The sequence below is a fragment of the Sphaerodactylus townsendi genome, linkage group LG01 (genome assembly GCF_021028975.2).
Source record: "Sphaerodactylus townsendi isolate TG3544 linkage group LG01, MPM_Stown_v2.3, whole genome shotgun sequence".
Classification (NCBI taxonomy): Eukaryota; Metazoa; Chordata; class Lepidosauria; order Squamata; family Sphaerodactylidae; genus Sphaerodactylus; species Sphaerodactylus townsendi.
The window spans coordinates 158,582,554-159,159,269 of NC_059425.1; positions in this window are offsets into that span (position 1 = coordinate 158,582,554).

Here is a 576,716-nt window from a genome sequence, read left to right on the forward strand (position 1 = left end):
GCCTGGATCTTTCCTTTTGTGCTAGGAAGAAGTCCAACACACACTTTTGCTTCATTGTTAAGATCATCCATCCCTTTCAAGAAATATACAATGTGGGAAGCTAAGGTCTCTGATGTAAGACTTTTTATAAAAAGTATGCCGATGAAATTGATATGGTCATTTTGCACGCCACTGTTTGGGTTTGTTTATGAATTTGGAAGTAAGGGAGGTGATGACAATACCATGGGTAGAAATCCATGGTGATACGGCCCTCCTCATGTGTTGGATAAATGAGCAGCAATGGATACAGAAGTCTTCTACTTCCTGAGAACCTAGCTTAATCCATGTGTACATTCTATGTAACTCAGATGTAGCTGTCTCCAGTATTGGGCTATAGACACTAATGAGGATTGCAGGGGAGATACTTGACACAGGAGAAGAAGAGGTATGATTCTCCTATTTGGAAACCCAGTAGGCATGTGGAAACCCTAACTTAGACATGCTATGAGACAGCTTTAGGGGGAGGGGGGCATCCTTTGTTCCATCTTTCATTCTTTTCTTCCTTCCTTCCTCCTCCCTCCCAAACCCCACCCCCGTCACCACAATGGGGTTTCAGGTGCCTTCTTTCCAAGCAGCAGAATCCCATCTCTGTTTTTCTGCCCATCAGAATAAAAAGTTTTCTCCTCTATGGCATCACCATTTCAGTAGCTGTAACTAGACAATCAAGGTTCTTCTGACTGTTCTAGGAGTGGACCTTTAGACAGTGTCACATCTTGTTCACCCCTGGAGTGTAGTGATGGTGAAAAAGAAAGGACGGCTCTGAAGTAATTGAAAAAGGCAGTAGGAGTCTCTGGGGTGGGCTAGCCTGAAAGTTGTTTAAAATTGGATCAGTTCTAAGAATTGTGGAACTAACTTTTCACATTGGGTAGTGCCACTGTGGAATAGTGTGAAATCTACAGGTTTGATGAACACTAAAACATCCTTTTCAAAATTGCAATTGAGAATTCTTTCTGCATTTCTCCCAGTATACATACATACATACATACATACATACATACATACATACATATTAAAAAATGAATGCTTCTTAATGTTATATTTTTATCAATGATTTCAATTATCTACTGTTTGCTCCAGAGGCATACGGAGGGAAAATGGTGCCCAAGGGCAACACCTGTTGCAGGCGCTCCCCCCCCCATGCCCCTCATGCCCCACTTGCCTTAGCTGGTGGTTGCTCCAGTGGCGGCGGTCCCAAGTAGCCTGGCAGGGCTGGGCCTGATGTGTTGGGCCCAAATGGTGCCCGGCAGCATCCCTACCAGGCTGCTCCTTCAGCCGGCAGAGGCTCAGCCGGCTGAAAGAGCAGTCGGGCAGGCCAGGTTGGGGCTGGGCCAAGGGGCACCCGGTGGGACACAGCAGCTGAGCGGGGAGCCTGCCACAGGCTGGCGGAGCCCCCCTGAGCCGCTTGCTGTTGAGCCATGGCTGCAGGCTGGCTCCTGCCCGAGAGCTAGCCTGCGGCTGCAGCTAACAGCTCAAGCAGGCACCTGAGGCCAGCTCCTGCCTCCCTGGCCTCCCTGGCCTCCCTGCTGACAGGAAGGCCAGTTGTCAGGCAGGAGCCGGCAATAGGCAGCTTAGGGGGTGCCAGGGCCACAACCCACCTCCCTTTCAGCAGGGAGGCCGGGGAGTGCAGGAACCAACATGTGGCCGTGGCGCCCACCTAAGTAGCACAGAGGAAGCTGCCGGGCGCTGGCCAGGTCCCACAAGGCCCCGGCTGGAGGCCTCCTCATTTCCCCGGTGATCAAATGGCATGTGCCTGGGGACATGGGATACCCCATGTCATTTATGTTTAATGTTTAATTCTGATTTGTGATGGGTTAGAGACTTTAACTCCATTTCATTTTATCTTCTGACAGCAAGGGAGACTCCCTTCAACATTTTCTTTTCCAAAACAGTCATTCTGCATTAGAGTCTTTTTTTTTCACCTGTAGGAAGACTTAACAGAAAAGAGATATAGAATCTAGTCAATGTCTAAAATACACATATTTGATGGAAAGTTGTTAAAAAATAAAGAATGACAAATTTGATCTGCACAAGGGAGAAGCAAAGTCAAAACTGGGATTTTAGGGCAGAGACTGTAAATTTTGAAGCCATTCCATTCAGAAAAAAACATGAAAGTCTTTAACTGACAAATATTTCTCTACATTAATAAAAATGAATGCAGATCTGCTCAACGTACAAGCGTAAACTTTTATAAATAAAAAGACTGACTCACACAAAGAGATTTAAACATCCACCTTCTAACAAGAGTACACTACCAAGATGATCTAACTTTTCCATGCACAAGTGTGTCTTTAAATTATACTGTAATAATAGCTCAGAACCCTCTGTTCATCAGCATTCTCCACAAAATGTGTATTCATTTAAAACTCTGTATCAGCAATGTCCAGTCTTGTGAAAAAGCTCCTGCTGCAATTTAACAAGGAGGACACCAAACTATACTGTAGTTTAAAGGATGTAAATCAGGCTTTTGTCTAATATTTTGATGACTGCAACATAGAGTCTAATATTCCTAGGTGTTTTGACAACTGAGTTGCAGTGCCCGATCTTCCCTGAGATTCAGTTCTAATAACATAATGGAGGAAACACAGCCATGAACACAGAAAGCACAAAGAGTTGTTTCACGGAGTCGCTGATAGGTGGCAGCACATGTTCACAAAAAAGTTAGAAAACAAAACAGGGAAGAACATGTGAAAACTAATTTTGTAGCTGGGTCTTGTCCCCCCTTTCCCCCCTCCCCCGCCCCAAGCTGGTCGTATGTGCCTTTCAGTGTACTGACTGAGATGCATTTGCTGACAAATCAGACGGACTATAGAATTACCAAAGAACTTTATGTTCGCATCAAGACTAGCCAGCATGCTGGCTCACATTGCCAGACATGGATGTCTGCTTACATGAGCTGAGGTCTTGTGGCTGCTTTAATTAAAAGCACTTTGTCAGGCAGTAAGAAAGGCAGCTTCAGATAGTAGTCTCTTAATTAAAAAGTAGTCCTACTTGATAAATATATGTGCTTTATTTCATGTGAACATAAATTGTGTGACATATTCTTTAATAGCCACTACAGAAGTAGCGACAGTATGTATGTATGCATGCATGCATGCATGTATGTATGTATGTATGTATGTATGTATGTATGTATTATCCCACTGCCGCCCCCCCCCCCCCACTGAATACCATTCAACTTCATTTATTTGAAAATATCCTTTTTGACAGCCATTTGGGAGGCCTGTGTTGATGCTCCTTGTGGCAATTCCTAGATGATGGAGTCTGCTTTCTATTACCAAAACTGAAGATAAATGCTATTTTTCTTGAGGACATAAACCCCTACTCCAAATCTCTTAGATTACGCACCATTGATATCATCATCTTCTGACCTCAATTTTTTTTAAAAAAAGTATCCCATAATTTCCCTAAAGTTCATACAGAGTTAACAGGGAATGGAGCTGTCATGTTGAGATATCTTTCATCTTCCCTACACACAAAGGCAGAAATTATCCCTAATTCTTCTAATGTTCACTCATTCGTTGTCATGCCTTCAGTACAGCCCCACATGGGACTGCACAGGTACAGTCAGGCTGAAGAGCTGTGATCAGGAAGGCTTCTAGAGCTTTCAGACATTTGGAATACTCTCCCTGCTCCCCTCTGGAACCAAGAGTGGGTTGGCTTCCTGCCCAAACAGTCTCATAAAAGGAGGCAGGGAGAGCACTCCTCCCTCAGTTCTCTCTTCACCTTCATGAAAAGAACACCTCCTTTGCTGAGTGCTTCGATTTACCTCACAAATACGTCTTCTCAGCAATGGCTCTGTTTAAAAAGTGTGCTAAATGTAGCACTAAAATAGCCCTAAATGATGAATGTGATAATCATCTATTCTTTTTGGTCAGATTCATGTTGTCTCTTTACACTCAAGGTCAGGTATCAGCTTTGAGGCTCAAGACCACTCTTTGAGAGAAATCTCTCACTTCAGTAGGTACCCTTTCTGTACCCTTTCTGTTAAATTGTCAAAAGAGGACCTATATCCATTGGCCTCTTTGGTTTCTGATATGTCATCACTGAATTCAAGGGCTGCTTCAGGACCCCCTGTGAAAAAGGCCAAAATGTAGATCAAAATACCTCTCAGGTCAAGTCCTTTCTACCATGGCCTTCCCCCCTCACAACAAACACCCTGTGAGGTTGGTGGGGCTGGAAGAGCTTCACCCAACTAGCATGTGCTGGAGTGCACAAGCTAATCTAGTTCACCAGATAAGCCTCCACAGCTCAAGTGGTAGGAATCAAACTTGGTTTCCAGATTAGAGTGCACCTGTTCTTAACCACTACACCTCGCTGGCTTTATTGGTGCTGTCCTTAGGCAAAGTTCATCTCCCATGGGCACATTTTAAGGCCGTTCAACCCCTTGTCCATATTTTCTCTAGAAACAGATTTTAAAGGGCTATCTATATACAGAAGCTTTTGGGCTATGTGACCCCTACCACTTGTGTAGTCCCACTTGCAGGACTAAATATGATTTGCTCACTTGGTTTTTAAGGTTCTTTACATTAATTTTCTAAGGTCTAAACATTAATTTTCAATCTTGGGCTGTTTCTGCACGGGCAGATAACAGCGCCCCAGGGACACTAAAAACTGCATCCCTGGGAAGGAGTTCACTGTCCTCGCACCCCCCTCCCAGCAACGCTAGCATGCTTGCTTTCAAACCCCGCTCAGGGAGTGAGGTTTTTGCAAAGCAGCATCTTCCCACCGGTGCTGTGTGAACAGCACCGGCGGGAAGACACTGTTATCCCCATCTCCTCCACTCACCTCTTCTGCCAGCGTTGCTCCGGAGGGCTGGATTGACACGCCCACGCTGCCCTCCGACCACTGGAGGGTAGCGTGGGCATGTCCCTCTGGCCCTCCAGAGCGATGCTGCCAGAAGAGGTGAGTGGAGGGGACCGAAGGAGAGACGATTCCGTGCGGAGCCACCTCTCCTACTGGGGAGGAAATTGGGGCTGCTCGCACGCTACGGTGCAAACAGCCCCCGAGACTCCACTGGCATAATTTATGCCGGCTCGGGGTTGTTCAAGACCGTAGTGCCAGCAGCCCCACCATGGCGGTGGAGGTTCGCTTCAATGGCAGCGTGAAAGGGCCTTGGATTGGTTATTCCTACAGTAGTCCTTAAGTCCCTGTAATAGTGGGTGTCTTCAACTGACATTCTCAAAGTCTTCCCCATGATCTGATGCTTCTCTAATGGGATGGGTTACTTCTTGAAATCCCCTACAGGTGAGGGGTCACTGGTCAGAACCTGAGTGTAAGAAACATATACATCTGTTGGAAGTCAGAGTTGTTACGTGTGCTCTTGCATCCCCTTCTGTCACAGTCTCTGGGAAATGTATACTCATTGCTACTGGCAGTACTGCTGCCAAATGTTACATCAGCAAGCAAGGGGGAGATGGATTCCAGGTCTCTCTATGCTGAGGAATGGGCCATTCTTCGACATGTTTCCCTGGTCACCATCCATGTATCAGGAGAATCCAATGCCACTGCAGATTTCCTGAGCAAGTGGGTGTCATTCTCAACATTTGATTCCCATTTTTAGAGAGTGGGGAGTCCTCTCTGTAGGCTTGTTTGCCACCAGGGCCAATGCAAAGTGCCTGTTGTTTTGCTCCAGAGCTGGAATAGGCAAGGATCCCTGGGGGGTGGTTTTCAGCATATCACATTTGCCACGCTTTCCGTCCATTCCTCCTCCTTCATGGGTCACATCACCTTTGCTATTCTTTCCTTCCATTCCCCCTCCTTCACAAAGTCATAGCAGAAATGGTCTCAGATAGACATTTTCTAATCCTCATAGGCTCGTACTGGCCTATGTCAAGGGAGTTTCAGGGACTTTTCAGGGTTCTCTCAGTGGAGGACATCTGCTCATGTTCAGGACCATTCTCCATCATGGTGTCCCATCCTTGCACTTAATGGAATGGCTGATCCAGTCTTAACACCACATTTAGTCAGGGTTACACAAGTACTGGTAGCACTGCAAAACCTCTCCATACGGAAGTCTTACGATTCAAACTGGGCAGATTTTGTCCACTGGGCTTGACACCTGGCACCTGTTCCTTGCCTGACATTTTTTGTTATCTATTGTCTCTACAAGATACTGGATTAGCCCCTATTTCCATTATGATTCACCTTGCTGCAATCTTTGCACCTGACTGCAAACTGTTTTGAGAGATCTGTCTAACCCCTTCACTGTATTTAAGCCTCCTATTCCTGCTTGAAGTCTATCCTTGGTTTTGTCACAGATAGTACATAAACCTTTTGAGCCACAGGTGACATGTGCTTTATCATTTCTAAATGCAGTCTTTCTGGTCGCTATTACCTCAGCCAGAAGAGCGAGAGAGTTATTGACTCTCCAGGTTGACTCCCTTTTTACCAAGTTCCACTTTGATAAAGTGTTTGGTGCTGTAGCTTAAGAGTTCAGGCCTAAGTTTGTTTCCCATTTCCATATGTCACAACACATTAATCTACTCATGTTTTTTCCCAATCCACAAATTCTGGGTGAAAAGACACTTCAAATTATTGATGTCAGAAGAGCACTTTTCTTTTAAGTAACACAAATTCCTTTTACCAAGTCAAACACTTGTTTGCTTGCTTTTAAAGGCCCAATAAGGGCAAACTTATTTCCCCCCAGACTATTTCATGGCGAGTGTTTTGTGCCTTTAATATTGCTGTGGTGGATTGCCCATTTCACATGAATACTCATTCCACCAGGGCATGAGGCTCATCAGCAGGTTTTCTTGCCAGGGTCGACTTCCATGACATCGGCAAAGCAATGACCTGGTCTGCTCCATCGACATTTATCTGCCATTGTTCCAATGATGTGGATTCCATGAGAAATGCAGCGGTTGAGAGTGCGATGTTACAGTCATTATTTGCTGACAAGCCCACACCTGCCTTCATGGGGACTGGCTTGCTACTTTCTCATGAGGGATTGCACTGAAGACATAACAATTAAAAACTACTTTGCAGTTACCTGTAACCAGTGGTGGGATCCAAAAATTTTAGTAATAGGTTCCCATGGTGGTGGGATTCAAACTGTGGCGTAGCACCAATGGGGCTGGGCAGGGCATGATGGGGCGTGGCCAGGCATTCCTGGGCGGGGCTGTGGCAAGGACGCAGCTGCTGCTACCGGCCTTGGCTGAAACCACGCAGGACGCAGGCTGCTGCCACACATGCCAAAGTGCACCTCCTGCTAGACTGCTTCAAGTTCTGCTACTACTGCTGAGAGGAGGGTTTAACTAAGGCAAAAAATCAATGGCAAAATCACCAATTAGTAACCCCCTCTCGGTACACACAAATAATTAGTAACCTACTCTCGGGAACCTGTGAGAACCTGCTGGATCCCACCTCTGCCTGTAACTATTGTTTGTCAAGTGACTTTTGTGTAGACTCTCCATTTGTACTCCAGAAGTATAGTGCTAAGAAGCTTTAGTTGTATAGGACAACTCCCCCCATTTCTTCCTGCACACATGCACAAACACACTTGGTTTCCAAAAGGTCATGATGCATTTACAAGAGGTGGTGAGTACAATTTTGCAGCACAGAGACTGAGATTTGTCTTGACTGCCGTGGGCACAAATGTGAAACAAAGAAGCCCTTAGTCCAAAATAGGCCCATTTGCAGTGTGATCTTCAAGACCCTGTGTGATTGAGCTAAATTGCCTGCTTATGCCCTTGAAGGATCTTCCCTTTAAATCCCTAACATTTATCTCTTCCTGAAGACCAGAGCATAGAACGGTTCAAATCAAATGTTGGCAACCCCAATAAGTACTTAAAACCTGAACAACCCCCATCAAAAATTGGCATTGTGGTGCACTAGTAGTTAGATATTGGCAAGGGAATAACTGTGCAGTCCTAAGCTGAACCCTTCCAGGCTCACTAGTTTTAATGGACTCTGGTAAAGGTTGGACTACCAGAAATGGAGTAAATATGATAGATGGTAATTTGTCGACATTGATTTCATGATTTTCCTCGTGCCAATCAATGATGGAGGGATTGTAGACATTTGTGACATTTATAAAAAGACATTAAAAATACCGCTTTGTTAAGAACAGTTTGGAAAATGCATTCCTAAACGGCACTAGTTTAAAAACTTATGAAAGGCACCTGTCCTAAACAAAATGGCTGGCCTGCTTATAACCTACAATTACCTTACTAGAGCAACCGCATGAGCTTCCTGCAGTGCAAAGCAACAGCTGCTGGGGAAAAAATTGCCCTGCGACTGGCGGGATTTGAAACTGAAATAAAGATACTGAGCATGTGTGGGAACAGCTGGAGATAAGAAGCATTACCAGGAAACAGGGGAAATAGAAGCAGGCTGAACAGAAGCAGACATGCCATTACCATTTAACCAAGCTTGGTAGTGGCAGAAAGAATGCTTTCTTAAAAGCTTTGCTGTAGCTTTTAAACCTTCTGTTATCAGGTGGACAAAAAGGAGCCTTTCCCCGTTTTAGCCCATGCTGAACACTTAGGCGTGACATTTTTGATCTTAGGAAAAGTTATGCTGGGGAGAACCCAAGCTGAATGCATAGGTAAAAAGATATACTCACCTTGACAATGTCATGTGTTGGAAGTAGTTCCATGAGTCTTGCTCACAACTAAATGCACTTAGAAATATATTGTATTTTTGCTCCACTTCAAAAAACAAAACAACCTTCCCCCACATTGATCAGGCCCTCCCAACAATTCTCCAAAGTTGCTGAGGATCCCTAGAGAAAAAGCAGAAAGCAATTCTGAAAACTCTGCAGATCAGTAATGGGAGTAGCATTGATTTTAGTGGCACCCACAAGGAGGTGAATCAGGTAACCAAAACCTGGGTTACCAGGAGGTAGTAGCAATCTTGTTTGCAGTGGCCAGGTATGATATGGGGGGCGGGGGGAGAGGTTATTTTGTATTTCTGTCCCCCCTTTCAAACAAACTACATCAGACCCAGCCAGAAATTCTCCAAAGTTGCTTAGTGCTTTTTTCCAAATGTGTGGAAAAGAGATCTAATTTATCCTATGGCCTGTACTCTTCATCTGTTGATGTGTGCCTGTGGGAGCTTGAATATTCTGTAGTCTCTGTTTCATATGAAAATGTCCCAGAACACTATTTTTTGTTTAATGTTCCTTGTCAATGTGTGTGCTATTATTTCAAACAAGCTAAATCATAACATTAGCATTTCTGAATTATGGTTGTATTTGTTTCATATTGGGTAATTCCTGCAGTTGGCTTTAATTGTTTCATTGTCCTCTCTCTGCTAACCTCACTACATATGGTCTCCTTCACTACAAAGATTTGTAAAACGTATTCATAATGCAGTCAGAAATAAACCTAAGCCCACAAAATTGGGCAATGGGAGAGGGAAAAAACCACACTGGTATCCATTTTATTCATTGCCATAATTTGCACTGCAATATAAACCAAATATCTAATTAAGGACTGGAATGTTAAAGTACATATAATCAGGGCTGATTGTGTTCTGTGTAGACATATGCACACACCCCCTAATCCTGTGCCCAAAGTGAACTGTGCACATTTTGCAAAAATATTTTATGTAAATTATTCTGATGGCTGTGTCTCCACAGTGTTTTAAATATTTTTACAAACATTGGGGCATTCTAGGATGAAGAGGAGAGGAGAATGGGTGGTGTGGTTTATCAGGTTTATCAGGTTTGGGGCTGGATCCAGAAGACCATAGTTCAACTTCCCTTTCAACAGTGATGATGCTCAAAAGATGAACTTGGGCTGGATTACCACACTCTGGCCCTTTCTGCACATGTGCGGAAACGCACCTCCGCCGGCATGAAGTATGCTGGTGGAGGCTCAGGGACTGTTCGCACGCTAGCGTGCGTGCAGCTCTGACCTCCCCTGCAGCCGGAGAGGCGGCTCCGCGTGGAACCACCTCTCGGTGGTTCCCCTCCACTCACCGTCTTGTGCAGCATCCCTCTGGAGGACTGCAGAGACCCGCCCACGCTGCCCTGCGACCTCCAGAGTTTGCAGGGCAGTGTGAGTGGAGCCAACGAAGAAAACAGCGGGGAACATGCGCCGCGGGGAACACGCTGTTTTTCGAAAACCTCACTCGTTGAGCCCGGGGAAAGCCAGGACTGCGCTGCTGCGCAGCAGCAACATGTCCTGTGTGAACGGTCTCCCAGGGACAGCGTTTTTGCCATCCCTGGGACGCTGTATTTGGCCCGTGCGGAAAGGGCCTCCCTCAGCCTAACTTACTTCACAGGGCTTTTGTATGGATAAAATGGGTGAGAGGGAAACTATGGCCTTTTGTTCACTTGTGGTCTGCCTCGCACGGAGCACACATTCCCATCGGGGTGGATTCTTGATTATGCACTCATTTTGCCCTCTTCAGAAGACTTTTTTTTTTAAATTAAATCTTAGCAGGGTTGTGTCAAGTTTCTGTACTGTGACAGTCACTTCAGAACTTTCTCGAAATCTTTTTTGAATTTTCAAATTAAAGACTCTATGTTTCCTGCCCTTGTGAGTGTGAAGATTAAATCCTGAAAAATTTTCAGCAGTGAGCAGCAGTGGCGTAGGAGGTAAAGAGCTCGTGTATCTAATCTGGAGGAACCGGGTTTGATTCCCAGTTCTGCCGCCTGAGCTGTGGAGGCTTATCTGGAAAATTCAGGTTAGCCTGTACACTCCCATTCACGCCAGCTGGGTGACCTTGGGCTAGTCACAGCTTCTCGGAGCTCTCTCAGCCCCACCTACCTCACAGGGTATTTGTTGTGAGGGGGGAAGGGCAAGGAGATTGTCAGCCCCTTTGAGTCTCCTGCTGGAGAGAAAGGGGGGATATAAATCCAAACTCCTCCTCCTCCTCCTCTTCTTCTTCTTCTTCTTCTTCTTCTTCTTCTTCTTCTTCTTCTTCTTCTTCTTCTTCTTCTTCTTCTTCTTCTTCTTCTTCTTCTTCTTCATCTGAAACTTTTTTTGGGGAAAAAGCTACCTTGGTTTAAAAAAGATTATACAATTCCTGTCAATACTTTTGCTATCTTTGTATGGCATCAATTGTATGGCATCAGTTTTCTGTTTCTCCAGGTGACAAAGTTCAAACCACATCTGTAATTTGCTTAACCTTTGTGGGATGGTCCTACATTTCTTCTCTTTTCCCCTCCCTGTTGACTAGTCTCATCAAAGATCCACGGCCAGTATCTTTGAAGCTGCAGAAAAAAACTGAGAATGATTCCCCCCCCCCCCCATTGTCCTCAAAGAAAACTTTGTCAATTGTATTTGGGCTTTCCAAAGCAGGGACATTAATTGGGCACTGCAGCCCCAGAGAAAGTGAGTTAAACAAACTAAAACAGAAAAGATGGGACCATGCCAGGAGCTAGCCTTATGGAGAAGGAGTTAATAAGCTGATGCTCAACACTTTGTTGTGTAAATAAGCTGCAGCAGTATTTACCAAATTTACCTGAAAAATGTTCCTGAATGTAAGATGTTCCCCAAAGATATACACAAAGTTATTTTCTAAAGAAGTTGTATTACTTGTCATGTCAATGGTACTAGAACTAGCCAGTAAGTGATTATTCACTGTACTCAATACTTTAAAGATGATAGCTTGGGGGTGGGGAGTAGAATTGTGTTTAAGAAAAATGTGATTCTCTCAAAACCACTGTACCTTTAGCCATGGATTCCCCACAACTAGTTCTCATCTTCCCCATCATGGTGCTTAACAGTGATCAACGAATGCCTTTAATCAAATTTTAAGCGCTTAATGTACTAATTAAACCAATTAAAGCATGCAGTCTTACAAATAATATTTATGTGAAGTGTGCAATTTGCATAATTTGTATTGTAGTAGGTATTTGTGTAAAATTCATGATGCAGTTGCAGAATTTTAGTTTGAAATGGAAGCTGTGCGGCTAATGGTTGTATGCAGCCCAGTCCAGAAAACTACTGCATCCCCTGAAATAATATTCTGGTGCCATAGTAACCCAAGTACAACCCAATCTTGCACATCAAACAAGTTAAACCAAGCAAAGTTTCCACGGGGGGGGGGGGGGGATGAACTCTATTAATTAGGGATGAACTCACACTATTGCAGTGATGGTGAATCTATGGCACGGGTGCCAGAGGTGGCACACAGAGCCCTCTCTGTGGGCACGTGCACACAGAGTTTGTCATGTGGGGGGCGGAACCCCCCCACACACACACATCTAGGCTGGCCTGGGTCACTGAACACGATGTGCATGCACCGTGTATTTTTTTATGGAGCAAAAACATCATATTGTACTTTTCTATAGCTTCATATAACAACTCACAAGGGGACCAACTCACTCTGTAATCCATGTACACAAAAGTTTCCTGATTAAAGGGAGTGGAAGCGTTTGATCAGTTTGCAAAACTTATTATGAAACTGGAACAATCTCAATTTTAAGGGTTTATTAGCATACTGCTGTGCTCAGGGAAACAATAAGCATTAGTATACATTTTAATTAAAGCATAAAGTGTTAATATTTTACTGAGTTCTTACTCAGCATATCCAGTCGATCTTTTCCTTCTCAGGAACATAATTTTATTGACCTGGAAAATTTGCTTTGCTACTCATTGCAAAAAAGCCATTTATTTAAAATCAGTTTCAGAAAAGGAACATTTTCTTTGTGGACTTCTATTCAGCCATAATAATCCTTCATGGTGTTTGGCAAAGCTAAGCAAAGATTTTGCTATAAAGCCATATTGGTTATCAAAGTTATAGTTATCAAAATTTCATTGTGTATTCCCTAAATAACCAGATGTTAATGCAACCCTATGCAAACACACTCCTGCTTTTAGAATATTTAATTTTCTGAAAAAAATGGATTTTCTTCAAGCCAATTAGATAAATTATATTGCATTATGTGTACACAGAATTAAAACTATGTATTTATTTGCAGTATTACATGGCACTTCCATCTACCTGCACTGCCACATTATGATATGGAGATTTTGTAGAGTAGTCAATATCCAGATGGTAGCTGTGATTACAACTGGAGGGGTGCCACAAGGTGCGGGGGCGGTCCCAGGAGGTGAGGGCAGGGCTAGAAAGTGCAAAACTCCAGTATTCCATGGAGCATTGAAGTCTGGGAAATGTAGTAAAGTGTCATGAGGATACTATTATACCTGTCCCCATCATACCTGTCATTTATGTTCTTCAGAATGTGATGGGACCCAAAGGTAAACTTTTTCTGGGAGACTGAAGTCATTGTCTAGGGATTTTTCCTTTCCCCAAATTTAATGAAGTAGGAGGGGAGATTTTTAATGGTAGTCAGTTGCCAAAACCTGTCCACCTAGCTCCTCATGTTGTGGAATGGACACTGTTTTACACACATCCTCACAGCAACATTCAGAGACTCTAAGAACTAAGGGGGACCATTCAAATTTATTTGTCAGTCTTTGTGCTTTAGCTCACTGTTATCAGCTGAATTCAAAATTATACATAAAAGATCAGCCTCTAGAGGATGACAGCGTTGTGATGTGGTGTTTTGCAGACACCCCCTTGCAAAATTACTAGTTTGTGGCGCTGTCAACTGTTTCAGATGCTTAGTTATACTAAGACTGCAGAGCTATGGTTGAAGCTGGCACATGGCACCCCAGAATCATTCAAGTGGGGCAGGGGAAATCACAGATTACAATTGTTTCTTGGGTATTGTCTATTCGTAGAGAAGCCTAATAATTGTAATCCCTTGCAGCATGTTAGAAGTTGCTGATAACTCTCAGCGACCTCTAACATGCTGCAAGGGACTATAGTTATTAGCATTTTCAGCAAGCTCCCTAAATAATAATTCCCAGGATTCTCTGGAAGAGTTAGAAAGCCCTGAGAGTTAAGCTAGCTCCAAACTGATCTGCGCTGAAAGATCTACTGCTCCGAAATCCCTTTCCCAAACTATTTTAGATTATCTGAAAACTACTGATTAAAACACAGACATACATATAGTGTATGTGCTACTGTGGACGCAGTGTGCTCTACCCTGTTTTCTTTATTGTTTCGAAATGATCTCAGATGCTGCTGTTGTCTTGGTCCCCAGGGTAGTGCCTCCCATTTCCAGATTCCTTCCTCTTTGTAAATAACACCTCTAAAATGGATCAGTGCCTACCTGACTTTTCAGCTTGTAGATATAGTTTATTTGCAGTGTATGTATGCAATTTTGTGAATTATATCATGTGTAAACCATTATTCTAGGGTTTCTCTGGATTGGGAAATTCCTGAAGATTTGTAGGTGGAGCCTGAAGAAGACAGGGTTTGGGGAAGGGAGGAACCCCACATTGTATAATGCCATAGAGTTCACCCTCTCCCCCCAAAAAAGCAGCTACTGCCCCCAGGGGAACTGATTTCTGAAATCTGGAGGTCAGTTGTTATTCCAGGAGATTTCCAGCCATCACCTGCGGGTAGACAATCTTACATATTTCTTTATCATCTCAAGACCAACCTCATGTTGGTTAGGCTGGACTGAGAGAGAATGACTGGCCCATTTATTTACTGGCCCAAGGTCACACAATAAGCTTCCATGGTACAGTCAGAATTCAGGAAAGTGTGTGCATTCTGTAAAGTCAAACTGGAAAAAAAAAGCTGACAAAACACCTCATTGGTGTTGGAATGAGCGACTTCTGCATGCCTGGACACTGGAGGGTGCTGTGTATCTCACTCTAACTGTGTTGTTGCCTCTCTTGTTTGCCCTCCTTGTCTGGGCCAGGAGAACGCCCACTAACTTCCTCTCTTCCCCATGCTGGTTTCACTTCTGTCCTAACCTTTGACCTGAGCACATGGTCAATGGCAGCTTGCTCAGTGGGGCTTTCCCACTGTAGCATTCTCTCACCTGCACACACGTGATGGCGTGGTAGAGTGCCCACTTGTCCTTAGGGAAAGTATTTCTTTAGACTAGGGTTTCTTTCTATCTACCTCTTACCTGAAACAAAGCTGTGAACTGGAGATGCTTGAATAAATGTAAGTTTTACCTTTTACATTTATCTCTTGAGAAGTTTCTATAAACTGCACTCACACACACTACTGGGCAGATCCATGACTCTAAACTAAATCTAACAATTGATATTTGGGGGGTTTCTTTCTGATCAAAAAATGACTTTTTGAACTGTAACAGGTAATTGCAATCCCAAAAAAGACAAAAAAAGTTTTGGCTTTTTGGGGGGATCATGTTGGAATTGCTGGCATCAGCAGTAAAAAGAGAAGAAAGCTCCTTTAAAAGAAAAAAAAACTGCTTTGACACATTCATGCTTAACTTTGCAGGGCTTTAAAGTTTAAGATCTTCCACTTTGGCACCATTTTAGCCCATGAGGAATATTTCTGGAGTGTGTGTGTGTGTGTGTGTGTGTGTGTGTGTGTGTGTGTGTGTGTTATTTTTAGGTAGCTGCTAATGACTGTCTTTTGAATGACCCCTGAATTTAGTAAAGATTGGGTTGGGGTCCAAATTTATGGCCCCCAAAATAGGTGCCCCAATCCATTCTCCATTGTTTCCATAAAAATTTGACCCCCAACCCAATTTTTACCAGTCTTGGGTGTTCCTATATGGAGAGTCACTAGTAGCTTTGCTGCAAATTTGGAGCATACACGCAGCTAGCTGGGCACTTTTAGCATTGTCCGGGCTCATGTAGAGCTGCCACACTCCTAGCCATTGTTCACCAACCTGAATGGGCAGGTAGGAATTACTGTCACCACCCTGTTAGTTGGGTGCATGGACATCTGGCAGTGTCAAAACTGGTAGGCCCCTGTTCTTCTTTCCCCCCTTCCTTTTTCATTGGGGTAGGGAAGACAAGCTAGGTGAGCTGGTCTTGGCTAGCATGCCATGAATCCATGTAGTAGAGCTGGAGCCAGGGGCACTGCCTAGAGTTCCTGTCCCTTGTACCCCCACATCACTGGTTCCGTAGACAATTGTATAGACCCATCTAATGGATGGGCCGGTCCTGGTTCTTTTATTTATTTATTTGTACCATGCCTTTCTCCTCAATGGGGACCCATAGCAGCTAACATCGTTCTCTTCTCTGTATTATGCTCACAACCACCCTGTGTGGTAAGTTAGGCTGAGAGATTGGGATTGGCCCAAGCTCACCCAACAAGCTTAGAGATAATGCTCAATTATGTCTGGTGCTGAGTTCAGGAATGTGAACATGAAACTGTCTTGTATTTAATGGCTGTCCCATTCATTCCAGTGGTGAAAGCATACAGAATAATTTATTTCCATATACTGATCTCTCTTCTGAGTAGGAATGAACAATAGCCTCACTTATTCAAGAAACTTGTATCTGGGAACACCGATATCATGATATGAAGGAGGTGTGTTTCTTTGGGTGGGTGCATGGGAGAAGACATGAAAAGAAAAAAATGAGACCAGTTTTTATAATTATTTGCATCTGGAGCATCATTTGATTTCCATATTAAAGAACGGTGAAGCGTATTTCTTAATTGGTTGTAATTTGCATTGGTTAAGAGTGCTAGGGTTTTACCTTATGTGACCCATTATACCTTCAGGTTTCTCTAAATAGGTGTCCTATAGCTGCTCTGGGACTGTCAAAGATTTAAAAGGAATTACTAATTGGTACTTTTTTTTGTAACATGCTAGCATCTAAATAGAGCTTGGCATATTTAATGTGCAAACAGGAGCCAATTAATTAATTCTCTCAACAGTTCTCTGTGGCTAATAATAAGAAGCTTTAACTCTTAGTCCTGTAAGAGCACAGCCATGGGTTCCAAGGAGCATTTCCTAGTCTTCTCAGTGGGCTGGAGGGGTTTGGGCAACCTCTTTTTAAGGTCCCTAGTCTTCATATTTTTTTAAAAAAAAATAATACATGTAAATTGTAAAACATATTAAATGTCCACAAAAGGTCTAAATGCAAAATAACAATAATAATGATGAGGAAGAAGAAGATGCCAGGAAAAACTGAAGCAGTCGGAAAAGGGAAAGACCCAACATTAACTCAATAAATGAAATCACAGCCTGCAATTGAGACCTAAGCAAAGCTGTTAATTACATGACAGTGTGTAAGTCATTAATTTATAAGGTCACCATAAATCAGAAGTGAGTTGAGTGGGGCATGTCTGAGAGAACTCCAGACTTCTACAGACCCAATCCATTCTCATACAGCTCACATTTCTACTGGACTGATCCAAATTCAATAGCATACTTTGTTATACTTTGAGACTATTTGGTGTTGCTCAAACATTCTCTACTGCTATTGATTGTGGCCCTCTTAAGAGAGATCCTTCAGGATGTTTGAAGTGAAGGATTTTGTGCTGCCTCTTAACCTTAGACTTCAGAAGTGTGGTTGACTAGAGAAACAGAAATAGAGAAGTCAAGACACTGGGCATCCTTTCTCTACTGCTCTAACTCTATTCCTTTGATGTGTAGACTGATATTCTCAGGGAAACTTACTTCCTCCCTCTCACACCTCCACTCTCATGTATGCCCTTTTTTCCATCTTGCAACCATGAGGGCAGGACACATTCTACTTTCCGGAAGCTTTACTTATAGTCCCATTCAAAGGGGGAGGGGGGAATCCGCTTATGGGAGTGGCATTCAGCTGCACTGGTGGATTTGCCCTCCCTGGGGCACTTGCCCCTATGGAGGAGTGATTGCACTGGCATCCAGCCATCATAGCCCTCCCCAGCACTGAAATGCAGTGCTGGAACACAGTGCTGGTCATAGTTCCAATGTCCTAGGGCCCCTGCCACCAGTGGCGGTTTGGTGGGGGCAGACCAGGGGTGTGACCAGGGAAAGAGGCAACTGCGTGCCAGAGTGCCAGTGGGTAATCAGCCAATATAATCTTAAAAGACAACATGGTTGCATTACCATGCACCGAGACACTTGTATACTCAAGGAGAACACGAGCAGCATACTTAAGGATGAGTGGGAAAAGCTTATTGTTTTGGAAGCTCCTGTGAAGTTAGGGAAGTTGCAATTCTGATAAATAAAAATGTCCACATGGATGTATGTGATTCCAGGGCAGATCTTGAAGAGAGAGATATTTTCCTTTTGGTTGAATGGGAACAACTCACAGGGCAACATCTTTGGGCCTAATTGCAGATAACCCCTCTTTTTTCATGCAGTTATGGTAGTTCTCAGGGAACTTGGGGATTACCTTGTGATGATGGGCAGGAATGATAATATAGTAATGGATCCTCTTTTAAGCAAAAGCGGTAGGGTTTCCTTACCTCAAGTCGATCTAGATCAGCCCTGCACGGCCATATCCTTAATGCAACTTTGCATGATGTAAGGTGCTTACTACATCTGTTAGACAAATATATACATTCCGTATGACCACAGTCAGCTCTCAACTGGACTATTCTATTGTCATTAGCTTCCTACTACCTAAAGTGCTTTCTTGCTCAATTGACTCCTCTGTTATTTCTGGCCATTCCCGTTTCATTGATAGTCTGGATTCTGATTCTACTCGCAGCCTTCCAGATATTATGGACTACAGTTCCCATCATCCCCTGCCAGCATAATGCTGGCAAGGGATGATGGGAACTGTAGTCCATAACATCCGGAGGGGCGTGAGTTTGACACCTATGGAAGAAGCTGAAAAAAAATTCCTTGTAGAGATTAAATATGTTCCTGTTCTGTGATGAGGCCTTTAAAAAGGGACTGGAGCGTCATATTAAAGACTTCCTATCTACCTGTTGTACACGTGACGCCACCTGGGCCATTTTGTGGAACACTTAAAGCATACCTATGGGGCTTTACCATTGCTTACGCCCATCACCCAAAAATTGAAAAGCCGAATAAGCTAGAAACTAAATGACAGGATGCTACAATCAGTTTTAATTCTGCTCTTTCTTCTGAAAACGACAAGATATGAAATTAACCATTTGCTTTCATTGCAAGTTGAATTTATGTTGGCCTGCATTACAAAAATTATCGGGAGTCAGGAGAAAAAGCTGGCAAATGTTTGGCTTTTAGAATAAGGCACAACTACACTGCAGCTGTTGAACAAGGGAAGGTTCATGTCACTCAAAACTCAGTTAATAACCAATTCAGAACGTTTTATTCAGCTCCTTCTTCTACTGATCAGCTCTTATTCTACTGGTCATATAAAGGCTGTTCTGCAGAGGCTGTTTCAAAGTTTAACCTCCCTAAATCTGACCCTTAGTAGAAGAATGAAGCTTTAATCTCTCTAATCTACACCAATATCATTTAGCCTTCTGGCTTTCTAATCTAAAATACTGGACTTTAGCGCATGAGCAGGAAGCACCCGAATAAGCTCACCTAGAAATGGCCCAGGTACATCCATTATGTAAATAGAAAGCCTTGGGATCTACCCATTTAAATTGTGGTGCTTGTGGTGTAGTTCTCCTGTAATTGAGCCGACTAGGTTGGCCTGGCAAATGGTTGGCACTCAGTTGACTTTTGACCCTTTCACACACAAGTATCTAACTATTTGAGAAAATCCTAAGATTAAGATAGGGAACAAGGTTATTTTGGGGGGAACTGTATGCACTTACCGTGGTGGCGAACCTATGGCACTCCAGATATTCATGGACTACAATTCCCATCCGCCATGCTGGCAGGGGCTGATTGGAATTGTAGTCCATGAACATCTGGAGTGCCATAGGTTCGTCACCTAAGCAATTTTTGAAGAAGCCAAACAAAATCTGCATTGCACCCATTCTGTGTGGAACTTGGAACTCCAACCCATTTGTCCCAATGGCATAATTATCTTAAATGCATTAAATCAGCTCCCCCCAGTGTGTGTCTAAGGCTTATACATGGAAATTTAGTCTACCATGGAATCCTCCCTGAAATATAGGTTAGAATACTCCCTGAAATTTGATTTTCTGGGTGCACAAACATTGGTATGGTGGCCCACTGAATCATGTGAGTCCCCACCTGCAATCTGAAGAGTGCCAACCCAGACATCAGTTTTTAATTATTTCACTGAAAACTGGGCTGCAGTTACATTTGTATGAAAATCAGTTCCAGAAGCTTGCTCATTAGGAGTTGATCAGCACTATTATGTCATTGAACTTTCTGAAGAGTTAAATTAAACCAGCTGACTTCCAGTAAGATACTGTTGACAAGAAAATGCAACCATTAAAGCATTAGCATGAATGTGGGATTTTCAGTATGACATTTGGCTCAAATAATGATAACATTACTGCTTTCATTGTCTTCCTAAAGAGATACCACAGAGGCTATTGCTACCATTAAAATGTTTCCATTAAATTAAATCTATTTTTAACGGACGGCGAGTTTTAACAGGGAAAATATAGGAAAACAGAACTTCATGGATATAATTGTTCTGCTAAGCAGAGTTTTGCCTTTCTAAACCCACAAAAGTTAAGGGTTATAGTTCTGATGGTGACATAATATGCTATTCCAAGAAAATAAAAAATGAAATTAATATGGGTGCTGTATTTCAGCATGTTCTGCTCATGTGTATCTTCCACTCATTCATATGACTACTTCCACAGGTCAGTGAAACAACCCTAAAGATACTGTTTTTCAATGGAGACAGGCATGCAGAAATGCCTCCTCCAGAGCCTTTGCACAGAGACGTTTCTCTTTTTTTTTAATTCCTGCAACACATGCGTAGCTATGCAGGCATGCAGAAATGCCCCCCTCCAGAGCCACGCTGATTGTCCCACAATATATGACCAGCTGCACATGCGTAACTGTGCAGGCTCAACATGCAAACATTTTTTAAAAAGGAAAAGGGGCCTTCCAGCAATGGCAGGGCAATGGCAGGTGGATTTTCTCTGACTGTGGACGGTGTGGTGGAAGGAAGGGGAATAAAGTACCTCCTACCTGGCCATTTGCACTTGAGTGGCTCCAACCTGGGATTTTTCAAAAGGATTGCTGGTTTGGCAATTTTTGAAAATCCTGGGTTTAGGCAAATAGAACAGGGCAGACTTGTTTTGAGGATGGGATGGGACGCTCCACCCCTCCCCCAACGATTTGGACTGCGTCCTACACCCGTCATATTTGCCCTGTGTGGAATCCAACAGTGACTTTCTTGAGGTCGCCAGGTGAACTTCATAGGCTAAATAAGGATTTGAACATGGGTCATCCAGCATCTATTCTGACACTTTTACCACTTCATCACATTGACTTAGTCTTGCTCACAGCAATAGTAAGATCCTAAGTCCTGCTGGAAACCTTCACTGGACTGGAATCTGCTCATAGGCCACAAGTTGCTGATCCATTAAAGAATGGGTCTTTAATACAAAATTTGCAAAAAAGGTGAAGGTAAGATATTGGGAATGGAGGCTAGCTAACTTTAGTGTCTTATGTGAAGGATTCAGGAAAGAGCAACCTTTTATTTAATATTTTGTACACAATATTTCTCCTGAAAGTAAAACCCTAAACATTTGTACTTGTGCCTATGTTCTTGATGAATTTCATTACATAAATTTCTTATTCTTATTGAAAAGTTAATTTTGGGGTGCCCATCTGTATGATAGAAACTGCAGATAGACATGCCAATGCCATGTGAGAACTACAATCACCATGTGGGATTAGAACCATATTTTGGAACGGATATATTTCTTTGGTTTCCATTGATCTTACAAATGATGGGAACATCTGGTGCTCCTATTTGAAGGGCAGATTTCAGACTTGGCATCTGAGTCAGTCTGAGGTCTGGCACTGGTGATTGTGCACATCTCTAGAGTTGAAGTTTTATAATGTGCTTTCTGAGGAGAAGAGACTTGAACGCTCTGCATTTCTTTCTGGTAGTTCCCTTTTTGAATAATTGTTCCCACCAAGTTAAGTCTGAGTTCTGTACCCAAGTGTTAAGTATGAGTTCCTGATCACTGACTCCATATAGCATCAAGCTTGTCATCCACTTCTCTCATAAATGTTATACAGCAGTGAAATCAAACTGCAGGCTGATGATCTCACACAGGGTCTAAGGTTTCAAGTACTAGTGGTGAATGTCTGCTAAGTTTTAGAGGATATTTTCCAACAGTGAGGTTTAATCCTTGGTCATTCAGCATGTATCTACAAGGCAGGGTTCATTTGTCTATTGCTTCCCATTTATTAGCCACACTCCACATATCTTGTTTAGTTTTGTGAGAGTCAATCAGGGACATATATGTGATGTGTTTTATATGACTGAGAATTTTGTGTTCACAAGAACCATCACATATTGTGTGTAAACGGAGAAGGGAAGGAGATTCATAGGTAAGGTGACCAGATTTTCACCTTTTTAAAGCGGGACACCATAAGGGGGGAGCGTGCGCACGCACGCATTCAGCCGCAGGAGCGCACTGCCTTCTGGTGCGCTCCCCTGTTTCCTGCCAAAACGGGAGCGCCCCAGAAGGCAGTGCGGGAGTGCGGGAGGCTGCCACACTGCCAAACCCCTGTTTCCCGCCCTGTCAAAGGAAAGCTCCCCAGAAGGCAGTGCGGCAGCCTCCTGCGCTGCTGCACTGCCTTCTGGGACTCTCCCCTGTGACTCCTGAGGCACTTGCCTCTTGTACCTGGAAGATAGCAGCCCACTGGAAAACTTCCCTATAACTTAAATGAATTCAAATCTCCAGGGCCTGATGAACTATATCCCAGAGTATTAAAAAAAACCTGGCAGACGTAATCTCAGAACCACTTGCTATAATCTTTGAGAACTCCTGGCAGACAGTATGAGGGCCTATGTTGTCCCTATCTTCAAAAACCCGGAATAAGAGGTCCTAAACAATTACCGCTCAGTCAGGCTGACATTAATATAAGAAAAGATCCTAGAGCAGATAATTAAACAGTCTGTAAGCACTTGACTTAGAAGGGAATATTGTGATCACTAAAAGTCAACATGGCTTTCTCAAGAACAAGTTGTGTCAGACTAATCTTATCTCTTTTTTTTGATAGAGTGACAAGCTTGGTAGATGAAGGGAATGCTGTGGAGATAGCATGCTTTGATTTTAGTAAGGCCTTTGACAAAGTGTTGCATGATATTCTTGCAAACAAGCTAGTAAAATGTGGGCTGAACAATGCTACTATTAAATGGATTTGTAATTGGTTGACTGACTGAAACCAAAGGGTCAGGTTGGCTGGCCAATGGCTCTTCTTCATCCTGGAGAGAAGTGACTAGTAGGGTGCTGCAGGGTTCTGCCCTTGGCCCAGTGCTATTTTTCAATGACTTGGATGATGGAATAGAGAGCATGCTAATCAAATTTTCAGATGACACCAAATTAGGAGGCGTAGCTAATACTCTAGAGAACAGGGTCAGAATTCAAAATGACCTTGGCAGATTAGAGAGCTGGGCCAAAACTAACAAAATGAATTTCAACAGAGATAAATGTAAGATACCACACTTAGGCAGAAAAAACTGAAATGAGTAGATATAGGATGGGTGACTCCTAGCTTGATAACAGTACATGTGAAAGGGATCTGGGAGTCTTAGCAGACCACAACTGAACAGGAGTCAGTAGTGTGATGCGGCAGCCAAGAAAGCCAATGCAATAAGAATATGCTGTCTAGATCATGGGATGTAATAGCGGGTCAGACCTCACCTGGGATACTGTGTCTAGTTCCAGACATCGCAATTCAAGAAGGATATTGACAACTTGGAATGGGTCTAGAGGAGGGTGACCAAAATGGTAAAAGATTTGGAATCCATGCCCTGCAGGGAGAGACTTAGGGAGCTAATCATGTTTAGTCTGGTTAAGGTTAAGAGGTGACATGATAGTCATGTTTAAATATTTGAAGGAATGTCATGTTGAAGAGAGAGCAAACTTGTTTTCTGCTGCTCCAGAGACTAGGACAAGGAGTAATGGATTCAAGATACGGGACAAGATATTCTACCTAGACATCAGGGAGAACTTCCTGACATTAAGAGCTGTTTGACAGTGCAATACACTGTCTTGGAGTGTAGTGGAGTCTCCTTCTATGGAGGTTTTTAAACAGAGGTTGGATGACCATCTGTCAGGAATGCTTTGATTATGTGTTCCTGCATGGCAGGGGTTGGACTTCATGGCCCTTGTGGTCTCTTCCAACTCTATGATTCTATGGACAAAAATTCTGCTGATCCAGATTTGTGACCTTATAAAACATGCTTGTTTTATAAACATAAAAACATGTTTGTTTATGATAGACATATTTTTTTATTTAAAATGTTTGTAAGCCCGCCTTATCTTCTCAGATTATATATGGCTAAGAGAACAGCAGAAGATGCATGGACACAATCACACAAACATTAAAAACACCCAATAACAAATTAAAACAAATACACACTAAAACACACAGTTAAAAACCTGCACAATTGGTCAAAAAGATAGCCACAGTAGTTTTAACCTCCAACAAATGCCCTTTGGAGTAAAACAAGCTTACGTGCCTTCCTATCTGTAGTAAGTGGAAGTACCTGCCGCAATTACCTGAATAGGTAGGGCTGCTAAGTCTCCTGCTCAGATAGAAGACCTGTTTGCTTAACCTCATAGCACTAAGAGCTGCTATGTCTGAGAACAAAGCCAACCTCATTCTGCTTTGCCACACTTTTCCTTCTGCACAGCGCAACCCTGGGCTCTGTTTCTTGGCCATCCTAGGTTTTGATATTATGGCACAATAGAACTTCTGGAAATGACTTTTCTTTAGCAAAGGGGCAACCGCAGAAGAAACGCACGTCAAGCTCTGTCGTTGAAAGTGGCCAAGAGTTTCCCTTCTGCATTTTCAAATATCTCAGATTTTGCTTTGAAATGAGCACAGTCGCTTTGGAAGAGTAGCAACACAAGCTGGCGTTCCTTTTCTTTGTTTTCCTTTGGTGGGCCATGTGTGTTAATGCAAATGAATTATATGTAAACACACCTGACTGTGTACTGATGCAGAAACATTTGCAGTAGAGAGGTGGGGTGGGCAGAGGAATGGGGACGGGGGGCAGGTGGAAAATGGTTAAAAAAATCTGCCTGATCTTATTTAGGAATTGATGGCTTTATGTTTTATTGGTACGATGGGAACTGTCAGAATGGCCTGAGCAGAAAGCAGCTGTTCATTCTGCCTTTCTTGAGCGGAATCTTACATTGCCCTTCAGGCAAACCAGGTGGCTGCTGTTCTTCAGTACAATCTTTGCTGGAACTATCTTTGCTTCAGTGTGGGCCAGTCTCACAGCACCTCTCCAGGGACATATATGATTAGCTCCAATAAGCTCGCCAAAACAACAGTTGGGGGGAAATAAAATGATGCCTGCCTTAAAGTGTTTGATGGGAAATAAATAAAGAAATGGGAAACAAAAAGGATAGTCAGGGAAGGGGGGGAAGCAACCCCTCCCTCCCCAACAACCCTGCAACCAGTCACCTTCAAAAGAGAGCAAGCTGTTAAAGAAGAAAGGTACTCAGGAAAGCTTGGCTGTAATTGTGCAGGTGCGCAGGTTGGGTTGGTGCCAGGTCATGTGGATGCTGTAGGTTTTGCATTAACATTTGTCAGGCCTGAGAAAGTTTCTTTTTGTTAAAAAAAAAGGGAAAGGAAACACACACAGCTTCTCAAACGTACGACTGTAGTACCAGGCACTGTAAGCTGATTTGGTAGAAGTAAAGGCAGAGAAGGTTATCCCTTCAGCACGGTGCAGTGAATATAATCCATGCCTCAGTACAGTTGAGATCAGTGGAACTAAAAGGCATAGTTCAATGCTTATATCCCATGTCATAATTATTCCCGTTTTAAGAAGGGTGGATGTGAAGCCTTCCAGAGAGATATCTGGGCCTTTGCAAAGGGGGGGAGGGGGAGTATGAAAACAGAGCATCAAGATAGGCCATACAGGAAAAAGCATTTAAACTTGCTTGGACTGGCATTGTAGCCAGCAGTCCTTAGGCATGTAGAGGTAAACAGATCTCAGGGCTGGCTCACACACAGCCTCAATATGCAGGATGTATACAAAGTGCCTTCCATCACTCATTGAATTGTACTCTTTGAAGCCCATTGCTGCTGAAGGATTTGAAATGGGGTAACTTGCTTAGGATGGCACTGTAAATGTGAATTGGAGCTTGCTCTTGTAAATGCTTGTGTGGGCAGGCTTTACTCATGTCTGGGTGAACGTGGGTAAACAACATGAGGAAGGCTGCTCTAATTAACATATGTGGACCCATGCACACCGCACTCTTGTCACCATACCCTGCTCCATGTATAGGCGGAATCAGTGGTGGGATTCAGCAGGTTCGCACCACTTCGGCAAAACCGGTTGTTAAAATGGTTTTAACATTTGGGAGGGGCAAATGCTGTGGGCATCAGGTTCACTTTCAACTGGGTGCCCATGGCATTTTCCTCTCCTACACAAACTTTAGGAAATTTGGCTCGTTCCTTTCAGGAAACTCACACCAGCAGCCCTGCAGGAAATGCCCCCACCCAGAGCAAGACCCCCACCAGAGTGCCTCCCATTGAAACCTCTACCACAGAGCCACCTGGGCATAACAGAAAGCCCCACTGAAGTCTATGGTGGGGAAAGTATTTTTTCCCACCATAGAACTTGCTGAAGAGCCTGGCAGATTCTGGGGAATGTCTGAGTGTGTAAGCACTGGCTGCACATTTTTGAAGATAGAGGTGCCAGACTTTCAAGGTGACTCCAAGAGGCCTCCTGGTAATAGCATCCAAGCTTGGTGAGCTTTGCTTCTTGGGGTGGGGCGTGGAGAGAGTTCTGAGAGAACTCAGTCAGCAGGCTTCACGTGCAGGAACGGGGAAACAAAATAAACCTTTTGGCTGTCCATAAAATTGAACCCCCAGAAGCAAAGTTGACTAAGCCTGGATGCTATTACCAGGAGGGCCTCCTGGAGCCACCTTGAAAGTCTGGTGCCTCCGTCTTCAAAAATGTGCAGCCTGCTTACACACTCAGAAATTTCCCATTGGCTCCATTGTAGCCACTGCAGGACAGATAATCTTGGGCAAATTTCTTGGGGTGACTGTCAGGGGTGCATTTGTAAAGCTAGTGGCACCAAAATTTTAGGATATCACCCGGAGACTGTTCTGATGATACCACCTGAGTTTGGTGAAGTTAGGTTCAGGGGGGCCAAAGTTATGGACCCTCAAATGGGTAGCCCCATCTCCTGTTAGCTCCCATTGGAAACAATGGGGGATGGGGCACCCCTTTTGTGGGTCTATAACTTATCCCTCCCTGAACGAAACTTCACCAAACTTGGAGGTCATCATTAGGCCAGTCTCCGGATGATGCCCTGAAATTTTGGTGCCACTAGCTGTAAAAATGCCCCACTGGCAGGCCAAAATGTGAAAAAACACCCCAAAACCACAAAAAATTCAAACGCACCCGAAATTTTTGGATTTACCCAAAAATTCGGACCCATCTGAAAATGTCATGTGTCTAATTCAAGCACACAGATAATTTTATGCCCCCAAAAATCCAAATCCGAATTTTAATGAATTTTTAGGGTATTTACCAACCCAATCCCAGTCCTTCATGCTTAGTAGGAGTACAAGTCTTTCAAAGCTGTCAGTTCGTGACATGTTAGGAAGTCTACCTGCAGTTTCCTTCAGTAGCTCTTGGCTTTCTGTTCCAGTCTCACCTTCTTCTCAATAAGGTGTGAGCTCCTCCTCACGTTGGGTGTGAGCTTGGGTTGCATCTGCCTGCGTTGATACAGCATCTGTGCCTTCTTCACCTGAGACTACATCTGCCCGTGTTGCTTCAGCATCCACCTCTTCTTTGCCTGAGTGGTGCACAACTTCTGCATTAACTAACATCTTCTAATAATGCTTTAATTCAGAACTTACATTTAATCTGTCAGCTCTCTGAGCTGAAAGTGTTTATGCAGAGTTGAATCTTATTTCTAACTTCTTATCACTTCTTGCGAAAAAGAAGATAATTTTACACATCTGTGCATTTCTAAACTGGAACAAAGAGTAAAAAAAGTGAACGCTGCTGTTTGAGCCTGGGAAGGAAGCTAATCTGTGCCAATCACAGGGCAGAATGCTAATACATGTGACCTAACAATATCTGAAACTATACATCCCATCATGCAGTACTTTAAAGAGATAGCTTTCCTACCTTATCTACTGCTAATATATATGTATTGGCTACATGCCTACTACTAAGTACCTCTTGGGACAGCATAGTACTATACTAGAATTGCAGGAACTAAATATGGGAGATAGCCAAAATGTTTATTATCAAAACCCTCAATAGACACACTCAGCCCCTAAATCCAAGAACGATCCATTATAATTTATGTAGAACTTAAAATTAATTTTACACTGGGTTTCTTAAACACATAGTGGTTGGAATTGCAGCCTTAGAGATCTTCCACAGCACCTGCGGTAAGACAAAAGGCCTACAGCTTGGACTCTAACAGAAGTGCAGAGACACCAAGGATGGCTTTCAATTCTAGAACTGACATTGGGGTCTGACCCTTTCAAGAAGGAAGCCAATATTTTAAAAAAAGGAAAGGAAAGGAAAAAAAAGTGCTTTAGACACTGCTGGTTTTCAGAACTAACAGATGGCATTCCTTCCTGTATCTTCCGTCATTGTTCGTACTTTGTATTCTCAAGTATTGTCTCACTGGTTGAGAACAATAGTCTATATGATTTAGTATCCTGTTTCTAAAACTGGCCAGTACAGGATGACTTGTTGAAGATTAGCCACAGAGTATTCCACAGCCACTTGGTTCCAGCTTCCCTCAGACAAGAAGCCTGAAAAGGACACTATTGCTCTTATACCTGACCTCCATGGAATAATCTGTTAGCAGGGGTGGCTTTCACTAGTTTAATAAATGGGCTTAAGGAACTGTATCATACTTCTACTCAGAGCCATAGCTAGACCAGAGTGTACCCGGTGCACACTCTGGCTTTTGCGCCCCCCCCCTGCGGCGCCCCCCCCACGACGCCCCCCCCGCACACTCTACCCCACTTACTTTTAGGAAAGGAGCAGGCCAGAGAAGAAGGCCGGAAGCCTGCTTGCGTTGCCTGGGCCTGGTGGGAACTACATTTCCCAGGAGCCCCTGGAAAATGTAGTTCCCACCAGGCCCAGGCAACACAGGCAGGCTTCTGGCCTGCTCCATTCCTAAAAGTAAGTGGAGTGGTGCACCGCGGGGGGGGAGGGGGGCGCCGCAGCGGGGCCACGAGTGGGAGGGGGGATTTTTCCACCACCCACGTGACTAGAAATGGTGCGCCCGGTGCGTCGAACACCCCCTGCCCCCTGGTGGCTTTGCCACTGCTTCTACTGCCAGCTTTGAGAAGTGCCTGAAAGAAAAACACTCTGGATACCATTTGGAAACTGCTCTGAAGTCTTTGGAAAAGAAGTATGCAAGTGAAAAAATAGTAAATAACCTTGATATGTACTAATTTCACCAGGCTATTTTGTTAGTGATTTCAAACATCATCATTGAGTTGGGTCTTGACATTTCTAAAAGAGAACCATATTCTTCTTCCTGACCTCAGAAGATGGGAGTAAAACCATCTCACAGCATTGGAAGGGCTCTCTAGTCGCAATAAAGTCCTGTGAACTAAGAAATGGGCTTGTTCATGTTTCCAACACATGAACCATTGCATTATTTCTTCATGAAAAACTATAATTAAGCTCTATTTAGTCTGTGATTAGTCTGACATTTACAAGCCATTCAGAGAAAAACAATCTTGCTCCTCCACTTTGAGTAGCAAGTATTTTATTGTTATTTTATTTGCCCCACTAAAAATTTCAGCTAAAAGACTTCATTCAGAAGTCAGGGCAACTGTGAGCTGTGATTCATGCTGGAAGGCCATGAGTTCCAAATATTTTAGATCAATAGCAGCAGAGAATGGAATGTGTTGGATTCATACCAGCTTCTGCTTTCATACCAGTTGATGGTTTTTTAAGTTCAGACTTCTGACTCTGATTATCAGTGTGTCTACATCTCTAACAGAACACTGTATGAGGGGGGTAGAGGTTAACAAAGTAATCCCAGTTGAAGATGAGTTGTAATTATTTCCTTAGTATTTGTACAGTTACACACATGGAAGTCCATATTGTCATTTCTTGCGGAAATAGCATTAATTTTTGTGTGAGGAGAAATACTTTCTACTTCATGCTCTTTTGCTTGCTTATTGATAACAATGAACAAGTAATTCTACTGTAGTTGCTCACAAGTATAAGGGGAAAAACACTCAGGATTCTGCCATTAGCCATGCTGAAATTGGAGAACAGAGAAGGACATGCTATCATCTGCCACTGGAAACGAGGCAACTACATAGCTGAATTTCTTCCCTCCAAGGAACAACAAACAGGGAAAGATCAGTTTGACAGGATATCAGTGCTGACAATGGGATAGATCCAAACATCCTTCAAAGAGCCTTCTCCCAGCATCCCATCTTGAGCCCTCTTTCTTTACAGCTGTTTGATAGGATAAGTGTGTGGGGTGGGTGGGGGCGGTGGTGGAGAATGAGGGCGAAGCAGCATTGCACCAAATGCTGTGATGTAACTTCAGGGTTCATGGCGGAAATAACACCCCATTGTGGCTACCCTCATGTGCAACTTTATAACTTCACATTTTCAACAGACAACATTTTTAAAAGGGGAAAGAGCACTCTCATTGAACAGGCATGTTGTAATGATTGCTTCGCTGTACTTTGCTGAGGGGAATGGCGGACCACATCGCTGCCAGGGAAGAAAATGTGCTTGGAGAACTTCACAAAGTGGCAGGTAGACAGAGAATCCACCTAAAATGGTGGGCAATAGAACGAACATCAGTACCAGGTTGGAAAGGGAGGGCAGGCTTTAAAATCGGGTGGGAGAAATCTCATGGTAGAAATATGACATTTCCTGCCTGCTTTGAAGGAAATGCCTTCAACCCAGTTTGGAGAAAAAAGTCGCTTGTTTAGTGATTTTTGAAAAACCTGGGTTGAGAAGAATAAAACATCATGAAAACATTTTTTTGGGGGGGGGGGGAAGAGAGGTGCGAACATCCTCCCCAAAACACTTTTGATAATGTCCTCAAGTTTTACACACCTGATGGACTGTATTTTTGCATACTATCCAGCCCTCCAGCTGAAATCTGCCTCTCAAGCCCTTCTTTCTGTGCCTCCATTTTGAGAGGTGAGAGTGGGGTGCCAACCAGAGGAAAAGCATTTTCTGTGGTGGCCTTTTACCTTTGGAGTGCCCTCCCCAGTGAAGCTCACCTAGTATCTCCTTTAATTTAAGCACCGGGCTAAAACAAATCTCAATTCCCATCCCAGGATTTTAATTCAGGATTTAATTCAGGTTTTTTATTTTATTTTATTTTATTTCATTTTATTTTATATTTTATGAATATTTTATGAATAGTTTTTATGCAATTTATGTCTAATAACTTGTTTTTTTAATGGTTTGTGTTGAATGACTTCTGTTTTATGCCGTGCATTTTAATTTGTAAGCCACCTTGGGCAACAGTCTGAAGAGATAGCGTAGAGAAATACTAAATAAATAAGTACATAAACCCTGAAGATAAAACTCTGCCGCTTGCAGTTACTGAAGATTTTGCAAAATCTGTTTTGATCCAATGAGTTGCCGTCATTGTTTGTTTTGGTTGTGCAGGACCTTCAAAAAAAATCTGCTTGCCTTCAGAAACCAAAGTGAGTTAAACTGCCCATGGGAATGGAAGCTACATCTGAGCTACCTCACTGGCTAGTTGAGAAGATAAAATGTGGGGAAAGAACTGTGAATTCCTTAGAGGGATGAACCTTAAATAATATCTCACCTTTCTCCAAGAAAAATAATGGAAATATATAATACAACCATAAGAATATATGCAGCAGTAGTAACTAATATTGAGAAATACTTTCCTTAGTCCATGCAATCAAGGTCTTCCCCAGGTGTTGCCTCCGTTGTCAGGAAATGACAGGAATTATTTGTAAGCAAAATCTATTGAGATTTTTTAATGAAATTTTGTCTCCACAGGTTTTCAAATGAGTAACTTTGTTAGAAGCTATCACATAGATGGATTAAAATGCTACTGATTGTATTGTATTGTTTTTGGAAACACTGGTGGGTTTTTTTTTCCTTTGAATAAAAATTCTCACTATCTATTAATACCATTCCTGGCACAGCTTACATTTCCATATTCAACACCTCACATTCTGTGGTGTAGAAGAAATTGCAGTAAACACAAGCTGCCCTTGTTACTGTTCTTGAAAATTGCATGCTGCCTCCTGCTCTCACACAAGCTGTTAGGCCACAACTGGCCATGGGAAGGGGGGGGGGGGAGCACTTTAAAAAATCATGTTGCCCTTTAACATTTAAATTACTGCCGAAACATTCATAGCAAATGTTCAGTCCGGCTGGTGATGTTGTTTCAGAAGCATGAACACAGCTGGTGCCAAACAAAAAAAAAAGTGGCAATTGGAGAGGTTTGAGTCCTAATCCAGATATTCTGCTAGAATGTCTTAAAAGGATTTAATCCCAGGAAGCAGAGCAAATAAATGGTTGAGGTTAGTTCATTATCTATTACTTTGCTGGTACGTTAAACCCCTACTCCTTTAGGGGACATTTATCAAAAACCTTTGGCAGATGAACACCCCTTTGTCTTTGCTCTGTGGCCGTTAGTGTACCTAATATGCTGGAGAGGAGAGATGGCACCATCAAAACTGAATATCAAACAGAACCATTTGGCCAAGTGAGCCAGAAGGTTGGGAATGGATTAAAAGGAGACTGTTTACCCAGAAACACATGAAAGCAAGCAGCAGGTGCAGCTGGGACCCTGTGCACAGGACAGTCTTGAGAAAATGCTTGGGGACCATGGGGAGGGGCCAAGAAGCACCAAGAAACAAAGACGCTTCCACACATTCAGACTCGCGGGCTTGCATCGGATTGATGCCGATGCAAGCCCTGGGGCTGTTCCCCACAGGCTGCGCGGCTGGCGGAGAACGCTCTGCACAGCCGCGCAGCCCCCCGAACAACTGCCTAACTTTTCCCTGCCTTTTGTCACTCTGAGGAGGGAAGCAGACACGCCCCCTGGCCAGAGCGACAGCTAAAGCGACGGAGGCAAGGAGGCGTGTCCCCTTCCCTCCTCGGAGCGGTGAAAGGCAGGGAAAAGTAGGCAGCTGTTCGGAAGTGCCACGGGAATATGCTGGCTGCCACCCGCTCGGCAACGGGTGGCAACTGGCGTATTCCAACAAACTCGCCCCCCCGAGTGAGTTTCAGAAGTGGCGTCTTTGCGCCACTTCAGGGGAGCCAGGACTGTGCGAACAGTGCCCCAGGGACCATTTTTTCCCGTCCCTGGTGCGCTGTTGTTTCCCCGTGCGGAAACCGCCAAAGTCTAGAGAATTGGAAGGGGGATTAAAGAAGAAGACCACCATGGGAATGGGCAACAGGATGAAGCAGTGGCAGGGAGTAGTTAGATAAAGTCTTCCTGCACCCGTTGATTTTATGTCACAACTTTTTCTCTGCCCAAACAAGGTTGGAAACAAATGTGGAATCCCATAGAGAGATGCTGCATGGGAGGGCCAGTAGAAAAGTGAGGGAAGGACTGAGTGACTTGCTTGTCTGCTGCAAATTGTATCATACAGTCATAGAGTCAGAAGGAGTTCAGTGCAGGAAATCCAAAGCTAAAGCTTCCCTGACTGATGTTCCAGATGAATCCTTCTTGAATTAGCAAGTTTCAGGTTTTTGGTCAGAGCTTCTTTATTTTCTGTTAGTTGATTTGAGTTCTAAGCAATGTCCACTGTATCTATGCAAAAGTGAAGAAAATAATGTGAAGAAAATAAATAAGTTCTATCTTAGTTTGCTTCAAAAATTTTACAATTCCAGGACCCTAAGTGACCCTTTCTTTTTTTGGTGTACTCTGGAGATAACAGTAACTTCCTACCTGCCATTTAACAATAACGTTATTATTTTAAATAAAATCCATCCTTTGATCACTTTAAGGATGTTATCCTAAACACATGAGGTTGGGAGTAGCTCCCATTGAACTCAGTAGGACAACTTTTAAGTAAGCATCATCGGACTGCAAGAATTCAATCCAGTTAACTATCCTGTTTTCTTTTAGTTTTAGTTTCTTTTCTTTCTGCAACAATACATAGTTACAGTGTATCTGATTGCATACAACACTTTCAAAACAGAGGTTGCAGCTCTGTGAAGATGGAAAGAACAACTGCCTTTCCCTAAAAGTTATATGCAATAACCCCCGTTATTAGAGAGGTTATATTTCGAACAACTTGGCATTGCATACATTGGTTACTCTGCTTCCATTGGTAAGCTTACCTTCTGAGCTAGCATTTGAGGGGGAAGTGAATGCACTGCTTTGTTTCTGCCACTGTGCAGCAGTCAAGAGGGAAGGGAAAGTCACCCTGTTATTACTGGACAGCTTTACTTGCTGAATGCAGAGGACTGGTCAGCACAACATGGACTTGTACAATGCTGGTGATAGGCTGAGTGCTGTTAGCCCCACTGTAGCTGTAGTGTTTTCTTCACTCTAATGCAGTGTTTACCAACCTTTTCGATGTCACGGTACCCTTGACCTCACTCTTCAGATCTCACGGTACCCCTGCCATTCCCCCACCTTCCCCTCCCAGTGCCCCTGCTTGCACCACTCCCCCCCACCTTCCCCTCCCAGGGTGAAGGGAAGAACTGGGGGGGCAGGAAGTGGCTGCTGATCTTGTGGCAGGCCCTGCCCCGAGCCAGCTCCATGTCCTTGCTGGCGCCGGCAGGAGACACCACAAAAGTGAGGGGGGGGGGTAGCATTGCCACGGTACCCCAGGGTACCACGGAATCCTGGTTGAAAATCACTGCTCTAATGCTTTGGTTGGCTTCCCATAGCTGCAGAGACGACATGGTTCCCTCAGAGGTGGATACCTTCCTACCATTGCTTAGCTGTAACAGTGTCCTTGAACAAATGTTACCCCGGGCACAGCCCAAGTCTGGAAAGTAGAACAAATTCATTCAATCTTGGAATGCTATAATCACAGATTCAGCTACCAAATATTTGGTTCTAATCCATTAATTAAAAGCATTTCTATGCCACCTTTTTGACTTAGCTCAGGTTCCTCAAGGTGGCAAATGTTAAACCATTACCAACATTAAAAATAAATAGGTTGTGCTTTTGTATCTGACTCTGGATGAAGAGTATAAGGGTTGTTCCTAGTCCAGAAACAGAACAGTCTCCAAAGGCTAGACAGTGCAGTCACTTTGGTGTCTTGGCAATGGCAGGTACATGTTTCTGTTGGCCTGCAGCAAGGCCCACCAGATGCCACAAACTATCTTAGAAGAAGACAGTTGCCCTTTCTGCACAAACCTTTTAAAACATTTTGAGGAAGGAAATAAAGTGTTTCCTCCATGCAGTTCTGCGTTGTCTTTACCCCCTTTGGTTCCCAAAACATTTTATTTGCAGTCTCAAAATGTTGTAAATGAATGCCCCCTTAAAACAATTCTTTAGTTGAAACATTTTCAAAATGGCTTCATCTGCCTGTGCAATCTCTTTAAGGTGTCTCCCACACATCTCTGCAGTCTCCAGACTTCTTCCTCGGCACTATTTCTCAACTTACTCTCCCTTCCACCTCATCTATTTTTGGAGCATTTCAGCAATGTTTCTTCAGTTTTGGGGGGCTAATCTTTGACGGATTGGGTGCATCACCATGCTGTGAAGCACTAAAGTATCGATTCAACAACCAACTAAAAAGAGAGAGGGAAAAAAATCACAAAATGGCCGCCAGGAATCATTTTGAGGGGTTGAATGTGGATACTGTGGTAACGGAGGAGGGGAATTGTAAATGGAAAGGGGTTTGTGAGGAAAGGGCTACTGTAAGAGGAGGAACTGTTGCTTCTCAAACAGCCAGGGTGGTGCAACAGACAAGGATTGATTCTGGTCAAAGAGCACTAATGATACAGCTGCACCAAAAGAAGGCTAAAGCTCACAAATGTATTTGTTGTACCCATACGTGATTAAACTCCTTTGGCCCCAGTCCAACAAAAGTTGCTAAACCTTGAAAATGTTTATTATTCATAAGTTATCCTTCAGTTTCTGAACCAGGCAGCCCAAGTTAACGTGATTTATCATTTCTAGACATATTTTCTCACCTTGGGGCAACAGCAGCAACTCAAGTGAAGCTGGGCCCACTGAGATGACAGTATGCTCACAATACTGGATTTCTCATTTTCAGCGGTGAAGATGTGGAGAAGAGAGAGGATATTTTTCATCAGTGAACATTTTGAAATGGAATTGGTTCAGTTGTACCACTGAGGCATCGCCGGAGAGACTTCCCAAACAAAGAGATCTGTGAAACAATTTGCCGTTTCCCCATGTATAATCCAATGATACTCTCGAGATTTCACATTCTTCTAAGTTTCTAAGCCTCATTATCTTCCAGTTTAGCACAATATTCTGGCCAACTGTCAGATGGCTGTGAATGCCTCTACTAATGAACTGTAAAATGTCCAGGGATTAAACATTGTCCAAGGTTGCAATCCTAAACACACTTATTGGAATCATGTTCTGCTGAAGACAGTAGAACCAGGAGAAGCCTATATCATGGACCTGAAGAATGTGTGCACCTGTGCATGCGTACACTCACACACGTGACATAACTGTTGTTATTTTATTTTCAGTTTGCCTTTCACTTTTGCAGCCATTTCTATGACATCTCTTGGCTGTTGGTACAGAAAACTCATGCTTCCGGGAATCATTTATTTCATTAGAGCTAGTGTTCGTGGGAGCACAAGCTTGGTATTTGTTGAAAGTGCCAGGACTTAGACCTAGAATTTATGAAGCACTGATTGAAGTGTGTACCTCTGGCCATGTGCAGCACTAAGAGGGATGCAGCGTTGCAGCAATGTGCAGCATTGGGAGGGATGTCTTGTTAGCCACTCAAAGTCTTGTGATACGCTGTTCAGGATAAAGATGACGGGAGATTTGTGAATTCATCCACCCTTTCCTGGACTCTCTTTGTTCTGGAATGCTCCACTTGGGTCCTAGTGCCTTGGGAACAGAACTAGGTAGGCACTCGGACCCAAGCAGAGCATTCTAGAACAAAGGTGGCCCAGGAAATGACAGCTGAATCAACAAATCTCCTGTCATCTTTATCTTCAACACAGGGCCTTTCCCCACTTACCTTAAGCCCCGCGCTACTCTCCTCAAGTAGTGCGGGGTCCCCCGGTACTCTACCCTACCTACAGGGCGTGTGACAGTGCAGTCCGCCTCTGGACGCTGCACGCTGTCGCTACTTCAACTATCGACGGGTGGTCATCCCTGGCGCTCTTGTAAACGGCGCCTTTTGATGACTGGATCGTGGAGAGTGGGGAAACGCCCAGAGTACAGGTGTTCTCTGCACAGTCACTCATGTCACCTGCAAATGAGACATTATTTCTCCCCTTTCAGCTTTCAGTTGGAGATTGACCTAAAGCGGCTTAGGGCTATATGGAAAGCCTTCCCAGATTTAAGATGACCTCATTGTCATCAGGTGGGGATGAATGGGGATCCACTATGCCATTTTCTCCATTTAAAACAGCCCTGGCAGGGAGTTATTTGGAATAAAATGGTGAACCAAACCAATGGGTGTTTGGGTGTCCCTACCTATAACTTGCTTTCTCTTAGCCTGAGACTGGGAATCAAATAAGTGATGTACCTCACAAGGTTGCTGGGGGAAAAAGATCAATATAAGAATGTGAGTGGATGTTTCAAATATTCTGAAGTGCTGTATTGTTTAAAGCATTTTGAATGAGAAAGGAGTGAAGGTCATGCCTTTGGCTATGTATTATATACCTGAATGTTACAAAACGTTTCAGACAATGGCTTAGAATTTCTTTGCTGCTTTCCTGAAGTTTGGAGCAAGGGGGGAGGGAGTTGGGCGTGCGGGTTTTGACAGACAGCAAAATATATTAAAGAGCCCCTCCCATTCGTATAAGCGTGTTTTGTCTGTTTACAACACGATAACGAGGAAGAGAGAAGAGGGACAGAACGTGGGAAATGAAAGTGGGAAGTGTCGTGGGGGATTATTAAATGCACTTGAGCCTCCAGAGGCAACGTATTTCTATCGCTAGCCTGGCACCAAAAGTGGTTGGCATGAGAACAACGGTCTCGTTTACTCTCTTTAACGACAGGAGACAAAGTTATTTGCTGGTAAGATTTGCACCACTCCAACTCAATAGAAAAAGGATTGTTTCACCAATTGTCATATCTGCACAGCACAGGCGGCTTCCTTATGTATTTTTCAAGTTGGCAACATGAAGCATATTAAACTGATTAAGGATTGTGTGAATCCAGGATCAAGCTGGTTGACAACAATGGCTTGCGTTGGTTTGTCTAAAGCCAGGGGGACTATAAACAGAACTCGTAAAAGTGTGTGGTGGGGGAGAGAAACAGACCCCGGAGCATGTCTTGCGATTAGCTAAGACATATTCTAGAGGTCACTATACATTTTTAACAGGTGGTACAGAGTGAAAGAAAAAACATATGCTATTATTACAAGAGATAGAAAGTTTGGAAGTATATTCTAGCACAAAAGAAGCGCTTCGTTTATATCTTTGTAAAAATCTGGTAGGCCTAAGAGGTTTATAATGAACCATAATTAAAAATGGAATGCTCTTTCAAGCGGTGTACCCAGTAAACACCATTATGAATTCCAAATACCTTGAGACAGTACAGTTACCAACCTTCTGGTGGGGCCTGGAGTTTTCGTGGAAGTAACTGATCCAGACTATAGTGATCAGTTCCCCTGGAGCACAGGTGTCAAATTCGCGGCCCTCCAGATGTTATGGACTACAGTTCCCATCATCCCCTGCCAGCATGGTGCTGGCAGGGCGTGATGGGAGCTATAGTCCATAACATCTGGAGGACCGTGAGTTTGACACCTATGGGAGGAAAAGGCAGTTTCAGAGGATGGACTCTGTAGTGTCACATACCTGCTGAGCTCCCTTCCCTTCCCAATCTCTGTCCCACCAAAACTGCCCCCAGATCTCCTAGCATTTCCCAAGCTTGAGTTGGCAAGCATACTCAACAGACAAACAAAGCCAAGTTGAAAAATACAAGAAGTTTAATATCGCCATTCTTTCACGAAAAGGGGGAAAATATTCTGAAGTGGGGAATTTAGGAAAGGTTCCCTGTTCTAGGCGTAGGGTGGGTGTGGATAACCATTTTGCTGACTATATTTGTGCATAGACAAGTCGTCTTTGCCACTGTAATATTATTCAGATGGGCAGATGGGCAGCACAATCCAGGCAGCAGAGGATGTGCCACAGCTGGGGACAGCACACTCAGTGCAGCTGAGTCATCCTAAGCAGTGAGCTGTGCCATGGCCTGCAGTGGAAAGGCACACAAAAAATGCAGTGGCAGGGGAAAAGGGCTGTGGTGCAGGAGCACTGGCATGAAGGGGGCATGACTGGGATCCTAGTTGACAGGCTGGCCCACAGCCAGTGGTCTGGGATGGAGAATTCGGGGAAGAGCAATATGCAAAGCAGGGGGAGGGCAGGCGAAGGTACCAAGGTGCCTTTGAAGTGGGCCACAAGGGGATGGAATGTCAGAAGCCCCCAGGGGCAGGTGGCCTTCAGTGAAGCACTGTGGGGCTGTGGTCCTGCAAGCAGAAACCAGGAGTCAACAATGACCCTGACACCCCAAGAGATGACTGTGCTGTCAAACATAATCTCTCTGGGCCAGTCCAGAGGGTGTTGCCAGTGGGGAGGCAAGGCAGGCACCACAACGGCTCGTCAGTCAATTCCCTTGGTGGCCACTGCATTGGGTTGGAGCTTTGCTATTCTCCCCTGGGGCCTCCACTTCTGCCCCCTTTCTTTACTGTTCTGGTTCCATAGACATTACCACCCTACTGCTAACAACACAGGGGGAGGGGGAGAGTCCCAGGGAAGCAGCCAGACTTTTGTTGCCCTAAAGGGGTGGGGATCATGGTCTCAAGGCACAGGCCCCTGCCATTAGCACTGAGCTTCCAGTGTTCTGTTTACAGCACCTTCACACTCTTGGCCCCCATTCCAACCCCCAAATATGTTGAAGCATTGTGGCTAAAATCTAACATAACCTTACTTGAAAGGGGGAAATCAACATAGGAGTGTCTGCCCTTCATGGCCACCTCCACATTTCCTGAGGATTTATGGTCAATCCGCATCTGCAGGGGGCCAAGATCACTTCATTGTCAACAGGTGAGGGTGTTTGCCAGGGCTGGAACCATTCAGACATGCAAGTGGTTGCTACCATTGCATCCAAATCAAAATATTTCACAAGAACATTTTTAAAAACTTTTATATCTTATTACACATACATTGTGTATGCTGAAAACCTATCATTTTTGGTTTCAAATCATCTTGGCCATTTTAGCAATTCCTGGGATTATGTTACCACTGGATCAATTATTGTTAAAATGCATTATTTTTCATGTTCAATGAATTGTGAAGCTTTTAGTACATTTATTAATATTGTCTAAGACAATCTATGCATAAAGCATTGGAAGAATTCCACTATTCCTATAACCCAAGAGTGGCTCAATATGATTTTGCATGTTGCAAAAAGTGATAAATATATGGGGGGGGGGGAATCATTTAAGAATGGTTAGATATTCTGCAGTTCAATTTCAGCAAAATGGGCTTTATTTCCTGATTATTAGAATAGATAGCTGGAAAAATTCAGAATAGAACTATTTTATTTCAGTGATGCAATATGTAACCATTGTCCATGGCAAAATGATCTAATTTTTTAAAAAGATGGTCACACTTTTTTAAAGCGTGCCCACCAAACGCATCTATTCTGGCCCATTTTCCAGAGCTAAATAAGAGCATGTTGCAGCTGTTCTTTCATTTCCCTTTTTGTCTTTTTTGTAGAACCATACCCTTTGCTTTAAACAAGCCTTCTGCAAAACCCTGCCGACATCTTAAATAGGTGCATTTAAACAGCATGGCCTGCTTGAAAGTATTTTTACCGTGATGTGACTGAACAGAACAGACTGTGCACAGATGTTTTCATAAGAAAAAAAAAGTCCAGGTCTAAGTGACACTTCACCTGCGGTTGAGTAGTCAGCAATGAAATTTAGTTGTAGTCCCAGTTTTGAATATAGATCCCAATCCAGCAAGGGAAGCAAAATTCCCTTTCTGGGTTTCTGTGATGCTGTATGGAAGTGAACATAATTTGTATCCATCACCAGGGATTGTGTAGACATTGATCTATGGTGAATGAGGTCAATATTGCTCCGTTCTGAGAGTGAAAAGTGCCAATGGTTTTTGAAAACCTGTCCTTCCTCCTCTATTTTTCCTTTGAATCTCAATATTCTCCCATTAAATTTCATCTTAGATCCATGTTGGTCTGCTGATCTTTTGTTTAGGACCATTAAATAGGAATATTCTTCAGTGGCTTGTTTGGCAGTTTACTTGCAGACTTATTTCTTCTGCTATTGAGCTCCATTGATTGGGGAAAGATTTCTTTTGTTGCCCTTACTACTATGTTACCAACATGTTCTCTTGCTTAGTGACAGAAGAACTGACCCTCTGATATCCTCACTTCCACCTGTGCTGGGTGCTGTTTCCCTTGCTGAATCTGTACATTGTACTCTAGCACCATTGCCCAGTTGTATCATCACCACACATAAACAGTACTATGCATACCACATTGGTTATTTCCCAGTGAGTTCTGGCAATAGCAGAGAAGCAGTCACAGATACAGAGGTAGGTAGAAAGGGGCCACTGCAGGAAATGGACACACTAAGTATGTGCATGTTTCACAGCCCTCTCAGTAGCATCCCACTTAGCAGTAAGCAGCATCAATTCAGAATGATCTAAGGCTGCTTTTGCATGGCAAAATTGCGCCTCTGTTGGCACCGGGAATATGGGGAGGGGGAGTTTGAACAAAGCACCCTTTCCCCTTCATTGGAAATCAGCCCATCCTGAGCCTCCTTTGTCTAGAAGAAGCAGCAATTATGATTTACTACATATGATTGCATTTGTATATTTGAGACTTGTATCAGTTTATTTTGTTGATTTGGAGCTTACTCAGGTCCCTCTTTTTAGGCTGGAGTTTGCATTGTGCAAATTTATTAAGTAAATAAAATAAACTGTGCTACTTGCTTTGGTCCTTTAATAATATACATAGGCTGCCAAGCCCCAAGTGGGGACTGGGATTACAACTGATCTCCAGACAACAGAGATCCATCCCCTTGCAGAAAATGGCTGCCTCGGAGGGTGAATTCTATGGTATTATACTTCTGGGCTCCAAACCCCACCATCCCAAAATTCCGCTTGCTAAATCTCCAGGTATTTGGTAACCCTAGAGATGTAAAGGGTTATAATTTTTTTTTGTCTGATAATTGTTTTTTTGTCACTGTCCAGTGAAGAATTTGCAAAATGTGAAAGATCAGAAATAACCTGAGGCCATAGATTAAAGGCTATGGTTCCCCATGTGATCCAGGAAGACGTTAAATAGCCATTATAACTCAAACATGGTGCTTAACCAGCAGTAAATTGGGGAAGAATGGCTGGATTGAAAAAAGTGAACATTCACGCAACTTGTGTTTATTCTTTAGGAAAACTCCCCCCACCCCCCACCCCTCAAGCATTATTGTAAATCAAAGAATCGACACGGGAGAAGCTTCGGGACAGTCTAATGCAAAATGTATTTTTCAACAAAGGGTCAGTTTCAGTGCCAACAGTAGGAAAAGACAGCAGGCAGCTAGCCCATTGCCTGCAGACAGCCCAGCTGCAGCAACAGGAGTATGAATCAGCCAGCACAATAGATAAATCAAGCAGCAGTGGCCAAATCATCATCTGCGTGACTTGAACCAGAAAAGTTGAGGGCAGCCAAAATGGAGTCATCACCACACTTCGCTGGGAAGGGCTTGGTTTCTGTGGTTGCAGACTGCCACTGGTTGAGTTCTAACATGGAGATGAAATAGTGAGCAGTAAAAATGACATCCTCAGTTCTGCGATATAATAATGTATGGGAAGGGCTTCTGCATTTCTGGCCCTGATGTGATGGGTAGAGGAGGCCTGGGACAACATGGTGGTGTTATTTTTCTACTTCTCCCTGAGCGTCTTCTGTTAATGTTGTTTTTGAAATGCTGAACTGATTCTGGAAAACCAGGGAGGTAAGCTAGACAAAAAGGTATTGTGGCCAGCAACAAGCAGTGCATTTGAGGACTGATAAGCCCTCCCAAAAGAAAGTGTTCCTGGCTCACCCTGCAACATGTGACCCACACCAGTTAGTTTTTGACAAATTATGGCTGATATACCTAGAAGGCAGGAAGCAACCTACACTGCAACTAGTGTGGTTCTGCTGGTTTTTGTTCTATTTCTTGCTTTTCTTCTTCAATTCAATATCATTTGTTAAAGAAGTACATGGTTTTTTCCCCCATAACTGACTATGAACGACGGTTCATGAGCCTTTTTGGACTTATGGTTTTTGGTGCGGCTGTGTGCATCACAGTGGGGTCTCCTCATGTCACAGAACTATCAAAAACAAAGAAAACAGGTAGGCCTCTACAAAACAGGAATAAAAAAAATGTCCTTAACAAACACATAGACGCAGAGATATAGTTAAGCTAGAAACTTGCAAACCTTGTTGGGGAGGGAACTCCTATCCATACATACTAGTCTCCACTTTCTCTCAGTCTTCTCAGTCCCCATCATCGGGCATTTATGTTAGCCAGATTCAACAGTCTTCCTTCAGCCTCTACCAACGGAAGGTATCACCAAATTCCAAAACAACAAAGACACTGTCGCTGTGGCTCCATTGACTCTCTTACCCATGTCCTCCTAGAGTGTCAAATAAAATGCAAGATGCTGCGTCTCAGATTAATTCACCCTTTTACTAGTGGCGCAGGAAAATTTCTAAACCCTACTGTTGCCATAATGCGCTTTCTTCTTGGAGATTTCACAATGCTCATACAACACGCATGAGTAGCCTCTATACCTGACAAACAACCATTTTAAAGTGCTAATTTATTCCCATTTTATTACTTTTGAACTGTATTTTTTAAATATATACATATATTATACTCAGTACACTAAACCAAATTGTGGTTTTTTATTATTTGGCACACAGAATCAAATTTTTTAAATATAAAATATGATACATAAAACAAACGTGTGAGAACTTCTTATAAAAGATAGGTATACAAGTCTCCAATCTGTCCTAATCTGCGCATGGTAGGATACCTATTGCTGTATTCTCATTTTAGCTTTTAACTCTGCTGAACAAGATCTATTTTTTATTGCAATTTTATATTGACTATTGTATTTTGCATTGATGTGTGTAGGGGTATTTGTTGTCTCTTTGCTCATGGCTGTTTTCTTTTTTAAAAAGGAATCTGAACCTTCTGAAGGGATTGCTTGAGTCTCCCTTGGGGGTCAACTGTCAGGTTATGTGGTCTGTTTCCTTGCTGCTGAACTATACTTGAGACTGAAGAATGTGTCTGTGTAAATCTTGATCTATTTATGCCTATTAAAGGTTAATAAAGATAAAGATAAAGTCTTCTCAGTCTTTCCCATACTTTCTTTCCATTTCTCATTCTCCGCCCTCTATTTTTCTCACTTCTCAACCTTGTCTCAAATATTGTTCCTTAATTTTCTCCTCTTTCTGTCTTACCAGCCATTCCCACTCTTCCCTCCATCTCCCACTCTTTCTTCTGTCTACCCAGTCTGCCTCCTTCATTTCTACTATTTTTCCCCCAGGGTTTTTCCTATTTCCCTCCACCCTGTTTTCTTCACTTGGTGTGTCTTCCCAGCCTTTACTCCACTTTTTCCAACCTCCCTCCCAGTTTACAGAAACACACTTTCTCTCAGCACACCCCCCCCCCCATTAAGATTGTCAACTGGAAGAATATCCTTTGGAGGAATAAATAATTTCTTAAGGGTTATTCAGGACAATTGCAGTGGAATTAGAATAATTTGTAATTTTAACAGTATAGTCCCCTAGGGAAATACATAAATAGAACCCAGGGGAGAATAGGGAATCATTTTGGGAATCTGGAACAGGTGTGTTTTTTTAAGAGCAAATGGCACATTTGCAAGGAATCAAGTCTCTCCTCTAACCTAGAGATCCCCCAATTTGGAATGGGATTGGACAAAGGGGCCTCAATTGATGGGCTCTGAACAAGGTTCCCCCACCACCCAGGTCTTTGTTACCTATTGGGGAAAATATCATACTTCCTTCAAAGAAAAGAAACCAATAATAACCAAAGTGAACCAATGTCCAACCAAAGAATTTACACAGAACCAAGGCAGCCCCTCCTGCCAGCCAAAGTGAGCCATGTCACGCCTCATAACCCAATGCCAGACTGTAAATTTTATTTTAAAACATTATGTTTAATCCACCAAAGCAACCCTCAGTACCTCATCACAAAAATCAATCAAAACTCAATTAACAAACAACCCAGTATTTTTTTTCCATTTGGGAATTTCAGAATGACAGTCTTAGATTATATGTCATCATGAAATTGTGACCTGGACAGAAGGATAATCTAGCATGCCTCTTTCTAAGAACAGACTTGCTGTTATAGCCACAAGAACCTTCCCCAGTAGAACAATTGCTCCCCCCGCCCCACCATCTCAGCAAGGCTTCCCAAGTAGTTAGTAGGATGATTCCTGGCTCAGGGAATGTAGCTTCCAAGTCCATGGTAGGTGATGCCCTGACTCACCCAAAACCAGTGCAGGGAATGCAGTGCCCCGGATTGCCCAAGCTCAGTTTGGGGAAGGTGGCACCCAGCCCACCTGAGCCTAGTACAGGAAAGGTAGTGCCACAGCCTGCCCAAGCCCAATGCATGCAGGGAAGGAACAGTTCGTGTGCTTGAAGATGAGCATAGATGAATCCTGAGCAATGTTATGAACCCATCCATTGCATAACCAAGAAGAGAACCCATCCGTTGCATAACCCACCCACTGCACAACCAAGAAGAGAGATTGACTTGCAGTACATAAGAACATAAGAACAAGCCAGCTGGATCAGACCAGAGTCCATCTAGTCCAGCTCTCTGCTACTCGCAGTGGCCCACCAGGTGCCTTTGGGAGTTCACATGTAGGATGTGAAAGCAATGGCCTTCTGCGGCTGTTGCTCCCGAGCACCTGGACTGTTAAGGCATTTGCAATCTCAGATCAAAGAGGATCAAGATTGGTAGCCATAAATTGACTTCTCCTCCATAAATCTGTCCAAGCCCCTTTTAAAGCTATCCAGGTTAGTGGCCATCACCACCTCCTGTGGCAGCATATTCCAAACACCAATCACATGTTGCGTGAAGAAGTGTTTCCTTTTATTAGTTCTAATTCTTCCCCCCAGCATTTTCAATGAATGCCCCCTGGTTCTAGTATTGTGAGAAAGAGAGAAAAATTTCTCTCTGTCAACATTTTCTACCCCATGCATAATTTTTTTATAGACTTCTAACTCATATCCCCCCTCAGACGTCTCCTCTCCAAACTAAAGAGTCCCAAACGCATGCAGTCTTTCCTCATAAGGAAGGTGCTCCAGTCCCTCAATCATCCCTCGTTTGCCCTTCTCTGCACTTTTTCTATCTCTCTTCAATATCGCTTTTTTGAGATGTGGCGACCAGAACTGAACACAGTGCACTCCCAAGTGCGGTCGCACAACGGCTTTATATAAGGGCATGACAATCTTTGAAGTTTTATTATCAATTCCTTTCCTCTGATTATCCCTAGCATGAGAGTTTTGCCTTTTTTCACAGCTGCCATACATTGAGTTGACATTCCCATGGAACTATCAATTAAAGACTTCAAATCCCTTTCTCTTTCCTGGTCTGTGACTGATAGCACTGAAACCCCTGTAAGCGCAGTATGTGAAGTTTGGATTTTTTTTGCCCCCATGTGCATCACTTTGCATTTTTGCTACATTGAACTGTGCATTTGCCATTTCTTAGCCCACTCTCACCTAATTTATCAAGGAGTCCGCTTGCAGGAGCTCCTCAAGCAATCCTTTGTGGTTCTCACCACGCCTACAGTGAATTTTGTCATGCTGCAAACTTGGCCACCACGCCAGCTTACCCACACCCTACTTCCCAGGTCATTTATGAATAGGTTAAAGAGCACTCAGCCTGTCCCAATGTCACGGATCCTTGGGGGGACACCACTCCCCACATCTCTCCATTGTGAGAATTTCCCATTTTACACCCAACTCTTTGCTTCCTGTTGTTTCTCAAATCCCAGTTTTTAATCCATAGGGAGGACTTCCCCTCTTATTCCCTTCATTGCTGAGTTTCTTTCAACAGTCTCTGGTGAGGAACTTTGTCAAAAGCCTTTGGAAAGTCCAGTAGACAATGTCCACTGGTTCCCCCTTATCCACATGCCTATTTACATCCTCCAAAGAACTCTAGTAAGTTTGTAAGACCCAGGGATTTGCCTCTGCAAAGCTTCACATGCTGACTCTTTCTCAGCAGGTCTTGCGCTTTTTCTACATGTTTTATATAATTTTTATCTCTTTAATGACAGATTCTTCTACTAATTCTACCAGGAACAGATGTCAAACTGACTGGCCTGTAATTTCCTCGGTCCCCCCTAGACCCTTTTCTTAAAGATTGGTGTGACATTGGCCATCTTCCCAGTCTCTGTGGGATGTGAGCCTGATTTCAAGGATAAGTTGCATATTAAAAGAGTAGAGAACATCAATGTAATTTCATGCATGTTGAGCTCTTTAAGGAACCTTTGGGTGAATGCAATCTGGGGCCAGGGATTTGGTAGCATTTAGATTTATCAATGGCTGCCAGAGACTTCTTTTCCTTGTCTACCACTATCTTCAAGTAGTTCCTCGGATCTCAGCCTCCTAAGAAGCTTGGTTCAGGTGTGCAGGAATTTTTTCCTCACCTCCTCTTTGGGTGAAGATCAGATGCAAAATTCCACTCATTCAGCTTTTCTGCACTGTCCCTTGTTCCTTTTGTCATCTAATCCAGTCAACTTGGGATTCTACCTCTTTGCTGGCTTTCCTCTGCTTTTGATGTGTACTTTGAAGGGCAAACTCTGTTTGTTGCTGGTTTTGATGTTCACAGCCATCGCTACTCATAACTTCCTTTTTGCCCCCCTCCCTTACAGCTAACTTGCTTCTCTTTTTTGCCACCATTTTGTGTTCTCTCTTGGTATTCTTTTATCGAGGATTAAGTTGGACTTCCATTTTCTTAAAATACTATCTCTTTTTCCCCACAATTTTCAACGGCCCCTTGTTAACCATGGTGGCTTTCTTTTTTGGACTGAAGCTGCCTTTCCTAACCTGTGGAACACACATTCCAGTTGGAGAGCTTTTAAGACTGTGTTTTTTTAAATAACTCTCAAGCATCTTTGGACATTTTTCTTGACTCTCTTGATTTTCCTCTTTCAGCTTCCCAAGCACTATCCCCCCCTCATCTTTGAGAAATTTCCCTTTCTGAAGGTGAATGTAAACTACATTAGTAGTTGTCACTTGTTTGCATGCAGAGATACTCGGAATCTTTGACAAACATTGGTGGTCGCTGTTCCCTATCGGCTCAACAACACTGACTTCCCCTCAAGCATTCAGGTCCTGGGTCCCACATATAGAATTAGATCTAGGATCCACATCTCCCTGGTTGGTTCTCCTACAACCATCTGCCTCTTAAGCCACAGTCATTTAGCATATCCAGGAATGTTCTCTCTCCTTACTAAGTGACCTGAACATGCATTTTTTCCAGTTTATATGGGGATAGTTAAAATGCGCCTATTACCAATGGTATTATTTTTTGCTTTTGTTGGCCTCTCTAATTTTTTTTCTTTTCCATCTCTAGAATCCTCTTGTAAGCTACTTTGGTCAGGGGACCATAACATATTCTCTAATGTTAAACTATGCTTCACCTTCTGGTATTGATATTATCCACAGTGCTTTCTGTAGAGGAATCCAGCTCCCCTGCATTGTCTATTTTATGTGACACTATGCTGCCTCTTTGGATGTAGAGGGCCACCCCCACCCCCACACGCCTTCTGTCCTATCCTTCCTGTAAGAGCCTGTAACCTGGGATAACAGCATCCCACTGGTTCTCCTCTATTCCACCATGTCTCTGTGGATGCCCACTATATCAATGTCCCTCCTTCAAAACTCTGTACTCCAGCTCCCCCCCATTTTAGGGTCTAATGCTTCTCACTATTAGCATAGAGACACTTGTATACTCTGTCTCTGTCCCTAACCTGGGATTTATGCGTGTTTTGCCTTCCTAGCCTTTTTGTAGACACTATCACTTATCACATTTGCTATGTTCCTACTTCTGTATGTAGGTTGGATTTAAAAAAAACCTCCTTCTCTGTCTGCATCCCCATGGACTCCTTGTATTTCTAACCTAAGTCACCTCTCAGCTCCTGGTCGGCTTTCCCCCCAGGAATCAGTTTAAAAGCTGTTCTGCCACCTTTTTTTTTAATGTTGAGCATGTGCAGCCTGGTTCCCTCTTTGGTTAAGATGAAGCCCGCCCATTCCTTTGTACAGGCCTGCCTTTAATCCCAAAAAGGTTCCCCAGTTCCTGACAAATCTTGAAACCCCTCTGCCTTGCACCACCTTTCTCATCCACGCATTGAGATTCCTGTATCTCCTGTATCCACTGCCTTGCCTCCAGTCTCGGCCTGCGGCGCTATGGAACAAACTTAGGTAGCATTTCTGTGAGAATGCCACATTAGGGTCCTGGATTTTAACCCATTTTCCTAGCAGCTGGCCTAAGATTCTAGCTTTCCAGAACCCTCCTTCGGCTACATTTCCCAATGTCATTGAAAATTACCAATGTGGGAATCACAACTCGCTGACTCCACCCCAGCACTGTCCTACCAGCTCTTATCTAGACGTGAAGGTGACATCTGCAACCTTTTCGGCAGACCAGGGTGCAGGCAAGTCACCCATCGCGGTCATCCACTTCTGTCACAAACTCCAACTCTCTATATTCCTGATGATCGAATCACTCCACTACAAGGAGCTCCCCCACCTCCCCGAGGGGTAATCCCTCAGTGCGAGAGGATAGCTGATGATCACTCAGTTAAAGCGAAGGGGATCCCATCTTAAGTGGGGAGCATCTTCCCCACCTCAGACTGGCACCCTCTCTGTCACCCAGGACTCTCATTCTCCATGACATCTGAAGAGATGTCACCTTTGGAGAGGGGACCGGCTGCTAGGGTCCCCTGAAAGCCTTGCTTGTTGCTCCTCTGCTCTCAGCTTCTCCAGAGAGCCTGCCACTCCTGGTATTTCAAGAGAACGAGGACACGCTCCTTGGAGTGCCAGGGAGCTCATTGCAGCGTAGGGCACACCTACTGCGACTTCTGGCCTAGTGGCAGATAGTCATACATATGTGACACTCAGATGCAAAACACTTTGGCAAGCCCCCCATCCCCTGAAGCTGGCTTCCCCTGCCTTCATATCTGCTTCTTGTTTAGATATTTAGATATTAAACTTTTAGTCAGTGCCCCTTTGGAGCATTCTAAAAATCCCATGGCCTATCCCTCAAGAAATGTCCTTATTGAATTAATTTATTTATTTTATTTTAAAAGAAAAAGAAAAGAGAAGTGCCTTATGCCACAAGGCTAGGGCGCTGGCTGATTCTCCAGAGACTGCAACTTTAAAGACTGAATGACTCCACCTCAGGAGCCTCCCACTCTTAGCAGCCCAGGACAAAGAAAACCTCTCTACAACCCCCCTGTTAAGCCCCACCTCCAGCAGTCCTGGCAGCTCCTGAAGTAGCCTTAATAAGGAGAGAAAAAAAGAGATAAACCCCTGCAAAACCCCTGTTAAAAATACACTGTTTTTAAAAAGATGGCATGTGCTTTGAGAAAGCCCCTCCAAAATGAACACCAGAGTCACTCTGATCTTCCGGCCCCAGATGCCTTGTCCACTGCTGCTCCTTTCTGCTGGTTCCAGAGACTGAACTAAAGACTGAATGACTCACCTCAGGAGCCTCCCACCTTTAGCAGCCCAGGACAAAGAGTAACCTCTGTTAACCCCTGTTAAGCCCACCTCCAGCAGTCTCAGCTCCTAGTAGCCTTAAGGAGAAAAAAAAAAGAGATAACCCTGCAAACCCCTGTTAAAAATAAATACACTGTTTTAAAAGATGGTGAAGCTTTTGAGAAAAAGCTCCTCCAAAATGAACACCAGAGTCACTCTGTTCTTCCTGGCCCAGATGCCTTGTCCACTGCTGCTCCTTTCTGCTGATCTCCAGAGACTGGAATCTAAAGACTGAATGACTCTCACCTCAGGGAGCCTCCCACCTTTAGTGCAGCCCAGGACAAAGAGTAACCTCCAGCAACCTCTGTTGCAAGCCCCCACACCTCCCAGTGCAGTCTCTAAGCAGCTCCTAGTAGCCTTTTAAGGGAGGAAAAAAAAGAGAGCAACCCTGCAAAACCCCTGTTAAAAAAAAAATACACTGTTTTAAAAGATGTGGCTTTTGAGAAAAAGCTCCTCCAAAATGAACACCAGAGTCACTCTGTTCTTCCTGGCCCAGATGCTTTGTCCAGCCTGCTGCTCCTTTCTGCTGGTTCCGGAGACTGAACTAAAGACTGAATGATCTCCAACCTCAGAGCCTCCCACCTTTTAGCAGCTCCAGGACAAAGAGTAACCTCTGTTAACCCCTGTTAAGCCCCCCCACCTCCAGCAGTCTCAGCCCTAGTAGCCTTAAGGAGAAAAAAGAGATAACCCCTGCAAAACCCTGTTAAAAAAATACACTGTTTTAAAAGATGTGGGTTTTGAGAAAAGCCTCCAAAATGAACACCAGAGTCAGCCCTGTTCCTCCTGGCCCAGATGCCTTGTCCACTGCTGCCCTTTTCTGCTGGTTCCAGAGACTGAACTAAAGACTCAAAGACTCAAAGACTTGCAGTACATAAGAACATAAGAACAAGCCAGCTGGATCAGACCAGAGTCCATCTAGTCCAGCTCTCTGCTACTCGCAGTGGCCCACCAGGTGCCTTTTTTGGGAGTTCACATGTAGGATGTGAAAGCAATGGCCTTCATGCTGTTGCTCCCGCGAGCACCTGGACTGGAAAGCATGCATGCAATCTCTCAGATCAAAGAGGATCAAGATTGGTAGCCATAAATTGACTCTCCTCCATAAATCTGTCTCCCTTTTAAAGCTATCCAGGTTAGTGGCCATCACCACCTCCTGTGGCAGCATATTCCAAACACTGAATCACATACGTTATGAAGAAGTGTTTCTATTAGTTCTAATTCTTCCCCCCCAGCATTTTCAATGAATGCCCCCTGGTTCTAGTATTGTGAGAAAGAGAGAAAAATTTCTCTCTGTCAACATTTTCTACCCCATGCATAATTTATAGACTTCAATCATATCCCCCCTCAGACGTCTCCTCTCCAAACTAAAGAGTCCCAAACGCTGCAGCCTTCCTCATAAGGAAGGTGCTCCAGTCCTCAATCATCCTCGTTGCCCTTCTCGTACTTTTTCTATCTCTCTTCAATATCCTTTTGAGATGTGGTGACCAGAACTGAACACAGTACTCCAAGTGTGGTCGCATTCACGGCTTTATATATGGGCATGACAATCTTTGCAGTTTTATTATCAATTCCTTTCCCTGATTATCCCCATAGAGTTTGCCTTTTCATTAGCTGCCATACATTGAGTTGACATTCCATGGAACTATCAATTAAAGACTTCAGTCCCTTTCTCTTTCCTGGTCTGTGACTGATAGCACTGACCCCTGTAGCTGTGTATGTGAAGTTTGGACTTTTTTGTCTCCCTATGCATCACTTTGCATTTTGCTACATTGAACTGGCATTTGCCATTTCTTAGCCTCCACTCACCTAATTTATCAAGGTCCTTTGAGCTCCTCTAACTTTCAGGTTCTCACCACCCTACATACTTGGTATCATCTGCAAACTTGGCCACCACGCCACCTTGACCCCTACTTCCAGGTCATTTATGAATAGGTTAAAGAGCACTCAGCCTGTCCCAATACGGATCCTTGGGACACCACCCCCACATCTCTCCATTGTGAGAATTTCCCATTTACACCCAATTCTTTGCTTCCTGTTTCTCAAATCCCAGTTTTAAACCATAGGGAGGACTTCCCCTCTATTCCTTCATTGCTGAGTTTTCACATTCTGCAGGAACTGTCAAAAAGCCTTTGGAAATCCAAGAGACAATGTCCACTGGTTCCCCCCTATCCACATGCCTGTTACATCCCTAAAGAACTCTAGTAAGTTTGTAAGACAGGATTTGCTCTCTGCAAAAAAGCTTCACATGCTGACTCTTTCTCAGCAGGTCTTGCTTTTCTACATGTTTTTATAATTTTATCTTTTAATGACAGATCTTTACTAATTCTACCAGGAATGATGTCAAACGACTGGCCTAATTTCCCGGTCCCCTAGACCCTTTCTAAAGATTGGTGTGACATTGGCCATCTTCCAAATTTCTATGGGATGGAGCCCGATTTCAAGGATAAGTTGCATATTAAAAGTGAGAACATCAATGCAATTTCATGCTTGAGCTCTTTAAGGTTCCCCTGCAAATGCACCTGGGCCAGGGATTTGCAGCATTTAGTTTATCAATGGCTGCCAGAACTTCTTTTCCTTGTTCACCACTATCTTCAAGTAGTTCCTCGGATTCGCCTCCTAAGAAGCTTGGTTCAGGTGTGCGGAATTTTCCTCACCTCCTCTTGGGTGAAGACAGATGCAAAGAATTCATTCAGCTTTTCTGCACCTCCCTTGTTCCTTTTGTCATCTAATCCAGTCACCGCTCTCTTTGCTGGCTTCCTGCTTTGATGTACTTTGAAGAACTGTTTGTTGCTGGTTTTGATGTTCACAGCCATGCTACTATAACTTTTTTTTTGCCCCCCCCCTTACAGCTAACTTGCTTCTTTTGCCACCATTTGTGTTCTCTTGGTATTCTTTTATCGCTAAGTTGGACTTCCATTTTCTTAAAATGGCTATCTTTTTTTCCCTAATAATTCTCCTCAACGCCCTTTGTTAACCATGGTGGTTTCTTTTTTTGACTGGCTGCCTTTCCTAACCTGTAGAACACATTCCAGTTGAGCTTTTAAGACTGTGTTTTAAACAACTCCAAGCATCTTTGGACATTTTCTTCCACTCTCTTGATTTTCCCTTTCAGCTTCCCAAGCACTATCCCCCCTCATCTTTGAGAAATTTCCTTTCTGAAGGTGAATGTAACTACATTAGTTGTCACTTGTTTGCATGCAGAGATACTGAATCTGACAACATTGTGGTCGCTGTTCCCTATCGCTCAACAACACTGACTTCCCTCAAGCACCAGGTCCTGGGTCCTGTATAGAATTAGATCTAGGATCAACACATCTCCTGGTTGGTTCCCATAACCATCTGCCTCTAAGCTGACAGTCATTTAGCATATCCAGGAATGTTCTCTCCTACCATGACCTGAACATGCATTTTTTCCAGTTTATATGGGGATAGTTAAAATCGCCTATTACTTACATTTTTGCTTTTGTTGGCCTCTCTAATTTTTTTTTTTTTCCATCTCTAGAATCCTGTAAGCTTAACAAATGATAATATTCTAATGTTAAACTATGCTTCACCCTGGTATTGATATTATCCATATGCTTTCTGTAGAGGAATCAGCTCCCCTGCATTGTCTACTGTGACACTATGCTCTCTTTGATGTAGAGGCCACCCCACCCCACACGCCTTCTGTCCTATCCTTCCTGTAGAGCCTGTAACCTGGGATAACAGCATCCCACTGGTTCTCCTCATTCCACCATGTCTCTGTGGATGCCCACTATATCAATGTCCTCCTTCAAAACTCTGTACCCAGCTCCCCCCCATTTTAGGTCAATGCTTCTACTATTAGCATAGAGACACTTGTATACTCTGTCTCTGTCCCTAACCTGGGATTTATGTGTTTTGCCTCTAGCCTTTTGTAGACACTATCACTTATCACATTTGCTATGTTCCCACTTCTGTATGTAGGTTGATTTAAAAAAAACCTCCTTTCTGTCTGCATCCCCATGGACTTCCTGTATTCAACCTAAGTCACCTCAGCTCCTGTCGCTTTCCCCAGGAATCAGTTTAAAAGCTGTTCTGCCACCTTTTTTAATGTTGAGCCAGCAGCCTGGTTCCTCTTGGTTAAGATGAAGCCCGCCCCTTTTTTTGTACAGGCCTGCCTTATCCCAAAAAGGTTCCCAGTTCCTGACAAATCTGAAACCCTCTGCCTTGCACCACCTTCTCATCCAATGATTGAGATTCCTGTATCTCCTTCGGCTGCCTAGCTTCAAGTGCTGGGTGGAACAAACAGGTAGCATTTCAGAGAATGCCACATTGGGGTCCTGATTTAACCTTTTCCTAGCAGCCTAAATTCTATTTCCAGAACCTCCTTCGCTATTTCCTAAATGTCATTGAAAATTACTGTGGGACTACAACTCGCTGACTCCACCCCAGCACTGTCTAACAGCTCTTATCTAGACGAAGTGACATCTGCAACCTTTTCGCACCAGGCAGGCAAGTCACCATGTCATCACTTCTGTCACAAACTCCAACTCTCTATATTCCTGATGATCAATCACCACTACAAGGAGCCTCCCACTCGAGGTATCCTCAGTGCTAGAGGATAGCTGATCACCAGTTAAGCGAAGGGATCCCATCTTAAGGAGCATCTTCCCCACCTCAGACTGGCACCCTCTCTGTCACCCAGACTCTCATTCTCCATGACATCTGAAGAGATGTCACCTTGGGAGGGACCCGCTGCTAGGGTCCCCTGAAAGCCTTGTTTGTTGCTCCTTCTCTGCCTCTCTCTCAGCTTCTCCAGGTCTGCTACCTGGTTTTCAAGAGAACGAGGACACGTCTTTGGAGTGCCAGGAGCTCATTGCAGCCAGGGCACACTCACTCCACTTCTGGCCTAGTGGCAGATAGTCATACATGTGACACTCAGTGCAAAACACTGGCAAGCCCCCCATCCCCTGCTGGCTTCCCCTGCCTTCATATCTGCTTTTGTTAGATATTTAGATATTAAACTTTTAGTCAGTGCCCTTGGAGCTATCTGTACTCCCATTATCCCTCAAGAAATGTCCTTATTAATTAATTTATTTATTTATTTTAAAAGAAAAAGAAAGAAATTGCGCCGCCAGGGCCGCTGATTCTCCAGAGACTGAACTAAAGACTGAATGACTCCACCTCAGGAGCCCCACTCTTAGCAGCCCGTGACAAAGAGTAACCTCTGTTAACCCCTGTTAAGCCCCACCTCCAGCAGTCTCAGCCCTAGTAGCCTAAGGAGAGAAAAAAAGAGATAACCTCGCAAACCCCCCTGTTAAAATACACTGTTTTTAAAAAAGATGTGCCTGAGAAAGCCTCCCAAAATGAACACCAGAGTCACTCTGTTCTTCCTGGCCCAGATGCCTTGTCCACTGCTGCTCCTTTCTGCTGGTTCCAGAGACTGAACTAAAGACTGAATGACTCACCTCAGGAGCCCCGCCGTGAGCAGCCCAGGACACCGGGCAACCACTGTTAACCCCTGTTAAGCCCCCCCCACCTCCAGCAGTCTCAGCTCCTAGTAGCCTTAAGGAGAAAAAAAAAAGAGATAACCCTGCAAACCCTGTTAAAAAATACACTGTTTTAAAGATGTGGCTTTGAGAAAAAGCCCCTCCAAAATGAACACCAGATCACTTGTTCTTCCTGGCCCAGATGCCTTGTCCACTGCTGCTCCTTTCTGCTGATTCCAGAGACTGAACTAAAGACTGAATGACTCACCTCAGGAGCCCCACCTTTAGCAGCCCAGGACAAAGAGTAACCTCTGTTAACTGTTAAGCCCCCCACCTCCAGCAGTCTCTAAGCAGCTCCTAGTAGCCTTTTAAGGAGAAAAAGAGATAACCCCTGCAAAACCCCTGTTAAAAAATACACTGTTTTAAAAGATGTGGCTTTTGAGAAAAAGCTCCTCCAAAATGAAGCACCAGAGTCACTTGTTCTTCCTGGCCCAGATGCCTTGTCCACTGCTGCAACGTTGTGCTGGTTCCAGGGACTGAACTAGAGACTGAATGATCTCCAATTTCAGAGCTCCCACCTTTTAGCAGCCCAGGACAAGAGTAAACCCTGTTAACCCCTGCTAAGCCCCACCTCCAGCAGTCTCAGCTCCTAGTAGCCTTAAGGAGAAAAAGAGATAACCCCTGCAAACCCCTGTTAAAAATACACTGTTTTAAAAGATGTGGCTTTGAGAAAAGCCCTCCAAAATGAACACCAGAGTCACTCTGTTCTTCCTGGCCCAGATGCCTTGTCCACTGCTGCTCCTTTCTGCTGGTTCCAGAGACTGAACTAAAGACTCAAAGACTCAAAGACTCAGTACTTCATTAAGCAACAAGTTGCATGCATAGTATAGTACTTCCAGTCAATACAAGGATCATTCTGTGCCTGAGAAATGCAATGCAAGTAACCATGATTGTGCAGGTGATTTTTGCTTTTCACTTAAGTGTTCTCAACCTTTGATTCACCTTTGACCCAGTACATAGTGGAAGGTTGCTTCCAAATCAAGAGATTTAGCCCACGATAACTGGTTGCATAAACGTGATTTGAAAGAGTAGCACATTACTACAAGGGACCTGGTATGGGTCCAAATCACATTCTCCAACCCTGTTCCCAGCTGATTTCACCATGTTAGGATCTCAGTTAGCTGACGTAGGATTTGGGATCTAGGAGGTTTTGCTGCCAATGTTAAACAGTCTCCCCTTTCATACAGCTGTCAGTATGTCCAGTAGATTCAGCTAAGGTCATCTGCAAAAATAAAACAGTGCCTATATTTGTCAGTGGCAGGCTGCCTTTTTTCACCTAGAATGATGCACAAAATGGAAGTGGAGTGCCATTTACCGGATTACTGTTATCCAGTGAGTGTTTACAGCTAATGGATTTGTGTTACAGCTTCATTTTACAAGGACTCTTATCTTCTTTTAATTCACCCTTAGGTCTGTCACTTTCCCCCCTCCATCATCCTTATAAAATCCATTATCTTTCCATTAGTGAACCTGCTAGATAGCTCTTCCTCTGCTCTTTGATCTGCCCAGCACCTGTTTCCATTTTTGTATACTCCCCCCCCCACACCAATTACTCTCAAGAATTTTAAAGAATTAGTTTTCTGAGAGCTACTTCACACACAGTGGTACATTAATTAATGTAAGATGGAGGGGAGGGACTGACTTCCCTGGTTTTGCTGCCATAACAACCTCTCTCTCTTCCATGCAAAGTGCCTCTGAGATGCAACGGTGCTTTAAGACCTTTTCTCTATGATGATAAAAGGCAAAAGATCAAAAAAAGAAAATGAATTATGCTTATTTCTCCTATTGGTTTATTAGAGTGTGTAGTTTTTTAAAAAAATATATTCGTTTTCATTTCAAAAGCTTTGTCATTTTCATTATGTACATTAGTACACATGCTCAGTTTAGTTTCTATCAACTGCATATGAAATATTTTTGGCTGTAACTATCTTTCTTCCCATTTGGATCAAATTTTCTGGGGTCTTACCCCCTTGTCTAAATGACTGCCCCGTCAAATTTCAGACATAAAGGAGAGAGGATCCTGATTTTATGAGCAAAGTTAAATTCAAATTCAAGCAAAATTAAATTCAAAACACTGGGAAATAAACAAAACAAATGGCATTCACTTGTTGGCTGTTATTTCTATTTGTTTTCATTATCCTATCAAAATTATGAATGGAAATTCAGGGTTGGATATTCCCCAAATTGTTTGGAAACAAATGAACACCCTTGGCTGTGCTGACTTATCTAGAATATTGTCTACCATACTGGGTTGCAATAAAAGTTTGCTCCAATTACAGATGCTTGAAAATGCTGCTTCCCCTCAATAAATTAGCAAATATCAGTCTATTCCATTCAGTACTGAGCTTATAAGGCAGGGGTCTTCAAACTATGGCCCTCCAGATGTTCATGGACTACAATTCCCATCAGCCCCTTCCAGCATGGCTAAGTGGCAGGGCTGATGGGAATTGTAGTTCATGAACATCTGGGGGGCCATAGTTTGAAGACCCCTGTTATAAGGTCTTGGGTTCAATCCCCAATATCTTTATTTGAAGGAAACAGACTTTAGACCAGAAGTAGACCATAAAACAACCGAGAAGATAATCTCCTTAATTAAAAGCCTTTGTCAACAAATGTTTGGGCCTGACACCTAAACTCCTGTAAGATATGATGTTAGATGAGTCACAAGGGGGAGAACAAGAAAATGTCCTGTCTCTAGATGCCACCCACTTCAGCAGTGAATGCATGACAGAGAGAGCAGGACTTGAGGGCAGATCTTAATGGGCAGGCTAGACAGTACAGGAAAAGGCGGTCCTTCAGATTGGTTGATTAATTACTAATATCTGCTTGAAAGAACTCAATTTGCCTGAAAGTTGGAATAAAAATATAATAAACAATAGAAAATGGCCCTTGTGGAGAAAGAGTGAAGGTTGAAGGCTTTGTTGAAGGCTTTCACGGGTCGGGATCTTCGAACTGAAGTTAGGATGAAGTTTTCCAGGAAGTTTGTCACAGGTCTTGATCTTGTTCCTCAACGTAAGTTTCCTGATTCAGATCGGTGGTTGAGATTTTCACAGAGGTGTATCACACATGAATAACAGACTTCCCTTTGTGATATACCTCTGAAGATGCCAGCCACAGATGCAGGCGAAATGTTAGGAACAAGATCGCACTCAATTCACGCCAATAATACCCGGAAAACCCACCACAACTAGTAGAGCCCTTTCTTCTCTTTCTTTCTTGTCAGTGTGCAGAGGTAGGCATGCTGAAGAACCTATGAGCTGTCGCTACAGACTTTGGAGTGGACACTCATGGCCAACAGAACACATAAAAGAGACAAGGCTACATCTGTTTACAATCCCCATATTATATTTATGCCTCTATCAATACTTGTTGCAGGAATTATGGATGGTGTAGGAGCAAGCAGACTCTGGAAATTTATCAGCTGTCAGATATAAGTCCACAAATGTTAGCAGCCCACACAGAAATATTTACCTGCCAGCCTTCCCAAATATACCAGATTTTTATTCATGGCATACAGAAAGCTTGAAAGAAGAAAATGCGGACTAATCCTTTTTACAAACCCATCCATCTGGGTCACTTGAGAGCAATTCTGACTCCCCACAAGCAACTGGGCAACTGGCTATTCACAAACACGAGTTAGACAAAATCCCAGGATGTCCACACAGAGCTTTGAAAATCTGTTCCAGTGTTTGACTGTCAGTATGCAGACAGCAGAATAATCACTTTGCCTCCCTGATGAACGAGCTGCTTTACCACACAGTTCCCTTTCCCCATTGCTCTATTATACCCTTGATTGTTTGTCCTTGGTGACAATACATTTCTGGGTCCATGCACTTCATTGCTTCTAAAAGAAATTCCCTTTTACAGCTGCCAAAGCGGCAGAAATCATGTCAGTCACATTCAGGAAACTGGTGAACCGTATAATACTATTGACAGCTAACATACGTGACTTTAAGCACCCTGGCTACAGTTCCACTAATATCCCTGCAATTGCGATTAGGAATGTGGTCCAGGAAAATGGGAGGGCATGACACTTGAGTAATATGCGTTTTGAATTTTTTCAGTGACCTTGTCTGCTTTAAGTCTGATGGGGCTTTTCCCCCCTCTGAGATTGTGGCACAAAACCCCCCCAATGTCTATGAATTGTAATTGCTCTCTTATTCCATTTCACCATTAGCTCGCTTTGTCTCAAGAAATAAAAATACCATTATCTGATTTGTAAGGCACAACAGCTGACATAAACTTCAGTATATTGAGGGAGAATCTACTGCCAAAGAAATAATCACAGTCTCTGTGCAAGAAGTCTTTGGAATTATTCCACTATCCTGCAGCCTTTCATTATGGTTACCACTGTTTTGAGAAAGTGTACATAATTATTGAACTTATCTGACTTACAGTTTGCTTTTAAGGCTCAAAACCTTGTCTGTATTTTAAAGCTTCATGTATATCACTTCCTTTTTTTTTCATGGAGCAAGTCATGTAGGGATGCTGAGCTATTGGTTCTGACACCTGATTCTAGGACTGATCTCACACCTGCCAACTCTAAACTGTAACCTCTCAGTTTTCTTTTATTTGGGCCAGTCATCTGCAGGGGGAATTACAGTACTCCTAAATCATTTTTTTACACAGTATCTTGCCTACTTGACCCCCTGTTTGTCACTATTTACATCTCTGTACAGACTCAATGGGGTGACAAATAGATGATTATGCAAGAGCTGAGCTTGTCAGATTAAATACTACATGGTAGTGAACTCAACTAGATCACAGTAGATTTGTTTTCAAGACTTTTAACACTCTTTGTAAGTTAGTTACAACTTGTCTAAACCTGAGCTTCCAAATAACTTAAAGACTTTAAGGTGATGGTGATAGCAACCAAGAAATCATATTTCTCCACTACCATTGCATAAGTAAACTCCTTCACTTCAATTATCTGAGATATTTTGGGATATACTGATTCCAAGATCAGAGTCCCAAAATATAGAGGAACTGGCAATGAAAAGCTTTACTTTTGTATAACAGCCATCTTCATTTGGTTTGGTAAGTGAAGGATTTGTGTTATGGAAAGGGGCTTTAGCTAAGCATGCAAAAGATCCCAGGTTCAATCTCTGCCATTTCCAATTAAAATACCTCTCCCAGAAAACCTTGGTAGCCTTCGCAAGTCTGAGTAGACAATACTGACCTTGATGGACCAATTGTTTGATTCAGTATAAGCCAGGCTCATGTGTTCCATTCATTGGACTCAGCTGACCTGGCCATGCTAATCCAAGAACTGTGACCTTGAGGCAGAACTCTTGTCCATATTCTACTTGGAATTCACCTTGAAGACAATTCAGAAACTCCAGCTAGTGCAAAATGCAATGGCCTGATAAGGATGTTCACCTTACAACTATCTTGAATGATCTGCACTGATTGCCAACTGGTTTCTAAGATCAATTCAAGAATCTTATTGTAACCTTTAAAGTCCTTCATGGCCTAGAACCCTCATACCTGCAGGCCCGCTTATTCCTGTATAGTTCCATAAAGTATATCCATTATGTAAACCAGGCTCCATTGGCAGCTCCAGTGACTGCTTGAGCCAAAACCTTCTCACTTCCATCTCTTCTTTCACAGAATAGTCTACTAGGAGAGCCTTAACACTTCAAAATTTTACATATCTAATTATGCCTTCTCTTAAAGAATTGGGCATCTAAGGTACTCTATGAGTTCTAAAGGTTTTCATCAATGATTGTAGGATGTTTGTGTTGCATTGTTTTAAGTGACGCTGGTTGTGAATATATTGACCTTTTCCACCTTGAGTCCTTTGTAGGAGAAAGATAGACTAGAAATGCAATAAATGAATAAACTCTCACTGTTCATATAACTGAATTCTGAAACTATGGTATAATACTAAGAACTATTGGGTGTGCATGGTAGCAGTTATAACATGCCTTCATTGCCTTGCTATATGTGTGGTCTTACTGTGTAACCACAATTGGGATTCTTAGTTTGTATATATGTCCCTCTTCCCATAATAGACTCTGCTGCTTCCCCCAAAAAACTAATTTCTGCCTACCTCAACTTGTTTTTACCTATCACAGCATGGTGCTTGGACGTACTACATTGTTCCTCTCTATGGAATGACATGTAATCAGTAAAAAACCTCTCCTTTTGTTTATACTGTTAATAACAGATGTTGCTCTGCGACATCACACATGCTGTTTAATATTATCAAAACAATTATTCATTTATTCATCTTTGCACAGTGTGTGCAAGCTGGCATTACAGATCTTGCAGGCATGGTCTTCATGAATGCATAAACCCGAAGTGCATGTCATATATAATAAATCACCCTCCGATTCCCCACTCCCATCATCCTTACTAATCTTTGGTCCAAAATGTTTATAACATTACTGCTGACAAACTGATAAGGAGGTAGCAGGCTAAACTTCTGACACGTGCTGAGTAATGTTAAAATGTTTGAGAGTTGCTTTATCGTTATGTAAAGTCAATAATGACCCTATCATTGGCCACAGAAGGGGACAGAATTTGGTTTCAAGTTGATTAGATACAGCAAAGTTCCACAGTGAACCAAGTAGACACAGTTCAACAATGGCAGAACAGAGCTAGATGATGAAATGTCCATCTTCATACGTGTTCTCTCATATGAAAACTACCTTATACCAAGTCAGACCATTAATCCATCTTACTCTGGGCACTTTTGCACATGCAGAATAATGCAATTTCAATCCACTTTACCAATTGTTGGATTGTGGATTTTGCTATTTCGCACAGTAAAATCCAGCTGCAAAGTGAATTTACAGTGGATTGAAAGTGCTTTATTCTGCATGTGTAAAAGTGCTCTCTGACCTGCATTTGTTCTCCAGGGTCTCAATCACAGAAAGGTCTCTCCAACAACTGCTACCACAGAAATGTTTAACTAGAGATACCAAGGATGCCAGGAAGATGGTAAACCAGGGCCAGAGCGAGGGTGAACTGTGCCCAGGGCACGTGTGTGCCCTGTGCCCCTGCCGCACCCCCACCTGCCCTGAAACACACCTACCATGCCCCTTGAAGGCCCCCCACACCCCGGAATGGCCCACCACGCCCATGCACTGGTGCATCGTGCACCCCCACCCCCTTGGTTCTATGTCATTCCCCATAAACATGGAGAACTTGGTGAATTTGATAGTCATCCTGGCTTTCCCCATATTGTTTGAACTCTGTGGGCTGAATTTGTGATTGCTGAGAGAAATATATATCGTAGCTATGTTTCTTTTAGGATTACACAATGTTAACTTGCTCAGCTTCTTGCCCAACAACCTGTATCCACATTACCTTCACTCTTCTTTGCTGTACAGAACTATGGCTTTTGATAGTTGGCCCTTTGTCTAATAAACCCAAAACTGAAAAATACTGATTTTCTTTTGCCCAACTCAGTAAGAAAATGTAAAATATTTAAATAACTGAATGCTCAGATAAATAATTCTCATTGGTCAGCTGGGTCTCAGGAAATACGTTGCTTGTCTCTAGGTGACCACTTGAAGGTCAGTTGATAAGATTTTGTCATGCTAACAATCTAGAACAGAGGTATATGAAAGCTAGAGCATGTATTCGGCACACTTCCTAATTACAATTTACAAAGCATTGAATGCAACGGTGCCCTCTGGCCTAGTTTGAATGCAAAAAAACAACTGTTTGCCCAGTCCCGCTTGCTCGTTCAGTTTTATGTTGTGTTCTGGGACAACTCACAGAGAATTCAAGGTCAAACCGAATCAAAACCTCTAGCTGCTCGGCTTAATCTTGGTTGGAGTTGTTGACAACCGGGACTGATAAGGATCTCTTTGCAGAGATGACCTTTGTTTGCTGCCACGGCTGGGACTTTGCATGGGTCTTTAGGAGGCTGGACCAAAGGTCTGAGTTGTTCAGTGTAGCGCATCCAGTTCCCATAATTAAAATGTTCATTAAACCTTTTTGGTTAAATTGCCACTGTGTTTTTCATTCAAGATATTCATTAACTACTAGGTACATCAAAGATGGGTTAAGGTCTGCTGGGAAACTAACTTTTTAAGCATTTGTTCAAGAACCTGTAAAATAAAATGATGAATTGTTCTCTAACTACAGTACAGAAGAAATGTAAAGGGCACAGCAGAGACAGCAGACTCTTTTTTGCAGATGTTTAGCCTGGGATTTCTAGTGTTTTTATTGTAATAATAATAATTAACCAGTGGCATCCTACCTCTTGCAACTTACGCAGCTCTTCCTCTGATAGCTTGTTAGGTTAAATGGACTTCCTCCAGCCTAAGGTAACATACACCCCAGTAAAATAACTACAGTATTATTTGTACATATGGCTTTTAAAGAAAAAGCCAGGTCCACAGGCCAAGGAGCATTAAGGATGTATGGATATACCCTTTTAATCTTTACCCCCCCGCAACTCGCACTGCAACTTTTTATTTTATATACAATTGTTGTCGGTGTTTCTGATTAGTTTGTTACTTCTTTAGACCATTATCATGTCACTGATATAGACTGCACAAGCTAGTTTTTTATGCAGTTAATATAAATACAGGCACCAAATTTTAACAGTAATATTTCCCTCAGGGTTTGTTTGTTTGTTTTTTTGGTGGGGTGATGGGGAGATGACTGCAGCTTCATTCCAAGCAGAGAGAACCCATCTTACATAGCACTTGCAGATGAATTTTATGGAGTTTGATAAAAAAATTTCAGAGGAAGAGAGGATGTGTGTGTCATCATATAGCTCAGGGGTCCCCAATGAAGTGTCTATGGGTACCATAAGGCCACCAACACCCCCATCCAAAGGGGAGGTGAATCCACCACTGGAGGCAGCATGGAGCACACTGGCAGATTTGCCTTCCCTGGACCACTTGCCCTGGTGGAGGGGCAGATCCCCTAATTGGCAGCCAGTGCGGCCCTCCATGGTGTTTGGACATGGTGCAGAGTGCCACACCAGCATTACTGATTATAGATGACATGTCAATCAAGATGGGGACTTGCAGCCTCACATAATCTGGTAGCTCCCACACTTCATTGTCCATAAGTGTATTCTGCTTGAAATAGAGTTGATGAGTAAAGCAAGTTTTAAGTTTGGGTATTATGTTGTCAAATGTGAAATAATTATGTTAAAACATGGAATGAACTTTAACAAAAGATTTATCAAGGTGGAGTAGATTCCAGCTATCTTTGCTGGGGAGAAGTTCTGTGATTGTTGAATGTATTACCAAGATATTTTTGTTTGAAACAGTACCAATGTTGGCAAATGATGTTCCATTTAAAAAATGACAGAAAGATGTATCAAACTTCGTCTGGTAAGCGAAAAAAAAATCAGATTAAACATAAAATATTGCAAGATGCAATAGAAAGAGTAAGTCTAGGTTCACCTGATTTGAAATTATATGTTGCTGCTTGTTTTTTGGGTTTGTTGAAAAAAAAAGGATTATGTTGAGAAACAGACGACTGCTTGGTAAAGAAGGCATGGTTGGAGGGAGATATGGATGGCATGCTTTCTATGGTATGATGAAGTTGAAGTTAATGCACATTTCAATAATCATTACACTAGGCATGCCATTCTGAGAATATCAGACAAGTTTAAAACCTAGACTACATCAAAACAACACCGATGTAACATTTATCACAAGGAACATTATTTAGCTATAAAATGTCATTTGAAAACAGGTGGATAACATAGCGTGACATTTTAGATTTTTTACAAGGGGAATGCAAAATGAAAGATCAGTTATTAGAAAAGGGAAATATTTGTAATTTTTATGCACAATTACTAGAAAGATTTAAAATAGATAAAAGGCACTCACCCCAGCAAAAGGGCAGACATGCCGGTGGATGTCCACGGCACCTGTCTGGAATGCTCCTGGGGCTGTTCCTGGGAGTGGAGCTGACCTTAGTCAGCTTCCCCCTGGGGTTTAGGGTCAAGATCCTGGCATCATGGCCCTGGGATTTATGCCACTTTTTTGGTGGGGATTTTTGCCCACTGCCACGGGAAAACCCTCTGGAGGTAGTAAGACAGCACCAGAGCAGTACCATCCTTGGCTGCCCAGGGCTCTGGATTGGGCTGCCTAACCGAAGTCCCTTCCGCACATGCAAAATAATGCATTTTCAAACCACTTTCACAACTGTTTGCAAGTGGATTTTGCCATTCCGCACAGCTTCAAAGAGCGCTGAAAGCAGTTTGAAAGTGCATTATTCTGCATGTGCGGAATGAGCCTGAATTTGAAGTGAAACTATGCACAAATTACAATCACATTAGTGCTAAAATGTATAAGCTCTTGTTGAGGTTTAATACAGAAGAAGAAGGAGTAAAAGAGTATATGAGGAAATGGGCCATCAACTTTGGACGCTATATACAAATGGAACAATGAGAAAATACGTGGTTAAGTTTACGTTGAGTTCCATACTTAAAGAGAAATTTTATAAAATGATGCATCATTGGTACTTGTCACCAGAGAAATTGGCAAAGATGTGTATAAACATTTTGAATGCGTGCTGGAAATATTAAAATCATGAAATGACTTTTTTATTATTTATGGTTGACCTGTAACAAAGCTAAACCATTTTGGATACAAATACATTCAACAATTCAGAAGTGCTTAAAGACTAATATCGAACATGCAGTTTTGGGCGTGGGGTAGCGCAAATTCACCGTAGAGTATCAAAAGAACTAACTCTGAGTGACAAAGAAAGATTTGAGAATGTTAGGCTGGACAAGAGTCAGAAAAAACCCTCATGCAAACATGCCTTTGTTCTCCTGTATCTTCCTGTGTTCCATTTAATGGGAATTTTGACAGCTTCGTAATTATTATTTCTATCTGTGTCTAGCCTCACTTTTTTCCCTTCCCTGTTCTGACGCGTCTTGATTTTCACACAAAATGCTCTCTGATGTCACATTGTGTGACTGGGTTCTGTAAAAAGGGTTCTGGAATAATCATTCGAGTGGCATATCTGTACCTTGTAGACAGAGGCCTACGGAGAATTTAATTTGATACGCTGTAGATATATAACAGTAAGCAATAGTAGCTGAGGGTGAAAGAGGAGGAAAGAGGCAGTCAGGAAGATAAATGAGCAGGTAGGATTTATTAATGAGAGAAAGTTCCTGCCAGAAATGGGAAGAAAAGAAGATGAGATAGCAGAAAAGAACTGAGAGTTAGAATTTCAAGAATAAATCCTTGGAACTGGAATAACCGAAGGGGAAATGGGATGTAGAAATGAATAAGGAGGTATGTCACTTGACACAAGATTCTTTTTTTAAAGAATGATGAAATTAAAATTTTCTTTAAAGCTTGCAATGCAATGGATTTTGCTCTGCCTGTTAACTCAGTTCAGCGGAATGAAATGGTAGAATGCCTTGTGCCACTGTTGTGCATAAGAAGTACCTTTTTTGAATGCCTTCCAGTAAAAAAAAATATTCTTAGCCCTGCTGCATCTCTATGTTGCATTTTGGATGGAGGGATTTATATATATTTTTTCTGAGGGCAGAAAAATCTTTGGTGGCCCAAGAGGCCAGTAGCCCATCTGCCTCACTTTGCACTCACCCATCTTGATGTCCCAGAGAAAGTTGATTCATTTAAATGTGTCGTTGGAGGAACATTTTATGGCTACCATGGACCACCAAAAAGAGAAATCAGTTCTAAATCAAATTGGGCAACTTTCTCATATATACATATGTGACCGTCTTTTAAATGTATGGGGGTGACCTTCACATAACCTTTTCCAGGGTCCTATGGTGGTTCATTGCATTTTTTGGGGCCACATTGTTTTAATCTTTTTTTTTTAACACGGCTGACAGTTTTTCAAGGCAAGAGACATTCTGGTTTCCCATTGCCTGCCTCCAGTGGCATAACGCCAAGAGGGCGGGCGGGTGCACAATGCACCAGGCGCAAGCCAGTGTGGGGGGCATGGTGGGGATGTTTCAGAGGGTGGTGGGGGCAGGCAGGGGCGTGGCAGGGACACATGGGTATACATGTGCCCCGGGCGCAGTTCCCCCTTTGCTCTGGCCCTGCCTGCCTTCATGTCATGATCCTGGTATTCTTTGAAGGTTTCCCATCCAAATATTAGTCAGGGTCAAGTCTGAGTATGTGTGACTCACCCAAGGTCACCCATGGCTTGAATTTGATTTCCCATGTCCTAGTCCGACAACGTAACCACTACACCACATTGGCTCTCTCATATGCCTCTAGATAAAATAAAACCCAAAATTTTCCCCTGTATGCAGAAAATTGCCATTACCAGGGAGGAGACTGAGCTAGACCTCTTTTTCATGTGATAATCTTATTTCTTTACTTGCAAGCAGTTTTTTTTTACATGTGCATGGAAACTGCTAATTAACTGAACTAAGAAGACCTAATCATAGATGGGGAGTGGTGGCATTCAAATAATTTAACAACTGGTTCCGGTTGAGTCAGGGGGGACAGCAGGCTGCCACACACCCCTGCTCAACTGGAACCTGCTGCCACCCCCACCTCCCCGGCTCAACTTCCATCGGTGGTGACCCAGCTGCCTCGTCTTCAGAAGCAGTGGGGACATCACCGATGGAGATTGAGGGAGAGGCGGAACCACAGCAGCCAGTGGGGTTGCAGCTTGCCGCTGCCTGCTGCTGCCCTTGGCTCAAAATCCATCGGCCACAACTGATGAAGATGAAGGGGGGAGATAGGGCTGTGGCTTGCAGCCAGCTGCTGCCACCCTTGGCTCAAAATCCATCGGCAATGGCCCTACTGCCTCCAAAGACGAGGCAGAAGGGCCACCACTGATGGATTTTGATCTGAGGGTGGCAGCAGCTGGGGGCAAGCCACAGACCTTCCTGCTGCTGCTTTCCCCCGGCTCAAGTGGGCCACGAGGGGGGCAGGGGGGGCAGTGGTGGGATGAACTACCGGTTCTACCAAACCGGTCCGAGCCGGCTGAATCCCACCACTGTGTGTGTGTGTGGGGGGAGAGAATTGGCCCTTAGTGTCGGCATGAGGGCATGGGCAAACAGAGAGACAGGTGGTCTCCAGCCTAATCCTGGCCAGTGACACATCTGGGGATGGGCTAGGTTCCCAGAGGAGGAGGCAACCTTAGTTAGTTTTCACTGGGCTTTTGGCTCAGAAACAACCCCAGAGCAGGGGTTGGACTTACACCAGCCAAAGGGTTGTGTAAGTCCATTTGCTGCAATGAGGGCTATTCAGGTGGCCAGGGATTTTTTTCTTTGTGCTTTCTCCCTGAGCTACCTGGATCACCTCTGGAGGTGGCACGGCAGTGTAGCAGCAGCTTTGTCCCTCACCATCACAGCCTTCTGAAATGAGCTCTTAATAAACAATGCTGTATTTACTCATAATTGGTTATATCATTTGTTTTAGCTCTTATAATTAAGGATAATAATTGACATTTGCAAACAAATTGTTGAGAGTTAGAAAACTTGATTAATTAGTTCTTAGATTTGAGTCCAGTAGCCCTCTAAAAACCATCAAGAGTTTCAGGGTATAGGCTTTCAAGAGAAGAAGAGTTGGATGTTATACCCTGCTTTTCTGTACATAAGGAGTCACAAAGCTTCTTACAATTCCCTTACCACCACTGTTCATCCCTCCCCACAACAGGCAACTTGTGAGGTAGGTGGGGCTGAGATAGTTCTGAGAGAACTGGGATTAGCCCAGGGTCACTGGGCAGGCTTCACATGGAGCAGAAAGGAAACAAACCCAGTTCTCCAGACCAGAGTCCACCACTCTTAATCACTACACCAGACTGGCTCTCAAAGATGGTGAACACTCTCTTCCCCAGACATGAGTAGAAATGGAGATCTCTGAGTACTACATTCTAGTCAGAAGGTGGGAGAAGTTTTGTAAGGAATGTTTGTAAAGGATGCAGAGGTGTGATGCATATTGAAATCTGCTTGATGAGAGCAAAGGGCAAATGCTTGAGGGCAGAAAATTAGCATCTCTCCCTATTCAGCAATGGGTAGTCTACTGTTCTGAACTTGTGAATTGTCTTGCCTTGCAATTTGCCATTGAAATTTCTTTGTTCCAGGACTATCCTTTTAAGATCAGCAGTGAAACGACCTGGAAGATTAAAATGTTCTTCCATTGGTGTTGGAGTATTTCAGCTTTAAATGTTCAGTTATGTCCATTTATTCTTTTGACCAGGGACTGACCTGTTTGATACAGAGGGTGGATGGCCATTTCTGACATTTGATAGTATATGTTATCTTCTAAGATGAATGAGTGAATTAACCTGAGAGGGTATGGATGGTGTTGTTAGGTTCATTTATTGTGTGGTCAGAGTGTAGCTCTTAGTTATGTCTAAGTTACATTAAATGCTGTCAGTTTCTATTTGAAGAGTTTTGAGAACAAAATACTATCATTATTATTTTTCCTTGTATGGGGCTGTTGCTTCTGCAAGCTTTGTTAATAAACCTTTGGGTCTTCATCAAGGTTATGCTTCAATATTTCATTTATATAACAATATGCCTGTATTATTTGGTTTTAATGCAAGACCACCAACAATGTATTAGACTCCATTTTAAACATTTACCATGATTACCATAAATGCTGGATAATTTGTTAGGGTTCAAAAAGATGTGACCTAGCATTTTATAACAATTTTATGTCAGAGCCAAGAATGAAATATATTTATTTTACTTCCTTTCCCACAAATGTATTCCAAATGGTTATAGGCAAGTTAACTTCCAAAAAATTCTTTCAAATTTCAAATGTATAATATTTGATCCATCTATGCCAGGGCATGCCTTGGTTTTATTAATGTTTCCTTTCCATATGCTATAACGGCCTTCATCTTGAATGGCCCAGGTTAGCCTGATCTCATCAGATCCCAGAAGCTAAGCAGGGTCAGCCATGGTTAGTGTCTGATGGGAGACTACCAACAAAGTCCAGGGTTGCTATGAAGACCAGCAATGGCAAACTACCTCTGAACATCTCTCATCTTGAAAACCCTACAGGGCTACTATAAGTCAGCTACTACTTGATGGTGTTGGAAGAAAGGGACTGTACGCTGTTTCCTGCCTCATCTTACAGAGGGTTTTTTTTACTAGCGAGCTAGAGGCTAGATAGGGACTTAGGAACTTGTCACCTTTACTCTATCATGCTGAGTCTATCCCTTTGATGTAGACTGATACTCTTAGGGACTTCCTCCCTTGCTTCCGCCTTCTTCTCAAACCTCTCCATCTTACCTTCACCATGCCTAGGGAGAGGGTGTGTCTCCTACGCATCCGCCTCCATCCAGCTAGATTAAAGTGTATAGATAAGTGAACCTATTCCTCCATCTTTCTATCCAGTGAATGGAAAGTCTCACTCAATGGAAATACTCTTTTCTATTACATTAGAAAACTACAAATGACTCTGACTTTCTTTTGTGTCTGAAGTTCTCTCTAGCAAGCTCAGCCACACCTGTGTGCTCAGGTAAGCTTCCCTGTGTTCAGCCTCTGTGCCGCTCTGCTACTTTTCAAGGGAAACACACGCACCAGGTGTGGTTCTCCCCAACAGATGGTACTTTCCCACCAACATGCTATAAAAGTGAACAAAATTTCCTTAGCCAATCACTGAGAAAAAGTTCCCTTGCATCCTGTCTTATTATTGGCCACATTGGGTTGGATCCAGGGCAGCACTCAGAAGGATTTGTCCTGCAAAGCACAACTTTCTCCAAAATGAATCCCACCCTCACCCCCGTTGTTCCTGGAAAATAGAGGATCTCCAGGAGCAGCAACAAAGTTGTGCTTTGTGGGCAGAATCATGGAAATACTGCACTGGATCCAAGACAAATTTGGCTGGCGAGTGCTTTTCTCTCATCAGTATTGCAGTTTCTTAATTATGAAATGGATTTTTTTTCTGCTATCAAGTCACAGCTAACTTATAGTGACCGCATTAGGTTTTCAAGGCAAAGGATGTTTGGAGTTCGTTTGCCATTATTTATTTCTTTACATTTATAGCCCGCTCTCCCCTGAAGGGCTCAGAGCGGCCTACAACACAATATATCATGACATCAACAAATCACATCATCAGAAAAAAGCAATTCAGTAACCAAAAAATAAATTTAAAAAACACCTATAGAAACAGATGGCGACAAACCCACTCCCTCCTACTGCACCCATGAAAGGCTGAGGCAATAGATAGAAGTACCGAATCACTCCAGCTGGCCAGGTGGAAAAGCTTGGGTGAACATAGTTGTTTTGCAGGCCCTGCAAAAATCTTGCAAATCTCACAGGGCCCTATCTTCCTTAGGAAGTTTGTTCCACCAAATGGGGGCCCGGGCCGTAGAAGCCCTGGCCCTCGTGGAGGCCAGCTGGATAGTTTTAGGGCCAGGGACCTCTAGCAGGTACTCCTCTGAAGAATGGAGGGGCCTGGTGGGGCAATACTGAGGGACCATGTCTCCCCGTATTGCCCCACCATTGAAGTTCAAAACCAACACTTTGAACAGCAGCCAGTGAAGATGATACAGAACCCATCTAATCTGGTCCCAGCTGGATGGTCCAGTAAGGAGGCTGGCTGCTGCATGATGTACAAATTTAAGCTTCCAGATCACAGCCAAGGCGAGTTACATTAATCCAGCCTCAGTCTTTGCTGGACTTAGCTTCAGCCGACTCGCTCTCAACCAACCAGCAATGGCCTCGAAGCAATGCTGGAGAGCTCCAGGGGCTGAAGACAGGTGACCTTCCATTGTGAACATGAGCTGGGTGTCATCTGCATATTGGTGACACTGCAGCCCAAAATTCCAAACCAACATGTAGATGTTAAAAAGCATTGGGGAGAGGATAGCCCCTTGTGGTACCCCACAAACTATGGGATGATGCCTGGAGTTCTCTACCCCCAAAGCCACCTGCAGTCCCCGGTCTCAGAGAAACGAGGCCAGCCAACATAAGGCTGATCCCTGAACTCCAATATCGGCGAGACAGTGGACCAAAAGGTCATGATCTACCATGGCCAGTGCAGAAGCCAAACTGGAAGGAATCCAACATTACCTGCTTCCATGTCACAACCCTGGTATTCCTTGGAGGTTTCCCATCTAAATACTTGCCAGGGTCAATCCTGCTTAGCTTTTGAGATCTGACAAGATCAGGCCAGGGCAGGGAAGAATGTTATAAAACCCTGATTGCAATCCACAAGTTCCATTTCCTACTTCCCTTCCATTTTAGCCCATCTGGTCATTATAAGTCACACCTCAGCTCTGAAGGGGCAAGTCAGTGGCGTAATGTCCATTGGGCAATGTGGGCATCTGCCCAGGGCTCAGGAATTTTGCAGGGCTCCTGTGAGCTAAGGCTGCTGAATCTGGAAGGTAAGCTTAAATAGGTTGGCCAGAGTTCATCTCTTGTTCCCTCTCTTTGGTCCCGGGCCCTCGGAGGTGGGGCTTTAGTTCAGTCTTTAGCTCTAATTTTAAATTAATTTTTCGTTTTTAATTCAATAATGACATATTTCTGGATACAGATAGTACGCGCAGATAGTTCCAGGGGCAGTGAAAATTCAAAAGCTTTTAATATTTAAACATCTAAAACAAATCAGATATGAAGGCAGAAAGCCAGCAGGGGATGGTGGGGGGCTTTGCAGTGTTTCGCACCGATGTCACATGTATGACTACTCTGCCACTCAGGGACATGAAGTCGTGGGTGTGCTCCCTCGCTGCAATGAGCTCCTCCTGGCACAATGTGGCGGAACGTTGCAGGCTCTCTTGAAGCCAAGGTGGCAGACCTGGAGAAGCTGAAAGAGGCAGAGAGGGTAGACAGACGAGGCTTTGCGGAATCAACAGCCGGGTCCCATCTCCCAAGGTGATACATTCCTTCAGATGTCAAGTGGAGAATGAAGGTCTTGGGGATGGAGGGTGCCAGGTTCGAGGTAAAGCATGCTCCATTAGATGGGATCCTTCCCTTAACTGGTGATCAGCTATCCTCAAAGACTGAGGATACCCCTCGGGAGGTGGGGCTCCCTTTGTAGTGGGTGGTGATTCGATCATTAGAAATGTGTAGAGAGTTGGGTTTCAGAGAGTGCATGATGACCGCGATGGTGACTTGCCTGCCTGGTTCGGTTGCTAAGGTTATGATGCCACGCCTTCGCCTAGATATTAGGCCTTTAGACAGTGCTGTGGGTGGAGTCAGCAGTTGTGGTCCGTACATTGGCACCAACGCATATTGGGAAATGTAGCTTCAGAGGTTCTGGAAGCTAAATTTAGGGCTGCTAGGAAACAGGTTGGAAGTCCAGGACTCCAAGGTGGCATTCTCAGAAATGCTATCCGCTCCATCGCCAGGGCCAGTATTGAAGCTAGGCAAGCCGAGATACAGGGTCTCAATGCTGGATGAGAAGGTATGGTGTAAGGCAGAGGGTTTCAGGATTTGCTCAGGAACTGGGGAACCTTTTTGGGACAAGGCAGGCCTGTACAAACAGGACGGGCTTCATCTTTTAACCAAAGAGGGAACCAGAGTTGCTGGCCAACATTAAAAAAAAGGTGGCAGAATTAGCTTTTAAACTCGATTCCTGGGGGGGGAAAGCCGACAGGAGCTGGGAGGTGACTTCGGTTCGGAATACAGTATCTATGGGGATGCAGACAGATGAGAGGGAGGTTTTTTCTAAATCAACCACATACAAGCAAGGAACATAGCAATGTGCATGTGACAAGCGGGATAGTGTCTACAAAAAAAGACTTGAGGGTAAAGCACATAAATCCCTGGTATTAAGGACAGACAGGGTATAAGCAGGTGTTCTCGCTAATAGTAGAAGCATTCAATCTAAAAAATGGTGGAGCTAGAGTAACAGGAGTTTTGAAGGAGGACTTTGATATAGCGGCATTACATAGAGACATGCGGAATGAGGAGAACCAGTGGGATGCTGGTTATACCAGGCTACAGGCTCTATAGGAAGCTGGGGATAGGACAGGGCTTATTGGGGTGGAGCGTTGCTCGGTTACATCAAAGAGAGCATAGTATCACATAAAATAGACAATGCAGGAGTTTGCCCCCCACAGAATCACTCGTGGATATCAATAATACCAGGTGTGAAGGAGCAGTTTTAATATTAGGAATACATTATCGCCCCCCCCTGACCAAAGTGCACATGAGGATTCTGAGATGGAAAAAAGAAATTAGAGAAAGAGGCCAACAAAACAAAATGTAGTGGTAATGGGTGATTTCCAACCATCCTCTATATAAACTGGAAAAATGCATGTTCAGGCTTATAGTAAGGAGAGAGCATTCCTGGATATGCTAAATGACTGTGGCTTAGGAGCAGATGGTTGTGGAAAACCAAATCCAGGGGAGAGGTGAATCCTAGAATTAATTCCGCTATGTGGGACCCAGGACCTGGGGTGCAGGAAGCCGTGCAAGAAGCTTGAGTCGAGTTCAGGGAACATGCACTGCCATCGCCAAGTCAGATTCAGTATCTCAGCATGCTTAACAAGTGGCAACTACACTAATACTGAAGCAGATTCGGCTTTCAGAAAGGGAAACTCTCAAAGTTGAGGTGAGAAAGTGCGCAGGGCTTCTAAACGGGCACCCGCCATAGTCAAACCGTCCAGGATGCCCGGACGCCATTATTTAAAACACAGTAATAAAGCTCAGTTGAAATGTGGTTCCACAGGTTAGAAAAGGGCAGCACCCAGTCCAAAAGAAAAGCCACCATGGTTAACAAGAGAGGTTGAGGAAATTATCAGAAAAAGCAGTATCGTCTTTAGAAAATGGAAGTCCAGCTTGGCTGATGAAGAATATGAGAGGGAACACAAATGGTGGCAAAAGATGAGAGCAAGTTAGCTGTAAGGGAGGCAAAAAGGATTATGAGTAACGCGATGGCTGCTAACATCACAGCAACAAACAGTTCTTTCAAGCACATCAAAGGCGGGAAGCCAGCAAGGAAGGGTAGGTCTGCTTAGATGACAAACGAACAAAGGGTGTGCTAAAAAGATGGCAGGGAGACGGTGAGAAGCTGAATGAATTCCTCTTTTGCATCTGTCTTCACCCAAGAGTGAGGCGCAGGAACATTCCTGCACCTGAACCAAGCTCTTAGGAGGCTTAACCGGCGGAACTGGCTAACATAGTGATAGACAAGGAAGAAGTTCTGGCAGCCATTGATAAACTAAATGTTACCAAATCCCCTGGCCCAGATTGCATTCACCCAAGAGTTCTTTAAAGAGCCTCGCTTACGAAATTCGCTGATCTTCTTCACTTTTAATATGCAACTTATCCCTGAAATCAGGCTCCATCCCTGAAGACTGAAGGATGGGCCAATGTCACACCAATCTTTTAAGAAAGGATCTAGGGGGACCCGAAATTACAGGCCAGTCAGTTTAACATCTGTTCCTGGTAAATTAGTAGAATGTATCATTTAAAGGATAACATTAAAAATATGTAGAAAAGCAAGACTCTGCTGAGAAAAGAGTCAGCATGGCTTGTGCAGTATGTAAATCCCTGTCTTACAAACTTACTTAGAGTTCTTTGAGGGTGTAAACAGGCATGTGGACAGGGGTGAACCGGGTGGACATTGTCTACTTGGATTTCCAAAAGGCTTTTGACAAAGTTCCTCAACAGAGACTGTTGAGAAAAACTCTCAGCAAATGAAGGGAATAAGTAGGGAAGTCCTCCGGCGGATTAAAAAAACTGGTTGAGAAACAGGAAACAAAGAGTGGGTGTAAAATGGGAAGTTCTTGCACAATGGAGAGATGTTGGGAGTGGTGTCCCCCAAGGATCCACTTGGGACCAGTGCCTTTTAACCCATTCATAAATGACCTGCAAATAGGGTAGCGGTGGCCAAGTTTGCAGATGATACCAAATTATGTAGGTGGTGAGAACCACAAAGGATTTCATGGTGAGCTCCAAGCTGACCTTGATAAATTAGGATAGTGGGTCTTCAGAAAATGGCAAAATGCAGTTCAATGTAGCAAAATGTAAAGTGATGCACATAGGGCAAAAAAATCCAAACTTCACATACATCAGCTGCCAGGGGTCAAAAGCTAACAGTCACAGACCAGGAAAGGGATTTAGCGCTCTTAGTTGATAGTTCCATGGGAATGTCAACTCAATGCATGGCAGCTGTGAAAAAAAAGGCAAACTCTATGCTGGGGATAATTTAGGAAAGCGAATTGAAAATAAAACTGCAAAGATTGTCATGCCCTGAGAGAAGCAGTGAAAGCATCAAGACTTGGAGAGTACTGTGGGTCCAGTTCTGGTCACGCGATCTCAAAAAAAGGATATTGAGGAGACAGAAAAGGGCAGAGAGGGGCAATCAGGATGATTGAGGGACTGGAGCACCTTCCTATGAGGAGAGGTTGCAGCGCTTTGGGACTCCCTTTTTAGTTTGGAGAGGAGGCTGCTGAAGGGGGGATATGATTGAAGTCTACGCTAAAAATTATGCATGGGTAGAAAATGCTTGACAGAGAGGAAATTTTTCTCTCTTTCACAATATTAGAACCAGGGGGGGCATTCTATTGAAAATGCTGTGGGAAGAATTAGGACTTAGCTGTGGAAACACTTCTTCACCTAACGCAGATTGGTGTTTGGAATATGCTGCCACAGGAGGTGGTGATGGCTACTCAACCTGATAGCTTTAAAAGGGGCTTGGACAGATTTATGGAGTGGGAGAAGTCGACTTCGATGGCTACCAATCTTGATCCTCTTTGATCTGAGATTGCAACCGCCTGCACAGACCAGGGTATGCTCGGAGCAACAGCTCGCAGAAGGCCATTGGCGCTCTCACATCCTACATGTGAGCTCCCAAAGGCACCTGGTGGGCCACTGCGAGTAGCAGAGAGCTGGACTAGATGGACTCTGGTCTGATCCAGCTGGCTTGTTCTTATGTTCTTCTTATGCATTTTTTTGGTGTTTTTTCATGTTTCGGCCTGCAAGGGGCGCATGTTTAGAGATATCAGCACCAAAATTTCAGGGTTTTCTTTTAGGGCCAGGGACCTCTAACAGGTACTCAGAAACAGAAGCACTTTCCCTCAGCCCTGTAACTATCCCAGCCCCTGGAACTCTCCAGCATTGCTTAGAAGCCATTGCTGGTTGGTTGAGAGCAAGTCAGCTGAAGTCCATGTCAGCTTCAAGGCTTTGAGCAGATATCATTTCTTTGCCACTTCAACCTAAACTGCAAGAGAGGGAAAAATTTTAAATTAACATGTCCTCTGCAGCTTTTCAGAGACACACAGCCAGAGCAAGTACTTTGAAAAAAAGTTACTTTCGCAGATACCTGACAGGATTTTGATGAAATCATGGTGTGACGGACCCCCTCACCTTCCTAACTTCTTCAGGTGGAGAGACCCCTCACTGATTTGTCTTGTCAGATTTCCCCCCACCTTTCCCTTCAGGGACTGAGGTGCTTCAGATAATGATAGCATTTGTGAACAGAAGCACTTTCCCTCAGCCCTGCAACTATCCCAGAAGGTGAAGGATGCTTGTTGTTATAACCTTTCTAGACAAACGTCTTAAAATAAATCAAACAAAAATAATACTGAGGCAGATTTAAAACGTAAACAGATTCAAAGATTTATTTAACAGAGAAGAGAAGGGAAAGAAAGATAAATAACTTGGAGGGAACGATTGGATTAGGCAGAAGAAATATTGTTTGGTTTAATTTGGTTTTAATTGTTTTTGTATATACTTTAATTCTTGTTTCAATTGTTTTAATGATGTGGTGAAATCTTTGGCTGGTTTTAATTGTCTTTAAATATGATTTTATTATGTATGTTTTAATTGGTTTGCTGTTTTGATGACCCTTGTAAAAGCAATAAGCTGGAATAAAAAAAATTTAAAATTTAAAAAATCATTCTAAAGAAACTGGGCATTCATTTGCTAGCCATTCACACATACAGCATCATTTCAGCTATAGCATTTCTAATTCAAAGCAGACTTTCATGTTTTAAAGGTTAACAATTCTCCAAGTTAGACTTCTGTAGGGGTAAATTCCATGACACTAATTACAAAGCACAATGGAGTAGCCATCATTTCTTCAGTCCCCATACTAAGATTAATTAAACAATGAACCAGACAAACAGCTTGACATCTTTCTTATCAATACTTATGATGTCCTGATTTCCTCTGTTCACGCTGAAAATGTATTCAAATGTAATGATCATGTTTTGGGGGGTGAGTAGGAGGTAGTGGGCCATATTAGCTCCTCTAATGAATTTTCAAGCCTATGACCAGGGCTGAGCTGGCCATTTAACTTACAGGGAAAGTTGGCCTAGAGGGCTGTTGGCAGCCAGAGGCAAGCAGAGCAACTCCCAGCATCCCCCTGGCACTGATGCAGGGGATTCTTGTCTTGGACCCTTCAGTAGCAATGATGATCAGTATCAACTCCCTATTTGCCTCCTTTCACACCACCACAACTGGCACTAGGCCATTGGCTAGGTCTGAATTGAGTGGTCCCAGAGCGCTAGCTTCTATTGCTGCAAGGGCAGCTTAACTTGGCCACATGCTGCTTCAACTTCTCTGTCCAAATCTGGCTATGACTGAATTGGAAAGCTAGACCATCCAGTGATTAGCCTTGGACCTGAAAGACAAAGTTTCAAACTCGAGCCCAGTTTTCAGGGAAGTCTTTCAAATTCAGCATCTCCAAAGCTGAAGTCTCAGTGACAGGTCTGTGACAATGAATAAACTGGAGAATGTTATTGGTATTCCTCAACTTTGGAAATAAGCTGATTACATATGCCACTAAACTTTCTCTTACTGGATCTTCTTAACTGTGTGATCTTGAACAAATTTTGAACTACACATACAGAAGTTTCCCCAGCTTTAACACTACCACTGTTTCTCAGACTTTTCAAGTTCCCCTTTCTCTTTCTAAACTTATCCTACTTTTTGGACCCCCCTGTCAACTATCTCTTCTTCAATAAAGCATGGAGAAAATGTTGCCCACAGTTGTAAGCAAGTAGCCAGGGCTGCTAAGATTTGTTGACTGGGGCAAGGAGGTAGGTAAGGGGGGGGGGGTTTCCTGGGTTCAAAACCCCCCATTACATATTCAAAGCCCCCCTCTTCCCCACTGGCTGGGCTCCATACTGGCAGTCCTTTCTTGCACTTACATGTAGTTGTTCATCAAATGTCTTATATATAGGCACACATCCCTCCTTCCTTTTCCTGTTGTGAGCTGTCATCTGCTTTATTAGTGCTCTTCCATGGTGATGAAGGGAGAGCTGATGGAGAATTGCTCTCCCCACATCTGTCATATGGCCATTTTGGGTGGAAATCAAGCCCACTCTTAGCTCTGGAGGGGAGGGAGAAGAGCACTTCAAGTACTTAAAAGCTTCTAGAAGCCTTCTGGTCAGATCTCCATGGCCAGCCTGCACCTGCGCAGTCCCATGTGGGCCCACACAGAAGATACTTGACGAACAAGTTACAGGAAAGTGCAACTTTGTTTTTTTTTGCTGTGGTGGTTTGAAATTCTGACCAGATGGTCTGCATATTGGCAGCCTGAATGCTGGTAGCCATCATGAGAGCATTTCTTTCCTTACCCATCTGTCTCTGAATTCTCAGTTTAAACAGTTCTCCAGGGTCACTCTGAGCTTCTTTTTAGACATCCTCTTGGACTTTTGCCTTTCAGAACAGCTAGGGGCTAGAACAATGGAGGAAAACAGGACTGCTATATACATAAATAAAAATAATAATCTGGATAAAGCAGTCCGGTCTGTAGCTCTGAAGAATGGTTTCTGATTGAAAGAAGGCCATGTTACATGAAGGCCATGTTTTATTACTTATTTTTAAAGGTGCAGCCTGTAACTCAGGCCTTGGGTTTTAAGCTAACTTCATTGTGTACACTACATAAGAAATATATAGTTTTGGTATAGATTTTATACGTTTTTAACTCAACCTTTGTGCATCTGTTTACATGTTACAACACAAAAACCTCAATGGTTTTCAAATTGTAATTTTCAAGCATGCTTACTTTAGATACATGTATGATAAGCAAATGTATGCTGGCAGTCAACTGCCCTCCTGTCTCACTTATGCTACTGAGGCCTCACATGTGGAGATTATTTTTAACCTTCCTTCAGCAAGACCCCTTCTACTGGGTGCTGTTTGCTCTGACTTTAGATATACTGGGTAATTGTTCCCGCACACATTTGTTTAAAAATGCCTCTTCAGCTGCTATCTCGTGTGCTTGATTTTATTTTTTCTGTCACCACACTATTTAAAGACTGTCAATCTGGTATGTACGCTGGTGCTGCAGCCAATACATGGCAAGGCTGTGCTTCTTTATTTGTTATGTCAAGACTATAAACTGTCTTAAAATTTCAACTTCTGACACAATAAAGGGGAAGCAAGTTCAATTGGATTATCAGTAATCGAGGACCTATCTGGTCAGAATACAGGTACCCATGCCCTTGTGATGAAAGTGTGAGGAGCTGCCAGAGAGACTAAGCAGGTGTGAGACTCCTACCCCTTCAGACCCTCCACTTCACCAGACTCAGAATCCTGGCACACATCACGGGCCTCAGAATAGGTAGGGGAGGACGTTAGGGTAGGGTAGGACCTTCCCTGGCTGCAAGGTTCCTTGTGCTGCAAGAACTTTCCCAGCCCAATTCCATTTCAGCCTCTGCTTAGAATCCTCTGTTTCAAGGGATTGTGCCACTCAACCCCATCTTACATCCAATCCCCATGGGCTTCCTGCTGCAGATTCCCATAGGAGGGCTCACCCTACGTGTTCATCTCAGCATCTGCCATGTCCTTCCTGCTCCCTCAAAGTGGACCGATTACCTATCTTATCCCATGGTGTGTGCTGCTAGGCCCTGCCCCCTGGGTTCACCCCATGAGAACTTGCCCCCCTTGCAAGCAGCCAGCCAGCAGTGGTCTGTTTACTCCAGTCCTCCTCTCTTCTCTTGTTGACTTTGGGGCCTCTTTGTAGAGGCTGCCAAAGTTCTGGGTATCCTCGTGGGCTTGACTGGCATATTCTGGCAGTTTGGGTGGCAGAGGAGCAGGCCCATTCAGCATCAGGTAAAGAAACCTCAACCTCACCTCTATGGGGCTTTCTTGTGTTGGAGAGCAGATGTGCACTCTGAAGCATCAGGACAGCCATGCCATTTGGCTCTTGAGGCAGAGAGGCTGTTGGTCATGGCGTCATCAGGGTCCCCATTGTCTGCAGCAACCAATGAGTGAGGGCTGGCCTGAGGAGTCCAGAACATCTTGCTGTGCGGGTGTCTCTTGATAGAGGCATGCCAACTCTTAGTTTTAAAGGTCAGCAAGCTGGGTATGGATGTGAGCTACTAATGCATATGGCAGTGTTTCCCTTACCATGAAGTAGCCCATTAAAACACAGACCTTACTTGTGCATGCATATAGATTAAGAGGATGCAGTTTGACAGTTTTAAAAGAATTAGAACAGCTGTGGCTGTTGGGCAGCTGCTAGGCATGGAGTCTTCGCCACATTTTAAAATAGTGGCATTATTGCAAAGTCTTCTCAGCACCGCAACTTGTGACTTAATAAAGATGCTGAAATGTTAAATTACAACCACTATTGTTCCATGTTTTGGGTTCCAAGTCTGATCTGACAGCCCGACTAATTTTGTTATCTCATGCTAGCTACCTCTGCTGATTGCCATAGTTAGTTCAAAGATTTGTTGGTTCTCATTTCAGGTGACTGGTGACTGGTGTTTCAATATTTGTGTGTGTATGTATGTGTAATGTACACATATTCCTACTTACCTCAGGCTTGAAACAGGTGAGAAGTGATCTTGAAGTCTGTTGACAGAGCAACTAACTTTCTGAGCTTCATGCGATTTTAAATTGACTTACTGCAAACAACAGGGAAACATATTTTCCATCTTGGCTGTATTTATATTATTTTCATCATTACTATATTTGTATCATATTTACCTATTTGTCATCATGTGTTGTATATTTGTATTGTACTTATCTTAGAGACCGCATCACCCCATATGTCCCTACACGGCCTCTCCGATCCGCGGAGGCCAATTTACTGGTGGTCCCTGGCCCTTCAGTGGTGCGGCTGGCCTCCACACGGGCCAGGACCTTTACGGCCCTGGCCCCGGCCTGGTGGAACGCTCTTCCACCAGCTGTCCGGGCCCTGCGGGACCTTGGGGAGTTCCGCAGGGCCTGTAAGACGGAGCTGTTCCGCCGGGCCTTTGGAGGAACCAGCCGCTAATAGTGCCCCCTTTCTTCGGCCCTTGACAACTGGGCCACCTGTCATTCAACAAGACTCGCCATGCCTCCCTCTCTGAGGGGGGAGGGATTTTTATTACTGGAATGCTGGACGCCACTTTAATTTGTTGAGTTTTATAATTGAAATAGGAATGAAAACTTTTTATCGCTGCCTTAAATTACTACTTATTTTATACTGTATTTTATATGTTGTGCACCGCTCAGAGCCCTTCGGGGATGGGGCGGTATATAAGTCCAATAAAATAAATAAATAAATAAATAAATATAGCATGATGGTTAAATCAGTGTGGTTTTTCAGCTTGTTGAGAATTTCTGTTGCAAAGCAATTGATTTTGGTGGCTCATAAATAGAAAACAGAGTCATTAGGTGTGATAGATAAGGAACAGGGACAGAGACATATGGGAGAGAAATTGTGTTTTTCTAAATTCCTTTCAAACATGTTGTAAAAATTTCCCTAAAGCAAAATTGAACGTATATTAGGGGGTTCATCTCAAGGCAAAGCATTCAAGGAAAAAGATTAATCCTTTTTATGAGAGCTCCAGATTTTGACTAGAACAAAACTTGAAGCAACTTTGGAAGGTTCTGCTCAAATTATATCTAAGGAATTTTGAGGGCTACACACACAGTAACAATATTGAGGAGTATGTGTGACATCACAAAAAAACCCCGGCGTATATTGTGAATCCTTAAAGATTGCTAGCAAGGTGTTCGCCTGCCATTATAGTTAACACCCATGCTACTTTAAATTCTAAGGTAGTGGGTATAATAGTCTTGCTATCACCATATGAAAGATAATGGAAGACAAATCTATGGGAGCACTGGCAGTCAGGATCTTACTAGCCGTGGTATAATACAAATCCACTAGTAGCAAGTTAACCTAGGCCCTTTCCTCACGGGCCAAAAACAGCGCCCTAGGGACGGCAAAAACGCCGTCTCTGGGGAGCTGTTCGCCACCCTTGCTCTCCCCCAGTGGCGCGAAGCCGCTGTTGGTTTTCTGGAAACAGCGGCTTCCAATCGCTGCTGTGCGAACAGCAGCGGCTGGAAGGCGCCATGTCCCCCGCACCATCCCTGAAAGCTTACCTCGTCTCCTGGCTTTCGGCTCATTGCAGAGGCCAGGGGACACGCCCCCCTGACCTGCAACTCTACAGCCGTCGCTCAAGCCTGTCGGGGCGTGTCCCCTTGCCTCTGCGACAAGCCGGAGGCCAGGGGACGAAGTAAGCTTTCAGGGATGGTCTATGCAAACTGTCCTGTGGGGGGTGCGTCGGCGTCTTTTACGCCGACACACCCTCGCACTGTTGCGGTGCAGAAAGGGCCCTAGAGTGATTATGTCACACATTTATATCATTGCACTGCCCTTCCCTGTATAACTGCACCACATCAATTTTGCTAGCTGTCATATTAGATACAGCAGGTAGCACCCTGTAACTGCTCCATTTGTATATCCTTTGCTGTCTCAATTTTCTTATTTCCATTTCTCCTTGGAGGTGCAATACAGTAAAGAATTATACATTCTGTGCTCACTTTCACATATCCTGTCAATAAGACAGCACATTGTGGCAATTCTTTTCAAAACCTATTGTTAAATTTTTCCTTTCTTTTCTTCCATCACTGTCTGCTGAGTAAGAAATTTCTGAAAGTATCCACTGTCATATTCATGTGGGTTGTTTTGCTCCAAGCTCCCAGTTATGTATCCTTTCCCTTATCCCATGTACCAAATACAATGCTGAGAACATGTATGGAATAAAGGGTTTGACACAATTTGAAGTGAGTTGCCTGCTTCTTGGAAAGGGTGAAAGAATCAGTGAAAGTTACCTCAACCTGACCAGACATCTGTTACTCCTGAACTGTAGAGAGTAGTAAAAGTTCTGGGATAACAAAACCTAACAATGTCTAAAGGATGTTGTTAGACTGAGAGTGGGAATAAAAACAAACGGTTAAAAGAGAACTTTCTCTTCTTTATTCTTGCATGAGTTGGTCCTGTTCGGAGGACAGTATTTCTGCACTTTTGAATCTCACCGCTCCACCTCCATATTGTGAAGAATGTATTATGGTGGTAACCAATAGGAAGTTGCATGCACTGCTGAATCCTACTGAAATCAGTCAACTTCTTCAATATATACAGGCTTCAATCTAAGGACACTTTTCTGGGAGTGAGACCTGCTGAATAAAACAGAACTTCTGAGTAGATTTGCTCAGGATTTCTTCCACAGGTTTGGTGGTTAATATGGAGAAATCTGAAATCCTGGGAATAAATATAGAAAAAAAACTACTAGGAAAAGAAATGGTGAAGAAGAAGATTAAATATTTAGGTATAACATTAACAAATAAGAAGGAAAAGATGTTTAAATATAATTACGAAGTAATATGGAAAAAAATAATGAAGCAATTAAAGGAGTGGCAAGGGAAGAATCTATCTATTTCTAAGAGAATAGTAGCATTAAAAATGTGTATAATGCCAAAACTCTTCTATCTATTTCGTACTTTGCCGTTGGAGATTAAGAAAAAACAATTTGAAGAATGGGACAAGAAAATTAAACTATGGGCATTTAATCAAAAGAAACCAAGAGTGATGAATAAAATAGTCTATATGTCTAAAAAAACTAATGGGCTGGGGGCTCCCAAAATTACAGGAATACTACGAGGCATTTCAAATAAAAAAGTTTGATGGGAATTCAAATAGATAAAAGAGACAGATGGATGAAGTTCGAAAATGAAATAAACTTGAACACGGGTAGCTTTGGAATATATTCAAGTTGTTCAAAAATAGAAAGACAAAAATTAAAAGGCCCTAGAAAGGTGTTAATGGAAATCTGGGAGAAATGGAAGGGAAAATGGATGCCAGGGCTACTGGGTGCGGCACCCCTCCTGGAAAGCATGGTTGGACAGGAAGGAGCACAAACAATAAGATCTCTACACAGACAAGGAATATACAAGGTAGCACAACTGTACAATGAAAGAGGAGAATTAATACCGTTTCCAAATTTTATAGAGAAAGGAGGTAAAGAAAACTGGTTACTATTAAGAGGAATCTGGGAAAAGATAAAAGCCTCCAGGAGGGAGGAAGAGTGTATAATGAAAAGTTGTATAAAAATATATGAGGAAAAGAAAGGACAAATATTAGGAGTTATATACAAAAACATGATAGAAGATCAAGAATTCATGATAAGAATCATAATGGAAAATGGCAACAAGATGGAGTGAAAGACATAGACCTTATTAAAAGGATTATAGATAATATGAATAAAATAAAAATAGATAAATATGCAGAACTAGAGAAGAAATTAATATTAAAATGGTATAGAACACCGAAACAGTTGGCATATATGATAAGTGGGCTCAGTCCGAAATGTTGGCATTGTGGAGAAAAAAAATGCAATATATACCCATATGTGGCTAGAATGTATAGAAGTAAAAAATATGTGGGAAAATGTGATAAAATACATAGAAAAAAATATGTAAAGGTAAAAAATAAAGATAAATATAGATTTACTATTTATAGGTATAGTGGATTATACTATAATAGAACAAAGAAAAAGAAAACTTTTCAAATTCATGATTAGAGCGGTCCATGCAGTAATAGCATTGGGGTGGAAGGACAAAAAATCTGGACAATGCAGAAATGGTTGGAATATGTATGGGAGCAAATACAATTAGAAATTTTCGACACAATGTCAAGAAATCAAATATGGCAAGAAAAACAAAAGGATATGAAGGAGATTTGGATGGAATTCAAAGACTGGCTAAACGAAATTGGAATTACAGAAGAAAAATGGACAAGAAGATTGAAAAGAATGGACCTGCTGCTGCGCATCTAAAGAAGAGAAGAAGAAGGAGGGAGGGGGGAGAAAGGGGGAAAAATGATATGGAGGATGTATATAAAGTATACAATATAAATCTGTAATAATTCCGAAATATCAATAAAAAAAAATATTTAAAAAAAAAAGGATTTCTTCCACAAAATGCTTAATGCTAATAAATATATTCCACTAATTTCATGCACACCTAATTTTCTCTGGATCCACAGATGAGCTCGTCTATTATACCAGAGCAATGTGTGACTTCATCTTTTTTTAAAAAAAACAACAACAACCCAACAACTCAGAAATACGGGCCATTATAGTGTGAATGCTTTGTAAATTAAAATATCCAGATATATGCCTAATTAGTTATGAAAAGTCATTTTGGAATCAAAGAACTTGGTTCCAGGAGGGAAAAGTTCATAAGCATCAATACCAGGGGTGATATCAATACCAGGGGTGAAGCATAGTTTAACAGTAGGAATATATTATCGTCCCCCTGACCAAAGTGCACAAGAGGATTCTGAGATGGAAAAAGAAATTAGAGAGGCCAACAAAAGCAAAAATGTCATGGTAATGGGCGATTTTAACTATCCCCACATAAACTGGAAAAATGCATGTTCAGGTCATAGTAAGGAGAGAACATTCCTGGATATGCTAAATGACTGTGGCTTAGAGCAGATGGTTATAGAACCAACCAGGGGAGAGGTGATCCTAGATCTAATTCTATGTGGGACCCAGGACCTGGTGCAGGAAGTCAGTGTTGTTGAGCCGATAGGGAACAGCGACCACAATGCTGTCAGATTCAGTATCTCTGCATGCGAACAAGTGACAACTACTAATTTAGTTACATTCGCCTTCAGAAAGGGAAATTTCAAAGATGAGGGGGATAAAAGCGCAGGAAGCTGAAAGGGAAAATCAAGAGAGTAAAAAAAATGTCCAAGGTGCTTGGAGGTTATTTAAAAACACAGTCTTAAAAGCTCAGCTGGAATGTGTTCCTCAAGAGGTTAGGAAAGGCAGCGCCCCAGTCCAAAAGAAAGCCACCATGGTTAACAAGGAGGTTGGAGGAAATTATTAGGAAAAAAAAGATGTCTTTTAGAAAATGGAAGTCCAACTTAACTGATGAAGAATACCAGAGAGAACACAAATGGTGGCAAAAGAGAAGCAAGTTAGCTGTAAGGGAGGCAAAAAGGATTATGAGGAACGCATGGCTGCGAACATCAAGACTAGCAACAAACAGTTCTTCAAGTACATCAAAAGCAGGAAGCCAGCTAGGGAAGCCGCAGGGTCCAAGTTAGATGATGAAGGAACAAAAGGTGTGCTAAAAGATGACAGGAGATTGCAGAGAAGCTGAATGAATTCTTTGCATCTGTCTTCACCCAAGAGGAGGTGAGGAAAATTCCTGCACATGAACCAAGCTTCTTAGGATGTGAATCCGAGGAACTAGCAAAAATAGTGGTAGACAAGGAAGAAGTTCTGGCAGCCATTGATAAACTAAATGCTACCAAATCCCCTGGCCCAGATTGCATTCATCCAAGAGTTCTTAAAGAGCTCAAGCATGAAATTGCTGATGTTCTCACATTAATATGTAACTTATCCCTGAAATCAGGCTCCATCCCTGAAGACTGGAAGATGGCCAATGTCACACCAATCTTTAAGAAAGGGTCTACGGGGGACCCAGGAAATTACAGGCCAGTCAGTTTGACATCTGTTCCTGGTAAATTAGTAGAATCTATCATTAAAGATAAAATTATTAAACATGTAGAAAAGCAAGACCTGCTGAGGAAGAGTCAGCATGGCTTTTGTAGAGGCAAGTCCTGTCTTACAAACTTACTAGAGTTCTTTGAGGGTGTAAACAGACATGTGGATAAGGGGATAACCAGTGGACGTTGTCTACTTGAATTTCCAAAATCTTATTGACAAAGTTCCTCACCAGAGACTGTTGAGAAAACTGAGCAATGAAGGAATAAGAGGGGAAGTCCTCCTATGGATTAAAAACTGGTTGAGGAACAGGAAACAAAGGGTGGGTATAAATGGGAAGTTCTCACAATGGAGAGATGTAAGGAGTGGTGTCCCCCAAGGATCCGTTTTGGGACCAGTGCTCTTTAACTTATTCATAAATGACATGGAAGTGGGGGTGGGTAGTGTGGTAGCTAAGTTTGCAGATGATACCAAATTATGTAGGGTGGTAAGAACCACAAAGGATTGCGAAGAGCTCCAAGCAGACCTTGATAAATTAGTGGGCTAAGAAATGGCAAATGCAGTTCAATGTAGCTAAATGTAAAGTGATGCACATAGGGGCAAAAAATCCAAACTTCACATACACGCTACAGGGGTCAGTGCTATCAGTCACAGACCAGGAAAGGGATTTGGGTGTCTTAGTTGATAGTTCCATGGGAATGTCAACTCAATGCATGGCAGCTGTGAAAAAGGCAAACTCTATGTTGGGGATCATTAGGAAAGGAGTTGATAATAAAACTGCAAGGATTGTCATGCCCTTATATAAAGCAGTGGTGCGACCGCACTTGGAGTACTGTGTTCAGTTCTGGTCGCCACATCTCAAAAAGGATATCGAAGAGATAGAAAAAGTGCAGAGAAGGGCAACGAGGATGATTGAAGGATTGGAGCACCTTCCTTATGAGGAGAGGCTGCAGCGTTTGGGACTCTTTAGTTTGGAGAGGAGACATCTGAGGGGGGATATGATTGAAGTCTATAAAATTATGCATGGGGTAGAAAATGTTGACAGAGAGAAATTTTTCTCTCTTTCTCACAATACTAGAACCAGGGGGCATTCACTGAAAATGCTGGGGGGAAGAATTAGGACTAATAAAAGGAAACACTTCTTCACGCAACGTGTGATTGGTGTTTGGAATATGCTGCCACAGGAGGTGGTGATGGCCACTAACCTGGATAGCTTTAAAAAAGGGCTTGGACAGATTTATGGAGGAGAAGTCGATCTATGGCTACCAATCTTGATCCTCCTTGATCTCAGATTGCAAATGCCTTAGCAGACCAGGTGCTCAGGAGCAGCAGCAGCAGCAGAAGGCCCTTGCTTTCACATCCTGCATGTGAGCTCCCAAAGGCACCTGGTGGGCCACTGCAAGTAGCAGAATGCTGGACTAGATGGACTCTGGTCTGATCCAGCAGGCTAGTTCTTATGTTCTTATGTTCTTAAGCACTGCTGTTTCCCACACCCACCCACCCAGATCTGAGTAGGTTTCCACAGAAATCATAGCCGTGTGATATTGATTCACAGTTGTGTGAGTCTCCTAGGTTGAAAGTTTTCTCCCAACTAAAATAAAAATACACAGACTAGAAGTGTCCTGCTTGAGGCATAAGTAGCAGCTTGATAAAGAAGACAGGCCTGCTGTTTGTGCAGCATATTTTAGTTTTAGGGTGCATTTGTAACGGAAGTGAGCTCAGAGACAGCTTGCTTTCTTATAGACATTCAACTTAAATTACCAAATAAAGCCATTATGCAAAAAAGATATTGAGAAGCTGCAGTAAAAAAAAAAGTATTTGCTTTTGGATTGCTGGTACAATTTTGAGTGCACTCAAGCAAATATTATTTATGTAGAAATAAGTCCAACTCACTACATATGGAAATTCTTACCTGTGAATGGACCACACATGGATAAGGTTTTTCTTTGATTAGGTACTGCAGATAAATTAATCATGGTCTATGAAGTACAGACAATAGAGTCCTGTAAAGATTCTAGTTTGTATATACCCTTTAAATATTATTGAACGCATATCTCCAATGTTATGGTTCTATATCATATAAAAACTATCACTGTTCCTCCCTCAGTGAAAAGACCAGCAGAAATAGGCAACCTGGCTTCAAAGATGGCCGGCCTACCATCCTGCACTCTGTTTCCTTGCCTTCTGTAGATAGGAGACATATTGGATGTATTCAAAGATGTGCTGTCAGTTCACATGAGTTAACAATGAGGCCCAATAGGTTTGACCACTATGGATCCCAGAATCCTTTAAAGCGGTGGTTCCTATCCCAACCTTTTTTCATTCGTGTACCCTATTTTCCTAAAATTGCAAACCCATATTAGCAAACTCATTAAAAAATTTTTTGCATATCCTTAAATGCTCTGGTACATGTCCCCCAGGTTGGGAACCACTGCTCTATGACATACAGGGATTCCAACGTGCATTAGAAGAAACTCCCAAACACATGGCAAGGAATTATGGGACATCTAGTCTTTGGTGCACTATGTAATATGGAAGGTGCTCCCTGAACTTATAAAGTTTAAAAACACTACATGGAGATTTCAAAGCACTGATGTTCTCTGTGTATGCAGAATATGAGAGGTTGAGAATTGGGAGCTGATGTTATCATCACAAAGACGTTGCCAGTTGTCTGTGAGAAATTTCAGCTGAGATAGGCCCTTCCACAGCTCCCACCCTGATGCTACTAATAGGCTTATGCCCTAAAGAAGAAAGCAAGAATGAAGAAATGCAGTCCGGGAAGCTCATGTCATACTGGGACCACCAATGGCTTGAGATATTTTAGCTAACATATCTCCTTGCCAGTTTCCCAGTGTGCTCGAAGAGAAAAACAGAAGAAGGGGGATTCATGCTGTTGGTTCCTGAAGAGACCACCCACAGTTTGAGAAAGATGATTTTGAAGCACAGCCTCCACCACTTTCCTAGGGTTTTTTTAAAGACCTATTTGCCTATAAGAGAAGCCAAAAGAGAAACAGCCCGAACCAGATAGCTCATTCCACCAGCTCATCACAACAAGCAGAATGCCTGAAACAATTCCAGTTGTTTTTTTGTCTTTTAATATTTTAAATTCACAGAAAGACATAGTGTAAATTAAATGATTAATTTATATGATAGTGATCAGAGAGCCTGTTATATACAATACCCAATGAGACATGCTTAAGAGGATTGTGAGCAATGATTGCCAAAGATCATCACCTTTGTTATCTGTCTTAACACAGCTACAGGAACTTAGATCAGTATATCATGGCCCGCTGTTCTTTGCCCATGTGGGAGGGGCCTGTGTGATTCCAGTTCTCTTAAATGCTGTAGTCCATCTCCAGCTTCTATTTTGTAATAAGCGCTTCACATGATCTGTATTTTCCATTGTCAAAGGGCAGCTACTTCTGTTTGTAAAGGTCAACGATATGAGAATGAAAAAATGTGTGCTAAACCTTTCAGCCCTTGACCCTGATGACCCATGCTAGCCTGATCTTGTCAGATCTTGGAAGCTAAGCAGGGTTAGCCCTGGTTAGTACTTGGATGGGAGATCACTTAGGAAGTCAAGAATTGCTATGCAGAAAAAGGCAATGACAAACCATCTCTTGACTTGAAAACCCTATGGGGTTGCTATAGAGCAGCAGTGGCGTTGCTATGGAACAGCAGTGGCATAGTGGTTAAGAGCAGGTGTACTCTAATCTGGAGGAACAGGATTTGATTCCCCGCTCTGCCACCTGAGCTGTGGAGTCTTATCTGGTGAATTCAAATTAGCCTGTACACTCCAACACACTGGGTGATCTTGGGCTAGGCCCAGTTCTTCTGAGCTCTCTCAGCCCTACCTAGCTCACAGGGAGGAAGGGTAAGGAGTTTGTAAGTCCCTTTGTTATGAGGGAGGAAGGGTAAGGAGTTTGTAAGCCCCTTTGAGTCTCCTATAGGAGAGAAAGGGGGGATATAAATTCTTCTTCTTCTTCTTCTTCTTCTTCTTCTTCTTCTTCTTCTTCTTCTTCTTCTTCTTCTTCTTCTTCTTCTTCTTCTTCTTCTTCTTCTTCTTCTTCTTCTTCTTCTTCTTCTTCTTCTGTCAGCTATGAATTGACAGCACTTTTCAAGGAAACCTGCCAAGGAGTTGTAATAACCATATTAATTGCAGGCAGAGGCAAAGTTAAGCATAGCCAAGGCAATCATTCTGAATGGAAAGCTCATTCAAAGTTTCTTTGGGATTGAGGCATTTGCATCCTCCTCCCCCTCCCCCCTCCCTCGTGACAGATGCAAAAGATGAAGTGCTACTCTACCATTTCTTCTCTGTGTTTCTCTTGCTTTTCCTACCATGCCGTACATTCTGCGGCCTGAAGGGTTTCTATTCTTCTGTATCCGCTCAAGTGCAGTTAATCTATAGGCAGCAGCACAAAGATACACAGAAGAGCTTGCTGGCACATGGAATGCAGTTGGAAGGCCAAAGAATATTTCACACATCGAATACTGCAGAGACATACAATGAAGCCACAGAGCATAGTGAGAGCATTTCTTATCTCAGTTCAGCGTCTGCTTGTTCCAGTTTGAATTCCAGCAGCACAACCAATTCCCCATTGAGTAGGTACCTGATGATATACTAACCTTGCAAGGACTGGTGAGGTTGTGAGCTCAGTTCACTTGGCGAGGAAATAGTGTGTATCTCTGAAAAAGCCAATTGCCGGCAGAGATGCTGGTGGAATAATTTCCTCATTCGTGTTCGTTTAACCTCCACAAATAACTGGAGGAAAAGCGAACTATTTTTTCTCCTGGTCTTACTCAACTTTGTTTTGCTTTCACATCTGTCTTATCGAGTCTTATACAACATTGCTTGAAATGTGAGTGCTCACATTTTCTAAAGGCCAGCTAGAAAACCTCCCTTTGTAGTTTGTTATTAAGTTTCCTTATTTTCTGAACTTTTCAGTAATGATCAGAATGACACTGAAAGTTTGATCTGTCAGAGAAGCAAAACAATAATTCGGCATGTATCAGAAGAACTGATTTGCTACCATGTTCAACTGTTTGGTGTTCAGCTTCCTCCCCGCCCCCTTTTCCTTGTGCAGTCATCAGCTAAATATAATCAGATAGCATCCAGTGCAGTCTACCTGCCTATTGCTTTCTCTTCCATATAGCCAGGCAGCATTCAAGGTAGGGTTGCCAACTTGCCAACCTCCAAGTGGTGTTTGGAGATCTTCTGGGATTACAAGTGATCTCCAGGCAATAGGGATCAGTTCACTTGGAGAAAATGGCCACTTCAGAAGGTGGACTATATAAAATTAAACCCCATTGAAATTCCCCAGTACTTTCCACAAGGTACTAGCAACCCTAATTTGAGGTCACACACAACCTCGATGAAAATTACCTAAAAACAGGGTCAAAAGAAGATATACCTGGTTGTTACCAAGTGTGTTGCAGAAGACATGTATGCTAGATATGCATCTGCTTAAATGAAGTCTGCTTCCTGCTTAGGTTCAAATCCATATCAGGAAGGCCAAGAAAACTCTCTTCTGCCACCTTTCACTCCCATTCTAACGGAACTGAAGTTTTAAGTACTAATGTAACCCCCATGCCCAGAATGGATTGGCCCAGAATGGGTTGACCCAGTAAGGGGGTGGAGACTCAGAGCAGCAGAAAGGCTGCAAGAGCTCTTTGCAGAAGACAAGGCTACCAGACTCGGACCTTGATTTGTATAAGCCCTTAACACCTTGTTAAGGTAATTGCAATATTGTTGGGAACTACTGGGAAGGTAGTTGTTTGTTTTTGCTGTGTTGTAAATGTTGGAGTTTATTGTTTCAGGGTTTTCTTTTGTGGTTGTAATGGGTGAGAGTTCTCCTGGAGACCTTCATCATGTTGCAACCTGTTCATCAAGCCCTTGGAGTCTTCAGGAGCCAGCCAACTTGCAAAGAAGAATTTGGACTTGGCAATATCAGTAGACTGTAAATAGAAGGACTTGAAATGCAACCTGAACAGGACCTTGAATTGTAACGTTAAATGTTGATGTTTTAAAAGTGTAAATTGTAAAGAAAAGTAAACCATTTTGTTGTTTAAAAATTGTTGTTGCAACTCATTCCAAGTACTGCCTCACAGAACCCACAAGCTGAGGTTACACTAACTCCTGGCATAAGGGGAATAACAGAGAGTCATCAAAGGGATCTTCAAAGTGATGAAGTCCTGAAGCAGACATGAAAGAAATTTGGAGAGAGGAGTTTGGAAGAATAATCAGAGAAGGTTTGTTGAGGGGGAACAAGGATACAAGCATGGAGTTGAGGCAATATTCATCTACTTTACAGCACAAAATCCTAAAAATGCTCCAATACCTATGCACAGTGCCCACACAAATCCCTTATGCAATGTGAATCTTAGAGAACAGATGGTTTGAGAGGGAGAGAAAAAGAGGAGGGAGAGTACAAAATGTAGAAGAAGATATTATTCCTTTCCATAAAGAGATGTCATCTTGAGTAACTGATGAGCTGAAGTGGAGCTCAGAGTTCCAAAAACACAGAAGTTCAGAGTGCGAGGTGGGATTGATCCCATGCTAAGAATGCCAGGCAGAAATCCATGCTGAGATTTAGACAATAATTAATTAATTTACTTATTTTATTTAAACCCTGCCTTTCTGCACAAACGGGGACCCATAGTGACCTATAGTGTTCTCTTCTCTATTGTCTCAGAACTCTGTGAGGTAGGCTACAATAAGAGGATGCAACTGGTCCAGAGTCACCCATTGAAAATCCATGGCAGTGAGGATTCAAACCTGTGTCACCCAGATCCTAATCTGACCCTTCAATGACGTACCCACACCAAAAGAGATTAGGGAAAAAAAAGCTTGTGGCGCTGGACTGGGTTTTACGGTTGTTAGTCTCCAGGAAGTTTCTGGAGATCTAGGATTACAACTGAACTCCAGTCAATGGTGTAGCGCCAAGGGGATGGGTGCACTATGCACCGGGCGCAGGCACCTGCAGGGGCGTGAGGAGGGCATGGCAGGGGCATGACGGGGGTGTTCCAGGGGAATTCTGGGGCAAAGCAGGGCAGGTACACAGGGCACACTCATGCCCTGGGCACAGTTCCCTCTCACTCCGCCCCTGTCTCCAGTCAACAGAGATCAACTCAACTGGAGAAAATGACTATTTCAGAAGATGTGCTATATGGCTTTATAGTCCTCCCCAAACCCCACCCTCTTCATGCAGGGGATGAGGTCACCCAGAATTTGCTTCCCGGTCTAGGCTTCCCAACCTCCAGTTGGGACCAGAACATCTCCCAGAATTACAACTGAACTCCACACAACAGAGATCTGCCTCCCTGGGAAACAAATGGTGGTGAAACCTGGAAGTCCTGGCTGCTGCGGAGCTGTGCTGGCATCCCAATCAGATGCTGCCATGGGGGTGGGCTGGGGCATTCCTGGGGGTACAGCCAATGTCAGTTCGCTTCCACCCCATCTTTGCAGGCAGATTCCTTATTGAGGACTTTTCAGTGGTGGGAGGGTTTTTGGATTTTTCTGCCTCCTCACACTGTCAAAAAGCCCCCTAGATATAGCATAGCAGTGGTAGGGGGTAGTGGCACTATCTCCACCTGTCTTAGACTGTGGATTGGGCTGCCTGTTTCACAGGAGCAATTGAGAGAAAGAAATCACCAGGTGTAGATGGGATATCAGTAGAGCTATTCCAAGATACACAGAAACAGAGTCTATCAAAATCGAAACAAAAGTATATTAGCAGATATGAAAAACACAGACTGGAAACACCCAAATTACAGTCCTGTTCCAAAAAAGGAGATCCATGCCATTTGAGGGGGCAAAAACGGGGGCCTGTCACTGCTCCACAGCAGGTAAACCTGGAAGTCCAGGCCACTATAGAGCAACGCTGGTGTCCAAACAGATTCCAGTGCTAGGGATATCCTAGGGTGGAGACAACTTTAGTTGGCTTCCACCAGCGTTTCAGCCTAGGAACGCCAGCCTCAGAGCCTGCTTGTTCAGTGGGTGATTCAGCCCGCTGAAGGGATTTAAACTTTCCCTCCTTTCCACTTCACCCGAAGCCCCTATGATGGAGGTGTTCTGGTGCCACCATTGCGGCGCTGTCCCTGACTGGCTCTATGCACACCCACCTGTGCACCCCTCAATCTGGATTGCAGTGTTATACAGTGTTAAGGCTGACAATGAAGAAATTGAAATTGTTCAAGATTATCTATTCCTTGGCTCCATCATCAATAAAAAGGGAAATGGCATCCAAAAAATCAGAAAAAAGATTGAAACTGGGAAGGGCAGTCATGAAGGGTTAAAGATTCTTTTGGAGCTAAAAAAAGATTCTTACACTTAGGGATGTATTGCTGGCAACCCGGATCAAGATAATCCATATCAGAGTATTCCCCATGACTAGATAAGGGTATGAAATGAAGAAACCTGACAGGAAGAGAGTTGACTGCATTGGACTTAATATTATTTACGTCAATTCAAGACTTTTTTTTTTACTATTATATGATCAAAAAAGGGGGTGTCATATTTGCATAATACCAGTTACAGTTATGTCCAATGTTTTTTTTAAAAAACTGTTTTGGTGTATACCTTTTTTAATGGAGTTTGCATGCATTTCAGATAATCTTCCTTTCAACTAAATATGATACTAGCTGGGGTGTTTTTTTTAACAAAATGTTTAACTGCTTTCTGTAATTTTAAGCCAGGATTGCTTTAGGGTTGTGCACTTTCTTTAATTTTTTTTTACTTCCCACTTCAAACTGTGTTTCATTCATACAAATTGTTTCTCATAGCAGAGGACTGATAAACATTACATTAAGAAACAAAACTGAATTTCTGCATCATTGATAGCAAACCCTCTGCAATTTCTCAAGGCTAGTATATTTTATACCCCCCCCCCCTTTCCTGAAATGACATGTGTTTTATGAGGTTGATTTCAGTCACATCTTTGGGCTACAGAAGTAGAAAAGGAACAGGTTGCAGAATGTAGCATATCACAATATATGATGATATCATTCAACTGGAACTTACAGTAAAACCAATACATTACTGCTGTATCAGATGAAACGGTGATTTGAGTGGAGTTATGCTAAATGTGCATTTCTAAAAGGTTAGGGAACAGGTGTCACATTTTCAAAAGTGCTGACATATTTATTTATTTGTAGCTCACCTTTCTTGGTGAGACTGAAGGCAGCATAAGACATCCAATAAACAATGCAGTGAGACTATTTCAGTTCCATGATCCACTTTAATCATCTGCTAGTGAGGTGTTTTTTAACTGCTCTTCATTCTGAGCCCACCCACCCTGACAAAGATGGATCAGCCATTTAATTTCTACTGGGCTGTTCCTGCCATTCCTCCTTTGGTCCTTAGATCTGCCCTGTAGGGTTCCTGCTTGAAGCAGGAGAGGAACAGATAGCAGCATTCTTGCAATCCTGTGTGTGTAAACTGCTATCAAGTTGCAGCAAATTTATGGTGACTTCATAGGGCAGCGATGGCGAACCTTTTCGAGACCGAGTGCCCAAATTGCAACCCAAAACCCACTTATTTATCGCAAAGTGCCAACACGGTAATTTAACCTGAATACTGAGGTTCTTGTTTAGAAAAAACAGTTGGCTCTGAGGCATGCGTTACTCAGGAGTAAGCTTGGTGGTGGTCAGTAGCTTTGCTTTGAAGCAACCTTGCAACTCTTCCAACAGGTGAATCACGACCCTAGGAGGGTTTACTCAGAAGCAAGCCCCATTGCCAGCAACCGAGCTTACTTCCAGGTAAAGGATCACGCTTTAGTTTAACAGCGCTTAACAGGGTTACCTACACTGCTTCCCCAAAACTAGGTCTTAGGTTTAATGCTAATAATTGAGCCCAGCGGCCCAGGCCAGTCTAGATGGGGGGGGGGGGCACTCTGTTTGCGCATGCCCACAGAGGATTCTGAGTGCCACCTCTGGCACCCGTGCCATAGGTTCGCCATCACTGTCATAGGGGTTTCAAGACAAGGAGGAGGAGGAGCAGCAGCAGCAGCGTTGGATTTATATCCCCCTTTCTCTCCTGTAAGGAGACTCAAAGAGGCTTCCAATCTCTTTTCCCTTCCCCCCTCACAACAAACACCCTTTGGCTCTGGGCGGTAGACCTGGGCACCTGTTTGGGGGGGGGAGGGGCAGAAAATTCAGATTTTGTCCTCCATTTTTTCTAGATATACCTCTGTTGAAAAATCTGAGTGATAATGACTTGGTAAAATTAGCCTGTCAAGGGTGGATAAGGAATTGTTTGTGCTTCAAATGCTATGCAAGATCACAGGGGCACCTTTTCATAATAACAGCGAGAAGCTGTTGGCCAACATTTGAGAAATTATAAGACCACAAACAGCCTTTCACATCCACCTGGGGATTCTTTAATTAAACTGTTTTGGGTTGTCATGCACCTTTTTAAAAAGAGGTGACAGAGCTGCTGGGGGCAAGGTTGCTAGGGGTACATCCTGTACTCATTGAACTGCTTGTCTGAAGGGAAGCTGCAATCCCATGACTTTGAGCATCCTCTTCATGCTTAGTATCACCAGGGCTGGGAGTGGGTGGAAGAAGAACACAAAAACTTTTCCAAGGCTCACTCTGTCTTTTGGCAACACTTGGAAAGGAAAGCAAGCTTTAGATAAAAGGCTAATTTCCGTTCCTGTTTGAAAAGCCCTCTTCAGGTACATTTAAATCCTTCTATTTACTCCTCTGTAATGTTTCTCTCTCTTTTAGAAACAAGCATTCCTTTTTTTAAAAAAACCCTCTTTTGTTTGAAAAACAGTTTCTGATTTTATTTTTAGACAAGCAGCACAGCACTGAGTGCTGGGGGACAGCTGGAGTGTGTGGGATGTGGCGTGCTATTTATTTCCTTTCACTCTGGGAAGACAGCAGATGGGTGGTTACTTGGTTTTATCACAGACCAGCTACAGTAACCTCCAGCTGTTGGACATGTAACCAGGTTGAGCATCCACACAAAAACGCTCTGCATCCCTTTCACTTTCAAAAATGCTGCATCCCTCCCCACCCCGCTACTCTTACACTTCTGATTTCACATCTGTCTGGGGGGACTTTTAAAAGGAACTATTTTGGGTTGCAAAGAGGCCCTGTTTGTTTCAACAAGGGGGAAAAATAGGCTTTCTATGTAATTTCTCTCTGTGTGTTCAGTTGTGTTCACATTCGTTGTCAGTTCAAGGAACACTGTGTATCTCTAGCTTAGCGGCACATAGCATATGAACAACCTTGTGACTATAGTAGAATTTGAAAGGCTTACTATTGAGTCAACTTTGGAGTGTGTGCAGGTAGATCTACATTATCTGTCCTTACGCAGAAAAATATAATGCAACTATCAAGAAACTAAGCCACTGGTTGATGAACTGTGAACAGAAGACAACATGATTGTCTTATTCTTCCTTTCAGCCCCAGCCTATCTGAAATCATCACAGAGGGCTTTTCCACATGGGTTTTTGTTGATACTTGCCCCATGCTACTTCCATTTGCCCCTGATATCCCCACACATTTTTGTGCCTTTAGTTTCTCATCCTCCTTCATGTTTGTTTGTTTTTTACCAGTTCTTTTGGGACCACTTTTTCTCCGATGGTTTTCTGGAAGTCAGTTTTGAGTTTTCATTTTCCTAGTATGTAATATTTCTGGATTAGGATCAAGGAGTTTTATATCGCTATTCTGCCATGGAAGCCCACTGGGTATCCTTGAACTGGTGACTCTCTCTCTCTCTCTCTCTCTCTCTCTCTCTCTCTCTCTCTCTCTCTCAGCCTAACATACCTCGTACAGAGTATTTGTTCTGAGGCTAAAATGGAAGAGAGGAAAATGTTGGAATCCACCCTGGGTCCTCAGTGGGGAGTAAGGTAGGAATGCAAATACTTGTTGTCTTCTTTGGTCTACTCAGACAACATGAGTTAGCATGAGTCAGATCTCCTATACTAAGATGCAACATATTGGGGAAAGCTGGCTTTTGCCTTTCTGCTTGAGAAGCAAGAATTTGATCTGACTATCCTTGGAACCTTAAGGCTACCTCCAGAGTAGATGGTTGTTCACTGGATGCTCAACTAAGGCCCCTTCCGCACATGCAGAATAATGCACTTTCCATTTTCAATGCACTTTGAAGGCTGGATTTTACTGGGCGGAATAGCAAAACAAGATGAAATTGTGGCTAAGATGAAATTTATGCTGGGGACTAAATTACCACAATTTAACATACACAATAGAAAAGAAGGGAAATGGATGGCCAAGGAAGAGGGAAAACAAGCAAAATCACATACCTGTTCATAATGTAACATTTGCATTGGTCCCCACAAACATTTATTTCATTTAATACATCTTGTGTAGACTAGGGTTGCCCAGTCTTCCCTGGCAGGTGGAGAGGGTCAGGCGGTAGAGTTGCCAGGTCCAGTTTAGAAGATTTAGGGGTGGGGCCTGGGAAGGACAGTGAGGTACAAAGCCATAGAGTCCACCCTTCCAAAAGCCATAATTTTCTCCACAGGAACTCATCTGTGTACTCTGGGGGATCCCCAGGTCTCTCTTGCAGGTTGGCATTCATAGTGTAGGCTCTATCTTCCTTCACTATGGGGACCCAAAGCAGTTTGAATCATTCTCTTTTTCATTTTATCTTCACAGTTACCTCGTCAGATAAATTAGGCTGAGAGTGTGTGTTTGACCCATGGTGACTAAAGAGACCCTCCACATTCAGTAAAGGCAGTACACACCTCAGGGACCGCCTCTCCCCATACTGCCCTGGTAGGTCCCTCCACTCCTTGGAAGGGAACCTCCTGGAAATCCCTGGCCCGAAAACTATCTGGCTGGCCTCGACGAGGGCCAGGGCATTTTCAGTCCTGGCCTCTACCTGGTGGAATATGCTCCCATCTGAGATCACGGCTCTGCGGGATTTGAATAGTTTCCACAGGGCCTGTAAATTGGAGCTATACAGCCGGGCTTTTCCGGGTGGACAGCCGGGTCAACATCTTTTCCTAGCTTCCTGCAGGGAGGGGAGAGGGGTGGGATTTACTAAAATGTGTAATCCGCCATCTTGGACTTAGGTTTTTAGTACTGTTTTAAACTGTTTTAACTATTCATTATGATTATTATTGTGTTATGATGATGTTGTTGCCGCCCTGAGCCCCTATGGGAAGGGCGGGGTATAAATTTAAAAATAAATAAATAAATAAAATAAACCTTTAAATACCAATACTGTCAGGTAGCATCATGGAAGGCTTGCCTTTATAGCCATAGGCAACTGTGCCTCCCAACGACCAATCACATTGCTTCTATGTAAATTGGGGCCTGCTGCATTACCCTCTATAAGTAGGCCTCTATAAGTAGGACTGTTTCACACCAACCCTTCAAGGTGGGGCAAGTCCGTTACACCACGCCACACTGTACACCACGCCACTGGCCACCACGTATAGCAGATTGGCCAGAGAAAGAGGATTCCTGGTTGTTGTTTTTCAGGAACCCTCCTTTATTTTACTTTCGCAGCCGCCGTTTACTTAAGGAGATCTAGAAAACCCCACACTGCTTCTAGCCACCAGTATTTTCAAGGACTACCACCTCTCAGTCACTCTTGCTTGAGGGGAAGTTCCTACAGGGTCCCTTAATTAATAATTTTGGACTCCAGCACAGGTAGCTGGTCACAGTGTGAAACAGGATGCTCCACCAGATGGCCCACGGGGTTTGACCCTGGATTGCCCAGATCCTAGTCCAACTGTCCAATCACTATGTCACACTGACTGTCCTGTGCCTCTGAAGGAGCCAGCTGGAGCCCTCACCCTCAGTCACTTCATTGTACCAGACATCAGCAGCAACCTATGTGAAAATTTCCAAAAAAAAAAGTTAAATTGACAAATGTTATGTTAAAGATTCTTGCTTCTGCTCACATGTAGTATTCTGGGACTTGCTCCAAAGCCCACTGAAACAAATGGAATTCCTTCAGCTTCTGATTGGATTCAATATGGTTCTATCAGCTTACCAGATGCTGTTATGCAATCTGATTTGCACTGTTGCAGGCTTTCGTTCTGTAGCACCTTCTCGATAACACTATCTTTGGATGCAGACTTTACTTCTTCCTTAAAGGGTGTTTTGGAGAGTCAGATATTCACGGTTTCTGACACAGCCTGGCTTAGAATCTGATAAAAAAAGTTAGACGTTTTTAACTCTAAGAAGCAGGTACCCAAGGGTGGATGCAGACTTGATTTTACAAGTACATCTGTTCTGTTTATTTTTGCTTCTTTGCGGCATTATCAACTTCTGCTCCATATGGATGATCCATATTGTGCCTTGGTGAAATGATACCACATTATGCTTTTATGCTTTTATCATCAAACACTACTCATGGAAAAAAATTTTTGCCAGGTTTTACCTACATTCATCTGTTCAATTTAGTTTTCCCCAAAGTTTATTTTCAATAAAACACCTAAAATAAATGTAATATATGTAAATGAATAAAAGAAAACTTTATACATTAACAGAAACCCACATTTTCTTTCTGTTTCTGTCAAACTTGAACAGATTCTTTTGTACACACACATATAATTTTGGAAAGTTAGTAGTAACTGTACTGGTTCTGCAACTAATCCAACCTATAGAAAAGCTTTAGAAATTCAGAAAGATAAACGTATTTCCAGAAGTTAGTTTCACATCTTAGATTTCAGCAAGCCTTCCATATATTGCCAGTATTGGTAGCAGTGGTCACTAGCATAGGTGGATCAGATAGATTCACGGAGGATAGCTCAATCAATGGCCACTAGCCATGGTGACTAAAGGGGCCCACATTCAGACGCAATAAACCTTTGAATACCAGCTTTAGGAAGCAGCATCTGGGGAAAACCTTGGCCCCATTGTCATTTTCAGTCTCCAGAGTAGATGGTTGTTCACTGGATGCTCAACTGAGGCCCCTTCCGCACACGCAGAATAATGCACTTTCCACTTTCAATGCACTTTGAAGCTGGATGTTACTGTGCGGAACAGACAAACGATTGTGAAAGTGGATTGAAAGTGCATTATTCTGCATGTGCGGAAGGGGCCTTAATGGACCACTGGATTGATCTACCAAAGTTCCTCTGATGTTCTTATGTGCAAAGAACAACCAAGTAAAGGAATATCCAAAGGCAGCATTTTTCCAAGGTTGCCCCTGAGTAGTATAAGCATTCTTTGCAGATAGAGGAGTCCCCAGTTTGCACACTCTCTCAGATCACTGTTGGTGTGGGATGCCACACAGCCTGCTTTATAGCAGTAGACCAAGACAGCTGGAACTGAAAGGTTGTGGGGCAAATGCAGGTGGGTGAAAGCACAGAACCCCTCCTCCATGATGTACGGGGGCTTGCTGGCCATGACTGCGGACATGTGAGCAGTAAATCAGCATGAGTGGCCCATTCCTAGTGATTATGTTCAATGAGAAAAATATTTTATTGGGATTGCTTTCTGGGCTTCCTGTCCATTTAGAATGTATATGTGGGATTTAAACCAGCAATTTCAGGTATGCTAAACCAATGTCTCTCCTCTGCACTAAGTCTTTCCCTGCTGTCTCATATTCTACAATCATGCTATTGCCTAACCATCAGTTACCAGGGTTGATTTAAGGTGTTGGCTTTCACATACAAAGCCTTTCCTGGCCTCTTTCCTTCACATCTGTGGACCTGGCTCTCTCCCTATGCTATACAATAACTTTGCTGATCTGAGCAGGACTCCTGCAAGTGCCAACCTACAAATAGGCAAAATCAATAACTGCCTGGAAATTTGCATTCTCTGTTGTGGCCTCTACCCTATGGAATGACCTGCGATTAGGTCAGGAGGACTCCCATTTCATCGTCTTTCTACAAACTGTGCAAAACAGAATTATTCAAAAGGGCTTTTCTACACAGGTAATAGTGGTATACAGTTACAAAATGGTCCAGAAAGTTACTTATTTAAAGTGTGAGGAACTGTGGTCTAAACTACGAGGTGTGGGTTGTATTGTAAATAAGATCTTACGTGATTCTTGCATCAATTAATGTTTCTTTATCAGTTGTTTTGCAACAGTTGTGCTGATTTTTTCTGGTTGGTTCTAGATTCCTACAGTCCAAATGTGATTGCATGGCCTACTGGAAGTCCCATATTGTTGATTCACTCTGTATAATCCATCTGGAGTCGTAATGAGAAAGGTGGAATCAGGGGCATAGCACCCACGGGGGCAGGGGGGTCAAATGACCCCAGGTACATGGGCGGGGGATGCAAAATTGCCCCCCTCCCCTGCACCAACATGGGGGGGTCATTTGACTCCCTGTCCCCATGGGCGGTATGCAGCGCCCACCCAAACCACCTCCTTCCTTCCCCAGGCCCTTGGGGACAGGGCTTGGAGGTGGAGGTGGTGTGGATGGGTACCGCAGTGGCAGACCTCCTCCTGAGCCACCATCATGGGGCCCTGCCCCCACCTCTCTGGAGGCTGGCTTCTGCAGGAGGTGGCCTGCAGGGAGGCGGGGGGCAGCTCAAACAGGCACTGCGGCAGCAGGCCAGTCCAGGAGCTGGAATGCCACTGTGGTGCCTGTCCAAGCCACCCTGCCCCCGAGCCTCACCCCGAGCCCTGCCCCTGAGCATGGGGAGGGCACAGGGGGGCGGGGCAGCTGGAGCAGGGGCTGTCTCTGGGCGCCATTTCCCTCGATACGCCTCTGGGTGGACTATAACTAACATAAATACTACAAATAGATCATGTAAGTAAGTAAATAGTTAATGTCAGCACCAGGGAGGCTATGGGATTTTATTACCCTTTGAGATCTTTTGTTCCTGTGTGCCTGATTGGTTGTACAGTCAGAGGATTGCCTGCCCATGCAAGCATTTTGGGTTATAGTCTTACCTCTTCCTTTCTTGTTCTTCAATCTGCTGCTGGCCAAAGGTGGATTTTGCTGTCTTGCCTGCATCCCCCTCAGTGGAATCTAAACCTGAGGTCCCAGTTCACACACAAGTGCCTTTGCCCTGGGAACTATTGACAGGGCTGCTGATTGTGAATGCACAGGTGCATGTTCCTTTATTGCTGTCCCAGTACCTACATTTCCCATATCTCGCAAAAGGCTGGTGCTTCTGACCCAAGTTTATCCCCAGACCAGAGGTGGGATCCAGCAGGTTCTCACAGGTTCCTGAGACTAGGTTACTAATTATTTGTGTGTGCCGAGAGGGGGGTTACTAATTGGTGATTTTGCCACATGATTTTTGCCTTAGTTATGCCCCTCCTCTCAGCAGTAGCACGCAGAACTTGAAGCAGTCTGGCAGGAGGTGCACCGGCGTGCGTGGCAGCCTGCGCCTGCGTGCATTCGTTTCCCGCCCAAGGACCGGCGCAGCGGTTGCGTCCTTGCCACAGCCCCGCCCAGGAATGCCCCGCCCACAGAATGCCCCACCACACCCCGTTGTGCCCTGCCCAGCCCCATTGGCGCTATGCCACCGTTTGAATCCCACCACCATGGGAACCTGTTACTAAAATTTTTGGATCCCACCACTGCCCCAGACCCAAATCATTGTGCAGAAGAAGTATTGGGTGCCCCTGCTGAGTGACTGTGTCAGTTTTATGGCTAGAGTGGCCACATTTCCTTTCCACTGTGTGTGTGTGTGACAAAAGAGCTACTCCTGCTCATGTCCTGGTGTCCCTCCTTTAGTATGTTTTATGCAAGGGATGCATCAGTGAAAAAGTAAGAACACTCTTAATGGCTCTGACAAAAGTCCAGGATGAGGCCAAGGATTGCCAGCCTCCAGGGCGTGGCTGGAGATCCCTTGGTGTTTCCACTGGTCTTCAGGTGGCAGAGATCAGTTATCCTGCATAAAATAGCCACTTTGCTAGGTAGACTCTTTCATTATACCCTATTGAAGTCCATCCTCTCCCCAAATCTTACTTTTCTCAGGATTTACCCACAAAATCTCCAGCTACTTCCCAACCCAAAGATGGCCACCCTCATGAGGCCTCAGAATCACTGCCACCCCTACATGCCAGGCCGGTGGCGTAGTGCCAATGGGGCCAGGTGGGGCATGACATCCCAGGCATAGCACCAGAGGGGGCGTGGCTGGTTCATGGTGGGGCGTTCCGGGGGTGTTCCGGGGCGGGGGCAGATGGCGCCGTGGCAGGGGCACAAGGTGCACACCCTGGCCGCAGTTCCCCCTCAATCCACCTCTTTGCCAGGCCAAGCAAAGGGTGGTCCTTGCCCTGTGTGAGGTGTGCAGGAGCCCCCCACTCCTGGTGGGGCAGGTGCAGGTTTCAGGGGGGCATGAATGGTTTTCCCCAACTGTGAGGCATGGGACAGTTGCTCCTGTTGCCCATTGACTAAGAGCGCTCCATAAGAAGAGGAGGAAGAGGTGATTTTACTTGATTCCCCATAGTCTCTATGGTCCCCACTCCTGTAATACATTTTGCCTGTCTATGCCTGGCTCTAATTATCTTCAGAGATAAGGTTCAGGACAAATGGCAAGCTGCTTGGGGAAGGAGAAGGTGGCGAAAGAATGGCTTCATTAACCCCTTCCAGTAATGCTTCTGCTAGATCCACCCAAGTAAGCAGAGGAAGTTGTAATCCAGAACTGGCATTCTGTCTCCTGTGCCAGGTCTTGAATGTTGGGAGGACTTACATTCATTATTTGACCTGATCTGTTAGGCAGTTTAATCCCTGCATATGAACAGTAGTTAAAGGAGTCAGCTGGTATGAACTGGCAGTTAACATTGGTCCAATCAACCACTAGATGTCAAACTTGTTCCAGGAAAGTAGTAGAGGAGTCACATTGTCTGGCTGTAAATAATGATGAGGAAAGAGGTTCACATAGTTCTGTTGGGTGATTTTATCATCTCCAAGTATTTTTCTTTCTTTCCATGAGTTACAGTGATGTATAACCTACAAAGGAGTCTCCAGTCAAGCAAATAATCCTTTTCCCCAAATATTTATATTTCAGTTGCATCAATGGTACATTACACAGACTTTGTTCTTCAAATGTCTGTCATTATGTGTTTTAAGACAAGTATGTGGATTCAGCATCCTATAGTTTTCAACTGAACTATGCTAGAAACAGCTCAATAAGTGTGCACACTGAAAACTGAAGGAGGAGACAAGAACATTATATTATGTAGTTTAATCCTTACTGTCCTTGAAACATTAATCTTTTGGATCAATATATCTGGACTATAACCTGAGCACAGGTCAACAGCTTTTTAAGATCTCTGCAATTCTTTCAAGTAACTCTGAGATGAATAGAACAGAGCCAGCCAGAGAGCTTTTTCCCCAGAGTACAGAAAAGTGCTTGATATCACCACTTACTGAAAGACTTATTGATTTCCAAAAGGGAACTCATCAGTCCACAATATCCTCATTTCCCAAAGGAGCTTTAATTTCCTGTGGCATGGCCCCTTGCATTCTACCCATTGTGAGCAGTGGATATTTTGTGTGCTGTGTGTGTGTGTGTGTGTGTGCGCGCACTTTAAACGTTTCGACTACTTGACAGCTGGTGAAGTTTCCCTTCCGCCCTGAAAAGGACTTTTCAACTGCCATAATGGAACGCCAATGCTGCCAGGGCTATTTTCTCTCCAGCTGCGAGAGTGTCTTTTTTCTAATGACTCACAAAAAGCTGCTGGCCGGCTGCTTCACCTCAGCCTTCACAAGGGCTCTGCATTCTCCAACAGTAGTGGGTGATGACTTACTTAAGAAGGGCTCATTTGTTGGGGACCTCGCAGGTCTATTCTCAGCACGGAATCTGAGCCTGAAGAGGTTGCCATCCGAGCAGGTGAGTCATGGGCTTACGTCACGCCAGGTGCTGACTTTGGCCTTTCTGCTGTGGAAAGGAAGTGTGCTGTCTCATGTGGAGTGAGTACTAAATTGAACAATTACAGGAAGACACAAAGCAATATATCTTCGATATATACTACTCCTTGACAGCAACTCTCTGTGAGTCTCAAAATAATTTTTAGAAGAGTGATAAAAATATACAGGCATTAGATAATGTCACTCAGGATGTCTTAAGTAGTGTGCTAATATACTGTACTGCTGCAAACATACTAGACACTGATGTAACAGATTTTTCATATTTTAATTTAATTGCAGACTGAAGTATGGTGGGATTATTGTACTGCTCCATTTTGACTGAAAATTATAATATTTTGCCCACTGTTTTGCACATTCTCACAGTGACATGGCTCTGAAGATGCCAGCCATAGATATAAGCAAAATGTTAGGAGCAAAAACTACCAGACCAAAGCCTCATGGCCCAGAAAACCCCCAACAGCCATTTTGCCCATTGTTGGTAGCTGTGTCAGAAAGGAGGCTGTCCTTCCCCTAAAGGGAAAACCATCCTCAGATGAGTCCATAGGCAATGCTGCTCCAGCATCCAATCACCTTTGAGAAAGAGGGATAAGATGTTGGAGGGAACACAGGAGAAGGGGAAATTCAATTCTACCTCAGGGAGAGAGCAAGGAAAACTCAGGTCTGTGAATACACTAATTGCTCTCAGCCTGCTGTTTGTAGGAAGGAATGGGGAAGAATAAGAGCAAGAGACAACTTAGGTCTCATTCAGGAAAAATAACAGACTTTGAAGGATAGCTCGCCTGGTAGTGTAACAGAGAGGTTCAGCTCTATCTCTGGAAAATAAGAGAGTTTAGCCTGTCTCTGTTAGGCCTGTCATTTTTCATTTTTCTTCAGTGCTGTTATTCTACGTATTTGCTTTCCTTATTTTAACTGTGACTTTTTTGTATCTGCTGGTTTTAATGGGAAATACAATTGCACCTGTAATTTCCTTTCATCCAACAGGGATGAAATTCTTAGTGATTAGACTCTTCAAACAAGAGGGCCCCAGTCAACTTTCAGTCAGACATAGGAAAGCATCCTTTAGTTTTAAGCAATTAACAGTGCAACTGTAAACACAGGTAAACCCTTCCCAGCCCATTGAAGTCAGTTTTGTTAGAATGGTGTAACTCTGTTTAGGACTGGACTATAAAATTCACATTTGCAGAATGGCCTCAAAAGGAGAAAAAAAAATTCAAAATTCAAGAAATCAAAAGCTAAGATGAGACAAAAGATAGAGTGCTGAGTTTGAGGAAGTACAGTGGGGGAAAGGAACAGATAAATGTATTTTTTTAAAAAAAGAGCCAACCACTAATAGTAACTTGTAATTCAGGGTCTGGCATGAGTCAATGATCATGCACCTTTTCCAGACTCACATCTTTTGGCTAGTTTCCTTCAGGGCAAGATCATAAACCGAACCTCTGAGATCATTGTTGTCACCCCCCACTAGAGGGTTTTCCTGTAAAATTTACAGCCTTGGCTCCAAATTGTAATTGTTGCAATTCTGCCACCTCTCAAACTGACAGCTTTTTTCTTTGAGAGCCATTATCACGAGGGCTGTTCATTTGGGTAAGCTGAACCAAAAATAAAGCCAACCCCTCCCCCCCCCATCCCCTCAGCTGTCTGGATGAAAAAAATATATCTAAAGATACTTCCCTTTGTTTGATTGCTCTGGAAGGAGCAACCCCTGATGCTCTTTTCCTACCCTGTGGCGACTTTCCAGGACAACAGAAAAGAGGGGGAGAGGAATCTTGAAGGGACAAATAGGAAAGCTCAGTGCAGCTTTTATATTTTGCAAATGGCTGCACTGTAGTTTTGTTCAGGCTGCTGCAATCTTAATGTGGACTGTACAACCTTCCTTCCTTTGTAGGGAGAATTTGGGAAGAGGGCTCTGGGGGGCCATTTTTGAAGGTAGAAGAACCAAATTTGCAGCATGGCCTCAGGTAATAATTCTTAGAAGAACCCCCAAGTTTGGTGAACTTTGGATCGGGGGTCCAATTTTATGGACTCCAAAGGAGGTGTCCCAGTCTTCCATTGGAGTTTTCAACTGTTCCAATGGAAAATGGGGCACCCGTTTGGGGGGCCCATAAAATTGGACCCCTGAGCCAAATTTACTAAACATAAGCAAAAGCCTGCTTTAAAAGGGGATCAACAGATTCATAGAAGTATATCTGTCGTGGCTACTAGCTATGAAGAGTAAAGGGATCCTCCACATTCAAGGGCAGTAAACCTCTGAATACCAGTGCCAGGAGGCAATATCAGAGGAAGGCCTCAGCTCTTTGCCCTGTTGCTAGCCCTCCAGAGGACTGGATGGACTATTGATCTGATCTGATCCAGCAGGGTTTTTCTTACACTCTTAGTGTTAACCTTGCTCAATTAATTAAATGAACCCTATCCTTTACCAAAACATAAATCCCCTTAACATAACTTCTGTTGATGTGGCGGTGATTTCCTCTGATTCCCTTCTGCAATTTCTCTCAAAGTTTGCATAGTTCTATTCCAGAAGTTTCTCAAACTCTGAAAATAGCATTTAAAGAGAGATGGTAGGCTGTAGAAGGAGTGAAAGTTTGGAAAGTCTTACCCCACATATTCAGTGTCATTCACAGTCCTCATTAGATACATGCCAATAATCCTAATCCTAGTCACACATATAGCACCTCTATTCATATCTGTGCCTAAAATGACTTACTTGTAGATTCTGTGATTCATACCAAGTCTGCATGTGAGCTCCCAAAGGCACCTGGTGGGCCACTGAGAATAGCAGAGAGCTGGACTAGATGGACTCTGGTCTGATCCAGCTGGCTTGTTCTTATGTTCTTAATATGATAACAACAGGATTGTCATGGCAAAAGGGGGACTTACAGAAGATATGCAAGCCGACCAAAAAATTAGATTATAACAGTTGCTTTGCTCTGTCTGAGCTGCTCCTTCCTTCCTTCCTTCCTTCCTTCCTTCCTTCCTTCCCTCCCTCCCTCCCTCCCTCCCTCCCTTTCTTTCTTTCTTTCTTTCTTTCTTTCTTTCTTTCTTTCTTTCTTTCTTTCTTTCTTTGTGTAGTCCAGACAGTCAGGGATTCCATAGTGAGTGTGATGATGTCATAAATCTGGAGAGAAATTATATTTAGCGAAGGATTTTTAACTTACAGTTGGAACAGTCATGGAACAAAAGGAAAAATTAAGTTGTATTCCCCTAGTTCAGGAGGAAGACACCCCACATCTACTGCCATGGAAACCCCCCTTTTGCCATGCTGCATATAAAGAAAATGACTACTATGCAGTGCAACAAGACAGCAAATTTCAACCTGGTTGCCTCAGCAATGGAGATGCTCCCTGTTTTGGTGTGGTGCGGTTTCAGTGTATCAGAGCATGTCAGGGAGTATCATTCCATGAGGAGGAAAATTCCCAAGACTCCCAAGTAAGATTTCATGACTGTTAGAGGGTTTCCTAAAAATTTGCTCAAAAACAAGGTATAGCTCATTACATTTCTCTCTCCCCCTGCCCCCAATTTAGGTTCAGGAGAACTAATTGTATGTAGTTTGCTTGTGCAAGTGTGGCACATTTACATAGTGGAGCAGATTAATTCCTCATCTGCATATAGTAACATATCACATGTAGCTTAAGGTAATTAATGTTCTTGCAAGTTAAAGTGCTACCTAATTATTTTCCTTTTCTTGTCCTGAAGGGAAAGAATGGAAATTGTTTAATTTATGAAGACATTTTTGTATCAGGTTAATGCCAAACAACATTATGTTCAGCTACTTTCTTGGCATTATACTCTTTTTAAAAAAGTGTTCATAACTAAAGTCTTACTTTTTGTCAAACTATGCTCAACAGTGTCTTCTCTGTCAACATGATCCTGAAACACACCCTAGAGGGACCTTTTAATATTCACAGACTTTTCACATTAAGGCATTATCATACTCAAATACTGTATCTTTGAAAGTGAAACTTCAGTAAATGAATGTTAATAGAAAATTTGCAAGCTCCACAGTAAAAAAAAAAATTAGTGTCATGTTCTTCAGGGGTATGCACGTTCCTGAATTCATTACTGAGTTTTTTTTCAAAAAGCATAAAAGATAAAATGGTCAAGACTTTTTCTGAATAACAGCAGTCAGCATTTTATCAGGCATAGAGTATTCTCTGGAAAAAAAAATACCCCTGCCACATATACAATCTTCATCAGTCTTTTTTGGCTATCTGAAACCCAATTCAGTCATTGACATAGTTGCTGTGATTTCATAGTATGTTTATAGATATTCTACATGTGCTAAAAACAAAACAAAAACCTCTGTTAGGAAAGTTTACTTGTAGAATACAGTATTCCTTCCACAAATGGTTTTCTTCCATTATTTAGTTGTAGGGTTTTTTTTAAAACTTACAATTAGTAGTGTTCTGGGGTTGGGGGAGTTTATAGTTTACTAGCCCCAACCTCAGAGGAACTTGCAACTTTGCCTATAGGAAAATGAGCTAAGCCTTTTAAGTATTCCTTCCTGCTACTGGTTGGGATGGTGTTGTCATCTTTCCAGTATATTTTCAACCAGTCTGTTGCCAATCTATTGCTGTACTTGAGCATGTGAGGTAAAGAGGGGAACTTAATGGTGGATTCCACACAGCAAATGTGTAACAACTATTCCACACAGCAAATGGGTTATTAAGGAACCCATTTTCCTTTTTCCCATTCACATGTGTGCTGTGCAGGCAGCGACTGGAGCCCACGGAAACAGAAGATTAGAGTAAAAAGCAAACCTGATTTTACTCATATCCCTCCTTCAGCAATGAAATCTATTATATACTCCATTTAAATTCCATGAGATACTGCATGGGAAAAGTCAGACTTTGCAAAAGTTATTTCCCACATAACTGGGGAACTTTTGTCAGGGTATCAAACTTTTTCACAACTATCAGTTTGTACAAGCAATATTTCTTCATCCTAGAGACATGAGTGAGGGATTCTTTAGCAATTAAAATGTTATAAAACTGGTGTAAGCTTTTATTTCTGCTAGCATATGCTGTTTACAAGGCTAGAGTCCTGGACTACAGAATTTTGTCCAAAGGTTGGAGCAATGAGGACCCCTCATTCCACTGACTGCAAGCCTTGTGCTGGCAGCCGTTAGTTCTAATGAAGCAGAAGATTAAAAGGAGATGATCAGAGATACCTACAGGCCTTTGAAATCAAACCATGTCAAGGCATGGGCCAGGTTTAACAATACATTATTGGGAAGTTATGACTTCTGACAGGTAACATTGGTATAGATTCTTCAGGGTTGTCTCCATACACTATGGGAATTAAGATTACTTCCCAGCAGACCATTATGAAATATGAATATGAAATATGAATGCAGGACTCAGTGGAAGAGCAAGGAAGATCACTGCACTAATTTCCCCAAAGGTATGCTAAGGTAGAACCATAGAATGATAGAGTTGGAAGAGACCCCAAGGGCCATGAAGTCCAACCCCCTGCACTGCAGGAACACACAGTCAAAGCACTCCTGACAGATGGCCATCCAGGTAGTGCAGAATGCAATACATTGATGTAAATTGGCTTTGAATTGAAAAGCACAAACACCTGCATACATTAATACTCTATAATTTACAAATATATCCTATATCTCTGGAAGTGGGGAAGGTTAACCTTTTGCATTATACAATGGCCTCTTGAGGACAACAATTGGCAATTTATGATCCAGTTGAAGGGATCATAATTTTAACACACATGATTTTAACACCAGTGATTATAATCCAACTAAGTTATGAATGGTTAACCAATGATTGCAGTGGACTTAAACACACTTAGCTCTGTGTTGGATTGCAGCCACTTACTATAAGGCAGAAATGTTCTTTAAGCCAAAGACAAACAATTGTAGGGCTTACTTACAAGGAATGTTGGTGTACTTAATTCCTTGACACTTAGTACAAGAAATGCAATGCCTCGTTCTCTACTTGAAAGTACTACAGAATCCTTGCTAGAGTATAAAAACTTACAATTGCAGGGAAAAAAACAGATTTTGTCTTTGATTAGTATTTTTATAATAAATCAAGACCTATTAATAAGTTGACTTTCAGTCCATATTTTACAAGACAAAAAGGTACCTTTGCTGCAGTTTATTGTTGCAGGACTGTAGTTTTGTTAGCTACGTTCAGCCACAGTGCATTCTTTTCCGATCTTTTCCTTAGTCACCGTCACTCTGAATTCTGCACCACAGTAGTTCTCCTTTTAGTTGGCTATGTTTACCTTTTAGCTGATGTGCCATATGGATTTTGTTTTAAGATAGATATAATTTGTTAAAGAAAACATTTGAAAGAAAAACAAAAGAAAGACTTAATTGGTACTCACGAGGTTTAAAAAAACCTCCCCCCCCCCGACAATCATATATCACATAATTTTCAAAATAAAATGTATAAACGTCGTAGAAGAAATTGGTTAAAGACTGTTTCTTTGGCAGAATCTGAGATGGAACTTTTTGATCTGTACCGCAGTGCTTGTAGAATTTAGCATTTCAAATAATGGCAGGATTATCAGTACCAAGGAAACACAATGATGGCTGAGAAATTAGCAGTTCTTAGTCCGTGTGAAGTATTGCTTCTTCATAATTATCTTGGCATGATGACAGAATTTATGGACACAAAGATAAACATGCTGACTGAATGTACAGATGCAGTAGAATGCCATAGTGGAACCTGAAGATGGTAGAAAGTACTATACCGTTTCACACAGCAAGTAAGGACCCTACTTTTGAATGTTCACCTACATTGTAGTAGAAAACCAATGAAGGAAATTGGGCTAAACTACAATCTTTCTTATCTGTTGTGCCAGGTTTATAAGTGGAAAGCATCCAATAATATTGCCATGTACCTACAAGAAATCCTGTGGGGCTATTTCTGAACAGAGCCATTCTGAACAGTCATTCTGACCTATTCTAACAAAGGCACAATCAAAACACAACTCTTGCATAATAAAAAAACAAAGCCAATAATAGTGAGTTTAAAAAAACAAAACACAAAAAAATAACAAAACAGGGAATAGAAATATGCTTCCATTTTAACTCTGACAACCTATCAAAGAAGTTTGGTTGTGTTTTCTCTGTTCTGTTGTACAAAAGAAACCCTGGTTTGATTTCAGTTGGCCAACATGCCTTTGCATTCACACACAACAACCCCACTTTAATGAAGGCTGCCAATATATGTGCACAAATTATTTCTATTAGTATTATTTAAATTTAATAGGCTGCCCCAGCCCTTTCAAAAACAGCTAACCAAAGGCTCCTTGCAATGAAATGAACAAGAAGGTGAGCCTGGATGTGTTATTTTAGATCAGAAAACTAAACACAGTTTTATAAATTTTCAGGATCCAATAAGCAACTTCACTTGATGCAATCAGGAAATAATTGGACAGATGTCTAGGATCCACGGATATTCCCAGTGCTCTGAAGGACAATCATCATCAGAATGTCATTGTCAGATAGAACTTGTACTTCATGGTTCAGAAGGTACAGCGTTGAGAATGTAAAGTTCCACTGGGTTCAGTAGAATAGTTCTGCTCTGCTTGTTACTTTTAAATTTTTGACCTGTATCCATCAGCCCCAGTAAAGTCCCAAATATCTATTTTTTTTCTTTTGTAATTGCAGATCCGGTTATCTTCTCTATTTTTTCTTCCTCTACTTTTGTCATATTCAATAGCATTAACTTAGTCTTTTTAAAAATTCAATTTATATCCAGAATAAGTTCCAAAACTTTGAATTTGTTCCAATACATATTTTAACAAAGTCATGAGTGTGGTAATTGAGTTAACTACATCATCAGCGTAGCTATTCATTATATATTCTTCACTATCTTTTCCAATGTTTACCTCTGATCTTATTCTTATAGCTCTATTGCCAGTATAAATAATAATGGGCAGCCTTGTTGAGTTCCTTTTGTCATTTCTGTTTTATCCGTTAAAGAACCATTGATTATAATTCGCTCATCCAGTTTTGTGTATATGCTTTAAATCCTTTTTTAAAATAAATTATGCAATTCATATATTTCAAGGCTTTTATTAGAAAAAGCCAAGAGACATTGTTTAATGCTTTCTCTACATCTAGGAACATAAATGCCATCTTCTCTCCCTCCTCCTTAAAATATTCTATTGCATTCAACAGAAATCTCACCTTGCCTTTCATATTCCTCTGTGGAATAAATTCAGTCTAATCTTCATGAATTATTTCACAAATAAATTTGTGAAACCTCTCAGTCATAATTGCTGTAAATATTTTATAGTCTATATTCAACAATGATATCAGTCTATATGATTGTGGTAGTGTTGCATCATTGCTGTCTTTATATATTAGAGTAATATTTGCTGCCTACCATGTAGGTGAGAGATTTTCAGCCTTATCCCAGTGGCTGGGTGCCTGCACATGGCTACATAGCTGCACTGGCCTGCCATACCCAAGGAGGCTTTCTGGCAGTGTGGAATCACAAAAAAAGCATCCCTGCCACCAGAAAGCCCCCACTGGGCTTAATGAATTCATGTCACCAAAAAGGTGCCGTTAAATCCCAAGCCCTGGCTGCCTGTTCAACTGGGGCAATGACGAGTCGAAGCCGACCAGCATCAGCAAACACCCCTGGCCACGCCCTGGCCCGCCCTGCTATATTAGTTTGTTTTTCTTGAATCTCACACTTCACTCTTTGTAATGGGATTACTACCTTTGAAGCATTTCTTACAAGCTGCCTTGTCTTTCTTATCCCAGGGCTTTGTCTTACTTTAGTATTCTTATAGCCAAATTTATTTCTTCCAGTGTTATTATGTGATTTAAGGTTTTGCCATGTCCCGATGTGAATCTTTTAATCAGAACTTCTGATATGTATTCATCTAAACCATCACATTCTTCAGCTTCTCTTTTATAAAGAGAGAAATCCTTTTTATGCTGAGTGATGAATCTCTTGTTCACCTTTTTTAACTGCAAAAATTCTTCTTTTTGCTGTTTCTTTTTTAAAAACAATAAGTGAGATAACTGCTGGGTTTATTTGCCACTTCAAAATGCTCTATTTAAAAAATTAAAAAATTTTCTGCATTTCCTCTACTTTTAGTAAGTCCAGTTGGTTCTTCATGTTATCATTCCCTTCCATTTTTTCTTACATCCAGTCCATTTGTGTTAATGTTCTAACACTTTCACAAAAGGAACAAATTGTTGTCAGTGTTATTTGCATGCAAAAAACCAGCACGTTATATTTATATCATACATACATATGCAGTACATTTGGCTAAATACAGTTATCACTTACATATGAAATCTACAACATGTACACATGAACATACTGGCAAAACAGAGAAAAGTAGAGAACTGAAACTGTTCATAGATATATAAACAATTAACAAAGGAAATAAAATAATGAACTCAGTCCTTGTTTTTGGTTCCATTCCCAGTTAATGTGGGGCACCACAAGGCCTAACAGGTGAAGCCACCGGCTCAGGTAAACTGAATGGGTTGAGTCCACTGAGACATTTCTGCAAATGGAAAGATTTCCACCTTGGAGCACAATTTTCTCACCTAACCCCTCTTTCTGAAGCCCAAAGTGCTTCCTGAAATTCATTTCAGCAGGGTCCTCTGTCCTCCAGGAGAAGCATTTGGAGGGGAAATTTGAATTTCAAAAAGAATGGGAAGGCAAGAAAGTCATGCTCCATGGGCAGATATTCTTTCTTCTATAGAGGATGCAAGCCAGAGTGTGCCAAATCATCATAAGAACATAAGAACATAAGAACAAGCCAGCTGGATCAGACCAGAGTCCATCTAGTCCAGCTCTCTGCTACTCGCAGTGGCCCACCAGCAGGGGCGTACCTAGGCAAATTGTAGCCCGGGGACAAAACTTGAGTTTGGCGCCCCCCCCCCCATGGGCGGCCACCCTCCCCCATCATGACCAAACAATGATTTTTTTGCACCAGGTCATTTCTAATCACCATCACATTATAGAACATGCCTCAACGCAGCAATAGTCCATACCACTCAGCAGAAATCAAACATTTAGGCAATTTTTTCAAAATGCTTTCAAAATGTTTTATCACTGCTGTGAAAATGTTTACGGTGTTATATCCAGCACCCCCAATTGACCCCAGCATTGGAAACACAGCACAGTGCTGGGAGGAAGAGAGAGAGGGAGAGGACAGGGACAAATTTCAAGTCATGTTTTCCACAGTAGTTGCACACATTGAATTTTAATACTGACAAAGGCACTTACTGACATGAACTCACAGTCTTCTGAAAATAACTTAACTTAGAAAACATAGTCTTGGAATAACCTTGAACAACTGCTTTTTCCTCTGAAATATGTTTAAAGCCTAGAAGGTAAGAAACTCATCTGTGGCTCATTCCGAACATGCAGAATAATGCACTTTCAAACTGCTTTCAGTGCTCTTTGAAGCTGTGCAGAATGGCAAAATCCACTTGCAAACAGTTGTGAAAGTGGTTTGAAAACGCATTACCTTGCATGTGCGGAAGGGGCCTTAGACACTAAGAAGGCACCCCAGATTATCTAAGAAGCTCAGTTCAGAACTATTCCATTGTAGAGATAGAACCAGCCAGCTTTGCTGAAGTTTGGACGTCTGGGCACTCATTCTGTGGGCAACAGCTTCACCTTCAACTGGGTGCCCCCATAACATTTGCCCCTCCAAAGCAAACTTCAGCAAAGTTGACTGGTTCCTTTCAGGACACTCAGCAGCAGCCCTGAGGTAAATTTGGTGCCTCTACCCAGAGCAAGACCCTCAGCAGAGCACTGCCATTGAAATCTCTACCACAGAGACAGCTTGGCGTAACAGCAAGCCTCACCCAATCCCACACCTCTCACTGCTTCAAATAGAGGAGAAATAGCAGCATTTCCCCCTCCAGAAGAACAAAGGCACACATACCCTCCCCTACTGCCTTCCACACACCTCCCTTTTAAAATGAAGCCACTCTACAACACCTAATGAACTACGCACATCAAGGGGGGGCACATTTGCAAGCCCTGAATCTTCTACCAAATCCACACAGCACTACACCACAGCTGCAGAAACACAACTCCCCCCCCCCCCCAAAAAAACCTGAAGTGGGGAGACCCACAGATCTGCCCAGGGCACAGCAAGAACTACAGGAAAACAAACCACTTCTAAAGAAAAGGTTGTTTTCTTTTTTAAAAAGCTAAGACAACAAACTTAAAAGTAGAACCAAAGCAAGTTAGCAAGTAACAGCCTAGCCACAAAGCAGGGGTGGGGGGACAAACTGGGAGACACCTATGTAGAAATTTCAAACCTAAACTAACAGAAGAAGGTAAAATTATGAAACCACAATACTGGGTGCAGCGTGTAACACACTTCTCTCTCTGAAGATGCCAGCCACAGATGCAGGTGAAACTTTAGGAACAAGATCTACCAGACCATGGCCGCACAGTCCGGAAAACCCACAACAACCAGTTGAATCCAGCCAGGAAGCCTTTGACAATACAAAAGAATTTTTGTTTTGTAAAATAAGATGTCAATGGTAAATTTTCCTTGCAATAAGAACAGTTCTGAAGTTATGTGAACACATAGTTCAGAAATTAGTTTTAAGTCTACTGAGTTATACCTTAGCTAAGATTTTACATCCTCTTTATTAAGGATTTTAGTTTTAAGAATAATTGAATAATATAAAGAGATCCCACCAGTGGTGGGATCCAAAATTTTTAGTAACAGGTGCCCTTGCCAGCCTCCCCCCCCCCCAGCAAAGGGGGCAGAGGCGTACCTAGGCAAACCTGAGCCCTGGGCAAAACCTGAGTTGGATGCCCTTCCCATGGGCAGTCACCCCACCACGACCCCCCAAAATTTTTTTGCACCAGGTCATTTCTAAGTCATCATCACATTATAGAAAATGCCCCAACTCACAAATCTGAACACAGCAATGGTGAAACACACAGGTTCTTTGATAGAGACTGGTGAGATAAAAGGTACGAAAGGCTGAGAATCCATGAATTGCAGTACCTGAAAGGGATTAACCCAGTTCAGGGAGTGACATTATTAGTCGCAATCGCTATATGGAACCTTCACGTTCAAAGGCAGGATGCCTCTCGGGGAGGCGAGGGTGTAGAGATGGAAAAGCGGACCCAATTAGTAACCCCCTCTCGGCACACACAAATAATTAGTAACCCACTCTCGGGAACTGGTGAGAACCTGCTGGATCCCACCTCTGGATCCCACCCCACCCCCGTTGGCCTTCGATCCAAAAGGCAGGAATGCCTGTTTTCAGCTCTCATATACTTAAAAGGAACAAACCTCTCTGGAAAGATGCATCTCTCTTGTAAGGTGGCTTAAAGTTCCTTTCCTTTCCTCCCCCACACCTTTGCTGGCCCCCCAACATCAGAGAGGCTGCCAAGCACATACGGCAATGCAAGGTAAATACTAGTATTGGGGGGGAGAGGGGATTCTTGGGGTAGGATTCTTTAGTTTTTAAAACTAAAGACTTTTATCTCAACCTATGCAGAGGGAACCTGTCTGCTGATGCTTGCTGATCCGAGGACTGGGCTCCTTCAGTGGGAGACAGTCTGTTTGTTAAGCAGTTTGTAATGCCTCCCCCCCCCCTCCTTTCTCTCCTGTAAGGAGGATCTAGGTGCAGGAAAATCAAGGTGGGCAAAAGGTCCTTTCCCTTTACTCCCACACATCTTTCCTGCTTCCCCCATCACAACAGAACCCCCCTCAACAGAGACAGAAATGCAAGGGGGGGAGGCAACCCCAGGGGGTAAGGGAAGAAAAACCCTGGGGGCGGGTTTTTTCCTATTTTCCTTTGGTTGGGGGTGTTTGGGAATTGGGATCTCATTTAGTTCCTCCTTTAAAAAACTTTTTCAAGCTGCTCTGCATCCGGCAGAGAGCGGAGATCCTGGGTTTCCCCCTTCCTTTAAAAAAAAAAAACCTTTTCAAGCCTCATGCTGCAGCAGAGAGTATCACGACGTCTCAGGTTTGGTTTTTTTTTTTTACTTTTTCAAGCTGCTTAGGGAGAGGAAATCTTGCAACCCCCCCCCCCCCTTTTAACTTTTTTACTTTTTCAAGCTGCAGTGTGCCAGCCATGGAGGGAGACTGGGACTCGGGAGTCTCGTCTCAGGAGGGGTTTTTAAAAAAACTTTTTCAAGCCACTGAGCAGCGATGGCTCAACTTGGGGCAAGGAGGGAAGGGGAGCGATGGGCAGGGCCGGCGAAAACAAACCTGTCTCTCTCCTCTTGTGACGAGGCGGCTGCGAGGGACATGGGCTGCTGGCAGCAGGATTTGGAGGCAAAAGCTGGAGCCTGCTTCTTTCCCCACGTGCCTGTGCTGCCTGCCTGCCTGCTGCTGCTTCCTCCCAGGCCTGCTCTTCCCCTCCCTTCTGTGCTACTGCCTGGGCAATCAGCACCGGAGGAGGCAAGGCACGCTGGGTCAAAGGGAGGCGGAGCTCCCCGTCCTGCTCGGGTGGCTTGCTTGCTTGCTTGGGCTGAGAGGTGGAACTGGCCCAGTGGGCCACTGTCCGAAGTGGGCGGGGCTAAGGCAGGAAACAGGAAAACAATCTGCTTTCTCTGCAAAAAACAGGAAAACAATCTGCTTTCTCCCCGTCCTGCTCTGGTGGCTTGCTTGCTTGCTTGGGCTGAGAGGTGGAACTGGCCCAGTGGGCCACCGTCCGAAGTGGGCGGGGCTAAGGCAGGAAACAGGAAAACAATCTGGTCCACTGCTTTCTCTGCAAAGATCTACTGCTTTCCCTGCAAAGGTTTGCTGGCGCCCCCACGTGACCAAACACGTGACCAAAATTGGTGCGCCCGGGGACAAAGGGTACCCTTTGTCCCTAGGCAGGAACGCCAGTGCCCACCAGGTGCCTTTGGGAGCTCACATGCAGGATGTGAAAGCATTATCTATTATAAACTACAAGAGTCTGTGGCAGACCAGTCAAAGTGGTAAATATTTTCCAAAGGCAGAAGATGTGAATAACACTGACCTAGAAAATACAGCGATTTCTCCATTCATTGAAAAGTCCGACTAATTATACAAGCATTTCAGTGTAGCTGGGATAGTTTCCCCTTTTGAGAAATTGAAGTGATGCTACTTAACTTGTCTCATAACGAGCATTTTGGAGACTTAGTCAATTAGTGTTAACTTAAATCCTGTGATAGGTACAACTCTGTACATGCCCAGATCCCTTTTCCATCGCCAGTTTCATTGAACGCTTTCAGTGGTAACATCATTGGTTCTGGGAGAACAGAAAACTCTGCTGGAGCAAAATATGTTTAATTGGAACTGCTGATTTATTGGCGTGTTTCCGAGGGAACTAATTTGGCTTAATGAAGGTGAACGTCAATAAATGGTGTTTAATTAGAACAATATTATCAAACTTTCTAAATAATGGACGGGTGGTTAAACACTGTGGAGAGCATTCACTTTATCTTTCAAGTGTCCTAAACTCCAACTGGCTCAAGTGATATGTCAGCAGCTTTTTTTAAAAAAGGCATACATTTATTATGTGTAAAAATTTGAGCTGCACTGTAACAGAGTCAAAAGCTGCTTTCAATCAGGTGGGTTGAAATTGTTTTGCTATAGAACTATCCCCCAGCAATTCATGCTGTGTTGAATTCAAAAAGGCATCATAATGTTGAAATATAGTGTTTATATTATGTTGTATTTGCTATTCAGCCAGGACTGGATTCATACCTTACCTTTCTCTCCTGCAAGGAGACTGAAGGTGGCTTACAAGCTCCTTTCCCTTCCTCTCCCTACAACAGGCACCTTGTGAGGTAGGTGGGGTTGAGTTCCAAAGAACTGTGACTAGCCTAAGGTCACCCAACATGAATGTAGGAGTGTGGAAATACATCTGGTTCAGATAAGAAGAGTTGGATTTATATCCCACTTTCTCTCCTGTAAGGAAACTCAAAGGGGCTGACAATCTCTTTTGGGGTTAATAGGGTGTAACTCTTTTTAGGGTTGTGCTGTCAGATTTTTGGGGGGGGGGCATACTGATGTCTGTGCATTTACATACATTGTAGCCAATTTCATCTCTCTTTCTGTTCAAGGTTTCTATGAGGGCCACTGAAAAAGGCTAAAATCTGCCCAATTCCATTTCACACTAATACCATTTTATAACACCTCGAAAATCTTGCCATGGTACAAAACAAAGGGCTGCCTTTGTAAGAGAGATGTTTGGAGTATATGTAGCCTTTGTTTTCAATTGACTTTTCTTTTAAATGGCACAAATTACTTCTGAACACACAGAAAAGCTGTTTAATGGAGATGTCACAACAAAATCTCTGTCATAACTGAGTAGTGGTCGTGCCTAATTTATGTGGTAGAAATGTGAGGAATACTTGCCCACACAGATTCAGCTGCCTGAATACATTCTTTAAAGAGAAGACTATTTCTGAAGAACAACAGTGACTCAATTGTGTTAATTCAAATCCCTCCTTTATTGTGATGCCTACAAAAGGCTGTATAATGGCTGAGCACCTGCGAAGTCTTTTACAAAGGTTCACAGAGCTAATCCTTCAACCAATCTAATTGCTGACTGCTATGATAAATTGTCACATTTTCCACATTTGCATCTCACTTCCAACATCTTCAGGGTTGGAAGTGGAAGTTATCAGATCCAGTTTTAACTAAAGTAGATAGTGCAGCAGAAGTGAAAATATGAACAAATGGCAGGCAAAGGCCAGCTGTAGAGACAAATTCAGCAACACTTTAGCAGCCTGTGCACACTCTTAGGAAAACTACACGCTGAACCTTGGCTGATGTAATTCTGGGTATATATGTTGGTTTGCTGTTATCATTCATATTCTTTCCCTTAAGAGTAGCAGGTTTTAATGCTGACCTGAATTTTTATTGTTTAAATTAGATATTTTTGTATAGTTTTATTTTTGTGTGTGTGTTTGCTGTTTGAGTCTCATGCCTTCTTGAAAGTTGGCCGTCTGAGAGTTTGTGGCCTTGTGGTCTGACAAATAAGTAAACACGTAAATGAATGGATGGAAGGCAAAGTGAACATTCAGTTGTGTTTTGGCAGATGGACTCTTTCAGAGAGGCTTGAGACACTGACAGTACTGTGCCAGTCAGGCAGGAGTACACTCCAGTGGCACCTCTGCCATCTAAGGGACCATACTGCAACTGAAAACAAGGACCAGAGGTGAAATTACCCACAGCCAGTAAGAAAGGGCCTCCCATTTTCTACTTCAAAAGCAAAGCTAAATTAAAACAAATGCTTTCCATCAGTCAGTGCCATTGGTGATAGTTATTTTGTTGTTTCTTTAAGTGGAGCCAACACAATTAAATATTTTTCATTCTTCAGCAAAATAAAAGTTGTGAACTTTTTAGGTGGAGGGTAATTAATGGAGCTGAATCACTGTCTTCAAAGAAGAAGAAGGAGGAGGAGGAGGAGGAGGAGGAGGAGGAGGAGGAGAAGAAGGAAGAAGAAGAAGAAGAAGAAGAAGAAGAAGAAAAAGAAGAAGAAGAAGAAGGAAGAAGAAGAAGAAGAAGAAGAAGAAGAAGAAGAAGAAGAAGAAGAAGAAGAAGAAGAAGAGGAGGAGGAGGAGTTGTTTGGATTTATATCCCCCCTTTCTCTCCTGTAGGAGACTCAAAGGGGCTTACAATCTCCTTGCTCTTCCCCCCTCGCCCCCAACAAACACCCTGTGAGGTGGGTGGAACTGAGAGAGCTCCAAAAAGCTGTGACTAGCCCAAGGTCACCCAGCTGGCGTTTGTGAGAGTGCACAGGCTAATCTGAATTCCCCAGATAAGCCTCCACAGCTCAAGCAGCAGAGCAGGGAATCAAACCCAGTTCCTCCAGATTAGAATGCACCTGCTCTTAACCACTATGCCACTGCTGCTCCTATATGCAGAGCATATCATAAGAAAAGCTAGATTAGATTTCGATGAAGGTGGAGTGACAATTTTGACGCCCCGGGATGCCTGCTTACCAACAGGACGTACCATCTACGGTGATCTGCTGATACTCTCCCAAAGAAGGGGGGGTCCTTTAGGGGGTTACATAGAGGTTATATGAGTTACAATGCTGCTATTGCTTTTATTGAATTTTAAAGTTATGCTGATTATATTATTATATTGTTATGTTTTGTTTTACTGTACACCACCCTGTGCCCTTCAGGGATAGGGCGGTCTATTAAATCTAACAAACAAACAAATAAATATATTGTCGAAGGCTTTCATGGCTGGAATCACTGGGGTGCTGTGTGGTTTCCGGGCTGTATGGCCGTGTTCTAGCAGCATTCTCTCCTGACGTTTCGCCTGCATCTGTGGCTGGCATCTTCAGAGGAGGGGAGGAACATAACCAATTTGAGATATGCCGATGATACCACATTTCTGGCATAAAGTAGCAAAAACCTGAAATGGCTACTGGAGAAGGTTAAAGCAGAAAGTACCAAAGCAGGATTGCACCTTTTTGTCAAGAAGTCAAAAGTAATGACTATTGGGGAATTACTTGATTTTAAAGCTGACAATGGGGAAATTGAAATTTCTATTCCTTGGTGCCAAAAGTGAGACAGCAATGAACAGATCAGAAAGAGGATGAGACTGGGAAGGGCAGCCATGAAGGAGCTAGACAATATTACGAGTAAGGATATGTCACTGGAAACCAAGATCAAGTTAATTCATGCCAAAGTATTCCCTGCTGCTATGTATGGGTGTGAAAGCTGGATGATGATGAAAGTTGATAGGAGGAAAGTAAATTCCTTTGAAATGTGGTATTGGAAAAGAGTGTTACTGATACCGTGGATCACCACCATAAAAACAAACAATTAAGTGGGTTCTAGATCAAATTAAGCCTGAACTACCAGAAGTTAAAATGGCTAAACTGAGTCTATTGTACTTTGGTCACATTCTGAGAAGACGAGTCACTAGAAAAGACAACAATGCCAGGAAAAAGTTGAAAACAACAAGAAAACTAGTATGAGGTGGATTAACTCTGCAGTTCCAATTAAGAAAGTTGGTCTTTGGAGGTCAGGTCAACCCAATGCTTCTCAATGGACGGCAGACATATTTTTCACTAAGGCCCTTTCCGTATGGGTGCTGAGCGGGGTGCACCAGCATAAATTATGCTGATGTACTACCCCGGGACCATTCACACAGATGGTCCCGGTAGGAGCGCAGGGGAAGGCGTAGCCTGGCTTACCTGCTCCTGCTGGCTTCCGTTGCGCTGTGGAGGCCTGAGGACATGCCCCCCTGGCCAGAGCAACAGCTCTGAAGATGGAGGCCAGGGGTGCGTGTCCCCTGGCCTCCACAATGCGACAGAAACCAGCAGGAGCAGGTAAGCCGGTTGGGGAAGGCGGGAGGGAAACGCTGCTTTCCAGCTGCTGCGGTTTGCACAACAGTGGATGGAAGGCGCCACTTTTGAAAAACCTCGCTCATGGAGTGAGGTTCAAAAGTAGCGTTTCCGTGCCGCTTGGGTGGCATGAGCACGGCTTCTGTGTTGCAGCAGTTCGCACAGCGCCTCACCAGGGATGCCGTTTTTGCTGTCCCTGGGGTGCTGTATTCCACCCGTGCGGAAACAGCCTAAGATTCTGTTATGTGTGTCTGCATAGCTACAAAGATAGCTTCTCAAGAATTAAAACAATTTGGAAACCTATACATTGCAGGAATTGGCAGGACAAGCTGAATACTTTTTGTACTTTTTGGGCTAAAAAGGTGCCCAGGATCGGAGCCTGCAGAGCAAACATCCTGGGACAACCTTCAGAAAAGGGCAGCAGGGAAAGTCCCTCCAGCTGCACCAAAACGTCAGGCTCAAGCAGAGGGAGAAACTGACCAGAGAGCAAGACAATCGGGCAGGAAAAATAAGATGCCTCCTGAGCTCTCCATTCTGCACAGGGAATGTCTTGCAGGTGCCTCAAGGAAAAAAGGTGCACTTAGAAGCATTGTCAAAAAAAGATGCCTTGAGCTTTTGTAAGGTAACGCATTGTAAGGTAGTCTTGAGAAAAAAACCTGTAAAATTCCTTCCCGAGACACCTTTTTTAAACATCTTCAGGACATGTTATTTGCGCTGTGTAGAACAGACCTATGTTTATCTGATAATATACGTAATACATAAATATATGAACCTACATGCACACATGAAATCCTCTCCAAATTAAATCTCTTCAAAGGAAATAAAACAGAAGTGAAAATAAATGAAACAGCACCATTATTTGGATTACATTTGTCTTTAATCCACTTTGTCCTCTGTATAAAATAACAGTATAAAGACATCTGCCAATATTTTAAAGGCTTCTGCTTGGGTATGTATTATATTTTCAAATTAGACCTTAAAGCTGCATTCTAATGCACTACTTATATTTATCAGAGTATGCATATACTAGTGCACTATTCCCAGGGCACCCTTTGTTTAATCAGGCTGAGAGCTGTACAGATCTGTATCCATTTCCACATAAATCTCTGCCAAATACTGCTGACTTTTACATTTAAGCTTACTGGCAATGTCTGACATCCTTGGGATGGATATATGTGTGTGTGAATGTGTGTGTGTGTGTGTGTGTACAGATATATGTGCATGCGTATACACACACACACAAAGAGAGAGAGAGAGAGAGAGAGAGAGAGAGAGAGAGAGAGAGAGAGATACATACAGCCCATTGGAATGGCTTAGAGGAGAGACAGTGTCCTTGCAGTGTGTATATGAACTGCTGCGGTAAACAACTTTAGCCTTTCTCATTAAAGGTTAGAGAGGAGTGATTGATATGTTTGACAAAGAAATGTAAGGTCAGGAGTAATAGAGGCAATCTGTTATTTACCACCAAAGCGAATGAAGAGCAGTAAGTAAGTTGGGCAGCCTGTTCATTTTTCAAGCACCTGCTCTTTTTTTCTAATAAATGATAGGGTTGAGTAGAGCTTGCAGTCTGTGTAAGTTTCAGTCTGCAGTGAGCCCAACTTAGGCAGGAAAGGGCAGGTTAAAATTCAGAGACACAAACAAATTTCCCTTGGCAAATATGCTAGAATACTCAGAATAAAGATTATTTGATTCCACTGTTATCAGTGGGACTGAACCAGGGCTTCCACGCACTGGGAGGGGAGGGGGGCAGCATTCCAGGAGAAAATTTCAAAAGAAAAATAAGGCTTCATCTACTAACAGGAACTCTCAGGCTACCCCTTTTCCCTTCTCAGTAGCTCTAGGAATCACCAGAAATTCTATGATAAAAACTTCCTGTAAATAGATGAAGTCTTATTTTTCTTTTTAAGTTTTCTCCTACCACCTCTTCCCATGGCATCGAGCAATGGGACCCGGGCGCAGGAGATTCCTTGGCAGCCCAAGGTTGAGCTGTTTCATCTCCAGGTACACTAGTTTAAATGAATTATTTGCAGGTTGTTCAGTACTGCTGATTTTATTCATTTTCAAGATCGCTTTCACACTGAGTCATCTTTCTGGGAGAACTTCCTGTTAAATACTGAGGCAGAGAATAGTCTGGTTGCTAAGAGGATTCAGGAGTAACTTTAAGGATTTTTTTTTTATATGATTGAAGAAAGGAGCATCAATCACTCTATAACAAATTGAAGTAAAATGTTTCAATGCAGCTTACACATTCAAAGACACCAACAGTGCAATTCTAAAAAGAGTTAAACCCTTCCAACACAATTGACATTAATGCGTTTAGAATGCGTATCTTCACTTAGGATTGTTCTGTTAAATACATAAAATAGGGCGGACAATCTCCAGGTGGTGGCTGCAGATCTCTCTCTATTACAACTGATCTCCGGGAGACAGCGGCCAATCACACACAAGGCATTTGGTGCATGATGGGGGCTAATGTCTGTCTCAGCAAGATTTCTTCTATGAAACTGTTTCCTGGAGCCCTGCTTTCACTTTCCATTTTTCCACGACAAGCGAGAGCATGACTTTTAATTTGCAATGCCGCCAGTGTGGGAAGATTTGCCAGGGAGCGTAGCTTTGCCTCAGAGACCTTCCTTCTGCCCACAGCCTTCCCTCTCTCTCACTCTGCAATCCATGTCTTAGTTCAGGAGTGGCCCCAACTTGGGATTTTTCAAAGGAATCACTAGTTTAGCAATTTTCAAGAAACCCAGGTTGGGGAAAATAAAACAGGGCAGACTCATTTTGAGGGCAGGACTTTGTGAAGTCCCCCCACAAAAATGTTTTTTAAGCATCCTACACCCATGTTTGTTTGCCCATATGGAATCAGCCACACAGGGCTTAGAAAATAACAAGCCTCTCTGTTCTCCCGGCAGGAGCAGCAGGAAGTGGCAGGTGAGAGAATATTGGCTCTATCGGGGGTTACAATGTCCCCTTCTTTGGTAACATAAGGCCCAGGGAATTGTTTTGCTCTTTCATTTGCAGGGCAGGGGGGATTAGTTTTGAAACAGTAATATGGATAAAAGTGCAGTTTTAAGACTCAGCAATTTTGACTACTGGGACAATTTTGAGATCTGTTAAGAATAAGTGTATTTGAGATCTGTGCTCTTAAGAATCCCTTGATGAGAGGAGTTAAAAGAACGAGGCCTAGAGAGTTCTCTGCAGAAAAATTGCATGGTCAGGAGGGAGTGCCTCCTCGCATGTAAACAGAAAAAACTCACTGCAAGCTGACTGCATGCTGAAGAGCCCCCGAAGACATGAAAAACATAAAAATCTAAGGCAGCCATAAAAAAACCACCTTGACATTTGAACCTACAGTTTATGAGAAGAAAAATGTTAAGCTTTAAAAAAAGCTATCTTGTTTTTACCGATTTACTATTTTTCAAATCAGTGCTTGGCTAGGTAGTTGTATTGACATTTTGTAGTCTCTGGTTGTTTAGGCTAAGCATGACAAACAAAACTTGAACGTTTTGGATAACTTTTCTCTGAAGTTATGACACCAAAGGCTAGAACTTTAAATATACCATTCAAACTGCCAGAATAGAGGCAGTTCAAAAAAGATAATGACTGGCATTGTATGCTGTCAAAGGTCGATTTTTTCCCCACCTCCACATTCCTCAGCAACCTTAGAGGAACTGCAGGTGAAATAGACAGGAGAGGTCATTTTCATTCCATTACAGCACTCAATGTACCCACCTTTGTTACATTGCCATTCATCCATGCAGGTATCCCAATTTTTTGCCATCATAATTTTCAGACTCACAGGCAGCTGCTGGGTAAAGGGGAAGGTGGGGGAAAATCTGCCTACTTCGACAGCTTCCATGTGTGATGTTTGCTGGCTACTGTATAGCTAACAATGCAGTAACAGAATGTACAAGTACCAATTATGCATCTGCCATGGAGGCGACAAAAAACTCCAATTCTGAATTTACCAGCTTACATTTTTACTTAAGATGGGTCATGAACAAGTTACTAGAAAAACTGAATTTTCACCCCTTAACAGATAAAAAGCATGTTAACATACTTTCCAGTTTCTAAGACTGTGTACACCTCGATACATTCAAGCCCACTAGAGAATAAGTATCTGAAATATCAAATGCTATTTTCCACCCTCCATTGGAGAAAGGCCCCACCAGAGGCATATCTAGGGAAAATGTAGCCCAGTGCAAAATCTGAGTCCCCCCCCCCCCATATGGGAGACCCACCCAACCCCACCATGACCAAACTTTTTTGCACCAGGTCATCTCAAAGTCTGGGGGGGGGGGGGAAAGGAGGAATGTGGGGAGCGATTTTCTGCCCCCCATGTGACTCAATGGCCACAGCCCAGGTACATTTGACCCCATATGTCCCCCTGGGCACCACATTTACCACAACACAGTGGTAAATTGATTTAACATTAACGATTTCTCTTATTTAGCTACATCTGCTTTCAATGTATTTATGCAATAGTCTATTTTTATTTTAATAAAACCCTCTCATTTATTCCTTAGCACTTCGTACTAAGTATGCATGAGCACCTGTTGTTTTGGCTCACATCCTGTTTGCTGGTGGCAAGGAAGGAGGTAGCTGGCGAAGCTGTTCAGATGTGTACAATGAGTCCATTTGCATGACTTATATTGTTTTCTCCCACAATGCTTTGCATAACAGATACATCACTGACAGCTCATCAGCCAACATCTTCCATTTTAAAAGGATATTTAACAGGAAAACATCAATTTGAGATTTTTTAAATTGAGACTTACTACTAGTGTCTGGTGTGCCTTCTGTTTCTGCTCATGAACACAGCATATCTTGTGACAATCTTTTGTAATCGCTTCTCAAATAGATGTCCCTATCTATGCAAATGCAAAAAGCAGATGAGTCTATTGATCATTTAGAAGATGCATCCAACTGTGCAAATACAAAGAAGGAACAAACTACAAGGAATGCTATGCTTTACAATTCCGGCAGATCCCTTTAATAACTTGATCATGATTCAGCAGGATAAAAATCACGAACAACCATCTTGAAAACTTAGTTCTCAGATTGGACAAAATCAGCTGTAAATTACAGCAACCTGGCCCTGTAGAACAAGCAGCCACTGTGCTATGTGCAAAGATGCTCAAGATAAATTTCAGCAACAAACTTTAGAGCAACCCAACCACGATTTGCCTTGTGTGTAATCTAGGGAATTGAGCAAGAGATGTTTGCTTAGCAACTGTGTTCACACCATCCCTGTTTCAGACTTCTTCAGTTTTGTGGCCACTTGAGTTATATAATATTTATTTTTATTTATTTATTTATTATTCGATTTATAGGCCACCCCATCCCCGAAGGGCTCGGGGCGGCTCACAACATGGCTGTTATTCAAACAGCAATCACATAAAACTTAACCTATTAGCCAATTAAAATTAAGCAGCAATTATATACAACATCTAAGATTAAACAACAGAAATAATGTAACAGTTGATCAAATCATTAATTAAGTTAAATTTAAAGTTAAAAGGTTAAAATCGGCGCCCGATCTATAGGCCAGAAAGAGAGGGAGCGGGAGGGCCTGTGATGGTATCCGAAAAACAGGCCCAACCGGGATGGAAAGGATGGACACAGGCAGCCTCAGTTGCAATTCCAGCTTCAGTGGGGGGCAGTAAAACCGCGGCCAGCCCCTCCAAAAGCCCGGTGGAATAGCTCTGTCTTGCAGGCCCTGCGGAACTCACCAAGGTCCCGCAGGGCCCGGATAGTTGGAGGTAGCGCATTCCACCAGGCAGGGGCCAGAGCCGTAAAGGCCCTGGCCTGGGTCAAGGCCAGCCGTATCGTCGCGGGGCCAGGGGTCACCAGCAGTTCTGCCACTGCCGAGTGCAGTGGTCTATGGGGGACATAGGGGATGATGCGGTCCCGGAGGTATGACAATAACAATGACAATGGGATGTTCAAAGTCTGCTCTAAAGGCACATGATGGTGAAAATCTTACATGTGGTGGCTGATACCTAGGCAAGCTGTAGGCCTTTTCTGCACATGCCATTTATGATTTTTGCAGCCCAAAAATAAAATGTTTCCTCCGTGGAGTTCTACACTGTTTCTCCCTGCTTTGGTTTTGGGGATGTTTCTAAACAACTTTTTCTTCCTTGTTCCTGAAAACACTTTTTACAATGGTGTATTTTTTGAGATGTTTCCAAGCCCTTGCAGTGCGGTCATATTTGAAATGTATTGTCAAAGGGAATCACTAGGGTGTTGTGGGTTTTCTGGGTTGTGTGGCTGTGTTCCAGTAGCATTTTCTCCTGACATTTCACCTGCATCTGTGGCTGGCATCTTCAGAGGATCTGATGATAGCAAAGAAAGTGGAGTATATATACCTGTGGAATGTCAGGGATGGGAGAAAGAACCATTTTCATTGGTTAAGAGTGTTACGGGTGCAATTTGCCAGTGTAATTTGCATATGCTAAGTGGAATCCACCCATATTTGAAACATTTTCTCTTTTCCACTGAAAAGCCTGACCATTTTCAACACCCCTGTGCTATCACCCAATTTTCTCCTCAGCACCATTTTGTGTGTCCCTCAATTCACTCTTTTCCCCCTTGCCAATTTATTTTTGTCATTTTGTGTGCGTGTGTTTTGCTATTTTGGGGGATCAATGAAACACCAGTTAAACAGATCTACAATGCATAAAATCAATGGATCAACAAAGCATCATTTCAACAAATAAGCAAATTTTTAAAATAGAAATTATGGTAGCCATGAAACATTTAGAGGAGATGAATGTTCCTCACTCCCCGCACGAGAGGCACCACACCCAACACCCCTGGTGCCTGCACCCTGCCTCATCTTGCCTCCCCCCATGCCTGCAGCAGTGGCGTAGAAGGTTAAGAGCTCGTGTATCTAATCTGGAGGAACCAGGTTTGATTCCCAGCTCTGCCGTCCGAGCTGTGGAGGCTTATCTGGGGAATTCAGATTAGCCTGTACACTCCCACACATGCCAGCTGGGTGACCTTGGGCTAGTCACAGCTTCTCGGAGCTCTCCCAGCCTCACCAACCTCACAGGGTGTTTGTTGTGAGGGGGGAAGGGCAAGGAGATTGGAAGCCCCTTTGAGTCTCCTGCAGGAGAGAAAGGGGGGATATAAATCCAAACTCTTCTTCCGCAGAGCAGGAGATAAAGCCAGATGAGGCTCACATTTGGCTGGCAAGGTGGGCAGGGAGGACAATCCAAGCGGCCTTTTGCAGACACCAACAGGAGAAGCGCTGGTGATGGAGCATGTCACGATAACAGGGATTGTCCTCTTGGCCAGGGTGGCAGCTGCAGCTCCAGTGCTTTTGGCTGGGTGAGGATGGAAGGATGAAGGGGGAACCACAGGGGTGAATCTTGACTTGGCTGCTCAGGTTGCAGGTGTGGGGTGCATTTTTTGACGCTGCTAGCCCACCCACTCTGCAGTTGAGGCTTCTCTTCTTCCTTTCCCTTTTCCTCTTTCCTGTGCCCCCCCAGTTTGTCTGTCTATATATACCCATAATATAATATTATTTACAAAATTGGGCCATTGAAAGTTGCTGCTGGAGAGCTGCTCTCATTAGTTGTGGGGCGGGGGACGGACTGAAGAAGAAGACTCGTACAGTGTTGTGTGTGCACAAGGCTTCAGCCTTGCTTGAGTTATGTGTGCTGCAGCAGTAGAAAAAATGACTTGCAGCATTTTTTAAAAAGAAAATAGCTCCCCCTTTTCAATCCTCCCCCCCCCCCCTTGCAAGATGTAAACTGCATGACAGACACTATGGGCCTGCAGATCATATTTGGTGGCTTGGGAAAGAGGACATCAACCGTGTCTTTTTGTGCATCCGTGTGCGTGTTTAAGGGCGTGAAAATTTCCATTATGAATGATTGTGCGTGCAGCTTGCGCACAGATTTCCTTCATTTCTCCTATGCCGCTGAAAAAGATTTCCCTTGGGGCTTTCCTTAAAAATACTCTAAAGTCCACATACTTACATACATTGAAAACAGGAGGCACTAGGACCACAGCAGAGCATTCAACCAAGAAGTTCCAGGAAGAAAGCAGGAAGAAGCCGTAGATTGATCTGCAGTCAAGTTCTCATCTTTATCAACAACAACAACAACCTTTATTAGGCATATAAAATAGGATCTAGTTAGTACATTACCAGACATTTGTAATGTACAAAGCAAGAGTAAGATCGAAACACAGACAGAGAAACTGTATCTAGCATTAGGCGTTACAGAGTTCCGTCACGTGCAGGAGAAATTCTGCTACTTTTCCCAGAAGCATGATGTCTGTATATTTTAACAGAAGCCCCACAACAAAATTGTCAGTCTCTTACAGATTTGTCTAGGGCCAGCCAAGGAGAGAAATTCCTGACACCCACATATCTCAGACAGTCGAGTATAATGTGAGCAAGAGTCCCATTTGATTTTTGCAGTGCGGACAAATCTGATCCTGAACAGGGTATAGAAGCTTACTTTAAAAAAGCAAGCAAGCTGGGAATGGTATATAAATATATCAATATTTTAATGAATATAAAATGGCAAATAAATGCACAGAATAGTGTGGAAATGAGAAAGTAAACTGAAGCAGTACAAACCCAGAACCAACAACAAAAACCCCTTTCTTAAAAGCCCATCCACTGTTTCAGAGTTGGTTTTGTGGAGATATTTTCTTTACAAGTGTAGCTTTTCAAGTTCAGACTCAGCTGTCAGGAGATGGGCTGTGGTACTAACTATAATACATAATATTAAAGCAATGAAGCACCAGGTGCCAGAAAATTGCAGGCCAATTGGAAAATTCTGTAATCTGTGATTCCATCTGGCCTGTATGTTTTCAGTGGCCATACTCATGGATTGTCAGAACTATTCATTAAGTTTGTTGTGCAACCAAGTGCTTAATATCAGTAATTTAGAAGGTTCAATGGGAAGTTAAATTGCATGAAACTATTTCTGAACGATTGGGTGAAGCATCAGATAAATAGCAATGTAGCATATCTGAAAGGAGCTGCATGTCTATGCTATACAGAAATGCGGGAAAGATTTGAAAACCTATTTTAAAATATGCCTTTTTCTTTGGCTTAATTTTCTTGACTCTTCTGTTACTGTTACAGCATCTAAGTACTTGTACCTACCTTGGCTTATATTCACTTTCAGTTACTCTGGTTTTCCCCTTTGTTCCTTTTACCTTCTAACTGTCTTTCTCACTTTTAGGCTTAGATCCTGCAAGGAGGAGTGATTTTTGAACCATCCCAATGTCCTGCACCAACCCCAAAGACCCCCTAAAATGCTGCCCCTGGGGATGAGACACTTAGAAATAGCTCGGAGGGAATCAAAAGTCTCCTGCAGCAGGGGGGAGTTGGAAAAATTACTCCACTTTCTTGCACCCACTGAAATCTGGGGATGATCCAGTGGTGGGATCCAAAAATTTTAGTAACAGGTTCCCATGGTGGTGGGATTCAAACTGGCGTAGCCCCAATGGGGCTGGGCGGAGCACGATGGGGGCATGGCTGGGCATTCCGGGGCGGGGCATTCCGGGGCGGGGCTGTGGGAAGGAAATGAATGCACGCAGGTGGGAAATGAATGGGAATGGGAAAATGGGTGGGAAATGAATGCACGCAGGCTCAGGCTGCCACGCACACCGGTGCACCTCCTGCTAGACTGCTTCAAGTTCTGCGCGCTACTGCTGAGAGGAGGGGCGTAACAAAGGCAAAAATCACGTGGCAAAATCACCAATTAGTAACCCCCTCTCGGCACACACAAATAATTAGTAACCTACTCTCGGGAACCTGTGAGAACCTGCTGAATTCCCTCTCTGGGATGATCCAAACCATTTGTTATATGGCTCAAGATCTCCACCTTTTTCAAATGTTCTTGAATGAAAGTGCAAAACAGCAAGACTTGTTCCAATTTGGAGTTTTGGATAAAGTACTCTGGACCTCAAGAGTATTGTGGGTGCAAAGTGGAATGACCGCCATAGGATAAAGGGCTCAACAAAACTGTCTGTTCTCTCCCATGAGCAGAAATGCCTTATGTCACTGAAAAATCAGTTTTGGATCCAACCCACTGTTACAAAAAACAAAACAAAGCATCTACATTTCTGATTTGTATTTTATTTCTTTATTTGATTTTATATGCATTTTTCTTCAAACGATAGCTGCTAATTGGAACCCACTGCATCAAGCATCTGAATACTGTGCTATGTCAAGTATACAAGCTCCTGATTTGTTCCAAGCCACTTTAAAATACTGGTTTTGATAAAACTATAAATATGTGGGAACCACAGTGCCTGAAGCATGACTTTGCCTAGGCTCTGAATCTGGGCCTAAGAGAAACTACTCCTCATGAAGGTAAGGTTCATGGGGACCTATGAGAGAGATACCAGGTTACAAAGCTACCTCATTTTGGAGATGCAGCCAACACTACTACTTTTGGCCTTTTGTCACAATTCAAAAGTACGGGCATTTAGGAAAATCTTTGGAATTATCTGATTGTTTTGATGGTGACCCTAAAATTAGAGATTATTAGAGTGAGGAAGACCATCTAACACATTTTAAACAAAAGAACAAATGGTACCAATGCTTGTTTTGTTATTTTTAAGTTTATTAATTAAGCCATTCTTCCTTTTGGGGATTAATGCATTTAGTGTTTTAGTTAAAAGTGGTTTACCATGATGTACTAAAACAATAAAACAATCCAGAAAAAGATGCCTAAACTAATTTTAGAACAACAGAACAAATGCCAAACAACAGATCCAATTCCATTTCTATTTTCCACTTTTTGAAGTGGAAGAAAATATTTTTTCATAAAGCTGAATGGAAGAAAAAGGCAGTTAAGAACAACAATTAAAAAAATTGGGAAATAATTGCACAAGGCCCAGCAACGGGTAATCATGTAACTGCCATCATTTCAGTTGGTTCATGGTCTAAACACTTCCGATTCCCTTTTCTGTCCCTTGCAATCGGCTCCTGCATTTCAATGTAATATTCAGGAGCAGAAGCCCTTACCTCCTTGGGACGCCTTCTCACTTTCAGAGTCTACTCAACTAATTAATGCATTGACTGCAGGTAAAGCACCTGGTGAAGATCTGATTCCCCCTGAGCTGTATAAATCTAATACACAACTGTGGGCTATTGTTTTTGCCACATTATTCTCTGAAATTAATAACTCATGTGTTGTTCCAACTAATTAGAAACAAAGTATTTTAGTCCCTGTTTTCAAAAAGGGTGACTGCTTAGATCCAGCTAATTATGGCCCCATCAGTCTCCTAGCTATTGCCTCTAAAATATACGCCTGTTATTTGCTGGCCAAGCTGAAAGACTGGGTCAAGCAGATAGATCTTTTCCATCTACCGGTAAAAGTTGGTTTCTGGAAAGGTCATAGCACAATTGACCTTGCCTAGGTTGAAAGCTTTAACTGAGAAATATTTTTTTTTTTAAAAAAAAACCTTAAACATTGGCTCTTTGCAGCTTTGTAGATCTTACTTTGGTCTTCAGTTCTATCAGACTTCCCAGCTCTGGTATAAATGAGATAAAACTAATATCAGAGCTGTATCTAGTTAAAACGACACCCAGGGATCACTCTTGGCACTGTGCCCCGCCGTGACACAAAGACCCCGTGACGCAGAGCCCAGTGCAGGAGTCAGGGGGAGGGCCATATAACCTGCCCCCTTACCTGCAGGGACGTTGAAAGTGCTTCCTACTGCAGCATGGGGAATGCACTCTTCATATGCTTGTCCAGTCCATTAGCCCACACACCAACCCACATGGAGGGCAGAGGCAAACCCAGATGAGGGCATCTACCAAAGCTCCAAAGAGCATTCATGGACTGTTATACTCAGGAGCATTTAACAATTAATCATGGCACTAGAATCAACTAGGCCCGCAATTGCGACAGGGGACAGGGCATGTGGTAAAAGCTCCAGAACAGCAAGCATGCGTCGCCTTGGGCCAGGTGGGCGGCTGAGCCTTACCACCAGGCAATTATCGTGCATTGTGCACATGGGCTTTAGGATGCACGTGGGCTTTATATATTAGGCAGCACACAGTTGCTCCGGCCTTTTCGGCGCCTGGAGGCAAACTGACCCACCCTCCCTCCCTATAGAAGGGTAGGGGCTTTGTCTAATTTTTGTTGCAGTCCTGGCAGTTTGGGCAGAGGAGCACACCATTGTGGGGGGGGGGGGGAGCTTGCGTGCCGGACCTCCCTGTGCATGGAGGCCTCCATAAGAGGCTTGGGGCATGCCACAGAGGCCTCTGCAGGCGAGCCTGACACCCCAGCAGTTTGGGGGCCACGAAGGAAGGCACATGCCCCGTGGCCCGTACCTCTCTGTCCTCCCCAATAGGGCTGCCTTACTGTATATCTATTGCCTTACTTAGGCTAGAAGCAGGATCAATCACATTAAAAACATATACTTGACTTCAAACGTTGCATTTCTGGCTCCAACTCAGTTTTCTTCCTTCTGGTCTAACTTTATTAATTTCTATTGATAATTATCATTCAAGGTGGATGAAAAAAGCAGTCTAAAACTGCTCTGCTACAAGTTAGGTATCAATGAATGAGGGTAGTTGTTGAGCAAAAGTTATGCGATACTGTGTTTCCAAATGATATCGCGCAGAACCATTCCAGTTTGGTAATAGGGAGCAGTGATTAAAAACTAGGCTCCATTAAAGTATCTATATACTTTAAAATACCCTAAATATCATAGAGCATTTACTTTAGCTCGGCTTGATGCCTGTCCATCTGCTTTGTTGGAAGGAAGGTATGCTTGCTTTCCCTATAGGCTACGTTTATGTCCAAGCCAGTCAGGAATGAAACTATTGAGCGTGTGCTCTTACATTGCTGCTTTTATCAGAATATTTGTATTAGATACATTACTCCAGTTCTGCCTAAATCTCCTAGCATAACAAACCATTTTACGTCTCTCTTCTTCTTGCTGATGGTGCTACTGAAACATCCTATAAGGTAGCAAAATTTTGCACTACAACATGCAAAATAAGGGAAATTCATTTTTGATCATTTGATCATTTTCATTTATATTTTATATGGAGCAATATTTTACAGGCTGTATGATTTGTAAGATTGATTGTAACTTTTTTTTTAATTTTTTGTTTGTGGTTGCCAGTCTTGGCTCACAATAACGTTCATTCAGTACTTCTGACATTCACGTCGGCGAAGGAACCTGCAAAATTATTCCAAGGATTGGTCAAATCAAAAATCAAAATCACATCAGAACAAGCTCCTTCCTTTATTCCAGGGCTCAGTATATATGGGGAAGGATGTGTATCGTGAGCACTCTCTGGTTAAACCGTTCTGAGCACTCTTTAGTTAAACTGTTGCACAAAATATTGCTCCATTTAGTCTGCAACTTTTAATCAATCGCAGCTGGGAACCCCTCTCAACACTGCTGTGCTTTTTGCCAGTTCTCTGTTAATCCTGTCAAAATGATAGGTAGAAACAGGACTAGCATCTTATATTACATAGGTGGGTTTATGGATTCCAGCTATTTAAACACTTCAGTACATGCAGCTTACAGGCCAAAACAATGATATTTCTGAAATGTGTAATGAATTAATTTAGAGCAGGCCAAAGAGAGAGAGAGAGAGAGAGAGAGAGAGAGAGAGTGAGTGAGTGAAGGCCCCTAAGAAATATTGCACCATGTTTGGATTATTTAAAATATTTTTTTTCACACCAGACCTCTGTGTTTCGCCTAAAGCCATAGCTTGTTGTTGGCCAAAAAAAGAGAATTAAAAAAATTATTTGGGAATTCTGTTACACAAATCATCACAAACTTTTTTTCTAGCCCACTTTTTCTCCCAAATGAACCCCCTCCATTCAGAGCTTCTTTCCTCTGGCCGTTTCCACACGGCCCATTAACGACGGCCTGGGGGCTAAAGCAGCCCCAGGCCGCCCGTTCTACAAGCGCCGCTGCTGCAACGCAGTAGCGACCTGACTCCGCTTCCCTCCCCCCAGGGCGGCCTCAGGCCGCCCTAAACAACAACCCTTTAAAGGGGTGTTGTTAGAGGCGTCTTCCAACGGCTGATTGCAAACCGCCGCCCGAGAACGCTAATCTCCCTTCTCGCCCCACTCCGCGGTGTCCTGGTCATTAAGCCTGCTGGCGTAGCCCGCCCCCACTGTCCTCCGACCTCCAGGGGTCGGAGGGCAGCGTAGTGACTCGCACGCCCAGCAACGGCTGGCTGAGTGGGGCCAAGGGAGAAGAGGCGACTCCATGCGAGCCGCCTGCCCGCCTACCGGCCTCCGGCCACCCGCATGCTTGCATGCGAAGCGAATCACTGCGCCAGAACTCTTGGCGGCGTAGAACATCCTGGCCGTGCGGAAACGGCCTTTGAGAAGTCATCTGCATGTTGAGCAGGGTCACTGTCTTTTCAGTATATACTGGATATCACATTACACCATAGACTTGAAGTATAGTCCTAAGCAATGGGCATTGAAGGGGGTATTTCTGTTTAAGATTGCATCGATAAGCACCCAATCCTATGTTTGCCAAACAGCATAAAACCTGGGAGCAGACTAACATCTGAAGGTGAGGGGGGGGGGACAAGAATGGGTGATTAACTCTTTTGCTACCCAGCATTTCCCCCCTCCCAGACATCCCTGAGGACTCTGAGATTATAAAGAAACAGTTGGAAAAACAGCCTGGAAAAGAGAGTTATGGGGAGAATGCAGTAGGGAAGAGTGAAGATAAGATACCTTCTCTGTGTATGTTTAATTCTAAGCCCATGGACTCCATCATTAATCATTTATCAATAATAAACTATTTATTAATAGTTTAATAAACTAGTCATGGCTAAAAATGGAATAATTATTTAAGGTTAAGAGTTTGTAATATCCCATAACAAAATGCTTTTGGAAAAACTCTGCACCAGCCTATATGAATAATTAATATGTTTAGGGCATCTGAGGTGACCGGTCCCAAATAAGCAGTAAAATATAAGAACACTGATGGCAGATAAACATTCAAAACCACAGGAGAGTCTTTGTGGCACAGTAATGGGATTATTGGAGGTTCCTGTTAGTAGTTTGATCAGTCCTGAATGCAGGAAATTTGAGCAAGGCTGGTATCAGGGAGTTCTCTAGGTTCTTTGTGTTAGCGAACTTCTTTGACGGGGTGTGGTAATCTAGATGCATGTCCATGGGGCTTCCAGTCTCAGCTGACTGCATTAACCCTTTTTTAATGATTTCATTTTGCTAACAGACCATTTTGCACATTTTGGCCTGTATTAATATTTGGACATTCTGCTACACACACACACAAATATATGGCTGTTGGCATTTGCCAGTACATATTGCAGGAAAATCATGTGAAGTCCATATTTCAGTAAAGCGGGGTGTGAAGGGTAGGGCAACAACCATGGACTTCATTAATATTACAAAGCACAGAAAAGCATTTCAGATTCCAATGAAAAAGATCTTTGCCAAGATGTTTTGGTAGACTGAAACATAGAGTATTAGGATAGCATTTATTTATCTGTCTGTTTGTTTTATTGGTTTTAATAGGCCGCCCCTCCCCTTCCGGGTTTGGGGCAGCTTACAACATAGATATAAACATCTGCATAAAAACATAAAATCAACTACAAATATAAAAAAAACATTCCACTAATCCCAGTCATTACCAGCTATTCAGTTCACGAGGCACAATGTAGTATAGAATAAAATGTGATACACTTACTAACTGTAACTGATTTTTTTTCAGAATGAGCAACACAATAGAATTGAAGAATAATTTCATAAAAGGCATGCCTTATTATATATGGGCTGATAGAATGTAATATTTATTCCATATTTTTTGCTTCAGTGTGTTCAGATAGGATATCTTATATATTATATATATGATTTTGTGAATTACTATTATACCTTCAGAACCGAAACAAATTGCGTTTGCCAATCAAATTGTAAGACTCATTTGTATTTGAATGCTTGGATTCATACTGCAGAAACCATGAAATTCATCAAGAGTGAAAGACTTCATGGACTTAACTGGGGCTGGGTATCATTTGCTAGCTTAAAAAAAAAGCTAACCTACATTTTCTTTCCTTTTTACGCTCAGCAAATTTTTCTTCCAATTTTGTGGTATGCCTTCCAAGAGATATGCCTAACACAGGAATTCTGGAGTGATTTCCCCTCTTATCTCTCATCAGTCAGGGTCCAGGGTTGAGGAAGATTGTTTTTAGGCTCAAACTTTTGTTGATCTTCTCTCATGTTTATGCTCAATTCCAATTTACATTAACCAAAAGAAAATGTAGCGACGAAGCATTTGTAATTTGAATGAATGTTAACGTGTTACAAACTGAATGAAGCAAGAGCCACTTCAAATGATGGACATGAAAATTATTTTAAGCATAACGGGTTTTTCTTAGGCACCCTCCCCTCCTCAACTTTACTAATTGACTAACAAGATATTGGATCTTTCTTATGACTCTGAATCTTGACCATAAGTAAATGCAAAAAGACATGTGTTGAATTGGAGTGGGTGGTGGGTGGGGAGTAATCCTGTACATGTTGTATAGATATCAAGATCACAAAGTACATATGGATTGATTTCTCTGGGATACAATCTGAGGGACCCTCTGCAATTTTTGAGCAAAATTCAGTCATATATTGTGGTTTGTGCCAAAAATAACTCTAACAAGAATAAGATTGCATGATCGAGTATAAGAAGAAAGCCTTAACTCACAAGATGTACTACTAGAAGAAGAAGAGTTGGATTTATATCCCCCCTTTCTCTCCTGTAAGGACACTCAAAGGGGCTTCCAAATTTGTGCCGAGAATCAGAGGAACATAATATGTACATATCACATCAATCCATTTCTCATTTCCAAATGTCGCATAAAGATGGGCAGATAAACAAACAGATACACAAATATGATCCAGCTAAAACACACAGAACATAAAAAGGTTTAGCAAAGTAAGCTCCAATTCTACCTCCTATTCCTAGTTTAGCCTTACTTCCATTAAAAATTAACAATTTATGTATGTCAGGGGTAGGGAACCTGCGGCTCTCCAGATGTTCAGGAACTACAATTCCCATCAGCCCCTACCAGCATGGCCAATTGGCCATGCTGACAGAGGCTGATGGAAATTGTAGTTCCTGAACATCTGGAGAGCCGCAGGTTCCCTACCCCTGATGTATGTGATCTAGTTGTCAGGTTCAAAAAATGACAGTTAGGAATAAGAGTAAGTGCTCTTCTACATTCTGGAAAGCTCCTGGCCCCAAGCAATGTGATGACACTGACCCATGTTGCATTCTGGGATAATGCAACAGAATTGTGTGGGAGTACTGAGTAGTATACTGAACAGGAAGACCAAGATTATTGCCAGTAAGGATCCTTTGGTGTCTTTTACTATCAGAGGCGTAGCTACAATGGGGACATCTGGGAACAAATGTCCCAAGCGCTCACCATTTGGGGGGGGGCAGAAAAATTTTGGCTCATTTCCAAAATTTATGGGTATTCCAGTGTTTCACATTAGGGTTAGGCAAGAGCAGGGGCTCTGCCTTGGCTAATTGTTTCGGTGAGTTCTAGGGTGCAGTCCGAGAGCAGGGCTATGGTCTGTTTCAGGTTTCGGGTTTCTATTATCAATATGGCAAGCCTGAGCCCCTGCCCTTGCCTTAACCCTAACCAATTACTTTTATTTAATTTATTCAGTCATAAATTATTCCCAAAATTGTAACAAAAACCCCAAACCTGTAGCTGACCATAGCCCGATTCTAAGACTGCGCCCTAGAACTCCACGTAACCCAAAAGAAAACCTTACTCCATGCCCTTGCCTCAACCCTAACCCTAACCTATTATTTTTATTATATTTATTTTTGGTTACAATTTTGGGAACAATTTATGACTGAAAACATTAAATAAAAATAAAAAGTTAGGGTTAGGGTTAAGGAAAGGGCAGGGGCTCAGACTTACCTTAGTGTTATGTTGAGTTCTAGGGCGCAGTTCGAGAATAGGGATATGGTCAGTGTCAGGTTTCGGGTTTTTGTTACTGTTTGGGAACTATTTATGACAGAATAAATGAAATAAAAATAGTAAGTTAGGGTTAGGGTTAAGGCAAGAGCAGGGGCCCGGGCTTGCCTTAGTGAAATGTTGAGTTCAAGGGCGCAGTCCGAGAGTACGGGTATCATCAGTTTCATGTTTTGGGGTTTTGCATTAACCGTTGCCCTTTCCTTAACCCTAACCCTAACGCTAATTTATTATTTTTATTTAATTTATTCAGTCATAAATTGTTCCCAAAATTGTAACAAAAACCCGAAACATGAAACTGACCATAGCCCTATTCTCGGACTGCGCCCTAGAACTCCACGTAACACTAAGGCAAGCCTGACTCCCTGCCCTTGCTTAACCCTAACCTATTATTTTTATTTAATTTATTTTTGGTTACAATTTTGGGAAGAATTTATGAGTGAAAAAATTAAATAAAAATAAAAAGTTAGGCTTAGGAAAGTTAGGAAAGGCCAGGGGCTCAGGCTTGCCTTAGTGTTACATTGAGTTCTAGGGCGCAGCCCAAGAATAGGGATATGGTCAGTTTCAGGTTTTGGTTTTTTGTTACAGTTTGGGAACAATTTATGACTGAATAAATTTTAAAAAATCAGTAAGTTAGGGTTACCCTTGCCCATTCCTTAACACTAACCCTAATTTATTCTTCAAAATTGTAACAAAAACCTGAATCTTAAAAATGATCATAGCCCTTTTCTCAGGTTGCGCCCTAGAACTCCAAGTAACTAACGCAATCCTGAGTGCAGCCACTTTCATTAACCCTAACCCTAATTTATTATCCCAAGAATAGGGATATGGTCAGTTTCACGTTTGGGTTTTTGTTACAGTTTGGGATCAATTTATGACTGAATACATGAAATAAAAATAGTAAGTTAGGATTAGGGTTAAGGCAAGAGCATGGGCTCAGGCTTGCCTTAGTGTTGTGTTGAGTTCTAGGGCGCAGTCCAATAATAGGGGTATGGTCAGTTTCAGGATCTAGGATTTTGACTTAACCCATGCCCTTGCCTGTACCCCAAACCTAACTTTTTATTTTTATTGAATTTATTCAGTCATAAATTATTTCCAAAATTGAAACAAAAACCTGAATCCTAAAACTGACCATTGACCAATTCTCGCACTGCATCCTGAAACCGAACGTAACAGTAAGGCAAGCCTGAGCACCTGCCCTTGCTTTAACCCTAACCCTAACTTACTATTTTTATTTCATTTATTCAGGCATAAATTGTTCCCAAATTGTAACAAAAACCCAAAACCTAAACCTGACCATATCCCTATTTATTAATTAAAATATGCATATCCCACTCCCCCCCCCCAAGTGTTAAGACTACTACAATCTAATATACCTTTGTCCAACTTAAATGACTTTTCTGTTGTATGAAAAGTCACTTAAGCTGGATGGAGGCTCCTTGGAGAGTGGTTGGAACCATATCCCTAAACCTATGTTTACATTTTAAAGGGATTGAATAAAATACTTCCTTCTATCAAGTAAAGAGTCTTCCTTCCATTCGAGGGAGAGTACAAATTGATACACAGACCTATTTGGCAGACCTTTGACTGGGAATACTTTCTGAAAAATGTACTCTAGAATTTCAAATATACCTTTTTCAACATAAAGATGACAGGAGACTTGAGAATTCATCCACCATTTTTGGACCATCTTTGTTCTAGAATGCTCTGATAGGGTCCCAGGCCCTTGGAGACAGATCTAGGTAGGCACCAGGACCCAAATGGAGAACTGCTGAACAAAGACGGTCCAAGAAATGGCCAATGAATTCTCAAATTTTCTGTCATCTTAATGTTGGAAAAGGTATAGTAATGGACAAATCGACAGGCAGATAAATAGGGATTTCTAATCCATATTTCCATAAACAGCAAAACATGTTGTGATACATAATAAACATAACATTCCAATGAGACAGAACCAACTAAAGGTTTTGGGACAGCCTGTCATCCTACTATAGGAATGTCATCATGGGTGAAATTCTGACCTGTATAATCTATGTTCTCACTATTGTCATTGCATGAGAACAATTAGGCTTTATGAAGACACAAAGAAAGGAATACTGCCAATGTGGCTGCCACTTATGGAAAGCAGGCTTGTCACTGATGGGAGAAAACCAATGATTAGCCCACAATAGCAGCAGTAGTGTAGTGATTTGCTTTATCTTTCTTTCCTGTTTTTTTTTTAAACAAGCAGAACCCAGGACCTGGACAATGCATTTTCCAACTAATCATCATCACAGAAAGGATATTCTATTTGACAGGTCAAAGATACCTTCACAAAGAATTGCGGGTTTTCATCTTACAAATGCATAATGGGTGCTAATTTATTAGTTAGGCTGCTCCATTGCTGAGTTTCAAAGCATAAAAGCTACATCTTAAGAATTCATTTGTGGTACAGTAAATTAATCAGAAAGCTGTTTTGTACTTTAAAAAGCGACCATGTGCCTTCATGTGCAAGGTGTATGCTGCTGAAACGGTATATTGCAGCTGGGTTTGACAATGTGCCCTCTTTTCAATTCCTACAGCTAAATGAAGCATTAGTCTGTTTTGATATTGCCTTAACCAAAAGCTTCAGTGAAAGAAAGTATTGTTTCTTCAGAATCAGAATTTCTTTACTATAGATAGAAGAATATTTTATTTGTTTGTGTCTTTATGGCCCACTTTTTCCTGAATGGGGAATGCGTGGTTTATATCATTCTTCTCTACTCCATTTTAGCATCACAACACTCTGTGAGACAGTTGTCATTTAAGCAGCTTCCACGGCAGAGTGGGCATTCAAACCTGGGATTTTCAAAACCTAGTTTGGCACTCTAAACACTGCACCACACTGGTTTTCTAATAACATGATCTAATAATATTTTTTTAAAAAACCTATTGTCTTGCTATCTAGATGTCACTAAATGAATACAGGATTATCTTCTTAAAAAGAAATTCAATTTGTTTTCTTGTGGCCCAAAATCTGAAATTGTACTTAGATCAATGGGTACTTTTTAGTCCCTTTTAATATACTAGTGGCCCTAATGGAACACAGATCTTACATCATACACCTTACGTACAGATCTTCACTATCTTCCAATCTAGTTTTCACAAACCTTTTCAGTCACCAAATGCACACACAGACCTTATATCAAAGTCATCAGACTTGTACCTGAAAGATCTTTTCTCTTTATCACAGCTGTGTGAGGGTTGGTTATGATTACTCAGAAGTAAAAGACGCTGCCTGTGTTCAAAAGCATGTTCTTCATTACTCTCTTCTGTACCATTACTGCAAAATGCTGGCATTAAATCGAGTGGCGTACATGCAATGGGGACATCCGGGGACAAACGCCTCAGTTGTCCCCTGGTGAGTCATGTAGGGGGTGCAAAATCACCCCCCATCCTTGTAACCCACCATGCCCCCCCATCTGGCCCCCTCTTGCTTGGGCCGAGCAAAAGGGAACTGGCCGGGCCATGGACTGGAGCCTGGGCTGTGCTTGTGCGAGCCTGCACAGACGCAGCACAGGCTCCAGCCAATGGCCTAGACTGCTCCCTCTTGCTTGGCACCTCTCAATTTTTCAAAGCATTAGACCAACGGCTTTGTTTTGTGACATCCCCCTTCCAAGTAAATGCCTCTTGATGCAGACTATGTTATCTCCATTGATTCTTACCGGGGGTGGGGGGGAGTGGGGGGGCAGTCACAAGTATTTTAAAAAAGGTTATCTCATGTTCGTTTTCTACTTTTACAATGACTGATAATTAAAAAAACACCTTTCTGCTGAGAACTCTGTATTTGCTATGCTTCTCAGTTGTGCTCTGCTTGTTTTGCAAAGCAGAGAAGTAGATCAACAACTCTTCCATTATTTCCTGTGCATGGGGGGAGGGGAGAGAACTGGCTATCATTCAACAAAATGACAACAAAATTGTAGGGAAGTAAGGACTGCTTGTCCATTTGAGACCACCAAGTTTTAAGTAAATTGGACCAAGAGCTCCAATTCCAGGGGCTCTTGAATTAAGTGCTCCCACCCATCTTCTTGTGGAGAGGAAAAGAGTCTCACCTCGACAAATGAGGGAGGAGAGTGGCAGATGTCTGCAACTTATATCTAAAGGTGTTGGACTGGGAGCACTCTGCTATCTTCCCTTGCAAGGATTGAATTGGAAGGGAGAAATGCTATTGCCAAGGAAATCAGTAGAATTAAAGAAAAAGATAATTGCACATTGTATTACTAGTAAGCATCCTAACTGGAAAAAAAAATGGTTTCAGAGAGGGAGTTTCATTATAACAACAATCCCAGATTTGTATTACCATTCCAGGAAATCAATGTACTGTCCTGAACCAGTGATTCCTTGTGTATCTTCAGCTTTAGAATTTCATTATGCACACCTCTAACTCATGGAGCTATCTTGTACTAGAAGCCCTTCAGAGCTCTGATGGACACTGGGAGCTCCTGCACTTATGTGCCACTCCGGTCCACATCAACCAAGAGTTTCCTATGCATAAAGTAATTCATAGGTAGAGTCAGCATTTCGCTGAAATGAATGGGCCAGCACTTATGAGTGTTCCAACTGCCCACCTAAGTATTAGCACATGCATCAAATCATTAATTTGGATAAGTGCATTGAATGAGACACATTATTCATACGACTGGACCATGATTAGCATGTTCAATTACGTCATCATACTGTATTCAACACACTCTGTGTACATACAAAATTATTTATGTCTTTTGGACGGAGTCCCACACTGTCCAACTGCTCTCACTGTATTTATTCAGATGTACCATCTTCTCTCTCAGACTGACTGAGGGGAAACAAGTCCTATGTATTTATAGGAGAAACAAAGCCCAATACAGAAAATCAGTAATGTACCTTTCTCCTCCTCTTCCCAGAAGCATTTTTCAATGTTTATAAAATGTAAATGTAAATTTAATTAAATTAGCATAAGTGAGGTGATTTGAATTAAAATAACAATATTATGCGGGGGGGGGGGGGGGCAAGACAAACATTGAGTGAGCATTCAGTTCATATACCACAACATTTTATGTGTTAAATCCATCAAAAAGATGAGGAGAAGATAAACTTAAAACTACAGGAGAGAAAAAAAATCCCTGATGAGATTATACGTTCATGGATTTTTCTACACAGCCTTACTACATACTCTATAGTAAAACATCTCACATTAAAAGTTTCCCTTATACTGCATATCTAATTCTAGTGGTGGTTACATATAGAATCTTTAAAATATTCATGCAATGTCTGATAAAGGCTTGGGGCTTCCATCTACATCAACAGCATTATGACAACCACATCTGCTATGATAGAGTTTGACTGCTGTTCAGTATTGTCATGCGGAAGGAATTCCCCTCTCCCCCCCCCTTCACCTTTTTTAGATAAAACAACTGATTCCTCTTATTCCTTTCTTATTCCTCTTATTCTTATTTTCTCTTTTAAAAGCGAGATTTCTATTTTATTTCTTTTTGTACCAAAATCGACGCACTCTGTTGTATCTTCAGCTACACAACACAGGGTGGTGCTCTAGCAGGAAAATATGGAAGTTTGGGGAGCCATGGTCTACCTCTGCAGAGTGAAATGCTGACATTTTACAGAAGTGTGTTTGTTTGTTTTTTCATTTACATCCCATTGCTCAAAGCAGCTTCCAGCAATTTAATATATATATATATAGTACATACATAAAAAGCAATACATAATAACTGAATATACATTCATGATTAAACCCAATTAAAAACAGTTTCTGTCAAGTCACTGTAATAGCAGTTGTACAGCCTACCTACCCCTCCCAGAAAGGTCATGGAAACCATGAACAGGTGCCTGGAGCTAGTTTCAGAATAGATGAGGGTTAACAGACTGTTAGTTCTGTAATGTCACATCTGTCTGTGAAAAGTACAAAGCCAGCTGAGGAGAACGTCAACTTGACTTGCAGCACATATAATGTCTAGTTTGGTCTTAAGTTCACTTATTCCGCTGGGTCAATAGAGCTCTATTTCTGGTCTGGCCAACCATAGTTATGATTCTAAAGAACTGGTTGGTTAAAATTGGAGCAACTGATAAGGAGACTGGTCTGTGGAAAGGAATAAGAAATTTAGGGGAAATTGAACAATTGAGTGAATTTCCCCCACTTACTTCCATGCTCGCACATTCTCCCAGCCCCTTGAAAATAGCGGAAATCTCCAAGACATCAGAAGAAATAGGGACTGAAGTGAGAGGAGCAGATGCAGCTACATCCCAGTAAGCAAAGAGGTGATGGGCCAGAATGTATCCATTCATACTTCACCTTTAATTCCATTGCCTTTTTCATTCATTTGGAAAAGAATGTGTATCCTTACATCATGTACACTAACCAGGCTACATCATAAATAGGGCCCACGAGGTCTTGAATAATTGTGCACAAGGATGCAGGAACAATTGGTGGAATGGCAGCTAGACAACATTTCCATCAATTAGGAGGCCTCCCTAAATTTTGTACAGCTCCTTGCCCCTCACCATCTTCAAGTCTTTCTTTTGACAACTGACGTCCTATCCCTTACCACAAGCGCTTCTCTTCCTCTTTCTCACTCCAGGCAGGAATAAATATATAAAACTCTGTGGGTTGCTCAGCAGTCCAAATCCATTACAGACATCAGTTAACATGTGCTTATTTCAATGATTTTCTGTGGGTTATGAGTCTGAAGCATCTTGAAATGCAGTCTGTGCACAGCTCTCATCTTTGGTGAACTCCAAATACGTACTGGCAACCTTTGTTGCATCCACTATACTTGTTTAATCTGATCAGGGGTTTTAAAATTCATCAAATAATTCTTCAGACACAGATGTGCAGAGAGAGAGAAAATTCTGAGCTGTTTTGAAATTGGCAAACTGTTTTAGCTGACCTTGTTTAACCTTATTGTGCTGATCTGGCATTGAATGGGAAAGATGTCTCATTGCTAATGCAACAGGAAGATGGCATTGTCCACTATTATCTTCATGCAGTATCATGAATGTTACACCAATCTGAGATTGCCACCCAACTATTATTCGTTTTACAGATATGATTAATCAACAAAGCTACATTCTGGCAGGTAACGATCATACAGGTTTTAAAAGCCAGTAAACTCAAAACCTTCTTGACTAAGATTTTTTTGGGACTGCACGCAAAAAGCTCTAGAAAAACTAGACCTGTCACCTGCCCAAGTTCTTTTCTGGCTCTATACATATTTTTTTAAAAAAATAAAAAAGTTTACAGTCCTAAACAGAACGAATCCAAAATCTTGTTGGAGTTGTGGAGCAGAAAGAGAGAGAAAAAGAGAGCTGGATGGAGAGGTAGAAAAGAAGAAATTGTGGAGGGGGCAGAAAGAGAGAAGAAGAGATGGGGTAGAGGACCAGAAAAAGAGGGAAGGGTTTCAAAAAAGAATAGACAGCAAGAGGCAGAGAAGAAGGGAAAGAATGGAAGAAAAAAAGACGGGAGTAATTCTTCCTCTCCGCATTCTTGCTGTACTCCACTTGTTATAATAATTGTTAATTTTCCATATTTTGCTTTCCTAGTTGAGAGTCAGTTCTAAAATGCCTTCCAGCCAATTTGCAGAAATAATCGCTAATCTGTATGGCCTACTTAACGACATTCAATGGTGATGTGATCTCACGTGAGTTCAGATATGTTATTCTGTTCAAACAAGTACATTCCTCATGAATCCTTAATTTTCATGTCAGCCACCCACCTATCAATAGAATTAACTAACACTTGAATGAACAGATTTATTTCTGTGACTTTCTGTGTGCCAGGGAAACTTAATATTATTATTATTTGTTCGTTTGTATGCCACCCTTCCATTTGTGGGCTCATCTCTGCCAATTTTCTCAAACTATGTCAAATGGCATACCCTCCCAGATATTATCATACATTAACTAATATTTGTGTGATAATGAGTAAATGAATAGTTCATTACAAGTAATGCAGAATTTTAACTAGTTAAAATTAATAAAGTATACTTATGTTCTCTTTTTTATATTTAGATACCACTAAAAGTGTCTTTTTTATGTTCCTGGCATCTTGTTTACAAACAACACATTTGCTTCAAAATTAGCAAATGTCTTAGCAAAATTTAAAGATTTGCCACTGAAAAAAGAGAGAACCGAATCGTTGCATGCTGTGCACCTGTTCAGAAGCAAATACAGGTGGGCCAGAATATTTGGTGATTAAAGCAACCCTTTGAAGGATATGGAGTGCAACAGTTCTTGCCAGAAGTTCTTTGCCTTCTAGTTGGCTTTAGCGCTGCACTGCTGTAGAGATGAAACCATTACAGATGGATAGCTCCCAGTGATGATTATGTGAACTCCACACCAGATGGACATTCTCTCACAGAATAGGGATACATGCTGGGACATTCCACTCCCTTCAAGGTCCTTTGTGATGCCAGGATCTTTAGGAGTGCATTACTGAAAACAAAAGTTGAGCCACCCCAAGGACCAGCTTAGGATACCTCTTTCCAAGATACAGAATTTGTAAAAGTGCCTTGATGTTATCAATGCTGCCTCCCATTCATCAACTACAGCAGGAACTAGATACCATGTGAGTATAGTCTAATTATACACACACACACGTGTGTGTGTCCTGTGAGGTACTATGCCAAAGCTCAAGTGCTACCATGCAGTACAGTCACATAGCAAATGAGAATCAATTATCTGACCATAACAAATAGACATTCATTTCATAAGGGGCTACACAGAATACTTAGGCGGGAAAGTGTGCAAGTATGAAGCTCACATGTACTGCTCATAGCATAATCTTCCAGCATTCTTAAGAAATTTGGGGCAGAACATGAAGCATCAATCGTAGCTTTTGAGAGCTTTTGCGCCCAGATGTGCAGAGGTTTCATCTAGTGAATAACCACAGGACACGTCTTGGAATTAAAATGGGCCACAGCCCTTTTTATTGAGGCAGAAGCTGGGCGAGCAAGAGGAGCACATCTGAGCAGCTGGTCAGCACCCCTGGCTGACCAACCCCAATCCATATTTGGGAGGACAGCGAAGGTACTGGGCCACCTGGGCATCCACCCACTGTGACTCCCTTCCTGCTGGGGTGTCGGACTTGATTGCAGAGGCCTCTGCGGCATGCGCCATGAGCCTGCCCCACCCTAAGCCTCTTATGGAGGCCCCCAACCATGGGGAGGTCCGGCGTGTAAGCTCAGCCTCCCCATAAGGATGCGCTCCTCTGCCCAAACCGCCAGGGCTGCGACAAGTTAAGCAGCCAACCCAACCCTTTTAAAACAGGAAGGGTGGGTGGGTCAGTTTGCTCCAGGCATCGAAGAAGGCCGGAGCAACCGCGTGCTGCCTAATATATAGGGAGCGTGCTCCACTCTCATTGCGCTTGTGCATCAATGCAATCAGGCCAGGTGTGGTTCAGCAGCCCGGCCAACCCAGGGCACACATGCTCACTGCTCTGGAGCTCACCATGTGCCCTGCCCCCTGTCACAATTACGGCCTAGTTGAATCTAGCGCCATTATTTATGTGAATGGTTATAACAAGAAAAGCTCTCTCTTTTCCCACCCTCCAACTATTAACATGAAATGTTCATTAAAAAGTGAAAGCAAACTAGGTGAGCAGAAGAAAATTCAGTAATCACTAGCTACAACCTGAAATCCAGATATTGCAATAAATTCTGTCCTTTGTCACCCTGAACTAGATGCAAAATCAAGGTATTCTTACAGTGATAGCATTCAGGGCAAACATTCTCTTTTCTTTAGAAGGGTGAACTCTACTTGGGTGAACTCTAATCTTGTTTCCCCACTGCTACACATGAAGCCTGCTGGGTGACCTTGGCTAATCACAGTTCTCTCAGAACTCTCTCAGCCCCACCTACCTCACAAGGTGCCTGTTGTGGGGAGAAGAAAGGGAAGGAGTTTGTAAGCCACTCTGATCCTCCTTATGGTTGACAAAAGCAGAGTATAAATCCAAACTCTTCTTCATCTCATCTCATCTCATCACTTCTTTTCTTTTTTGTTTCATTGGAATGCCAAGAACAAAGAGAAATTATTATTGATTCTTCTCCAGTGCCCCGTGGTTATCTCCATGCTCAGTGGAGAACAAGTGCTCCCAAATAATGTTTGTGTTCTGCATTAGCTCCCCCACCCCTCAAAAAAGGCCCCAAAGGCATATTTCCAGCAATGGTCCAAAGTACAGGTGTCAAACTCGCAGCCCTCCAGATGTTATGGACTACAGTTCCCATCATCCCCTGCCAGAATGATGCTGGCAGGGGATGATGGGAACTGTAGTCCATAACATCGGGAAGGCTGCGAGTTTGACACCTATGGTCTAAAGCAGGGGTCGGGAACCTTTTCCCCTCAAAGAGCCATTTGGCTCACCCCCCCCACTCGCTCGTACGCCCCCCCTCCGCTCCCCCGCCCACTTGCTCGCTCGTGCCCCCCCGCTCACCCCCTCCCCGCCTGCAGGGCAGGCGTAGATGGGCCCGGCGGCTTGGCCTGGCCGGCCGCCGGAACAGCAGGAGACAAAGCCCGCGGGGCGGCCTAGCCGGCTGCCGGGCGAGTGAAGCGCCCGCCCTGCTCCTTCCAGGGCGGGTGAAGAGGGTCCCGGCGGCTCGGCCTGGCCGGCCGCCGGGCAAGTGAGGCGCCCGCCCTGCTCCTTGCAGGGCGGGTGAAGAGGGTCCGGCAGCTCAGCCTGGCCGGCCGCCGGGCGAGTGAGGCGCCCGCCCTGCTCCTTGCAGGGCGGGTGAAGAGGGTCCCGGCGGCTCGGCCTGGCCGGCCGCGTGAGGCGCCCGCCCTGCTCCTTGCAGGGCGGGTGAAGAGGGTCCCGGCGGCTCGGCCTGGCCGGCCGCCGGGCAAGTGAGGCGCCCGCCCTGCTCCTTGCAGGGCGGGTGAAGAGGGTCCGGCACCTCAGCCTGGCCGGCCGCCGGGCGAGTGAAGCGCCCGCCCTGCTCCTTGCAGGGCGGGTGAAGAGGGTCCCGGCGGCTCGGCCTGGCCGGCCGCCGGGCGAGTGAAGCGCCCAGGGCGGGTGAAGAGGGTCCCGGCGGCTCGGCCTGGCCGGCCGCCAGGCGAGTGAAGCGCCCGCCCTGCTCCTTGCAGGGCGGGTGAAGAGGGTCCCGGCGGCTCAGCCTGGCCGGCCGCCGGGCGAGTAAAGCGCCCGCCCTGCTCCTTGCAGGAGGGTCCCGCGGCTCTGCTCATGGAGCCGCAGAACAGCGGCGGAAGAGCCGCATACGGCTCAGGTTCCCGACCCCTGGTCTAAAGGAATGTGTACTTCCTGTGGAAATCTACCAAATTTGACCAACTTTCAAAAGCATTGTAAAACCACTTTTGTAAAGCTGGCTTTCTGGTAAGCATTTGAATATTAATTGTTATGTCAGCAGAGAAAGCCAATTATGTGAGGCTGCAACCTTATGAATGTTTGTACAAGATCAAGTCCGTAACCTGATGAAATTTACCCTCACTTTCCCAGGATCACCTCGCACATATATTTCCATCCAGAACTAATTTTATTTAGTTTCAATGGCATATCTTACATTATTTTATATCTATAGATTCTTTAAATGTGTTGTTTGCACCAAACATTCTGAATGGGGTAAATAAAAAAATCAATAAAGTAAATTAAACGTAACCTAATCGATACTTCTATGGGCAGGCTGATGTACTTTGCTGCTATCCACCCCTTTGCTATTTTGCAGAGCTTAACTTTATATCAAATACACTGGAATGAACCTATTTCCTAATTATATAATGCACAGTCTACAAGGGTAGAAAAGAAAGAGCCAGGGAAAGGGGGGTTTTTTGTTCTGTTTTTGGAAAGGCTGGAATTAGCTTAATTACAATCAGTTGCTTGAAAGGTTATATTACATTTGCCATGATACCAAAATGCAGCCACCATGATTAAAGTCATAAATTGAGTGCCAAAGGAAATGATACTTATTAGCCTCTTCTCATAGGGAAAACATTTCCATTAATGTATACAGTACAATTAGATATTTAACTTTCTACATAACAGTTGCATTAGTTTTGGCTCTTAAAAAAGAATGGCCATGATCCAGCCAAAGTTAAGCACTTTGTGCTCCTGTTGATTTCAACGGGAGAAAGTTAAACACAGAGACAAATCTCTCCTCCTGAAATCAATGGTCCATGCACATAACTGATAACCCCCAGTGTATTGCTTCGCTTGGCACTTCAGTAGGGCCTCCAGGATATCTAATGCAGTTACACCATAGTAATTCCATTACTAAAACTCTTCATGTATTATCTGGACTTCAGTCACAGGGTCTAGTGTGGATGAGTGTCATGATGCTAGGAAAGTTGGGTTACTTTCCCATCAGCCCCATTCACTAGGCTGCTAAGCTAGTGCTAGAAAATGGAAGCTCCAAGTCAGATAACACTCAATCAGCTACTGGGGCTGAGGACAAATACAAGTAGCATTATTCATTATTCAGTGATAGCTGCACTGAAAGCAATTGGGAGAAGCTAATTACCAGGAGTAGATGGGATATCAATAGAGCTATTTCAAGTCACAGAAACAGAGTCCATCAAATTCTTAACAATATATGCAACAAATATGGAAGACAAAAAATGCCCCACAGACTAGAAACGGTCAATTTACATTCCAGTTCCCAAAAAAGGAGATGTCAAAGACAGCAGCAGCTATCAGATCATCACATTAATATCTCACATGAGTAAAGTGATGCTCCAAATCTTACAACAAAGGTTCCCCCCCCCCCCCAATATATGGAATGAGAAATGTCAGATGTTCAAGCTGGGTTCAGAAAAGTAAGTGACACTAGAGATCATACTGCAAATTTATGTTGGTTACCGGAGCATACAAGAGAAAGTCAAAAGACAATCAGCTTGCATTCTGTAGATCACAGCACAGCTTTTGACTGTGTGGATCATGAAAAGCTATGATTAGTTTAAAAAGAAGTGGGTGTGTCACAGCATCTGATGATTTTAATGCACAACCCGAACAAGAGGGTAATGTTAGGAGAGAATAAGGAGGAACAATGATTTCCAATTGGCAAAGGTATCAGACAAGGATATATTTTGTCTTCCTATTTGTTTAATCTGTATGCAGAACATATAAGAAAAACTTAATTAGATTTAGATGGAGGTGGAGTGAAAACTGGTGGAAGGAACATTAACAATTTGAGAAATTTGGAAGTGAAGCAAAACACACTAAGAATTTTGAAGGAAGCAAAAAAGAATTCTATTGAACTAGTGAAATTGCTCAGGGTCAATTATGTACATACCCATACTGCTGGCCTAGTTCTTTAAGAGGCTGTTGGTCCTGTAATTTGCCATCAAAGTAAATAATAAACTTTTATCTCCATTGGAAGCGAATACAATGCAACAGCTTTTTGATAACATATGCAGAGATATATATTGTGTGAGCTGACATTTGAGAAGCCTTTCCGTATAGCAGGAGACTGTATCAGATAACTTGCCAGTTTCTTTCACTCATGTTTATACAAGAAACATATGAAAGTTGACTGTAGTGGGACAAAAGATACCACCAGCCCATGATATACCTGCCTCGCTACCTGGACATTTCTCACCTCCTTCAGTGAACCTATGATTTCAGAGCATGCAAGATAAAGAGTAGCATCTCCAGGAAATCCTTCAGGCCACTCCTATAGTCTGTTCTGTGGCCTTTAGCATGTTAAGTTGCCAGTAACACTATTACCGTTCAGCATAGCCTAGGCCTTACAGAAAATACAGAGGAATCTAGTGTAGCTTTTTGGGGACGGGGACCATAGTAGAAAAGAAAAAGAGGATATGCTATAAATGTTTCATGCCCTACAAAAGTATTTCAGCTTAAAACTAAAAGTCCAGTAAAGATCCAAGACCAGCATGCTTTTTCCATTATTCTACCATCTATGCAGAAAACATAAAATTTCATTTAAAACATCATATGAAGTAGAAACAGCCTATTGAACAGAGCATTTCAGATAAAGTTACACATTTTAACAAGAAGCAGAATTTTGGACAGCTCTGGTGGAAAGAATGGATACAATAAATGATCAAGTCACCACCACAAAAATGAAAATTAGTGATCAAAACCAATTTTCTAGTAAGCAAAGAGTCAAGCTTGTCAAAGAGGGGAAGGAAGAAAGGGTTCCTTCTTCCAGAACCACTACTAAAGTTTTGGATCCCGGCTGCCCACACACACTGCACAATATTATATGGGGTAAGGAAAAAGAAAATTTGTTTAGTTCAAGCCAATGTGGCCCATACAGCTTGAGATACTAGCTGACAGTCTGCCACCCAATGTATAGTAGTCAGAAAACTGGAATTAATCAGAAATGTTTCACAAATCTGAGTTAACTTTGGCCTGATGTTGTGGCAAAGTCAGCCAGAGGTATTTCAGAGTAACAGCACAGTTAGACTCCTTCTGCACAAGTCACCAAGAATATTTCCAGAATGTTTTCAGTCACTCTCCCCCTTCTTGCCATGATATTTGTCCATACTCACCTCCAACAAATGTTTCATGGCTGCTAAGAGAGGGTTGTGTGTGTTTTTTTTAAAGAGGGTTATTCACAGAAGTGATGCTTCATTGATCCTCTGCCTTAATTCTCTGTAGCTCTATTTAATTGATATTTCATAGATTCAACCAAAACAGTAAAAAAACAACAACCCCACACAAAATGTCTGAAAATAAAGAGGCAAGGGGGAAAGGAGAGAGGGATACAAAAAATGGTGTCAAGGGGTCAACAGCACAGAGGCATGGAAAATGGCAGTGGAAAAGATAAAACATCGTAAGTATGACTGCAGTGGAAGGGAAGCCGGCTCAGACAAAAGAATCGTTGTAAAAGTGGTTTAAAAGTGGGGAAAATTTGCTTGAAAATGTTTTCAGAACCAAAGGGGAGGGGAAAACAATGTGGAACTTCATGGAAGAAATATTTTATTTCCAGCCCCCAAATGTTATAAGTTTCTTGTGCAGAAAGCACCATAATTTCCACTATATCAACAAAAAAACAAAACAAGTAAGGTCCGTGCAATTCTTATGATGTGAAAAAACAAATGGAAAATTGCAATATTGTCATCTCTTTTAAACAATCAAGATAATCTTACAATGAGGCCAATTTATATACACTACAGAAAAGCACCCATAGGGATGTTACAAAGGCCGTTTCTGCACGGCAGCAGAAACTGCTCTCCACCGGCATAATTAATGAGGCCAATTTATATACACTACAGGGTTCATTCAGTTCATCTACCTCTCCTCCCTGCGCAGCTCTGGATGGCTGGAGGGACATGTTCACGCTACCCTCCGACCTCCAGGGATGTGTCCCTCCAGCTGTCCAGAGATGCGCAGGAAGCAGAGCTAGGTGACTGGAACACAGGAGGGGCCAAAAGCAGTGCCCTCATGCCAGTGTGCTTTGCTCAGGGAGCGAGTTTCAAAAGCAGTGTTTTATGCTGGTTGGGGGTGAACATTGTGTGAACACTGCCCCAAGGATGGTGTTTTTACCATCCCTAGGGCACTGTTTTTTGGCTGGGCGGAAACCTAGGGGCTTTCCCCACTGACAAAGTTGAACTGGTTTCTACCTAGGTTCGCCTCAGTGAATCCCCACTGCCACTGAGCTCAACATTGTTTTGTCTCAGTCCCCCCCCCCTCAGAACTGCGACATCCTTGTCGCAGTTATGAACTATACTTTTCTGCCAGAACAAGGTCGATACCGCTTCGAAGTGGGGAAGCATCGAAACGACACCTCATCCGTTCAACCAATCACAAGCCGCTTTTGTGGCATGAGCAGAACGGGAGAGTCATGGCAGGCAGAAAGGGCATGTAACTGTAAAGTGTAAACTGTAAAAACTGTAAAAAAAAAGAATGCTCCCGTTTCCCACCGTAACACAAGCACCAATCATGATCGAGAAGTGAAACAGGCACCAAGATGATCTCGCCCACTTAGCTCGGTTCCAGGGGGCCAACTCAGTTGCTGTGGGATCAGCCTGGAATCGCCCTCCACTGAAGGGAACCAAGTTGACCTTAGCTCCCTTCTGTAGTGGGGAAAGCCCTCTAGAGAGACCAACTCAAAACAAGATCCAATCAAAATCATCTCTATGATTCTATGATTCTTCAACAGGGTTACAGTCCCTCTGTCCATCTCCTTGCACAAGTCATCTACCAGAGCAGCCAAGGCCTATAACCAGGCCTTAAACCACACTGGAAGGGGTTTAAATAATTTGTCAACCAAGAATGGAGCATTTGAGAGTGGATGATAATTAAAAGGGGGTAAGTAAATTTAGTAAATAAAGAGAGAAAACTCCAAGGATTAAAGAGAGTAATTGGCAACTGCAAGAATCAACACAGATCATGAGCAGAACTCTCAAAGCCTGGCAGCCACTGTCCATAGCTCACAAAATTAATGGTGCACACCGCATCTGATCTACCAAAGCTTCTCTTTTGGGCAAGTGGCTGGAATGTGAGCCACTCTTCTCGTCACGAGACCAGGAAGACGGCAGTGGGGGAACAGAACGAGGTGCCCTTGACCCTGCCCATGTCGATGACACATGGGCAGGGTCAAGAACGCTTGAAGACAACAAGGCAGCAGGACTTCCTGCTGCTGCCGTCTCCAAGCGCCCTCAACTCCACTCATGTTGTCATCAACATGGGCAGGATTGACAGTGCCTGGCTCCGCCCCCCCTCTGCCCCCTCGCTGGCTGGAATCCCAGCAGGCAGCTGCCCCCTCGCTGGCTGGAATCCCCTCCAGGCAGGCCAGCAGTCCCTAGCCTCGGAAAACTGCTTTTATAAGCACTGAGGCCGAGGGTGGGGCTTGGGGAGGTGTGGCCACGCCCCCAGAAGGAGGGTGGGGGCGTGGCCCCACTCTCTGAGCCCTGCTCTCCTGCCTCAATGCTTATAAAAGCAGCTCTGTGAGGCTGGGAACTGCAGTCTCTTCTGGCCTCCCTGGATGGGAGGGCAGAAGGGACTACACGCTGCCAACTGGGGGGGCACCCCAAATGTGGGGGTGAGGTGGCAACGAGGGGGGAGCCCTGCCCAGAGACAATTTGTCTCCAGGGGCCATTTACCCCTGGTACGCCTCTGGTATGATCTGTTGATAGTAATCTATCTGTACAAAAAAAGTCCTTTGTTTTATTTTAAGGTAATTTATTTCTCTTTGATATAATTATAGGCCAATAAAAATGTAAAGAAATTAATAAAAGAACTATGGAGTCTGTGGAACGCTCGGAAATTGGATTTCTAGCTCTAATTACCGTTATTCATCAATATTCTGAGTACAGTTAAGAATTCATTATATATATCCTAAGAATATAAATTATAGCATTAGAAGATTAAAAACCTCAATAAATTCATTGTCCTATTAGCAATAAACAGAAGATATATACAACAACTGGTAGGTACTTACATAAAAAAAGCTCACATGAAAACCACAAGTTCTAAGACGCAGTGGAAAAAGAATGGAACGGCAAATCTGCTATGAACTGATTCAGCGTGCAGTCTATCTGTCGTCATGGAACAATACAGAAAAACCTTTATTAATTAATTAATTAATTAATTAATTAATTAATTAATTAGATTTTTATACCGCCCAATCCCCGAGGGGCTCTGGGCGGTGTACAACATAAAATACAATTAAAACACTTAGCTAAAACAGTTTAAGGCAGCGATAATAACAAGAGGCGTCCAGCAACCCCACTTTTAAAAATCCTCCCTAGGAGGGAGGGATGGCGAGTCCCATTAGTTGGAGCAGGGGGGGGGCGCCATCAGCTGCTGGTCCCTCCAAAGGCCCGGCGGAACAACTCCGTCTTACAATGCTGCCAAAATCCCCGTCAACATAACATTTAAAAGTACAAAAAAACTCTACTGACCCATTTCAGTTTTTGAAAAAAAAAATTAAATGACAGGTTAACTTAGAATGTGTTCTGGTCAAACCTCAAAGGGTCAAATTTTCTTATTTGGAATGATAATTGCTTCAAATTAAGACTTCCCTAAATAAGGGAGAAAGAGTCAATAAATAAAAAAGTCAGGTTGTTGTTGTGGTGGGTTTTCTGGGCTGTGTGGCCGTGGTCTGGTGGATCTTGTTCCTAACGTTTCACCTGCATCTGTGGCTGGCATCTTCAGAGGTGTATCACAGAGGGAAGTCTGTTACGCACTGTGTCTAGTAGTCAGGCATCAGCAGACCAAACTCAGGCATCAGCACACCAAATTCACCACTGCCTTTGAACTGATCCAGAAATGCGAGTGACATATGAAATAATCTCAAATCTGATGTGACAAACATCAAAAGCTGATAAACTGCATAAGTGTAAGCTTGTAACCAAAGAGGTAATGTATTTCTCCCTTCTTTATCTCTCTCCTTTTTAGGCAAAAGGCAAGCAAGGTGCCACACACTTATAGCTACACTTTCAACACAGCAAAGGCAAAGCAACAGATAAAGGTACAGAAGATCAGTATAAGCCAGAGAAACACCCATATAATATCATATAATATAATTATAAGAAGTCAGAAAAATGCTAAGAGATTAGAACTATAGGAGATGTAATTGGTCCAACAGTAACTATAGAAGTATTCTAAAATGTGAGCTTTGCCTAGTCTCAAACACGATATATATATATTTCAATGTCATGAAGGATTTCCAATAATGGGGGGCAGTTTTCACTGTGTCTCCCCTTCTGCTCCAAACCCCACTTATCATATTGTTCCTGCAGATCACATGCATCCCCCCCACCCCCGAGCAGCACTGGAAGAGAGGAACAGGAAGAAGGGGAAAAATAGCACTATGTGGATGTTTATCTCTTCCATCTGGGGAAACTAGTGATGGATCCAAGCTATAAAGGTAGAAATTAGCAGTGGCAAGTGACTTCTTTCCATAGTTACAATTGTCATCACAAATAGAGGCATTGTTATCATTATTATCATTGTTATCATTATTGTCATTATCATTACTGGCAGTCAGTAATACAGTTTTGAAGGTCATCAGTTTGGAGTCTCAGTTTGCATTCCAAAAAGATTAAAAACTAGGATTGCCCAGCCCACTCCAACTTGGGAAATTCTCACAATAACTCTATGGAATAGGTCACACTGACATTACTGGGCCAAGCTCATCCAATGAACTCCATAGCTGTGCACAAATTTGAACCCAGGTCTCCCAAGACTAACATTTCAAACACTACATCACACAAAAATTAACATTATTATAGTATAGTATTACATTTTATGTTGGGCTACTTTCTAACTTTATCTTCAGCTTAGTTAATATCCTGATGAGGTAGGTATAACTTCCCCAAACAATGTAGTTTTGAGAAGGTGTAGAAGGGGCATAATTTCTAAGGATCAGATTTTATCCCATGTTTCATGACATATTAACACTACAGTCTCTGAAGAGGAGTAAAGACAGAGGATATGTGTAAATGGCATTTAAAAGTGGAATCCACTGATTCCTAAGTGAGTCTGCCAAACAGCTAACATCAGTCTCAACTGCAAATTTCAGAATGGTTTCATTCTAAGAAGCTTCCATTCTTGCCAGTGAAACATGAGTCAATGGCTGATTATACACTGGTGCTCTGCCCCATACTGAACGAAGATTTTTTTTCAGGGCAGAGCTTCTTTTATAAACACCTTTCTCCACCTCTCACGCTCACTGTGCTGCAGATCCCATAATCTCCGCTGTTTGTCAGAGCAGGCAAAATGCGACCATTTCCGCTACTTTGCAGGGAAGATGGAACAAATGGTCCTGCATTAGTCTTTGCTTCAGGTTTTTTGCTCCACTCTGCCTCGCCCACTCTACTTCTGCTGATGAAGAGGAGGGCTTTTAAAAACTTTATTTTAACTTCAAGCATTTTTACCATATTAGACCTATCAAAATAATGATAGATCTAATACAGGAATATTAAAATACCAAGATATCAAAATAACAAGTCTATCTCTCCTCCACCAGCAACAGCAAGTACCATATATACTCACGTATAAGTCGACTTTTTCAGCACATTTTTTGTGCTGAAAAAGCCCTCCTCGACTTATACGCGAGCCACCTGCTGCTGCCGCCATGCCGCTGCCGCCCATCATCACCCTCACTCACTCACCAACTCATCTTTTCCTTTCCCCGCAGGCTCTGAGGCTTGGCTTTAGGAAAGCTGTCACTTGGGCAGGGCGTCTCTATGATTTTCTTAAAAGGGCAATGCTCCAAAGATTGCTTAAGCAAAAGCAGGCGAATTCTCTGCCTGGCAAGGGCTGCTGTGTCTGGCGAATGCTCTGTCTGGCAAGGGCTGGGGCTGCTGTGGGGATCCAGAAGGCGGTGGGGGGAGCGATCCTGTGGGGAGGGGTCACCCCGGCTCTTCCTGCCCCCACCTGCTTTGATTACCCTAGGCTCATCCATGAGTCAATAAGTTTTCCCAGTTTTTGGTGGTAAAATTAGGTGCCTCGACTTATACACGGGTCAACTTATACACGAGTATATACAGTATGTTTGTGTGCATGGAGGGAGGGGAAGGGGAAAATATGAATTCTAGCAGATGGTCCCCTTCTTCAGCAGAGTGTCATTGCTTTGCATCTTTCATTTGTGGTGATCATTTTTGAAAAGGGGCTAAAATATCAATGTAGCAGCAATAACAGCAATATTGATATAACAGTAATTTAAAGAGCTTTAACAGAACTAGCAATCTTGTGACTGTGTACCTTTAAGAGTGGGTTGATTGATGTAGTTAAGAGCTAGGAAAACCAGACCTGGGAGAACCAGGAAAAGCAGTCCCGCAGCAGGCAGTGGAGTGCCTCCTTGCATGTAAACAGAGAAATGCGAGGAGACACCACTACAACCCCACTGCTCAGTGAAGATTCCCGAGGTAAGCATTCCATGCATAATGGGCCAGCGAGAGCCAATCATCTCCACTTATCAGGTTATTCCAATACTTTTAGTGATGGTAACTAATGCTTTTTCTCACAAGAGTTTACAGTACTTCACATACAGTAGGTGTTTCCATTATCTATAAAGCCAACTATGTGGAAGTCATAGGACTTAATAGCATGTTGTTTCATTGAACATACTTTTCACCTCAGGAAAAACCTGCAAATGTAATAAATGACTGAAAATCTTATAGAAAGAAAGAGAACCACAGGGAAGCAGGCGCTGGGGGAAAAATGGTTTCTCAATTCAGAAAACATTTTTAGTTTCTTCCCCGGTACCTGAAACATTGCTAAGTTAGAAAGAAATATGGACAGAGGTTTGGTATGCTAAAAATCAGCTGTGTATAGTACTGTTGAAATCTGTCTAAGCATTTACAAAAAAGAATTCTAGAGTGTGCATAATAGAACTTTGAGTGACATGTGGGAGCATCTTTGTTTTGCTATGTCTGCTGTGTGCTGTATCAAAAATTCATTGGGAGTTCTCTAGTCTGCTTTATCATCAGAGTCTTTTTAAATCTAATATTGAACTACAGATGTTAACAAAGAAAATGGTTTGTTTTTTAAAAGAGAAATAATGTTACGGTGTTGCTGATTTTCATGGGACTGCTATAGCGTTGCAGAACACGAGAGGTATTCGTCATCAGTATTTTTTCTCATTCTATTTAGAAGCAACAGCCCAGAGTGGATTTACATGTAGTATGAATATTATTATTATTATTATTATTATTATTATTATTATTATTATTATTATTATTATTATTATTATTATTATTATTATTATTAAATAAATATTCATGTATTTAAATATGAAGCCAATCCCTTCCTAAACATTCCTAAACATTCTGCTATCAATCAAGAACTTGGTGGCTACGAATCCACTGCTTTGCCGGTCCAAGGAGGGGAGAAGAGGAGAGGCGTAGAGGCAATAATCATGCAATACACTGCATGCTGGTAAAAGCTGCTGCCCTTAGCTTATTCATTCATTAATAATAATGCAACTTAGTGGCCAGTCATGACCCCAAAGTCCCTTATGGGCCCCCCTGTTAATTAGGAGATAGACATGCAGGCATCACCTTCCCCCAAAGGATCCATTCTGATGCCAACCCACCAAGCTGTGACATAGATAAAAGTAAGCATGACATGCTTTCAAATAACATCATAAAGCGAGTAAAATAGAGGGAAAGTGGATGGGCAGGTAACCTTGCAAAACGTACCTGAAGGCAGCTGAAGGCGGCTGGAGAACTTGCCAGCCTATATCATCCTCCCAGACCCATGGCTCTGCCCCTGCGATGGTGAAGTGGCCAGCTACTTTGCACCGGCCAGCCACAATGGCTTTGCTCGGCAAGCACCATCTTGGCTACCTGTTCTCCTGGATGGCAACCTTTGGCTGTCAGTGAGTCAAACCATATTTTCTGCAAGTGGATTTTCCTGATTTTCCATGCACACAGGAACTGAACGGAATCCAGCCTTTATGTTCTTTAGGGATCTAGAATAGACATCTACAACTATGCTAACCATACCCCAAATAACACCCATGTCTTAAAATAATAATATTAGATTTTCTATAATCCTTCGAAGTACTTCAGAGTGTCAAAAACCCAGTTAATCTGGATATGAGTGTTTGTGTAAATTTTGCCTTGAACTTCCAGAGCAGAGGTGCCCAACTGTGGCTCTCCAGATGTTCATGGGCTATAGTCCATGAACATCTGAGAGGGCACAGTTGGACACCCCTGATCTAGAAAGTAGTTTTCAACCAACAGTATTCTTTACACAGAGATATATTTTCCTGTCTCTCCCCTTCCAATGTAGCCTACTGATTATCCCGTTTTGTAAATACAGTCAGTAGACCTTCAAAACGTGATGGAGATAAAGTAGGACTCTGCAGAAGGCAGAGGAATTAGAAGTAGTCAACCCCCATCCCCCCAATTCAAGGTATTTGGAGACAATAAGTAGAATACAAGCCGTTTTTTTCTTTTCTTTTTTGGTTCATGAAGACTTTACAGAATCAAATGTCTATTGTTATGCTGTTTTTCACAGCACAATACTAATGCATGCAGATATCTGGATCACTCACAGTTATTTCCCATGCTAGTGTTGCCCTAGTGAACATTGCTTCTGGTGTGTGAAAAATTCCACAAATTAGGAGAGCTGTCTAACAATTCTTGAATATAGCAGCATGAATCCAACCACTCTTCAACCTATTACCTCTGTGTAACCTGCCTATATTAAGCACGTATGGAAATACCCTTTTTCATTTCATTTTATTTTGCCCATGTTTCACACATTTCACTCTATCTCATTTCAAACTGAACTGTATATTTATAGCATGTGATAACTTCTTATTCCAGATTATGTTGGAGAAAGTGACCTATAGCAGCCACTTCACAACTGGTCTTATTTTGCCTGGCGTTTCGGTGGTTTGAGAGTTGCTACTGAAACACTCCTTCCCATATCACTAAATAACATGATAAACCTGACCTTCAAATAAAGATTTCATGGTATGACTCTTCCTTAAATCAGGAACCAGGTTAACACCAGCCATGAACAGAACCTCAGCATGGACATCTCCGGCATGGTCTAAAGCTCCTCATATTACCCAGAAGTGAAGGAGGAATGCTATTGACTGGCTCTCACACCAGAGGTAATTCCAAATTATCTCTAGGCTTCAGTCACCCTGGAGAAAATGGCTGCTTTGGAAGGTGGACTCTATGGCATTATACTCTGCTGAGGTTTCTTGCATCTCCGAATCCCACTTTGCCAAGCTCCAGCCCCAAATCTCTAGGAATTTCTGGTCCTGGAATTGGCAACCAAATTTAGCGGACATCCATAAAAACCAAACCTTCAAAATAAACACTCCCGTTTTTAGTAAGGTTTTTAAGTAATTACAACTTATTTTATAAAGGCAACATTCAAATAAGAGATTTCCTCTTACTTTACTGACAGAAGAAGAGGAAGAGGAGGAGGATTTTGGATTTATATCCCACCTTTCTCTCCTGTAAGGAGGCTCAAGGTGGCTCATAAGCTCCTTTCCCTTCCTCTCCGTACAACACACACCTTGTGAGTTAGGTGTGGCTGAGAGTTCTGAACAAACTGTGGTCGAATCCCCACTACCGTCTTAGCCAGGTTTCAGAACACAAACGACCTCACCCAGCAGGAATGTAGGAGTGCAGAAACACATCTGGCAGAGGAGTGGGGAATCAAACCCGGTTCTCCAAATTAGAATCCACCTGCTCTTAACCACTACACCATGCTGGAACCAGGAACAGAAAGAGTTCATAGAATGGATTTCATAGGACTGCAACCCACTGAATGCAAATACTGATTCTGATAAGCTTGCTGTAACTCAGTGCGACACTATAAAAGTCAATAGAATGGTCTAAAAAAGGAGTCTGTATCTGCTTTGTACCCATCCCTCTAAGCTTCATCTTATTACACACCTATTTCTCTTTGGCACATTAAGCATGTCAACAATAAATGTGCAAGGCAAAGTCAATTTTAATTAGATGAGCCATAGAAAAAATGTACAACCTGCCAGCACTGAAAGCCAAATATTTCTAAATAAACCTTCAATGCACACAACTTGCTAATAAATGGTGTTTTCAAAGGCAGGAGAAAGGTGCCTGAACTGGTTTTGCTCAGTTCTCATTAACTGATCATAAACCTTTGCTGTCTGACAACTCCTTTTCCTAATCAGCAGATTGTCCAGGAATGCTCAACAGCCAAAGAGCCAGTGGGATAATCATTAATGAAATATCAATAATCAAACTCAAGAGAATGTGTTTGAAATACCGGTATATCTTAAATTTGTAGTCCGCACACATTTGTGGTTTACACGCTGGTGAGTCTGCAGATAAGATATACGGTTCCCCATTCCCAAATATTGATTTTTGAACTTATTTTGATGAGTCTGCCTCACCGTTTGCGACTCGTTTTTTTTTTAGAACAAACTTGCCACAGACAGATCTGGTGCGCAACTTTTTTCTGATCAGCTACAAAGAAGTTTTTTTTCCGAACGTCTGTTGAGCTCAGCTAGTAAGCACAATTTATAAAACAATGAATGACTAACCCCTGTAACCATTTTAATGACCCTAAAATAAAGTGCTTAGAGCAACATCTGTCCCAGCAGCTGGGTTCTCTGCATGAGTGGGCAGAGCGACACATTGGGACAAATTCTGTTCTCCCTTTTGACAGAAACAATTGCAGCAGATCATTTTTATCGTAATCAATTTAGGTACAGTTTCTTGGAAACCATCTGTGTGGTGTTCATAGATTGTGCTTAAGAATTTAAATGTGTATATTCTGGGTTGCTTGATGTAGCATCTGCTAATGACCACATAAGTTCTACTTTTTATGCAGAAAGCTGTTTCCTTGTAAAGGGATTAGTAGAATGACTACTTGATTTTATCCTTTTAACTACTCCATAAGCAGCCACAGCTTGAATGGCATCCGCCACTGAACGCAACTTGCAGAATTAATTGCATTTCTGAGCCAGAGCTAAAGTCAGAAGGATAACAAAGAAATATAATAAAACCATTCCACTCGTGCTATCTTGAATCAGTAATTTAAAAATTAATATATGTTTTGTACAGGCAGTTTAAATTAAAGAAGGGAAAATGCCTTTCTAGATAGCAGCTATTTTTTTCCAGCCCTTGCCTGGTTTTCATTGTGTCCTTTGTAGCTTTCTTGTTTTGTTTTGTATCCTTAGCAAGTTATTAAAATAAAAGAGCTTTTAAAAATCAATAAAATATATTGTAGTTGCCAGATTTATTTCAGTCCTCTGCTAAAAAATAATGACCCTTAAGCAAAAGCAAAATGTTTCAAATACCCTAACTATTCTATTGTGAAAGAATTGTTTATTTTCGTTAAAGCAGTTTTTAAATGAAAACAAATACTCCAGTCTCCACCCTGGTTTTTCCCGTTAGTTTATATAGAAAGTAGATTCTGTAGCCCAAAGTACAATTTAAAATTGATGGACTTTTTGAGAAGCTTGATTGCGGGGGAGTACTGTGGGGGAGTCAGGGGCAGGGAGAATTAGGGGCTACTTGAACAATTATGAAATATAAGAAAAGAATGACAATGAATGGCCTTAAAATACAATAGGTTGGGGGGGGGGGGCGCTTCTATTTAACTTCAACGTTCGAATACATCTTGCTCCCCAACTATCTGCTTCCCCCAAATCCCAAATGATTTTCTGGCCCTATATTCTACCTTCTTGAAGTAACTTTGAAACGTCTACCTGCCATAGGAAAAAAAATATTAAAAAGATCAAAAGCCAATCACTGAGTTTGCAATCCTGACCATATTTTGGTTGTTGTGGGTTTTCCGGGCTGTGTGGTCGTGGTCTGGTAGATCTAGGAACAAGTTGAATCCGGCCATGAAAGCCTTCAACAATACATTGACCATATTTTGCTTGCAAATAAACCCATTAAAGTAATTTCTTTCTGACCAAATATACAAAATATTGTTGCATAACATCGTTATTAAAAAATAAATGGCTGCTACATCTTCATATTGATATGGTCGTAGAGAATCAATTTTATGCACCATCAGTGCTGAGTATCTTACCCATGAACAGCATATTTGTCATTGGTCTACGACTGTTGATATCATCATTCAGTAAATACTTTTTCAATAGGAATCTCACAACTGCCTTCTTTAAGTTGGTTCTGTAACCCTTATTGAAGCATACTCCCCTTTGGACATAAGCAATAGTCCTGTCCAGCAACATGTAAGAAGTCTAGATGGGCAGATGTTAAGCATAGAGGTAGTTGTCCCCAGACTTCAAAGTCAATTTTCTACTTTCTTGGGCATCCAAGTCATCCAAGCAACTGCAATAAAATTATACTTTGAAAAGATCTTGAGACTACAATACAAATGATTTTGTCCATCAAATGCCTTGTAAAGAAGTCAAAGCTGTTGGGAAGGTAAAATGGAAGTAAGGACGAAAATGTAACGCAGTTTGGGTACCCATTTGAGAGAAAAAGCAGGGTATAAATGAAGTAAGTGTGTAAATTTTCAATTTTTATTTTCTGCTATTTGACAGATTTTTTTAAAAAAGGGATGCACCCTATCCTAGTGATCTGACTAATAAAAATAATGCATCACAGTCTGAGGTCCACAGATAGGACATAGGTCTCAACTATTTTTTATAATCCCAACAGTTGAAATGGAAAGGAACTAAACCTTCTGTTCCCAGTCTCCTCCTTAGGGTCAAAATTTTGATGTTTCTCTACATCCAACAATCACTGAGATTAGTTTGCCTTTCCCCCCAGAGATAAAATGCGACCCAGCTGGTTCTTTGACTGATCTATATTATTACATAGTTTTAGCTATAACATCATCATATATATTTGCATCTTTGGAAGGTAAAAATGCTAAAACGTAAGAACAATCTTCTTCATAGTGGCTTCTTTCTCAAACATCCATCTAGTTGTGTGACAATAAAGAGATTCATTCACCAACCATCAATCGTGTGCTATTGTGTGATATTGTCATCATCACCCTCAATAGTTCAGGATTTTTTTGTCGTGAACAAAGTTGGACTGAATTGAAATTCCCCTCCCCCCCAAAACCCTTATCCAACCTGTTCAGAATGTATAGGCAACCCAATCAGGGGGCGGGGGCGGGGAGGACATTGGCAGAACCGTGGGTCTTCTGGAGGCACTCATGGGGAGTGGAGCCAATGTTAGTCGCTTTCACTGGGCTTTGGAGTCAGGAACGCCCTTGGAATGCCCAAAAGGGGGGCATAAGTCCAGTTAGTTCTGTGGAAGGCTTTTAGGCAGCCAGGGAGTTTCTTCAGATTGCTGACTTCCTGTGCTACCTGGAAGCCTTCTGGATGCAGTTTTCACTCTTATTTGGCTTCATGCCAATGCCCTTCAGGCAATCAGAAGTAGTAGATTAAGTAGACTGATTTATGCACATTGCACACATAAGTTGCTCATACCCGGAATCTCTGAACACAGAATCATCGTATGGGTAGGGGACAGAGTTGACAACAGCACCAGTCCCCGTTTTAAATTCATCTGGCACCATTTCAGACCCTGTGGAAATTGTCCCAACAGTCAGAAACTTCAACCTGTATTTTCAGTGGGGACCTACATCCTCAACCACATGAATTCTTGTTCTTCTAGAAGTTTCTATATTTTGCTTATGTCATTGTAACTATCCAACAATTAAAAAGGGCTTCTTCGGTTATACCCTACAGTTGCATAAACACAGCAGCGCCATCATTTTTTCTAACGATGTTACTCACTTTACTTGTGTGTGAGGTGCCTAATAAAAATATATTTGATTATGTATAGTGGGAGCCGATTAAATTTTGGCTTCTCGTCCTGGATGAAATGCTTCCTGTTTCAACCCATAGCAGATATTATAACATGGAGGAAATACACACTTTGGCACATTACTTTATGCAGCATTTTGCTTGCTGTGTAATTCAGACTAACACAGCATGACTTACTAATGTACATCATAATGTTCCCTCTTTTTAGAAACAAAAAAAAATTCCAGGGAAAGTAGGGGAGGGGGTGGATTAGCTGGTAGCTCCTCATTAACAGTCAACTGCAAATAACCCATCTGAAAAGCAGGTGGGTTTGGCAGATGGATAGAAAGTAGTAAAGTGAATATATCAATAGCATTTGCAAGCTGGTGAATGCTTACTGCCTGACTTACTTTAGAGCAGTCCAGGAGATTTGTATTTTCTATAATGACAAGTGTATTTGCTTCATCCTGATTTTAAAACTATAGTTAACATAATGTGTGTTTTAGTTCTCAACTGCAAAATTCACTGTTCTGTATGAGGAATGAAATCCCATGTCGAAAGAAAATGGCAGGAAGGAGGGCAGATACAGAATGAGAACACAAGAGCTGCCATAGCGGGTCAGACCAATAGTCCATTCAGTTTGTATCATCTCCAGTAATAACCACTACCAGATGTTATTGTGGATTGTATGGAATTCTGCATGACAATTACAGAGACTACTATTGACTGTCATTTGCTTCCCATTTCTGCCATCTGAAAAGTTTAGGGACACCCTGAAGACATAGCTGAATCATCCGTCCATTTGCACAATGACCTGTTAGCTGTTGATGCATTTATGAACATCTAATCCTTCCACAGTAATCACCAATGGTATCACATTCACAAAGTCTCATGAAACTGAGGCCCATTCTTCCGTAATGCATCATGTTTGAAAAGCTGCTGTTCATTGTGTTAATTCTGCTGCTTGCTTATTCTAAGGCTTTCACAAGATCATCAAACATGAAGTAATGCTGAAATAAACTGGACTTTCGCTGTATCCTGTGGGTAGGGGCAGGGCTGGCCCCTTTTTCAGGGCTGTTTTTGCATCCCAATCTGCCCCTTTGTCTGAACATGTTCAATTTATGGAGAAGTCGATTTATGGCTACCAATCTTGATCCTCTTTGATCTGAGATTGCAAATGCCTTAACAGACCAGGTGATCGGGAGCAACAGCCGCAGAAGGCCATTGCTTTCACATCCTGCATGTGAGCTCCCAAAGGCACCTGGTGGGCCACTGCGAGTAGCAGAGAGCTGGACTAGATGGACTCTGGTCTGATCCAGCTGGCTTATTCTTATGTCCTTATGTTCTTAACATGGCTCTACCTCAGGAATTCCCTCTCTTGAATTGCTTTGGACCTATACATACCAAGAGTTCTTGGATAGTAAGCCGCATAGTGTTACAAGATAGTCTTAGAAATGCCCTCTGAAGTGGGTAAACTGATTTTAATTAATTACTACAGGACTACATCTGAATGAATTTGTCCCCAGCTCCATTATGAGGAAAGTGCACAGGAAAGGCATACCTGGGAGGTTAGTTTATCTACATGGTTGATCTACACCATAAGCTATTAGTCTATGACAGAGTATTCTTTCTTCCTGTCTATGGCAGAGTATCCTGTTCTTATTTTAAAAGCCACTCCGTATTTTACCCCTTCTAATATAAAGCACTGGTCTTGTGACTGATTAGATAATAATTAGTGATGGCAGGCAGGAATAGGGCCAATTGGGTGAATTGTTGAGTACCCTAAAGCATCATGAATGGATAAAGCACTGTTCCTATCTCTCCATCCCATCAATATGTTTGACAGGAACATGGCAGAGAGCCCTGTCAGTGGTGGTGTCCTTACTTTGGAACGCTCTTCCTACGAAAGCCCAATGTGCTCCTTCCTTGCTGTCCTTCCTGACATCTGGTGAAGATGGGTTTTTGTAAAAAAAAATTGAACAGCTTTTAAACATTTATATTTTAGCAAGAGGCAATTTGGGTTTGGTATGTGTACTTTATTATGTGCGTGTTAAGTGCCATCAAGTCACTTCCGACTCATGGAGACCCTATATAAATCCAAACTCCTGCTCCTGCTCCTGCTCCTGCTCCTGCTCCTGCTCCTGCTCCTCCTTCTCCTTCTCCTTCTCCTTCTTCTTCTTCTTCGAATCAATGTCTTTCTACATGTTCTACTGTGAGTAACCATGCTCAGGTTATATAATCTGAGAGCTGTGGCTTCCTCTATAGAGTTAATCCATCCCACATTGGTTCCTTACCACATAATTGGGCCCACTGGTCTGCACTGCACAACTCCACCTGGATAAAGACCGCTGTGAGATGGAAGGAGGGAAAGCTGCAGACAAGGGGGTAGATAAAGCAAGTTGACTGGTCGGTGGGCAGCAGAGATGGAAGCAGGAAAAGGTAAAATGGTACGGGGACATTGAATCAAAAATAGAAGTAAGCTTCTGGCAGGGTAGTAACACAATAGTAGATGAAGGGTAGGTTGACTAAAAATGCTGGAGCGAAAGAGTCCATTATTCTTTCTACACTTCTTCAGTGTGTGATTGCCTCAACACAAGGTTTTCAAGGTAAGCATTGGTCAGAAGTGGTTGACCATTGCCATCTTCTGCTCAGTACTAATCAGGATTTGCTGTAGTGGCACTGCTGTTGTCTATGAAAGATCCTCCACCTGTGTTACCTCCCGCTACTGCTGCCCAGTAGCTTGCCTGTAAGGATTTCTCTGTCCCAAACACCATTGGACTCCCTGTTCCCTTCCTCTGATGTAGCCTTTGATCCCTGGGGCCTCAGCTTTGACCATTCCACCTTGATTGTCTCTACTAGGAATTTAGCCTCTTCTATTGTACCAGGGGTATATTTTATTAGATAGTAGATATTGATAAAAATTTGCACTTTGTAGCACAGCTGAATTAAAGAGAAGCTGTTTTTTTCCCTTCTTCCTTTTGGCATTCTGATCCCCATGTATACCTAAAGAGCCTCTAGCCTATGGATGTTTCTTTGGCTATACTTATATCAAAGTGTTAACGGTCCTTTTTGACCTAAGCAATAATTCAGCAGGCAGTTATTAGCTCCTTGCTTTTCAAGGGTACTGGAAGAACATAAACAATGCAGAAAGGTCATGAATCAGATTCCTTCTCCTCCAGGATAAGAGATAAAGTCATTAGCCATAACTGCAGAACATTGTTATATGACCTTGCAGAGGAAGAGGTTGAGAGACAACTATGCTGGAATATTGCCGTAGGTCTCATTAGCAGTAGCCTAAGGGGGTGGCCGGGATGAGGCTGAACCACTGGGCACCAGTTGAGCAGGTCACATGGGGGCATGTTGCTGAGCCACCTCACCTCTCAAATGCACCCCCACATAAACTCCATGTGAGTTTGGGAGCAGGGGTGAAGTTGAATGCTAAGCTGGCAAGTGCAGCTCACCAACTGCTCCCAAACTTCATGTCTGTACTCCATGTGGAGTTTGGGTGGGGGTGCAGTTGTGAAGGGGGGGCAGCCGGCAACACAACTTCCATGTGACCTGCCCAAGTGGCACCTGTGGCGAAGCAAGTTGTTGTGCTCATCCCTGGCGCCATTTTAGGCAGTTATGCCTATCAGCACGGCAAAAGATCCTGATTCTAGACTGAACTCATGCTGACTCCTCAGATACCAGGGAACCAGCAATTCCCATCAGCCTCTGTCAGCATGGCCAATTGGCCATGCTGGTAGGGGCTGATGGGAATTGTAGTTCCTGAACATCTGGAGAGCCACAGGTTCCCTACCCCTGCTTTAGACCTTTTTCTTCACCATTTTCTGATCATAGGACATATGAACTTGCCTGAAAGGGGCTTCACCTGTTATCCTACCGGTAGGTAAAATGTTGGTTAAGAATGATGTAAGCAATTATGCATCTGTGATTGACATTGTATGGCTATATAACCTCTGAACTTTGACTGTAATTTTCCTTTTGCCTTTAGTTAGCAGCCTATTTTGGCTACAGCTCAAAATAAAAAAAGTTTTACCTCTCCTCCTGGCATCTGGTTGATTGGGCTTTGTGTGGCATCAGACCCCAAGTCAACCATCAAAATGTGGTGGAACAAAATGCTGGAATGCATAGTGAGTGCAGCATGGAGGGGCTCTGGCTTGTTACGCCACCATTTCAGGTGTGAAAAAAGTCTCAGAGCTCTATTATGGCTTATCCCTGTTTCACTACATACAGCAGTAGCTATTATCAGTCAATTAATTTTATTACAGACAACCAAGAAATCATCATATTGCCAAAGGCAGCAGTATGATATCATCAACAATAATCCGCATTGACACAGTCAATCAGATTGAAGGCAGAGGTGGGACTCAGCTGGTTGGCACCAGTTTTGTCGAACCAGTAGCTAACTGGCTGGAATGCCAGGGTAGTTGCAAATCAGGTCGCATGCCTGGGCCAGTGGCCCGATCAGCGGCCAGCCGGCTGCAGATTGGGCCACATGTGTGGCATGGCCTGATGGTGCTCCAGCAGGCTTCTCTCAAAGGCACACAGCCTGATCGGCAGCAGGCCAGCCCCCCACCGACCCCCACAGTCAGCCCCCCGCAGTCACCGCTTTCTCTTGCCTCCCCCCCAACATCGGAAAGGGGGGGCAGGGCACAGCAGCCAGGTATGTGAGCAGCAGGGGGGATCATGTGGTGGGGGCATGCGCAGCGGGGGTACACCGCGGGGGGGCGCGTGGCAGGGCGGCGAACCAGTGGTTGATCTTTTAGAATCCCACCACTGATTAAAAGGCAATGAGGGCTAGTAAGAACATGTACAACAATGGTTAAAAAGAGAGATTATGGGACGGAAAAGATTAGTAACCAGCTACTATGAATGTATTTCTAAGTGGGAACAAGGAACTGTCAAAAACAACAAACACTTTTCAACTAAGATTGCTAACCTTTAGGTGGTGGCTGGAGATCACCCAGAATTTCAATTGACTTCCAGGCAACAGAAGGAACATCAGCTTTGGAGAGTAAATTCTGTGGCTTCATATCCCTAGGCATTTCCCTCCCCTTTCCAATTTTTGTCTTCCCCATGCTCCAGGAACATCAGGAAAAACAGTAAGGGCTATTCGACAGTGGAATACACTACCTCGGAGTCTCCTTCTTTGGAGGTTTTTAAGCAGAGGCTGGATGGCCATCTGTCAGGAGAGCTTTGATTATGTGTTCCTGCATTTTATTTATTTATTTTATTTATTTTATTTGATATACCGCCCCATCCCCGAAGGGCTCTGGGCGGTGTATAACATAAAACCACATAAAATCATCATAATCAAACTTTCATAGTTATAATAAAAACAGCAGTTGTTATATCCTAAGATGGCATCCCACCTAAACCTAATCCTCCTAGAAGGAGGAGGGAGAGGTAGTGGGTCTTGATGGAATTAAGGACCCATAAGTCCTAATAATGGGTCCCGCTGATATTGGGGGCCCCTAAACTGGGGGGGGGGAGCACACTCAGTGGCTGGTTTCTCCAAAAGCCTGGTAGAACAACTCAGTCTTGCAGGCCCTGCAGAAATCACCAAGGTCCCGCAGGGCCCGGACAGTTGGAGGGAGAGTGTTCCACCAGGCAGGGGCCATTGCAGGGGGTTGGACTTGATGGCTCTTGTGGTCTCTTCCAACTCTATGATTCATTCACACATCTCCTAGAATTTCCCAAGCCAGAGCTGGCAACTTTATTTCCAACACGTATTTCCAACACGTATTTCCAACACGTAAGAAAACACAATTGAAACGAGATTAGTTTCAATTCAGCCCTAAGCAATGATGGCATTCAGAGATTGGGTATTTGTGGGCTATTTCACATAAGGTATGTTTCCGCAGACTAACACCGATTCATTTAACTCTGCACTTCTGTTCATCTCGGGATCCCTCTTGTTCTTCTTAAGGGAAGGAAGAAAAAGGGGATGCTCGAAGATCAAAGACACACACCTTCTTTGCTATCAAAGTGATTGATTAATATAATGCATACTTTGTTGGGCTTAAATCATCTTTACACATGCTTGTCATTTTCTGAAGCTGCTCATACATATTGCTTTCCCCCATTATTGGGTAAATATTTCATTGTTTTTTGAACAACACCTGGCAGTTCTGCAGCAGGGAGGCTCCAAACCATGAGATGCAGCATTAAATTGATTAACATGGATTCCCCGAGTTATTTCTGAAATACAGTGAGAAGCGAGTGCTCAGCCATTATATTCCAAAGATCTATGTCTCTCACAGCCCATTTTGTACTCCCCGATGAATTAATGCCTATTCCAGGAATCACTGAAGCATTTACTTAGCCGAGTTCTATTCAGCTCCTCTGATGGCAAGTTAATTCCCAGTGCTGCTTTGAAGCAGGGCATTTTGGCCCTTGACGGAGAGAATAAAATTGGCTTTGGATTTTTTCATTTCACAACTAATATTATTACAGAATTCTATTATTGGAAAAGTAATCGCCAGCAAGTATATCTTAGGAGGAAAGAGAAAGAAAGTGAGAGAGAGAGAAATCTACATGTACGCAGATCCATGCCCTAACACACTCGCATATGTTTAAATCGAGAGAAAGTTAGGTTTTACTGAGTTACAGCAGTTCCATTCCTGCCAGCCGGGAAAAGAACCACATTGGCAGAGTGTGCTTGGCCTGTGGACCATGTGGTATCCAACTTTTAAGTCTGTCTGGAGTTGGCCAGAGCTCATCTGTTTATGCTGGCAAGGAGGAGGTGCAGAGGGGCCTCAGCAGCACAGCAGTGCAGATTTTATCACACCAAAGTTTGAGACCAACTTTTTGCTGTGGTCCCTGAACAAAAACTGGCACTTTCTGTCAGAAGGAAACATTGCCATACTGTTGGATAATGAATTCTGCATCGCTTTGCGGCTGCTGCCATCTCCTGCAATATGTTGTCTACAGAAGGGTACTTTCACAACTCTTTTAACGCTGATTTCTGTTTATTATTAGCTTTTCTTTCCTGGACAGTTGACATGTATGTTTGAATGGGGGGAAATGGCAGCTGAGGTCTGAAGTATATGCTGAGTCTTTATGTAGTCAGGAATGTCTGCAGATGATTTCACAGCAGCTGGATTTTAGGAAATGAAAAACTGGGCCATCATGTTTTTGAAGAGTTATTCTTAACCTCCCCATCACCACACACACATTCTCCAGATATTTCAGCGGCCATTGCTTAGAGCTCAAGTAATTTCAGTCTACAGCAGTGTAATCATCATGCCACATGGGTATTAGTCTATAGAAGGGGTGGCCAACCTATGGTGCTCCAGATGTTCATGGACTACAATTCCCATCAGCCCCTGCCAGAATGGCCAATTAGGAATGCCAGCATCAGCTTAATGTGCCAGAGCTCAGTTCATCAGGTACTATCACAGAATCTTAAGGTTCCAGGATTGTGCTCTACTACAAGTATCCAAGTCTTGGGCATGCCCACAGGCATGAAGCAAAAATATCTTATCCTCCAACTCTTAGCCTGGGGGTCAGTCACAATCTAAATAGTGAAAGATCTCTCAGTTGGGGGAGAGAAAGAAAGATAGACATCAGCCTTTTCTCCACTTTTCTTTTTCTTGCATTTTTCTCATCTTGTATTTGTTGGATAGGAAGTTACTTTTAGTTTCCATACATATATGGAAGCTAGTTCTGAAAAACAAAGGACTTTGAGTCCAGATCTGGTTAGTACACCACAGATAGTTAGATAGATCTTAGGACAGACTAGCCAAGCAGATAGCTGATGTAAATTTGTATGCTTCTGTAAATTTACATGCTTAGCAAAGGCTCACGGGAACAGGCCCTTGAAATACCATCATGACAACAAAAGGTAGTATAAAGCACAACCAGGTTAGTTGGAAAGACACGGGGGAATTGATGGAGAGACACTGGAAGAAGTGATTTCTGAAGAGAAGAAGAGAAGAAGAAGAGTTTGGATTTATATTCTCCCTTTCTCTCCTGCCGGAGACTCAAAGGGGCTGACAATCTCCTCGCCCTTCCCCCCTCACAACAAACACCCTTTGAGGTGGGTGGGGCTGAGAGAGCTCCGAGAAGCTGTGACTAGCCCAAGGTCACCCAACTGGCGTGTGTGGGAGTGTACAGGCTAATCTGAATTCCCCAGATAAGCCTCCACAGCTCAGGCGGCAGAGCTGGGAATCAAACCCAGTTCCTCCAGATTAGATACATGAGCTCTTAACCTCCTACGCCACTGCTGCAGAGATGTCTACAAGTTTGGATCTGTAGGGGACAGATCAGAAAGAGCTGAACAGTCCCCCTTCAGAATTGCAGGAGCTGGTAAGAGCTGAAGAGTACAATTTTTCTGGCAGCTGAACTTTTTATGGACTATGCTGAAATCAGCATTCTAGTACACAGCTGCCTGATTTCATCTTGCCCGGAGAAAAGGGGCAATGAACAAGCTTGAAGACTGTCCAGGGATGGGGCTGCCTCTCAGCAGCCAGCATCATCCTACACCCCCTTCCTTGTCACAAATGCCCACCCAAGGACTCTGGAGCACCAAACAACTGACAGCCTTACCCCTGGACTTATCACAAGGAGCAGGGGCTCCTGGGAGCCAGCAGCAAGAAGGAACCCAGCTTTGGCTTGGGAAATACCAGGAAGTTTTGGGGGTGGCACCTGAGGAGGCAGAGTTTGGGAAGGGGAGGGACTTCAATGGGACATAATTCAATAGAGTCCACCTTCCAAAGTGATCTCTCTCACCTGGAGATCAGTTGAGAGGTCTCTAGCCACCATGTGAAGGTTGGCAACACTACTTGGTGTGCTGGATCAGTGGCCTGGGTTTTTGACATGAGCAATAGGAGGTGCAATTCTGACAGAAGGAGGTTTCCTTCTGTCTGAAGGAAACATTGTCATACTGTTGGTTTATAGTGAATCTCCAAGAACTCCTCATTTTCAAATACAGCATAGGTGTCAAACTGGCAGGCCTCCAGATGATATGGACTACAGTTCCCATCATCCCCTGCCAGGATCATTCTGGTAGGGGATGATGGGAACTGTAGTCCATAACATCTGGAGGGCCGCAAGTTTGACACCTGTGAAATACAGGCTCATTCCGCACATACAAAATGCACTTTCAAACTGCTTTCAGTGCTCTTTGAAGCTGTGCGGAATGGCAAAATTCACTTGCAAACAGTTGTGAAAGTGGTTTGAAAATGCATTATTTTGCGTGTGCGGAAGGGGCCACAGTGAAGAAAATGAAGGTATTGGATAGTATCCCACCACTCTCGGTTCAGGACATGTTATTCGCCTGTGTTCCTCTCTGTTGCTGTGGATCTTTCTGAACCTGGTAAGATCAGTCATGGGACCTATTTAGAAGAAAACCTGTGTGGGCTGGAAGTGGCTGGAGGCAGCAGGAACCAAGAGCTGAAATTGCTCCTTTCTGCAGTGCATGCACAGTTCCACTGAGGGGAAAGACCATTTTATTCCCTTGCTCCAGCCAACTGACCTTCATAGTTTCTCCTCTGGATGGATCCTGCCACTCTATTTCTGGCAGTGAAGAAAAGCTACAGTGATGTAGGGTGATGTGGGAAAATCCTGTTGCCTTCTGCACACAGATAGTACAGTACAACATTGTTTGACTCTTTTAGGTTAATATAATAATCTCAGTAGGTAGAAGGATTTTTTTTTTAAGGTTCAGATGTTCGAAGCATGTTGGAATAATTATTTGACAGACTTCAATGGAATTGTTCCAGTTTATACAAGTTGAAGTGGGAGCACGCAGAATGTAATCAATAAAGGTTCATTGAAACTAACACAGGCATAAGATTAAACATGAGTGGAAGATTGCCAAATTACTTGTCAGAAAACTCAACTGAACAAGCTTGTTGACTATAAAGATAAGCAGCAACATAATTTAAGAAGTCCTTTCATAATCCATATTTGTCATTGGCTACTACAGGCACAAACACTAAATAACCTATTTATATCTGATGTAGAACTAATATCTAGCAATGCGGCTGCCAGTGTTAAATGCTAGTATAATTGACCATAGTATACATACCAATTCTTCTGCAATGAAATATTTGTAGTTTTTGTATCAGTTGTCGGTAAGAAACCACAGGCTTAGCATGAACACCACCGCTGTTGATGCAGTACTGCAAAAACAATTGCGAGGCTCTGTGCACGCTTTAATCTTTTTTTTTACTTTTTGACAACCTTGTTATTTAGATCTCTTTTAATTTCCTTTTTATTAAAGAACAACGGCAGCTACCCCATGGTCAAAGATGAGACTTGACTTAAGGTCTCCCAGACTTTAAAATAATCCTGTGGGATGGATCCATGCAGCTTTTCTGATGATGAAAAAGGGAGGAGGAGGGTTTCTCTAGGTCAGTGATGGCAAACCTTTTTGAGACTGAGTGCCCAAATTGCAACCCAAACCCCACTTATTTATCACAAAGTGCCAACCCGGCAATTTAACCTGAATGCTAAGGTTTTTGTTTAGAAAAAATGGTTGGCTCCCTCTTCCTCAGCCCCACCCGCTCGAGCAGGGGCCAGCCTGCTCAAGCCTCCAGCAAGTCCCACGCACACCGCTCTGTGCTGCTCTAGCATTTCTGCCTCCTCTGCGCTCCCACCCCCTCGGGCAGCAGCCATCCAGACACTGGCGTAATGCCCATTGGGCAAGGTGGGCAGCTGCCCAGGGCATCACCTTGTGGGGGGCATCAAAGTGCTGGGTTCGTTTTTGGGTATTTTTAGTGGTTTTCCATTTTTGTTATACCCGGGGGCACTGGACTTTAGGCTAGTCGGTGGCACCAAAAATTTCAGCGTATCGTCGGGAGACTGTCCTTGCCTGATACCCCCCAAGTTTGGTGAGGTTTAGTTCAGGGAGTCCAAAGTTATGGACTCCCAAAGGGGGTGCCCCTATCCCCAATTGTTTCCAATGGGAGCTAATAGGAGATGGGGGCTACAGTTTTGAGGGTCCATAACTTTGGCCCCCCTGACCCAAACTGCACCAAACCTGGGAAGTCTCCTTATGAGTTAGGGAATTAGGGAAGTCTCCTTATGAGACCCTGAAAGTTATGAGACTGTGCCTTCAGAAATGTGCCCCCCAGCCTGCAACCCCCATTGACAGCAATACAGAAAACTCAATGCAGAACAAAGATTCTTGGGCAAATTTCGGGATGTTGTTGCAGGAAGGGCATTCTTGGACGTATCAGCACCAAAATTTCAGGGTATAATCTGGAGACTGTAATGATGGCACCCCCAAGCTTTGGTGCAGTTTGGTTCAGGGGGTCCAAAGTTATGGACCCTCAAAAGGGTAGCCCCATCTCCTTAGCAAAGAATGGGGGATGGGGCACCCCCTTTGAGGGTCCATAACTTTGGACCCCCTAAACCAAACCGCACCAAACTTTGGGGGTACCATAAGGACAGTTTCCAAATGATACCCTGAAATTTTGGTGCCGATACATCAAAAAATGCGCCCCCTGCAGGAACATCCCAGAAATTTGCCCAAGAATCTTTGTTCTGCATTGAGTTTTCTGTATGACCCATGTCCCTTAAATGCAGGCTGTGAGAGGGCATTTCTGAAGGCACAGTCTCAAAACTTTCAGGGGTCTCATCAGGAGGTTTCCCACATTGATACCTCCCAGGTTTGGTGCAGTTTGGTGCAGCCGGAGACCCAAAGTTATGGACCCTCAAAGGGGTGTAGCAGCCCCCATTTCCTAATAGGTCCTAGTAGAAACAATAAGGGATAGAACACCCACTAAAGTCCATAACTTTGGACTCCTTGAACCAAACCTCACCAAACTTGGGGAGTAGCATAAGGACAGTCTCCTGATGATATACCGAAATTTTGGTGCTGATATGTCTAAAAATGCACCCCCTGCAGGCACCAATGTCCTGGTGCAAAAAAACCTTGGTCGTGGTGGAGTGGCCGCCCATGGGGGGGGGGGGCATCCAACTCAGGTTTTGCCCAGGGCTACAGTTTGCCCAGGGCTACCTCGTTACGCCCCTGCATCCAGAGCACAGGCACCAGGCCTGCCAGCCGAATCCTCCCTGCTCACATTGTGCTCAGTGGCCCAGGCCAGCCTAGATATGTGTGTGTGTGTGTGTGGGGGGGTGATTTTCCTCCCCCACATGATGAACTCTATGTGCGCGTGCCCACAGAGAGGGCTCCAAGTGCCACCTGTGGCACCCGTGCCATAGGTTCGCCATCACTGCTCTAGGTATTCTAAGGATCATGGGGCTTACACAGACGAGAGCCATGTTGGAATGGCTGCTGTAGTAAGGAGTGGAATTGCATAAGTTTAAATGAAAAAGAAAAACACTGACTGGACTCAACCCCTCAGACAAAGTCTCAATATCATTTCTTAAGAATGAGAGGATCCAGATATGCAGTACAACATTCCCTTCACTTCTGGACTGTTTTAATGACATATGCCCCTACAGTCTCATCCTCTGCTTCTTTCCCACCCACCCTGGTATCCTGTCCCCTTTTCTCCTCTCCACATACCAAACTACCTTTTCTTTTTACTCACATCCACCTTCCCCTTTTCTTTTTCATGGCTTCCTTCCAAGCATACGGATTAACTTTTGTCTTTTTAAAGTTTCTCTTGTCCACCCTTGACCGACAAAAACTAAGGTTAGGCAATATCATAAATGGGATTGGAGACTGGCAGAAAGGGAAAGGGCTTTTGCCCATTTTACACAGGTATAGTGTAAAAAGCTCCTCTGTGTAGGGACAAAATGGCACAAAGGACCACAAACCAAGATCATCATGGCTGCACACAACCAATGGCGAAATCAAAAGAAAAAAGACTGGTAGGAAGTAGTTCTCCTTTTACCTCACATTTTCTTTCCTTATTCCCCTCCCTCCCACCCCCACACACATTTTGAGACAGATTACACATGTTCAGAGATGCCTCAATCCATGTGGACACTAAAATACTAGCCAACCAGCATTTTCCACTCCCATCCCTTTTTAATAACCAGGCCACAGAGTGGCACAAGTAGAGAGAAAGCAAATCACAAATCTGCTTTCAGATCAAAAAAGCTTGAGATGATTCCCCAAAGTCAACCAGAGCCAATCTGGCCAATGAGAAGCACATCTTTCCCACTTCAAATGTAGACCATCTGAATACAAGTTCCAATAACGAAACAAAAACATGTTTGAGGTCAATTCAGCCACCTGCAACCCTTTTATGTACCTTGGGGACTCAAAACAGATGAAACTGCAAATGAATTCTCTCTCTGTGCCCTCCCCTAAATTATTTCACCCTATATAAAAACAGTCCTCTCCCAAAACGAAGCATGCCTTGTGGAAGGAACAATCAAAAGCCTGCACTTACCTTGTCTTCCTGGAATTAAAGCAGTCAACCCCAATTCCTACAAGCTAACCCATTTCATTTCAGCTATTCCCATTGTGCTCCAGTGTTTTATCTAATAGTTCGTTAAAAATCTACTCTAAATATAGAGTAGTGTAACTGCCTAATGATATGTTTACATTCAGCTGGGGAGGGGGGAAGTAAGTGAAAAGAGTAACAGTTAACAATGTCACCTCCTGTTGTGCCCAAACTGTGAGATGTGGAAACAAGAGACAGCAACCTGCATAGAATTATCAAGTAGCTGATCCACAGAACCATAGACTCAGCCTGGCTTGCTGAACTACCCTGATCCTATACCAAACCACCCTCTCAAAAAGTAGGCCGCATGCAGTTGAAGCTGTTTGAAAGCAGGTAGCATTCAAATAGAGTAATTACAACTAAATGAATCATGTCCATTGAAATGATGATAAACATGATAAAAATGATGCATAACAGTGCTATGAGTGCCGTGTTTGTAGCAAGAGGAAATCAAAGATTTGATTTGGATTCTTTTTTTAGCCCCCCCCCCAAAAAAAGTGGGGGGGGGGCAGGAGGGAAAGCATGCACTCAAAGAATCAAGATTCTAAATGAGGCATATTAGCATTTCCTGTACTACAATAATTACCATATGTACATATCGAACTTGACATTTGGATTGCTAATATACTTCTTCAATATTTCAGTTCTCATCACAAGCAACACCCACAGCAACTGCACCCACGTTAATGGATAATGAACCTATATCTGGTGTTTACAAAGACTCTTCAGAATTCACAATTATTGTGCATTTTTTTAAAAAGGCAGTGTACTGGATCCTGCCAAGGGATAGTGGAAGAGAAGTTTTACTTAAAGCAGTTCTAGGGATTGTACAAGAACTATTGCAGAACCAAATGTTGATTTTTCATCACTGATCAATTTCAGTGTACACAGAAATCAAAAGGCAAGCAGTACAGTCAAATTTGAAACCATGGTTATGCTTTGATTAAAGCTTGTTGGAGTGGAGAAATATACTTGTACTATGTCTTGTGCAAGCTGAGATACAGCCAAATTGACTTAGCACAGAATGACTTTCTTGTGCTTTCCCTAAGTCCCAGTATTTCATCACACATGCCCCCTCTTTCCTTTCAAAACACAAGGATTTTTCAGACGATCCGTGAAGGGGATGTAGGTCGCCTCCATGCATTTAACTGATCTTCCGTACAGAACACCTGTGCATGATTTCAGTACTGTGAATATGTGCGAATTGGGAGCAGGGACATTTTGTGCAATCCAAACCCATCCTCGATGCGTTTGCTAGTTGACTGAGGCGGACTCTCCATGTTCATGCATTCTTTCTGAATTGTAACACCTACATCAGCCAAAGTGATATATGCCAAGGGATATATATATATATAGTATATAGTATGTAGTATATATATATATATATGCGCCACTGTGATATACTGGTTACGACTTGGGTTCAAATCTGTACTCAGCCACTGAGTGATCTTGAGCTGCTCTGTCCCTTAGCCTAACTAACCTATTTTGCAGAGTTATTTGTGAGACTAAAATGGAGGGGTGGGAAAGAACTACGAATGTTGTTTGGAGCTCATTAGCAGAAAGGTGGAATAAAAATATAAAATAACAGAACACTAAGGTCAATTACACACAGTGCAGCATGATGGGGGCGAACGTCCATCACAGCAAGATTTCTTGTATGGACCTGTTTCCTCAAGCCCTGCTTTCACTTTCCAATCTCTCCACCGCAAGTGAGACCACTTTAAGTATGGTGTTTAATTTGCTTCGCCACCAGAGCGCGGAGATTTGCCAGTGAGCACAGCTCTGCCCTGGCCAGCTTCCCTCTGCCCATGGCCAGCCTTTCCTCTCCGTCGCGTCACTTTGCCCACCTTCCTCGTTGTAACCCTTTCCATGTTGCCAGCTGCTTCAAATAACAGAAAAGACCCTCATTCACACAACGGCAACCTCTAATTCTCTTGATATTTTGAGATATAGATATAAAGAGAGTTTGGAAATAGCAAGCCTCTGTCCTTTCATGGCAACAGCACAAGCTGCAGGAAGTGTTGTGGGAAGGGGGAGAGAATATCTGGTCTAGGACAGTCCCCTTCTTTAGCAGCCTGTGGTCCAGGGAATTGTTTTGCCTCTTTTATTTGGGGGGGATTACTTTTGGAACAGTAGTATTGACATAAGTAAAGTAGTATTGACATAAGTAAAGCTTAAAGGGCTACTTGACTACTGGGTGTGATGAGATCTGTGCCTTTAAGAATCACTTGATGGGACAAGTTAAGAGAACCAGGCCGGGAGAGCTCTCTGCAGAAAAACTCCTGGGAAAAGAGGGAGTACCTCTTCATGCATAAACAGAGAAATGCCAGGAGAAACCTCTTCAAGCTCAATGTGTAGAGAAGAGTCCCAAGGTAAGTGTTCCACAAGTAATGGGCTAAAGAGAGCAGCAGTGGCGTAGTGGCTAAGAGCAGGTGCACTCTGATCTGGAGGAACCGGGTTTGATTCCCCGCTCTGCCGCTTGAGTTGTGGAGGCTTATCTGGGGAATTCAGATTAGTCTGTGGACTCCAACACACGCCAGCTGGGTGACTTTGGGCTAGTCACAGCTTTTCGGAGCTCTCTCAGCCCCACCCATCTCACAGGGTGTTTGTTGTGAGGGGGGAAGGGCAAGGAGATTGTAAGCCCCTTGGAGTCTCCTACAGGAGAGAAAGGGGGGATATAAATCCAAACTCTTCTTCTTCTTCTTCTTCTAAAGAGAAACTAGGAGGTTATTCTAGTGACTTATGTGCCTTCTACTCATTTTTGTGTACACTGCCTGATGTGCTAACTTGTCTGTTTCCCAACAGTGAGATGATGATGATGATGATGATGATGATGATGATGATGATGATGTTAATTCGATTTAATACCCTGCTCTCTCCTGCCAAAGCAGGCTCAGAGCGGCTCATGACATAAATATACAATAACATTACATAAAATGTCGTATAAGATATTAATATAAAATATGTAATCTAAAAGATAATGTACAGATGGCTCTAAAAACTTGACCAAGGGTGGGACAACTTACCCCCTTCAATAAAAGAAGAAAGAAGGGGGGGGGGGTAGAAGGAGGGAGATCAGCCAAAATGGACTTATTACTCCCCATAGCCCTCAACAATAGGCCTAGCGGGATAGCTCTGTCTTGAAGGCCCTGCGGAATTCAGTTCCTGATGTATTTGGAGCTCAGCTCACACAACTTAGCATGGGGGAGGTCTAAATTTCCCTTTTTCAACATTAAATAGGAAAAAACCCACTCATGCTGCAGTGTATGCAGTTCTGTAAAACATCTAAATAGCACATCATTATTTCATCTCCTGATAACTCTCAGCGGACTATGCAAACCAACTTAATTTAAAAATTTAAAATGTTTGAGATGAAAACTCAGTGTGTTGATTATGGGTTTCCTTTATCTATTCCATTTCTCCCACATTTTTTCTGCTTATTCTTGCTTCATCTCGGTTCTCTCTTATTTCTGGTCTTTCTTCTATTCAGTACCTCTTGGATGTAGTCTATCCCTATGGTCATATATATTACTTTGGGACTAACCATCTGTTGATAGAGGAAGAGACTTTATATATTGGCTGTTGAAAGTCACAGGGCCACTGACTCCTGTTGTATTAATCATTCTTACTGTTGTTCTGTTCACTGTAGTTTTTAGGGTTAAGGATATTTGAAGATCTCTCTCCTAAGTGAGAATCTGACCATTCCTTGACAACTGATTATTTCTTCCCATGCCTCTTCACTTCACAAAACTTCCTTCCCCTCTTGAGTGGGCAAAAAGGTTCAGGAGGAAATGGATTAACATGGGGATTGAAATATACAGCTTCTCGGCCTTTGGTAATGATCAAGTGTAGTATATTGCAATATTTCTTGTTGGGATAGAATAGATTGATATTTCTGTTGTCTAGGGCTGTACGAATAAAAACAGACAGCCTCAGAGCTTGACTTTTATTATAATGCATGTTTTTTACTTGGCCAGCAGGGAACTTGAAAACAACTTTCCAAGATAAACTGTTTATGATGAAAAGGGTTCTATTGTAGAATGACATGGGCTTAAACCCAGGCGCTTTGGCTTAGTGTGGTTATGGGCCAGACTGAAAGTAAAATATGAGGACACTAGACCTACCCAATGCAAGTAAATGGGGTTGAATCAATTATAGAAGTAAGCTTAACTGGCAGTAGTAGCCAAAGGGTATGTTGACTAAAAAGGATGGATCTAAAAATTCCATTATTCTTTCTATACTTCTTCACTGTATGATCTTTGGATATGCTGCATTTACTCTGAGGGTACATTAATTGTGTCTGAATTAACTGTGCATTATATATATATATATATAAACCTTTAATGGCATAATTAAAACAGCAGCAATATACCAGAAATAGAACCTCGAAGTGTAATGATACAATCTCCAGGCATACGAGTTATAACGGATTTGCTGATGACAGAGCACAAAAGTTAGCCAGCGCTTCCAATACACTTGCAGAACCACAATCCAACATCGTTACCACAATTGATAGATTAATGATTATCAATGGGGGGTTTTAATACCGAGGTTTAGATATTTATTCCTGGCTAAACTGTGTAGCGAGGCAGTGTAATATTGTCCACGTGTTGGATTGATTCTTAAGTAAGCTGAACTGCAGGGACAAAATCTTTCATTAAAAGGCACTTTCTGTATTCTGCCCTGAGTGGTAGCTGAAGGGAGAATATTGCACCTAACAACAGGGTCAGGGGCTAAAATTAGCTTAATTTGGGTTCCTAAGACCAAATGGAAATACTTGGCCATGGTATAGGGTTTTAATGGTATACCCAAGTGCAAGGGAGAGCAGCGTTTATTAGCCTGCTGCATCAGGTGACTATACTTCGAGATCATACAATCTCTTTTTTTGATAGTCAGCTTTAAGCTCATTGGCATTCATTAAAACCAATGCATCCAAGGATAGACCCATTTCATGGATTTTCGCCTCAACAAAGGACCACCACTCGGTTTTGGCTATGAAAGAAAGAGCCTGGTAGGTAAAGCTTTTGTGACAGTTGTTAAAGCACAATCGTATCCAGAATTGGAAGGTCATGCACCATGCTCTTGTATGGAGTAGATGTTGGCCCACCTCCAAACAGACCGCAGCATAACTGTGCATTAGTAATATCTGCAATAATAACCATATACGATGTAGTTTTCATGACACAAGGGAATAAGAAATACACAGTCCTGTTATTTTTGGCTCCTGCTCAGCTCACCAGTTATGGTCCATATTTTTGAACATTTGACAAGTTGTTTTCTATGGTTGAAACAATTCAAACTGATTCAATTATGCTAAAAAGTCAGTTGCACAAGCAGAAGCTAATGCAGCTTTCTCACAGGTGTTCCCTCTAGCCCTCTCCTCTGCCTGCCTTTTGTCTTTAGTTTGCCATGTTCTTAAACAAGTATGGGATCCATACAGACTTGCAGGGGGCATCTCATTCCTCCACCTCCCCTATCATCTTTCTCTTCCTTGAAAGCCCCCATAGCATTTCACTTCCAGTATGAAGGGTGAAATAATTTTTTTCTGATTCTCCACGCAGCAGCCTGAAATGCCTCCCCACCCCCGCCCCGCTATTTCTGGGGATGGGGATCTTCCATGAATAGTTTGCAAGCAAATCAGAGGTCTTCCACAAGAGGGGGGAAATCTCCTTGATGCATGGAAATTTTAGGTCAGATCCAAACCATCATAGTGCTGGGGGGTGGTGGGGGGGAGGGAAGGGAAGGAGGGTTGCATGTTTACAGTTTGATCATAGAAAGTTCATTTTAAAATTCTTAGAAGCCCTAATAAAAGCACTGGAAATTTAGCTGTATTCCAGTTAAACTACCTACACAACTATATTTCATTTTTCAGCCAGTAAAATGCTTGACCTTGGCAGCTAGTGTTTCTAATTAAGTAAAGAGTCAATGACCCCTCCCACCCCCCACCCCCCAATCCTGCTTTCATTGTACGTCAGACTAGTTTAGCACCAGTGCAGTTTCATCAGCCTTTGATATTTTTTGGTTGTAATACTGTGCTGTACTTTAAAGAATATGTGCTCCATCCTTATCATTTCCATCTTAGGAAGGGGGGTGGGCAGACAAAGGGATAATTATAAACCGTTTCTCATATTGTTACACTTGCATTCAGCCTGTGCATCTCTCTCTCTCTCTCTCTCTCTCTCTCTCTCTCTCTCTCTCTCTCTCTCTCTCCACAGAAAAAGAAGAAAACGTTTCTGCTGTGGAGATAGCACCAGGTGCATGAGGGTGACCTCACACACACACCAAATCGGGAGCTGACATCCATCACACTTTGAAATTTTGGATTTCATCATTTCCTGATCTTTCTAAAGGGATCACAGCACCTGGCCCTCACAGCTGTAGTTCATTTAGAAAGCAATTTAAAAACCGAGGAAAAAAGCAAATGACATCTTGCTGCCTCAGCCTTGTCATTAAGAATAGCAGAATGGCCTTCATTTATGAGACACATGGCTAAGAATTAATATCTTTCAGTGCATTCTCCAGTTGAGATTACAAAAGGTTTGAAAAGACCACTAAATACTTAGTGCTGTGGCTGATAGGGGGTGGGGGTGGAAATCTGTCTCTTCTTCATTGTAAAAATGATGCTGAGGAGCCGATAGACCGCCACATCTTCAACACAGTTTACTACATGTTTCTGATGCTATAAACCTTGAATATTGTTTTGCTGTTCGACTGCACATATTCAATTGATATTCCCTTCCTTTGTTGTTCTCCGTTGGGAGAATTATCTATGTGTACATTTTATTATACTGTTACAAATGTGCTTATCATGGAACTAGAACCAAAAACAGTCAGTAGTGAGGTTTTATTCTGGCAAATACTTTCTCAAATAAACAAAAACTCTTCTATTTCATTTATAATGTTGCTTTATTCCTGTTTGGTTTTCTCAGAGGGGACGCAGTGTTCATGGAATGGCTAATAACACTGCTGGAGAAATATAGTGTGAGCAGATGGTATGTAAGCTCTCCATGCCCCTCTGCTAGTTTACCCTTCTAAACTTAAACCTCTGCTAGGATTCATACCAGCTGGGATCCAGTGGATTCCCAGACAGACATGAAAGACTTTCATCTGAGTTTGAGGGTTTTCCTTTCAAAGTTCCTATGGGTCTCCGGAACAGAACCTGACCCAAGTGGTAGACTAACCCTGCAGACCTAAACAGAGTTATACCCTTCAAAACCTGCTGACTTCAATGGTCTTAGAAGGGTGTAACTCTATTTAGTAAGGCCCTGTTAATTATACCTAGGCATCACACTGGACAGAGCTTTATTGATTTCTTAGTTATAATAGGGACATGATAATGAAGCCGCAGAGATGGTAGATATGGAAACAAGCATGAAGTATCTAGAGATGCTGTGAACTTTGAATCAAACATTCAATTTTTGAAAAAAGGTTTGAGTCCAGTGGTGCCTTTAAAGACCAGCCAAGTTTTATTCTTGGTATAAGCTTTTGTGTGCATGCACACTTCTTCAGATGTGTGCATGCACACAAAAGCTTATACCAAGAATAAAACTTAATTGGTCTTAAAGGTGCCACTGGACTCAAAACTTGTTTCTGTTTCTTTAATCCAACATGGCTACCCACCTAATCTGTTCAATTTTTGACAACTACAGTCACTGGTCCAGAGGCGTAGCTGAGCCAAACTGTGCCTGGTGCACATTATATATTTTCCGCCCCCCTCATGCCCCACTATGGGGCCCTCCGCGACACCCCCTTCCCCCTTTTCACACTTACCTTAGTTCCTTTCCTTTTTGAGAACTTTTTCAGGCTACAAAAGGCCTGTTCTCAGTAAAAATGGCCTGATGGGAACTATACTTTCCAGGAGACCTTGGGAGCCCCAAGGTCTCCTGGGAACTGTAGTTCCTCAGGCCGTTTTTTACTGTGAACAGGCACACACTGCTCCTGAAAAGAGACCCTCAAAACAAAATGAACTAAGGTAAGTGTGACTACAGAGGGTCAGAGTATACCACCAGAGGGTGCCACAGGGGCTCCACAGGGGTGGGGGAAAAGAGAAGGGGCCTGGGGGTGATTTTCCGTACCCCCCAGGCATGCGCCCGGTTCACGACTCACCCCCCTTTCCCCTTGTAGCTCCACCACTGCACTTGTCAGTAGCCTTGGTAATTCAATAAACCCAAATCACTGAAAAGCCTTATTTGGGGTTTGGAAGCAGAGACATGGGGAGAGACAACCCAGTCCTGCAGGTGGGGCTGAGAGAGCTGAGCCCCACGCTCAGAATTGGTCTACACCTGTTCTCTCTTCCACCCACCATTTAGGGCTCCAAAGCAAGGGGGTGCAAGGGATGGCGAGAACTGAAAAATGTTGGGTTTGAGGGGTTTTTTAATCTGAATATTTTCAGTAAAAGCCAAACAAAGCTAATAGATATTGGCTTTATTCAGCTTTACTGAAAAATTCTGGGTTAAAAAAAACAAACTCAGAATTTACCGATATTTTCTAAAGATGCTCAAGCATCCTGGTTAGCTCCTCCCCTTCCTGCTGCACAATAGCTGTGGTTGTGGAGTTTCAGTCTTTCTACCATGCAGCTCTTTTTTCATCTGTGCAACAAATGAAGTAAATTTCTCAGCTGGTCAGGTCAGTGCATTACAAGATGTGTAGGGCTCTACTGCTCCCATGAGGCTTTGCAAAAAAAGTTTATGAACAAAGTAACGTTGATAACATGGACTTGATGAACACCAAACAGTAAAACTGTATAAAAACACCACAGTGGTTCTTTACAATCACTGGGTGACTGTGTCTGGATTGCTCACATAAATACAGGGCAATTGCTTGTCTGTGTAGGGAGGAAACCAGCATTCCCATTGGGCTGTCTGACAATGAATGTGAATGAAATATTGCCAGTTATACTGGCACAAGCTGCTCATAGACAGCTAAAGTGCTTGCTGAAAAATTGGTTAGTTGCTTTCAACCAGTGAGCAGAACACAAGTTGAATTGTCAGGTGTATGAATATCTCTAGACATATCTATGTGGACAGATTAGATCCCATTTAAAACCTAATCCTTGGCGATGAGGGTAGTAAAATTTTCTGTCTCTGTAGCTTGCAACTTCTCAGTGCCATCCTATACAGTTCTTGAGGTTGAATTCAGGCTAGCCTACAGAATTCTGATGCTGAATAGCATACTGTAATTCTCTGTGCTTTGCAGAACTCTGGTTGCATTTTGTTCTGTTACTCCTTGACTTACCATTTTCTTTTGCCACTCTGTCAATCTGATCAGATCTTTCTTGGCAGTCATCAGTTCCTCACCAGATGTCCAACTTTTGATGGTTTTGATTCTTCTCCCAGGTCAATTTAAATAAAAATTGCAACTCACCAACAGCAGCTGAACCTTAAATAGAGAATATATTGAGGTTCTTTCTAGTTGGATTGCTGTAGATGTCCTAGCCTAGGCTAATGCCCTTTACGTCTATTTATTTTATATTCCTTGTGCAGATAGAAATTTAAATACAACAAATATATACATTAAAATGCACACAACTTGTTATATAGGGCCTAGTCCAAGTTATGCAAAAATTCAAGGTTATTTAGGGGTGCTGGAAAGTTAACAGATCTAAAAATATCTTAAACTACCTTTTGCACCCCAACTTCTTCATATAGAGCCATGTATAGAGACTTTTTCAGATAGTATGTGAGAATGGAAGAACCATGTGAGCAGGGCTAGTCATGTATGTCTTTCCCATCCAATCCCACACCAATGGGGCAACAGATTAAATGGGAAACACTTGATTGACACCCAATGTCACCCAATGAAGACCTTCTATTGTACTCTCAGCAAATGCTCAGGATTGTCACAGCCTTGGACCTAGAGGTCACAGCATCAGACAACCATCCCAAGGTAAAGATTTTAGGCTATCTACACCCAGATGCACAGGGCACAGTGGCTCTTCCTCTCCTTGAGAAACTGACCTGACTGGACCATTTTCTCTTATCCTTAGTGCCTTCCTCATCAAGGACGATAGAGAACTTTTACAGGATTAAGCTTGAAACTGGAAGGTTCTTCAGTACTCATCCTCTCCTTTGTCTGTGGTAATGGAGGAGCTCCAAAGTAAGCCCCAAGCAGGCCAACACTCAGCTCAATCAGACAAAGGAAGTAGAAAGGCTTACTCTGCCACAGCATTAAACTTCAAGGTGGCCAATTACCAAGCGATTCTGGAAGGCAACTAGTTATTTATATTGGGGGAACTCTCCCTACAACCTGGAGGATGTTTGATTAGCCATCCAAACCCTGCAGAATGAGGCTTTTAGGGTTTCAAAGCAGGAAATATTTGCGGGTAAACATGCAGCTGACACCTCAGCTAGGACCCTGGCAACTGCTGTGACAATTAAGAGGCACACTTGGCTTAGAACCATGGCACTGCCAGTGAAGTCTAGAGCTAAGGTTGGAGACCTACCTTTCAAGGGAATGACCTCATTCGCCTCATCTATTGAGACTCTGATGGGACCAAAGAAGAGCAATCAAATGGCAAAATCCTTTGGGTATTGCCTATGGCTCCATCCAAACTACGCCAGACAGCAGAGTTGTCTCTCCCCCTTTTACAGGAGACAGTGACCTCAACCTGTTCACCAACAGTATCCTAAGTGTACCAACAACAACAGTATCATGGATGCCAGGGGTCTCACAAGCCCAGGTCAAAGGGTGTTCCTCCAACTCAGAAGGAGTAGCAGCAACAGGCACAGAAGTTCTGACAAAGATGCCCCAGGGAAGAATAAGCCCTGGTTTTTGGACTGTTTTGCCTATTTCTCCCACATTTGGGAGCTCATTTGTTCCAGTTGTTGAGTTCTAAATATAGTTAAGGAATGTTACAAACTAAGGTTTGTCACATTCCCTTCTTGATCCCCCCCTTCTATGGCCACTGATAACCTCCTCACCAAGGCTTCTATATAAGAGGTTGACCCTAGATCACACTCCTGGGGTTTCTATTCAAAGGTCTTTATTGCTGATAAAATAGATGGCATTTCTTGACCCATTTTGGATGTGAGTCACTCTTTGTCATTTCTGGGGTCGAGGTCTTAGTCTTAGAAAGGGATAAAGAGGAGGATCTCACCCTGCCCTCTCTGCTCCTGGAAGTAAAATTTTCCAGCTTCCACAGGATTCTTCCTTGTTGCTTTTTCTCCCTGACCATGCCTCTCCCTGCCATTTTTAAATGGGTTGCTCCATCCCTCAGCCTTCCCTGTCTACCTAGTGCCTCTGAGCTCGTCCCTGGCTCTTCCCTGAGTATTGGCTACCTGCCTCATCCATCAGGGCCTCACCTCCCAAACCACTCCCTTGAGCCACTCCCCGTGTCCCTCTTAGTTGCCAAGGCCTGACAACAAGCCAATGAGCTCTGCTGGCCTTCCATCCCCACCACCTTGCCTGGCGACATTAGCCCCACCCCCAGTTTCTTCCCCTTGCTGGGTGACCTCTTCTTCACCCCATGTCTGTCTCCGCCACAGCCCCACACCATGGTTGCCAACCTCAGTTACTTCTACTAGAAAGGTGAGCAAGCTAGTAGCTCTCAGAGTTGATCCTCCCTTCTTGAAGTTTATCAGTGAAAGATTAGTGTTGCATCCAAGCCTTGACATTTTTGCCCAAGATCAATTTAGCCTTCCGCCTTGCTCAAGAAGTAGTCTCACTTGTGTTCTTCCCATGCCCCTCCAACAAAGGAGAGAAGACCTTATAATCGTTAAGATTATAAGCTCCATCCATCTTTAGATGGGTCATTTCTGCTGTTCGATGTTGAATAAGAAGAAGAGTTTGGATTTATATCCCCCCCCTTTCTCTCCTGCAGGAGACTCAAAGGGCTTACAATCTCTTTGCCCTTCCCCCCTCACAACAAACACCCTGTGAGGTAGGTGCGGCTGAGAGAGCTCAGAAGAGCTATGACTAGCCCAAGGTCACCCAGCTGGCATGTGTGGGAGTGCACAGGCTAATCTGAATTCCCCAGATAAGCCTCCACAGCTCAAGCAGCAGAGCGGGGAATCAAACCCAGTTCCTCCAGATTAGAATGCACCTGCTCTTAACCACTACACCACTGCTGCTCCTAACCACTACACCACTGCTACTCCCACTGTTGTTATCAGTTTGCAGGTAAAGAGTGTGACCTGGGCACATTCCACAAGGGCGCAGATAGCTTCTGCTGCATTTTATCAGCGTGTGCCTCTTTGGGATATCTATAAGGCTGCTGCGTGGCCATCTGAGGACACATTCATCTGCCAGTATTCATTGGACCTGCAATGCAGAAAGGATGCAGATGTCAGAAAGGCAGTTCTACATTCTTTGCTCCAGTGGAAAGACTCCCTCTCTACCTCCTTATGGGAAGCTAAGCCCTCTACCTAGGCAAGATGCTGCCAACACACACCATGTGTTTTGTGACTGCTGACTAGGCAGGCAACACTGTGGGACTGCACTGAAGACCAAAGAGGAAGACAGGGTTGCGCTTACCTGTAATTGCTGTCCATCGAGGCCTTGTATGCAGACACACATCTTTTCCCTCCTGCCCCACTGTGAATTCTCTTACATTTATTTGAATACTCTGTTTGGTTAAATCTGCTGTGACTGAGAGTGAATGGTGAAACTCAGGAGCTGAGGGGAGAGGGGGCACACCCCTCTGGAGCATGTAACAGTTTGAGCAGGAAGAAGCCATCATGTTATGAAGTCGTCACGGGCAACGCAATGAAGAGACGAGACGCAGCAATATCATCTGGTGGAGAGAAGCCAGCGGCTAATCTGCCCAGCTAGCGGTCCCTGGCACCTTTTATTAGGGTTTTTGGGAGGCGGGTTGAGAGGCGGGAGAGCGGGAGAATATTGGGCAATACACGAGTCATAGGGGCTGCGTACGTGCGGGAGGAAACGCTCCTGTGTGGGCCTAATCCATACCTGGGGGTATGCACCTTTTGTCCCTTTGTCCAGGACATCTGGTGACCCGTGAGTCATGGGGTCTTGTGACCAGTGAGTCCGCTTGCCCGAGGGGGAACAGATGGCGCAGGCATTCCCGAGCACTCTCTGAGACCCCACGAGGTTTGCTGGCTCACCCCAACAATGTTACTTTCTGGAAGGGAAGGGGCACTCCCTCCTGTTGCTTGGTCTTTAGAAAAATCTACCAACCCAGGTATGCGTGCAGGTGCAGTCCCAATATGTATCTGCTAATAGAACTTAGATATATAAAAAAATAGAAATACACTTTAAAAATAGATATAAATACTTTATAGTATGCAAAAAAACCCACACACACCATGGGTTCACTTCTAAAATGACTTTAAAAACTGAGAAGTGCAGTTTAAGTATTTATATGAATATAATTTTCCATGGTACAAGAATTTCAAATCTGTATTTAGTGAACTGGGATGTGAGGGACAGCCATTACATGAGATATTCAATTTAAACTTTATAAAAGTGATACACAGAGAAGAATTGGCATACTGCCTGCAGCAAACCGTGATTAAAAATGAAAAACTGAAATTGTGTAGCTGTAACTTCTGTCCCCTCTCTTACAAAAGGAAATCCAGCTTGTTCGTGGACAGTGGGATTAATGGTGTGCACGAAAAGCTGTGGTGAAACAAAAGAGCAGGTGACAACACACCAGCTCCGATGAACAGATTTAAGTTCCATAACTTCTTGAGCACAAAAGAGATCAAAACTGCTACTTATGGCTTTGCTCCAAACCATATTGCTGCCACATGGGTTTGAAACTACAATTCATCCCTAAACCTGTTTGTTATACTAGACACATCCACCTACCCACTTCTAGACAATGTTTCCCTTAATTTCACACACAGAGACATGGTCCAGACAAACTGCTCATCACGCAGTGAAATTGTTCCTGGATTGTGCCTCTTCAGATTGCTTAGTGCGGAATTGTATACTTGAATGTTCTACTATGAGAAACAATCCTTCTCCCTAGCATCTGCTTTGGTGGATGATACAGAAGTTTTGATGGAATAAATATTAAATAGATGGTTCTTATCATCTCAGGACCCTGACCTAGATGACCCAGGCTGGTGTAATCTCATCAGATCTAAGGATGGTTGGTCCTGGTTAACAATTGGATGAGAGGCCACCTAGAGGAGACAATGGCAAACCACCTCTGTTAGTCTCTTGCCATGATAACCCTATGGAGTCACCACAAGTTGGTTGCAACTTGATGGCACTTTACACACACGTGTACCCACATCACCTTAGGCACAATGAGTTCACCTAGGTGTTGAAGTGCTCTAGTGGGGCCCTGTTCTTTATGCCACCATTATCATATCTGGATGGCCACATATGACAGTAACTTGTATACCTGATATTTAAATACTCAATAAAAGAAATACTTTAACAGAGCTGGTTTGTTCATGAGCTAAGCCACAAAATCATGTAAAACAATCTTGGATTTTAAAAAGCGTGTACATACTTCAGCTAAATTGGGTATATTGCAAAGGCGTAGCTCCAAGGTTGCCGGGGGCACGACACACCAGGCGTGCACCCCTGTGTGGGTGTGGTGAGGGCATTCTGGGGCATGGCAGGGGCATGGCGGAGTATTCTAGGGTGGGACAGGGACATTCTGGGGCGTGGTAGGGGTGAAGGATGCACCAGTGCACTGGGTGCTTTCCTCCCTTGCTACGCCTCTGGTGAATTGTGAGAAACTAAATTGATCCACAATAAATAATAAATATATAAGCAGTAGCCTAATAAGTATCTTTGTGGAAACTTCCAGTTCCTGTAATCCAGTATATCAGCACTAAACCTCCAAACTTTATTAGAAAAGATCCATTCCACCTGCCTCCATTTTCACTGCTCAATGTACAATTTGTATGACTTGTGGTGACTCTGCAGCTGTGAACTGTGGACGGAAGACAGTACAGTGCAAATACCAAGTGTTACAGGCAGCGTGCATGTATTTCACACGCTCCTTGTTTTTCAAAACCTCCATGCTGGTCACTATAATCTGAAGCAAATGCATAGCTTCCTATCACTCACTACTGCCTCAGCAGCAGACATTCTAGCAAGCCTTGCGGACTCATTCCAGGGAGTGTCTTTGAGAAGTACATTGCCTCAAACAAATATATTTTGGTAAAAAGCTGCAACGAAAAGCAAAAGCCCACGGAACCCCTTTGATATTGAACCAGTTCAGACAACTAAGCTTCATGTGGATCTTGGTGTGGGGTATGTGCAGCTGCCGTGCCATGGGTCCATTCCACACAGGACAAAAAAGAGGTCTATGGGATGTCTTGAAAATAGGCCTCTTTTCATTCCACATACCCACAATAAGACCTCCAGGGGACGTCTTAAAAAGAGGCAGTTGCTGGCGTGCTTTCCAGACAGCAAAGGCATCACAGGGGGAAAGAGGCTGCTTTCCACCTGACCATTTTGCTCCCTGGTCAGTTTCACCCTCAGCTTGCCCCTGTCATTTTGTGCGCAACTGAAGGGATTCTTTCTCCCTACCGCCATTTTCTGAAGATTGCACCAGGACGTTTGCCCTGCAGGCTCCAGTCCTGGGCACCTTTTTAGCTTGTAAAATGCATAGTTGTATTCAACTTGTCCTGCCAATTCTGGCAATATATAGTTTTCCTTTTTTAAAACAATTGAGGCTCTATCTTTGTATTTACACAGACCCACAGAAGAGAATCTTAGCCATTTGGAAGACAGGTTTGCTGCCCACTGAAAAGAATTGGCTTGACCTGCCCTCCACTTGTTTTTTCTGCACAATACAAAAAAAAATATTCCAAAGTGAGGGTGAAACCAATCAGAGCGCAAAACAGTCAGGTGGGAAACGTAAGATGCCTCCTGAGCTTTGCATTCCACACAGCCAGGCGGAGACATCTTGCAGGCAGCTTAGGGGGAAAAGGTGTACTTTGAAGCATTTTTTAAAAAAAAGACTTCTTGAGCAGAAATAAGGCATCCTAAAGACGTCTGGGGGAAAAGGCTTTGCAGAGTGCCTTCCCACAACGCCTTTTTATACATTCTGCTGTGCAGAACAGACCATGGAGACCAACTTGTTGTCCAAATCCAGTGTATACAGCTGAACATATATTTTTGCAGGAGTTTAAAACAGAAGAAAATTCATTTGTATGCTCACATGCATTTAAAAAACTATGCTTGCATTAATACCTTTTTCTTTGCATGTCCCCCCCCCCGCCACAGTTTTCTGTGCCAGAAGAAACTGTGTTCTTCAAGTTAAATGGTAAGATACTGAAATGCTAATAGACTTTTGCAGCTTAACAAACACACACACAACCACACATACACACAAAGAAAGAATTTAACCTCACTTCCTCACTCTGAAATTAGCTCCATTGTCAAAAGATGACAGCTGTATCCTGATTTCAAGAATTTCATGTTGGAATAAAAGAGCATTTTTGAAAATCATTGTGTTGTTACTTCAAACAGACCGGTAATGGTCCCTCAGCAAACCATTTTCAGAAGTCTTGTGTAAGTAAGATAAAAAGGCACCATTTCTGAGGAGATGCTTTTATGGGCTAGGTCAGAGTGCTCTTTCCATGTGGTTCATTCCCAGTCGAATTTCCTAATAGCCTATCTCCTCAGCTAACAGATGCCCAGCCTCATGTCGGAACCAACTCGAGCCACCACTGAGATGATATCCAGCTCCTTTCTTATTGAGCCGTTTCCCTAGCAGATGGTGTAGTGCTGCAGGCACACTCCTTCCTGTTAATTACCAGCCTTAGCTACAGATGGAAATGTCAGTCAGCCTCACAGGTCCTGGTTCCTGCCATTGCCTCAGTCCATAGCCCTCTACCTAGGCAAGATGCTGCCAACACACACCATGTGTTTTGTGACTGCTGACTAGGCAGGCAACAAAAAACAACTTACTTCATGAATATTCATGGAGGAATGTTTCGCGTTCTGTTCATGTGTGATGCTTATAGATCTGCTTAAAGGAGACCATACCTTCCTAAGCTCCCCGTGCCCCCTTGTTTTATTCCAGTGCAGACATGTGAGTTATCAAAGTGGGTTGCCATGGTAACCTATAAAGGACAATCAAATGCCTGCCATATAGGGGCACCAGATTCTCACTTTATCACTAATATCCTTACCATACGTTAAGTACCATTTAATCACTCTTGCCCTGCAATAACAGACCAACAATCACCAAGCTGAACTGATTAGCTAAAGAGAGCTGATTTTCATTAAACCCAAGTGTCTCGTTTGTTTCTATGCTACCAATGCAATCTCCTTATTCTTCTCTATTTTCTTTTAGAAAAATACTGAATTCAGATAAATTCAATTCAGTGTAAACATTTATAACCACTAACCTATTTTGTTTCTCCAAAATGGGTTCCAAAAACCTTTTACAGTCATTAAAATTATTTTCAGTTTTTTGTATTCTGGGGTGGGGTGAAATGAGAGAGGTTCATGGGAGAAAGATTTTTACTTTGCATTTTTGTGCTAAAGTTGATTTTATTTATCTTATTTATACAACTACCACCATATACACACATTTCTTCCCAATGGGGACCCCAAAACAGCTTACATTGTTCTTTTCTCCTATTATCCTCACCACGATCCTGTGACATAGGTTAGGCTGACAGTATGTGACTAGCCCAAAGTCACCCAATAAGTTTCTCATTTGTGTTAAAAAACAGACAGTGCAACAACAACATGAATCAATATATAATTTCACCAACAATAAGAATAAATCATTCTTGGCATACCAAAATATGCTATGAAAGAGAATTATGTTACCATTCCTATTTCCAACACAGAACATGTGCCTGGGTTGGAGAACCACCATTTTGGATATCATGCTAGAATGGCTATACAACAGTGGCGTAGCTATAATGGGAACACTCTGGACACCCCCTGGTGAGTCAGTTGGGGGGCAGAAAATCCTCCCCTTTCTGGTAAGTGGGTGTGATGAGAGGCGTAGCTACCAGGGGACGTAGGGGGCAGGGAGGGGGTGTGTAGCTACCAGGGTGCCATTTTGCCATGGGTGCCATTTTGCCCCACTACGCCTCTGCTGCACAACAAATGTGAAGCAAATCATCTGATGTGTTCTACTTGAGCAAACTCTTGCACAAATATGAGAATTAAAAGCCTACCTTTTGTTTTGCTGAGTGAATTCTTGAGGAAGCCTGTGCCAACTTGTGCCAGTGGCTGTTTTCCTTCTTTGGACTCAATCCAACATCTATTGGCAGTTTAAAGGAGAGGAAAATATCAGGGTTTTTAACATCATTTTTGAAAATGTTCTATTAGTAGATTAACTAAAACTCCTCATGCAATCTAAGTTAAATTTTGTTATCTTTACCATATATTGTACTGCGATACAAATAGTGTTGTCTTGGCATGGCTTCCATTGTATCACTTTCATGGGAACTACCTCATGAAGAAAATTTTAGGATTGTAACCACTTATTTAAAAATTTATCTTGTTTAAAAGAGGATTAGACAGATTCATGATGGATAGATCTATCAGTAGTTATTGGCCATGTGACCAAATGGAGCCTCCACATTCACAGGCAATGCATCTCTGTATTAAAGTGCCAGGAGGCAATATCATAGGAAGACCTCAACCTCTGTGCCCTGCTTGTTGGTCCTCCATGGCAATTGGTTAGCCACTGTGTGAGGCAGAATCCTGGCCTAGATGGCTCACTGGTCTGATCCACCATGGGTCATCTCAGGTTCTTATGGAGTCAAAGGCCTTACATACCAAAAATTAAAATTGTGCATCCAGATTAAATAATCACTCAGACAATAAAATGGGAAGCAACCAATCCTCAAGAAACCTGCATAACACAAGGTTTTTCATCTCTTGCCACATGACAGTAGCAAGTGAGAGACTGATTTTTGGGAATGACTTTCATTGTGACTGAACTTTCTCTTCACACACTTTCTGTAAAGTTCATTGGGGAAGTTTGCAAACCCAATATATACTTCTGTTGAACTGCCACCCATGCCCCGTTTACCTTAGCCAGCGGGAGCCTGCTGCGGACCATCCCTCAGCCCAGCCCCGCCAGGCTGCTCCTTCGGCTGGCAGAGGCTCCACCGGCGGAAAGAGCAACCTGGTGGGGTGGGGCCAAGGGGAGAGGTGTGGGGTGATTGTACACCCCCATGTGACCAGCTGGCATGAGCCCAGGGACATGTGACCCTACATAACCCCATAAGCGCTCCGCTATTGCAATCAATAAAAACTACTGGTATCCTCCCTCTTAGTCATGGTGACACAAATGAACAAGAATCCACTCCAGAGGCATAGCTAGGGAAAATGGAGCCATGGACGGCCGCTGTGATGCTGGAATCTACCCCCAAACATCATCACTTTCAATGGTATTTAAACTAGGGAGCCCAGATTCTCCTTTTAAACCCATCTTAGGGGAGAATCTAGGATCTGCAGTTAAAACAACATTGAAAGTGATGCTGTTTTGGGGTGGATTCTCCCCCACTCAGAAACAGCATCACTTTCAATGTTTAAACTGGGGACCTCAGATTCTCCCTTTAAATCCATGCTGAAGGGGGTGGATTTAAAAGAAGAATCGGGAAATTTGGAGGGTGCCTGCTGTCAGGGGTGCAATTGTTAAGCTAGCAGCACCAAACATTTAGAGTATCTTTAGGAGACTCTCTTGATGATACCACCCAGGTTTGGTGAAGTTTGGTTCAGGGGGTCCAAAATTATGGACTCTCAAAGATGTAGCCCCCATCTCCTATTAGCTCCCATTGGAAACAATGGGGGATGGAAAACCCCTTTGGGAGTCCATAACTTTGAACCTGCTGAACCAATCCTCACCTAACCTGGGTGGTATCATCAGGAGAGTCTCCCAACAAATCCTTGAAATTTTGGTGCAGCTAGCCTAAAAACTGCGCCCCCTGCAGGCCAACAACGGAAAAAACAACAAAAATACAAAACGTACCCCAGGCCCCCTGGAGCTATGGCTCTGGTCCACTCTCTCACTTAAAGGTGATGCTAATACTACTAATGTTTACCTACTGATTCTCCAAAGCCCCCTATGTTGTATTCTCTGTATAAATGTTGTGCTTCCCAGCAGTTCCCGCAAACATGTACTAACCAGAGACAGAATGGGAAAGTTGATGGCATTTACTCCTCATTCACAGCCTCATCTAGCCTTGCGTAAGTTGCCTTAATTTTCTAAAGAAAAAACCAATAACAAAATCCAATGTAATAAACTTGTATTTTCACAAGTGCTTCTTTTATGCAATTCTCAGGATTTCATTTATTGGTATGTGGTAGATGGGCTTTGATGACCTGTTGAAAAGAATGCACACTATAATAACTTATGTTTTCTCAAAATCAATGTTCAATAATTGCTACCTTCTTACATTTCCTGTCAAAACAGGAACAAATATCAAGGCCCTGAATCACTATACTGAGATCATATACTGAGATAAATTAATATACTGAGATAAAATGTTAGTGGGTATTAATGGAAATTTCATTCAGTTTTAAATTGCACAAAAGGAACTAAGACAAAAATCTCAAAGCATACAAAGCAAAGTTCAAAGAATGTTTGAGCAGACTATTAAAGAACTTGTAAGTTTGTCACCATTTTCAAATTATGACTGTGTTAGTTTTCTAAAGTTGTGTTGTTTTTCAATTATACTGGAGTAAGGCTAGAAATGTTATGGTAAGAGGATCTGAGAGTTGTTGTGGCTGAATAAGATTGCAAGCTTCCCATCTTCCCAAACCCTAAGATTAACTGGGCAGGGCCTAATGATGACATAGGTTGGGTCTGATGATGTCTTGAGTTAAAAAGGAAGTCAAAAAGGAATGTTTGTGTGAGCTGCTGTAGCAACTTTTTTTATTCAACATGCCTTTCCTCCCTTGACCATAGCAGTACACAGAGACACATGATTCTTTGATTATACAATCATTAACACAATTTACAGTATGACTAAAAAAAGTAAAGATAATCGGTATTTAAATAGTAACTGAAGGTTATGATAAAGGGTGATAAAGTATGTCTTTCTGTTTCTGCCTTCATTTACATATGCAAGTATTTTTGAATCACTGTGATACTTTCAAATTTAGTCATTCAAGAGTGACTAGTTTGATTTTAAATAAAACTCTTAGAAGATAAACCTGAGTTATCTTTGTCTTGGATACAAGATTTTCATTTGACACCATGAATAAATAAGCTCCTGTCTTCTCTTGAATCAGAGAGCTGATAAAGTTTAGAGAGGGCGGAAAACAGCACCCTAGGCAGAGGTGGGATCCAACCAGTTCTCACCACTTCTCTAGAAGTGGTTCCTAATTTTTTCTGAGTGCCGAGAAGGGGTTACTAAAGCAACCTCTCTGCCCAATAGGGACTGGAGGTGCGTGTGTGCAGCGGCACCACTGTTTGAATCCCACCATCATCGGAACCTGTTGTTAAAATTTTTGGATCCCACCACTGACCCTAGGCCAATTGACCATGCTGGCAAGGGCTGATGGGAATTGTAGTCCATAACATCTGGAGTGCCAAAGGTTCGCCACCACGGCCCTAGGGATAGTAAAAACATCATCTCTGGGGCGCTGTTCGCACAGCTGGCACTGGTGCATCGCAGCAGCACCGTGCTCGCCTCCCTCGAGCAGCGTGAAAACGCTCCTTTTGATCAAGGGATGTCTTTCACCTGCTGCCGTGCGAACAGCAGCGGGTGGAAGGCAGCGTTTTCCCTGCACCAGCCTCAAAGGCCTCCTTACCTCCTTCTGGCTTCCATCCCTCTGTGGAGGCAAGGGGACACACCTCCTGGCCTTCATCCCTGCAGTCATCACTCTGGCCATGGGGGCGTGTCCCCTGGCCTCCATAGAGCGATGGAAGCCAGGAGAAAGTACGGAGGCATTTGGAGGGCTGCGTGGCCATGCAGAGCCTGCTCCGCCAGCTGCGCAGCCAGTGGGGCTGTTTGTGCAAATGGCCCCGGGGCTTGCATCGGCATGAACCATGCCAATGCAGCCCCACTGCTCTGGCTGTGCAGAAACAGCCGAAGATAATACTCCCTCTCAATATAGATCTCTGGTTTAGTGGTTAACTAACAGGAACCCTCAAGAACATGTGCGGTAAATTTCCCTCTTCCCTACTGTTTTTTCCTTCTCTTCCTTGATAGTTTCCTCCCTCAGCCTCTATTTCCCATCCACTAGCCAGCCTATCCTTATCTTCGCTTGCATCTTCAGGTTTCCACTCTTCAGTACCCCATTGACAGGCAAACTCATGGCAAGATGGGGGGGGGGGCAGTCACCCTAATGTAATAGTCAGTTCAGACTAAGATGGATACCAAATCTTAATTCTAGGCTTTGATACCAAGAGCGGGGTTCCTGTCCGAACATGCTTTCCCACTCCCAATCAATATGCATAGCAACTAGCAATGACTTTCCTTCAGCTTCAACCATTGCTTTCTGGACAATAAAAGTTCAGCCCTGGAAACCACTGTCTTTTCTCTGCATCCAATGCAGGTGTTGGATTCCTCTTCTAGATCAGGAAAACATCACACTCCCGGCAGTGACTCCTTCCATTCCAGACCTATCTTTAACCTCTGTCTAAATCCAAGGCTTCTTGAAACCCTTTGGGTATTTGTATTTTTGCCAAAACTGCATGTGTACGATTTATTATTTTCATTCTTTAATAAAATTGTTAAAACTTCTCCAGAAACTGGTTTCCTGCAGCTTTCTAAAGGGAAACCCCCCTGTATCAATCAGTTAGAAAGATCCTGTAGCCTGCTCTTGCTTTGCAAGGTCTGTCCCTGCTAATTCTGCAACCTAAAATGGGACAGACCCCTCTAATTTGGGTAACATCCCCAACACATTTTACCTGGGAAAACTATGACCCACAGTGCTGGTTGGGAGGGTGGGCCCAGTTACACACTGAGGAACCTGCAAAGAGAATCTATTTCACCATGTCTCAACTTCCTCACATTATTTTTCTTTCCCTCCACCTGGCACCTCCATATCCTCAACCTTCTTTGCTTCCTTCTCTCCTTCCCATCCACCCACCTACGTTTTCTGTGCCCCTTCAGCTACCTTTATTATTTATATACTTTTTACAGTCTCCTTTTCTCCACAATGGGGATTCCAAGCCTCTTCCTTCATTCTCCTCTCCAAAGACAACTATTTTATCAGAGACAGAATAAGAGTGAAATATCTATGAAAGGGCTCCATACTGGCCCTGCACCAAAGCAGGGAGAGAGAAAGGAAAAGGCAATTTGCATGACTCATCCTCTTCCTGAAGGGGTGAATGAAAGAAGGGAGGAAGATATATTCACTATTACAATAACCAATTGGCTGGGTGCTATCTTCCTCACCCCAGACTAGTCCAGGGAAAGCCAGGCATTGCTTCCTGCAGGGCCAAGCCTGCTTAACATTGGGGTTGGCTGGGAGCTGTTTTCTGCCTTACCTCACACAGCGTCTGGCTGGGTGCTTCTATCTGCCTTGCCTCATACAGGGTTCAGTTGGGTGCTGCTGACTGCCTTGCCACACAAAAGTCTGGGCTGGCCCATGTTCTGCCACTGTCTGCCTGGCCTTGTGCAGGTCTCTCTATCCCACCTTTGAGCCCCACCACAGTGGCAGCAGTGTATGGGAACTGCTCCAGATCTGGAGTGACTCTCAGGCTCATTCCGCACATGTAGAATAATGCACTTTCAAACTGCTTTCAGTGCTCTTTGAAGCTGTGCGGAATGGCAAAATCCACTTGCAAACAGTTGTGAAAGTGGTTTGAAAATGCATTGTTTTGCGTGTGCGGAAGGGGCCCAAGAGTCTACTGCCATCAGCTCTGCAGAACCAAGTTAAGTGGTTCTTTTTATTTGGGGAATGATTTAACTCCCTCAGTGTATTTTTTGCCAATATTTCTGCAAACCTGGGGAGTCCCAGGGGAATCTGTTTTTAATCAGTGTAAGTACTACCCGTGGATTTAGATATCCACAGATTGAGTAAAAATTGGCTATTAGATATTCAGATGATGCTATAATGATGTTATGATGGTTCCCTACTTCCTTTTTCACTTAGCCAAATATCTCCTGTTACTTCTTCTGTGTTTCTGTCTTTTTGTAGACATTCAAAATGTATATAGATATATTCTGACCCAACCTAGGAAGCTGAGGAACTGAAAAACTCTTTGTCGGTATATGACTAAATATGGCACTCAGGAAGCTGGTGTGAATTCAAATCACATAAACTGTTTTATTTCATATTTAAGGGGAAATGGTCAAATTAGACTATCAGGGAGGTGTCATTTAACTTGGCAGGCAAAAGGTAACAGAAATGTGGGAAACTTTATTTAACTATATACATTAAATTGATGCAAAATGTAGCTGTTTTGTTCTACCAACTGTTGAGAGAAATCACTTGGCTGTCACTCCTAGGATAAACAGGCACTAGGTTATTTGATACAAAGTCTGTGGAGGCATGAACATACACACAGCTCCCTGTTTTCCTTCTTCAAAATTTGATAGGGATCACACCTTTTCCTAGGAGCTATTTCCCTCAGGATTTCACTTCCCTATCACAGGATCCTCCTCGATCCTTCACTTTCCTCCTCCTCCTCCTCCTCCTCTCTGCTCCTCCTTCACCTCCATCATCATGATCATCATCATCATCATCATCATCATCATCATCATCATCATCATCTAGATATCTAGCTTTTCTCAACCAAGGCTAGGCTCAGGGTGTCTATCAACCAATAAATAAAATTTAATAAATATATTAACAGCTTATATTAATCAAACTTTAAAATTATTTCCAAATGGTACATTAAAAGATTAAAAGAACAGTGACACTGCTTGTAATGAGAGAATGACAAAGAACAAAAGGAGGGACAGAAAAGAAATGGGAAATGGAGGGAATGCAGGAAAAGAGAAGAGAGAAGAGAGAGAAGGGCAAGGCAGTCAGGGAAACCACTGCTGACCTCAACCATAGGCCCGGTGGAACATGTCAGTCCTGCAGGCCCTTCAGAACTGGGCCAGATCCTCCAGGACCTGGATCTCATCTGATAAAGAATCCCACCAGGCCAGGACCAGAAAGATTTGGGCCCTGGTTGACAACAGCCAAATAGTTTGGGGGCTGTGGACCACAAATAGGTTGTTACTGGTGAGCACAATGCTCTCCGGGAGACATGACGGGAGAGATGGTCACACAGATATGATTATTCCAGACTGTTTAAGGGTCAACACCAAAACCCTGAATCTGATCCAGTATTCATTGGTTTATTAATTTTATATTTATTTTATTTATATCCCGCCCTTTCCCCATATGTGCTTTCCAAAGGGTCACTGTAAGGACCAGCACCACAGCATTCTTGACCAATTCTGGAGCAACTTCAAGGTTAGTCCTGTATAGAAAGAGTTATAATAGTTCAATCTGGAGGTGAGCGTTGCATGGATCACTGTGGCTAGATCAGGGTGGGATGAGTAGATAACAGCTGTCTGACATGGTGAAGGTGGAAAAACATCATGGCTGTATTTGTAACTCAGGCCCCCAAAGAGACAGCCAGGATCATACCCAGGTTGCTGTCCATCGAAGTTGGTGTCAAATGCACACCATCAAGGGTTAGCAGCCAGTGAGCCTGACCCGGATCTCCATGACCCAGCCGCAGAACCTCTGTCTCTGATGAAGTCAGTTTCAGCAAACTCTGTTTCAACTGCTTCCCCACAGTCTTCAGACACCTGGCCAAAGTATCTGGGCCAGCACCTGGTTGGCTGTCAATCAACAGTTACAGCTGGGTGTCATCTGCATGTTGATCTTCTTCTTCCTTCCTAACTAACACACTCAACTGCCACTCCCTCCATGGAATTTCATTTGAACCCCCTGTCAATCAAGATTCCCTAACTGGTATACCGGCACCCCAATTAGCTATCCATCGATGAGTTGCTTCTAAATGAGACCGTCCTTCCAGGTTCTGTTTCAAAAGGAATATTTTTTTATGGGAGATTATATACCGCCGCCCTAATTTCAACAGCTACAGAATACTGAAGCAAAATACACATTAGAACATACATTCTGGAACAGTGTGCAACAGCCATGTAATTCACATGTGAAATGTATCAAATAGTGAGAAAAATACCTATTCAAATATCCATTTGGGAAGCAAGCACCAGAAAAAAAATTATGTAAGGAGCAGACGGCCTGGGGAACAGAACGTCTACAAGTAGAAATTATGACAGAATGGATCCAGAGGAATTTGCTCATCCCCAATTTAAGCATGTTTATTTCACTCACATGCTGTTTATTGAAATAAACAGGTATGGAAGTGTTTAATTCAGGGTGGAATCTACTTCTTAGTGTACTGGTAGCTACTTACGGTTCAACAAGGATTTCCATTTTTCCTGAGAATGACAGTAGACTTTCAGCAAAAGATTTTTTGCCAGAAATAAACAGTGCTAGACATGTAGGTGGCAATAATATTCCTGTGACCAGCCTTCTTGTCACATGCAACTTGTCACAAGATGTCAAATACCAGATTGTTCTGTAAGTTCAAAATAATAAATAAGATCACAATGCAATTTTAAAACCTGTTTTCACTGAACTTGACAGACTGTCCAGAACAGAGAGACAAAAAGAAAAGGAGAGGAGTTCCCCTAATCAGTGAATAATTTACAATCAGGGATGATTTGGTCATCACAAAACAAGGGTTCAGAATCAAAATCACCTTGTTTGCAATGCCAGTTCATGGCAATTCCGACCAAATAGAATTTCAACATTTTAAAAAAATGATAGCAATGGATGGTGGCTTAATAACACAACACATGCACAATTTACTGGGTTGTTTGGATTACATATCATGAGGCATCATGAGGAGTTTATGCATCGGGCATTAGAGTCTATGTTCTGCTTTGGCACTTTAATTAGCAGCATTAATGATGTTGGCACATACTCTGAACTTACTGGACTGATTTAAAGTTCACAAATAACAAGTTAATCAGCTAAGTTAAAGTGCAATGTGCTATAACTGTATTTATGTAACTAGTGGCTTTCCTCAGTGACATTCCCTGTGCTAGCATGTGCTCAGGACTCTCTGCATTAAGTCACAGATCCCAGGCAGTAGTATGTATTTTATTTACTTATTTTAAAACATTTATTAGCAGCCTCTCTACCTTATAAGAATTCAAGGTGGCTTAGACTGCAAATAATAATGAAAATACATAAAAACTACTATTTTCTTTCCCACATAAAGGCTGATTATCAGATATACTGGGTAGTATAAGTTCGAGAGTTCTTTTCAGCATTTTTTTAAGGCTGAAAAATGTCCTCCGACTTTATACCACTAAGGATACTCTGTCCTCTATGAGTCTAATATGCGTTTACTTTGCGAGTTCGCTGGCCTAAGCCTTCACTTCATTTCAATCCTCCTGGCGCTTTCTTTCTTGCAGGCTCTTTTAAGAAAACCATAGAGACAGGCTGCCCGAGCAGCAGCTTCCCTGAAACCAAACCTTAGACTTAGAGCCTGCAAGAAAGAAAGCATGAGTTAATGAGGGGGACAAGGCATTCTCTGCTTCGCTTTCTCCTGCCTTCCCAGACTTTCACGGGTATCCTCAGACCGTGTGCCTTACAAAGCCTCTCCTCTAAAAAACTCCCAAAGGCTTCTAAATGCTTTTCTTCAACCTGTGGTCCTTTGCTGGCTCAGCACCCTGCCTCCTGATGGACCTTTCCCACCCTCATCTTATATGTGAGTCAATAACATTTCCCGGTTTTTTGAGGTAAAATTGGCGCTCCCGAATTATATAGTTGGACTTATATGTGACGCTTATATTAACGGTGCAAAATAGAATCGTAAGTTCATCTACCAGAAGCTGGATCTTATTTGTTTATGAATGCTCCAACCACATTTGTTTTCATGATTCTTTTGAACTGGCATCCTATGTATCTGAGGAAATGAAAGTGTTTTGTACATCTCAGTTCCATACTTCTCTGTGAAATATTTTTCTCTTATTGAACACTGAACACATGGAAGTAGTAAAAGTGAGAACGAAAGGTTATGGCTAGTTATTTGCCAGAAATGGAAAGACGGGGTGGTTCTAGATAGTTAAACAATTAAACTGTGGAACTCCATGCCCCAGGATGTGAGATACCTGCCAAATTGGAAGGCTTTAAGAAGGAAATGAACATGTTCATGGAGAACAGGGTTATTCATGGCTACAAGTCGAAATGGATACTAGTCATGTTGCATACCTACCCTCACCAGTATAAGAGGAGTATGTCTATTATACTAGGTGCTGCAGAACACAGCCAGGACAATGATGCTGCAGTTGTCTTATTTGTGAACTTTCAAGAGGGACCTGATTGGCCACTGTGTGAACAGACTGCTGGACTTGATGGGCTTTGGTCTGATCCAGCAGGGCTTTTCTTATGTTCTTATGTCAGATCTCAGAGATGAAATTTGAAGAAATTGGTAACAAAAACCCCCCTCATGTGTTTGCACGAATCACAACACAAATATATCAATCTTTCTGTTTGCAGGCAGGAAAAATGATGTCAAGGCAAGGCAGGTGGATGGAACACTTGTCTTCTTTCTGGAAATTTTTAGGTGCATAATTTCCAGTTTCACCCCATACATTTTAAAAAATGTTAAATCCTTCCACATTAAAGGAAGGGGGATGGCTACAGGAAAATGAGGAAGACAGTTCATGTTGTTGAGGGGAAAGTCATTTGGAAACTGCTGCTTAATAAAATAAACACAAAATTAATTTCACAAGAGGCTCTTTCTGTGAAACACTGCTTCTTTCGCTGCAGTGTTGGTGATAAGTATTCTTTTAACATGGAAATTACCACTGCAGAACTGCCAGTGTGTGATCTCAGATCACTCTTTTGGCTTTGAAATCTAAGCCTAATAGATATCCTGCCAAGTTCTTCAATAATAGAATCCAAGAAAACTTAGCTCCCATTTGGCTACTGCATAGCATGGGGGGGTTCGCCTACATACCTGAAGAGGTGGCTTCTGCAGATAAAGAAAAGATGATGTCTTTGCAAATTTGCTCATTTGCTGCCCAGCTGTAGCATTCTGTATCTGAAGCAATCAAATAAGAATAAAGTGAAGTAAGCAGCTGTATGGGAATATAGGCACATTTGCAAGATGCTCCAATTGTGTGTTTATTCCTAAATGCAGTGTGAGTGCAGTGTGACTAATTACACCACAGAGGAAAGCAGAAGCTCTCAAGTTAAAGTATTTGGATAATCATGTTTACTGCGGGAAAAGTACGTCGGCATTAAATAAGTCAAAACACAGCACGTCAGATTTGGAATGGCTCCACTGGTACTGCAAGACAGAGTAAGGAAGCTGAAATGATATGAGTCTCATTTGTCTAACTAGAAGAACTACCAGGGAAGATAAACCATCTGCTTCAACTAACTCAGCCCCACTTGAAAATGATAATTGTGTAGAAGGCAAATGAGCAAAACACACACACCCCCGTCTTCATTTTACTGTTTAGCTTGTCAGGTGGCATGTTGCTAAGTGGTCCAACAAGTCAGTGCTCTTTTCTTGACCTTAGAACATAAGAACATAAGAACAAGCCAGCTGGATCAAACCAGACTCCATCTAGTCCAGCTCTCTGCTACTCGCAGTGGCCCACCAGGTGCCTTTGGGAGCTCACGTGCAGGATGTGAAAGCAATGGCCTTCTGCAGCTGTTGCTCCCGAGCACCTGGACTGTTAAGGCATTTGTAATCTCAGATCAAAGAGGATCAAGATTGGTAGCCATAAATCAACTTCTCCTCCATAAATCTCTCCAAGCCCCTTTTAAAGCTATTCAGGTTAGTGGCCATCACCACCTCCTGTGGCAGCATATTCCAAACACCAATCACACGTTGTGTGAAGAAGTGTTTCCTTTTATTAGTCCTAATTCTTCCCCCCAGCATTTTCAATGTATGCCCCCTGGTTCTAGTATTGTGAGATGACCATGATAATGAGATGACCATGGTAATAGGTGATGACCATGACAGTAAACAAAAATTATTGCAGCTTCCCTTTTTAGCCCCTTGCTTGATCAAACATACTTCAGGCAGGAGCCCTGTATCAGCTGCAATGGACAGAACTCTACCTAAGTTGATACTTTCATCCATTCCTCCATCAAGAACACTAGCTATCATAACTTGTCATAGGCCCTTTCCGCACTGGCAGAAAATGTAAAGTAGATGTGGATTAATGCTATGTGGAGCAGCAACTGAAGTTTTTTGATGTAGGTTTTTTCTTCCACACCTCACCTACATTCCATGGAAGGTGTCTGGTCCTGCATCAGATTCAAGAAAGCCTACATTTCCACACTACCGAAATGTGCTGTTGCCCTCGATTGCCATGGATGTTCTGATTGGCTGTCGTGCCGTCCAGGGACGGATATTTTTGAACACATTGACGTGTGACATGGCAACAAGAAGATGACACTCCTGTCTTCCTATCTCGTGCGTTCCCACCGGGGCATAACGAGATCTCAGAAACCCTCCTTCCAATTGCCTATCGTGCGCTTGTGCTCCACATTCCCACACATTAAGCCTTGACTTTTTTTAAAAAAGGACAGTTTCCAGCAGATCTGTTGGCAACCCAAAAGCATTTACAGAGTTCTTTTTCATTTACAATGGAGTGGCTCTCCACAACTGAGCACAAGACATCCTTGGTTGGAATGTGTCTTTTGAAAAAGCAACAAGGACCTGGTTATTTTTTTTTCTGAGATGAAATTTGTCTGCTCCAAGACTAATGAAAATAACAGAATACAGAGTTGCACAACAGAATACACCGTGGCCCCTTCCGCACATGCAAAATAATGCATTTTCAAACCACTTTCACAACTGTTTGCAAGTGGATTTTGCTATTCCGCACAACTTCAAAGAGCACTAAAAGCAGTTTGAAAGTGCATTATTCTGCATGTGCGGAATGAGCCACAGAGCTGGTGCCTGAACTTTAAAAACAAACTGTAATATTCTCACTTCACTGGGGTTATTAACTATCTTGGTGATTCTGATCTACCCTCCCTTCTATTCCAGCCCCCAGCTTGTCATGCCTGGATCCTCCTCCTCCCCCGCTCTAGATAAGCATCTCCGAAGTACCGGTTGGTTGCATCCAAAGGGGGGGCTGTATGGGCACATTTCTGGGCACATTTCTGAAGGCACAGTCTCAAAACATTCAGGGTCTTGAGACTTGGTCCAGGGGGACCAAAGTTATGGACCCTCAAAGGGGGTGCCCAATCCCCCATTCTTTCAAATGGGAGCTAATATGAGATGGGGGCTAACCTTTTGAGGGCCCATAACTTTGGCCCCCCTAGATCAAACTGCACCAAACCTGGGGGCGTGTCATAAGGACTGTCTCCAGATGATACCCCAAAATTTTGGTGCTGATACATCCAAAAAATGCGTCCCCTGCAGGAACATCCCAGAAATTTGCCCAAGAATCTTTGTTCTGAAGTGAGTTTACTGCATTGCTGTCAATGGGGGGGGGGTGCAGGCTGGGGGGCACACTTCTGAAGGCACAGTCTCAAAACTTTCAGGGTCTCATCAGGAGACTGCCCTGATGGTACCCCCCAGGTTTGGTGCAGTTTGGTTCAGGGGGACCAAAGTTATGGACCCTCAAAGGGGGTGGCCCCATCCTTTCCAATGGGAGCTAAGGAGATGGGGGCTACCCTTTTGAGGGTACATAACCTTGGCCCCCCTGAACAAAACTGCACCAAACTTGGGGGGTAGCATCAGGACAGTCTCCTGATGATACGCTGAAATTCTGGTGCTGATATGTCTAAAAACACACCCCTTGCTGGCATCAATGACCTGGTGCAAAAAAATGGGTCATGGTGGGGTGGCTGCCCATGGGGGGGGACCAACTCAGGTTTTACCCAGGGCTCCAGTTTGCATTGTTAAGCCCCTGGATAGCCCCCACCCCTCCACTGTAGCAGAGAATCCCCTTCCTTCTTACAAGAGCATCTCCGAAGTAGACTCTGGTTGCATCAAAAAGGGGGGATCTCTGCCTCTTATGGACAGCCTCCCCCAAGTAAACAGCATAACAATGAGCCGTGTTCCCTTCCTGCCGATCCAACGAGTGCTACGGAGAGATAATGGAAAGCATGACTGACCGCGAGGAGCAGTAAAAGGCGAGTGAGAGCAAATCGAAGCCTAAAAATCTGCACGCGCAACTCCAATTGTGCCTTCCAATTGGCTGGGTTGAACTGCGTCACAGCTTAGGCGGGCACCTTGAAAGTGGAGCAGCCACAAAAGTTTTACACACTAGTCGGGCACATCTGGGTTTCTGAAAAAACTCTACATATATCCAGGGGCAGGGAAAAAGTGGGGTAAACGGCCAGATGTGGCACAAATCAGAAAGTGAGCAAAACTAATCTGTGAGCAAAGTGAGCAAAACTAATCTGTGCTATGGGGCTCGACAGTGTGGAAAACTTGTAGAATATGGAGCAGCCTCAAATAATTAATCTAGAGTACAACAAATACAAATACAATACCTTTAATGGCATATAAAAAGTGGTAAAATGCAAATTATGTTAAAACCAATTGACTAAAATTTACACAAAGGTTTCACCCTTGATCCAAGTGCCTTTGTTAAAAACCTGGCAACTGATTCAGTAGTGTGGGGATGATGGTCACTAAGCAAGTATGAAACTATTTTACGCTTGTCTGATCTCACTGGAAAAATTTCTTCAAGATGGCTCTCGAGTAAAAGCAACCCGATAGGGACTGCCAAATCTTTACAATGAAGGAGCACGTGTTCAGTTGTTTCGGGTAGGCCCGCTGCGCAGGAACAAGTCCTGTTCTCCTGTGGGATGCCATGATATCTGCCTCTTGTTTGGGCAGTCGGTAGCACATTAAGCCGAGCAAGCATAAAATATCTACGGAGATGTGGATTGATTACATTAATCTAGAGTAAACCTGTAGTGTCGAAAGGGCCATAGAGTTACCATAAAATAAAATAAATGGAAAATGGATTGAATACTGCAGCAATTCTGAATCCTGCTCTGATAATCATACTGAAATATTCAAGGAGTTGACAAATGTACAATATGTACAGCATCACCCAGGGAGCTCTTATCTTATGACTGAAATTTAAAGAAAAATAGGTGGACAAGTCACTTTCCAGGAGTGCTCCAGTCTTGTCCTCAATTGCAGGATATAGTCTCCTGGCCGTAGGTTTGGAGTAGCTTCCAGGGACACCAACCATTATTCTAACATGTTCAGGACTCTCCAGGGCTAGCTGGGGGATTTCCTGGACAGTAAAAAAGGAGATCTAAATACAAATCCTATTCAGAGAGATGGTCCCACATTACTTTCCAGAGTATGGTTTTCAGTGTCTGATTAAAACTCTCCACAAGACCATCTCTTTGGAGATGATAAACTGAGGTGAATATTTGTTTTATGGCCAAGATCTGGCAGAGCTGTTTTATTAGTGCTGCCTTGAATGGTGTCTGGTGGTCCTCTGGTCTGACAGTTCTTCATTACGAAATCCAACCTAAGCCAAGGAATGAAGGAGCATGTGACTACACCAGGTGTCTTCATATCGTTCAAGGGGATTGCCGCATAATGCTGGGTAGCATAGTTGAGGATGACTAGGATGTATTGGAAACCATGGGGTGTCTGAGCAAGAGCCTCCATAAAATTGATGGCAATATGCTCTGGCAATGGGAGTGGGCTTATTCCAGGACACAGCCTGAGAATGACTGTACAAACTCACACAATGAGCTCCAGGACTGAGTGGGAATTTACACATGTCTCCCCAAAAGGAGCTTAACACGTAATTGCTGCCATAGCGTCAGAGGTGGGATCCAGCAGGTTTTCACAGGTTCCCGAGAGTAGGTTACTAATTATTTGTGTGTGCTGAGAGGGGGTTACTAATTGGTGATTTTGCCACATGATTTTTGCCTTACTTACGCCCCTCCTCTCAGCAGTAGCGCGCAGAACTTGAAGTAGTCTAGCAGGAGGTGCACCGACGTGCGTGGCAGCCTGTCGATCTCGCGCGTACATCTCGCTTTCCTCAGCTTCCAAAGATCGGCGCAGTGGCTTTTATCTCTTGCCACAGCCCCGCCCAGGAATGCCCCACCTCCGAATGCCCGCTGGTCACGCCCCCAGCATCGCGCCCTTGCACTCCAGCCCCATTGAAAAGCTCTTACGCCACAGTTTGAATCCCACCACCATGGGTTACTAAAATTTTTGGATCCCACCACTGCATAGCGTACATGAGCAGCTTTTCAGATTACATACAGGTTCAATTCTTTTTATTTTTTCTTTTGAAAGAAAGAAAAGAAGAAAGAACTCAAAATCTACCAACTAAACAATTTTTAAAATGCTGAAAAAACTTTTGTCAAAATATATTTGAAATTTATCTTTGCTATATTGACTAAATTTGGTTTTTTCTCAAGAGATAATTTATTAATCTCCCAGGATGCTGACCAAAAGTATATTTTCGGCACAATTCCCTCAGTGTACCAGTCAGAGTTGCCTTTTTTCTTTTCTTATTTTTGATTTTTGTCTGGAACCACTGGCTTGTGCATCAGACAAAATAATAATAATAATATTCGCAGCTTTGTACACAACCTTTTGGAATTTAAAATTATTCTCTATGCAAATGATCTTTTATTATTTATTTTGTAACATCAGTCTTCCATCTCTGCATTAAGGAATATGATCAATACTTTTGAGATTTGTCTGAACAATCGATTAATTGGGCAAAATCAGAGTTGATGCCACTGGGTGACACTATATCATGGAGTGTATTTGCCTATGGGCATTTCGGAGGTGATCAGATGTCAGAACTTATCTTGGAATACTGATTTCTAGAGATATTACCCAGATGATTATGCTACATTTTAACAAGCTAATTGCTGGCGTATCTTTGGATTTGGACAGATGGGTAACACAAAATGAATATTATACTCGGATCATTTGTGTTTTACATGCAATTCCTTTCTACATACCTTGCAGATCTATCTATGAAATTAATACTTTGCTTTCCAGATTCATGTGGGGCTCCTGGCCTTTTCAGATTTTTTTAAAAAGGACAAAACTTCCATTAAATGAAGGAGGATTTGGTTTCCCTGATGTTATTTTGTACCATCAGGCATGCTTGTTAACATGTTCTAATTACTGCGATTGCTATTTGAAGTTAGTCCATCTTGGAATTTATAAAACCTGGTAGGGTGGGGTGAAGGGACTGTCTGGTTAGTCTTCTCCAAAATGGAGTAGGTTCAGTGGTGGGATCCAAAAAATTTAATAACAGGTTCTGATGGTGGTGGGATTCAAACAGTGGTGGACCCGCACACACGCACCTCCAGTCCCTATTGTGGAGGGAGGTTGCTTTAGTAACCCCTTCTCGGCACTCAGAAAAAATTAGTAACCACTTCTAGAGAAGTAGTGAGAACTGGTTGGATCCCACCTCTGAGTAGGTTCATATTAAACTAAGGTCTAAACTGGATCATTAATACTTGGTGTAGATTTCAAATTGTACTTTTGCTGAGTATGGGTGTGTACGTTAAAAAAAGTTGTCGTAATTTGGCATCAGGATTTCATGCTTTTCCTGGAAGGTGCACTTTTAATTATATTGAATTTGGGGGGCTCTTTTTGCTATGTCATGCTTATTTTAAGGTTTTTTGGGGGGGTTCCAAAACATTGGGAATATTTTAGAAAGTGCCCCCCACATTTGACAAAGGCAAAAGAAGCAACATATGCTAGTAAATTCTAAGTATGCAGCATGATGAATGCCATTGACAGTGAGAAAATGTAGCTGATTTTAAAATTATGTAATTTTATCTATCATCTATCTATCATCCATTTATTTATTTATTTATTTCCTGTCAATTTTCTGAAAGACTCATGGCGGCTCCCGAAGGGCTTAATGTGTGCTTGTGATGACCCTGGATTATATGTAAACCCAGCAAGCCTGTAAATTATGAGCATGCATCATAAGAGACTACTAATATAATTGAAAAACAGCATTTTCAGTTCAAATCATCACCATGATTATAAGAGGTGCTTGATTTGAGAGAGAAAAAGGATCACAAACAAGGCAACTTTGATTTTTGTACATCTTTTTTGTGATGATCAAATCATCCCTAGTTGGGTTGACAGAGGCTGTATCCCGTTTGCTGCTGTTTGTCAATTATTTTAAGGGAGTTAGAAAGGATGCACTTGCTCCATTTTGGACTATGGTACCAGGCAGTTCACAAGAACTGCTGGTTACCCTTCTTGCTGGGGAAAATATACACAGTTCTGAAAAAATTGTCCCAGATGGTGAAAGAACTCCGTTAATCAAATGTTAATAATTTTAATAATTGCTACATTCTGTTTTAACACTTGTATCTTAAAGGTCTGTTGACCGTATAATAAGCTCGTTGTTGTTGTGTCATCATCCTTAGTTGCAAATTACTGCAAAATTGTCATAAAACACCTGCTTAAATGCCATATAACACTTCTATTCGTGATTACCATTCCCTGTTGATTAGATTTTTCACAGTGTTCTTAAATGGATTTTTACTTCTGTAGCTATAGATGTTTTTTTTTGCTTAACCATGCATCCAAATAAGTATGATATACTTTAAAGGTATAGCATACTTATTTAGATGCATTTGGATGCTACAATGAATATGATTAAGAGGGAGTGATACTTACCCTTAACATTTTGGTCCCTCGGATCATACTTTCCTGTATGAACCAATGCACCAAATGCTGTTAAGTGTATTGTCGAAGGCTTTCACGGCTGGAATCTCTGGGGTGCTGTGTGGTTGTCGAGACTTAATGCGGCCCGTTGCAGTTCTAGTTGTTATTCTCTCTCCTGATAGTTTAGGTCTACCATCTGTGGCTGGCAACTTCAGATCCTCTGAAGATGCCAGCCACAGATGCAGGCGAAATGTCAGGAGAGAATGCTGCTAGAACACGGCCATACAGCCCGGAAACCATACAGCACCCCAAATGCTGTTAATTGAATGGTATTTCCTAGTCATTCCATGTCCTAGGGTGATACCAACAGTTGCAGCATGGTCACTATTGTTGTCTTCTTCATATTGTAGTGTAAGCTATCTTGGTCCCTTTTTGTGGTATGGAATAGGCAAGGTTTAAGTCTTTTAATAAACAAATAAATCAGCTACTTTTATGGATGGGCCTTGTGACTTTCGAAAGTATCTCACTGGATTTTTCAGCTGGGATACTTACTTACAGAAAAAGCAATAACGCACTGCCAGAGAAGAGGAGTAACTGGGTGGGGAATGGGAGAGGGAAGAGAATAACCATATTGTTTCTTTGCTGAAATTAAAAGCCATTTGCGATCATTTACACTAGATACATCAGTGCCTATATGAACACTAACCTACCATTTGCCTTATCTACCACAGAGACTGGGAAAGAATACTTTGTCAAATGCATCTAAATCAGATTCAAAAGGGCCAGGTGTTCAACTTAAGAGCAGCAGGGGATTTTTTTTTTGTATTGTTTGGGGTTTTTTCCCCTCCAGGCTTCAAAATCAACCCAATGATTACTATGATGAATAAAAAAACAATTTCTCAGAAATACTTTTAGGGAGAGAGCAGCGCTCTAGAAAAATTGATAATCCCCCGTACACAACACAAGCCACAGATGGCTGGATGGTTAAGTGGAGGATGCAACCGTAATAACAGCCACGATTACCATCCATTCTGTGTTGTGAAAGATGTGGAAATTATGGAAGCGCTGGTGTTATTTCACACAGAACTGGAAACTTCACCCTTATTTCAGAAGAGGAGGAAAAAATATTAACCCAAAGGATAGAAGCTTTGTGCAGATGCCCAAACAAATGAACATGTACAGGCACAAATGGTACAAATGAACATGTAGAGGCAAAAATGGGATCAGGCCCCATATGTAATTTCTACATGGCCACTGCAGCTTGTATACAGGAGTTTGAACACATACAGCTAATGTAGCTAATTTATTTCTTAAACTCTTAAGCTGGATGGGTTTATGAGGCAGGTTCCTCACCCTAAAGCAATACAAAGACAAAGACAAAGGCTTGTATTCTAAGCATGGCTTCCATTTGTTCAGCTCTCTGACTGTTGCAAAAGGGGAACATGTTCCTATGGTACAAGGTGCTGTTGGGCTCTGCAGCAGAGGTCTGCTACTATCATGGAAATGGGGACTGTGGAAGCAGAGCAAGGGTGAAGTCAAAACCAATAAGGATATTAAATGTTGTTTGTTATGTTGTTTGTCCCACCCCGGCAGCTGCTGTGATGCTGGAATCCACCCCCAAACAGCATCACTTTCAATGGTGTTTAAACTAGAGAGCCCAAATTCTCCTTTTAAATCCACCTTGAAGGGAGAATCTGGGGTCCCTAATTAAACAACATTGACAGTGATGCTGTTTTGGGGTGGATTATCCCCCATGCTGAAACAGCATCACTTTCAATGTGGCGTAGTGGTTAAGAGCAGGTGCATTCTAATCTGGAGGAACCGGGTTTGATTCCCTGCTCTGCCACTTGTGCTGTGGTGGCTTATCTGGGGAATTCAGATTAGCCTGTGCACTCCCACACACGCCAGCTGGGTGACCTTGAGCTAGTTACAGCTTTTCGGAGCTCTCTCAGCCCCACCCACCTCACAGGGTGTTTGTTGTGAGGGAGGAAGGGGCAAGGGAGATTGTAAGCTCCCTTTGGAGTCTCCTACAGGAGAGAGAGGGGGGGGATAAATCCAAACTCTTCTTCTTCGTCTAAACTGAGGACCTCAGATTCTCCCTTTAAATCCATGCCAAATAGGGTGGATTTAAAAGGAGAATCTGGGGAAATTTGGGGGTGCCTGCTGTCAGGGGTGCAATTGTTAAGCTAGAAGCACCAAACTTTCAGGGTATCTTTAAGAGATTCTCCTAATGATACCACCCAGGTTTGGTGAATTTTGGTTCAGGGGGTCCAAAGTTATGGACCCTCAAAGATGTAGCCCCCATCTTCTATTAGCTCCCATTGGAAACAATGGAGGATGGGGGCAGCCCCTTTGGGAGTCCATAACTTTGGACCCCCTGAACCAAACCTCCCCAAACCCAGGTAGTATCATCAGGAGAGTCCCCCAAACAATCCCTGAAATTTTGGTGCTGCTCCCTGCAGGCCAAAAACCAAAAAAACACTAAAAATGTTTTAAAAACCCACAAACGGATGGTTGGAGCTTCGGACATGAATGGGGGGGTTGAACCCGAGAACCCCCCCCCCATTACCTACGTCCTTGCATCAGATAGACCATTCTACCAGGCTGTGGCCAGGGCCAAACATACCCTGGCCCTGACAGAGCCCAGCTGGACATCTTTTGGGCCAGGGATCACCAGTAGATTATTTTCAAAATACAGAGCTCTTCAAGAGAAATGCTAGGAGAGATGGTCCTGTAGATATGATGGTCCCAGACCATTTAGGACTTTAAGGTAGCCCCAGGACCTTGAACCTAATTTGGTATTCTGCCTGAAGCCAATGCATCTGGTGGAGCACTGTTTGGATACGTAGCCACCACAGGGTCCCAGTAAGGACCTGTGCTGCTGCATTTTGCACCAGCTAGAGTTTTCAGAGTAGACCCAAGGAAAGTCCCGCATAGAATGAGTTGAAGTAGTCCAATCTATAAATGACCATTGCATGGACGGATTACTGTAGCCAGGTCAGTATAGGCAGTGCTGGATTTAGACAAAGAAAGCCCATAGGCTACTTGTGAGACAGTGAATAGACACGACACGATATTTCTCCCCACACAAGCACAAACACACATTTTTACAATCCACCAATTGTGCATTCAGAGTCAACACATATAGGCAGAGAAGTGATTAAAATGTCGAGCAATGCTTGCTAGCTAAAGGCCAAATGACTTATCCATGCCTAGGCAATGTGTACGTTTCGAGCTAACATCATCTTATTCAAACTGTTGAACAGCATTTCCATCTCTCTTTTAAAGAGTTAATATATTGTGAGCTATCAAAAATAAGGGGAGCACTGCCTGCTTGCTTCCAAATTATAGAGAACTCTCATGTCTTTATTGAGATTTGAGTCTATCTGCACTTTAAAAGCTTCTAGCCCCCTCCCCCTTTCCTTGTAACAATAGTGCAGGTGCATTGCCCTTCAGTGTACAATGTATTTATCCTGGGAGGCAGGAAGTTGGTTTCACACCTGTTTCTTCTTTCTGTTTGCTCTTGGCCTGGCTAATTTGCTGAATGTCATGATTGGTACAGCTGAGGCTGTCAAAGAGAATTACCACTTTGCAACATGATTGTCTAATTCTGGCAGTTTGGATCTTGCAACAATTTGCTTTTTTGTTCATCCTTTTGGTAACGGTTCTTTGTTGTGTAAACAATACTGAACATAAACTATCAGTTGTAGCAAAGAAAAGAGGAGAAAATAAGGAAAATCTACCTTATCGGACAAATGACGGTTTTTTTTATAAATACTATAGGAGAGGTGATTACAGGCTTCATTCTTCCAAAAGTGTGATTGCTGAAGAAAGAACCAGGCACTGTGTTTGCTCCTGAAAGTGTGATCCAATTTTCATAACTTTTCCCCACAACAAAACAAAGTTACTATTGAACGTTAAGGCTCAAAAGCAAAATAAATGCTGGACATCTCGATTTCATGTAGGCCTCTCATTTACCAGCCCAGGGTGGAGATATCTCCACCCTATCCCAAATTTCCTACCTCTGAGGAACTGAGGAGTGGGGGGGAAATGACTTCCACATAGTGATGCTGCATGCTCTAAGAATTGTTCTAGAAGGTGATCTAGAGCTTCACTCAGGAATGACATCAGATCCTCCCTTTAGCCCATTGCCCCCAGCATTGCCTCATATTTTTAGGATGACTATGCATCCCAACCATGAAATGTAATAGTTGTTCCAGTTTTGGAACTCCTTCTCAATTTGATTAACTATTGAGTTCATATTTTGTTCCATCACTGAAGGTGGAAATCTCTGATCTGTCCTCTTGCCTCATCCACAATCCCAGAAAAGATTTACCAGTTGATTTCATAATCTGATTCGACTAAGAAGTCTCTAAATCTAACTTAGTTCTTCAATTGTCTGCATGCATTTTTACAGGATAAAGACAGTCATCAACCTGAAACAACAATTGTGTAATGCTGTTCTGCAATTCAATTCCACGAATGACACTATTCTGGCATAATTTTATAGCTAAGAATTGTATTGTTAAGTTGAAGAAAAGGGATGATAGTAGACACACGAGTCTTACCCAGTCTATCATGGTAAGCTGATCTTCAAGTCTGAGCAGGAGAGATTGACTCATATCATCAACGTCCAAAGAAGGCAGCACATTTATTCTCTGTTTGCCTTTATTTATCTTTTTTATTTATATCTCACCTTGCTTTTTCACCAGAAAAGCTTAAGTAAGCTAACAAGTGATAACATTTTGGAGGAGAGGATAGAAATAGAGTTGCAAGTTAACTTACCTGAGATCTGGGTTTCACTGCCATAATTTGTCATGTGACTGGAGGATTGTATGCACAGTACATCAGATAAGAGCCCTGAATGCAACTAGAATATGAAGCCTGGAAGAGTCTGTTGGCTGCAGTCCCAATGGAAAAGAATTGGTTTGCTTGTGAGGGGATCCCTTTTCCTTTCCTTCCTTTTTTGTGCAGCCATATGAGAAGTCTGTGTTCTTCCCTTCTGAGTCTACAACCTGGAATATTTTTTTAAAAAGCAAAACAATCGGGACATTCATGTGCAGATTTTGAAGGAGGCGATACAGAAGAGTCACAGGGACGAGGCATCTAAAGAAAACAACTATTTTTCACCCTATTCATTCCCCTATGCAGGAGTGAAAAGCAAGCAAGCATTAAATATTCCCTGATGCTAGTAGTCTAATTCAAGACAAGCCTAGTGCTGTATCACAATATAAAATGTGGATAAGACTGTTGGATCAAAATAAAGTAGTTTTTGCATTGTGTTTGTTTTGAGGAATGCAAAGTTTTAATTTTTACATTTATTGCATCCAAAGGGGAAAAAAATCATCAATTTGCACACCCCTCTCAGAAGATATTTCAAGGTAGCAGAAAGTGCTTGACATCAGTACAGATCAGCAACAGGAAAGGTCAAAGATCGTGTTTTTAATTTCAAAAGAGTTTTCTCATTAACTGAATGTGAGAGATTTATTGATGTTAATAGTTTAGAACTAAAATCACCTTTTGTGAAATAAGCTGACAGACAGTTAAATACTGTCCTGTGATGGAGAAACAATTTACTGATGGTAAGTTATTAAAGTCAGGGGATTATGTTAAGATAATTGTTGTGAGCCATATGCATCAAGTGCTGTAAATAACACAATAGATAAATACTTTCCATTTGTTTAATGGAATATGGTTATTTTTTAAAAAACACATTCTGACACAAAAAAAGAGGTTAATATGTTCACGTGATTTGGGATCTGTCTGATTAAACAAAAGAAATACATCTTGCTGTAACCTCATCTGGAGCAATATGATTTTTAATGTATATCATATTTCCTCAGAATGTACAGAATGTACAGGGTACTTTCCAGTGGGCTACATAAATATAACCTCACCATGAATTTTGTCTTAATATTTAGAGTTCTATTTACAGGACGTTCACACCGCTTCAGTATCCATCCCATGAATTTTGCCAGAACACAAAATACTTTCAAAATTGTTTAACAATTAAATTGCCCCACATGCTTAGCACAGATTAAAATTAAAATTTTAAAATTTGTATGTTGCATTTAAAGGAAAGTAGAGACCTTTAGATATCAGTGATTATCGATGGAAAAGTTGGTAGACTTATTTACCATAAGAGATCTTGATCTGCCTGCCAAAAGTTAAACACAGGTAGTAGCAAGACTGAAGATCCAAGATGATAAATCATCTGTCCCAAGAGAGGGCAAATACTGCTTCTGTGCAATTGAGTGTTTACTCAAAAAAAGAATTTTTGTCAATAAAGCATAACTTTCTTACCCTCCTGCTACAGCCTCAAATATCCCCTGAAATCCTAGTCTTAATGGTCTTCTGTCCCTCAGGAACAGCATTTCAAGAGGCATTTTTAGTGCGATGGGAGAGGGGAGGCAAAAATTCAAGCCATTCATGCTCCATTGAATTCATACCATAATTCAGTATACTGGATGCTAAGGTCTAAGCAAGGCATCTCTGTCAAGGATTTTATCCATAAGTATGGAAAATATGGCTCCCAGCTACCCTTTATGGTATTGGGCTGGATAGATAAATGATTTGACCTTTCCCAGTTTGTTTGCTTGTTTTAAATTTTAAAAACTTTAGTGTGGAGGAGTGACCCTTACACATTTTCCCTGCTGCATCCAGAATCTACAGTATGAACTGGGGTGTACATGAGCAGATCTGATGAACTGTGGAAAAGGATGTATTATACAGTTACTCATGTACATTCCTGTCTCAGGTTGAAACCCCAATCTTTAGATATGTTTTGATCTTCATGGTCTGTCCCTTCTCTTACATACAAAGACACACAAACTTGCACATTCCTGGCTGTTACCACCATTTTGATAATTGCTCTAATTCGGGCAGTGAGTGTACACAAATGAAACACTATGATGCAGAATATCTGGAATCAGAAACAGAAACCTGGAGATTAATGCCACCTAGTAACAATTAAGAAGAAAGACTTGTTCTTGTGTGCAGTTCATAAGTTAATATGATCACTGTTGCCTTTTTAAAAAGGACAGGTGTTCTTCATAAAGATAAACTCAATTATTTTGATTGAATCTAGGAGCCTGATCAGTGAAATAATATTAGTGAAAAGTACTAATACACAAGAGCATGATGTTTGTTCTCAGGATATTAATCTAGAGAATGTAATGCAGAGTCAGGTGTATTACTGATGTATTCCTCTAAAACACTATCATTAATCTAAGAGGAGAAAGGTATAAAACCACCATAACACCAGGAATGGGCATTGTGGTTGTCCATATGCATTGCCACATCTCAAGAAGGATATCGAAGAGATAGAAAAAGTGCAGAGAAGGGCAACAAGGATGATTGAAGGATTGGAGCACCTTCCTTATGAGGAGAGGCTGCAGCGTTTGGGACTCTTTAGTTTGGAGAGGAGATGTCTGAGGGGGGATATGATTGAAGTCTATAAAATTATGCATGGGGTAGAAAATGTTGACAGAGAGAAATTTTTCTCTCTTTCTCACAATACTAGAACCAGGGGGCATTCATTGAAAATGCTGGGGGGAAGAATTAGGACTAATAAAAGGAAACACTTCTTCACGCAACGGGTGATTGGCGTTTGGAATATGCTGCCACAGGAGGTGGTGATGGCCATTAACCTGGATAGCTTTAAAAAGGGCTTGGACAGATTTATGGAGGAGAAGTCGATCTATGGCTACCAATCTTGATCCTCCTTGATCTCAGATTGCAAATGCCTTAGCAGACCAGGTGCTCAGGGGGAGCAGCAGCAGCAGCAGGCCATTGCTTTCACCTCCTGCATGTGAGCTTCCAAAGGCACCTGGTGGGCCACTGCGAGTAGCAGAGTGCTGGACTAGATGGACTCTGGTCTGATCCAGCAGGCTAGTTCTTATGTTCTTATGTTCTTATGCATCACTGGATCCTTCATGCAATGTAAAGTAGTCTCTTAATGCAGATAAGATTTCAATAAATTCATCCTCCCTACTAACCATCCAACCCATTCTCCTTTCCTCTTTCTTACTCAGCTTCTATCTCATTATTATAGAACAGTCACACATACACACATATCTGACCAAAGTAGCAGTTTTCCAGCAGGATACTGAGCAAAGCAGCACTGATTTTAGGACCAGTCACCTGAAACCTCAAAGATTGTTCACACTTGAGGCTTAAAATGGATGTGGCTGGAGCAAATCTCAAAATCATAGTAACCCACATGGTAATTCACTTTACACAGCTACTGTGCTTCCTCTTTTCTTTTCTTTTTTAAAATAAAATACTAAAGGAAAACAAACTGCAAGCCAGCATACATTAAATACATTTAATTTATTAAAGCAAGGAGAGAAACAAAACCAACACAGATCTTATACACAAATGCATATCTTTAAAATCATATTTAATGTATTTTGAGATTTGTCAGTCTGTTTCTTCACTTGCGGAATATTGTATATCGACACCCCTCGGTATGCTGTAAATCCTCTGGTATGAATCCCTGTCCAAAGAATTGAAGCAAATGTGGTTATAATGTAGCTCTTAGCAGTAGACAATAGAATGTCCAGTCTACTTAAGGAGATATCTGGAAGTGTGCAGAACTGAACAGCAGTTGGCTGTAGTATGACCATGATGGCGAAATGGGATGTCCATTCAAAGGCAGTGCAATTCGAATACAAATTTCTAAAGAACAATAGAGGGTAGATGTGGATGCCATACCTTGCTTATGGGCTATCACGGGCATCTGGTTGGCTGATACAGGAACGAGGACGCTGTATGAATTATTGGTCAGAATCAGCAGGGTTCTTCTTATTGTTATAGCCAATGCCAAAACTGTGGGTCTAAAAATCCATAAATTTAACCATGTTCAGATAGGGGGATATTTTTCTACAGACCTTGGGAAATCACAAGGTTTGTGAGAGTATGCTAACTTAGAGCTTTTGAAAGCTTCTGAGTCATTCCTATGGTGTTGCCTAACAACCAGAGGCGGAGCTTTCATGGGGCAGCCTGGGAACAAATGCCCTGGGTGGCTGCCGTTCACAAAATGTCCCCACACCCCTCTTCCTTCCCACCTCAGCCTGGCCCCACCAGGCTGCTCCTTCAGGCACCGGACCCTCTGCCAGCTGAAGGAGCAGCCTGGTGGAGCTGCTGCCGGGCACCCCTCGGCACCACTCCACCAGGCCCACCTGACTTCACCAGGCTACCAGGGACCGCTGCCACCTAAGGTAAGTGGGGTGCGGCGGTATGGGGGGTAGTCTTATTCTCTGTTTTGCTGTGTAAATGCACCCATATTTTCTGATCTAATTAGCCTGTCATTGTATCAATTCAAGTCTTGTAATGCCAGTATCTTATTTACAGAAATTGACATTTACAAGACTGCCATTATGGCTACCAATCTTGATCCTCCTTGATCTCAGATTGCAAATGCCTTAGCAGACCAGGTGCTCAGGAGCAGCAGCAGCAGAAGGCCATTGCTTTCACATCCTGCATGTGAGCTCCCAAAGGCACCAGGTGGGCCATTGTGAGTAGCAGAGAGCTGGACTAGATGGACTTTGGTCTGATCCAGCTGGCTTGTTCTTATGTTCTTATGTTCTTAACCATAGGCTTTGGAAATGTGAAATCTCTACATCATTTAGCCTTCAGATTTATACTTTGTTTTTCCTTGTACCTTTGATAGACAAAGACTGGGAAACAGTTACACCCTGTTGGAAGTTTACAATTCTAACTGGAAACAAGTTCCACTGAGCACTGCAGAGCTTGCTTAATAGTAAACATGCTTAGCTTAGGATGAAGCCATGTGAAACTTCACTCCCCATACCTCCAACAATTCTGCTGGCATGGGATTATCACTTTACATAAGATATAATTTGAACCAGAGTTGATAGGCTACAGCTGAAGTATTATAAAGTTAAGACTTTATTACAGTTGCTAGAATTCAATTATGCCTTTGAGCAAAATATACATGGAGCTCTAACAAGTCAAACAGTTCAGACATTTATGTTCACGTAACTGCAACAGAATATAACATATCAAAAACCATATAAATTCCTATAAGGTCTTCATACCTCATAAAAAGTTTTTAAACCTCTCAAAATCCCACTGTGCATATTTTGAGGGTACTATTTGTAACTGTTCTACCTCTAACCAAAGATAAATTTTTGACAGTTTTTATGCCTCTTGGTTTTATTGGCTGGTTTTGATGGCTGTTACTTTATTTTGTAGTTTATGACTGTGAAGGCCAGGGGATCACAAGGGAAAACATTTTTCCCACCTCCCAACACCTGAAGGCAATGAATGTTTCCCAAATCTCCTGTAGACCTTATTTTTTTATTTTCTTTGCTGCTCGATGGCTTCTCTGTGCACATACATACATACATACATACATACATACATACATACATACATACACACACACACACATACACACACACACATACATATATATACACACACACACACGCGCACGCGCGCGCACGCACACGCACACACACACACGGGGTTATGGGGTTACCTTTAGTTGTCCCACCCTGTTATGTATATGTATATGTGTCTATGTATATATGTGTGTGTGTGTGTGTGTGTGTGTGTATAAACCTTATGGGTGTTACCTTTAGTTGTCCCACCCTGTTCTACTTCAAAATAAATGTTACACTGAATCAGCTTTGTGAACTGAGGTGACCTCCCCTCCGTTCACTTTCTCACTTCCTTTTATCTCAGATAACCCTGTAAGAAGCTTTTTAAAAATTTAACAAATTATAGAATTTTATGAACAACTTCAGGGGATTAGATTAGTAATAGTCAACATAAAAAAGAGACAGTTTTTATTTACGGATACCAAGCTGTTTTCAAAGTTCAGCATAGATGGAAACTGATTTTAGAAAAGATGTCAGATTGTCACAGAGTTTTCAATCCTTGCAAAATATGATAGATTTTCAAGATGTTTCAGAGCTTATATCCAAGCTTGCATCCAGAAGTTCATGTGGTAACCTGGTTCCTTGTTAACTATAAGGAAAGGAGAATTTCACTGCTTGCTTTCCCTTCAGACTTTTCAAACCTTAAGATGATTACACAGCATATGAAGTAAATCCTTTTACAGAACTAGGGATGGAAAATCTTTCTCATACATACAGCGTGATTTACCCTCCTGACAAGTGAATTGGTCCTTCTCTGACACAATCTCTTTTCCTGTCAGTTCCCCCAGTTCTACCAACAAGGAAATTTCCTAGTGAATTTTCCTATGTATGTAGACCAGGGATAGAGATTAGGAAATTTTATAAAATTTAAATAGTTTAATAGTTCCTTTTAAAGTCTTAGATACTAATAATCATATACTTGGAAAATAACTTCATTGAAATTATTAGGATCCTCTGAGCCCTATAGTGCAGAGTGGTAAGATGCAGTACTGCAGTCAAAGCTCTGCTTACAAGTGTGACAGAAGTCAGTTTCAGGTAGTCAACTCAAGGTTGACTCAGCCTTCTACCCTTCTGAGGTTGGCAAAATGAGTATTCAGCTTGCCGGGTAAAAAGTGTAGATAACTGGGAAGGCAAACTACCCTGTAAACATAGCCTGCCTAGTAAACATCATGATGTGATTTCACCCCATGGGTCAGTAATAACCCGGTGCTTGCTCAAGGGACCACCTGTACCTTTACCTATCTTAAGTTAGGCATGGATGGATTGAAACATTAGAAAGCTCAACTGAATGCCTAAAGTTCACTTCTGGAAACCAATATGCTCTTCATTACTTTGCCTGGCATATGTCATCTGCCATTCACAAATTGAGCAAGTATACCCATTTCTAGAATGTTATACAGTCATCCGAAGAAATCAAATTAAATAGGCATCTTGGTGCAGTTGAATGCTCAAGAGCCCTGCCAGACAAAAAGCTGGCAACCCTATTCTCTAGGGGAGGAAAAAACTTTATCAGTACTAGGTACTGTCAATACTAGAGCTAGAAATAGATTGTGCCCATTCCTTGGATCTGTCCCTACAAAAGTAAACTTAAATTGATAAAAATGTAAGAAATAAAAAAGCCAAGTTATAAGGGCAACCAAGCATATCAAATATTTATTAAATATCAAAGTGGTGTCTGTTATGGCTATCCAAAATTTAACGTTCTACTATGAGGTTTCTTTTCTGACATGACAGGGAAGAAATATTATAATGTGGATGCCAAATGGAAAACACACCAAATCAAACACAATAAGTTAAATGAAGCTCTGACATGGCTATTCCGCTGTGAAATAGATACTGTTTTCCTCAATGGAAGAAATACAGCACAAAAAGAAGAAAGAAAACCCTGAAATATTTCATTGTTGCTTCTTTTCTCCTCTTCTGTTTCAAGCATGTTGGCAGCTGCTAACCCAGACAGAAAACACTGAATGAGTTATGTTCCAAAAAGCTGGATGACCTTGCCATAGTAAATCTATGTGGACAGGTTGGACGAAAAGTGAGTATCTACAGGGCAGGACAGACAGATGACATTTTTGTCCCAGGGTAAGGCAACTCACTTGGTGGACACAACAGGCAATCTGGACACTGCATCTGTAATCCAGATGGTCATTTGTAGTTAGAGAAAGGCACTGTATTTCTGAGCCCAGACTTGTTTACTTGATGTAGATGACCTTCTCTGTGCCACTTCTGCACTAGGGCATCAGTGACTGCCAAGGGCCCCACTTTCCCACTGATGACAAACAAGTGCGTAGTAGGTATACTAGTCAACACTACCCCCCAATTTTGTTACGTTAAAGTAGGGATATTAACAAATTAACCTACAGTCTTATGCACATAGCTTTTGTTCACTCCTTTGCATCAGTAGGACATTCCTGAGTAAGAATGCACAGTACTGGGTTGCAAACTTACATTATCCCATTTCCCCAGTGATAACATGAGATAACCATGTGTGAGTTCCACTGGTTTTTATTTATTTATTTAAATAATTAAATGGGTGATCTATGCCACTGCTCATTCAAATAAGCTGAAGATTTTGAGAGCTGACTGCTCTAGTCATCCACTGGCCATGCCTTTGGGGTAGATCCACCCTGGCTCCAACCAGTGCCAGAGTTTCCACCCATCCTTGCTTCTTATATCCTGCATAATCAGTATGTATTGAGAGGGGCCAAGCTTCATCCACATCTCGTAGAGTTCCAACCTCCCATTATTACAACTGATCCCCAGGAGACAGAGATGAGTTCACCTGGCTGGAAGGTGAAATCTATGACATTATAGCCCAGTGAAGTCCCTCCCCTCCCCTCCCCTTCCCAAACCAAATCTTCTACAGGCTCTACCCCCAAAACCTCCAGGGGTTTCCCAATCTAGAGCTGGCAATCCTCTCTTGATATGCTGCAAGGCTCCTACCAAGTTCAAAAGATGGCATTCAGCACCAAGAGTGCTCTTTCACAGTGCACTCAGAAGAAAGCATGAGATGGCGTATTCTGGAAACAGCCCCCCCCCCCATGCTCTGTGCCTCAGGGTGCTTTTTTATATATATAAAAATGGAACCATGCATTTGTTGCTTCGAGAATAACCCCACACCTGCTGGCCCAAACGCTCTGAAAATTTCACAGACACTTACTCATTCCCCCGACTGTGTTCTTATGTACCACCCACTGTCAGAAAACACACCTGAGCCAGGTAAGACATCTTTTTCCTGGCGCACCAGGCTATGAAGCTGCCTGTGTGTAACTGTCACCCTTAGAATGTTCGTGCCCTTAGAATTTTCGCTCAGATGGCCAGATATGAGCAGTGAAAACAGTACAAAGGCAATAACTTGAGGCAATAACAGTACATAGGCAATAATATACACAAACATACACACACACACACACATATACACACTCACATATACATGTACATATACATATATACGCACACATATATATACCTATATATATACACATATATGCACACATACATATACATACATACATACATACATACATACATACATACATACATACATACATACATACATACATACACATATATGTTTGTGTGTGTGTGTGTGTGTGTGAATGTTCTAAACATAGCATGGGCACCGCAGGTTACAGAAAATCAAAATTTAGTAGTGTTTCCTTTAATAAGCCACTTTGGCAAGTTTGGAAAGGGCAAATGATTCAGCTTGCTCATGGTACTTGCTAGCTGTCCCTTGCTTTGAGTCGCCTGGTTGCTCTGACATCCACCTGTTTGCTCTGACTTTTTCTATTGAGACTCCCCCTTTGGGAAAAGGACTCCTTGCTCTGTTGCTCTGTTGAAGGGGGTATCATCTCTTCCATTGCTTAGGAAGTTCTGCTAAGACCATTTAATTTGCCTGGGCTTTCAACTAGGTATGAGCTGCAGAAGTCTTTTTGGTGTGTGATCAGGGTTGCATTTTATTCTGTATTTTTTTTAAAAAAAACCTTGTTATCTGTAAGCTGCCTTCAGCCACAAGGAAAGGCAGGATATAAATATTTTAATTAATAACTATGATAAATTGCAATCATTTTGACTACAAAATACTTTTCCAAAATGAAATTTGCTAGTTAACTATTTTCCAAACATTCCCTGAATACTTCCCAGAGAAGTCCTTAACGTTCTCCAAATATTAGATTTCTATATTTGATACAAAATAATTGATTAAAATATTTTTTCTTTCTGACAGATGTAATGTTGCAGTTTGTGATTGCTGGTATGCAGGAGCATAGGTGTAAATGTGGATATATTTGTTTTACTTATTCTTTTCAGCCAAAAATTCACTCTCATGGGAATTAAAATGTAATGATAATTGTTCAGTATGAAAATTGTCATAGTGCTTACATGTCTGCAGGATGAGGACATACAGCCAACTATCTTTTCTGGCTTACTAATCCAAGGCAAAGAAGAGCAATAACTTTGGCCCGTTTCAATTTACTGCCCTCTATATGCTCTCCTCTTAAAAGGTAGATACCCTAATGTAGATAGAGATGGAAACAAAAGAGGCTATGCCCATGCAACTCAGGCCAAGTTGAGACACACTGCAGCACATTTTGTTTCACTCGTGCAAGATTCGGGCCAAAAAATCAGAATTGATCTCCAACCCATCATTACTTCACTTCCTATACAATCCATTTTAAACCGAAGTGCCCTTAGGAGTTCCCTTTTTTTTTAACCTTAGGGGTTTCCTCCTCTCTGCACACGCAAAAATAATTGCATTTTTCAAAAACCCACTTTTCTGGCACAACTGTTTTGCAAAGGTGGATTTTTTGCATACTGTCTGCACAGCTTCAAAGAGCACTGAAAGCAGTTTGAAAGTGCATTATTCTGCATGTGCGGAATGAGCCTACGATAAATCTTGCGGACCTCCTCATACCCTTTGCGAAAACGCCTTATAGCAAAAATAACTCCCTAAAAGATTATAGATGCTTGAAACCCTAGAATTGGGTACTACAATGGCATTAGATTGCTAGCATCACTTAAATCTCATTACAATAATGGTGGTTACACTAACCATTTGCTACTGATATACAGTGCCTACCTCTGCCAGTAACCTATAGGTTCACAGTCATCCAAAGTCAAACAACTTGTGGGTGACTTATAGAAAGGTGTCGTAGCTCTACTATCGGTTGCCAGATGGTATAACAATTGAATGCAGTGGCAACCTACTAGAGTCAGACCAATTATCCATTCATCTCCCTGTCCCCTTTCTTTTACCTTTTACCTGATGCCACCCCAACAAACCCTGTGTCTTACAGTAAAACTTTTAATATTGTATGTTATTATGATATCTAGGCTCTGCCGATAAGTCTTCAGTCTGGTCTGCAAAGAAGTATGTAGGAATGGCAGTTTTGATGAGTCCGTTTGGACTAGACTATTGATAGGAGTCTGAATTACAAATATTACCCACGGGACTATCGCTATGTGTATATGTTTGACGTATTTATCTGTTTTTAATGGACAACTGTTTTATTGTAACATGGAATGCCAATAAAGGCTTGAATTGAATTAAAATATCTGCTGGAATTTCTGATGGCCTCATCTGTGGTATGTGGAACCTGGAATATGTAATGTTTACTAGTATTTGATTATTAGAATACAGCAGTATGATATAATAGTAGCAGAGAGTACACACAAGAAGCCTAAAGTATTCAAATGTTATGCTTTGCATTCTGAATAATTATAAATAATACTTGATTTCTTCTGAAACTCCTCACTGGAAACTGCTCAAGAGGAATACACCTGCAATTATTTGTTTCAGTTCTAGAGTGCATGTAATATTCCTCGAACAAATCTTGAAAGATATGTTAAAACTAACTGTATCACTGTGAAACATATCTTTGTAAAAATGAAGCTGAGAAATAAACTAATGTAGCATCACAACTGGATGTCATTACTGATCTATATGAAATATGTTATTTTCTATCAGGTCTAATTTATAATTTTATAATTTTCAAGAGGGGGAGCTAGTTAGCTAATAGTTCGTAGATTCTTGCTAATAGCTTCTTTGAGAGCGAACTGTGGCTGTCTGATTTCAAATGAAAACATTTTACAGCTACAAAAAATAACTGAAAGTGCTTTTTATGACAATTCTGTTCCTGCCTTCCGCATAAAACTGACTGATTATAAAGGATATCAGATAGACACAGCAGGAACACTTGATTATTTGTGTCTTGACAACACCTAAAAAAATAAATTTATGTTTTAATCTCTTACTTCATGCAAACATTATCCCATTCAGAACATTTCATTTCAAGTTTCAAAAATGTATAAAGGTTGCTCTCCAGTTAAGTGGTGTGTTGGGAATATGAATGCACAGGTTTTGACTGAGAATCTTATAATATAAAACATACAAAATTCTTAACACACCACCTGGAAATTCAGAATATTCCTCTGCAAGTCAGGTATTTCATTTTTGGATAATGAGGTGAGCAATAATTAGGTGAAATTTATTCTGCACTTGATGGTTATGGAACTATTATATTCCATGGCATTTGCAAGTTCCCATGCTTAGAAGTTTTCAGGTACCAAAAAGTAAACATAGTCCCTTTGTGTAGTTCCTATGTTCCTTCTGTAGTCTTCTTTTGCCATAAAACCACAGCCATCCACACACACCTGTGTGTAGGTTTGCCCTGTAGGTGTTGGAAGCAGCAGACTCCTGACTCTTGGCCCTCCCTTGGTAAACATTTTCTGACTCGCTCAAAATGTTGTGGAATGATTTTTGCAAACACTTCTAAGTCCACCATGCTGTGTAATAGCATGAGCAGGTTTATGCAAAATCACTGTATTACAGCTTGAATATGAAAGCTGGCATTTGCAAGATGCTTTCCCAAACCAGTTCAATTTTGGCAAAAGGTAATACACAAACACTGACCTGACAGCCCTTTAATACCTGGGGTGTTGTAGGTATCAGGCATGCTTGTGCATAATCCAAATTGTATGCTAACACAGTACTCCAGACACTCAGTTACTGCCATGGCCCCTGAATAGTTTACTTGAAAAGATGGAACAGCTGGGTGCTATGAAGGTTGACTGTGGTATTGCACATCATACCTAAACGCTATCAGAATTCTCTGAGGTATTAACATGTTTGGTTCAATGTACTGCTTTTCAGTGGAACTGGGAGCTGGCTTCACAGTGTGGGGATGGAGGAAGGTGTTGGCAAGTCACACCTGACTTTTAGAGACCCCTCAGGGTTTTCAAGGCCAGAGACATTTAAAAGTGGTTTGCCATTGCCTATCTCTGCCTTGACTGAGAGAGTTCATGCTGCTGTAAAAAAAAATTCTGTGCAACCTCTGCTGGCGCAACATCAGGAGGAGGAGCAGATTCCACTGTTACATTTCTCAATGGGACTAAAAATGGACTATCCAGTTATTGGGTCTGTATCCAGCCACTCCATTCAGCAAACAGCATATTCTTCCTCCAACCTAACGATCTGCCCCTAACTTAAATGGCTCCTCCTCCAAATCTACAAGGACTTTACAAATTGAGGAAAACTATAAAGATCCCTAAGCTACAGAAGCCTTCAGATAAAGGAGTGATAGGACATGGACTGTTATAATTTATCTCAGTTTGTGGTTGTAGGTTGTATTAGATCCACAGTGATAGATGTGGGACTGGGAATCAAGACTACTACCAAATCTTTGAAAAGCTGTAAGAAGTAGGTGTGATTGGAAGGGGAAGAAGATTTGGATTTATACACCTCCCACCCGCCCAGTAGTGGAATTCAGCAGGTTCGCACCATGTCAGCAGAAACGGTTGTTAAAATGGTGCTTGTAAACACCCAGTTGTTATTTGAATCCAACCACTGCCCCCGCCCCCACGCTTCCTCTCATGTAAGGAGTCTCAAAGTGGCTTACAAACTCCTTTCCCTTTCTCCCCCCACAGCAGACACTTTGTGACATAGTTGAGACTGAGAGAGTTCTGAAAAACTGTGACTAGCCCAAAGTCACCCAGCAGGCTCCATGTGTAAGACCGGGGAAACAAATCTAGTTAATCGCATAAGATTCCACCATTCATGTGGAGGAGTAGGGAATCAAACCCAGTTATTCGGATAAGTCTGCTGCTTTTAACCGCTACACCACACTGGCAATGATTCCTCATCCGGCTACTTTCCTCCTTGACATTGAAAACACAGAATTGCCAACCAGCTACAAGGAAATGAGTGCTGGTTGGGAAAGGGTGGGATTCCAGAAGAAAAAAGCAGCATGGGAGAAAGGATTAAGTACAACACAGGGAAAAAGCCAATACATGCCTGCACATGCACCGAACCATAATGGCTCATTCCGCACATGCAGAATAACACACTTTCAAACTGCTTTCAATGCTCTTTGAAGCTGTGCGGAATAGCAAAATCCACTTGCAAACAGTTGTGAAAGTGGTTTGAAAACACATTATTCTGTGTGGGCGGAAGAGGCCAATAAGTACCATGCAACATGTAGCTCCCGTGCCATGTAAACAACAGTGCTGCCAGATCATATGAACATGGTGAGATGTTGACTTCACCAGAGATTTAGTGTGAGACCCTAAAAAATGCAGGACCTGAAGCATATGCTATTTTTTCTACTACCGGTATGTTAATCCAGCATTGATTGGTGAGCTAATTGCCTGACTCAATAAAGAACAGTTTCACTGATTTATTGCCGAAGGCTTTCACGGCCAGATTCAACTGGTTGTTGTGGGTTTTCTGGGCTGTGTGGCTGTGGACTGGTAGATCTTGTTCCTAACGTTTCTGCATCTGTGGTGGGCATCTTCAGAGGTGTATCACAGAGAGAAGCAGTGGCGTACGAGGCCTAAATGGTGCCCAGGGGCATGACCGCCTCCCTGTGCCCTCCTGGGCCAGCTTCCTGTTTCCCCAGTGCCCCACTTATGGAAGCCAGCAGGTAGGCTGGGGTGGGGCCTGTGGGTGTCGACAGGCACCGGGCGGGTGGCAGGCTGGCTCCGGTTCCTGGGTTCCTGACTTCCTGGGCCAACCTGCACCGTGGCTCCCTCCTGGACCTCCCACCACAGCGCCCCACCCCCCAGCTTCCCTGCAGGCTAGCACCTGCCCTCCCTGCCCCCATGTGACAAAATGGTGTGCGCCCGGGGACTTGAGATACCCCATGTCCCCATTAGCGGTACGCCACTGGAGAGAAGTCTGTCACATACTGAAATCTATTTTAGGCATCTGGGGACTTTCTCAGTGGCATTTGGGACTTTCTCCTTTTGAACAGCTGGCTCTACCATCTTGCAAGCTGCTTTTGGAACTTAAAAACAGCAAAGTTTGGGAGGGGTTTTTTTTAGAAGAGAGGTTTGCTGTAGGCATGGGCAGCAGCTATTTGTGAATACAAGGCAACCTTTTCCGCCTAGGCCCTTTCCGCACATGTAGAATAATGCACTTTCAATCCATTTTCAATGCACTTTGCAGCTGGATTTTACTGTCCGGAATAGCAAAACCCACTTGCAAACAATTGTGAAAGAGGATTGAAAGTGCATTATTCTGCATGTGCAGAAGTGGCCTTAGTCACACAGTCCTTTGGATTCTGGCCTGAACCTTCCTCATAATTAAGTAATGGAAAATTGATATAAATGCTGGATATACAGAGAAACGATACATTTGTTTAAGTCTTGATGAGCTGCTACAGACACCTTTTTGTATATCCAGTTTAAATGGCATCTTATGAAGGAATTTATCTCAGCAAACTTTCAACTACTTGGGTGGCAGTGCTCTAATGGCCGGTTGGTATTTGAAATCTGTATACAAAAGGTGTATTATGATTCCCTGTCAGTGGCGTCATGGCTACATCAGTAATGTCCAGTAAGCACACGAAACTTGGCTTCCGTGCCTACTCCCATTCTGATTTCCATTACATAGCCCATAAATTCAGCAGGATTAGCATTTGCAATTCCTAAGCAGACAGTGCTATACAGCATTCAGGTCTTGAATGTCGCTTGTCAGTGAAAATATAACACTACTTGTGGCTTCTTGTAACTAATTACCATGCAGTCTAAATGCTTTGAAGGTAGATTATTCAAAAAGAGCAGCTCTGAAATCAGGAGAATATTATAAAATAATTAATTCAGTGATTTCTCTTACCGCTGGGTTTCAGGTGAAAGCAACAAAAAATAGGAAACCTTTGACAGAAAGCTGACAGGAGCAGCAGTGGCGTAGGAGGTTAAGAGCTCATGCATCTAATCTGGAGGAACCGGGTTTGATTCCCAGCTCTGCCGCCTGAGCTGTGGAGGCTTATCTGGGGAATTCAGATTTGCCTGTACACTCCCACACACGCCAGCTGGGTGACCTTGGGCTAGTCACAGCTTCTCGGAGCTCTCTCAGCCCCACCTACCTCACAGGGTGTTTGTTATGAGGGGGGAAGGGCAAGGAAATTGTAAGCCCCTTTGAGTCTCCTGAAGGAGAGAAAGGGGGGATATAAATCCACTCTTCTTCTTCTTCTTCTTCTTCTTCTTCTTCTTCTTCTTCTTCTTCTTCTTCTTCTTCTTCTTGTCTGTGAATTTGCTGTTAAAATTCACCTTGAGTTGTCTCACTGTGAAAATAAAGTTTCCCTATTAAAACATAGCAAAATTAGTTACTATGGCAGTACTTTTGAACAGACAATACTTGCTGATTTAACACAATGACTGCAATCTTCATATAACATATGTACATTAACTGGTCTTTTCAGATTTTGTGCCAAAAAACCTGTATAAAGGCAATGGGAATTGAGGGTGAGATATGTGTGAAGGATTCCTTTGATAATTGTGTGGGTGGACTCATTTGATAATAACATTCTCCTGGTCCCCTTGGAATGAAGGTCCAAGGAAAGTTTGCAGTCGTTGAAATCTGGCTAGTTCGATCTGGCACTCATTCTTCACTATGGCTCAATTTATGCTTCATTTCATGCTGAACCATGGCTCAGACCATAAAACTACATGGCTTCATTCAAACCTGGGTATTTCAAATGGTTTCTTTAGTGCCATGGTTTTGTTCAAGTGCTTAGAGCAAAACAATATTTCTTCCATACTGGGGATGATCTGTTTCTTCATAATTCTTTGTTGTCTGTTCATTGTCTTTGTTTTGTCCTTTCTGTCACTTGAAAGGTCAATATTGTCCAATACCGGGTATGTTCCCTCAAGGCCTCCTACTAAATGTGCTATTGTGATTTGTAATAGTATTACTGAGAATACTGGCTGACCATGCCTTTTTTTGGTTAATGGCTCAGAATAGTTGGCTGATGGTCGAATCCCCACTGAGAAATTAAGCAGGATACATCCTGGTTCCAAAAGAAACAGCACCTTTTTCATCATGGTTTCTCCCTCCCGCTTCAGTGTGTGTCTAGTGAAGACCTCGATGTCTATCGTGGTTTCAAACAATGTAATACTCCCCACGAACATGCAATCTGCTCGGTGGGTCTGTTCTTCCTCGTCCTGATTGGCTGTTGTGTTTTGTTGGCACAAGAACTTTAAAAAAAACCTTTTTTATGCCACAGCTACATCGGCAGAATTTCCCCGCCTCTGATTGGCTATTGTGTTGGAACGGGAATGCTACGCCCCGATTGAAAATTCATGTTATTCTTATTTTCATTTTAACTCTCAAACGTAACCATGCATAAACAATTTATCAAAATTCATTGTACCGTAGCTTCCTATTTACGTTTCTTTGTAGCCACACCCAGGGTGGCACAAAAAAAAAGCTGCGCACGCTCTGTGCACAGCCCACTTTGCTCTGATTGGCTGCAAAGTTCGAAGGGCAGGAACAAAAACCCATTTCTCCCCACCAAACCGGCTTTAGCATGTGATTGAAAAAAAGGTGCACAATGCAGGTTCCCCAAAAAATGCATGATGGGGGGGGGGGGGAGGACGCGTGCCAGAATCAGGATGAAGCCATATTCAGCACTTAAGCAGTGGGGAGTCCTTGCTTAAACTGTGATTTTTCGCATGAGTATCACTTGATAAATTGACCGTGGGGAATTGCCCTGATGTTTTCTAAATGGGTGCTAACTGTACAGAGGTAGCCCCTGATGGTTAGCAGCACAAGAACATAAGAAAAGCCCTGCTGGATCAGACCAGTGGTTCATCTAGTCCAGCATCCTGTCCCACACAGTGGCCAAGCAATTACTATGGAGAGCCAATTACAGGAAACAGAAGCTGAGGTCTTTCCCTGATGTTATCTTCTAGCACACTCCATGCTATTAAATATCCATAAAAGCTTGCAGAAGGTGACTTCTACAAAACTAAAGGGAAAGAGAACATATTTCTGTGCAAAGAAGAATAAGATCTGTAGCGGTTAAAACATTTTCTCATTTATCAATTTAAAATAACAGATTGCTGACCTGTAATTCACATTCTTCAAGTGGTCATCTACCAGGCACACTGATGGGAAATGTGCTGAATCTTATTGAAGAAACATCTAGAGCTAAACTGAAAAAAAAACACAAAAACCATAGCCCTGGATTTGCCAAGCACTCAGTAGCAATATGCATGCTTTGAAGGGGCAGATTCACTGACTGGTAGTAAATCAAAATAAAAGAAGATATTTGCTTAAGTGTTGAGATCTTTGTTGTCTATGTTAGATGTACAAATATACCCCTTACATTTCCTTTTTTATTTTTATATGTTACAATTGTAAGTCATTAAGTTGACTTATTTTCATTGCTGGAATTCCATATGCATTTATTTTACATGGTTTGTATGCCATTGGTATGCAGCTGATGGGAAATAGTGCTTCAGTTGTTCCCATTATCAATATATTGCTTTTAGATTTAGCCCGCCCCCATATTGAGCACTTTTTGCTTATTCTGTGCAGTACAGGGCTGACTCTCCTTTGGGTCATTCCTCAGGCTGATACCAACAAATCAGCAATTGACAGAAACCTTTTGGAAGTAAGATGTAAGCAAGTAAGTAAGCAAGTAAGGAAGAAAGATGTAAGCAAGGAAGTAAGCAAGATCCTCCAATAGAGAAGGAACTTTTCACAAAAGGTTATCCTCATAGATGGAACGGCTAAGAGGAAGTGCTGCAAGGACCTTAAATGATGCATAGTTTTTTGTGTGTGTTTTATTTTTACTGTAGCGGGTTGGCTGATGAAATAGTACAGTACAGTAAACCTTTATTAGGCATAATGATGAAATGTAGTTTTTCACTTTTGGATCATTCTTTTTAGATGATGATTGACTTTGCATCATCCACAAATAACATGTGCTTCTTGCGGTACTCCTGATTTGTATGACTGTCATTTTCTGTGATGATTGGAATGTACATATTTCCTAGCCAGAGGCATAGCGCGAAGGGGGCAGCGGCGGGGGGGGGCATGGTACACTGGGCGGGCGCCCATGCGGAGGTGTTCCAGGGGCGTGGAGGGGGTGTGGAGGGGCATTACGGGGGTGGGGCAGGGGCTTGGAGGGGCGTGCGGCGCACGCACACCAGGCGCATATCCTCCTCTCTCTGTCTCTGTTCCCAGCTTTGGTACTTGCAAACAGAATACTGGATTTTTTAAAGGATACACATACCCACCAAAACACAATTTGCACAGAATTAATGACTAAGGATTAATGATTAAGGATCATAGGTAGCACATGTATCCACGACGCATAGCTTCCAGAATCAAATCAGCAAAGGGCTCATATGGCAAAATCTCAGAATTTGCCCCCAATTTCATTTTAGCACCTAAAGATAAGGATTGGAGGAAACCAGTCAAAAAGGCCACCATGTCTAATCCGTGCATCTAGGCTCAGTTTCTTTCTCCATAATCTAAGCCATAAATGTACATACCTCAGAGAGCCAAACCAAACAAGTTGTATGGCATAGAAACAGTGTCTCGACATATGATTATTATATAAGTATCAATCTTCGTGATACTTTCTATAAGAAATACAACTTAAAATCTTTTAAAGCTGGACGAGAATGCAAGTGATGTGATTTTTGAGAACTGTAATACAGGCACAGCCAAAGTTTTTCTCAAGGGATAATCATACTGGAGATTTGAGTTGCACACATTGTTGCAGTTTCCTACCACAAATGAGGTACAGTCCAAAGATGTGCCAAATTGCTGGTTACAACTGCCTGTAATTCCAGAACCTTTCTCCTTTAGGGGAAAGAGAAAAGACAGCAAATTCCCTCCCACGCATGCATTATCTGAATTTCACAATCGCAATAATATACAATTGTCATATTTAGAAATTCCAATCTAGTATTGTGAGCAAAATGTCAGTACAATAACTGGATTAACTCAATGTGTATGTTCTAGTTTTTGCTGTTTTTATGGTATCCTGCTTGCAAAAGGACTACTTTTATGAATATAATTTTAGGCAGCTGAATGGTGCTTTGTACTTTTTCCCTATCTTTTAGCTTGTCTTTATGCTGTTAATTCTATGATTTTGTGTTGCACTTACCTTGTGAGCCACTTCAAGTAGGTCTCCAAAGAGGTGGCCTATACATTTTCTAATAAACAAATAAAGATACTTTCTAATAAGCTGGTGACAGCCACACATCCTGTGGACCTTTCCAAGAAAAGATTTTTTAAATTACCAAAACACGGTCACACATTTTGGAAAACCCACAACAGCCAGTTCATTCCAGCCACGAAAGCTCTCCTTTTAACTCTTGGAAATACTGAGAGACGTTATGTCCATGTGGTTTATTCATCATTACATTTGTTCTAATCTGCCTAAAATTATAAACTGGTTAGAATCAGATTATGACAATGGTCCTGCATCAGCCAGATAGCATTCATGCAATACTTCATGTGATTATTTGTTGTTTTCTCCAAAGAATATGGCCTATAATCTTTTTGTAAAGGGCACTCTACAGATGACTCTTTCTGCAGTGCCCTTGGAAGATAAGAGTTATCCTGGTTCTCTAACAGGCTCCAAAAAGGAAGTGAGAGACTACTGGTTTCTTGTTCCATTTTCAGGTCTTTGTGGTAGAAATTGCTGCTGTGCTGTTAACTTCTCATTTTCAATAAATGTAGCTGATAGCTCTGTTGTAGCTCTGGAGCAAGATTCTGACAGGGGGAGAAGTTGACTGCTGTAAGCAGATATCCACTATGAAAACTGTGCTAGATAGATTACAATGCAGACTGCTGAGTAACTGAGATCTAAGCATTACATTTTGGCAGACAGTCAGTGGCTAAAATATGTTAGAACGGAAAACATTCAATTGTTTAAACAAGCTGCTTGAGTGATAAGGGAGAAATGGTGAGAGAGAAGCTTCATTTGACGATCATCATTGTTGCTACACAAATAGTATCATGAAGCATCTGTCCAGGATTCTAACAGTGCAGTCCTAAAGAGAGTTACACTATTCTAAATCCACTGAAGTCAATGGGCTTAGAAGGGTTTTACATTGCTTTGGATGACACAGTAAAGTACAGTTCCTGAGTACGATCTCAGTTGTAATTGTAGAGATGTGTTCCAGAAATGTGCATTCAGAAATGTCTACCAGAAATGTGCATTCAGAAACAAATAAAAATCTTAAGCACATAACTTCTATTCTTCAATCCTAACCTATCATTGTCAAAGACTTCAGAACATCTGATGACAAACCTTCAGTGAATCACTGCGCAGGACTCCGTTCCAGCCAAGCTGTGTCTGGAAGTGTGTCCTACCTGGTGATTGGCCCCCTCTCTCTTCCCAAGACCAGTGGGCCTGAGGAAGCAAAGTGGGGAGGAAAGCACACAGGATCCCCCACACACACCCCTTCGCAAGACCAGCGGGCCTCAGGAAGCAAGGTAGGATGGCAAGTGGGCTCAATCCTGCAGGCTGGATTCAGCGCACTGAGTCCAGCATGCAGGATCGTTCCGCCACCTCCTTTCCCAAGCCAATTGCTTCGCCTGCCGCCAATAGCTATGTAATGCACATTGTATTTGTTTAGCACATCAGGTTTTACTGCTAGTACAGTTATAACTAATCTAAACTGTGGGGAGAGGGGAATGGCTGTTGCCACACATCTTTGGAAACAACCATTATTCTTGTGCCTTTGACCCAGAAAATAAAACATTTCCTCCATAGAATTCCGCATTGTTTATAATCATAAACATAATGGGGATTTATAATCATCATGATGTTATAACATCATCATGACGTTATAACATCATGATGTTACATTATGATTATTGTTGCTTCTGTTATATGATGTTATGAAATGATGTGATGTTATGACGTTATAACGTTATAACATCATGATGTTATAAATAGCATACCCGGACTTACCCGGGGCGCCATTGTGGCAGGGGAGGATCGAGCAAGGCTCGTCTTCCCCTCCAGAGGCAGGGGGTGTCACATGATGGGGGAGAACCATCATGTGACAGGGGAGATTGGGCAGGCTATAAAAACCTGGGACCAGCTCTGCTCAGCCTCATCCCGAGGCTGAGCAGTGGAACAGAAGGCTCGCTCGTTCTGCTTGCTGCTTAGGCCCATAGTCACAGGGCCTGGGAAGAGTCGGGTGGCCGGGGCCGAGCGGGGGAAGTCCCATTAGTAGGGGTCACGGCCGGCGCAATAGCATGGCTCCAGGGGTGCCCGGACTTGGGAGGGGGAAGCCCCTTGCGGGAGGCATGACGCACGACAGCCAGCACTCCCGCGCGGCTTTTCACTGCCGGCAGCCGGGTAGGCTGGGCGAGGGGACGTTTGTTGGGGCTGGTTGGCCTGGTGGGGCCAGTTGCGGCATCTTCCCTCGCGTGGCAGCCAGTACATGGCAAGGAGCATTGGGGTGGGAACTGTGGGGCCTGACCACCCGACCACCCCCCCCCCCCACGCACGCCCTGCCTGGCTGGGCTGGCAGTGACGTAGCACAGTTGCTGTGTCTGCAGGGATCCCTCAGTTGCTGGGCAGCCCTCGGCGGCCATTTTAGGTCTCCTTCAGATTCCCTGTTGCTGGGCAGTTTTTCGTGGCCATTTTAGGTTTCCCTCTGCCAGGCAACAGCCTCAGCCGTTTTCTGGTCAGAAGGCGGCCAGGAGGTGGTTGTCTGGTCTAGCATTGCAGCAGTGCAGGTGGCTGAATGGGGCTTGGCCTCTTGGTCGGCTTGGGACCCTGGGGATCCTCTGGGGTCTCACCTGCCATGCAAAATCAGGGAGGGAGCCTTAGACGGCTACTTTGTTGATATGTTTGTAATGTTGAGACCTGAACATCATGATGATGTTATAACGGCATGATGATGTTAATATTAAAATAATATATTAATATTAATATATTATATATTATATAATATTAAATATATTTATGGGGATAAATATATTTATTTATATTTATAACATTTGTTATAATTATAATGATGATTATATACATTATGAAAACATTTTATTTCCAGCCTGAAAATGTTTTATATGAAAACCCTTTAACAGCTATTCTTTTCTCTGAAATGTTATCAAAACATCTTCACTTGCTGTGCGGTCAAATATGAAATGTTTTATTTCTCCCACCTGAAATTTCAGATCCATGCCCCTCTTTCTTAACCTCTGTGGCTCTCTGCCATTCTCTGGTGTTTCTGATTTAATCCACGCATGTGTGTTTAAAAACAAAACTTTTTCGGCAATGTCACAACTGATGTTTCTAAAGAGGAGCTTGAAAATGTTTTCACTGTGCGAACTAACTGAAACGTTTTATTTGATGAGATTAAAAGTTTGTAGAATGTTTTAAAAGACAGAATTCAGACAACAAAATGATAGTATTAAAAACATTCTACAAAAGTTTTAACTGCTTTGTGTAGAAAGGGCCACTGTCATCTTTTCTGCATTGAACAATGTGAGCTTAGAGGAAAGAAAGTGACTCAGCAGATTATCTTATTGACACATGCATCTTCCATTTTTAATTCCCACTTGGGGAATTTTGTCATCAGAACTTTTCTTTCCAGAAATTATTGCTTTCTCAATTCTTTAATATATAGGCAGGAAAAGGTCCTCTTTGCTTACTATGATATCAGCTCTGGTGCTTCTCTTGTCTGTCTCTCAGCAGCAGATTTTGCTTTTTTTCTTGGAAGGCAGGCACTGGACTGGATAGATGCAGAGGTGCCCTCCTTTTGATAGCTAGTGTGATTACAAATAAAAGAAGCAAGCACTAGGAGCATCTACTTTTGAAATGCAGGTGCTGTGTGAAGAGAGGGGGAGTTAAGTCCCTTTCTCCAATGATAAGTCTACTAGGACCATGGCTAGCGGAGTGGTGGGGAGGGTGAGCTTTTGGGGTGCAGCAGTGAAAGGGGCACCTGCAGCCTCCAGCTTTGCTGCTTCTAAGGATGGCCAGCATAATTCTCTGGCCCCTTCCCCACTTCAACATAAATATCACAGCTTTTCTCTTGCATTTCATGGCCTTTTGTTCCAACTTTTGCAGGGGTTGTGTGCGTGTGTGTGTTTGTGTGTGTGCGCGTGCGCGTGTGTGCGTGCGTGCGCACGCCAACTAAGGATACACCCAGTAGTGGGATTCAAATGATTTAACAACCGGTTCTGGTGGTGGGATTCAAATAATTTAACAACTGGTTGTTTACAAGCACCTTTTTAACAACCAGTTCTGCTGAAGTGGTGTGAACCTGCTGAATCCCACCACTGGATATACCTAATTCATCTGATAACAGGGTCTCTATTCCACAAATGCTTATGCCACAATAAATATGCTAGTCTTGCAAGTAGTACATTTTGAAGTGTGCTTACAGTTGGTGCAGACAAGATAGAGAGCCTTCCCTTTCCTTTAGTAGTGTCTTTTTCAACCGTACTTTTTTCTGTTTTGTTTTTCGTTTGTACAGTTCTTTTTTGGTTTGATTTATGTCTGCCTTTAAAGTCTTAATGAAAAACAAAGAAAATAAATCTGTCACAAGATTCTCTTTTTTTGTTACAATCAGCTGCAGAATTCTCCTTTCCACTAGTTCCTACCCAAGTTAACAGACATAGTATCAAAAATATCAATTCACTGATTATCTCACAAAAGCCTAAAATTTCTCAAACAAGTTGCTTCTCCAGGGAAGCCTCTATCTCCAGGATATATCAGGCTTCCCATTTCCATTACCTTTATAGCATGTTAACTTACAAAACTACTGGTAAATAGTAACTCTGAATAGAGAGGAAAATATCTCCATGTTTATGCCTTTTGAAGGTTGATTTGATGGGCTGCAGCTATTGCTTCCCAGAGTTGACAAGAGTGCAGCCTGACTTTTTCAAACTGACACTTTGTGCACGCACCGTGCACAGCCTGCCCTGGCTTTATGCTTTCTATCAAGAGTACCAAAGATACAGTAAATGTCACTCCAGAACTCTGCACATTCCCAAATTAGTCCTTGTGTCAGTTGTAGTCTGGCAGTGGTCAGTTGCCAAGCCAGCATGGTATTTTCAAGGGCTTGTTATTTCACAATGAAAAAGTACAGGCTCATCTGAGAAAGGCTGAAGAACTACAGACCCCTGAGGCAAGAGTAAAGAGGGACTGTGGAGCAGTACAATCCCCACTAGTTCTACCAAATATGGCAATTCCTATTATTCCATGAAACCTGATTATGAGGAAATGGTGCTTGGCGAGGTGTGTGTGCAGTCCCATTTGAAGGCAAGCTGCCCACACCAAAGCCAGTCGGAGTACTCAAAACCTAATAGTACAAAGTATATGACTTTCAGATAATTAGGGGAAAAGACAAGAGATGGAAATGCTCAAAGAAAGCCTTCAGTGTGACTGATCATTCTGTTTGTCATGACTGATGTATAATGTTCATTGCTGCACTGAAGTTTAACTACCGTGTTTACATGTACAGCACACTGTACTTTTATAGCTCCACTGCCGTTTGTTTATCTACACCCACACACACATACATACGCACGATGCCAACAGATGGCTCTCAAAGAGAAAAGAGATAACAAGTACAGAACAATAATTTGAACCTTCCATATAAGCCATCCCTGCGCAACTTAGTCACAAATGTATTCACCAAAAAATTATGTCAACCATTTGCAGCAAAAGTACAGCCACAGAGATACTAACAGCCTCTCAACTGGAATAAAGGGATTTCCTAAAAAGGAAGCTGCTGAAATAAAAAGATAGCGAAATAAGCTTCCCTAGACAAATCACTCCAAGGCATGGGGGTGTACCACAGAGAAAGCCATAGGCAATAACCATTGGAATGCATCCACTCAAAATGGACAGGCAGATGATGGATGTGTGCAGAATCTTTCAAAATTTAAATCCAGCTGATTTTGTTAATTAAAATTGTTGTTTTGGGTTCTTTGATATAGTTTGGTATCGTTGTTACATTCAGCTGATATTTATATTAGTGTCAGTGGGAAACACATTTTAACAGGTAACCTTCTCATAACCCTCCCTCTCTCATCCATCCAACTGTGATGAAATTATCGATGATTGTTGCCTGTCAAATTGTAGCCAAAGAAAAGAAAGGATTCTTCCTGGATGGGCTATTAATATTATCTGTTGTACAGTAGACAAAGGGAGGTGTGCTGATTTCCCCCCTATATTCTTTCCTGCTGGAGCAAGAGACCTATTTTTAAGTAGGAAGGGATGCTATGCCCTACACTTACACATGGACCCAGAGTGACTTTTAGCTGTTTGAGAAACATTTCTTCCAGACCTCACTAAACTTACTTTCAGTATCATGCAAGGAGCCAGTTGAAGAACTCAAATACTTTGTCATTGAGCACAATGATATAAGGCTCAGGAGTGTACAGAATTTAATTCCCTTTGCCCATAGGTGCCATTGTTAACTTTTTTTTAAAAAAATGACTTGTTTTCAATCACTTTACATGTGAAAACCCAGGACAGTTTTTAGACAAGGGAAGACATTCTTTTATATCGTATAAGATGTGAGCAGAACAGACCATACTAGCATTAGAATTCATGAATACCAATATTTTCAGGTCCAATATACCAAAATTTCCTCCACATGCCTATAATAACAATACCCTAGGTGGATACCTGAGGTAGAAAAGTAACATCTAGGCCTAGTCTGAGTTAATGAATTGATAGGGGCATGTGCATGGTTTGAATTTTAATTTTCTATTCCAAGTACACAAGCGTAAAACAGAATCATTGGACAACTCATCCAGATCTGTACAACAGAGGATTAAGTCAGAGAAGATATAAGTGGGAAAGGTTTTGTAATGTCACTTTGAGCCACATAGGGAGTTTCCACCTCTAGTTTGAACAGATATAAGAGCTCTTTTACAACATGGAAAAAGCTTTGTTGGTAACACTGAGAGTGTGTACTGGTGCTGGTAGAAGGGAAAATTCCTTCTTCATCACCATCATTTCAACAGCATAAATTTAAAACAAGTTCTAAATTGTGCTTGAGAAGATTTGGAACTGAGGCGTGGATCCTGGATGAACTCTGATGAACTGTTACCTCTGAAGACACTTAGGTTTATTGCCCTATACCATAGTGGCGAACCTTTGGCACTCCAGATGTTATGGACTACAATTCCCATCAGCCCCTGGCCAATTGGTCATGCTGGCAAGGGCTGATGGGAATTGTAGTCCATTACATCTGGAGTGTCAAAGGTTCGCCACCACTGCAGGAGGTGTCTGGGCACATTGATAGGAAGCACCTGAACTGGTTGTTTGTCCACAACATATACAGGACGGACAGAAGAGAGAGAGGTTGTGTATCAGGGAGAAATGATCTACTACGGGAGGATTTTATGAATTGGGATGTATTGACTAGCTGCAGGGTTCTGGTATATGCTATAATGTTAGCTGCATGGTTCTGGTATATGCTACAATGGTGCATAAGCCAAAGACATTTTGTGTTGCCAATTGTTTTTCACAATTCCCATCTTTAGAATTTGTCACTTGATTATACAGAAGTTCAGCTCCAAGCTTGCCCCTCCTTCACAATAGCAACATTTCACCTGATTCCCCTTTTGATCTTGCAGCCTGCTGTGCCAGTAATAGGTTGTTTGCAAATGTCCTCTGACCCTCAGTAGAAATTTCCAGAGGTAGGAGGCTTACTGGGAAAAAGGAGAAGTTAAGGAAAATCTGTTTTCACAAGCTCTACATCACAAGAGTTGGCGTGCAATCTTGCTTTAAAATAAAATCCAGCAGTTTACATTGTCACTCCACCGTAATCTACAACTGTTGTCCCCATGAAAGAAACAAAATAATGTAAATTATATTTAAGGGTCCTGTGAAAAATGGGAATAAAAAAATCAATGATGGGAAAGTTTTGTTTTTAACTGCTTCACTCACAGCAGTTACTCCAATAGGGACACTCAATGAGGAAGAAGAAAACAGAATGAGGACTTATCACTTCTGCATGATTTTGTAGCCGTTCCTGGTTTCATTTTTCGCATAAAGAATCACTTCCCATTTGGACAATGACAACCTTTTGCATGCATTAAAAAAGGGCGGGCAGACTTTGCTTAACATTAAATTTCATAAGAATTTACAATGTCAATCATTGTAACATCAATCCATGCCAATTTATTATACTCCAAAATTCCTCAATATAAATCACAATAGCCAGGGAATGAAAAGTTGCTTTCATGCATGCAAAATCCCTAGAATGAGCCTAGATTATAATGGGTTAAGTAGCATGTTAAACAATATGCTATATATGGACTCTGCATAAAATAATGCAGTTGGGGGAAAGGCAGTAGTAAAATCAAGATCTATAGACAGGGCTGTTTAACTTATGGGCTCAAATTGCTATTTTTGCATCTTCCTAAGGATACGGTACTTTTTCCTCTGAAGACCAGAATGCACCCTCCCTCCAATCAAATATCTAATTCCAATAGATCCACAAAATGAAGCTATGAATGGGGGTGGGATTTCTCTGCAAACCTGAAGAAAGCCCCAGGTTTGAAGAAAAATCTGGAACCTAAACCAAAATAAAAATAAGGGTATTAAAATTCCCGTAAACCATAGAAACCTTTAGCTTTAAGAAAAGAATGGTGAGTACTTGCCAGGGACAAGTCCAGAAGGGACTATCAGACACTTACCACTCATGCAACTAGACCTGGTCCAGCATGGCAATAGCTACTGGCTATCTGGGCTCCACCCAGCCCAGCAGCAGTGGCTAGTGTGCAACTGGGATTGAACCTTGTACCTTCTGCACACAAGCAGATGTTCTGCCACTAAGCCATCTATTTATTTACTGAATTTATATCCATTTTCTGTACATTTGGGCCTCAAAGGTGGCTAACAATTAAAACAGGTAAAAATGCATTATAAACATGCATTATAAAAGCATTTAAAAATACAGCTGACAATACATGTATAAAAACAGAATAAAGCAAATTAAGACATAACATAGGATCATTGGTGGAACAGCTGATAAAAAAAGTCTTTGCCCACTGGCAGAAGACAATGATAAAGAACGACAACGGGAACAATCCCTCAGAAGGAAGTTCTATAATTTTGGAGCCATGACTGAAAAAGACCTCTCTGAGTTGACACCCATCTAGCCTCAGAAGGTGGGGACACTCAAAGCAGCACCTCAGTGGATGACCAAAGCAGTTGGGAAGATTGCTAGAGAAATAGGCTGTCTTCAGATATATTCTAATGGCATGAGCCATTCCCATACTGTTTACTCTCCTGTTGTCCTCTCACCCAATCTTCCCTGTTATACCTGCTCATTTTGCAAAGCTATCTGGTTCTATAGCCTTCATTGAAAAACTTCCTTTCCCCAAGCCTGCTGTAGCATTAGAATGCAGTTTGGGTTTAAAAATAATCTTTAGCGGGCTGAAAATGGAGCCAGTGTGAAGAATTCTGTCATACAAATATTTAGGCAGGTTCATTTAATCAAAAATTAAAGAACTACTGTGCCTTTGGGGAGATATAACCAAGAAGGGGGAAAATGCATTGCAAATTCTCTTCACTTTCTGACAATATAAGGACACATTGGTTTGATAAGGTTGTAGGACTGAATTCATATCCTCTTCCCCAAAACTGATATCTTTTTGGGAAGAATCACATATTTTGAAAATAACTGGGACATTAATAAATAAAACCTTTATGTTATATCTTACAAAGCCTATAGGGAAACAATGCTACACGTTATCCTCCCAGTTTGCATGATAGCTGTATTATCTGAAAGGGGCACAAGCATATTCTCAGCTGTAGTACACATAAAGCAGAACTCTGGGGATTCTGGTACACTTGCACGGAAGCTGAAAATACATGAGTTGCCCCTTCCAGACAAAATGTGTGCATCAAGACAACATGTTGTTTCCATATTTTTGAAGAAACATAATGAATGGAAAGTGTTTACGTGTTAGCATCCTAAAATGATAAGCAAAGTGTCTAGCTTGTTGGAGACTTTATGATAAGCCTAAGGATATTGGAGAAAGCTGCAACTCAGAAGTTCTCTTGACAGTTAACTGCAAGTAGTAATCATCCACAATGACAGAAGTGCAAATAATAGCTGTTTCTTGAGATGAGGACAACCCAGAGCATCTACTGTCTGTCACTGCATTCATGCTTTGCCCCTTTGCTTCAAGGTAGTGTCTCTCCTTGTAGAAGGGTTATCAGCCTTAGATGGGGCCAGGAGATCTCCAGGAATTTCAAGAGAGATCCTTTGGAGAGGTTCTCTGAAGAAAATGGCTGCTGTGGAGAATGGATTCTTTGGTATTACACCAGGGGCATACCGCCCAGGGGGACATATGGGGTCAAATGTCCCCGGGCTGTGGCCATTTAGTCACGTGGGGGCCCCACACCCCTCCTCCTTTCCTCCCGGGTCCATACACTGACTTCAAGTCCTGGTGCAAAAAAAGTTGTTTGGTCATGGTGAGGGAGGGTGGGAGACTCAGATTTTGCATGGGGCTACATTTTCTTAGATACACCTCTGTATTACACCCTACTAGACTCCCCCTCCTCCCCAAACCCTGCCCTGCTAACAGTCCTTGCAAAATCTCCAGGGATTTCCCTAACCAAGGCCCTCTCCTTTGGAGCCTAATAGAGACTCTGTTAAGCACAGGGGAAACAGCCTTTCTGCGAAGCATGGTTTTTTTCTACCTAAGCTTCCTGGGTGGCGTTTACTGAGCTTGGCAGCTTCAAGCTCACTATGTCGCGAGCGGCTTGTGGCTCAAAGCCGCCTTCCGTCCCCCCATGTCCAGTCAACCTACCTGCTCTGCGGCCCTCCGGCGCCTGGGACACGCCCCCTCTGCCCTGCGACTCTGGAGTGGTCGCGCAGGGCAGGGGGGCGTGTCCCCAACCTCAGAAGGCGATGTTGAGTCAGCGTCCTGTACGCCTTGACCCAGCCTATACAGTGGCTGTGCTGGCTTATTTAAAATTCGATAAACATACCTTCCAGTGAGCTCATTTGTTATAATGCTTTTCTGTCCCAAGTAAGGTACAAAGAGTTTGGCTTGGGAAGCTGTATGAGTGAGGAGGAACACATTGAAGATATTACAAAAATAACACAAGAACTGATCTATTATTCTGGAATTTCACAGAAACCTGAAACTGATATTTAGTGGTGCTTTCTCACTATGAAAGCCTTCAGTTAGAAACATTTTGGATGATGCCTTCTTGAAACGTAGGGAAAATATGTAAAATTGTTGAGGAAGATTGATTTTTGAATCCATTCTGTTTCAAAAACTTGCATATGTTCTATTTTATTATTGCATCATTTTTAAAAAGTGGAGTAGAGATGAAGAAGAAAAGAACCCATGAATCCATCCTTTAACATTTGCAAATTGCAGCTTTGTTTCATAATGTATAACAAAACATTGCATATGAACCACATTGTAAAAACACATAGGTCCTGCATTACCTATGTTTACAGTATTTTGAGTGAGGCAGATGCCGGAGATGTTGGGGTGAGGTTCATTGACTGAGACAGGGCATGTGAATGTTCCATTCTCTTTCCCAATCTCTTCTGGTCCTTCTCATATTTACTTTCACTTCTCAAAATGAGGGATCCTTCTTCCCCTTCCCTTCCGGCTGTTGTTGGAGCTGTTGTGGCAAGCACACATATTTCCATAATGAAGACAAATGAAACCAATCTGCAAGCTCAGGTGCATTTCACTTCCCAGACTTTAGGGGAGGCCCACCACCACCACACTCCCGCTATAGGAGACTTTTGGTCAGCTCTTTGCCATCAGCACACATCAAAACTGGGTAGAGAAGATGCTTGGGATAGTGTTGAATGACAAATAGACTGAAAGAGAGAATGCAGAAAGGAAAGATTGCAAAAGGAAAGAGTAGAAAGGGTGGCATGCGGACAGGACAAAATGAAGATGAAGAGAAGAAAAAGGGAAAAGAGAGAATGAAAGAGGGGTCAGGGAGTGATATAGCAGGTTGTTACCACAAAACATATTGCAAATGCCACATTATGGATTGCAGCCCTGTTCCATGTTTCTTCTTCCTTAAGGCATCTTCTCTCCCTTCACTTTTGTCACGAACTTGTAATTTCAAATGTCATCTGTATAGGAAGCATTTCTACTTCCCTAACAGCAGAATAGGAACGCAGATGTAGTAATGTAGATATTTTTTACTCATGTTTCTTAAAACATTCCAAGAAGGTATTCAAAAACAACAATGTTTGTTCGCACTCCCCTCCTCCAAATGTTTCACAGCTGGCTTTTTTTCTTCTTCGTTTTTTGGCTTCATAGCTTTGTTGCTTCATTGATATGAGTACAAAAACAAAACAAAATGAAACAAAAATGAGGAAATGAGGAGAGGGATGAGCAATGGATGACATAGGGGCTTGGAAAACAGGCAAACAAGGATATGAGGCAAGGGGAAAACTTAAGCAATGGACAGGAGCTTTTTGGTGGGAAATGTAAAAAGTTTCAAGTTTGACCACGCCGCGAGGGAAGCCAGCTCAGAAATGTTTCAGAAAGAGAGATAATTCTTAAAGGAGTTTCAGAAATGTTGGATTAAAAGAAAAATGAAACATTTCTAAAACCAAAGGGAGAAAAAATGTGAAACTTCATGGAGGAAATGTTTTATTTCCTGCTTGAAAACACAGTATATGATGTGTGTGGAAAAGGCCAGTTTTAAGCCAGTTTAGAATCCCACTGACCTACATTATTTATCTTACTACAAACTTTGACAGTAGCAGTCTACACACATTTCTATAACTTTCTGAGTGTTTAAATAACATCATATGTCAATCATAAGACTATCCCATATATTAGGTCACCAGTATTATTCTCCAATGTAATGCAGATGAGAGGGAACAGAGACAGAATGATAGTTGCTAGCTACAGACAGTGTTGATAGGTCAGGTGAGATGAGAACCAAATATTTTCCAATATTTCTTTGGCTATTACAGTATTCCAGCTTCGTTATTATAGAGGATGAATAAAATGACAATACAAAATAGGTAAGATGATACCTTTCTGCACCATTTCTGCTGGGGAAAATAATACAACTGTTTTACGCCTCAGAGCAGAAGTGAACAACAGAAGGTGTGGTGAATTAAAGTAACTTAAATACTGGATATGTTCTTCAACGATAGAAATATTTTCATTATTTACAGAGATAAACAAACCTGCACACAAAGAGGTGTTAAATAATCATTCATCTGTACTAGCTGTGGCTCAAAAAAAAACCCCCCTCAAGAACATCATTAAAATTATTGAGTGGGATCCTATGAATGGCAGGTTGGATGTACATCTTCCTGGCTTTCCTATCCCCCTATTCTCTATCCTTGAGAACCCATGAGCACTTTCTGTCTTTTAATTCAGAAGCTGAGGCCGTTTCTGCACAGCCAGCTGAGCGGGGGTGCATCTGCATAATTTACGCCGATACAAGCCCCGAGACCATTTGCATGGATGGTCCCGCTGGCTGCGCAGCCTTCACACAGGCCGCACTGCTCCCAAACAACTCTTACCTTCTGCTGCCTTCTGTCGCATTGTGGAGGCCAGGGGACACACCCCTGTGGCTAGAGCAACGGCTCTGGGGTTGGAGGCCAGGAGGCATGTCCCCTGGCCTCCACAAAGTGATGGAAGGTGGCAGAATGGAAGCCAGCGTTTTCCCCAAACCTCGCTTCCCGAGTGAGGTTCAAAAACGCCATTTCGGAGGGGAGAGAGCGCTGCTGCATCGATTGGCAGTGGCAACTATGTGAAGGCTCCCTCCCAAAAATGGTGTTTTACCGGGCCAAAATTGTGTGAAACATCCTATGTAACCCTAACCCTAAATGTCAGAGCATGAACATATACCCCCATTGTTTGATGCAGCAACAATGAAAAATGTCTTGTATTTGATCTGTAAAATCTGTAAAAGCAATTGTTATGCAGGTAAACAAGGATACACTTGTCAATTTTATTAATTAAGAACAGAAGGATACTATGTTATTGTGACATTTAAATAGTGAGTCAAACGGGAGATGGTGATCTACATGAAATTTGTATGATTACACCCATTTTGACAGTATCAGAAGCCAACTGTTCTACCTTGAAATCCAATAGTATGTAATTTTAGTAAGGTTTTGCCTCCGAGTCCAGATGGATAGTATCCATTGTGAAGGTATAAGCAGAACACTTAGTCAGCCACACACACACGAAGCTGCTTTATCATGAATTAGACCACTAGTCTATCAAAATCAGTATTATCTACTCAGACTAGAAACTGCTCTCCAGAATCTTATGCAAAGGTCTTTTCTATCACCTACTACCAGATCCTTATAACTGGAGATGGCAGGGATTGCATGCCAATCAGATACTCTACTACTGAGCAACACTGATTACCCTAAAGACGCAGACCAACACAAATTAACCTAAACCAACCTATCACATGTGTTTTACAGATGAAAATAAGCACATTCATGTGAACGTCAAACTATTACCTCATCAGCCTTTCATGCCCATTTCACATGATTTGGGGGCTTTTCACACTTCTGTACCCAATGACAAAATCAGTACCAATTTCTTCAGTAAACCTAACATCATAAAATTAGTCATCTACTTGAAGTTTAGTAGATTTTGTGTACAGTTAAAGGAAGGAGTTAATCCCTGCCCTGCCCCACCCCCAGAAAGTTGGATAAGAAGGACATCAACCACAGAACTTCTGAGAGACAGCAACCCAAAACTTCCCTAAAATGTTCACACCAAAACATAACTCAGACTTTAACAACAGAGTATCTGGATACAAAAGTCATATGAGTGTCAGGAGAAGCTAAAAAGAATGAATAGCAATGAGGAGCCTTGCTTGCAACTCACCAAAAGCAAATAAAAGGGCCGCCACTGCACTACTTACTAAGAGATAAAAAAATAAGGCCAAGACTGATGTCACAGGTAACGTTTAAAGCACTACTGATTTTATACTCTTGTTGGAGGAACAGTGACAGACTTCCCCTGAAAAAGCCTGTTGACAAAACACGTAGGCAAGGCCGTAGCTGGGCAGGAGTGCACACAGGGCGGACTCTGTGTTTTCTGCCCCCTGCAGCTCCTCCTCCTCCCCTGTGGCTCTGCTCCCTCCCCCCACACCAATACCATTTACCTTTTCCAGCTAGCAGAAAACAGCCAGCAGAAAACGGGCCAGGCTACTGGGGCTACTGGGGCGGGGCCAGGCTTGGTGGGGTGAGGCGGGGTGGGGCGGGGCAGGGCAGGGCAAGGTGAGGGGGAAAGGGGGCAGGGTGATTTTCACAGATTTCACGGATTTTCACGTCCGGTGCAACGTGTACCCCCTGTCCCCTTGTAGCTTCACCACTGCACATAGGGCATTTTTAGCTGAGTATATATATTTTACTTTACTTCCACCATCAGCCTTGGACTTATTTTTATCTCATTGCAACTAACCAGACTTAAGAGTGGATCATAGCACTTACTGAAATATTTCTTCTAGGTAAGTATCAGACCAAATTTCACAAGTGGTTCTGTCTCACTTCAGAGCTCCCCATTTCAATTTAATTTATCTCTTGTGACAAATGAATCTCTATGGCGTCATTATCCCTTCTTCAGCTAAATTTCCCAAGTTGAAATTAATGTATTTTTTCAATGTTATATTTACATGAGTTGCATGAAAATGGTGGAAAGAAAAGAAAAGAATCATCAGTGCTAGTAACAGAAGATGAGCCAGAGCCAATAACAATTAAGCATGCTCTATCACCTTCTGGTTCAGCTTTCATCCTGGTTGTGAGCTCATAATTTGACAAAAATGTATCCATTTCATGTGATTACACCATTTTCCTCACACAATTTAAGTGCTCTTTCACAGCCCCTACTAACATTCATCTGCCTCCACCACCTCCAATTTTAAAAGGCCTATAATTAAAACACAAAAATGGTGACAATCTATTTGTTTTGAGACTTACTGCTTAGGTGTTTCTCAGTTATTATTAGGATGGCGTGTATTTTGACACATGCATGAAGTTGGTCATCAGTTCTGTTTAAAAGAAAAAAATTGGTTTTAAATTGGTGTCATTGCACTATTTCTGTCTTTAGGTGATATTCTTGGTGTCATGAGGTAACAGTGTTAAATCGATTTAAAAACTCACAGTGTGCTGATGTCAGTAAACAGAAAGAAAAGCATTGTTGTGTTACCAGTGTACAGAAAAGCCTCACAATCCAAGAAACATTCAGCTCCACTACAGTACTCACTGCTGTAACCTGGCACAGCACCTTTAAGGACAAGCTGTCTGTTCCAGTGAAGAAGGGAGGCATGTATCACTGGCTTCCCACTTGAGAAGTACCACTTAAGGCCTCAGAGATCTTCTTTGGCTGGAACAACATTCAAGCTTCATACCTTGTTAGTAATTGCCCCCTTTCCAGTCTTACAGTTACAGAGACTGCTTTGACTCTGAGAACATTCAAGGTGAAGGAAAGGAGGATTCAAGGTGAAGGAAAAGAGATTCCACTAAACATTAGGAAGAACTTCCTGACCATCAGGGCAGTTCGACAGTGGAATTCACTGCCAAGGAGAGTGATGGAGTCTCCTTCTTTGGAGGTTTTTAAACAGAGGCTGGACAAGCATATGCCAGGAGTGCTTTGATTGTGTGTTCCTGCATTGCTGGAACTTGATGGTCCCTGTGGTCTCTTCCAACTCTATGATTCTATGAACATCAGACTCAAGCAGGACACACTGAGAGTCTTGTCACACAGCATAGACAACATGCAAATAGCATTCCAACAATTGTTACTAAAATATGGAAGTAGTAAACTGCTAATTTGAGGAAGGGCAGTGGAAAAGAAATGGCTTAATCTTTTCCTTTCCATTTGTTCAGAACTCTTCTTTTCAAGCTGCTTTTCTCCCCACAGAGAAAAATGGTATGGGGTGAGGGGAGAATATATATATCAGTGCATTTTTCTGCTGACAGGTAATCTCCCAAACTACTGGACCGATTGCTTTGAAATTTTCACACCATGTCGCAGTTGCGTGCGGCCAGGTTTCCATACTGATTCCACACCTCCTGTTGTGTACATGTCACCACTGTGCCAGTTATTGTGTACATGCCACACCTGTGACAGTTGGAACCACAGTTCTGTTCCGCAACAGCACCATCTGCTGGCCGTCAAAGCAACACCTTCTAATACAAGGGAAACAACCATGCCTTCCTTGAAAACAGCTGCCATCTGGAGTGAAAGGGATGGGGTCCGCCATCTGGACATGGCCCACCCACCCTAGCAGAGGAAGGTGAAGGTGAAGAAGGGTCCGGGGGTTTGCTGGACCAAACGCTATGAAATTTCAACACAACTTACCGCATGCCTCCCAGTGTGTTTTAAGCTAGGTAATTCGCCTGCAAGGGAAGGGAGTGAAAGGGACAGGGTCCGCCACCTGGATATGACCCACCCACCCTAGCAGAGGAAGGGGAACGTTAGGGAGGGATGGGGTGGGGTGCAATGCAAGGGAACGGGAGAGAGGGAGGGGAGCGAGGGGCCCCTTGCCCCTCCCCTCCCTTGCAATCATTGTGCAATGACACATGTTTGAACCGTTCGCTTCCCCTTTTCTTTCTTTTCCACTTCACCAGACTGAGCCACAGCAACGCATGGCTGGGCCTGCTAGTTATCATTAAAAAGAAAACTTTGGGGCAGACAGTTAACCCCTCTCCTTTATCATGTATAATGTGGCCCTAAACATCAGCATTTATTAAGATGGAGATGTGTGGACAGCTGCCTATAGCTTCTTATTCCACTGTATTTTCATGCACCCAGTGCAGTGCATCATGAACTTTAAAATATTCTCACGCACAGAAAGCAATGTTACATTTTGCTAGAAAGCAGATTTTTTTGTTCAGTTCTTCTAAAATCATTTCTAAGACAGAATGCTGAAGCTTTGACATCTTTTTGCATCAACCCCCATTCCGCCCACATTTATTGCACTCTTCATCACACCCACACATCTGTGTGACATATAGCAATGCTGACACATTATCATTTGTGTCTCCATCCATCTCATTTCCTTGCTGAAATGCTGCAGTTTTTTAAAACATCTTTCACACCTTCATGAAAGTGGCTTGATTTGGAAAGCTTTTCAAAGATTTGGATATGGCATTTGACATGATCTTTCTTCCCTTTGTACTGTAACTACAATACAAGGCCTGCAATCCACATCCTTTTCGATCACACTTAAAAAAAAAGAAAATCCATACTTAAATTCAGCAGAGTCTGTTTATGAACTACTGTGATAGAAACTAGAATGATCTGTTATCAGAAGAAAATATGTCATCACCGTTGTCTTTTCTTATTTTGTATTGTTGGCAGCTGGTTCCTAACTAAGAATGGCTGGCTGATTTTAAACAGTTTTTTGTTTTGTTGTGGAAGCTTTTAAGTTTTTACTACGAGAATCTGAAAAGTATGAGTACTTCACGTTAAATTCTGACAGCTATCTTTCTGTATTTTCACAAATTAACAAGGTTTTCAAGATAGGGCTGCGAACATTTGACACCAGTAATTCTAGTAGTTGACTAGAGCTGTAGCACAACCTTTTAGGATGGTCAAGGGTATTTTTACATACAGCCAGAATGGTATTTTTCCATCTTCACAAGGCTAGGCAATTGCTGCTTTACCTGCCTCACCACAATCTAGCCCAGTGTTTCCCAACCTTTTCGAGGTCAGGGTAACCTTGACCTCACTCTTCATATCTCAGGGTACCCCTGCCGCCACCCTCCACCTTCCCCTCCCATTGCCCCTGCTTGCCACACACCCCACCTTCCCCTCCCAGGGTGAAGGGAAGCACTGGGGGTGGTGGTGGCTGCTGACCTTGTGGCAGGCCTTGCCCCATGGGCCAGCTCCATGTCCTTGCTGGCGCCGGTGGGAGACACCACAAAATGAAGAGGGAGGGCGGTAGTGTTGCCGCGGTACCCCTGGGACATGCTCACGGCACCCCAGGGTACCATGGTACCCTTGTTGAGAATGGCTGATCTAGCCACAGTGATCCAAGCAATGCTCATCTCCCGGTTACTTTAACTTAAACTTCAAGTAGTCCAGAACACGGCAGCATGGGTCCATATGTGGATCCTTCATAGAGCACATATACAACCAGTTATCTGTCAGCTGCACTGGTTCTGAATGGAGTACCAGATCATATTCAAAGTTTTAGTATTTATGTTAAAACTTTAAACAGTCTAGGACCTGCAGGAATGCCACTCTTGATACAACGACCCCTTAAAGAATATTATAATAATCTGCTGGTGGTTCCTGACTTCCAGCCCACAGCCAAGGCAAGCCCAGCGTTGGACTGTTGGGTTTGGACTGGCTGGGTCTAGCTTTATAGTGCTAATTCCACCTGCGAAGCTCCACCTCCAAAGTCAGGTGGAGCTTCAGGGGCAGAGGCAGTAGTACAAAGCTGGAGCCAGGCAAGCTGAGCCTGCATTTAAAGCTGTATGTGGGTCTCAGAAGGAGGAATAGTTGCGGGGGGGTGGGGTGGGTGTTGTCCTGCCCTGCCCTTCATACCCCACAATATTATTTTCCTACAATATGTACCGGCAAATGCCAATTCTCATATTTGTGTGTGTGTGTAGCAGAGTGTCCACCTAAAAGCAGGCCAAAGGCCAAAGGTCTGTTTGCAAGATTAAATCAGTGAATGAGTTACTCCAGTCAATAGAATCTGGAAGCCTCATGACCCATGGACATACATCTTGAATACCACACCCCGCCAAAGCTGCTGGAACACAATGACTCCCTGCCACAAGGATTTTACATTTCCTCTGCCTTTAGATACCATCACCTTAACAATCAATCCCTTCCTGATTCACTCAAAGCCTCAGCCTAATTTGAATACCTGGGCAGAGTCATTTAAGATGCTTTGCTCAAAGCCATTCAGAGCTCCCTTGATATAATCAAGGAACAATTGGCTTTACTATCCCAACACTTAGAAACAGTAGATGAGCCTTTGATTAGCTCAAGCCAGCAATCCCAGCATGGGAAATCCCAAAGGATCCAAGAAAACGAAACTGAAACTTACTAGCTACCACCCCTACCTGCGCAAAGGGGTATAAAAGTACTGTTCACCCTAGCCTCAGCGCTCTTTACTGGCTAAACCTCTCTTGATATGGTTGGTTTGAGACACAATATATCATCCTTCGCCTGGGTTCCCATGCTGGCATAGGAATCCTTGTCTTCTTCAAGAACTTCTCTGCAGAATTTAGGTAACGTATAAATCCCCTGCTCCCCCCTCCTACTCTATCATCCAAACCTATCTTTTCCTCCCTGCTTATATCCATTAGGAACTGTGTGTATGCTTCTTAATGTCTCACTGTATGATTGCTTGCAACCAAAATTTATATAAAAATATTTAAACTACAATTTGGTCTCTTTTGCATTCTCTGTAGAACATTTCAAAAGCCAATTCTGGTATAGTTGTCTAAAAGATCCCACCTAGCCTGCGTCTCGCACTGCCAAGCTGAGTTATTTTCCCCATTGCTACTTTAAAAGGTTCTCATACTGTTAAGCTAGGTAACAGGGGGGTATTTCAGGTTTAATACCCAATTTTTTCCCGAAAACCCAATAAGTCAATATGGAATATCAGCTTATTTTGGGAGTTTTTTTTAAAAAAAATTCTGAGTCAATTATACCTGAACTCAAAAAATATTGATTTTTTTTTTTTTGCCCATTCCTAGAAAGGACCTTCCTCCTTGGAGGTCTTCATAAGGTACCACAAGGCCTGTGGGCTTGCTGGGGCGTTTGAGAAAGTTTGAATAGCAGGCATCTTTCAAGAGGGTGAAGAAGAAGAAGAAGAAGAAGAAGAGGAAGAAGAGTTTGGATTTATATGCCCCCTTTCTCCCCTGCAGGAGACTCAAAGGGGCTTACAATCTCCTTGCCCTTCCCCCCTCACAACAAACACCCTGTGAGGTAGGTGGGGCTGAGAGAGCTCCGAGAAGCTGTGACTAGCCCAAGGTCACCCAGCTGGCGTGTCCGGGAGTGCACAGGCTAATCTGAATTCCCCAGATAAGCCTCCACAGCTCAGGCAGCAGAGCTGGGAATCAAACCTGGTTCCTCCAGATTAGATACACAAGCTCTTAACCTCCTGTGCCACTGCCGCTCCTGCAGAAGGAATTTAAGGCTTGCTATTTTATGCTTACTTTTAGCTGGGGTTATTTTAACTATTACTATAAGCCACTTTAAACCAAGCAGAAAGTGGGTATATGTTTAATAAATACAATAAATAAAATGCAGTCTAGTCCTCCAGGAGGGAACTCAGTTAGAGATCCTGCCATTGAAAACTGACCCATGTGTAATGACTGAATTGCATATCTTTTTCATTCATCTGGGGGCAGTGTCCAACACACAATCTGTGTCTCAACAAGTAAAAGTGCAAACATTCTTTGGGGAAGCGCTTTGTGGAAAATGTATGTAACCTAACAGTAAACATATATGAAAAGTAATAGCATCTTTATCACAAGTTCTGGTTTTTATCTCCTGTGCAGAATAATGACTTTATCAGGAGGCGTTTATATTTTGTTTTATTTTTGCACTTGCTGGCAACTATGCTATAGCATTTAACATGATATCATGAAAAGCATCTTGATGACATCCTGTTTAGGAAATATGTTAATATTCCAGAGGATGTGTTGAGGATAATGAAGTTTTACTTTGCTTTAATGAGCATCTGTTGGACTTGTACAAAGTGTATTTGGTTCGTGGGTTACCTTCCAGCATCTGGCCCACTGAAAGAAAATACAATGTGAAGACAAGCTTTTGTTTGTTGTTCTAGGCTGGGTTTTTGTAGTGTCCCAGATTCTTTCCCAAATGGAATAACACCCAATATATTGAATATCAGTAGGAGATATTCATAGGAATGTTCATATTATGAACAAATGCAGGGTTTATTCAAAAGTAAAAGAATCTAAAGTACCCCCACCCCCACCCCGCCGCCAGTTTGTACTTAACTTGAAATGAGAGCCATCAGGGAGAGCTGGAGCAATATTCTTTCAAACTTGCATGGGTGGGAAATAATCAGGTAGAGTATGGGTAATTCCATAACATACCAATTCGAGAAACTCATGAATCACAGAAGGGGAAGTCAGTTGCCACAAAAATATATTGACAAAACTCTATTGTTTTTTTTTTAGTAGGCATAAGCTTAATTGTAAGAAATGTCCCCTATAAAGGATATGCAGCCTTAAGCTGTTCTCTCTAAAAATAAATAGCTGCATTTTGCTATGCAGCAAGTCATTTTATATCACTGAAATGTGATCTTTGAAGTGATGCTTGACATACACTAATATTCCATCATGGCTATACTGGTTACTGAAAGCTGAAAAAATATGTAGAATTTGGGTTCAATAATGCTGTTTTAGTACATTCTAATCTTGCTTTGATGGACAAATCAAAAGCTGTTTAATTTTCAGTATAATTGCTTGGAATTTTGTCATGTCTATATGAACAAACATTATGCACACTCATATGTTATCCATTGTGTGCTAAACAATATTCTATATTCTCAGCCCACCATTTCCTTCATTTAAATATTGGAACCAAAATGAAATAAAAATGTGATTTAGATGAAGATACAGTTAAAATGTGGAAGGAACATTAACAATTTGAGATATGCAGATAACATCACTGGCAGAAAATAATGAAATAATAATTGCATTTAATTTCAAATAATTAATCTCAGAATAATAATGAAATAATGAAATAATGTGAAACCATTATTAGTGAAGGTTAAAGCAGGATTACACCTGAACTTCTTGAAGACAAATGTCATGACTACTAAGGGATTGCACAACTTTAAGGTCGACAATGACAGCATTGGGACACAGGTGCTCACAGTCCTGGTTGGTTGGTGGGTGGGTGGGGGAGGTGAGGACTAGGGTTGAGATTTTAACTTTTGTATGTTATAGTGTTTTTAAAAGATGATTTCGTGTATGGGGATAGTTTAATGCTGTAGCTGCCTAAAGATCTTGTATATAGACAGATTATAAACTTTGAAATAAAAATAAATAAATAGAGACTGGGTTAAACACAGTAATTAAGTAAACAATAAGCAAGGTAATTTTTAAATCAGCTCCTCTGCAGAAAACTATTGTTTATGACTGATAGAATTCCAGTTGCGAACTTCACATATAAAAAGTGCTAGTAGATGCATCAAGAGAATCCATTTGTCTGATACTATCATAAACTTGCTATATTGTCCTTAGCAAGGGTTAATTTGTAACATTTGTCCCAGCTGTTTCAAACCCATTTTGTTTTTGCTCCTCTCTTGTGAAAATTAAACCTGTGATTCTTTGTGTATGCATATTTTGTTTTTCATGCTGAAGTACTCATGTAAAATATACATAGCTATGCATTGGTGGGAGGTAAATTTTAAAAAGACATGCCTCTGTGCGAAGGAATGACAGCAACACAGATTGTTTCCATGGGCTCCAATCGCTGCCTGCATGGATGCATGTGAACACAAAAACAGGAAAGCAGGTTACTTTATCCCAACTGCAGCCAGCTATACATTTGCTGTGCGGAAAGGGCCATAGAGTTACTGGAGTTTTTCACACAGTAAATAGCAATTGTGTTCTTGCAGTTTTGTAAAGTGTTTCCTCCTCCTTTCATGAATTTCTTTTCGTACCGAAAAATGTAAAACTGTTTTCCCCTTCTTCCTGCCCCTAACAAAGCAGTGCAGTCATCATTGGCCAGTACATTGTGCTTGTGTGAGTGTCATGGGGCATGCTAGACACATACATACTTTATTCAGGAATTGTTCTAAAAACCACTGGCTTTTGAGCTTTTCCATTACAGGTAATATTGCTCTGTTAGCACAAAACAATAGTAATTGAATTAGGACATATTCCTATAAATACACATATATTCCAAATATTTTAAAAGGAGACGTTAAAGACTGCAGCAACTATCGGACCATTGCATTAATTTCTCATGCAAGCAAAGTGATGCTGAAAATCTTGCAACAGAGACTTTTACCATATATGGAACACGAAATGCCAGATGCTGAAGTCTGCTTCAGAAGAGACATAAACCATATTGAAATGTTATGTTGCTTACTAGAGCATACAAGACAATTTCAGAAAAAAATCAGCTTGCATTGCATAGATTATATCAAAGATTCTGACTGTGTATGTGTGGTTTGTGTTGAAGGACATCATTTTTCCATTTCAACACCATTTTGTGAATTTTTTTTTAAAAATAGGAGTTTTTGGTGACTTAGTGCCCTTCCACTCTGTGGTGACAAGAAGTCCCAATACTTCATTTTCTGCAAAGAATTTTTATATTCCTCCCACCCTTTTGCTGAATATATATCCACTACATTTTTATCTTTCCTTTCCTTCAAGAAATTCACGCCAGCATACATGGTTCTCCTTTCTTCCATTTTTTTCTTTGATATGACACAGTACACTGAGAATAGTGAAGCTAAATGGGATTGGAACCTGGTTCTTTTCAGTTCCACCCTGACATGATAACCAGCATAGTGGTTTTTGTAACTCAAACAAACCTCAAGTGGCTTCTACTAAAATCTGAGGAAAAGCTTAATTTTTCTGAGAATTCTGAACTAGATTGCAAATTAATTGGATTTCATGGTGACCATGGTTCATGTGCAGAAGGAGGCATCGTGTTGCCTTGGTAACAGTGCATCACTCTGCACATATCTCAATGCCTTATCCCATGATCAATTGCCAGCATGTACTGACATTTCTTATCATTTACCAGCACTAAGTGGTCCCACACAGAGGAGGCATCAGTATTAGTGGCTCCAGGGTTATTGTGACTTGTGGGATAGTTGTTTTGAGCATGTGCCAGAAGCAGCTACTGTCTTACTTCAAAGGGCAGAAATGCATAACCATTGCTGCTGATGAGAAACCAATACATACATTCATAAGGTGTCTCATTTTAAAATGAAGACATATCAACAATTTCATAGCATGTGAGAATTGCCTTGAGAGAAAATTAAGTTTTTAAGCTTATTTGCAAATTTTGCAGCATCAATGAGCTATGTCAATGAGTTGATATACTGGTTTTTATTGTTGCTGGGACTTAAAAACCTCAATTGGATAAAAATATGATTGAGTTTTACAATATGTGACTGCACTTAGCTTGGCCAATCGCCTTAAAGTGTTAGATTTGGCCTCTGGAGAGCTGGATTCAAACCTGCACTCAGCCATTAAACTTATTGGATGATCTTCAGCAAATCATTTTATCTTGATCTGCCCTATCTCACAGGTTGGTGAGGATTACATGGAGGAGAGGAAAATCATGTACATTATCCTGAATACCTAAGAGGACGTGTGGAATAAAAATGTCATCTATCTATCTATTTATGGCCCCTTTCACACATGCAGAATAATGCACTTTCAATCCACTTTTACAGTTGCTGAAGTGGATTTTGCTATTTGGCGCAATAAAAGTTAGCTGCAAAGTGAACTGAAAGTGCATTACTCTTCATGTGTGGCAGGGGCCTATCTATCCGTCTGTCCGTCCGTCCGTCCGTCCGTCCGTCCGTCCGTCCGACCTACCTACCTACGGTTTTGAGACAAGCTTTTGTTAGGATTCTAATGTCAAGAGGATAATACTTAACGAGTCAGCAAACATTCTTAACTTGTTCATCAAAAGATGCATTCTTGTTTCCTCATTAGCAGGCAGTTAATTAACACAGCCTACTAATGCATTGCTGTTAATGCTGCTGCTGTTCTTACCTCTCTCTTTGTATTGTGCTGTGATAGTACTACATTTTAATCAATTTAAAAAGAGTTGAACAACTTTTCTACCTAAGGCTCCTTTTAGTACAATAAGCAGTGATGGGGTAAATGGTAATTATCAATTGTTCTCTGGGAGAAGTCATCAAATGGTGAAAAGATGGAGCCTCACTCTTGCCTAAATTAGTGACCAAAGCAGGGCCAGTTTTGAACTGGACAGTTTTGGCATTTGCTGCTTCTGCTCAGGGACTAAGTTGAAAAGGGAAAAAAAGGACATAACTCTCAAGCATGCATAACTCTGAAGCAATGCATAGCTATGCAGGCATGCACAAATGAACCCCCACAGCCATGCTGACATCTCGCAGTACCATGATATGACCATTTGCACCTATGTGGCTATGCAGATGTAAGTCAGGAAATTTTTTTTTAAGTAAAACACAATAAAGTGCCTCCTGCCTGGCCATTTGCTTGCAAGCGGCTGCAAAGAGGGATTTTTTTAAAAACTCGCAGTTAGTGCAATTCTCGAAAACCCAAGTTTGGCAGAAAAAAAACACAGGACAGACTTGCTTTAAGGGTGGGACCCAGGCAAAGTTCCCCCCCAAATGTTTTTTTTACTGTCCTTAACCTATGTTTGTTGGCCCGTGTGGAATGAGCCAAAGAGCACAAAAAAAAGGTAACACAAATTGCAGCAGCTGCAGGATTTAAGGCTAAATGAAAACAGATTTTGCCTTTACTGAGTTCTTACATCGGAACCAATTCGCTGATGGAGTTCTAGCCAAGCCTGGCATATCTGTGCCCAGCAGTGATCAATTAAAAAATGCAATTAATCTGCAATAGGTACAAAGGGGCAGATTCTGCAAAGGTGCTAAGTATTCTCAGTGGTTGCCAGTGATTTATGTTTCTCAGGATCTATACAAAACACTCCAGAACTGAATTGTGATGGAGGGGAGGGGAGGGGAGGGGAGGGAGAGGAAATATCCAGGCATTCATTGACCATTATTAACATGAAACTTATGTAAATGAACATTAAAAGGGTACCCAGTACTCTTACTTGGCAAGAAGAGAGCCAACCATCTGGACTGATGTGATTAACAAGGTGCCTTCTAATATCCTCTAAATAGCAAGAGCCTAATTTTGCTGGAAATATATATGCAAGAGCGAATAGAAGATCTCTTTCAAGTATGCTATTTATAAGTGTAAGTTGAGCTATGTAATATCAATTCATTTGGGTAATGAGGTGTGCTGATTTCCATGCTTGGTCCAGTCATGACACACGGTATGCATATGTCCTGTCACTAGAGAGTGTTTATTAATTACATTTAATTGTCATCATTTTTCCTAATGATGGTTAACTCTCCCATCCGTTCATTTTGTGTCTGAGAGTCGGTGCTTAGGGAGAACAGAGCATGGTTCAATAAGCAGTTGGAACGAAGGTCTCGTGACCCGCAGCAGGCGGACAAATTGGCTCTCCTCAAGCTGGTTGTCACCACTAGAAGGATCCAGGCCATCATGCTTCAATGGCTGGGGAAGAAATTTGCCCTGATCTGCTCACTCATCCCTAGTTCTCAAAGGGAACCAGGAATATTTTACTTGCAGTGCTGGCAATTAGCTCAGATTATTCCAGAGTGATCCTGTGGCCAATTCCTATGGACAGGCGGATAGTCACCCTATGAGTGAGTGTTGAATATTTTTCTAGTGCATATGAAAAGCTTGATTTTAAAAAAAATTGTTGTGATGAATTGATGACAGCATGATGTGACTTTTGCTTCCTCTTGCAGAATGCTGAGCATTTCTTCAGAATCAGCCCACGGGGGCAATTTCTGCAAAGCAGCACATTCTGCAAGAGGGTTGGTTTGTTCTGTGGATTCATGCTAAATCTCATGTTTCACTAGATTAGGGCCAGTGGTGGGATTCAGCAGGTTTGCACCACTTTGGCAGAACCAGTTGTTAAAATGGTGCCTGTAAACAACCAGTTGTCATATTATTTGAATCCCACCACTGGAACCAGTTGTTAAATTATTTGAATCCCACCACTGATTAGGGCCCATTAAGGAAAAATACTCAATTCAAAATTCAATATAAAATCACTTAAAGCACACCTTACCCTTTCAAAAATAAAGATGAAAATAAAGCATCAGTCACCACAGATTAATATGGTCACACACACTTGAGAGCAGTCATCTTAATTTTTTCACTCCATGTTGGCTTGTAACAAGTGGGGTGGGTCCTCCTCCTACTCTACCATGCCACTGGCCAAATTTTGAAGCCTTCATCCAGCCTAAAGAGTCTTTCTCCGATTTAAGTGACTTTTTCATTAGAGGAAGATCCACTTGAGCTTGAGGAATGCTCCCTAGGCTGGAGGAAGTGTCCTTGAAGGAGGATTGGATCCATCCCAGTATGGATCCAAAAATCTTCCAGATATATTATTCAGCTGAGACCTCCCTTGCTACTGGACCTCCTTTCTATGTGAGATCTTTAACATCCCATACAAACGAGATGTCAGGATCCTTATGATCTCACGGGAACACATTGTCATCCACTACTTCTTAGCAATGACACCTTAGATCAGGGGTCTTCAAACTGTGGCCCTCCAGATGTTCATGGACTACAATTCCCATCAGCCCCTACCAGAATGGCCAAGTAGTAGGGCTCATGGGAACTGTAGTCTATGAACATCTGGAGGGCCATAGTTTGAAGACCCCTGCCTTAGATCCTCCATTCCTGATCCTTTTTCTTACCCACCCTTCACTTATGATGGATTCTCAGTCACTTACATTTTTCCATCAAAAAAGAGACATGTTATAGTAATAGAATCAAGACTTCTCAGATAATCTTCAGACATCTGGATCAATACTTAGAGAATTATTATGAGAAAGGATTGCTGATTCCAGGTTGGGAAATTCCTAGAGATTTTTTTAGGGGGGTCCTGTGGAGGGTGGAGTTTGAGAAGGAGCCTAGTGGTGATGTAATTCCATAGACCAAGCCATCCAAAGTTGCAATTTTCTCCAGGGAAACTGATCTCTGTAGTATAAAGGTCAGTTGTTATTCTGAAAGAACTCCAGGTGCCACCCAGTGGTGGGATCCAAAAATTTTAGTAACAGGTTCCCATGGTGGTGGGATTCAAACAGTGGCGTAGTGCCAATGGGGCTGGGTGGGGCACGACGGGGGCATGGCCAGGCATTCCGGGGGTGGGGCTGTGGCAAGGACGCAGCTGCTGCGCCAGTCCTTGGGTGGGAAACGAATGCACGCAAGCACAGGCTGCCACACACGCTGGTGCACCTCCTGCTAGACTGCTTCAAGTTCTGCGCGCTACTGCTGAGGAGCGGAGGAGGGGCGTAACTAAGGCAAAAATCACGTGGCAAAATCACCAATTAGTAACCCCCTCTCGGCATACACAAATAATTAGTAACCTACTCTCGGGAACCTGTGAGAACCTGCTGGATCCCACCTCTGGTGCCACCTAATTGTTAAAGGGGGCAGGTGGACCTGAAGTAATCAAAACCACACTCTGAACCAAATGACTATATAAGTGGGAAAATATTCCACACTTTCTTCAATGTCTTTAAATTCTTGTTAAAGAATCTCATCAATATGTCATTGTCGCTGACTACAATAGACGAAGTGAAACTCAACCAGGAGTTGACTGCCTGACCTATATTTTTAGAGCATATTAAGTGTTGTTTATTTGGGAGCCTGGGAGCCACTCTATGATTGTTGATAGTTATGTGTGAAATAGTGATTTTTTGATGTATGGAAGGTATGTACATAAGAAAAGTCTAAAATAGGCTTTCAAGACATAAAAGAGAAACCAAGGCTAAGTGTTTAAACCATCTGGCCTTTAGAGTGTCCCAAAGTGGTTTTGCTTTTTTACTTGCTTTGTCTGTTTTGTCTTTTGTTTTAGATCCTTAAGTTGAAATCATCTTCAATGTGTATAAGTGTAAAGTAAGTCCAGCCTAATTGTATAATCAAAGCAGGTTCTTCTCTGCCATATATAGGCCTCAGATTCCATAGGAAAAAAAAAAGAAATATCTTTTATTCTTCAGTACAAATATCATATTACAGAAACTCAATTTAAAATGTCCACATTTAATAGTCATTGCATTAAAGAACCATGTGAAGAAAGGATTTGGACCCTTGTGCATAAGTTTGTAATAGCTGGTTCCATCCCGGTTCTTTACTTTCTCATCAACCACACTGTACTCCTAACGTATCATTTCCTTTTCTACCGTCTGATGAAGAATCTTGAATAATACACCAATCACAAAAGAGAAGTATCATCTCTCTCTGCAACATGGTTTAGAGGAAGTATCTCAGTTTTAGTTTTAGTTCAACCCTGCAAGTTTATTTAATCCATGGGCTAGCAATGAACCACATTGAGGGGAGAAAATTTCCAGAGAAGTTCTCTCAACGCCGAATCGTTTGTCAATTCTTATCCATATTTTAAATACTGAAGGAGGAACAAGAGTTTTTTTAAAAACAGGCAGCATAATCCAGGGAGGGCAAATCCTTCTCTGGATATGGCATGGGCTTCGGTGGGTGTAAATGTTGGGGGCATGCTGGGAAGTGGGGCCAATCTTAGTGGTTCTCCTGACCCCTTTTGACCCTTGTACGCCAGAAGAGCTGCCAACAGAGATACACCATGATTTTTGCAGCATATCTCTATTCTCCCCTATGGGAGAGTTGCAGGGTTTGTTTTTTTAAACAAACAAATGTTTTCGGGCGTCCCAGACCATGGGAAGACCCTGTGTAGTGAGTGGAGCGGCGCTCACATAGTGCCGTCCCTGTCTGCCTCAGCCCTGGATTGTGCTGTCAGGGTGCAAAGATGTTGAGTGAGAAGTCATTGCTTTCAGATTAATCAAAAGTATTTAGAGCTATCTGTGGTGTCATTCATGATCTGATGGAAAGGGATTTCAGTACCTAATTTTTGCTGACCTGTAGAAACCCAAAATTGTTTCTATATTAACAAAAGCAATTTCCCCTCCCTTCTTGACTACATTTTTTTTCAGAGCTGGGCTTTGTTCTCCCAGACTTTGTTTCTGCTTCAAAATGCAAAACTGAAGAAAGGGACACTCGAGGCTTTTGTCATTAGTCCTTCTTTTTCCTCCTAATTAACAATTAACAATGTTTAAACTATTTGCCTCACCTTCCAATCAAGGCCCAGACAGCTATTCCCTTTGTTAGAATTCCATGCAGAAGCCTGAATAACCCAAAGCTTTTATCTCAAGCAAATCAGTATTCAGGAAGCTGTCACATATATCACCAGACCAAAGTGTGGCACCCAGGGAGAATCCCCCTGCTATTAGAGGCCTCCAGCACGCTCCCAAAAAGAGCAGCTCCACATTTCAGGAAGTAACACATTACAGAGCGATTCACCCATTAAGATTTATGCCTAAAATAGAGGGGCCAGAACCTTGGGCATCTGCAGACATTTCATCAGCTGATTAAGCATGACAGATGAAGTCAGCGCCTGACCTTTCTGTGCCTGAGAAAATAGAGAGAGTGAGAGAAATGGCCTCTCTTTCACCTTCTTCTCAAACAGTACACTTCCTCAAACAAATAAAATGGAGATTCGCGGCTGTTACAAGTGGCTGTTCAGTTAGTTGAACAAAGGTTTTCCATCAAGGTCCGGAGGAACATAATACTGCGTGATTTTCCTTCCTTCGCTCTCCTGATGGGCTATCAGCCTTAAAAGAAAGAAGGACTGCCAATAACGCTTGGCAATAACTTCTAGACCACTGCATGGACTTCAGTGGGCCACAGTCTCCTGCTAAATGCAAGGTAAGTTTCCAGTACCAACATTATTTCATTGTGCAAAGCAAAACGTAGTTCCATAAAATAAATAGGAGGTCAGTATCAATCAAAAGATTCCAATCATGAGAATGCATTTTCTAAACTCTTGTGTAGATTGGGCTGGTGGGCTGTTATTTACTTATTTATTTAGACATTTATGTCAAAAACCTCTAATCCAAGGGATTTGGGGGATGGATAAACAAAACACAAAATTGCAAAACCCTGGGATACAACTCAGACCTCAGGCCACCAGTCCCTTTTCAGTACCCAAACAGCTAGAAGCCGAGGGGCAAGCTTCCACCTTTTCTGGGAAAAAACCCCAAGAAAATCATTCCTGCAAGGTAGGCCACCTAAAGCATAAATTTCACAAAACAATTAATTGGGCAGGTGTAGCTGCATCAGCCAAGATACTGGAATTTGTCTGAAGCTTCCCGAAGACAAACACCACAAAAACCAATTAAAGGAATGTATTAAAATTGTGCAGGAATATTTCAATAAGGACAATAATAGTGAAGAAATAAAATGACAAAGATTAGACCATACAGGACAAACTACACAGTAAATTGATCCAAAATACAGATGTTACCATTCATGCTGAAATCCTCTAGCATTTCAAAGGCCACTCTTTCCATGCGTCAGCATTTCAAACAGCGTGTCTCATCATGCTGAGAAAACACCAGGTCAAACCTGTGTATCACAGAGCCACGTTGAAAGCACCAAGAGAGAACACAGAACTTGGCTGAAAACCCTAAACGTTATGGCCAGTGGTCTGAATTGGTCAGGCGTGGATCATCCATGGCCAGTGATGTAAGAGTGAGATAAAATGGTAAGATTTATCTGAGGCTAAATCCTTCCATTTCTCATAGATGACAAGGCTCATAAAACCATCTGTTAATTAAATGGAACCTGGCTCTGTTGCACTCGACCTTGAAGACCCAAAAGGGCATCAGGACAGGAACACCATCCAGCACCTGGGTTCTTATCTAGGTTGGAAAAGGTCATGGTTTTGCTGAATCTCACAGCACAGTTATTTTCCATTCTTACATTTTCACTATAGGCCTGAAGCAGTACAGTACAGTAAACCTTTATTAGGCATAAACTATAGGCCTGAAGCCTGAATCACTGTTTGAAACAACAACAACAACAAAAACTGCATAGAGCAGTGATGGCAAACCTATGGCACGGGTGCCAGAGGTGGCACTCGGAGCCCTCTCTGTGGGCACATGCACACAGCGTTCATCATGTGGGGGGCGGAAAGTCCCCACATACATACATCTAGGCTGGCCTGGGTCACTGAGCACGATGTGCGCGCACCGCAGTGAGCAGAGAGGACCCGGCTGGTGGGCCTTGTGCCTGTGCTCCGGGTGGCTGCTGCCTGTGGGGGGGGGGGCGGGCACAGAGGAGGCAGAGATGTTAGAGAGGCACAGAGCAGTGCGCACGGGACTTGCTGGAGGCTAGAGCAGGCTGGCCCCTGCTCAAGCGGGTGGGGCAGAGGAAGAGGGAGCCAACTGGTTTTTCTAAACTGAAACCTCAGCATTCAGGTTAAATTGCCAGGTTGGCACTATGTGATAAATAAGTGGGGTTCGGGTTGCAATTTGGGCACTTGGTCTCAAAAAGGTTCGCCACCACTGGCATAGAGGGACTCAGTTTCTTGACAATTTATACTCCACTTTTTGGGAATGCAAAGCATCTTACAACAAATGGGAATGCAAAGCATCTTACAACATCTTCTCTGTTTAACTTTCAAAATAGAAACCCCTTCCCTAAAGCAATTTCATCAACTTAAAGGCAACCAATATGTTCCAGCGGTTCAAAAGGTCTACTCTGAGGTGATGATTCCAAAATTCTTATATGGTATTCCAATTTGGATCAGAAATGCACTGCTTTCTTTTCCACTGCACCTGAAAGGAAGTGATCTATTTGGGGTAGATATTTGCAGCAGATATTATGAATTCCTATTAATTAATGCTTTTAGATGCTCGTATGGAGAGAGTACCACTTGACTTTTCTAATGAAACTTAGTAAGTTGCAATGATCCATCACACTTGCCTGTAGTTTCTCTGATTTATTAGGAATGGATATTATCTGTACATTGTCCATATCATCAAAAACCAATGGCAAGACATGTTATAAATATTTGATAGAATATTTTGATTATGTATAACATACAGCCATCTTTTCTTGTGTGAGTTAAGTTTTCATCCCTGCTGACTAATCTGACATCTTCATATGTTATTACTATTAGGATACTAGTAGAATGATCTGGTAACTTCAGTTGCAATTTCTTTCTTGTAACCAAGATCTTTTGGATGTCCCCAGTGGATGGGTTATAACACAGAAACAGCTGTGCCAGATCACACCAGAGTAACCTAATTAGCCCTGATCCTCATAACAGGTTGGCAGTAATCTGCCAACTAAATGCCTTGGAAGCCTGAACAGCAGGGGCAGAAAGGTTTAAAACCTCTCATAGCTGCTTCCCTCACTGACTGGTATCCAGAAGTGTACTGCCTTAGAACTTGGAGGCTCCACATAACTGCTTGCGGTTAATAGCCACTGATGTGTTGGAAGAACCACACCTGGTGCGTGTGTATCCCTTGAAAAGTAGCAGAGTGGCACAGAGGCTGAACACAGGGAAGCTTACCTGGGCACACACGCGTGGCTGAGCTTGCTAGAGAGAACTTCAGACACAAAAGAAAGTCAGAGTCATTTGTAGTTTCTAATCTAATGAAAAGAGTATTTATTAGTGAACTCCATTCTGGATAGAAAGGTGGAGAGATAGGTTCACTATCTATTCTAATCTAGCTGGATGGAGGCGGATGCGTAGGAGACACATCCTCTCCCTAGGCATGGTGAAGGTAAGATGGAGAAGTTCTGAGAAGAAGGTGGAAGCAAGGGAGGAAGTCCCTAAGAGTATCAGTCTACATCAAAGGGATAGGGTCAGCATGATAGAGTAAAGGTGACAAATTCCTAAGTCCCTATCTAGCCACTAACTCGCTAGTAAAAAACCCCTCTGTAGGCTGAGGCAGGAAACAGCGTAAAGTCTCTTTCTTCCAACATGATGAACCTATTCTCCATGAATTTGCATTTTTCTAATCCACGTTTAAAGCCTTCTCTATATCGTCTGCTAGAGAGTTCCATAGGTTCATTGTCTGGAGTAAGTACTTTCTTTGTCAAAGTTGAATCTTCTGCCAGTCAGATTATCAGGTTGCTCCTAGATCTAATGTATGAGGTGAAAGAAACTTGCTCGTCCTTCTCTGTACTTTGTCTTGGGGTTGAATCATTGATTTTCTCGAGAGCGCCCTTTTTAGGAGCTCTTCTGGCAGAAGCATTCATCATTGTTAGTGACTCACAGTCATGGGATCAAGATGCAGAGCAGTTGTGGCAGATTCATTGTAACCCATGAATGAGGAGACACGATTGCCTTCCAGCTGAACCTACTCCTCATGTTGAAGAAAGGGTATTATTGATCAACCCATTTTGTAAGAACGCTAGCAGTACTTTACTTCTTTATTCCTCAGCCACTCTAGCAGAATCCATTTGCTGGCTGCTGTCATTTATCTCTCCGTTTTTACCTTGTCACCTACTCAATTCCACTGGAGGCATTTCTAACAACTACTCTAATAATCTCTGCTAACAATGCAGAACACTATTAGCATAATAAGCATTTCCCATCTGCACAAATGAGGCTCCTTCTCATCAGTCTGGAAAACAAAGTATTGTACATAAAAATAGCAGGAAGACATTACAGAGGGAGTTTGCCTCTTCCACCACCACAGGACAATCATCCAGGGGAAACCCCTTTCTCACAATTACAGCAGGCCCAGTTCTTAACAGCGACACCAAGCTAAATGACTTGGAATTAATGTCAGATTAAGAGATTCAAAATTATGATTTGTTAGCCGCAACCTGTTAGCACAAATTGTTATATTACAGTCATGCTTCATATTATAATTTCCTATGCAAAGGTCTGTCTGTACATGAAAAACAGTGTGTGCTGTAACACTGGATGTCATTACTATCCCACTAGGGGCATCTAACAAATTTAGAAAAGGAGTGTAGCCAGAGGCATAGCAAAAGGGGAAAGCGCCCAGTGCACTACTGTGTCCTCTGCCCCTGTTCTGCCCCGGAATGCCCCCGTCCCATCCTGGAATGCCCCCGCCATGACCTGGAATGCCCTCACCATACCCCCACAGGGGCGTGTGCCTGGTGTGCTGCGCACCCCCCTTCCCCCTTGGAGCTATGCCTCTGAGTGTAGCTCAGTGTGTTCCAGAAGGCCCATATTCAGCTGAAGATATTAAGTACAGGGCTAGGAATGATGCTACTTTTTAGTCCTTGGTAGGGCTGCCCATTAGAGATTGGGTGGATGGGCACACAGTGAGGTGCTATTGCTCCAGCAGTGTGGCATAACGTCTAGGTGAAACCAGAACTGATGTGATGGCATCAGCACGATGCTTTAGGATTCATCAGAAACATTGTGGTTTTACAAAAAAAAATGTTAGTGAATCCTGGAATGTCCACAATGACATTAGTTCTAGCTTCACCCCCAAAAGTGATGTCATGCTGTTGGAGTGACAGCTGTTGGAACTGGGGGGGGGGAGGAGGAATCCCACCATCACCCTACCGAGTGGCAGTGGGAGTCTGGGGCTGCTGCCAGGAGACCTGCTGCTGGAGCAGGAGAGCTGGCAGACATTGGAGAGCTGCTTCTGGTTAGAGGGAATAATTCTAAGTAAAATAGGCCAGGGGTCTTTGACGGAGCTTCACAGAATATATTCAGCTTGAAAGAAGAAAGTCTGTATTAAAACCTCTTCCATTCAACTTCAGTTTTGCCACTTCTTCTGAGCTGTCCAAGTGGCAGCAACCCTCTCATGCATTGTCATAAGGTGCTGATTTTTACCCTTTCCTCCACATCAGAATAAGGGCAGGAAGCCATGTGTCTCATCAGAAGCAAAGGCGGTTGGCATTACCATGCAGCTAAATCACAATGAAAAGCAATCCTTTCTGCTCCCACTCTCTTGCAGAGGAAGGGGGGGGGGGGGATAGCATCAAGCCAGGTCAGGAAGTACAGTCATTACTGCCAGGAGAATGACAAGACAAACACTTTGCCAACTCCCTTCACAAAGTATTGCTGAGAGTGAGTCTCGTCATTCTTCTCCTGCAAACCAAACACCAAAACTGGTTAAGGAATGTTTTCAATCAGTCCCATTCATGTATTTTGGTTGCATCCCTATAGACTTTGTGGGAGGGGGTGGGAGAGGCAAACTTTTAAAGGTAATAAATTGAAAGTCAGCATGGTATAGCACAGGGGTCTGCAACCTGCGGCTCTCCAAATGTTCATGGACTACAAATTCCATCAGCCTCTGCCAGCATGGTCAATTGGCCATGCTGGCAGGGACTGATGGGAATTGTAGTCCATGAACATCTGGAGAGCCGCAGGTTGCAGACACCTGGTATAGCAGTTAGTGTGTCAAACAAGGGTGTAGGACACCTCCTAGGATCTAGGACTGAATCCTCGCTCTACCATGGAAGCTTGCTGGATGTCCTTGGGCGAGCCATGTACTCTCAGATTAATCAGCCTTCGGGGTCCTCTATCTGAACTCTATTTTCTGTAACACCTTAGACTTAATGCTCTTTATGCACCTTAGACGTAAGAGATATTGCAGCCCTCCATGTCCACTGGCACCTTAGACTAAATTAACTGAACAGGAACACTACTGGGATTTTAATGAAAGGAAGACTGCCTCCAGGGGGCTTCTTAAAGGGACAGAGTCTAACTAAATTTCCCTCCCTTAGAACACTATACAAAGGAACTAATCCCACACTAGCTATAGGGACAACTGAGACTTAATAAGAAAATAGTAAGAGCTTCTCTGGGGGAATGACAGGGAGTGTCTGAGGGAAGGTAGCTGTCCATTGCTTGCATTGCGCAGGGGGTTAGACTAGAATCTACAGGCCCCTCCCAACAATATATTTCTATGATTCTGATGTGTCACGGCAGGATCCACACCAAAGTAGAAGAGCCAACTCACATTCAAGATAAGCTTGCACTGATGCTAGAGCCAGCAACGGAACAACTTTTCTGCAACTCTGCTGATGGAGTCTGAACACTGTTACATTTGACTGTTGAACCCAGCCTGCCAGGTACTGTTGCTGCTGTGGCACTCTGTGGTTGCCCCAGACTTTGCCTCTGGCCTAGGGAGTAGGACAGCCCTTTCCCATGTTTTACTCCATTGTGTTCCATTTCTTCCAGCACTTTTGTGCTCTCCCAGCTAATGTCTAGTTCCTGCTAAAAGTGGCACATGCTAGATTCTATTTTAATTTTGTATATTACTGCTCGCTTTGCCAAGTTATCTCCTTGCTTGTGTTGCTGAATGCTTCCCTTTGTCCGGTCTGCAAATGAGAATGTTCATTGACTGAGGGAGGCTTTTGTCTGTCTGTCTGTCTTTGTGATGGACCTAATCCCTGAGAATTTACAATTGCCAGTGATAGTTGGAAATGTGTTCCCCATTCAGCTGGAAACAAACATCCACCAATCCCATACTTTAACTTGAACAACTGACATGAACAGCTTTAATAACTTCTCCAAAAAAAACAAATCAAGTTACTTCAAAAAGAAAAAAACAAGTTAAAAGGGCCTTCTGAACTCCTGCTTACAATGCCAATATCTGTGCATAATGGTCCTGTCTTAACATATTAGTGATCAGGGACTGTGCATGCAAAGAGGCACCAAATATGTTAGCCTTGTCTTTTCGTTTGCAATGAAGAGACCTGAAGCAGTCCCCTTTGTGTCATTTGTAGGCACAGCAGTTATGAGGTTACAGATGGGCACAGGGCTAAGTGCTGCACCCGCTTGTGATAAATGAACACAGATAGGGTGGAGCCAGTTTGGCCAGCATAGCCGTTTGGCTAGCTTAGCCATTCCTACCTTTTCCATATTGGCTTGTCCATAGGCACTTAAAACATTCAGAGCTACTGTGATGTGAATGATCACCTAAAAGACTTTTGTAACTTAACCAAAACGTCTTCAGGAACCTTTACCACCATCTAGACTAGTACTTTGAGTTAGCTTAGGGTGTAGGCACAAGATGTATTTAACTGAATCTCAGTGGCTGGTAGTCTGTCTTTCTGTCCCTCTCTCTTCAGCAATATTTAGTAAAATAATGTTTGGCACACTCCATGTACATACACTCAAGACAGAATTTGCACTGAAACTTAATTAGGTCTTCAAACTTTTGCAAAGGCCATATGTTATGTACTTCTAAAAAAACTAATTTCAGATTTCATTATTGTAATTAACTGATTACAGATATCCTTTAATTAATTAGGCTATTGAAAATGCAGTGGGTTAGATGTGAGTGCTCTGCTTAGCTTGGTTTCAATTAATTTGTTAGTACAATCTTTTAATGATAGAGGCAAAATTATACCCTGAATGTAAGTTTTATTGTTGAAGAACTCAGCAAACCAATCACTTTCTGGCATTTTAAAACTGCAGGAGCTTCTTGTTTACATTGGCAAATCTTTATTCATGTGATATCAAAGACAGACAACACACCAAAAGCTAATAGTATCCATTTATAGCCTGTTTAGAAACCTGGAGAAAGCTTCAAAATGCAAGAGTATACAACACCGTCATGCTACCTTACATGGATACATTGAGAGTATTGTATATTCAGTTCCCGACAAGTTTACTTCTACACTCAGTACTATATTATCAAAAAAGCACAGCTGACATGCAGTACCTTATGTTTCAGTTCAGTTTCATAATTCAGAAGGATGGTTTGGGAACATAATCAGATACTTGCCTTATAAAATGCTTAAGAGGGCCAAGATAATGATGTCTGTTACCGAGGAGGGAGGGAGGGTTGTAGAACACATTTGCCCCCATGTAGAGGATGAGAATGGATACAAACCCCTAATTTCTCTGGTGCATGAGAATGGCCCAGCACTGTTCAAAATGTAACAAAAGGCAAGAATTTGAGAGTCCCTTTCTCCTTGCTGTAACTGCTGTTACAGCTGCAGCCAAGCAAGGGGTTAGGAGGAAGGAAAAGAGGGCCTCTTCTCCATCCCAGATTATGCTCTCTTACTAGAAGAGCTCTCAGGCTATAGTGCTCTGCTTGGATTAAAATTTGTAAATTAAACCTGATAATTATGGTCTACTATGGCAATATCACTGTTGGTTGTCACCAGTTTATGATATGTGTAGATCCAAGAGCATTTCCTTCATTACGCCAGGTATACTGAGCAAGACTGGTTTAAACAATTGAAAGAAGCAAACATTTCAAGACTGAAGGTGTAACACTCTGGGCACTTTCGCACATGCAAAATAATGCAATTTCAATCCACTTTCAATGCACTTTAACAATTTACCACAGCTACACAGCCCAGAAAACCCATAAGAACCACTTTAACAATTGTTTGCAAGCAGATTTTGCTATTTTACACAGTAAAATCCAGCTGCAAAGTGCATCGAAAGTGGATTGAAAGTGCATAATTTGCATGTGGAAAAGTGCCCTCTTAATGTCATTATGTCTGTGTTTAAATTAGCTACCACTTGCCCCCAAAGTGAAGTCAAATAAGCATGATTTAGACTGTGTCCACAGCAGATATCTCACAATAGTTATAAGATATTCAGTTCTTATGGCTGATTTTAATCTGATGCAAAGAAGACTTTCCCCATGCTGTTTTCAATATAATAGCCGTTTAAACCAAATGTTCAGCCCTGACACATATAGTATTACCAAACCAACATTCCACCTATTGAGGGGACAGGTGACTCTAGAATAATATTGGCACTGAAGACATAGGTGACAGAACCTAAATGAGGCTGACTGAATGGATATCACATGTATAAGGTTCTATTGCATACCTAGTATAATATTTAAATCAGGTACTCTGGAACATATCACTGGGATGGACACTTTAAACTCACATAGCACCTCCATGAACCCCAAATTCTCCTTTGCAAAGACTCAGCACAAGTATGTACTGCCACTAGAGTAATAGCACTGCACCTAACCAGCATGCACCTCTACGGGACCCAAATCTCTCCCTATATGCTCGCCCTACTAGGCCCTCTCCGGCTCACTTAGGAAGGCCGGACCTTCTAGTGATCCCTGGCCCCAAGAGTAGATCCCAGCTGGCCTCCTGACAAGGGCCAGGGCTTTTCACGACCCCTGGCCCCTACCTGGTGGAGACAGGCTCCCCAAAAGTGAGGATCAGGGCCCTGCAGGACAATACAGGAGTTCCGCCTTGGGGAGCCACACTGTAAAAGCCGGGAACCTGTTCAGCCAGGCATTCAACCAGGGATAACATCTCACTTCTTCATGGTGGAAAAAACTGGCACACTCCATGTGGGGGAGGTAGGAATGGGGAAAGGGGAGAACAATTTTTGTAATGCATCTCAACTTTGAATTTTATAATTTGTATATGGTTTTAACTGGGATTGGGGGTGAATTGGATTTTAATTGTTTATATGTATGATGGACACCGCCCTGAGCCCTTCGGGGAAGGGCGGTATAGAAATTTAATAAAATAAATAAATAAATAAATAATATGTGGGTTGAAGGATTTATGGATGTCCCATGCCATTTCCCAGGCTAGGCAGTGAGCTTCACAGTGGCATATAGAACTACTTGCTTTTCAGGTCTGCAATATTTCTTGGGCCAACTGGTGTGCAACTTAGTTCTGAATCTAGCTGGTAATAATGTGCAATGCACATTTTTCTATGGTGACTTGTATGAAAAGGGCATAAGCTTATAGAATTCCTTTCTCAGTCAGCAAGAGGTCCAACCATGTCAATTGCCAACTCGGTATGAAGAGAAGAACAGGACTTAAAATGGGTCAGTAGGTTCACTGTATTCTCTCCTGTGAAATGCTTTTTTATATTGCAGATATGCCAGTCATTTGATTTTGAACAGTGTTGCAGTTGACTAAAATGATGACTCCCACAGAGACAAAAAAAAGGTCCAAATCTTTGCGGCCTCCAAGGGATTAAAGCAAAGCCCTTTCAACAGTGATATGCTTAAGCTTTCGAAGATTGGACTCACGATATGAACATTTTTATAAAGCATATGTATTAATGCAGGCTGAACCTATGAAATATTGTTTGTTACTGTAATCCTACCCACTGGTTGATCTTCCAGTCATGTTACATTGTCCAATCTTAGCACATGGCTCTTGGGGAGAAAACAGGCACTCTGCCTTTGATGAAACTGCTTTTTCAATGGTGCATAGGGATATAGTGGGTCCTTTCTGACCACCCACAAAAAAGCAAGCAGGGACTCAGCAGACCTGCAAAAGCCATGTGGGGATGCAAGCTGTGGTAAAGAGGGGGATTAGGTGAATGAAAAAACTGATTGGATCTAACTCATTGTTTGAGAACTGATGTTCTGAGGTGGAATGCCACCATGGTAGTTTTCCAGTCAAATAACTTCACCTACTGAATATTTATGAAGTGATTATTTTATGCCATGTAATAGTGAAAATATCTGCTACTTCTGTTTCATTACTCAAGCACCAATTTATAGCACAGTCTTGTCTCTTATTAAAGATTCAGCTCTGATACTGGCATATGTGTCAGAACTGTGCCCTCTTTATTGAAAAAATGCCTCCATGTCTCAGGCTCCTTCCGCATAGCACAAGTAGAGCAGGTTGCAGTCGGGATAAAGTAACCCACTCTGTTTTCATGTTCACATGTGGGCAGCAACCAGAATCCGAGGAAAAAATGTGGGTTCTGGTCAGAGGCGTAGCTACCAGGGGGCCGGGGTGCGCATGTTGCACAGGGTGCACGCCCGGGGGGGGGGGGGCAGGCACAAAAAATTCAGGTTCATTTGTGTTTTTTGTACTTTTAGTGTTTTTTAAAGCTTTTGGCCTGCAGGGGGCACAGTTTTAGGTTAACAGAACCAAAATGTCCAGGATTTTTCAGCAGACTCCTGATTATACTAACCAAGTTAGGTGAGGTTTGGTTCAGGGGGTCCAAAGTTATGGACTCCTAAAGGGGGTGCCCTATCCCAAATTTTTTCCAATGGGAGCTAATAGGAGATGGGGGATACACCTTTGAGAGTCCATAACTTTGGGTGGAGAACGTCGATTCTCTTGCACACGCAAGGATTTCAGACAGAGGGGGTGGAGGACGGCAATTCTCTCGCACACACAAGGATTTTAGACGGGGGTGAGGGCGCCGATTCTCAGTGCCTGTTTGTGTTCAGAGTCATTTACAACTAAATAATGAAAGTGGGGAATAGGGGGAGATTCAGCCAATCAGAATGCAGGAAACGGAAGTTGTCCACACACGCATGGAAGACATTGCAGAAGAGCTCATGGTGCAAATGGAAAAGCACCGGACTCGTGAGGAAACAGCTGGGGCATAACATGCCAGCCCTGCCTCGAATCCTGAGAACAACAGGGGAGCTATGGGGAGTCAGAAGCAGGGCAAAAAGCATTATGGCCGGTAAGCTCCTGGATCTCCCACGGGGCATTTTGACCATGAAAAATCAGCCACAATTTATCCCACCTCAGCCAGTGCTTTTCCAGTGCAGGAGCCCACATTGTAGTCAATGGGGCATTCCCAGAGCCAACTTTAGTGTACTTCCTGGGGCCTTTCATCCTGGAAACATCCCCTCTTGCTGGCATAGACTCACAAAAGCAAAAAAGGATGGCACAGCCCATTGAGCTGTATCGGGGACTTTCAGCATAGTCTGTGATTGTCCCCTTTTTTTCTTGCTGTGCATCCACAAACCTCTTTAGAAGCTGTGCCATGCCTGGTCACCACTCATCTACGCCCTCCGCCCAAGAATGGGCTGCCCTGCAGCCTTACCAAAAGAGCTTCAAAAAATAAACAAGACATCCAAGGCCTACTGATTGAAATGTGCCCTCACAGATCAGAATTTGCCCCTTGAGATTAATCAACTATTTATATAGGCCTACAGGTTAGTATCTTAGGCTGGGCTTGCTAAAAATGAAGCATTGCTTTTATTATCCTTAAGTAAGCAAAGCAGAGTGGTGCCATGATTAGACTAGTGTTGGACAGTGACAAGCAGGTCCTGGGTTTGAATTTCCCATTAGCCATAACGCCCATATTACTCCATTGGGTCAGTCAGTTTCTCTCAACATAAACTATTCCACAAGACTGTGAAGATAAAATGATGAAACACAAAATCAAGGCTACAGCTGAACTTTAAGAGGGAGCTAGATGGAGCATGCATATTACTTCCATTCAGCAGACACCCCATTTGCTTCTGGGCTCAGTTTAAAGGAACGGCTGTGCCATACAAAACCCTTCATGGCCCCTCTTATGTATGGGACCACTTTCCCCCTATACTCCACCATGACAACTGTGCTCAAGTCAAGGGGCTTCTCCAAGTGCCAACTTTTTTATTCACCAGAACTCATGATATTTACAGAGAAGTTTGGGAAGATTTTCTTCTTCAAAGGAAGTAGAGAAAAAAAATTCAGTGTCCTGAGCAGTCATCTCGAAAATTCTTCATTACTGGAATCTAGTTTGCTTTCCTTGTCAAGCCAGCTAGCCTTTTATAGAGACGTCATAAAACCAAATGCCCGTCCACATTCCATGCCTAATCCACGAACAGGCAAAGACTTTTTAAAAATGCAGCACTGCAGTGCTTGCAATTTAAACCCCAAGGTCCCCTTTCAATGACACAGCTCAGTCCTTGAACAAACACTGTTGTAATTAATAGGAGTGTACAAATGCAGACCCTCTTCTATCACCACCACCCAGGCCTCTTCATCTGAGATTAAAGACAAAAGGGCTTGCAGGCTCAATTAAACCTCTGCCACTCTCATGTTAGAAAGTGAGTCCTGTGGCTATGCAAGCTGTTCTCAAGCACAACATACTTAAAGACCATTGCAAGGATGCCAGCATGCTTAAAGAGTAGAGTCAAGGAAGCTATAAAAAGTAAGATTTCCTTTAAAAAACAAGGACAAAAAGAAGCACATACTCAGGAACAACTAATGTAAGTTGATAAGCAACATAAGAATATGAGAGCATGAGAGCATATTGCTAAAAACAGTAACAATAAAAAATGGTAGTACATCATCATGAGGAAATGAACTAAGGAGACATGAAAGGATTGCTAAGGGAGGATAGGAAGATTGCAGAGAAGATGGTTAAATTCTTTGCATTTGCTTTCACTAAATTTTTTGGGCAGATATCCATGCAAAAACACTATTTTGAGTAAGGATATTTGAAGAACTGAGTCAAATTGAGGTGACAGAATGAAATGTCAAGTTCACTGACAATTTTATTAAAAAAATCACAGGATCTAGATGCCATACACCCAAGGCTTCTTGAAGACGTATGAAAATGCTAGTGTAACCAGATGCTAATTTAACCAAAATGTGTGATTTATGTCTACAGGCGTTTTAAATCAAAAGACTGGAACGTAGCAAATTTAATACAAGAAGAAGAGGAGGAGGAGGAGGAGGAGGAGGAGGAGGAGGAGGAGGAGGAGGAGTTTGGATTTATATCCCCCTTTCTCTCCTGCAGGAGACTCAAAGGGGCTTACAATCTCCTTGCCCTTCCCCCCTCACAGCAAACACCCTGTGTGGTAGGTGGGGCTGAGAGAGCTCCGAGAAGCTGTGACTAGCCCAAGGTCGCCCAGCTGGCATGTGTGGGAGTGTACAGGCTAATCTGAATTCCCCAGATAAGCCTCCACAGCTCAGGCAGCAGAGCTGGGAATCAAACCCGGTTCTTTCAGATTAGATACACGAGCTCTTAACCTCCTACGCCATCATAATGCTTATTTTCAGTAAATTTGTATACAGAAGAACAATTCCTACTGAGGAATTATCATGGCTTTCGCAAAGCAACTAGCTGCTGCACGAACCTTTTGGAGTTCTTGGAAAGTGTTAACTGAAATGGCTAAGTATGATCCAGCACACAGGTTATGATTTCATTTCTAATTCTGACTACCGTATATACTCGTGTATAAGTCGAGGGGGGCTTTTTTCAGCACAAAAAATGTGCTGAAAAAGCAGACTTATACGCAAGTACATAAGGTAAACTAAATTTTCTTTAAGTAACGTTGCTAGATCAGACTAAGGATCCATCTCTTTTCCACAAAGACCACCAGATCTCACCCCAGGAAGTTTGCAAGCTATGCATGGGAGAGAAGGAATATTAGCATGTCACATTTTTTTGCTCATTTAGCATAATAAAATGCACCTACCAAATGTTCCTCATTCACAACTATTAAAAAGCATGGCCTCATTTACCCCTGGTAACTTTATCAATATTAGTAGTATTAGAAACGGCTTCAGAAATAAACACAGCAAGCCCCCATAGCCTCTCTCTCCTAACAAGAATCTTGTTGGAATTCCTGTATAAACTGCAGTCATTTTCCTGAAGACCTTCAGCACTCAAGGGGATTTGGCAGGAAATCTGCCAATATATTTAAAAGTAGAGTAACAATCTTAATTGCCTCACAGATGAGTGCTTAAAGTGCTGATCAGAGTGACATTTTTTTTCTATCAAAAACACAAAACTCAGTCAGTTTTTAAAAATAACTTTCTGTTTAAAACATCAAGTGGAAACACTTCTGGAAAAGAATTCCCCTGTTCTTGCCGATCTAGTAGCGTTAGGTTTGAATGACTGGCACCTGTAAACTTAATTAGCTAATTAGTTTACTTCATATTATTAACAAGGAGACCAGAAATGATGAAAGCTGTAACTGTTCTAGAGGGATTTTTTTAATCTCATCCTCCTCTGGTGTAACTAAGGAGATAAAGAGGAAATGTACAGAAACATATGGTTCTAACCTGCTCTAAGATGGATCTGTAGGGATTGTTCTTGGTTTGCAAAGTAGGCCACAGTGTGCTGTCAAACATGTTCTCTCCCTGCTTTGCATTTCTCGCTAAATGACTATATTTCCCTATTCTGAAGAAAAACAGGAATATACTAGAATGCTTTAGGAAAGGTGTTCTTGCACCTGGATGCGTAGTTTATTCAAAATCTGTTCATATGGCAGAACTCATAAGCAAGCCTATTACACTGCCATCCTAATTTACATTTAAAAGAGAAATGGGTGTAAGCAATAATCAAACATAGAAAATCCTCAGAAGTCACTGATAAAAAACCTCGGCATACTTATCGGAATAATCCCTTTTAAAGTTTTGCCCTCACGTGAAAGACTTTTACAGTTAATGAATTTTCAGTCATCTCTATACGCAATAAAATAATTGGTTTGGTGGGGCAAAACTAACTTCACGTGTAAAAGGAATCTGGAAAGTTTTCAACATCTGAGATAATTGTACTTTGTAGAATGTTATTGCTAACATCTTTGTATGTTTGAAGGACCTGAGTTTTCTCACCACAGAAGAATGAGCATTTTATTTATTCATATAATTATTTAATTTAAACACCACACCATCTTCCCACAGGAGGCTCAGGGTAGCTTACAGCATTTAAAAAAATATAAGAAATGCAAGAACAATAAAATAAGTAAATGCAATAAAGAGAACAATAAACCAAATTAAAACATCAGCTATTTACTTCGAGAAATTAAAACAACGGGTTAACTCATCGTTTCATAATAAACCACCAGTTTGAAGTTTAAATGTCATGTTCACTTTCTCAAAGCCCATCTGTAAATTAACTTAGAACAGAGAATCCTCATGAGCAGACTGTATTATACGTTTTCTAAATACATTATTGTTAACCTACAGAGATATTACTCACTTAAATCCTTTTTAGATGTGTTTTGTCCATACTCTCATCTCATTTCACAAAAGAGTTTGTATATGGCTTTCCTGTAAAATACATAGGGTCAGACTAATCAGTATACATCATAAGCCATATCATCAAATAAGAATGCCTTGCTGATGGAACTAGCATACCAGGACTGCAGTGTAGCTTTTAGTCTCCAAAGCTCCGAATGTTTCCTTCTGTTCTGAAGATCAGTGGCGCTTTCAGATCTCCAGGCCCCAGCTGGAAGTTGGCAGTCTGTTGAGGCAAGTTTTTTAAAAAAAAAATGAGGGGAAAATCTAGCTTTGTCCAACAATGTGCCCAACAACAACCAAGCCAAACAGTTCACCCACCGAAGCAGCCATTTTCTCCAAAGGAAGTGGTTTCCGTAGTCTGCAGATCAGTTGTAAGTTCAGGTCTCGAAGCGCCACCTGGAGAGGTTGGCAAGCTGTTGATGCAAGTTTTTAAAAAATAACGAGGAAACATCTCAAGCTTTGCCAACAATGTGCCCAACAACAACCAAGCCAAGCAGTCCACCCTCCAAAGCAGCCATTTTCTTCAGGGGAAGTGGTTTCAATGGTCTGGAGATCAGTTATAGGTTCAGATCTTCAGGCCGCACCTGGAGGTTTCACCATCTTATTAATTCAGTTGGGGTAGGTGTACCTGAAGTGAGTAATCACCAAAAATCTGCACCCAGTGGCTTAGCCAGCTGAATGGCAGCCTGTTTTTTCACAATTGTTTTCAATACAGGTCAATAAACTCAATATAACATGAACGTACATCTATATTTTCTTGTTTCTAACTCATATGTTTAAATGCAACCTCTGCTCAGATGCTTAATCATAAACACACTATTATAAATATAATATGTGACTCAATATGACTCCAATGTGGAAAATGGTCACACAAGACTCAAACACATCTAATCTTGTACTGCACAATAAGGTACCCAGCGAATCAACCCCCAGGTTGAGTTTGACCTTGTGCTTCATGCTTCAGCTTGGCCAAAGCACCTGTGTAAGGAACAAATGGTACAAGTATTACAACACACATAATTTCCATTGTTCTTTTACCTTTCTCAACAGTAAATAAAAATCCTTGCATGCACTTACTTCATAGATAATTCTTGAGATGCTCTAATCAAGTTATTCTTGGTTACCCCTCATAAGTAAGTTCAGATCTCCAGCCCCCACCTGGAGGTTGCCAAACTGTTAGTGGAAAAGTTTTTTTTTAAAAAAATGGAGAAACAACTCCAGCTTTGGTCAACAATGTGCCAAGCCACGGCAGGGTTTGTGGAGGGGAAAGTTCTTAACAGGGGATGTGCCTGGGCTTCTTGAAGTTTGTGAGGTGTTGGGTGGCCACAGGGAATGGTCTAAGGCACAGATGTCAAACTTGCAGCCCTCCAGATGTGCTGGCAGGGGATGATGGGAACTGTAGTCAATAACATCTGGAGGGCTGTGAGTGACACCTATGGTCTAAGGGATCAGGCGGCGACAAGGAGCAGTTTGAGGGGTCAGGTGGCAACGGCAGTAGTCAGAGGGGTCAGGCGGCAATGGGGAGCAGTCTGAGGAGTCAGGAAGTGACAAGGAGCATTAGGGGAAAAGGCAGCAAAAACAGAGAACAGCAATGCAGGACAGTAGCCAATTACCATGCAGGACTCACACAGCTTGTCTGGAAATGAGTCCTACGCAGCAATTTGGTGAAAGCGAGTTGTCATGATATTTGAATGCTTACTCAATTATAGGTTAGGATTTCTGTATCATCTTTTGTATTGTACCAACTTTTGTTACCTCTTTTGTACTAACAGAACAAACAACAACTTACTTCGTGAAGCTTGGAATCTATAATGAATGGATATCTCTATGCTGTCCCAGTTCTTCCAAGCCAAATAGCATTTGGTGATGTTAACATTTTTGAGTAGTTTCATGTGGGCTAGTTTCACAAGACTATGCATTGAAGGTGGAAGCACTGAGCTGTGGGGGTGATGTGAAACTCATGCAGTGGGTGGATAATTACAAGCTTTAGAACAACCCAACTCCTTCTGTTTTCTTAAGCAATTTGGTGTTCTAATTAGAACCAACCACAGCGCACATATAACAAAGGGGAGTCTTTGTAATGAATGACAGCCATTTTAATTTTGTCTATAAGTTTGAGACAAGCAACATTATGCATAACATAGTCAGTCTTTGAAACAGGCAAACAGAGCAGGAAGAAGCTTTGTTGAATAACTGCAAGAAAATGGCTTCAAGAACCAGAAGAATGAAAGTGAACTATGGCTGGTGCAACCTTGTGGCTCTGGCTTCCAAATGTTACCACAACCTCAGTGGTTTCCACAGTGCCATGGCATGAAGCTATGGGGAAATGACTCCTGAATTGTTTTGGTAGCTTATGAAAGGGCTCTAAGATGTAGCAATTGCTCAGAAATGTGTACAATTTCATACACTCTGGCATTGCTGTGGCTGTAAGTCTAGGAGTGCCTCGCTTGAATAATACACTTCTCACATAAGCCAGCCACCCTCATGGGTGAGAAAAGTGACTGAAACTAATGCGTAAAGTGGGCCCATGAAATTTTGATCAGGATACATTTTTTACACTGACAACACTTGGTGAAAGAATTCCCAAGGTAGCCTTCTGATGCAAAGGGCTCAGCGTTTACTTCTGTCCGTGGAGTAGTTACCAAAATAACTGCTGAATAACTTTCGTAACAAACCACATTGCATAAGAATAAACAAGTGCTGGGAAAACCCAATTTGAGCTAAACCTTCCAATCTCAGAAACAGTGAGGTATGCATGATGGGTTTTCTCCCAGATGGAGGAAAAAGGAAACCCAAATTGTAAGTTTTACGAGGGTGATTCTGCCACTTTGCATGGTTAATCAAACACTTTGACATTTAAGCTTGGGATTCATGAGGAATCATCAAAAAGAATTAAAAGTTGGCATCTTTTCAACCAAATCCCTTATTCTCACATGTCACATTTTAGTTTTGATTTTAGCCTCAGCTAGAACACAATGAAGTGAATTCATTGGGGTCACAATTACACTGTTTTAAAATCCAGTTTGAGCAGGCATCTTAAACCCAGCCTTGATTCATTTTGAACTCCACAGCTTCCAACTTTTTCAAAAAGGCAACCCAAACATTCTAAAGCACAGCTCTTTACACAGCAAAACAAAATAATTCATACACTGTTTTTTGGTTTGTATTAAAAGTGGCAGCAGGACTCAAAATTGGAGGAGTGTTGCTGGTTCTAATCCCAGAGACTACATTTTTTGTCCACCGAGGAGCCATTTTGATTGAACCTGCGCTAATCCAGATCAGACTTTTTAGAGAACAATCCTCAGCAGCTGTACCCAAGAGGCTACTCAAGTCTATTTAATGGGCCTTATTCCAGGAAAGTGTTTTATAAATTCTAGAGCACAATGACAGAACTGCCTCATGCCAGGGTGATTGACTAAGACACTACTGCAGTCTGAATGGAAATCTTTCTCCTAGCCCCACAAATTATATACTTGCATTGATTAAGGGAGGCTGTCTGCAATGTACCATATACGTAAAGTAGCATCTAGTACAGGGGTAGGGAACCTGCGGCTCTCCAGATGTTCAGGAACTACAATTCCCATCAGCCCCTACCAGCATGGCCAATTGGCCATGCTGACAGAGGCTGATGGGAATTGTAGTTCCTGAACATCTGGAAAGCCGCAGGTTCCCTACCCCTGATCTAGTACTTGCAAGTCACAAATTGGTCTGTTCATAATCTCCAATGAGCAACATTTAACAGGGATGGAGGAGAGAATCCAATGTGTATTGTGGATGCTTCATGTCAACAACCACACATACAGCATGTTTGGCATGCAGGAGGATCCAGAGGTCCACAGGTATCTATGGAAAAATGATGCCAGGTAACAGAAATGGAGAGAACATCTGCTTGAGAGCCGGAACAACTTTGGTCATTGGTCTATAAAGTACTGAATTAACTAATTGCTTGGTGGAAGGCAGCTTCGTAGGATCCAGGAATAGGCAAACCTAAAAAGCTGACTTACATAAGTGGAACTCTTGATGTCTGATGAAAACATGAGGAGCCCCATCACCAACTTGCAGAATGTAATAAGGTCAGGCGGGCCAATCCAGAAGGAGAGGGTAGTTTCATAACAGCTGGGGATGGTGCAGCCCAACTGCCTCCAAAAAGGGTTCCGGCAGCGTGTGCTGCAAGAAAAGATGGAAATATCCTCAGTTGCCCTGAAACTCTCCTATACAGCACGGTGCGCTATGCTGCACTTTTAGCAGGTATGAAAAGCTGACTCCAGATAAAAGGGCTGTTCCCAGGCTGAAACCCCTCAGGGTGCTGAGTAGGGGCAGCTCTGCCCCTGGGAATGCATCCACTAGTGGTGGCACAGGCTTAGTAGATGCCACTTATGCCACATGGAATGGCATTTACACCAGGGATGGGGTCACATTGGTTCTACAGCCCTTTCATCCTCCCTCTTCTGGATTGGGCTGTAAGCTACCAAGCTTTATTCCATTATTATAACAATGAATATTGTTACATGATACCCGAATCCTGATTATTTCTGGAGTTAGTGGTTATTATTTCTGACGTTATGTCCTATTCCATGTTTCATAATGAAATAGAATCTGGAAATGTGATGACAAGCAGTTGGTGGAAGGAATACAGTGCTATCTCCTGGCAAGTGACAATGGGAACAGCATATTGAGTAGAAGGAAGAGGAAAACAGTCACAAAACAACAGCTATCCCTACATCTATCCTGCCATTAACAAGAGAGTCAGGCCAAGGTTGGTGGCTTAGATTCTGCACAGGGCAGTGTTTCTTGGTCTAGCAGCAGTTCCAACAGGAATGTCTAACATCAGTCATCTGCAGCATGATTTTTCTCTTCTACACAATCTATGCAAAACAGCTGCATCTCATACTTAATCTGAATTCTCCTGATGGAGAATTCAAAGACCAAACTAACAACCCAGCACAGAATTATCCCTATCATTAGTTAGTCGTTCCTTGTGAGCCCCATAGCACTATGAGAACCATCCAACTAGTATGTTCTGTTGTATCCCAGTATACTAGACCCTGGAGTCTTGATGGTCTAAAAGATGAATGGGGGCATGAAGATCTGGAGTCTGAGGTCTCAAACTATGTGTATAACCAAACTGTACTTTCTGCTTTCCCCATCCTGCTTGCCACTTCAGTGTGTAGCCTAGGATGGACCAGTGTGGTGAACCTAGCATGGCTAAACATCATGGCTAAACATTATTACTCAGGCTAATCTGGACTTCTATCCACGGAGGACAATTTTGTCACCTTCCCTTCCTGCAGTAGCCCAGATGTCCCCTCAGATTCCACCACAGGTGGAAATCCTTGAGACTACAGAAATGTTAGTTTACATCCAATGCAAGGAATGAAAGCATCATAAATATTATGCTCTATTCAGACAAAAATACACACACATATACAACTGTTTTAGTAGCTGCATACCTGAAACACGGAAGTCAGAGAAAACCTCTTCTTTGCTGGTAGTTGTTTTGGCTACCAGTATACAGAGATGCTTGAAGAACTTCATACTTTCCCATTCCAGCCAAAGCTAGATTCTGTTCCTATACCAGAACTTATTCCAGTCATGTTGTTGTCAGAGATTCCATCTGTTGATCCCCAGTAGCATCCGCTGCTTGAAATCCTGTTGGAAGAATAAAAAATATATCAGAGTCCTGTAACAATAGTCACTATTTTTATAATCACAGCATGGAAAAAGAAATCTTGTCATACAAGTCACAGTGGGAGAAGCGATTGTGAAGACGATTTAAAATATACAGCAAACTGACAACTCTGCATCTGTTACAGAAGCTGGACTTTCTGTATGGCAATATAGATATCCTTAAAAGGACAGAAAAAGAAGGAAGATATGTTGAGAGTAAAAAAAATACCTAACTATGCAAATCATGTGTGTTTGTGTGCGTGTGTGTGAAGTGCTCTTAAGTTACAGCCAACTTGTGGTGACGCCCTTAGAAGGTTTTCAAGGCAAGAGACTAACAGAGGTAGTTTGTTGTTGTTGTCTTCCTCTGTGTAGCAACCCTATTATTCCTTGGTGGTCTCCCATCAACAATATGTATTTATCTGAGGTTACTTTTTTTTTTGCCTTCAAAACCTTATTGTTTGCTGTGTTTTGTTGTTGTTCTGTTTATGCCAATAAAGGCTTTGCTTTGCTCTGGTGGTCTCCCATCCAAATACTAAGCAGGGCTGACCCTGCTTAGCTTCAAATGTAGCCATGTCAAATTTTGGGCCCAGCACAAGCCTACCCATTCCCACCCAAAGACCAAGCTGGGCCCAGAGGGGCATCAACAGCAAGCCACCCCCCACGCCAGGCCCGGCACAAGCCTACCCATTCTACTGCCCACTCCCATCTTCCAAAGACCAAGCTGCACCCAGAGGGGCATCAGAGGGGCCCCTTCCCCAACAGGCCCAGCATAAGCCTCCACATTCCATTGGTCATCCTCTTCCACCCCCAAAGACCAACCTGGACCTGGTGGGGCATTGGCAGCAAATTGCCTTTCCTGCCAGGCCTGGCACAAGCTTCCCCAAGGAAATCCTGGGTTGCTACACAGAGGCAAGTATGATGATGATCTTCCCCTCTGCCCGCAAGTGCCCATAGGAAAGTTTTTTCTCCAAAATTTCCAATGGTCACTTTCACAGCTTACTGAGCAGCCCTCCCCAACTGTAATAATGCAGTAGCATAAATATGTTTCCCCCACCTTTTTATAATAACCCCCCAGAAAAATGGATAATATTTTGCTCAATATGGACAAAGGACTATGATATGTTTTAAAAAATAAATCACAAAACCTTATTCTTTGGTGCCAGAAACAGTAAATTAAGGGACCTGAGGTGTGGGTTCTTTAAAAGATAAACAAAAAGGAGCATTTATTTATAAGAACAATAAAGATTTGGCAAGGTAAAAATATAACAGACAAATTGAACCAGGTAACCTCAATCCTTCAAGTCCCTTCTTCACTGTAACCTCAGTCCTATGTGCCCTTTGCCTATGTGGCTCCTCACTGTAGTCACCGTAACCTCAGTCCCTCAAGTCCCTTCTCCACTGTAACCTCAGTCCTATGTGCCCTTTGCCTATGTGGCTCCTCACTGTAGTCACCGTAACCTCAGTCCCTCAAGTCCCTTCTTCACTGTAACCTCAGTCCTATGTGCCCTTTGCCTATGTGGCTCCTCACTATAATCACTGTAACCTCAGTCCCTCAAGTCCCTTCTTCACTGTAACCTCAGTCCTATGTGCCCTTTGCCTATGTGGCTCCTCACTATAATCACTGTAACCTCAGTCCCTCAAGTCCCTTCTCCATTGTAACCTCAGTCCTATGTGCCCTTTGCCTATGTGACTCCTCACTGTAGTCATTTTTGCTGGTCAAAAGAATCTCCTTGCCAACAAAATATCAGTAGAATCCAACCCAGTGATTTAAAGGTCATGAGAATGCTTGGTGGGCCTCATCATGTTAGTTGATTCATTATGTCTTTGTGGTCTTGCCCAGTGTTTGGGCAACTTAAACAACCCACAAGCTCTAATTTAAAACAACTAAAAAGAAAATAATATTTATTTTTAATGCAAAGTAGTAAAAGTGAAATAGATGACTTCATATGGTTGGGTTTTTTTTTTCCCAATCTGGAAAAATGTTATGTAAATAAGTCCATTCATTCTTTGTATCGGCCAGAAGCATAAATGGATTCCAAGAAAACTGCCATGGAGATCAACCTAAATAAAGGAAAGTATGCATTCTCTATTCAAATGAAGGCGATATGGGGGCACTAACACTGTAATCCTAGTTGAGTTACACCAAGCCTATTCAAACCAAGGAGCTTAAACTGGAATAATACTCCTTAGGGTTCCACTGTTAAATTCAGTGAGCTGTGTTACTTTTGTCTTCTCTACAAGCACACTGTACCCTGGAGTTAAATAAATGTTAAAAGAAACAGCAACAGAAGTAGTTAAAGAATGGCAAACATCTTCACTATGTTTATGTCTTAGGTTAGAACTGCATTCTTGCAAAAGTAGATCATTCTTGCTGGCCTAGTTGCAAGCCGTTTTATAGTCCAATACAGAGGGGAGGGGGGCGTAGAGAGGCGGTTGGGAATGGCGCCACCACACTGCCTCCAAACAGGTAATCAGCAAGACTGGTGTGTCTGGGGGAGAAGGGGAAAACCTTCATCAGATGCACTGGAGTGTATATATGGAATGTTTGTGTGCATATATGGGTACACAGAGAGAGAGAGATACATATATATACTCCAATGTATCTGATGAAGTGGGCTCTGGTTCCCAAAAGGTTAAGCTGAAAGGTAAATTTCGGTACTTTTCAAGGTGCTATTGGATTGCTGCTTAAGCTTTTCTGCAATGATTGAGCATGTTTGCATCTCTGGGATACTTACAGATCAGTTTGGGAGTTTATCTCCTATGGCCCTTTCCGCATGGGTGCTGAGTGAGTGTGCATCGGCATAAATTATGCCAATGCAGCCCCCCGGAACCGTTTGCACAGACAGTTCCAGTAGAGGTGCAGTATAAGCCGCAGCCTTCACACAGGCTGCACCTTCCCCAACTGGCTTACCTGCTCCTGTTCGCTTCCGTTGCGTTGTGGACCCACACCCCTGGCCAAAGTGACAGCTCTGGAGATGGAGGCCAGGGGGCGTGTCCCCGGCCTCCACAATGTGACAGAAGCCAGCAGGAGCAGGTAAGCCAGTTGGGGAAGGCGGGAGGGAAACGCCGCCTTCCATCCACTGCCGTTCGCATGGCAGCGGGTGGAAGGCTCCACTTTTGAAAAACCTCACTTGTGGAGCGAGGTTCAAAAGTGACGTTTCTGCGTCACTTGGGCGGTGTGAGCACGGTGCTGCTGTGGTGCAGCAGCACCTGCTGTGTGAACGCCTCCCCAGGGACGGAGTTTTTTGCTGTCCCTATGGCGCTGTATTCCGCCCATGAGGAAATAGCCTATAAGCCACCTTGAATCTGATTTGGTGGAAAAGGAGGGTTATAAATGACATAGAATAGAGAAGATGTGCACACGCACAGACATGCATGCACAGAGAGTCTGTCCCTTCACAGAAACCTTAAACTCTTGCTCTCCCTGCCAAAGAGAGATTTGAACAAAGAAAGATGTAGAAATCCCATGAAGATCAACATGAAAGAAGAGTGGGTATAGCTACGGAAATGCATTAATACTACACGAAAACAAGGAAGCAAGAGGTGGACAATTTGTTCCCCTTCTAACAATTCCACTGCATCCCTTGAAAATGATCAGGAAGAACAAACCATGGGATAATGGAGGCTGAAGCTAGAGGGCCATTATCTTTCTTAAAAATAACTTATGCCCCCTCCCACTTTTTCCTTTTTAATGTCACATTTATCAATAGCTCATTAACTTTTAACTTTGAAAAACTCCCACTGCTAGAATTTTTTTTTAAAAAAAATCTTTTATTATTATTCAATTAGTTTTCTTGTGTTACACCCCATTTGGATTGCGGCATCTCTTCATAAAGATAGCAGAGGGCAATGTATAGTGGGGAAAATGGCCCGAAAACATTACACTTGCCAATTAATTCTATTATTAAATGCTAAGAAAAAAAAATAAGTGCCTGCCAGCTGTGGCTTTATTATGCTGTTTTCTGAGAAATAATAAATGGGAAGTCTTTGGAATTTTTTCTCTCTCTTTGCAACAGCCAATACCCCCTCTCCCCAAAAATCATAGGCTTTTGTTTCATGCAGAACTAAAATTACTTTCCAAAGGTGACCTGGACAGAGAACATAATGGCACCAGCAGTGGTCCTGAAATTAGCAACACCATTTCCAGGCTAAAGTATATGTTTTTGCAGCAGAAGCACTCTGGAGCACACAGGGCATTTATTTCCTTGACATTTAGAATCCTATGAAAGAGTACGCAGGCATCTTAAATGCACAGCTAACATCCCGGTCACTGGCGTTCTGCGGCTTGAGCACTTAATTTGAACAGCATTCTGTGTTCCAACTATTCACTGCATTGAATGTTCTGGATTTTAAATGTAACAAAGACCCCCACAGATACCACCACAATACTCTGTAAAATAGCTTTACTGAATTGAAGTAGCTCTGTGTTTGTGTATGTGAGATGACAGAGTACACATGTCAGAATGTTTTTCCTGTTGGTCAAAGCTTATAATTTCTTCAGGGCTGACAGGGAAGTAAGGAGAGAAAGGTGGAGCATAAATCCAAACTCTTCTCTTCTTCTGTATTTAGCAAAAGCAGCACATTTAGTTTTAGGAGGTCTCAGAACTCTTAAAAACATTATCTAAGTTCAAAGAATGAATCTTTGAGGAAACATATGACTATGAAACCAGTTGCCACCGAATGAATATTTGGACCCTAAAACAAACATATTGAGTTTCATTCCTGAGCTGGAGAGAAGTCTTATGAGACTGTGAGAAAAAATAGTCTACTTAGTGACAGGTAATGTGGAACGATTAGCTAAGAGCTAGGGAACATGTATCAGGGCCCCCAGTGACTGTTTTTGGCTGGATGCAAGCTGTAGTACCTTGGACAGCTCTGATGCTCACAAATTTCTCCAACAAAATTGAGTAGCGACAGGCTAGGTTCAACACTTACTCTCCCGCCCCCCCCCCCTTCAAGTCACATCTGACATGGTGATTCCATGGGATTTTCAAGGCAAGGGTAAGGTTGAGAGGAAAAACTTGCCAGGTTCAAGGCTGCGAAGAAATACAGAATTTGCAGAGGAAAAACAGAGTTTCCATGGCATTTGAGGACATTTTATAATAGCTTCTATCCAGTTTTTCAGTGAATTTTCTTTGATGGTATTTCAAGTACCATTTTCTTTCTCCCTAGTTATTTCAGTCCCTTACTGCACAAGCTTCCATGGCAGGGTGGGGAATTGTACTGGGTTTCCCAGATCCCAGCCCTGTGCTCTAAACAACACACCACAATGGCTTTCAAATTACAAAGACCTAGACTTATGAGTTGTATGCAAGGACACTGTGATATTCACAAAGATCATCATCTACAGTTGCATTTACCATGTTCAGAATGCCTGGCTTTTGTTGAGGTAAGCCTCTCTTTTGATCACCTTGAAGTTTCATTCACAAGCAGTAATATGAGTATCTTTATATGTCTATAGTGGCAGCATTTGGTATGTTGACTCAGAGGCCGTTTCTGCACAGGCCAAAAAAACCGGTAAAAGGACAGTAAAAACTGTTGGAATTTCCAGCCTTGCTTGTATGCAGCAGCAGCAAAGCAGCAGGGAATTCTGGGAAGCCGAACGAACATTCTAAAGGTGACAGTTAAAATCTGTTGGTAGTGTTCTGTTCCCTCACAAACACTCTAGCTTGCCACAGACTGCCTGCCTGACGAAGAGAAAGATGTTTCTCTGTGCTCTGTATGCTGCTTAAACCAAATGATACATAAATGTGCTCTGACTAAAAGATATTGTAACAGACTATGAGCCGTGCATGTAACTATTATTGGTGATACTTTGTTAATGTATATACTGTATGTTTTCTCTCTCAGTTTAAGTAAAGTTCTGCTTATGTTTATGAGCTTCTGAGGTAAAACGGCTGGTCTTTTGAGAGATAACTATTCTAATTTGATGTGCCGCACAATCCACATTTCCGCTTGTTACTTTGCTTGACAGGATTATATATACCAAATATACCCTTTGCCCTTCAAAAACAGTGTTATAGGCAGGGAGTTCGCATGGCCATCGCTGCAGAAATGACACTGCAGCGATGTGGCATCACTCCAGTGAGCCCACAACGATTTATTCAAAAATTGCTCACCGAGTGTGTCTTTTCAACAATGGCGCTCTGCAGTTGGTATCATGCGAAGCGCCTGCCAGGAATCGGTGCCACAGAGCCCACCCCCCACAATGGTGGCTCACACTGGCCAATCCTGGTGCCGAACACCCGTGACGTCTACCCTAGGGAAAAAATAATGCCGTTGGCAAAGCACAGTTGTGCGAAGTGCTGGGGTTCAGCCGATGCGCTACCTGTCTACGGAGTGCCTGCCCATGCAAACATTCCGTTGCTGCAGCAGTGCCAATATCACCGACGGCACAATACTGTAATTGGCTGTTCAGAAGCAGCTGTTTGCACATCAGATCACCACTAAATTTATTTTTTAAAAACTGACATTTTGTTGCTTCTTTATGTCACTTCACTGGCTGGCTAAAAAAAGAAGAAAAAGCTTTCATCAATTTAATTTCAGGTTCCTAGTCTGACAGCTCTAGAACTAGGATATCAAGGGAGCTCATCCAATGTACTGAAGATATAATTGACCCAAGGTTTTAGTGGCTTAGTTAATTTCTTCTTCAAGATCCTACATGAGCAGTTCATTTAGAAGTTCACTGTTCATGTATTAATTGGAGGAGACACTGAGATTACCTCACAGTGCAATCCTAAACAGAGTTACATCCACCAAATTCCGCTGGAGTGCATTGAAGTCAATGGGTTTAGAATGGGTTTAGCAGTACACTGTCAGCAATCCAAAGGAACAGAATGGCAGTTAACTTGAAAGAGGTGTCTCATAGGGGACTGAAACGACTAGGGAGGAAGAAAACGCTATCTGAAATACCACCGAAGAGAATTTACTGAATAACTGGATAGAAGCTGTTATAAAATGTCCTCAAATGCCTTTGGGGCTCTGTTTTTCCTCTGAAGTATTTAGTACTTCCTTTCTGGCCAAGCACCTGCCAAATGCTTGTTGTACTTTGATTATAATTACGAGCAGTAGCTAATACACATTTAATTAACTGAGCCTCTTCCTCTTTAACTCTTACGCAGCCTCTTCTTCCACCAAAGATAACCTTCCAAATTGGATTGTCACAGAGGCATGAAATTCTCTAAAAGATGAGTGGGGAGATATTAAACAGCTATAGCTCTAAAAAAGCACAATATATTCAAATGTATTCCTATGTAGTTAATTAATTATTCTAATTTTGTTTGAGCAGTGTATCTTGGAAAATGTGTAATTTGATTTTTTTTGGTCATTTGATAACAGTTATTATCTACATCTTTCTGTACATGAATAACAAGTAGAATGAAATAAAGTCTATTTTAGGGTCATTGTCTTTTAACAATCTCTGATCATTCTTGTTGATATCAAAGAACAGTTCCCACCAACAACCTCTGAAAGTTAGGTTCTAGGACTACAGTTCTAAGCACACTAACTTGAAACATAGTTACGCTAACTCAAACTAATTGTGCCCAACTAACTGTCTTTAGTAAGGTAGTATTATAAAAGTAGCTTATATAATTCTCTTACAGTAGGCTCCCTATTATTTTAATTTAATTTAACATTCCATGCTGTTTATTAACCGTTGAAAGTCTTGATTTGGTTCTAATGAAGTTTTCAATCATTTATGCACTGGCTGCTTTTAGAATTATTGGAGGTTAGAACCCTCATCCCATCCCTGCACAGGTATTACATATAAAGGTATCAAACACAGAGGTTAAGTGTATATGTTCATACACAAAGACATCTGGTTCGAATAATTTTTCAATTTTTCTTTTCTTTTTTTTTAAAAAAAGACTCTTTAAACAGAATCCAGGCATATACAATTGCCATCATCAGACTTGTGTGTGTGTGTGTGTGTGTGTGTGTGTGTGTGTGTGTGTGTGTGTGTAGACACACACACAAGAAACAAGGAACAAGGTTGGCCAAACCCCCAAAAAACTTGCCACACAACAGGAATTGCACAAGGAAGTGTTAATACCAACAATGACTAAAGTGCATATATGCAATATTCACAAAATAACATAATCAGGAATGATTCCATGAGTCCATAAGGTTCTCCCGACCGTAATTCTATAAATTTTTCATTCACAGTCCAATGGAAAACATGGAAAAGGCACCGGTTCAAGAAACAGCAACCTGCCGCCAAACTGTACAAGTTCAAAGGAGCAGCAAGGTTCAAAGAAACGCCCGCGCGCTGAAGTGCGTTTTTGCTAATCTTCTTCAGTGCATATGTATAGTATTAGTACTTATTTCCATCATTCAAAAATTGTTATATGCTACCAAAGTATGTTGCAACTCATTCACTAGGTGTTCTTTCTAGGATTCTTAGTAACGTAAGGGGCTTGAACACCATTCCATTCACACTGCCATTGAACTTTTGAACTGTGGTCCTATTCCTGCAGTTGCGATACTTTGTTATAAACTGATGATTTTCAGCCAGCTCTAAGTCACTCTTCTCTACAGTTTCACTCAGCCAGACACCCTATTTTATCTCAACTCTTTAGCTGCCAGCTCCCAACTGTCTTGTTAACTGCTGTTTTCCAACTCTCTCTCAAAATCCCTTCAGCTCTCATTGGTCAGAGATTGGTGGGATCTAACCTGTGCATCATAGCATCCAATTCAAGATTGTGCCAGATAAGTACTAAATTCTCTCTTCCCTTCATGTTGATATATTTGTTCTTTTAAACCTAGTCAGTCCCAGCACACTTTAAATAATGCATTGTGTCTGCAAACCAGATGTTCTAAAAATTTTATCACCAGGAATATTACACCTGGGTTTCACAGATAACATTATTATAATAGAGTGACAGTATGAGTTTCAGATTTCATAATGGGACAACTTGAGTTATTCTGTGGAGGAAATGGCACTTAACTTAATAGATAAATTAAGCAAGCAGGTCTACTCAGAATCCTATACAGGCTTATTCAGGGTACTTGCTCCCTTTAGATTGCACAGTTAATATTGTGTCCTGAAACAAGTATGCATTGGTCCAAACTGACGGCTAGAAATCATGGGAACAGGATAATCGGTACCTCATTAGTTATAAATGCTAGGGTTAATGAACCTTTTCTGTGATGTTTAGTAAAAGTATCCTTTTTTATTAAATGCATATGATATGAATGGAAAAAACTGTACTGAAAAATATCCAGCTAGCAATGTTAACATGGTTACACTCTCTAACAAAGGTTAAGGTTAATTCAGCTTTATTTGCAGATAGAACTTTCTTTGGTTTCTGTATTCCAAGATAGCCTTTTGGCTACTTAGGCTGATTTTGCGCAGTAAAAATGCCCCATGCTATATCCGGGAGTGCAGCTGCCGTGGCGATCTTTACCCTGCTGTTGACTTTGCACTGCTCCCCAGCTCTCCTCCACTTGCACCACAAGGTGCAATGTCTTCTAGGCATGTGCGGGCAACCTCCGTTTCCCACATCGTGATTGGCTGAATCTTCAACCCTCCCCCCACTCACTTTCACCAATTTAGTCTACTCTGCACAAAACAGGCGCTGGGAATTGGCACCCTTGCCCCCCCATCTAAAATCCCTGCATGTGTGAGGGAATCATGGTACTCCAACCTCCCCCCACCCCGGTCTAAACTTCTTGCACGTGCAAGGGAATTGCTGCCCTTCCATTCACAGCGCCTTCAAATGCCACTTTTCTGCAAGGTTTCTCAAGGTTTTTGCGAAGTTTTGCAAGGTTTCTTCCTCTGTGTTTTTTATTCCACTACAAGGGGGAGGGGAAGGCGCCTGTTAATTGTGATAGCGGAATCAGAAATGATTTATTCCATTTCTGATCTTGCTTTTAAATAAAGATGGAACTATGTTTTATTTCTGTATAAGTTAGGTGGGAACAAATTGTATTAAGTAAAAAGTAGGAATTGTAGCTATATTTTGTATTTGTGTCTGCATGGAACCTCCTTTGTTCAAGGCAGGAATCCACCCCTGCTCCACCTGGGCATGTCCCTTTCATTTGTAAAAACCCTGAATGGACGTTGACAAAAGGGATCCCGGAAGAAGCACTTCCAGCTGCCTTAATCCTACCAGTAGGCAGATAAGGGTGCCGTCATCGTTAGGTTTTGTTTTCCTGACCCCAAGCACCCAAAGGATTCTTTTGTGCTTTTCCCGCCTGTACCTACGTCATCTCCTCGCCCACCAGAGTCTAATTGGTTCCTATGTATTTGTAGATGTATGATTGGTTGCTATGTATTTTGTGAATGAATGGTTGTAGGCTGTCCTGTATTCCCCTGGACTCCCGGGCAGGAGAAAGTGCTGACACGTAGGTCAACATCTCAATAAAATCTTTTATTATTTTACTATACTCACTGTGTTGGGTCCTGTTTCTGTTCCTCTGCGCTGCCGAGAGCTGGTTGGTCTGGAGTTATTAAAGTTACCTGGCAGCGCAGTAACAGTTTGAGGGGTGGGCCAAAGCAGCAAGGCAGGAAAAATGGCCTCGTTCTGCTGCTGAGGAGTATTCAAGGCAGTGGAAGCCACCGGAGCAACAGAGGGGCATTCCAAAAGGTCCTCAACCTTTGCGGTTCTGGAAAGTCCCATAGCAAAGCCTCTTCTGCGGGGCGGCACCAGGGCAACAGCACGGCAGACATGCTGCAGCACTGGGTGCTGTAGGAAACTCCCCATCGTGCTGGGGCATTCCCCGTGTCAACAATGGGGCATTTTTAACATGCAAAATCAGCCTAAGTGAACCACTGGCATTCCATCGGTCTATATACAGCTTTTACAATGTAATCCTAAACCAGTTTAACTTTTATAAGTCCACTGAAGAAAGAAGAAACTTTGCTTAATATAGTGCTGTCAGTGACTGTACTTGGCAGCTATTCAGTTCTTTCCTCCTGAAATACCCTCTGTCTATACACCAGAATATAAAACATTGGACTTTGGAGCACCTCCATCCCCAACAATAGGGACTACAGGAAGAAATACAATTGTTTCTTTGCTTCAGCAACAATGTCATTACCCAACACAAGTTTCAAACATAGAACAATTTGAGCATGATTTTACAGACAATTGTGGCTGAGACATATGATATTAATGCTTGTTTTCACATTTCTGTCAGCTATCACTAAAGCCACCACACTTTTCAGAGAACTGTTTCATAGTTCTGTCAGATTCCCATTATTTATATACATTATTATATTCTTCCCTTCCTGCAACATGCTCATGATGGGGTACACAGCCGCCTTCTCCCCATTTTGTCTTCACAATGAGGTTTTCTCAAGGGTTAATTGCCTTGAGTTCAAAGCTTTTGGAAAGTGGGTGTTTTTTTCTTGTCTCCCCCAGCATTGTGATGGATTTGTGCACCTCCAGAGGGTTTCTCAAACCTACTTTGCTTCAAAGTTTTGGGAATGATTGCTGTAAAGCCTGGATAGCTACTGAATGGGTGGGTAAATTTGGATTTTATGGTCCCCATGGCAGCCATTTTTTTAAAAAAAATAAAAACTGGGAATCAGAATACATGTTTCACCTGTTGTTATGACATAAATATATAATTATATTTTTGCATTTTAAAAAATCCAAAATCTTCAGTAGCCCAGAAAGGGTAGCATCATGTGGGGGATTGGACCAAGTAAATTTCAGGAAAACATGTCCTGTACACGCTCTTTCGGAGTGTGCTTTATTTGCAGCCACACCAGCAATGGGGAAACCACAAAATCCCATCCCTATGTGGAAGACACTAAGAACAGAGACTGACTGGTCCAAGATCACCTAGGAAGCTTCAAGGAAGAACCCCTGTCTCTCAAATTCTAGGGTCTTTCCGCACGGGCCAAATACAGTGCCCTGGGGATGGCAAAAACGCCGTCCCCAGGGAGCCGTTCAAGCCAAGACAGCCAGCCAGCCAGTAGCTTTGCTGCATGAAGCACAAGCCGCCGTTTTCCGACCTCGCTTCCCTAGCGAGGTTTTCAGAAAACGGCATCTTCGCGCCTGCAGCGGCTTGAAGGCGCCCTCCCTCCCCCCTTGTCACCATCCACCTACCATGTCTGTGGCCGTCCAGGGTGTCACCGAGGCCTGGGAACATGCCCCCCTGCCCTGCGATGCCGGAGCAGTCTTCCCAGCTGTTTCTGGGACCGTTCGTGCGAACAGGACCCGCCGACCCAACCCCAATTGTGGCCGTGCAGAAACGGCCCTAGAATAACATTCTAGGTACTACATTACACTGCCCTTCTTGTTCATAAATCTGTTGCTAGGTATCAGAAGTGGTACTAACCGTTATGAGAGTATCAAGTTTGAGCCATGCCTACTGTGTCTACTAGAAGCCAGTGTGGAGAAGCTGGAATCTTTATTTTTATTAGCACTGTAGTTTGATGCCCATGCTATTTTTTAAAAAAACCCTATAAATGGGACATACTTTCAGATTAAAGGGCTGACCTTTCTGAATTGTTTATACAGCCTGTTTCTACACTGAAAGCTCTGTTATGACTGCCATTTTAGGCTGCTAAATGTTTTGTGCTGTTTTTATGCTTTGGCTGGTTTTCATTGCCTGATTTGTTAATTCCTTGTTCTTGTAAAAAGAATTTTATGTAGTTTTGTGATTTTATTCTGTTTCATCCTGTAAACCACTTTTATCAGGTTCTCCAGGGAGGTGGCTCACAAATTCTATAAATAAATAAATATTAGGGAATGTGAAAATCCCCACTCACATACAGTGCTGTTGCATCAGAGACAAAAATCACAAGCTTTTTTCAAGGATCTGCAATGTTAAGGATTTACCAGTCTCTGTCCTCCCAATTGCAGATCACCATATCCCTCAGGGTAACCCGAGAATTTAATTTGAATGACAATTTATGTAACTGGAGAAATGTGGTTCTGACCCCAAAGGAAAGCTTTGTTTAGGCTAGCTGTTTGCATTATTAGTTCCCCAGAGTTTCACTCCTGAAATAAGATCCTTTTCCTCTAAAAATAAACAGGAAGTCAGAATTATTTGAGTGGAAGGTAAAAATTCTACTGAGCCCAAGAGCTTCAGGGCTATTCTCTGCAGGCCTCATACCTGATGAAGGACAAGTCAATTTGCCACTGGGATCACACAGCTTGAATGAATGATTTAGCAGCTTGACTTAATGGGAAACTGATGGATAGGGACTGCCCATTTCTCATATACTAAGTAGATGGATTAGTGTCAGTCATATAGTCCTTGAGGTACAGCTTATTGGTACATCAATTTATTTTATTTATCTGTTAACACAATTTTATACCACCTTTCCTAAACCTCAAGGTGGCTCACATAAAAAATACAACAAAAGTAATTTAAAAACTCCCCAAAACCTTGCAGTCAATTCTGTCCCCCATGATGCTGGCTAATTGTTTCCTATATTCTTCCAATTTAGCCAAGAGATTAAAAAAGGCCTAATCTCAAGGAACTGACAGCACTGTAATAATGCTGCAATCTAGACTGATGTTTCCATCATGGAAGTGGTGTCATAATGCTGCCATGTTAGCCATGTATGGAACCAACCAATAATGTGCTGTTGGCAACAGCTCTGTGATATTATCATGCCACACTTTCCCCACATAACAGAACAGAGAATTTAAAAAGCTCACCTTGAGTCTCAGCAAGCAAGGCAGACTACAAATGAAACGAATACAGGTAACACTGAACTCTCCACGGTATGGTGAGCTGGAGTGCCCAATTACGCTATCCAGACTCTTGGGAGCTCTGCAGGCAAGGGTTCAAATCCGTTTCAGCAAAAACATGCCTTTGTGACAGATGCACATAATACAAGGGCAGTATGGTCATTCCCAGCAAAGCTGTGAATTGGTTCCTGAAAGGCCAATAGTAAAATTGATTTTGTAAAATTGCAGCAGATCCAGCAATATTGCAGCAAAAAGAGCATTGACAAAGGACAAAATTGATTTAAGGCACTAGTCTGGTTAATAAACAAAGATATAATGAGCTTCAGGCAATCATAGAAGAGCAATTCTCTCTTTAAAATGGAGAAATGTAATTGGTTTAATATAACTGTAAAGTTATTTCATAAAAGTGTAGCTTTTAAATTACTTTCTCCTATTCCAACAGAGATTAAAATCACTTTAATATACTGAGAAATATATTTGCATTGTATTCTGGAGAGATTTAGGAGTATTTCTTTAGTATATTAATGGTTTAATAAGACCTGGCTTGAGAGATATGCAAGTAATGTACAGGATTCTCTGACTGAACTGAAAGGAAACTGTAACTCGGTTACAGACGTCACCAAGGACAACTAGGTGGCTAATCTGAAGTTCGTCATGTAATTCTGTCAACAAATGTATAAAATTCCATTTCACAAACAAGTTCAGACAAAAAAGTGCATCAGGGATATGTTTTCCTGTAACATGAAGTATGGTCATATAACAGAATTCCATGTAAGATTTTCACCAAAGAGCAGCCGCAAGTTAACGCAGCCGCCATTGCTGGCCAGAAAGGGCACAGTGGAAGAGGCCTCCCTATGCCTGCCCTTAGTATGGCAGGCAGCAGCCATGCCCGTTTTGGGCAGGCAACATCATCAGGAGGGGTCAGACTGAGAGCCCTTATAAGGCTTTGCCCGGCCCTCAGCCCATTCCTGTTTGCGCTGTGGCAAACACCTCCCACCTCCCTTTATTTACAATGGTTAATGCAGATGTTATTTGTCATAGCCAAGCTGGTGGGTTGTGCAACGGGAACTGATCTGATGGTGAGGGGGAGCTGGGGAGCTATCCCTCTTTGGTGGAACCTCCTTAAGAGGTTGTTGTGGGTTTTCCGGGCTGTGTGGCCGTGGTCCGGTAGATCTTGTTTCTTACGTTTCGCTTGCATCTGTGTCTGGCATCTTCAGAGGTGTATCACAGAAAGAAGTCTGTTACACACTGTGTCCAGTGAGAAGGGAAAGTTAAGTGGGGTATATATTGTCCATGTACCAGGGTGGGGAACTGACTTCTCTCTATGATACACCTCTGAAGATGCCAGCCTCAGATGCAGGGAAATGTTAGGAACAAGATCTACCAGACCATGGCCACACAGCTTGGAAAACCCACAACAACCAGTTGAATTTGGCCATGAAAGTCTTTGACTCCTTAAGAAGTTCGGGAGTAGAGCAAACCACAAGTCAGGACACCCAAGTGGGGGCTATTGAGGCTTGCGCCCCTTAGCAGTAAAACGGATCTCCAGCAAGTTGCCTTCTGCCCAGCTAAGTTCCACTACTGCTTCGCATGGTTATCGTTTTCCTCCAGCAGGCAGGTTGATGGAAAGTTTCACTGGGGGACAGCATTTGGGCTGCCCAGTGTGCAGATCAGATGGATCCCATGCTGTGCTTCGTGCTTCTTTCATCCTTTGTCAATAAATGGTCTGGCTATGGCCAAAATTTTTACCCCACAGATAAGAGTGTTGTGTTTTATTTATTTCTCTGAACAGTGCTGGTCCCACCCTCAGGTGGCAATGGAAAGGAGGCATGATTTTTGACAATTCCTCATTTTGCTGCAGACTTCCAGCTTTGCTTTTGTGCTGTTCCTGGAGTCCGATTCTATCCCCGAGGAGAGGAATTTTGTGGCCATTTTGGAACACAGTGAAAGGGAAAGATAAAAAAAGTCACATTCTGCTGGTGGATGCCCTTCTATAATTGGCTATTTTCAGCAGAATCTAAGTCAAACTTGCTTGGTTGTGGTGGGTTTTCCGGGCTGTGTGGCCATGGTCTGGTACTAGACCCAGCCACACAGCCCGGAAAATCCACCACAACCAGTTGAATCTGGCCATGAAAGCCTTCGACAATACATCAAACTTGCTTGTTTATTAGTGTTTGTGGTATAGATCAGGGGTAGGGAACCTGCGGCTCCAGAGCCTCATGCGGCTCTTCTGCCCTTGCACTGTGGCTCCATGAGCCGAGCCGCTGGCCCCATCCTTACCCGCCCTGCAGGGTGGGCGCACCAACTGCCCACGGTCGGCTGGCCCATGCCGCGGGCTTCCCCTCTTGCCTGCCCCGTTGGAGCGGGGCGGGCGCTTTCCCGGCGACCGGCGAGGCCGAGCCGCCGGCTTCATCCTTGCCCACCCTGCAGGCAGCAGGGCAGGCGCATCCATGCGCTTCTCAGAATGAGCAGAGTAAAAGGTAAAAAAAACCCTATATATATAGTTATCTTAATTTTAAATGTCAAAAATTATTTGCGGCTCCAAGTGTTTTCTTTTCCCGTGGAAAACGGGTCCAAATGGCTCTTTGAGTGTTAAAGGTTCCCTACCCCTGGTATAGATAGTCTCACTTCAGTCAGTGTTATTTCCCATGTTCTATGCAGCCTCAATTGATTACTTTTTTGGATAAACATCATATTGAACTTCTTTTTAGCCTTAAACAGGGCGCCTGCTTTTAAACAACTTTTGTTTATAAAAACCTTGGTTGTCTTAATTTATAGCTTTTTGCTGTTTGTAATCGCTGCATAGGTTTTAATGGGTTTAGTGTTTTATATTGTTGATTTTATGCTGTTGATTGCTGTTCGGTAGAACAGCCGTATTGTGAGCCGCCTCGAGCCCTTCAGGGATGAGGCGGCCTATAAGTCCAATAAACAAACAAACAAACAAACAAACAAACAAACAAACAAATAGATGGAAGAACTAAATAATGAGATAATTCAGGAGATCTGTTCTAGCTCCCTAACACTTCTGTCTACTGTATGCATAATAACTATGATCTAAAAACTTAATTAAGAGGCATAATAAATTAACTGTTAATATTTATTTATTTATTTATTTATTTATTTATTTATTTATTTATTTATTTATGGAATTTTTATACTGCCCAACCCCCGAAGGGCTCTGGGGAATATCTGTCCCTCTCACTATTCCTTCAATGAATTCAGGGTGGTGTCTTTACCAAAGAAATCCCTCACTCCATTTTATCCTCACAACTTCACTGTGAGATAGATTAGGCTGAGAAATAATGACTGGTCCAAAGTCATTCAGTGAGCTTCGGAAACTAGGGACTTGACTCCAGGTTCTTCCACTAAATGACCAGTACTGTAGCCACTACACCACCCCAGATTTCTTTTCTATACAGATGCATATATCAATACATATTTCCTTATATGTGAAGGTCATTGTAGCAATATGGTCTGGTGGCTATTAAAAAAAACCTGTTTCCATGTGCTCTTCAATTGAATCTAGTGCAGAATTTCTGTGGAAAAAAGGAATTTCACTCATAAAGCACATAAAGTTGCTCTACTCCCCATCCCACGGCAGCCCCAAATACCTACAGATATCTTGTTCTTGGGTTCCACTCTATCTCAGGAGCATTTCAGGCTGCTGCAGGAGGAGAATGCCGGAAAATAATGCTCTGTGTGCAGATGTTTTTGTGCCCATGAAAATTCTGAATTGGATCTAAAACCCTTGTCTCCAGCTACCATTCTGCACTGGCATCAGTGACAAGTGTAGAGAAAATGGCAGGAGACTGTGGAGAGGTGATACCTGGGAAGGGTATAATTTGAGAATATGATGTCACTTCAGGGTGACACTCTAGGCTTTCTTCCCTGCTCTACGAAGATCACCATAGAAACTAGGGTGACTATCATCATAGAGACTAGGGGAAATTCAAGGAATTTCACTATGTTAAAACAATTTTTTCACCTGCTTCTCAGTTCCTCAGGGGCAGGAAACTGGGGCTGGGAGGATGTTAATTCCCTGCCAAATGGGCAAATGGAAGGGTTAGATAAGCACTAATTCTAAAAGCATAGAAAAACACCGCACCAGCATGGGTACATTGCTACATGACAGTACTTCACGACCCAATAAAATTAAAGCCCCAAACAAAAAGGGGAGAATAGCTGAGAGTGGCATTAAAGTACGAATTATGTAATGTGTTTATTGTGACCTTCACAGAAGCACAAGCTGATGGGAATCCAGTGGCATTTGAAGTTGCCCAATCAAAATCACTGAGCTGTCAATTAACTTCCCGCCAGCCTCCACAGAGGAGATTAAAATAGATTAAAGTCATCTGCATCTCTTGTGGGATCTTGTTCCGCATAAGATTCAGAGAAACCCCTATGATATCCGTCCACATGATTGTTATTCAAAACAGGAACACAAGTGAGTCTTGGCTCAGATTTTCTTTCTTGTTCTTTTTATTTTTGTTTGTTTTGTTTCATTTAGTCAAATTCCTGTATGCATTTAAATCATAATCCTGTTGCTATTTGGTTTCTCGGTATAATATTGTATTTCATTTGTAATGATTATAGGCTAATGTTATAATGATAGACTTCAGTGTAATTTTTATTATTTTTTCTGTATGGCAACAGCTTGGGTACTTTTCTTTAAAAAATTACAATGGAAATGATATGCTGTGGGGAACTATGCAAATGAAAGATCAGTGAAATGAATAGTGAGTGAATGGCACATTGATACATAAATAAAAACATTGGACAGCAGCTCCAAAACTGGAGGCAAAACCAAAATGCTCATTAACTAAGGGGTCCATTTTCTAATATGAATAGCAATACCTGGGCTTCCCTTACTGTGCAGAAAATAAAAGGACCACTAATTTCCATAAACATTAATATTCATTCAAATGTTATTTGTTTGTTCTTCTGTGAGGTTGTTACAATTTTATAAGCTTCACTCCAGAACTTTTCAAAGGAAAGTTAAGCACAGGTGTTTTACACCTAGTACAAAGTTCCTAACAGTTACCCTCGAACTCTCAAAATACATGCTATGGTTCTATAGAAAACTGGCATGCTGAGCGTTGAGGCAACGGTCTACCTATCTTCCCTTTATATATGGCTAAATATTAATTTTAACCCAAAGGGAAATTAACCATTTTAATGGACAGAAATTTAGATAGATAGATGCCCTTTAATTAGGATGCTTTCAGTTCACAGTGCACGCATATCTCTACCTACTTCAGAAGAATAATGAATCACCAAACTCTCTCTATCCTTAACATTTACTCAGCACTATATATCCTTTTTAAAAAATAAAGTGGTACCACCTTGCAGATTCAAATGTGATAGGGATGGTAAAGAAGAGGCCCAGCTTCAATTGTAAGTGGAAAGGTAATTATGCAAGCTGGGATTCAGTCAAGGCACAGAGGCCAATATCATCTCTTTTGAAATGTGCCAGGAGACAAGGAACAAGAAATCATTAATTATAACCTTGATGGGATAGGTCAGCCAAAAGAACACCGTTTCAACTGCAAAGGAACCATTTAAGGTAGGTCTGGGGGCATACAATCAGTTCCAACTCACAGTGTGCTTGATCCATTTAAAAAATGATGCGGAATGTACTACTACAAAACGATGGGAAACTGCCTTTTGGAAACACCCCACACACACACACCCCCACAACACACACAAAACAGCATATCAGAAATAAACCTGGGAGCATAGTGGGTAGCACCAGTTTCCTGGTATGTGCCGACAAAGCACGTAACAAGGGGCTCTAGTTTTATGACATTTCATCAGCTTTCTTAATTAGACTGCCCAGTTTAAAGTCTTAATAGGATTTTAGTGCTGCTGTTGAATTGTAGTGCTGTACTGTGCTCTTATTTGGCTTTGAATTGAATATTTTCTGAAGAGAGCTTTATACTTTGCTTTAGTGCCAGTACCATGCTTTATAGCTATAAGGCTGTTTGATATTCTGCTGGCTGCATGATATACATTTCTAAAATAAGCATGTAAAATTATAAAAACTGCTCAGATTTAAAATATACTGGCCAAAGATATTTATTGAGAGAATGCAAGAAACACTGGAACTTGAAGTGCACTAAATGCTAGTGGTAGTCATAATCATCATTATTATAATCATCACTAGTTTTCACAAGAATCCTCTGAGAGGCATTAGACTGAGGGAGGTTGGCTTACCCAAAGCCACCCTGCACTGATGATGGCCAAGAAAAGATTTTAAGCCAGGTGTCAATTCCTTCCATTCATATTACCCACAATGGCTGCCATCCTAGCTAGACATTGCATCCAGAGTTCTGAATAAGAATGTTGACAAATGTGTACCCCAAAGCTATTGAGGTAGACCCTGTAATTTCTTTGCCATACAACCCTGGCCTACCGTAGTTCCACACAGCAACTGCTTTAATGCTCTGTTTATCGGAATTCTACCACATAAGGCATTAACTCATTACATTTTTTAGCATTCGGTTTACAGCACAAAATACTCCAGATATTCCTGCTGTTCATTCCAGACTACAATACATTTCCAAATTTCACCATTCATCCTACTAGCTAATTTGAATTTTTAAAAAGTTATCTTAGGAGACCATTGGTCCTCCATATTAAGCAAAACCGTACCACTTAAAAAAAACCTCCTGTGATTTGGATATTATTATACTTGACTTATTTACCCTCATTAAATGAGATTCTTACCAATATATGTCACTTCTCATGGAGAAGCATCTGTCCAATACATATTTGAATACCTATATAGTTGAGTGTGCATGCCTAGTAGGCAGATGGCAAGTGGAACATGAAATGTTTATTTAATGACACTTTGCAAATTGGCCAGATAAGACAGTTGCATCACAGATTGCTGGGGCGCAATGGTAGTTACATCCTACAGAATGATGGCTGGAAAGTACCACAAAAGATGGCATGTCAAAAATCTGAAAATGCTGCTGTGCCGCACCTATTAGAACTCTCATTGTCAGAAACACATATTTATTGTGACTACCATAATAAACGGCCTGAAATAATATTTGTGTCTTTTGAGACTTGTCGGCTCTTTCTGCCACCAACAGAAGTTGCGATCCCACTTGATAATTAACTACAGTGGAAGCAACACCATAGCCACATGATCACACCCACATTCTTTCAATCCACGTTAATTAGTGAAGAAACACTGCTATCGAATGGTTCTCAGTTCATATATTAGCAAAGCTGATGGGAAGCCATTTCCACATGTCCAGATACTATTCTATTCCAGTAACAATGACAAGGAGCTGGTAGGGGTTCAGAGTAGCATGAGATCCAATTGTCTAGAAGTGATTCCCTGATCATTTGGATCATCTATATGTTATTTGCAAAGTAAAATGTACTGGAATCATCATTTCCTCCATACCCACACTGAAAATGAATTACCGTATTCTTTCTGAACAGGAGTTCAGCAAAGTGGTTAACAGTATTTAGGGTTAACAGGTTACATGACTTTAATTACACATTTAACATTAAATGTGGGAACTTCTAATTAAGCTGCTATGGAGTATGGTTAAATGTTGAATTTTCATTACTAAATCTTCAGAATTTTAACATTTTCCCATTCACTCGTTTGCTTTCAGAAAAACGGTTTTCTTTTGCATAATTCTTTTGTATCTCAAAACAGCTATTGATACAGATCAGACCTGCACAATATACATTCTGTCAAGTTTGATGTAATGTTTTAGCCATATAACTCATCCAACGGGCCCAATCACCCTTCTGTTTTTGTTTTGTTGCCTGCCTGGGGCTGTGAAAGCAATCAAACTTTCACAGTGTTTCAGCCCTTTGACCTTTCCCAACAACAATAAAAACTTCTTCTAGAACCCTGGAATTATGTAATTAGCCATTTTTGTTTAGATACAGTTGCAATCAACATTCAAGGAATGACCAAAACATCGGATCATTTTTCATCACCGAACCAGGGTGCAACTGAACTATTATTGGAATGAATCCTAAAATAGTTTCTTTCACTGTATCAACAGAGTCACTGGGGCTTTCCCCACTTACCATTTGCTGCGCGCTACTCCGGGAAAGTAGAGCGGGGTCCAGCAGCGCTCCCCACTTGCAAGGGTGGCAACCACGCAGCCGCCCCGAAGCTGCCGCTCTCCCACCCCTTCAGCGTGCGTCATTTTTGGCGCCGAAGGAACGGCACCTTCTGACTGCCCCACGCTCTGTGGGAAACGCAACCCCGCAGCAGAAATCACTCTTGCCGGGAGCGCGCTGGGAGTAGCCCGCTGCAAATGGTAAGTGGGGAAAGCCCCACTGACAAGATAATCGTTAATGAGATATTAAAAATACCTTAACCTCCTATCAAATATTATGAGCTGGAATGAAGAGACAATGAAGCAATCTGGGGAAAGAATGGCTAACCATGCAAAAATGATAAGTTCATTATAGACTCCAGGTATATTGCTTGCAATTAGGAACAGCAAACCAGGGTGTGTCATTTAATCAATCAAATCTCAGTAACAGGATTTGTCTACATTTGATCTTGTTTTCTCTGATATGCCCAGGTTCTTCTCTCCCCTTCACTCTCTTCTGATAAAGAATTTTTGATGGGAAGGATTGTATTCACCCCTGACAATTCTGCTTTTGTTGATGGTTAGTTTTGTTACTAATGACAAATCTAATAGGATCAGAACCAAGCGAACTGGTAATTATCAGGATGATAAAGATAAAAACACTATTGAGCCCAGATGTGCAGAGGTTCCATCTGGTGAATAACCACAGGACACGTCTTGGAATTAAAATGGGCCACAGCCCTTTTTATTGAGGCAGAAGCTGGGCAAGCAAGAGGAGTACATCCGAGCAGCTGGTCAGTACTCCTGGCTGACCCCGGCAACAACCCAAATCCATATTGGGGAGGATAGAGAGGTACTGGACCACCTGGGCGCCCGCCCGTTGTGGCCCCCTTCCTGCTGGGGTGTCGGGGTCGATTGTAGAGGTCTCAGCAGCATGCGCCACGAGCCCACCGCACCCCTAGCCTCTTATCAGCAGTGGCGTAGGAGGTTAAGAGCGCGTGTATCTAATCTGGAGGAACCAGGTTTGATTTCCGCTCTGCCGCCTGAGCTGTGGAGGCTTATCTGGGGAATTCAGATTAGCCTGTACACTTCCACACACGCCAGCTGGGTGACCTTGGGCTAATCACAGCTTCTCGGAGCTCTCTCAGCCCCACCCACCGCACAGGGTGTTTGTTGTGAGGGGGGAAGGGCAAGGAGATTGTAAGCCCCTTTGAGTCTCCTGCAGGAGAGAAAGGGGGGATATAAATCCAAACTCTTCTTCTTCTTCTTATGGAGGCCCCCAACCGCCGCGCAAGCTTGGCCTTTCCATAAGGATGTTCTCCTCTGCCCAAACCACCAAGGCTGCAACAAATTAAGCATCAAACCCTACCCAACTAGGGAGGGAGGGTGGGTCATTTTGCTCCAGGTGTCGAAGGCTAGAGCAACTGCGTACTACCTAATATAGGGAGCGTGCTCCACCCCTTGAATTCGTGCGCATCACATGATCACGCCAGGTGTGGCTTGGCCGCCCAGCTGGCCCAGGGCACACGTGCTTACTTCTCCAGAGCTCACCATGTGCCCTGCCCCCTGTCGCAATTACGGCCTAGTTAATTCTAGTGCCGTTATTTTTCTCACAGTCTGTTAACTATTAACAAGTGGGGTTAATGGACACAAATCATTATCATCTGGGAATCTTACATTCCACAGTAACTGGTAACTTATATTATGTAATCAAATAGGTGCAGATGAAATGCAGACTTCAGTTTTACTAGCATTTCTGTACAATCTGTCTTTATTGCCCTTGGCAGCCAACGAAGCTGATAAATAAACCTCAAAAGTTTCAGAGTCCAAGTCTGATTAAGAGATGAAATCTCAGCATAGTATTTATGCTGTAATTTCTTACTGACTACAAACCTGGGTGTGAAAGTATGCAAGAGCAAGTAGCTTATCTTTATTTTGATTATTGTCATACTTCAATTCCCTGTATTAATTGTATTTACATTCCTCTCCAAGGAGCTTGCTTACAGCAGTGTACCTGTGGTTTGTGATGTATGCTCAGATATACCTGGTTTGAATATATACCCCAAAATTACTTACCAGTGTAGTGTAGTAGTTAAGAACAGCAGATTTTTTTCTTATCGGGTGAACCCAGTTTGTTTCCCTGTTCCTACACATGATGCCTGCTGGGTGACCTTGAGCTAGTCACAGTTCTCTCAGGACTCTCTCAGCCCCATCTACCTCAGAATCAGAATCGTAACTGTGATTGTAGACCAGTATAAACCAGGTAAATATAGTATACACAATTAAAATAAAGCAAAAGGTTTAAAGCAAAAAAAGAATAGCACAAAGTGTCTGTTGTGGGGAGAGAATGGGAAGGAGTTTGTAAGCCACTTTGAGACTCCTTACGGTTGAGAAATCCAAACTTTCCATTTCCGTTTCTTCTTCTATCTTCTTCTATCTGGATGACCTTCAGTATTCTCAGGAATACTTGTTTCAGTGTCCCACATATTTCTAGATCCATTTAACAGGTTTCCCAGAAAATAGGAGGAGGGGCAGCCGCATCTAAGCAACTGGGCACCCTGACACAGCACTGCAGCTACCCTGTCCCGCCGTTCCCAAGGGGGCTTTCTGGCAGTGTGGGGAGGCCAAAAACACACCAAAAAAACCCCTTTTGCCATGGGGCTTAATGGACTTAAACCACCACCCAAAAGGTGGCATAAGTCCACAGCCTGAGCTGCCAGGGTAACAGGTGCAATGGCCAGGTAGAAACTGACTAACACCTCTCCCAACCACATCTCCAGACTGCCCCAGCTACACCAACCAGGATGCAGGGACACTGGCACAGCATTCAACACCACATTCCACCATACTGGAGAGCTGTGGCAGTTGCCCACAGGCGGACCCACCCCAGGAAGGCAAATCTGCTGGCATGGCCCTGGTCCACTCCCAGCAGCAGACTCCTCCCCCTTTGGATGGGGCTTGAGATTACATGTTAAGGGTCTACAAGATGGTTCATACTTTTCTGAGCATGGGCAAAGAGGATAAAAAGTAGGCCGGGCAGGAAATTGACTCAATTTCAGGGTGAGATTGTTTGGAATATTGGTGTGCCTCTGGTTGCTATGGTCCATTTGCCCCTTGGATTAATTCCACTGCCTGCCTGGGAAGATCCTCCTCTTCGTTTGTGCCACAACTGGTTTTAGATATTATGTCAAGTATTTATGTGGGGGGTTTTTTTTTGTATTTGCCTGATGTTATGCAGTGGTTTTGTTTTGTGCTGTTTTGGTTTTAAGAGGTGTGTCCTGGTTTGTTGGGATCTCTTGGCTTGTTTTACAAGCTAAGAGAGCTCGTGTATCTAATCTGGAGGAACCGGGTTTGATTCCCAGCTCTGCTGCCTGAGCTGTGGAGGCTTATCAGGGGAATTCAGATTAGCCTGTACACTTCCACACATGCCAGCTGGGTGACCTTGGGCTAGTCACAGCTTCTCGGCGCTCTCTCAGCCCTACCTACCTCACAGGGTGTTTGTTGTAAGGGGGGAAGGGCAAGGAGATTGTAAGCCCCTTTGAGTCTCCTGCAGGAGAGAAAGGGGGGATATAAATTCAAACTCCTCCTCCTCTTCCTCTTCCTCTTCCTCTTCCTCTTCTTCTTCTTCTTCTATTGGAGTTATGTCCCACCCTACCCCAGCCAAAGGCCAGGCTTAGGACAGCTCTCACACAATCAACGTATAACATATACAATTAATATATAATGCTCACAATCTATAAATAATACATAGTACAATAAACAATGTACATAATTTAACCCAGAATAGTAAATAGTTAACATTTTCAAAATATATAGACTTAGGCACCTTTCATGTTCCATTTCAGTCTCCAATAGCGGATAAATTTACCCATGCAAATAAACTTGAAATAATAAAATAACAGTCCCCCCTAGGACCTACTACGCTCGCCTACCCACCCCTCTTCTCCAAATATACCAAATCACAACAAAAATGAAAAGGAGGTGGCCCAACCTGCTCCCAAAAAATCCCCAAATTGGCCCACAACAGGCAGTGCTGCCCAAAGCCACAGCCTTGGGTTGCTGCTGCTCCTTGTGGCTGCCCAGACCCACCTTCTTCAGGTGTTGCAAATAGGGTGGGGTGGGACTCACATTCCCTCTGCCTATAGTTTTAGAATGTTTAACAGCTTTGCATTTTAATTTCTAAAAGTTTGTGCTTTTTTTTGGGGGGGGGAGTAGATTTTCCAGGTTGTTATTGTTTTAAAAAGTTTATCTTTTGGCATTGTTCTGGATAGGGTTTTACTGTTGTTCTTTGAAAGTTGTTTTACACATCTTTCTGCATTGACTTTTGAAGGTGAATGGTTTTCTGGAGTTCTGGTTTTGGGGGGAAAATTGCAGTGCAAACCTAAGCACGTATACTTAGAAGTATGTTCCACTGAGTTTCATGGGACTTACTCTCTAGTAAGCATGTTCAACATTGTGGCCTTAATTGTTCTGAAGTAAACTTCTGGTTGGGTTTTTAATAACAGTTAGTTGTAGATGAGGTTTCCTCTGATTCTCACTTCCTTAAAAACCCTTCCTTGGTCACCATATCCAAGTTGCAACTTGACAGCACTTAAAAGGTGCATTGGAAAAGGTTTAGGTATTTTTAAAAAATAACATAGGGTTCAGTCAGTGTTCTCAAAAATTAATTAGCTTTTGTTAGGCTTCTAAAATAATAAAAAAACTGGGTGCTTTTAAAATAATAACAATAACAATAATACTAGCTAGTCAAGAGCAAGCAATTAGGACAAATATGATCAAGCTCAGAATTGGAAAAAAATCCTCAGATGATGCCAAATGCAGATTGTGCAAGGAAGCCGACAAAACTGTAGATCACAGGTGTCAAACTCATGGCCCTCCAGATGTTCATGAACTACAATTCCCATCAGCCCTTTCCAATATAGCCAATGCTCATGTTGGGAGGGATTGATGGGAATTGTAGTTCATGAACATCTGGAGGGCCACGAGTTTGACACCCCTGCTGTAGATCATGTATTCAGCAGCTGAAAAAAGATCACCCTGACTGAGTACAAACAGAAGCACAACTCAGTGGTCAAGAAGTACATAAGGAGTACAGGTGCAAGTCATAACCACGCAGTCATATTCTACAAGGAACCCAAAAGTCCGGCAGGTGTGAACGATGAGGGTTGGACCACAATTCTTCTTTAAAGAGATCTTACAAATTGAAAGTGGTGACCGGCAAGGGATGGCTGACAGTACTCACAAGAGGTCCGCAATCTCAACCAGCTTTTAATTCTTTGTAACAGGTACGGAATTACTGAAACCAAGAAGACAGTAATCCCAAACAAGCAAAACGCTTGCGCGCTGCAAATTACACTGCATGCAATGCAGCTTGGGAATTGTAGTACTGAACATGTGCCAACACATCAAATGCCGCAAGATGTAAAGGCACAAAAGTAGCCCGTGCGTGCTTATGTAGGTGATTAAACATTCGATGACCTTACCATGAAGGCCATGGGGCAAATATAATTCAAGCAAGCCAGTATGTTGTGAGCATGCAGCTACCCGGTCAGACATCATGCTGGGTGCCAGCTGCACAGAAGCAAAAGCCATTTGACATTGATATTCTGTTCATCTTAAATTGTAAATAAATCATCTGTGTAAATACATAGAGTGTATGACTCAAGAGGCACTGGAAATGAGCTGCCTTGATCCAAGAGAAAAGGCAGGATATACATGTTTTAATAAATAAATGAAGCGAGTTGGGTTTTTTTTAACCATCTGTGAAAATGGAATCCTCACTAAAATATCATTGACTGTACAATGAAAAACACCTTTAAGGAAAACCTTAAGTTCCACTACAGTTCACTATAATTTCAAATTTACAGCAATTCTATGTCACTTTTCTGTTCAAACAGAACAAACATTGGCTGATCTCAGATTGCAATAAATGAAATGAAAACAAAAACTCATAGAGAGAATTCCTAAAACCAAAACTGTAATTTCCCACAATGCTATTTAAGTATATAAATATATAACACACACACACACACACACACACACAGAGAGAGAGAGAGAGAGAGAGAGAGAGAGTGAGAGTGAGAGAGAGAGAGAACAAAACCTACAAACATATCCTAGAATGGACGTGGCCCACCACGCTGCCTTACGCAAGCCTGAGGCCAGGAGCTCTTTGGCTCTTGCCTTTCATCTCAAGAACAAGGGTTCATACCTCTGACCACACCCTATCTAAATACAGAGAAGAAACCAGATCAGCCCTGATGGAGTTCAGCTGCTGCAAGCAAGTTAGCAGAACATGCCTCTAGCCACATCCAACTGAAACTGAAATTATTCGGTGTTAGAATTTCTGCAAGTTAAAATTCTCCAGCCTGGTTAACCTTTTGTAAAGTTGGACATCCCAGAACAATCCTGTCACTCTGCAAGCACAAGAAAACTGCATGATTATATACGACTGTGCGGGGTGTGCTACTGCATTATCAGTCCACATCTGCATAACGGAGGAAAAGCCTGGATCTTGTCTGTGTGCCTGCCTTTTCACACACGAACCTCAAATAAGATTGTGCAGTGTTTATGAATATGTCAGTTCAGTCAACCTCAGTTTTTCTGCATCTCATTGCTGGGAAAAAAACCTGAAAACAGGAAAGAGGTTCTACCTCCAGGTTGTTGTTGTTGTTTTTAAAAGCAGAGTAACAAAACCTTCAGCCCTTGTGACTGCCATCAACATCTGCTTCTTTTCTTTTCTTTCATAGAAAGCATGCATGAATAATCAAGACCCCAGTACTGCTATTAATTGTAAAAAATCATTAGTAAACTTCCAGGTGCTGTTTACTACATAACCATTGTAATTTTCTGTCCTAAAATCAGCATCTCCCCAACATCATTGTCTGCCCCGGGGCAGGAGGACTTTGCAGCTTTTACATTGTGAAAGGCAGTCGCAACCCCGTTTGCTCACAATGAAAGGAATGGATCCACACCTGCAGCGTTTGAGGCAGTAATTCCTAATATTAGTCAGACCTCATGAGGAGAGGGCTTATTTTTTGCCAACCTTTTATGATTCAACCCTTCACAATCCATTTGAAATCATTTAAACATTATTCTATTTTGTTTCTTCTGCCCATATTTAATTCCTATTCCAAAGCTGTTTTCACGGGCAAGTGCTCATCGGCACAAGGCAAGCTATGGAAGTCATACCCTACTGTACAGAGGAAGTTTAACAAAAGAATGGAAATTGTTTTTATTTAAATGATACTTCCTTCAGTTGCACTACTTTGATCTAAATTCTTCCCTTTTATCCCACCTTTCTGCCAAAGAGATCAATACGGCATACACGATTCTCCTTTCCCTGGGTTATCCTCAGAACCAGTCTGTGAGGTCTAAAGTCTGAGATGGCCCAATACACTTTAAGACTGAATGAGGATTTCAACTCAGCTCTTCCCAGTCCTATTTTCTCAGTCAAACGACCATATCAATACTGAACACATTTTACACCACAATTGAGAATCTCCTGGAACATGTGACCATGAAGAACACGGAGACCCAGTGCAGCTGCTTTAAAGTTCTCTACCCAGCGCAGTTCTATGATCACAGAAAAGCTGGCTGACAATGTACTCCTGTGCTCGTGAGAATTCCAGCTTGAACATCTGTCTGTAAAACATATCATCTGCTAACAGAACAAAATTGGTGGGAACACACTATTGAAAAAGTAGTCAAAAATGGGCAGGTCAAAATATTGTGGAACTGTCCACCAGCTTCGGGGTTAAAAAAGTGAAAGGAATCAGAATATCCTATACCAGGTTACCTCAAGATACCCCACCCCCCACCCCAGCTATGTGCAAAGCATGCTAAACTAAATCCTAACTTCTGTGCCTTATTTATAACCACTAAAGCCGATCAACATGCCGTTATCATGCAAGAAAAGGTGGAGGAGGGAAGCACCCTTTTATTACCTTGTTAGATCACAGAGAATTATTAAGTTCTCCTGTACATAATGTTAACAAAGATTTGTTGCTATATTGTAATTACATAATTCCAGTTTGCCAACCAGGACAAATCAGGCAGAGTTGAGACCAAAATTGAAAAATGGGAGGATTAGAACAGGGTACAGAGGAACACAGATCATGAAACGAAGAGAGAGTGTGGTGGTGAAGAAGAAGAAGAAGAAGAAGAAGAAGAAGAAGAAGAAGAAGAAGAAGAAGAAGAAGAAGAAGAAGAAGAAGAAGAAGAAGAAGAAGAAGAAGAAGAAGAAGAAGAGAGGGAGGAGGAGGAGGAGGAGGAGAAGTTAGGACTTTTATCCCACCTTTCTCTCCTATAAGGTGGCCTACAATCTCCTTTCCCTTCCTCCCCACAACAGACACCTTGTGAGGTAGGTAGGGCTGAGAGAGTTCCAAAGAACAGTGACTAGCCCAAAGTCACCCAGCAGGAATGTAGGAGTGTGGAAACACATCTGGTTCCCCAGATAAGCCTCTGCAACTCAGGTGAAGGAGTGGGGAATCCTACCCGGTTCTCCAGCTTTGATTCCCCTTTTCTTAACCACTGCTCTTAATCACTACACCATGCCGGAAAAGAAATTACAGTAAAGAGAACAAAAGGGTTGTTGGGAAAAAATACTACAAAATACTAACAGGGCTGCCTCTTTTCAAGATCTGGATGTGCAGACAAACCTATGGGTGTGGCTGGAACCAAAAGAAGAAAGAAACCACAGAGACTGCAGGAGGTAATGACCTTGACAGGAGGCTGAATCCTGGCAATGCTGGTAGTAGCCAAGAGCTATGTAGCCTGTTCTGGCCATCTTCCAGTGATGTCATGATTGATGGGTTTAGCAAGGTCTAATTTAAAAAAAAGTGTTTCTCCTCAGCCTCCCAGTGCAGAGAAGCCTGTCCAGCAGAGTCAGGGCTACTGCTCTTTACTGTGCTCTTCCTTCCCTAGGTCTGTTGTGGCTGCAGTGCAGAACTGCATTAGATTATTTTTAATTCAAATGCCTTCCAATAATGCAGCATAATGCTTGCTCCAGGCATCCTCCAGCTGACTTGGGCCTCAGGAATTTCATCTGCACAATTCCCCTCAGGTAGCAACCCTGTGTAGGAGAGGAGCTGTTCACTATGAACTATTTAAGCAGAGTGAAAATATCTCTCTGTATCTTTGTACTCTCTCCCTGATTGCAAACTAGTCTAGTCAACATTGTTTTATTAATTTTAAGTGCCTGCACTTCCCTTGACTTCGCCACGAGCTTTTATGAAATATTTTATTAAAGTTTTATTTTGCTTTATTAAGTCCAGCACTTTAATTTAGCTGCATTGCGGATCTGAACAGTCACTAATTATACAAAGCAGATTTTCAACATTACAGATTTGAAGGGCCAGCAGGAAAGGCTGGTTTTGTGAAATGTGGATTTAGTGAACCAAACAGGTGGCAGACAGGTGGCTGAATTTGCTCCAGATTTTGGCACATCAAATACAACCACATGCTTGTTGGATAATTGTCTAGTGCATTCTATATTCCTACATAACCAAATTGGCCCCATGAGTCCCCCTACTGAGCTACCCTGTTGTGCTAGTCAGAAGTCAATTTCATGAAGAGAATCCTTTAATTATTTTTTTGTCAGTAACACCTAATGCAGGTAGTTAAACAAAACAAAACAAAAACTCTCAACACATCCCTATTCAGATCTTCATGCTTCAAACATTATATTTCCTTTACAACACAACTCCTAAAATAGTTGAAATCAGAGACCGAAGCTGTTCCTCATTCTATCTTCCACATTAGGCAAATTAAAACGTACGCACCATCAGTCAGCTGCGACTTGATGACATTTTGCACACACAAAATAGGGCTGGTGACTGAATGCATTTCTATTAATGAAGTGCAACTTTCCTACCTATTTCATTATCATATAGCCCAAAATGGTTGTCCTGTTCTTTTATTTTTATTTTTTAATTTGCTTTATGTATAGTCTACAGGGACTCAAGGTGAATTTCACATAGCGAGTCACTACAACTTACGACATAGTAGATTTTAGAAGTCTGGAAACACCAGAAAGAACTGAAACACAACTGAAGTAATCCCACAACATATTAAGTGGTAAAGAAATTACATAAATAGGATCCTACTTACAATACACAGCCATATAGACCACAGTCCTTAATCACTGATCCAAGCAAGTTTGTAAAACTATTTTGTGCAGTGGAACCCTATTACCTGTGCTGAAAAGTCTCTTGAATTGTTTGATTTTGCATAGTTTGTGGAAAGCCAAAAGAATGGGAATTTTTGAGACATCTTTGGACAAACCATCCAACAAGGTAGATGTCACAAAGGAGAAAGAAAGTGTACGGGCAAATGCTGATTTTGCCCATTTGCAGGTTGGCACCTGCAGAAGCCTCTGTTGACTTTAGCGAAGTTGTGGAAGAACAGAGGGAGAGGCAGTTCCATTAATAAAAGCCGAGGTCATGAAGGATTCTGTATGTGATAGCAATACTTTAAACTTAGCCTACTAATAGAGTAACAGGCAATGAAGTATCTGCAGAATGGTAGTAACATGTATACTCCATCTAGCTCCGGTTAATAGCTGAGCTGTGGCATTTTGGATCTGTCTTACAGCAGGTTGGTTCTGGGTATCAATCTAGCTTTGTTGATCTGCTCCCTTATTTTACTAGGAGTGTATTATAATCCTAACAACCCAATCCAGTGGGGAGGGGAGGTTGAAGGGAGTTGTAGAGATGGCGTGATACTAAACGAGCAGAAATGCCCTCCCCAGGACAATTACCCTCTTTAATTATCCTCTTCAAAGTCTTTGTTGGTGGTCTCCCATCCAAGTACCAAACCTGCTTAGCTCCTGAAATGTGATGAGAACAGGCTATATATCATTCCCCATCCCTCTATATTTTTTAATGCGCAGAAATCTGTTGCACAAGATCTTGCATGAGGAAAAAATGCAGGTAGGGATACAATAGGTTTGAGTTACAGCAAGCAGCTACCATAGTCCTTTTCATGTGTTTTTGCCCTAGCAGCAGCAGAAATTTTGCACTGGATTCAATCCAGCGTCTATAGCTCACTGGCGGTTGTGTGGCCATCCACAGAAGAGTTTTGCTTACTGACAATCTACCACAGCCAAAATAATTACTGTATGTGAGTTACCTTTATCTCTAAGCACTCCAAAACTGATAGGGTAGACACTGATTCCTATGGGGCAGAGATGTTGACTCTCTCTTTTTGTGCCATCAAGTCACAGCTGACTTGGAAACTCCTAAGGGCTTTCAAAGGAATAGATGTTCAAAGATCGTTTGCCATTGCCTCCCTCTGTGTCACAACTCTGGTGTTCCTTGGAGGTCTCCCAAGCAAATACTAACCAGGGTCAATCTTGCTTAACTTCTGAGATCTGTTGAGATCAGGATAATGTGGAGCTATCTGGATCAGGGCATTGATTCACCTGCACTATACAAACTTAGGCTGATTCCGCATAGGCCAAAAACAGCAGTGTGAAAACAGTGTGAAAACAGTATAAACCCCTTTACACCGTTTTAAACACTGCTGTTTTTGGCCCATGCAGAATCAGCCTTAAAGTAGTGGCAAGTCCAAAGGTGAAAACGTGATTATTGACTTGCTACCTAACTAGGAGGATTTCTCCCATTTTCCTGGGTTTACAACAAAACATATGCAATATTGGCAATCACACCTACATTTGAGCAGCACCTCATATGCATAAGAGTTTCACAGCGTGTGTCCGTTTCAGCTCCTCTTCACTCAAATGACTTCAGGTCAATATTTAGAACAAAGAACCACATCATTAAGCACTTCTGTAGCCCACAAATTGTTATTGCAAGCTGTTTTCTTTATTGAAAACCTCGACTATATTGTCTTTTCACAAAGCATTAAGCTTTTGCACAGGATTAAAGCAAAATTGTTTGCTGCATAATGTGTTTTTATAGCGAAATTATTTAAGGCATGATTTCTGTTTATGGTCCCACGGTATGTTCTAATCACCTTTGTTTGCCTCATATTCCATTTCTTAATTAACTGACAACCTATTAGCATAAGGGTTTCTTTTACCCCAAGAGTATTAATTATACATAATTTATATCATATGCATTTATTCCTTATCAGTTGGATGAATAAAACATTTACCTGTTTATAGTTACTTGGGGTTAATGCTTTCATACAGAAAATTCACCTGAGACTTCCAATCAAATTATCAGATTTTTAATTTTCTCTTACATAATGATACTGTATTAGTCATCGCAGTACTTTATTCCACTCTAGGCTAAACAATCATTTAGCAGAGCAGAGTGTTGGCAGCATTAATTAACCAATGATACACGCTTGGTTCTACAATCAGATGCAAATCATGAAAACAGAAAACAAGGATATGTGCCTTTTTGATGGATGCTATAAAAAGGCCGGGATGGACTCTATATAGGGAGAACTAAATAATGTTGATAAAGGGTTGCACCCAGTGACCATTTTTTGGATATACAAGAGAATACAATGAACTGGGGAGCCAGCTTAAAACCGTCAGTATTTGAGATGCCAACCCATTGACATCCCTTTCATTATGCTCACAGCAGCTCACCAACATTAAGAACAACACCACCAGGGTGGGGTATAGGCAGAGATTCTGTATTTTCAGGTATCACATTTAAACAAAAAGTAGGGCAACACAATCGGCAACCTCAGACAATGCCCCTATTCCCAGTGCTGCCACTACACAGGGGCTTGCTCACAGTATGTGCTTTCCCTACCCTCATGCCCATGACAGAGGGAAGGAAGAACAGATAGTTGCTAGTTCTGCCACAACCACTATAGGCATCCCACCCACCTGGATAGTAGCATGGTGGTGCCTCATCTCTCACCTGAGTCTGTGCACACCTAGCTCAGGGCATGGAGACTTCACAGTAGGCCTAGCAGCTTTGTATATAACCAGACCCAGGGTAGGGTGGGGGGTAGGGGTGGAGAGAGTGTGAGCAGCCACCTAGCAGCTAGTCCATGCAACGGTCACCTCCAGGCTAGACTATTGTAACTCGCTCTACGTGGGCCTTCCCTTGCGTTTGATTCAGAAGTTACAACTGGTCCAAAATGCAGCGGCTTGTCTGCTCACAGGGGGCGCCTTTCGAGACCATATTCAGCCTGTGTTGTGTGATCTGCATTGGCTCCCAGTCGAATTCCGAATCATCTTCAAGGTGTTGATGCTGATCTTTAAGGCCTTACGTGGCCTGGGACCCTCGTACCTTTGGGACTGCATTACCCCATATGTCCCTACTCGGTCTCTGCGCTCGGCAGAGGCCAATTTGCTGGTGGTCCCCGGCCCCTCAATGATGCGGCTGGCCTCCACGCAGGCCAGGGCCTTTACGGCTCTGGCCCCAGCCTGGTGGAACACTCTCCCTCCAGCTGTCCGGGCCCTGCAGTATCTTGGGGAATTCCGCAGGGCCTGTAAGACTGAGTTGTTCCACCAGGCCTTTGGAGTGACTAGCTGCTGAGTGAGGTGCCCCCTCTTGTTCTTGCTCCTTTTATATCAGGATCCCTTTATATTAAGGGGATCCGCCGTTTCCCCCTCTTGGGGAGGCTTTTTAAACATGGGTCTCGTTGGATGACTTTTTAATCGTATTAAACGTTGTTTTTAAAGGGATTTAGTTATTATATTTAAAACTGATGGAGCCTGTGCAAATTGTAGTTTACTCATATGTAGTTAATTTTGCTCCCTTTGTTTGGTTTTATTGTGGTAGATTCTATATTGTACACCAGCCAGAGCCCCTCAGGGATGGGGCGGTATAGAAAACTAAACAATAAAAATAAATAAATAAATAAATAAATAAATAAATAAATCGTGTAGAGTGCTGAAGACTCTGGGGACAGCCCCGTTCTACAGTAGACAACTGAAAATGTTGTTAGGATTGCTTTGGTCCAAATATCTTGGATCCTTATATCTTGGATCTGAATTCAGAATTCCCTTGCATATGCAGAGGGCACTTCCATGCAAAGGTGGGTTTCAACAGATTTCTCTGTTGAATTGCAGCCTCCCATGCCATTTAGCTCTCATGATCAGTTTGGGTGGCACAAGTGCTAGAACAGGAACGAAGAGGTGAAAAGGTCATGGCTCTTAGGATCCAACAATTGTTTGGACTCCAGCAAACTTGCTTAAACTAACAATTGGATAGCTCTCATAAGTTTTTCTGCCTTAAGATTTTCCATATAATTCTGTTCTATTTAAACCTTATCTCTTAAGGCTGCAGGAAAAGGTACCTGAAAATCTTCTAACATTCCCATTTTACAAGATCCATCAAGATCCTTCCATTAAACATGCAACTAAAGCAGAAAGTCCAGGACATCTGAACCCCTGTTTTGTTTTCCAAGTGCCATACATTTTGCTTTACCTTCCTAGAACTGTTGAGGTCATGGAAAGCCATCAAGGAAGCCCATCACCTCCATCAAACTATCAAAACAACAACATGTAGAGGACAAAACACACTTCTACACCATTACAAGTTCAGAAATTCCTTGCTTCCCCCTTCAATAAAACAGTCAATTAAAAAGAATGAGACAATTTCTTTGGACAAGTTTCATAAATCTGTAGATAGTTTCAAAATCAGTGGGGCTTAAGGCCACAATCCAATGTATATTAAGCTTCTTCAGCTGTGAATAGTTCCATCTTATTTGTAACAGGTAAATAATTGTGCTTGGCACTCTTTAGAATTGGTTCACTAAAATCAGATTCATTTGTAGAGTGTCCGCTAAGTGTCTTAAATTCATTCATTGATGTGAATGGAAACATCCCAAAAATCCAACATTACCACATCTGATTTTAGAAGGGGAAACTTCTAAAAAAATTGTAGGGTCAAACAAAAGGAAAGGGTAAGGTGGGTCAAATACCTCCAAAATGCTTCAAAAATATTTAAACAGACTAAAGCAGAAGCTCAGATAGAATATATATAATAAATCAGGAAATGTGCCACAAAGTCTAAGAGCAGTGTTAATGATCAAAATCAAGACAGAAGGCTTTAAAACAATTGGATGTATTGTGCAAATGAGATGAACAAGGAGGAACATGAGTTCTAGCAAAACTATTCTGATAAAGAAGAAGCAAGGAATTTCTGAACTTGTAATGGTGCAGAAGTGTGTTTTGTTCTCTACATGTTGTTGTTCTGATAGTTAAAGAATAACAGAATATTAGGTACTGATGGCTAAAATATTAAGACAATAATTTATGTAAATACATCAGGAGTAAGAAACTGGTCAGGAGGAAGTGGAGTCCTGAGATAACAAAGAGATGAGAAGATTACTAAAGAGGATGGGAAAACTGTAGAGAAACTGAATGATTTATTTCCCTGTGGAAAATGTGGGCAGTTACCCATGTCAGGGCCACTGTTTGGGGGAAGTGTGTTGGAAGAACTGAGTTGAATAGAGATGATGAGAGATGTTTTTTCAGAATGGACAATGGACACTAACAAATCACTGGATTGGAACGGTAACTGAATCTTTAATGGACTCCAATGAGAAAATCTCTCTCAATCTCTCCATCAAACTTCTCACTCAAATTGGCCTCCCTTCCAAAGGACAGAATGGTAGAAAATGTAATGCCAGTTTTAACAAGGGACTCAAGAGAAGATCCGGGAAAGTACAGGTGATTTAGTTTAATTGTTCTTCTTGGCAAATTGTTGAAAACTGTCACTAGAGCCAGAATTACTGAACAATTAGAGGAATCAGCTTTACTCAGAAGAAGAAGAGTTTGGATTTATATCCCCCCCTTTCTCTTCTGTAAGGAGACTCAAAGGGGCTTACAATCTCCTTGCCCTTCCGCCCTCACAACAAACACCCTGTGAGGTGAGTGGGGCTGAGAGTGCTCCGAAAAGCTGTGACTAGCCCAAGGTCACCCAGCTGGCATGTATAGGAGTGCACAGGCTAATCTGAATTCCCCAGATAAGCCTCCACAACTCAAGCGGCAGAGCTGGGAATCAAACCCAGTTTCTCCAGATCAGAGTTCACCTGCTCTTAGCCACTACGCCACTGCTGCTCCCCACTACTCAGCCACTGCAGAGGAAGAATCAACATAGTTTCTGTAAAGGGAAGGCCAGTTTCATGGATGATTGGGGGTTCTTTGAAAGTTAACTAACATGAGGACAAGGATGACCCATTACATACTATATACTTACAGCCATTTCCCCAAGATGTACTCAGGCCACTTTATTTCTGTTCAAGACATCTTTTTTAAAAAAATGCTTCAAAGTTCACCTTTTCCTTCTGCAAGACCTCTCCTACCTGATTATGCAGAATGCAGAATGTTTCCACTCAACCATTTTGCTGTCTGGTCAGTTTCACCCTCAGCTTGTGCCCAACATTTTGTGTGTAGCTGAAGGGATTCGCCCTGCCACCATTAGCTGAAGGTCACCCCAAGATGTTTGCTCTGCAGACTCTGATCCTGGGCACCTTTTCAGGGCAAAAAGAACACAGTTGTACTCAGGTGGTCCTACCAATTCTAACAATATATGATTTTCCTATTAAAAACAACTAGATAAGCTATCATTGTAGCTACACAAACACACATAAGAGAATCTTAGCTGCTCAGAAGACAGGTCTACTGCTCATTGAAAAGCATTCGGTTGACTTGCCCTCCAAGGACCAACTTAGTTTTTCTGTGCAGTAAGAAAAAGCTAGATTGATTTGTGGAGGACAGGTCAACCCAATGCTTTTCAATGGGCAGCAGACCCGTCTTCTGAGTGGCTAAGATTTTCTTATGTGTCTGCAAAAATTAAAAAGGACTACATTGCCAGAATGACAGGACCAGCTGAGTACAACTATGTAATTTTTGGGCTGAAAAGGCACCGAGGGTCAGAGCCTGCAGAGCAAATGTCCTGGGGCTACCAGCAAATGGTGGCAAGAAGAATCCCTTCAGCTACACACAAAATGCTAGATGCAAGCTGAAGGGTGAAAGCAGTGGTGGAATTCAAATAATTGAACAACTGGTTGTTTACAAGCACCATTTTAACAACCGGTTCTGCAAAAATGGTGCAAACCTGCTGAATCCCACCACTGGGTGAAAGTAACCGGAGAGTAAAACAGTCAGGCAGGAAACCGCCTCGTCTCCCCTCTGACAACTTTGTGGTCTGGAAAACACCCAGAAGCCACCTCTTCTTAAGACGTCCCCCTGACATCTTATTTTGGGTGCGTGGAGTGAAAAGAGGCAATTGCCTCTTTTTTAAGACATCCCACAGACATCTTTTTTGTGCTGTGCAGAATGGACCTAAGAGTCTGCTTCATCTTTAACCAGTTTCCAAAATATTCTAGTCCTATCAACCTACTGCTCTGCTGCTAACCTCTAGGGGAGACTCAGTGTTCAGGGGCAATCCTAGGTCCCTGATGGTGCCTTACACCAGAATTCCTTCTGGAGGATCCCAGAACACTTTGCCTCTTCTCATTCCAATATCCCTCTGAGAGAGGCACTGCATTGTCAGCCAGTGAGGAAGTGGGCTTTGCTCTGATTGTTGGGAAGCTTTGGCAGCTAAGCTGTTTTCCTGGCATTCCTTCCAACTTCCTTCATTTCTGCCACCCATTTGCCTTCTTAGAGGTTTTGGTTTTGGCAGCTGAGAGCTGACACTGGCTTACAATGTCACACTGCTCTCAATCACTTCTGACCTTGCCATCTAAACTCTGGCTGAGTCCACTGGAGTGCAAGACCATCAGGTGGGTCAGTGCAACATGGTGTCAAACTTATTTATTGATGCAGTTTGTATACCACCTCTCTGACATATCTGCCAAGACTGTTTCCAACAAAGAGCAAATACAAGAAGCAATAAAACTTCATAAAAGTCATCTAATCAAAGCACCAATTCAGTGGCAAGTCAGCAACAACAAATATTAAGATATAGCCGAAAGCATGGATGCATGTCAATAGGTCTTGACAATAACTGGACAATAAACATACATACAAATTCTAGATATTGTGAATACTTCTAAGTCATGCAGTTCCAGCTGAAGACTGTCTCATCCAGCAATGAGTCCTGTGGAAAAGCTGGATGGTTTACTTGGAGGCATGACTCTGCCATATTTGGGCCAAAGACTTGTTCATGTACATGGACAATTTTCCTGCACTTTATCACACTCATTCTTAGTACAAAATATGGATTGCACATTTTGTTTGTAATGCTGATAAGCTCCCCAGCGCCACAATTATCAAACAAGTTTTAGCGTTCCTAGAGTGCTGCAATCACGTAGGTATTGCTAAACCATCTGGGAAGCAATTCCTCCCACCCACACTACTGTGCTCCCTGCAGGCTGGCACTGAGCTTCAGCCAGCTGGCATGGTAGGCGCATTACCCAAGCACACTCCACACCAGCTGGCCAGAAGAAGCTACACATGCCAAAATTGGCTGACAAGGCTTTCACTCTGAGCCTTCCCAGCTTCTGTTTTGCTTCCTTGCCACTCCCTCCCAACAATTTTTGTTCTACCCATGCATCAAGTTCCTCTCTTCTGAAAGCCTTCTATTCTTCCTCCATGCTATAGTCACACACTGCAACCTCAAATCTGTCAGCCTCACCTTTCATCCACATTTATCTTTCTAGTTTATGTCCCATCACATTTAGGTACCTCAAGCCTCTTAGAATCATAGAGTTGGAAGAGACCCCAATGGCCATCAAGTCCAACCCCCAGCAATGCAGGAACACACAATCAAAACAATGTTAATGTTAGGTCTCGGACCCTGAAGCAATGAACAGACTCTATATCGTTGATCAATAGCTTTTATTGATAGGCATCGAAACAACCAGCTTGACAAAGGCAGTTCTGGAGAACCTGACTTTTGCTGTCCTCTTTATTCCGATGTTAGTCCTCCTTCCAATTTTTCAAAAAAAAATATATGAGAAAGAGTTAGTTTGCATCTCAATTCAGTTACCTCAAGAAACCATACATGGAATACCATGTTTCCATGGACTAAGAATACACATGCCGGCAGTTACTAAAGCTGGCCCCTCAATCTAAAACAAGCATTAAACCCCAAGGTTTTTCTCCACCTTGGAGTGGTCCCCACTTCCTCTTGTCTCATTTAACTGGGAGCTACTGAACAGGAAAGTGTTTCTCTGTCTTCCTGTTCCCTTTCTCACACATATGGCCTTGAACACTGTCTTATCAGTCCTGGGCATCTCAAGATTCTGTATAGGAGTCAACAGTATGTCAACTTGAGGTGATGTGAAATTCAGAGAAATTGATACAGTAGGCACTTGTGTATGCCATTTTGAACTTAATGCAGGTACAAAATAAATTCTCCAATGCTTCTGTAAGCACTGTAGGTCAGGTCTAACTCCCACTAAAATGACTCCCAAGGCACACTCAACAGTCATTTTAGTTAACAGATGATGGCCCACAAAAACTTGGCTGGTCTGCCAGGCTACATATGGTAGCTAATAACCTGATGACAAAGTGACCTTTGTAGTCTGACCTCTGAAAAAGTTACTGGATGAGTTAGTGTGGGTGTCCCATTCCCCCCACCCCCACCCCCGGCCACCAATTTCTACAGAATGAAATATCTAAGTGGATATTTATTATATGGACAATAAGAGCCAAAATCAATGTGATGGAGGCAGCCACATGGACAAATCAAGAGCTGGGAGGGAGGGCTTAATGTTATGGATGTTCATGAGATAGTATCTCCATATCTCAGCAGCACATCTCCTGAATTTCTTTTTGTTCTCAAGTTCAGCACAAACAACAAAATTGAGTAAGGTTGAGAAGGAAAGTGTCAGAAGTGACAGTACATAGAATGGGATGGTAAGGACAGAATGTTCAGCTTTCTTCACTCTCCCACACATCCTTTTTGATGTATAAATTAAACTTTCTTATTCCCTGCTTGATACATGAGCATGCCATGCATACAAATAAATGAAGATTGCTGCCCTGTAACATGTAGTTGGTAGGGTTGGTCAATACTAAAAAAATTCGTTAAAAATCGAATTTGGGTATTTTGGGGCATAAAATGATTTGTATACCCAAATCCGAATCATAGCCGATTCGGATATGCCCGAAAATTCGGGTAAATCCAAAAAATTCGGGTCCGTTTTATTATTTTTTTGAATTTTTGGTGTTTTTACACGTTTTGGCCTGCAGGGGATGCAATTTTAAAGCTAGCAGCACTAAACTTTCATGATATCATCTGGGGACTGTCCTGATGATTCTCCCCAAGTTTTATGCCGTTTGGTTCAGTGGGGGCAAAGTTATTGACCCCTCAGTAGGTTTGCCCCATCCCTCATTGCTTCCAACGGAAGCTAACAGGAGATGAGGGCTACACTTTTGTTGGTCCATAACTTTGGATTCCTCCTGAACCAAACTTCACCAAACCTGGGGAGTACCATAGGGATTAGTACTTGTATGATACCCCGAAATTTTGTTGACAGTAGCTCTGAAACCTCGCTCCCCTCACAGTCACCTGTAAAGAAATTTCCCCAGACTCTGTGCCTGTGTAGTGGCTGGTTGGTCGGCTCCATTGTAGTTAGTGGGAAATTTCTGTGGGAGGGGATTGTGGGAGTGCACATTTCTCATGGTAAATCCACAAAGCTTTCAGGGTAGCTTCAGGAGAGACATGACACCATCCAGGTTTGGTGACCGTTGCTTCAAGGGGTTGAATGTTGGCGGTAGGGTCCGCATCTCCCACTGCCCCCATAGGCAAAGTTCCTCAAACCTGGATGGTGTCATTCAGAGACTCCTCCTGAAGATGCTCATGAACGCTTTGTGACTGTACTCTGATAAATGTGCACCCCTACAGTCTCCACCAGAAATTGCCTATTGGCAGCAATGCAGAAGTCACTGCAAAAAAAAAAGAATATTGGGCAAATTTTGTTTGGGGTAAGATTCCTGTAGTAGGGCGCATTTTTAGACATATCAGCACCAAAATATCAATGGGTATCATCAGGAGACTGTCCTGATGACACCCCCCAAGCTTGGTGCAGTTTGGTTTAGGGGGGCCAAAGTTATGGACCCTCAAAATGGTAGCCACCATCTCCTTAGCTCCCATTGGAAACAATGGGGGATAGGGGTCCCCCTTTGAGGGTCCATAACTTTGGCCCCCCTGAACCAAACTGCACCAAACTTGGGGGGTGTCATCAGGACAGTCTCCTGATGAACCAAACTGCACCAAACTTGGGGGGTGTCATCAGGACAGTCTCCTGATGATACCCTGAAATTCGGTGTTACTCAGTTTTTGTACTTATGGTTCTTATGTTTGCACCGCTCCTGCACATGAAGCCTGATGGAGTAAGTGTGTGAGCGGTGAAACACGCAAACCAGCATTTTTAAAGCTAGTGACACTAGTCTTTCAGGGTATCATCAGGAGACTGTCCCGATGATACCCCCACAGTTTGGTGCAGTTTGGTTCAGGGGAGCCAAAGTTATGGGACTCTCAAAAGTGTAGCCTTCGACCTCCCTTCCAGTCTCCGGATCCCTTCCAGCCTTCGATCCCTTCCAGTCCTGGGTTTCCGTGCTGGGCATGGGACTGAGACTGTTCTTGCTCGCCGCCACATATACGCCCAGACAGTAACTTGACCGAGGAGTGACCTGCGCTGCTTGTGTGTTGTTAGATCTTACTGCAGCATTTTGATGTGCTCCACCACTTCCACTTTAACGCACCAGCCTGTCAGCTTCTTGGGGTGCGGGGCACTGTCCTTCAGTGGATTGCCTCGCCTCCTCGACCAGGGTCAGTAAGTGTGCAGCGGGGACCAAGCTTCCTGGAGGTGCTCACTTCATTGTGGTGTGCCTCAGGGGGCACTGTCATCCCCGCTATTATTTTAACATCTATATGCGACCCCTGTCTCAGTTGGTACGGAGCTTTGGGCTGACCTGTCATCAGTAATGCTTGGATGACACTCCAGCTGATTCTGTCGATGGAGAGGGGACCGGTCAGCGCCCCCGCGCCTCTCCAGCATTGTTTGGGGGGGGGTTGCTGGTTGGTTGAAGCAGAGCAGGTAAAAACTGAACCTGTAAAAGACGGAGACCCTCGGGCGGGGGGGGGAAGGAGGGGGTGGGGATTTCCAGCCGCCGATATGGGAGGGGGCTACATTGGCACCGGCCTCCTCCATTCAGAGCTCCAAATTCCACCTGGATTCGCCTCTTTCAATGGAGAACCAGGTACCATGTAACCTGGCTATGCGTTTTTCCATCTGACAAAGTCTTTGGCCCCCTTCCTCTTTCAACTGGACCTGGCCAACGTGGATCCACGCTAACGGTCACCTCCAGACTGGATTATTGCAACTCTTCTACTTAGGCTCCTCCTTGCTGCCTGATTCGGGTAAAATTAAAATTGGTCCAGAATGTATGCACGCTTTGCTCTGCCGGGAGGTGCCGCCAGGGACCATATCTCGCCTGTGCTGTGCCACCTGCACTGGTTACCCATTGAATTCCTCAATCATTTTCAAGGTGTTGGTTTTGACCTTTAAGGCTCCTATGCTGCCTGGGACCCCTCATACCCACGGGACCGTCTTGCCCCATATGTCCTAAATCGGCCTCTCAAGGGCTCAGCAGAGGCAAATTCTACCGGTGATCCCTGGCCCCTCAATGATGTGGGTTGGTTTTCCACCCGGGCTAGAGCCTCTACAGCTCTGGCCCCTGTCTAGTGGAACACTCTACCTCCAGCTAATGGTCTCCAAGTGGGATCTTAACAGTCTTGGTAGGGCTCCGTAAGATCTAAGCTGTTTCACCGGGCCTTTGGGGAGTCTCGGCCGCTGATGCCCCCCCTCTTTCTAAAATCTGTGGACCCTGCCGTTCCCCCTCCCTCTTCTTTCCTCCCCCCCTCTTTTCTTAGGGGACTAAGAGTAAGACGCCATCGGTAATTTTGATAGATGCTGCATTTTAATGGGGGTTGGTTTTAACATATAGGAGCCAGCATTTAATAACTATTTAAAAAAATTGATTTTATTTGTGCTCTATCTATTTGTTTGTTCGCCGCCCTGAGCCCTTCGGGGGAGGGCGGTTTATTATTATTAATAATAATAATAATAATAATAATAATAATAATAATAATAATAATAATAATAATAATAATAATAATAATAATAATAATAATAATAATATAGCCCCCATCCCCTATCAGCTCCCATTGGAAACAATGGGGGATAGTTGCACCCCTGTTGAGGGTCCATACCTGAACCAAACTGTAACTTAGTCCAGGGCAAACATCAGGACAGTCACCCGATGATGGCCCCCTGATAATTTATGTCGATATCCTGTAACAAGCGTCTCCTGCAGGCACTCTCTAGAAATTTGCCCAAGATTCTATAGTTCTGCAGTGACTTTCTAGTAGTATTGTTAATAATGAGGAATTATAGAGGTAATGTGAGGTGCACATTTCTGAAGGTATGGACACAAAACTTTCAGGGTCTCTACAGGCGAGCCTCTGGATGACACAATACAGGTTTGGGGACTTTTGCTTCAGGGGGTTTAACTCTATGGGACCCCAAAAGGGTAGGGCCCATCTCCCACTGCCCCCCCGAAGTAAAGTTCCTCAAACCCAGATGGTGTCATCCAGAGACTCTCCTGAAGATACCCTGAAAGTTTTGTGGGTTTTACCATGAAAAATGTGCACTCCACAGCCCTCTATCAGAAATTCCCTATTGACAGCAATGCAGCTAAGTCACTGCAGAACATAGAATCTTGTGCAAATTTCTGGGGGTGCCTGCAGGGGGTGCATTTGTAGATGTATCGGTACCAATATTTTCAGTGCATCATCAGGAGAATGTCCTGATGATGCCCTCCAAGTTTGGTGCAGTTTGGTTCAGCCTAGCCAAGGTTATGGACCCCCAAAAGGGCAGCCTCACCTCCTTTAGTTCCCATTGGAAAGAATGGGGAGTTAGGGACACCCCTTTTGGTGGTCCGGCAACTTTGGCCCCCCCTAGACTAAAACCGCACCAAACTTGGAGGGTATCATCAGGACAGTCTCCTGATGATACCCTGAAATTTTGGTGCCGATATGTTTAAAAATGCGCCCCCTGCAGGCTGAAACGTGAAAAAACACCAAAAAATAAAAACGCAATTCGGCTGGTGATCCGAATCTCATGGATTCGGATCTGTTAGGATTCGGACAGCTCAGATTCGGCCCCTGCTCGTCCGAATCCGTCCGAATCAGTGCAGATTCGGTAAAAATCCAGATTCGCACTGTCTGAATCTCCAACCCTAGTAGTTGGTCCCTATATCCTTTTATCGTCCAGCATAGGCTAACCTTAATCACTTGGTATGAATATTTCATAACTATCATTTGTACACACAGTAAGTTGTGTTCAATTATCATTCAGCATAACTTGCCATTACATAGAAAACCAAGGACTTGTCTTCTATGTCTTGTTGCCTGGAGTTTCCCCTTCGGGGATCGGGCGGTATAAAAATTGAAACAATAAATAAATAAATAAATAACTGATCACCAGAGTATAGAGACCACTGCCTCCGGAACAAATGGCAGGTTCAGAAGGCAAACTCTGTGACATCACTTCCTTGCCAAGCTCCCTCCCCAAATTCTGCTCACAAATCCCCAGGAAGTTCCTGAGCCAGAGATGGCATTACTAGGAAAGCTTTATTGGATTCCCATACAAACAGACCACCAACATGGTGTGCGGTATTCTATCAGGCTGAAGGAAAGCTGCAAATTTTGCTTAGTGGAACAGTAGGATACAAGCCTCTATGCCAGTGTGGCGACCCTTTGGCACTCCAGATGTTATGGACTACAATTCCCATCAGCCCCTGCCATCATGGCCAATTGGCCATGATGGCAGGGGATGATGGGAATTGTAGTCCATAACATCTGGAGTGCCAAAGGTTCGCCACCACTGCTCTATGCCTACAGACAGAATACATAGATGGAGCCAACCCATTCCACCTCTCAAAGAAGGAATCTCAAATATCAGCTATCTAGCAGCAAAGGAGAAGCAGAGCAATTGAATTCCTCATCTTATTAGTCGATGAGCATCTTCTTTTACTGTTCTGCTTTCCACTGCATCACCCATGTGCATGTATGCCATCAAATCACAGCTGACTCGTGGTGACCCAATGGAGTTTTCAAGGCAAGAGACATTTGTAGGTGGTTTGTCATTGCCTGCCTCTGTGTTTTGACTCTGGTAGTCCTTGGAGGTCTCCCGTCCGAATTATAACCAGGACTGCTCCTGCTTAGCTTCTGATATCTGGCTAGCCTGGGGCTACCCAAGTCCTATATCACCTATATGCTCTGAAAACATGCATGTTTGAAGGTCACTAGGCTTATCATGAAGTCCAGCACCTAAATCCAGGCAGGGCTTGTATGATAGAGTCAATCATCCATCTTAGTCTCCCTCCCTCAGACAGACCCAAGCTTCTTTTTGGGGAGGGGCTGTTGCCATCAGAGACAGAACATCTGCCACCTGCTCTGCTCCTCCCCTCCAGACTCAGGAACCATAAAAGGAAAGCTGACTCCTGTAAGGAAGTGCTTGGGGCCAGACTGTTACCACCAAGCAGAGATTTTGCCATCTTCAGGACTTCCCTGCATTTTCTGATAACAAGAAGATTGATTGTATTTGACAGTTTGCTGTTGCCTTCTTACATTGTAATTTGCTTTGAGACCACATTAAGTGGAGAAAAGCAGGTTCAAGGTGCCTAAACAAATAAGGCTGAGGCCCAGATCTCTGCTGTGGCACACGCACCAGTTACGACCATTCCTCGGAAGTGTGATCGGCCCGCAGTAATCCTTACTCTGATTAAATCCAGGTTAAATTACAGTAATAGGCTTTGAATGGGGCTGCCTTTGAAAATGGTCCAGAACTTCTGCTCATCCAAAGTGCAGCCGCCAGGGTATTGTCAGAGCAGGATAGATGCATCGTGACACACCAGTGCTGCCTATTAGTTTTCAGAAAAAATTCAAAATGTCATGAAAACATGTTTCTGTTTGACCAGGCACTTAAATAAAGGGTTAATTTTTTTAACATGACTGTAGTCTGGATACTGCTGTTTTAAAATGTCTGTGGGTTGTTCTTACGATCTATGTTTTTATGGTGGTCTGGGCCTTTTTACTGCTGGATTTCAATTAACACCTTTTAATGTTTTATTTTTCTTTTGTAAGTTGCCTCAGGCAGTTTCCTTGAGAGGCACCATTAAAATGTTCTAAGTAAGTAAGTAAGTAAGTAAGTAAGTAAGTAAGTAAATAAGTAAGGAGCAGCAGTGGCGTAGGAGGTTAAGAGCTCGTGTATCTAATCTGGAGGAACCGGGTTTGATTCCCACCTCTGGCGCCTGAGCTGTGGAGGCTTATCTGGGGAATTCAGATCAGCCTTTACACTCCCACACACACCAGCTGGGTGACCTTGGGCTAGTCACAGCTTCTCGGAGCTCTCTCAGCCCCACCTACCTCACAGGGTGTTTGTTGTGAGGGGGGAAGGGCAAGGAGATTGTAAGCCCCTTTGAGTCTCCTGCAGGAGAGAAAGGGGGGGATATAAATCCAAACTCCTCCTCCTCCTCCTCCTCCTCCTCCCCTTCTTCTTCTAAGTGAGTGAGTGAGTGAGTGAGTGAGTGAGTGAGTGAGTGAGTGAGTGAGTGAGTGTGCATACAAGCCTGAGGAATTCTGCAGGCAGCATCCATTTGCACCAGATTCCCCCATACAGCTAGAGCTATGCAGAGGGAATCCCGCTTTGATAGGCATATATCCTTTCACTGAATTTTTGTGACAGTCTTAACAAAGAAGCCTCACAATTTCTGGACCTGTGGGCCTTTGCACAAAGTTCTGCCCATCAAGGAAAACCCCAGATGGTGTGCATGATTAAAGCTATAATTTACTTTATCGCCAAGATAATTATGAACAATGAAAGATTTTCATATATTTTCTGGCAAAGAAGTGTGAACACCAGAAAAATCATTTATAAAAATGGTTGTGTGGGGAATTAGTCATTCTCAACAGGGATGTTCGGCTTATCCCTTATTTCTGTCCCAGAAGGGCCCTTATTTGAGAGATCTGAGCACATCTGTATTAATGCGCACAAAACTTCAAATGGGGGGACGATGAAAAACGGTTCACAAAGCAAGTGGAAAGCTATATATAAAATGATATTTACTTCTTATTTCAGATGAAGCCCGAGACAAAAGGCAGATAGGTAAACACAGCTGCAACACTTTTAGGCGTATAATCAAATGCGCAAAAAAAATATATTGGAAAACTATGTTAATTATTGTAATTAAATTGTGAACAGTATTGATAGCAAAATATCTTTATAAAACCTATCAAATCAAAAAGAATCACATATGGGACTGCATTCTGGTGAGAAGCTGTATCAGGATAAAAGGGCTAGTCCCGCTTCCCCTCCTCCCAATAAATTAGTGTGGTTAGATAAAGATACGTACATAAGAAACTAGAGGTGGAAAATACTATATTCACTTCTGGTTCAGTGCTCTTTCCCAAATCCAGCTTCTGAAGAAAATGGATATTTGCAAGATTAAATTTCCGTTTCTTCATATCCAAATTAACTCCATGAGCTCAAGGATGATTCCTGATTCCTATGCATGGGGTAGAAAATGTTGACTGAGATAAAATTTTCTCTCTTTCTCACAATACTAGAACCAGGGGGCATTCATTGAAAATGCTGGGGGGAAGCATTAAGACTAATTAAAGGAAACACTTCTTCACGCAACGTGTGATTGGTGTTTGGAATATGCTGCCACAGGAGGTGGTGATGGCCACTAACCTGGATAGCTTTAAAAGGGGCTTGGACAGATTTATGGAGAAGTCGATTTATGGCTACCAATCTTGATCCTCTTTGATCTGAGATTGCAAATGCCTTAACAGACCAGGTGCTCGGGGGCAACAGCCGCAGAAGGCCATTGCTTTCACCTCCTGCATGTGAGCTCCCAAATGCACCTGGTGGGCCACTGCGAGTAGCAGAGAGCTGGACTAGATGGACTCTGGTCTGATCCAGCTGGCTTGTTCTTATGTTCTTATGTTCTTATGAGAGAACGTACCCAAGCACCATTTTCCTTTTCCTCAGTCAGCCTGCAAATAAAGACCACCTGAACTTTATTGAAGCCTATTTCATCACCCAATGGCCATTTCTTTATATGCCACTGAATGGCTAATGAATATATATTACAGAGAACAGGTACTGTACTGAGGACAAAGCTGGCCACCTGAAAAACATCCAAATGGGTTTACAGTCTTTTTAGCAGGTCCAGGAATTTCTTGCTTTGAGATCCCATGGAATGTAACAAATGACACTCAACCACTTTTCGCTCAAATGCAATAAAAATTCAGACATAACAACTAGACTGATGCTTTGATTATATGCTTGGTAAAGACCATCCATTCTTTGGTGGGTTATCTAGCTGTTTTGTCTAGACATACAGAATCTAGACATACAGAAAGTGAAACAAGCTCTCTCAGTACAAGTGCAGGGAAAATGAGACAAAATACCACAACATGATGCAACCTTGCAATTTACTCCTATAATTTGGTGCTTCCAGAGAATCTGCTTGATGGTGTAACGAACGTATGATTCCCGTCCCACCACCTGTCATACATCAGAAATGTGCCTAAGTGAGGGAGAAAAAAGTATATATGCCACAGTACTGAAACACAGGGAACAGTCAAGAAGTATTAGTGATGCTGAAAAAACAGTGTTGCTTGTAACTGTTGTTAATCTAGTGGTGTTCTGCACAGACATCTGTGGGACTGTGCTTGTGCAGGGCCAACTGTGGAGCATTTTGATAGGAAATTAAGAGATTTAGCCTAATTTGGAGTGCTCTCATCTTCCAGCCACATGCCTGAGCTAGCTATTTTCTCCACCCAGGTCATGTGACTAGGGAGGAAGGGCATCCCCCTCCCTCCAAATCTTCATTTTCCACTGCAAGGATGATGGCCCACAGTGGGGAAGGTGTGAGGGATGTGTGTCTATACAGAGGGCCACTAGATGAACAATGGTTACTGTAAGCAACACTGTTTTTCATCATTGTGGCCTCTCTATAGCCCCACATGAGAGAATAGCAAGCATACATCCCGTCAGTGGCATAACACCAAGGGGAAGGGGGGTGCACAATGCACTGGGCACGCACCCCTGTGGGGCATGGTGAGGGCGTTCCAGGAGCATGGTGGAGGTGTTCTGGGGTGTTCCAGGGTGTGGGCATGGCGGGGGTGCAGGGTGCACACGTGCCCCGGACACAGTTCCCCCTTGCTCCGCCCCTGCATGTCGTGGAGGTGGGTGTGGCTGCTTAATGAAGCACAGATTGTTATACAGCTGGACCCATGCTCGTCTCAGTCCCAGTCCACAGCATAATGCTCGATAAAAGTCAAGGGAGTGGACCATGTAGCTGCTTTGCATATGTCATTAAGGTCTACTCTATTCTTAAAGACTGCAGAAGCAGACAGAACCCCATAGAGTGTGCCCTCATGGCAATTGGGCAAGGAACTTCAGCCTTGCTGTAAACCAATATAATTGTAGACGTCGCCCAATGCGATAGAGTGGGGACAGTTACTTGGGATCCCTTCTTGAGGCCTCTGAAACATACAAAAAATGCAGTGTCCTTTCTAAAGGACTTAGTTCAAGTGTTATAATACAAGAGGACTCTGCATACATAGGGAATGCATAGACCTATCCTGCACAGACTGAGGGTTTTGAAAGAATGCAGCCAGGACCACATCGCAAGAAAGGTGAAACCTGGACATCATCTTAGGTTCAAGGTTAGGCCTGAACAGTACCTTGTCAGGAAAAGGGGGGGGGGATAACAGTGTAACACCTCAAATCACTGAGGGTGGCCATCACTTTGGTGAGTCCACTCTGGATTGCTGTTCCTGTTGAGGGTAGCCATATTGAGGGTAGGACCCAAACCTATATTTGGGATAGTACATAAATTGGCACCATACTTGGTGAGAGAGGATAAGGTGCCTGACGGGCTGGGCTGTGAGATCCCTAGGGTAGGCTGTCTGCCTATCGGTTCTAAGGCCATGGAGTACATCATCCGTGGTCTCGAGGAAGAGCTCCTTTTTGTCCAATGGGAGATCTTCCCCCTGTGACTGAATGTTTAGTGGCAGGGAGGAGGATTGCAGCCATGCATGGCGGAGCTTGACAATACTGGAGGCCACATTGCATGTGGAGCCATCCACAATATGCTGGGCCCTGTTCATTTGCATTCTGGCCAATTGAAGGCCTTCCACCTGTAAGAGGCATGCATTCTCAAGTGACTTCTCCTGTAGATGTTGCCAGAGATAATACTGGTACCACCCCAGCATGGCCAAGTAGCTAGAAATTCTAAGGATCATGGCCCCTGCCAAGTACACCCGGTGCCCCAGGGCATCCCATTTTGGCCTCCTTGTCTAGGGTAGGCATCACCCTCCCAGCTTTAGATTTGGTTAGAACAGCCTTAACTACCAGGGAGTTGGGGGCAGATTGATGATAAAAGTAACCAGCAGAAGGGGCATGAATTTTATGTAGATTTTTCTATTTTCTGGGTGGATGCTGAACCCAAGGGCATCTTCTCCCATATGTCCTCTGCAATTTCGTGATGCCATTCACCAACAGGCTAACATTTTGCTAGCCAACTAAACATACACATTGTTCAAATTAAATTTGGCTTTAAAGCCACACCAATCTTTATTAAAGTATCTAAGCTTGCTATTGAAATTCACAAAATTAGGTTTCAGACCCAATTTTATACTTTACTAGCAGGGTCCGGCCACGCATTGCTGTGGCAATTGTCCTTCTCATCACAGTCTGCACCCCACACAGATGTCCATGCAGGTCCAATGATCCACAGCATAGCCTTTTGGGGTGGTCAAATGGAATCCCTCTTTCCCTTTTCAATTCACATTGTTATATGGTGGTGTCTTGTTTTTTTAGTATAAGGTAACCCTTTCCATTCCACAACGGAACTGTCCAGAGTGCGAATCCCGCTGTCCATGAGGCTGGTTGACATGCACAGTCCTGGCTTGGGTAAGGCAGAACTGGGGCAAGGAGGCTATCCCAGTCAGGCAGCAGAGGCAGGGTGGTGAGAAGCTCAGATCAAGGAGCCAGCTCCCTGGGTTTGCTTAAAGGGCCAGTGTGCAAAAGAAGCCGGAGCCAGTAGTGTTGGTTCTCCTCATGCCTCAGCGGATTTTCTTAGAAGAAAAAAGGCATGGGAATTCCAGCTCTCGCTTTTTTAGTAAAAGAGAGCTGGGGGTGGTGAGATATAAGGGGAGGAAGTGGATGAAGTGAGGTGGTTGCTTGGATGTGAGGGGAGGGGCAGAGTAGCAAGGTGTGTGAGGGGACGAGCTGGATGTGTATGAAAGTATGTGTGTGTTATGTGAGAGGTAGCAGTGGGTGAGGGCACAGAGGAGTGAAAGTTACTCATGGCGTGTGAGGGGGGGGGAACCCCACCTGAGGTGTCTCACACTGCGGCAAAGTGTGTATGTGTTTCACTTCCAGTCTATTACCAACAACAGTGTGTTACCTATTTACTGTTTTCACTGCTCATCTCTGGCCATCTCTGCGAACATTCTAAGGGCATACCAACCCCTCAGGCCACAGACATGCTGCACGAACATTCTAAGGGTGACAGTTAAACAGAGCCAGCTTCATGGCCTGGTGCGCTAGGAAAAAGATGTTTTACCTGGCTCAGGTATGGACTTTCGGCGATTTGAAGGTCCGATTACCTGCCCGCAACAGGGAGGAACGTCATGTGAAAATTTGGGGGCGATCCGTCCAGCCGTTTCGGCGTTAGGGAGTGACTAATAAAGTCACTGTTAGCTTTTTATATATATAGATGTTACTTCAAGCTTATACCAAAAATTCTGATAGCTATGCCATACATATTCTCCTTGGATCAAACAGTGCATCCCCTGACCCTTTATAATTAAATAACCCATCATGATACATAAATATGCCACACAATCCTTATTCATACCATTTTAACTATATTCTGCCATCTGACAGAGACTGAATTTATACATCAAAACATGGCTTCAAGGTAACAAGTTAAAACCAGCAGGTCCTTTGGGAATCTTAAGAATGAATAATGGGTGTCACTACAACTTTTTGCTTTGAAAGTTGAAGTTATTTGGTTTCATTTTCCAAATATTTGGTTTCATTTCCAAATATTTGGTTCCTCATGAACAAGGAAGAAACTGTCAAGCCCAGAGATATCCAGAAATCTGTGACTATGGCCAAGCTGAAGGCACACAGATATGAACACTTTGGGATAGCTAATGAACTGTTTGCCAATCAAATCAAAGACTTAAAAAAATTACTACCGCACAACTATTTGTGGGTTCTCGTCTATTAAATAAACAGTTTTCAGAAGTCACCCAAATGGTCTGTTTTGTCTGCAATGGACAGGTTAATTGCCTGAAATATAATATAATGACATTATTACTTCCTTTGTCCATGTCAAAAGAAAAGTTTTGCTGTTTTTGAGTACATGCTTGTAGTTGGGGTTTGGCAAATTTCCAAGGGGCGCTGAGATTAGTTTGCATTTTGGGATTGAGATATCTACTCTCCAGACAATTTGGGAGCGCAGTCAGGCGTGACCTCTGCTGAATCACATGGCTGTCCTGACATTGAATCTCACCTAAAGCAGCAGTCCTGGTAAATTGGGAAGCTTCTGATTGTATAAAATCCCTGTGGGATTTGGAGGAAGAGGAAAGAGGTCCAGTAAGGGTAACAAAGTATATCTTGGGGGTTTCAAACATTTGCTGCACCCAATGATTGCATGGTATTGAATACATGGAATTGCCTTATGCCATTGATACTAGCTCATCCATCCAAGCTCATTACTGCCTGCTCTGACTGACACCAGCTCTCCAGGGGCTCAAGGGGGGTGGTGTTATTTTCTGCATCTGCAGCATAACTCTCCACAATGAAAAATACTGGATTAGAACTGGGACCTTTCATATGAGACGTGCCTTCTCTACTGAGCCACAGTTCCTCTCCTTTTATATTGGAGGCCCAGAAAGAGATGCTTCTAAAATTCATACTTCTATAGGTTAGAGTTCAAGCTTCACCAACTAATAATGCTTGCCTTCACGGTGAAGTGAGCATCTCATCCTCAAAATTCTCCTCAGGTATATCTGAGAGAGGAAAAAAACATTAGGCGCTTTTTTAAAGAACTGGCTCCAGGAAGCACAGAAGCTGCAGGGAATGTCTGTTGAAAACTAAAGGAGAGCCCATTTGGACTTGGAACTCCATCACAGAGGGATGGTGCCGCTGTCCCCAACCATTATCCTGCTCTGAAATGCTACTGGAAGGGGAGTACTTTACTGCTCTGTGTGCACACAATACTATATTTGGATGAGCAAAAATAGAGAAATAACTCCCACATGCATACCATTTTGGTGCAGAAAGTAGCTGGGGCACCTCACTTCAGAATGGAGAACCCAGATCCAACTCCTAAAAAGCAGCACACCTAATTTGGCTCTGAGACAACAAAGAATTTCTCCTCCCCTCTCCTCAGCCCTGCTCTTTCCACCTCACCTCCTACTCAAGGAAGAAAAAAAGATATCTTTGCTTCCCTCCCTTTCTCTCCTTTGGCATGCCATTGAAGACAAACCAGCCAATAGGAGGCCAAATGCTCTCCTCCCTCATCTGGGCGCCTCAGATGCACAGTTGCATCTATAGCCTCAGTGCACTCTGTGAATGTAGTTCTCTGCACATCTGGCATCTGACGTCATCAAGAATGTCATGAGGTCTCGAGCGTATGGAATTCGAATCAGGATTGTTCAAAGTATTCACTGATTGACAGTTGATTCCAAGGCAAGTTGGGAGACCTTGTCCATGAATAATCAAAAATCACGCACACCTTTCCAGAACTTCAGCAGTGTCTAGTACAATGCTGAGCTTTGTGAACAAAAAGTAGGAAAAGCAGCAAGTCCTATTGTTTTGGCCCAGTGATGCTTCCTGTCTGGTACATTCTGTTGAATAAATCCCCTCAAATATTACATATATGATTTATCGCTTTGTCATTTTGACCCAGACAAAAACCATCTCCCGCTACATTAACACACATACTTTCTGCTACAGACAGTGTTCTGGCCACAGTACAAAAAAAGAGAGTTATTATTGAGTTCCTTTAAGAAAAACAATAACCCAAAGCATAAATCTAATTACAAAAGAACCAAAAAAAAATGCGGGGGGGGGGATTAATTTCATCAGCATTCACAGATTTGGTTCCACCTTCCTTGGTCACTCAGCATTGCCTTCAATTATATTGCCAATGAAGACATTTGGAGGAATTGTTAACGCTTAAATAATTCACATCCAGGCATTGTCTTTCACCTTCCTTCATGAACTGCAGAGTGAACACAGCGTACAATTCATTAACACTGGGATCAAAACCAGGCTCCCCAGCTTCCAAAACAAATGATCAGTCTTGGAGCCAAAAACACAGCTAAAGTAGATTAAGCCAATGTAGTCTCTGTTTTTATTAAACTTCCATAGTGTTTAGATTTAGTCAGTCACAATGGACATGGCCCTTCCTCTGATAGGCTTCAATACATGCAGCCTTCCCCTTTACAGCAATTAAAAGCTTAGATTGTCATTCTTGTAGTGTTTTTAAAAAGTGTATGAGATTATATTCCTTATTTGCTACAAAATCCTGTGATGATATCACACTTGGCGGACTCCGTGGCAAAGGCTGGGCTCAATTAAAGTGTGTCAATGTGTGTTGGTACATGCTTGCATTCTAAATATTTCGATGTTTTTTCTTTCCCCTAGAAAAGTATGCATCTGGGCTAGAGGTGGAGCAAGGGGGAACTGCGTCCAGGGCATGTGCGTGCCCTGCACCCCTGCTGTGGTGCCGCCGCTCCTCCCTGGAATGCCCCCTCCACGCCCCCGCACCAGGGTGCCCCCGGGGCATCGCAGGCTCCCTTGCCCTGTGGGCGCTATGCAACTTATCTGGGCAGAGGTTGCAAGACAATGCAGATTCCATGCTTTCAGATGAGCCCTTCTTGTTTGTAAGGTTCTGTTACAACAGTCAGTAATTCAGACTCTAGAGGAATTCAGTAGCCTTTATTATGCTGTGTCAGTGACCTTTGCTGCAGAAAGCTAGATCTGAGGATCATGGCTTCTGCAGACACATTTATTCCAAATCTTTTCCCGCTGGATCTCCCCCTGCCCCGGGCCCAGGAAGCGGGGGTTGGAGTGAGGAAGCCTGCCTCACTATGTTGCAAAGTGCAGCGATTAAGACAGAAAGGCCTATTAACATAAGGCAAATAAGAGCAGGCCCAGATGTGACCTTGGCTCTGCCCAGCCAATGCCAGGTGGGAGATGAGCCAGACATTGTTCTCTTTATTACCTATTCCATTGAACGTATCAATTGGAAGGTTTAAGCAACACAGCACAGCTTTCTACTGTGAAATGTTGAGGCTTTGGGTGCATGTTAACAATCTCCATTTCACTTCAGTGTGCCTTTAACCATTTTGAGGTTGCTTGGGAAAGGTCAAGTGGAAGGATGAGGAAAAGTTCCCTATTTCATTTCCATTTATAGTCATATATGTGGCATGGCATAGACTGATTCCATCAGATCTTGGAAGCTAAGCAGGGTCGGGACTTGGAAGGACGACTTGGAAAGCCAACCAGAGCTGCGGAGCATCCAGTTCAGGCAGACGCATTGCAAATGAACAAAGAAAAATGCTTCTGATTGCCCACACAGAGCTGGGGTAGATATGAAAAAAGATGATAAAGCAAAGCAGGATAGCCACTCAAGGATGCCCAAGGGTTCATGCCAGTCAAGTGGAAAGAGAGAGACAGTGTAGGGGTCTATGCTAATGCCAGAACCTCCAAGTGAAAATGGGGGGAGTTAAAGTGCTTGGTTTTAAGGGGAAACATAGATATAGTGAGCATTACAGAGAGAACCAGTGGGATACTGTCATCCCTAGTGTGTATTGGGGGGGGGTGTTGCACAGTGGGCATAAAGGAGTGCATAGTGGGCATAAAGTTAGGCATATTGAAGCATCCCAGGGCTCATCGCTGCTGGCATAGTGGGGGGATGGGCGGGGCCATGGCCAGGGGAGGAGGCGACCTTAGTTGACTCTCTCCTGGCCTTTGCTGGCATTACACCAATGGGTCTCAGTTCAGATTTAAGCCCCCCTTTGGGGGGGTGAAGGTCCCTTGCAGCCCATTGAGGCTTTTTGGTGGTGGAAAGACTTTCATGCTTTGAGAGCCTCCCCACATCACTGGGAAACATCTATGGGAGCGACACGGCAGCGGTGCAGCAGTGTCATGGCCCACTGCCTCTCATTTGGATGGGACTGCCCATGTAATCTGCCCTCAGTCCCTGTGAGAAAAGAAGACTATAAATAATGTCAATAAAATAAATAAAACAGACAAATGTTATTAGTGATCTGTATTGTGTGCATGCTGTATGTTTCTATATGATTTACATGGTGCTTATCTGTCAGTTATACACCTTATGCCACATACATATATTGTGTAATGCTGATTTATTGAGGCACAAACATCATTTGTACATTTATGGGGAAATGTGCTGTGAGGGAACAAAATGTTGCAAAAATAAAAATTATGTGCAAGGAGGAAGCAAAACAAAAATTGGGATATTTGACTGCAATAGTAGGGATTAAAATTTCCCTAGGTGCTACCCCCGTGATGGCGAACCTTTGGCACTCCAGATGTTATGGACTACAATTCCCATCAGCCCCTGCCAGCATGGCCAATTGGCCATGCTGGCAGGGGCTGGTGGGAATTGTAGTCCATAACATCTGAAGTGCAAAATGTTCGCCACCACTGTGCTACCCCAATGGAAAACAGCAACAACCAAGAATTCTTAAATTTGGACTATTGGTGTACATTCCAGTTGGTCAGTAGATTAGGCCTGATGTCCCAGAAATCACAGAGCTAACATACTTTCAGAATTTAATTATAACGTATTTAAATTTGAGTTTTCAAATTTGATTTTTGGAGGTACTAAGTCTATAACTTAAAATGGTCCACTATAATTCAAAGCACACTCAAGGCTGATTTTCAGAGGACTTTCACTACTGAAATCCTCAGGTCCATATATGCCAGAAGCAGTTATTTTGCATACACTTGTACATGTATTGATAGGTGAAGTTGTTCCACCCTATTCCAAAGCTGTTGTCCCAGAAGAGGATGCCTCATGCCCAGGAAAAAGGTATTGTTTTGCTTTTGTATTTCTGCATAAATAGGATGCTCTCCTACTTCAAAAAAATGCATTTTGTTAGACTAAATGATCTCCAATGCAAACAGATAATCAGTGGCCAGTTAGGTTAATGTCAAACGTGCGACTACAAAGAAAAGCAGAGAGGGAGAGAGAGCGGGGAGAGAGAAAGATTCTTTTCAAGTAGCCTCTTTAGGAAGCCCTAGTATAAGCAAGTTTCCCAGACTACTGTGAGGATCTGTGTGCCAGAACTGGTGGGAGGGATTCTGCACCAGCTGCCAAACATGACATTTCTGGACAGGCTGCTGAACCCTCCATAGGTGACATCTGTAGCGCAGCCTTTTATCTTCCTGTCTCTCAGTGGCTGAATACCTGCATGGGGCAAGGATCCCAGAGAGGCTCAATGAATGCAGCCTGTCTCTTCTACCCAGCTGGACTTCCACATCCACAGTCTGAGGATCTGAGAATTAATGCTTCCCGTGTCAACATCTGCTCTCAGAGCCTCCTTTGTCCATTTCTCACTCTCTTTCTTAGTGCACTGACAGCCTGAACCCAGTCCAAACTGTCTAACAACAGAGCACAAAAGCAATTGGCATATTACAGAGACATACACTAGTACAGTGAAGTAACAATTGCAAGAACAAGTACCTTGAAGAAGGAGTCCTCAGACTTCTGATATCTGGGACACTACTGAAATCAAATATATCCTCTCAACACTAAAAAAAGACAGGTGTCTGGTTTCTCGACATGTGACAGAACCAAAGGCCAACATGCAACTTGTACCTGCAAGACAACCCCATTAAGATTGCCTCCTATCAACTCCCAACATCCTGCTTCCTGGGTTTCCCAAATTCCCAATTTCTTCCAGGAATTTGCAGTTTCCAGTGGCCTTCAGTTACTTCCATAATGAGGTCAACACATTAAGAATCCCATTCCCCCCCCCCAACTTTGCACAGAAAGCTGGAGTGTCTTGTAGATTGTTTATTTGCTTCATTAAAAAACAACCCCAGACTAGCTTTCTTTGAAACTAGTGTAGACTCAGTTAATTGCCAGCATTTTTCAGCCTCTGCATTAATGATAGCCATGATAGCCAATAATGGCCATTGTTCTGGGATCAGACAGTCCTGATGTGATTTTATGCACAGTTGTATTGAAATGTTGAATCCCCGCACTGTCATGGAAGCTTACTAGAGGACCATAGGACAGTCACACAGTCCCAACCTAATCTACCTTACAGGACTGGTGTGTACATAAGATGGAAGAAAGAAGAAGAATGTAAACTGCTTTGGGTCCTATTGGAGAGGAAAGTAGAGTATAAATGTAGTAAATAAATAAATAATTTAGACCCATGAGAGACGTACATGCAGGCAGCAGTAAAACACCAAACAAAAGGCTCCTGAGGCTTTCACGGCCGGATTCAACTGGTTCTGGTGGGTTTTCTGGGCTGTGTGGCCGTGGTCTGGTGGATCTTGTTCCTAATGGTTCGCCTGCATCTGTGCCTGGCATCTTCAGAGGTGTATCACAGGGGGAAGTCTGTGTGTCACAGTCTTCCCTCTGGAATACACCTCTGAAGATGCCAGCCACAGATGCAGGCTAAACATTAGGAACAAGATCCACCAGACCACGGCCACACAGCCCGGAAAACCCACCAGAACCAAAAGGATCCTGACTTAATCATATGTAGACTGATTTTTATTTTTTGCATTATCCATGTTTTATCAGTGTACACAGACCAGTCATGAATCAGGGTAAAAATGAAGAAAGGGAACACCAACACATGATATCCTAAAATTCTTCTAATTAAACCCAAACAGTGGAACACAGCACAGAGTGAAATTTCAGAAAATCAAAGGAACAGAATGCAGGAGATTATCCACCCTTATTCCCAGACAGTGCTTATGGGATTCCCTGCAGCCTCTCTGCTGTAGAACAGGCTGCATCAAGGAATCCTGCGGCACCCCTACTGCATCCCCCAGAAAGATATTATTGCCCACAGAACAGCAGAAAGAACAACTCTTTCACTAGTGTATCATATTGAAGTCAGTGGATCTGAATAAAGTGAAATAGAAACGGGCTGCTAATAGAGTAAAGGATACTTCACACTGTCCTATAACTCACGAGTGTGCCATACCACACTGACCAAAGATTCACTGGTACCACTTGTAACAAAGAACTAATACACCAGAGCAGCAGACTGTCCCTCTTAGCGTAATATAGCATGAAAGCTATTTAACACATGTACTGATACAGACTTTATAGGTGTGATGGAAAGAATAATGAAGTAAAATCTATTTGTGCTTCCAAAAATACATTTTAAAAATAGCAAAAGGTAACCAAAAAACGAACGTGATGAAATAGCAATTTCTTTTGCCTTTTTGCATAACCCCTGTAAAAGGCAAATGTTTTTTTTCTTTTTCACACAGCTTTAAGTATTCCTAAGTGTACTTTATTCATCAAGATTAATGTTATCACAGTGAATACCAAATGAATTGCTAATCATCGGCCACCTTGTTTTGAGGTGTTACATATCCATCTGTCTATTTTGCTAAAGGTATATTGCACAACATATGTTTCTTTCATTTCTTCAATAGCTGCCAAGGAAGGCTACAATCCAATATGGAGTTACTTGGGAGTAAATCTCTTTTCGTTCAGTGAGACTCTCTTCTTAGCAAACGTCCATTGGATTCACACAAGTTTGGAACTGGTAGGAAGGAAAGAGAAAGAGAGAGGGAGAATAATTAAACTATACCTTTGTTCTCTGTATAAATTATTTCACTTACTTTGAATGGAAAGGATCTTACTTTTTACCTCACTATAGGATTACCAAAGAAAATGACAATTCACTCTATGCAAACAGGAGAAGATTATGGTTACGTGAAAAGAGATAATGTGGAGGTGCAGTAGTAATGATGCGGTAAGTTGAGAGACTGGCATAACTAATTACTCTACAAAAAATCTGGATTAAATATGGCTGCCTTCCTTCAGTAAAGGTACACTGCAAATCGTGCTTAAATACCATTGCCATCACCAAGGCTTAATTGTGTTTTTAAGTATTGGATTGACATTGATTTCAGTGCAATGTTAGAGGTACTTATCTTTGCCTGGGTTGTTCTACCAGTCTCCATAGTTCTTGACATACATATACCATATGCTTAATGCATACAAAGACAGATGAGATGATAATACTATTCTTGACTGTACAATTTCAGAGAAACTGCACGGCTGAATGTTTCCCATGGGGTGCATGTGTGTGAAAAGCCTTGTTGCACAGAAACTAGAAAATAGAGAGGTAGGCTCAATCTTTTCCCCATTGTTAAATTTTCTGTAGAGAGGGTTTTTATTTCTTTGCGTACTTGGAGGAACAGTCAGTCATTTAATCCTCCAGCCTGTAGGGGCACTGTCCAGATACAATTATATCACCTCATTTGTTATTTATATTAGTAACATCCAGCATAGTGTTGAACTAAACTCTGGAAGACCTGGGTTCAAATCCCCACTCTGTCACAGAGCTTGCTGCGTGACCTTGGGTCATTCACTTTCAGACTCACCTATTTCACAAGGTTGTTGTGAGAATACAACAAGGAATAAAAAACACTGTACACCATGGAAGAAACACAGGATAAAAATGTATTCAGTTGGTAGTGTTCTTCAGATATTTAAGGGGTCAAGAATATACATATGAGATCTATGGGATTGCAATCACAAGTTTTACCTCAGTCTATGTACATTCTTTTTAAAGAGTCTACCTGTGCAGATTTCTTTGCACATAAGTTTTCTTTCTATGACTGGGAATATCCTATCATTTATACAAGGCTGTATGGATATAAACTTACTTTAAACATTCAAATGAAAATGCATAGGTAAGGACGAGCTAGTAGTTACAGTCTCTTCCTCACCCCGTACACCTTTCCCTTGACTTTCTGAGGAGAAAAAAATCTCAAGATATGTTGGCTCACATTACTTATGCCAACGAACAAAAGTAATCAGATTTTAATTAGCTGGGATAAATTCAGCAAAAATAAGGCAGAATATTGTTAGAGGAAAGTACCAATAAATACAAATAATTGGAAAATAAAGTTTCATTTGCCACTCTTACAGGGCATCAGTATCTCAACACATTTTGTAGGACATTTAGAATGATATGCAAAAGCCTGTAGAACCCGTTTGGCACCAACCGAGTGAGCTCTTTAAGTGGGCCAAAGTCAACACCAGATCAGCTGTAATATAGGACCACTCGAGGACTAAACAAATGCCTGCAGTGTACATTTATTAAATGTGTTTCAAGAGCAGGATGATTTATAGCTTTTATTCATTTTATTTGTGTTAGAGATTCAGACTAGAGGATCCAAAACAGATTAAATCATCCACTTGCACACTGCAAAACTTCAGCTCCCTTTGTGTGCCAATTTAATTCAACAAAATTTATCATTCATAGTATCAAAGCGGAGAAGACACAGAGTTCCCGCATCTTTAAGATGAGAGCAAAATGTTAGGGGGAAAAAATCTACCAGGCCCCAGCCATACAGCCCAGAAAACCCACAACACTATGGTGACCAGATGTCCCGCTTTTGGCGGGACAGTCCCGCCTTAAGACAATTTGTCCTGCGTCCCGCAGGTTTTTTGAAGTGTACCGATTTTTGGAAGGCTGCCGCACTGCCTTCTGGAGCGCAAGGCAGTGCGGCAGCCTCCCGCGCACGCAGCCACAGGAGCACTCCCTTCTGGGGCGCTCCCGTTTCCCGCCCTGTGACAGGAGTGCCCCAGAAGGCAGCGCCCCAGAAGGCAGTGCGCTCCTGCGGCTGCGCACATGTGCGCACGCGCAACCACCCACCTACCCGCCCATCCCGGTTTACAAAGGTGACCATCTGGTCACCTTACACAACACCCTCTCTCTATATTCAAAATCTTTGCTATGTGCTAAAATGCACATTTCTAGCAGACTTCTAAAATGCATCATAGCGTTGAGATAAGATAGGAAAAGGCTGCTGGATTTGGTGGGCTGCCAAAAAGACAAGTAAGTGTGTTCTAGATCAAATCAAGCCTGAACTCTCCTTAGAAGCTAGACTGACTAAACTGCAGCTATCATACTTTGGTCACATATTGAGAAGACAAGAGTCACTGGGAAAACACCAACGGTAGGAAAGGTTGGAGGCAGCAGGAAAAGAGGAAGACCCAATGTGAGATGGATCAACTTTATAAAGGAGGTCACAGCCCTCAGGACCTGACAAAAGCTGTTAATAATAGGATACTTTGGAAGAAGTTGATTCATAGGGTTGCCATGAGTTGGAAGGGGACTTTACAATACTTAACACATCTCGCACGCACACACAAAACTCATTTAGCAACCATGCTTCAGTAGGATATAGTTTCATCCTTCTTGCCATGATATGATAGGTGTGGGTTTAAGCTTGCCCCATTTCAGGCTTTGGGTTTTAGGCTCGTTGAAATCTCCAGGTTGAAATCTCCAGGTTGATAGCTAGTTCACACATTTGATATACTTTCCCTTAAACAATTGCAGTGATTGGTCATTCTACATAAGCACATAGTCTATTTGCAACAGTTGTTTCATTCTCTGGAACTGCACTTTGCTTGGGCCTATTATTGGCAGGTACAGCTCCATGGGTTCTCTCCCTATCTTATGAAGATCACCCGCCTGAGATATTTCTGGTCTTTGAACCTTTTTAACTTCAATTAAAAGCATCATATCAAGCTCCAACACCATTTCCCAACACAAATAACCTAGCCCACCACAAGATTCCTTCTGTACAAGTGTAAACAAAGCTGGGAATCTGGAGGTATTTTTAAATGAAAATGGACAGTATTGATGCCCAGGGAGCTAAGACTACTCATGCCATGTTTTATTTTGGTGTTTTCTAGGGGGGGGGGGGGGTTCTGCCTAGGCTCTGAGATTGGAAGCTAAGGAGCTCTGGTGAAAGAGAGGGAGAGTCCTCTCACCCACAGGTTCCAGTTTTTTTAAAAAAAATAATTCACACAACAAATATATCATGCCTCCTTAGAGCTGTCTAATTACCCCTAAAACAGATATTTTCTCCCCTTATCAGGCTGTAATTTTGCAGAGAGGAAGGTCGGGCGGGGGGGGGGGGGGCTACAGTCCCTGTGAATTTAATTCCAAAGAGAGAGTCTGACCACAAAACATGTTTTTCGCTGAAACCAATAGAAATAAGCACTAGATCATTTAATTACTTCCACTCTCAAATAATAGATTCAAAGATTTAAAGTGAAATAAGAGGGACCGGGTAAAAGACAGAATGAGCTGGAACTGCCCATAACAGGCATTAGATGAGTTACAGGACCACAAAAAACTGTGGCGTGCATTAGATGCATCCAGAACTACAATCTAGAACAAACACACACACACAGAACACACATTTATTAACCATTTCCAGGCCAAAAATGCCATCGGGGCCGCAAAAAAGGCCCGGAACAAGCATCAAATGAGCTACAGGACCACAAAAATCTAAGGCATGCATTAGATGCATACCAGACAAGAATCTAGAACAAAAAAACACAGAGCCAACCTGCCTCTCTTACTCTGTTCCAGGCCAAAAGGCCTTCGGAGCCAGAAAATGGCCTGGGAGGGACCAGAACGGGCACTAAATGAATTACAGGGCCACAACAAACAATAGCATGCATTAAGGCACTCCAGAACTATCACCTAGAATAGTAAACCAACAGCCAACCTTCCTCTCTTACCATTCTTAGTCCTCCCTTAGTCTATCCTTAGTCTGCCTTTAGTCCGCCCTTAGGTAGACATTAGTCTGCTCTTAGTCTGCCTTTAGTTCGCCCTTAGATCGCTCTTAGTCCTCCCTCAATCCGCCCTTAGTTCACCCTTAGTTTCCCCTTAGTCTGCCCTTAGGTTGTCATTAGTCCGACCTTAGTGCGCCATTTGTGCACCATTAGTTTGCCCTTAGTCTGCTCTTAGTTAACCTTTATTCCGCTCTTAGTCCACCCTTAGTTTGACATTATTCTGTCCTTAGTCAGCCCTTAGTCTGCCCTTAGTTTACATTTAGTGCATCCTTAGTGGACTCTTAGTTTGCATTTTGTCCAGTCTTTGTTTGCTCTTAGTACACCCTTAGTTTGACATTAGTCTGCCTTAAGTCCACCCTTAGTCCGCTCTTAGTTTGCCCATCACCCTCCCTTAATGTGCCCTCACACTGCCCTTAGACTGCCCTTAGTCCATCATTAGACACCCTAAGTTCACCCTTAATCTTCCCTTAGTCTGCCCAAAGTCCACCCTTAGTTTGCCCTTAGTCAGTCCTGAGTTCGCCCAAAGTTTGCCCTTGGTGAGCCCTTAGTTCACCGTTAGTCACCTTCAGTTTGCCCTTAGTCCTCCCTTAGTCCACCCTTAGTTCACCCACAGTTTACCCATAGTTCACCCATAGTCCGTACTCCACCCTTAGTTCGAATGTAGTACACCCTTAGTGCGCCCTTAGTTCACACTTAGATTGCCCTAACTCCGCCCTTAATGCGCCCTTAGTCCACTCTTAGTCTGCCCTTAGTTCGACATTAGCCTGCCCTTAGTCAGTCGAGCAGGATACAGAGGCTAACTACAAATGTGATTTTTTCCTCATGCCTAACAACAATTCATACTGTACTCCAATACACTAGATACCTTTGCCATTGAAAGGTACTTCTTGGCCCCATTACTCATTACTTGGCCCCATTATTTACCTTGAACCTTTTAGCTACACAGTAGGGCTGAAATGTGGTCTCCTCATGTTTCTCTGTTTACAGGTGAGGAGACATCCCAGTCCTCTGCAGCTGGTCTCATCCAGCCTCTGTATCCTGGTTCTCTTAACTCCACCCCTCTTAAAGGCACAGATCTCATAACACTCAGTTGTTCAAATACTATAGAGCTGATATTCTCTCCCCACACACACACTCACACTCACCCCCCCATCCCAGCCTCTTTCTGCTTGCTGCCACAGGAAAGAGACTTTGAAAAAAAGAGAGGCTCAGCTAACAAAAGTTCTAAAAAGCTTTTCCGATCATCAGGGAGGGCAGAAGCAGAGCAGGGGAGGTAGGCTGGAACTAGAAACAGACCCTGCTTGTGCTATTCCTTGCAAAAAGTCAACTCTGTCATATCGATACACTGATACATCAAAATGAGTGTTTAAAGAAGAAGGAAGAAGCCAGCAATTGGAAGGGGGGCAAGGGGGAAGGCATGGACAGCAGTGCAAAGAGCTGGATGGGTGAAGCTAGGCAGGCTGGCCAATGGGCGGAGGGAAGAGGTCTGGGGCAAAGCTGTGCTCACTGGAAAATCTCCTTGATCTGGTGGCGAGACAAAATTAAATTCGTGCTAGAAGTGGTCTCACTTGCCGCACAGAGACTAGAAAGTGAAAGCAGGGCTGGAGGAGAAAGCTGTACAAGAAATCTTGCTGCAACAGACATTTGCCCCCATCACGCAGCATATGCCTTGTGTGGAATCAGCCCTTATATCAGTGATGGCGAACCTATGGCACGGGTGCCAGAGGTGATACTCAGAGCCCTCTCTGTGGGCACGCACACACAGAGTTCATCATGTAAGGGGCAGAAAATCACACACCCCCACACACAGACACTCACACATCTAGGCTGGCCTGGGCCACTGAGCACGATGTGCACGCACCGCAGTGAGTAGGGAGGACTTGGCTGGTGGGCCTGGTACCTGTGCTCCAGGTGGCTGCTGCCAGGGGTGTGTGTGTGTGTGTATGTGTGTGTGCAGAGGAGGTAGAGATGCTAGACGCACACAGCGGTGCGCACAGGACTTGCCGGAGGCTACTCGAGCGGGTGGGGTGGAGGAAGAGGGAGCCAACTGGTTTTTTCGAAACTAAAACCTCAGCATTCAGGTTAAATTGCCGGGTTGGCACTTTGCGATAAATAAGTGGGGTTTGGGTTGCAATTTGGGCACTCGGTCTCAAAAAGGTTCGCCATCATTGCCTTATATCAAGAGGTGTGCAAATGCTGGCAGCATAAAACCTTGGCAGTGTTGTATCTTTGCAGTCTGTCTCTAATGACAGCTTATATTTGAAACCAGTAAGAGACTTAAATCTCGATTTGGAGCTTTGATGGACCTTCAAAGCAACTGAGCTTTCTTTGGTTCTTCTTTGAACAGGCAGGTCCAGAGATGCAAGGAGCTCCCACAGCAAACTATTCTCTTTTAGGCAGGAGGAAACAGAGAATATTAAATGTGTAGAAGTTAACTACTTGTTAAAAGTTACCTTTGGACGTCTTCAAAAATAAGTACTGTTCTGCCTGGTAGGAACATTCAGAAAGAAAATGCTTTCCTTCCGTACAGATTTATTTTCCTAACCAGGTGTGTGCAATTCTTTCATAAACCTAAAATCCAAAGCATCAGCAGAGCACTTGAAAAAAAAAATTAAAGAGCTAAAGAAGGGGAAAAATAACAAGCGAGAAAGCGTAATTATCAGGTCTCCAGGATATTAAAATGTGTTGTTTAGGGAAGGGGGGAGAAAAGATTCTCCGGCCAAGGACAGCAACACAATTTGAAATGTTTAAGGTGAGAACAAAGGTACTCCATTCCTCTTCCTTTATTTGGCTGCATTGTTGAAAGAAAAAGCAAAGATAAACCTGCACTATAATGAAACTCATTTGAATAAGAATCTTTATGGAAATAATGATACTTTCCCTCCAATTCCAATTTCCTGGCTGAAAATGAGAGCCAAGAAGTGGCCTTTTTAGTGTTTTAGCCGTTGCATTTCACAATGCTTCAGGAGACACCACAGCCTCTCCGGATGGGGGCCGTTTGATGGAAGCTGTTATGAAGTTAATGTACCAGAGAGATGTTCAGAAGCTCCCAACATGGGGACTGCGGTGAGTCGAATGGTCAAATGATTCCATCTGTAGCTCAACCAGTTACTGGAAGCATTTAGGTGCCTCCCAGTTGTTTAAATCTGGGATCCCGCTGCTCCTGAACTATATCTGGAATTTGTCATTTTACTCAAGCAGCACTTTTGGATGAGAAAGAAAAGCAAACCCTATGCAAGCATTTCAACCCTTTTCAGAAATCTCAATTTAGAACCCAGAAGTGCCAGGCATTACTCCAATTTTTTTTTAAAAAAAAACACTCTACATCCAATTTTTTTGACATTTTAAAAAATGTGTTTCTTAGCAGACAGCAAAGTTATTCCCCCAAAAAGTGAATGATGGCAGGGGAAATTGTGGGGCGGGGGAGGGGGAGGAGAGAGTATCACTCGCCATTCCAAGGGAGGCAGCTGACAGGAAGAGTGACTCATTGTTCCTTTGTTGCTATACCTAATGGACTCAGGAGCATAATGAGAAGATGCATATATCCTTTATCCCAAGGTGAGCAGCCTTTCTCACATGGAACAGCAGTACACACACAGTGCAGCTCCTCCTTGCTTACTCACAAGACCCATGAGCGGTGATGGAGAACTTGGAAGAGGTACTACTGTGACCCTCATAAATAAATCACTCAAACATTACTTGGGCAGCTTGAAATGGATTTTTTTTCCTCTTAAGCAAATTGTCCAGGCTGTCAAACCACAATGGAAAATACACTCTGTTTCAGGTGTACGGTTTGTGTTTGCACAATGGGCAGGGTTGCCAACCTCCAAGTGGCAGCTGAAGATCTCCTGCTATTACGACTGATCTCCAGGGGACAGATATCAGTTCACAAGGAAAAAGTGGCTGCCTTGGAAGGCGGACTCTATAGCATTGAAGTCCCTCACCTTCCCAAATTCCACCCTTTCCAAGCTCCATCCCTAAAATCTCCAGGAACTTCCCAAACCAGAGCTGGCAACCCTACAATGGGCAGCATTCATCAGCAGGACAAACTACAGCAGCTGCAGTGTTGCCTGGCACCTGCTCAGGAACAACATTTCACAAACAGAGCAAGCAGAGTCATTATGATCCAGTTGAGAACAGAAGATAAACACTTAAGAACATAAGAACTAGCCTGCTGGATCAGACCAGAGTCCATCTAGTCCAGCACTCTGCTACTCGCAGTGGCCCACCAGGTGCCTTTAGGAGCTCACATGCAGGAGGTGAAAGCAATGGCCTTCTGCTGCTGCTGCTCCTGAGCACCTGGTCTGCTAAGGCATTTGCAATCTGAGATCAAGGAGGATCAAGATTGGTAGCCATAGATCGACTTCTCCTCCATAAATCTGTCCAAGCCCCTTTTAAAGCTATCCAGGTTACCTGACTTGCGTGTCAGGTAAGCAAAATGGGTAAGTCAATCATGAAAGAACAATGTATGCCCCCCCCCCCCCGACTCTTCTGGGTGAACAGGGTGTGAGGAAAAGAAACGGAAATTACAGCATCTCTTTTTGGCCTGATGCCTCCCCACTCCACAAGTCATAGTTCCCAAGATGCAATGCAAGAACTCACATGCACAAAGTATTTATACTGCTTTTTTAGGACGGCAGTATTCTCAATAAAAAGCAAAAAAAAAATTGCAAGAGTTCAAGAATGTAATTTGTGAAGCGATTCCGCTTTGAACAGTGGAGCAATCACTCATTATTATTTGGGAGATACAGTTATTGAAGTAAATGAAATTGTAAGGAATGTTGAGAAAGATCATTTCTTTCTCAATGTTGCAAAGATCATTTACATGTAACTGACAGATATATTAACCACCATGGCTGGCCACTTTGAAAACTAGAATCCCTTGTTTCGTGATTTGAGTCTGTCGCCTACACAGCATCCAGGCGATTATGATCAACATTTCAATCCCTACTGTAAGTAAAAAAGTTTTACTTTTTTGCATTTAGATTGTTATTGTAGCAGAAAACGACCATAATGCTAATGGTAGATAGATATGGCATAAAAGCTAGTTAACCAGGCAGTTGGTCGCTCAAAATAAGAAACACAATGAACAGTACAAATGTATCCAATATGGCATGCTGTAATTAGTAATATAATGTTTGTAAGAGATCCAAAGCCTTACCAAGGAAAAGTCAGCTTTCCCTAGAAAACCTGTTTGCAAATGGCATCGTCTTTCTGCCTTCTTCAACTTTGTGAGTTCACAGCATCTGCTATTTAAATATAACAGCACATATGGCAGCATCATTCCACAAATTGATGAACAAAAAAATCCCAAAACTTATACTATTATGATCACTTCTGCCATGTTATTGGGGCTCGACTGTAATCCACTTGTATAAGTTGCCCCTAAAAAAAGAACAAACTCCTCTCACAGTACAAAATGGTACCACTACACGCCAAATCAGTAATTCCCATCCTGTGTGGTATAAGAAATAATTTCATTAAATAAGAAAATGCTCCAGCAGACTGATAGCATCAGCCTAAGGAAGAGACTGCCTGTTACATTGCATTCATAGGACAATTTTAAACAGAGTTACACATAGAAGTAAATGCGCTTAAAAGGATGTTAACTCTGCTTAGGATTCCACTGTTAGTGCTCTGGCCTTGCTGCGTAACAAAAAGATTCTACTAGGGGTGGGAAAGTATACAAGGTCCTTGCATAAGATATGGTTGGGTCAGTGATTCGTTTGCCATGTGGAGAAGTAGCAGAATGAGAACCTGAGAAAGCACCAGAGAAAGCAGAGAAAGCACCAGAGCATTTATGCTCTTGGAGAGGCTATAGAGACTTTTAAGGAAGGGAAAGTGGAAATAGTGAGGGAGGGGAAAACAAGATGTCCTCTCCCCTGTCACTGTGGGTTCCTAGTTGTTCTTTCTGTAGTCCTGAAACTTGGTCTTACTGATCAACAGTTAATCCAGGAATAATATTTTTTCACTAAGTCTAGTACAAACTTGTCAATAGTTCACCTCCCTAATCCCCTCCGAGATATAGATTCTCATAAGTCATCAAGACAAAATGCAAAATACAAAAATGTACTTTATGTATGATGTAGCATACATCATGTGCTTTCACTCTCTTGAGACTTCCCAAGCGTAGAAAAATGAAGCTGGTTGGTCCCTAAACACACAAAAATGATATTTAGGCAAATAGAGGTTAATTTATTGAGGGAAGTTAAGATGTTAAGCCTTTGAAAATTGTTTCTCAAAAGCTGTGACAGTCTGTTCTTTTACACACTGTGGACCAATGGAATTCACTACAAAACTGGTTTCCATATTTCCGTATTCAGTTTTGGAAATGCAAGTGTAATTCTGTGACAAACTGAAATAGGGTGATAAAAATGATAGGATTCAGGACTGGGGACAGAGTTTGCGATTGTCAGTGCATGAACAATTCACTCTTCTTAGAAATCCAAAGTGAAGTATCAGTCTTAAGCAATGATTTAAGTGCTTCTTATAATCTGGCCCTTTTAACAGTAATCTAAAATACCATTTTTGCAATCCGAATTGCTAGACCATGTTATTCTCCAAAATGTCTTCAAGTATAAATCCATATATTTCCCTGGAATGAGGCTGTGCATAATTTACTCAGCGACCAAACTGTCCATTAAAAAAAAAGTTAAGTGAATTGAATGTACAGAAATTAAAAATCAGAGCAACCAATTTGGAATTTGGATATCGCATAATAAAATATTGTTTTAATATCTGAACTTCAATCATGGCTTCAGACGGGGGAAGTTCTCTTGTTTTCTGCAAGTGCCGAGTATTAGAAGCCTTGTGCTAGGAAAGAATTCAACATCCTGCTTGTTTGGGTAATAACTCCTCCATTAGAGACCATATTAGAAATTCAGCTTTTGATCTCTCCTTCTGGACTCTTTAAAATCCAAGCTGTGAACCAGCAGCTGATGCTTTACATATCACCCCAACAGCCAGCAATATATAAAGCCTGGAAAACTGCATGCAAGGAAAATTAATGATGGGCTATTAAGGGATATATAGTAGCTCACATTTGCATTATACTACATAGCAGCAAATGAAAGCTGCCTTCCCTTTGTTGTTCTAGTAAACAAGCATTACAGAGCAGAATAAATGGGAATATTTCTGCTGATCCGTTCTAACTGCAAGAAAGCCCAGGAAAAGAAAGACTGTCATTATCACAGAGCAAGTGCAGGAAGTCACACTGGAACGATGGATGGCAAATGAGCTTGGTGGCATCCTTGCAAAGCTGTACAGTAGCATATGGCGCAACAGATACGGAGCAGCAAATGCCAGAGTGTTGGAACAAGTCATTTGTTAAATTAACAGTTGAAAGCAGCACAACAAAAATCTATCTACCAACCAAACCCAACTTTATTTGTGTATACTGAAACAGAAGACCTCCCAATGCTGTGTACCCCAAACGTGAATATCCCAAAATACTTTGTAACTGGCTAACAAATCTTTAGAATTTTCAAAAGGCATAATCGGGCTTGAAAACAAGGCTCCCGTGATCTTATCTAAAATCTTCCAGTGCAGGAAAATAGAACTATCGAGGATTTTCAATGGTCAGAGACGAACAGCATCTACTGCAGCCAATAAGAAGGAAGGGGCCCTTCTTCCTAGATCCTCTTCCTAGATCTGGATGAGAAAGGTGGCAAGAGTTGGCATTACTGTCCCACGTGCTAGGTAAGCATAAGCATAAGCATAAGCATAAGCATAAGCATAAGCATTTTTATTGTCATTGTGCACGCACTACGAAATTTACAGCAGCATTCCTCGATGCACACAATTTCAGACTCATACATCATCATCCTCCACCCATCCCTACACAGCCCCAAATACATCAATATGAAGCAGTGGAGTTTAGCATAGCCACAGCTCTAGAGTAGAAGCTGTCTCTAAGGTATGGTAAAGCACTAAAGATGAGGCAGGCCCAGAGGACTTCCAATATGACTGCCTGTACTCAGTGAAAGGAGACAGTGGCTGCAGCTGCACAGCAGTTAGTAAGCACTTGGTAGTGAGCCTAATCAAAAGCTTTTGGGTCTTGGCAACTGTGCAACACTGCCAGCTGCTGATGCCCGTCCTACCTTCGGCAAAAGAACTTGTAAGGAATCTTCTCCATGGGACACAGTGTGTATTTCACAAACGAATATGTGCATTGCTTCAAAAATCACCTTCAAACTGAGAAATGGCATGTCAAACACTGAAATTGCATGTCAAATAATAGATGAATATTAGGAAAATGTTTGCAAGAATAGCAAGAGAATATTTGACAAAAAAGGTTCAGAGATGCATTCTGAAGCCTAAGTATCTTGTGCCATCAATTTGGTACCATATAATAAAGAATCAATTGTTGTTTCAAGCACAATAATACTCTGGGCTTCTTCAATATCATTTAAAACATTTTATTGAGAATTGACAGGACTAATTAGTGTCGTACAGGTTTCTATGACCTTTCCAATACAATGAGTCCATACTGACACAAGAATTCTCACACACAGAATTCACTAGACCTAGAATATCAGAACATCAGGACTACAAAAGGTAGAATTGGGGGGTGGCGGACCAAGAGTCTAACACTGGTTGGATATCAACTATTTACAATAATGCATAGATACCAAGACCTTCCAAGAGACGAGCTCTTCATCATGGGTATACAAAATAATTTCATCAACCTGTGTCAAAATTTCATCAGCCTGCTTCCAGAGAACCCCTTAATTACTGCTTGTTATACCTTTGATGAAAAGCAAATTGGTTGGAACACATTTGGATCAATGCTTTGGAATAATTAGTTTGTCTTATACATCTATTAAATTCATACTACCAGGGACTTGCAAGACTCCCCACTTTTGACTTTCCTGGACATTCTACATAGGGATGTGAATAAAAAGAATAAAGTTACTTTTTAAAAGTTATTACTGGTATACATTCTGAAAGTACACACAGCATCAGGGTGGCAGCTAGGACAATGATGCAAGATTGCTAACATGGACCAAGATGGTGGGAAAGCTGCCCAAACACTTTGCAAAGCCCCCAAAGAAAATTAATAAGTGGAGGTGTCATGCAAGGGAAGGGAGGGGAGTGAGTGAGGGGTGGCATGCAAGGGAGGGGGCCAGCATCTGGACATGGCCCAACCACCCTAGTGGAGGGAGAGGGAAGGGAGGGGAGGGGGAGGCATGCAAGGGAAGAGAGGGAGGGAGGGGGCATCCAAGGGAGGGGAGGAAGGGAGAGGGCCCAGCATCTGTACATGGCCCACCCACCCTAGCGGAGGGAGAGGGAAGGGAGGAAGGGGGAGGGGTGGCATGCAAGGGGAGGGGAGGGAGGGAGGGAGGGGTGGCATGCAAGGGGAGGGGAGGCACAAGGACACAAATGCTAAGGCAAAACCTTTTTCCATTTTCCAAGTTAGGTTGCTTTGGCAGGTACGGTTAATAAGCAAATTCTCAGTGACCATGATACATACCTCCTACCTACGTACAGTAATAGAAACAAGGCACTGTTTTGTTATAAAATGCTGCTGGTTTCCTTTTTAAAAAATAGTCTTAAAATAAATTGGAGCAGTCTAGTAGCAGGAGTCTGGTAGCAGGAAACAAACTATGCTAAAGAAAGTTGAATGCAGCAGAAAGACCCAACATGAGACGGATTGACTCAATCAAGGAAGCCAAAGCCCTTGATTTGCAAGATCTGAGGAAGGTGGTTAATGATAGGATGTTTTGGAAGTCATTAGTTCACAGGGTCACCATAAGTCTGAAGTGACTTGATGACACTTCACACACACACACACACTTTCCTGAGTAAATCCCACTGAAACAAATTGGAATTTCTACAGCAAAATGTCTCAGTGGATTGCAACCATGATCTTTTACTACATCTAGCAAGAATAACAGCAATGATGCATTTAAAAATATGACAGATATGAAATTTCTTATTTGTATCTGTTTTCCAAATACTTTTGGACTAAACTGTTCCATAAAAGCACATGGAATAAAAAAATGTGCTTATTAAAAAGAGGGTCTAGAAGGTATGTATTTATTTTTAATATCCCTTTATTGTGAGACAATGTGAAATATGAATAACATCAAGAAATCAATGAAAAGAGTTCTGCCTCCTTTGACATCCTCGTCATGCAAAATACACTTTGACAAATGGCTCACCTAACAGACTGCATCACTTCAGAGTGAGACCAGAGAGTGACTTGTAGAGCACAGGACACAGAGAGATTTATTTGAAACCATATGGTAACAATTTATGGATCACACTGAGGGCTTCTGCCATGAAAATATCAAAGTAAGTGCTACTGCTGTTAACTGTTGTAAGAAATGATAACTCATAAAGATTTCATATTTAAGAGGGCATTTGTGTTTCAGCCTTTTTGCAGCTGTTGTTTTTATTGCTTTCACAAGTTCATTCCTGCTTGATATATACTTATGACTGTAAACCCATCCTGGATGTCTGGATGGGGCATCCAATCGGCCAGCGTCCCTTCACAAGACACCAGGTGCTTTCTTCTTCATTCACCACATTTTCCTGCAGCTCTAGTAAGCCTTTCATGTACACATGAAGATTGGTATCCTCATACATTTTTCAGGAGTAGGTCCCATGGAGTTCAGTGGGGCTTACTCTGGAAGAAATACTCCTAGGATTGTGTTGCACAGGCCTTTTCTAGGAAGCTGTCTTTAATCTGAAGCTAGGACCCAAAGACCACACATGGCCTTCTCCATTATGTTCTGTAGCTTCTTGGGCTTCCCTTCCCACCACAGTCCCTTTCAGTGAGAATCAAAAGGACACTTTGGAAGGCTAAGGGCTATCCAGAGCAGCACCTGTTGTAGTAAAAAGGGCTGAGACAGAACAAGAACAATCATAGTTTTAAAATGTGCTGCCTGTCCCCTTGATGACACTCGTAGTTTGGCTATGGAAGATGGGCAATTAATACCATAAGTATTTTTGATCACTTTGTGAATGTGGAATAGTGGTTCGCCCATGAAACATATCCACTGAGTCAAGAGGAAGTAGTTCTAATACAGATTGTCAGTATGTCCTAATAGCCAATGGTTGGTCACCATATAAGTAACAACATCTACACAAGAGCATCATACACATCTACCATTTAGGGCCCTGCAAACCCACAGGAACCTCCTCCATAAAGAAAGTTCGAAAATTGTAAAACAAAGTACAAAATTATAGGGGTAAAATAAAAACCAGGCTGGGCTTTGGCTGCCATCCTGTGTTGTCAAAGAAACCATGACACACACTGAGGTACCCACCTGGAGATGAGGCATGGGGCCTCAGAGGAAGACTGCCAAGAGAAGGAAGGGACACCCCAAAAGCAAATGGGACAGGAGAGGCAACAGCTACCAAGGGGGAGGCTGAAGAAAGGTGATATGAAGGGAGAGATGATGGCCGCCAGGAGAAGGTGACAGAGCACATGGGAAGAGTAAAACTAAGGGAGAAAATAAGATCTCCCACCTCTGAGTCCTCAAGGGTCCTTTTTGCCATTCACTGAAAGTATGATTTTTTTTCTTTCTGCCATAATTTATTTCTCCTTAATTCTGGTTTAATTATTAAACATTCTGAACTTAATTCCTAGATTGGATCTTATGCTGCTGTTCTTTCAGTTCTTTCAGTTCACTTGCATCTCCTCTGTCCTTTTATGATACACATGAGCATGAATAAACATTGCAAATAGCTACTTGATGTGATTTTAAGATTGCATCAGAATCCTTGTTGAGCAGTGTTTGTCTGATGTACACATGCGCTCACGAACACTAGGCAAACACAAGGCCTGACTTGATGGGAAAGAAAACATCTTGTTTACTCATGCACTTTCCTAGAGGAGAGAGCACAACACAGCTCTTTCTCAGTCCTTTAGTCCTACCCAAATTAAAAAGAACTCCACACATTTTCTTGGTGCCTCCCCACAGGAAATAGAAGACTCCTCCAGGGCATCATGCAGAAGGTGCGGGGGCAGCCTCTTTGCCTCCCCCCATGCTCCCAGGCTGCCATGGTAAATTACGACTATGCATTTACTCAGGTTTTTCAAATACCAAGTCTGCAAAACTCAGTTTACAAATTTAGAGGTTAATCAGCAAGGATTCCAGTCCAATTTGGGTTGGGTTCGTTCTTACTGAACGAAAATCTGTTCAACTGGGGTGGCATGCAAGGGGAGGGGAGTGAGGGGGAGGGGGCCTGGCATCTGGACATGGCCCACCCACCCTAGTGAAGGGAGGGGAGGGTGGGGGAGGGATGACATGCAAGGAAGGGGAGGGAGGGGTAGCATGCAAGGGGGGAGGAAAGGGAGGGAGGGGTGGCATGCAAGGGGGGAGGGAGGGGCGGCATGCAAGGGAGGGGAGGGAGGGGTGACATGCAAGGGAGGGGAGGGAGGGGTGGCATGCAAGGGGTGAGGGAGGGGAAGGGGTGGCATGCAAGGGAGGGGAGGGAGGGGTGCCATACAAGGGAAGGGGAGGGGACTTTTGAGACTCAGCCATCATAATGGTTATTCAAATAATTAGGAATCTTTGCCTGATACTGCTGAAAACAAAGTCATGAGTCATGCTTTTCAAACTGAAAGGTAATATGCTGTCTCTGAGAAACACCTCATAGTGTTATTCGTTATCATGGGGCCATCGTTATCATGATAAACAATCATGAAAGATTGCAGCTGAGCTATTCTACCAGATGCATTCTTGGAAACCAAAAAGGGGTGAAGAGCTAATTGCATATGTAAAAGAGACACAATGCCATATTTCAAATAAGAAGCATGATGGGGAGGGGACCAAGGAGCATAACAGCTAAACAGGAGGGGTGAGAGAATGAGAGAAAACATATAATAGCCTTTAGTCTGTCATTTCCCCCCACAGAGTAGTAAATAAGCGCTTTGATACATAAAAGCAGTTATCAAACAGTAACAAATTAGCTCTTTGCCATCTGCAATCCACATGAAGGGAACCGGGAGTGGGTGACAGTTTGGGCAAGATTTTGAAATATGAAATCAAGTATTTATGAACTGGTTTCAGAGTCTTGCTGTCTACTTTGCTTCTTCAAAAGTGGCCACAAGAAAGAAATGAGGTTTTCAGCACTAACTAAAAACAGAAGTTGTGGCCCTGGTTCTTTAAACGATGCTAATTGCTGGCTGACATTCGTAAACAAGATGTTTCCTTTCCTACCACAGTCATGCCTTAAAAAGTGGCTGCCTTCAGAGCGTCGCTTCAGAGATGGCAAATGAGTACAACAGTCTATACATCCAAACCGTATGTGACTACGTCCTTTAAAATGAGTAGTCTGTAAACTCAGTCCTTACTGTGGTATGTGGACACAAAATTGTGATATATTTGTAAGGAAGTTAAAATAAGGGCCCTTTTCCGCCCGTTTCTTTCTGATTTTGTGAGTTATTGAGGAGCATCCATAATAGTTTTTCTAAAAGTTTCCTGAGATTCTCAAAGGGAACTTTAAAGAATACATGTATTGTTGCCAAACTGGACAAGATCATGCAAGGTCTATAATGTAGTCTTTTATATTTTTTAAAACATTAAAAGCAGGTATGGCTAGACAAGATCACGGCTATGGCACTGAGAGTTTAACCTTTTCCCCATTCCATGAAATTTTCCTGACCTTCCTTGTCTTCCTCAGATTAGGCCCCTTCCGCACATGCAGAATAATGCACTTTCAATCCACTTGCAATCCACTTTGCAGCTGTGCGGAATAGTAAAATCCACTTGCAAACCATTGTGAAAGTGGATTGAAAGTGCATTATTCTGCATGTGCGGAAGGGGCCTAGGTGAAATATGCAAATATATTTATCTTGCAGGGCAAATAACAGCAGAGGGGATTTTGATTAGGGAAACTACAGGGAGAAGGTTAAACTTGCCTCCTCCAGAGCCATGTCCTGGATCCAATTAACTTTACCCCTTGCAGCTGGTTTTAATATTTATGAAACCCACTCCTGAGAGATCTAGTCATGGATCTTCTGCAATCTTGTCCTCCAGCTTGGCCCTAACTCTGTTCAGCCAAACAAAGTTATCTGATACATTGGATGAACTTGTTTACAAAACCACAGCCTACACTAAATCACGTTTCCTCTCAACACTTTTAGGATTCTAGCCACATTACTCAATTTTGCGGGTACTTACTTGGAAGCAAGTCTGGCTGAGCTAACTGGGGCTTCCTCCCAAGAAAATGTGCATAGGACTGCAGTGTTTGATCAAAACTGTACTACAAATCAATTGGTTTAGTCTGCAATCTCAAGCACGCTTAATTAGGAAGCCCCACCAAACTTAAAAGTAAATATCTATCGAATCATTTTGTACAGTTATTTTCCATGAAATTCCTGGAAACAAGAGTTTCTGCAATGAGAATAGGAATGAGGTAATTAACTCTTAATATCCTCAACAAACAGCAAATCGTGATGAAGCCATGACACCAACAATTGCAACAAACAAAACTTCAGCTGCACTGGAGGATTTAGGGGCCCGGCTGAGATCTCAGAAACCCACGTTTGAATTCCATCTCAACTATGGAGCACACCGGGTGACCTTAAACCAGGGGTAGGGAACCTGCGGCTCTCCAGATGTTCAGGAACTACAATTCCCATCAGCCTCTATCAGCATGGCCAATTGGCCATGCTGGTAGGAAACTGATGAAACCTGGATTCCTGAACATCCTGAAAACGATTCTCGCTCAACCATTTTAAATTCAACTTAAAGTACCTTACAGGTTTGTTATGCAGATAAAATGGAAGAAGAAAGGTTAGCGTATGTGTAACCCCCATGCCCAGAATGGGTTGACCCAGAAAGGGGTGGAGTCTGAAGGGAAGCAGAATGCTGCAGAACTCAGAGCTCTTTGGAGAAAGAACAAAGGCTAGCCTGAATTCAGGACGCTTGAGAAATTTCCTATAAGCCCCTTAACACCTTGTTAAAGGGTTTCTTTTAATGGTTGTAATGGGTGAGGAGTTCTCCTGGAGACCTTCATCCCATGTTGCACAGCCTGTTCATCAAGCCCTTGGAGTCTTCCAGGGGCCCAGTAACTTGCAAAGAAGAATTTGGACTTGGCAATATCAGTAGACTGTAAATAGAAGGACTTGAAATGCAACCTGAACAGGACCTTGAATTGTAACGTTAAATGTTGATGTTTTAAAAGTGTTAATTGTACAGAAAAGTAAACCATTTTGTTGTTTAAATTTGGTTCTTTGCAACTCATTCCAGGTTCTGCCCCACAGAACCCACAGAAGGAGGTTACATATGCTGCCCTGGACTCCTTGGAAGAAGGGTAAGATAATTTTTTTAATAATAAATAAACAAACCTGTCATACAGATATGCTCTTTGCCTTTAAGGGCCTCTTAAGTTTATTCTTCTCTATACATGAAGCTGTAATCAACATTGCATATATCAGAAGGAGGAAACATTAAAACAGCTTGTCTTTCCTATACATCAGTACTTTTAATTCGTTGCCACCAGCTTTAATTAAAAGTGCCTCAGTCTCCTAGACAACAGCTGATTTGTTTCTGTTAATGATCAAACATTGCAAGGACTAAACTTGTGGGCGGGGGGGGGGGAGAGTGGATGGTTCTATGTCCAGAAAAGATCACGTTCCCATTTGTTTGTTTGTTACTTAAAGAAACAATGATTTTGTGCGCTCCTTACTTCCCCTTGCTGTGAGATGTTCCAAGGGATTTGGTTTCCTTTTGATGAGACAGCATAGGAAATACTGTTGCCTTTTAAAGAGTTGTCGCCATAGAGCGCACGTGGGGAAGGGGCACTCTAACAGGCACATCACATTTTCAGGGAGAAAAATCCTGAACTTAAAAACACTTCACTTTCCATTTCATGAACACAATCCCTGTTCTAGATTCAATCTTCTACTTCTTCCCCTTGTAATGATTTTAGTGTGTGTGTGTGACTTTAAACTGAGAGCTGAGTGGAGAGAGAAAGGGGGATGAGAGAGTGATATGACTGGTTGATTCTAGAATGTGCATGTGGGAGGGCTGTGCTGGATTGGCAGCAGGTGTCAGAGAGGGCAGAACATGATAGGATTTCAAAGTGAAAGGACTGGGAGTGTCAAAGCTCTAGTCAGAGAGAGTTAAAGCTCTGCATGACCATGGCAGAATGTGTTAAGGCTTCTGGGTGAAAAGACACAGTGTTGAGAGAATTTCAGTCTCCCATTTGTTTTGTTTTGTGTGTCAGAGCATATACAGAGAAAATCAGAGCCCAAATGAACTGTTAAACATAAAAACTTTATGGAGGATTCCGCATGGGCCAAAAAACAACCATGGGAAAACAGTGTAAAATGGTTTAAAACACGGCTGTTTTTGGCCCATGCGGAATCTGCCAGAGAGTCTGAGAGGACTATGAGAGAAAGAGAAGTTGCTAGAAAGTGCCAGAGTGAATTCATGTTGAGTGAAGTCCTCCAAGTATTTGTTGCCCCAGTTTGATTAGATTTTATTTTGTAAATATTTTGCTTGAAATCTTGAAGTTACCTATCAGTTATAAAGTATCACTTTTGAAGTTGTTACGGACGATGCAATGAAGAGACGAGACGCAGCGATATCAGGATCCGGTGGAGAGAAGCCAGTGGCGATCTAGCGTGATCCGTGGATCTGGCTAATCTGCCGAGCTGGGGTCCCTGGCACCTTTTATTAAGGGTTTAGGAAAGGCGGGAGAGCGGGAGAAGGTTGCGCAATTCATGACTCATTGGGGCTGCATACGTGCGGGAGGAAACGTTCCTGTCTGGGTCGAATCCACACTTGGGGGTCTTGTGACCCTTTGTCTGGGGCATCTTGTGACCTGTGAGTCAGAGGGGTCTCGTGATGGGTGTGCATGTGAGCCCAGGAGGGGACAGATGGCGCAGGCATTCCTGTGCACTTTCTGAGGCTCTACTGGGCCCGCTGACGCATCCCTACACACTTTCTTTGAAGAAACATTGGAATCCCGCCCTATTTTCCTTAGGACCATGTAAGTCATCCATTTTACCTTATAAGCTCATACACACTACCAAAAGGAAATAGTGTGTTTTTTCGTTTATATTCCTGGTGGCATCAACCATATGGGGAAGAATCATCGGGTGGCACTTATATATTTATTCATAAAGAGTGGCTATTCCAGTCGGTGGCCATGGGTGGAAGGATCATAGCACTCCTCAGACACTCCCTCCCCAATCCCCTCAGCTGAAAGTAGATGTGGCACCTTGACCAAGCTCTGTGGAGCCTTGAACTAAGACTTGCACTGGCTGCCACTGACAAAACCACCAGCTGCCCTTGAGGAAGTCATTGAAGAAACCACTAAGAACATCAACTAGCTTTTAACAAATGTCCTCACTCCAACATGACTAAACCAAACCAACTGTTAACAGACCCAATCACACAAACAGTACTTGGGCAGCAATCGCACAAACAATACTGAGCTATTTGTGGTGGCAATGTAGAGGGGGAAAAATGCAACCAAGAAGCCATAGAATGCCTTTTCTCATAAGACAATCCTACGTTTTTCCATGTGTCGTATTTGTTTTGACTTTCTGGGAAATACAATGGACCTTTCAGTGCTTAAAAAAAAAAACAACCTTAACATAATTAGACCCAGAAATGTAAACCTATATAATAAAAGAAAGTTGCCACTTCTTCTCCCAGTCCAGCATCTCTAACTTTTATCACCTCAAGCCATGGAAGTGTTCTTTGGCATGTGTGATGGGATTAAGCAGCTCAGGCTGCCAGCAATACGTTCCACAGTTTCTAATGAAGAGCAGCTCAGACGCGTCTATGCGGTAAATCAAAGAAATAGACTATAAACAAAGGTTGGAGCAGACAATAGGGTTTTTTTTAAAAAATAGATTTAAAAGAAATACAATAGAGTTCTTTTTGGTTTTTCCTATACGGTTACTGTACAACATAGGACTGGCCAAACCATTTTTTGAGATCTCAAAACCCTATAAAATCCTGCAAAATCTCTTCAAACAGAAATAATGGTAGGCTTAGAAAAAATTAACATGTGTTTAAAAACGACGACTCTCTTTTAGCACAATCCTGGTCTGGGTAGAACCAAAAAAAAAGCCAATTGTGTGCCTTCAGCCAAGGGGATACGCCAAAATAAAAATTATGGCCAGACTGGTTAGAGGGCTGGGAGACTCGGGTTCAAATCTCCACTCTACCATGGTAGTTAGGGATGTGAATTCAAGTATACCCGGTCCAAGTTTATGTTTGAAAAATACCTTATTGGTGTTTTCTGGATGTATTCAGGTTTGCTTATGGTGTCTGGGCTTATTTTGGTATAGGTCTCAAAAAATCCTGGAAATATTTAGGAATAACCAGAAATATAAAGAGTCAGCGTTTTCAGGCTCCCAGGACTGTTTTTCTGTAATTTTCTAGTGTGCCTATGTCTTCTCAATGCTTCATATTGGCTTGCCATGTTGGTTTGGCCTTGATTCTGTCCTTTCCATTAGATGCTTTGTGTTGATGTTGCTTTTTGTGGTGGATTCTCAGGTTTGATATTGCCATAAATTCTTGGGTTGTATATTGGCTCTGATTCTCTGATATTACACTTGTTGGGGCTTAGCAAATGTCTTATTGGTTTGGCTTGGATGATTTGACATTGGGTCAGATTATCAGGTTTGTTTGGTTATGATTATTGCATTTCCCCATGTTGTGCAGGGATTCGCTGGCTCTGCATTGGTTTCTTGGGTTTGCTGGTTTTGTCCGGTTTTGTCTGCTCTGAGAGACTTTGGGCCAGGGGCTGCTTTGTTTGCACCCCCATAGGAATCAATGGAAGATGGGCTGTGGGCTGTGGCATAGGAGGTTAAGAGCTCGTGTATCTAATCTGGAGGAACCGGGTTTGATTCCCAGCTCTGCCGCCTGAGCTGTGGAGGCTTATCTGGGGAATTCAGATTAGCCTGTGCACTCCCACATACACCAGCTGGGTGACCTTGGGCTAGTCACAGCTTCTCAGAGCTCTCTCAGCCCCACCTACCACACAGGGTGTTTGTTGTGCGGGGGGAAGGGCAAGGAGATTGTAGGCCCCTTTGAGTCTCCTGCAGGAGAGAAAGGGGGGATATAAATCCAAACTCCTCCTCCTCTTCCTCCTCCTCCTCCTCCTCTTCTTCTTCTTCTTCTTGTTCTTCTTGTTGTTCTTGTTTAGGGGCCCAAGAGGTTCAATTGACTTGAAATGTGAAGGGTTATTTAAAGAACAAGGATTAGCAACACCACTCATCTTTTGCTTTTTTTAACCCCCCACCATGTCCCACAGCTGATTCCGAAACAGCAAACTGCTAACCAGAGTGGCCCAGCATTGGGCCTAGAGCTTGCAACCTTCCCCCCACAGTGGTGGCAGTCAGCAAAGGAGGAGGAGGAAGAGTAGTAGTAGTAGTAGTAGTTTGGATTTATCTCCTGTAAGAGACTCAAAGGGGCTGACAATCTCCTTGCCCTTCCCCCCTCACAACAAACACCCTGTGAGGTGGGTGGGGCTGAGAGAGCACCGATAAGCTGTGACTAGCCCAAGGTCACCCAGCTGGCGTGTGTTGGAGTGCACAGGCTAATCTGAATTCCCTAGATAAGCCTCCACAGCTCAGGCAGCAGAGCGGGGAATCAAACCCGGTTCCCCTAGATTAGAATGCACCTGCTCTTAACCACTACACCACTGCTGCTCCCTTACTTATGCTCGGAAAGAGCAGGAAGTAGGCTATTTATTCCAACCTATCACTCAAGGGTGGCTCAAGACATTTTGCAGTCTTACGAACCTTACTCCTTTGCTAAGGCAGGCTGCAGAAGCAGCTGTTTGTCCCCTAGGGACAACTGTGTGCCATCCCACTGGGAGCAAGGTCCATCTGTCTTCCACCTGAACTAGGCAAGGAAAGGCACTGTGGCTGTGCTTTCTCCTCCATCACCCCTGCCAGGTGCATGGCAGGCTGCAGAAGTAGCCACACCCAAGGCAGGCATCAGATGTATGGGAATTGGGTGTGTGTGTGTGTCAAACATCTTCTCCTGTGCCTCCATTTCCAGTTTGGCTTCCAAAGCTGCCTCTTGCTTCACTTGGGTATCAAATGGACGTGGCTACAAATTCTTTGCTTGTGAAACACCAATACTCCAAGCTGAAGCCAGGTGATTTATGTGAGCCAGTTAAGGAATACTGACATCCCTGGAATGTCCACCCCCCACCCCCCTTTTCTCTTTGAGAGACCCGCTGTCAAAAATTATTCCTGCATACGCACCTGACCTTTCCCAGGGCTCTATGTAGGAAGAAGCAGCAAGAGGCTGTCCAAAGAGATCCGTGCTGACGCCTCATCTTGAGGATGTATCTTAGTGCCCCCATGTGAGTTTATCTGATTCCTTTGCCTTGCTCTCCCCTTATCTCACCCACAGTATCTGTTCTAAGTCTTGCCTTCACTCCTTGTCTGGACTTTAAAAAAATAGATTCCTATACCACCCCTTCCTATTCAGGCTCCAACATAATATAAATGTTATAACTATTAATATCTGCTATATATTATTTTTTAAAAAAAACCCTTGACATACATCTACTAAACCAAGGTGGTGAACCTTCCACTTTTCTGAGTCTCGGTAAGTTTTAAAAGAAGTTAGTTGGGTTTCTTTAAAAAAAAGGGAACCCCTGCTTGTCCTCTGCTAATGGCCAGGGAGGTGGATCCAAGTGGGAGGACAAAGATGTTAGCTTACACAGCACCCGGTGCTGCTTACTCCCAAATCCATATGCCTGGTGGAACAGCTCTGTCTTGCAGGCTCTGCAGAACTGCATTCAATCCCACAGGGCCCTGGCCTCATTCGACCGAGCATCCCACCAGGCAAGGGTCAGTGGCAGGGCTGAAGAGGTCCTGGCCCTGGTGGAGACCAGCCAGACTGCCTTTGTGCCAAGCACACATCCTTTCAGTGAAAATGTGGCAGCACAGGCTGAGACCAGAGACCTCTTCAGCCACGACCGCCTGAGTGCTCTTCGATCAGCTCGAACCAGGGGCTGGAGTGAATCTGATTCTCTGAAGCTCCCCTTGAACAGCTTCGGTCGCTATCTTTAATCCTACTCTGATCTCACCAATATGAACAGCGAGTTTATGGACTCTCGAGTTACTTTAGTCTACCCGTTGAGGGATGTAACAGGAGACACGGTCCTGCACATCTGTACTAAAACCTTACATTTGATCCAGTACTTCATCTGGAGTCAGTGCAGCTGGTGGAGCCCAGGTTACATATGCGACCACCATGAGGCTCCCATAATGAGCCTTGCTGCTGCATCCTGGGCTGGTTGGGAGTTTCCAGCAGCTGCAGGCCCAAAGAGTGTAGTTCCCCTGCAGTAGATAGAAGCTAATCTGGTGCAATAATCCCAGCCTCTGGTGGGACTGTGCATGGGATCACTGTCTTCAGCCAGCTCTGTGGCTTTGGGACAGATAGCGTGCCAGCTTCGGTCTCTGCACCTGGCTTTTAAGATGATAAAATGCCACACGTGGGATGTTATTCACCTGACCCTCCACTGATAAGGAGGTATCCAGGTGTATGCCAAGAGATGGCAGCTGACAGTCTTCTACCTGCCCCTTTTGGCTCAGCCACAGGATCTCCAACTTTTCCGGATTAAGTTTCAACCAGCTCTCTTTCATCCATTTCATCACAGCCTCCAGACATTTTGGCCAGTGCAGCTGGGGCAGCATCCGGACAGTGGTCCATCATCAGAAACAACTGATTGTCATCAGCATACTTTGTTCAGCTCTTGCACCCTACTCAACAGGGAAGTATTGGCAAACTATACATGGGTCTAACCCACTGAACCTTCACTGAATTATCTCTGGTCAAAAGAGGAACAAATGGAATAGCTTTAGGTCTTTGGCTCAGTGTAAATAAAAGCCTCAAGTACAACAGACTAAGTTTATTAAAGTATGGTTGGTTCAGTGATTAAAAGCACGTAGGATTGTATGCATTTCTTTACACAAAAATAATCGGAATGTTTACAAAAGAAAAAAAAATCTATTGCCCTGCAATTGAATGCTAATCTAGTTTCTTGTTGTCAGATCTGTTAATTACATATACAGGAAAGGAGTAAAACAGATATTACTGATTCACACTTAATGTGCCAAAAACTGTTTCCAGAATGAGAAATCTCAGTCCAACTTCCTTTTATTGTCTCCTATTCTGTTCAACATGGAAGCCCAGTCCTTTTCTAGACAACAGAGGGAGAGAGAGATTTCATTTACTCACCAATGAATGAGGTGTCAATTTGCATTCCTTTAGCCCAGTGGTTCTCAACCTTCCTAACACTGTGGCCCTTTAATACAGTTCCTCATGTTGTGGTGACCCCCAACCCTAACATTTATTGATTTTACAGATGGAGAACACTGATGCAGAGAGAGTTAGGCAACCCCTGTGAAATGGTCATTCGACCCCCAAAGGGGTCCCAACTCCCAGGTTGAGAACCACTGCTTTAGCCTATCAAAAGAAAGAATGCACATCAAATCTGCAGGTGAGTTTGCTGGGTATGAATTATTAAGATGTTAAATGAAAGGAAGAGTCTCATAAGAGATATGGAGACGGTGGCAATTTTCTTCATCTGGGCATTTCTGAAGTCTTCATGGCAGGAACTTAGTCTGCACTGGAACTGCAGATAACTGGCTGTGCCCAACTGAAAAAAATAACTGACTGAGCACCTTAGACAATTCTCAGTCATGAGGAAGCAAATCTGTGTACTATTTCAGATTGGCCTGAATGGGGTCACAGCCTTCTAAGCCCATCAATTTCAGTGGCTTACGAGGGTATCATTCTGCTTAGACTGGCACCATGAATGTCCTTTGGCTAAAAGAAATGTGCTACACAGAGGGGCTTTCTGCACTACAGAAGGGAGCTAAGGTCAACTCGGTTTTCTTCAGTGGGGGGCGATTCCAGGCTGTCCGCACAGCAACTTACTTGGCCCCCTGGAACCGAGCTAAGTGGGCGGGATCATCTTGGTGCCTGTTTCGCTCCTCGACTCATGATTGGAGCTTCAGTGCTACCATGTGGGGAAGCGGGAGGCGTTCCTTTTTTAAATAGTTTTTGGTTACAGTTTACAGTTTACAAAGTTAATATGCCTCATGCCACTCGATTCTCCCACTGTTTCTGCATGCATACACAAGCGGCTCCCTGATTGGTTGAACGGATTGGGGTGTTGTTTCGATGCGTCCACACTTCGAAGCTTCGAAGCGGTATCGACCTTGTTCCAGCAGAAAGGTGCAGTTCATAACTGCGACAGGGATGTCACAGTTCTGAAGGGGGCGGGGGAACTGAGACAAAACAACGTTGAGCTCAGTTGCAGTGCGGATACACTGCTCAGGTGAACCTAGATAGAAACCAGTCCAACTCTGTCAGTGCGAAAAGCCCCATAGAAAACAGTAAAATAGAACCATATCCCTGACATTTAATTTTTATATAGAAGGAACTTTAGGTATAGACACATTTAGATTGTTATCTTCTGGGTGGGGCCTGCAGTTCTCATGATATTACAACTGATCCCCAGACTTCAGAGATCAGTTGCTCTGGAGGGAATGATAGCTTCAAAACATATGGATTAAATATCCCTGCTGAGCTCTGTTGCTCCCTAAACTCTACTTTCTCTGGGCTCCAACCGCAGCATCTCCAAGAATTTCCCAATCTAGAGCTAGCAACCCTGAATTACATTATCTTTCAAATGCAGTCTGAGACTGTTCATCCTAGACTTTAGTCAGCCAACAGTCTTTCTAGTGTACCATTGTGAAAGCCATACAGTAACTACCTTCCTGTTCTAGATGTTTTGTCCAGTTTGGAATCCTCATCCTAGAACTGGCACAGTTCCAAGATTCATGTGGAAGTAATGCATAGGCAGAAGAGAGGGACTCTTTCCTCTGCACTCCCCTTCACTTCATCTCCCACTTCACCTGAGGAAACAAGTGATGCTTTTAAATCCTCCTCTGAGCACCTGCACTGTGAAGTTCTACATCACTGCACATTTTTACCAGGCAGTAAGTGATAAGTTATAAACAATACTTTCTTCAGGAGCTGTACCTTGGGAATGAAGGTTTTATAAAGGTTTTGTATAAAGATAGCCACTGCAATGGTTGCTATTGTGTTTTTAAAATTGCACGCAACATTCAAAATAAAAGAGACAAAAGCGTCCCGTAATCACAATGTTAGGGTAGAAAAGGTCTTATCCTTAATCATCAATCTCACCACTGAAAACAGGAATCCTGGAGGAAGGAACTTCAACTAGATACAGAGGCGTAGCTTGGCCAAACTGTGCCTGGTGCACAGTCTATATTTTCTGCCCCCATGGCCCCCCTGTGGCGCCCCCCTTGCGACACGCCCCCCCTTCCCACACTTACTTTAACTCCTTTCCTTTTCCTAGAACTTTTTCAGGCTGCAAAAAAAGCCTATTCCCAGTTAAGGCTTAAAAACAGCCTGATGGGAACTATACTTCCTAGGAGACCTTGTGAGCCCCAAGGTCTCCTGGGAACTGTAGTTCCTCAGGCCGTTTTTAGCCTGTACTGTGAATAGGCCTTTTTTTCAGCCTGAAAAAGTTCTAGGAAAAGGAAAGGAACTAAGGTAAGTGTGGGAAGGAAGGTGGGAGGTGGGCGCCGGGGGGGGGCACTGCGGGGGAAGGGAGTGCCTGGGGGTGATTTTCCACCCCCAGGCGTGTGCCCGGTGCACCCCCTCCCCCTTGTAGCTCCACCACTGACTGGGTATCACAGTTTCTTTCCATTTGGCCACTGGTATCCCACCCACCCACTTACCCACCCACCTTATTCAGTGATTCTTATGCTCCCCATGCTTCTTCTCACATTTGTAAGCCACTCTTGTATCTTATTTGTCTCTCAGTAGAGCTGAGAAAGTCTGGGTACCTAACAATATTCAGTCTCTACAGAGAGGTTATGCGATAGAGTTTCAAGCACAAAATTACATTTAAGTTCAAATGTCAACCTAGCTCTACACATGTCCTATATTACTGAGTTGTGGTTTGCATCCATTGTGAAGATCAGGGATTAATTTTAATTTTTAAAATTGTTGCAATTTCTGTGAATAACAGCAAAACCCCTCATAGATTACATAAAATGGGAATCTTTTGTACTTTGCCAGGAAAAGGCAAGCTTAACGAAATAATTGTAACCAGATTTTTCTCGACCCTATCTCTCTACTCCACTTCCAAAATAGTTTCCTTCCAAACATTTTCCGTGATTCAGTACGAAAAAGTTTATATCTGAGATATTGATTTATCTTTTACTAGATTACAGAGTGTAACTAAAGTAGGATGATGTGAGTTGGACCTGCAGCACCTGGAAGCAAATGGCTACCCTGGGTACCTATGCATGTGCTAAAAAGCATCAGAAAACATTACCTCACTCATAGGCTGTTACAATGGTGGAGTGTATGATTAGGAACTGATAAACTGTACTTCACCATGAAGCTCTCTGGGTATTCTTGGGTCAGGTACTCTACCAAAACCTATCCTATCTCACAGAATTGAGGTGTGGATAAAAATGAGGAAGGGAGAATGATGACTATCAGGCTACTGCACAGGTGTGGCCTGCATTTATCTGACACTTCATTTAAAGATAACCCAACATGTGGCTTATCACTAAAATTAGGCTTCTTGCCAAAGGACTGGACAATAGTAATGGCAATCCCAATTTTTAAAAAGGCATTCAAAAATTTTTAGGCCTCTAATTGCTACTCTGGAAAAATGAAAAGCATAGCTACAGATAATTATGTACACAGAAGTACAAGCCCTGCTGAAAAAGAATCAGCATGGTTTCTGCCAAGGAAAGCCCTGCTCACCAACCTTTTAGAGTTCTTTGAGAAAGTTAGCAATTATGTGAATAGGTTTGATCTGGTTGATGTTGTTATACATGGACTTTTTAAAAAATGGTTTTGTTGAAGTGCCCCACAAAAAGCAGCTGAATAAATTTAGTAGCACAACACACTATTATGAATTGGTAAGTGATAAAAGAATAGAGAGTGGAGAATAGAAGTAAAAGCCAAAGCTCTTGCAATGGGGAAAGTGAGCACACTGAAAGGGGTAAGTGGTAGAACAAAAGACAGATCAGCCAAAAATCTTAAGCACCTAGGGTTGCCAGCCATTTGGGACATGGGATAGATGCTATTGAGTGATGGTGTGATGCCTCTCTAGGAATAACAGGAACTCTATGGTAAAATTACCAATTTCTAGAGAAGACAGGAATCACTTCTGGCTTTTCCCTGGAAGTGAAATAGCTCTGTCATATTACCAGACTGATCCATGGTGCGTGGGGGAGCCCTGTCTCTAACCATCCTGCCAACCCTTGGGTGCTTAGCAGTATAGTACCAAAGAACCATTTTTTCTGCATTGGCTAGCGTACCCACAAGGACAGAAAACTTTGCCTTTGCCCATATCTATCTTGTGAAATACCCTGCCTCTCCCTTCCTGAAGGGATTAAGACAAGATACTTTTATCAGAAAGTTCCTGTTCCCACATCCAACCCAAATCTATCTGCTTCACTGAGACAAAAACATTCTAATGTAAGTGCTCCAAGGTGTTTCTTCCTCTGACTAACAGCTCTCCAAGACCACCTTATTTGCATTGACAATGTTTCACAACTGTGATTGAATCTGCTTCCTCCCACTTCCAGGCTTAGCCTATTAGCACCAAGTGCCCAAACCATTAGTTCTAACTAGCCAACACTTAAGTGTAATGTTTCTCTTTGTCTCCCTTAGCATGGCTAGAGACCCTATCTTCCCTATAAATTTGCCCCTTGCCCAACACTCAGTGCCCAGTACTTCCGAGTGTGCCTTTGTTTCAGTTGCGCTGCATGCCATCTGCTTTATCCCTCACCTCCTTGACGCTACGTGTGGGCACCAGTACTCTGCTTCTCTGAACTCCTTCAGGAGCAGATAATATCACATATTTAGTCCCAAAATTCCTTTGCTTTTCCAAACCTATCCACTCAACTCCAGGGGTGGAGCGAGGGGGAACTGCACCTGGGCCATGCCTGTGTCCTCCGCCCCTGCCATGCACCTGCCCACCCCTGCCCCAAAACGCCCCCTCCACACTCCAGCCATGACCCTGCAAAGGCACGTGCCCGGGGCATTGCGCCCCACCCTGTTCCGTTGGCGCTACACCACTGCTCAACTCTATATATCCTAGCACTGTGTATGTACTGCTTTGGTTATTGTGTGTTTTTTATTATTTTCCTTTTAATAAAACTTGTTAAACTTTTACAAAGCTCTCCTGAAGATTTCTTGCTTGCAAGATTCCAAGCTTGCTCAGCCTCTTGTTAAACCAGGTCTGCCCTTCACTAATTCCCCTCCCACCCCCCACAAAAAAAGAGCAGACTCTGGCATTTTGGGTAACAGTTGCCTGACTGCAATTTTTTCCACACTGCCAGCTACCAGAGCAGCAGTGACAAACAGGAGCTGGGTATTGTGGTTCCTACAGCCCTGCAGGAAACTGTTAACCCTTTAACCATCCTTTTTCCTGCTGGAATCAAAAGCCATTGTTGCCATTCAAATGTTACTTGCATGACCCACACCAATCTTTGCTCACAGGGAGGAAAGAAACATTTCAAAAGCTGATAAGTTACTCACAGAAAGTAGATGAGCCTCAGAAATAATTAACTTCTATATCTGTGCTGCTGAATGAAATACAAAATAGGACTGCGTGCAGTGTTAGGTAAATTGCAATCGAAGGGTGGTGCAGCACAGGTTTCAAATTTGGGCATGATCACCTGATAACAATACACTCACATGGATGTCAAGTATAATTTTGCCTATGAAGAAGGAATGGGGTTCATGTACTTTTCTTGATTACCATGTCTCTGGTTTCAATTCCAACCAAAAGAGGAAAAACTTAAGACAGGTATCAAGGCATCAGCTACAATGGGAAGAGACAGGTGAGGTACTCTTCCTGGCAGCATGGATGGAATTAGAGCTGAATCAGGTGCAGGAAATTGGTGGTGGCTGAAAGTCAGGCATATGTGGGAGTCTGCCTCTCTCCATTCCTTGCCAAAAAACCAGGCAAAAAAAGTTTCAGACAAAGAAAACGAAACACAAGAGCCAGGTGACTTGTCTACGACCTTGAAAGTGAATGAGCCTGCTATCGGACTTGTTGACTAACCAGAGGTGTGGGAGGTGCCCTGGCATTTCATTCAGATCAGGTTTACCGACAGGGCTATTCCAAGCTAGTAGAATTACTAAGACATTTACCTCTGGCCTAAACCTGCATGCCAACAGCTGCAAGCTTTAGGAAACCAGAAAAATTTCCCCCCTTAGGAATAAAGTAACCCAAATAATTCCAGAATCTCAGAAAAATCTAAATACCATCAAATATAGGTATTTGTGCCTGTCGTGAAATCTGAATCCCTCCCCCTCAAAAAAATTCTCCATTTTTTTCAGGTGCACATCCCTCGACAGTGTTGCCCATAGTGACCAGAAGCATTTCTCCATAGGGGTGGGCATTCAGTAGATTTGAACCAGACCCCCCCCCCCAATGTATTGTTGGTATTTCTTGGAAGGAGAGGTTTACCTTTAAAAGGCAGCAATAAAAGGGAGCCAAAAATTGGATCTGGAAAATGATTATATTTTCCAGTATTTTGGGGCCCATTCAGCCCAATGTCTATTAAAAAAAACCTTCTTTCTCCCTTACTTGCAACCTGGCTGCAAGTCCATGTGGACTTTGTAGGTGGTGCACGCAGTTGAATGCTGGATCAGGCCGTGTCTGCAGTTAAACAATGGTCTCAGTCTGGCCTGGCCCACCTTCAAACTGAGAGCTCCACCTCTGAAGCCTACAGTTTAAAGCTGGACCCAACCATTAAACTCTGGGCTCAGCTTGGCCAGCTCCAGCTGTATATAGCTGGCTCTGCTTCTGACGATTTATTTTATTTTATTTATTGTTTGGACTTTTATACCGCCCCATCCCCGAAGTCAGCATTTAACTCTGTACCTGCCTCTGAAGAAGAGTTTGGAATTATACCCCACTTTTCTCTCCTGCAAGGAGTCTCAGAGCAATTTACAAACTGCTTTCCTTCATCTCCACATAACGAACACCTTAGGAAGTAGGTGGGGCTGAGAAAATTCCTGGAGAACTGTGACTAGCCCAAGGTCATGCAGCAGCGTTCTTGTGTAGGAGGGGGGAAAACAAATCCAGTTCTCCAGATTAGAGTCCACCACTACACCATGCTGGTTCTCATGTGGGTCTTGGATGCAGCAGTGGTTGTGGGTTCAGCTCTGCACTGCCTGCTGCCTCCCAGGACCACGTGGAGTCCAGAGGCAGGCATATTTTACAGATTTGGGTTTAATAATCCAAAAACTTTTGGGAACACCTGAAAAAGCTGATACATAGTATCAGGCCAAAAAACATTATTGGTATTTGTTGGGTTCAGGTTTATTAGACCCCCAAATTTTCTAAAAACCCAAGAAAGCCAACATATAGTATCGGCTTTTTCCAAACTTTCTGTGTCTAAAAAACCTGGAAAATACTGATATTTTTTTTTTGGCCACCTCTACCTCTCCAATGTTTCAGGCAGAGAATGCTCATCTGAATTCCCACCTAATAATTTATATACATACAAATGTGTGTATGTATGTATCTATACACAAACACACACACACACATGTTGTAAGCCCTTCCTGGAATTTGAACCATGTTAAACGGAACAAACAAACTCGAGATGCCAGGAACTGAACTCGGGACCTTCAGCAAACCAAGCAGGCGCTGTACTACTGAACCATGGCCCATCTAAACAATAATCCATATTGGGTGCTGTGTGGTTTCCGGGCTGTATGGCCGTGTTCTAGCAGCATTCTCTCCTGATGTTTCGCCTGCGTCTGTGGCTGGCATCTTCAGAGGAGATCCTCTGAAGATGCCAGCCACAGACGCAGGCGAAACGTCAGGAGAGAATGCTGCTAGAACATGGCCATACAGCCTGGAAACCACACAGCACCCAAGTGATTCCAGCCGTGAAAGCCTTCGACAATACAATAATCCATATTCATGCATTATTACTTTTCTCTTACTACCAGAGTTCTTAGAACTATTCACATACTTGAAAATTGAGGTCAGTAGGAGGATGTCCAAAAGTGACAGTGTTCAGAATTACTCCATACTTACCCCTCTGTCTGAAATTTCACTAATTCCTAATTCTAACTATCCATACTTTCCTCATAGGCCTCCCTTTACAACTCTATGTGATTAAGCATGTGCATTCTTCTGATACACAAAACCCGCACTGTCTAAGTCTTCACCCTGAAGACATTTTCCCAATAAATTTCAAAATAAAGGCAGGAAAGAATGTTAGCTAGAATGTTTAAACAACGTGTAAGCAAAAAAAAAATCATTTTTCAGAATCTTATTTCTGAAAACGGAGAAATATACTAAAAAGCCAATAAGTTGTCTTGTATTGAGAGTAGTTAGTGATCCCACAGGTATACTGTATCACATTGCAGAAATTTAAATATCAATAGATGTAAAATATAAGAAGTGTATGTTCATTGGCTTTGAGAAAAAACCCATCCGCATTACAATGCAGTCAACCACACCTTTGCATAGCAAGTTCCACCCAAACACTTACTGTCGAAGGATTTCAGGGCTGGATTAAACTGGTTCTGGTGGGTTTTCCGGGCTGTGTGGCCGTGGTCTGGTGGATTTTGTTCCTAACGTTTCGCTTGCATCTGTGGCTGGCATCCTCAGAGGTGTGTCACAGAGAGAAGTCTGTTTCACACTTTTCTCTGTGATACACCTCTGAAGATGCCAGCCACAGATGCAGGTGAAACGTTAGGAACAAAATCCACCAGACCACGGCCACACAGCCCGGAAAACCCACTAGAACCAAACACTTACTGATTGGTTCTCCACCCTGGGACATGTACAATATATACCCAACTAAACATTCCCTTCTCACTGGATACAGCGTATAACAGACTTCTCTCTGTGATACACCTCTAAAGATGTCAGCCACAGATGCAGGCAAAACTTTAGGAACAAGATCTACCAGACCCTGGTCACACAGCCCGGAAAACCCACAACTACCACATGTACACTGTTTCATCATTTTGTTGGCAACCCTGCTGGATGGCCTACAACACTCCTTCCACCTCTATGATTTTACTGCATATTTCCTTTGAGGTGAGACTTACCATATTCAATGGACCTTACTTTTCTATAAGTGTGCACAGGATTATAGCATCCACCCAGGCACATTTTCTTAGAAAAGGCACGGCACACTTGAATAGGTCCTTTTGGATACAAATCCAAAATAATTTCAGTGAAATCAATTGTTAGTATAAAGAACAACATTCTTTGCTGGATTTTTTTTTAAAAATGAGCTGCTTTAAATTAGACTGGCAAAATATTTTCAAAAGTTGAACTCATCTTGTTGAGCCAAATATTGAGGCCTAGTGTTTTTTGTTTTCAAAAAAACTTTGGTTTTGGATGGTGCTGTGCTTCGAAAGTGGCTTAATGTTCTTCAAAATTTATAATATAATTTGCAGGGGGAAGATTTCTAGTCCTTTCAAGGTCAGATGTGTTTTCCTCCCCGAGCACTTTATAATTTGGAATGGTTTTTTTAGAAGTTGCATCATACATGTATTGACTGAGATAAACCTTTGACCCATGCCTTTGCAAAAGTAACCCAAAGTTGGCTTGTAGCTAACGTTAAAATCAATCTAAAACAATTTTATAACCCACCTAAAAGTCTAAACACAAAGCTTTACTGATCTAAAACCAGTCCATATTATTCTATCACATACAACTGATAAAAAGGCAGTAAATCCAAATGTTTCTATAACGATCATCATTGCATCAGTATCCTCCTGACAAAAGTGCTCACAGCAGTGTACCTCATTCCTTCTCACAATGATTTCATAAGGTGTGTTAGGTTGAGGATCAGAACAATGCATCTCTTTAATCTTTAAGATCCTTAGGTCCCCAGTAAGGCATATAGGTACTTCCATATGAGAAAAAAAAAGCATGCTGTCACTTCTGAAGTGCAAAGTGAATGCGTGGTTCACCCATCATCAACCTACACAGAAGCAAAACATTGCTGCCTTCCTTCCTCCCGACCTGCAGATGATACCATCATGCCCAGCCCTTGTTTGCCTTCCCAGCACAATCTGCCTCTCAAACCCCCATAAGATCCCTCAACCCAAAGATGCTGTTTAAGGGGCTGTTCTCCAGCAGCACTTCCTTGCAACATTAAATGGCTTCACAGTTCCTTGCTTCTTTTTGCATTGATGTTTTTCCCCTTCCTCCATTTCCCTCAATGCTCTCTGGAAGCCATAGCTGCTTTCTACAATTACGTTAATTAACAGTGCGTTGTATGAAATCCAGATATCTTTAAAATAATGGGTTCCTGTAGATTAGCTGGTCTCTGCTGGCATATGTTTTCAGAGGCAATATCTGTCTTTCTTTCTCCCACTCCTGAAAGATGGGGTCAGTTCCCTTTGAAGGCAAGAATATTTCAGAGGTTTCTATAATTTTTAAAAAATTAATGCACAGGTTGAGGGGAGATTTATTTATTAATTTACTGCTTTTCTTCCCAATGGTGACCCTAAAATAATTTTGATTTCTCCTCCTTCAATGGCTTTGTGAGGTATAAGACTGTGACTCTTCCGCACATGCAGAATAATGCACTTTCAAACTGCTTTCAGTGCTCTTTGAAGCTGTGCGGAATAGCAAAATCCACTTGCAAACAGTTGTGAAAGTGGTTTGAAAACGCATTATTCTGCGTGTGCGGAAGGGGCCTAAGAGAGTGTGACTTGGTCAAGGTCACTCAGCAAGCTTCTGGATCCTGGGTCTTCCACATCCCAGTCCAACACTCTAACCACTACACTGGGCTGTGATAGCCCCAAACGAACCACAGATCAAGAACTCCATCCTTAATTCAATTCTGTAATAAATTCTGATCTTCCTCTTTTAAGTAACATTTCTTCTGCCAGGCCAGGTAAACTTGCTTCTCCTGTCCATCCTACCATGTAGGTGTAACAAAAGAAGCATTTCAAATTCCATTATTCCAAACATGTGATTTCTTCCCATGCAGGTGATTTTCCATTGTGTCTATTAACCCTAACGAACCAACAAAACTATAGTAACACCTAAAAGAAGAATTATTCTGCCACATAACGCTATGCTCCACAGTTATAGCTGCATTAACCAAAAAAAAACCCACTGCAGAACAAGTGTAGCACGTGACAAAAATAGTAGGTATTAAATTAACCACTAATCTCAGAAATTCACACTGAGACACCAAATATGTAAATCAGTGCTGAAGTACTGAATAATAAACAAATAAAGAACAGGAGATCTTTCACAGTGAGAAAAACAGCTATCATTACAAATCAGCCATTGATGCATGCACTACTGTCAGACCCCGGGTCTAAAAATAATAGAAATTGTAGAGCTGCTGTAAAGTCTTTATTTCGAAGCGTAAGGTAAACATCAGCAAGGACAATTCTGGGGCTCCCGCCCAAACTACTAGCCTATATTCCCCACAACTCCCTGCCCCCCTGGTCACCAAATGGTCCCCTCTATTCCCACTACAAAGTACTACAGTGCTGGGAACATCTAACACATGATGAGGATGACTCTTCCGGGCTGCCAAGGCCGCCGGCAGAGGAGTGTATGATAACTGGACACCTGCAGAGAAGAAAGCCATACAGTTTCTCTTTGTAAATGACCACCCCCCCGCCCCAACTGTCAGGCACCTGCTTACCATGACCCAGTCCCCAGCTGTTTTTTTCGCAGTGAGTTTTTCCTATTTTTTTAATTACACAGAGATTCTCCCTCTGCAAAGTATCTCTCCCACCATGTTGCTCACTCACTGTTTCCTTGTTCTTTCCATGCTACGTCTATTTGGGGAGGTTGCCTGCCACTTATTTTGTGTGTGCATCATCTTGGTCTAGCATTACATTTCTAGACCAGGTAAATTTCATATCAATTTCAGCATTAAAATAAAAACAAGTAAGCCCTTCTGATTATTCTGAATTGGTGACCCAAGAAGTGGAGAAAGTGCTGTTGTGTGGGTGGGGGAAGATGGGGAAGAGCAAGAAAACCCAATGAAAGCTTAACACACAGTGATCTCCTTTGCCTGTCCCTGCGAAGGAAGAGAAAAAGTCACACTTTAACAGGTGTCAGAAACTGTGGGGATTCTCTGATCTGAGTGCAATGAGTTCTGAAAAGGGGAAAACATGTGTGTAACCAAGAATCAAACTTCAAAGGAATGCATGCTAAATGCAAAGGATACCACAGGTGCATAAATGATCACCAAGAGGAAACAAGCAAGCTGGGCTGGGGATATAGTCAAACAGTTCTGTAGCCTTGTCAGACAGCTGTGGTTGCCTATTAGCAGTCTTCTGATTGCTATACTCCCCTGTCTAATGTGTGAACTGAGAAGCCCTTAATTTACTTGAGACCATCAAGAAAGTTGTTGCCCACAAGCTACTTTGAAGCAGAGGCTTGGAACAGCTGCATTGCATAATAGCAACTTTCCTGCCCCCTTTGGATGCCGTTCTCTATGGCTAGAAATTGTGCTTCCATAGGTCAGTGGACCTCTAGGGGTTATCCAGGGGTTAAAGCGGGAGGCTGCAGTGAAAGAAGGAAAATCAGTGAAAATCACTCTCTCTCACCTCCACAAAACAAAGTGCCTACCACAAGCCGAAAGAGAGATTAGGATCCAAGCCAGAAGATTTTAAAGCATGTCAGGTGAACTGATTCAACATGCTTAGTCCTCGCAACTCACACAATAACTCAAAACCTCGTTTTTGTGTGTGTTCTTACATACTTCAGCCAACGGGGACGGGGAGCAATGTTGAATATTGTATGATAAAAATCTGTTCAGAGTTTTATCTGGACATGAAACTTATTAAAAAAACAGTTTCTCATTTCACAATCGGAGAAATGTTGCCATATTTTTAGTCCAGGAAAATATCATATCTAAAAGTAATCATGATATATGAGACTAAATAATTCTGTGCTATGTAAAAAGTCCAGCAAACTTTGTTTTTTTAAGAGTAGTAACGTGCCTAAACTTTTTTAAAGGATATTTCAAAATCCATATGTAAAATGTTATTCAAAACATATTATTTTAAACACTGAACCATAAAAACAAAATATATCTTTATTTAAAGCGTGCTCTTTTTAAAAGGGAGTCAGACAACTCCACTGGTTAGCAGACTACCACATAGACTCATAGGCCACCCAGGTCCTCCTAGAAGTCCATACAGGAACCAAGGATTTCATGCAATCAGTTTGAGGGAATCACCATATAACCTATCCCATGTTGGAGTCTTGGATACATTCTTATCTTTTCATCTGGACAGCCAAGTGATAAAGTAGAATTAGATGAAGGGGTTTAATGTTCAGCCTGGGAAGGAAAGAATGCAAGAAGAATTCAGGAAAATGGGAGTAGTGATCAGACATGCTGTGAGGGAGGTGGTGGTGGTGGAGGAGGAGGAGAAGGAGGAGGAGGAGGAGGAGGAGGAGGAGGAGGAGGAGGAGGAGGAGGAGGAGGAGGAGTTTGGATTTATATCCCACCTTTCTCTCCTGTGTAAGGAGACTCGAGGTGGCTTACAAACTCCCTTCCCTTCCTTTCCCCACAACAGACACCTTGAGAGGTAGGTGGGGCTGAGAGAGTTCCGAAGAAATGTGACTAGCCCAAGGTCACCCAGAAGGAATGTAGGAGTGCCAAAACACATCTGGTTCACCAGATTATCCTCTGCCACTCAGGTGGAGGAGTGGGGAATCAAACCCGGTTCTCCAGATTAGACTGCACCTGTTTTTAACCACTACACGACCCAGAGATAAGATGTGATGGAACAATGAGATGAAAGAAAATGAAGGGTAGTAAGGAAAGGAATAATTTTAGTAAAACAACTTTAAACCCATCTTGAGGGGAACATGTGAAGTATATAACACATTTTTTTAAAAAAAAAATCACCCAGGAGAGCAAGTGGGCTGAAGAATGAAAATGGTTTTGAGAGAATGTAGTCTAGTCCAATCCAAATGAATGGTGAATGGACCATCAGTCTCACTCAAGTCAATGTTAGTATCATGGGAAATGAAGCTGCTTCCAAATTCACTCAATGTGTTTTGAGCTTTTCCTCTTTAACAGAGGTAATTTCCCATTCCTTTTATATGATCACATGGAGGTTCTCTTTTTTGTAACGCATAGCAGGGGGGAGGGGCACACATGCAGGGGCTAAAAGTTCTGGCAAACAGTTTGTCTCCTATTCTGGAATTTATTTTTTAAAACTCTCCCAGTTAATAAAGCCCTGATACGGGAAACAGCAGAACTCCAGCCAGAACGAGAGATTGAAGAATAAAAGGACAGGCTTTGGGAAATCCTCTCATCTCTGATCATACATCAAGTTATATCGGTAGCTTATCTGCACTGGGAATCCAGACACTTAACAGTGTTTCTTTGGTGTCAGAATGGCTGTACAATGATTAACACGCATACCTACATGGTGGAGCATACACTACAATGACCATTCCAAATTACCCTACAATTTCTGCACATAGTCTGTGCATGTGTATATCTTTACATGCCAAATGTGCTATGCTGGACTGGGGCCTGTATTTCTAAGGCAAAAGCTTGTTTTCAAGTTGTGTTTAATTTTTTTTTGAGTGCCTTAAGCACACTATATTTCTAGAAAACATGAAAGAAAAGAGAACTGAATTGAAATGTAGAGCTGAAAGGGCAGAAAAAGATTACGCGGTCCAGTCCCATGTTTCAAGAAGGATCATTTCCACACTAACCTCTTATACATACATAATGCTTTCTCCCTCTCTTCAAGGAGGGAGGTGGCTTTCAACAGAACATAAATACATTTGACAAAAATGACAATTAAAACAAATTAAAACAGAACAATCAATTAGTATGATGAAAGTAGAAGCAACAGAAGTCCAGAGTGCTCATCAGGTGACAAAGGAATTGGGGTGGGGGATGGGTTAGGGTCACAAGAGATAGAGCAGCTTTGATTGAGGTTTGTGGGTCACAAATCATGGAGGATTTTAATAACAAGAATCAGCACCCTGAATTGGGCCCAGAAGCCAAGCAATAGCCAGTGTTGCAGCTTCACCATAGGACAGTGATGGCGGACCTTTTCGAGACCGAGTGCCCAAATTGCAACCCAAAGCCCACTTATTTATCGCAAAGTGCCAACGCGGCAATTTAACCTGAATACTGAGGTTTTAGTTTAGAAAAAATGGTTGGCTCCGAGGTGCGCGTTATTCAGGAGTATGCTTGGTGAAGCAACCATGCAACTCTTCGAATGGGCGAATCATGACCCTAGGAGGGTTTACTTAGAAGCAAGCCCCATTGCCAGCAACTGAGCTTACTTCCAGGTAAAGGATTATACCCAGGCCAGCCTAGGAGCAGCAGTGGCATAGGTGGTTAAGAGCTCGTGTAACTAATCTGGAGGAACCGGGTTTGATTCCCAGCTCTGCCACCTGAGCTGTGGAGGCTTATCTGGGGAATTCAGATTAGCCTGTGCACTCCCACACACGCCAGCTGGGTGACCTTGGGCTAGTCACAGCTTTTCAGAGCTCTCTCAGCCCCACCGACCTCACAGGGTGTTTGTTGTGAGGGGGGAAGGGCAAGGAGATTGTAAGCCCCTTTGAGTCTTCTACAGGAGAGAAAGGGGGGATATAAATCCAAACTCTTCTTCTTCTAGGTGTGTGTGTGTGGGGGGGGTATTTTCCACCCCGCCCACTTGATGAACTGTGGGTGTGCGTGCCCACAGAGAGGACTCTGAGTGCCACCTCTGGCACCTGTGCCATAGGTTCGCCACCACTGCCATAGGATGAATATGTCACACCTCTCCACATTACCAGCCATCATCTCTAGTCATTCACTGCAGCTCTATTTCAGGAAATGCTTTCATATTTGGCAAAATACCGTCATCTTTAAATCCATGGAACTGAAGCATCTGCTTAAATATTTTCTTGACCAGGGGGCTACATATTTTGATTTTGTTGAGTATAGAACAGGGGTAGGGATCTTTTACATATTTCTGAGCCAATGTAAGAACTGAGCAAGAGGGAGTGTGGCTCTAGTTTTGTGGTCCCCCCCCCCCCGGAAAAATATTCTGCACAATTCTCAAACTAGATTGGACCCTGTTTTAGTAAGGCACACATTTATCCTGTAGTGATTCAGGCTGTGAATTACTTGAAGAGGCTGGCAATACCCATTATGTGCTGGCTGTCCTTACATCTACTGGAACCCAGGTTAGGAGACAACACAATAATAAAAAAACTATCCTAAGAGGATACTTGTCTGTTCCTGCAGGGCAGGGAGTTGGACTTGTTTGCCCTTGAGGTCTCTTCCAACTCTATGATTCTATGAAAACAAGACAACAAGTAAGCAACAGGACCCTAATCTTGGTGTAGTCACCAAATGACCATCCTGCACCAAATGTCTTCCTATATAGTAGAGTCTTGCAGCCTCATGTAAAGCTAAGCAAGGTGGATCCTGCCCTTGCTTCCCCTGGTATGTCATTCTGGAACAGAGGCAGCAATCAAAAAGCCTAGGTTTGAGATGAGAAGAGAAGAAAAGTTTGGAGTTATACCCCCCACTTTTTTCAACCTTAAGGAGTCTCTAAGAGGCTTGCAAACTCCTTCCCTTTCTCTCCCCACAACAGACACCTTGTGAGACACCTTGAGTTCTGAGAGAACTGCAGCTAGCCCCAGGTCACCCAGCAGGGTTCGTGTGCAAGGAATCAAACCTGGTTCTCTCCAGAGTAGTGCTTTACCCCCATTCCTAACTGCTTACAATTCATGCTGGTAAAGATGCAGATGCAGACAGGCTAGAGATGGGACTGCCAGAAAGCCCTGCTGGGCAGACCCAAATTGCCTCACGGGTGTATACCAGGATGTATACTAGGGAAACACTGGATTCCAAAATTGTAGGAACTGTTGTGCAAAAAGGGATTTGTCTTCCCTTCCTTCCAGCATGCACTGTGGTTTCAACTTTGCCTTATTTAAAAAACAAAACGAAATCCTCATCTTCCCTTCCCGTTAAACGTCAAGCAGCAGAGGGTCTTTCCCCGTTTCCACTCTTATATTTTATCACAGAATACCAAAATCACAATGTTAAATGGCTTTTGATCCTTTCAAAGACCTCTGATTCAGTACATTTTAAGTGACTAATTTAGTTAAACCGCCTTCAGTTTGTTTTGGACCTGTTTCAACAGAACCTGGCAAAGAAAAGAAAAGGAATGTGTGTGACCTATTTAAATAATTGCCCCTTAACATCTTTCAGATGATGCAGAGTATTTTTCTAAGCAGGCAGTAGTGCCCGGTGCTCATTTTCCCTCCTATTTCCATCCATTCTCCTTGTTTCTGTAACAGAGACCACTGTCATCTGGTAGAAATATTTACCACTTGGATTGGAATTGGCCTGGTAACAGTGAGAACACATCTGGAGTCTAGACTCAGCGGCTCTATGGGCAGGGTCATATCTCTGAGCTCCATCAGGCCCAGTCTATTTCTGTTTACATAGGTGGTGTGCTGCATCATCTGTTTCAGCTGTCAGACGGATTGAGCCTCCTCTTGATCCCTCCATTCTGGAGAGCCACCAAGGGAAATCTTCCCCCTCTCTCCCTCCCCTTCCCACTGACCCTCCTTTCTACTTTTATCAGCTGGAAACAGGAAGCAAGGAACCTCTGGTGTATACAAGCAAAATCATCTCTCCCTCCCTTCCCCCCCCCCCCTCTTTCTCCTCCTGCAACTAGTAGATCTACTCCCATATCATAACTTTGCCTTTTCAAAGTAGTGGATTAAATTGGAAGGATGAATTTCTTCTGATTTTTATAAACGAGTCTGCATGAAAAGCATGTACACAGCAAATGAGAAAGAACAGATTTTTTTAAAACTGTGTGGACCATTGTTTTGAAATATTCTTTGACAGGTCTCCCCCACCCCCACCCCCAACAGCAAGCTCAAAATATGTAGGCCTCTGTTCAAGAAAGTGCTTAAGCCGGTGCTTAAATTCCATGGACAAAGTTAACTATGAACTTTCAATGTCTTGCCAAATAGAATGCACTTTCAGAGTTGCACGGAATTCATAAGCATTGAGCAAAGCTTGAAGATGGTGTCACCATAATTTATAGCGTTATTATGGAAAAAGCTTTTTCATTTCTGTTTTATTCCAAGGTGCTCAGATTTTCATTGAGGGTCTGATGAATTTTTTTACACGAGTGGTATTATATATGCAGGGCTGCAAGCTCCGGAAATTTATATGTCTCATAATTTTGGAGACATTTCAGAGTTTTAAATAATATAAAGGAATCCTTCCTTCTTCTCTTTCTTTTGCTTCTGTCTAACTGATCTCCATATTTGGGCCAGGATAAAATCTCTCCACTAATTATGAGAGGGTAGCCGACTTTGGAGATGTTTCTCCTTTCCCTCCAATGTGTGTCTGCATGTGCTTAATTCTAGCTGAACCTTTCCTGCACGAAATCTGCTTTCTGCTTATGACACTTTGAAACATTGTGAGGTACTCAATGGAATTAATTCTGGTAATATTCCTTGAGGTGACATGTGCGGTGTTCCAGTGAAAGTTTACGCCCAGTCTTCTAATGCTGATGAAGTAGTCCCAGTTTCTAGAGGGGTTCTCTTTTTTTTCTCCTGTGAGAGACAGTATAGTGGTTCTTCTGAGTGATCAGGTTGGTATCTTAAAAGAATGCATTGGACTTACCATGAAGGTGTCTTCTCATCAGTGGGGCAAAGTCATTGAGGCTGGTTAGGTCACACCTCCAACTGTTGAGGCGGGGTTATGCAATTTTTCTGCATACTCTACTGTAGTGAATGGCCCCTATCCAGTCCTACAAAAGCTCTGCTCCTTTAATTATAAAAACATAAGGCAGAAATACTTCCACACCCCAGACTCTATTCTGGTTTTAACTAAAGGGTGGGAAGTGAATGACCTGATTAGCAAGTTATCCAGGAATTGGTAAATATGAATTCCTCATAACTGGAGGTAGGCTACCAACCCAACCAGCACCTTGATAGATTAGATTAGATTATTAGATTAGATGTTTAATTTATATACCACCCTCCCCCGGAGGGCTCAGGACGGTGCACAACACAATAAAAAACAATAACATAATAATACAGTACCATAAGGCTAAACAGAATAACAGTACCAATTTCACTAGCCCCACAACTCAACAATTCAATAATCCAAAAAAGACACGGGGTGCTGTGGAAAGTCCATATGGGAGAGCTTTGTTTTGGAAGTGGGAATGTTGATACAGAGACAAAGAAATCTCTGAGAAGCAGTCGCAGAGCTACTGTGTTTCTCCAAAAATAAGACAGTGTCTTGTATTAATTTTTGCTCCCAAAGATGCGCTATGTCTTATTTTCAGGGGATGTCTTATTTTTACGCTCCACAGCTGCATGCTCTGGTGTTCTGTTCGACAGGCATGCTTCCAAACAAAAACTTTGCTACGTCTTACTTTCGGGGGATGTTTTATATTTAGCACTTAAGCTAAACCTCTACTATGTCTTATTCTCAGGGGCTGTCTTATTTTCGGAGAAACAGGGTACCAGGGGGCAGTGGGGTGCTCCATGCACCGGGCACACAGCTTTGGGTCACGTGGGGGGTGGGAAATTCCCCCCTCCCCCGCAGCGCTCCCCCCCCACACTTACTTTAGCAACCCAAGCAGTCTGGAGAACAGGAGCACCTTTGATCACTTTCATCTAGACTGCTTTATTTGTGGAAATCAAAAGTCTTGTCCTGCTTTTGTACCCTTTTAAGACTGGCTACTGCAATGTCCTCTGCTCAAGAGCATGAAGCTGCTCTTGAAGAAGAAAGCTATTGCCTGCTTCTTCTATACCAGGGGTAGGGAACCTGTGGCTCTCCAGATGTTCAGGAACTACAATTCCCATCAGCCCCTAACAGCATGGCCAATGAGAGTTAAACAAAAGATGTGTTAACTTGGTTTCTCAAATACAAATCATAATCTCATTAAATAGGAGCTTTCAGCCAGGTAAAAGTAATCAGGTTGAAGTAAAAATGCTCTCTGATTAACATGCCCTTTCAAATCCTTTTTTTCTCCATTAGTTAAATTATAAGAGAATAATCTCTGTGGAACACCTGCTAAACTTTCTCTGATATCAACAGAGCCTGAGTGTATTTATTACAGTTGGGTGTAGATGTTCTTGCTAATTGGCAATCCTTTCTTCTGCACATCCATTACTTTTGCTTTTCAAACTTTTTTTTTGCTTGAAAAGCATTAACTAGATGGTAAAAACTGTGAGCCAGAGGAGGTTTTATATTTTTAAAAAATCCATTGGTAGGCATAATGTAGCTGTTGCTTGTACATACCAGCATTTTGAACACATTGCCATATTGACTTTATTTATTTTTTTACTTCTACAGGGGGTTGCCATGTTAGACTATTGCACCAAAACAAAACAGAAGTTCAGTGGCACCTTAAAGACTAACAACAGCTCACTTCTTTAGATCTAATGGTAAGAAAGAAACTCTTTCATTTCATTTTTACAGATTACAGTAGGAGAGGGAAAAGAGAGAGGAATTGAGCAGATAGATGCCTAGTATTGTAAATCAGGTAAGATTTCTCTTTGTGGGGACTTAGATAGTTTCATAGATGACAGGAGAGGTCAGAGCTTCCAGACTCTCCCACTTGTTAAAGTTTTATGTACATTAAAATGTTATGGGAATCTCAGGAGTTTTATAATTTTAATGATGCCATAAGCAATATTTCTGAGCAGAGAACTAATTGTCTATTTGAATTTACTGAAGGGTTTCCCATCACAAATGGCACAGTATTCAAAAGAAGGGATTTCTGTATGTCCCAGCTTTGGGATTCCAAAGGTAATGGGAAAAATACTATCTTCAAAAAAGAAAAAAAAACCAAGGTACTAAACAAGCAACTATGTTTTACTGTTATTGGAATATCAGCATAATGCCCAATGTGATAGGGGAAAAATGTATATTGCAATAAAGACAATGTATGCACCCGGGTATACATGTACATACAAACATACCAGAAAAGCATCATCCATGAGTCTGGTTTTTTTGTATGTTTGATCAATAGATAGATAATATACCATTCCAGGGGTATAGAACCGTAATACTGTATATTTTCAAATGCTGTGAATTGGGATCATTTCTTTGGCTGGTTCCGCATGGACCAAAAACAGCAGTGTGAAAACGGTGTGAAAATGGTGTAAAAGGGTTTAAAACAGTGGCTGATTCCGCATGGGCTAAAAACAGCGGTGTGAAAATGGTGTGAAAACAGTAAAAAACCTTTTACACTGTTTTAAACCCTTTTACACCATTTTCACACTGTTTTCACATTGCTGTTTTTGGCCCATGCGGACTCAGCCTTTGTGTGGTTTCTAAGGAGAACATCTGAATTTGAGAGGGAGAGCTTGGAGTTTCTAGTTGTAACTGGGGAGTGTAGCTTTACACAATAGGCAGCTTTTTAGAAGAAGCTGTTGCATGAGGCAGACTTAACTGCAAAAATTAATGGCTCAGTGTGGCCCCCTTTTTCATTTTCATCCCAACTAGAATTCTGTTTTGACAGAACAGAGTTTTGCACAGCAAAAAAACCAAAACTATTCAGGAAGCAGAAACAGATTCAGAGACAGGCTTCTTTCCATTCTACCTCACTGGTTATGTTTCCAAAATGTGCTTTTAAAGACAAATTGTATAAAGCACTTCTCTTTAACTTTGAGTATTTTGAATCCCTTTTAATAAATGATTTGTGAAATATTTTGAAAAGGTAAGCGATTTGCAAGGTTGATACACTAGAAGAAACTACTGAGCAAAACAAAAACTTTGTGCTGAGGCTTCCGGATAATAAGAACAGAATTCTGAGGGGAAAAAAGTTAACTGCGTGTTCCACAGTTTTGAACAGGGCTGTAAACAAGGCATGAAAACCAATTTGCAAAGGCATCTGAAATGGCATGTTACAATTACCAAACAGTTATTTAGAGCAGTGGTAAAGTCTTATACTCTCACTACTGCGGTGCAAAGAGGCTTGTCTTTCGGTTTAATCTTGCAATAACATTAATTACTGCAAGTCCTCAACCAGGATTTAAGTAGCTGCTTCTGAACCAATCAACAAATGGCCATCCAAGCATTTGTGTATATGATCAACTATCCTGAAATAACCATGTCTTAAGTCGTCTTTGTCTCCCAACCTCTCTGAACCTTCCTTTCCCATTTATTCCCCCAGTTTTACCTGGTGTATCAGACTGGGTTTGAACTGCTGGAGTAAAATTCTAGGAACTTAGTGTAGTATAGTGATCTAGGATCTGGGAGACATGAGTTCCAATCCCTACTCTGCCATGAAGCTTTCAGGGTGATTTTGGCCACTCATAGTCCCTCAAAACTCACTAGCTTTACCAAGTTGAGACAAAATAGGGAAGAGAAAACCATGTACACCATCTGAGCTCACTGAAGGAAGACCAGGATAAAACAACTTGGTGAAGAGAAATTGATAACCAGCACATTCAGAAATAAGGAGTAATAGCTTCTAGTTTTGATTAATTTAAAAGAATACTGGGCAAATTCATGGAGGCTGGCTACATCTGTCAATAGTTGCTATATATTACACCTAAATGAGAAGTCCAAATTCAGAAGCAGCATATCCCCCTGAGCACTAGTTGCTGAGAGGGAGGGGGCAACACAGGATTGGTACGGCCCATGGACTAGAATGTTGGCTTCCTGAAAGGAGCTGGGCAGCCACTGAGAAAACCAGGATGCTGAACTAAACACTTTGGGTCTGCTGCAGAAAGGCTGCAATTACCCCTGTCTCAGCAGCTCTGCCATCTGATCTCCCACAGCAAGTAGAACTTCAGCCCATGCCCTTGCAAAAAACCTGCAGTAGAATAGAATGCACTTTCAAATGTACCAAAGTTTGAAGCTGATTTTGATCGTGCAAAATCCATAACTCTGCAAAACAGTTGTGAAAGTGGATTTAAAGTGCATTATTCTGCATGTGCATAAGGGGCCTCAGTGGCATTTTGTCTGTGTGTGTGTGTGGGGGGGGGGGGAGCGGGAGATAAAGCAGCAAGAGAAAATGTCCATGAGAGCTGTGACTCTGTGACTGACTTTTCTCCTGTCTCTAAAGATACGAAAGTCATCTACAGGTTGCAACCTGGCAACCCTATCTCAAACGAGAGGAACAGATTTATTATTCCATTTTCTGGATGGCAACCAGGTACACAATCTATCTTGTAAGTGGAAAGCTTACCTGTATGAGGAAAACAAGAGTATTACTTACTGCATGAGTCAGTGTTTCTTTGCCGCTCCTATGCTTCATGCCTCCTTTCCTCTTCCTCATCTTTTTGGTGCACTAACAAGAGTTATACAGGAGTATACACTGGAGTAATGATGAGACATAAAGCCACAAGCTTGCTGGTTCAATTAAAACATCCCTTCCCTTCCCACATACACATTTAAATTTTTCTTTTCCCTTGTGAAGAACAAACCTCTGCACCATATACTATTTCCCACTTTTCCTGTAAAAATGTGCACATTTTTTTTCAACAATATCAATATTGCTTAAAAATGGTACAGGAAAATTATTCCTACACTGGTGCCAGTGTTGATTGTTGATGCAAGGTATGTGAAATGATCACTTTCTATTGATATTTATGGATTGGAATTTTTTGAGTGGGTTGACGTCAGAACTGTAGCTCTAAGTCCCACGGATTCTGTGGTTCAAGAATTCACTAAATACGAAGCACCGTGTCAGGATGGCTAGATGCATATTTGGAAGGCACAAACTGCACCCATCAATAGCTTAGCATTTAATCAAACACCTTTAAAGATAAGGAAATAAACGACAGTCTTGCTTAAAACAGATCACTGTTTGGGTGCTGTGTGGTTTCCGGGCTGTATGGCCGTGTTCTAGCAGCATTCTCTCCTGACGTTTCGCCTGCATCTGTGGCTGGCATCTTCAGAGGATCTCTGGCATCTTCAGAGGATCTCTGGCATCTTCAGAGGCTGGCATCTTCAGAAGCCAGCCACAGATGCAGGCAAAACGTCAGGAGAGAATGCTGCTAGAACACGGCCATACAGCCCGGAAACCACACAGCACCCCAGTGATTCCGGCCGCGAAAGCCTTCGACAATACATATCACTGTTTTATACATCTTTTCTCTCCACTGGTCCCTTTCTCCATTGGGTTCATGGTACCAAGAAAATCTTACAAATAATAATCTTTTCATTTATTGTTCCTTACCACCTGACTAAACAGGACTCAATGAATATTTCTGCATTAACTTTCCTTTTGTATTGCTCAAATGTGTTCGCATCGCACCTCTCCAGGCATAGCTTTATTATTTTGTTGATAGCGTGTCGACACTGGTAGCTCTTTTGTGCAAGGGAAACATAGTTCATTCGCAAAATGAAGGTCACGCTGCTTTGTTTCAAGATTAGCACGGAATAAAACTCTGAAATAACTTGCTGCGACTGTGTATGTTGACTGACACTTCCCTATCATCACTTTGGTTTGTAAAAGGCATGCATATAAACACAGCCTCTCAGCTTCATTGCTTCCTCTCATGGAACAATGCTGGTAGAAAAAAAATATTTTACTGACAAAAGAATATATCCTGAATGACTGATAGGATCCAGTTTGGCAGCAATACAAAGGCAACCAAGGCTGGTAAATCTGCTCTGGCTGCTGCCTTCAGAAGCTTTTTTAGGCAGCCATGACAGAGAACTCTTAACAGAGCCTTTTCACACATTAGACAAAAGTAAGATTGGATTTTTGACACCCAAAATGCACTGATCAGGGTGCTTGCAGCCCATCCAAAGTGTTTTTGTGGTGAACGTATCTGCAGTTCATGCTTGTCACATTCACACTTCACATTTAGAAGCTGATTCACACACTGCTGTGTATACGGATTGAGTCTGGAGTCTCTAAGGTCGTTTCTGCACAGTCAAAATATCCTGGGTTGAGCAAGAAAAATATCCATGTGCTGCCAAGAATCCCGCACAGTTCCCGGTCCTAAAGTGGGTTTGCCCCGCAATATTTCCCTCATCCCAGGGTATTCAAAACCTGCCAAATTGGAGGTTCTTTTTAAAGACCCAGGGTGAGCCTGCTAGAGCCTGCTACCATGCAAACACCAATTGGGAGCAGGACTGGTTTATTTTTCCCACCCAGCCGCCTGATCTCCCCGCCTGACATTCATTCAAGCTGCCACTCAAAAACAACAGCCAATCAGAACACGAGACACCAGGCATGCTTAGAAATGCTTGCAGCGGCCACGCAAAAAACAACAGCCAATCAGAATGCGGGACACTGGGCATGCTCAGATATGCTTCCAAAGTAAACACAGAAGTCCCAGGCTCATGCGAAACAAGCTGGAATATTTCTTCCCAGTCTTCACTGGATTCCTTTAAAAAATGGGCAGCCATGCCGATGGACACCCCGGGATAAAATAGACCCAGGTTTAAAAAAACGGTGGTACACAGGTATAATTTTGCCGTGCGGAAACGACCTAAGTTACAGCCACACGCAAGCTGGGGGATGATTCCCATAACTAAAAAGAAGTGGTGGATGTATATGTTGCTCAAGAAAAATCAAAATGGTCAAAGAAGAGGCAGGGTGGCACTGACAGGAGGAGAGGATTTGTTTTTCAGGAAGTATTGGAGGAGGTGGGTGATAGCCCTTGGAAAGTATAGGATGAGGAAAATAGGAAAGAAGGACAAATAGTATTTCAGTTGGAATTTGCTACAGACTGCCTGACTATGGTGTGAAGGTGGATGCTGCCCTCCCTGAGCAGCTTGAATGTTTATCCAAACAACATGATCTTGTAGTTATGGGTGACTTCTGGGGCCCAACTACACAACTGGCATGCATTTGTCCATTTGCTGTCTACTTGTGTACTTTCACACCTTTGCAAACCAAGATAATACACAAAGTTTGCCATCACTTTGAAGTTGGGTGAAACTGCATTCTTGTTCAAAAATCCTACACAATTCCTGGGTCTGGGTAGATCTGGGCCCTGGAACAGTTGAAAGTGAGCACTTCTCAGGGCCTCACAGCTCGGACTCAATCAGAGGCTGCAATGATTTTGGTTGTAGGCTCACTTTGTATAAGCTCATGCCTTTTCCCATGCTGCTTTTAGCTAGGACCAAACCAAACTCCTCCTGCACAGCAGCACTGTGGGGGGCAGTTGACTTGAACACCATCTCCAGCAGCACAGGAAAAGGCAACATATGAATCAATGTGCATTGTCCTCACCACTGGCCCGGTCTGAGTTATGCAGCTCTTCTACAACTCATAGAGTTGCCAGGTCATCACTAGCTATCATGAGGTATCTGCTATTGAACAAGAGCAAACACCTAAGCCTTGGTGAATCATACCATGGCATGAAGTAGAAAGTTGCCCAATGTTGCTACTGTCGGGCCCTGATGAGTCTTCCTTTAAAAATCAAAACAGTCCTGAAAGGGGTTCTGCCTCTGCCCCTACTTTTTGCTAATAGAAATCAAGACTTAAAGGCTGGCAATATAGCTGGGGTTGCCTAGCAACTGCCACAATTATTTTCTTAAAGGTACAAGTGCTGTTTCTATCATTTTAGAAGGTTTTAACTCACTGGTGCCCTGGCCTAGGTAGCCCCGGACAGCCTAATCTTGTCAGATCTCATAAACTAAGCAAAGTCAGCCGCAGTTAGTATTTGGATGGGAGATAACCCAGGAATACTAGGATTGCTATGCAGAGGAAGGCAATGGCAAATCTGGCGGAGGAAGGGAAAGAGACTGTCACTAGCGTAATGCCCGCTGGGCAGCAGTGGGCAGCTTCTTGGGCATCCCTCACCTTGGTGGGGGGCATCAAAATGCTGGAGTTAGTTTTTGGAATTATTTTTAGTGGTTTTCCATTTTTTTGGCCACCGCAGGGGGGGGGGGGGTTTTGACTAGCGGCACCAAGCTGGGTTCTTGTAATCATCAAAGAGACTGACTGTTAGTCTCTTGCCTTTAATACCCTATAAGGGGTCACCACAAGTCAGCTGCAACTTGATGGCACTTAACATACAACCCACTTGTTTGTTTGTTTAAGATTTCAAAATTTTCTTCAAATCTGAGGCTTTTCCTGGATTTGTAGAAAGATCTGTCTTGTCTGTCCATGGCCTCAGTCTCAGAATTTTGGTATCCAAAGATGTGGCCATGTTGAGAATTAGACATATTGATCACATCAATGTAGAACATTTAAATATCATATAAACTGCATTAAAACTGCATCTTGACATTGCCCACATCCCTCCGGGTTTTAGTTAATAAATAAATGTGCTTAAAATCTCACAAAAATTATGAATGGGCAGACCAAATCCATTCATGTTGGCAGAGTACAAAATCAAAATGAAATTATAAATAATCTGCCCATTCCCTAATTGCAAGTTTGGAAGCCCCAGCATAAATTCACTGCACATATTCAGTTGGAGCAGGCTGTTGGCTAACCCTGGACAGACACAGGTCACCTACAGTGTTCATAATCAATGGGCAGATGAAGACTTAAGTAAGTATCTTCCTGACTACTGATAATACCACACAATGTAACCTGGGGCAGATCAGCTCATCCTATAGCTACTGAGAAAATTTGAACAATGGGCTAAAACAATGAAAGACAGACATCTACCTCCAGACATTGGGTTGGATCCAGTGGAAATGCCTACTTTCAGGGACCTGTGTCTCCCAGTAGCATTTGAGAGGATGTTTGGGAATACAGGAGTGGGGAAGCAGGGAAAGTCCTATTCTGCTGACAAAAATACTTTCCAGCAGCAGATACAGCTCACTGTTAAAAGAGGTTATTTCACAATGAAGTTCCTGTGGGTAATTCTACACTAATAAAATGTAGTGCAATTATCATAATTCATAGATGTGACTTATAAGAAGAAGAGACCACAAATCATAGATTCATAAAAGCAGTTTAGAATAGGGTCATTATTAACTGTAGTTTTATCAATTAAGAAATCAGTGCCATTGGAGAAAAAAGTCACATGATAGATATCCACTCAAATTTCTATAACGTGCACTGAATGTACTTGCAAGGGGAGGGTCAGAAATGCTTAGCAAATGAAAGTTTGTAGGCTAAGATTTAACAGAGGTTGAACTCTTCATTTTTAAAGATCTTTAAGAAATTATTAGCATGACTAGAATAGAATAGAATAGAATAGAATAGAATAGAATAGAATAGAATAGAATAGAATAGAATAGAATAGAATAGAATAGAATCTTTATTGGCCAAGTGTGATTGGACACACAAGGAATTTGTCTCCGGTGCATATGCTCTCAGTGTACATAAAAGAAAATACATTTGTCAAGAATCATAAGGTACAGCACTTAATGATTGTCATATAGGTCTAGTAAGCAATCAGGAAACAATCAATAGTAATAAAAACATAAAATGTAAAATCATAAAATAAAATGAAATGTCAGCACAGGCTATAGTCATACAGTCATAATTGGGAGGAGATGGGTAATAGGAATGATGAAAAAAGTAGTGCAGTAATTATATAATAAATATATAATAAATAGTTTGACATTATCGAGGGAATTATTTGTTTAACAGAGTGATGGCATTCGGGAAAAAACTGTTCTTATGTCTAGTTGTCTTGGTGTGCAGTGCTCTGTACACGTTTAGAGGGTAAGAGTTGAAACAGTTTATGTCCAGGGATGCTGGGGTCAGTAAATATTTTCACAGCCCTTTTGACCCGTGCAGTATACAGGTCCTCAATGGAAGGCAGGTTAGCAGCAATTGTTTTTTCTGCAGTTCTGATTATTCTCTGAAGTCTGTGTCGATCTTGTTGGGTTGCAGAACCAAACCACACAGTTATAGAGGTGCAGATAACAGACTCAATGATTCCTCTGTAGAACTGTATCAGCAGCTCCTTGGGCAGTTTGAGCTTCCCGAGTTGGCGCAGAAAGAACATTCTTTGTTGTGCTTTTTTGATGACATTTTTTGATATTAGGTGACCATTTTAGGTCATGAGATATGATGGAGCCTAGAAATTTAAAGGTCTCTACTGTTGATACTGTGTTGTCTAGTATTGTGAGAGAAGGTAGGATGGGAGGGTTTCTCCTGAAATCTACCACCATTTCTACGGTTTTAAGTGTGTTCAGTTCTAGATTGTTCCAGTGGCACCATGAGGCTAGTTGTTCAACCTCCCGTCTGTATGCGGTTTCATCGTTGTCTCGAATGAGACCAATCACTGTTGTATCATCTGCAAATTTCAGTATTTTAACAGATGGATCATTTGAGATGCAGTCATTGGTATACAGAGAGAAGAGAAGTGGTGAAAGTACACAGCCTTGGGCTTCGCCCGTGCTCATTTTACAGGTGTCTGATGTAATTTTTCCTAGCTTCACCTGCTGTTTCCTATCTGTTAGGAAGCTTGTGATCCACTTACAAATATGCTCAGGTACTGCTAGCTGATTTAGTTTGGTTAGAAGAATGTCCGGTCTGATAGTATTGAATGCTGAACTAAAGTCAACAAAGAGGACCCTTGCATAGGTCTTTGGCGATTCAAGATGCTGTAGGATATAGTGCAAAGCCATATTAACAGCATCGTCTGTCGATCTGTTTGCTCGGTATGCAAATTGGATCCGTGATGGTTTTCAAATGGTACATCACTAGCCTTTCAAAAGTTTTCATAACTACAGATGTTAGAGCAACTGGTCTGTAGTCGTTCAGTTCCTTGATGGAAGGCTTCTTTGGCACTGGGACGATAGTGGAGTGTTTGAAGCAGGAAGGAACATAGCACATCTCTAGTGATTTGTTAAAGATTTGGGTGAAGATGGGGGCCAATTGGACAGCACAGACTTTTAGGCAAGAAGGTGTTATCTTGTCTGGGCCTGGTGCTTTTCCAGGCTTCTGTCTGTGAAATAGATCTTGCACTTCCTTTTCTGAGATCACCAGGGGTTGTAAACCCAATGAAATGGGTTCAGTTATAGGAAGTTTGGCTATTGTTGGTGCATCTGAGATAGAGGTTGTGGAGAAAGGTGACTGTAGATTGTTTTCAAACCTACAGTAGAACACGTTCAGGTCGTCTGCCAATTGCTGATTTCCTTCAGCTTGGGAAGGTGGTTTACTGTAACCGGTGATATTTTTGAGAGTTTTCCACATGTTTGCTGTTCCGTTTGGTGAAAACTGATTTTTTAGCTTTTCAGAGTAGTTTCTTTTTGCTGCTCTGATCTCCTTTGTTAATACATTTCTGGCCTGATTGTACAGCATTCTATCACCCTTTCTGTAGGCCTCTTCTTTGGAACGAATCGTAACTGCTTAAGTTTAGCTGTGAACCAAGGTTTGTTGTTACTATATATACGCAGTTCCTGGTTGGTATACAAAGATCTTCACAGAAGCTGACATATGATGTTACAGTATCTGTGAGTTCATCCAAATCTGCAGAGGTGTCTTTAAAATATTCCAGTCTGTACAGTCAAGAGCAAGCCTGCAGCTTTAACTTTGCCTCTTCAGTCCAAGTTCTCACTGATTTAGTTATTGGTTTTGTGGCTTTAAATCTTTGTTTGTAAGCAGGTACAAGGTGAATCATGGAATTGTCAGAATGGCCTACAGCTTCGTGTGGTAAAGACCGATAATCATTTTTCGGTGTTGCATAGGAGTGGTCTAAGATATTCTTGCCTCTGGTGGGACAGTTGGACATGCTGAAAGTATTTTGGTAGGTCTTCCCTTAAGTTTGCTTTGTTTAAATCTCCCAAAATAATAACCAGTGAATCAGGGTATTTGGCTTCAGCCTCCATAATCTGATCGGTTAGAGTTCTTAATGCCTTTTTACAGATGCTTGTGGATGAATATAAACCAAAAAAAACAGAACTGAATTTATCTCTCGAGGGGAATAAAAGGGTTTGCAATTAATAAGTAAGGACTCCAAATTTTCATCACAGAATTTTTGAATTATTGTTATGTCTTGACACCAGCTTTTGTTGATGTATATACATAATCCTCCTCCTTTTTTCTTCCCTGATAATTCTGCAATCCTGTCTGAACGAAATATCTGAAACCCCGGTATGCACATGCTATTATCATCAATGCTCTCATTTAGCCAGGTTTCAGTAAAGCATAGGGCAGATGCGTTGTAAAAATCAGAATTGCATCTGTTTAAAAGAAGTATTTCATCTATCTTGTTGGCAAGTGAGCATAAATTGATATGATATGATAAATTTCATCTATCTTGTTGGCAAGTGAGCATAAATTGATATGATATGATAAATTGACTATGATATCCCGCAGGCTAGAAGTATAACATTGCTACTGTGGAACAAAACCCCACAACTTCCTAAACAAGAGGTCAAAACAGCATTTGGCTTTGTGCACAAGGATTCTTGGTTAGGCTATTTTGAGAGTCCTTGATATTTTAATCACCATTTGTGTATGCTTATAACATTGTAATGTTTTAATGTTTAAATTATTTAATTGATAAATTAGGAACTGTTTTATGGTTGCAACTTGAATTATGTATGTTGGCCACCTTGAGCCCAGCTTTTGTTGGGGAGGGTTGGGGTATTAAATCTAATTAAATTAAATTAAAATAAAATAAACACAAGCAATGTCCTGCAAGACTCATGGGGGATCTGGCAAACTTGGGGGGGGAGAGGGAGGGAGAGAGAGAGAGAGAGAGGAGGAGGAGGAGGAGGAGGAGGAGGAGGAGGAGGAGGAGGAGGAGGAGAAGAAGAAGAAGAAGAAGAAGAAGAAGAAGAAGAAGAAGCAGAAGAAGAAGAAGAAGAAGAAGAAGAAGAAACATTTCCTTCCTACAAAGAATCTTTCCCCAAAATTTTAAAAAGATTGAAAACATTAATGACAACTATATTTAGGCAAATGCTTACCATGGTGATGCCTTAAGCAGGGAGAGAGCAAGAAGACCATATGTTTAATTCAGGGCTCTACTTTGCAAAAAGTTGCACAACATGAAGTCAGAAATGTGCTGCCCTGAACTTCACAGTGATTATCAGTTATATTTTGATAGAGGTTCGGCGTTATGGACGTCATATGGTGGGTCCCCTCAGGCTCTCTGGCAACCTGCATGTATGTAAGGAGGAAGTAACAGCTTCCTTCCAGTGTCTTCAGCAAAGATGACATAGTTAGAGGAATCCTTTGGAGAGCAGATCTCAAGGAGGAAGCCATCTGGATAGGGATTTTACTTCCCAGTGGAAGTCCTTCCACATTATCACACACAGTTTTCAAAAACACCTCCACCAAATTTATTTCTGAACAAGCAGAGATAATGTGCTGGCTCATGACAGATAAATCTGCCCAGATAAAAAGATTACAGGACTCTGAAGCACCTATCTGGATCTTAATGAAGACCAAGATGACCCTTTTCAAAGCACTTCTACAAGAGCACCTGCCTGGCAACATCTTGGAAGACAAACATGCAGAAGAGTTGAGATATTTCGTGTGATGGCAAAAGCAACAGGCTGAGAGTGAAAGCAAAAATCCAAAGAGGTGTTGTTTTTTTTAACGTTGGAGACAGGATGAGAACAATGACAAAGAAACGCATAAACAAAGTGAGTTCGCAGCAAGTGACAAGAGCTAACACAAGCATCATACAGTGACATTAAGATGCTCAGCAGTTCTCTTCAACCACAATCACAGTGTCTTGGGACAGATGGTAATAATTGGCAAAGAGATGGAATGACACAAGACAATGGAAGCGGCAATAAGAAAAGCTGCTCAACATGTAACATGATAGACCATATTGTTGCAGCATTAAAAGAATTTGCTACCAGTAAGATGACGTGCCTCTATTCCTTTATCCAGTAGCAATATCCATGTGAGCAGAGTTTTACAGGAACATAGTGAGCTGCCTTATACTGAGTTAGACTAACTGAAGTCATCATCCAGTTGTGGCATTTTTCCTTCTAGTACCAATAATGAAAGCTATTTTCACAGGGTTTCCTCCCGATTCAAGTGCTTGTGGAAAACAGTGGGTTGGCCAAAAGAAACAATGGAGTCCTCTGTCCCTCAATTATAGCATTTGGGGGGTGGTATTTGGGGCCACAGCCAGAAAAGGGACTTCAGAAAGTTGGCCTCCACTGATAGAAATTATTTGTTGTTCAGAAATGCTCTATTGTATCCAAGCCATTATTTCTTACTTGTGGTGTAATTTAGAAATACATCCTGCTGAACAGAACTTCTGCCTGAAATACTGAAGCATCTGAGCTGAAAAATTACATTGAAGAGTCAATGACTCTTTTGCAATTGACTCCACCTGCAGTGGCAGCCATTTTGTGATTGGCTCCACCTCCCCACTTTTTATGTAAAAGTTTTCAGGTTGTGGTACCTGCAATGACAGTATCACAGGAAGCATTACTAGAAACAGTCCACTGGATACTTACTGAGAAGGGTTGTTACGGCCTTAACAGGGGTAAGGATTTTATTAAAGGGATTCTCCACCAGCTGCTAAAAATATAACAGCACAAAAGTAGCAAAGGGGAATGAGCTTTCACGTTGGCAGCGAGAGGGGCCGAGAGGGGATCTTTTAGACTGTGTCTACGGGGAGTGAATTCTGGCAATGAATATTCCACAGAGAAGCAAGAGTCCAAATTGAATTTAAATGCTTTATATAAATTTGTTTAAAAATACACACACCCAGTAAGACAACAAGGGGCACATACATTCAAGTTCCCCCAAGTGAGATATAGAAAGGTGTTAAAAAATATAGATTGGAGATAGAAATGAGAGGGGGGTTTTCAGAGGGAAATACGTTACTCTAAATTCAGCTGGAAGGGTAGAAGTAGAGAGGCAGGGATTCCATGCCAAAGCACAGGAACCCAATGAAGGGGCCGAATTCATGTCTCAAACTGACCAGACCAAAGAGGGAAGGTACACAGGCCTAGTAAGAGCACATGTGTTGGGGTGAACTGACCTCACCTATACTCTTTTGCCCAGGAGAGAAGTAGGGCGTGGAACTAGTGAGTTTTAAAAGTTTCCTTTTTTTCTAAATTCTCTGTTGGAATTCTCCCATGCTGGGCTTGGGGGGTGCTGAGGAAGTACATTAGCCAGCTCTTCTATTGTTCTACACTTCTGTAGGGACAATGGGAGTCAATTGGTCCTAGATTAAGTCAGGAAGCACAGAAATGGCTTTTTTATGCAAAGTAACTCTGATTTTGGAGGGCTTGAAGGACATTAGACCCGGGGAAAGAGTGTGGTGCTTTAGGAAGAATTCTTATAACAAATGGGAAGAGAGAAGATGCAGAGAAGCAACCATTCTGTTGATGACTCTGGTTTCCAGAAGAGATAGGGAAATGACAGTATCCAGCAAGTTGGCTTTAACAGTTTTCTATAGCAAGGTGTGGTAATCAAAGCATTCTAAGTGACTCAAATGGGCACCTCCAAGTTATGCTGGAGTAATCTCATTATCTTAGCTTTTGTTAAAGTAGTTTTGACCACTTTGACATGCTGCTACCTACACCCATAGGAGTGCTTTTGGCAACTGGCTTTTGCCACATATGATTTTAAAGCAGAAATATATATAAATAATATTCTTGGGGTCCCTTGGGTGCGTTACAGTCCCCCCCTTAGCAGAAAACGACTGGAGCTGCAGTGCAAGGGTTTTCACAAACAAAGCAAAACAAAGAGGGAAGGGAGGGATTGGGGATGTCTCAGTGGGCTTCCCTACACTATCAGGAACCACCCCCCCTAGAGACCTAGGTGAACCCAGGAATGAATCCTTGCCTTCTTTAACATGAAGTAGCAATAAGCACAGAGCATATATTCTTACAATAGCACACTTAACTAAAATAATCAATGGAGAACTTAACTAAATTCCTATAAATGCATACCATAGCATAATAAGCAACAAAGGAAGGGATCAAAACTTTTTGGAAGGGAAAGGGAATAAAGAGATGAAGAAAGCACTGGAACTGTAAGATACAATTAAAATTCTTGGACTGGTTACATAAATTCAAGTCAAACAATAAACATGTGCAAAAAAGTAATACATGCAGATACAAATACATTCTATAGCACAATGCAACAATTGTTTAATACATCAACAAAATGAATCCACATTTTTATTAAGCAGGCAACTAAAGGAACCAATGTCCTTGGATGGCAAAGAAGTTTGCTGAAAAAGTTCTTTTTGGCAACTAATTTTGTAATAAAAGGGATTCTTTGTGGGCACCCCCCCTTGCAGATGAATGAGACTGTGAGCGGCGGCAGTCATCATGGAAACCAGAGCGGCAATGGGGACTGCTGAGCAAGGCAATAGCGGTCAGCCGGAACACTTAAACAACAAACACTTTGGTGGAGGGGGTGCCAAGACGTGTGTAATAAAGCAACATTGGTAAAATTTAATAACATCAGGATTCAGGATGGAACTTGCTTGCTTCAGTTCTTTAATGGCGTTGATTGGCATCTGGGTTCCTATAGTTAGGGCTAAAAATGGTTAAAGTAGGGGCAGAGGCCGTTAAGGGCATGCCTGAAATTTGTTGAAAGTAGGCACTAAGAAAAATATTTGGAGCAATATATAATCACACTATCAAAAAAAATAGTCTTTGAAAGGAAGTAGATGATTGCAAAAATTATATGCTGCATATCTGATGCATGCTGAATGACAAAATTATAAAAACAACTATATAAAATATATAAATATAAAATATAAGGGACAAAAATGGAAGTACAAGATCTAAATTCCTTGTCACCCCCCCTTGAGAAAAGGAGAACACTGAAAGTGGAGGCTTTTCTCACACAGAAGGAAGGAGAGGCTTGTGACCCAGGGAGGCCACCAGGGCTCTGCGGGTGCAATCCAAGGAAGCCTGGAGAAGCGTAAGGCAGCGCTTCATCCAGCGGACTAAAGCAAAAGGCCAAAATACAAAGCAAAAATGAGTTCTTCTTCCTCAAAACACAAAAAGAGAGAGAAAGACTTGAAACAAAGTGAACCAGACTTAGGCTGCACCATTTGACTGGATGGCACAATTGGAGAATAAAAGAAAAACACCTGAGGTCAAATAGGGAAACACATGCATGTTAAAAATACTGCAGCCAAAAATAAGACAAAAGCAAAGTGAAAATAAATTGCAGAATATTCTTAAAACAGTGGCACTTTTCTGTAAAAGGCTACTTGCTATCCATTAAGGGTTAAAGAAAAGTAAAAGTTTAAAACTAAATGAGTAAAGGCAAAAGAAAAAAAAACATAGCACACAGGCAAATGAAAAATCTCTCCACAAAGGAGAACACATTAGGAGCTTCTGTAGAACACCACAGAACATACTTTTCACCACTTAAAAGAACTTCTCCATCTTTTGAGTTGTCATGCAGCAAAGATATGAAACATGCAACATAGGTCATGTTTTAATAAAAGGAAAAAAGTTGGAATTAGATTCTCCCCCCCGGTTTCCAAAAAGTTGGGAGGCTAGTAAACTGAAGTTCTTCTCATTTTGCTACAGTTGGGAAAAAAAGGTTAATCACTTTATCTTATGCAAAATCAGTCAATCGGGTGGGTGAGCCTTGTAATCTCTTATCACTGGAAGGTGTGGTCCAGCTTCTGTTTGCTTGTGTTGGGCTCTGTTGGCTCTTCTAAGGCAGTTTGGAGGACCTGCCTGTGATTTCTCAAGAATGACTGCTTCTGAAACTGGAGGCTCTACTTTGGAGCTGAAGTCTGGGGTACCAGATTTCAAAAGATGCAAACACATTTCCAGATTCTCTCTCTTGCTTCCAGCGGTAACAAAAAGAATTACAATGGCTTGTCTTAGTGCTAGATTGGTGCCAAAAAGGGCATGTTCTTTGGAGCAGCTATTCTGCTCCTGTTTCGTTTTATTTCTGAGGTCCATTTCTGCAGGGACAGCTGCAGCCAATTGTTCCCTAACTGGAGTCCTGACTGCAGAACTCTGCACACTCTCAGAGGCTATGGTTTCTTTTCGTTTTGGCATTGGGGAAACTGAAGCCAATTGTTCCCTGTTTGGAGGGCTATCTGAAGTCCTGAGATCAGAACTTTGCACATGTTCAGAGGTTAAGACGTTTTTCAGTCTGTGCTTGATTGGGTGATTCCCACCCCTTGGACCTCCCTGCCGTTTCTACAAGGATCCATCTCAGACTGTTACTCAATTACAAAAAAAAACTAGTAAGTATATCTGAGGACCATTTAGTTAAGATTTGATGGTGGCACTTGGAGAAAGACAACAAATGGTTGAATTTAGTAGCTCCCATTTTACGATTATATTCGCTTTCATTAATCAAGACAGTTAAATCATAGGATACTAATAACATTTGTGAACAGATGCTCAAAAGGGATACCTTTCTAGATACTGAGATAGCATCTAGTCCCAAGGAAGTGGTGAGAGAGCATGAAAAATCCAATTAATATAAACAAACATAACTTGGGGAGTCAGGCAGGGAGACACAATGGGCAAGGGTGGAATACTATGCTGTGCAACTTCCACCTCTTCCTCGCAGCATTGAGGCAACAAAGGAAAGCTCCTCTTTTGCATGCTATTTCCCACCTATTGGGTACATAGGGTGGTAGATGGAAGACAGGGGCAGTCATGGTAGATCAAAGCAAATCTGAACAGGTACAAAATATTTGCAATTCAGAGTTAACTGCTGAATAAGGGAGAGACTACAAAGGGGCAAGGCTAGAATGGTGAGATAAACTACACTACTTCACACACAGACACACACACACATATACACTTCAAACTGACAGTTGTGATAGAGGAGGGAAAAGAAGCTACCTCAAACTGACCCAGACAATTGGATCACTGAGATCAGTGTCAAGGTCTCCAACCAGTGGTGGCTTTCCACATGTCTCGTTCTCAAATACACATCACCTACTATGCTGTCTGATCTCTTTAACTGGAGATGTTGAGGGACTGGGAGAAATGTAAGCAGGAACTGGATGTGCAAAAGTGTTCCACAACTTCTTAAGTCAATGGTTCATGAATATACAGAACTGTAACTTCTGTGCTTCAGAACTGCAACTTCTATGCTTTTGGTTGGGAAATATGACAAGCAACTAAATCAATTACATATAAAAGTATGAATGAGATGCACAGAAATGATTTGGCTCAACATTGCCAAAACTACATACTTGCTCTTCTGAGCAGAAGTGATCTGAACATGTGACGCCAATGTGCAGGGAGGTGGAAATATCTGCAGAAATAGAGGGATAGATTTCACATATCCTTATGGCTGTGCCAACACTCAGCTATCCACAAGCTCCTCACCATCTGCTGCAGCGTAATACAGATGGAAGGACTCTTAAGCTCCAGAGATGCACAGCACTGAACTAACCACACAAGACAAAGCTATAAAATGTGTATCTTTACATTTATGAGAGGAAAAGAATAAATGTAACCCCTTCAGTCCCAAAGGCCAGGTTCAAAGTCTAGGGTTATTTTGATAAACATCAAAATATATATTCAGTTTATTTTAAAAACAACAGAATGCAAGGGTGAACGCATTTCGATACATATCAATATTGTTTCACTAACCATTACAGAGTCTTACTCACAATCCACCTCACAAAAGTCACAGAGCTGGCTGCTCTTCCTGATGCTAAATCTGGAGCAGCAGAGTCCCAGTTGAAAGTGAGGCATTCTTGCCGCAGCGAAGCTCTTCCTGTGAAGATGCTGGCCAAGTCTTCCAGCTTGTTTGTTCCCTTAGGAGCCATTCCCCTTTTCTTCCAGCAAGATGAAGTGGGACAGCCCTATACTAGAGTGCTGATTTCAGCACAGTCAATGAGAAGTTCAGATGCCAGTAAAATCCTACTCTTCAGCTCTTACCAGCTGTTGCAACTCTGGAGGACGATTATTCAGCTCTTCCTAGCTAGTAATTTCAGCCCTATCCTTCACAAATCCAAAGCTTGTAGACAAGCTCTGCCCTTCAGAGATCACCACCTTCAGTGTCTCTCCATCACATCCCTCTTCTCCTTCCAACTAGTCCAGTCCTGCTTTATTCCACCTTTAATATCATGGTGGCTTTTCCAGAGCCTGCCGCCTTTGCTAAGCATGCAAATTAATGCAAGCCTATGTACACATCAGCTTAGACTGGCCTAAGGTCTATCTATCTGTGGTTTACTTACCAGACTTGGGCCGAAATCCTTTGTTTTTCAGTACAGGCTGACATAATGGTTTAGCGCAAGGGTGAGGACTGAGGTACGGAAGCAGTTCACTGAGCTTTATAACAAATGTTCCTGCAAAGTGATAATAAATGCACACCTATAATTGCTGGACCGCTTTACATGAGAGGGATATAAGAAACTAACTGGGGACTTGACACACTCCCCATGCTTCTGCCACTATAAACTATGCTATAAATATGACAATGATTGCAGCGATCATCAGGCACGTAAAGAACTATCTGCATGCACACACCCCAATACACACATACACGACTTGAACAGAAGCCAAACTTGTATGGAAGTCTGAGAAAATTTAGCTTCCATATGGATTTTCAGTTTCATGGGCTATTCCATTTTCTGAGTAGTGAGATAAATGCAATATATTGTCTGAAATTTCAAGTTCAGCTACAAGCTATGAACACAGGAAATACTTTTTGGAGACTTTGGTGCTTAGCTGCTTGTGTGAACCTCAAAACCTCAAGAGGGGCTCTAGAGGGCAGCAACTAGCTGTTGGTGGGGAAGTCTGATGTCTACCTTCTACATGAGCAGATTCACGGATTCTTCTCAAAGAATTAAATCACACCTATTTGTGCCCCAGCTGAAACTCTGCACATGGTCCTTAATTCTCATCAGTATTCAACATCTATTTTCATTGTATTTATCTTGAAAATTCTTCCTAGGCTAAGAAGACATAATCTTAAGGAGAATGTTCTGGAGGAGCATTGCATTCATGCAAATGTGATCATTTTAGAAATTTGGTCTTCATCTTTCTATTGTGGCTCAGCCAATAACATTGATCCAAGCTCCAAGGAATTCATCTCAGTATCTAAACATTCTAGGCTTGTTAAAGTCTCTTAATCACATGAATCCACAGTCTATAACAGGAGTCTGCAACCTGCGGCTATCCAGATGTTCATGGACTACAAATCCCATCAGCCACTGCCAGCATGGCCAATGTCACTGAAGCTCCAAAAACAAATGTACTTGCAAGTTGGTTGAGTATCAAGCTGAATCCACATATCCAGACACTGACAGACTCCACAGAACTTGCAGTTTCCGGTTTCTAAATGAGTTGTGTAAACTGGCCCTGTGTTAATGCACTTTTAATCAAGCTGGCGGTCTTCGGTGGAAATCAGTATTTACCTTGAAAGAACATATGTTATGCTTGGCTTGGGAAAAAGTCACCCCCAGAGATGCAGACTATGACTTCTGGCTGCCTGACTGAGACTCACCATTTAGCAAAACCTTTCTCCTTTGTATATTCAGAGCAAGTTTCTTGTGAAGTATCTCACAAACATCTGCCTTCATTATAATTATATTTCTATTTCAGCTGCACCAAGCTATTTACAGATGAGCCCGTTCATAAAGAGCTTTATAATTAAGCAAACAGAAATATCTTTTTATAGGCTGCAGATCTAGGGGTGATAATCACACACAAAATACTCAGCAACAGTTGCAAATTGAGTGTTTAACACTGGCTATATAGTTAGTGATGTGTTCAATAAAGCCTGACATGTCTTCATCCTTAAATGCAAGGAAATATGCATTTTTTGTATTGATCGTTTACAACAGTGATTCCCAAAATTTGCGGGGCTGTCGGCTCCTTGGCTCCCAATACACATTTTTAATGCCCTCTGCCCTGCACACACATATGAACACACACCACTTTCTTGGTTTTTGCTCTACTGCAAATTCAAAACAAATTCCAACACAGTAAACATGCTATGATTTCACAAATAAAACATGACCTAGTTTTTAAAAAACCCAATTTATTGAGGTGCTTTAGCAATATGAAAGGGCATTGGAAGAAGGAAAGGAAAGAGTGAGTGAGTGTTCTACTACCTAGAGAATTCAACACCCATGGTGACTTCTTTGAAGGGCAGAAGGCCATCCAGGGCCTGTCACCAAGGCATATCTGCAGAAAATAACACCTGGGGCAAGCACTGAATCCCTGGTTTACTATCTCCTTTTTTAGCATAAAAAGGCCACTGTTGTCAGAAATGCCATCGCTTGTCAGATACAATGTAAACACACAGCCATTTCCTTTACCTTCCTACCTTCCCAGAACTGCCTCTTTTTAGCATCTTCCCTTACCTGTCACCTTCAGTGAAAATTTGTGAATGATAGAGCTGCAAAAAGTTGACAATGGTCAGAGGTGAAAATAGTCCAGAAGATGTGATGATCTCCTGAAATCCTCTCTCCTTGTCAAACCCACTCTCTTCCTCATCAAACCATCAAACCCAGTGACCAGCCACTTGACACTGGAGGTGAGGACCACTGAAGAGACAGAAGATCTTGTGTGTTGTTCTTGATTGGCTCCCAGGGGCATTAGAACTCCAGGGGAACTGGCATGCCTCGGAACTCCAGAGCTTCTTTCTGACTGAAGCAAATTACTAGGTCAAGCCACTCAGAAATCCGGCTGCCACTCATGGAGTGCACAAGCAAAAGTACTAACAGGGACAGTTAAACATGGGAGCTTGGATGGGAGTAAGAAACAACCACAGAGACAAAGCTTCTCTAAACAATGACCCAGGAACAAAGCTCCTGTGCAAAGTCTAAAGCACACAATGGCTCTTTCCCCACTTACCGTTTGCTACGTGCTACTCTCCCCAAATAGCGCAGGGTCCAGCGGCGCTCCCCACGAGTCCAGGCAGCGACAGCGCAGCCGCCCCAACTCTGCCGCTCTCATGTCCCCTCAGCGTGCTTCATTTCTGGCGCTGAAGAAACGGCACCTTCTGTGGGGAACACGACCCCGCGGCAGAAATCACTCGTACTGAGAGTAGAGCACTGCAAACAGTAAGTGGGGAAAGGGCCACAGAGCAGATGCCAAGGATGGCTCAGATGTAGAAAGTGGGATAATTCCTGGAAGATGCACTCAGGATTTCACCATTCAATAGTTTAAACTTTTTCAAATAAACCATCATACATGGCGGTGAAAAGATGGAGCCTCCCCACTCCCGCATCATTCTGCCACTGATGTGATTTGTCCTTTCCCCAAGCCTTCTGCTGACCCAGTTGCTACTACTGAGCACAATTCTGTTCTGTTTGGTGGTCTTTTGGCTACGTTTGGATGTATGTTCATCACTACTGACTTGAAATATGCAACAAAATGAAAACTGCCTCTGCAAAGTACAGAGAAAAAGCAGGATTTTATGGTGCTGTTTGTTTTCTTTTAAATTTCCTTGACTATATTTTAGACTTTACAATACCATTTTTTAAAAGCTGAGGGCTGTTCAAACTTACATTGAAAACAGCGCTACTGGAACTGATTTGGAATGGGCAATGTTTAGCCTATTGTGTTAAATTCCTAAGGGTTTCACTATTTTTGAATCAGATTACTCTTTCATTAGGTATAACTGCTGTAATGTTGCATTTTTTTGGTGATTAATGGTGGCCAAAGGATTTTGGAATTTCCAGCATTGTACACAAACATAATGGGCAAAATATTCTGTAAACAACTTCTAAGTTCTTGGCAAACTTTCCTCGGGAGCAAATATTAACTCCAGATAGTGTTTATTGGCTTTTACAAATTAATTGCCATAATAGTGACATGTAATTGCTGGAGGTAAGAGTAAACGCAGGCCAAGAATTAATCCAGCTTGAGGTTGCTGGGTTTTTTTAACAGTAACAGATCAGGAATCATTTACTTCTTTTTCAGTTTATATTTCAAATAGAATGCTAGGTGTTGTTGTTTTTTCCCCATGTTCATTTTGCTTCAGTTTTTCTGCACTGACTTCATGCATAATTTTCCATCTGTAGACTGTTAACTCCAATCTTATATTTGTTTACTAAATCAGTGGTTTTCAAACTGTGGGGCAAGCCCTTCTTGGGAAAATGGACGCAAATTCCAGGGGGAAATTAGTGTCCTGAAGTTGATGGTGCCCATAAGTGAAATCTTGGGAAGATTGGAATGATTCCTGGGGGGAAAAAAACCCTCATTGGATTTGCAGGACAGACTCTATATGTACTCCATTATAATCTCACAATGATTTGGGTCAAAGGAAGTTCAAAAAGATGATGCAAGTTGTATGAAGTCAATATTCTGCAGCAAGGATGACCATCCATTCATTGTGCAGCAAATTATTAATTCTAGATGAGAGTACAAAATCACAGGATCCAGGGCTGTGTGGTGTTCAAACAATTTGAGAAACAACAGTAATTCATTCAGGACGATAGACTGCTTTTTAAAATAGTATGGATTGTAAACTTTAATATATTCAATTTGGGTATATGCCAATAATACGTAGACCACTATATGATCTCAGAAGGCAAGTCACACGGAGATTATTCAGAATCCCACATACTGAGTCACTGAACAAAGTTAGTAAGAAAATTTTTAAATTGAGCCTCAACAAATTTTCTTTCAATCCAAGAGCCTGCACAAATAATTTAGGAGCCAGACTCATTTTTCACATACCCCTTGCCATTACAAGATGAATAATCCAGAAAACCCTGGAGTCAACGAGAGGCTATTAATACATGCTAATACATTCTATTAATATAAGGTGGTAGTCCCATCTTTGGTCAGCCATGATGGGCAAGGATCAACATTATAGCTGGTGGCCTGCAGAGTCTACAAGGATAGCAAGTTGAAGCTACTGATGGTGCACCAGATACTTCTGCTACCAAGACAGAGTGACTTGAAAGAGTTACTAAAAATGTTGGAACTCTGATCTTGGGCTCATCAAATATGCTTCTCCTGATGTAACAGTTGAATTTCTTCATCATCAGCAGTGGCGTAGAGCAGGTGCATTCTAATCTGGAGGAACCAGGTTTGATTCCCAGCTCTGCTGCCTGAGCTGTGGAGGCTTATCTGGGGAATTCAGATTAGCCTGTGCACTCTCACACCCAGCAGCTGGGTGACCTTGGGCTAGTCACAGCTTTTCAGAGCTCTCTCAGCCCCACCCACCTCACAGGGTGTTTGTTGTGAGGGGGGAAGGGCAAGGAGATTGTAAGCCCCTTTGAGTCTCCTACAGGAGAGAAAGGGGGGGATATAAATCCAAACTCTTCTTCTTCTTCAGGACCACCTCATGGACTATCAAATAATATCTATAGCATGCTCTGTCAGACAGTATGAGTTTTCCTTCAACACTCTAGTCAGCTCTTCACTCTATTCACTTCACTTAGCTCTGTTATAGACCACAGGAAAGCACTCCTGCTGCTATCACCAGATGTTTCCCATTTCACGCTTCAACCAACTGACATAGTTTTTTAAAAAAAGTTCCACAGTTCTCAAAGCATTCTGGGATTCCATTCAGTTTCAATAGAAGAGCCATTTTAACACACATACAGGAGGAATAAGCCACTGCCACTTATGCCTTAAACAGATAATGATCAAACCATGACATAGGCTAACTATCCTGCCCCCTTACCAGAGTACTCATGAAGTGCTTGGTAGAAAAGATAAAACGCAGTGAATGGCCTTTTTCATTCTCTGGGCTCCCAATTATGGTAGCCACAAAATTTTGAGCCAGTCCAGACAAATCATTACGACATGCCGTAGGTCTAGGACAATCAGTATGGGAGTCTCTAGCATTAAACTCAAGACCAGCTCTGTCAATTCAGATAGGGCCTCCATTAGTGAACTACGTAAGTGGTATACCAGCAGGATGTTCAATCCATCTCTTGGAATTTGTGCAAGTAACTCTGTAAATGCTGATAATATTTTATGTTGGAAATCTGTGAAAGGAGAAAGACTCATGAAGAATAATGGCAGTCACCATTACCCTGTCCTCTTGTTCGTATTTGTTAGGATCTACCTCCCTGCCTGCTGACCTGCCCCCTTCTTTCACATTAGTTCTGCTCAAACCTACATCCATCAGCCTCAGAGTGGGCTGAGGAGCCTTGAGCAGTGATCAGTGGCTTGCTCCTCTCGGCATCTGCTGCTCCCCATCTCCGCTCTTGGTCTCTCTCTCACCTCCATCAGAGTTCTAGGTGCAACATCCCCCTCCCCTTCTCCCTGGCTGGTGAATCCTTCCTCATGATAACCCAGTGCTCCCTTATCACCCCCTTTGTTCCAATTCTTATCACCCCTTTGCACCCGATTCTTCATTTGTCCTGGCCAATTCTTTGTTTTTTCCCCTCCACTTGGCTCTTCTTCCCTGACCTTCCCTGACCCTGACCTGCCTGTTTGGGCTTCATTTTTTCCCATTCTTGCTGGAGGGTAGCAGCCATCATAGGTGCGTTTTGCTATCTCTCGCCACTGTCAAGTCCTCCATCCTACTGCCTTCTCCTCACTAGCCCCAGTCCCTGCACCATGACCCTACTTAGTCACCCAAGGTTCCATGGACCATCCATAGATGGCCTGATGTTGCCGTGGACACGTGAGATTGGGATTGGAGTGGCTGCCACATGCCATCCCTGGCTTCAGTCAGGATGAGTAGGGAGGGGAGGGCTGGCTGGTATGTGCTGCTGTTGACCTCCTGAAGGCCTGAGATGGTGGGAGGTGACTGGAGGGTCCAGGGAATGTCCTGCATCAGCTCCAGGGTTGGACACTATTTCATGAAGTGCTGCATGGTAAGACAGAATCAGTTGAGGTAAACAAACCAATATTGTTGACCTCCAGCCACATCTTGATCACTAAGGTCGATTCCGCATGGTCCAAATATCCTGGGCTGAGCAAGGGAAATATCCTGGTTTGGCCAAGAAGTTTGCACAGTTCCAGATCCTAAAGTGGGTTTGTCCCGAAATATCCTCATCCCAGGTTTTTCAAAAACTGCTAAAATTGCGATTTTTCTCCCAAATGCCACATTGAATCCACTTCTGTACAAATGCCACGGGAGCAAAACTGTTTTATTTTTCCCACCCTGCTGCCTGATCTCCCCACCTCACATCATGTCAGTTTCATTTCTGCTGAGTTGCAGCCACCCTTTCCAAAACGTCTGTACTGGCCCCGTTCCTGCTCACTCTCACCAAGCACCACTTGCTAGCCGAGCCGCAGCCTGGCCAGACCAGTCCTGCAGTTCTGGGCTCACATTCCCAACAGGATCCTGGGAAGGATTAGAAGCTCTTCCAGGAGCCAGGCAACCAAGCCCATGCAGGAAATCATGAGCGTTCACCCCATTCCCACTTGCTCTCACCAAGCACCGCTTGCTAGCTAAGCCACAGCTCGGAGAGCCCAGCCCTGCAGCTCTGGGCTCACGTTCCCAATGGGGTCCTGGGTGGGGAAGGGGGGAAGCACCTGTCTGGCAGGATGCTCTCATCCTGTGACAGCCCCAAAGACTAGTCAAATGCTATTTGGTATATCATGGGGGGAGGGGACGTGCTTGTTGTTCTTAACCCTTTACAGGACAGCCCTTTCAGAAAGCTTTGTTTATCTAAATGCCTCAGAGAGAAATATTAAAACAGGCAGTCCTGTACATAAATGAAATGAAGGGCTTTGTAGATAATAACCAGCACCTTTAACCAATCTGGCACATCATCAAAGTTAAAGGGGAAGGAATACTGGGAGCCCTCACATCCAGATCTTTCAGGACGGCACAAAAACAGGAAACAGCAGTAATCTCATTAGAATTTGCACAGCATAGAAAACTTGTGCCCCATTCATTGAGACAGTCATCCCAATACAATGAAAAAAAATCCTTTTTCTTACCATATTTTTAGGTGATCCACTGATTGCTAATAACGATTTCAGATGCATTTCGTGAAAGAGTGATGATGTGTTCATCTGATGTGTGTCAACATAAAAAATGATTAGCAAGTTGTGTATGGGAAAGCGTGTAGCACCGCCGAACGGAATAAAGGATGGTTAAGGTTTGGTGGGAGTTGACCATATGTTTCTATTAGTCGAGAAAGTTATCTGGGGTTTGGGGTGAATGAGAAAGATATTTAGTGGAAAGCATATTTACCAGCATTGCGTGATTAAATGGTTGTCCTACATAGGGTCAGAATCAATGTCAAGGGCATTTCAGTGGTTCACATGTATAGCTTCTCCCCTCCTTTACCACTGAGCAGCAGTGGCATAGTGGTTAAGAGCAGGTGCATTCTAATCTGGAGAGACCGGGTTTGATTCCCAGCTCTGCCGCCTGAGCTGTGGAGGCTTATCTGGGGAATTCAGATTAGCCTGTGCACTCCCACACATGCCAGCTGGGTGACCTTGGGCTAGTCATAGCTTTTCAGAGCTCTCTCAGCCCCACCCACCTCACAGGGTGTTTGTTGTGAGGGGGGAAGGGCAAGGAGATTGTAAGCCCCTTTGAGTCTCCTGCAGGAGAGAAAGGGGAGATATAAATCCAAACAACAACAACTCCTCCTCCTCCTCCTCCTCCTCCTCCTCTTCTTCTTCTTCTTCTTCTTCTTCTTCTTCTTCTTCTTCTTCTTCTTCTTCTTCTTCTTCTTCTTCTTCTTCTTCATTCCCTGTTCATCTGGGTTCTTTATTGTGCTTGTTACAAAGGGTTACAATGAGAAAAATATTTTATTACAAATAAATAAATTCATAATTCTCTAACACAATAGACAACAGATCTACTGTTCATCAGGAGATAAACCAGTCTGCACCAGCTGTGGATAGCTATTTATGGAGAGGGCACAAAGCCAGAGTCCTGTTTAAGTATATATATTTTTCTCTTTTTTTTCACTGTTTGCAACCCACTACATACCAATATTCAGGAAGAGAGGAGTCTGTCTACGACTAACACCATCTAATCTCTTCAACCCCAAGATTTATTCATGATCCAACCTCATTCCTCAGGGTACAGAAAGTACTGTTTATTTACCTGTATATTTTTAAATACCCATTTGAAGCTTCTGACAACCAAATGTCTTGTAGAAAAAGATAGCTCAGAAACTTATGCTGGGTTATTCTTACAACCACAACTTCAAATATTCAACCTCAGTTGAACATGGCTCAGTATAAATGGTAATTATTAACAGGGGGGATTAATGGAAGTTTCAGAGTTTCCCTAGGCTGGACAATCATATTTGAGGATTCAAGATTCTGAATTTGCCATTTTTGTCCAAATACATTTTTTAATTCAAAAATACTATTTGTGTTTGTGCATGTGTGTGCATGTGTAACATGACAAGATTTATCTATGTAATTGGGAAATCCAAATATTAGTGATCTTTCCTGAGACAAAAATTATGTTTCTGCCCTATTGGAGAAGGCAAGTTGAGCCCCTTTCCACTCATCAGAATATCACAATACGGCACAGGTTTTGGGGAGGCAGTAGCATAATCCATTTCCAATTCCTCACTTTGTGTAAAAATCAAAATCACCATGGAGTTGGGAAGGCTTCTTTGTATTCATGCATTTTGTGGTAGTGAAGTGGACAAGAACTAGGGTTGTAAGGTGCTCCCTGGCAACTGGTGAGAGCGGGGTGGGGCTGGGGGAACAAACCAGAGACAAACAGATGCCTAGCTCACGTCATTAGCAATGTGTTGACATCACATCTTGGGCTCGCTGGAAGTGATGTCATCACACTGCCGATGACCTGGTATTTGGGCAAATACTTTATGGTGGAAGCCATTTTAGAGTTTTTGCCCCAAAACCAGAGCATTCCCACATTATCAGCAACATGATGACATTACTTTTAGTCAGCACTGAAAGTGACACATTGCTGATGATGTGGGGGTTAGACATTTTGCTGCTGGTAAAACCTCCACTAGCCAGCTGAACAATACCAGAGATGGGGCAAAAAGTGGGCATTCCCCCACCCCCAGCAGGAGTATGACATCCCTATGAAGAATAAAATACATCTCATTAACCATATTGTTTAAGGACCACTGTATGGCTGTCTGAGAAAGTATTTTAAGAGAAAGGATCTTAGGGCGATTTCTCACTGGCAATTAATCCTGGGATAGTCACCTGAAATATCCAGGTTTTCTCGCGATCTCCCCACTGCCGAACTGTGGAACACAGATCAGTCCCATTTCTGGCGCTCCCCTCCCCCGCATCACGGGATTTTCCTGGACCTGCTTGCATATGCACCTTTTGAAAAAACTTTTCAATGGGAGCTAATAGGAGATGGGTGCTATACATTTGAAAGTCCATAACTTTGGCCCCCATGAACCAAACTTCACCAAACTTCACCAAATCATCAGCAGAGTATGCTACTGATACCACCCATGTTTTGTGAAGTTTGGTCCAGGGGTCCAAAGCTATGGACTCCCAAAGGGGGTGCCCACATTGTTTCCAATGGGAGCTAACAGGAGATGGGGGCTACACTAGGCTCCCATGAACCAAACTTCACCAAACCTGGGTGATATCATCAGCAGAGTATGCTACTGATGCCACCCAGGTTTTGTGAAGTTTGGTCTAGGGGGTCCAAAGCTATGGACTCCCAAAGGGGGTGCCCCATCCCCCATTGTTTCCAAAGGGAGCTAATAGGAGATGGGAGCTACACATTTGAGGGTCCATAACTTTGGCCCCCATGAACCAAATTTCACCAAACCTGGATGGTGTAATCAGGAGGGTCTTCTAAAGATACTCTGAAATTTTGGTGCTGCTAACAATTGCACCCCTGACAGCAGGCACCCCCCCAAGGGGCAGGCCTAGACATCTTCACTACAAACATCTTGCAGTGAGAATGTTGGAACCTGGATAAAAAGGTGCTGATTCTTTTGAAACTTGATTGTATCTAGATTAAATTTTCAGTGGGAATTCGGCCTTATTTCTTCTGCCTCCTGTAATATAACAAAAAAAATTGAATATCCCTTGTAAGTGACTTAAAAATGGCAGTGCTTATTAATTCCTTTTTCAGGTTGAGAACAATAGAAAAACAAAGTAGTAGTATTTTCAAAATTGTCAAATAATATTAGATTTTCCAATAGTAAATTAAAAGAAGTTGAATTATGTGGCATTACCTAGATGGAGGGCATGTTATCAGTCCCAGGTCTGTAGGGATGACATATCTTGGGAGAATCTTTTTCCTTTATTACCAATTCACACATTGAAGGTACAGTAGTTATCTTTGGGAGCTCTGGAGACTGAAAAGTGCTTGGCTTACCTAAGAATATAAGTGATTAGTTTGTTATTATTTTATTTCTGCATAATTCAGCCTCAATTTTGGGGGGCAGGGGAAGTCAGGAAACAGTTACATTCTGAATGTTTACAAAAAGACATTAATTTGAGATGAAGACAAATCTTTATGTAAAGTAAGACTATCTACCATTTAGTTGTACATTCTGATTAAAGAATAGTAGTCCTGTTACTTAATAGTCTTCCATATTCTGAACTTTAGTATATTCTTTGATTCTGCCAATAAAAAGCATATTCAGGTCTTGCAAATTTGGGGTGAGAACAGGGCACTGGTATAGTGTCTGCTGTTGAGAAGGGGTCCATTCCAAAGCACTTCTCAAGCTTCAGTTAACTGGCTGAGATATTAATCTTGAGATAAGCAGTTAGTTTTTTAACTGCTTGTGCAAAGAAATACTTGTATTACTGTGACAGAATATGTACTCATTTGGGTTATTCCCGTTTTCTTCAGATATCAGTTTTATTGACAACGGCATTAAATAGCTCTATAGCATTTAGTGTGGCTTATTTCTAAAGAACCTGCAGTTTCTATCATTTTCATTTACTACAAGCCTTAGCTGGGTATCCATTATGGGAATCAGTGACTTATCTAAGGTACAGCATGTACATCATATGCTCTGGGCACCACTGGAAGGGGAGTGCCATTCTTGCAGGCCTGTCTGACTGCCTGTACATCTTACCTTGCTCCACCCATCGCCCAACCCTCAGAACCACTTAGCCACTGACAGCACAGTGTCTGCTCCACTCCAAGCCAAGCTGTGGGGAGACGCCACCACCACCCTGAGCCAGGAACAAGGCACACAGTGAGCCAGCAGGTGGACCAAATCTTAGGCCAAGTACCTGGGGGGCATGCCATGGACTTGGAGCCAACCCACGGGTGGGAGAGAGATCTCCATACCACGTTGGGCAGATTCAGTGTGTCATGGAGATCTGTCCCCTGCTGATGCTTTCACTTTACCGAAAATTTCTGAAAATACTAAAACAAATACCCCCAAGTACCCCTACTGAATTTACCAGTAGTTCTTATCAATGCTCATGCCGAATAGGAGCTATTTTCCGTATATATACCCCTGATAGGAATATATAAATCTGTATATATACCCCTGGTAGGAATATATAAATTGAACCAAGGGTTTCTCTACTGAAACAGATTCTGGTGATTGATAATAACTGTCAATCACCAAACCTATGAGGCATGGGCCTCATAGGTTTTTCAATGTTTGACATTGTTAGTGCTGGTATTTATCTATTTGAAAAATATTTCAAAAAGCGGAATACAAATGTTTAAAAATAGATATAAATAGTGTCGACTGCACCGTCTTTTTATTAACTGTTCATCACAGCAGCCAGCTAACAGCCTCTTCATTTTTACCTCTTTATGTGAGTAGCTATAAAAATAATGCAAATAACATCTCAAGTAGGCTCACTATCATTTGGAGTATGAAACAGAGCCAAAACAAACATGCATAATCGTAATTGCATATGTGAAACAGCTGATGAATAAATTATCACAGCAAATGACTCGTTTTAAATCAGCCTAAGAAATGGGTACACAAGCAACACAAACACAATAAAATAAAGACCCCCCCAACCTCCAAATACTACTACATATCCTACAGAAGCCATTGTGAAAACAGGACTTGAATAATGTCCTGAAAATGGTATATAAATGAGACTGAAGGTAGGGAGTTCAAGCTGAAGATGTATTGAAGAGACCTCTCTTCCTCCAGCTTATCAACATCAACATTCAGAAGAGTCAGCAGGTATGCCAAGACCAATTTAAATCTCAAGAAGTGGAATAAGGAAAAAGGTAATGTCTAAAGCAGCCATTGTGAAATCATGCATATCTTTAATCTATTAACTGTACCCAGAAGAAAACTGGACGAACACAAAATCTTTTAGATCATTACACCTTGGTATAACTTCATATGATCCACCTCTGTGAAAAGTAGCAACAGGAGAGATTTTGGTTGTTTGATATGTTCACTCAGCCATTTCACTTTCAGTCACCAGGTTGGCCCATTCATGTAACCAATTAATTTGATGGGTGCCCATGTAAACTTCCATGTATAATTGGCAAAAGCAAAGAATCTTTTAAATGAAGCTTCTAACCCATTACCCTAAAGTGAAAGCATAGAAATTTCCCCACAGATGGTTTCTGAGCATTTCCTTTATCACATTGCGTGGTTTGGTCCTTTCCCATCTCAGTTCATCTGTACTTACCTTTATCTTTCAAGGACTGCATATATCACCAACCAGTGAGACCTATTCATTGCATTTCATATATACTTCATAGATTAAGATTTAGCTTCAGACAGCAAATATTAAGAATTAGACAAAACAAAGGGCTATCGCTATAGCTGGCTTAAAGTAATTCCTTATGGAAATCATCCTTAAGGATGGATTCCACACAGCATATGTATAATGGGCTGCAGTCGTTATAAAGCAGTGGTTCTCAACATTCCTAATGCCGCGACCCTTTAATACAGTTCCTCATGTTGTGGTGACCCCCAACCCTAACATTTATCCATTTTACAGATGGAGAACACTGATGCAGAGAGTCTTAGGCGACCCCTGTGAAAGGGTCGTTCGACACCCAAAGGGGTTTCGACCCCCAGGTTGAGAACCACTGTTATAAAGGAACCCGTTTTCCTTTTTCTCATTCACATGTGTGCCCTTCACCCATCCATGCAGCGATTGGAGCCCACTGATACAATTTGGGTTGCTTTCATGCCTTCACACAGAGACACTAAAAAAAAATCCTGCAATACATGCATAGCTGAACAGGTATGGAAAGGTAAATATGCTACCTTGTATCTGTAAATAATATTACACTCTCCGTACATTTCCTGTGCTTTTTCCTCCAAAGGGAACCAGACCTGGAGAGCACTGACTCAGGAAGTTCTTACAGCTTGGAGAAGTGGGAAGCAGTCAAATTATAGAGACATGTTGCATTTATTTATTTAAATATAGATACCCCACTTTTCTGTGGTGGCTCAAGATGGCTTAGAGTCTAAATTTAAAACATACAAAGTCAAAAGATCAAAGAACCTCTCCCTAAACGCCTGCAGCATATACCCCATTCAAAGTACGGTACTAGAAAACAAAATGGCTTTGTAGTACCTCCCTCAAGAAGTCAGTTCCATGCAGTGAGATCTACTGCAGAAAATCTACAGGTCCTGGTCAAGGGCAAGTTGGTTACATTTCACAGGGAACAGTCATTGGTGACAACCTAAGGACTGTAGTTAGCACATGGGAAAACAAATGGAGAGAGAGTCATTTAAATTCACTGGTCTTAGACTGACTCTTCTGTATAAATTCATTCAAGTATGCTTACTTGAGGGTTCTCCAATATAAATGCTGTAAGATATTTTTTAATCTAAGACTGATTTACAGTCATCATGCTCAGACGTATGTGATATATGCTGCTCATGTATGAGTCTTAAGATTTCCAGCCATTGGCTGGTAAGCAGCAGGAGATGTGAGAGGAGGAGAATGAAATGACATCACTTCAAATACAAACTGCATATGCCATCAGTGTGCTAGGGTAAAGCCAGAAACTCTATGGTTTGAGCTTGCGAGGTAATGGGGTGAATGCTCGGACCCAGATACCCCATGTCCCTACTTCTGCTCAGCGGAGGACAATCTGCTGTTAGTCCCGTGCCCCTCAATGACGCGGCTGGCCTCCACACGGGCCAGGACTTTACAGCCCTGGCCCCTGCCTGGTGGAACACTCTTCCAGCTGTCCGGGCCCTGCGGGATCTTGATGAGTTCCGCAGGGCCTGCAAGACGGAGTTGTTCCGCCGGGCTTTTGGAGTGTCCAGCCGCTGATGAGCGCCCCCTCCACCCTCCTGCTTTTCGAGCCATTACCACCTATGGGTCTCTTCCACTTTTTTTTCCTCCCTCTGGGAGCATTTAATTGGTACTATTATGGCATTGTTGTTATTATTTGCCGCTTTTAACTGCTGCTTTCTTTTAAACCTATATGTAATTTACATTATGTTCACCTCCTTCAAGTTGGCGGTATATAAGATTAAAAAATAAATAAAAATAAATAAAATAAAATGCTAGAATGTTGCCCAGGATGATGATGTCACTTCCAGGTTATGTTGAAAATGATGTCACTGTGCTCAGCAATGCTGATAGCTTCTCCCTCTCCCATCATGTTTCTCAGAATTTTTCTCTCATTGTCCAGGTGAGTGGTAGCAGGCAGAGAATAAGGCAGAAGACCTGGTAACTCTGGTTACAACTTTGTATAATTAATTTTTTTTAAATAGCCATCAAAACACAAGCTTTTTTGCCTCAGTTTCCCCATAAAATTGTACACTATCACACCAAAGGCTGTTTTTAATGGAGGAATGAATAATAATTGGGAAACATTCTGAAGGACTAAAATGCTATGAAAACGTCCATTTTAAAGGACAAGTGGCAGGCAAAGCAAGAGAAAGTGTGAGGTTAAAATAAGAAGTGAACAGGGGGGGAAAAGACAAGAGGCTCTAGATCTAGAAAAGAAAGAAGTATTTGGAATAGACTTTGGAATTTTCCATTGCAAATTATCATCACAAACCGGCTGTCTGGGAACCTCTCCAACCTGATGTTGGGTTCCCTTTGATAACATAGTGTTTCTAAGCAACATTTCTAGGCAGCCCATGCATACGAATGGTCAGCCACCATTTCATGACTTCAAATAAGTAAATTTCTTTTGCTAGATGCAGATCCAATTTAGTGTTGTTGTTTTTCTAAAACAAATACAGAAGGTTTTGCAAGATAGAGTTAGTGGGGGGAAAGAATAAAAAAAATCTGTAATAAGCCTTGTGAAACTTTTTTTTAACCATAATATAATAGATAAATGGTTTCCACTAATATATTAATGAATCTATAGTCTTTGTTCTGAAGTCAAACAGATGGGCATTCAAATAGCATGTGCTAACATTGTTAGGTTACAGTATCTATTCCTGTGTTCTCTAATGGATAATCAACTGAGCACAGCTCCAAAGCTTATTGTCAGTGGCAACTAACTCATTTTGTTTACTTCTTTTCATACCATTTGTGCTTGTGATACCCAGAGAAACAGTCTCCTCCAGCCTGGGTGATCTTTGCCATAGTTGTTTGTGAACATTTCATTCTGAAACTCTGGTAGAAAACATAAGTACAAACCTGGAGACCTAGTATGCCTGTTTTTAAGATGGCACACACACGTACTCCCAAAAATGCTAACAACAGGATTATGAGAATTTTCCTTGACCTGTAGAATTTAGAAAATGGGTCATGGAGAGAAACACATCTCATCATGACATGCCTCCTCTTAAGATGCCAGCCCTAGATGTGGGCAAAACATTAGTAGCACGAACTACCAAACTATGCCACACAGTCAGGAAATCACACAACAGCCACTTTAGTAGATCTCCCTGTCTCCCTCCAAGGCCCCAGTATGATTATATTTAAATAACTGCAAGACAAATTAGTTAACAGCCAGTGTCTCTTGGATGGGAAAGTGTTCCTGTTTATTGGCAGCTAACAGTGAAATCTTGTCCATGTGCCCATTTAAATCCATTTTTCCAATGGTCCTAAGATAGAGTAACTCTGCACAGTGAAGAATTCCACTGTGAATGAGCTCTTAATATTTACCACAGGGCAAAAATTTGAGGAATAGTTCAAAGATATGCAGATTGCTTCTGAGTCCAGAAGTTCTACAGGGCAGATTTTCCTAATATTGGTGATAAAAAGAAATAGCTTCATTCTGGGACAGAATGGATATGGGCTATGACTTTACTCTCATAGCTTCCTGAGGGGAAATGGAACTCACAAATCCCCATTTCGACACTTACATGTGAGAAAGAACTATGCAGTCATCTTTTTGCTTCCATCCAGCAAGCCTTCTCTCCCCCACCCCTTGCATTTACTCTAGTTCTAGCTCTGTATCATCACTACCACCTAGTTACTCATTAAGGCACACTCCTCCTGAGGACTAGTATCCAGGAGCCCTCTGCCAGCCTCACTGCAAAAGGCACAACCCCGCCTTAACTCTCCCTCTTTTATGAAGGTAAGCAGTGCTCCTCCTCACACATACTAAGGAAGTTGGGATCAACTGTTGCAGCCTCCACTTTTTATTTGTTATGCATGATTGAGATGTGCCATGAGATGGGCCCTGCCCTGGGAGATCTCTGGTTCAGTGGGCAATGGGCAGACTGTGCCTACTCTGTCAGCTCCACCATCCCTCTATGGTCCATCTGGTCACCCTCAGGCAATTGCTCCCTCAGTGGGCCGGCTGTGGGTGGGGTCTGGCGCTGTCATCTTCCTACAGGGCTAGACTTAGCAGCTATGGCAGGTGGACTCCAGGTTCTGTTGCCCCCACAGCAGCTTGAGATTCATTTTGCCCATTCCCTCCTGCTGTCCACCTCTGGCTTGGGAAGGATTCTCTGCTGCTCCCGTCGTCTCTGGCTTCTGGGTCAGCAGGTAAAGGACCTTCCAACTTCATGGGGTTGCTAGCGCCATAGGAGTCAGGAAAGTCCAGGAGGGAAGCCTTGGACAGGAAGAACTTGTGGTTCAATGTTATGCTCTTGCATAAAGTTCAGGGCTAACCAAGGACGTTTAACAGGTTTGCCTGACAGGCTTGACATAAATGGGAATATCTGGAATATAGCCTGACAGGCTAGACACAAATTAGAATATCTGGAATAGGTGTATTTAAATGAACTAAAAGCCATGCAACTGATACCTTGATGGGATGGAATAAGAATGGCATACTGCTAAACCTTGATTTTATCTAAACATATGAAAAACAAAATGAAGTATTCTTTTAATGAATGGTTCATGAGGTTAGATCACAGTGGTCACTGCTATTTTATTAGTACTAACTGCATTTTTTAATCATCCCAACATACAAGCAGCTGAGGATTACATACTATCTTGTTACCTTTACCATAACCCTAAGAGGCTGCCATGCCAAGCAGTGCAGTTCATACCATGCTACAGTTTACCATGCCAACCATTGCAATTCAGTGCAGAGTCATTATGGTCTAAGACTATTGAAATCAGTTGGCTTAGACTAGAATCACTCTGTATAGGATTACACTGTAAATCACCTAGGTCATTTCCACATGACAGAATTATACTTGTGTACCACCAGTTTCTTGTAATCCTGGTCTGTTTTCTCCCAATTTGTCCATTCGCATGGGTGCCCATTTTGTGAAGGAATCCAGTGAAGACCAGGAGGGAATACTCCAGTTTGTTTTGCACAAACCTGGGACTTCTGTATTTACATTGCAAGCATATCTGAGTATACCCAGTGTCCCGCGTTCTGATTGGCTGTTGTTTTTGAGTGGCAGCTCGAATGAATGTCAGGCGGGGAAATCAGGTGGCTGGGTGGGAAAAATAAACTGGTTTTGCTCCCGTAGCAGGCACTAGCAGGCTCACCCCGGGGATTTTTGAAAATAATCACCAATGTGGTGGTTTTTGAATAGCCTGGGATGAGGGAAATATCATGGTGCAAACCCACTTTAGGACCGGGAACCATGCAAACATCTTGGCTGCATAGGAATATTTCTCTTGCTCAACCCAGGATATTTTGATCGTGCGGAAATGACCCTAGTGAACTTCACAGCTGGGAAATTACTTGAACGGAGTTTTTCCTGGTTTTAATTAATTCATTACAACTCTCTTTTAGACCACATGCAACAGTTTATTTAGTGCGAAATAGTTCTGTTGTAGCTAATGGTTCACTTTATATTTCCTTGCATTTGGGCATTTCCATTTTCCTAACTTTGTGCTTTAATTCAGCACGTGGTAGGGTATCCAGCCAATGGCTGGCATCCAGTGGAAGACGAGGGGAGTATGGGGGTGCCATCACTATGATGTTACTGCAGAATTTCCACTGAATCCTAGAACAACATGAGGTCACTTTTAGGTTTGCCCCCAAAATGATATCACACCTAGGGTTGCCAGCCAGCAGTGGACAACAAGGAAGAGCTGAGGGATGGGGGAATGCTGCCAGCACAACAGTGCTATGTCACTTCTGGAAAAAAGCCCAATAGTGACATCAAACCTATCTAGAAATCACCAGAAACTGAATGGTAAAGCCACCCCAGTGGTTCCTACAATGGCCAGTTCCCACCTCTGGCTAGGGGACTATACTCAGATGTACATAAACCAAAAATAAATGAGAAATTAGCTGTTTCAGCTTGGTTCAGGAGTATAGTATACAAAATGACCAAAATGTTCACAAATTGCAGAAGTATCTAAAATAAAACAAATACCTGTTTGGTAGACCAGCATCCTCTCTCCTCCTCTCTGTTCCTGCTGCCTCAGTGGGGCAGAAGAATGGGGGTGTCATTTAAATAAAATATTCCTGAGAATTCCAGGAATTATTTTTTAAACCCTGAAAAAATCCCAAAATGGCAAAGGGAGTCCCAAAAAAATTGGGAAAATGAAAAACATACACTCTCCAAATCCAGAACCAAAATTAATCCTATATTTTTGATGTGCAAAACATAAGCATTGAGAACAGGAAGGGCAACTATATTTTTTACATGTGGATTTCTTTCTTTTGGATGGAAAGCGAGGTCTTAATGTTTCCACATTTTGAAGGGTCAGATCCCAATGATATAAGAGAAGTATTTCAGAAGGTATGCTTTTAATTAAATGAAAAGCATGTTTTGTGCTGGAAAATGCAACACTTGGCCCTACACTAGAAGCTGCTGTAGGCCCTGTCAGTCAGGACAAAATACAAAATGTTACATTTCTCTGGGTGATCCAAGTCAGCCCTTATAAGCACAGATGCTTCATAATTGCGTAGCCCTGCCTTTATTGCTTGAGAAGATTCATTTCCATTAGAGAGCATCACTCCCTATGTGCAACATTACCTGCGATAACACAATTTGAAGTACCCATTTCTTTACATGACATTTGCTCAGAATCTTCAGTCCCATCATCTTGGTTTTTTAAGATTACTAGTGAAGCTGTACTATTAAGAAGTCCATTCTACTGCAAATAGAACTGATTGGCAGGTAAAGCTAATTACCATCCCCTGAATAAGTCAAACAGCAGAGAATGTTTTAACATCACAATTAGATGGAAATAAACCAACTACTTGCTGCTTCACGCAGTCAATCCTATTATCTTGATCTTGTGCAAGATATACTTTGTAAAAAATGTAATTACTTTTGATCATTGGCACATTTTAAAAAAGAGAGAGAGAGAGAGAGAGGAAAACCCCTGCTATGACTTCTCTGTTGTTTATTACTTGGTATTGAAGGTGCTTCCATTTCTATTCAGTCCATAACAGATCTTGGTTAATACTAAGAACGTAAGAAGAGCCCCGCTGTATCAGAAAAATGGTCTATCTAGTCCAGCATCCTGTCTCACAAAATGACTAACCAGTTCATCTGAATGTCCAGCCAACAGGCCATAGTGGCTGAGGCCTTCCCCTGATGTTGCCTGCTGGCATTGGTACTCAGATGTTTACTGCTTCTGAACATGGAGGTTCCCTTTAATCACCATGACAAGTAGCCATTGATAGACCTATCCTACATGAATCTGGCTAATTCTCTTTTAGAGCTGTCTATACCTGGGGCCATCATCACATCTTCTGGCAGCGAATTCCACATTTTAGTCACTTGCTTTCTAAAGAAGTATTTCATGCTGTCTGTTCTGAATCAACTGTCCATCAGCATCAATGGACACCCTCAAGTTCTACTATTTTGAAAGAGCAAGAAAACATTCTCTTTGGCCCCTTCCACATGCAGAATAATGCGCTTTCAATCCACTTTCACAATCGTTTGCAAGTGGATTTTGCTATTTCGCAAAGTAAAATCCAGCTGAAAAGTGCATTGAAATTGGATTGAAAGTACATTATTCTGCATGTGCAGAAGGGGGCACTGTCAGCTCCTCCATTCCCTGCATAATTGTTGTTGGCTCAGAGACTTCTAGCATTGACATTCAGGCACCTGGGCTACAACATATTTCCCTCTCCAGCAATCCTCAGCTCCTCTGTTGCCACACAAGGCTCTCCTTTGCACTCTTATCCTCACTCCCAAATTCTATTCTGCCATCAATATTACCCTGAGTGTTTACAAAATTGTTCCTTTGGACTGCTTTGTCCCAAGATGGAGGCTCTCTAGGTTCTGTCAGTTTCCCTCCTGGGATTAGTTTACAAGCCACTCTGCCACCTATTTGATATTAATCGCCAGCAGCATCATATGGAATGAAATATTGCATATTCCATTCCTAGATCCATTCTTTGCTGTATCTACCAGGAGTGCCAGGAATAAACAGCCACTGGGAGCTTTTGATGGAGAGAGTTCTGAGCTGGCTTGGACAAGGAAAGTAAAATTAGTCCTAGGGTAACTTCAGCCAATGGTAGGATATATCCTCTAGGTCTACTATAAGGTAAACTCATTCTCTCATTCTAGCCTTCAAAGTGCACCTTTCCCCCCTAAGCCGCCTGCAAGACAACTCCTGCCTGGCAGTAAAGAATGCAGAGCTCATGAGGCATCATATTTTTCCTGCCCAACCATTTTGCTCTCTGGCCAGTTTCACCCTCAGCTTGCGTCTGACATTTTGTGTGCAGCTGAAGGGATTCTCCTTGAGAAGTAATGGACAGTAGACCTATCCGCCGCAGGCCTAATGCTTTTCAATGGGAGTCCTCCGAGCTGCTAAGATTCTCTTACGCATGTCTGCATATCTTCAAAGACAGCTCCTCAATTTCTTTTCTTTTTTTAAAGGAAAACTGTATATTGCCAGAATCGGCAGGAAATGCTGAGCACAACTGTGCAGTTTTAGGGCTGAAAAGATGCCCAGGATCGGAGCCTGCAGAACAAACATCCTGGGGCAACCTTCAGCAAACAGCAGCAAGGAGAATCCCTTCCACTGCACACAAAATAACAGCACAAGCTGAGGGTGAAACCAACCAGAGAGCAAAACAGCCCCCAAACAGGGTGGGAAACAGCCTCTTTTCCCCACTGTCAGAGGTCAAATTAGAAGTCAATAATAAAATTAGAAGTCAATAATCAGGGATATATTTGCACTAGCTAAATTGTTTAAGTATATTTAGTTAGATCAGTGTGGACCACAGAAGGTCTGGGGCTCCAGCCTTAGATTAAAATAGTCCATCTTGACACCGACTGCTAGTTCTATGTGTGCTCTGTTTTTCCAGAATTGTTTGTTGTTTTTAAACTGTTGTGGGGAAGGAATGTGTTAAAATATCTGAAAACAGTGTTTGTGACAGATTAAGAAATTCCACAATAATATCCGACTTTATGATGCCCATACCATGTTTGGTCTACATTCTCTTCTTGAACTTTAATGCCTTTTGTATTGGTTACTTTGTTGTTGTTTTTCTGTTGTATTTATGTACTGTCTTTTTACTTCTTTTAGTAAACTTGTTTTAAAAAGAAGCAGGACATTATTGCAAAGAGAACTGACAGTGGAGAAAGCAAGCTCTATACATGTGCTTCATTTTTATCTGGCCTTTCCTCCCAAGAGCTCAGGACGTGGCTCTCCCCTTGTCTACGGCACACTGGCTCCCAGTGACTTTGAAATGGAAACAGAACCCAGAGTGTATCATAATCCAATCAAACCCACCTTTTGAGCTGGAATTTGATATTGCAGAATGAGCCCTCTAATGGAATGAATGGGAATTTTTCCCTTCCCCACAACAGACACCTTGTGAGGTAGGCGGGGTTGAGAGGATGCTGAGAAAGCTGTAATTTGTCCAAGGTCACCCAGAAGGCTTCAGGTGGAGGAGTGGGGGAACAAACCCAGTTCACCAGATTAGAATCCGCTGCTCTTAACCACACCATACTGGCATTCCAAACCCTGGTATGAATACAGAATTCAAAGGGATGATGGACTCCTGACTTATTTGACCCTTCAGTAACACTTATGCCTACCAAGGTAGAAAAGCTTTAGCATTAACATTACGCAACATACCTAATGTGCGCTGACCTCAAACCAGGGCTACTGGTAATGCTTTGCTTCAGTTCGGTTTTTTAGATTTCTGGTTGGTTCTGCAACCCAGAGCCTATTTCATTATTTACTGGAAGTCTCACTCTGTTGATTGTATTGACGCATTCTGTTCAATCCACCTCGAGTGAGAAAGGTAGATAAAAGTAAATAAAAATAACACATCTTGATAGGGATACTCATTATTTCTGCTCCCAGCAAGACTTTCCTTGGGAAAAAAAAAACTCCTGCTTGTTCTCCACCTCCAAACCTCCCACCCTCAATTCAAAATTTATTCTTAATTGTCCAGGAGACCAAATGCAAACTGTGAGCCAACACAGTATTTCCAGGGGGTACAAGATATTAATAGTGCTACCCTCTGGTCCTATATATTGTAGTAAACTCTGCTGTAATTTGTTTACCCACCCTAGACAGTAACTAACATTCAAATAAATGGAGTTGGCGCCTGTAAGATTTATGATGCACCTCTGTGCTTGGCAATGTTTAATCAGGGAGTTAAAATATTACAGTGTAAAAATCCTTTACAAGCATGCACAAATAGAGATCTACCATTAGAATCTTGGCAGGCACTCTCGGTGTCAAATAGTACCTCCAGACAGTTTCAAAATACAAGGTAGAATATTCATAAAGGAGCTACTAAGTTAGAGAAACATGATTTGAAACAAGGCTGGGTGCATTTTATTTTTTAAGTTCTGGTGGTCTGGCTTCTGAAGAGACAGCATGATCGGCAGGGGCAAGGAGGCTTGTCTGCAAAAGCCAGGCAGGCTGAGAGAAGAGTTTTTGTGGCAGGAGGTGATTTCTGGTCAAAAAGGTGGTGGAAGCCTGTCAGAGAGCTTTGCGTGTTTGGATAAAACAGGCAAAACATGTGGGGGGATCAGCATGAAGCATCACACCTGGAGGAAAAGACAACTTGCTCCAGCCCCTGTGCCATAAGACTGGCTCCACGAAGTCTAGCCAACATCTGGAATGGATATCAAGAGACACAGTGCAGCCCTGACTGGCGCTGCACTCTACCTTTGTACTTCTCACTGCAAATTGAAAAGCAAAACAGACATCAAGGATATATTTATATAACTGTCTTCAAGCTGCATTTTCTACTCCCATCTGCTGCACATGATAAGTCTCAAGTGTTTTTCTAATAAAAAAACATTTCTTAAAAACCTTGTTCTTTGAGTATACCAAACTGACCTCTCTCTCTCTCTCTCTCTCTCTCTCTCTCTCTCTCTCTCTCTTTTAATTGATCCCATTTTTAAAGGAACACTAAGCATTTTGCAGCCAAAACAACAGCCCTGGTATACTGAGATATTCTGTTATGAAAATTGCAGATGATATAAGCTAAATGGGCTGTTGGCTTAACTTAATGGGTACATATGCACGGGAACTTGCTGTTCTTGATACGTTCAAGAGTAGGAGGTGGCAAACACCTTTTCCAGTTTTGCATCGCATTGTTCATTTCCTCAAGGTGGAAATCAAAAACAGACAGAATAAAAAAGGTGACAAATGGTTTTACTCAACATCAACAGATTGAAAATGAAGCCCAACCAAACATTTCATTCAGTTATTAGGAGATAGCAAATGGGAAGGGCTCTAGCTCAAGGGTAGAGTATCCACTTAGCATGGAGATCACCAGCATCTCCAGTTTAAAGGATGAGATAGTATGTGATGTAAAAGACCCCCAACAGCAACCATTAAAAAAGTAACTGAAAGTCTGAGTAGACATTACTGATTTTGAGCCAGTGTGATGTAGTGTAGTGGTTAAGAACAGGTACACTCTAATCTGGGGAACCAGGTTTGATTCCCCGCTCTGCCACTTGAGTTGCGGAGGCTTATCTGGGGAACCAGATTAACTTGTGCACTCCAACACACACCAGCTGGGTGACCTTGGGAGGCTATAAATCCAAACTCTCTTAGTCTCTCTCCTCTCTTGATGCACCAAGGGTCTGATTCAGTATAAGGCCGCTTCAAGTGTTCTTGATTGGTTGAAAATAGGTATTAATTTTTATTTATCTTTAGATATCTCTAAAAATCCGTTGACAAATATCAAGCTCCTTTTCACATGGTTAGTAGAGTACAATGTGTTCATGTTCATGTACAGTACTCCTGACCTCTACACCATCATGTGATGTCATTTAAACAACTAAGCATAAACAGACAATGGTTACACTCAACTCAAAAGAACTCTATAAGTGTTTTTTCTGTAATTGGCTCAGGCACTCTTGACAGCAGATAGACCACCATGAAAGGGCATTTCCCAAAGGAGAGGCTCTTCCTGTCATTTGTGCTACTAAACTGCAATTAGGTAAGTGGGTCTACAATGGGACAAAGAGTCCCTGGTGACTGGAGAAGGATAAAGTTTTGAATTTACCTTATTAAGGTTAAATGAAAAAGAGAGACGGTGGCGCAGAACAGCTTGAAGGCAGAGACACCAGACTACACTGACTAAATAGCAGTAAGCCCCTGTTGTACAGTACTGCAGAACTTTTTCTGGAAATAGGATAGAAGGGTGGGCATTACATGGTTAACAGTAGGATAGCATGAATTGTTCAGAGCAGAAGATGGGGAGCAATTATCTCCCAGTCATCAAGAAGCAGGGGAGGTATGGCGGTGACAGGAGAGATTAGCATAGAAGAATTTGGAGATATGGGCAAGATCAAATTCTTTCTAATCTCCATCCCATCCCAAGACATGCTGGTGGTGAAGCTAGGAAGTTTAACCCCCCTCTGACACTGATGCGGTGCCATGCCAGGGCCATCAATAATGACCAAAACGCTTTCATAGACTTTTCAGGACTTTTTCGTAGAATATAAGGTGGATCTGGATGAGGGAAGGCGAAAAGGCTGCTTTAGAAGAACTGATCCCCTCTCCTCCAAAGGTTTGGCTGTCCTCCATCAATCCTGGACCAAGCACTGGGGGGGGAGGGGGAGTGGCGATGCTGACACAGGAGGCTTTCTCCCTCAGGGCACTTCCTGCCTCGGAACTCCCAGGCATTGAATGTGTGGGCCTAATGTGGGACACTGAGTTGGCTATCTGGCCAGTGTACTGACCACCTAAGGCACTGGCAGATACCCAGTCAAGATTGCTGGAGGCAGTGGCAGCCTGGGATTTGGAGTTTTCCTGATTTTTGGTCTTGGGGAATTTCAATATCTATGTGGACGTTGCTGCCTCTAGTCAATCATCCCACCTGGACTCTCCCAATAAGATTTTAATCACTTATATTGCTATTATAATGTTTATATATGCTGGAAACACCCTGAGCCAAAAGGGAAGGGTGGTATAAAAATCATGTGCATAAATAAAATAAATAAATAATAGGGTTTGGTTTGGCTACTTTGGCATTACCATCAAAGTGCCAACCCAGACTGTTTGGATTAGCAACAATCAAAACGGGGATCAATACCCTTTCTTCTTGCCAGCACAAATATCAGGTGTGCAATCAGAGGCATACCAGCAATAAATGGTGCTTAGGGCAACCCCACACACCCCATCCCTCGTGCTACCTATCAGTGGGGGGGCCAGCAAGCAGCAGCCGCCAGCCCCAGACCAGGAGCCTGCCGCGGGCCTTCCAGGTGCCACTCAGCAGACTCCTGGCCCAATGCTGGCTGTTGCAGCTCCCCCAACCTCCATTGGAGGCCGTGCCTGCCTCGCTCGAGGGGCTTGTCGATCGCCCCCTTGTGATCAAACGGGTGGCGCCCAGGGACATTTGAGCTCCACATCTCCCTATGGTAGGTACACCCCTGCATGCAATTCAGCATGCCTGTCATTTGCTGAAGCACCTTGTTTGCTGGAGGAAGCAGCTGTGGCAGCACTTAGTGTTTCCAGCTGGAGAGTTTACACCACACAACAGGAACAACATGTTACACATATTTGTTGCTTTTGCTGAACTATTATTCATTATATTTTATTTGCTTGTTGTCATCATAAAAGGGATTCTGTTCGACACAGTTAATAAAAGGACTGTTCAACTTTCCACACAACAATGATGTTGCCAGTCATCTAAGCTGTGCCCCAGACCAGAACAGAATTGGGTGCAGTATTAAAAGACATGGTCCCAATGCCGTTTAAGCACCTTCTGAGCTCTTTGAAAAGCAGCATCGGGCATTAATATCCACCATATTGCCACCACTGAGTTAACTGACAATGTATATAAAAATACTCTTACACTTTTCACATTGCTAGCAATCTCAAGATATGGCAGAAATATGCTTCCTTGGAGTACCAAATTCCATTAGCCAAACATCAGTCTGAAAATGGGATATTTAAAAAAAATGAGTGTGCAAATAAAAATGTCTATCTTTTGCAAGCAGGACAGAACAGCGCTGTTTTTAGGTCCTTTTTTTTTGCATCGATGCAGCAATCCTCACTGCATTGGAGTTGGCCGATATTTGCAAATCCCAGACAGATTTAATTTAACTGAAAAAATATGGCAGACAACAATAAAGTATTTTGTGATCAACTGATACCTTTTAACATTTGGATTATCTAAAAATTTATTGGGGGAAAATAAGGAACACACCCCTCATCTTCTGACTGACATCTGTATTACATTTTAAGGTAAATACAAATCGCTTTTAAACTCTTAACAAGGCACAGCTCCATGATCTGGAAGTGGCTACTATAATAAACTTCAAATTTACTCAGAGGAACACAGAGTTTATGGAAATAAGGCATTGTAAAAGGTTATCTAGTCCCTCCCCCCTGATTCCACCAAAGAACAATCTGTAAAAGTAACCCATAGCAGATGTTTTATCTAAACTCAGTCAAAAGCTCCACTGAAGAATGCATGGATCCATAAGACGTACTTACACACCCCAGTTGATTTATTCCATATCTTTATTATCCTCAAAATTTGAGAATGCCTTATAGCCTAACCTTACCCTTATTTTCTTATAAATAAATCCTGGAGAATTTAAATAGGCTTATTCCCAAGTAAGTGCATATATGATTGCAGTCTTTGATGTTTAACCCTAATATTCACCGCCTTCCAGGTTAAGGCAATTGCTCATATTACTGAGATAAAAATGGGTTCTATCTTGCTTTCAGTAGCCTTATTCATAACTGAATAAAATTGTGGCTATATTCTCTCCCTTTAAAAGCTAAACAGAGATATTTTCTTGACTTTATGAATTTATGATCACTTATTATTTGTCACTACTGTTCTACTCCTGAAATTTCACCCAGTTAAGATTTTCCTTCAAATATAAAATCTCCAAACGCAATGTAGTAGCTGAGGCCTAAACTAATTTGACAGGAACAGTTATTCCCTTTTCTTTAGGTGGATATGACAATCCAAAACAGATTTTCCTCCCATTTTGCAGCTACACCACACAATTAAATTTAGTGTTAACCACTTTAACTCTCAATTCTACAGGGAAACTTTCATTGTTACAATGGGCAAAAGGTCTAATATTTCATAAAAGACAGCTTCATACCTCAGTTCTGTGGTGTGTCAAATAGAATCGTTCCAGAAGAGGTTTTTATGTTTGCTCTGTGAAATGATAAATCACTATTAATAGGAATGCCTTTGATCAAACTAAAATCCTACCATGTAATTTTTGCATCATTTAATGTGTCATGTTAATACTTAGGTTTTGCTTCACTTCTGTTTTTAGATTTGTGGTTGGTTCTAAAACTCAAATGCTATTGTATTGTGTATTGAGTGGCCCATCCTGTTGATTGTATTGACTCACGCTGTGCAATCCACCTAAAGTCCACGTGAGGAAGGTGGACTATAAACAGTCAAAAGGTAACTATGAACTTCTCATCTCTGACTTTTCTTCTCAAAAGTGTCAGAGATGCGAAGGAGTGGGGGAAGATTTTTTTGCGGGGAGGGGGGGGGATTGTTTTTTCCCCCTGGACTTCTTTTTGAGTTTTTCCAATGCAAAAGCGGGGAAAACTGAAGGAGCGCTTTAAAAAACCCAGAGTACATTTTTTTCTTTGGAATGATAGAGAGAAATCTTTGTTAAAACAAGGTTTTTCTCAGTCAAAATGAATAGTATGAACATTTTACATAAGACAATGTACAGAAATACATAATGACAAGCAGAGGACTTCTGGGGGGCATTTCATTTTTCCTTCCCCCTCTATTTCTTTTATTCTTCTCTGACAGTTCCCATAGCCACTGGCATAATGCCCATTGGGCAAGGTGGGCAGCTGCCCAGGGCATCACCTTGTGGGGGGCATCACAATGTTGGGTTCATTTTTGGGTATTTTAGTGGTTTTCCATTTTTGGCCTGCAGGGGGCGCAGTTTTTAGGCTAGCGGCACCAAAATTTCAGCGTATCATCAGGAGACTGTCCTTATGCTACCCAATTCTGTTTGGTGATAAGTTTGGTCTCAGGGGAGTCCAAAGTTATGGACTCCCAAAGGAGGTGCCCCTATCCCCCATTGTTTCTAATGGGAGCTAATAGGAGATGGGGGGGCTACAGTTTTGAGGGTCCATAACTTTGGCCCCCCTGAACCAAACTGCACAAATCTTCAAACCTGAGGGGTATCATTAGGGCAGTCTCCTGATGAGACCCTGAAAGTTTTGAGACTGTGCCTTCAGAAATGTGCCCCCCATAGCCTGCAACCCCCATTGACAGCAATGAAGAAAACTCAATGCAAAACAAAGATTCTTGGGCAAATTTCTAGGATGTTCCTGCAGGGGGTGCATTTTTGGATGTATCAGCACCAAAATTTCAGGGTATCATCTGGAGATGATGGCACCCCCCAAACTTGGTGCAGTTTGGTTCAGGGGGGCCAAAGTTATAGATATGCTGAAATTGTGGTGCTGATATATCTAAAAATGCACCCCCTGCAGGCACCAATGTCCTGGTGCAAAAAAAATTTTTGGTCATGGTGGAGTGGCCGCCCATGGGGGGGGGCATCCAACTCAGGTTTTGCCCAGGGCTACAGTTTGCCCAGGGCTGCCTCGTTACGCCCCTGCCCATAGCCTCTCCTTTTTTCCTACTTCCTTTATATCTTCCCACCTGCTAGCCAACCTACTTTTATCTACTCCATGCTCTCAAGCTTTCGTTCCTCCCTGCATCCCCTTCACAGAAAAAGTCTGGCCCGGATCTGTGATAGGTATATTTTCATGACTGGTACATACATTGTCATAGCCATGCTGCTTGTTATTACTATTTCTCTTAAGTGGTTGCTGATGCCCTAGCACAGTGGTGGCGAACCTTTGGCACTCCAGATGTTATGGACTACAATCCCATCAGCCCCTGCCAGCATGGCCAACTGACCATGCTGGAAGGGGCTGATGGGAATTGTAGTCCATAACATCTGGAGTGCCAAAGGTTCGCCACCACGGCCCTAGCAAATTTCAACAGGACATGGTATTGTGGAAAACTGGCTGTATATTTGGTGAAGGAAGGAATAATCTACAAATCCCACAATAACATTTGCAGCGCAAACCCTTGGTAATATGTTGGGTCTTTCTCAATTTCCATCTTGCCTCCTCCCCCAAATTTAATCTCTTACATTGTTCATGCCCAGGGGCCAGTCCTTCATGTGTGCACACATTAGCCCTGATGTTTGCCTTGAAAATACCATACGAACTCTAATGCGGAACAGAGAGTGCCAGGGCAACAGCCTGCTTCAGAGTTTGCAAAGAATCTATAAACTCAAACCAGGGATGGAGAACGAGCAGTTGCCAATAACTTTAACTTCATTTATCTATATTTGGCAAAAAATTGTGCTGCAGCTGGAGATGAAATGCTGAGCAAAATAACTGCAGGGATTGTGAGCTCCAAAACTGCAATTACTAAAGTGGCCTGCCTTGTGTAAGATCTTACTTTTCTTTATTGTATTGAAAGCCACTCTCAAGCTGTACAGTACAAATGTTTGCCTAACCAAACAAAAAGAGTGTCATCTCGGCTTTAACGGCTGAAATACTGTGATCAGGCCCCAACTTGAACAACAAGCTTTCAAAAGAGGGGGGGAGTATATTGCTATATCCTTCTGTTCCGCTCACACAGCCACTTCCATAGGAATTTTTAAATATATATATATATATATTCTTTTCTTCGCTGGTAAGCTAAAAGCATTAATTATCCTAAATTAAGAACACATTATATCAAGATGCTTTGTCCACGTCACCCAGGTATCACTGATTATGAATGGCAAATTTCTGATAGAGGACTCTCCCAGTACCTACTGTCTTTTAACTGGATGACAGGGATTGAACCTACAGCCCTTCTTAATTTTTTTCCCCTCTGGTAGCACTTAGTCTTAGGAGAATATGAGAGATGATGCATTTAGACAGCAACCACGACTTTGCATTGTCTGCTTCAGTTTCAGGAGAATCAACTTCCAGGTACAGTTGGAACTGCCAGCACTAATTTAGCATCAAACTAATTTAGCATTGAACTCTTTACAGGCAAACTCAATCACTTCCAGAACATCAGATCCAGCAGTGCTTCCAGCCACAGCCAACCACTACATTTGCACTCTTTAATCTGAAGCAAGTGTAACCCATTTTAATCTTTGTGCTTTGGTTAGATCTTAGGACCCAGGAGACAAGAGTTCAATGAGCATGTGCAGTTGGTAAGCTTGCCTACATATTATCAACTGCAAGAGCTCCACTCTCTTTAGTTGATCTGGCCTGTAATAGGAGAAGGAAGGTCCCCAGCTTAATTGAGGGAGTTGCTTATTTTTTTACAGGTATGTGGTGGGCCCAATAACAGAGAAAAATACATTAGAATTTCCCCAATGTAACGAAAGGGTTTATTAGGTTAATTATGTTACGCTGAGTTGATCCGGCCTGCAACAGGAGAAAGAAGGCCCACATCTTAATTGAAGGAATTGCTTATTTTTTTACAGGCCCAAGTTGAAGAAAGACCTTCAGCAGCTACAGCCTATGCAGAAGAACTGATGGGATAAGGAAGCCCTGCATTATTAATTGTTCAGAGTTTCTCACTTTTGTTTATCTACTGGGCACTGTTAGTAACGGTAACTATTTTGAGTGCTTTTCTTGAGGGGCACTGCAGATTTGTGTGTGTGTGTGTGTGTGTGTGTATATATATGTATATACACACACACACACACTATTATTTATCTCTAAATGATAGAAAATTGTGTTTAAATTAAAGGCTTGTTAATTTGTTGAAGCAATTTCATATTTGTTTGACAAGTCACAGGGTGCTGTCTTTTTATTAAATTTTAAATTTTCTTAGGTCTCCAATAAAGAGTGATGTAGCCAAGGATGAATAGGTTGCACAAGGTCTCTCTGCAGCCTTAACCTTACATTTCCCTGCATACCCTGTATTCATTTCACATTTTTTGAAAGAGTAGAATTGGATGAAGCAATGAATTCCCTCTAATGAAAGACAGGAGAGATTGTAAACAGATTCCCCTCTCCTGACCCCTCCTGACTGCCGCCTGTCTTCCATGAGCAGCATCTTGAGGGGAATTTCAGGCTGCAGTGGGGGGCAGGAGGCAAGGGAGCCAATGAACATTAAATGTTATCACTGTCAGAGGTTTCTGATCATTCAAATGCCTACGCAAAACTAAGGTAAGCAAAAAAAAGTTTTGGTAAGAGAAATTTTGTGGGGAGATTTCACACACTTCTTGACTAGCAGCACTGGCAATTCTATATAAAGGCCCCTTCCGCATATGCAGAATAATGCACTTTCAATCCACTTTCACAATTGTTTGCAAGTGGATCTTGATATTCTACACAGTAAAATCCAGCTGCAAAGTGGATTGAAAGTGTGTTATTCTGCATGTGCAGAAGGGGCCAAATATGATCTCCGTGCTTGTATAACTTGTTTCATTATTTGATTCTGTGTGTACAAGGCAGTGAAAAAATCTTTGCTTGTACACACTGATGCACATGGAGGACAGGATAACAGTATAAATTGGGGAGCAGGGCAAGAAAGAGATTTCTAGCTGTCATTCCACTTTTCCCCAGATGTACTTTTTATTTTTACACTCCATTGATTTCAAACCTTTCTGGAAGAAAACAGTAGAAAAAGGAGTAGCAGTTCTAACGTACTGAAACAAATCACTGAGTTGGATGCTACAGTCCATCATCAGAAGGCACTGGTGGTCATGGATCTTCCCCATATTGCCTTCCCCCCAGCAGCCCTTTCAAAGCCCAGGACAGGAAATTTATTCAGGAAACTGGAGAAGAGAGAGGGATGAATTTCCCTTGTCTGTTACATCAGTTCAGCTCCGCGAATGGAAGGAGGAGTAGAGGGAAATTTCACTGCGTTGCAGCCCACTCGCCTGCACTGCTATTAGATAATTAGTCAGGGATTCTGCAACTCTGGAAATCAACTTTCCTGGGCTCAGAAAGGACTATTGAAGAAAGGGCCATGCAGGAAAGATGCATAATCCTGTCATCACCAGGCTGCAGAATCCAACCCATTAAAGGTTTCATTTTCATTTATTCTGTAGTGAGAATCAATTTGGAAGACCTCTTCATCTGGGGTCCAGCTTTCCCAGATTTGAAGTTGTATGTTGCTTCCTGTTTAATTTGGATGAAATAATGGATTATATTACAAAACAGAAGATTATTGGGCATAGAAGGACATGACTTAAAATTTGGTTGGCATGCCCATTCTGAATCCAGTGGAGCTCCATGGAACTGAGAAGTTGTCAGTCACCTGGACCTCCCAAGGAAGCACCTCACAATTATTTGATTATTTTGTCTTTAAACACTTATATTTTTTTCAGTATTGTAAATCACTGTGAGTGAGACCCATGGCACAAAATGGTAACTGCAGACTGCAGTCAAAGCTGTGCTCATGACCTGATCCCAACAGAAGTCGGTTTCAGGTAGCTAACTCAAGGTCAACTCATCCTTCCATCCTTCCAAGGTCAGTAAAATCAGCTTGTAGATGACTGGGGAAAGCAATGACAAACCACCCTATAAAATGTTGTGAAGTGATTTCACCCTATGGGTCAGTAATTATCAGTAATAATTGTATCTTTACCCTTTAAGCCACTGTGGGACACCTTGGGAGAATGGTGAATAAATCCAATAAATAAATAACATTCACTGTTTATTCCCAAGACCAGAAATAAGCCACCAGAAAAAAGCAAAAGGACAGATTTCAGAAGAAAACATAAGTGGGTGATGGCTCAGCATCCCCTTGCCACCTGTTGTAGCATTATACTCTAACATACCAACAGTGAAACCATTATATCTAGTCAGATCCTTAGAAAGTCCTACCAGTTCTCTCCACTGAATTCAAAAGACAGTGACTTCAGCACAAGAGTTCAAATTTGAACTGCTGCATTTCGTATATTGCCAATTCTGATGATATTCTTCAGTTTCTCAAGTCAGCAACTAACAAAAAAGCGAAGTTAGCAACTAACAAGTTTAAGGCAGCAACTAACAAAAAAAGTTAAGGCAAGTGTTCCAGGATTTCAAATTGATCATTAAATTTCAGAGGTTCCCTCATTATTATACATCAGTTTACTGGTATACATATGCAAATGTAATTCAAGTCTCACCAGCTAACATTGCAGGAGATTAATTGATTTGGTCTTTGTGATGCTGTGACTCCTGATATGTGGTTGTCTACTTTCAGTTTAATAAATTACAGACACTGAACAAGGTTAACTTTTGTTTGGTCTGCAGTTCTTCAAAATAACAGAAAACAGCAGCTTCAGGAGACATCTAAATTACAGTGTAGTGGCTACACTTTCTTTTCATCCATATAACTGAAAGACACTGCTTTCTTTTCATGTAATATCTGCAGATTCTATTGTTCCTCATTTATATATTTTAAAAAGTTTACATAAATGTTTACAGAACAAATAATAAAGTTCAGAACCAAAGTTCCACCTGCAAAATCCAATAAAATCGTCAGCGTTAAGATTGCCTTCAAAAATCACTACTGTGGAATATACCTAATCCCAAATCAGAAGGCTCAATACTCTTTCATACTCTGAATTCCAACAGATATAAATATAAGATTCTACACTTAGGCAGAAAAAATGAAATGTACAGATATAGGATGGGTGACACCTGGCTTGACAACAGTACATGTGAAAGGAATCTGGGTGTCTTAGTGGACCACAGACTGAGCATGAGCCAGCTGTGTGATATGGCAACCAAGAAAGTCAATGCAATTCTGGGATGCATCAATAAGAGTATAGTGTCTAAATCGAGGGAAATGATTGTACCACTCTACTCTGCATTGGTCAGACCTCACCTAAAGTGTTGTGTTTAATTCTATGGGACCCAAAAAGGGTAGGGCCCATCTCCCACTGCCCCCTGAAGCAAAGTTCCCCAAACCTGGATGGTGTCATCCAGAGACTCTCCTGAAGATACCCTGAAAGTTTTGTGGGTTTACCATGAGAAATGTGCACTCCACAGCCCTCTATCAGACATTCTCCATTGACAGCAATGCAGCTAAGTCACTGCAGAACAAATTTCTGGGGGTGCCTGCAGGGGGCGCATTTGTAGATGTATCAGCACCAAAATTTCAGGGTATCATCTGTCCTGATGATACCCTCCAAGTTTGGTGCAGTTTGGTTCAGGGGGGCCAAAGTTATGGACCCTCAAAAGGGTAGCCCTCATTTCCTTAGTTCCCATTGGAAAGAATGGGGGATGGGGCACCCCTTTTGGGGGTCCATAACTTTGGCTCCCCAAAACTTAACTGCACCAAACTTGGAGGGTATCATCAGGACAGTCTCCTGATGATACCCTGAAATTTTGGTGCCAATGTCTTTAGAAATGCGCTCCCTGCAGGCCGAAACGTGAAAAAACACAAAAAAATAAAAACACAATTCGTCTGATAGGATTCGGACAGCTCAGATTCGGACCCTGCTCGTCCGAATCCATCCAATTCAGTGAAGATTCGGTAAAAATCCAGATTCGGACTGTCCGAATCTCCAACCCTACTGGCATTTTCAGAGGATCTGATGTTGGGAAAGCAAGTGGAGTATATATACCTGTTGGAGTGTCCAGGGTGGGTGAAGAAACATTGTCTGTGAGTAACAAAGAAGACAACCAGGTCAATAGGTGAGGGCATCTGATAGAAGTATGAAGTATTAGGAATAGGTGAGGGCATCTGAATAGACGTATGAAGTATTAGGAAGAACTTTCTGATTGTCAGGGCTGTTTAACAGTGGAATTCACTACCTCAGAGAATGGAGGAGTCTCCTTTGGAGGTTTTTAAACAGAGGCTGGATGATCATATGTCAGGACAGGGGTTGAACTTGATGGTCCTTGTGGTCTCTTCCAACTCTATGGTTCTTGCTATAGATGTTTATTCCCTATCTGACAGTTTCCATAGGTTTCAGTTTAAAAAGTTGGTTGCAGCCTGTGAACTAGATGAGACTAGGGAACTCTTTTTTAATAATCTGAAATTGAAAAATAATCACAGAACTAGGTGTCTTTTCTCACCATACACAGTTGTTCTATGTTTGCATTGTTCTCTTAAAGACACAGTTAAAATTTTTAAAGATATTTTCAGCAAGACCAATCATGTGCTTATATTAAATATATCTTTTTGATCAGTTACAGAAAGAAGGTAACTCTCCCATAGTTGATCTGTTATACAAATACATTTCTACTTTTTTGGAAACCTTGTGCTTTTAAAAATGCTAGCTGCATGACACAGGTATTAATCAGGCTTTATACATCTAGTTTCTACTTCTTTGCACTTTATCAGGATTATAAGGGAGTTTGCAGATTAGCTCAAAATAACGATACAATGAAAATACCACTGGAAGTAACTTTTACAGCATGGGCATGTGGATAAAGTAATTCTGTACCATGATTCTGAACTATTTTCAGAATGGTTGTTTATGTTACCTATGCAAATGAAGGCAGATTTAAATATTTAATTAGAATTCATACAGCTAATTGACTAATAATTCATTAATCAGATGACAGCCTTAAAATAGTATATTGACAAAGCTCAATGATTCCATCAAACTAAAGCTAATTTACAGTCAAGGATGGAGAAATATTGACCATGTATATGTACAATCCCTTGGACAGCTCAGTCAAAAGTGGAAAGACAGTAAGTAGATCAACATCTGCAGATGGAGCAATGATGTTGCCTCCAAAGAAGCAATCAGGGCACCGAGGGAGAAAGTGAAAACCTTTACTCCCCTGGGAAAGTCCATAGTGTAAAATGACTTGTGCCACCTTTTTTTTTTTTGGTGGGTGGAAGTCTGCACTGCTGGGAGAAGGCATTCCCGGGGTGAAAGTGCATTGGAAGTGAACTAAAGTCAACTCTGACTCTGGGAACACCCCCTGGAACACTAATACAGGCATTTGAAGTGGCAGCCAACCACTGCAGAGCCCAATCAGTTTGTCATCTGTTCCTGGTAAATTAGTAGAATCTATCATTAAAGATAAAATTATAAAACATGTAGAAAAGCAAGACCTGCTGAGGAAGAGTCAGCATAGCTTTTGCAGTGGCAAATCCTGTGTTACAAACTTACTGGAGTTCTTTGAGGGTATAAACAGGTATGTGGATAAGGGGGAACCAGTGGACACTGTCTACTTAGATTTCCAAAAGGCTTTTGACCTTTTGCCCATTGTAACAATGAAAGGTTCTTTCTTTCTGTGAGAAAAGGTATACTTTACTTCTGTATCCAACTGTGCAATTTCCCCAAGCCCATGTTCTCTGAATGTTTTGCCTTACAAGATATCAACCATTCAACCAAGAGACTACCTCACCCAGTACCACCAGAAAGCTGCTATTACTACCACAACTAAGGGTTTTTACTTTAATGACATCACCCATAATTGGAGTATAATCTCTTGAGTGTAGCAAGCTCTGTTCATTAGCCTCTATTGTGTGACAAACTATTGCTTCAACCCACTCTATTTTTCCTGGCCTCAGAGAAAAGAATGGGAGAAAACATGCAGCAGAAGTGCCACAGCAAACACATTGTGGCATCCACAGTAAAGTGTTTTATTGTGAACCCATCCACACAAGCATTGATCTCACAACATTGGAAATGTAAGCTAAAGGTGAGACACCGTGGTCGCCTTGGTAGCGAGAATTAGCAGCCGGGTTTAGCGTGCCTCCACCAATCCACTGAACACAGGGCCAGAAGCGGTGTAGCTTGTTCATCCGGTGAATCTATTCCCTTTAGGGCAGTCCGATCCACGAGGTCCACCCGGCATAGAAGATGTAGTCGGCCTGGAGTAGGATTGGCCCGGAGGAAGATTAGCCGTTCTCCTATAGTGTACCCGGTAAGCCCTGCGCACCAGGAAGCCTGACCTGCCACAGCTATGCTGGAGAGTGAGTGTCCAGACTGGAAATTCGCAGTTCCCCAAGCTTATTGTTCCTGGGGGGACTTCAGCGATCCAATGTCATTTGCTGCCCTCATGTACAGCGACTCTTGCTTGGAACCCTGAAGTGTCATCCACATGCGGCTGGCGCTAGGCCTCTCCTTAATAAATTCTGGCCCCCACCAGCAGGGAATGTTTGGGCACACGCTGGATTTGGTCTTGGGTGGGGGATAAACCACAGTGGTCGTATCCTCTCCTGCAAGAGTGCCATGGTCCGACCACTATGCCCTGAAGGTGCGGAGTGGACCTGCCGCATCTTATGCTACATCGATACTGTTGCCCCCCGAAGCGTCCCTCTACGCCCCAGCTCACTGGCAGCTCCGCTGGTATACCACTGAGGAGTTGCGCCCGTAGCAAACGAGAGCTCAGGGCGACTAGAGCGAGTGTGGAGGAAAACTTCGTGACCGAAGCTCTTGTCACCGAACATCTTATAGGGCCTTATGAGAAGCCTATGAGGTGGCGAAGCGAAGGAGGTGAAGAGGGCTTTCTTCTCCTCCTCCCTGCGCATCCGGCCCCAGCTCTGCAGCCCAGCACAATGGTGTTTTACGTATAATTAGGTCATTGACCTCCTTATGAGGAGAGATCTTCAAATTCTCAATTGAGACATTAGCTGCCAGGCATTTATGAGCTTTTTCGCCCGGACAAAATCGCGTGCAGCTCCGCCATGACCCTTCCATCCACGTTGGCTACGAATTAGTGAACTGGAGACTCCCTTGCCGTCTTCGGGCCCTTGTTGTGGCCCAGTTTTCCCTGCTCTCTGGAAGCTGCTGTTGACATGGGAACCTTAGCTGCTGTTAGACCTACGCATGTCCTCTACTGGATCCGTGCCCGTCCTGGCTTGTGAAAACCTGCCAGGCGGAATTTCGACCCCATCTGTTGGGGGGTATAATCAATGGCTCCCTTGGCAGGCAGAGTCTTCCGGATATGGGTTGAAGGAGGCAGTGGTCCGCATACTCTTAAAGAGACCATCGGTATTAAGATCCGGCGATCTGGCCAATTACCGCCCACGTCTCGAGATCTTTGCGTTTCTGGGGAAGGTAATGGTGAGAGAGTGAGTGTTGGAGGCAGCTTCAAGGGTTTCTGGATGACGCGCCGGCTTTTGACCCCTTCAGTCCGGCTTCCGTGCTGGGCATGGGACGGAGAACTGTTCACCCATTCGCTGTCACAGATACACTCCATTATTCGAAACCCGGCCGAAGGCGGATCCGAAGCTGCTGGGCATGTTGTTAGATCTCACCCGCCCAGCGTTTGGCGTATCAGTAAACCCACGATCTTTGACCCACCGCCTGGCTACCTCAGAGTCACGAGGCACTGTCAGCTTCAATGCGATTGTCTCGTTTTCTCGGGGCCGGAGTCAGCAGAGTGAGTCATGCGGGGATCAAAGCCTCCCGAGAAGTGCCAACCGCTTGCACAATGCGGTGTACCCCAGGGGGCACTTTTATCCCCGCTGCTATTTTAATATCTATATCGACCTCTTGCTCCAGCTGAGTGCGAGTTTCGGGCTGATTTGTCATCAGTATGCCACAGATGACACGACAGCTTCGTTCTGTTGATGGAGGGGGGAGCAGCCGCCGCGCCTGTGGCTCTACAGCACTGTCTGGAAGCGGTGCGGCTGGGGTTGGTTGCGGCAGAGCAGGTTAAACTGAGATCCATCGAAGAGCGGAGATCCTCTGGCGCTCGGCAACGTGAAGGGGAGGGTCTTTTCCACCGCCCGGTGTGGGGGGGGGCCACTTTGGCGCCGACCCCCCCTCAAAGGTTCGCAGCCTGGGGGTCCGCACCTGGATTTGTCTCTATCAATGGAGACCCAGGTGGCCCATACAACCCGGGCTGCTTTTCCACACTTCTCCCGTCAGGCCGGCGGCTGGCTCCTTCCTCACCCAAGCCCGGGATGACCTAGCCACATAGTGATCCACATAGCGGTCACCTCCAGATTGGGAGACTACTGCTTAGCTTTCGCTCTCGCGGGCCTTCCCATGCGTTTGATCGAGGAGATTAAAAAAGCTGGTCCAACACTTGTAGCCTTGCGCCTGCTTACAGGCAGCGCCACCTGAGCCCACATATCCAGCCTATACTGCATCAGCTGCACTGGCTTCCGGTGGAATTCGGATCACTTTCAAGGTGCTGGTGCTGCTACCTTTAAGGCCTTACGCGGTCTGGGACCGTCGTATCACGGGGAGCCGCATCGCACCATACGTCCCTGCACGGCCTCTTCGATCAGTGGAGGCCAATCTGCCGGTAGTCCCTGGCCCCTCAGCGATACTGCTGCAGCCTCCACACGGGCCAGGCAGCCTTTACGGCTCTGGCCCCGAGCTTTATAAACCGGGCGGCTCTCCCTCCAACTATCCAGGGCCTGCGGAACCACCGATGGGATCCGCCGGGGCCTGTAAAGGGCGGAGCCTGTTCAGCGGGCTAGCCAGGAGGAACCAGCTGCGTTGATGTTGCCCCTTTGCCCCCGGCTCTGATGCGAGGTCAGTTGTAATCTTAGACTCGTATCGCATCCCTTTTGGAAGGGGGAGGATTTTTTAGATCCGGAATATGGGATACTGTTTCAACACCTTTGGGGAAGGGACAGAATAACAATAGCCGGTTGCCGAGCGCCATCTATTTTACTGTAGTCGTATATTGTGAAAGTATCTTATGGACTTTGCAGCTGGCACTTTAAAATGTTGGCATTGATTGTCTTTTTAATGTTGTACACCGCCCAGAGCCCCTTGGGGATGGGGCGGTATATAAGTTCAAAAAATAAATAAATAAATAAATAAATAAATGTAATGCTACATTGTGCCAGTACAAATATGCTATAAAAGTACATTTTCTCTCACTTTCAGTATCAGCTCAGCCAGATCTATTTTACTTTTTGTAGTTGGCCTATCCTTATGTTATTAAACAGGATCAGTATTACTTCAGATTGAATTTGTTTTGATACATTTCTAAAATACAACATCTAACTAACTGGAAGGTGTACCTCATGACTGTAATTAATAGCGTATTTACTTTAGAGACTTTAAAAAAAAAGTACTTTCAGCTCTCAAACCCGAACAGGCTGATTTATTTCATTCCCTTCAGTTTTCTTTTTTGTTGGCCAACATGCCTGTAACATAAATAATTATGGCTTAACAACAGAGCTAAATTCTGCTCCTCTGTTTGACATAGTAAACTTGCTGCAAAATAGTCTCAGATCAGCTTTCCTAGAACAGTCTGTCAACAGCATAGAATCCAGATGTGAGTTAGGAAAGACAACCTAGGATAAATAAAGGAGACATAATTTAAGGCATAATTTCCAGGGTAAATAATGCATACCCTCTTTGTTTCTTTCACCTGTGTGTGGATTTGAACAGCAACATGACTAACCTGCCTTCCTCTAAAAGTAGCTGGTATACTATTCTTAGGAACAGTATATAATCAAGAGATGCTACTGAATTTCTCGGCCTCTAGATTTCAATGCAAAACCTGCTTCATTTTCCCCACTTTCTTATGAAAATCATTTTTACTGCCATATTCTATTTCTGCGATAAAAAACCGGCCGTAAATACAAAGCATTTTAAAATGCGTTCCACCTCATTCGGATAAAATTCATGATATGGCAGACACTTTATTTCAATGCTAACATTTTCAAAGTAAGAGAGGCAAAGGGAAATTAACTTTAATTCTAAAACTAGATTGCCAATACCCTTGTAACCATTTCTAATGAACACTGATTCCATACTTGCTTGCTCTTAAGAGAACATTGTCCAGTGCTTTTGATGGATTTAGGCATATGTCTTCTACTGGAGTGATCCATTTTTATTTTGTTTCATTTGCTGTCTTGTACTACTGTAATAAGAATTAATCTAATCTTTACCAAAACAGTTGTTTGACACAAGCAAAAGGAAGACCAAACAGTCTATATAATTCACTAACGTTTCAGTCTGCTAAAAAAATGTTTGAGTTTCAGATTTTATTAAACTGAAGCTCCCTAACCTTAGCCAAGATAGAACAATAGGATTTAATTAATGTCATCCTAGAGAAAACTGTATCAAAAGGAATATCAAAACTATATCAAAAAGAGGAGGGGATCTTAATGTGCCTGAAGAAAGGGGCCAGGAGAAGCAAATGCCTACAAAAGCCAATTGATTCCTTGTACAAAGCTCATCCGCCGGAGATTAAGATAGGACTGGTGGAATTTCACTAGATGGAAGGCAATACAAGAGCAGGGTTTGTGTGTGCATCTATTATTTATTTATGGCATTGTTATGCTACCTGCTGAAGGTGAAGCCTGATTAAAGACAATGTGCAATATTTAGAGCATACCCAGTAAAGGCATACCGTTTGCATAGTTTAAAAGGTATGCATAAAGGCACAGGTGTTGAGCTGTTCGGATAGGTAAAGAAGGGCTGGGTAAAAAGGTGTGTTTTACCTGGTGCCTAAAAGAACATAAATTAGGCACCAGATGAACCTCAAGAGGGAGGGCATTCCAGAGGCAAAGTGCCACTACAGAAGATAATACCCTGTCTCTAGTTGCCACTTGATCATGCCTTGTCTGTAGTTGCCAGTTTGATCATAAGAGATCCACGTCCATATCAGGGAGATACCTGGTTTATTGCCTAAGAAAAGAAACAGAAAGAAGAAAAATGTTTGCAGTTTAAAAAATCCAATCTAGTGCCCCATATGCAACAGCAGATTCACCAACATATAAAGGATTTTTTCAGATCTTTATAAAAGAGAAGGTGAAGAGCACGATGGTTTAGAATAGATTTTTATGTATCAGATGTTCCAATTCATATCTGAACACAGAATTCAGATTCATATCTGAACACAAAAAAAATCTTAAATCACACAATAACAATGCAAGAAATAAATTTGGCTATAAGAAAACTAAAGTAAGACAAAACTCTAAGACCAGATGAATTGACAGTAGCTTATTATAAATGCTTCAAAGATATACTAGCAATCCCATTACAAAGAATGAAGAATGAGATTCAAGAAAAACAAAATCTCCTACGTGGCAGGATGCAAACATAACTTTGATATATAGAGAAAATAATGATGCAACTGCCACGATAATAAAGGCTGATATCATTGTTGAATGTGGACTATAAAATATTTACAATTGTGGCTGAGAGGTTAAAAATGTATCTCAGAAATAATTCATGAAGATCCGACAGGATTTATTCTGCAGAGATATATGAAAGATAACGTGAGATTTCTTTTGAATGTAATAGGAGAGAAAGCATTTCTCTCTAAAGGAGAGGAAGCATTTATGTTTTAGATGCAGAAAAAGCATTTGATAATGTCACCTGGCTTTTTTAAATGAAAACTTTGAAATATATGAATTGTGGAGAAAAATTTTTTAGATGGATCCAAAATATATATTTAAAACAAGATGCAAGAATTATAATCAACAGGTCTTCAATGAACAAAATTGAAATGACAAAAGGAACTTGACAAGGCTGCCCATTATCCCCACTACTGTTTATATTGGCAATGTAGATAGTAGCTTTAAGAATAAGATCAGAGGAAAATATCCATCAGATTAAACAAGGTAGTGAAGAATACAAAATGAAGAGCTATGCTGATGATGTATTTATTTCAATATCTAAACCTACAACTTCATTAAAATATGTATTGGAAGAAATTCAAAGATTTGGGACTTATTCCGGATATAAATTAAATGAAAAGAAGACTAAATTGATGCTACTGAATATGACAAAAGTAGGGAAAGAGCAAATAGAGAAGATAACCAGATCTGCAGTGACAAAAACAACAACAATAATCAGATATCTGGGAATAAATATAACAGGACAAAATGATAATCTTTATGAACAAAACTAGCAGAAGATTTGGACTAGAATGTTATGCAAAGATGGGAAAAGATGATAAGCAAAGATGGGAAAAGTTAAAAATATCCCATCTAGGAAGAATATCAGCAGTTAAGATGAATATATGACAAAAGACTGATTTTCTTGTTTCAAATATTACCAGTCAACATAGAGAATGCAATTCTAAACCACTGGCAGAGAATATTAATGAAATTTATTTTGAGTGTGAAGAAAGCAAGAATTAGATTCATGATTTTACAAGATAATAAGAAAGAGGTCTTGCCATACCAAATTTAAAATTATTTAGCCAAGTGGTAGGATTAATTTGGATATTGGACTAGCTTATAGATTCAAAGTCGAGAAATCTAAAATGAGAAACAATTGATGTTTAAGAAAGAATACACAACTATCTATGGACTAAAAAGATCACTAAGGATAATACAGAAACAAGGTGTGGAATATAATATAAGATATAATCTATTAAAAAGAAGAAGAGTTTGGATTTATACCCCAACTTTCCACAAGGAGACTCAAGGTGACTTACAAGCTCCTTTCCATTCCTTTCCCCACAACAGACACCTTATGAGGCAGGTGGGGTTGAGAGAGTTCCAAAGAACTGTGACTAGCCCAAGGTCACCCAGCAGGAATGTAGGACTGCAGAAACACATCTGGTTCACCAGGTAAGCCTCTGCCATTCAGGTGGAGGAGTGGGGAATCAAAACCAGTTCTCTATATTAGAATACACCTGCTCTTTAGCACTACACCATGCTGACATGTAATAAACATATGGCTCAGATCCAGATTAAGTCCACCAATATCACCATTTGTAGTTCTAATAGACTCTCATTGTAATGAAGGTATAAAGAGAAAGACAGATAATTTAACATATAAAAATGATGTATAAGCAAGAAATAACAAAATCTTGGCAGACAATCAAATATGAAGGAAAGAATATTTCATGGTTATTCAACAACAAATGATTTCAAAATTTAAAGAACAATTAACAAAAAAGGAGGATGATAGAGAAAGAAAACTAATTTTGAACAGGAGATGTAAAACATCTATTAGAAAAATTTAGAAGCTGTTACTTCAATATAATACTGAAATAGAGCAAGTGAAAGATTGTATGATAAAACAGACAAAATTGGAAAGACTAAAAGTATATATCATTGAGAAAATTTATGAATTAAAGAAATTCAATTTACGTAATATCAGATGCTAAAAGAAAACTGGTATAAAATGTTTTATATGTGGTATATTACACCAAAAGATATAGCAAAAACTAACAAGATTGTAATAGTAAATGTTGGAAATGCCAAAATATAGATGTGACATTTTATCACATGTGGTGGACATGTAAAAAAGAAAATATTGGATAACGATTCACAGTGGGAAGATACTCAAAGTTAAATTACTATTAGACCCAAAGAGAATGTTATTAAATATTCTGCCAAGCAACATACCAGAAAGGTACAATGAACTATTTAAATATATGGTTACTGTTGCCAGAATGGTATATGCCTCACCGCCCAGAGCCCCTTGGGGATGGGGCGTTATAAAAGTTTAAACAATAAATAAATAAATAAATAAATAAATAAATAAATAAATAAATATGGTAAGCAGACAAAATTCTTTACTTGAATGAATGGATAAGTATACTTACAGAATATGTCATAATTAATATTTTAGTGCATAATAGACCAATTACAGAATTTCAAAATAAACTGAATATATTATTTACGTAAGTCCAGGATAAGATAAGTAAACTACAAAATTAGAAATGTATGAATGAATGATTGTATATTAATAAAAATATATGGTAGATATATATATATATATATATATATATATATAAATCTATCTATCTATCTATCTATCTATCTATCTATCTATCTATCTATCTATCTATCTATCTAATCTAGATAGATAGATAGATAGATAGATAGATAGATAGATAGATAGATAGATAGATAGATAGATAGATAGATAGATAGATAGATAGATAGATAGATAGATAGATAGATAGATATATTTAGATGAGTCAAAATGAAGAGTCAAAAATGTTTCTGAAACTTGTGAATATATATGTCAAAACATCTAATAGATATGAACTGTAATAGTTGGAAAAATGTAAGATGGCTTCATGTAAAGAATTGTAATAGATTTTTTTTGGTTTATATTATTTGTACTGTTTGCTAAAATTTTGAAAACGAATTTTAAAAATACAAAATGAGAGAGAGAGAGAGAGAGAGAGAGGGAGGGAGGGAGGGAGAGAGAGAGATCTAGTGGTGGGATTCAGCCGGTTCGCACCGATTTGGCAGAACCGGTAGCTAAACCAGCTGAATCTCACCCCCAAGGGGAGGGTGAGTGAAAGGGCTTTTAGAGCCCTGTATCAGCCTGGCGGCAAGGCACCACGCTTCTCCAGGGCTCTGAAAGTCCCCTCACTTGCCCTCTTTGGAAGCGGGGGGGCTTTTAGAGCCCTGGAGAAGCCTGGTGGTGAAAAAAGCCCGACCAGCCCCTTCACATCAGCTAGGTAAGTGGGGGGCGGGGGGCGCAACTGGGGAGGGAATCTATTGAACCAGTAGATAAATTAATAGAATCCCACCACCGGCCACATCTTGTACATCCTAGTCTGAAGACACAGGAAAACAATATGTATATCATGGTATCATAAACACGAACTGGGGCACACATACTGGTATCAGCTTATGTTAGCAACTGCCCATTTCGTCAGGTGAATAACTTTGAATGCAGTCCTATGACATAATGCAGTCCTATGACGGGACCGAATCACCCCCTATGCCCCAAATAGGCCGCTGCGTTCGGCAGCGACAGAGCTACTGGAGATCCCTGGCCCTGTTGATAGGTAAGTGGCTGGCTCCTCAACTCCGGGCCAGGGCCTTTACGGCCCTGGCCCCTGCCTGGTGGAATGCTCTACCTCCAGCTGTCCGGGCCCTGCGGGACCTTGGTGAGTTCCGCAGGGCCTGTAAGACTGAACTATTCCACCGGGCCTTTGGGGAGGGGCTGGCCATGCTGTTTTGATTACACCCCCCACTGAAGCTAGTTTGGTTACCATCTAGTCAGGCCTCTGGCTATCCCATCTTGGGATCGACTTACCCCTCCCTTTATTGGCCTGTGGATCGGGCGCTTGATATTTTGATATTTTGATATCTTGATATTTTAATTAATATACAATCGAAGCTGTATTAAGTTTTATAGTTTTAAGTCTTATATTTTAATGAATTGAGTTGCACCTTTGTATTGATATGTTTTACTGATTGCTGTTGAATGTGCAACTATTCTGTGAGCCGCCTCGAGCCCTTTGGGGGTGAGGCGGCTTATAAATCACATAATAAATAAAATAAATAAATAAGCAGCCCAAACCAGAGAGTGCAGCAGCCAGGGACAGAACCACACTGCCTCCATAAACGTTTTCAGTGGCATGGAAATGGCTGAAAACAAAAAACCCTGACTGTCTGGAACCCTGCCCCCATTCAAGAAAACTGACTTACACCATGCTTTCTGGTGGTCTAAGTTTGTGGCTGAGGACTGCGGTGTTCTCAAGCTGAAAGCCCAGTGGAAGCTGACTAAAGTTGGCCCCATACCCGGGAATACGCCACGCTTACCCCCAGCTGTGCTGGTGTGCTCTCCGGCATCAGTGTAGCTATGCAGCGCCCATCCACAGGCATATTTACTCTCTACTGGTGTAGGTGCCCTTTATACTGGTGGGATGGGCACCCATGTCAGCACAAGCCCTCGCCTCTCCCACACACACTTTTCTGGATTGGCCAGTGAAATATATAGACATTTTGGCTTGGAGCCACAAAGTTATTTCTACAGACTGAAGCACTGTGGAATGCAACTTTCTCATCTGCCACTCCCACAGCAGCCCAGGATGTCTTCTGAAATGCTGCCCCCAGAGCATCCGACCTTTTCATCCTTATTAACCACTATCACTGCTTATCACTTTTGATAAAACACACTGAATATCTAGATAGAAATGAAGAATCACAGAGCAATCAAATTTTCAAATATTTCATATAACAGAAAGGTCATGTTTAATCCAGCCACTATATTTTGATTACACATTATTGCAGGGAGTCATTCAGACCTAACTATCAAAATATTTTATAACTAAATATTAGCACCCTGTATTATTAGCACTCATAGAATTTTTTAAAAAAATATTATTTTAGATAACTTCACTTTAAAGTAGTCACAATGACTTTACTAATTGCTAATCCACATGTTCTTAAAACATCTTTGGCCATGCTCTTAGAACCAGAAGAAGGAAAGAATAAAGGCCATTGGCATTTGAGATGCATCTTGTTTTCATAATGAGCTCTGCAGGCTTTAATCAATTTTATTAGTAGATTATTCAACTAGAGCTTTGGTATATTAATAGGAACAGCACATTTTAATCATCTGGATTGAGGGTTAATGACACACTTGTTTACCTTTTGAGGTTATCTGCTTTAGTTGTATTGTCATATTAGGAAATTTTGTGCAGTATTTAACACGGCTTTTCCTTCAAATTAAAATCTTGTTAGAACTTTCACAAGTTACTAAAATATATTTCTTATTTGGGGCAAATATATTAATAGCATCATCAACATTTATCTAGTTAATTAATGGAGTATGCAAGCTGAAGTGAGATATCCAACCAACAGAACAATTTTTAATAACAGCCCTCTTAAAAATCGGTTTTATTTATTTAAAATATTTTATTCCACTTTTCAACCTGTTCAAGGTTCCCAAAGAAGTGCACATAAAACATTAAAACCTTCAAACAATTAAAAACATTAAAATTATAAAATAATTCAATTAAAAATGGAAACTAGCCAGTCCTGGTTCTAGTATCAAAGCCATGTAGCTCCTCAAACCCAAGAGCCCATTTTTTGTTTAAACATAGGAAAAAACCCTTCATGTGCAGATTCAAGCCATATCTACTTTGCTTTCTCTTTTTGGCCTTAATGTAGCTAGATTCCATGAGGCAAAATTTTTCACAAACTGTATGTAGTATGTGAGAGTATTATTATGGTGGCATCTGAGCATTATGGTACATTGCTATTTCTATTTATGAAAGACAGGAAGCTGTCCTGCCTTGAAGGAAAAAGCAGCCACTCAGATGAGCCCATAGGAGTGCCACTCCAGCATCCAATCGCCTTCAGGAAGGGGGATGAGATGTTGAAGACAACACAGCAGAAGAGGAGTTGAGTTCTGTCTCAGGGAGAGAGCAGGGACCACTCAGCTCAGGAAAAACAACAGACAGACTGAATGGCAGCTCGCTGAAGTCATAACTAGTTTAAATTTTTGTGCCTCGGCCAGGTTTCTACTTTGTTTACCTGGAGACGTGTGGTGTTGGTTCTTTAAAACCAACCTTTAAATAAATAAATATTTTTTAAAAAATATATATTATATTTATATCCTGCTCTCCCCAGCTGGATCCAGGCTCAGGGCAGTGTACAAACACATTTAAAACAGTATAGGTAAAAACAACCCCAAGACAATTATACTTCAAACCCCAAGATGGCAGTCTAGCTTAACCCATACAAAACCAACCCCAGCCCAACTCCAACATAGACCTATTATGATCCTACCTGAGCATGGGCAAAGTTTGGGGGGAGGACACAAAACAGCCGGGCACATTACAGGATGGCTTAATGTTAATTTAATTTAGATTTCGCTTTCCGGGAGGCTACAGTGAGTAAACTCAGGATAGAACACCGAAGTGATGAAAGCATCAGCCAAAGGCCGAAGTGTGGAACTCTACAAATCCGCCTTTTAAGCAAGGCCCTGCAGAACTGCTTAAGGTCCCTCAGGGCCCTGGTGTCAGCCAACAGAGAGTTCTTAGTTGTTGATATAATAATCTAGCTTCAGTGATCTCAGTAATCTCCTTTTGCACCACAAAACTCACTTCGCAGCAGCAAACCCAAAGCCTACACAGTTGCTACCTATAAAACACCTGGAAACTGAGGGAAAGGTTTATAGTTCAAAACAAACCTAGAGCAAAATTATTGCTCCCTCTCTTAATTATGACCTAGGAACATAAGAAGCTGCCTTATACTCTCAGACCATTTCACCATTTTGCTCACTAATGTCTTCTCTGACTAACAATCTAGGAAAGGCCATCCCCCAATAATGGCCTTTAACTGGAGATGCCTGGGATTGAAACCAGGCCTTTGTACAAGCAAAGCAGATGTTGTTCCGCTGAGTCACCGCACCTAACATTACTGGTTGTTGTCACTTCTTCATTCCCTAAAGTTATTTTTTTCAGTCATCTATTGTGCAGTGTTTCATGGATTACCTGATGCCAATGCCTAGTTTTTATTATTCTGCTGTTTTTATTATTTTATGGATTTTATTTTATTGACTTACATTTATGATTTTTAAAATAATTGTTTTGTTGTTTCTAGTTTACAGAAATGAGGTCACATGTCTCAGAAAGATATGTACAAAGATTTCAAACTAAACACTTATTTGATATAATTTGATATAATTTTTTTAAAGAGGAAATGGTGTGTATGAGTGCACTATTTCCCTCCTGTTTAAAATGCTCTTATGTTTAAGTGTTGAAATTGGGTTTTTTTTTAAGTCCTGGGAGCTGTAAAGGCATGGTGTGTGTATATATATGTATAAAAAGTCTGTATGAACAACATCTGAAAGAAATATTGACAAAACTGTTGACTGCCTAAGGGCTATCCAAAGAAGCAACAGAGGTTGAAGTGAAATCTTATTCAACCTCTGTTGCTTCTTTGGATAGCCCTTAGTGAAATCCTATTAGACTCTGAATGACATGCTATATTGTAAAATAACTTCCATCCATTTCTGGTGCTCATATAGGAGGACACAGTAGAGTCCAATACTATACTCTAATTTGCTATTGTTCTCACAGAAAATGCCAGAAATAGGCACAACACAAACCCTGCCTTAAGGAAACCCACCAAGCTGTATTTTTGATTGCCCTGTGTGGGAAATGTATCAATACTGTAAGAACAAGACTGAATTTACTGTCTTTAAAAAAAATAACACCAAATATGTTAATTGCCAGCAGCCCCTAAAGCAATTATGAGTGCGGCAGCAATCTTCACAGAACCTGTCCTTTAGCATGCTCTATAATTAGAGAAAGACTGCAGCCCAACAGACGCAAATCTACAGAACGAGGAGTGCGGAGGTGAAGGAATTGAGGGGGTGGAGACCATTATGCCGAAACTGCAGCACCTCTCACTTTGGCTCCCAGCACAGAGCCACACAAATATACCTTTTGAACATTAACACAGCCAGAGAAGAAACGTCCCACAGGATGCATCAATACTCCAGTAAAGGATAATGGGAACCTTGTTCCAGCAGCTGTGTCCTGCCCTCTGCACATTAGCACCTGTCAGGAGAAGCAATCAATGCTGGTCAATGGGCAGCTCCCCTTACAGCTCAATTCACACAATGATCGTTAGCTGGAACCAACACAGTGGCACCCCGCGCTGCCAAATGGTGTCCTTTTCTTTTCAAACGCAGGCACGCCATGTCTTTCCCCAATAGCTGGCACACAGCTCTTTTGTCATCTCTCTAATTTTGTTCTTGCTTTTTTTTTTCTGCAGAGTGCGGAAAGAAAAAACACCCACTGAAAGGTAGAAATTAAGGTATTCAGCATAATGTCATGCCATGTTCCACCACTGGGTTTAAAGATCAATTTTGACTGGCATCCATCAGGCATATACTTTTCCAAAGGAAGAGAACATATCTCTAAGTCAGTAGAAGCAAGCCTTTACTGGCATAGACAGCAGTACAACAATAATAAAAAAACGGATTAAAAAGCATATACAATACAAAATACATGTTAGGTCGAAGGAAATCTACGAGAGTCTGGTGTTTCATGGAGTATCTTTCAGCCACTTCCCATCATACAGAGAGAAGGATCAGGGTTGTCCAACAAGTAGTGTAATCTAATTAAATCAGGGAGATCGGGTAAATGTAAAAGAGTAAGATTCACATACTTGGATCTGATTTCCTTGAATCTGAGACAGTGAAGTAATTGGTGGGCCAGAGATTCAACTGAGCCATCGTTACATGGGCACAATCTTTTAGATTTTTCTTGCTTATTAAATCTGCCATGTAACAAGGCAGAAGGATATCTCTAAGTCAATTTCTGCATTGCATTTTCAATACAAGTAATAATATGGTCTTTACAACATCAGAGGGTTAAAATTAGGACAAAAATGATGACTCAAAATTGCTGTTTGGGACGGCTTTTTCTTCTTTTTTGTAATACACCAAGAAACACTGTAGATCTTCAGCAATCAGTCAGAATTCATATAGGCTTTAAAAAAATTTATAATAACTTTTCTCATGCAATATTGCACCTAAGCTGCTGATTACTTTTTGAAAATATCTATTTCCTCACTGATGCAAAATGACTTTTTATAGGTACCTGTCATAAATGTTTACATTTTATACTACAAATAAAAATAAACAGTTTTGCTGGGAATCCTAGCGATGAAAAATTATTATGTATTGTCGAAGGCTTTCACAGCCAGATTTAACTGGCTGTTGTGGGTTTTCTGGGCTGTGTGGCTGTGATCTGGTAGATATTGTTCCTAACGTTTCATCTGCATCTGTGGCTGGCATCTTCAGAGGTTACCACACTTCTCTCTGTGATACACCTCTGAAGATGCAGACCACAGATGCAGATGAAATGTTAGGAACAAGATCTACCAGACCACAGCCACACAGCCCAAAAAAACCCACAACAAAAAATTATTGTGTTCAGCTGGGAAAGACACCCAGGCAATCCTGGGAGGGAGGCCGAAGCTGCTTAGAAGATACTGATGAGTACCTCAGTTTATCTTTGGCAGTTTTCATCGGTTTTGAGTTTTTAGCCGACTTTTTTCTAGGCAAAATTTGTCTTGGTTTTTTGATCAAATTGCCTCAGTTTTCGTCCTCAAAGGCAGAGAAAAAAGTGCCCAGGAGAGCAATCCACGAAAGCAGAGGCCAACAAAGAATCCATGGAGAGCCAGAGCCGGCTCCCAGCCGGGAGGCAGAGTGAGCTCCTTGTTTGGCCAGTGACATCAGGGGCAGTCACTGCCCAAATAAGGAGCTCCCTTTGCCTCCAGGCTGGCTGCGGTTTGAGGAAGCCAATTAATCCATTCTTTTTGGAGTGCCTCGGATTAATTGGATTTACATTGATTCCTATGGGAAATGGTGCCTCTGTTTTCATCCATTTCGGTTTTTGCGGATTCCTTTCGAATTATTGACAAAAACTGAGGTACCGCTGTAACATGATAAATGATCAGGTGGTGGCAGCGGTTTACCCAGAGAGAAAGCTAGTCCTCCCCAGGAAAAGTTGGCAACCCCTGGGAGAGTGCAGAGAGCGGAATAGGACCTGCCAGGCAAAGCAAGCCCATTCTGTCACAAGCTGCATATGCCACTTCCACAGGGGAAGGGGCAGTGTTGCTATTCACTTGCTGGCCATGGCACAGCAAGCCTCTTAGGAAGAGTATGTAGCGCCAACCTGTTCCATTCCTGGCCACAAAGCAGCTACCCCCCCTCCCCGCAAGAATTGACTGAACAGTGTTATTTGATTTAACCAGGTTATTTTTGAAAACTCAGAATTGGTGATAAAAATGACAGTTAATACAACAAGGCAAGATTGAAGATTTTATAAAGGGGCAAATGAATGCACATGCCAGATGAAGAATGCTATATGTAACAGACCAATGCTATTAACAGGTATTGATGGGGTAGAGATTCTAAACAATCTATTACAACATTCTACAACAAATAATAATGATGTGTCAAAACCTACATTTGTAGCAAATAAGAGGTTTGTTGTGCCCCTCACTTTGATACATTTCTGTACTCTTGGAAGGTAGTTGGGGACGGTTAGCATTACAGAAATAAGTTTTGGTAGGAGGCTACAGGCATTGAGGACAGGGTTTTCTTTCTAAAAGAAATGAATTCATTAGGGAAAGACTTGACAGGCAATAGATGTATTCTTACTTGTTTCGATAATTTTGTTTCATTACCTTAGAAGTCATTTAGCCATTCCGCACAAATCTTCTAAAACATTTGTAAAACATTTATAACACGTTTTCAGTCCCCCCCTTTTGTTCACACTCACCCTCTTGAAATGATTCCTGACCTCCATTTTGTGATTTCTCTCTCTCTCTTTTTGTTTCTGTGTTGAATCGATGCTTCAGTGCTTCACAGCCTCATGCTACATTCTCTTCTCTTGGTATACTTGATATTTCAAAGACTGGTCCCTCCAAAAGTAAAAGAACAAACAGTTAAATGCTGCAAATAAACAGGCAAGCATGAACTGAGTGAGCTCAGACAATGGCAACAAGGAGGACGTTCAGGGAAGCAGAAAAGCATGGGAAATGTAGTCAATAGATCGTGAAGCAACTGAAGACATTTTCAAAACATTTCAAAACATTTCATCCAAACAGAGGATCATGTAAGTACCCAATGGTCCATTGCCATCTGGGGCGTAGGGACATGTAGCCTGTAGGATCTTAGAGCGGTGACCTTATAGGTGGGTGGTTCATTGGCCAAGATCTACAATGTGCTGAAGTACTCTCCTCCCAAAGGCTGTGTCTATGGAGCTTTATGTGCTTAACTTATAATGCCTAACAAAGGTGGAAATAGTGAACCATGTAGCAACTTTGCATATATCTTCAACAGAGATGTGCTTAACTAAGCCGGCATTCATCGCTGAACCAGGAATTGAATGGGCAGTAATGCCCATGGGAGCAACTAACCTATGAGCCTTATAAGTCTTGATAATGCATGCCTTAAGAGTACAGCTTCTGGTGGCCTTTAACATTTGTCTTGAAGAGGGAATCCGACTTCCTAATAGAATGCATCCTGAAAATAAAGGTCTTAACTGCTCTGCATATATTAAGAGTATGCCCATAGATTTTCCTTTGGATGAGAAGGGTTCAGATAAAAGGCAGGAAGCCATATTCTAGCTGGTATGCAACCTGAACGTCATCTTGGGTTTGAAGGTGGGGTCCAGTCGTATAACATTTTTGTCCTTACATAAGGTACATAGCTCAGGCTTAATGGACAAGGCTCCTATTTCCAACATTTGTCTTGCAGAGATAATAGCTATCAAGAAAATGCCTTCATTTGGAGCCTTTCAAAGGAATGTCTTTGATGGGTTAGAAGAAGAAGAAGAAGAAGAAGAAGAAGAAGAAGAAGAAGAAGAAGAAGAAGAAGAAGAAGAAGAAGAAGAGGCGGCGGCGGCGGCGGCGGAGGAGGAGGAGGAGGAGGAGGAGGAGGAGGAGGAGGAGTTTGGATTTATATCCCCCCTTTCTCTCCTGCAGGAGACTCAAAGGGGTTTATCCTTGCCAGATAAGCCTCTGCAGCTCAGGCGGCAGAGCGGGGAATCAAACGGTTCACTCCAAGATTTGAATCCACAGAGAGCTCATAGCACCTCCTACACCACTACTTTACTTAAAAGATCAAAAGAAGCTATGTAAGAGATCAAAGGCCTGGGAAAGCATCCAGTCAATAAAAGTGTATAACATTTAGATCCATAATAGGTTCATCACCACTTATGTTCCCACGTTTAACCAATGACCCTGAACTGAGTGTCCATCAAGAATGGCACCTCATCCAACTAAGCTGGTGTCTGTGAAGATCTGCATCTGGTTTGTAGAATACCTTCCTTTGACGGAGATTGGCAAGCTTGGCCTAACACTGAAGGCTGTGCATTAGTTTAGTTGGAACTAACTGTTCATGATTTCTGAGGAGGAGTTGTAAGGTCTGAGGAGTTGTAATGATCTTGAGTGGAATTGCTCCCACTGAATTGAGCCTATAGTCGAAATCAACTTTGGCTAGTTGCAATATGACTCTTTAAAGCATATGCCGTGAATATCTTGCTGGTCTCTGCGGTGCTACTGGACTCAAATCTAACTTGTTTCCAAAAAAACCCCCATTAAATTGCTTTTTTGCTGAGGTTTCTAACTATGCTCAACACTCCATATTTATATAAGCTATATTTCATATTCAATGCACAAGTAATAAAAGGTCATATTCAAAACAGTGTTTTAATATTCACTTTTAGGAGTATATATTTCTGTTTTGTGTCCCATCCTGCATATGCAGCATTTTCTCCTAAAGTGCTTTAATGAGACTTCCTAGGTTTAAATTAGCAATAATGTAGGGAAAAAATCATCCCTATTACCACAGCCAAGCAAAAAAAATTGAAAGAGAAATTAAACATATAAAAGGCACACTTGGTGAGAAAACTATGCTTATTTCTCCAACTCAGCTCTTTTAAAACATCATTTGTGACTCGTTTATCTCTTAAAAGGTAGCAGCAACAGCAAACTGAGTGGAGCTAATTGGTAAGCAAGTTTATGAGCTTTTCAGCTCTCATCTTTTACAGCAAAGTTCCCCTCCACTCACATCAAAATCAGATGACCTTGGCACAAGAATGGAAGAAGAAGCCCGACAGATTGGACCATGGGGCCATCTTGCAGCTACAGCTTGTGGGAAGAGGAAGTAAGACAACCTTCACCATCAAGCAACACTGACAAGGGTAGGGAAGCTAAAGGGACCATGACTCAATAGCAGAGCATTTGTTTTGAATGCAGAAGGTCCAATTGGCCATGCTGGAAGGGGCTGATGGGAATTGTAGTCCATAACATCTGGAGTGCCAAAGGTTCGCCACCAGGGAGTCCTAGGTTCAATCCCTGACATCTCCACAAAGCTTCTGCCAGAGAACCTGGAGGCCTGCTTCCAGTCAGAATGGACAGTGCTTGCCTTGACAGACCAATGGTCCAACAGTAAAGCAACTTCAAGCCTATAAACATCAGGTAAAGGCACAAGAGCCACCAAAGCTACAACTGCAGCACAGTAAAATCACACAGCTACTGAGCAGTTAGTGAAACATGGTACCAACAAGTTTAATCAACAACCCGCCCTCACATCAAGTTCTAGCAGCCACTCAGTAGCTTCATGGCGCTACACCTAAGATCCTGGCAGTTCTACCACCACCCCTGACAACTACCAGTAAGAGCAGCATCTTCCCCTCCCACTCAGAGACCTGCCATGTTAGGAGTTAGCATGGAGACCTTCCTGTCACTTATCTGAGGCATCAACTATACACCAGACCAATACAATGATTCTGAAAACAGAGTTTCCATTTAACCATTAGGACTGATATACCATAATTCAAAATATACAGAATGATCCATTAACCAAGGTAGCTATATGGAACCTGCTGGGATCTGGCAAGTGTTTGTCACACAACTAAGCCAGGAAAGAGTTAACTGTTAGTATGTTAAATAGTTGCTGAGGTCACTGCATAATTAGAGAGTCAACTGATTAGCTATTGGTTAGTTTTAGCCTGACATTGCTAGGGAGCCAGATAGCATGTATGACCAAGTTTGTAAAAGCTCACTTGTTCTCTTTGTTAAGAAATCCTCTTACAGCAGACAGGAGAGAGAGAGAGCAGATAACTACAGATCACATGTATAACCTTCTTTTTGCACTTTAATAGCGAGTAAAGTTTTTCTCATTTAATAGCACCTAAGACTCTGACTCGTTTATTCTTGCAGCTCTGCTAATAAGCACATATATATTTAACAATAGAACCTCCACATTCAATTCCAGTGTTCTACTTAATATCAGGTACTGGGAATAGGCAACAGGGAAGGGATACTGTGTTCATGCTCTGCTTATAAGTCTTCCAAAATCATGTAGGTGATGTTACGGAAAACAGAATACTGTCCTAGATAGTCCTGTGGTCCAGTTCAGCATATGTTGTATCAAGTGACTGAGTACATTTTCGGTTTCAAGTTTGGTTTATTGTAGGCATTAAATAAAGTTGTCAGCTCCCCCTTGGGAAAATACCTAGACATTTTGGGGGTGGAGGCTGGGGAGGGCAGTACTTGAGGAGAGGGGAGGGACTTCAGAGGGGTATAATACCATACAGTCTTAAGTGGCTATTTTCTCAGGAGAACTGAACTCTGTCACCTGTAGATTAGTTGCCAACTGAGATTGGCAATACTGGCATTAAAAAAGGCAGAGCAATTGTTTCATCACTCAACAAGACATCCCAGATGCAGTCTCCACCCTTGTACTTCCTGTTTCCTGTCCTGTGCTACATCTTCCAGCTATATGTACCTACTACTACATTTTTAAAAAAACGTGACAGCATAGTTTCTTTTTCATAGTATATCAGGTGACAGGAAACTTTTGTTTGTTCAGAACATAAAAGATAAAAGTTGAGACTGTTTTCATTAAAAAATTGTGACTTCAAAAAAAATTACTCACAGCCACAAGGAGTGACAGCTTGCTTCCAAAACCACTGAAACCCATGAACTTTCACTGGCTTTAGCTACATATTTGAAGTAAGGACCAGTATATTCAGTGAGTAAATTCATTTCAGAACAATTCCACCAATTCTAATGGGATGAAACCTGTTCTTGTGGCTTATGGATCATAGGCTGAGTCCCAAAAATTCCAACAGAACACTTAATGTGAGTTATTCCAAACATAGGTGTGGCCACAAGGTAAGTTGGGCCTTTGTAACCCAATTTATCTTAAAATATCAGATATTTTGGCCCTCAGGTAGCACTGAACCCTTGCATAAAAGTCCTCCAGGAGCTGGCTGTAAAGCAACAGAATGATGTACGGATATGTCATGGTAATTTATGCCGAATTAATTGTTTGCGGGAATGTTGGAAAGGGGAGGGCTTAAATGCATTGCAAAGTGTGAAGTACATAAATGTATGCTTGTAGCATGTGTAAGCTTTCATCATTTATCCAAGGAAGATCTGTAATTATCATCCTTAAAAGAAAAGAAGAAGCTAAAGGCAGAAGCCACGCTAGCAGAATTTTGTGGTTTGTGGTACACATTTTTACTCTTCAAACAGATGAAAATTCCTTGTCTTCTTTGGATAGATACAGTTCAATTAAAATAGTGACTTTTCATTGTTTGAAAGAGGACAGATGAAATAAAAAGGGTTCCATGGGTGCCTATTGCCATGTGGGTGTGGTTTAAGTAAGCTAATATTTGCACATGGAAATCATTTACGGTTATAAAGGACAGGCTTTTGTGGCCTGCAGAATGATTGATTATACATTTGCAGCTGGAGATTAAATGGAACCACAGCTGTAGCAGTAGCAACCTTTTGCTATTGTGCCAGAACAACAGTAAATAACAGCTCGTGTCATTAATTGTTTCTGCAACCTCATGTTCTGGAGGCTTTATTTCTGATGTTAATCATTCTCTGTTTAATTCTCTTGAAGACACTAACATGACTTGAATTTGTTTTAAAGTGGTTCAATCTTTAAGGACTCATGGATCTTACGTAAAACTGGTGGATCCATATTTAGGTCATTATTCAGATTCAGAGGCCAGAAGCATGAAGTGTATTTTGCCATATAAGCCAACACGTTCATACTGGAATGGAATAAAAAGTGCCCTCAAGGTGCAGCCAACTTATGGCAACTCTGTGGGGTTTTCAAGGCAGGAGACACTCAGAGGTTTGCCGTTGTTTCCCTCTGCGTAGCAACCCTGATATTGCTTGGTGGTCTCCCATTCAAAAACTAACCAGAACCTGTTTAGCTTCCAAAATCTGATGAGATCAGGCTAACTCGGGCCATCTAAGTTAAGGTAAAGTACTTTCAAAACCCAATACCTAACAGCTCCCCTAGTAATAAAAATATTTGCAGCTTTGATACCCAAACAAAGAGATGAAACAAAGGCTGGAATCACTTTGTCCCTTTGGTTTATTGTGAATGAAACCACAGCAAACTGTTTTTTATCACATCTTTCCAACTCTGTTGAGCCACCGACCATTGCAGTCCGCCCTTCCCGAAACGTTCCCCCAAGAACGTTTTCTGCTCATGGTACCGATTGGGTGCCATTTTGCCTGGGTTAATCAGGACTGGAGTCCCAAAATGTCCCTGTTTTCTTTTCTGTACATGTACTGGTTGCTCAGAGCACATAGCTAGGGAGATATGCACTTTGGGCCAAATGTGGGCATATCATGTGGTGGTGGTGGGGAGACACTTGTTTTCCACTAAAATGTGAGAACATGAGTGGAAAAGTGATGTGATGCTGTGCCCATTTGTTTTTTGCTGCCACTTGCCATGTTGAGGCCTGCACCGGGCCCTATCCAGAACTGGAAAAAGGGGGCTTCGTTTTCCCCCACTCATGCTAGCAATTCAAAAGACAGGGTAGAGATGTTCATTCAAGCTGCCACCAAAAAACAACAGCCAATCAGAACACAAGACACTGGGCATGTTTGCGCATGAATGGATACACTTGGAGTGTAAATACAAAAGACCCAGGCTCATGCAAAACAAACTGGAGTATTTCCTCCCGGTCTTCACTTGATTCCTTCACAGAAACAGATAGACATGCAAAGGGAGAAACCTGGATAAAATAGACCTGGATTGTAAGATACCTATTGTAACCCGGTATAATTGTGCCATGCGGAAATGAGAGTCTGGATGACTGTTGCCGGTCAGAGTAGGCAATACCAACAACGATAGAGCAGTGGATTGACAGTGTAAGGCAGCTTTGTGGGATATGTACATTTTCTGATCACATTCCATTTTCATCAAGCAATGCTTCTTACACTGTAAAAATTCAAACTGCATTTGACCATGCTGTTTTTGTAACTTTCCAATTCAGTGTTTCACATTACTGCAAATTTAATAAGTGTCATTGTGAAGGAATAATGTAAAGAAAGGACGAAATTAGGTTTACATGTAGAGACGAGTTCTGGAAAAGTGAGATCTTTATAAATAGCCCCTATAAATATACATCACTGACAGAAAAAAAAGATTTTGCATTATACCACATTTGCCATGATCAGAGCACAGAACAAACTTGAGTTAATTAAGGTCTCAAGGGACCTAATTCAAGAAGAACTATATTAACACTTGGAATCACTGTAACTCTAAAGACTGATCTGAGACCCATTTATACCAATGGAAATATAATCACTGACTTCAATAGGCTGTGGATCAAGAGCCGAGGATTTTCACATGACAACTTAAAAAAAAAAGAAATGATTATCATGAAAGGTAGAGCTGTCCCTTTAATGCCCAAGAGGAACAGCTGCAATGTCATTAGTACTTATGTTGCAAACTGCGACTAGCAAAGAGCAGAAATAAGGATCTTCATGACACTCTACAAACATGCAGAGTATTTTTGTGAAGGCAATTATGTCTGGCTCTGTCCAGTCAGACCAATTTAGATAAGGCACTTTTCTGCTACAGCTTCTGGGCTTACCAAAAAAACCCTTGCAAGTGACTTGTGCCAGATGGCAGAAATGGCTCGTATGATGGTACATTTCGAAACAAGGTGCTACATTCCACTAACCTTCTTTGCAAAGTTTTTAAAGAACGTATTTTGAAAAACTAGTAATGATGAAGCACTTGGATTTAGAGACATTAAGACAGAATCAACTTATATCCATGAACTTTTTAGCTCAACTGAGTTTTGTATCAAGAGCAACAGACAGTTCTTTGTGAGGGAGAGAAACAATGACATGGATCCAAATTTAGACTGGCAAAAGTTCCTTTGGGTAAGGAGCAGCAGTGGCGTAGGAGGTTAAGAGCTCATGTATCTAATCTGGAGGAACCAGGTTTGATTCCCAGCTCTGCCGCCTGAGCTGTGGAGGCTTATCTGGAGAATTCAGATTAGCCTGTACACTCCCACACATGCCAGCTGGGTGACCTTGGGCTAGTCACAGCTTCTCGGAGGTCTCCCAGCCCCACCTACCTCACAGGGTGTTTGTTGTGAGGGGGGAAGGGCAACGAGATTGTAAGCCCCTTTGAGTCTCCTGCAGGAGAGAAAGGGGGGATATAAGTCCAAAACTACTCTTCTTCTTCTTCTTCTTCTTCATCATCATCATCATCATCATCATCATCAGTGGGTCTTCCATTGGCGGAAGGGTCCTTAGGCTGGTTTACCCTCTTTCCTCTGAACCAGAATTGCCAACTACAGCTAAATCATGGGTTTGGAATCCTTTAGAAACATGTGCAAATAATAGTTTGTTGTTCTGATATAGGACCCAACTAGCCTTTCTGCTGGAGACAAAGAAAGGAAGCGTCATCTTTGGCCACCCAAAAAAGGCTGTGCTGGGAAATCATGGGAGCTGTATGTGGAACAGTGGCTGTATTATGAAGAAAATGACAGGTCTGAGTGAAAAAGCTTGCTGGATCTAATCCATAATGACAAACATTATCTAGTTTCTTCCTTTCATTTTGCATTATAGTGGCAATGATTCCATCCCATTTAACCATCACATCTTACCTATCCTTTCTCAAGGCCATTTCCCCCCTCTAGCCACCCTCATTTCACTGTTCCCTGTAGCTGTTTTCACACCTGCCCGCCATCCCTAAACCTCTTTTTGATGCCCCTTTTTCTATACATTGGCAACACCAGCCTAGACACCATTCTTCAATTTGAGGGAATTTTGTATCCTGCCTAATTTGCAAAAATATTGGGATTTTTCCGCAGTCTTGGGGATCACCTAGATTTGTACAGAAATACTTTTTGGCTGTACTGGTCCCAACGGATGGAGTTGCTGACCCACACTCTAAGAGTCAGGTTCCTAGATATTTGGTATGTGTATTCACACACTACTGATTTAAAAATAAAGACAACATTATGTAGCAATGCCGGATTTAGCCTATTCCATTCTTGAAGTTCTCTCCTGGAACTGATCAATTTATTCTGCACATTCTGAAAAGGATGCTTGTACCTGTGGAGTAGATGACTGCAGCTTGTTTAGATTCAAGTGAGATAGCCATGTTAGTCTGCTGCAGCCATAGGAAAACTGAGTTGTGTGCAGATGTGCGGACTTCGCTTTTCCCAGTAATGACAAAGAGAATTCTTCTTAGTTGGAATGGAAATGGCCGCAGCCCTGTTTATTAACAATAACAATAACTGTAGGAAGCTGGATGAGCATAATGGGACACATCCTGGCCACCAGGCAGCGAACCGCTGAACCTGGCTTCGGCCAGCCCCAAAGCTGACCACTGGCCCTTCGGGCAGCAATTCCGCTGAACCCGCCACCGTCCCCCATGGGGATCGGGACAGAAGGTTACTAGGTGCCACTTGAACACATACCCATTTTGTGACACCCCCTCCTGCTGGGGGTAGCGAGCTTGAAACAGGACCTCCAGGCCTGCACCATCAAGCCCTCCACTACCCACAGACTTCTTATTGAGGCCCCCGCCGTGGGAAGGTCTGGCCTGCAAGCCTGCCTACACGATAAGGATGTGCCCCTATGCCTCAAAAACCCACCCAGGCTGTGACAAATTGTGTAACAACAAATAACATTCATAACACTGTAATAAACCTTAGGGAGGGAGAGTGAGTCTCAGCCGAGCTGGGCACTGGCCTTTATAGCCTGCCCAGCTCCCCTGTCATGTGACGGTTCCGCCCGTCACGTGACCATCCATTTTCAGCAAAGGGGAGGTGAGCAGCCGCTTGGTCCTCCCCTGCCGCAACGGCACCCTGGGTGTGCTCTTTCTTTGACACTATAAAGATGAACAGAAAGGATGCTCAAACACCTACCAGTCCGGATTATGTTCTATTCACCAGTCATGTGCAAGGTGTCAATTTTCCATCAGTTTAGCTGTTTGTGAACAGTTCGAGCCTGCCTTGTCAGATTACTTTGTGTGTATTAAAACCGTATAGTGTAGTACAGTCAGCAGTATTTCAGGTATGTGCCAGTGTGAGTTCTAGTTTCTCCTCTTCCCCACCAACCTGTCATCACTGTTTTCTCAATGTATCTCCTATTCAGTATCATGTATTGGTGCTCTCAAGGATACTGGACACCCTGATTCTGTGCATTACGTATGCAAGCATGCTGTGGGGTGACCAAGTAAAATTCCACTGGAATCTCAAATTCACAAGAAACTGGGAAATGATTATTTAGATTAACGTCAGTTGTATATACAGTGATTTATATGAATGCAACATCTTCATCATTGTCCCTAAAAGGAACCTATAACTGTAGCTTTGCACTTCAAGTAGAGAGTCTATCTGTGTTACCTCAGTGATCAAACTTCTGGACTGGGATTGTGTATCTGACTACAATTGCCTGTTCCTGCTATTTACCCTCTCTGTGGTCCTTGTGCAATTTACACACATGGACACATTGATCTATCAAGGACAGGATTGTTTATTTTTACTGACACCATCTCTGCAGGGTCTTAGGTAGAAATGTCTTTTACATCACCTACTACTTAATTGCTCTGATTGGAGATTCTGGGGATTGAACTGGGGATCTTTGGAATGCATAGCCAATGCTCTATGGTTGTATAAGAAATGAAGAAGAAGAAGAAGAAGAAGAAGAAGAAGAAGAAGAAGAAGAAGAAGAAGAAGAAGAAGAAGAAGAAGAAGAAGAAGAAGAAGAAGAAGAGTTTGGATTTATATCCCCCCTTTCTCTCCTGCAGGAGACTCAAAGGGCTGGACAATCTTCCTTGCCCTTCCCTCCTCACAACAAACACCCTGTGAGGTAGGTGGGGCTGAGAGAGCTCCGAGAAGCTGTGACTAGCCCAAGGTCACCCAGCTGGCGTGTGTGGGAGTGCACAGGCTGACCTTGAATTCCCCAGATAAGCCTCCACAGCTCAGGCGGCAGAGCTGGGAATCAAACCCGGTTCCTCCAGATTAGATACACGAGCTCTTAACCTCCTACGCCACTGCTGCTCCTTCTTCCCTCAACCAATGGTACCAGAACATCATTGTTCTTTATTCTTGCTGCATTTCTTTCTCCCTTTTCCCTTTCTCTCTCTCCTGCTCCGCTGCCAACTATTCAACTCATCGCACATTTCCATCTAGCAGACATTTTGGAGAGGCTAGTAAATATCACGCAAATGGTTTTAAAATTATGTGTCCTTCTAATTATGGGGTATGCGTGGCTCTTGAGCTCAACTGCCATGTGCACATCCATATGCTAGTATTTTGCAAAAAGCAAGTATGATTAAGGACTGAAGCTGCTGCTGAATGTTCTACTCTTCTGTCACAGGCAGTGTCTTTAGATCCAGCCATAAATGTTTGTTAAATCGTTATTTTTTTTCCTTTTTAAAAAATAATCGGCGTTGCATGCCTGATGATTTAAAATGACTGACAGTTTCCTGACAGAACTTCAAACATAAAAGATTTATAGCCATCTGATGAAGGGGGGAAAGGGGTATGATCTTTGGCTCCATGCTGGAACAATATGACAAAAGACGACATACTGCATTGAGGTTCTACAGTATGCCAGATTTCTTCGTTTTTCTCTACAAATGGACAGAGCTGAAAGGAAAGCGACTGTTGGCATACCGTAAAAGTACTCCCCAACTTTGTAGGGACTTCAATGAAAGATGCAAAGCGGAGATAATCCAGGCACACTAACAAAAAGTTTTGCAGGCAACACTGGTTGAAAAGGAAAGTACAGAAAAGTAGCACTACCACCGTTGTTCTTGATAGCAACAGATTTTTCAGACCATATTGATATATGTTGAAAAAAGTTCCCTGATTGCAGTTAGGAATTACAAAAACTGAAATATTTTTACCTTTGACCCTGACATTACAATTCTATCAGTCTAAAGGCCCAATCCAGATGGGGGGTGAATCCACTTGAAGAGGTGGCAGAGGACAGCGCTGATGCATTTGTCCCTCCACTGGCACAAGCGAAACCTGCAACATTTGAAGGAGCAAAGGTACATCTGGTGTTTCAGTTGTATGCCAGTAGGGAGGGGGGCATTCCTGGAGTGGAGCCAATGTTAGGTGCCTTCCAGTCCCGGTTTGTGGCTACTTGCAACACAGCCTAGGTCCATTAAGTCATCTGGAGGGCTTTCTAGTGACAGGGGTAGTAGTTGGTGTTTGCCTTTTTCTGCCTCCCCGTGCCACCAGAAAGCCCTCTGGATTCAGTGAGGTGGCATGGCAGTGGCTCGATTCCAAGTTGTGAGGGGGTCGGGATTGGACTGTAACACACTAACCCAATTAAAAACATCTGCAAATGCAGGAATTCCAACACCACAAACACAGAGCTCTCCGTACCTGCAAAAGATTGATGGAGGGATAAATTCTACATGCGGCACTGATCCCTCCACTGAAGTGAATGGGGAACAGCATACATTCCAAGTCTCCATGTTAAATTAGGGTACTCATGGGACTGCCCAAATTAATACTTTTATCTTTAGTATTCATGACATCATTTACATATTTTTTAAAAATTACATAATAAGCCAAGAAGTGACTTATTATAGCCATGGACATAATAATTCTCAGGGTTTACTGCATTCTCTTCATAATGCTCAGTTGTGCCATTACAATTATGCCAAATATACAAGCTAATGGAAGGTCTCCAGTTTGCAAACCTTCAGAATAGCCCTAAGAAAACAGCATTCCTATGAACCTGAATGCCTGAGCAGCTGAGACTGGACACAGATAGTATTTTCTTCAAAACAGCTGACGGAGATACCAAAAAGGCACTGTCTCCTGTAAGGAACGAACACATTGCTTTTGTCCTGCAGGACCAGATCTCAGAGCAAACTGGTTTTGTGAGTTTCTGAAGAACTACAAACCCTGCAAAATATGTTTGACCAGGATAATATATACAACAGGAATCAATTACTATTCTGCCATATAATTTTCCCTGTCATTCATGTGAATGACATTTTTTCATACCACCTGGATAAATGCTTCTGTAGGGTATTTGCTTATAAAAGACCGTATGTATTTGAGGGTCATAGAAATCTCATTTTGCATTATGTTCATTGTTCTATTCAATAACTGTTTAATTTTCCTCCATTGATCTGTTTAGCGAATTATCATTTACTGCAAAAGAGTGATCTCATCATGAATTAAGTGATCAGATGAGCTATCAAACAAAATGAATTGCTTGGTGGAAAAATGCAATAGGCATAGTAATTACAAACTCTGTATTTTCTTCCTTTTCTGCAGTTTTGTTTAAAGTTTGGGCCACAACCTTTGAAGACATGGTAGTGTGTGGTAGCTTTCCATCAACTTTCCTCTTCTCTATACCCAAAGAAAAGCAATTAAAGGATTGGGGCAGTTGGGCAGCACAATCCAGAGGAGGGTGAATTTCCCTCTGGAGGCAGAGAAGGCTTATACCGGCAGATTCACCCTCTCTGGGGCACTTACACGGAGCCCTGGGACACCCTGTACTGGCTGAGTGGGGCCAGTGTGCTGCCGCAGCAACACACAACATTAAGGAGGCTCAGAGCCAGGGCTTTGGTGACTACAGCTTACAGTGGCATACCTGCCTAGGGACAAGGGGTACCCTATGTCCCCGGGTGCCCCCATTTGGTCACGTGGGGGGCGCCAACATTTCAGGGTCGTTGGTGTGTTTTTTGAATTTTTTAGTGTTTTTATGTTTTGGCCTGCAGGGGGCGCATTTTTAAAGCTAGCAGCACCAAAATTTCAGGGTGCCATCCAGAGACTGTCCATATGATACCACCCAAGTCTGGTGATGTTTGGTTCAGGGGAAGCAAAGTTATGGACCCCCAAAGGGGGTGCCCCTGTCCCCATTGTTTTCAATGGGAGCTAACAGGGGCTACCCATTTGAGGGATCATAACTTTGGTCCTCCTGAACCTAACTTCACCAAACCTGGGTGGCATCATCAGAATAGTTACCAGATGATACCCTGAAATTTTGGTGTCACTAGCTTTAAAAATACACCCCTGACAGGAACCCAAAGAAATTTGCCAAAGATTCTTTGTTTTGCAGTGACTTTGCTCCATTGTAGCCAATGAGGAATTTTTGAGTGTGTAGGCAGGCTGCACATTTTTGAAAATAGAGGCTCCAGACTTTCAGGGTGGCTCCAGGAGGGCCTCCTGGTAATAGCATCCAGGTTTGGAGACCTTTGCTTCTGGGGGTTCAATTTTATGGGCCCCCAAAAGGCTTATTTTATTTCCACTCTCCTGCACATGAAAGCCCGCGGGCTGAGTTCTCTCAGAACTCTCTCAACTCGCCCCCCCCCACCTGCAGAAGCAAAGCTCACCAAGCTTGGATGCTATTACCAGGAGGCCTCTTGGAGCCACCTTGAAAGTCTGGCGCCTCTATCTTCAAAAATGTGCAGCCAGTGCTTACAAACTCAGACATTCCCCAGAATCTGCCAGGCTCTTCAGCAAGTTCTGTGGTGGGAAAAATTACTTTTCCCACCATAGACGTCAGTGGGGCTTTCTGTTATGCCCAGCTGGCTCTGTGGCAGAGGTTTCAATGGGAGGCACAGTGGTAGGGGTCTTGCTCTGGGTGGGGGCATTTCCTGCAGGGCTGCTGGTGTGAATCTCCTGAAAGGAACCAGCCAAATTTGCTAAAATGTGTGTGGAAGAGGAAAATGCTGTGGGCACTGAGTTGAAGGTGAACCTGATGCTCACAGCATTCGACCATCCCAGGCAAACTTTAGGGCGGGGGGGCGCCAAACTCAGGTTTTGTCCCTGGGCTCCAGTTTGCCTAGGTACGCCTCTGACAGCTTAGCTTAATCAGCAAGTAGCAATTCACACAAATACAAAGTTCATGAGAGAGTCCGGCCCAATGTCAATCAAGCCAGAAGTCGAAAGCCAGGAATGTACACAGTGACAAGGAGAAGCAGCGAGACAAGGTCAAGAAGCTTGTCTGGAGTCAGTCAGGGCTTGGAGACAAGCAGTGGTATGCTTGCAAGGTCAGGAAAAATATGCTTTGCAACCAGAACTGCAGTTCCTGCCAAAGGTCATTTATGCATCCGAACTACTTGCCTGGGACTGCTTCTGCGAAGGCTCTGGGTAACACCTAGCCTGTAACCGTGCTGAGCGGCATCTCTCTTTTAAGGCCAGTCTCAAGCTATGTCTGTAATGATGGCTTACAGCTGGAGACCAAGAGCTGCTGGCATCTTGCTTACTCCTGATAATTAGCTCTGAGCTCTATTGATTCAGCTGGCATCTCTCTGCGAGGCTCAGTTAACTCTTCTTTAGATGAGCTGTCAACTGCAGGGGGGGGGTCATGACACACCCAGCCACGGCATCCAGCTCCCCGCCAGCATGCCTGCACTGCCCAGAACTACACTGCCATCCCAGAGGTGTTCCAGGGGTAGGGCTGAACTCACTCAGCCTCCTGAGCACTCTCAGCCCCCATGCACCAGTGGGGCTGCTGGAAGAAATATGCGATAATTGTTGTGGCATATCTCTATTCTCCCCTATGGGGGAGTTTCAGGTAGGATTTTGGGGGGCTTCCTGCTCCACAGCACCATCCCCACCTGCCCAACAACTCTGGATTGAACTGGAGACCTTTATAGAGAAAAATGGTGGGGATTGGTAGACTTTTAAGTTAGGAAATGAAACACATATAGTCCAATATTTCTGCTATGTTTTCAGGACACATTTGGGGCAATTCTAATTGACAATGAAGCCATAGCTGCACATTTTCCCCTCACACTTTATTATAAAGATAATCCATTTAAAAAAATCCTAGAAGTATATACATCATCAACATGAATAAAAGCGGAAAAACCATAGTTTAACAAAAGAAGCAAGGAAAGTGGTTGAAAATCATATTATCAAATGAATTGCCTTCACCTGGAGGAGGGAATAGACTATTGGGAGAGAAAACTGTGCTGTGTTCCTCTAATTTTGCATGTAAATAAATATGCAACTAAAGAGGATTGGGCAACTAAATTGGGCAACTAAAGAGGATGGAATGGAACCCTGTTTCTATAAAGGGTAGAACTATGTGAACTAATTCTCCTTCTCATTAACTACTATTGCCAGAAATATATATATATATATATATTGCCAGAAAATATATATGCAATGTTATGATTTTGTGACGTAAATTTTGCTAAACAACACAGAGAATTTACATCACAAAATCATAACATTGCATATATATTTTCTGGCAATAGTAGTTAATGATAATGTATAGGACAGGGGTCTGCAACCTGCGGCTCTCCAGATGTTCATGGACTACAATTCCCATCAGCCCCTGCCAGCATGGCCAATTGGGATTTGTAGTCCATGAACATCTGAAGAGCCGTAGGTTGCAGACCCCTGGTATAGGAGATGGGAAATATATAATGCTGAGATGTCATGTGGTAAGTTATATTAAAGGTTATAAAACAAAGGAAAAGAATGGGACCATTTTTGGCAGCAGGCATGTTTCTGCTAACATAACATTATAGCCTTATTCTAGGCCTTTGCAATAATAAAGATCAGTTTGGCTACATGGGAAGGTGAGAAGAATATGAAATCTGGATTTTAGAGACTTTTATTTTAAATCCATCCAGCAACCTATAACAGAAGCAAGCTGGTTACAGCATGCCCCAGAAATAGTTTTGTAAAGCAAGGATGTCCTGTTTGCCTTCTTTAGGGTAACCTTAATGCTGCTGTTTTAATAACCTTCTTTTCTTGTCACCCACCCATGCTTGACAAGTCTTTTAAAATTAAATTACTCTTCTTGGAATCACCTAATCAAATTATCTCTCTGCTAATTTCCCCTACCCTACAGTTCTACTTTTCTGTTTCACCTTTGTCACTTGCTTTCTAATGATACTTTGTATGAAATTCCCAGAAGATGCATTCTCCCATTCAGGGCAATATGCTATAACCTTGTAATAGATAAAGACAGACCTTGGATGAGTTACCAAGTGTGTTGTCAGGCTTTGCAATTCAGAGCGAGATAGCATTGTTCCTCCTTCCCATACTATTCAATAAATGAAGTATCATCTTGCTAATAAGTTTGCCTTCCTTCAAGATATGCCGTCTTCCGGCAGCATTTTCCTATGCCAAATCTTCCATCTGACTACCAGCTGATACCAAGTTAGCCTTTTGGAACTGAATCAAATAAGACAGAATGGCTCATAGCAAAGGAGGAGAGAGGACTGTAGCTGAAAAGCAAGGAGACAAAAGTAATGACTACTGGAGAATTATTCAGCTTTAGGGTGGACAATGAGGAAACTGAAATTGTTAAAAGACTTTCTATTCCTTGGATTTATCATCAACCAGAAGGGAGAAGGCAGTCGAGAAATCAGAAGGAGATTGAGACTGGGATGGACAGTAATGAATGAGCTAGAAAAGATTCTTAAGTTTAGAGATGTGTCACTGGCAACCAAGAACAAGCTTATTCATGACACAGTATTCCCTATTACTGTGTATGGGAGTGAAAATGGGACAATGAAGAAAGCTGACAAGAAGAAAGTAGTTTCCTTTGAAATGTGGTGTTGGAAGAGAGGGTTGTGGCTACCATGGACCACCAAAAAAGAAATAAGTGGGCTCCAGATCAAATCTAGCCTGAACTGTCCCTAGAAGCTAAAATGACTAGACTGAGGTTATTGTACTTTGGTCACATAATGAGAAGACCAGGGTCATTGGAAAAGACCATAATGCTAGGAAAGGCTAAGGCAGTGGTGGCGAACCTTTGGCACTCCAGATGTTATGGACTACAATTCCCATCAGCCCCTACCAGCATGGCCAATTGGCCATGTTGGCAGGGGCTGATGGGAATTGTAGTTCATAACATCTGGAGTGCCAAAGGTTCGCCACCACGGGGCTAAGGCAACAGGAAAAGAGGAAGACCCAACATGAGATGGATTGACTGTGCAAAGGAAGCCATGGCCCTCAGTTTGCAATATCTGATCAGGCTGTTAATTAAAGGATGTTTGGGAGGACATTGATTCATAGGATCACCATGATTCATAAGTGTCTTGACAGCACTTAACACACACATTATAGTGTTACAGCAGCACCACTGCCATGCCTGACACTGTAGCTGAAAAATAATACTGTGTGGAAAAGGTGAGGGAAAAATGGTGGCACCTTTTGAAATGGCTTTAGAGACAACCCAAAGAGGGATCGAAACAAACTGGGTGAAATGCCTGTCCCTGTATTGCTTTACTTGGATTTGGATCAACAAATGACATCTGTTTTAGAATGGTAATCAGAAAGGGGCCGTAATGATAATGATGGAGTACCACCAAACCTTTTTCTATCACCTGGCCACTATTTCATCATTACTGAATGTACTAAATAACACATGTGGTTCACCAAGCTTTCTATCTTCTCCACCAGCGAGGCTATCGGCACTCTATTGTCCCAAACAGACTTAATCACAACGATCCATGCAATAGTCACTTCTAGACTGGACTACAGCAACTTGCTCTACACAGAGCTGCCCTTGGGCTTGCTCCAGAAACTCCAACTGGTGCAAAATGTGGCAGCGCAGGTCCTCACCAGAACTTCGTGGCAAGTACACATACAACCTGTGCTCCATCAGCTGCATTGGCTCTGGGTGGTGCACCAAATCAAGTTCAAGGTTTGGGTGCTTATCTTTAAAGCTCTAAATGGTCTGGCGCCATCATATTTGTGGGACTGCCTCTCCCAGAATATACCCTGACAGATCCTGTTATCAGCAAGTAACAATCTACTGATGGTCCCTGGCCCAAAAGATATCCAGGGTCTGCAAATTTTCAGCCCTGGCTCCAACCTGGTAGAATCCCATGAGAGCAGACCCCTGCATGACTTAATGCAATTCCACAGGGCCTGTAGGACAGAGCTGTTCCACCAGGCATACGGTTGAGGCAGCTGTGGTTTTCCATCATTCAACTGGCCTCCCTCTCTCTTACCCCTCTTTCCTGAGTTTAGGAATTCCGTTCCTACAAGATGTTTTAAGGTTTATACAGTGATGGCGAACCTTTTCGAGACCAAGTGCCCAAATTGCAACCCAAAACCCACTTATTTATTGCAAAGTGCCAACACAGCAATTTAACCTGAATACTGAGGTTTTAGTTTAGACAAAACGGTTGGCTCTGAGGCGTGCATTACTCAGGAGTAAGCTTGGTGGTAGTTGGTGGCTTTGCTTTGAAGCAACCATGCAACTCACGACCCTGGGAGGGTTTACTCAGAAGCAAGCCCCATTGCCAGCAACCGAGCTTACTCACAGATAAAAGATCGAGCTTTAGTTCTTCACGTGAAAATCAGTGGGGTTTAACAGCGCTTAACTGGGTTACCTACACTGCTTCCCCAAAACTAGGTCTTAGGTTTAATGCTAATAATTGAGCCAGCCTAGATGTACGGGGGGGGGGGATTTCCCCCCACATGACGAACTCTGTTTGTGAGTGCCCACAGAGAGGGCTCTGAGTGCCACCTCTGGCACCTGTGCCATAGGTTCACCACCACTGGTTTAGTATTTTCTGAATGTACTAGCTACCATTTGTAATGGTATAATTTATACAATTTATAATTGTAATGTAATTTATATTTTTACTGTCTATAGGTTGTTGGAAGCTGCCCTGAGCCTGTGAGGGGAAGAGAGGCATACAAGCTAAACCAACAAACAAACAGCAAAGAACAGGTATAAATGTGTATTAAATCGTATATGCAGTTTTCTAATAAGCCCTTGACATTTACAGTATTTTTTTCTTGCATCTAAGTGAAATTTAGAAGGGTGATCAGAACTTGAAAGTGCAGATCAGCTCTGAGAATCCCAGCTGTCCTGGCCCCAATTCAGAGTCAACATTCACCCGAGCACTTACTACTAATTTATTCCATTTGAAACTGACTGATATTCTGTGGGACTCCCTCATTTTGTGCTGGTCTCATTGTTTCTCTTTAGCTCACAAGAATTTAAACTTGCCTGAAAATAATTTTCAAGGTTTACAGAAGACTGATATTTTTATATGTGTCTGCTTACCTAGGTTCGTATTCTTCTATGCTTGGCTGTGGATTGAAACTTCATCTTTTGTTAGCAATTTTTGTAACCGTCAGGAACAGCAGACTTCAAGTAGCTAAGTTATCTTTGATAATTTCAGACCTTTTCATTTCGCAGGTGGAGGGCAGCTGGGCTGAGAAAGCAAAGAAAACATCCTTTAAACAAGAGCACAAGCCTTTGTGCTCCCTTGTCTGTCTCTTGGGTATTCTAACTGTAATCTGGTGTTTCAAAATACAAGGCATGCTGGGAAACTATTTTAAGGAGCTGATCAACTATTGCAACTTAAATGTAATCAAAGGAATGTTTAGCAGAAAATACCAAGATCTGTGCTGAATCCCAGCATACCTATAAGAGTTATGTATGAAATCACTTATTTCCTGATCAAATATGCCCACATCTCAATTGATATCACCAAATACATACAATCAAATCTGTTTCCACATTTCATAAACATTTCTTTTGGTGGGCTTTCAATTTTTTTAACAATGAAGTATTTTTAGAAACAGTCAGTTGTGACACAAAATACTTGGTGTATAAACTGAACTGTATTGCTAAGATAAAGCAAGAACAGAATGACATGCACACAAAAGCGACTCATACAAATGCATAGATTATGCATTAGAGGGGAGGCTGTGGCTATTTTAAGTAAGCATCTTTGACATGGCTGCTTACAGTAAGAGAGACATCTGGTGACCGTTGAAGGTCATCTCGAACACAGAGATTAGGAGTAAATTCCCACAGATGTCCAAAACACAGAGAACATGTTTTTTATCTCTCCATCTTTCCTCAGACAGACACACTCAGCGCTTACAGCGTGCAATGTGCTTTGCACACATTTTTGGTTTTTCCTCAGTGCTGTAGTCGATGTGGCATTTGTGAAGTTAGAAACCTTCAAAACACTCATTAGGCTTTTTAAAAACAAGAATTCAATATTTATCAATAGCTTGATTTTCTGCAGTAGATCACCACCTTGGGAAGGGGAAAACCCCAGATAAATATTCTGCAGAGATCTGTTCCACTTCTTTCTATATCTACTATTGTACAAGTGACTGCATAATTAATTTTTTTGAGGGTGATGTTACAATTGTGCCTTTTGGACCAGGAATGATACAGGCAAGACTAGTCACAGAACCAACCTATACATGACAGTGGGGATCCTCCAATGCTTAATGTCTACAAAAAGGAACTGGAAAAAAACACCAGGAAAAGAAAGTCAGCCTTGGCCAACTATTCACAATATTTCTGCTGTGTGATGGGGCAAATGTTGGTCACAGTAACATTTCTTGTTCAGTTCCATTTCCTTAAGCCCCGCTTTCACTTTCTATCCTCCTCAAGCGAGAGGACTTTTAGCACAAATTTAATTCTACTCTACCGTCAGAGCAGGCAGATGTGCCAGTGAGCAGAGTTCTGCCCTGGACCTCTTCCCTTTGCCCACAGCCAGTCTCCTAACTCCACCCTTAACAGTCCCTCACACTGCTAATTTCACCTTAACCCCTCACCCCTTGTGGGCTCCTTCCCGCTTCTCTAAGGCCCTTTCCGCACAGCAAATTACAAGCGGGTTGCGGGCATGAACCCATGATACATGAACCCATCCTCACCCCAGGCCATTTACATGACTGGCCATCCCGTAGGCAGCCAGCACATCGGCCGGGGTGCACACCTTCGCACGGAGGTGAAAGTACCGATGCGCAGATATGCAGGCACACAGGAACCCCAAGAACTTTTCTAATGCCTCGTGTTCCAGAAGTGCCTGTGTGATTCCGCAGATGGGAGCCAAGAGTTTTTTTTTTTAAGCACAGCAGCATAACGCACCTCCCACCCAGGGCCGTTCACTCAGGCACAGCTACAAGGCACGGTAAAACAAAAGAATCACACAAATCGCAATTCTTGAAAAACCCGAGTTGAAGGGCGGGGAATGTGGAGCATACTCGCACTGGGAGCAGGATATGTGTTAATTCCCCCCCCAACCCTGGTTTTATCCCCCCCTTAATCCATGTTTATTGGCCCGTGTGGAAAGGGCTGAAGTGCTTTCTGGCTCAGCTCACCTCCATGACTTGGGCCCATGTCCCCATGATGGCTGTACTTGAAACAAAATCACATCAGAGATGTCATGATCAGAAACCCAATCTCATGTGTTCTCAGTCAGAGAGAGAAGGAAAACAGATCAGTGGGTGAAGGAGACAAGAAGCAGGTAGCACTATACTATGATTACAGCAAGGTTCCCATCTTGGTCAAGGTTTCTCAAGATAGTCCCCACACCAAAACAGACTCTTTCCTTTCCCATCACATGGTCCATATATGCATTATGCTTCTAATAAAGCCTTTCATAACAGTAATATGGAAAAGCCACTCAAAAAGCAAAATTCCTTTCACTTTGGAGACAGTGCGTATAAAGCCTGGTCCTGCTACTCCCCCATAAAGTGGTAATCCTCTATATAAGCAATCTAGAACCTGAGCCACCTTGACTTCCATGCCCTACGGATTTGGTCAGTTTACCACTCCCCCTTGTGCCTCTTGTTACTTTCAGGTTTTCTTACTACAGATCCTGAAAGGGTGCCACCATCTTTAGGTGAGACTTCCTTTAAGAAATCTTTTTATGGCACAGAGATACCATGATTTTTGAAAATGTTATGTGGTATTTTTCTACAGTTAAGTCAGATATTAAAATCAAGGAACTCTAACACACAGTTTGTAGTCGACCCACGCGGTCAGCGTAAGAACGAGACGAGACGCGGAGATAACATCTGGTGGAGATCGCCAGCAGCGGGAGACCGGAGGTCCGTGTTCCTAGCGAGTCTCCCGTCTGCCGGTTCCTGGCACCTTTTATTGTTATCCTATTGGGGGCGTGTGGGAGGGAGGACCGGGGGGAGTTCCGGGAGAGTGGGAGGTCGGGAGATCATCATGTGATGCATGATCTCATCTGGCTACGTGCGGAGAGGAGCCGTAAGCTGCCTGAGCTCTAATCCTCACCTGGGGGCAAGACCATTGTCCCTGCGCCCGGTGATTGAGATTTCAGGCAGTTCATGACCCGTGACTCATGGGGGGATGAGGAGTGGGGGCGCGGTGCTACCATTGTGCAAGGCCGTCAGAGGTCCATTGGCGTCCCTAACGTTTCTACACCACGGTGCTGCTGCTGGGTCAGCAGTGCATTACTACATCTCCTCCTTTTTTACATTTTAGAAAAGGGGTGCAATAAACGCTAAGGGGCGATTTAACTGGACGCAGCTTTGTCTCCTCCGGCCGCCTGGGTCAAGCTGACCAAGCTGCTGTTTGTGTAACATTAAAACTTGGCTGCGGGGTAAGGGAAATTCGAGGGGCTTCTTACACACGCTACAGGCAATATTAGACACGCATTGAACGTAAAACAAGATCCGGAGCACGAGGCATACACTAAAACCAATGCAGAGCTGTACAATAGCACTTCAACCATCCTCCCCGCAGCCAGCTCCAGAGGGCTGACCACCAATGGGGCAAAACATCATACTTCAGATTAGATAATAACTTCTTGCAGCTCACGCACTTTCATGTGAATCAACTGGGAATTATCAGAAAGATTAAAACAACACATATTATGTACATTCTCACAACCTTGGTGGTGTAACAACAACAAGTAATCAATAGCGGCACGACAGTTCAGGGTCTTTGGACGAAGTTCCTGCTGCTCGGAGGCCAGGGCGCCCAGAGCGGTGGAGGTGGAGTTGATGGATTCCTCGGCAAGGGCACAGGCCAGCCGGCCAATAGTCTTAGCATTGTAAGAAGTAGTCCGGGGACTCCCACTCAGGAAGCTGGGCGAGGGAGACGGTCCGCTTCGGAGAGGGCCACCGCTGGCCGTCTCGGCCAGGAGGGGTCGAAAGGCAGAGCGGAGCGGCGGCCGCGGCGTCCGGGCTCCCGGGGTGGAGCCTGGGGTAGCACGATGGTGAGGCGACCGAGGCAACAAAGAGTTCCGGCAGAGAGTCAGCGGGAATATAATTAAACGTTTTCTCCTCATTAGTCCAGAACCAGCCCCTGGGGAGCAGGATGCTCGGAACATGGGGGGAATGTCCTCCGTGTGTGTGCAGTTCCAATTGGCCGAGCCGATGAATGGGCCCGGGTCGGCCCCTCGGCTGGCCGCGCCGGTGTTGCGGCGCAGGGTGTTGGGGATTCGCGGTTGGGGCCACAGCTCCAGGTGACAAGGGAGAGAGCTACTGCCGGGAGGGTTTGGGCGACAGGTCCCCAGTCGGCGCTCATAGAGTACCTGATGGATGAGGCATTCATGAAGGGGCTTAGCCCAGACTCGGCCAAGGAAGTCTCCGGGCGCTTTGCAGACGGGGAGCAGGCAGGAGCTTAGCAGGCTCCCGACTCCCAGGTACTGGCCCAGGCAGAAGGATGAGACGTTGGCAGCGGCAGCAAACTGCTCCCAGATGTTGGTCTGGTGAAAGCTCGTCACAGGGTGGCCGATCGCCATCGGCAGGGAGGCAGTAGAGCAGGCAAAGGATGGTGGTCGCCGAAGTTGGCGGTAATGATTGCAAAGGGAGAGCGCGCACAGAGGTTCTCGGGTGTCTCGCGGTGGCCTTGCTTTACGCAGCAGCTCTAGGGCTTGGTTGGTGGTCGCCTTTGACGCCTCCTTGCTGCGGTCATCTCGGGTCTTTGGCGCTGGCTTAACGGCGTTCCTGTTGAGATCGCTGGGCGGGATCCTCTAGAGAGATGCGCTCCATCTCCTCGGGATGGGGTTGGTTTCTCCTGGCGCTATCTACCCCGCTGGTTGGCCTGTCATGGTGAATCGGAGTCCACAGGGACCTGTAGTAGAAGAGGGATTCTGAAGCACACCCCCTTTTCCGGTTACGGTATCGGTCCCGCCAGGCTCCAGTTTTTTTAGAGCTGGATGGCGGGAGATTGGGATCGAGTTTAGTGTTTAGAATTTAGTATAAGAAGGAAGAAGGCTTTGTTCTTTGGCAGCCTGTGAAGGTTGCTTTTAATGCAATTCCTCTGGGGGTCACCTACTCCTCTTTCTTTAGTTGTTTGGACAGGGAGGGCAGGAGGTGTGTACGACCCTGGTGGGAATCTGGCTTCCAGAGCCGCCAATCAGGGTGCGCTAAGGCGGAGTGGGTCCCCGAGCCTCGAGGGGAGGGAGCAGGCGGGTCCTGGGGGATTGTGGGTATGCATGCTTAATCAGCAACACAAAGGGGGCTTTGGAGGCGCCTTTTGGGGATGGGCGCATCCGGGAATGAAGCAATCAGGCAATTAGGAGGCAAATTCCTCGCACACACAAAGGAAAAAAAAGAGGGGGGGGTTCTTTGCAAGGGGAGTTGTACTTACCGCGACCTTGGTGGGCTAAATGCAGGGAAGCTGGATGGTGCTAAAATTTTGACCGAATTATCTTTGGGAGATGCCGTCACGGAACCGCCTGCCAAGCATCTTAGAAGGTGATGATAGTAAGCTATAATGCCATCACCACTAACCCAAACGGTTTGGTGTTAGGCATAATGGTGGCAGCCCTTTTTTTTAAACTGGGGCCTGTCCCTGGACAGTGCTGCGGTATCAGGACGGGCCCAGATTTTAATCCAGGGAGGGCCAGTCAGCCAATTCGACCCTCCCGCCTCTACTGGTCGAAAAAAAACAGAAAGAGAAAAGGAGGGGGGAGGGAAACAGTTTCAACGGAGATAGTAGAGTGAAACTCCCCTTGGAAGTCACAGTTGGATCAATGATCTGTGATGGCCTTACCCATCCCAGACCAAAGTCGTTTTGACCTGACTCAATGAGGTCCCTTCCCCAGAGATTGACGTGGATGTCTAAGACGACATGGCGGACTGTCAGAGCTGCCGCCGAGCCCTGGGCTGTTGACCGCGGAGCGGGCGGATGCTCCGTCTCGCCGGTTTGTCTCCCCCCCACCCCCCAGATGTGCGGGTAAAAGTTCGGTCGGCCACTGGTCGGGCCACCGGCTGCTCTTGATGACGGTAACATCAGCCGGTGTCCACCAGGCCCTTTGAATCCCACATCCTTCTAAGTGGCGAAGCTCCAGGTATGGGCGGGAGCTCCCGATATGCCGCTTCCACCGCTAAGCGACGGTGGTGTAGGCTGCCCATGTTGGCTGCTGGGGCTCGTGAGCCTTTATTGGGTCGGCAGCGGGCAGCGCATGGGGCAAGAGAATCAGCTGAGCGCAGCTGGCTCCGGCAGGCAACTCCTGTGGGATGTTTGTCCAGACCTGGAGATGGATGGGTCCTTGGTGCGTGGAGTCGATCACTTCGACGATGAACAGTCCCTGTTCAGCTGGCAGAGGCTTTGGCAGCACTTTTCAGCCCAATAGTCCCTGTAGGGATGCGGCTCGGTCATAACCGGGTTGGGGCGACAAGAACCCTCAAGCGGGGAACTTAAAGGAGATGGGTCATGGGTGCATGCGAGCGAGATGCCACGAGAAGGGGTGGTTTTGGCAGGGCCTTTACGCTGGGGTCTGCTCTCTAGTACTCTCCTCCTTGGTCCTTGGCTGGGGAGACGCCCTGGCGGGAGCTCTCCCGACGGGCAGTCGCTTCTCCAGTGGGAAGCCTTTCTGGCAACGCGGGCACCGGTCTTAGGGGTGGTCTCCTCCTGGGGAGGACCTCCACCATCGGGCGAAATTGTACCCCCCACCGGGCTGCCTACACTCCCTTCCGCCGAAGTGTCCGGGTCTGCCGCGAAGTTAAAGCGCAGTTATCCTGGAGAAGCTGCTCTCCCGCCGTGGAGAGTGCTGCGGGCGTAGGAGGCTAGCTTGGTGTGGGCGGAGGACCCGGATGTCCTGGCAAGCCTTTAAGCATGTCGGCCAGTTCGATTTTTTGCCCAGGCCCGTGATCGCCTGGGCGGCAAATCTGCAAGCGGAGGCGCTCTCTTTTGCGGCGTATGCTTATGAGGAGCTCGCTTTGGGCCTCCTCGCTATCTACCTGCCTTCTTGAGCTCTCCTGGAGCCTGTTCACAAACTCGCATAGGGCTTCCCCGGGGTTTTTGCTCGGATGGAGGAGAAACTCTGGGTTGGCTGGCCGGCGCTTGGGACCTTTAAGAAATGCCCTTATATTTATTCAGTAGGCACCGTAAGGGTGGCCTCAGGCAGGACAATCTGATCAAGCTAGTTGGCAAAGCATCGAAGCTGTGAAAGTTGCGCCATGCGGTGTAGGCGCCGCCGGAGGTGGCTGCTCTGTTGGTAAGCAACTGCTGGCGGAAACTCACTCTTCCTGGTGAGACCACAAATTGTGCAGGGCCTAGGAGCATACCGAAAAGGTGGTCTTCCAGTCGTCTGGAACCATTAGGTGGTTCCTTGGCAATGGCCCTCCAGCATGCCTCATCACGTAGGGGCTAGTGACTCAATACGTCCCGCATTGCTTTGGCGGAGCTCAGTGAGGATGTTATAGCTTAAAGGGCTGTACTCGACAACCTCACCGAATGACGCCTACCTTCCCCTCAGTATCTGTGAAGTGGACGGGGCACAAATGCAAGGATCTCGGCATCGCTCTCTCCTCGCCTGGGCTTCTTTTTTCTGCAGATCGCAATAATACGCTCCGGCGAGAGTTTTGAAACCCGCCGCCATTACGCGTATGCGCTTTGACGGAGGTGCAGTGGCATTTTCCGGAAAATGAAGGCGGAGCAGGGGGAGGGGGGCGGCTGGAGCCGCCGGAGAGTTTGGAAATTGGGTGAAGGATTTAGGCGGGCAGAAGGAGTGACAGGCGTCCAATTTAGTGGATAGAGAAAATTCGGGTTGAAATTCGAAGGTGAAAGATCGAAAGGAGTGGGCTGCCTACAGCAAGGGAGCCATAGGTCTGCAGGTATTGATGGCTATTACAAACATTGTCTCCCATCGTCAGTAGTAGCAGCGGTACATCGGCGCTACGCAGGTACCTCTGCGCTAAGAGTGCCCTATGTTTTCCCCCCTGCAGTCCTTAAGATTCAATGTCCCCCCTCTGGGTTAAAAAAAAAACCATGGACACTGAGCTTCAATCTCCTCAACCAATTTGCAGCTCCCTTCTCTCACGGGGACTCCCGTCCGCATTTTCGCTAACGCCAGTTCGTCAACGCAAGCTTGTCATAAGCAAGTCTCGCTTCTTTGCAAGTCTCCCATACTCACCGGTGTTCCTTTGTCGGACGCAGAGAGTGTCCTAGGACGCGTGTCTCTGATGCGCTCGATCCAGGAGGACAGGGCGATGACCAAACGGGTGGTCCCTGGATGGCGCTCGATCCAGCGGACTTCGGGTATCGCTGCCCTTCCCCTGGTATGCACGGGTGAGCAGGGTGGAGGTTCGAGGATTCCCGGTTTCGGCACCAGCTGTGGGGCTTCGCACTCCACGCGGTCAGCGTAAGAACGGTGACGACGCGGAGATAACATCTGGTGGAGATCGCCAGCAGCGGGAGACCGGAGGTCCGTGGTTCCTAGCGAAGTCTCCCCGCCTGGGCCGGGTTCCTGGCACCTTTTTTATTGTTATCCTATTGGGGGCGCGGTGGGAGTGGGAGGGACCGGGGAGTTCCGGAGAGCTGGGAGGTCGTGGGAGATCATCATGTGATGCATGATCTCATCTGGGCTACTTGCGGAGAGGGAGCTGTAAGCTGCCTGAGCCTGGAATCCTCACCTGGGGGCAAGACCATTGTCCCTGGGCGCTCGTGATTGGAGCTTTCAGGTGTCTATGACCCGCGGACTCTCATGGGGGGATGAGGAGTGGGGGTGCGGTGCGACCAGCAAGGCCGTAGGTCCATTGGCGTCCCAACGTTCTACCACGGTGCTGCTGGGTCAGCAGTGCATTACTACAACAGTTGGACTATCTGCCTTTGAAGTAGTAACTCAGCCAATCTCTGTGAAGAAGTTCAGCACAAAAATCAATATTTACTGACAACTGGCCTAATTTCTCATTGTGAGTGTAGAGAGAGCCATCAAGTCACTTCAGACCAGTAGCAACCCTATGAGTTAATTTCTTACTACTGATTAAATATTTAAATACTTATACCCTGCCTTTCATCTCAGTGGGGACCCAAAGTGGCTAATAACATCATTCGCCTCTCCTTCACTTTATCTTCACAGCAACTGTGTGAGGTACTTAGACTGAGAGGGAATGACTGGGTCAAAGTCACCCAGTGAGGGATTGATGGAAGTGTGAGGATGTGAACCTGGGTAGAAAGGAGTAAAAAAGAGAGTTGGGAGTGCAGCGCCTTTGACAGAATGTGATCCATTTTAATCGGTCAGCCTGTGTAAGAAAGGAGATGTCTCTAACAAAGATTGTTTTGATGTACAAAAGTCATAGAATGGCATCAATGTAACCTTTTTCCTTCCTTCTCCCACCCACAATGGTGCCACCCATATGATTTAACGACATTTTGAAGCTCAAAACTGTAAACCTATGAGATATAAGGCAAGTATGCATTATTTGCAAAACAGCTCTCAGAAGCAAAGAAATGAAGTTGGTATCTCACAGGCACAGTACTCCATGCCTGAAAACTTCAAGCTTGCACTTGTGGTACATAAAAGGGTTTATAATGATCTTACCCACAAGTATGCATTTTATTTCACATAAGAGGCGGACGAGAAAGAGAGAGGCAGAAGCAGTGAACAGCTGAATGTGAGCACAGCATCATAAATTCATAATACAGCTTTTTAACAGTCAGCCATAAATGTGACTGATTTCAATTTAATTTATGAGCCTTTGTGATGGAATCAGGACTACCTATTTTAAGTTACATTTTACAGGAATTGCAGGCTGCACGACTTGCCACAAAGGGCAGATGTTCAGCTGTAGATAAGCAGAAGGCAACCTGAATCATTCCACTTAAGAACGGGCAGGGAAAAGATATGTTTGATCCATATTGATTCGTTCTTCTGTGAGAGAAGAAGACAAAACACTTGGAAAGCATGATCCAGCTGTTAGACTTAGGTACTTTCAAGTCCTAGTAATTTCAATGGAAATCTTAAGCAACACTTCAGTCTCTGACCAAGATCAAGCCAATGTTAGAAGGTTCACTTTCCTATGCTAAGTGCTACTTTTGGCTTGAATGTGCTCAGAGCATATTAGTGTGACACAATAGTTGCAATCTCACCTCTCTCTCTCTCAAAAAGATCCAGTAGTTTTGACTGGATATAATTCCAAGAAAACATGTTTCACTAAGTCTCTAAGTCTGGATCGGATCCCACACCATATGTGTAAAAGCACAACTAATGAAATTCAGTCAACCTTAAAATAACCACCCAGACCTACTCTGTTTGGTCTACAAGCAACTGTGCCCCTTGAACGCCTGCCAGCCACTATCAGTATTAAGTGGAATATCTGATTGCAGGACTCATTACAACTAGCCTTAAGGGGTTAATATTGATAGAAGCTGAAAACAGACTTTAGGCATGGCAGGGGCTTTCCACATGGGACGAGGAAGATATTTGGCTAGTCCGGAACCCCAGGTTTCAAAAAAGATGGAAACATGTTTCACAATGACAGATTCACAACTTTATTCCTTAGAGCATGCATGAGTATTTAAGCAAAAGATGGTTTCATAATGGAGAGGAGGCTTACCAAATCGGGTGGGCTGTATCCTACTACTCCACTGAGTAAAGCCTGAAGTCTTCTCCCAACCTAAAGAGAATTCCTCCAACTTAATACCCTCCAAGTTCTGCCTTCCTCCAGTGGAAGAGCAACTTAAGTTGACTGAAGGCTCCTTAGGCTGGAAGAACTTTCCCCACCCTCTGGGGGCAGGAGGTCAAGGGTGGTGACATACCAGAGTCTTAATGGGATCTTATTTTTAACTATGGCCCCTTCCATAAATGCAGAATAATGCACTTTCAATCCACTTTCACAATTGTTTGAAAGTGGATTCATAAGATGCCTGATGAATATTACCTTGAAAAAAAGACTACTATTCTCCTATCATTTAGGTTGATATTTTGTAATAAAAATTGTTCTCAGTACTTAGAACCAACTGCAGAAACAAGAGCTAATTTTTTAGCAATTTGTAATGTTGCCTCAAAAATTGAAAGTGGGAGTGTTTTAGATTTGTAGCCATCTCTGGCTTGTTTTTGATTTGGGCAAGAATCAAATAGGAAATCTGAAAAGGTATCAACTGTCAACAACTTCAGATTCTGAATACCATTTCATATCAACTCTCAAACATTATCATGTGCCAGGAACCCTTGAATCCAGTGGTCAACCATCGTGGAACACCATTTCATAGCTGCTGTCAAATATGCTTAAAATCTTGCACACTAACATTACGATTAAAAATATTTATACTTTGCCTTTCTTTGTAAAATGTATGCAAAGCAGTTTAAAACCAAATGTAATAAAGCAACCTTCTAAACAATATCACGAACATCAGATAAACGCATACAAAGGCACTGAGTCGCAAAGCAGCAGCTGTAAAGAGTCTAGCGACACCAGACAAATTCATTAATATCTCTGTTTGAGCCAGAGTTTCCACTGCAGTCACCCTGTCTTTCAAAAGTGACATGGGACGCTATTGGCAGGTGAGTTTCAAGCGACAGAAGTGGCTTTAAACTGTTATGTATGGTAATCAATGCCACTTCCAATCTCTGCTTCTATCTGTGTTGCCAAACCTCCAGGGTACTGCTAGCTGGCAGGAAGGTTCTACAGAGAGGTGAAAATCAAGGATTGACACAGATGCCCCAGATCTGACAATTCCAACTGCTTCCCCAGCCAGGAGAATTTATTTATTCATTTAAAATATTTATATACCACTTCTCAGACATACACTCAAAAATATGATAAGTTTCTCTGACACTTTTAATTTGGTCCCTGAAACACTCCACACGTCCAGGTGAGGGGAAGAACCCACTGGGATTAAAAGCAACGGGGTTTCAAATAATCTATGAATGGAAAGAAAAGCCCAAATCCATTGTCCTTTGTTTCATTTTTGATCATGAACAAAGATATACAGTTCCAGCAGATGAGAGGATATAAACTTGATGCTGGTTCTGTTAGCACAGGACAGACAAGAACGCAGGATATGAGCCACAGGCTACGAACCAAGGGCCAGAAGACCTCTGGTTCACACCAAAAGCTCATGCCTTTGGACAAGTCCAGGCTGGGGAGAGATGCTAATCCACAGCTCTGTTCAGCAGGCTTTAGTGTTCCCTTCACAATCCCCACCTCTTTTTCTCTGAAGCAAATAGACTTCTTTGCTTTTGTTTGGAATAAATTGTTACATTTTCCTTTAAAGCTCTCTGCACATGTCCTGCAGACCCTTCAGCAGCTATTATAGCAGCTGAAGCACAAGGAAAAAAGTTAAGGCTCAGTCTCAGGTGGCATGGTAGTTTCCCTTTCCTCCTCAAATCTCTGTCCAGGGTACTGAACAAATTGGTAGGTATAGCTGTGGATACCTGCTTGAATAAAGCAACTGACATCTATGAGCAGCAAAAATCTCTTATTGCTGCTTTGGGAGATCCCCACTCCTTTACACCTACATCCTGACTTGAGGGGAAATCTCTCCCTTTAGCATGCTGCACCTTCCCAACACTGGCATTACTGCTTGACATAGACGGTAAGAGCCAGAGGTGTAGCTGGGCCAAACTGCGCTTGGTGCGCATTCAATTTTTCCCCCATGCCCCCCCCTATTCTCTTTTCCTCACTTACCTTATGTTCTCTTCGATTTTTCTCTTAGGACTCTTTCTTAGAGCTGTAAAAGGTTTGGTTCACAGGCTCATTGCAAAACGGCCTGATGTGAACTATACTTCCCAGGAGACCTTGTGAGTCCCAAGGTCTCCTGGGAACTGTAGTTCCTCAGGGCGTTTTTACTGCGAACAGGCCTTCTGCAGCCTGAAAAAGTTCTAGAAAAAGGAAAGGAACTAAGGTAAGTGTGGGAAGGGGGGTGGGGGCACCACGGGGAGCACTTCAGGGGGTGGGGGGAAGGGCCTGGGGTCGATTTTCTATGCCCCCAGGCATGCGCCCGGTGCACGGCGCACCCCCCGTCCCCTTGTAGCTCCACCACTGGTAAGAGCAGAGGACTCTTACCTGGTGCACTGGATTTGTTTCCCTGCTCCTCCACATGAAGCCTGATGTGGGTTAGTCACAGTTATCTCAAAACTCTCTCAGCCCCACCTACCTCACAAGATGGTTGTTGTGGGGAGAGGTAGGGAAGGGGTTTATAAGCTGTTTTGAGACTCTTTATAGGACTGAAAGATGAGGTATAAATCCAAATTCTCCTTCTTCCTCTATTCAGACAGAAAATAGAAGGTCACAATAATAATAAAAGTTGGCATAGTTACTCGTGGCCTGAAAAAAACAAAAGTTTTAAAAACTTCAGAAATAATTTCATCAGGAATGCTTTATTAAAAGTTTGGATGAAATATAAAGATAGATTCCATAATAGTGCTCCAATGTGGCTGAAGAATGGAAGCTTTACAAATAAAAGAAAACAATGAAGAGAGAAACTGCCTAAGATATAGACATATTAGAGAAAGGATGGGCTGGGGAATTAGACTGAGCAATTAGACCCAGAGATCAGATTATAGATCAGATTATAATCGAAGGGAAAAGATGTCACTGGTTTGCTTACCTACAAGAGAATGCTTTGAAGGAGGCAACAAAAATGAGGATTTAGACAAGACAGAATGACCTATGAAGAAATATTATGCAAAGATGATGTAAAATTATATATAAATATATAAAAGTGTTAAAGTTTTATCTATTACCTATTGTGTGTGTGTGTGTGTGTGTGTGTGTAAGTGTTAAAGTTATTTAAAAGTGAACAAGAAGAGGTAAAAGAAATCATGATTACATGGGCTCAGAATATTGGAATAAATATTAAGCTAGAAGAATGGAGTAAACTATGGAAAAACAGTAGCAAATTTACATTACATATGGATCTGAAAGAAAAGTTTCTATAGGTGGTATCTTGCCCCCAAGTAACACTATCAAAGATAAATAAGAATTGTTCTCCAATGTGTTAGAAGCTTGAAGTTAAAGAGGGTACTTTATTCATTTATGGTGGCAATGCAGGAAGGAATGAGAATACCGAAAATTAATTCATGAAATAATGCAAAAATTATGAAAGTAAAATTTGAAATGACTCCTGAATCATGCTAGTTAGGGATAAGCAATATTAAAAGGGTAAAACATAATAATGTTCTATTTCTCTACTTGGTTACCGCAGCCAGGATTATCTTGGGAAAAAGCTGGAAACTGCAGACAACTCCCACCGCAGAAGAGTGGATAGAAAAAGTTTGGAGCATGGTTGAATTAGGTAAGTTGACCTGTTTGTCAAGGGAAGATTCCCTTGGAAAATTTAATGCAACTTGGTCCCTTTTGTGAATTATATCATGGAACAATCTAAAATAAATTTCTTAGAGTAGGGTTAGAAGATAAGGAGCAAAAAAGTTTACTGAGAATATAATAATATTAGAACAATCTAAGTATGTTGATAATGAAGTTATAAGTTTAAAAACTTTAAGAAAATTGTCATAGTAGAAATGGTAAAATGATTAAAACATAGGAGGGGGGAATCATGCCAAGCTTAGACTTATAAATTCAAGATTAGCGATGGAAGTCAACCAATATGTATTGTTGTGTATATTTGTTTTTATTGTAATGAATGTTTTTAATTTGTTTCAAATTGTCCCATGCTGTTTTTGTTGTTTTGGAACTTAAGTGAAGGTATTTCTCCTGACTTGTGGATTAGTGTTGGTATTATGTGTTTGTCATTCTCATGTGTTTGTGTTCAGAGAAGTTTGTAATAAAGATTTTTTTAAATAAAAACATTTTAAAAATTGAAAGTGGCCTGTTGTAAGGAGAGTACGGGAAGGTGATTGTAAGCCTCTTTGAGACCCCTTACATGAGAGAAAAACAGGGTTTCAAAACCAAGTCTTCTTCTTCTGTAGGTCCATCTTTCTTCTCATTATAAACAACGTGGAATTATTTGGTTGCCACTGGGGGCTGAGCAGGAATTTTTTTAAATCTCTTTCAAATTGACTTTATGTTCCTGGACTTCAGTGATAAAAACTGGCCCAGACTATATGAATGGTTGAGGGCAAGAATAGGGCACATAATTGCAATACAAGTTTGCTAATTGGTGAATACCCTGAGACATCTAAGATCATTAAATATATATAATGAGCCAGAGACAGCGTCTAATTTACAGAAGGGAAAAGAATCTGTCTGGCTCAAGTGCGAATTTTAAAACTCAATTTTTAATGAAAATAATTAAAACATTTATATAACAGAATCAACAACAAAGTATACATATTATAAATAACCACAACAAAACAATGAATAATACACACACAGGGGATCCCAAATACAATAATATCAAGTCTCTGTAATAAAGGTATCACTTTGAAAGAGATCCACTAATGGTGTAGATGTGAAGGATACCAAGTGTCTGATGCCAGTAAATACTCAGCTTCCGTGGGTGAGCTTCATGTACTGATAGATGAATGTACAAAACATCACAATGTTGATGGAGAAACCCTTGGCTGGTGGTCAATATAATATCTGACATCTCAGATCATTCCCAAGACAGCCCATCATTAGCTTGAGTGGCCAGTTGGGTTGAAGAGACTTCATGATGCTGAGCAGCATCAACAAAACTTGCATGTTAGGGGAAGGGGATGAGTCTTAATACCTCTCAGCACAATTACTGTTCAGAGCAGGATAAACAGTCAGTGGTAACATTTCCAAGTTTGAAGCCATGGTAAAATTGTCCAGAGATGCTAGTAGCCTATGAGCTGGTAGCCTGTGACTTGCAATCCAACCATGTAGAACTCCAAGAAGGAAATATTTTATTATCATCCTGGAAACATTGTGAGTTACCCTATTTTCCTGAATATAAGACATCCCCTGAAAATAAAACGTAGCAGAGGTTTTGCTGAAGTGCGAAATATAAGGTATCCCCTGAAAGTAAGACGTAGCAAAGTTTTTGTTTGGAAGCATGCCCGATTAACAGAACACAGAAAAATAAGACATCCCCTGAAAATAAGACATAGTGCATCTTTGGGAGCAACAATTAATATAAGACACTGTCTTATTTTCAGGGAAATACGGTACTTGTGTGGAAAGGCCTATGTTTATGGGGTGGTTAGCCATTGCCTTCCTCAGTCATCTACACTTTATTCCCAGCAAGCAGGGTACTCATTTTATCAACCATTTAAAAGGTGTAAAGGCTGAGTCAAATTTGAGCTGGCTATCTGAAACTGACTTCTCCAATAAAATACTGTCAGATATAGAAAATAAATAGGCAAAGCCAACAATCAAATACTGAAATCAGTTATCATCAGATGTCAAATACAGATATTAAATTTCCTGAGAATACCCAAAGAATGTTTAACATCAGAATTGGCAGAGAAATGTTTGGAGGAGAATTTGGGGGCATAATTTGTTTTAGAGTTATGCAATAAATACATGATATATAATTGAAAAAGCACACACAGAGAGACAGAGGCTGGATCAGAGGTAAAAGACTATTTATTTATTTATTTATTTATTTATTTCGCGATGACATATAACCACTCCCATCCCCCCGTAGGGCTCAAGGTGTACAATACAAATGCACATACATACAGATGCCAAAATGCGCACGATACAAGTAAAATAATCCAAAACCATTAAAAAAGCAGTAAGTAGTAGAAATAAAAACTAGTAGAAAGATTAAAACTAACACGCAATGGCGTCCGACAGATCCATTTCCAAACCCTCTTTCAGGGGGAAGATCAGCAAACCCCAGATGGCAAAGGCACTGGAGTACGAAGGCCATGGGGCATTTATCAACCAAGCTGGATCCTCCAGCAAAGGCCTGGCGGAACAACTCCCGCCTCTTTACTGTGGCCCCCCCCCTGGCGGGAATTCAGTAAGGTCCCTGCAGGGTCCGGACTGTGCTGGTGGGAGAGTAGTTCTTACCTCAGGCTGGGGCCAGAGCTGTAAAAGCCCTGGCCCGGTGTGGAGCTAGGCCAGCTGTATCATCGAGGCCAGGGGACCACCAGTAGATTGGCTCTCCAGCTTAAGAGCCTAAGAGGCCGGGAGTAGGGACATGTGGGGCGCATGCGGTCCTGAAGATAATGAAGGTCCCAGGCCGCTGTAAGGCCTTAAAGGTCAACAACACCAACACCTTTGAAGATGATTCTGAACTTTCTACTGGAGCTAATGTAGCTGGCGCAGTAACATGGCTGGATATGAGATCCCAGGTGGCACTGCCTGTAAGCTAGGACGCGCAGCTGCATTTTGGACCAAGTTCTTAACCTCCTAATCAGACGCTAAGGGGAGGCCCGCCAGAGCGAAGTTACAATAGTCTAGTCTGGAGATGACCAAGGCTGTAATGGATCACTGTGGCCAGATCGGGTCTGGGAGAGAGGCCAGCCTACTGGCCTGGCGTAAGGTGGAAGAAAGCAACCCAGGTTATATGGGCCACCTGGATCTCCATTGATAGAGACTGTTAATCCAGGTGGACCCCCAGGTTGCGTAGACGGAGGGGGGTCGGTGCCACTGTGACCCTCCCACACCGGTGGCTGAAACATCCCCTCTCCCCCTCACGGCCCAGCCAGAGGATCTCCGGGCCTTCGATGGATCTTCAGTTTTAACTCCTACTCTGTCGCAATCCGAACCAGCTTAATCACTTCCGCAAACAATGCTGCTGTAGAGCTGCAGGGGCGGTGGCTGTTCCCTCCATCAGCAGAATGAGCTGGAGTGTCATCTGCATACTGGATGACAAGACAGCCCAAAACTCCTGTACTCAGCTGGAGGAGCAAGGGGTCGCATGTAGATGTTAAACAACAGTGGGGATAATAATGCCCAGGTCATATGTATAGAGTTTAAGAAAAAAATCTAACAGAAATTATATTGGGGAGCAGCAGCATTTAGGGAGGTTAAGAGCTCGTGTATCTAAATCTGGGAGGAACTGGTTTGATCATCCCAGCTCTGCAATGTCTGGAGCTGTGGAGGCTTATCTGGGAATTCAGATTAGCCCGTAGGATGCCTGGCACACATGCCAGCTTGGGTGACCCTTTGGGCTAGTCAATATTCTCAGAAGCCTCTCTCAGTCCTCCCAAATTCCCACCAAGCACAGGGTGTTTGTTGTGAGAGGGGGAAGGCAAAGAGATTGTAAGCTCTCCTTTGAGTCTCCTGCAGGAGAGAGAAAGGGAGGATATAAATCCAAACCCTCCTTCTTTCTCTCTTCTCTTCTTCTTCTTCTTCTTCTTCTTCTTCTTCTTCTTCTTCTTCTTCTTCTTCTTCTTCTTCTTCTATATATGTTAACTTTACTAAATAGTGACAGTCACTGCTTGATCATAATGATTTTCTTAAAAATAGTGTGAACTCCAAACACGAATTTTAAAAAATTAGCCCCAAGCTTTGGCAACTAAGACATCTTGTTTATTTCCTTGGACATTATTAGATAGAAATTTATTTTGAGTCTAGCAGAAAGCCTTAGAAACACCCAAGAGAATCATGAGTTTGCTTCAGAGCCACTGTCTGCACCTGTCAAAAGCTTGATTTTCTTCTGCTGCACATATTGACAGATTGGAATGCTAACAAATAAACAGCCTGCTTGGGGTTTTTACCCCTCCTCTAGTTGGAAGCTTTATGGAGGAAAAAAGGAAGTACAGATTTTTACATTTTAGGCCCCTTTCTTAAAAGTTTTCTTCTGCTTTTGCAGAAATTTGGAATAATACTAGAAAACATGGAGGAAGCAGGGGTGGCAGGGACCATTTTTGAATGGAAGCTTTTGCTATCCATATTATGAAGGGGAATGTTTTGAAAACATTTCAGGAAAAAAGAAATGCTAAAATGTCTTTTTGAAGTAAAACGTTGTAAGGAAAAATACATTTTCAAAATGGAAGCTGTACATATGCACAATATATACCCCACTAAACATTCCCTTCTCACTGGATTACAGTGCAAATAGGACTTCTCTCCAGGATACACCTCTCAAGATGTTGCCACATTTGGTACATAAACGTTAGGAACAAGATCTACCAGACTATGGCCACACAGCCCAGAAAACTCACAACAACCAGTGCTGAATCTGGCACATGACAGTCCTCTTGACAGCCACTCACTGGATTGGTTCCCTCACCCTGGGACAGGAACAACATATACCCTGGGATTATTGGACAATATATACCCCACTAAACATTCTCCTTCTCACTGGACACAGTGTATAACAGACTTCTCTCTGTGATACACCTCTGAAGATGCCAGCCACAGATGCAGGCGAAACGTTAGGAACAAGATCCACCAGACCACGGCCATACAGCCTGGAAAACCCACAACAACCAGTTGAATCTGGCCATGACAGCCTTCGACAATACTCACTGATTGGTTCCCCACCCTGGGACAGGAACAATATATACCCTGGGACATGGACAATATATACCCCACTAAACATTCCCTTCTCACTGGACACAGTGTATAACAGACTTCTCTCTGTGATACACCTCTGAAGATGCCAGCCACAGATGCAGGCGAAACGTTAGGAACAAGATCTACCAGACTATGGCCACACAGCCCAGAAAACTCACAACAACCAGTTGAATCTGGCCATGACAGCCTTCGACAATACTCACTGATTGGTTCCCCACCCTGGGACAGGAACAATATATACCCTGGGACATGGACAATATATACCCACTCAAACATTCTCTCTACACTGACACAGTGTATGGGTCAGAATTTCTCTCTGTGATACACCTCTGAAGACATGCCAGCCACAGATGGTATACAAACGTTAGGAACAAGATCCACCAGACTATGGCCACACAGCCCAGAAAACTCACAACAACCAGTTGAATCTGGCCATGACAGCCTTCGACAATACTCACTGATTGGTTCCCCACCCTGGGACAGGAACAATATACCCTGGGACATGGACAATATATACCCCACTAAACATTCCCTTCTCACTGGACACAGTGTATAACAGACTTCTCTCTGTGATACACCTCTGAAGATGCCAGCCACAGATGCAGGCGAAACGTTAGGAACAAGATCCACCAGACCACGGCCATACAGCCTGGAAAAAACCCACCAGAAACCAGTTGAATCTGGCCATGACAGCCTCTCTGTATTACTCACTGATTGGTTCCCACCCTGGGACAGGAAACAATATATAAATCCTGGGACATGGACAACATACATACCCCACTCAAACATTCCCTTCCTCACTGGAAGGACACAGTGTATAATAGACTTCTTTCCTCTCTGGATATACACTCCTGAAGATGTGCCAGCCACAGATGCAGGCTAAACGCTAGGTCAAGATCCACTAGACCACGGCCATACAGCCTGGAAAACCCACAACAACCATGCTGGTCTCACACAGCCACACAACACACGTTAATGGCCCCACCTGTACAGAACAATATATACCCTGGGACATGGACAAATATACACCTCACCAAACATCTCTTCTATCTGGACAGGTGAACATCAGACTTCTCTCTGTGATACACCTCTATTACATGGATGGTAAGCAAATGAGAAACAAGATCACCAGATCACACAGCCCAGAAAACTCACAACAAACGAGTTGAATTCCACGCCTCTGCCACTCACTGATTGGTCCTCTGTTCTGGGACAGGGAACAATATATACCCTGGGACATGGACAATATATTCTACTAAACATTCCACTCACTGGATACAGTGTATAACAGACTCTCTGTGATACGCCTCTGAAGATGCCAGCCACAGATGCAGGCGAAACGTTAGGAACAAGATCCACCAGACCACGGCCATACAGCCTGGAAAACCCACAACAACCAGTTGAATCTGGCCATGACAGCCTTCGACAATACTCACTGATTGGTTCCCCACCCTGGGACAGGAACAATATATACCCTGGGACATGGACAATATATACCCCACTAAACATTCCCTTCTCACTGGACACAGTGTATAACAGACTTCTCTCTGTGATACACCTCTGAAGATGCCAGCCACAGAAGCAGGCGAAATGTTAGGAACAAGATCTACCAGACCACGGCCACACAGCCTGGAAAACCCACAACAACCAGTTGAATCCGGCCATGAAAGCCTTCGACAATACATCCCCCCATTGGTGTTATAAGTTGGAAAGTAAAGGTAATTGACAAACAATAGCCTGATGATTTGGCAATATCTGTTGCAGGTCTTGCAAGTTATGTCCTCTTTGACTAAGAAAAGGGAACTGCTTCTAGGGTGAGTCAAGTCTTTCTTTTTGTAGCTGTGAGCCTGGACTTGGACAGTCACACATTCCCTGATTCCAGGGTCTGTGCCCTTGTGGCCAAAAGGATACATTGCCAGGCAACATGTTAAAGCAAAATACAGATCATGTCTAAAAGCAGAACCGTATCTGGATAAATTTGGCTAAGAAAAAGTACAAAGAAATTCAGTGAGTGACTCAGCTGCAATGGTGAAGAATTAAAAATAGACCCAGAGTTCATAAGTTAGTTCTGTTGAAACCAATGAGAACAGCACAGTGTGCATTCAAGAAGTGTATACTGTGCTTTTCTGATCAAAAACATGCCATAAAAGGTCACAAAAGATAAATGTAAAAATTATGCAAATATGAAACAGGCCCGTCAGACTCCCCAACTTTAGGTGGAACTTGGGGACTCCCTAGAATTACAGATCATCTCCAGATTACAGAGATCAGTCCCTCCTGGAGAAAATGAATTCTTCGGAGAGTGGATTCTGTGACAGTTACAGCACTGAGATGCCCACCCCCCACCCCACCCCCACCCAGTCTCTACCTACACATCTCCAGGAGTTTCCTATCCTGGATTTTGTTGGAATATCCAGCCTTGTCTGCATGAAGCAACAGCAGAAGCAGCAGAGAATTCTGGGAAGCTGCACAAACATTCTAAAGGTGACAGTTGAAATCCGTTGGTGGTGTTCTGTTCCCTCACACACTCTGAGACTGCCTGACTGACTAACTAAAAGAAAAGATGTTTCTCTGTGCTCCGTATACTGCTCTGTAAACTAAATGATGTATAAATGTGCGACACAACCAAACTGTAACAAACCATGAGCCGTGCATCTAACTATATATTTGTGATACTTTGTTAATGTATATACTGTATGTTTTCTCTCTCAGGCCCTTCCTGCATGGGCCGTGCGAATGGCAGCGGCTGGAAGACGCCATCCCCCCTTTCCCGATCGACTTACCTTCCCTGTGACCGTCCGGCACGTCGCCGAGGCCTGGGGACACGCCCCCCTGCCCTGCGACTCTGGAGCGGTCGCACAGGGCAGAGGGGCGTGGCCCCCTGGCCTCGGTAACGTGCCGGAAGGTCGCAGGGAAGGTAAGTCGATCGGGCGACGGCGCAGTGTGGTGCCGTCTTCCCTGTCGTTACTGGGACCGTTTGTGCAAACGGTCCTGGGGGGGTTGAGTCGGCGTCATGTACAACAACCCAACCCCCAGCGTGGCCGTGCGGAAGCGGCCTCAGTTTAAGTAAAGTTCTGCTTGTGTTTTTTATGAACTTCTGAGGTAAAACGGCTGGTCTTTTGATAGATAACTTTTCTAATTTGACGTGCTGCACAATCCACATTTTCGCTTGTTACTCTGCTTGACAGGATTATATATACTAAATATACATGTTGCCCTTCAGATTTGGCAACCCTACCCACTCTCATCCCCTGCCAGTGGCCAGGGGAGACCTGCCACCCCCTGTCCATCTCTTCTGGAGGTTGGGGCATTGGGCTGGATTCATTTATTTTATGTTTCATATTTTATCCTGCCCAACCCTGGAGGTGATTAAGTTTTGGAGGGAAGCTTGTTACCCAAATTATCTTTCGGTTGGGGAATTAATGGGGACAGACCTTGTTCTGCGAGAGGAGGGTTAACTGAGATCTTTTCCATCTATGTTTTACAGGAGTTTTTCCTCTAGAAAGCCACAGAAAACCTCACCATCCTGGGTTGCTCTTCCAGCAGGCAGGCTGGGGGGATGGTTGATCCCATCAACCAGCAAGCGGATTGCCCCATGCTGGATCCCTGCTCTATGCTGTACCTATGCTTATATGACTGTAGCCGATAAAAGCTGTGGTCCATTTCTTCTCCAGTCAATGGATCTGTGTGCTTATTATCCCTTTTGCTCTCCCTCCCTCCCTTGCCCATAGGACGACAAACTACTTGCCTGATACTCAGAAGCCTTACCCCCTTTCTGTATTTCTTGTATTTGTTTCTATATTGTAAGCCACAAGCCACTTTGGCTCCCTACTGAGGAAAGAAGTAGGATGTAGACACACAAATGTCCTAGGAAAATTTCCCACCATTATAAATATTGATACAATTTTTTATGAATACGTAACAACCAGTTGAAATGACTCATACACCCTGATGTGTCCTTCTCTTTATAATATTTTATTTTCCGTGTTCTCTTTGTTGCAAAACTGTTATGAAGGATGTCCTCAATGAATATGCAAATCCCTATATAGAAAAGCATTAGAAAACAAAAAGTAGGAGTTCAACAAGACATAGACCTTACTGTTTGTTCAAGCAGCAGATCTAATTGAGCTATAATATTTCAGGCCATGCTTGTGTTTGTACTGCAGAAACATAATTTTTCTTTCATTTGCTGCTATATAAGAGAATTAACCTTCATTTTACATACTCCCATTTGGAACATTTCTTACTGCAACGTTTTGTCTGCAGCTCACAAAAACTCTGAATGTTAATTTACTACTGATTCAAGTAAAAATCAACAGACCTGCGTAACTTAACTGCAGATAGGCTTTTATATTGAATAGATGTCAGCACATCACCTATATGTAAACAGCTTCACTTGTCTACTGAATCTACTGGCATACAAAAGAAACAAAATTTCTGCATTTGCAGAAAAGGGATGAGAGAATGCAACCTATCTGTAATTGTACATTGTATATGTCACTTGTCTCCAATTCCAAGCTAATTAATTCAGATTCCAGAGTTTCTTCATTCCCTAACCCCAAGCAATCAACTGCCTTAACTCCGCATAGACCAAAAACACCAGTACGGGCCTGGTAAAAACACTGATTGGGGAGAGAACTTCGCATGACTGCTGCCTCCAAAACAAGGCAGCACCATGCTTCCCCCCCCCCCCAAAAAACCGGTAGAATAAAAAAACTGAAGGACACAGTAGATATTTCTTAATTAAAGAAAGCATACACATCTAATAAAATTGTACTTTTCTAAGCTTTTGTAAGATGGGTTTTTATTGATGCCAATAAAAACAAATGTTGTTTGGAAGACATTCATTAGCAGAATGGGAAGATGTCTGCAGCAGCTACAGCACAGAGAGCTGGTAATTTATGGCATAAGCATAAAAATAGTTATCAAGTAAATGGGGATGTATTCGTTGGAGCTTCTTAGATATGAATTGACTCTGTTAGATCTGCAGTCTATTCTTCCACTGTAAAGTTTTGTTTACATTTACCCATACAGTGCTGCCACCATTTTAAATAACTGAAAACACAAAAATTGTCACTTGAGATTGTGATATTGTGATATGTGACAAGTACAGAGAACGTTAATGTGCTGTACAAAAAAAATCATGTTTTAATCAATCCCAATGGTTTACATCACATTGTGTTAGTCTTAAGAGCAACAGCAACTGATGCAAATCAGAACTCTTGTTTGAAGTAGATGTTTGATTTTGGTATTATGTGATGCCTTGACTGTATGTGATTATAATGTCACTTTTGTAGAAATACAAATGAGTTCCTTACAATTTTATGCTTCAGTGTGCTCCAGTCAGTAAGCTGAATGGTGGACAAAGAAAATGCTCAAAATAAGCAATGCTAGTAACTAACTTTGAGGTAATACTTTAGTAATGCTAGTAAAGTGCAGCCTTTATGCAGAATCCAGTTATTTGAACTGCAGAATTTTTGGCAAGACAGAATAAATGAGGATATGGACTTCAACTATGAGGATCTGTTCCAGCTCTACTTGTCTTGCTACCCAGCCAAACACCATTCCAGGGTCAGGGTTATTTTTTAAAATCAGGGTGAAAACCACATGTGTGAACTCCATTTTTCAACAGCTATAGAGCGCAACAGTTTTGAAGGGCATGCAGTATTTATGTTTATGTAGAGGGAAAAAATGAAATTAATATGACAGCAATAACTTCCTCAATAACTTGAACATCTGTTTCGAGGCCAGCACATGTCCACCTTCTGTATTAGACTAGTTGCCATGCAGGTTTATGGTTACCATGCCATTAAACTTCAACTGGACTTTTTAAAGCAAGTTTATTATAAAAAATAAACTAAAAAAGGAAGATCAACTAATTTATCTTGGCAATTCAAACATTATCGCCTTCTGGAAACCACTTTTTTTACCCTTTAACACCTTCAAAGAACTAGTTTTATGAGATCCCAGGTTGATCAGCCAGCTTCTTCATTCAATGTCAGTTAATACCTTTCCTTACTACAGCCTTCATCCCACATGGCTTTATGTGTGCAGGCAGGTCTCATTTTATGATTACTGATCAGCAGAAAAGTTGGTCAGATTCTCTATTTTTAGCCAATGATCTATAAAGCAGATACCAGTCTTTTTCAACACAGGAAGGATTTCCCTTCTCTCTCTTTTTCAGACAAATATACATTGTGTAAAAGTCCATGAAGTACTTTATTTAAAAAGTTAAAATAACTCTGGTGGAGGGAAAAAAATCCCTTAAAAGATCAAAGGGAAAGATAAAGTTAGTACTGAGTGAATTAATAACAAGCAGGTGGCTGGGTGGGTGTCATGGCAGATAAACAGTGAGATGAAGCCAAGGTAATTATAATTATAATCTGGACGATAATGCTTTCAGCTGGGGGTGCATAAACGTCCCTAAGTTAATACTGAGACCATCCAGTTCCCACCTGCTCCTTGTCTCCACCTCTCTGTAAAACAACATTTCCTATAGCCAAATCCATCCTTTTTCTCCTGGAGTTCTACAAGCCACAGTTATTTTCTAAAAGGTTGCAAGTACTCTGGAATGGGGCGGGGGCGGGGGCGGGGGCAGGGGGGGGTTACACACCACCTTATAGCAAATGGAATTTGTTTTCTAGCCTCCATACATTTCTGGATAGAATTCACTTCTATCTGTGCAGCATTATTAACAGGGGTATAACATCCTCACGCTAACAGAAGTCAACGGCAGATGTGTCGGCAGCATTCCTTTCGGTAATTTTGCTAAATGGATATAGCCCATAAAAAAGAGGCCTTAATTAATGAAACATTTTAAAGGCACTGATATTAGGGGGAAACACTGTTGCCAACAGCTAAACTTTATGAAAAAAATTAAATCAACTTTCCTGAAGTTGACAAAGCAGAGCGGGAGAGAGTTATTCTACAAAAAGAGCATCGTCTAAATTTACTTCTTCAGCTAAGAGTGGATTTTCTGCCATGTGAGAGAATCTACTAAGTAATCATTTCATAGATATTTTTTAAACAAAAATTAAAAAGTTTTTCCTTAGGGTGTTGCCAGTTTTCCAGGTTGTATGGCCATGTTCCAGGAGCATTTTTTCCTGATGGTTTGCCTGCATCTGTGGCTGGCACCTTTAGGGTTTTCCTGATCATTTTTACTGCAGTTTTTAATATGCGTCTTCGGAGCATGCAAACTCAGTCTTTATTTTTCCATCCCACCAAATACTCTTCTCTTGCTAATGCAGATTGTTTTACTCATGCCCTCTCCCTTCCCCTCCCTCCCTCCACCCCCCCTTTTTTGTTTTTCACACCAAGAACAGTGACAAAATGCTGAAATAAGTGGACAAATGCTAGAATAACCCTCCCCATTGCTGTGGAAAGAGGCCAGGGATTTGTGAAGACTAGCTGGTCTTTCTCATGGGTAATGCAGTACATATTGATTCTAACCTCCCATGTAAAAACAACCCCCCAAAAAGATATTATAGGAATGTAAAGGGAATCTAAGCCAAATATATTGCGAATCCCTGGAAACTTTCAGATGCTAACACAGGGCACTAGCATGCTCTGAACGGTGAGGGCAGTATCCTTTTTTTCCCTCTAAGCAAAAACAAAAAAGAATTGGAGTGCATCGTCAAGTGAGTGACAGATTGATGGTGCTTGAGTACAAAGCACTCCTCCAGGCTGCTCTGCAGACTTCCATGCAGTGAGAACCATCCTGGTTGGGCTTCACAGGCCGCATGACAGAGCTGCCTTTGGGGAGACCTCCAGGAAGATGGTGCTTGGAACAGATGAGCCTTTCGGAGCTGTCTGCCATACAATACTGACAGGAGTTATTGCTGGGCAATTGCTGGCTTTAGGAGACAGACAGACTCTGGTCCTAGCCTCTCCAACAACTTTTGGAGACCTTCAACTTGACTGATGAACCGATTTGGGTCGTCTTCTTTTTTTACCCACTAGCTCTGGTACTACCTGGGATCAGTAATGTCTGTGTTTGGCTTTTAGAAGCTGCCTTCCACTTGTTCACTCCTCCATTCCCTAGATTTTTATTTTCACTTTTTCTGGGTGCTTTCTGGCTTTGGGCTTTGTGCAAGGTCGTAGGTGTGACGAATGCATTTATCCTGCATTCAGGTTACAGGGTGGAGCCGCCCCTGAAAGAGTTAAGCCCTGGCCAACCCTGATTGGCCAGAGAAAAAAAGGCAGGTACTATAAATACTGTCAGCAAGAGTGCTGAAGGGTTTTTCTTTTTTGAGTCTTTTGACTTTTTGGGCTCGGTGTGAGCTTGTGTGCCCTCGGGTGCTTTTTGGTAGCAGCGTGAGGAGAATCCGCCAGATCTCTCACTGCTGTTTTGTTTATTCATAGCCGAGGAGGCTATCGAGTCAACTAAAACCCTGAGATTTGGAGGAGAGTGTCCGCCATCAGGTGTTTTGTTTTGTTTGTGAGGGAAACCTCTAAAAGTCTATAGGTCTGTCCTCCAATACAGTGAACACCAGTCTTGGGAGGCCCAGTTCTTGTGGCAGAGAAGCCAGATTTTGGGAGTGTGGGAGAGGGAGGCTGTTATGCCTGAATCCCACTGGGCGTAGACTGGGTGTTTTATTTTGTGGTGAGGTACAGCGGACTGAATTATATTTTAAGAGGGAGTGTGAAACCTCCACAGTAACATCTTTAAAGAAACATCTTTTTCTGAAGTAAAATCTGGAGTGAAGTGACACCTGCGGGTGTTCATACATTGTGTAACTGAAGTAAAGTGCCTGCAACGTTTAAGCTTTAAAACAACCATTCTCTGAAACCGTTAAGCTTAAGCAAACTTTCTCTAAAACCAACAAGCATAAAACCTCTCAAAGTTATCTGAGGAGCCTCTGTTAAGCCAGCAATAAAAGTTTTAAGTTTTGTGTTCATCTTATAAACCGCTCCAGTTTATTATTTCTGTCTGTGTCTGTTGTGTTCCCCAAACAAAAGGGAGGTGGTGGCCGTTAAAAATCCGTATTGAGTGGGCTATGTCTATAGAAAGAAAATTTATTTTTGGTGGCAGCGAAAAAAATATTTTTGGTGGCAGCGCAGAAAAGAATATATAAGCGCCCTTCGTTTCACAGTAGGTAAGGGGGGGGTTTCTCAGGTTCAACCTCCCCCCATTACATGCCCAAAGCTCCGCCCCCTGTTTGTGGGTTTTTTGTATTTTTTAGTGTTTTTTTATTTTTGACCTGCAGGGGGTGCTGGTTTTAGGCTAGAACAGGGGTAGGGAACCTGCGGCTCTCCAGATGTTCAGGAACTACAATTCCCATCAGCCTCTGTCAGCATGGCCAATTGGCCATGCTGGTAGGGGCTGATGGGAATTGTAGTTCCTGAACATCTGGAGAGCCGCAGGTTCCCTACCCTTGGGCTAGAAGCACCAAAATGTTCACAAACATCTATGGCAAAGATCACCCAGGCTGGAGACCAGAGGCATTCCTCCCATTGGGCAAAGTGAGCAGCTGCCCAGGCCGCCACCTTGTGGTGGGCGACAAAACTGCAGGTTCGTTTGTGGGGGATTTTGTATTTTCAGTGTTTTTTCCGTTTCTGGCCTGCAGGGGGTGCAGATTTTAGGCTAGCAGCACCAAAATTTCAGGGATTTTTTGGGAGACTCTTCTGATGATATCACCCAGGTTTGGTGAGGTTTGGTTCAGGGGGTCCACAGTTATGGACTCCCAAAGGGGGTTCCCCATCCCCCATTGTTTCCAATGGGAGATAATAGCAGATGGGGCTACTCATTTGAGGGTCCATAACTTTGGACCCCCTGAACCAAACTTCCCCAAACATGGGAGGTATGTTCAGGAGAGTCTCCTACTGATACCACCCAGGTTTGGAGAAGTTTGGTCAAGGGGGTCCAAAGGTATGGACCAGCAATGGGATTCAAATAATTTAACAACCGGTTCCGGTGGTGGGATTTAAATAATTTAACAACTGTGTGTTTACAAGCACCATTTTAACAACCGGTTCTGCCGAAGTGGTGCGAACCTGCTGAATCCCACCACTGGTATGGACTCCCAAATGGGGTGCCCTCATCGACCATTGTTTCCAATGGGAGCTAATAGGAGTTGAGGGCTACACATTTGAGGGTCCATAACTTTGTCCCCCCTGAACCCAACTTCACCAAACCTGGGCGGTATCATCAAGAGGGTCTCCTAAAGATACCTGGAAAGTTTGGTGCTGCTAGCTTAACAATAGCACCCCTGACAGCAGGTACCTCTCAAATTTCCCCAGATTCTCCTTTTAAATCCACCCCCTTCGGCATGGATTTAAAGAAAGAATCTGAGGTCCCCAGTTTAAATATTGAAAGTGATGCTGTTTAAGGGTGGGGGATAATCCACCCCAAAACAGCATCACTTTAAATTTTTAACTGCATTCCATGAGTGAAAGGGCCCTACCACCCAAACAAAGGGGAGGGGGCTAATTATTTTGCTTGGCCCCTCTTCTCACAGTAGCCCTCAGTAAACCATCCCACATCTTTTTAGAAGAGTGCAGTAGGAATGGAGAGATGGCAAAGATCTGGTCCCGAATCAGAGCTCACGGAGCAACCCAAGGAAGTCAACTTTGATGCATTAAATCAGATGTCCTCTGGCCTCAAATGGCAAAACTTCCACAGACTTCAGCAGAAAAAGGACTCTGCTTTTAGAGAGAAAGACTAGCTGCATACTTTACATGATATGAAGCCAAATGCAAAAGCACCATTTATTCATTTCATAATATAGCATCCCAGTGAAGATACCGAATAACAATGCAATCTCTCCCAGAGCAACTATCATTGCTATATAATGTACCAGGTCCTATTGTAAGCAGTACGGTATTCATACAGCCTGCTTCATTTTCCTCATGACACTGTCAACTTGGCAATTCTACTCAGAAAAAGCACAAAGCGCAAGCACCTAGTACATTTAAAAGCTAGCCTGTTTTGCAAATTCATGGTAGATTGCTGTTTTGATTTAAAAATATAAGGAAATGCTCCTCATTTGAACATGCTTTATGCATTGGGATGGGATGCCAGATGGGTCATGTTAGTCGAGCCTGAAGATTAAAAAAAGAGATACAAGCACAGGATAGGAAGAACCTAAAAGCAAGCCGAGACCTGGTTTTCTTTGCACAGTACCTTTTAATATGAAAATTAGCGTAATATGATTAGCTGTTCATCTCAACATGAATGAGAGAAAGTCATGAGGGATTATTTTGCACAATAATAAAGTCTGCTGTGTCTGTTTCTGTCCTAAGGAAAAACGGGAAGGGAAATGTGGATTTCAATTTACACAGTAATGAAATGGTGATATAGCGCAGGTCTTGTAAATGACTGTATTAATTTGCTGACTGTGGTGTAAAACAAGACTAAGAAAGGATAGGCAAGAGGTATCTGCAGTCCATCAATATGGTAGAAATGCAATGCAGAGAGAGTTTTGCATTGCTACCCTGGACTTGAAAAGGCAATAAATACAACATTCACTTTAAAAAGGGTGCCTTTTCTAAATCACCTCTTCTTGATCTTCCAAACACTTTTTGAAAATTGCAACTCTGTCCACTAATACTGTTTCTTCTATATACACTTAAAAAAACTGTGATAATGAGATTGAACTTGTACCTTGCACTTCATTTTCCACAAGACACTCCCATAATAATTAGTCAGTCTCTTTCCAAAAAATACCTTTCTTCAAAGTCAGAAAGGTCTTTTTGTTTTGACTGTATGATATCCGAATAACTTCCTCTACCGTCAACAAAATGGAATTTTAAATGCATTGAAAACTTCTTGACGACATGCTGCAGTTCTGCTTGTATGCCATGCTTGCTAGCATTGTGCATGAGCAAATGAGAAGATTACACACAAGTTACGCAGAATTAAAGTTTCAGGACTGTTCGTTCCATTGATTCCATCAATATAGTCCCTGGAGCAGTTTCACAAGTATGTTTTCCCATGAATGTGGGCATGGAAAAGGCTGTCATGTCACAGCCAGCTTTTGGCAACCCTGTGGGGTTGTCAAGGCAAGAGATTAACAGCAGTGGCTTGTCATTGCCCTCCTCTGCATGGCGACCATGGAAGTCCTCGGTGGTCTCCCATTCAAGTACTAGCAAAGGCTGATCCTGCTTAGCTTTTGAGATATGATGAGATAGGGCCAGAGGCATAGCGCAAAGGGGGCGGGGGGAGGGTGTAATGCACTGGGAGTGCGCCCCTGCGAAAGCATTTTGTGGGCGTGGCGGGGGTGTTCCGGGGGCTTGGTGGGAGTTGGACAAGGCGTTCAGGGGGTGAGACTGGGCGTTCTGGGACAGACAGGGGCTTGGAGGGGCGCAAGGGGCACACATGCACCGGGCGCAGTACCCCCTCGCTCCGTCCCTGGATAGGGCTAGCTTGGACCATTCAGGTCAGGGCATGTTTTCCCCTGGGTAACACAATGCATTTGAGCCAGAAAAACAGGCTAATTGAACTGCTGTGCAAAATTAACAGCAAACTGGGGAAAAAAAACCTGTTATTTCAGTTCAATGAAAATGTAATAGGAAAATAAATCCAAATGTTTTTCTCTACCTCTAGAATACTGGCCAAATTTTGTCCATTTCTCTCAAGGTACCCTAACCCCAGTAGCAGCATTTGGGGGGATGTCAGTGGGCTGCAGTGAGAGTGGTTGAAGGCAGAAAAGAACCTATGGATTCAGCCCACACTAGGTGTTTGGAGAGCCTTTGATCTGTATTCAAACATAACATATAGACACTGATTTGGATCCAATCAAATTTTACCTCAGAGTTTCCAAATGCAGAATGTATCTCTCTCAATCTCTTTTTTTCAGACTACAACCCCAAAAGCTCCCCTTGAATGCTACTTCTAGGGTCAAGGGACCCCCAGAAACAACATGAGGGGGGAAGAGTTGTCACAGCAGGAGGGAATTGGTGAACATCAGTTTTTCTTGCACCTGCAGATGTTTGTTGGGATTCAACCAAGCTGAGTTATTATGGAAAATAGTTTGGTTTGGGGGACTTCCTTACAGTCTGGGTTTTGCCAAAGGTCTCTATGTCCATGGGTCACAGTCTGTAGTTTTGGCCAGTCAGATTGACTTGGTGGTGGACATAACCTCATTATGTCTTTTTTCCCTTCAATTTATTACAATATATTCATAAATCTGTATAATGGGGGGGGGGGGCTGCTTTGGGTCTGTTACTCAAAATGCTGGGGTCTGCCCTTTTTAGAATGGGGAATTGGCAAGAGCAGACCTTGCATAGCAAGAGGTGGCATCTAATATGAGATCTTTTCCACCTGTGTATACATTAGGCTTTTCTCCTTAGAAATCTGCAGAAGTTAGAGAGGTAAAGTTTAACAGTTTTATTTGAAAAAAGTAAACATAATAAATGTATAAGCACACAAATGATAAATGCAAACACACAGAGAATTCACACCGTTGTGGGATTTAGCAAGAGGTGAGGGGAAAGGTCGGAAATAGATCATGGGGTGGGGGGAAGATAAGGCAATAATTACCTGATCCTGAAGAAGAGGGCCAGGGAAGCAGAGTTCAATGCCTGAACTGAGCTCCAAAAAGTCAGGGTAAAAGCTGGCACTGACGGCCAAGTGGGTAAATAGTTTATAACAAAATCTGGTCTTCTAGCAATGTTAAGAGAGCTAAATCTTCCTGGATAAAGAGTGTTAAATCTTCCTGTTCTCTGGAGAGGAACAAGAGGTGGACACTTAGGCTTAATGACCCAAGCCTAGGGAGTATGCAAGATGGTTAGTTTTAGGATGGAACTGATACAACTACAGCTCCAGAATAATGCCAGTGCAGATGGATGCGATCTTTTCTAGAGGTTAGTCGGGAAAAGGAAGATTGGATAAGAGCATTTGAAGAACAGCTGAAAGGAAGTTTTATGACATTAATATAACCTTTGTTTCATGGAGGCAGGTGTGCCCTGGTCAAGGTGGGCACTGGCTTTTTCCAGGCTGAAACTTTTGTCTTTTCCTGATTGCTTTAGGAAAGGTGAGGCTAGCTATTTGCAAGTCAATGTTGGCAAGAGACATGTCCAGGCAGATTCTTGTCCTTACTGAGCCAATACAGTGGATAATATCCATCTTGGTACTGTATTGCTAGCTACTTCTAAGGCTGGCAGGGTAGCTAGAGACACTGCTGTCTTAAAAATAGATGTCCCCCACCCACAATGGGTCCGTCTGGTAACAGTGGGATAAAAATATACTAAATACATAAATAAAAATAAATAATGTACAGAAACAAATTGAAGACTTCCTGGAACTGCTTTAACAAACATGACTCTCTCCTTTGCCCACAAACCAAAATTATAAACTAGGATAAAATGGGGTTTAGAATAATAATATATGGACAAGAAGCAAATCTCAAATTGTAAAAACCTGGTGAAATTGAAAGATGTTCACCTGTGCAAACACTGAATCGTTACTGACCCATGGGGTGACGTCATGACACAAGGTTTACAAGGCAAACTATGTTTATAGAGTGGTTTGCCATTGCTTCTCCTGGCATCCACACTTTAACCCCAGCAAGCTGGATACTCACTTTTCTGCCCTTGGAAGGATGGAAGGCTGAGTCAACCCTGAGCCAGCAACCTGAAACCAGCTTGGTTCCACATGATAAGGAAGAGATGGGGTGCAAGAACAAACCAGGCTGCAAATAAAAAAAAAGTGGGGTGTGTGAATGATTTCTGAATAAATCATGGAAAATTCTCACAGTGGAAAAATCCCTAACCCTAACCCCAAGCCCTAAAATAAAATTTGGATATGTATCAAAAGATGCCCACTTATCCCAAATCTCTGGATTTCTTAGACAAAAGTAAAATATCTCAGTAAGACTAAAGAAATCTCCCAAGGGAGTTTTGCACTACTGTATACCCTAAAGGTACACATAATTATCAGATAGTAAATTTTTCAAACCCTCATTTGAGGACTGCAATAACATAAAAAGTAGGTGACTAATAACAACCTTCCTTTAACCTTTCTTTCCTGTTTGAATGCTGTAACATCTTTCATTGGTTATGAGATTTGGAAAGGAGCTATTTTTTATGTTCAGCTTAGGTCTGTAGAGAGAAAGTTGTTTCATCAAATATGTCAACATTGTCTGAGTGCCTTGTGAAACCATGTAGTCCAAAACTATTAGCAGCCTATCTGTAAAGGAATGATAAGATTGTATCTGCTATAAATATAACTGCATCTTTCACACTTATATACAGGTGAATTAAATAGTGATAAAAGATTTTGCTGCACCAAATTCAAAGTCCTATTAAAAATGATGGGCTCTAGGTTTAAAATTCTTTCATAAATTTTATGTTAATATAACCAGTTACCTTAGGAATAGATTTTGGTTGTTGAACTTTTCACTATTATGTATTTGCTGTTTTAATAACTAATTACATATGAGAATAGAGAATAATTATGTTAAACATTATTCTAGTCTCCTCTTAGAATCTGTTCAAACACAAAGCAGAGAGATGCTCTTTCATACAAAACAAACACTTCAAGGATTTATTCCCATGACTATTCCTCAAATGTTTAGGAACACTCTTGGGGTGATCCTTCAGTTGGAGTACTACATACTGTATTTGGAGTTCTACTCAGCACATTAGAATGACTCACACAATATGTCAACTGCTAATGCTGTACAAAAAGGGGGATCTATGTGAGTGTGTGTGTGTGTGTGTGTTCACATGCACGTTTTGTATAACAACCAAAAGTGATGGGCTCTTGCAAGAAGACTATCTCTCACAAGCCTTGTGGGCAGACTAGACTTACCATGCTGATTTTAGACAGACTTAGGGAAAGAAAAGTAGCTCCGTGGCTAGAGACAAGGAGTCGTGAGGTGGAAGCAATGGAAAGAGAGGCTACTGCCCCTCAAAATCCACTGCCTGAAGCAGCCACTTCATTTTGCCTCATGGGGACTTTCCCCACTCCTTTCCATCCCCCCTATGCCCCGCGCTGCTCTCAGCGCGGGGCATCCCAGGCGCGCGCCCAGGCGTCCCCACGACCCCGCGCTCTGTGCGGGGTCGTCAAAAGGCGCCGTTCGGAAGAGCGCCTGGGATGCCGCGTGCTAAGGGGGCGCGACAGCGGCAGCGTCGGGGCAGCTGCGCTGTGGCCGGCCCTGCCGTGGGGAGGGAGGAGGAACCCCACGCTACTCTCCTCAAGTAGCGCGGGGCTTATGGTAAGTGGGGAAAGGCCCATGGAAAAGCCAGCTATAACAGCACCCTCTCCCTGAGGGAAGATAGAAGCCCCAAAAAGAGAGTTAGGCCTGTTGCTGCGAGTGGATGGCCCCTTCCGCCCTCGCAAAATAATGCGTCTTCAAACCACTTTCACAACTGTTTGCAAGTGGATTTTGCTATTCCGCACAGCTTCAAAGAGCATTGAAAGCAGTTTGAAAGTGCATTATTCTGCATGTGTGGAATGAGCCGATGTTTGGGTAACTGACTTTATTGGCCTGAGGCACTCCCCTCAACTTAGGCACACATACACACACACGCTTTTTTAAAACAGAAAATCCTCAGGGAACACTAAACTATAGATATAAAGCTGCCAGCAGTCTGAACCAAATGGAACGTATAGAGAGGCTCTTGAAAGCTTAAAACACAAAAACTGGATTTTCATTACACAAACTTCTTTTCTCAGCATGATGGTTCAGAGAGGCATATAAGCATTATTTTAGGCAGATATTTCATAGATGTTACGGAACAGTAAACTTGGCTTTTAGTACAGACTTCAGGGTAAACCATTCACACACACTCCTTAAACACCCACCCTTATCTCCAAAGGGATTTTACACTTGCTTAGGAGAGTCTCCATGTAATAAGTTCCCTTTCGTCTCCCACCACCTAGGCCTCTGTGAACTCTGATTCTTCCTCTCATTCTCTCTGAGATCACTTAGCGGAATCTGGCCACATAGTTTTCCTCTCTCTGTCTCTCACTGGCCTCACTGCCACTACACACAATCTCCAGACTGAAGGATCTGTTTTGCTGATAGGGTTTGACTGACCACCTGCCCAGACCCTCTGTCTGCCGGTTCAAGAGCTCCGTTCCCAGAAATCAAACAGCTCCTTCTCTCACAAAATCTTTGTTTCTCCCTTTTCAAAACCTTTGTTTCTCTCCTTTTTGACAGGCTGTTCCCTGTTTTTGTAGTCCCTAGTTCCCCCTACCTGTGGCTCTAGGCTAACTGCGTCTCCGCCAGCCAATCAGGAGGTGTCTACATTTACATTAAGTGTGGCTAAGGACAGTTTTTCTGCACCTTCTAAAAATTAACCCTTTTCCTGGGCCTAATCCTGTGGCCGTGTCAAGAGGCCAGGAATATGGAATACCATATTGTTCACAATGTGCCAAAGAGCCAAAAAGGCATTCTACATCCTGCATGTGTATTCCACAAGTTTCTTCTTTGCAGAACTTGTGTCTCATTTATGAAACTCACATTAGAAGAAGAAGAGTTTGGATTTATATCCCCCCTTTCTCTCCTGTAGGAGACTCAAAGGGTCTTACAATCTCCTTTCCTTTCCCCCCTCACAACAAACACCCTGTGAGGTAGGTGGGGCTGAGAGAGCTCCGAAAAGCTGTGACTAGCCCAAGGTCACCCAGCTGGCGTATGTGGGAGTGCACAGGCTAATCTGAATTCCCCAGATAAGCCTCCACAACTCAAGCGGTAGAGCAGGGAATCAAACCCGGTTCCTCCAGATCAGAGTGCACCTGCTCTTAGCCACTACGCCACTGCTGCTCACTGGTCCAAATACAACTCCCGTGCAGTCTCTCATTCTGCTCACTGCTCCCTCCCTCCTGTTTTCATTGACAGAACTTCTTTGGTAAATGTCACAGTGATTTTATGCCAGAAAATCCATTCCTTCTAGACAGCCTGTCAATCTCCTGGGACTGTGAGAGACAAAAATGAAAGTGAAAGAAATGAAGTGAAGTGAAGTGAAGTGAGTAGCACAATTATTGAGACCATGGATATAAGGCACAGAGGGATGAAAAGGAACTGTAACAGTTATAGGGTTAGAAGTAGAATATGTCAAACTGCAAAATAGCAATGTCGTTGAAGGAAGTTATTTTTGAGAAGTAAAGTCTGTATACAAGGAACAAAGACCACCCAACATTTTGCCCCACTAGAAACTAGAACTCCCAACTCTGGGTTGGGAAATTCCTGGAAATTCTGAGGTAGAACGTGGGGAGGGCTGGGTTTGGGAAGGGGAGGGACGTCAGAGTGGTGTCATGCCAGAAAGGGGAAATGATATCTGTAGTTTGAAGATCAGTTCTAATTCTGGAAGATCCCCAGGCTCCACCTGAGGATGGCAACGCCACTGATGCCACTGATTATGCAGGCAAAAAAAAAAAATTGGGCAGTGGCATCTATACAAAAAGGAACATCAAAATGATCCATTAGACACACACACCTTTTGTGTGTAATCTAAACAAGGTAAATTGACATGGAAGAAATGTTTGTTTTGGATTTTCAACATGCCTAATTAACAAAGGGTGCTTTCCGCACTACAGAAGGGAGCTAAGGTCGACTCGGTTCCCTTCAGTGGGGGGCGATTCCAGGCTGTCTGCACAGCAACTTACTTGGCCCCCTGGAACCGAGCTAAGTGGGCGGGATCATCTTGGTGCCTGTTTCGCTCCTCGATCGTGATTGTAGCTTGTGTTACCATGGGAAACGGGAGTGTTCTTTTTTTTTACAGTTTTTACAGTTTACAGTTACATGCCCGCCACTACTGTCCCGTTCTGCGCATGCCACAAAAGTGGCTCCTGATTGGTTGAACGGATGAGGTGTCGTTTCGATGCGTCCGCACTTCGAAGCGGTATCGACCTTGTTCCAGCAGAAAGGTGCAGTTCATAACTGCGACAGGGATGTCGCAGTTCTGAGAGAGGGGAACTGAGACACAACAATGTTGAGCTCAGTTGCAGTGCGGATACACTGAGGTGAACCTAGATAGAAACCAGTACAACTCTGTCAGTGCGGAAAGCCCCAAAGGGTGCTTTTTGTTCCCAGTTGTAATATTTGTGAAAACTTGTGGATATTTTTGTATAACACACAAAAGCTATCTTGTTAAATTATGCATTATTCAGCCATTCACAAAAATAACATTTGAAAAGTACGATATTGATAGTCTTACTGTAACCATAAAATAATCATGTGTATTTATTTACATTATTTTAATAATTAAAGTCAGATTTTTTTTCTGACTTCAAACACTGCTTTAAAATTTCATTTCTTATGAAAACTAACTCACGGCAAAATAATTTCTTCCAAAAACACCTTTTTTTATTTTTTAAGGACACAATTCATGAAACATGAATGATCCATGAAACTATTAATAGGTAGAATTTTCCCCATCATGAGATTTGTAAAATCTCAAAAGAGATCTAGGGGGTAATTATTTATACTGGGGGTATCTTGGAGACAAGTTTAGTGTAAGTAAAAGGATTCTGCATATGGCTGATAAAAGAAATTTTAACACAGAAAAACTGAATCCCATTCATCTTGGCAAGTTTGGCAGTCTGTTCACACCAATTCTATCAGTACTACAGATGGCTGACTCAACTGCCTTTCTCCTACAGTACATCATATTTCTCCCAGTGTGCTGCCAAATTGCCCACCAAATTTGTAAACAGTCTCTAATTAGGCAATGGGCACCCCCTTCGTTTCCCACAGAGATACACACACACATAGGCTTGCCAGGATCAGATCGCCTCCACAACAATAGAAATAATCTGATCTCATTTTCTACACTGACAAACATTTCTAACAACGCAATCCTACTCTGACACTATGTCTTAGGTTAGGATATTGCCTAAACTCTACGCTGGTATAACTGTAAGACCAACAGCATCAAGATGTGTGGATGCCATGCTGGTGCAAAGCCAGTGAAACTCTGACACCCAAACAGAAATGTGTGGGTGAGGGTATCAGGGTAGGCTTAAGTCAATATTCTAAGCCTTTTCAGATGCACATTATGCCCATACCAACCTGAGCATAACTGGAAAAATTATCAAAGCAGTCATAGAGAGTGAAAATACAACTTCCTGCCCTTCCAGTTATGCCCCTGTGCCACCACACAGCTTCAGATACTAAGTCTGCAGCCAATCACTGCTCTCCCAGGTACTTCATAAATCCACCCAGTGTACTGATGTCTCAGGTAATAGGACACATGGCAGTGGAATATATCTCTCAGGCCATATATCTGGTTTACATGAAGAAGAGTAGAAGTTTGGATTTATACCCCCCCCCCTTTCTCTCCTGTAAGGAAACTCAAAGGGGCTTAGCTTACCAACTCCTTTCCCTTCCCTTCCTCATATACCTTGTGAGCTAGGTGGGGCTGAGAGTTCTGAAGACTAGTCTAGTCTAGTCTAGTCCAACATCACCCAACAGGAATGTAGAAGGGAGGAAACAAATCTGGTTCACCAGATAGGCCTCTGGCACTCAGGTGGAGGAGTGGGGAATCAAACCCAGTTCTCCAGACTCGAGTCCACCCGCTCATAACCACTACACCATGCTGGCTCTTAGATTATGGGAACTCTAGAAAAACAGCACTTTTCTCAAAAATGGGACTACTCATCAGAAACAGCCGATACAGAGAATGAACATTGATATAGCATATTTCTACAATTTCTACAATTCAAACTTAATTACCCCAGTATGCCATCACGATGGGGACTTGTAGCCATCCAATATTTGTGAGTTCTCCATAGAAACTCAATTCAGAAGTACTGTGTTTGCCTGATTTGGATTAAGACCATGGCACAGAGGCAGGAGAGGCTCCTCCTTCCCCCCATTTTCCTGACCAGAAGTACAGAGGCATAGCAAGGGGGGAAAGCACCCGGTGCACTGGTGCATCCTCTGCCCCGTCCCACCCTGGAATGCCTCCGGAACGCCCCCGGAACGCCCTCACCACACTCCACAAGAGCTACGCCTCTGCAGAAGTGATCCCAAGAAGTATTATTTACTCCAACAGCATTAAATTTTGTACATGTGGCCCTTCTGTAAAACTTTCCCCCTAGGAAAGGGCCCTAGGAAAATGACACTGAGAGGATGCAGGAAATCAGGAGCCCTCCCTCCCCCCACCCCATTACAGTACCAACCCAAACTGGGCTCCTGCAATACTTCTGAAGTGAGTTCCCACAGGGAATTCACAGCTGCCATCTTGCTGCAAATCCTCTGGTAATTAGGTAGATGCAACATGCAGTTTGGTAGAGGCATATTGAGGGGAAATGGCGCCCAGAGACAAATTGTTTGCTGCTACTGCAGAACATTGCTCATTAATGCAGAATATTGCTCATTACTTTCTTTGTGCCTCTTTTGACTCTTTACAGGCAGATATCTTACAAGGGTAGGCGCCAAATGGACTCCATTCATTGTCCAGTGCCAACCATCTGCTGAGCCTACCACACAACCAACAGCTGCAATGACCAGTATGTGTCTGTTCTGCGGTGGGGTTGCCAGTTTCCTTAATCCAGCCTGGCTCTTGCTCCAGTACAAGTTACTGATCAGACACTTCTATGGTCAGCAGCATTGTCACAGTGATAGGGACAGCTCTACATGTGGAGTGTCTCTGTCAGTTCACACACAAATACAGAAGCCTTGATAGGCCATCTAAGATGTTGTTTAACATTCAACTTAAACCAGTGCCAGTCAGTTTTATTCCTACACAGTAGCTGCTCATGCACCAAGTAGGTATTCAGTGAACTCTGGTGTGAACACAATTGCCAGTCAAATTTACTTTGTTTAGCCTCTCAATTAGACATGAGGCAAGCCCTGATTGGATTGCTTCAGTATTTTCTGGAAATTTTCATCTCACGCACAGCATCAAGAAGAACTGCTTTGTGTCACATAGCCACTGCGGCATGTTTCTGTTTTTGACCAATCCAGGGAATAAATCATATTTACCAGAGAAGACAGAGAATCCCCTGGGACCATGGTCCTTCTGGTCATTAAAACGATCAACTTGTATAAAACATGGAATTGCTTGCAGTTTGCCCCTCCCCCTTTATTCCTGTGCCGCTGATTGCATCCTTTAAATTACCAACATTGTATAGATTGTTTTACCTGCTCTTTGCATCAGTGGTATCTATTTGAGAAGAGATCACAAAAACCTATAGCAAGGATTTCTGGGTTTACGGGGAAATACAAATGCACACAGGCAGCTCCATCCAAATGACCAGGTGCCTGGATGCGGCACCACAGCCACACTGGCCTACCATACTCAAGGAGGCTTTCCAGTGGTGTGGGGGGGGGCTAAAACATGGAAAACCTCCCCCCCCCCCACTACTGGAAAGTCTCCATTAGACTTAATAAACTTTCGCCACCAAAAAGGTTATCCAAAAGGCATTATCCAAAGCCCCGGCCACCAGTACAGAGGTGTAGCTGGGCCAAACTGTGCCTGGTGCGCATTCTAATTTTCTGCCCCCCATGGCCCCCCCATGGCGACCCCCCTTCCCACACTTACCTTAGTTTCTTTCCTTTTCCAGAACTTTTTCAGGCTGAAAAAGGCCTGTTCTCGGGAAAACCGCCTGATGGGAACTATACTTCACAGGAGACCTTGTGAGCCCCAAGGTCTCCTGGGAACTGTAGTTCCTCAGGCCATTTTTACTGCAAACAGGCCTTTTGCAGCCTGAAAAAGTTCTGAAAAAGGAAAGGAACTAAGGCAAGTGTGGGAAGGGGGTGGGGAGGCGCCACAGGGGGGTGGTGCCATGGGGGGCGGTAAAGGGGGCCTGGGGGTGATTTTCCACGCCCCCCAGGCATGTGCCTGGTGCACAGCGCACCCCCCTCTCCTTGTAGCTTCGCGACTGCACCAGTTCAAAAGAGACATGGCAAGGCAGAAGCTCCCCTGGGGGAGGCAGAGATGCTAGTGTGGCATTCAGCACCAAGTCCCACTCCCATGGAGGGCCTCAGAAGCTGCCCACCAGCGGATTCACCCCTCCACCAGAGCAAATGCCCCAGAGAGGGCAAACCCATTGATACAGCACCACATCTCTACCCCACCCCTACCTCACCATTTGGATGGGGCTGAGAGACACCTAAATAGTAAAGCTGAACTTTAAGTTCTCATGCTTTAAAAAAAACTTTATATGTTTTTAAACAATGTAAGCAGTGGCATCTTATGAGCCCAGGAGGGGCCGCTGAAAATTGTGTAAATCAGAGGTAGAGAAATAAAAAAAAGAAATAGATGATAGGAAGAAACGGATGAAACTTAACAGAAATACAATAAAAATAAGCTTCTGTTTGAACTTGAACAAGCAACCAAGGCAAATTTGGTTTTACTTTCTCTGTATCATAAATAAACTATTCAAAATAAGCAAATGTGAGAATTGTTTTTGGACCCCTAGAATACTGACCAGAGCATTAGTGCTTTTTCAGGCACTAACAAAGTTGTTAGTCTTATTTTATATGAACCATAAATTATCTTCTTCAAAGCAAATGTCATCCGATCTATACACCATTTGTTAATTGGCATGGTTTGTTTTTTTCCCATGGATTCTCCTAACACTACAGGGAACTCATGAAAAAGACAAATGAAACCTAAAAAAACAGTGGAAACACAACAAGAGAAATGGCTATCTAATGGATTCCTGGAACAAATTCATAACTTGGTTAGACTTAATTAATGCCAAACTCTTATGGTCAGATTTATTTATATTTGGAAAGTGCTTACCTTTCTTTCTCCTGGTCCATGCTTCTATGAAGAAAAAAAGAAACTGTTAGACACAGAAAACCAGATTTCTCTGGGCATATAGATATATACAATTTTTATACAAATTTGTATTTTAAATGACTTTAAATCATTTTAAAGGATTTTAAATCATTTTAAATCATTTAAAGGAGCAGCAGTGGTGTAGTGGTTAAGAGCAGGTGCAGGTGCATTTTAATCTGGAGGAACTGGGTTTGATTCCCAGCTCTGCCGCCTGAGCTGTGGAGGCTTATCTGGGGAATTCAGATTAGCCTGTATACTCCAGCACATGCCGGCTGGGTGACCTTGGGCTAGTCACAGCTTTTCGGAGTTTTCTCAGCCCCACCTACCTCAGGGTGTTTGTTGTGAGGGGGGAAGGGAAAAGAGATTGTAAGCCCCTCTGAGTCTCCTACAGGAGAGAAAGGGGAGATATAAATCCAAACTCTTCTTCTTCTCTTCTAAATGTTTTGAAATGTTTTAAGATTTCCACTGAGGGGATCCTGAATTGAGTGGAAAGGCAGCACAGAAATGTTTAATATTTTTTTCATTTCATATTTATTTTATATGCCGCCCTCCCCCGAAGGGCTCATTTAAATGTTTTAAATATAATAGAAAAAGAGTTGGATTTATATATAATAAATAATATTATTATAGTAAATACCAAAAAGAGGAAGTATTTCATATTGCTTAATAGACCAGCTCAATCCTCTGCACGTCTACATATATATAATCATATGCAAGTGTACATCTGCATATCGCCAGCTGACCAATCGTTGATAGCCAGCTATCTAGCAATCAGCTATCTGGAAGTGCCATCCTGGGGGAGGGGAAGGGGAGTAACTGAGAAGAACTTACTAAGAAGGCACTTTTGGTCCCTCACAGGTTTGGTTACACATCCAAAGGGCTTCTGGGTAGAAGGAGGCTAATAGGCATGCCCAGGGTATAGCCAGGACGTTTAAAAGGCTTGAGGGTAAAAGTTGAGGAGGAGATACCACCAGCCCTGGCTCCCACTTTAGAAGGGAGTAGACCTGAGGGAAAGAAAGTAAAATAGATTAGTAGTCATCCTCCTTCCCTCTCTATCTGATACTGAGAGAAGACACTTCAGCCAATTCAAACCCTGGTATATGAAACAAACCTTTGTCAATACAAATATAATTATTTTTGAACCAGGAATTAAAATTTCACATTTTAAAAAAATTAAAATTCAAACTTGTTATTCATACACTACAGCTCACCCTGGACAGTCTGCAATTCACTTTAATAAGAATTCTGCTACCTTAAATAAAGGGATTAAATGAACAGATGAAATACAGATCACTGGGCAAGAGTTTCAATTATTTGCATTTATAGGAGCTAATGTCCTACATCTTGGTAGACATAAAATCCTCATGGATGCCACTGCTTATGCACAGAAAGTGTTCAACTGTCATCTGCATTGTGAATTATTGCATATTTTCCCCCCAAGGTCATGTGATACATGTGAATTATTGCTTTCTATTATAAATTTCAGTCTTACAGTTTAGTTAATTGACTCTGGCAGTTGTCAGGAAACCTTTCTTCCCCTCACGTCCTCTTTAAACTGAAATGTCAGCCTTGAAGACAAAAGAAAGATCTCTAACCATTTGATGAATTTAATCTATGTGCCAACCAAAGAACAAATGTCCTCTGTGGAACAGTTACAACACTGGAAGTTCACAACTGATAGTCTCAAAATGAGCCAAAGAAATATTTATCAGCTAAATGCGTACAGCTTAATTCATCCAGTGCAGTCACAAGGCACCGGCAGAAGTGGTTTTTTCTCCCCTCATCCCCTCAGCTTTCTCCTAAGAGCCTCAAAAGATAGTGTATAAAATGGAGGACCCTGTAGAAGAAAACACTTACAATACAGCTTGCTTAACTGAGGAAGGGAAGTGGGAAAAATCGCACTACAGCCAGTTTTACCAGCAACCTTGCTATTGGCATAATCCACCAGTAGAAGGAAGAGGCGAACAGGGGCAACTTTCCTTGCTTTCTTCTCCTCCATGCCCATTGTGCATGGCTTTTTATTCATACTGATCTCATGACCCCTGGCAACTTTTTGAGGTTTACAGGAAGTGGACACAGCAGAGAAACCAGCTCACAATTATTTACTGCTATAACATAACGACCCAGCCCACAAAGAGCCCACCCCAACAAAAGCAGGAGAGAGCTGGTACTGGTACCAAAAATAAAAGGGAGTATAAGTGATGCCACTTGTTCCAAAGGTCACACTCTCACACTTAAGATGGAGCATGAAATGGAATGTCTCCAATGAGCAATGCCAGAGGCGTATCTGGGCCATACTGCATCCGGTGCACAGTGGGTTTGGTAGCCACCTGCCAGTGGATTTGCCCTTCTGCCAGCGTAAGTGCCCCATGATGAGCAGAGATTTCATGGTTTGGCCAAGACTTAATTCCACTGTGACTTAACTCTGCCTCAAGACAGTTCTCCATGTTTGTTGGTCATGGGAACATTGTTCTTTTACCAGGACACTGGCCTTTTATGCATGGTTCAAATATCCTGGGCTGAGCAAGAGAAATACTCTGTTCCGAGCAAGAATTTTACATGGTTCCTGATATTTCCTTAATCCCAGAGTACTCAAGAATCGCCAAATCGGCTATTCTTTTCAAAACACCACAGGAGCAGGAGCAGTTTATTTTTCCCACCCAGCAGCCTGATCGCCCCGCCTGACATCTGCAGGGCGGGGACTGAATTTACACCACGTTTTACGCCGCACACAGAGGAAGCCGTGGGAAGGTGGCCTCCCTCTGCTTCCCTGGCTGAAAGAAGCTGACTGAAGGGAATTTTTCTCCAATGCAGGAAATCCCAATGGTGTGCAGCCCGACTAGGATGCCACGCAGATAAAGGAGGAGCAAGCAACAATTTCGTGGTCCTTTGCTATATGGCTGTGCGCGGCAACCGGAGTCATGCTGCTCAATGGCCTGCTTACTGGGGAAGTGGGCGTCAGTCTCCTGGCTGCCAGGGAACAGGGACTTGGGCAGTGCGTTGGGTGGGATCCTTAGGTAAAAGTGACCACATTCTCCTGAAAAATAGAAGCCAAGTATAGTCAGACATACATTCTAGACCAGTGATGGCGAACCTTTGGCACTCCATATGTTATGGATTACAATTCCCATCAGCCCCTGCCAGCATAGCCAATTGGCCATGCTGGCAGGGGGTGATGGGAATTGTAGTCCATAACATCTGGAGTGCCAAAGGTTCGCCACCACGGTTCTAGACTTTAAGAAAGCTGATTTCAGGAAACTAAAGGAACTAGTGGGTGTGATCCTGTGGTTAAGAATACTTAAGGAGAAGGGAGTGCATGATTGATAGGAATTTCTTAGAAGTCATATAGTGAAGACACAATTTCTTTTTTATTAACATAAAATGAATAATACAAACATACAACAAATTTAAATACAAAGTAGAGAATGAGACTCTTATCTCATACCATTTGGTCTATAAAACTTAAAAATACCTTATTTTAAATTGTTACCTTGTTTAGTTAATATTAATAATCTAATATTGTTATATTATAGTAGATGTGCATTATTTGTTAATATAATCCAAAATACTAACCCACTAAATTAATCAACCAACTAAACTTAAACAAAGGAGATAAAGATCACTGTAAAATTTAAAAAAGTAGATATCCCAGGCTTACCCTCACCCCTCACCCACCCCAAAAAAACCTTCCTGGACTTCCCCTACAGAATTCCCTCAGACAGCAAACATTATAGCTTTTTGTTATTTTGTACTATTCTTTTAAGAATAAAGAGTAAGAAAAAAAGAGAAACAAAACCTAAATATATAACAATGAGTTTCAGACTAATGTCTAACTTCCACCAGAATCTGGTAGTTATAAAATTTTATATTAGTATTCTGCTGGTTGGATTGTGTAATCAGCTGGCTCCACCAGCAGCCCAAGGCAGCCAGCCTGCTCAGCCCTGCCTGGGACAGACCCTCCTGTTGGTCTGCCTGCCTGCCTGCCTGCCAAGCAGAAGTCCACCGGGTGAGCTGCCGCCTGCTGCCACTGGGAAGGAGTGAGAGTCCTTCCCCACCCACCCCATTGGGAACACCTGCAGGGGGTAGGGCCTGGCAGCTACAACAGGAGTTCCACCAGCAGCCCAAGGCAGCCAGCCTGCTCAGCCCTGCCTGGGACAGACCCTCCTGTTGGTCTGCCTGCCTGCCTGCCTGCCACAAGCAGAAGTCCACACCGGGTGAGCTGTCACTGCTGCCACTGGGAAGGAGGAGAGTTCCTTCCCCCACCCACCCCATTGTAGGAACACCTGCAGGGTAGGCCTGGCAGCTACAAATAGAGTTCCACCAGCAGCCCACAGCCAGCCTGCTCAGCCCCGCCTGGGACAGGACCCTCCTGTTGGTCTGTCTGCCTGCCTGCCTCAAGCAGAAGTCCACCGGTGAGGCTGCCGCCTGCTGCCACTGGGAAGGAGGAGAGTCCCTTCCCCACTCCACCCCATTGGGAACACCTGTGGGTGGGGCCTGGCAGCTACAACAGAGTTCCACCCAGCAGCCCAAGGCAGCCAGCCTGCTCAGCTCTGCTTCCGGGACAGACTCCTCCGTTGGTCTGCCTGCCTGCCTGCCTGCCAAGCAGAAGTCCACCGGTGAGCTGTCAGCTTCAAGCTGCCACTGGGAAGGAGGAGGAGTCCTTCCCCACCCACCCCATTGGGAACACCTCCGCAGGTAGGCCTGCAGCCAACAGGAGTTCCACCAGCAGCCTGGGCTGGGCAGCCAGCCAGCCTGCTCAGCTCCTGCCTGGGGACAGACCCTCCTGCTGGTCTGCCTGCCCGCCTGCCTTCCGCCAAGCAGAAGTCCACCGGTGAGCTGCTGCCCGCCACTGGGAAGGAGTGAGAGTCCTTCCCCACCCACCCCATTGGGGAACACCTGCAGGTGGGGCCTGCAGCTGCTACAGTTCCACCAGCAGCCCAAGCAGCCAGCGCCTGCTCAGCTCCTGCCTGGGACAGACCCTCCTGCTGGTCTGCCTGCTTGGTGTGGTAGTAGTTAGCCAGGCTATAGGTTTTGGGGAGAGTGGATGAACAATGGGGGCACCTACTTTAGTGGGGATCCCGGTATTGATGGGACGGGGTAGATATATAGCGGTAGGCGGCGGCCATGCTGATAGAAGGGCTAACAAGATATGGTTATGCTCGTTCATTTCTGACCTCCGACCTATCCCAAGAGACGATAAGGCGGGGTCCAGGGTTACTCTGCTTCGCCGCTGAAAAGCTGATCAATGCCAGGTCCATTAACAATAGAACCGCTGTGCTCCGAGATTATCGCCCTCGAAGCCCAGCAAATGGACCTGGCTTGTATCAATCAAACCTGGGCGCGTGAGGGTGAAACCGTCGCTTTGTACGAAGTCACGCCATTCGGGAAACAAGGTCTCCATCTGTGCCACGGCATCATTGTACCGGGGAGGTGTGTATGGCGATGTTCATCCGCGGATTCCATTCCCTTCAGGGCGTGCCCCCATCCCGGAGATCGCCGGCATGGAAATGTGTCGGCTCAGGAGTGGTTGGTCAAGGAGAGGTTGGCGGTCCTCTTGGTGCACCGGGTCGCCTAGCGCATCGGGGGACGGCCTGCTGCGGCTGCTGGAGGTGGTGGCAGACTGGGTACGCAGTTCCCCAGACGCATTAGTTCCGGGGACTTGAATGTCCATGCTGACGCCGCTTCATGTACAGTGGCCGCAGACCTGGTGTCATCCATGGCGGCACTGGGCCTCCCCCCAGGTAAGCTCTGGTCCCACTCATGAGGCCGGTCACACGCTTCGGACTTGGTCTTTGGTTTGGGGGTTGATATGGTCATATCCTCTATGGATAGAGTGCCATGGTGTGACCATTACGCCTCGAAGGTTCGGATGGCCTTGCCGCGCCAAACCCGCCTTCAGGCGGTAGGGCTGATTTATGCCTCACTAATGAGACTCTATGGATCCAATTGGTTTCCTGAATGCTCATGCGGGACCCTTGCACCCGGCCGCACACTCGGCGAGCAGGTGGAGAACTGGAACTCCCGGCTATCCAATGCCATCGAGATTGTTACTTCTCGGCGTCCTCTTCGGGCCTTCGCGTGTTCGCAGCAGGCTCCCTGGTATACCGAGGAGCTTCGCTATATGAAACGGGTGCTTAGGACGACTAGAGCGAGGGTGGGCGGAAATCTCGCTAATGGGGCGCAGAGCTTAACATCTTATAGGACGCTTATGAAGGCTTCCGCGAGATGGTGCAACGGGCGAGGCTGTAAGAGGGCTTTCTTCTCCTCCTCTCTTGCATCTGCTAGCTCCACCGGCACAATTATTCCTGCATAATTCGGTCCTTGACCTCCTTATCGTAGGCATGGGTCTAAGCAAATCATCGATTGGCTATTAGCTGCGAGGCATTTATGTATTTTTTGCAGATAAAGTCGCTGTCAGCTCCGCCTCGACCTTCCCGCCATTATTTATCTACAATTAGTGAACTGGAGGCTCCCTTGTCGTCTTCAGCCCAAGTTTGGCCCAGTTCTCCCTGGGTTCGGAAGTCAGCTGTTGACAGGACCTTACTGCTGTTAGACCTACTACCTGTCCTCTGGATCCGTGCCCCTCCTGGTTTATAAAAGTTTGCTGGGCGGAGTTACGACCCCATCTGTTGAACATCATCAATGGCTCCCTGGAGCAAGGGGCCCTTCCGGATGGGTTTGAAGGAGGCAGTGGTCCGCCCACTCTTAAAAAGACCATCAAGTAGATCCGGGGGATCTGGCCAACCACCGCCCTGCCTCGAATCTTCTGCTTCTGGGGAAGGTAATTGAGAGAGTGGTGTTGGAGAAAGCCTCAGGGTTTCCTCATGACGCATCGGCCTTCGATCCCTTCCAGTCCGGCTTCCGTGCTGGGCATGGGACGGAGACAGCTCTTGTCGCCATCACAGATAATGCTCTGTATGCAACTTTGGACCGGAGGCGTGGATCGGCGCTGCTGGTTCTGTTAGAACTTACTGTGCTGCTTGATATGGTCGATCACGCATCTTTTGACCCACCGCCTGGTCAGCTTCCGGGGTACTGCACAGTCCTTCAGTAGTGGATTGCCTCGTTTCTCCGGGACCGGAGTCAGCGAAAGTGTGGGAGCTGGAGACAGCCTCCCGTAAGTGCCCGCCCAGCGCGGAGTACCTCAGGGAGCGCTGCTATCTCCGGGCTATTATTTAACATCCACACGCAACCACTCGCTCAGTTGGTACGGAGCTTTGGGCTGATCTGCCATCAATATGCTGAATTACACTCAGCTCATTCTGTTGATGGAGGGGGGGGGAGCGGTTGCCGCTTCCTGCTGCCTCGCAGCACGTTTGGAGGCGGAAGCTGGTTGGTTGCAGCAGAGCAGGCTGCAACTGGAATCCATCGAAGACGGAGATCCTCTGGCTAGACCGGCAAGGGTGAGGTTGGGGATTTCCAGCCGCCGGTGTGGGAGGGGGGGTTTCATTGGCGCCGACCTCCTTGCCAGAGAGCCTGGGGGTCCACCTGGCCCGTCTCTTTCAATGGAGACCCAGGTGGGCTCCATACAACCCGGACTGCTTCATCTTCCACGCTTTGCCAGGTCCGGCGGCTGGCTCCCTTCCTCTCCCTGGCAGATCTGGCCACTGTGATCCATGCAACGGTCACCTCCAGGTTGGACTATTGTAACCTCAGCTGTACGCCTGCCTTCCCTTGCGTTTGGTGCACAAGTTAGAACTGGTCCATCATGCGGCAGCACGCCTCTGCTCACAGGCGGCGCCTTCAGAGAACACCACATCCAACCTGTAAGCGGCAGCTGCATTGGCTCCCAGCTGAATTCCAAATCATCTTCTGTGTGGGTTTTGACCTTTAAGGCTCCTGCGCTGCCTGGGACCCTCGTACCTTCGGGACCGCATCACCCCATATGTTCCAACTCGGCCTCTGCTATAGCTCTGCAGAGGCCAACCTACTGGCGGTCCCTGGCCCCTCTATGACGCGGCTGGCCTCCACGCTGGCTAGGACCTTTACGGCACTGGGTCTCGCCCGGTGGAACACCCTTCCTCCATCTGTCCAGGCCCTGCGGGACTTGGGTGAGTTCCGCAGGGCCTGTAAGACTGTGTTGTTTCACCGTATCTCTTTGGAGTGTCTAATAAGCTGATTGGTGCCCCCCCTTCATTGCTCTGCTTCATGTTCCATCAGGGTCCCCTCATATTGAGGGCCTCACCGCCCCCCCCCATGGGGGTAGGTTTTAAATTGGGGTCGGACACCTCTTGTTGTGCTTTTAATTTTATTCTGGTAGCATGTTACTATGTATTGTGGGTTCGCTGTTTTTATGAATTTTAAGTTATTCTATGATGGAGCCTGTGTATTTATATTTTTGTGATTGCTCCTATTGATGTTTGGATATCGTTGTCCACTGCCCGGAGCCCTTCGGGGATCGGGCGGCATATAAATTTAAGAAATAAATAAAATAAAAAATAAATATGTATGTAAACCACAATTGCCACTTTGAAGAATAAGTGTCCAATGGTAAATGCTTCAGTTGTTGTGAAAGTCTGTCCACTGTGGCAAAGTATAAGACCTTCGTCTGCCAGTCTTCTAGGGATGGTAATTTTTCAGATTTCCAGTTTCTTGCTAGTTCAATCCTTGCTGCTGTGATCATATATAAAAAAGGATGTAAATGTTGCTTCAGGATAGACTCCCCTTCCAACAGGGGACTTAACAGGTAAGTTAAAGCTGTTTTCTTAAATTTAATATTTAATATTTGTTCAATTTGTGTGTGTATTGTATTACAGTATTGTTTTACTTTTTCACAGGACCACCACATATGAAAAAAAGAACCGAGTTCTTTAATTGAAGACACAATTTCAAACAGTTCCAGTGAGGAGGAAAAATGGGAAGTATCTAAAGAAACCAGGAAGGATGTCTAAAGAAATTTCAACTGAGCTCAGATTTAAAAGGGACATGTTCTAGAAATGGAAAAAAAAGGGGGGGGAATCATCAAAGAAGAATTCAAATAGGCAGCATGAATAGGGAGAAAGTCAGAAAAATATAAAATGAACAGCCTTTTGATGACCCTGAGCCCTCCGGGGGAGGGCGGTATAAAAGTGGAACAAATAAATAAATAAATAAATAAATTGCCTCAGATGTTAAAAACAATAAAAAGGGCTTTTTTGTTATGTCCAGAGCAAAAGGAAGAACAAGGAAATGGTAGGATCACTGTCTGAAGGACATGGCAAAATGCTAACGGGATAAAGAAAAGGCAGAACTACTCAACACCTTTTTTGTCTTGGGGTCTTTTCCCACTTACCTTCTGCTGCACACTATTCGGGCCAAGTAGCACGGGGTCCCGCGGCACTCCCCACTACAGGGGCGGCAACAATGCAGCCGCCCCGAAGCTGCTGCTCTTGCGCCCCCTCCGTGCACGTCATTCCTGGCGCTCTTCAAAATGGCACCTTTTGATGACCCTGCGCAGAGCGCGGGGTCGTGGGGAAACCCAGGCGGGCGCCAGAAATGATGCGCGCTGAGAGTAGCGCGCAGCAAAGGTGAAACGACCAAAGTGGGGAAACGGCCTTGGTCTTCTCCCAAAAGGAAAACAGTGCTAAAGCTGGGGAAAATGCCATCCATTGAGGGGTATAACTATGCTTAGGGTTGCACTTAAAGTCTCCTAATTATTTCTTCTTTTTTACTCAAGAGAAATGCTCTTTTCTAGCTCAAGTTGGGAATTTAGCCTCTTGCAGCTTATCCAAGGTCATATCATATCAGCTCACAATGGCTGGGAAAGAAACACTAAAAGCCAGCACACAGCTCCATAGGGCAAGGCTAATACCAAGCGGATGCTTGCAGTACCTCTATGCCTCCAACCTTGAAGGAGATAAAAAGATAAAGTGGGAGGAAGATCATTCTTTGCCTCTGTCTTGTTTTTTTTAAAAAAATGTATTTTAGTTTATCATTTTGTTGTATCATTTCACATGGCAGCTATATGGCTCGGGAGGTAGGCTGAATATTAACCACCCCGCCATGTCTGATTCATTCACTCCTAACACAGGTTAATCCCTGTATCATAGATGGCCACCAGTTTCCTAAGCAGCTTAAAAGGACATGTTATAACTTCGACAATGGCCTGCTAATGGTTTTACATTTCTCAGAAGTATTATGAGCTGTCTTTGTCACTTTTATCTTCTAATGAGATCAATAAATTTAGGGAACAGGCATCACTAGTGCAGCCTGCAATTCTTCAGCCAAGGACAGGGTATATAACGGCGATGCTATAAATAATAATCCAGAAACCACCATCAGAACTTGATTTTTTTTTTTTTGTTCCTCCCTTCAGTGAGCACCTGAGTTACAGGTCCCCTGGAGCAAAGCAAATCCGATTGCACGTTAGGAAAATAGGGTAGCCTGTGATTTTTCCCTCGGTTCATGCTGTGGCAAGCGCTTAATGAAAAGACTAGCACTGAGAAACAGGTTTTGTTCTCTGGCTTTTTCTGCCTGTGGGTTATTGAAAGAGAGGTTTTTCTTCACCATTTTATCCTTGACAAGTCTTTTTGGCATAAACAGGAAACAGAGGCATTGAAAAATGCAATTAATACTGTCCCAAATTACATACAAAGACCACAGTGTGAATCTGTACCCCCCACTCTTAAAATAGGGATCAGAATGTGATGAATATGATTTACTTACCCAAAACTGCAAATATGAGAGGATTCTGGATCTTCTCCGTCAATCACCACCACACCACATACTTTCCTCTCGTATTAAACTGAATACCTAAGGGAACTTGTGGGGTGCGGGGTGGGGTCAGCAGTGTCTCTCTCATGGGCCCCATTGCATCTCCTTGTGTTACACAAGAAAAGAACAGACCTGGAGTTGTTCCACCAGGCATTCTCTGTTGGGCCAGCCGGACACCCTTTTGATATCGTTCTTGGTCCCGCCTGGGATATGATGCGCACACCTGCTCCCTTATATTGTTATATTGTTAAGTTTTAATGCCATCTTGAAATGGTAATTTAACCGTTTTCAGACTGGTTTTAGTTTTTTTGTATTGTATTTATATTGTTTTTCTATTTATATTTGATGATTTTATACAGTTTTTATTATCTTGACTGTGTCTCCTATGTAAAGTCGCCCTGAGTCCTTCGGGAGAGTGGGCAGGGCATTAGTGTAAAAATAAATAAAATAAAAAAATTAGTTGCTTCTAACAACTAATTCTATAAAATCCTTCCAAACGACTACATGTGATTTTTATTTTTACAACTATTTTTGGTGTGACCATTTTCCATTGTATTTTCCATTGGGCATATTCTAAGATATTAAGGCAACAGTTCTGCTCATTCTACCTACAGAGAGCTGGCTAAAGAGCAGCTGTACTAGAATTCAGCACAGCTTTCCTCTATCCCCCATATTGTCTTGGTGCCAGACAGAACTCTGTTTTGCTGAATGCAATTCATCATAGACAGAGCTTACTCTTCCTGTACCATCCATTAGTTTAACTTGGACAAGGGGGACCTTGGCTCAGAGTGGCAGAGAGCATGCACTGCACACAAAAGTCCTTGGTTCAAATTCTCTGGCATCCTCCGCTAAAGGATGTCAAATAGCAGGCACAGCAAAAGACCTTTTGTTGCACGAGATTCTGGAGAGCCACTGCCTGCAAGTGTAAGCTGTGCAAAGGTAGCCTGCTCATTGGCCCAGCTGTGCAATCCAGATCCAGTGGCCTTTTCTGCACAAGTTTCTTTATAAGTTGTCAAAAAAACCCCTTTACCACAATGTTTGTCCAAACTCACCTTTAAAACAAACGAACAAGGAAATTAGGTGAGGGGGGAAGTTGGGACATGAGTTTCTTTCGCTTTGCTCAATGTTTTAGCTGCCACGGGCTCCTCTTTGCCCCCTCCTAATGCTCCCCCCCCCGGGGACATTGCTGGTTGCTGTGAACTCAGCAGACCCAGTTCAGCTTGTCTGTGGTCCTGTTCCTCCTGCATTTGCATTTTGCCCCAAGGAGAAGAACAAAGGTGAGGGTGGGGGAAAGAAATGGTTGAGTTGAATTAGCAGAGGGTAACAAAGCTGAGCAGAGACAGGAAGGAAAGAGATGTTTTTTGTAAGAGGAAAGTTTTGTAAGTTGTTTTGTAAGAGGAAAGTTTTGGAAACAAAAGCTATTGCTGGGTTATTACAATCATTTGAAACTGGACTCACTTGTTCATCTGTACATAAAAATTCAGTTGTGAATCACGGTTATCATGCAGCAATAGCACACTACTCAATGATGTACAGATGTAGCCCAGGCCAAATAAGGAAATCTGTCCCACCTAGCCCTTCTTGTTAACATATCCATCACTTGCTGGGATCATCAGAAGAAAGCTTGTTACCTTCCTGGCATGGAGCAACACTTGCCATCACATGCAAGTGAGCCTCTGGGAGATGATGATGGACATCCTCATTAATATTTGCCCACTAAATAAAAGGCAGAGGGCTACCTAGGGATTCAGGACCCGACCTCTTTGAACCATGCTGATAATAAAGCACTAAGAAAAGAAAAATTCCCCTGGGTCTTTGTCCACTCAACAATCTAGGGAAAATGAAGAAATGCACTGCAAAGGAAGTATTCATTACTAATGGCCAATATCTGTTGAAAAAGCCTTATGGAACAGAATCTGAACTTAAAGTACAAATGAAGCTGTTCCATCATTACCACCCATTTAAAAGAAAACATGGATCTTTCACATACACGACACAACCTTTCTGCAGCTCTGTTTTCAAACTGTAAAAGTGATAACCAGCCTCTGTAATAGATTGTTGAGGGTATTCATATATGTGTACATCCACTGCAGATGTTTTTCACTCTGCCTCATTAAATATCTATTAGCCTTCACATACATTTCATCTACTTCCTGGGGCAATATATACTGTTGTCAAGTTAGAAAATTTCTACAAAGAACAGAAAAGGTACACAAATTCCTTAGCTGACATTTCCTGCTTGTACCCCCACCCCCACCCCCCAACATCACATGTTGACTAAACAATGTGCAAAATTCCCTGTCCAACTGTGTGAAAGTGCATGTCCATCTACACAACTCACATTAACTACAACACACATTTCTGGCAATGGAGTTTCCCACCTTCTCCCACATATGACCGTATTTTTTTAATAACATCAGCTAAAAGAGTTAAAGTCATAATACTTATGTTCCAGAATTCCTTTCCTGAGCACATAATGGTGGAAAACATTTTCACAGTTTATCACAGTACCAATGATGATATATTTTGAAAAAAAAAGAAAATTAGATACCCAATTTTGCAACCATGATATTTTGAAATCAGAGTTGGGGTGTTCAAAAATTTGCAACCAATTTGCAACCATGATATTTTTTTACCCAATTTGCAACCATGATATTTTGAAATCAGAGTTGGGGTGTTCAAAAATATCATGGGTTGTAAAATGTCACCCCAAAAATGCATTCGCAATAGCAGAAATTTGTATATTTCACAACACCCAAGTGTTTCACACTTCTGTCAATCACTAGTGTTTTTGGTGTGGTGGGGTTATGTTTCTACCCCAATGAAATATCTGTCTGGGGTAAGTTAAATGGTCTACAAGAAAAAAACAGTGCTGCTCACGGTAACTGTTGTTCATATAGTGAACCTCTGGACAGGCACATGTGGGACTGTGCTAGTGCATGGTCAACTGTGGAACATTTTAGATAGCATATTAAGAGCTTTAGCTGAATAGCAAGTGCTTTCTTCCCCCAGCTAGCTGCTTTCCCTGCCAGGTCATGTGACTAGGAGGGGCACTCCCATTCCTCCAGGTCTCCCTTCGCCACCATGAGGAGCTACCATCCAGGCAAGATGACAGCCCACAGAGTAGGAAGTAGGAGGAACATGTGGCTGTACAGGGGGACACTAGATGAACAGCACTATAAGCAACACTGTTTTTCATTGCCATGGCCTCTGTACAGCCCCACATGGAAGAATAGCAAGCTTACTAACTGTGGAGGTGAGTGTGGCTGTTTAATGAACCACAGATTGCAATATAGCTCGACCCACACTCATCTCAATCGTAGTGTCAACATTCACAGGGTAATGCTTGATGAAAGTCTGAGTAGACCGTGTGGTTGCTCTGCAGACTTTATTAAGGTCCACTCTATTCTTAAAAGCTGTAGAAGCAGCCAAGGCCCTTGTAGAGGGCACCCCAATGGCAATTGGGCAAGTAACCTGAGCCTTGCTGTGAACCAATCTAATCATACACATCACCCAACACGACAGTGGAAACAGATACCTTCTTGAGGCCTCAAAAATATATGAACAATGCAGTGTGTCCTACCTAAAGGACTTAGTTCTAGCACTGTAGAATGAGGGAGCTCTGTGCATATCAAGGGAGTGTCCAGATCTCTCCTGTGCAGACTGAGGGTCCTGAAAAAGGGAAGAATGTGGTTTAAGAGAAGATGCTTTTACATTTATGATAATTATGAGCATGAAAAATTGAGCCAAATTAGAATGTTTGATAAAAAAGAAACACCCTTCCTCCCTGGCAAACATGTAGTTACAGATGACACTTATGCTTGGTAAACTAATTGAAATAAGGGAAGTTGTCTGATCATTACACAAGGCACCCTGGATCTAGCCTCGATTTCATTTATTTTATTTACAATCATGTACTGAGCTAGTGCAGAAAAATTAATTTTAGGTTTCAAAGTGACCTAACTCATTTTAATTCTGTGTTTTTTTATATCTGAATAGTGAAATCAGATTATATTCTACTAAAGAAAGGGGGTGGGGGTGGGACTGTGCCAGCATTAGCAAGACATTTAGGTGATTTACATATGTATTCATAGAACCTTCAGTGGGAGGGTATATACAGACAGTGCCATCCTCAGCAAGTCTACTCAGAATTAAGTCTTTTTGAAGGGGGGTTACTCCCAGAAAAGTGTTCTTACGAGGGCACTGTTTCACCACAGGGCCAAAGCATTTAGTTAGGCACATTCCACGTTCCAAACAGTTAGAAACCAAAAAAGTCCCACAGTCCTCTCTGAATAGTTCATATGGCATTAATTTTGCACACTGCACAACAGGCAGTGAACAAGAAATGATTCTGAACCACATAAAGAGGTTGGCTTCCAGGAAGGCACAATGCTGGTGTGTGCAGCAGCTGCTTCAAGAAGGCAGGATTTATGAAAATGGGATGTTAAGAATATGGCACGATCATACTGCCCTAATATCCCAGCATCAAGCTGCAGGGAGGCTCAGTGGACTCTTGACATATGGACAGGGAAGACTAAGCCCTTAGGTTTCCAGAGCCAATAAAACAAATATGCATAACAAAAGAAAACCTTTGAAGAGCAATCATCAGAATAGCAGTAAGGCCTGCGTGTTTGTCCGTGTATGCACGTGCACAATTTCTAAAATAAAATGTTTAACGGTGCTTTTGTGCTTCTTGTATTCTGGAAAAAAAACAACAACAGAAAGTTGAAGATATTGAAGTGATGTTGTCCTTTTACTGAATGTGCCATTGGTGTCTAACAGACAAATAGGCATGTTGACATAATGAGAAGATTCAAACAGGACCAGGTATTTCACTCAGTGTTCAGAATTTGGATTAATGAATACAATGTTCTCCCAGATGTTCCTTCAATGGTCCAAAGTGGAAAAGAAAAACTGGCTGACGACCAAATCAGATTTCTGTATTCATCCAAGATAGTGCCAGACACTAAGATTTCATCAGTGTAACATCTGAGGCACAGAGACAATGACCACGGTTGGCTAACCCCCATTTTCAATCCATTTTGCCAAAGGCAGGACAAATAAACCCAGAATCAGAACATTCAATGACATATATCAAAAAATATAAATTGAAAGTCAACACTTGTACCGCATATAATCTAGTTGAAGAAAAGTTTATAGCCTGAACTTTCCTATGTAGAAAGCGGCTGCTGTTTGCTGATATATTCCAAATGCTAGCTTTAAACATTTCCAGTTCTTTCAAGTTCTGAGTTTTGCTCTCTTTGCAATATCTGCTGTGTGCACACCATTCTAAAGAGTAAGAAAAAGGAAAAAAAAACTTGGAAGAGAAATGAATTACTAAAAGGCTTACTTTGTTTCCAAAAAAATATGCCATTTTGGTTATTCTGAAAGGGCTGGGGTATAAATAAGGATGTTGTAGTACTCCCCCTCCCCCTTTTCATACCCAAAGCTAGATTTTATTGCATAGCTACCATGGGCTGTGGCTTACTTTGGATAAGAAGCCTGTTGGATAAATGACCACATAACTGTATTTAAAAATTAATTTTATCTGTACAAATTATATTGGCCAGGATCCCTGGAAATGTTAACTCAATTGTGACCCAAATATTGGATGCTTCTAGTGGAATTTCTGACCATTGAATCACAAGTCCAGTTTTTTCTGATGTTAGCCATGGGACGGCTTTTCCTTTGTTTTTGTGAAAAAGCAAAAGCTTGGTGGCAACTCCCTCCCCACCCCCACACACACTCGCCTCTCTTCCCTTCTCATTCTCAGATGTGCTCTGGCCGTTTTTCCACGGTTGAAATGTCCCATGGTATATTTGGGAGCATGCCTGCCGCGAGGCTTCTCACCTTGCTTCTAGCCCCCACCCCCCACCCCAGCTGCCCAGTTCTTTCCTGGACTCGATTCAGGGCTGGTGTGGTAAGCCCCAGCTGGTTCCCCATGAGCCCAGGACTTGTCCATTAGCACCATGGAGCAGCAGTGGCGTGGTGGCTAAGAGCAATGGCTAAGAGCAGGTGCACTCTGATCTGGAGGAACCGGGTTTGATTCCCAGCTCTGCTGCTTGAGTTGTGGAGGCTTATCTGGGGAATTCAGATTAGCCTGTACACTCCCACACACGCCAGCTGGGTGACCTTGGGCTAGTCACAGCTTTTCGGAGCTCTCTCAGCACCACCCACCAAACAGGGTGTTTGTTGTGAGGGGGAAGGGCAAGGAGATTGTAAGCCCCTTTGAGTCTCCTACAGGAGAGAAAGGGGGGATATAAATCCAACTCTTCTTCTTCTTCTTCTTCTTCTTCTTCTTCTTCTTCCTCTTCTTCTTCTTCTTCCACAACGTCTTCCAGGCATGCGCAGGCAGCCTCTGTTTCCTGCATACTGGTTGGCTGAATCTTGCCCCATTCCCCCCACTCACTTTCACTATTTAAAAAAAATTAATTTGAATGTAGGCAGGCGTTGAGAATTGACACTCTTCCCCCCCCCCACCCCGCCCATCTAAAATATTTGCACATGTGAGAGAATTGCTGCCGCCTCCCGTCTAAACTCCTTGTGCATGCAAGATAATTTTCACCTCCCCCCCCCCGCCCCGTCTTGTGTGTGTGAGAGAATCGCCATCCTCCCATTCATGGGGCCTGAACACCCCACTTTTCTGTCTCAAAAGCAATGAAAGTCATGTCTCATATAGAATAGGGGGATTCTCGCACACACGCAAGGACTTCACACAGTGGGGGGGAAGGGCAGTGATTCTCTTGATTGGTAGGGCAGGTCAAAGTGGCAAGATGGGGAAAATGGCCCCAATGCTGCTACGGTGGAGTTTTCCACAGCAGTGGAAACCACCGGAGCAACACGGGGGCATTAAAAAAAACCCTCCATTTTGGCGGTTTTTGAAAGCTGCGGAGCAAAGCCAATTCTCCGGGGAGGCACTGGAGCAACAGTGTGGCAGGCATGCTGCAGCACTGGGAGCCATGCGAAACTCTCAGTCGCACTGGGTTTTTCCCCATGATAACAGCATTTCTCAGTGAAAAACAACCTTCGTCCCAACTTGGACACTCCAATCCTTACACTACAATTTATTTCATTCAGTGCCTACTTTAAAACTCAATTAGGCTTAGTTGCTTGCTACATAAGAAGCCTGTAGCCATGGAGAAGAATCACAAACTTGTGGTTTAGACCTGCTCTAAAATTTCACCTGAAATATACAACACTGGCAGAGGAGAATTGCTCCAGCCTTAGCCCTAAGTCCATTCATTTCCATGGGCTTAGACTGGAGTAACTCCCTTCAGGACTTCAGTGTGATTCTTTGAACTAATGAACAACAATAGCAGAAAACAGGAAATGAAATATAGGAATCATATTATGAAAGAAGAAAGTCAGGGGAAAATTGAATGCCTATACGTAAAAAATCAGATAAAACATTTTTCAAACATGTTATTTAGTGAGAATGAGTCACATCAATGCAATGGTTTGGCTTTATGCACAATGACGTGTGGTGGGGAAGCTTTACAAACTCATCCGTCTGGCATGCTGGCCCCACTTCTAACACCAGTAAGTGACTACATGGTAAAAGAAGAAGAAGAAGAGTTTGGATTTATATCCCCCCTTTCTCTCCTGCAGGAGACTCAAAGGGGCTTACAATCTCCTTGCCCTTCCCCCCTCACAACAAACACCCTGTGAGGTAGGTGGGGCTGAGAGAGCTCCGAGAAGCTGTGACTAGCCCAAGGTCACCCAGCTGGCGTGTGTGGGAGTGTACAGGCTAATCTGAATTCCCCAGATAAGCCTCCACCGCTCAGGCGGCAGAGCTGGGAATCAAACCCGGTTCCTCCAGATTAGATACATGAGCTCTTAACCTCCTACGCCACTGCTGCTCCAAAGTGAAAAGCATGGTTCACTTTGCCAAATGCACAGCATGTAGTCTCCATACGCATGGTATCAATGCTAAACAGGTATACTCAGAAGTAAATTCCATTTCATTCAATGGGGTTTACTCCCAGGAACATATTTGTAGAGTTATACTGTAAATACTGCATTTGAACACATTGGATTTATCCACATCTGCAGGCTGTTATTGCACTTATGTCCACAAAGTGAAGAGAGGAGCTAGTGAATTAAGTTGAAAGTGAAACACTCTCTTCTCACCACACATAAAGTCAGCCCAAAAGGATCTTCACTAACCATTGGAGATGCTTATTAAATACCTCATATAAATTCTGCAATGATTTATGTTTAAATAGGATTGTGACTCAAGGAGTCAGGACCCAAAGCATTACAGAACTGGTAGCATGAGCTCAAGGAGCTTTTAAACTTTAATGGGATGCATATCCCCTAAGCGTACAATATCCAAGTGGCCAGCTAGAGCATTGGTCCATAATGAAATGGTTTCTTGGCTGATCTTCAAGAAATAAAAAATAACCCCTACAGGCATTATAAATCAATTTGTAAACATTAATAATTTGATAGTGAAGAATTTTGGTTTCAGGAACTGGAGATCTGTTCCAAGAAACCTTTGAAAGAGAAATCAGAACTAAATTAATTCAGGAGGAGGAACTAGATCTCAGGTTAGCACTGCCTACAACTTTAAGATATGATCTGTCTACAAAGTTCACAATTAGTGGTTTAAATGTGGGATTCACTGCCAAAGAACGTAATAATGGCCATAAGCACAGAAGACTTTAAAAGAGGATTAGATCCATTTATGGAGAACAGGTCAATTAATGGTTATTAGCCAAGGTAACTAAAGGGACTCTCCCCATTCAGAGGCAGTGAACCTCAGTATACCAGCACTATGAGGCAACGTCTGGGGAAGGCCTTGGGCTATATGCCCTGTTATTGGCAGTCCAGAATAACTGGTTGGCCATTGTGCGAGAAAGAATGCTGGACTGGATGAACTCACCCAACAAGGTTTGTCTTCTGCCTAAGTGACCTTTGGGCTCTTATCTTAAGGTTGCTTGGGTTCATGGAAAATTTCACAGTGGTTCCTGACCTCTTGGGGAAGGGGTTTAGTTTAGATGTGAATGGTTTTATTGCAAATGCTATTTTATATTGCAAGCAAACAAGCATAGCATTTTGTTAAATGAAAAAAAAGAAAATGAATTGGTGCCACAACAGAAGTGAACTCGCATGATTTTCACCTTATGAGTACAGTGACTTCACTATAGAAGAGGCATGTGAAATTTTCAGCATAGAACAACTATTGTGGATAAAGGCTCTTTCACATATGAGAACACATGTATCTAAGACAACTATCGTAATGATATATGGGCAGTAACACCCAGCAAGTTCACTGTGCAAAAATCATAGCCCTATTGCCACACACTTGCTCTTGTTGCACTACTAAACTAAGACTACATGCAACTCAGCATCAACATCTGTACTCTACACAGATTAAGCTACGCAAATGCAAATTAAAAGGTACCACTTGGCTTGCTCTGTGCTTTTTGTTTTGTAAGACAACATTATGGCTCAAAACTTTGAGCCACAATGAAGAACACCAATTTCCAGGGCAAACCAGTCTGTACACTGCTTAGGATAACAACAAAGCCCCAAGGAAAAGAGAAAAAATATTTGAACTAGAGGAACACTACCTAGGCTGTATCAGCTCCTAAATCTTCGGCTTCATCATGTGCAGAGTGGTTGAACCCACTTGCTGTTTGTTGCTGCTATAGAACATTATTTATTTACTGTCTTTGTATCTCTTTTGGGTCTTTCCAAGCATCTTGGCAGCAGGGATAGAGGGAAGGATGGACACCATTTGCAATGCAGTAATAATCACCTACAATAGGGCCAACAGTTGCTGTAGTCTGTGCACTTGCAGTGTGGCTAGAAGGGCTTGGGTAAAACAGCAAAGGCTTTGATGGGTGCCTGTGTGCACTTAAGGAACCATGAAACAGGTACAGGTGACAGAAATCAATTGCATATAGGTACTTTATACAGTCACTGTATCCCAGAACAATGGCTGTGAGTCTGCACACTGAAACAGACCTCCTGCTCCATCAACCATCCTGCATGTAACTCCCACTATACCCCTCTGTTTTGGAATAAAATTTAGGATTAGTGGATTCCCAGATTAACTAAATTGTAGATTAATAGGAACAATTTATGTTTAATTTATGCACCTTTTGCTGTATAATAAGGACAAGAGATGCCATGAACACTGCCCCCTAAAGATTTTCACTCCAAAGCGGCCACATTGCAAGAGTTATAAAAAAAATTGGCAATCCTTCCTAATCATATCCTCCCCACATTTTCTAGTTGCCTTGTAACTACCTCTCTGCATTCCTTATAACACTTTATTACTGCTAAAAACGTACTGAAGCTCCTAATTAATTTAGTAACTATAGAAAGCTGTGCATATACAGTGCCATCAAGTTGCAGCTCAACTTACGGAATCCCATAGGGTTTTCAAGTGATTAAGCAGAGGTGGTTTGCCATTGCCTTCCTCCGCAAAGAATTCCTTAGTGGTCTCCCATCCAAGTACCAGCCCAGCTTAGCTTCTGAGTTCTAAAAAGACTGGGCTATATACTATATCCCTCCAGTAGAAGATTAACAGAAGAATGTATAGCAGAGACACAGGCTCAGTAAACATTATGGAAATAATTCCCTTTAACTGTGTGAGGTGCTATTTGAGATGCAAGTTCTAATGTCTACAACACAATTGATAAAGAGGTTTTGGCAAATAGCGGGTAGGGAATACAGGGAGAGAATACTAAGGATTTCTATTCCATAAAGCCAGCAAAAGGACATGTTGCAGGCCCCAAGGTCTCATGGGAAGTGTAGTTCCCACCAGGCTGTTTTCAGCCTGAAGGGAACAGGCCACTTCTCCAGCCTGCACTGTTTGAATAAGGTAAGTGTGGGGGTAGGGGAGCAGGGCACTGTGGAGAGGGGGGGCACAGAGTGTGCACCAGGCGCAGTATAGTCCAGCTACATCTCTGCTCTGACCAATACACCACAATGGCTCTCACAAGAAATTGGGTTTAAAAGTACTGAATTTATCTAGCTGAAATTTCAGTTACCTTTTTATATACATTTAACTTTTCATCTCTTAAACCAAATTTTGAAAGGTTTTTGTTTTTAAAAGTTGAACTCAGAGACAATGTTATTTCATTCTGACTTTAGAAATTTTTCTGCTGCCCCATTTGCTGGCCATTTTGGCAGCATTAATTCTTCCGTCAATTTTAAAGTACTATTTTAAGAAGTTTTATGCTCTGTAAACTGTTTGAGTACAGTACCTGGAAAGTAGTCCAGAAACACTGTAAATAAATACAACTAACATAAAATGTGAAATGTTATGACATTTCAACTTTGCACAAAATTCAGTTGTTAACTTTCTCACAACTGTAGGGAAAATTGTAGGGATCACAATATCACTTATCAATCTTTGGGAAAGAAAGAAAAATGAAGGCAATGCCTAGTGACTAGGGTTGGAGATTCGGACAGTCCGAATCTGGATTTTTACCGAATCTGCACTGATTCGGTCGGATTCGGACGAGCAAGGTCCGAATCTGAGCTGTCCGAATCCTAACAGATCCGAATCCATGGGATTCGGATCACCAGCCGAATTGCGTTTTTATTTTTTGGTGTTTTTTCACGTTTCAGCCTGCAGGGGGCGCATTTTTAAACATATCGGCACCAAAATTTCAGGGTATCATCAGGAGACTGTCCTGATGATACCCTCCAAGTTTGGTGCAGTTTGGTTTAGGGGGGCCAAAGTTATGGACCCCCAAAAGGGGTGTCCCTATCCCCCATTCTTTCCAATGGGAACTAAGGAGATGAGGCTACCCTTTTGAGGGTCCATAACTTTGGCCCCCCTGAACCAAACTGCACCAAACTTGGAGGGCATCATCAGGACAGTCTCCTGATAATACACTGAAATATTGGTACTGATCGCGGGCACAGAGCCGTCGCATTGCAAAGCCAAAGCTTTGTCTCCATGTCCTGACTTCACTCCAAACAGTTTCAGATAGTCTGTTCAAGGTTGATTCAGCCTTCCATCTTTTCTGAAGTTGGTCAAATTGGTACCAGCTTGCTGGGGTAAAGTGTAGACAACTAGGGAAGGCAATGGCAAACCACCCTGGTTGATTGCCTAGTAAGCATTGTGAGTCGGCATTACCCTGTGGGTCAGTAATGACTGGGTGTTTGCACAAGGGACTACCTTTACTTTTACCTACTCCTTAATGGTCTGGGGGCCATGTGCTTCAAACACTGTCTCCCTTGGTATGTCCCTCAAAGACCATTGCAATTCACAAGCAAATATCTGTTGAGGATCCCTCAGGGTCTCGAGAGTAGTCCAGTTTGTCCTCACTAGGGCCAAAGATTTTTTGGTCCTGGCCCCTACCTGGTGGAACGCTGTGACTGGGGAGACCAGGGCCTTGTGGGATCTAATGCAATTCCTTGGGACCAGTAAGACAGAGCTGTTCCACCAAGTATATGATTGAGGCAGATATGGTGATTCTGTCATTGGGGTCACCCTCATCCTCCCTCTTCTTGTCTCTTCCCTCCCTCCCTCTTTCACCTCCTTTCTCTTTTTCCACCTACCATTTCCCTTCTCCTTTATCTTCTTCAGCTGTTGCCCCCATCTGAAATTAATAATGGAAGTTACTATGAAGTTAATCATGGAAGTTACCATCAGTGTAGATTAAATATCATAGCTAAGCATTAACTTTAATAAATCTAATTTAAAAATTAAAATTAATTCCAAACTGTATTTATATTTGTATTTATTTTTGGAAGGCTGGAAACTGCCCTAAGTCTGACAGGGGAAGGAAGATATAGAAATCTAATAAATAAATAATTTTTACTTATGTTATTAGATACTAGGCTGCCCCTCCCCTTCTGGGCAGCTCCTTCCAGGTTCAGGGCAGCTGTGAACTACCCAATCACTTCAGTCATCTTCAAAGGGCCTCCATCAGGTCCCCCCACAATCTGGGGGACAGGGAGCAACCCAAGAAAGGGTCTTCTTGGTCATGACTCCAAAAATATGGAACTCCCTCCACAGGTAGAGTCATCTGCCTCCTTCTATCACTGCCCTCCACCAGTGGATGAATACTTATTTTGTTTGGTTTGGTATTCCCTCATTAACATTTATTAGCCCTTCTCTTGTTTGTGTGTTTCTGTACTTATCTGTTTTATTTGTTTTAAATAAGTTACATGTATTTGTATTTAAACTCTTCGTAATGTTCTGAAATGCTATTAATGTTCCTATGTTCGCCACATTGGGAACCTTGTACTGGGTGGAAAGGTGCCATAGAAATAAATAAACTACATTAGAGCTTGTATATTTGTCTTGCTGGGATTTATAAACCCACTAGGTTTTGCCAAGCCCTGCCAGTGATCATCTGAAACACTGTTCTCTGGCCTATGTTCTGATGAAGACATTGATGGAGAAATACTCTAGGACAACACTCAGTGGTATTTTCTTTCTGGATAAAGTAGTCTCCCATATTAATTCCCAAGACAGAGATTTGGGGGATAGATGCTTAAGTTGGAGGCAGATCCTTAGGCTCAAACTTTCTTGAACAGTCTCGCTCTATGCACCTCCAATGACTTATATATTCAGTAGAATTAACAAAGTAAGGCTCAAACTTCATGTAGAATTTGGTGACTAAAACAAAACAAAATTAGTGTCTGCTATAGTCATTTTTTTTCAGCACAAAAATGCCCTCTCCATCATGTTTATCCATGGAAAGAAAGAAACAGGTTACTGCATCTTTGTGCCGATGGGAAACATCCATTTGACAAAAGTTGCATTCTACTACAAGGTAAATATTTTTACAGGAAATAAATTATTTCTATGATTCTCATGAGGATAATGCTAGCATTTTAGTAAAAGCATGGTGTCTGTCATGAGCTCATGTCCAATTACTGGAAAATTCCTGTGGTAGACTGCTGGGCAGCAGACAGCTAGAGGACATGCAGTTTGTCTCATGGACTGGCTACTGGAACAGGTATGAATGAGGGAGGTAAAATGAGGTAAAAAATCAGGGAGGTAAAAATGAGGGAGCTGAATCAGGCAACAACATAGAACTGGCTTTCAGATATCATCTAATTCTCTGGATTCTGGAGTGTAGTGATGGCATACCAACTTAAAGAACCTGCCATTTTTTTCTCTGAACAACGGCACAGGTATGAAAACCCATAATAATCTTATTTTCTCTCCCAGAATTTTTACCTCACCTTTTCTCCAAGGAGCTCAGGGAAGACTACCTGGCTTTCTTTTTATTTTAAAGTCACAGGCATCCCGAGAGGTAGTTTACACTGAGTGAGAATGATTGGCCCAAGATCAGTCAATGAGGCTTCATGCTTCTTAGCTGGTACTTATTGGTGCTGGCAGAGTGGAGGGTGAGGCGTTTTCTCCCTCTCTGCCCAGCAGTGCCCTGAGGAGAAATCTTTTCCATCCCAAATTCTAATGGTCACTTTAAGGCTTACTGAGCAGCCTCTGATTTGTAATAATGCTGTTGCGTAAAAAATGTTTTCCCCACCTTTACAAATAAATGGATATTCTTCTGCTCAGTATGAACAGAGGACAAGGGTGGCTATGTTGGGGGCGGGGGGAATCACACAATACCCTTTTCCCTTTTTTGTCAGAATCATGGAATTAAGGCACCAAAGGCATGAGTCCTTTAAAAGATGAACAAATAAAAAGAAGTATTTATTTACAAGAACAGTAGAGATTTGGCAAGGTAAAAATATAACAGGAAAACTGAAGCAGGTAAATTATGAAGTTAATACAAGTTAAGCTGAAGAGATGGCTAACAGCTGTGTTTACTACAAATTAGATCTTTTCAGTGGATACAAATTTCAGGCTTACTTATATGGATGTTTCAATGTATAAACAAATAAAACTGTTTCAACCTTCCATATATAGTTTGGATTATTTTTTTTTTAAAGAAGGACTTTCAGTTAACTTTAGCATAAGTTAGAGTCCACAGTCTTTTCTCTCACACATTCCTAGACACCCCATTTTCCTTGGATATATCCTGCTCACAGGTTGATTTCCAGAGAAGGATTTTTGTCCTTAGTGTGCCTACTTTGCAGAAACTAAAAATTCTCTCCTTTTCTCAATTAAAATATCACCATTCTAATTTATTTATTTATTTATTTATTATTTATATTTATATACCGCCCTCCCCGAAGGCTCAGGGCGGTGTCCATCAACACTAAAACAGTTTAAAACATCAAATACATAATCTACAATAAAATAATATATAAAATACTAAAACTAATACTAATGAGTAATTAGTATATAAAAATATATAAAATACTAAAACTAGTTTATAAAATAGAATTAGTATGTAGAATTAGAATAAAATAGAATATAGAATAAAATAGAATTAGTATATAAAATAGAATTAGTATATATTAGTATATTAGTATACTAGTATATAAAATACTAAAATTAGTATATAAAAATATATAAAATACTAAAACTAATACTAATGAATAATTTCATTTGTTCTCCTGGAGTAGGTATTTCTCTGAGAGAAACTTTAATTATCAACACCTGTGTCAGCTTAGTGTGACAGTATTGTTTGAACCAGGGATTCAGTACAGATTTTCCTCATCTGACCATCCAGTCCCTCACTCAGAGCCTTCTGGACACAACTAGAGAACCCCCGGGCTATGTATTCCACCTGCCTATATGCAACAAAGTGGTGGAATTCGTTACAAAGGGCAGTGGCAGTTAGAGCCAAAAGTAGGGCCAACTAATTCTGGTTTTGTCCCCACCTCCCTTACAGTCGAACAACCCCTCCCCCCACTTAAATACAGTTCCTTAGCTCTGACCTGGATCCCCAAATGTGCAGGTGCCAACCTTAATCGCTCCCCACCTTCATTTTGGTAGGCGCTGTGCTTGCAACAACAGTAGAATAATCTTAATGCATTTAAGAAATTCTTGCCACATGCCCACCACTTTTTTCCAAAAACCTACTCAAACACCTTAATCAGAAGTGGTGCCTATAGTTGATAGGAGGACCTTATTAGGATGTTAGGATTGCTAATTTATCAGTTCCGCTAGTATGGCCAATTGGCCATGCTGGTAGGGGCTGATGGGAATTGTAGTCCATAACATCTGGAGTGCCAAAGGTTCGCCACCACTGGCCTATAGGAACAGGGCTCAATTTGATCCAGAACTTATGGAAAATGAAGCTCAAGAACTCATCTTCAATGTTCAAAAGTAACACAAAGCACGGAGGTTTTTAGTCACATGAAGAAGTCAAAGGCTTCTGGAAGACAAGGTATCTGATGAAAAGCAGATGACAGACCAGGAACTGGCTTCTCAAGAGGAGAGGCAAGTAACAGAGTCAAACCCTTCCCTGCCAGCCCCAGAGAGCTAAGTGATGGGCCAGCTGCACAAAGGAGGCAAAAGGCTCAACGAGCTTGAAACAGCAACATCAGAAGACTGAGTCCTTGCAGGATCCTGGCCTCATTAGGAAGGGCATCCTATATAAACCCTGTCTTGAGCTTGGCTCTCCCTGGGAATAACAAGCATATTTCACTGGGAAGCTCCACAGACCTGATTTCCTGCTTAGTCCCTGCCTGCTTCCACTCCTGGCAGGGGTGGAGTAAGGGAGAACTGTGCCCGGGGCATGTGCGGGCCCTGCACCCCTGCCATGGCTGCGCCCACCCCCAGAATGCCCCTTAAACACCCTGGCCATGCCCCCTTTGCAGCATGTGCCTGGGGCGTTGCACCCCACCCCATTGGCACTATGCCACTGACACCTGGGTTACCTGACTTCAAATCTGCCTAATCATGCCTCTGCCTGCCAACTGCCCTGACTTTGGACCTGCCTGACCATGCCTCTGCCTGCCACCTGACTTCACCTTGGACCACCTGAGTACATCATAGTAGCTGATGCCTGCCAGCAGCACACATCCCGTCCTTCACCATAGGGCACGAGAGTAAGGTTTGCTGTTTTCAGAAAAGAGGCTTTCAGGAGCCTCACCGCCTTTGTTTTCAGGAGGTAACACATCTCAGAAGTTCTGATTTTAAGAATAGTTGCAATTATTCATAAAGTGCCTTGGTTTTTCCAGTAATGGTGCAATTCATGAATGTTTAATCAGAAGTAAATCCTGTTACAATCAATGGGATTCACTCAAGTCAAGCAAGTGTGGGTAAATAGCAGCCTGAAAGAGGTTTGTTTGGGCAAGGAAGTTTATACTGGGGAGAGGGAAAGCACTGGCTTTTCCTGTTAAGTAGATATTATGCTCACTTCCATCACTCTTCCCTTCTTTTTAAACTCAGAAACAGGGGAAATGTTGAGAGACAGTGTTTTTTCCATTGGTTCTACCCCCCCCCCCCCCCCCGTTTCAGTGGATCCCTGAATTTCCACACATGTGGGTTACAGATTACAAAATAACTAAAGTGATCTATCATGGGTTTTTTTGGCTGAAAATGCTAATCTTCTGTAACCTATTCAGTGGAAAGACTTACCATTCCAAACCGAACAAACCAGCAAGAGTTCTATGGCACCTTGAAGGCCACCCCATGTATTGTGATGTAAATCTGTATGGGTCAGAGCTTCCTTTGCAAATGCATGAAGTAGATTCACTTACAGTTCTAAAATATGGTAGATTGTATGTGGTAAATTCAAATTACAACTTCCTTTGTGGCAACTGGATTATTCAAACCGGGCTATTCATGACTTGTTATTCTGTAGTATCCTGTATGCTAGTGGTATGCCATCTGAAACTACACTTCTCAGTGATCATTTTTCCTGTCCGGCAGAAGTAAAAGAAAGCAACAAAAAATCAAAATATTTTCAAGTTATTTTATGACACACAACATAATGTGACTGCAAACAAAGCTTTGTGTTTACTGCTGCAGTTAGTAAGAACAAACAAGTCTTACCTGAGAATCTGTAGAATGAAAACAAATATTTGGACGTCTGACAAGTTTTTGAAACAAAATCAAGAAATGGAACTTAGTAAGCACTCACTCTCTATTTTCATTTAACATATACTACAAACATTTTCATCTATTGTTCTTCTGCTGATTGTGATGTTTTAATTATTAAATTTAGCTTTAAAAGTTGGCTCCTGATTCCCTCACAAGCTGCCTTGCCATTCAGTTAGGTTACCATGGTTGCAGTGAATTCTATGAAGAATTACCACAAACTCAGGTCATTAAAACCAACAACTGGTCATACTAGAGTAACACTGCAAAGGACTGCACTGCCAGTAACCTAAACTGACACTGGCCCCTTCCGCACATGCAAAATAATGCATTTTCAAACCACTTTCACAACTGTTTGCAAGTGGATTTTGCTATTCCGCACAGCTTCAAAGAGCACTGAAAGCAGTTTGAAAGTGCATTATTCTGTATGTGCGGAATGAGCCATTGCCTCCTTTGAAGATGCTACTTCTCCTCTTGATGGGGAAAGATATATTATTATTTTTTATTATTATTATTTATTATATTTCTAAACCGCCCTCCCGAAGGTAGCCTTAGGCGGACGATGAATCAACAGGACAGATAGAGCACAATAAAATCAATCATTAAATAACGGCTCTATATACTTAAAACCAACCCAATTAAAAAAATGCGAAAGCGCTCTAACATCAATATATCGATGGTGTCCTATTAAAACATCCCCTAACGGAAGAGGGGGAAGAAGAGGAAAGAAGAGAGACAGCAGGGTCCACAGATGTTAAAAAAGGGGGGGGGCATCAGCGGCTGGACTCTCCAAAAGCCCAAATATGTTGGTGAGATTATTTTTTAAAAAATCTGGGTGTCCCTACCAATTGTACAGCAAGTACCACTGATTCAGGCAAGCAACAAGTAAGAAGCAGAATAGTGAATTAACTCTTCAATTCCTCCTAGACTTTCCAAATCAGACTCTAATTTCCTTCATTTTGATCAGTATTTTGAATGGGGGAAAGATGGGGCTTTAGAGGAAACGTCATATTTCCTTTAAAGAAGTTGTGCATTACACTTATCCTCCCATTCTTTTCATCTGCTCTCCCACACAGAGGACAATATCCTGGGGTTCTGATTTTCCATATAGAGAAAAGCAGGTGTAAATGCTTAAAGAAAAATTACGTATTTGAAACCGCACAAGTATCCTTACACTAACAGTTCAATCCTAAGCAAACACCCTTCTAAGTCCATTGAAAGGGGGAACTCTGTTTTATGATGTAATGCTCTAATTAATACCTTTATTTTTTATCTATTTAGGACAAATAAGAAGGTCAGATACATGTATTTTATCCTGCTCTTGTCATAAACAGATTCTTTTTCCATCAGCTAATTGCTCTACTAGTAAGCGTTCGTTTGAGACAAACATCCCTGACCTGCTTTTTTCTATTAGACAGGCTCTGCTTGATTTTTCAACTATATGTAACTTTTCTCCCATCACTGACAATAGACAAACTATGAGAGCAAAGCCAATTTGGTGCCTTCGGCTGTCAAACAGACTGTTTCAAGTTAGTCTGATAAGAATATTTGCAGGGCGGAGGAACCCCTTGCTTTTACAGGCTATGCAGTTTTTCTCCTCTTTTCCATTATTACTTTATGAACCATTTTTTTCAACTTTTGAGTGGCAGAAGGACCAAAATATGAGGAAAAAACCCAAGATTTTTTTCACAAAGATATTACTCATTCAGTCCTGTTTAGGACTGGAGCATTATTTACACATTACAACCACCCAAATCAAAAGGTTGATGGCACTCAACTAAAACAGACGGCACAATAATTCTATGCAAGAAATCCATACCTCCTGTGGGGATTATCCATCAGGGAATCATTCAATTACTCCAAGTACATATTGCACACTTTCTCCATTTTGAAAACAAAAGATCGCTTTTTAAAAATTCCTCAGCCCGGGGTGCTGTGTGGTTTCCAGGCTGTATGGCTGTGTTCTAGCAGCATTCTCTCCTGACATTTCGCCTGCAGGAGAGAATGCTGCTAGAACATGGCCATACAGCCCGGAAACCACACAGCACCCCAGTGATTCCGGCCGTGAAAGCCTTCGACAATACATTCCTCAGACCCTAAAATGTATGAAGGCCCTTTGATCTGTCAATAGGGGCAAGTGGATTTTCAATTGGGAAGAAAGGCTGACTCAACAGAATGTCAAATTTCATACCAGTTCTAATATATTATATTAAAACCTCAATAGATGGTAAAGAATATGTAAAAGATGCCTACACTGCAATTAAACACAGCCACATGGTCATAGCTAAATAAGTATATGCTGATGTATTCTAGAACTTCTGACAGGAAAATGGAGTCACAATAATTAGCACTTTCAGTCTGACATAATTTTACAAATAGAAAAAGAGGAGATGTACCATTAAGTAGTATTGACAATATGCATACAGTACACACATTTGTCAATTTCATTAACCTTCCAAATTAGGTATTCACAGTGCACTAATGACAGCATAACACATCATTACAATATTCAATGCAATTTCATGGATATTATGTACAGGGACAATTTTCACATTCTCTCTTTCTTACAGCTGTTAGAAAACATTATACTGTGCAAATATCCCATTAGGGTAAGCAAATGCTAAATAGCTGGATCTGAACAGAATATATCATGTCCCCAAAGAAATCCCCAATCAAAAAGAGGGTGTTGTTTTGCATATTTTTGTCCCTTGTTAAGTAGCTAAATAAAAGAGGACCTCTATGAGTTATTTTTGTCAAACACCATGCTCCCTATGGTTAAATCTGGATTCTGCTTTCATTCAGAAACCATTTTTATAATACCTGGGGGAGAACAGGTTCAATTTTATAAAGATTCCCTCAGAGAAAAAAAAGTTACTTCTCATAACTGACTATGAAACTTCTAAAACCATCCTGCCCTTTCTTCATAGAACTTTCGACCCTGACCAGGTCTTCTACTTTAAAAACAAGTGCTACTTTGTATTGAGTTTTCATGACCAGAAAACTGGTTGTTTTGAGTTTTGAGGGCTGTGTGGCCTTGGTCTGGTAGTTTTTGCTCCTAACATTTCGCCCTCATCTATGGCTGGCATATTCATAAGTATGTCACAACTACTACTTTTTTTACAGTCAGAGAGCCTGAGTCTCCTCAGATTCCTTCAGGTCTCACAAATGAATGATGTGGCACCCAGTGTGGTGGTAGTCAGGTTTTGTAGACGTAGAGTCACAGGTGACCACATAATAAAGCCAACTGTTCAGTAGACAGTTTGGGTTGCTCATAAGCAGCTCAAGTCTCTTCACTAGACTATTTTTCATGCATACGTTAACTTCCCTATCCGCTGCTGCCTTACTTTACTCTGCCACCTATTATTTTAATGAAAAAATGAACAAGAGTAATCAAACACTGTGTAATTTTTTTTCTTTCAAAAATCTACCATTTGCTGTAGATTTTTATACAGCAGCTTCTATACAGCAGCTCATACATGCACATTTTCACACAGGCCCATGGGAACTATTGATTTCCATTCCTGGCATCATTCAACTATTAGACCAATCCACCCATGACCTTGGGGGAAAAAACAATCTCACTTACTGTGCATAAGCAGTTGCAAAGTAGAAGGAACTTAAACTCCACCATCACATCTCCTGTGCAGATATAAATTGTTCAGACAAGCTGCTCAAGTTGATGACTGGAAGATGGTCAGCCCACATGCAATCACAGCTATTGAAAATAGTATGTTCACCAGCCAAACATATTTCAATTTTTTAGCAAACTATGAATTTTTTTACCAAACTATATAGAAAAAGAAGAGGAAGAAGAGGAAGAGGAGGAGGAGTTTGGATTTATATCCCCCTTTCTCTCCTGTAAGAGACTCAAACTCTTTTCCCATCCCCCCTCACAACAAACACCCTGTGGGGCAGGTGGGGTTGAGAGACCTCAGAAGAACTGTGACTAGCCCAAGGTCACCCAACAAGGTGTGGAGTGCACAGGCTAATCTGAATTCCTCAGATATTACAATATTGTAGTATCATTCAGTCACATCAGCCATTCTAAATTTGTAATATTCTAAACACTGTATTAAAATTTGTACAGTAGACACAAGACTCATTGGAAGAGACAATAATACTTGTAAATGCTGGCAGCAGTAGGAAAAGAATGACCTAGCCTGAGATGCATTGGCTCAATGGAAGCCATGGTCTTCAGTCTGCAAGACCTCAAAAAGGCTGTTAATAATTGAACATTTTGGATGTAATTAAAGTCAGAAGTTACTTGATGGCACACAACACAGACAGGAATAAGCATAATTGCAGAACTCTGAGAGGTTTATGCATGAGGCAATGAAGAAAAGTGATAGCTGAATACGTCTATGTCTAGACAAACATCATCTAAACAACATGTGATGTTCTGACCTCATCCATTCAGGATTTTCCATATCTTTGGGTTTTTTTTAAAAAAAAAACAACCTCTCAGCAGTTTCAAAGTGGGTTTACCATCATGAACGTATCTGACCAATCACAATTTCTCAAATGATATCTTAGACTACATCAGATACTGAAAGGGTCTAGAGTCTGATTTCTTTTGGTAAGCTTTACTGAATTCACCATCAAGACAGTTTCAGAGGATAGTCGGGT